Source organism: Phocoena phocoena, chromosome 3 (genome assembly GCF_963924675.1).
Source record: "Phocoena phocoena chromosome 3, mPhoPho1.1, whole genome shotgun sequence".
Lineage (NCBI taxonomy): Eukaryota > Metazoa > Chordata > Mammalia > Artiodactyla > Phocoenidae > Phocoena > Phocoena phocoena.
In genome coordinates, this window is record NC_089221.1 from 61940722 (window position 1) to 62421455 (window position 480734).

Genomic DNA, 480734 nt, shown 5'->3' on the forward strand with positions numbered 1-480734 from the left:
AATGCCACCAATTTCTTTGCAGGAGGGATGTGGGAGACAGGGTTTTGAAAGAGAAACAAAACAAAAACTCAATACACTCCATCTCCTTTGTAGTAAATAATGGTTATCCCCAAGCGTTTTGTTGCAAATATCCTGTATTTTCATCAAAACCGATAAGAAAACGTCATCCTCTATGTTTCTTGACTGTAACATTTTAGATACTCCCTTAATGTCTATAGATCTTAGATGCATAAAACCGACCAAAACAGACTCATAGTGAAGAACATGATATCTGGCTTTGCAGTTAAGTGCTCTGTAAAACTGCTCGACTTGTGAACATTACTTTTGCTGGGAAGGACTTTCTTATCTACATGGAATTGGGTAATGTGAGTGTCTAACAGGCTATAAATGCTTAAGTGCTTTGTTTCACAGTGCATTTTCAGTAAAGGTCAAAATAAATTCATCTTCCTTTAACGCAGTATTTATGTTTGTGCAGGGTTTGGAATAAAATTGCCATTAAAAATCTGTATGAAAAAAATGAATAGGAATATGGGAGCTGTGTCTTTGGTTTGGCTTTTCATGGATGGAAGCGTATCATTTGGGGATAGAAATAAACCAATTAGCTACTTAAGATCGAATTTAAACAATGCAAAGATATTATTTTACTAATATTTAAGAGAAATTAAATGGGTATTTTTCAATTTTCAGTATTCTTGGAAACAGATGACCTTAGGGCCCAGTGATCAGGAAATAGGGGCAATAATTTCTTTGCCCATCTCACAGGGTTTTTATAAAAGATCAACAAGAATATTAGTTATTAAGTCTCCTACTATTGTATTATTATTGATGGTATCATCATTATCATCAGTAGCAGTAATAGTATTTTTTTTTAAATAATTTAATTTATTTTTGACTGTGTTGGGTCTTCGTTGCTGCACGCAGGCTTTCTCTAATTGCAGCGAGCAGGGGCTACTCTTCGTTGCGGTATGCGGGCTTCTCATTGCGGTGGCTTCTCTTGTGGAGCATGGGCTCTAGGCACACAGGCTTCAGTAGTTGTGGCACATGGGCTCAGTAGTTGTGGCTCACAGGCTCTAGAGCGCAGGCTCAGTAGTTGTGGCACATGGGCTTATTTGCTCCATGGCATGTGGGATCTTCCCAGACCAGGGCTTGAACCCGTGTCCCTGCATTGGCAGGCGGATTCTTAACCACTGTAGCAGTAATAGTATTGCTGTGACATTACTATTAAGCTAAGATGTGAAGAAGGATCCTGGGGGCAGGGTTGAAAATGAGCCCAGGTGGCCTTTGAAAGGGGCAGGTCATTCACATCTCCTTGTAGCTTACACACATGATCAGCGATCACCATGAGTGGAGTCATCCTCAAACACAAAGGATAATGGTTCATTCTCTTCCTCATTTAACAACACATCGTGTTAAATTTGGGGATTATAGATACTATTTATTTAACCTGTTCAAGAGGTCATGAAGCACCATTTAAGAGCTGAAATTAAGGCCACCTCTGATCACTGGGGTGAATAAGGAACACAAAAGAATATCAAATTGAAGAAGCAGGATCTGCTTCAAGCTTAGGTCCAAGCCACAGTATTAATGTTTGCACTTTTTTGTGGGTTCATTTTAAAAAAGAAAATTGATCAAAGATTTTTGTGGAAGTATTTTCAATGTTATACATTACTGGTATCTTTTTCTTTATGTGGCTATGTCTACAGAAGTATTTGGTTGTGCTTATTAATATGACAGTATCCCCACTTCAAAAGCTTTTTCAGAATGGTTATGGTATAGAATCTTAGTCATTTTGTTGTCCACATAACCTAAACCTCCACGGTAAAGATGTTTATAAAAATTGGGATTGAAAAAAAAAATGACCACTCAAGTTCCTTCAGCTCTGTTCCCTTCCCCTCCCCCCTTCTCCACCCAGGAAATACTCATTGTCATAGCTCCACATAGGTCAGGACCGATTTGTAAGGTTTAGGGCTGGAAGTATAATCATTTTCCAAGTATTGGATCTGATTAAATCCATAAAGAAGGGGATTCTGGTGGGTTATGAGACTGTGGGAAATGATGGCCCTCCCATGCCCAGTCCCCACCCCATGATCAAGAGTTTCCTGGGGGCTTCCCTGGTGGCGCAGTGGTTGAGAGTCCGCCTGCCGATGCAGGGGACACGGGTTTGTGACCCGGTCAGGGAGGATCCCACATGCCACGGAGCAGCTGGGCCCGTAAGCCATGGCCGCTGGGCCTGCGCGTCCGGAGCCTGTGCTCCGCAACGGGAGAGACCAAGGCAGTGAGAGGCCCGCGTACCGCAAAAAAAAAAAAAAAAAAAAAAGGGTTTCCTGGAGGAAGTCAAGTTCTCTGCAGTTTGTAGGCTTGCTCTCAGGCAGAGGAGGAGAGGCTGAAGGGAACAAAGCTACAGCAATCTCACTCTGGGAACCTGGCTCTTGGTCCCTTACTCTGAGCATGTTGAGTCAAAGCATTCCTTTACCAGCTCCCTTTCACATCTCTCTAATTTGCATTCAAATGTATGCTCAGAATAAGTGTTCATACTATAAAAACTGCTGAGAAGTGGTGAGATAACAAAAACTCCTAACCTGATGTGTCCATAAAATGTATTTTAGAATTTTTATTTTAAAAGATTATTCTTATATGTTTTCTTTCATTGCATCTGTTTCTTCCTCTACTTTCTTACCACCAACCATTCTATCGAGGCCATCAGCATTTCCAACTTGGATGATTGCAGTAGCCTCCTAACTGTCCCCTTTGGCTCTAGTCTCTTCTCCAACCAGTTCATTGTGCTTGGGACTGACAAGTTAATCTTCCCAATGCCCTGCTCTTGTCAAATCCCTCTCCTACACTAAATATGCCGACAGCTCACCTTTTCCTAAAGGATAAAGTTCAAACTCTGTAAATCGGTTTTCAAGTCTTTCCACAATCTGGCTCTAGCCTTCATGTCCAAATATCTCCCCCTGCTCACCCACTGAGCCCTGTCCAGTGAGGTCTGTTTCAGAACACCTGTTGTATACTCCAGCCACACTTTCCTCCACCAGGAATACTCTCCTACTTGGTTTGCCTGTTTCTCAGATCCAGCCTAATCCCCACCCCTCTGTGAATTCACTTCTTCATTCATTAAACATTTATTGAAGGTGCCAGGCACTATGCAAATTGCTGGGGAGACAAAGATGAATAGACCAGCCACCATGCCCTGATGGAAAAGACAACCATGTAGTAGGTAAATAACTATAAATCCTATGACACAGATACAAAGTGCAAAACAAAGGACCAGTGCAGTTATTGCTACTCATTCTAAATTCTCCGTCTTTTAAAACCCATCATGTCCATTGGAAGCTCACTCTATACTGCTTTGTACTGTTGGTAAGTTCCTGGAGAATAAAAGGCTGTCTTTCCTTTTGTGTCCCTCTGAACTCCCAATACCATGCCTTGGAACAGAGACATTAATTAATTGATAGGTGGGCATGGTTGTAGTTGTATAATTGCGAAATTCAGTCACATGAGTCAAACCTGGTCCTTCTGAAGAGTGAATGGACCACCATGAAAAATAGCTGTGGCCTCTCTCCATCACACCATATAGATGATCTGCTCTTCCTACCCTCTGACTCTGTAAGAACCCTTAGAGGTATGGTTAGGGCCACAAGTGGGCACCCAGAGTTGTGGATATAACTTTATTCATGACAGCTTATCCCAGATGTTATAGATTATATCACAAGGAGCCAAAAAATAAATAAAGGGAATTTAAATAAGTTAAAAAAAAATCCTCTCAGTTGCTGCTGTCTTAGTACTGTCACCCTGATAACTGTCACTCCCCCCACATCTTTACCACCACACCACCATCCCCACTGCCACTGCCACAATTGTCAGTAACAGAACTTCTTTATCATGGGCCAATCTGGTGGCATATACCATACACCCATCATTATTGACAACAATAGACACTGACTTCATAAAGACTGTTATGGGACCCCCCCCTTATAACTCAATGCAAAGTAGCATTATGCTCATGTAAACACAATCGCACAGATAAGTAAGGTACAACTCACCTATCAATAGGCACAGAACTAAAAAGGTAGTAGACGAGATTTAAAATTCAAATTGTTGACACACAAGCCTTTTCGTAAAATTAGGAAATATGATAAGTATTAGAATATCACTTGTTCAAGGTTGGAGTAGTCCCACCACAGGCAGATGTGATAGATCTTCATACCAGTGATATTAAATATGAAGAGTCAAAGGACATTTTTGTGTTTGTAGACACATCAGGAAGACTGCTTGTTAAGAACAGGGAATGGGCCAGCTTGATCACTGTCCATGTTCCTGCCTAGCCAAGATGCGTCTTGGACTAACAGGCATGAAAAATCAAATCTAAATTTCCTAGGGAGACTTCCAACTTCACATGGTGGATCAAACATATGCATTGGTCTCCGCTCTTCTTTGAAGACCCTTTAAAGTGATGGTAAAGAAAGAAAGAAGGCACCAACCAAAACAGCCAAGAGCCAGACAGGAGGTGACAGCAGAGGAGAAAAGCAAGCAAAACCTTGGAAGCTAGAATGCAGAAGTACAAGGAGTAACTGACTTTGCAGACCTCCAAGTCTGAGACTTGAGCCTGCAGTGGGCGAAACCAACAAGGAGCAAGACAGCTCATGCCACAGAAACCTGGAGAGGAGCAGTCATCTGTCCACTAAAGGTGGTAGTATGGGGAGGCGTTGCAAACAGGAGGCGTGGGTGTATCTTTTAAAGATAAACAAATCTCCCCAAACCCCATCTCCCTAGAAGTAGATTAGAGATTCTTCCCTTTGGAGATGTTGAACCAGAAAGGATTTGGGGACACCACCTATTGGGGTAGGGATGAGGCAAAATGTTAGAAACAGAGGAATGATGTGAAAGTCTACATATTAGATGGCGAGATCTCCAAACCCTCTTCTATTCCTCTATTTGGCTCTCAGCTCACTGGGAGCCAACATTTTTGCTTCTCAGGAGGGAATCTAGAGGATTCGTCTCTCATAAAATTGTCTTCTGACACAGACTTTGGAGATCCCCTAAGAAAAATAGCTGGGTCTCTACCTGATTGTTGTACAGTCAAGCCCACCAATCAAAAAGCCCCACCCTGCACTTATCATCAGTATTTTGTGCTTTATTTATTTATTTATTTTAGCACCTCACTTTTAAATATGATTAGACAACCAAAGCCCATTAGACATTTGAATAAATCTGCTAATGGAACAAGCAAAGATTGAAACAAACACTGAATAAAAAAAGGAATTTGGGAAAACAGACCAGAGCATAAGCAACTTAAAGGAAACAAACAAACTATAATTACTGGGAGTATGAAGTCACAAAACAAGAACAAGGGGACACTAAAGAGAACATTCAGAGAGTGAGAAGAATGCTGGGAATTTAAAAGTATAAGAGCAGAAGTAAAAGATAAAATAGAAGGGCTGTAAGACAAAATTGAGGAAATCTCAAAGAAGATAGGTCTTTAAAAAAGAGATGGAAGACAAGAAAGAAAAGATAACTAGAAAAAACAACAGGAATTCTAGAAGTAGAAAACAGAGAAAATGAAAAGAAGAAAATGATTAAATAAATGATACAAGAAAGTGTCCTAGGGCAGAAGGGTATAGGTTTCCAGATTGAAACTGGAGAATAGTGAATTTCAAAAGATTTTAAGCAAAGCACATTATCACTTTAAAGCGTTGGAAGTAGTTACCTTTGGGGACCAGGACAGAGGAGGGGAAGTGTGGGGCTGGGGACGTTGAGTTGTCATTATAAGCCTTGTAGTACAATTTGACATTTTCATCAGTTACATGTTCCATATTGATAGAAATAAAATTTATATTTAAAAGATATGTAATTAAGTTTGCTAGTGAGAAGGAAACATAGACACAGCACTGGGAAAAGGAAGCAAATATTAGGACTTGCTTAGAAATATATATTACCTGACATTATGGAACCATCAGCAAAGTTTAGATCCCATTTCTAAGATTTTTACTAATGGTTTTCTCACCCCTAACACCTGCACTTTGGCTTGAATAGGAGTGTAAGGTCTGAATGCCCTACTCCCAGAATGATCAATAGATACTAATTTGGATTGTGATTCTTTTTTTTTTTTTTTTTTTTTTGTGATTCTTCTTAAGACCCCTTTTGAGTCAGTTCTGCCATTGATGACTGGGTGACCTCAGGCATGTTGCTAATCTCTCTGGACCACAGTCTCTTGTACATAAAATTAGGAGTTGGCTAAGATTAGAAGTCACAAATTGGCAGCCCAGAAAGTAAATCCGGTCCGCAGATGCATTAGGCCCACACAGTGTTTTAAAAACATTAAAAATTTGAGGTATATCTGTCTTTTCTTTAAAAATCAGAAGATCCTGGCAACAATGAACCCACTCTCCTTCCTAGCAACAACCCACTGGGACTGATGGGGCAGATACCGTCCAGGGTACCAGAGGCCCCTCCTGTCACCTGCTGAGCTCCACTAGGTATTTGAGTTTGAGGCCCCTGGGCTAGATCATTGTTTAAGTCCCTTCCAAGTCTAACATTTCATTCATTCGTTTGATCACTTATTCATTTAATGACTTTTCACTGAACACTTTCTATATGCTACTACATTAGACACTGAGGACACAAAGATGAATAAGAGTCCTTGCTCTCAATGAATTTATAATCTATGGGGAGTGCTAAAAAATATTTGTAAAAACATATTTACCGAATGTCTGCTAACAGAGGTCAGTACCATGTGCAGTAGAATCTCTAGGATGGATCGTTTCAAGGGAAAGATAGCAGGTCTTTACAGAAGCTGCTGCTATTTGAACTGGCTCTTGGAATGCATGAGGTGAACAAAGCAAACAGCTGAGGTCTTGTGCTTGAAGCAGTACGTGGACTAGCAGACCATTCCTAGTCATATATAATATTCTACCAGAAAACTTCAGGGACACTTTGAACCCCAGAGAAAAAAAGCTGGGGATAAAATATAATGTTAATGTGTGTCAATGCCCTCCAATCAAAGACCACTGGGAACAAATGGGTTTGCGGACGTATTGCACTGAAAGAGAACACGCACCATGGAGAACCATGAGGCATCTCAGGAAAAGGGGTTAGAAAGAACTTGTTGGAGGATTTGGACTTGTATTAAACGATTTGGGGACGGGTTCAAGGAAGTGGGGCTTGGATTTGCATTGGATGCTATCAGGAAGTAGAGTAAAGCTTTGGTCGGGTATCTTAAAAAAACATCTTCTCTAGAAGATGAGAAGAGTGAAGCACGGCTATAGCTATAATTGGCAAAGAAGCTGCTGTGACTCCTATTAGCCAGACAGGGGAATGTCTGGCCATTTTTGTGGTTTGGACAATGTTCTTGTTTTGTTTTCGTTCAGCTATCATTACAAGGAGGTCTTGTTTTGTCTAGATCCATCATGGTCACAGAATGGCCTTGTCCAGTGCTGGTACTCTGTGAAATTGTTTATGTTCGACAGGAGAATATCAAGGCCTGGCTGTGAGGGCCAGGCCAGCTCCCCAGGTCAGAGGCAGCTTTTCCTTGGCTCAAGTGTTTGTGTCTTTGAGAGCTTCAGTGGCCACAAAGCCTTCTCTCAATTTCTCTCTAATTCTCCATTTGAATTTACCTTCAGTTCAGGCAGACTTATTTGTCCAACGCTGATGGACTGTGTTTAAGAGCTCTGCATTGCTCCTCTTCTTGGACAATATCCATGGTCAGCCCTGACCCTGTCCTGGACCAGGTCTCCATGACCTGGGATCACGCGGCCGGATCTACTCAGACCTCTTTTGCTTATTTTCGTGGATGGAGACAAACAACTTCTTTCTGCAGAAATATTGGGCTGCCCTCTTGTTACTAGCTCCTTAACTGCATTTTCATCCAAAAAATGTTCACATTTAATAACAATGCATGAATTTAAGGCTCTCAGACATAGAAATGATGAACCAGGTCTCCTGTCACCCATTTCCCCTGAGCCCAGTCCATCTTCTCTATCAGCAGAATCATTGTCTGAAATGTCTATTTTAAGCAGTCTCTGCCAGTTCCCTCCCTTCCTCCTCCTGGAGAGAGAGTGAGCTCCTTATCCCAACACCCAAGGGTCAGCCTACCTCTGCCTGTTCACCATCCTCACACACCCAGCATCATCCCCAGCTGGAGGTCATGCCACCACTCTTCCCTCTGCTTTGCCTGCCTCAGAATTCATTTTCGCTGAGCAGCAGAGTTAGTAACTCCCTGTCTCTCTTTTATTGCACTTTTCACATATCTAGGACTGCGTGTGTCTCGTAGGGCTGTGATTTTGATCTGCCTCCCTTGTGGAAGGTACTATGTCTTGGGATCCCTAGTACCTGGCATATAGTACTTGCTCTAAGAATGCATAAAAGAAAGTTTGTATGTATGTTTGTACACACACACATACATATATACACACACACATATACAGAGAGGGTCCCTTCTACGTCATTCTACTGTGATAGGCCTCAGCCCATGTTAAAACACTTCCAGTGGATGGGAACATCACTCGCTCCTAAGGTGGTCTATTTTAACTCTCAGCAGTTTTGTTAGAAAGGTCTTCCTTACATCAGTTCCAGATTTGTCTCTCCCTCAAATCGAATTCCCTTTCAAGCCTGTGAAGTTAGCACTATGGCCTTCCTGTCTTCTCTTTTCCCGGAAGACACTAGGTTTTCACTGTCTGGTAAACACATTCCTCTGGATACTTTCCACTTTGTCTACACCCTTCTTAAAACACAAAGCCCTAAACTGGGCAGAATTTTCCAGATGTGGTCTGAACAGTTCAGAGTACAAGAGAACAATCAGCTCCCTCATTCTAGCCTAATATCCCATTTGATTATCTGGCCCCATTGCCCGTGAGTTTACAGTCAGTTCAAACCCTTTGTCTTTCGGAATTGGTAACTGTTTTGTAAGTGCTGTGGCTAATTCATGCCTCTCTCAAATTCACTTGCACAGTTGATTTTTGGGACCCATGGGTAGAAACTTGCATTCATCCCAGTTACATTTCATCTTGTTATATTTAGCCCATTATTGTATTCTTGGCAAGGACTTGTCGCATCCCAGATCTCATCCTGATGGGCGTCACCCGCAATTTTGTTGACCCTGCTCTTTCTACACCATCTTCCAAGTTGATATAAATGCTAAACAGGACTGGTTACAGTCAGAGCCCTCCTTGTCCTTCTTCCTTATTTTTCTTTCTCTTTCTCTCTTACACTCTGTTCTCCCTGTCTTGTTCCAAAAAGATGCAAAGCAGCTCCCTAGGAGTTAGTACTACAAACTCCTTCCAAGATGACATGAATCCAAATGAGCACCTTTCAGGGTAGTCATTTAACTGGTTATGGATCCATCTCACGGTCTTGGCATCACATCCAGTGTTTTCTCTCACGTCCACAGGATACAATAAGGGGCACTCCCTCCCTAACTCCAGACTTATTAGGCCTATCATAGTTCTGTTCAGAGAGAGACATGCTTTGTTGGCTGCAACTTGTCCTGAAGACCTAGAAGCCAGTTTTTTCTTCTAGGAGCTCATGGTCCATCCCTTTGGTGCTCTGTAGGAGATTCTCCTTTGGGACAGACAAGGTCTTCTCTTTTTTGACAACCTCAATTTACACATTTCCTGTCTTCCAAAACATGAAAAAGAAAATACTGGTATCTGTTGAATAACTATAGGTAGTAGCTATAGAGTGGCATTTTCTTGAAGTTTTTGTTTTGTTTCTAAAAAGGAAGTTGAATTTCAGCTGGAAACTCCATAAATTTAAGGCACCTCATGGGGAGCACACCAAATGCAGACTTAAGACGTTGAATATAGTTCAGTGAAGATCTTAGGCTCTCTAAACCTGCCTTAAGTTACTTTCGGGCTTCTCTACTTCCCTTCATTCTTACCTGCTATAGCTAAGAGCTTTGAGGAACACCTTGGTGACAGGGATAGTCTAGTTCAGGGAGTAGAGCCAAGGCCCGAGGCCTATAAATGATACTAGTCAATGATCTTAAGTCACCCCTTAATTTTAAAAGGCCATATGAAATTTAATACATTATTTCAGATTCACGAACACTTTGCTCATTACATTAGTCTTGTTAAAGGAGTCCATTATTTTAGAAATCTTCTTACAAGAGAGCTCTTTGTCACTGCAGAAAGTTTTTCACGGATTGCTGGAGCTTGAGGGGACAGGGCATTCTCTGTACCTTCTGCTTTCTTAGGATTGTAGAAGGTTAATGAGGAGTAAAAACTTTAAGCATCATCTCATCAAACCCCTCAGGACAGGAGACTCAAGCTCAGAGAAGTAGAAGGGACTTCCCAAAGACACACAGTAAGTAGCAAAGTCAAGACGAGAACCTCAGTCCCGTGAGGCTGGGCGCTCTTTCCCTGACCCCCACCTTCAACCCATGAGATCTGCTCACTGGACTCTCGGCCTCTCTGTCCCTTCAGGTTATAAACCATGGTCCCCAGAGATGAGGTAAGGCTGGGGCAGGCCTCCCACTGAGGAACAGCCTACATTGGGGCACTGTTCATATGGACAGCACTAGGATGCCCTGGAAACGAGGTGGCTCTGCCCTCCACACACTTGCCCTCTAGAACTTCTGCATACCACACATCTGACTGCTGCTCTGGAGGGAAGGCAAAGGCACCCTGGGGGTGGCTACGATGTGCAGATCACCCACCGTGGGCCGGGACAGTGCAGCCCTATCTTCATGAAGTGAACCACTGGGCTGGGAAGATGGCCAGGGAATCAGACCACTGCCATGCAGTGTGCACTGCAGGAGACAGGGCTATGGGAGCACACAGGAGGGGCAAAGACTCAGCTGTGGCGGAGAGGGCGCTAGGAGGTCCCCTAGGTGCAAGGAATGTTTAGGCAGAGTCGAGGCAGACATCGTATAAGAGCACCTTACAACAGACCCTTTACAATAACCTGTGTCCCTATCTGGGCACCTTGTGAGAAGGGTCAGATCTGGACAGGCAGTGTTTGAGGACAAAAAAGTCTGAGGTTTCTTTAGTCTCCAGCCACCACTAGCCAGGTAAACAAAGGGGGCCACAGCCCATCGTCAGTAAGGATATTCCAAATTGCAGGCTCTGAGGTGAAAATACATACGCTCCAGAGTTCAAGGAGAAAGGACAACTCTTTCAAAGTCACCCTATTTTCGTATCAGAGGGAGGTTTGAAAGTCTGCAATTTAAGAATCTGTCACAAAAGCAAGCACATGACTGAGATATTCAGATAATTCAGTCAGGCTCCTTCGTCTCTTCCTATTATCTCAACATGATTTATTATTTATTTTTTGGGGTAGCCAAATAAGAATAAATATCACCAGTAGGGGGAATAGATGTCTAAAAAACAAACTCAAAAATGTTTTTCTTATATGAAAATGGCTATGCACAGTACTGAACGGTTTCCATATCAATATTTCTTTGTTTATTTCTGGTTTGCTTTAAATGACACAAAGATCATACAAGGAAACAAAAATGTTAAACACGTAAAATGCACTTTTTAAGGGCATTTCGGCAAAAGAGCTTTCTCAATAATAAATTTTTAACATTCCAGACCCATGTTGCACTCTGTTCAATAATCCTGCAAACCCTTATTACAACCTCGGGATGCAACTCGTAGCTGGCACACAAGGTAATCATAGGAAATGACCCCCCCAGACGTCAAAAAAAACTAGGGGTCCAACTCTTGGGGGATGGCCCCCAGATTCTAGTTTGAAGCTAGAAAAATTGCCTTTGTCTATATCAGTATGAGTAATCTGTTTAAATATACGAACAGGTATTTATATATTATAGTTTGTACAGAGAGTTTAGATAATGTCTGTTTTAGGAGGAACTGCTTGGATCATGTTCTAATTTTCAAGTGTCTTTTAGTTCTCCCCTCCCCAGCCCCATTCTCTGACATGCCATAAACTGTAGCCACAGCCCAGCTCCTACTCATGTCTCCAGGAAACCTTCTCCTGATAACATTCTCCCAAGGCCAAGGGTTTGCTATAATAGAAGTCTGCCCACGGCACATACCGGTGAATAGACCAGGCAGATATACGTGGACAGGGGGACCCTGAGGAGAGATGGTTGCTAGAGTTCACTCACCGTGCGTGTGCATGCCTGGTTATGCCTACCTGGTGTATGTATGTGTGTGTGTGTGATTACTGCCCAGTGTGGCTGACACTTTCTGTGTCCACAGCCACCAGCAGATGCCACCAGATTGCTCCCTAAATAATCAGTTATACATGCCAAACTTAATGAGCAGAAGACAAATCAGAGGTGGGATTAGAACACCAGGCCCCCGGAGAACTCCCCTCCCATCTGGGTTAAAGGAACAATTCCACAGGGGGAGGCAGCCTGGCACCCAGCTGGCCCGCTTTTGCTAAGTCCCAAGTATCTCTGGTCCAGAGCCTGGCTCGCCTGCTATGGGCTGTCCTAGGGCCTGCAGGGCAGAGGAGGAGGAAACTCAACACTCCTTCATTTATTTCTCTATTTAGGATGAGATCTTCTGTGCACAGGAGGAATTCACAGAGATTGAGCAGGAAAATCAGTTTAATTACAAAAGAAACCAGAAGAACGAGAAAATAGGTCAGCGTAAAGGCTGCGAGAAGTTCAGGGGGCAGGTGGGGTGTTGGTGACTGGGGGGAGGCCGTGCAGTTCTGCTTACCTCAAAAAACCCCGGGGGAACTTTCTACAAACCTGACTGCACTCACCTTTCTCTGGGCAGGGGCTTCTCCCTTCCAGGCCTGGAGAAAATCCTTCCTTGAAATCCCAAGCTCTTTTTGTGGCAACCTCCTGATTCTCTCTGAAGGCCACAGAAGCACGTCGGCAGGCTGAAATAAACTTGCGCACCTCATAAAAAGAACCAGTAATGATGCTACCATTTCATGGGATATTACACCATAATGATGATAATCCTCCCATTTACATCTGATCTTCCAAAGACTTAGTGAAATTAGCTTCCATGCCACCTAGCAGGGGTAATTTATGAGATAAAAAGGGAACCATTGAGAGATAATGTAATGAGTATTTACTGTATCCTTGATGGTGTTCTCACCACTGGGGAGAAGGGGAAGCTGGGTGGTGAGTTTAGACCACGGCGTTTCATCCTGGCGCTCAAACACCAGGGGCCAGGCTAGCCGAGCGCGCCCACGGCATCCCCCAAAATCCTTCCCAGAAATGCTATGCAAACTCATGCCGACGTTTGTGCTCACGGGCTGTGAATTTCTTCTGCCAACCTGAGCTGAAAGAAGCTAGAAAACTCTGCGTATTTTACTTTCAGAGTTAATGGGAATAAAATACCTCAGTGGATGAGTGCAGATGTGTTTGATACAAATAGTCATTTTCCTATTTGCTGCCTCATTGAGCATGATGAATGATTGGAGTCAGAGAAGCGGCGTGATAAATGGCAGCACCTTGGCTCCACTGCATGCCCTATTGATTCTCCTTCTTTATTACTCCTACAACCCAGCTGGTTGCTTTGCCCTCCCCACAAGCCGTTTCTTGGGGGAGGGATTGCTTCCTAGAAACCCAATTTATGGAGAAGGGGAGTGTGGCAGTTTCTTACCGTAGCAAAACCCCGTGTTTAGCTTTTGTTAACGTTTACAAATATAGCCCCCATTTTGGTGACAGACACCTCGGCTGGGGAGGGGGCGGGGAACAGTCGGTCGGGGAGGGTTTCGGCCGTGTGCAGTTTCCTTTTTCTATTGCAAGGCAGAATATTTTAGCTGCCCGGTTTCTATCCAATTGGAACCCGCGTTTCTAAGTTCCAGTCGTAGACAAAACAGGGTAGACAAAATAACTGTCTGCCGGGTTTATCTGTGTGAGTATACCTATAGAGATATTTTCAGGTTATTGTCAGGGTAAAGCAAATGCCAGTTTAGATCTGTGATCAACCAGATTGTTTTGTGCTATCACAGTCTTAGTTATCCACAGACAACGCACACTCAGGCTCTGGTGCGTGTTAGGTCAGGCGAAAAGACAGTACATAAAAGTCTGGGCTCCATTAGCAGGGAGCTTTGTTTAGACCCTGTATGTCAGCCTAGTAGTTTATACGTTAAGTAAGAAACGGCAATCCTTCACAAACTGGGGAGAGGCCTCTTTTAAAGACATCAGTATTTCCAACTGTTTTGCTCAGATGTTATAACTTTTCTGTCTCCTTTTCATGGGTTGCCATATATCTCAAACCTTTTTGAGGGGCAAAATGAGACTCTGAAAGGCAGAGTCATTAAAAAGAACTTTAGGGCTTCCCTGGTGGTGCAGTGGTTGAGAGTCCACCTGCCGATGCAGGGGACACGGGTTCGTGCCCCGGTCCAGGAGGATCCCACATGCCGCGGAGCGGCTGGGCCCGTGAGCCATGGCCGCTGAGCCTGCACGTCCGGAGCCTGTGCTCTGCAACGGGAGAGGCCACAACAGTGAGAGGCCTGCGTACCGCAAAAAAAAAAAAAAAAAAAAAAAGAACTTTAAAAATGAAAGTAGCCCCTAAGGTACTAAGGCCTCTCTCAGGCCAACTTCCTTCATTCTCCAGCCTTCCTGAGCAGGGCTAGGGCTTAGCGAGAGGGAGATGCCGGGCCAGGAGTCAGAGGCCTGAGTTCCAGGCCCTATTCTGCTACTTCATGGCTGGGAGACTTATAAAGGGAAGGCGTGGTGAATTTCACTCTTCAAAATCTGTAAAATGGATAAGCTAATGTTTACTATTCGAGTATGCTTTGAGGATTAATTCTTTTAATTATGTGAAAGATGATACAAACCTCATAGCATCCTGTAAGGCATTATTATTATTAACAGAATTTGGTTGAAATTCTAGCATCCAGGATCACAAACACGCTGTCCTGTGTCATTCAATGTCAAATGTTATGTACTGCTCACCTTTAGCTTAATTGCAATGATTCTCAAACGATAGAGTGCACGGCAACCTCACGAAGAGTGTGTTAAAAATGCAGATACCTCTTAATGGGCGAGGAGTTTTACTTTGGAGTGATGGGACTGTCTTGGAACTAGATAGGGCGGGGGCTGCACCACATGATGAATGTACTGAATGCCTCTTTCACTTAAAAGTGGCTAATTTTATGTTATGTGAATCTGAATAAATTATTTTTCAAATGCAGAGTCCTTGGCTCCTCCCTCATAGATTCTGATTCAGGAAGTTTTGTGTGGAGCCCCCAAATCTTCATCTTAAAAAAATTCTGGGGCTTCCCTGGTGGCGCAGTGGTTAAGAATCCGCCTGCCGATGCAGGGGACACGGGATCGAGCCCTGGTCCAGGAAGATCCCACATGCCACGGAGCAACTAAGCCCGTGTACCGCAACTACTGAGCCTGCGCCCTAGAGCCCGCGAGCCACAACTACTGAGCCCACGAGCCACAACTACTGAAGCCCGCGCACCTAGAGCCCGTGCTCCGCAACAAGAGAAGCCACCACAATGAGAAGTCCGTGCACCACAATGAAGAGTAGCCCCCGCTCGCCACAACTAGAGAAAGCCCGCGTGCAGCAATGAAGACCCAAAGCAGCCAAAAATAACTAAATAAAATAAATACATTTAAAAAAAAAATTCTGCCCCACTCTAGAATTGCCCCAAGCAATTCTGATGCAGGTGGTCCAATGACCAGGCTTTAGAAACCTGAAGAGAACACCTCCGGGGAAGTAAGGAATTTAATACTTTTGTCAGATAGAGGAAGACTGCTAGAGTTGGGCATCAATTAACTCTATAAGTTGTGTGAAGAGAACACTTAGAATTGAGTTGGGGAAAACCGATGTTCAGTGCTCAAACATCAATAGCTTTCAACATATTTTACAATCTTTCTTAAACAGCTTCTTGTGAAAGTAGACAGAGGAGCAAGCCCAGGGCCTACTTTCGGTCATGCCAAGCACAGACGCTGCTTTGGAAAACAGCATTTCCCAACAGGCAGATTCAGGCCTGATTCATTTCTGAAAATAAAATTCATGCTAACACTAGAAAGGGCCCTCTTGCTTTTGTCTAGTTGCACAGTTCTACAGAGTTGTGAGCCCTTGGCCAAGATTTGCCAAACGCCACTTATTTAGAAAACAGCCATCTCTGGTCACCACCTCACGTGGGCTGGAGGCAGTGTGATCTAATTGTCTGCATCCTGGACCAATCTGAGCTCAGATATCCACTACCTAGGGGTGTGCTCCTGATGGAGCTATCTACCTTTTCACTGCTGATCTGCCTTGAGGAAATACAGGGAGCCCAAACAGTAAATCCACTAAGAAGTATCATTTTAACAGAAAGCAGCACCATCAGGGGCTGGCCTGGTAGGTAACTTAAAGCCTCTCACAGTCCTGGGGTACTGGGGCATTCTCCCAGTCCAGCAAGGATGGGGGTTGGCTCTCTCCACATTAGCTGTTCATGTGTGAAGCAGCAACTAGTTATGTCCTACATCCTGTGGGAGTCTAGGACAGTAGTAGAGCTGGTTTCCTTTTTCTTTCTTTCTTTCTTTTTTAAATAGAGTCCTTCCCTCAAAAAATTAAAGATAGAATTACCATATGATCCAGCAACTCCACCTCTGGGCATATATACAAAAGAACTGAAAGCTGAGTCTCAAAGAGATATTTGCATGCTCCTGTCCATAGCAGTGTTATTCAGAACAGCCAAGAAGTTCTACACAGATGTCCACCAGCAAATGAAGGGAAAACCAAAATGTGGTGTGTACATACAATGGAATATCAGCCTTAAAAGGAAGGAAGTACTGACACCTGCTACAACATGGTTAACCCTTGAGGACGTTACACTAACTGAAATAAGCCAGTCACAAAAAGGCAAATACTATATGATTCCACTTACATGAGGTACCCGGAGTAGTCAGATTCCTCCTGGGAGGAGGAAGCAATGGGGAATTGTTATTCAATGAATATGGAGTTCCAGTTTTGCAAGATAAAAAATTCTGGGGTTGGGGGGGCTTCCCTGGTGGCACAGTGGTTAAGAATCTGCCTGCCAATGCAGGGGACACGGGTTCGAGCTCTGGTCCAGAAAGATACCACATGCCGCAGAGCAACTAAGCCAGTGCACCACAACTACTGAGCCTGCGCTCTACAGCCGGTAAGCCACAACTACTGAGCCCACGTGCCACAACTACTGAAGCCCGCGCACCCTAGAGCCCGTGCTCCGCAACAAGAGAAGCCACCGCAACGAAGAGTAGCCCCCACTCGCTGCAACTAGAGAAAGCCTGCACTCAGCAACGAAAACCCAAGGCAGCCAAAAATAAATAAATAAATTTATTTAAAAAAAAAAAGTTCTGGGGATTGGTTGCACAACAGTGTGAATGTACCTAACACTACTGAAATGAACATTTAAAAATGGTTACGATGGTAAATTTGTGTTACGTGTATTTCACCACAAGAAAAATAAAAAAATTCTCCCTTCCTTCCCTCCTTCCTCCTTCCCCTTCCTTCCTTCTATCTTTTCTTTTTGCTTTCTTTCTTTTTTTTTTTTTTTGCGGTACGCGGGCCTCTCACTGTTGTGGCCTCTCCCGTTGCGGAGCACAGGCTCCGGACGCGCAGGCTCAGCGGCCATGGCTCACGGGCCCAGCCGCTCCGCGGCATGTGGGATCTTCCTGGACCGGGGCACGAACCCGTGTCCCCTGCATTGGCAGGTGGACTCTCAACCACTGTGCCACCAGGGAAGCCCTTTTTTTTTTTTTTTTTTTTTCTTTCTTACCTAGTAAAATATGAATACAATCTCATGGGCAAAGGGTTCTGGAAATACGGAAGTGATAATCCATCTTTATTCCCCTCCCTAGGCACAACTAGTCTGCCATTTGATGTACATTTTCCCAGCCCTTTATCGGCACATTTTTATACACACTCATTTATGTACGCATACACACACATATAGGCATACGTTTATATATATATATATATATATATATATATATATTCACACTTTAAATGGAACTCGATTTTTCCCATTGCTCTAGTCCTGGCTTTTTTTGCTTGAAGAACACTTTTACGGTTGGTTCTACTCTACAGGATTTCTTCAGGACACAAGAGGTCTCCTTAGCCTGCCTCTGCTGATGCCACCAAGCCTGCACACTCCAGAGCTGAGTGCACCAGTAGTTTCTGAAGGTGCCTACTGGCTCCACGTAGCAGAGGGAACACAGGGGCTGCCACCACCAGACCTCTCCTGGCTGAGCTGAAACTTCGGAGCCCATGCACCCACCAGCATGGCACCATCACTGCCAGAGCCAGATAGCTGGCAGCAGAAGGGTTTTCTGTTGCAAGCTACTCATTTCCATCAGTGCAGTGGGCTCTAGCACTAAACCTTGTCACTACTGCATGGGGTGGTGGAGACTTAGGGAAACAGTAGTCAGAGAAAGGAGCAACTAACTGGAGGCAAAGGGCTTTACCACCTTTATAAAATATGAACAACTGTATTGATCTGAGAAAGAACTCTCACGCTTTTAGCCTTTTCCAAATTGAGATGATAGCACTGTTATGCATTAAAAGATGTTATCAATCGCAAAGAGCAAGTATGGTCTTATACCAACTAATATCTGCTAAAATGTACCTGACTGCATTGGAAATGTTGCAGCAGACTGGTATAGCTGGGAATAATGAACCACTGCACCCCACTGAAATGTAATTACACAGCCCTCTTGTTCTTAAACCTATAAGGTGAAAGAAAGATGAATAGTGAAAGTAAAAACCGCTGACCCTTCAAACTTTAATTTACGTTATGCATTCACTCGCCCTTCTGATAGGTTTTAGAAAGGTCATAATTTAGGGTATTTTGCAGTTGATAAATGATCTGTATGTTTGTGTTCACACGCACCGATTGATTTGTTATAGCCAAAATATTGTTTCTGTAACAACCCAAGGGCCCTTAACTAGACAAACAGCGAACTGGAATCCGAGGGGAGGCAGAGAGAAACCTGGGCCTGCCCGGAAGGGGCCGGCCTTTGCCCAGAGACTCGGGGATGATGGAGTGGGTAGGCGCCAGTGAGGATACAAGGGCGAAGTTGTGGGAGGAGGAGGTGGTGGCCAGAGCAGACAGAGCCTTGGTTCTCGGCAGGCCCTGGTCATGGTCTCTTCAAACCCTCTCTGCCTGGTGTGGGTGGCTTCCACCGCAGCCCGAGCAAGTCTTGTCAAGACTTTCAAGTTGAGCTCCCTTTGGTGCAGAGTAAGCCAGCAGGGTTGTGAGAGCAATTTTCCCGCCTTTCCAGCCTTGGAAGAGGCTCTTGTTTCCGGGCCCAGTTGATGCATTATGCATCAGGGCTGCCTGCAACTGACAGCCCCTCAGCCAACGTCGACTTGAAAAGCAATGGTGCTAATCAAAGCCGACACATTTGAATGTCCAGACACACACACAGAGAAATTTACTAATCAAAAAGTGTATTTCCTAGGGCTGTCTCCAGAGAAATCCACGGGAAGAAATTGGAATAATTTATTAGCTTACAAGTTTTCGTTGACAGTTAGCCCAAAGCTATTTATCTCTGTAATAGAGAACGTCTCCAATGTGGCAAAACTGACCAAATCAAACAGCTTTGATCAGAAAATGAATCTGGCAAGCCTGCCTGTCGGAGGGTCCCAGGAGAAAGGGGGGAAACAAACAAAAAGATTTAACAAGTGGTCAATAGGAGAAAGAGAAAGGGATTTGGGAGAAGAAAAGAGCGAGGGAGAAAGAGGCAGAGAGAGAATTTTGCAAAGCCACAGCCCCGGCTCTGGAATGAATTGTTGAAGAAATAAATGATGTTTCACATCATAACATTTAACATGGTGTTTGTGCATTATCTGAGCCCTGCAGCCCAAACTGAGATGTGTTCTTTATGGTAACAAGATGATGACAAACTACAGAGGGAAGAGGTCTGCTGCTGGTCATGGCAGTGGGGAAATAAGCACAGGAAAACCCAGGGGCTCTCCTGGCCCCAGGATGAGCATTAGCCCATTTCTTCTAGAAGGGAACAGTGATGCTGACTTTACCCAGTGTGCCTCAGGAAGCGCAAAGTGCTTGCCCATCAAGTACCAAGCTGGCCGAAGGATACTGTAACCATGTGTGAGTCCAGAGGTAGGGCCCACCCGAGGCCCCTCTCTTCTTCCTCCTCTCACGGGCAGTGCCAGGGAGATCATAGTGGGAGAGACCCAGGTGGTGGGAGAGTGCATCGCTGCTTTCTATCTTAATCTCTTCTTCCAAAAGGCATACACATTGCAATAAAGGGAGAGCACCAAATACAGCTTTCAAGCCCCGTGGTAGATGGATAAACAAGATAGCAACTATGAACTAGGGGAAAACCCTCGACGCATCATAGCCTTACTTTACATATTAAAGTGGGTCTCTCTATCATAAAGGGTGACCAACTACCACCTTTCAATCCCAGATTTGCCCAGATATCTTCTGTTATGAGCAACACTCCACTGCTAACAGCCAAATGCATTCACTGGCAAGGGGGTTGCTGTATTTGTGATTTGGAGGATGCTCCAGCAGCCAATATATTTGTCCCCAAAATGAGTGCTGAAAAACCATAATCAACATCACCACTCCCTTAATTCTACAGAAAAGATTTGTGTAAGCTTTTTGTGTTGATATGCGTTAGAAAATCATGGTGAAAGGTTGGCAATAGTATTTGTCAGTAAAGAAAAATGCTAAACTATGGAGAAATGCTTTCATACCAGGACCTCTGGGTTAGAATTGTTTCATGAGGACATTGTATGATGAAGGCTTGAGAGCGTCTGGCAGACATAAAAGGGAGCACCAGCTCTGAAGTCTAAGAACCCAGCTGGGACATTGTCTGTGACCTCCATTCCAGCACACACTTTCCTTCTGTGTGTGAATCATACGCTTTGCCCTGGATTATTACTACCTGCATAGCAGGGTCTGTTGTGGGAATCAAAAGAGACAATTACCAGAAAGCACTTTGTAAAAGAATTCAAATCCTACACAAATTGCTACTGTTTTGTCGTGGGGGAAGGAGGGGACGATCAGTCATTTGCTTGATCAACCAAGTCCAACTTAATTGTGGAAGATCCATGTCGGAAAACCAAGACACATGCTCTGAGAACTGGCCCTCCAGACATGATCCTGGGTGTTTTCCTTGGTAACAGGGCATCATATCATTTTTCTCTTCTTCCAGAGAATTGAGTTAGAACCTCATAAGAAGGCACTGGCCAAATACCCAATGCTTCTAGGGACTGTCTCCTTTGGGCTACACACCCTTGCTCAGACATTTGGGGGAAAGATAGAGTTGGCTTTAAATCCTTTCAGGCTCCCAATTCAGGTTTAAGTCCCCATGTCTGATCCATATGTCTGTGTGTTCTTGGAGCTATAACCCCTGGCTAATTGAGTGCTAAAGGTGGATCAGCAATTTTGCTTGATCAACCAAGTCCAACTTAATCTGCTCCGTAAAAGGACTTAGTGGACAGTATCTGAAAGTGAAACCATTCAAGCCAGACAATCAACTTGGTTTTGTTGATATTTTAGAGGGGCGCAGGGGAAATAACATTTCGGCCGGTCCTAGGTTTGTTTCTATGATGGCAAATAAGGCAGTTTAGCTTTATTTGATTAAAATCTGCAGCCTGTGTTGTGCAGGATAATGGGTTAGCTTGGGTGTTTGGATCAGGTCCTCCTGTGAATGCATCAAGACTGTCCTTTGTTGGGGCTTCCCTGGTGGCGCAGTGGTTAAGAATCTGCCTGCCAACCCAGGGGACACGGGTTCAAGCCCTGGTCTGGGAAGATCCCACATGCCACGGAGCAACTAAGCCCGTGGGCCACAACTGCTGAGCCTGTGTTCTAGAGCCCACGAGTGACAACTACTGAGCCCACGTGCTGCAACTACTGAAGCCCGCGTGCCTAGAGCCCGTGCTCCACAACAAGAGAAGCCACCGCAATGAGAAGCCCGCGCACTGCAAGGAAGTGTAGCCCCCGCTCGCTGCAACAAGAGAAAGCCGGTACGCAGCAACAAAGACCCAATGCAGCCAAAATAAATAAAAATAAATTTATAAAAAAGGAAACATTGTCCCTTGTTTACAAGAATTGCATTTTAATACCAATCCTGATGTTATGACAGCCACACTGCACAGATTTGCCAACAGCTTCCCTTGGAGTTGCTCTCAGAAGCCATCATGCCTCCGATCCATGTTTTATGCTCTGCCTGGAAGCGGGACCAGCACACTACATTCTGCTGTATCCACAAGCCCCTTTGCCCTAGTCTTTCAGTACTCCCACATCTTGCCTGCTTGGGACCTCTGCATTGCTGGTGTGTGCCCTTCTCTCTGGCAACACAGAGCAGCAAAGAGGTTCTGTCCAATGGTCTTGCTGTGTAGTGTGATGGGAATGTGACAGGAAGCTGCTACCAAGGATCAGCTCCAAAGTGGGTTAAAAAGGCTCAAGCTTTTTTATAGTCAGATTTCTGCCTCCTCTACCTTGAAATGTTTTAACACGTATAAAAGCCGCTGGCTCTTCCAATTAGGAGATCACTGAAATGTTTCCTGATATGAATTAAAAATTTTCTCTCTTGGGTAACTGATAAAGTGTCTAATATTGGAGGCCCAGATGAAGGCTCCGAGAGTTTATCAGAAAAAGACTTCGGTCTTCTCAAGGTGTTCTTGAAATCCTGACCAAGTAATTCTGTCAGATCTTAACCTAAGAGGGAAACAAAGAGCCTTAGGAACCAAACGCTCAAATCGACAATGCAGGAACTTCCATCTTGAATCCAGAGGTTCTGGAAATGCTGTTTTTCTTGAAACCTTCCCTAATGCTATCTGATATTTAGCAAACAGACTTAGAGGAAAGACAGAGGTTGAGAAGGTGAGGAAGGTTTAAGTGGAAGTGAGCCAGACAACGATTTGGGGAGTTGTTGTCCTTAAAAAACACTGTGATTTTTTTCACAAACAATTTTCCCCATAAATCCATCTAACTATAGAATTAGGTTATAATTGGAATTTGTGAAAATTTCCTCTGCTTAAAATTGAAATGGAACCTATAAATGCCACTCCCAGGGTCCTGATCTCCCACAAACCTTGCCTTTTCTTTTTTTTTTTTTTGTACAGCATAATGAATTTTATATATATTCATTCCATCAAGACTTCAACTAGATTCCAGGCGTTCAAATTTCTTTCGACCTTAAAAATTCTACTTCAAAGCCATTAAATTAACTGAAATGTTTAAATGGCCCCAATTAGCTTTAATTATATAACTATATAGTCAGTAAGAAATGAACCTATATAGATAAGAACCTAGTGGAAAGAAAGAAAATACCCATTCTAAAGCTTGGCATGAATTAGTACTCAGACATCACAGGAAAACTTAATTCTCCCTTTTAAATGAGGTTAATAGGTTCCTAAACACATCCTAAACACGATGGGAATATTTCCCGTAAATACTGACTATATTTCAGGGGGTCACCATAAACAAAGAGCTGGCCACAGACCCCTCTCTGGATCAGGGAATTCTTTCTACAGAATTCAGTTTTATAGTTCAATTCATTAATAACCATGTTCTGAACAGAAGAAGTCTAACCCCAACCTTGCTCCTGAGACTTCAAATGAAGCACACTTTAAAAGCCCGGTTCACAAAGAGAATCTTCCAGACACTTCTGTTCTAACCAGAAAAAAAAAATTTTAATGTACTAGTTCTGCTCAATCATTGCCCCCCTCCATCCTCAATTTCATCATCTTATTTTTATTATAACAGTTGTGTGTGTGCAGAGGGAAAGGAGAACATGGAGAAAGGCTGCTCTAAAACCTCTGTGCATCTATTAAGAGGTCCCGGGTTTTAAAGAACCCTAAATGTACAGGCTCTCAGGCCCCATGAGATTCTGTACAACACAGTTCCTTTAAAGAAGTCGGAAGGGATGAGAAAAGGCTGGACAGGAGTTTTAGGGTTTTTCTTTGTGTTTGTTTCTTTTTGTCAGTGGAGAGGACTCTACATGTGGAATCAACCAACAAACATTTTTTTTCCAAGAAACATTTTCAAGCTGTCCTATGATCTACCTCAGACAACTGATGCTCACATTAATCCTACCAGGCTGAAAATGCCATCCCTACTTTCCAGATAAAGGAGCTGGAGCTCAGGAGGATTCAGTGTTGGACCTGGATTATACTGCCAGACCTGAGAGAGTTGTGATGGGAACCTGGATCTCTCTGACGCCAAGTCCACTCTGCCACTGCCCTTAGGGAACAGAAAAGAGGTCCTGGTTTATCCTTAAATGAGAGATGCACTCTTTGCTATGGTCACAAACACTATCCTGCACCTTGGTCCATCCTGCCTGGTGTGTACCTGTGATGGTAAGGATGGGTTAGATATGCTATGAAACAGTCTTGTTCATACTACACATCTGAAGCAGATTGGCTGGGAGGCTGTGCATCCCATAGTCACCCAGGGATGTAGGCTGACAGAGGCTCTACCATCTTATTAAGCCAAAGTCTCAATGCAAACTTTCAGGAGTCACTACAGCAAGGGAAGAGAGCATGGACAATTACAGCTCAGCTCTTAAATGCTATTACCCTATGTAAGGCGAGACTCCATTAAACTCTTAGAGGAAACCATAGGCAGAACACCCTATGACATATATCACAGCAAGATCCTTTTTGACCCACCTCCTAGAGAAATGGAAATAAAAACAAAAATAAACAAATGGGACCTAATGAAACTTAAAAGCTTTTGCACAGCAAAGGAAACCATGAACAAGACCAAAAGACAACCCTCAGAATGGGAGAAAATATTTGTAAATGAAGCAACTGACAAAGGGTTAATCTCCAAAATTTACAAGCAGCTCATGCAGCTCAATATTAAAAAAACAAACAGCCCAATCCAAAAATGGGCAGAAGACCTAAATAGACATTTCTCCAAAGAAGATATACAGATTGCCAAGAGACACATGAAAGAATGCTCAACATCACTAATCATTAGAGAAATGCAAATCAAAACTACAATGAGATATCATCTCACACCGTCAGAATGGCCATCATCAAAAAAAATCTACAAACAATAAATGCTGGAGAGGGTATGGAGAAAGGGAACCCTCTTGCACTGTTGATGGGAATGTAAGTTGATACAGCCACTATGGAGAACAGTATGGAGGTTCCTTAAAAAACTAAAAATAGAACTACGATATGACCCAGCAATCCCACTACTGGGCATATGCCCTGAGAAAACCATAATTCAAAAAGAGTCATGTACCAAAATGTTCATTGTAGCTCTATTTACAATAGCCAGGACATGGAAGCAACCTAAGTGTGCATCAATAGATGAATGGATAAAGAAGATGTGGCACATATATGCAATGGAATATTACTCAGCCATAAAAAGGAATGAATCTGAGCTGTTTGTAGTGAGGTGGATGGACCTAGAGACTGTCATACAGAGTGAAGTAAGTCAGAAAGAGGAAAACAAATACCATATGCTAACACATATATATGGAATCTAAAAATTAAATGAAAGGTCATGAAGAACCTAGGGGCAAGACGGGAATAAAGATGCAGAACTACTAGAGAACGGACTTGAGGATACGGGGAGGGGGAAGGGTAAGTTGGGACAAAGTGAGAGAGTGGCATGGACATATATACACTACCAAGCGTAAAATAGATAGCTAGTGGGAAGCAGCCGCATAGCACAGGGAGATCAGCTCGGTGCTTTGTGACCACCTAGAGGGGTGGGATAGGGAGGGTGGGAGGGAGGGAGATGCAAGAGGGAAGAGATATGGGAACATATGTATATGTATGACTGATTCATTTTGTTGTAAAGCAGAAACTAACACCACTGTAGAGCAATTATACTCCAATAAAGATGTTAAAAAAAAGGATGCATGTCCTATCAGGCACAGGGAGCTGGGTTTGAGTCAGTAACCAAGGGAAAGAATAAATGGACCTTAGGGGGTAAAGGACTTCTGTCTTATATTAGTGTAAAAATTACACTAATCTAGTATTTAGATAACAATATATTATAAACATATTACTATGTACTTATATTTTGTAACATAAGTATATTATAAAATAATTTAAAACAATAATTTATAACAGGAAAAGTCTATGTTAATATAAATGTAATACATGACTTTATAGAAAATATAAATAATACATACCTGTGTAAAAACCATAAATGTCACCAATTACCCTATCACCAAAAATTAATTGATGTTAACATTTTGGGAGACTGTCTTCAGATCTTCTTCTATGCATATAAACAAATAAATAAGCAAACAAATAACTAGATATATTGACCATCCATTCACACTTACTGTATAATCCCAATGGAAAGAGAACATGCTTCTTTTCCAATAGTTCTAGCAATAGTCCCAGGGCCAACTCTCATTGGCCCAGCTTGGATTATGTACCTACCCCTAAATCTAGAACACACAAAAGCCAATTTAACCTATAAGATATAGGTTAAAACTAAATATATACTTTTTTGAGTCATTATACTTAATGAAATAAATGAAACCATGCATGTGTAAGTTTTTTGCAAATGTAAGTAATTATTAAAATCATTAATTATATATGATATTAATATCATCACTGCCCTTTCTCCATTGTCCTTTTTCCTCTCCTCTTCTTGCTTTATCTGTTTTTCTGCTTTTTCCTCTTCCCACCAGATCTCCATCATGTCTGGGTTAACTCGGCTGTGGTGGACTAGTAAGGAGACCAAATGCTATTTATAGCGGTGTTTCCTCGGGGGGTGTGGTGTGTGGCGATCGATATGGGAACACACCATTAAGGGATACGTCTATCTCTCATTACAGCCAAAGTGGCTTCTGAGAACTTTGTCCATGGTGAGGAAGAATGTAGAGAACGTGCTCCTCTCTCCTGGCAGAGACAAGCCCTACCTTTTACACCACCTGGTCAACCATTTAGGCATAGATTTGGTAGGATAAGAGTTTGTTACTCAGGGAATATCTGGGATGATGCATTCCTGTCAGTAGACCTACAGAAGGACATTTCAGCTGGAGAGAGACCAGAAAAAAACAATCAACCCAAATCCTGGAGAGGACATCGAAGTGAGAATTGGCATTTTAGTTTGGCAAACTGAAGGTTGGCAACAGGTCAGGGACTGTAAGGACAGAGTGTCATAAAGTCCTTTGTGGAATCTTGGATAAGTGAAATAAGTAGTTTGGAAATAATTAAATTTCTACTTTAAAAAGTGGGTGGTTGACAACACATGTACATTGGAATTGAATAATTAAGTAAATGAATGGCAGATGGTGGGAGCCAGGTTTCTTATTGTTGGAGTAGATATTTACAGACAAATAGAGAAGGCTAGAATGATCCATGTGGTAATGAATTAGAATTGAAGACATGAGTGGGAAATCATGCTTAACTTACTATCGATACGGATGGTTACATATGGAAATATTTATAGATATACATACATACATGGGTTACTATACACATCTATTTCCTTGCTATGTCAGCTGAGAGGATGTAGAAGCAATGACATCCCAGTAGCAATGAGCACACCTAGCACCCAGATCTTGGTTTCTAATACCATTCTCCAATAAAAGGACTAGGTCACCTTGGAGAAATGGTTGATTCTAGAACTGGGGAAGGAAATATACAGGATGGTCCAGGAGCATCTTATAATGCCAGAAAGTAAGGAAGTACTCAAAACTCCACAATGATGGGGGGAAGTGGTGAGGTAGAGAACACAAAGGAACACGGGAGCCAACTGAAAGGACTCCTAATGGCTAAAGCTGTAACAATTTGAACAAGAAAATAAGATACTATCGTATTATAACCCAAAGTATAAAAGGAATATTCATGAGTACATACCAATATGAATAAATAATTGAATAATTAGATAAATGAGGGATAATAGATAAGTCTCCCATATGGAAGTATTCCAAATAACCTGTGTAGATACTCTCTGTCTTCAAGGAGGTGAAGCATAAGTCCTCCATCCTTAAGCTGTAGATTGCCCAGAGTGACTTCCTTCCAAAGAGAACAGTATGGAAAGGAGTGGGGGGAGTGACTTTACAGTGCAGAAGCCTGTCAGATACTACCTTAGCCAGGTCATCGGGTCACCAGCAACAGTAACAAGTCGTGTCGATATACGTACTCGTGATGAGAACAGTGCTTTGCCTCTGTGGTCTTCCTCCCCCCAGAATCCATACTCCAAGTCAGATCATGAGAAAAAACATCAGACAAATCCCAGCTGAAGGTCAGTCTACAAAATATCTGACCAGTGCTCCCCTGCACTATTAAAGTCATCAGAAACAGGAAAATTCTGAGAAACTGTCACAGTCAAGAGGAGCCTAAAGAAGCACGACAACTAGATAACATAGTATCCTGGATGTGATCCTGCAACGGCAAAAGGAAATGAAAAAAGACTGAGGGGCTTCCCTGGTGGCACAGTGGTTGAGAGTCCGCCTGCCGATGCAGGGGACACGGGTTCGTGTCCCGGTCCGGGAAGATCCCACATGCCGTGGAGCGGCTGGGCCCGTGAGCCATGGCCGCTAGGCCTGCGCGTCCGGAGCCTGTGCTCCGCAACGGGAGAGGTCACATCAGTGAGAGGCTCACGTACCGCAAAAAAAAAAAAAAAAAAAAAAGACTGAGGAAAACTGACTAAAGATTGGACTTAGCTAATAAAAAATTAAATAAATAAACAAACAAACAAATAAATCAATGCTCTTACCCTGAAGTGACAGAAATCCATTCACATTTCGTTGGCCAAAGCAAGTTACATGTTCACACCTGATTTCAGGCCAATCCTCCCATGTGCCCGGAAGAAGAGAACCAGAAATTTCAGTGAGCTCCAGGCATGTCTACAACAGTACTCTTATTCACCAGGAGCCCGGGCCTTCACCCTAGTACTGGCTCTGCCACTTGATAAGCCTCTTAGCCTCACCGGCTCTACCTTCCCCCCTGAAAGTGAGGTTCTGGGATAGACAGTCACCCCTCTGATTCCGTACCAGACCAAATCCATTACCCCCTGCTAGATCTCAGAGCCCACGCGCTTCAGAGCAGGTCAGTGGGGTCAGCTCCAACTCGAGCACGTGGCTCAGGGAAGATCGTGCAGGGTGCTGTGGAAATAGACTCATTTGTGCACACAACAGGGAAGCCGACTAGAGTCAGCCAGTTCTTAGAGTTTTGAGAGAATCCACACAAGCATGATGAATGTGTCAAGGGATTCTGTGTCACAAAATATACTTTGTTAACTCACTTCGACAAAGGCATTTTAGTTTTAACTGCTTGTGACAGCAGCTCACCGTTTACTCATAAATGTGTCCCACATACAGGTGTTACCCATTTTGTATCATAGATGTGTTCCTTAAAAGAAAGGCGGTATATAAACTACATGTTCAAAAAATATAATTACTGCATGCATTTATGAAAAAACATATGACGAAAGTCTTTGAGAAAGGGTGAAAAGATCATCCCTAGTTTTACTTTTTCTCTAAGATGTTCCTTGATGACACCCAGAGCCTCTGGCACAGTGCACAAAGGATAAAGACAGTCAGCAATATTTGTGAGTGAACGAATAAAACTCAGTTGTTCATCTGTGGTTGACTTGCATTTTCATAAAACAGTAATGATACCTGACACTTATATAGCACTTTCCAGTTATAAAGCCTCACATTTTCCTGGGACAGGTAAGAGCATAAACTTTGCTGTCAGGCTAGAATTCTGATCGTAGCTGTTCGTTAGTAGCTGCAAGCTTGGTCACGTTACTTCACCTCTTGGAGCCCCCGTCTCATTTGTGAAATAAGAGCAATGCCAGCTTCTCAGGATTGTTGAAATGGTATAATGAGATCAGTATGGTAACATGTCTAATACAGGACCTAACATGGATAAGATGCTTCATAAAAGGTGATTTCTCTCCCTATTCTGTGAGGCAGGAAGGGGAGGTATCATTACAGCATAGCACGATGGTAATGACCTGTGCTGGGCATGACTCACATTGAAGTAGGAAGGGGCAAACATAGAAGTGAGGAGACCAGCTGAGAGGTGTTGCCACGGTCCAGGTGAAGGGTGAGGGTGGTTGGATTTGGTGGTGGCAGTGAAAAGAAGAGACATGAATGAAATTGTGAAACAATTTAGGAATAGAATTGATGGGATGTGGTGATGAATTTGATATGCAGAGTGAGAGAGAGAGATGACTCTCGTGTTTCTGGGTGTCTGAATTGATTTCCTAAGATTTGGAGGAGGGGCAGAGAGGCAACGGGGATAGGAAGAGTCTGGTCTGGCCATGTTGCATTTGAGAGGCCTCTGAGACATCCAAGAAGAAGAAGTCATTGGATATAAGAATTTGGAGCTTAAATACATATTTGGGAATCCTTGCCACCCAGGCGGTATTAAAGCAGTGGGCTGGTGAGATCATCTAGGGAGAGAACATAGAAAATACTGAGAGGAGACTTAGGGCCAAGCCCAGACCTCTGGACTAGGGAACGAACTGGGGAGAAAACCAGAAGAATAAAGTGTCACAGAAACAAAGAAAGATTCAGTGCTTGGGAAGGAGGGAGTGGTCTGTTCCACCTTGAGAGGTGAGGTAGCTTGAAACCTGAAAGGCATCACCAACTGGGACCACACGGAAGTTATTTGTGATGCTGACAAGAATAGAGGGTGGAGGACCAAGCAGGAAGGGACCACAGAACTGAGAATGGGACCTGAGGGGAAGACACAGTGCTCTGTGAACATCTCTGAGAAGCCTGGCTCTGAAGGAGAACGTAGAGAGAAGGGTTTGAGGAGCATATGGGACAGGAGAGATAGCTTATTGGTTTCGTTTTGTGTTGAGAAATGTGAGAGCACATCTGTATGCTGAGGGGGAGGACCCAGCAGAGAAGGCAGGAGAGAAGGTGCTAGAGTGAAGAGAGCACCCATGTCCAAGGCCACCAGGCACCACGCTCTCTAACCGGCCCCAGGTTCTGTCTCCTGCTTGAGGCACTGAGAGAGGGGATTTCTCCAGAGCCTCTTGGCACTAGGGTCCTGCAGAGCTTCTAAGGGACATTCACCGGGCAGCAGAAAGAAACAGAGGCTCTTTCCCACTGCCTAGAAGTGGAGGAAAGAGAAAGATGAAAAAGAAAAGGGCAGAGGGGGAAGAGAGGAAGAAAATAGAAAATGGAGATGGCCAGTCCTCCCCTGCGCCCAGGTGGTCGGGAAGCTGGGAAGCTGAACTCCAGATGATCTGGGGGCTCTGATGCCTCAGAGGGCCGTCTTCTCCAGCTGAAGCCCAAGACTTGCCCAGCCTCAGGAGGCCAGTTGTCAAGTCTTGGCTTTCCTTGCAGATCTCAAAGTCTTGTCAGTCCAGAGAAACCTCCAGGGTGGCAGCCACTATCCCAGAGCTGAGAAACCGGACTTTCCTCTCTTTGTACCTCCCAGCTCCCCACCTAGGTCTTGAGCCACAGAAGGCTGTATGATTTCAATGAATTATCACAAGATGAAAGTGTTTTGCCTTCCCACCAAATCGGTCACGTTTCCTGTAGGCAAAGAGGAAGCAGAAGAAAAAAAGGCTGGCCCCTGGCACGATTCATTCACTCTCTGAGGCATGAGATTTGATTACCAGTCTTTTAACACGCATGACAGCAAACGTTACTATTTGCCACAGAATTATCTGCTCCCCTTTGAAATTCATCTACCATGTCAGGATCTTTGACCCCCAGAGGCATCTTTGATGCCACAGGCTGACTTCATGCCACTTACTGCTGCTGCCTCCTCTTAGCAACAACGCCTTTCTTGAAATACAAGACATTAGGACAAAGAAGTGCCTGATTTCTGGGAGTATATATTACAGTTCACTGAAGCACCTGCTTACTTTATAAAGCAGCCAGCTAGCCACGATTCTTCAGCCTCTAACCTAAACCTTCTGTCACTCTTCTGATTGGCACCCTCGGATCATCGTTTTTAAAAGTACATTAAAAAAGAAAAAAAAGAAACCACCACCAAGTATCACTGGTTAATACACTTATTCTCTTCCACATCGTTCTCCGCTTTTCCTGTGCTTACAACTAGACCAGAAAGAAGTCCAAAGTACGACCGTTTTCTAACTTCTGGGTGGTGACGGGCTTGGAGACGACATGTGATGCTGTTGGCTGGGGGAGGCTGAAACTAGAATTTAAAAAGCAGGAGCCGCCCCTTGACTTCCATCTCTGGAAATTCAACGGCCACCTCCACACTGTCTCTTCTGATACCCATCATAGTCTTGAAACCCATTATTCAGCATAATATCTTTTAAATTGTTGACAGGAGCCACTTTGGAAGAGTGTGCCCCCTGCTCTCCTTTTACCTCCCTCCGGCCTCCCTCCCTGATGGGCCTGTGCTGGCTCTTAGGGTGGCTTTCTTCCTTGTTGTCCAGCTACACCTGGCATAGTGCTTCTGCCCTCTCATAAGGCCATTTCAAAATGCTCTCTCTTTACAATGTAAGCTTTTCTTGTGCTGAAACCCTGTCTTTCATTTGCTCTACAAAGCTCTTGTCACACCGCATAATATATGCTAGACAATGGAGGCACAGAAGAAATAACAACTGAACATAATCATCCACTATGGAACCACTAATGAATTGTCTGCCTTTGGAGGGCTTCTTACAAACTAAACTACAAACGAGGATAAAGGGCAAGGCTGAGGAAGAGTCAATAGAACCTCACAATGTGAAGACTTAACCTCTGTCTCCATCAGCTCATTAGGCTTTTGAGTTTTATCACCAGCCAGAACCTTCTCTACTTGCCAAGGGCCAAATGTCTGAAATGTCTTGTCAGTTACACATTTTGCGAATATGAAATCAACATTGCTACATAAATGTGTGATGAAAAGAAGCAATTGTGTTGTAACCAATTTTTTAAAATTCCACAAAGACAGTATCTATGATTTAGGCTGTTCCTGCCATTTTGACAAGTGTTTTTATTTCTTGGTGTATTAGGTTAATGTTCAAGGTCCATGCTATTTTCAGCTTGCAAAATTATGTCTAAGTGCTAACATAAGGGAAATCAAATCTTATATTTTAGTCTGCTTTGCTTCCAATGACTGGAATCAACATATCCAACCATTCACACAACACTTCCTGAATGGCAAAATAATGATGTTTATTCTCCTACTATTAGTTGAGGGCTTACTATGACAGGCATTGTCCTAAATGCTATGATATATTAGTTTTATCTTCATGATAACACTATGAGGTAGCAATATTTGTACCCTCAATGGTGAGACGAGGAAACTGAAGCCCAGAGAGGGTAAGCAAGCTGACCACGAGTGAATTTACCTCCAGAACCTAGGCTCATCTTGACTAATACCCAACACTGCCTCCATCATGGAGAAATTACTGGTGACACATGAGAAGACTGAAATGACCAATGAGGTTGATATTTAGAACGGGTATGAGGCCAGACTTGTAGAGAGATTCTCCAACTTTTCCCGCCTGACGTCTGTTTCCAGTAGGGCCCTCTTCTAGAAACAATGCACACACCCTCTCCTCACACATCCTTAACATGGTTCTTGAGGACCTTCACATAATTTTACATGACCCAGTACCTCGGTTGCTGCTCTGCCCATAGGAGTTTATGCCAGAGATGGGCACCTTCATTATTTCATTTACCAAATGTTTAGATGTTGATGTGAGAGGACAGCCTGGGGAGCAAGAGGTCGGGTATACTGCTGAGGGGTGCTTTGCTGGCGTGTGAAGCCCTGAAGGGACCATAATTCAGCTTGGCCAACTTCACATTTTTAACCCAGGGCCAGGCCTGAACGTAAAGCCTGAATTTTTGATCCAGTACAATTTCATAAAACAAAACCAAACTGAAAATAAACAAAAACACCTCCCCTGAGAAAATCTATTTATTTCTTACTTCAAAATGTACTTATATGTGAAGTATCTTGGAATGAATATCCATTAATCAGAACACAACTTTTATTATCTTCTAAGAATATGCCTCTTTTTACTGACACTCTAAGGCAAATTCAAAGGACTACAGTGAGCTCAAAACCAAATTTTGTAGAAGGGGCTTCTGATAGCTATCAAATCTTCTTAAAAAGTACTTTACAAGGTCTTCTACTACATCCCCTTTCAATAACTGGAGGTGCAGGGACTTCTTGCACAGCAAAAGGTTATGTGTTGAGGTACCTAGAACCATCCATACCATATTTATTTATTAATATTGCTTCCTACTGGGTGAGAGAGTCGAAGAAAGACAAGAACCTGGTCACTGCCCATAGGCAACTGGTCAGTAGATGGGAAAACCAGGCAGGCTTTCAGGATACAATCAGAGAACCATTTCAAGCCATTTCAATAATCAAGGGTGTTTGGTTCTGACTGTCAAAGAATTCAGGGTTAGAGGAGTACTTTAATCAAGAGAAGATGCTTAAAGGCAGAAGTAGTAATATATAACATTAGAATGATTATTCTAAAATTATCTGTGTGGTAGCAAGAAAGCTGCATACTTTTACTTTCCATATTTGGAAAGGGTGTCTACAGGGTGAGTGGTTCCCAGTAAACCAAGTAAGTAAGGGCAATGGGAATAATTTGCTGTGAGACTCCAAGTAAGCTTATTTCCCTCTCTGGGCCTCAATTTCCTTGTTTGTAAAAGATGGGGTTAAACTGGAAAATTCTGTGGGTCTCTGCCAGCTCTAACATCCTATGGTAAGACTGTGCCTCCATACACAGCAGTAAGACAGATCTTCAAGCTGTCCAACTTTTGGAAAGGTCTACTCAGCAAGGGAGGGTGTACCCTGACTATCCCCTGAGGGAGGCAAGTGATGAGGACATTTCCCACCTGAAGGTCCTGGGGCATTTTCATACAATGCTCAGAGCAACCTTTTCTTACCTTGGTGCATCTTCTCTGAAGGGCTTCATCATACTTCAGGACAATGGCATCCCTCACTTCTGCAAATTCTGAATTCTAGCAACATCTTCACCCTCCCTCTAATTTTTAGGTAACTTGATGGAGTAGACTAATTTTCTTTCTAGATCCATGTGCTCTCTGAAGCACATGAGCTCTGATTCATGAGCTCTCCTAGGAGAGCTCATCTGCTCTCCTAGGATCTCTGTTTCTTTCTCATATTCAGACTGAGTTAATCAATTTTACTATCACCCACTCGCCAGTTGATTAAATCCTAAATTTTATCACCAGAGTATTTTGGGGAGATAATATGTTATAAAATTTAAAGTAATTTTTTTAAAGATATTGGGAGTAGGAGTTTATTAATTAATTAATTTATTTTTGCTGTGTTGGGTCTTCTTTTCTGTGTGAGGGCTTTCTCTAGTTGTGGCGAGCGGGGGCCCCTCTTCATCGCGGTGCGCGGGCCTCTCGCTATCGCGGCCTCTCTCGTTAAGAAGCACAGGCTCCAGACGCGCAGGCTCAGTAGTTGTGGCTCACGGGCCTAGTTGCTCCGCGGCATGTGGGATCCTCCCAGACCAGGGCTCGAATCCGTGTCCCCTGCATTGGCAGGCAGATTCTCAACCACTGAGCCACCAGGGAAGCCCTAAAGTAATTTTTAATTAACATCATAATATGCTCATAATTGCATTTTCCATAAAAGTCTTTAAACTTATGGAATCATCATATAAAGCAGAGCTTGAACCCAAACACTTATCACTGGACTTCCTGAAAATATGATAGATTTCTCACCTTACTTATGTTTTTTTAGCGGCTTTCTTTACATGAAGCTAGGAGAAATGATACTGATATATTTTGACATTTTTCCAAGTATAGTCCAAATAATACCATACAAATACAGAAAGAGGATGTTCCTAAGCTCTGTAGTAATTTGTATTCGATGCATGATATTGAGAAACAAGCTTCTAGAATTAAATTAATTAAATAATTAAATATCACATGGTTAATGTCTAGGTCTCTGTCCTGTTAGCTTAGTATACTAAAACCACAACCTTTATTTTCAACTAGGTACAAAAGTCATAGACTACAGTTTCTCGTAACATCCCTTTTGGACAGAAAACATACTTAAGTTATTCAGTCTAAGAGCGTATTTGCTTCTGAAGATGTTTATGTGGCCTCTGGAAAAGCCTCAAGTATGCCATAGGGCAGATTTGCCCAAACCAATTTGGCTTTTTTGACTGACTTCAGGGGCCAAGAAAGAAAACATGAAGTCAGTCTAAACATTGCTTTATATGTTTGTAAACCAACTTCACCAGTCAAATGGGCTAAAACCATCAAACCAGTTCAGGTTTGTGGACAGTCTTCATTTAAATCCTAGTAGAATGGAAGTGGCCCAACATTCCCATCCCTTCAAATAACAACAGAGCTTGGCTCAGGCCGGAACAAACCTCAGAGACTGAACTGCTCACGTAACACAGGAGCCCGTTCGCTAGCAGCAACAGCACAGGGAAGCCGGGGCACCAGGCACCATCAGGCCTGGGGCCTCCAAGGGGCACCTTTTGATTTGCAGGAGTGAGTTGCTAAGAGGAGGTGAGACGCTCTGAATCTTAACATCTCTGCTCAGTGGAGATTTTCCAAACAAATGCTTTTTTCTCTTGCCCAGTAATAATTCCACATCTATTCTATATATTCTTGAACACTCACACCTGTTGACATTTTGCTGTCACAAGAAAAGCCCTGAGAGAGGAGAACCCATTGAATTTATCTGTGCTTTTAGTGATTTCTGAGAGAAAGGTGGTATTGCAGCAATCCATTGAAGCCGCGTACTATAGCAAAGCTAAAAGTCTGTCACACAAAAGCACCACCTGTAACCACTCTTTTAAAAGGCAAGTCCTTGGCAAACAATGGCCCGAGTGAACCAGTTTAATCAGGCAGGAGTCAAGATCACTGAGACATAAATTAAGCATTCATCCTTGAGTAGCAGCCAAGCAGCCAAAGCCCCCATAATCCCAATTAATCCCATTTTGTGTGGTTGCCCTTGGGCCAAGGGCAGAGGGGAAGAGAATTTGCACATGCTGGTTCCGCATCAGCTCTTTACCTGTACAGGGGTGGGTCTGTAATAAAGGAGGGCACCTATGCAAGGGCTCCTGCCCTTATGTTGTAGCAGTCAGAGTCCTCCCCCAACCTCCATCCCCCTCAGCATCTGCAATGTGTCAGCAGAAATTTCTTCAAGGACATCCCTCACTTTTGGAGAGTTAGATGCTGGGTCTCCTTTGCAGACAGACGTGACTGTCTCATTCTCCTTTGTTTGTTCAACGGCATTGACTTCCCATCACCTACTCTCGTGGTCACACAGAGTGAACAAACGCTCCACAATCCCCCTGGAACTCATTTTTGCCAACTGATTTTCCATTCTGGAGGAGAAGTTGACTTGCTTCCTAGGGATAGGAAATTTCCCTCCAGAGACCAGCTGTTGTGTCCACAGACAGAGTCAGCCTAATGGGACCACTGCTTACCTCTCTTGCTCTTTGTGGCATGGAAACTCGGTCTACTCTCTGCAAACACGTCCTCGTCTTTGCTGCAGTCACTGTGCTCGGGCCCCCAGGCCCCTTCCCACTTTACCAGAAGCCAGTCCAGACACCGGCTGCGTAGAAAGGGCTCTGTGGTGGCTGGCTGGCCACCAAAAGCCTTCCCCCTTTCTGTGAACATCCTAGCAGACCCCGTGTCCCAGCTTTCCTTATAGTTGAGGGGAGGAAGATGACATATGACTCGGTTCTCTCCAGTAGACCATGAGCACAAATGGTGTGCACCGTCTCTTGCTTTGGCCCATACAATCCTCCTGAACAAGCTCCTCCATGCCTGTTCCCCTTTTCTGGCTGACTGAGATGGAAATGCACCCCCTCAACTCCCCTGCCCCGTATTCTCCTGGAAGCCAAGTTTTAAAGATGGCAGTGTCACCCTCAGCCTGGGTCCCAGAATGACGACAGCGTACAGCCACATCTCCCCTTGCCTTTTCCAACAATACTTTTCCAATCTTACCACACTGTTAGGTGAGCAAGAAATAAGCTTCCATTGTGCTGAGCAATTCTATGTGTGGGTCTGTTCATTACGACAGCCTAATCTACCCCAACCATACAGGCTCAAAACATGTCAGCTTCTGGACACTCTGTAGGGCTCTACCACTGGACCAGCAATCTCTGACCACAGATCAGGGGAAAGGGAAGAGAAGTTGTGAGGGCTCCTCAGCACAACCCTAATCCTTCAACCCTGAGCTTCAGCAATTCCCTGATGGTAATGGGTCTCTATTCTAGTAACTCTGTCCACACCCATCTCTTCCTGTAGGTGAGCCCTTAGGTCCTTGGCCCTGATGGTGGGCTGGGCTCTGAGGTTCTTCTCCAGCTGGAGGTACAGGTCTTTGTGGCTCTAGCTCAGCAGAGTCATTTGTGACTCAGGCTTACGAGTCAAGCCCACCAAAGGTGACGGAGAAGTAAGCCTTAACTTTTGGTGGAAATAAGAGCTAAGAAGAATCAGCATGAATCTCACTTCTGGGAAGAAAGAAAAGCACTGAAACTTTCCACTCTAAGTCACATTTAAGGAGAATGAAGGTCTGTGGGCCCTTGTTTTAACTGCAGTGAGTCCTTGTCACTTAAAGTTTTCATTTTCTGAGGAGTGTCAAGTTTAATTTCCATTATTTCAGTTAATTGTTTAAAAATAAATTCGATAGAAATAAAAATAATGTCTCATATTTATTTTTGAAGATGTTAAGTGTTAAATTTTTGGAAGAAGAAATAGAAAATAGTATCCTCATTTTCATCACCAATATACTGGTGTCAAGAGATTGGACTCAGGGATTTTTTTTTTTTTTTTTTTTTTGCGGTACGCGGGCCTCTCATTGGTGTGGCCTCTCCCGTTGTGGAGCACAGGCTCCGGACGCACAAGCTCAGCGGCCATGGCTCACGAGCCGAGCCACTCTGCAGCATGTGGGGTCTTCCTGGACCGGGGCACGAACCCGTGTCCCCTGCATCGGCAGGCGGACTCTCAACCACTGCGCCACCTGGGAAGCCCGTGGACTCAGGGATTTAATTAGCACTAAGAATAGGACAAATGGGACATGAAGCACTGTAAATAGTGTTCAGTACAAAGAAAAACCACCCGTACTTCAAGTAGATAGGACTGTTTCTTCAAGAAAAAAAAATGTATTAACTTGATTGGAAAGGATCCGACATGTTAACAGGCAATATAGAGAAGGTACAGCCAAGAAAAATCATTCACTCATAAAAATCATTATTTAAGAGAAAAATGTTGTTTTACTCAAACTCATTGATACTCATTTCAGTGTTGTTTTTTGTTCTTTTTTCTAAACTCTCCATTTGTTGATAAGAAGTTACAAAGCAAGGAGAGAGGCAATATGCCCCTGCAGATAAGTCAGCTCCCTCTAGATGGGTAGGTAACCCAGTTAAAACTAAGTTGCTCCTGGTTATCTCTTACATTGCTGGTGGGAATGTAAGTCTGATGATTTCTAAAAAAATTATACATTTACTATATGACTCAACAATTGCATACTGGGCATTTGTCCCAAAGAAATGAAAACTTTTATCCACATAAAAACCTATACACAATTGTTCATAATAGTTTATTTGCAGTAGCCAAAAGCGAGAAACAACCAAAATGCCCTACAATAGATGAATGAATAAACAAACTGTGGTATATTCATACAATGGAATATTACTCAGCAATGAAAAGGAACCAACTGTTTTTGTTTTTGAAATTTTTTTTTTCTTTATTGGAGTATAATTGCTTTACAATGGTACGTTAGTTTCAGCTTCACAACAAAATGAATCAGTTATATATATACATATGTTCCCATATCTCTTCCCGCTTGCATCTTCCTCCCTCCCACCCTCCCTATCCCACCCCTCCAGGTGGTCACAAAGCACGGAGCTGATCTCCCTGTGCTATGCGGCTGCTTCCCACTAGCTATCTACCTTATGTTTGGTAATGTATATATGTCCATGCCTCTCTCTCGCTTTGTCACAGTTTACTCTTCCCCCTCCCCATATCCTCAAGTCCATTCTCTAGTAAGTCTGTGTCTTTATTCCTGTTTCACCCCTAGGTTCTTCATGACATTTTTTTTTCTTAAATTCCATATATATGTGTTAGCATACAGTATTTGTCTCTCTCTTTCTGACTTACTTCACTCTGTATGACAGACTCTAGGTCTATCCACCTCATTACAAATAGCTCAATTTCATTTCTTTTTATGGCTGAGTAATATTCCATTGTATATATGTGCCACATCTTCTTTATCCATTCATCCGATGATGGACACTTAGGTTGTTTCCATCTCCGGGCTATTATTGTAAATAGAGCTGCAATGAACATTTTGGTACATGACTCTTTTAGAATTATGGTTTTCTCAGGGTATATGCCCAGTAGTGGGATTGCTGGGTCATATGGTAGTTCCATTTGTAGTTTTTTAAGGAACCTCCATACTGTTCTCCACAGTGGCTGTATCAATTCACATTCCCACCAGCAGTGCAAGAGTGTTCCCTTTTCTCCACACCCTCTCCAGCATTTATCGTTTGTAGATTTTTTGATGATGGCCATTCTGACTGGTGTGAGATGATATCTCATTGTAGTTTTGATTTGCATTTCTCTAATGATTAGTGATGTTGAGCATTCTTTCATGTGTTTGTTGGCAGTCTGTATATCTTCTTTGGAGAAATGTCTATTTAGGTCTTCTGCCCATTTTTGGATTGGGTTGTTTTTTTGTTATTAAGCTGCATGAGCTGCTTATAAATTTTGGAGATTAATCCTTTGTCAGTTGCTTCATTTGCAAATATTTTCTCCCATTCTGAGGGTTGTCTTTTCGTCTTGTTTATGGTTTCCTTTGCTGTGCAAAAGCTTTTAAGTTTCATTAGGTCCCATTTGTTTATTTTTGGTTTTATTTCCATTTCTCTAGGAAGTGGGTCAAAAAGGACCTTGCTGTGATTTATGTCATAGAGTGTCCTGCCTATGTTTTCCTCTAAGAGTTTGATAGTTTCTGGCCTTACATCTAGGTCTTTAATCCATTTTGAGCATATTTTTGTGTATGGTGTTAGGGAGTGATCTAATCTCATACTTTTACATGTAGCTGTCCAGTTTTCCCAGCACCACTTATTGAAGAGGCTGTCCTTTCTCCACTGTACATTCCTGCCTCCTTTATCAAAGATAAGGTGACCATATGTGTATGGGTTTATCTCTGGGCTTTCTATTCTGTTCCATTGATCTATATTTCTGTTTTTGTGCCAGTATCATACTATCTTGATTACTGTAGCTTTGTAGTATAGTCTGAAGTCAGGAAGCCTGATTCCTCCAGCTCCGTTTTTCGTTCTCAAGATTGCTTTGGCTATTCGGGGTCTTTTGTGTTTCCATACAAATTGTGAAATTTTTTGTTCTAGTTCTGTGAAAAATGCCAGTGGTAGTTTGATAGGGAAGGAACCAACTATTGATACATGCAACAACCTGGATGGACCTCAAAGGCATTATGCTGAGTGAATAAGTCAATCTCAAAAGTTCAAATACCATATGATATGATTTATATAGATAGCATTTGCAAAATAACAAAATTATAAAGATTAAGAACAAACTAGTGGTTAGCAGGGGTTAGGGATTGTAGGAGAATGTGGCGTAGGTAGAGAAATTGGTGAGAAAAAATGAGTTTCTAATTCCCACCTCACATGTTACATCTAATTTTTAATGTAAATTATCAAATATTTCTAACTCTATTTTTTAATGTGTGCTAAATATTTTTAAAAGGAGTAACCGAAGCCACTTTCAGAATAATGGTGATGTAAAGCATATTTTCCCATATCAAAGAGGAGATCAGATGATCTATTTTAGTCAGGGGCTTCAAAAAGTGAGGGGGACACTCCAGGGGGTACAGAAGACAATCAATTGGATAGCGGGAAAGAAGTATTAGAATACTTAGAATTTCTATTTAGTGCATATCTTATGCATTTAAAATTTCTATTTTGGAGTATATGTTATGATGTATATATTAGTTTCATAGGACCAGTGTATCATTTACACATAAGTAAATGTGACTATGGGGATGCAAGCTCAAAAATGTTTTCTTTTTTTTAAAAAAAAAATTTATTTATTGGGCTTCCCTGGTGGCACAGTGGTTGAGAGTCCGCCTGCCGATGCAGGGGACACAAGTTCGTGCCCCGGTCTGGGAGGATCCCACATGCCGCGGAGCAGCTGGGCCCGTGAGCCATGGCCGCTGAACCTGCGCGTCCAGAGCCTGTGCTCCACAACGGGAGAGGCCACAACAGTGAGAGGTCCGCGTACCGCAAAAAAAAAAAAAAATTATTTATGTATTTATTTTTGGCTGCACTGGGTCTTTGTTGCTGCGCCCGGGCTTTCTCTAGTTGCAGCAAGCGGGGGCCACTCTTCGCTGCGGTGCGCCAGCTTCTCATTGCGGTGGCTTCTCTTGTTGCAGAGCAGAGGCTCTAGGCACGCGGGCTCAGTAGTTGTGGCTCATGGGCTCTAGAGTGCAGGCTCAGTAGTTGTGGCACATGGGCTCAGTTGCTTCGCAGCATGTGGCATCTTCCCTGACCAGGGCTCAAACCTGTGTCCCCTGCATTGGCAGGCGGATTCTTAACCACTGCGCCACCAGGGAGGTCCCTCAAAAATGTTTTCCTGATAGGAGTGCATGAAAGAATCCTCCCTAGAAAGATGTCAGGAGAGCCATGTTTGTTGGTCCTCTGTTTACCCTCAACTGTTGGTCTTTTCTTCTTACTCAACTTGCACTTTCTGTGTGAGAAACCAACTCAAAGAGTTGTAACTGCTATCACTATGGTAAAAGGGTAAGACTCTTATCTCCAGACCAGATTACACTCCTGAGCAATCTTCAAATTCAACTGCCCACAGAGCATATTCTATCAGTATGGGCCCAATAAGCATATCCCCTCCCCCACACTCAAACTGAGCTCAATTTACCCAGCCTTCCTTATTTTAAACCCACTCCCTTTATTATATTCCTCATTCTTGTCTATAATTCACATGATCACCCTAGCTAGAAATATGGTGGTTATCTGAGATTCTTTTCCCCTCTCTCTTGAATTTTACGTCATTAATTTTTACTTTTTCATTATCTCTAAATTCCTCCTGTTTCAGCTCTCCATGTATCAACAAGGATAAATCTCACAAATATAAAAAAAAGTTGCAAAAAGATGCATAGTCCAGGGCTTCCCTGGTGGCACAGTGGTTGAGAGTCTGCCTGTCGATAGCAAGGGACACGGGTTCGTGCCCCGGTCCGGGACGGGTTCGTGCCCCCGGTCACATGCGGTGGAGCGGCTGGGCCCGTGAGCCATGGCCGCTGAGCCTGCGCATCCGGAGCCTGTGCTCCGCAACGGGAGAGGCCACAACAGTGAGAGGCCCGCGTACCGCAAAAAAACAACAAAGAAGCACATAAACAACGAAAAGACAGAGTCAGTTAGGGACAAAAGTGAGCACAGACGTTACTACTAGAAACAATGGACTCACTGTTGTTTGCTGGCTTTTTTCTTTAGTGGGGGGAATGTAAATCAAAGAACAAGAAAACAACTTTTTAGTCAATCAAGACGGGTAAATGACACCTCCAAGGCTTTACACATTCAAGAGAGCTAATTACAGCATTAACAAATGCTTTACTACCACCAAGAGAAAGGACTAGCTGCTTCCATTTCTAATTTCCTTAAATACAGGAAAATTCATGAAATAACTTTATGCCAATATTGCTTGTTACAAAGCAGAGTTCATTTGTGTGGTTCTGGCAAAGAGGTTGTTCATCAATGTTGTGAATGTACACTAGAAGACATCTGATGTGAAATTCATAATTGAAATATGAGCAGTTTAGCATATGGATCCTTCACATCCACTTAATTGCCAGTTTAGTAATAATTTTATGTAATGAGGCATTATTAATAATACGTGAAATACTAAATTGACGTAATACCCTAAAAACGTAATATGACATTTGCCACTGAAAGAATATTATGATTCCAGGTGTCTTTACTACGATTTCCAAAACATATGTGATATTACATAAAATATTAATCTTTACAAACAGCTTGGTTATGATGTATTTCAAATTCATTCTCCAGGTTATAATTTCTTTTTTACAAAATGTGCAAAACTTTGTCCTTGTGGACTCACGTTGCAACTGTTGCTTGAAGCTCCCACCCCGTTGGGTGGTTGCCATCTCGCTCCTCCTCCTTTGAAGTGTCATCTGGTTCACCAGGAGGGGGAAGTGAGACGGAAAAGTAGGAAAGGTTTGTCCCAGTTCAAGCACTGAGTAAAAAGAGGGAAGCAGAAGCCAAATGCTCTCTATTGACAGACTCCTCAAAGTTTCATCACACCTCAGGGATTATTAAAATATCTCAATACAGGGCTTCCCTGGTGGCGCAGTGGTTGAGAGTCCGCCTGCAGATGCAGGGGACACGGGTTCGTGCCCCGGTCCGGGAGGATCCCACATGCCGCGGAGCGGCTGCGCCCGTGAGCCATGGCCGCTGAGCCTGCGCGTCCGGAGCCTGTGCTCCGCAACGGGAGAGGCCACAACAGTGAGAGGCCCGCGTACTGCAAAAAAACCCAAAAAAACCCAAAAATATCTCAATACATTTCCTAAAACCTTCTGATTGGGGCCATGATTATCATTTGCATTTGCGAGGCCTGAGGGAGGAATGCAAATGGAGACTCACCTACTGCAGGTTTACATATTTTAAAAGTTATAAGTGAAGCGAACAAACTATTAACTAAAATACGATCCTTTCTACCTTGACAAAAGTCTGTCAAAATGACAAAACGGAAAAACATGTAAAAAGCCTTGGTTTTTATATGAATTAAAAACAGGTAAAATATAGAATATCAAAAACAACTAACCCTGATTATTACTATTCTTTATTATTGTTATTCCACTGTTGGGCTATGGATGAGTAATGAAATAAAAATATATATAATTCATAAAAAATTAAAATTCAGTACACAAAATTTGCTTTCCTTGCTATTCTTTCAGCAAAATTGCTAAAGAGCTGTTATAATCAACATTTTAACATTACTTGTGTTCTATTGACAGTATTGACCTAAATGACTAAAAAGCAGAATGTCATTGTAGGCAGATGGAAATTCTAATATATTTTCATAATCTATATTAAATGCAAACATTCATATTTTTCATATATTTTTTCAAAATTTTCTAAAATATTCACAATTATGCATTAAACTTAAAAGGCAGAATGAAAATTAATTGATGGCTATCATTTAAATCCATTTATTTAAATAATGCTGAAAATTTTAATTTAACCCTTTGAAATTTTAATTAAATCTTTATAATTAAAATGTTTGTATTTTATAAGGACAAAACTATTTGCAGTTACAGCATTTTCTGTTCATCTGGTTGCCAGGGTAAAGAACGAGCATCACACTTCCACATGCGTGTCTAGACAAATATATCTATATACATCTACATAGACATACAGATTTAAGAGTGATACGATCAGTTAATACTGCAAAATGATCCTAAGGCATCATGTGCAACCGTTGCAAATACCACACGAGCTTGTGGACCAGGAATTGGAACGCAACTGGAAGAGAAGTAAGAAAATGGATGCTAAGCACTACTGGGAAACAACACTTCATAGGATAATAGTCTATTGCCTTCATGCTGACAGGAAGGATTTGACAAGTTAATTAATTTGTCCTTTCTCTTACCTAAGCGCTTTAGCCTCTTAAGTCTCCCTGCACTCAAAAGCAGTGTCTGCCTCTGAAACTGGCAGTGGCACAGCCCACGCATCTCAGCATTTGGATGCAGTTGCCTTTTGTTTTGAGGACACGGGGGTGGGGGGGGCAGGCCATGTAGAAAAGTGTTTCCTGGGGCCTGGAAGGTATTAGCCATGTAAGCAGATATTTAGAGGTTAGGGTTTTTCTATGTCAGCACTGAGCACTGGATCCCAAGTGACAGAGGTACACATGTTCCTTGATAAATGTGTGTGTGTGTGTGTGTGTGTGTGTGTGTGTGTGTGTGATTGTAGGATCCTCTAAAGTGCAGGTTCCAGAACAAGACTACCCCTTGCCTGGCTCTAAGTGCAACACAGAACGTGGTACCTATACACAGAAAGAGTTTAATAAATGTTGCTCCCATACCAAATAATAACACTGCCACAAAGAGTCTGAAATTTTCCCCTACATACTTCCCTTTTTGAGCCAGACTTTAGCTCAGATCTTTCTCCATCTATTCGTCGTGTGTTTGGGGGGGGGGGGGGCGGGAGGAGTGGCCATCATCTTTAAAATTTTGTATCTATGTCCAAGGCTGGTTTAGCTTATCACATTGGTCTTGCCATACTGCATGTTATAGCACTGAAATTCCTCCACAGCATTTGTTAAGCAGTGGTTTTCCTGAACCATATGTGTGCCTCTAACCCTCATATCGCCCACCTCCCTTCCCTGGGACTGACTTCCCAAGATCTCTACAGAGAATCTCCAAGACTCTGCTACAGTGCCTGAGCCACATGTGTGGCTCAATATTTTTAATATCACCCGTGTCAATGTCGTATAGCAGGGAGAAGTACAGGTGAAAGGGACAATGGGTTAACACCGTTTGCACTTGCATCAACAATATTTTACAGAGCATCATTGGTGGAACACTGGTAGGATATTTCTAGATGGCACCGATTTATCTGAATAATAGGAGGAGAAGAGATGCCCTTTCATTGTGAGGTTGGCTACTGAAATCTGATTCAGGGTCAGTTAGAAGGAGAGCTATTTCCATGCTGACAGATGTCCAGTAGCTTTTGTCAAGTGAGTTGGTGGCCTTTATCCAGTTCCAAGTGGCCAGATGTCCAAATCACTAAAATCACTATTCTAAGCAGATGTGTGATCTGATTAAGGTCCTTCTTGGGCTTTTGGACTCAGAGTTCAAAACTGAATTGGAGCAGAGATTGAGACAGACCTATAGGGAAGAACTACAGCATATTCTGATTCTAAGACAAAACCAAATGCTTAAATGTACCCAGCACTAACCCATTTCGTAGAGTAACCTAGGATTTAATCTTCATGAAATATTATTTTAGCACCTGTCGAAAAGTCTGCAAGAAAACAATTGCTTATTAAAAGTAATTGTGTTATTTCAATGTTGAATATTTTTTGTACTGAATGTTCATCAAAGGCTGGTGAGAGTGAAAGGAAGGAAGAAGAGGCTAACATAATAGGACATTTTCCAAGTTGAAGTCAGTTATTTTGATTTCCAAACCCAAGTTAGCCCAGCCCCTTCCAAGCCCAGACTGAGTGTGGCCTAGGGTTTCTTCCAGAGCTTGGCCCAGCACCAAGAGTTTGCTATTATGAAATAGATTCAACCTTTATATGTATTTTTATACTGTCCATGTTCAGAGACAGATGCATCCTTACGGTTATACAGTTTGGAAATCTCTCTTTAAGAATATCAAATCATAAATTCAAAATTTGTAGGGCCCCAACCAGGGCTTTAAAAAGGGCCCCTGCAAGTAAGGGACCCTGAAACATAGGCTCCAGGAGCATCTTTGTGGACCCACCTCTGTCTAGACAGTTCTCCCTGTGTAGTAGGAACCAGCAGACTCTGTGGAGCTGTGACCTTCTTTTTTTTACTCCTTGTAAGTTCTTTGTTGTGCTATTGTGCCTGCCGTAAAGGAAAATTCAATTTGGGCAAAATCCACGAGGTTTCTGTAGCAGGAGAAAATGGATTTTCTGTCATTTAAAAGAGATCTGATTAAAGGGCCACTCCCATATAAAGTCTTGATGAAATGTGAGTCGTGTGGCCAGATTAAAAAAAAAAAAAAGGTAGAATCTGTGCTATTTTCTTTAAGCTTAAAAATGGGTATAGCTGGTATTCATATCTGGAAAACTCTTTCAAATCAACTATATAGTGTCAACCCCTGTACACTCTGAGGTGGTATGGGAGGGGGAGGAGGCCAGTTATTGTATAACTAATGTCTTATCCCCCTTATTGTGCCGTGTAAAGCAGAACATGGAGGGCAGGGATTGAAATGGCCGTGGTATCACTCAGGAATTTAAGTTGAGATGTTGTTTCTGAAGGTTTATTTCCATTTGCTCTAAAAAGATAAATTACAGAAACATTATTACATCCTTCCCTTTTTCTAAGTTTATGGGAGGCAGTGCCTTTGAGAGTCAGGTGGGAGTCCAAGTCCTGAGTGGGGCAATCCAAGGGAGACGGTATACAAGATTCTATGGGACAGACAGGATGAGACAAAAGGGCCAGGCACCTTAGCAACCTGCTCTGTTCCTGGGCTGGACGCATGTTCTAGAGTCAAGAGGAGGCATCTGGGTCCTGGTGATGAAGGTGAGATAACGTGATTTTTTCATGAGTCATTTAGAAATATTTTTGGATTTCTAAATGTATCAATATTTCTTTTAACTTACTTCTTTTCATTAACTTCTAACTGTGTTGTGATAACTTTCCTTAAAAATATGTTGAGGGCTTCCCTGGTGGCGCAGGGGTTAAGAATCTGCCTGCCAGTGCAGGGGACATGGGTTCGAGTCCTGGTCTGGGAAGATCCCACCTGCCGTGCAGCAACTAAGCCCATGTGCCACAACTACTGAGCCTGCACTCTAGAGCCTGCAAGCCACAACTACTGAGCCTGAGTGCCAAAACTACAGAAGCCCGCAGGCCCAGAGCCCATGCTCTGCAACAAGAGAAGCCACCCAATGAGAAGCCCACACACCGCAACAAAGAGTAGTCCCTGTTCACCGCAACTAGAGAAAAGCCTGTGTGCAGCAACAAAGACCCAACACAGCCAAAAAAAAAAAAAAAAAGTTGAAACATATGACCTAGCATATCATCTATTTTGGGAAATGTTCCATATGTGCTTAAGAAAAATGTCTACTCTCCAACTGTTGATAGGAGAATTCTATATATGCTCATTAAATGATGGTTATTAGTTGTGTTCAAATCTTCTAAGCCTTCACTGATTTTCTGTCTGCCTAACCTATTGAAATCTGAGGAAGAAAAGGAAAACAACTCAGTTTTAAAGTGAGTAAAAGAATCATGCCCCCTGATTTCACACTACATTACAAAGCTATACTAATCAAAACAGCATGGTACTGGCATGAAAACAGACACGTAGATCAATGGAACAGAATAGAAAGCCCAGAAATAAACCCACACTTACATGGTCAATTAATCCATGACAAAGGATGGGGAAAAGACAGCCTGCCTCTTCAAAAATTGGTTGGGGACTTCCCTGGCGGTCCAGTGATTAAGACTTCATGCTTCCACTGCAGGGGGCATGGGTTCGATCCCTAGTCAGGGAACTAAGATTCTGCATGCCACACGGTGCAGAAAAAAAAAAAAATGGTGTTGGGAAAACTAGATGGCCACATGCAAAATAATGAAACTGGATTATTATCTTACACTATACACAAAAATTACCTCAAAATGAATTAAAGTCTTTTGAATGTAAGACCAGAACCATAAAACTCCTAGGAGAAAACATAGATGGTAAGCTCCTTGACATCACTTTTGGTGATATTCTTTTTTAGATCTGACTCCAAAGGCAATGGCAACAAAAGCAAAAATAAACAAATGGATCATATCAAACTTAAAAGCTTTTGCAGAGCAAAGAAAACCATCAACAAAATAAAAAGGCAACCTACTGAACGGAAGAAAATATTCATAAATCAGTATTTTTCTTCCATTCAGTAGGTTAATATCCAAAATTTACAGAAGAGGTTAATAAAAGGAGTAAATATCCAAAATACACAAAAGCTCATATAGCTCAATAGTAACAGCAACAACAAAAAAAACAATCCAGTTAAAGATGGGCAGAGGTTCTGAATAGACATTCTTCCAAAGAAGACACACAGATGGCCAACAGGCACATGAAAAGATGCTCAACATCACTCATCATCAGGGAAATGCAAATCAAAACCACAATGAGGGCTTCCCTGGTGGCGCAGTGGTTGAGAGTCCGCCTGCCGATGCAGGGGACACAGGTTCGTGCCCTGGTCCGGGAGGATCCCACATGCCGCGGAGCGGCTGGGCCCATGAGCCATGGCCACTGAGCCTGTGCGTCCAGACCCTGTGCTCCGCAACGGCAGAGGCCACAACAGTGAGAGGCCTGCATACCGCAGAAAATAAAAACAAAAAAAACCCAAAATGAGATATCACCTCATACCTGTCAGAGCAGCTATTATCAAAACAACTAGAAATAACAAGTGTTGACGAGGATGTGGAGAAAGGGGAGCCCTTGAGCACTGTTGATTGGAATGTAAAATGGTGCAGCCACTATGGAAATAGTATTACTCAAAAAATTAAAAACAGAACTACCATACAATTCAGCAATTCCCCTTCTGGGTATTTATCCAACGAAAATGAAAACACTAATTTGAAAAGATATATGCACCCCTATGTTCATTGTAGCATTATTTACAATAGGCAAGATATGGAAGCAACCTAAGTGTTCATCGATGGATAAATGGATAAAGAAGATGTGGTATATATATGTATATAAATATATATACAATAGAATACTACTCAGTCATAAAAAATGAAATCTTGTCATTTGCGGCAACATGGATGGACATTGAGGGTATTGTTTTAAGTGAAATAAGTCAGATAGAGAAAGACAAATATTGTATGATTGCACTTATATGTGGAATCTAAAGAATAAAACAAACCCAAACAAAACTCATAGATACAGAGAACAGACTGATGGCTACAAGAGAAGAGGGGGTTGGGTGTGGGCAAAATGGGTGAAGTGGATCAAGAGGTACAAACTTCCAGTTATAAAATAAATCATGGGAATGTAACGTACAGAATGATGATTCCGGTCAATAATAATGTATTGCAAATTTGAAAGTTGCTAAGAAAGTAAGTCTTAATTGTTTTCGTCACAAGGAAAAAATTTTGTAACTTTGTATGGTAACATGCTAACTAGACTTATTGCAGTGCCATTTCACAATGCATACAAATGTTGAATCATTATGTTGCAAACTTGAAACTAGTGCTGAATGTCAGTTATACTTCAGCTATAAAAAATAAAACAAAATGAGCAAAAGACTTGAATAGGTATTACACAGACTAGAAAATATTTACAGCCAATACACATCCAAGAAGATGCTTAACGTTATTAGTAATTAGAGAAACATAGAGACTACAAAGAGATACCACTTTTCATTCATTTAATCTGCAAAATTCAACAAGTCTGACAGTACCATTGTTGAAAGGATATAGATCAGGAGGATTTCTTATACATTATTAGTGGGAGTATATAAAGGCACAACAACTTTGAAAAATAATGTGACGTTATTTTGTAAACATGAACATTTATATACTCCAAGGCGGATCAGTTCTGTAACCAAGAGAAATTCGTACACACATGCATCAAAAGATGTGTGTAAGGAAGTTCATTGCAGCACTACTTGTAATAGCAAAAAACTAGAAAAGATTCAAATACCCATCAACACGAGAACAAATAACTAATGGAATATGTTACAGCAGTAAATAATGAATTAACTATAACTAGCTGCAACAACAACAGATGGGTATCAGTAACACAATGTTACATAAAAAAACAAAAAATCAAGTCCCAGAAGTTACAAAGTTACCTACAGTTTGTACTACTTGTTTTATGAAGGCATATATATATATATATATACACACACACACACACACACATATAATAAAACATTTATCCTATTGCATATACATAAGATAAACACACACTGTAGGACAGTGATTATCTTCTGGGGATAAGGTGACAAGATAGGGGAGGAACACAAAGGTGGGTGTAAGTTATTGTCAGTGGTTTAGTTTTGGCATCGAGTGGTGATTTCATAGGTGCTTAATACATTACGAGAATAAAGAAATAAATAAAAGATAGCACCACACATGAACAATGAAGCCTATATATCATAAACAAGTAGAACAGAATAGTTCTGTCTGCTTGAGGTTCCATTTAAATGTAAATAAATGAAAGATAGGGGAAGGCCTGGGGAAAACCCAGATGTAATGAAGGGGTGGGAGAAACCCAAGCTTTAGCTGTCTGATTGTACTGTGAAGCATAATTTGGCTGGGTCTGCAGACATCTGATCCCCCCAGGCTGGGTTGATGGTAAACAAGTCTGATACTCTTACAAAACAGGTGCCTCAGTTCCACTCACGTTCAAGAGCAAGGTGGCTGTGATGATGCTATCTGTAGGAGGAGCCCTTTTCCAGCTCTCACCAGCCCCAGTTCACTCCTGTGTTGCCCAGCTCTCAGCTAACTGACAGGGGCTGAGGCTTTAGGAGAAGGATGGAGCCTATTTTTAATGAACTAGAGGGGAAGAGCTCAGGAAACAATTGTTCAACCTCACTCTTCTCCCACCTTCCCATCTCCTTCCAGTATCTTCCACCGGCCTCACAGAGCAAATGGGGCTGCAGCTTCCCCCCGGAAGCCAGAGGGCAAAGGATGCATTGAGGCAGTCCGTACAGGTCAGCCTGCCAGGGCACAGAGCAGGCTGGAGAAGGGTGGGAGTAGATCTGAAGAGACAAGCAGAAAATATCCACCAAGGAAAAAGAAACAGAAGTGCTGAGGGAGGCTCCTGAGAAAGCTTCTGAAAGGGAGACAGACTTTTTAGCCATCTTTTCTCTTCTTCCTTCCTGGAATGGAGATACAATGCCTAGAAGCACAGGTATCGTATTTTGACCATGGAAGATGCAAAACACATTTGAAGAATGGTGAATCAGGAAGATAGAGAGAGCCTGGTTCCAAAGCAGCCGTGAATATAAGCTAGCCCCAGAGTCACTGTTACATAATAAAAAATCAAACAAACCAAACTTTTAACGTCAGGCTTCTGTTACATGAAGCCAAATGCAATCCTGACCAATTCAGATACCTTGCCAAAGTCTCTGATCAGATATGCTGAATTATCAAGTAATTTTCTATTCCTTCCAATGTACTAGATGATAAACATCATTTTGGAATCATTTGAGTTAACGTTTGAGACTTCATAAAAAATAGATTCATTCATCTTCATTTTCTAAATTTAAAATTAATTTAACTGATAGTAGAAATAAGCTGAAAGTCACTAATTTTTCTTTTATCTTCATATTAACTGACAGACAACCCAAAGTTTTTATTCATTTTTCTGGCTCATTTAAGATAGCTTATTTTGGGAGTAAATAAGGTGAGGTGTCAAATTTGTAAAATATGGTTAACACTTCTACCTAAAACAGTTGATTACCAAGTCTAAAACTATACTGATTTCTAATGCACCAACCTGTATAAAGACTTTTTACCTAGAAAATAATTATGAAAATATGGCAAGAAATAGAATAATATCACGATCACTCTTATGATTAAGTCAATTCTCTCCCAAAGACAAAATGAAATGAAACAGCTCTCTCATAGCTGAATAAACAAGAAAAGATAGTATATAACAGATTAAATGTATATCTATTTATCCATCTATCTATTAGTATGCCTTATATGATACATTAAATATTACTGAAAAGTCATACAACTTCTCAAGAGCATCTAAAATGTTTGAATATCAGTGAATATTTTGACTACACTAGAGAAGTTTGCCAGCTAAAGGAATTCAGCTAGTGGATTTTATGGTAAAGAAAATAATTACATTTGTAGTTAACTGTTTTGTAAAATCTACCTCTTATGAATTGGGGCAAAGCTGTATATAGAAAAACCTGTGATGTGTGACTAATCTGAGTTCTTAGTCAGAAGCTTGTGAAAGATTTTGTAGCTCTTTGTAGACCAATTAGGTCTCACAGTCACCAGGGGCCTCTTTAACTGCATCTTCAAACCTGAAACTGTTGGCGGTTGATGCTCAGAGAAATGAGGTATCAGTGGTGTTGGTGACAAAACTTAGAGTGGTGGGTCATGGGCAGGATCTGTGTATGCCAGGGGCATTTAAAGGAAATGCAGACAGATGGAACGACGGCACACACCAACTTCCTTTGGGCTCAGATTGATAAAAATAGATTGACTCAACACACTGTGGTTTAATAACAGGAAACTTTTCTTTGGAATTCTTACTGCATTATTTTGTGCAGCCCTTGTTATTCAGATCAGATCTCCCTTTATAAAACGTCTGGTGGGGGGGTGGGGGAAGACTTCCCTGGCAGCCCAGTGGTTAGGACTCCAGGCTTCTACTGCAGGGGGCAGGGGTTCAATCCCTGGTCTGGGAACTAAGATCCCACATGCCATGTAGCCAATAAATAAATGAAACGTCTCAAAAAAAAAAAAGTCTCAGGGGGATATCTAGTAAAAAATGTGGTTTTGGTTGCTGTCTCCGTGTAGTCAAAGATGGAGAAGGCTTGTTACCTTTGGTCACCAACCATTCCCTTAGAGATATTGTTTGGATTAATCTTATATAGTAGAGACTGGACAACTGTTCTCTTTTCCTCCCAGGCACTCAGTTAAACTATATTTCCCAGTCTCCCTTGGAATAGGTGCAGCCATCTGATAAGTTCTGCCCAGTGGAATATCGGCAGAAATGATGTACACCACCTTTAGGCCTGGCACATAGCAGTCCTCCCTTCTTTTTCCCTTATGTCAGCTAAACACAGGATCCTCTGAAGGCTTTAGAGAATGAAGCCACTATTCTGCAAGGAGCCTGGGTTCCTAAAAGACTGTGGAGCAGTCTCCCTGCCAACCCTTATTGGATTGATGTGAATAGGGAAAAGAATAACAGCAAAGCTCATTAATGTGATACACCACTAAGATTTTAGGACCATTTGTTATAGCAATTAAAACACCCTGACTAATAAATCTTACAATCTGTATATGAAAAGAATATTGTTATAATTATCTTCTCAATTCATACATACAAATAAAAATGTGTGCATAGGCAACTTACTGATCATTCCAGTACAAGTCTAGAAAATACCCATTCCCTAATGACTTTAACATAGTTCTACAGTTTTGATAAGTATCAGACTTCATTTTGCGGGAACGAATGTCACAGAACTAAGGGCTTTCATTCCTATTTTCTTCACCTGGAATCTACTTTAAAAACCATTCACTTCTTAGAAAATTATTCATTTTCAGTATTACTCAAACGATGATATCAATACATCAGAATATAAGACCCTGTCACCTCTATTTAACAAGGAAGAAAAATAATTGCATATGTAGTTTTTAATTGTTTCCAAAATCTTTTAAAACCAATCTTATCTTTTGGAACAATAAGAATAAATGCTTGTATCATTGGCATATGATCACAAGAAATACTTTCGTGATTGTTAAAACACTAATTACTGCACTTATGCAATCCTGCCATGGGTATCCTACTTTTTTTTAAATTAATTTTTATTGGAGTATAGTTGCTTTACAATGTTGTGTTAGCTTCTACTGCACAGCAAAATGAATCAGCCATACAAATACATATATCCTCTCCCTTTTGGATTTCCCTCCCATTTAGGACACCAAAGTGCATTAAGTAGAGTTCCCTGTGCTATAAAGTAGGTTCCCATCAGTTGTCTATTTTATACATAGTATCAATAGTGTATATGTGTCAGTCCCAATCTTGCAATTCCTCCCACCCCACCCCTTTCCCCCTTGCTTTCCATACACTTGTTCTCTACCTCTGTGCCTCTATTTCTGCTTGGCAATTAAGATCATCTATACCATTTTTCTAGATATCCTACTTTTACTATGTGCTCAATATATTCAGATAAACTCTAGCTTGCACAAATAGTTCTTGGAAATGGCTTATTCTCTCAAAGTCTTTACTCACCCCAATCCTGTACTATGCTATTTGACCAAGTTAAGAATGTTTGACCATAAGCATAGTGAGCTTCCAGTTATTTTTTCTCTTAGATGCTTTCAATCGACTACTCAGAGATTAGTTTTCCCTACACAGAGTCATTGAACTCAGTCATCTCAAAATAGCTAAAACAAAGCAGTATAGATCAGCTCCAGGTTCAATGGTCACACTGGAGGAGCACAATTCATTTGTTAATTAAATGCATACTATCTACACCACTGCCTCCAGTTAGCTTCAAATTTCTGTTTACAGGCTTGGTTTGCCTGAGAAGTGAAAATAAAATAGACACCTCCCTCTGCTCCTGCTAAATGGTCTTTCATGGAAGCATTTCTCCCACTCCGAGTAGCAGATCAGCCCAGTAGCATTTTAATGAATGTCAACTCTGCTACTTGTTTCTCCCTACATCCCAAAATTAATAATATAATTTGATGGTAACATAATAATTTATATCAATAATTTGACAGTAGCACAATTTGGGGGAACAACCAACTGCCATATTATGATTCTACCTAGAAGCCCCAGGGATCAGCCTGATTTGGACCTAAACTTGTGGACAGATTTTGCCCTGGATATGACTTGAGTCTGCTCGATACTGAGCTCCCTGAAGGCAGGGACTGGATCTATTTGGCTTTCTGCTGTGTATGCAACACCTGGTGCAGGGCCTAGATTATAGCGGTTTCTCAAAAAATACGTTTTAGAAAGGAAGAAGTATCAAGAGATAAGGCTAGAGAACCTCATTTTATATTTTTCTCTATATATTCATATCTATATAGATATTCTTTTTCAGATTCTTTTCCATTATGGGTTATTACAAGAGGAACCGGTAATTTTAAGTAGGGGATGCACATGAATACATCTTCATTTTTAGAAAGCTCCCTCTGGCAGCGTGTGCCAGCTGCACTGGACTCCAAGCTACGTGAAGGGAGGGGACTCTGCCTGTCTTGTTCATCATTGGTATTCCCAGTACAGAACACAGGGCCTGGAACATATAATCTACTCAAGAGTTACCTGCTAAATGAATGAATTAAAAGTCCATGAAGGGCTTCCCTGGTGGTGCAGTGGTTGAGAGTCCGCCTGCTGATGCAGGGGACACGGGTTCGTGCCCCGGTCTGGGAAGATCCCACATGCCGCAGAGCGGCTGGGCCCGTGAGCCATGGCCGCTGAGCCTGCGCGTCCGGAGCCTGTGCTCCGCAATGGGAGAGGCCACAACAGTGAGAGGCCCGCGTACAGCAAAAAAAAAAAAAAAAAAAAAAAAAAGTCCATGAAGCTTGTCTCTGAATCTTCCAGAAGAACAGAAAAGTTTTAGGGCCTCATGAGGAATTTTGACCTCCTCTAGGTTAGCCCTGTGATTTGACTTCGCTGGTCCTTGACCCTTCTGAACTTCTAAGAAATTCACCAGAGCAGTGAGACATCACTCTGATCTAGAGACATCTTTTGGACCCAACTAGACATATCTCTTGGGCCTAAAGTAGAACTGATTCATTCTCCAAGACATAGAGTAGGATGAGCCATCCTCCTTGAGAACATTTTCTCAAGGGACATTTGCAGGATGCCTGGAGGTCCTTGTCAGCCCATTCCCAAAATAACAGCACTCCAAAGGATACAAACCATAGGACCAGCAGTTAATTATATGGCTGATAAACATGTTTCAACCTTGAGCTCCCCGATGTGTTTCTGTGGGTTGACTAGGCAGCCTCTGGAGTGCTGACCTTTGAAAAATGGGCATCACAACCTGACATTTGAGGCTGTTCAGTGCCTCTGGTGTCCGCACAGTTCAATAAGTCTTGCTTCTCACAAAGCCTCCTCCCCTGCTAACCCTGACTGTTCCCTAACATAAATGAGAAAATTAAACATTTACTTTGATGAGAAAATAGTACTCTCTCTTCGACACTTCTTCACACCCTCACCGATGTGATTTAGTTATAGTTTTTAGTAGCTGTTTTTACACTTTTAATTATTTTGTAGAGTTAAAATACGTAATAATGGATAACTGTGCAATACATTAAATACTTACGGGTACATTGTGCCTTCTGTTATAATATAAAATCCATCTATTCTGGTTGATGGGTTTTAACCTCACACAGAATACTTTAAACTCCATTTGGACTTGTGCCTACAATCACCTTAGCAAAGTCTCTTAAGTAACTGCGCACAGCCTAATTAGTATGCATTACCAATTAACAAACTTAATAGCCGGCAGATTGATTAGATCCTCTGTTGCAGGGGCAGAGCTGAAGCGAAACAGAATGAAAAATCATGGCATGTATACGCTGCAGCTTTGTTATTTTCTCAGATACCCTCCTCCTCCTTCACATTCCTTTAACTAATGCATGCATATGGTTCTGCATATCTGGTAAACCTGAGCTTTCCCTGACTCCTTCCTAAAGCTCATTCTTAAACAGAGGGAGTCCCTGCTTCCCTTTTCTTTGGGGGGCTCTGCATAGATCATTTTCACCCCTCTTCTTGCCCTTTGCGTCGCACTGAATTTTAAAGGACTGCTCCTCCCAGTCTGGTTATCCTCCCGGTGGTGGAAATGGGAGAGGAATACAAAGATGAGTGGGAAGCATGTGCTTTTTAACACAGAGGACCGCCCGGGAGTCACACTGGTGGGGCTTTGACAACCGTAAAGTGCTTCTAGCAATTATTTCCAAAAAGAATGGTACAAATGGACTGTCCTGTTATATCTTGTCTATTTTTGATAGACTGGAAATAATATGAATAAATGAAGGAAAATCTACATTCCCTGAAAGCGGGGATCAAGCTAAAAAGAGTCGCCAACTGCACTGTTCATAAAACACTTGTAAGAATTTTACACCTTCCATAAACTTTTGTCACAAATCTCTAAAAAGATTTCTGAAGACATTTCCAACACCATAAACGGTCACCCTGTAGTGCTGGTTTGGGTTTTATTTTTCTATTTTAAGCAAAGTAACGGTTCATGCCAGTTTTTCATTTACTAGCTGTTCTCGGGTATAGCATCTTTCTGCTTCTATGTGGGAAGAGTTATAATTAGGATGTGGAGGAGGCACAGAGAAGTGTTTTTTTTTAATTTTGAAGCAACCTATATGCCTGTGGTTTATTGACCGTTCCCTCCAAAATCATATCGGGCATAATCCCAGGAGTCCCAGGTCTAGAAAACTTTCTCTTGACTGTCCTTCAAAAGGAAGTTCCTGCCGGCCTCTCTGACTTCACCTCCTGCCATTTTCCTCTTAGTTCATGATGTTCCAGCTACATCAGTCTTCTCACTTCCTGAACACACAGAGTTCCTTCCTCTCACTTGCTTCTCTCAGCCTGGGATGCCCCTCCCTTCTGACGGTTTGCTTTTTCTTATCATGAAGGTCTCAGCTCAACTATCACCTGCTAAGAGAGGCCTTCCCCAATCCCCCAGTCTAAAGTAATGCCCACTCCCCTTGCCCAACCACCATACTCCTTTCATCACTCTATCACATTAATGTCATAGCTCTTCCACTGTCATACATGATCTTACTTATCTGCTTCTTTATTTAATATATTCATCCCTTCTAAGAATGCAAGCTTCTCACTGGGAAGGACTTCATCTGTTTATTCTTGGCTGTTTGGCTTCAACATTGAGCACAGTTCCAGCACATTTTAGGAGCTTAATAAATGTTTGTTGAATAAATTATGATTGAATAAATGAATAGTAAATGAATAAGGAGTGGGCATTAGTGTAAATGTGCATGAGAAGAGAAAAGGGGGTCAACACTGAGCCCAGAGTAACACCAACGTTTACTAAACGAGCCCATGGGCAAAGGGCATGTCTCCAAAGAAGACAGGCAAACAGCCAACAAGCACATGAGAAGATGTTCATCCTTAGCCATTAGGGATATGCAAATCAAAATCACGAGGTACCCACTAGGAGGGCTAGAATAAAAAAGATAATAACAAGTGTTGGCAAGGATATGGAGAAATTGGGACTTCCATACATGGCTGGTGGGAATGTAAAATGATGTAGCCTGTGTAGAAAACAGTCTGGTAGTTCCTCAAAATGTTAAACATAGAGCTGCCATATGACCTAGTAATTCCACTCTAAAATACACACCCTAGAGAAATGAAAACATATGTCCACACAAAAACTTGTACATGAGTGTTTATAGCAGCATTATTCATTATAGCCAAAAACATCCCAAAGTCCATCAGCTGACAAATGCATGAATAAAACGTGGTCTACCCATACCATGAATTACTATTTGACCATAAAAAGGAATGGCAGGCTGACACCCACTACAACATGAATAAACCTTATGTTTATGCTAAGTGAAAGAAGCCAGTCACAAAAGACCACATATTATATGATTTCATTTATATGAAATGACTAGAAGAGGACACTCTACAGAGACAGGCAGTGGGGAATGATACAGGGAAAAGGCGTCATCAAGTAGCATCAACCAGAGCTGAATCCCTCAGGGACCCCTGGGAAGTGGCGCAAACACTCGCCTCAGAATTGTCCTGCTCAGGCAAGGCAGGGTGCGTGTTCATACAGCACCTCCCGCTTCCAGGGAAGTGAGCGTTCCAGCAACCCCCACTCACCCCCAGCCCCGGCCCCGCACTGGCACAGAATGGCCTTGAGTGGTCGGGGCAGATCCTACCTGCCGGCAGACACCGGGAAGCACCACCACGAGGGCCGAGGGCCGGGGAGGCACTGGCGCGTCCTGGAGGGCAGGAGGCAGGGAGGCTGGGCCCCGCAAGGCTGGGGAGGCAGCCTTGTGCCCAGAGCAGGGCAGGTGGCGAGGTCAGAGGCTTGAGGAGGGTGAGGAGGGCTTCACACCTCTGGAGCCTGGCCTTCTGTGAGACAAACTCTCCGTTGTCCAAGCTGACTGACTCAGCACGTAGCGCCCTCCCCCTCATCCCACCAACATCCCACGATCCATCTCCGCTCATTTCTTAAGCCCTTGTGTCTGCCGTTCACGTGTCAAGCCCACCAGCAATCTGTGAGACCCGGAAGGGTATGGGCCACAGCTGTGTGATCCCAATGCTTGACTGCTCCCACCTGAGAACAGAGCCTCTAAGATAACATGCAGGATAGTAAAGCTGTTTTAAAAGTTTTGTCTTGGGGCTTCCCTGGTGGCCCAGCGGTTGCGAGTCTGCCTGCCGATGCAGGAGACACGGGTGGAGGATCCCACATGTCGCGGTAGAGGCTGGGCCCGTGAGCCATGGCCGCTGAGCCTGCGCATCCGGAGCCTGTGCTCCGCGACGGGAGAGGCCACAGCAGTGAGAAGCCCGCGTACCGCAAAATAAATAAATAAAAGCTTTGTTTTGTCTTTTTACTCACTTTATGCTCAAATTAATACAGCTCTGTTCTCTCTGGGGTGGGGCTGGTGGGACTGGGGCCGGTGGAAAGAAGGAGAGGACTGGAGAATGGGCCGCAGAAATGGAGGGGAGGGGAGGAAGGGTCCGTCCCGTCCTAAGGACCGTGGTTTCCTAGCCACTGGCCCAATCACGCGGACTCTCACAGCAGCTATGAGACTTCCTCAAGGGTGGGGCTGTGTCACATTCGCTTTCAACCTCTGTGCTTAGGTCTCCCCTACTCTTAGGTTCCCAGTAAATGCTTTTCAGCTGAATTAGACTGATGGGAGGCAGCCTGAGGTGGTTAGCTTGCCCCAAGGGGCCCCTCCTGGGCCTGCTTTTCTGATTAGGACGCTTTGCTGCCTCCTGTTCCATTCACCTAACCCCTTCCCAAGTCCACTGCTCTCTTTCACCTTCATCCTCCCTTCTCCACACACGTACATGTACTTTGTCTTCTCAAACCTGAGGAGAAATTCATCTTCGCCTTCTCCAACCATCATACCCCTTTCTTTCTCAGGCAGCAGAAGCATTTCAGATAGGGGCTCTGATGAGTCCCACAATTCTGGATTTCACAGACCATTCATATTTCAGAAGACAGATTTGTGAAACAGACAAAGATTTGGTAACCTAATAAAAACATCAAAAATTGCCATCTATCAACACCATAACTTCGTACGAGAAAGGACATTTAACAACAGCCAAAAAAAGCCTTTCCCTGATAGGAAACACATACTTTCAGAGTGAAGTTTGAAGGATACTTTGTAAAGATCACACAGTTGGCAAATATATGATTTTCATTATTTTTTTTGTTGTGCTGTAGATTGGTCAAAATTTTGCTGAAGATCAGTGTCGAGACCCACTGGTCTAAAGTGATTCTAAGAGTGGAATTGGAATGAGAAGGAGCCAGCAAAAGAGGCTGAGGAGCAGTTAGAGAAACAGGAGGAAGACCAAGAATGTGGTGTCTGGGAGCAAGTGGAAAACAGTGTACCAAGTAGAAGAGAATGATCACCTGTGTCAAATGCTGCGGACAGGTTAAGGTAGATGGTTATACATTAAATTAAACAAAATAAAAGACATTTGGAAAAGCGAAAAAAAACAAGAGTAGAATTTGAGGCTAGGGAAGTCATGGCTGGAAGGGAGAGGTATTTGGGGCCATATAAAGCCATAAAATAAACATGTACCACACCACCCGTGCTGTAGGGCTGGTCCTGATTAACAGCACCCACAGCTGGCCAAGCACTCTAAGTCCTTCTTTCTGCCCTCTACTTCCTAGGACCCTCACTTGCCTTCCACCTCAATTCTGACCCTAGAGCCCCCACTCTAGTTTGTTCTTCACGTCTCCTGGGTAACTTATCATCCCTTTCAACGTTTTATAATCTCACTGTCAGTTTAGAGAAATTAAGTAGTCCTCAGATATTCTGACAATATTCAAAATCTAATTTTACTGGAAGAACAAATCAGTTACTTGGGTAACTTGTACTACAGCTTTCCAGTTGTTGGCTTTTGCAGGTACTTAAAACCTAGTCTGCCAGAAACAATGTCCAACCCAGCAGCATTGAGCAACCTAGTGCCCAGATTACGGTCTTAAATACAATTTCTTACTAAAAGGAATCAGTGCTCCTTGGAGAAGTGACTGATGCCAGGATTATGCAAGGTGAGCCTGGAATACCTTGTCATACCAGACAGCAAGAAAGCTCTCAGAGACAACCAAGGTCATGTCAAAAGACACAAGAGCCAACTTGAAGGCACTCCCACTGCCCAAAGGTGAAAGAATCTGAGCATTAAAAAGGATAACAAGTATAATGTATTAAAATACATCAAATATATAAAAATCCATAAGTGCATAAAGTCAAAAAAATTGATAACGTCACCATTAGGTGAAAGGCCAACGGGAAACTTTATATGATGAATCAGGCTAACAGCCCCTCAACCTACTGGTCAGTTGTAAAATCACAAAAAGAGAGACAATGGGACACTATGTGCCTCCTGATGTAATGCAACAATGAAACCCACATGTTATGTTCAATAAAGTAGTCTTGACAGAAAAAGATAAATAAAAATAAAGCCTATATAGCTGATTCACTTTGTTATAAAGCAGAAACTAACACACCATTGTAAAGAAATTATACTCCAATAAAGATGTTTTAAAAAAAAAAATAAATAAAACAAAATAAAATAAAGCCTATATCTGATTAAGGCTCTAGATTTTACTATAGAATATACAGAGAACAGAAGAATGTGTTCAACTATGGGAATGCGTTTAGAAAGATCCAGAATATGGTATGTTTTATAGGAAATAAAATTTTACTTTATTAATAATAATTTTCTTTTATAGAAAAATTATCTGATTTCTTCAATAAATAAACAGCAAAAAATTAAAAGGAGAAGACCCAGAAATTTAAAAATTCTTTAGAGGCATATCAACAAAATGCAGAGTATGTAACCTGCTTGGATTCTGAGTAACAACAAGCCAACTGCAAAGAAGTTATGACACAACTGGAAAAACCTGAATACTGTTTAGATACATGATGATATTAAGGAATTGTTACTTTTTTAGGTGTGATGATGGTATTGTGGCCATTTATGTTAAAAAAAAGGTCCTTATTTTTTTTAGAGGTGCATATTGAAGTATTTACAAGAGAAAATATCTTATTCGTCATTTAAAAAAAACACGGTTGAAAAGGGGTTGTGGAAGAGATGCCTAGGTAAACAAGATTGGTCAGGTGCTAACTATTGAAGCTGCAAGATGGGTACATGGTGATTTATTATACTAGTTTCTCCACTTTTGTATATATTTGAAATTTTCCATAATAAAAAATAAAACCCTAGCTTCATGAAGGTTTTGAGTATCATGCTTTCCTGCCAGAACATCAGTGCTAGCATTTTACTCTGTAGGAATAAAACAAGTAAAACAAACAGCTTTTCTCCTACAAATTGTTACTGGGTATATGGTGACATGTAAGTCTGTGCTACTTGATTTTAATGTACTCCACAAATGAGACACGCTGAGACTTCCTTCAGGAAAACTTCATTGTTTATTTAGTAACATAAGGAGAATGGCAGTAAGGCTAGTGGGGGCGAAAAAGCTAGTTTCTTTTCTAGTCACTTTTAATAAAGGAGTTGGGGAGGGTAAAGCTAGTTTAACATAGGGCTTGATGTTTCTCATTGAAGCAGGTTAGGGCAGTAACAGTACTTACTGAGAACTTACTAACCACAAGTCACTGTGCTAAGCGCTTTATACTGCATACGATAACACTACAAGAGACGTACTATTATCATCCCCATTTTACAGATGAAGAAACAGAAGTTTAGAGAATTAAAGTAACATACTTCTTCCACTCATAAACCCACCAAAGATAGATCTGCTTCCTACTGTGTGACCTTTGTCCGTTCTCTTCCTTCAGCCTCATAATTGCAGCTGCCATTTTTGAGTGCCCACTAGGTATTAGCAATGTGAAATTTACATACATCAATTCACTTTAACCTTCACTCAAACACCGAAGGGGTTTCCTACCATCTTCATTTTATAGATGAAGAAACTGAGGCTCAGAGAAATGACTTGCCAAGATGACACAGCTAGCAATGGAGGAGGGTTTCAAACTGACCCCAAAGCCTGTCTCTTGATCACTCCTTGTTATCTATGGCTCAAAAGGTCCCTCCTCTGTTCTCCACTACACTGCTACTCCCTCCCTTTTGGTACCAATGTCATCATATCATGCTCGTTCATTGGGGACAGGGATGGTGTCCATTCAGCAAATACCTATCAGGCACCTTATGTGCAGTCACTGAATCTTCCCCAGTGCCTAGCACGTAGCTGGTGCTTCATAAATGCCATCTGAACAGCAGCACGTTTCTTAAGATCAGCATAAAACAAACCACCACTTACAGTCAATATTTTAATATACTATGTAGTTATTCCCCTCTTCCTTGCCCAAAGTTCTTGCCTAAGTAAAATAGTATTGATCACACTGGAAATCATTGTTTTGGGTATGTTAAAGGCTGAACATTTTGAGGCAGAGAAAAGCCAAGAGGCTATTAAACATATGTTCTTTCCCTAGAGTTAGCAACATCCCCTTTAGATGCTTTAAACTTACAAATAGCCACTCTAACCCTTTTCAATTTTAACACTGCTGATAAGATATAATTGTTCAAAGTGGAAAAGAAAAAAAATCGCTCTTCATTATTTAATGCAGATGAACCAAATTGGAAAAAATTACATTTCCTTCTCTGAAAAAGCTGTCTCCTATTTTTATCATCCTCAGTCCTTTGTTTTATATAGTTTATACTCGATTCAGAAAATGCCTGTCTAGATTCACTTTCTTAGCTTAAGTTACTAACTCCTTGTTCTTGTATTTGACACTAACTCAAATAGCCTTGAAACGATTATCCTCTTCATTCCCTTCAGAATTGTCTATACTTTAATGAGTTCCCACTTAATCTCTTCTTTGCCAAAGAATACCACTCTGATAGCTAAGATCCTTAAATCCCCAGGTGGCTCTCTTTGCCCTCTGTTGCTCCGTCTCCATTTCTGTAATATCCTTTTATAATAAGGTGACTGGAACTGTGCATAGTATTCCAAATGTGGCCTCATCAGTCCTCGCAAAGAACCCAGATAATTCCCTGGATTTATAGTCAATCCCTGTTCTTAATCACCCCCAAATGGGGGCTATCACAGAGTGTTTATTGCCATTAAACTCTGAAAATATGAAATATTGAGTTTCTTTCTACTCCCATTTTTATCCATCCAAATTTCCAGTTTCCAAACACAGTGGGAAGTCTGGACCACTCTGGCAACTAAATATACATTTTTTTCCCCCCACAATCCTGGGGCAAAAAGAAAGTATACATATCCTTCAGGCCTGTTCACTGTAGCAGGCAGGAACAAGAGACTCTTTCTTCAGGCAGCCAATGACTGAAAGAGGATCCCTCCTTTGGGAGATTAACATTGGGTTTGTTTTGCACTGACCCCATCACTTCCTCCTCCATTGCATCTTCTTCAGAGGAGAGGGGGGGTCTAAAGCCAAAGATGACCCTGGAATGGAGGAAAAATAGCAGATGCTCCTCAAAGACGTACATTCTTGAGTAGAAAATTTGGTGAATTCAGGTTTTTGAAAAGATCCTTAGAACCCAAAGAATACAAATGCTTCAAATGTTTTTGCGTCTAATCTCGAGCGTGCACACCTGCACACACACAGGTACACACACACACACACACACACACCTTCTATATTCCAGCTATTCAATGTGAAACATGATCTCAGTCCTGTTGAGGCTTTAGTCTTGTGTGGGAGACAGACAATCAAATGAACACCTAAAGGAATACATAATCACAAAATAAAATAAGCTTTCAGAGGAGCCTGATCCAGTCTGAAGGACCAGGGAAGGCTCCCCCAAGGAAGTGATGGAACTGATATGAGTGTACAGTAATGAGTAAGAGGTATTGCACTGGCTTGGAGATAGGTGTGCGCTGAGCATTCCAGGCAAAGTGAACCACATGTGCAAAGGCCTTATGGCTTTTGGGGGAAATGAAACAATACCAATTTGCTGGAGGGCAGAGAGTGAAGAGAATGGTACAGAAGAGCTAGAGATAGGTAGGACCAGACCATGCAAAGCCATGGTAAGGATTTGGGTATTTTTTCCATGAGCAATGGGGAACCACTGAAGAATATAAATTAGGGGAGGGTTTTTTAAATTTTTGTTGGAGTATAGTTGATTTACAATGTTGTGTTAGTTTCTGCTGTATAGCAAAGTGAATCAGTTATACATATACATACATCCACTATTTTTTAGATTCTTTTCCCATGTAGGTCATTACAGAGTATTGAGTAGAGTTCCCTGTGCTATACAGTAGATCCTTATTAGTTACCTATTTTATGTACAGTAGTGTGTATATGTCAATCCCAATCTCCCAATTTATCTATTCTCCCCTTTCCACCCTGGTAACCATAAGATTGTTTTCTACATCTGTGAGTCTATTTCTTTTTTGTAAATAAGTTCATTTGTACAATTTTTTTAGATTTCACATATAAGCTGTATCAGATGATATTTGTCTTTGTCTGACTTACTTCACTAAGTATGACAATCTCTAAGTCCATCCATGTTGCTGCAAATGGCATTATTTCATTCTTTTTTATGGCTAAGTAATATTCCATTGTGGCTAAGTAATATTTAGAATATTAGAATAAGAATTTTTATAAGAATAAGAATATTTAGAATAAGAATTTTATGGCTAATATTCCATTGTGGCTAAGTAATATTCCATTGAAGATATACCACATCTTCTTTATCCATTTATCTGTCAATGGACATTTAGGCTGCTTCCATGTCTTGGCTATTGTAAATAGTGTTGCAATGAACATTGGGGTGCATGTATCTTTTTGAATTATGGTTTTTCTCCAGGTATATGCCCAGGAGGGGGATTGCTAGATCATATGGTAGCTCTATTTTTAGTTTTTTAAGGGACCTCCATACTGTTCTCCATAGTGGTTGTACCAATTTACATCCCCACCAACAATGCAGAAGGGTTTCCTTTCCTCCACACCCTCTCTAGCATTTATTATTTGTAGACTTTTTGATGATGGCCATTCTAACCAGTGTGAGGTGATACCTCATTGTAGTTTTGACTTGCATTTTTCTAATTATTAGTGATGTTGAGCATCTTTTCATGTGCCCATTGGCTATCTGTATGTCTTCTTTGGAGAAATGTCTATTTAGAAGGAAGTGACTGACAAGGGATTAATCTCCAAAATATACAAATAGCCCATGCAGCTCAATAGCAAAAAAACAAACAACCCAATCAAAAAATAGGGGACTGTTTTGAAAGCAGATTTGTGTTTTGAAAACTTCTCCCAGGCTGGCATGATCAGAGGGTGTGGCAAATACCTGTGATGTGCTGTGCCACATCCCCTTGAGCCACCTGACTTCAGCACAGCTACAGTGGACAGTTCCACACAGCGTTACCAGTGTGCCATATCATTTAGAGTGGAGGACTAAGGGAAGCCCATATTTAAGGGGAGGGGAATGAGATTCTACCTGTTAATTGGAGGAGTGTCAAACAACTTGACATAGTAAGATGCTTTGGGAGTGGACCCTATAAATGAATTCCAAGCTTTGTTTCATTTCCAATGTCAAGATACTCAAACGAGAGAACAAAGTCTTGCCTGGAATGCTCCTGTGAGGGTCTGATATTTACTTAACACATCAATATACATGACTAAATCTGTCTCTCCAAGTTATTCCTGCTCATTTTGGGGAGATTCCTACTTGGTACTAAAGCAGTGAGGAGGTAGGGAAGAACTGAGACTGTTAGTCTATCTAAGAGTCATGGGTACCAGGGAAAGCAGCCAACTCCTTCCTTGTGATAGAGGCTGCCTTAAGAGAAAGTAGAAGGAAAATTATATTAATAACATATTCAAGTTTTTGAAATTGAACTTAGAAATAGCGAGGTTCATGATTTATTTTTCAATATTTGTATTGACTACTTCGATCTCACAAATGTCAAGCCATTTATTCTATGGTTAAGGTGCTCATATTTTCAATGGAAGTATTTCCTTTTAAATGTTAAGAGACATCAACCTCGAAATCAATTCATTTTCTCCTTTTGTAAAAATTAGAATATCATAGCAGGACACAGTCTAATTGATGTTAACAGGGATCAGTGCAAAAAAGGAAACCCAAAGTCTTCTATCTGATTTTCCTTTTAAGACTAACAATTGAATAATAGTAGCTATTTTGAACTCATCTACGGTCATTGATCTAACTTGTCACAAATAAATCAATAGTCAATCAATATGCTCTCTGAACTAAACAATGAATTTGGAAACAGTCAATTCAAATCCTAACACCACCATGGTGACCCCACTCTAGCCACTTATCCTTAGTTAAACTGCTTTTCAGTTTAATCTGTCAACAATGGCACTGCTGTTTTTGCCACCACAAAAATAAGTTGATTCGTAATGTATAACTTCCAATGCATAGTTATTTTTTCCTGAGACTCTGGGCCTGTAATTCCAGAAGCAGCTAAGAGGAAGAAAATTAGGGTAATGTAAATTCAACATGTAGATTTATTCTGAGTGTGAACACCGGATGTCTTAGATATAATATAGGCAGTTGGAACTTTTCCATAAAAAACCTTATTCATTATCCATTATTCATTTAAATTAACATGAATTTTTAAACATTCTGGTTAACTCTTGCTGTGTAACAAACTACTTAAAAACTTAGTAGCTCAAAGCCATAATTTATTATTAGTACTATATACATCATAATTCTGTGGGTCAGGAATTCAGACAGAACAGTGAAGATGGCTCATCTCTGCTCTATGATGCCTGGGACCTCAGCTGGGATAACTCAGAAGAACAGGAGCTGGAAAGCTGTCAGGGTCTCTATCTCTCTCTTCTTCCCCTCCATCTCCTGCCCTTCAACATACACAACGTTCTCCACCTTCTCTCTCCATGTAGTTAGTTTGGGCTTGCTCACAGTACGGAAGCTTCAGAGTAGTCACATATCTTACATGACAACTGGGGGCTTTAAGAAGGAGTGTGCCCATGAACAGAAACCAGAAGATTTAAGTTCTCTTAAAATGTTGGCCCAGGGGCTTCCCTGGTGGCACAGTGGTTAAGAATCCGCCTGCCAGTGCAGCGGACACAGGTTTGAGCCCTGGTCCGGGAAGATCCCACATGCCACGGAGCAACTAAGCCTGTGAGCCACAACTACTGAAGCCCACGTGCTCTAGGGCCTGCATGCTGCAAGTACTGAGTCCCCATGCTGCAACTACTGAAGCCCGCACGCCTAGAGCCCGTGCTCCGCAACGAGAAGCCACTGCAATGAGAAGCCCACACACTGCAACGAAGAGTAGCCTCCACTCACCACAACTAGAGAAAGCCCATGCGCAGCAACGAAGACACAACACAGCCACACACAAAAAAAATGTTGGCCCAAATTGGCACAGTGCCACTTCCACCATATTCTGTTGGTCAAAAAAAGTCCACTCAGATTCAAGGGAAAGGAGCATAGATCCCATGTCTCAGTAGGAAGCATTTTGAAGAATCTAAGCCATCTTTAGTCCACCACACTTAATTATCTCCTAGTATGCCTTATAATGTAACAGACATTCTAGCTTCCGATAATGGAAGAGAAGCCCCTATTGGGCCAACCCTCATAAAGATAACAACTATGAACACTGGACAAATATAAACAAACAGATATCCGAAGGCACTGGAGAGCAAACAAAATCAAACACTGAAAGGGAGCCAACAACTGGAAGAAGGAATGGCACCGGAAAAATTTTTTATTTTTTATGGCTTTTTACCTAAGGGCCCTAGCCAGTGCCAATCAGAGCAGCTAACACTAGGATAGAAGGTCTAAAGTCTTACTGGCTTGAAGAATAAGAGGAGAAACTTCAGAGATAACACAGCAGCCTAAAAGTGAAGGGAGGATACCCTAAAAAAAGAGAGAGCCCCAAATTCTTCATATGAACTCTGCCCAAATCTCTGACCACTGAACTATTCATATATAGAGCAAACTCCAAGCAGCCCAGATAAGACTACAAGTGCTGAATGAGATTTCAGCTGCTGTCCAGCCAAGTTAGCTGCCTGTTTTATGTTTTAATAACAAAACAATAACTTTCAGAAGGACAAAACAAAATCCAGGGTCTTAATACTATATCATTCAATGTCCAGGATATAATCCAAATGTATAAATACATTTAAAAATGTGACCTAGACTCAAGAGAAAATGAAATCAATGAAGATCAACCCAAAGATGACTCACAAATTGAAATTAGTAGACAGGGAGTTTAAAACAGCTGTTATAATTATGTTCAAAGACATAAAAGAAAATATGCTTTTAATGAATGAACAACTAGGAAATCTCAGCAGAGAAATGGAAACTATTTAAAAAAAGAATCAAATCAGAATCTTAGAAATGAAAAATAAAATATATAAAATAAAAATTCGCTGATTGGGCTTAGTAGAAGAATAGAGATGACAAAGAAAGAAGTCAGTGAACTTGAAGCTCAAGCAACAGAAATTATTCATTCCAAAGAACAGAAAGAAAAAACATTGAAAAACATGAACAGATCCCCAAGGATCTGTGGAACAATGTCAGAAAGTTAAATACATGTGAAATTAGAGTCCCAAAAGTTGAGGAGGGGGAAATGAAGCAGAAAAAATATCTGAAGAAAGAATGACCAAAATTGCCCAAATCTATTGTAAGACATAAATCTATAGATTGAAGAAGTTAAGCAAACCACAAGATGAATAAATACAAAGAAAAACTACTTCTATGTACATCATAGTCAGACTTCTGAAAACCAAAGATAAAAAGAAAATCTTGAAAGTAGCTAGAGAAAAATAGCACATTACACACAGAGAAACAATGATAAAAATTAGGCTGACTTCTTGTCAGAAACAATGAAGTCCAGGAGAAATATTTAAAATGCTGAAAGAAAAACACCACTATCAACCCAGAATTCTATATCCAGCAAAAATATTCTTCAAGAATGAAGACAAAATAAAGATGCTTTCAGATAAAAGCAACAGAACACCACGGAAAAATATACCTTATTAACTCTACTTGAACTTACTAACAGTCACTGTTAATTTAAAATATAATCATATTTATGTAAATTAATTATACTTCAATTAAAAAATATATAAACAGATTTTTCTCTTTGTACTCCCAACTGTTCTGTTATTCCATTTCATTTTGGCTAGCTTGCCTCTGTACACAAATTCCCTACTTCTGCCTCCTTTTTTCTATCAAAGAGTATTAAAAGCTTATTGACTGAACTGTAGTAAAGAGGTATAATTTTGAGCAAATACTCTGTGTCAGGATCCTTCTAAAGCTATTACATTTAATCCTTATCCTTATCAACAGTTGGCGCTGGTATTATCAGGACAAAATTACAGATGAGAAAATAGGCTGAAACTAATTATCAGTAATGTGTCCAAGGTCACAAAGCTAGTTAGTGCTAGAACCAGGTCCAGGTAGAGGTTCTTGATCTGCTTGAACAATATTTCATGGACATGTATATACAGCTTGAAAATTGACTATGTCCCTTAAGGATCCCTTCTAAGATCTGTTTATACTATTTGAGTAACTAACTCTTTTTTTTATTTTAAAGGCAAAATTTCAGGTTAGCACTCTGATTGAGTCTGTTAGTTGCCTGGTAACTGCCTGCCTTCTCCCCTTTCCCACATTCTCCTCCCTTTAGCAATAGAGAACACCCCAACGACCCCCAAACACAACACTCTATCTCCCAGCCTCCCTTCAAGCTACGTGTGGGCCATGTGACCAAGTTTGGGTAAATGGGATAGGAGTGGGTTTGAATATAACCAGAGTTCAACTTCTGATCAAGTACTTAAAGAAAAAACATTTGCCTTAGACTCCCTATTCCCTGTTTCCTGAGGGCTGGAAAATGCAAACATGGGCCCCTGCCTTGGACCTGGCAATGAAAGATACATCTGAAAGGCAACAGAGTCAACCTGTCCGCCAGTCTTCAAAGATGGCTCTGGGTGGCTGGACTGGGCATGGAATACCTTAAAACAATTTAAAGAAAACCAAAAGATTAAAAAATTTAAAGGCATTTGTTGAAAACCTGGGTATGTGGTCATCTCTGTGAATTTGGCATTTTACTTAACCTCTCTAAGCTGTTTTCCCATCTCAAAAATGGGATGATTATTTTACTTTCCTCACAGGGCTGGTCTGAGGGGGGAATAAGATCATGTGTATAAACATTAACACAGTGCCTGGCACAGAATTAGAGCCTACATGTGTTACACTTATCATGTGTCACTGGGCTAGATGCTATGAAAGATTCTTCAAGTACTGAGTGTCCTCAGACACTGCAAAGAACACCTGCTTAATGAATGCTACATGTGGAGATTAAGGACTTGCAGCTGCTAAGACAGGTGGTAATGATGTCAAAGGCTATGTTTTCATTCTCATTTGACCCCCCTTCTTTCTCACCATTCTCAACTCATCTCATCTCTCTTAAAAGAATGTAGGGTGGTTTAAAAACATGGTCTTCTATAGTTCTGAAGATTTTATACACACACACACACACACACACACACACGCCAGGTTAATTCTTAGAAAATTAATATCTCATTTTGAAGCCAGCTCATTATGGGATTACTAAGATGGTAAATTTCTCTCAATAAAAGAAATTATTATTTTCCTGCTGTATTCATAGAGACTTCCCTCCCAGTCCTCCCCCAACCCCAATCTGAGCTTCTCTCAATTCTCCTTCAAAAGGATATGTGATAACCTGGGAAGCGGATAGCATGGGATGACTGTTCAACATTCAATGCGTGTCTTCAGCACCAACAGAGGAAAGATTAGAAATATAAGCACAGCCCCTTGTTTATTGCAATTTCACAGCTGTGGCAAATGCCACAGAACTCAGGGTTGGTGGCAGGAATTAGTGAAGACCTGATAGTAATGTTTTCTTTCCCCTCACTGTCTCCTCTCTTTTCAGGGTGGCTGCCAGTTAATGCTTCTAATAAGTTAATTTGTAAATAAGGAGTAAAGGAAGGCCAAGGAGAGAAGGCTATGGGGAGAGCTAGGGCAGGGAGGGGAGGGCCAGACTGGCAAAGGGGGAGGAAAAACCAGAGAGAAGGGGATGAGAACATGGGAGAGAAGGGAAAAAGGGACAGAGGACAGAGCAAGAAACAGTTTGGGTAGAAGTGGAGTAGACTTTTATTTTTAATTTATTTTACTTTTTATTTATTTATTTTTGGCTGCGTTGGGTCTTAGTTGCTGCACGCGGGCTTTCTCCAGCTGCAGTGAGCAGGGGCTACTCTTCGTTGTAGTGCGCGGGCTTCTTATTGCAGTGGCTTCTCTTATTACAGAACACGGGCTCTAGGCTCACGGGCTTCGGTAGCTGTGGCACGTGGGCTCAGTAGCTGTGGCTCACGGGCTCTAGAGCGCAGGCTCAGTAGTTGTGGCACACGGGCTTAGTTGCTCTGCGGCATGTGGGATCTTCCCAGACCAGGACTTGAACCCGTGTCCCCTGCATTGGCAGGCGGATTCTTAACCACTGCGCCATCAGAGAAGTCCCCAGAGTAGACTTTTAAAAGAAAAAGGGAGAAGAAAAAGTTGCACACATGAGGAAGAGCAGCCGTTTCAATTTCCTCTCTCTAGCAACGATACAAGGATGATGGGGAGAAATATAGCGATAATCTCAAAACTAATGAAGGAGGCAAATCTGAGTCTAGACTCCCTTTTTTAGCACCTGTTAAATTTGAAAGAGTACGACGTGTATAAATTCTAAGGTAGTCATCTCCCTGCCTTGCCGCCAGTCCTGCTTCTGGTGATACATTATTGCCTCCATCTTTAAGTCTAGGAATAACTCAGAGGAAGACAGACTCCAACTCCCCAAGCCTCAATTCTAACCTCCACAAGGGGCTTGACCACACTGGATTGGCCAGGACCTAGGAACGACTTAAGTAAGGGAGGAGCTGGGAGCCTAGGTGGCATGTTGATGGAAACCTCACGTTATGGGGTTCTGACATCCTTTAGAATAGGGCCTCCTGCTTCTAGGATCCCTCATGACCCGAGGTTGATGTCCCATGCCTCTCCCCACCCAGGGGGCTTCTCGACTGCCACAGAAAAGCTGCACTGACTTGCCTCCCAATCTGCCATTCCATGGTGGGAGAAGGATAAAAGGGAAATGCAAAAATTGAGAGGAAAATGGACTAGAAAACTCAGGGATGAAAACAGGCTATGAAATTTGAACTCCAATTTCTAGGTATTTCCCCTACTCGTTCTGACTCAGCAATTATGAAGCAATTGACTTTAGAACAAACCATTTGTCTTTCAACAAATACACCAGATTCAAGACCCAGAACAGGATAGTTGAAGGAAGCACATCTGGCTCTGTATTATTTCCCAATTTAAAAGACTTGTGATTTTTTTTTTTTTCTTTTGTTTGCGGTACGCGGGCCTCTCACTGCTGTGGCCTCTCCCGTTGCGGAGCAACAGGCTCCGGACGCGCAGGCTCAGCGGCCATGGCTCACGGACCCAGCCGCTCCGCGGCATGTGGGATCTTCCCGGACCGGGGCACGAACCCATGTCCCCTGCATCGGCAGGCGGACTCTCAACCACTGCGCCACCAGGGAAGCCCAAGACTTGTGATTTTTGCAAAAGGTTCTGGATGAACAGCTTTGGGTAGAGCGTGGCTTTGCTTGTCACATGGAGTGCCAGGGTCCACGTTTGGGCTGCATGGCTTTATCCCTCCACCTTTCCAATGCCTTTCCTTTGAACTATTACCAGCCAGCCCCTTCTTCTGCTTTCCTCTCATGATCCAAATTCCCTCCACATTGGCAACCCCCTGAGAAAGCCAGGAGAACACTGCGTCTGCAGCCACAGCCCCAGCTCTGTCACCATAGGGAAGGCAAACCCAGAACCCTCCATCAGCCGTCTCCCTCCCACGGAAGACTGTCAGTCAGTGTCAGTGGGCCAAGAGCCTTTTACTGGCTCCAAACAAGCCAGACTCATTCCCAAGAACCAAGGAAAATGCTCAACTCTCCATCAGTAGCTTGAAACTTTCAGTTCCACTTGAGACAGATTTGAGTTGACTTGTCAAAATCTGAGATACAGTATGCAGTTGAATTTGAAAGGAAAAAGAGGGGGAAAAAACCCCAAGTTGTCCTATATTTCCTCCATGTGTGTTGAGTTTTAAAAGTATTCCCTACTGTCTTTTTCTACCTGCTCCCAGCGTAAGTAATCGATAACCTGGATAACTTTGGAACACCAGTCACCAGGCTGAAATTGAGCAGGTGCCCGTGGAAAGAGGCCATTGGCCATGAGGGAGAGGGGCAGTAAGGTACATTGGTTATAAGCACAAGGTCTGGAGCCAAACGTTTTGAGTTCAAATCTCACCTCCACTGTTTACTACTTCTGGGACCTTGGGAAGTATTTAATCTATGCCTCAGTTTCTTCAACCATAAAAAAGCAAGTGTTAAAAATGGTGTGAACTGAGTTGCTGTGAGGATTAAATAAGCCAACAACTGGCACACGGTAAGTACCCTACTTGTATTTATTACTCCTCCTCCACTACTACTACTACTACTACTATGTGTTCTGTGGGACATACAGGGGCCTCTCTAGTATGAAACTAGTCTTCCCAGTTGTCCAGGAGGAAGAGCCCTGGGTAGGTGACCCCATCTTCTAACTGTATTTCCTTTCTTTTAAAAAAAATTTTACTGAAGTATAGTTGACTTACAATGTCGTGTTAATTTCTGCTGTAGAGCAAAGTGATTCCGTTATACACATATATATTCTTTTTCATATTCTTTTCCATTATGGTTTATCACAAGATATTGAACATAGTTCCCTGTGCTATACAGTAGGACCTTGTTGTTCATCCATCCTACAGATAATGGTTTGCATCTAATTGTCTTTCAGCTGTGATTACTCACTATAATAAAGAGATTAGAGGAAAGATGGGCAAAAAAGTAAGGTGGTCCTTCCCAACCCTGTTGATTAAACCTCCCCTACCCCGACTACAGACTCTAGGTTGATGGCTACAGATTAAGGGATTCCTAAGGGGGAGCACAAAGAAGGAGCTCACAAAATAGTTTTACCGATTATGTGACTGAGTTTAAGGTTGTGTATGGCACCAGCTGTCCCCAAATGAAATATCTGAAGCTAGAATCACATTTATTAGCACAGAATTGATTTACAAAACTCAAGGAGGGCACGGAATTCCTATGAACTGTAAATTAGTAAACTGCTTTTTAATCTACCATAAAAGAGCACTGAAAAGTCTTCTTAAAATCAAAGGGCTGCTAATTCAATCATAAACGCATTTACCCAATGGTGCTCAAGGCAAGAGGAAACCTTCAAGGCTGCGCAATTACATTTAAAACATAAAATTTAAGAAATGATTTAAGTTTAATTACAATATCGAATGAAGATATGTGTTATTCTGAGGAGACATTGGCCTCCACATTAATATTTGCTTTTAAAAATATTTTTAAATGAAACGGCACTTTCCCCATATCGTGCTTCCTGATCATACCTACTTTTCTGAGAGCCAGGGAAGATAATGGTGAAGAAGATGGTTCCAGACACAGCTGTCCTCTTTGGGGCAGAGTGTGTGCCCTCTGAGCTACAGTGTGCAGAGGGGACTAGAGAGGGAGAGATTGAGTTGGCCTGGAATAGGAATTGCAGGCTACACACTACATCAGAGACAGAAACCTTTACAGTTCAGCAATCTGTCCCCGTGTGATAGATGCGGAAACCGAGACCCAGAAAGATGAGGTGACTGGCTTGCTGTTAGGGCCCAATGTCAGAACTGAAAGCCAGTTCTTCTCTTAGGTCAGTCTTCTTTCTACTTTACCAGTAGTTCTCAGGTTCGAAAGTGCTTAAGAATTACCTGGAGATCCTGTTTGATATGGTGGTTCCTGTCTCTCCTTTTCTGAGTCCACAGGACTAAGATGCGATACAAATCCAGGCAACATGGATGCAAGTGGATCCAGAGACCACACTTTTTTTAAATTTAAATTTTATTTATTTTTTATATAGCAGGTTCTTATTAGTTATCTATTTTATACATATTAGTGTATACGTGTCAATCCCAATCTCCCAATTCATCCCACCACCACCCCAACCCCCGCTTACCCCCTTGGTGTCCATACATTTGTTCTCTACATCTGTGTCTCTATTTCTTCCCTGCAAACAGGTTCGTCTGTACCATTTTTCTAGGTTCCACATATATGTGTTAATACACGATATTTGTTTTTCTCTTTCTGACTTACTTCACTCTGTATGAGTCTCTAGACAGAGACCACACTTTGAGAAACTCTGCTGTAAGTTGACTGTCTTACGGCAGATGCTTCTCAATCTATTAAGCCATTCAGCTAATCAATCCAGAAGTGAAAGCCCTTTGAAAAGTTGTACTGATGTACTTTCAATTTGCCCTGAAGATGCACTTCACTCCTCGGTACATTTTTCTATTCAAAATATGATCCATAGAGCAGCAGCAGCAGCATTATTACCTGGGATCTTGTTAGAAATACAGACTATCAGGCTCCACCCCAGACCTAACGAATCAAAACCTGCATCTTAACAAGACCCTTGGGTGATTTGAATGCCCAGCAAAGTTTGAGAAGCACTGATAAAAGGTCTACAAAGTCTTGTGGAATACAAAAACAATTTATCTTATTCTATCTTATGATTTTATGGGTCAGGAGTGGGGCCGGACTCACCTGAGTGGTTTGTTCTGTTCCATGGTGACTGGGACCTCAGCTGGGGTGGCCCAGGTGTCTGGGGACAGTGGAACAGCTCAACTAGATCCGTATGACTGTGGCCTTGGTTCATCTCCAGGTGGCATATGCTGTGGCTAGAGTGTCCCATATGGTGTCTTCATTCACATGACTGGCATTTGGGCTGAAATGGGTGGAAGCTGAGGGCTGGTCAGCATTACTCTGTTTCCACTGGAGGTGGTCTCAGGGGACTCAGGTGCCTGGCTTCACTCAGGGGGGCTGTTGGGGAGGGGAGAGGGTTCCAAGAGACAGGAAGTGGAGGCCGCCAGTCTCTTAAAGCCTGGGGTCAGGACTTCCCTGGTGGCACAGTGATTAAGAATCCACTTGCCGATGTAGGGGATGTGGGTTTGATCCCTGGTCCGGGAAGATCCCACATGCCGCGGAGGAGCTAAGCCCGTGCGCCACAACTACTGAGCCTGCGCTCTAGAGCCCGCGAGCCATAGCTACTGAGCCCGTGTGCCACAACTACTGAAGCCCACGTGCCTAGAGCCCATGCTCCGCAACAAGAGAAGCCACCGCAAGGAGAAGCCCACACAATGAAGAGCAGCCCCCACTCGCCGCAACTAGAGAAAGCCCACGCACAGCAAGGAAGACCCAACACAGCCAAAGATAAATAAATAATAAAAATAAAATTTAAAAAATAAATAAATAAAAATTTTTTAAAAACCCAAAGACATTCATTATATATATAAAAAAAAAAAGCCCGAGGTCAGAAACTGGCCCAGCCTCACACTGGTCGTGGAGTCACAGAGCCTGCCCAGATTCAAGGGGAGGGAATGTGGACCCCAGCTCTCCATGGGAGGAGAATTTGTGGCCATCTCCAACCTGCTTACTAACTGAACATAGGAAATGCTTAGAATTGTGAAGCACTTTTAGCCAATCTATGAGCAAAGAGCCAGGCTGTGAGGGCTAAACTGGAAGTAAAATCTGAGGTGAGAAAAAGAGAGACAGCTGGTAAAGACGTTACAGAAGATAAGACTCAATGGACTTGGAAGTGTGAGTAGGGGCTAGACAAGCTGAAAGAAAGGGAAAGGACTTTCCAGAGTAATTTCTAGATCATAGTAGCCTAAGGCTAGTTTTTTTGTCCCCGCTCCCACCCCCAGCCCCGCCCCTACCCCTGACTCTGGGCCTTAGGATAAGTGTGGTAGAATCCCACCACAGAACCGGTAGGTATCCTACCTTACAGGATACCACGTTGTCCTCTTCCCATAGTTACCTCCATGTAAATCTGCAAAGCAGAAACAGCTTCTCAGATTAAGGTTTCCAAAGAAATCTGAAATGTCCCACAGGCTCACCGCTCTCTTAAGCATTCAGAGAAAATCAGCAGCTTTGTACTATGTCACAGAGAGTGGTTTGCTCAAATCGGAGTCATTTCCTATCCAAAAAGGATCGATAATTCTAGGCCCTGATTTTCCTCTGCTCTAACTGGGAATATTATAGCCATCCTATAGGAAACAACCCTTAGAATGACCCTTGGATCCAGAGAAGGAGCCAGAAATATATGTACAAATAAGTAATTTTTTAAAGGCAGTAAACTGGGACTTCTCTGGTGGTCCAGTGGTTAAGACCCCAAGCTTCCAATGCAGGGGGCATGGGTTTGATCCCTGGTTGGGGAATTAAGATCTCCACATGCCGAGCAGTGAGGCCAAAAAAAATTTAAAAAGCAGGAAACCAATTGAACATAAAATAGGGCCCCAATTATATAAAAAATAAATATAGATAAAATAGTGGAAGAAGAAATGACAAAATGTTAACTGATTATTTCTGAGTTGTAAAAATTAGCATGACTTTCTCCTCTTCTCCATCTTTCAGTAAGTTTTCCAAAATGAATAGTATTCTTTTCATAATCACAAAAGCCTATGTGGTCTAAAGATAAATTTTGATTTTCAAAGATGCTATGAACCCTCCCACAGCAATGAATTCTTCAAAAACACAGATTTCACAAACCCTGTCACAAATCCTTCCAGAGACCTACATACAAGTATCTGCCCTGATAAATGCCAGTTCTGTTCCTCAAGATTTACTTGTCACGAAATCAAGACACACAGAATGAGTTATTTCAGAAGGAAATGTTCTGGGATTCTGGAAACAGATGATGCTTTCTTTCAGCCTGTTGTCATTCTTCTCCTTCATGAGATACTGTCGCCATCCCTCTGGATTTAACTCAGCTTGACAGTAGCCACATTTCTGTGTTGATCTTCATCTTCTCTTTTGGTAAAAGTCTGTAAATTGAGGCTCAGCTCACAGCTATTTCATACTAATCAGACGCTGGGACGCTCAGAACTAAGAATAGACCAGAGGTGCGGTAATGTGAAGCCGACCGCCTCCCTGGCAGACACGTTATGCTCCGGACCTCATCCTCATGAGTGCTGACCAGGCCATCTGCTCTCTCATTATAGGCCAGAGGGCCATGGCTCTCACTGCCTATCATAAACGAGCGGCAGCATAACCCTTCACTTGCTTTTCTTCTTTACTCCCAGTCTGCACTGCCGCTAAAATATTCTGCCTCTCAGCTGCCATTATCAGCGTCTAAATCACCCCTCGTCTAAGGCCCTAGTTTTCCGAGGGCAGAAACCACAGACTCAGCAGCTAGGATGTCATCAGCATACTCCAGACTACATCATCTCCTTCTGCCAACCTTAATACCACTATGGCAACCATCAACAGCAATACCCATGATTATTTCAGTAGAAATATTGAACAGATGTGACAGCCTTGTCAAATTCCTTTGCTGGTGTCCAACCACTCTGTTATACCTTTTGCAATTCTAAAATCTCTCTTCTGGCCATAACGGAGACAGCGTGCGCTGACCTCGTGAGCAGGAAACTATTCCTGTAGCATCAATTGGCATATTGAATACCGACTACCAACACCAACTTACACATCTGGTGCTTTACAGCCTACTAATCATTTTCACACACATCCTCCTTTCGATTCTCAAGACAGCTGAGCCCACGATAGTATAACTGAAAAGAGCATGGACTTCTTGTCGGAAGTTTTAAGTTTCTGGGCTCCCTACTGCTTGTGAACCTTGAGCAAGTTCCTTTGCACTTGTTTCTTGTCAGTAAAATACTAAACCCAATTTGAAAACCAAATGAGATGGTACACTTAAAAATAACCAATTATGAAAACAGGTATTCAAACAATACTTAAACACAAATATTCCAAATATTCGTGGTAGTATTATTCACAATAGCCAAGAGGTGGAAATAGTCCTAATGTCCATCTACAGATGAATGGTTAAACAAAAGGTGATATATGTATACGATGGAGTATTATTCAGCTGTAAAAAGGAATGAAGTACTGATAAGATACATCATGAAGGAACCTAGAAAACATTATGCGAAGTGAAAGAAGACAGACATCAAAGGTCACACATTGCAATGATTCCTTTTATATGAAATACTCAGAACGGGTCAATCCATAGAGACAGAAAACAGATTTGTGATTTTGAGGGGCTGAGGAGAGGTGGGACTAGGGAGTGACTGTTTAATGGGTATGGGTTTTCTTTTGGAGATATGAAAATGTTTTGGCACTGGATAGAGGTGGTGGCTGCAAGACACTGTAATAAACGTCACTGAGTTGCTCAGTTTAAAATTGTTAATTTTATGTTATATAAATTTTACCTAAGTAAGAGAAATAAATTATAAAGCACACAAAAGTCCTAGTTAGTAGATCCCAGAGACAGAACAGTCTCCGAAAGATTAAGTGACATATGAAAGGACAAAAACTTAACAAACAAAAACAAGAAAATCAAAACAAAATAAAACAAAAAATCCACTCAGACTAGAATTTTCTGGTCTTCTTATGGGCCAGGTAGGTTTTCTTTGTGCCATTACTGCAATCCAGTTCTGTGTGTGGACATAGACACTTAAGTTTTTAAGATAGACACTTAAGTTTTTAAGACGTCACCATCTCCTCCTTTGAACTTTTATATCAACTCCGATGGCCTGTTGCCTAATCCAGTCCACATAGTGCCATATTCAGCATCCTCTTCTCCTTATTCACTCACAAAGACAAAATGATAATCTAGTCTAAAGAATGGGGTCTTTGGAAAACCAGAAGAGCTTCCCTCTTTACCTTGTCTAAAGAAAGAGAAAGTTCCTGAATGCTCAGTTGTAAGTTGAGAAGATAGTGAGCTTTGTTAGAAATGCATTACCTTGGGCCCCATCCCAGTCCAACTGGATCAGAATCTGAATTTTACCAAGATTCCCATTTGATGTGTGTGTATATGAAAAGTTTAGACACATTGCTCTGGGGCTGTAGACTTGTAACAAAGCCCTACTTACATAAAGTCTGAGGATGCTGGAGATGTAAACAATAAGCTGTGTCGGGCCTACTGGGTCATTTGTTCTGAGTAGAAAATATGTTCATTTCAATCATCTTCATCAACATTTACTGAAAAGCTTGTGACCCGTGGAGAAAGCACATGGGCTATTCACTGAGTTATACCTAATTTCACAGATATGAGTAGCCTCCATGATTCTTCCGTACGCTGGAAACAATAATTCCAGCTCTCTAGTTTTCTAGTAATACCCCCAGTTCACAGGAAATGTCTACAAAGGCATTATTAAGTTATCGAACGTCACAGTCCATGGGAAATTTAGAGGTCACCTGGCCAGTGGTTCCTAAATGCTATTCCATGGACCAGTTCTGAATTGAATACATCAGAATCACCTGGGAACATTTCAAAACGGCAGAGTCCTAGGATACAGAATCAGCTCATTACATCTGGGAAGAAACCCTGGAATATGTGTTTTTATTTATTTTTTTATTTTTATTTTTTTTAATTTTTGGCTGTGTCGGGTCTTCGTTGCTGCACGAAGGCTTTCTCTAGTTGCAACGAGCAGGGCTACTCTTCGTTGCAGTGGGCAGGCTTCTCACTGCGGTTGCTTCTCTTGTTGCAGAGCACAGGATCTAGGTGCATGGGCTTCAGTAGTTGTGGCACGTGGGTTCAGCAGTTGTGGCACAAGGGCTCTACAGCGCAGGCTCAGTAGTTGTGGCACACAGGCTTAGTTGCTCCGTGGTATGTGGGATCTTCCCGGACCAGGACTCGAACCCATGTCCCCTGCGTTGGCAGGCGTATTCTTAAACACTGCGCCACCGGGGAAGTCCTGGAATGTGTGTTTTAAAAAAGCTCTCCAGGTGATTCCAATGCAGTCAGGTTTGAAAACCACCTTTCTAGCTCAGGCCGTGCATCCCCTCCACAGCTTCCCCACCAACTCGGCCTAAATACCTTCAGGGACAAATACATTTCATTTCTGATAGCTAATTGTTAGAAAATTCCTTCCAACACATTGAGTCAGTACCAGCCTCTCTATACTTTTCACCTATAGGTTCCATCCTTTTGAACCATACAAAATAATACGAGTGTGTTTCAGATGTAGAGTCTCTCTTCAATACCATGTGACAGCCCTTCAAATGTCTGGCTCCAGGCCCTGTGTCCATCTATGTCTTCTCCCTAATAACACTTATTACCTTGAAGTCTATTTCATCCAGTAATAATTAAGTTACACACTTTCTTTTTCTATTCTTTTACTTTTAATCTGTAATAATTTACATGTATAAGAATATATCATTGTCTCTCATAAGACACATATAGCTAGATTTTTTTAAGTCTAATAATTTCTTTAGTTTAGTCAAACATTACACATTTATTGTAACTACTAATCTAATGGGAATTATTTCTATCATATTTTTTGCTTTCCTTTACCCTGTTTTTTTTTTCTCTTCTCTCTTTCTTCTTTCCTTTCCTAAATTCTACTGAATTGATTGAGTTTTCTTTATTACTTTTCTACCATATTGCCCCCACTCCCACACTTCCCTGAATTTGGAAGTTGTACCAGCTTCAGTAGTAACTCTTTAGAGGTTTTTTTTTTTTTAATTAAATAACAGGAATATCTAACAAAATATAAACTTAATCAACTTTAGTTGTTATTCTTAAAATTTTGTTATGAATACTTAACATAATCTAAAGTGAGTCAACATCTATTCTGCCTCCTTAACAAATCAAGGAACTTAGAATACTCCAACTCTGAATAATCACCTCCCGCCTTCCATATACTCATTTCCAATATTTTAGATTTATCATGCTTTCATACCCCCAATAAATTACTGTGGTTTCATGTCACTTCTTTTGTAGACTCACTCATATATTTGCTCCCCATTCTGTTCTTTATCTCAAGTTCTTCCTTCTGGGTTCAATTTCACCTTTCACTGATGATCTATTAGGAGAAAATTTTTTGTGTTTGTTGGAAAATGTTTTCATTTTCCCCTCACTCTTGTGTGATAAGTTAGCTGTATACATAGCTCTTGATTGGCAGTTATTTCCTCTCAGCACTTTGAATATATTATTCATTGTCTTATGGCTTTTGTTGTTGTAAACAAGTCAGAGACAGTCTAAATGTAGTTCCTTTATGGATTATCTATCCTTTTTCCTCTGAATGCATTAAGAATTTTCTCTTTGACTTTGGTGTTTGGTAGTTTTATTACAATGTGTCTAGATGTGAATTTTTTTATGCCTCCCATTTGGGATGCATTATACTTCTTGAATATGAAGATTTCTTTCTTTTATTAGTTCTGGAAAATTATTGCTATTATCTCTTCAAATGTTGTCTCTTCCCCTGTTGCTTTGTAGTCTCTTTAGGAGAATCCTATTAGACATATTTTTGACTTTCTTATTCTAAACTCCATGTTTCTAAATCTTTTTTTTTTTTTGCGGTACGCAGGCCTCTCACTGTTGTGGCCTCTCCCGTTGCGGAGCAACAGGCTCTGGACGCGCAGGCTCAGCGGCCATGGCTCACGGGCCCAGCCGCTCCGCGGCATGTGGGATCTTCCCGGACCGGGGCACGAACCTGTGTCCCCTGCATCGGCAGGCAGACTCTCAACCACTGCGCCACCAGGGAAGCCCCTAAATCTCTTTTTTATATTATATTTTTTTATCTCTTCATGCTGCATTCTAGATAATTTTTCCATTCACTAATGTCTTTTCAGCTATGTCTAATTTGCTGTATAGCTTGCAGTATACAAGTATACAATTTCAAAAGATACATTTTTCATTATGAAAAGTTCTCTTTGTCTCTTTTTTCAGATTTTTCTCTTCTACTTTCTTGTCTTATTTTTATTCCTTCCTTTGTGTCTTCAATGTTTTTAACCAAACTTATTTTAGTTTTTAATAGGTCTTTTTATTACCTGAACTCTTGAATGTCTAATCCTGCCATAGTTCTGTTTGTTGATTTTCATACGTATTTTGTAATTTTGTGTTGCGAGGTCATCTTCTGTAGGCTTTATCTGGGAAGTTTTGCCTGGGTGAAGAGATGGTCCTTCCAAAGAGATTTTTGCTTTGGCTTTTGACAGTTGACTCAGAAATATCACCAATTCCAGACGACTTTTATGTTAATTTCTGACCTTAGGGGTACCTAGTAATGCAATCAATATAAATAAGCCCCAAACCTGCACAAGGAGCAGATCCATCCTTGGGGGAGACTTTTTTTCCATCTCAAGCCCAGGTTGAGAGAGAAGAGTTTTCTTGTATTGTTGGACAGATTTTTTTTTTTTCTAGTGCATTATTTTTCTGAGGGTCCTAGACTTATGTAGAGATCTTGGTTCTAACTCCTGCCTCATATAAGACGCTTTTCCTTGTGTCTTTGTGGTGTTAACTGTTTGGTAAAATGCAGGGCAGCTCCAGTGTCAGCTCATAAACTTACTACTCTATTGTTTGGTTTTTGGCCCTGGGGTATTTCCCATTTTTTCTTGTGATGTCATCTATTCATTCAAAATGATTTTTTAAATATATTCAACCCCAAATTTCTAGGTGTTTGTGGCAGGAAGGCTTTCAATTCATCTACCCTGCAATATTGATGAAAATAAAAATACCCTAAGTGTTATCTGTATGCAACATTTTATTTTTATAATAACCAAATAATAATTCATCTCAGTACATTTTCTCAATGATATTCAACCATACTCCAACATTAAAAGGTGTATTTCCAAAACTTTAGGCTATACTAATCTCAAAATATGTCCAATAAAAGCAATGCTTTGTTATACCTATAAAGTATCCAAACGCAAAGTGGGACTGTTAAATAATGAGACTGAGTCTATAAGCTAAATAATTACATATTTTTGTACAGACACTATCTGCATATGTTCTCCAGTAAGTGAAAACAGAATTCCAAAAGTGAATTTTCCTCTTATTTGGTTACTTACTTTTTGGATGTAAATAACTTTATTGCTATACTAGGCATCTTAATTATTGAAAACAATAACAGCAACATAATCCTTTAATGAAAATAATACAGAAGAAGAAATCAGAAACCTAAACACCAAACAAATACTCTAAGGTTTTTTTTTTGTTTTTTTTTTTGCGGTACGCGGGCCTCTCACTGTTGTGGCCTCTCCCGTTGCGGAGCACAGGCTCTGGACGCGCAGGCTCAGTGGCCATGGCTCACGGGCCCAGCCGCTCCGCGGTATGTGGGATCTTCCTGGACCGGAGCACGAACCCGTGTCCCCTGCATTGGCTGGCGGACTCTCAACCACTGCACCACCAGGGAAGCCCAAATACTCTGGTTTATTTTTCTAAGTTTTGATATAGGGCAGAGAGTTAGCCAATATGGTTATTTCCTTCAGCTCCATCATTAGATTACTGTGTAACCCAAAACAAGCTTTCACTTTCTTTCATGGCTCTGTCTCGCTAGCTCTAACTTGTAACTTTACCACTGAATAACAGCGTAATCTAGGGAGAGCCTCCAAGGGCACAGGGCTCCTTTTCCTCTTCAATAGCAGGACTAACTAGTTCCACCTGGTTTTTAAGGTATCTCCATGTCTAAATCCCATGGTTCTAAATCCTGGGTAACAGACACCTGTACAGTACACAAGTCTTTTTTTTTTTTTTGGAATGTCTGTGTAAGCTGAGTGGGGATATTTTGTGTGGAACCACTTTATTTATCTACAAGTATATTAATAACTACAAATATGACCACATGTAAAGATGTGATGGCAAAGAACAACACAAGAACACAAAACAATGAACCAGAAAAGCTGGGCCTTAACAAGCCTTCTAAAAAGTTCAGATGTAGCCTTCTATAAAAACACCAAAATGTGTTCTATCTCTACTCAGTAAATATCATCTTCAAACCTCCCATGCTGTGAGAATGTACCTCTTGTTCTGTGGCTGCTACATTCCATATTAAACCCAAGGTCTTCTTGCCTTCAAAGCACTTTAACCTGCACTCAGTCTACATTTATCACTTTTCTTAAAGGTATTGGTGACAAGACCTCAAAAGGATGTGAACTAAATGTCCACAAGTCCATACTGACATAAATAAATGATTAAGTAAATAAATAAGTAAATGGGAGAGACAAACTTCCTTACAGAAGAATTCCAACTAATTTATAGATACTCCTCCCTCTAGGAGCATGGGTTGGACTTAGTGACTTGTTTCCAAAGAGGAAAGTATGGGAAGGGTGGGGGAAAGACTTCACAGTGGAGGAACCTGACAAACACAGCCTCAGCCAGGTGATCATGATAAAATTCATGGTGATAGGGCTTCCCTGGAAGTGCCTTGGAACTACATAGAGGTGGTGATTATACAACATTGTGAATGTACTAAACACCACTGAATTGTTCACTTTAAAACAGTTAATTTTATGTTATATGAGTTTCACCTCAGTAAAAAAAAGAAAGGGAATATAAGCTAAATGTTGGGTTTGATGAGTTTCAGCCAAGAGACAGATAGGAGAAAACAGATCTAGAGTAGCAGATGGACCAACCATCTTCCAGATGAATCCTTAGCAGGAAACTATGGAAAATGAGCAGAAGCTAGGAGTCTGCAGACAGGAAACGAAGAAGCTGTAACCTAGAAAAAGAGACATCAAAGAACTTAAGACTATTTTTCTAGGGAATGTTACATGGGTTATAATGCCAAAAGAAAACTCTTATTTAAGTCAGGAACTATTTTTTATGCTCTTCAACTTTTCTCATGATATTTTCCCAATGATCAAGAACAGGATTCTCTATATCTAGAAGATAAATTCCACAAAGGAGACCATATCTATCTTTTTTGCACTGAATCCTTAGAGCCCGGCATGGTGCATGGTACGCCCTGGTAAACCCTCAAATAAAATTGATTAAATTTACAAATTTTTTAAAAATATGGGATATACTAATGGTAAAAATTAGTGGTAAAAGATTCTATTTTGTTTTAGTTATTTTTTTAACAAGTGTTGCCACTACAATAATTAATGCACTAGTTATTTTATATTATTGTTCATTAGTATGCATATTTTAACATCTCAGTGAACTATTCTGATGCAATCACGAGCTTTCGATGAGAGTTTAAAAGACTATTATAAACCAAACTGTATGCTTTATTTAACTTAAGAATGGGCAAAATAATTTGTTTTTAAACTTGTTCATTAATACAGTTGAAATTTCCCACTTCTTGTCAGTATTCCTAGGTCTCTGCCCATATTTGCTGATCCGGTAACTAGAATTTTTAAACATAAGCTCTTTGAGCTAAAAATGAAGATAGAGGGGCTTCCCTGGTGGCGCAGTGGTTGAGAGTCCGCCTGCCGATGCAGGGGACACGGGTTCGTGTCCCGGTCCGGGAAGATCCCACATGCCGTGGAGCGGCTGGGCCCGTGAGCCATGGCCGCTGAGCCTGCGCGTCCGGAGCCTGTGCTCCGCAACAGGAGAGGCCACAACAGTGAGAGGCCCACGTACCGCAAAAAAAAAAAACAAAAAAATGAGGATAGAGAACTATGCAATGTTAAGGATGCCATTTTTTGTATTATAATTCTACTTGTAATCATTTATGTGACAGTGACTATGAACAGCCCAGTCATTCCCTTCAGTGATTTATAGAGTAACACTGCATCTAGAGGAGACAGGTTAAGCTAACCTGCAGAGTTTAAAAGTTAAACATATAAAGGCTGAAACTTTCCTTTATGTAAGAGAATTTTGTAGAATAATGATGTACTTGAAAAGCAGGCTCTGCAGACAGACTGCCAGAGTTTGCCCCTCTGCTCCGTCCACCACTGTGTGACCTCTGATGAAAAACTGATTCCTCTAGGTTCATGTCCTCAGCTGTCAAGAAGGGTGACAACAGTACTGACCCCACAGTCTGCTTGTGAGGACTACTTAAGCTAACTTACCTAAAGATTGTAGAACAGGACTGCCAACTTACATCTGCCATTATTATTACTATCACCGACATGTAATATTGTGATAATAAAATGAAAAAGAGGTCTTTAAAACTATTTCCTCAAAGAACAAAGATTTTCCTCAGAAACCAATAAGTTATTTAACACCAAGTTTTATTTTTGTACAAAGGATTTCCTGACGGGCTTATGCATATTTTCTATAAACAATCACGTTGAGAATTTTAACAAGAAAGAGATATCAACACAGAAAGGAAAAACTATGATGGTAGATGGGAGATATGCTTCATTTTTAAGCTTGGTAGCAGCCAAGTATTTCAGCTTCAGTAATTATTGACCCCAAAGGACATCAATTTTAAAACATCACTCAAATATTATTCCATTTAGAGTTTTCAAAATACAAAGTTGGGGCCAGTGAACAAGCTGGTTTCTTTCTGAGATACATGAAAAATTAATTCCTAAATTACATGATCTCCTCTAAGATTTATTTTAAAACATTCTCAGGAACATATGAGTCTATAGAAATATTATAATTGTTCACAGATAAATACTATACAAATCACTAAGCCAGTAACATAAGAATCTATAAAAATAATTGTTGTATTACGCAAGTGCCTTAGGAATAATAACCTGAAGAAGCTTCTGTCACCTGGAGGAATGGAATTTGCTAAGTGAGATCTAGAACTGGAAGCCTGTCAGCAAGATTCCTTTCCCCAGTTCCACCACTTGCCATGCAGTCCAAGACAAAGCTCTCATTTTTGTTACGGCTCTGTATATCTGTCTCTAACATTTAAATGATATCTGCCACTTATCTCATTAACAGACGTGCTGTGAGGATTCAAGAGATAACGTTAGTTAAGAATTCTGACATGCCCATAAACACAAAACATTATCCCTGATAAATATAATGGTTGCCGTGGCAGGCTCTGTTGAAGATGTATGGTGCTTGGCAATGGTGAGGGCGAAGATAAGCCATGTGAGAAGCTCCAAGATGACCTTGGTCCAGAGCTGGGAGTGGCTAGAGTGAGGTGGGCAGAGCCAGGTGGTGGCACTATACATAGGGTGCCTAAGGTCCTCTCTTAATAACAAAGCTTTAAGGTCACCTCTGTCTTCAGGTGCTGGGGTAGTTGGAGGTCAGTACAAGGAAGATTTCTTCTGCACTGGACAGTTCCCAGCCCAACCCAGTCCACCTGGGAGGGAAGAATGTCCTTCTCCCTCTCAACCTTTTCCAGGAGAAACAGAAGACTGTCACCAATGGCCTTTGTTCACTGTTTCAGAAGAGCAAAACTGAAACCACACTAAGCACTTCAAATCCTTCTTAAATATTAAAAATAATAAAGAGAGCAGTGGAGACTGTGTTTTTAATCACCCACATGCAAGCATTTAAAAACAATGACTTTTTTTTTTTCTTAATCTAAATGTGCTTCTCCAGCATTGTGCATGGAAAAAAAGAAAACTTTTCATTTTCTGTCTTTGCGTTTTGGTTTTACAGGGACAAAATGTGAAATAAACTTCCTTAATTTTCACTTCAGTGTTTGCAGTTTAGGATTCCATTAATATATCCTTTCCCTGGGTTGTGCAGGGTCCTCGTTTGCAGTCAGTTCATTCTGCACTGATGTATATTTCATTGCCCAAGGCTTAATGTTGATTTATTGTCCGTCCATAAATTAGAAAAATATGCTCTGGAATTCCATCCTGCTGAAAAGCTGTGCCTGATGTCAGGGGACTGGGTGATATTTAAGATGTCAGAAATACATATTGGATTAGTGTGCTTTGTTTCCCCACAACAGCAGGTGTTTAATCATAGCTGATGGCTGAAGTTAAATGCATTAGGACAGCAGCAGCCAGGAAGACGGAGTTTTTCTAAACCACACAAACTCCAGGATAAATAACTCAAAACTAATTGTGTGTCCACATCGTAGATACATTTTTATTTACTTAATACATTAAACAATGAAAATAGCCTCTGGCACTTAACTTCATGTTTAAGAGCCTGTACCAATATTTTATGTTAGTGAAGTGTTGGCTGTTTAAACAGAATTACTGTTTCCCTTACTCGCCCTCTGCCGGCTTTATATAAAATATTTTGTAAAGCAGGAATGAATAAAGGCTGAAATGAGTAATTCAAGGATAAGGAATTTTTAGGGTCTGCTTTTTTACTGAATATAATTTGAATGCTTCTATCTGTCTAAACGCTCACTTTGCCATAATCCAAATGATGCTCCCACATATCTACTGACCAGGCATTCTCCCTTCCTCTCTTTGTAAAGTACAGGTTCTCGTTGCCATTATGTTTATATTAATTAGAGGTCTATGTGAATAGAAAAATGATCAGGCTTGCTCTGGAGCAATTTAGCTGGAGGCTGGAGAGAAGACACTTAGGAGAGCAAATATTTTCAAGGTGCAACCGGTGACCTGTAACAAGCTGGGGAGATTCATGGTGAGAATCGTGTATTTTGACACAACAGTGATTTGATTAAAAGAGAAAGTAATGGGTTTAAACAGTCACTATGAGGATGTAGCCAGACTTTTGTAGCTTTTTGCAATTTACTTTACAGACCAGCGATGGAGCAGGAGAGAAGACCTTTGCCACTGAAAAAAAAAGGCCACTTGGATTTGGAAACAAACATAAACAACAACTGAGTGGTTGAAACTAGTTTTTTTTCCCCCTGTCCTTTTTGTTTTGTTTTGTTTTTAACACACATCCATGGAGAGGGAAGGATAATACTAAGGCAAAGAAAATATTGAGGTCACTTTGAGAATGGAATTGAATTTTATTTTTCTTGGCTATTTTTAAAAGAATTATTTTTTGGAGTCAGACTCCACTGAATCAGCCTGAAAGGAAAAGGGAAAAAATGTAATTCTCTGCATTTTGAGAAAAAGAAAAATTTATACTAGAAAACTGAAATAATTTATTTCACTTAGATAAGCAGTATGATCCCCAAGAATAGCTAACATACATAGGATCAGTGTAGCATCAAATTTAATTCTAATACAGTGGTTGAGAATAGTGCAGTGTGGTTTGAATTAAATAGGTTGAAAAGGGTATTAATGAAACATCAAGTAAAAAAGTGCAACTGACGAAACAACCTATATCGTATGATCCTATTAACGTGAGAACACAAGAAAAATAAAACAAAACAAATTGAAAGACATCCCATGTATGTGCATAAGTCCAAGGCTAACCATATCTCCTTTAGAAAAGGGTCTGAAAGCAAACAGAACACTGGCTATCCCTGAGAAGGGGATTTTAACTTTTTACTTTATATACTTTTGCATTGTTTGATTTTTATTTATAATGATAACATTTTGAGGTGTAACTTGTATGAATTAATTTCTAAAGAGTTCCAGTAAAGGTTTGTTTTTAAGGGAAAAAAGAGGCTTATTCCCTATTTTGATGCATATATCCTGCCTTAATCGAGATCAGTTGTAATTATTCTCATCATAACTATGTGTTGAGCGAAACAGTCATTGAATGTTATTATAAGATAAATCCTTTGAAGAAAAAGTTTTAAAAATTGCAGTCCCAATTAGGTGTTCACATGGCACAAACCTCATGAGTTCCTTAGTTTTCTCATTGGAAGCTCACTTGTTTTTCCTTTATCCCTCCATCCCCCTCAGCCTCAATGACCATGATCAGGTGGCTGCCTCAATCACTAAACATTTATTTTACAAGGCAATTCACATCCAAAAAGAAGATACTAAAAACATCAAGGTCCTATCACTGCTCTTTGTCTCAGAATTTCTAATAATAACATTCTCCCTGGTAAAATTTCTTGTTTTCCACAAGTCTGATTTTTAAAGTGATATTTTGGTGCTTTTGTTTTAAAAAAAGAATTTTCTAAAATGCATTCCTCATTTACTATAATCATTTCCATACATTTTAATATCTTTTCCTGTTTTGCAACTGCTGTCCCAAAGTTCTTCAACTATTTTAACCAAGGAGTGCCAGATGCTTAGGAAAAAAATTGATATGGGGACTTAAGGCCCTTGCTCTAAACTGTGTGCCATCCTTTCTAATATTTTTAGCCCGAGTATTGTTAAGTCGGGCTCCCCAGGAGCTATTGCCTCTGAGATGAAGAGGAAGATTTCTTGCAGGAGGCTTACTGGAGGGTGCTCTTGGAGTCACATCTGAAGAGGAGAGAAGGCAACAGGAATGGGTAGAAGTTGAGCTGCTATGCTTCCACCACAAAGGCCTCAGCTGATCCCACAGGGGTTCTGGAGCTGGGTGGTCCTGCAGAGGTGCTCCCCCTTGTACCTCACACTGACCAGTCCTTGGATGCAGGCTGACCCTGGAAGGGAGTGTAACTTTGGGCAAAGCAGATGACATCCCTTTAGCAGATGACAATTCCTGGAAAGGAATGTGACTGAGAGCCTTCAGCAACCAACACTCCCAGCAGCTTCGGTCTTAAAGGGGGGCTCTGGGTAGTGCACCCCAAGTCCACCACATTCAGTTTGCAGGTTTTATTATCTTCATTTCCATCTACAAAGAACAATGTTCTTTAAACAGTGGCTAGAGCACCTCTCTAAAACAAAGGGGAAAAAGGAGAAACATTCCCTGTCGACAAACATGAGAGGACCATCAATCCAAGGCATTTTGGGTAAATGATGCTAAAAGTAAAAGTATGAAAAATATTCCATTGTTGTCATATAAGCAGTAAAGCAAGGAAAGAGAATGACTTAATGAGGGCCTTAGACTTAACATCTGAGATTTCGTTTCCAAATTTTCTTGATTCTCTCATACTGCAGGACTAGTTCTCTGGCTTATTTCTTGCATTTGTATCACAGAAGTAATTAACTACACATCCTATGAAGGGGTCTGGAGATGATTAACTAGAACATTCTATTATACATGGAATAGTATGGATCATACATGCATTACATCTAGTAGCTGATATTTTGGTCTGTAAGACAAAAGTGGAGGACATCAGGTATCCATGATTGTTTTCCCAGTTTTCTGTTCCAAAGAAACCTGCTTCCAAGAGGAGATGGTGCAAACGAAGTGGATTTGCAGAGCAAATGGGGAAAGTGGGCTTCATCAAATGCCCAGGGGCCAAGGAGGACACGGTCTGGACCAGGAAAAGTGCTATCCTTGTCCCTGTCAGCATATGGCAACATGAACCCTGACTCTGCCTTGGCAGCCTGGAAATGGATTGGGCATATTTGGAAGCAAATGACATTAATTAAGATTTGCTTAGGTATGTGGGAAAGAGAAAACATAAATGTTTTATAAAGATTGTTCACAGAGATGTTAATTCAACCTCTGGTAGCCTAAGTAGAAAACACTTATGTCTGAAAAAGAAAAAGCTTGACATATTATGTTTGCCTAATATATTACTAAAAAAAAAAGAGAAAAAAAAAAAAGATTCCACAAGCATTGCCCAAACAGTAGTCCTCCTCAGACAGAATCATTTAAGGAAAATTCAAATCCTCCTTGTTCTAACACAGAAAAATGAAGGTACCTGAAAGAAATATCTGTTCCTAAACATCTCCACAGCATAACACCCCAGTCCATGTGTTTGTATCTATGTATATGGTTTGGCAAGGGCAGTAGATTCACATACACTGAATGGCAAAAATAGAGGTGGTAAATGCCTTGGATCCTAGCAAGATCTAGGATTAGGTCCTGGGATCGCTCATTCTTGGACTTGAGGTTTGGTCCCTCTCACTGGTTCCTTTAAAGTTTAACTCTTGAAGATAGCTTGTGTGATAAGAGTAAATGTGGAAGTAAGCAAGGACAGATGGGGGACAAAGAGGGGAATAAGCCAAAAAGCTATTACAACGAGGTGTCCCTAATAATAGTTGTAAGAGCTAATATAGGTTGAGTGCTTTCTGAGATTTCCTTCTCAGAGGGTTACACACATTACCTTAAAAAACATAGCAATAACCCTAAGGAGTTGGTACTGTCATCATCTCCACTTGTGCAGATGAGGAAACTGAGCCTTGGAGAGGCTAAGCAGCCATGTGGCACCGATGGGAGGTGGTACAAATGAAGCCATAGCTCAAGAAGGTGACTTCTGTGTAAGAGCTGCACCTCCCGTATATCTACGGACACAGGGCTGCAAGAGACCTGTGAGATCCAGAGACCACCTTGCTCAAGCCTCTCCCACGGCAGGCAAGGAAACTGAGGCCAGACCAAGAGACAGGATAGTAATCTATTGCTCCTGTGGTCATGCATGTTATCTCCCAGAAAGATACGTAATTACATGATAAATGATATTGTGGTCTGCAATGTTTCTATTTGCCCTGGTAATAAATCATCCTGGGTTTTGTGACCAGACCCACAGTCTCTTCTTTCATGTGGTTTGCAGAACTAAGCACACTGACCTAGCCTGCTAGAAGAAAACATTGTGGATCTTCAGATTCCCTTGAAAAGAGTTTCTGAGGATCCGCTGAACCACAGCCCAATTTGTCCTGGAGTTCTGATGTCGTCATAGGACAATGAGAGCAGCCGCTACCATCTACAACTGAGGAGACCTGGTAATGCCATAAAGTCTGCAGTTGATTTTCAGGAAGATCCTTGGTATTTCCAGGGACCTCAGCAACAATGTGGCCTACGTTAGTATTGAATTCATGGGATTAGAGCTATCCAAGGGCAGGGACTCAGTTTACAGATGAGGCTACCCTCAAAAAGACCCTAGCTCATCATTTTTATTTCAGGAGCAGGGAACAGTTCAAAACTTACCGTTTATTCAACCGTGGAACTGGGTTGCCCCTCTATGCTACATAACGTTACCAAGATGTACCTTAAGCCAATGATTTCTGGTCTTGACAAGGATCATTCTTTGGTCAGAAAACATAAATGGCTTGACTATTTCTATTCAAAGGCTGAAAAGCACCTACCTATGCTGAACAAGATCAGGTTTTCTTTTTTTTCTCTCTTAGAAGGAATTCTTAGCTGCTTCAAAGAATCACCATGTGTTTATTCATCACACACTGACGCAGCCAAAAGCTGGAGGAATTTACTTCAGTAACTGCATTATAGTCGCCCAGTAGTTTGGCGACAGATTCCGTGCTACCACTTATGGATTTTGAGTCTGACATTTTACATCCTGAAAATATGCCAAACCTGTCTCTTAAGCTTCGTTATTTTAGGATCATTCCCTGCTGCTACCTTTTCAAGTCTCCACCCTTCACTTGTTCAGGAACACCTTGTGCTTTATTCAGGAAGAAGTCGTTGGCAGCAGCCACGCGAGCCTTCCTGCTTTGGAAAAGCCCCGGGTCTCTCTGCTCACCTTCTCTTGTCTTCCTAAACAAGAGACAGAGCTTGGGGTCTGGTGATGTCATTTTATATTGCTCAAATTTATTTAGCTTTAAATGGACACAGAGTACTATATAGTGAAACAACCTTGGGCGGTGAAAACCGGCCAACCTGTGTTTTGGATAAGACACTTAACTTCTCTGTGCATTTCTCATCCCCAAAACGAACATAATGATTCCTACCTCGTTGTTAAGAAGTTTAATGATATAAGTGTACACTGCCTGGCATATACAAAATGCCCAGCGACTGGTAGCCATCATTATTATTTCTAAAAGATAAGGATTATTCTCAGTGAAGATGTTCTATACAATACTTAGCATAAGAGGATAGAAGAGCAGGTATCAATCGTAAATCAAACTTAGTTGAGGCTTCCTCAGGCTGTGGACAAAGGACTGGAGCCACTCTACCTGGGTCCCCAGAAAAGATCTAATTAATCCAGAGGCAGCAACATCACGGGGACAGGAACAGAAGTAAAGAACTTCAGATGAGGAGGTGACTTCCCCAGCTGCCCCAGCACATTTTGCCCAGTGCCCTCCAAAGCCAGAGATGAAGCAAGATGGCCTCTCTATCACCTCCTCCACCCGCCTCGCCGGGCTCTCTAGCAGAACCCAAGCCACAAACGTCAGACTGAGGTCTCCCAAGCCAAAGTGCTCCAAATCACAATTTCAGGACTTTCTAAATCAGCAGTTCAAGGACCTGTCACCCACTTATGCTTCTGACTTATGCAAATGTATAAGGATTGTTTTTAAAGTGAGCCACTGAATTAATATGATAGTCCTACCTCACTGCTAGAATGATAATTTTTTTTTAGGCCTACAAAAGTTTTAGCTTGTCAGCCCACTTGGGCAAAGCTGTGTTGAAAACCTTTCGTTGCCTATTTTAATTCACTTTGCCTAAGAATAAATACAGGTTAAAACCCAGTCCTAACAGGGAATAAGAAAAGAGCTGTAGAAAACTGAGCATGCAATATGTAAAGATTGGGACAAAAACTAGAAGATACAGAAAGGGACATGGAAAAATGAAAACCATTATATTAGAGTGGCAGGGTTGTGGGGAATTTCTTTCTTTTAAAAATTACTTTAATTTGGTATAATTTTTTTTTTTTTTTTTTTTTTGCGGTACACGGGCGTCTCACTGTTGTGGCCTCTCTTGTTACGGAGCACAGGCTCCTGATGCGCAGGCTCAGCGGCCATGGCTCACGGGCCCAGCCGCTCCGCGGCATGTGGGATCTTCCCGGACCGGGGCACGAACCCGTGTCCCCTGCATCAGTAGGCGGACTCTCAACCACTGCACCACCAGGGAAGCCCTGGTATAATATTTTTAGAGTTTACAAAATCCCAGCATTGAGAGTGGGGAACACCAATCTTCTAGAAGATTCTTAACATTTATGTCAAACCCTTCTTACAAAAAAAGAAAACAAATGAAGACACAAAACATTTTAAAGTCCATTTTCTTCTTCTTTCAGGCTTCATACATAGTGATGTATGCTCTCATATAATGGGGCTATTAATTCCCACACTGGAAAAGGCTAAATATTTAAATGGTGTTATTACTGATAATGAAGCACTGGCAAAGGAGGCCTCTCTCCCAGTTTTCCTTTTCATAATAATTAATTCTAATATTTTGACATGCAGATAACACAAAACTAGAAGGGAAAGCTTACAGATTCAAAGAGAAAATTCGTAACCAAAAACATCTAGACAGGCTGGTAAAAAGGATCCATTCCAACAAGAAGGCATTTCACAGGAGGGATTCTCCCAGAGAGTCCAGGCAAAGCTCTCTCCAAGTCTATGATTCTAACTTCTCAATTCCCACTGTAGATCAAGGGTTCATAATCCAGAATTCATGGATTACAGGCAATACATGGAATACAGGGCTCATGAATGGGTTTCAAGAGACCTGCAAACCATCTAATGTCATACACAAAACACCTGATTTCCATGAAATAATTCAAGGAATTTTAAAACTAATGCTCTAGACCAGCATGTGTCACAGCAGGTAATGCCACCCCTCCAGAAGGCAATGCATTGCTCCCCAAAGAATTGTCCAAGTTCCCACAGACAACATTCAATTGTTCCATTAGACACTACTTTTTCACCTACAGGTAGAAAAACCTTTAATAAATATCTTAACCCCAGTTTACATGTAAACACAAAGTATTTTTATGGAGTTTTAACATATACTGAATTTTCCAGAAATACAACTACTATGTACAGTTTTATCACAACTATACCAAGAGTCACTCACCACTCTGGAAAATTATGTCACTGACCATGGCACAGCTGGTGGGTTTGAAGTCTCCCACACAACACCTTCAACAGTCCCCATGCACAGCCATCACCCTGGGATGATCCTACATATATGAGTAAATACACTTATTTGGGCCTATTTCAAGAAATCAGCTATACCCAGCAATCCCACTCCTGGGCATATACCCTGAGAAAACCATAATTCAAAAAGAGTCATGTACCACAATGTTCACTGCAGCTCTATTTACAATAGCCAGGACATGGAAGCAACCTAAGTGTCCATCAACAGATGAATGGGTAAAGATGATGTGGCACATATACACATAATGGAATATTACTCAGCCATAAAAAGAAATGTGATTGAGTTATTTGTAGCGAGGTGGATGGACCTAGAGTCTGTCATAGAGAGTGAAGTAAGTCAGAAAGAGAAAAACAAATACCGTATGCTAACACACATATATGGAATCTAAAAAACAAAAAACAAAAAAACTTCTGACAAACCTAGGGCCAGGGCAGGAATAATGACAAAGACGTAGAGAATGGACTTGAGGACATGGGGAGGGGGAAGGGTAGGCTGGGACAAAGTGAGAGAGTGGCATGGACATATACACACTACCAAACGTAAAATAGATAGCTAGTGGGAATCAGCCGCATAGCACAGGGAGATCAGCCAGGTGCTTTGTGACCACCTAGAGGGGTGGGATAGTGAGGGTGGGAGGGAGACACAAGAGGGCGGGGATATGGGGATATATGTGTATGTATAGTTGATTCACTTTGTTATACAGCAGAAACTAACACAACATTGTAAAGCAATTATACTCCAATAAAGATGTTAAAAAGAGTCATTTATAAAGAAAAAGGGTCAACAACAACCAATTGAACATTTTCTCTTAAATTAAAATGTAAATGTTATAAAATGGTGTAAGCATTTGATGACTTTATTCACAGCTCTCACGATGGAGAAATGCATATTTTATTATATTTTATCTGTTATGTTTTCCTTTACAGTCATGCCATCGTGTAGTTCCTCCTTCCCTCCCTCCCTCCCCTTCTTCCTATCTGTTCTTTTGCTTGTTTTTTTTCTTTCTTTTTTAACGATGTGTTTCCGTAGGTGATATTATCCAACACTTTCACTGCAGGATGGTTAAAGAGGTATTACAACATGCTTATTATAAAAGGAGGGTTGTTGGCACCGAACACAGTTGAGAATCTATGCTCCACACGTGTCCTCCACTATAACGTTTCCAAAATCTTCTAGAAAGTGTTTAACGTCACTTCGCTCTTAGAAAAAGGTCTGGCACTGGTTTAGTGTGCAGTGGTCTGAGTTCCTCCAGAACAAGATGTAAAAACACAAAAACCCGGCCTACCCCGGGGAACCAGGGTCCCTACACCTTAACTCTCCCCGCCTCCCACCCCCAGGTAGCTCCCAGGAGGCCCAGACAACTCCCCACACGCACCGAGTCCGCTGAGACGCCAAGATGCGCGGCTGGAAAGCTTTGCCACCGTCGGGTCATATGTCAATCCTTGGCCCCAAACCCAGCCCCGGGCGCCCTCCCCAGCCGTGCCCCATGATGAGCGCCGCTGTGGCCCCTGACTTTTTATTAATGTTTTTTAAAAGAAAAAAAATGTAAATCATTACTCAGCTCAGCTCAGTCACCAGGCAAACTGTGTTTAATAAATTAGCTTAATCTATTCCGCAAGTGGTTTGTGAGTGCAGTGTTTCCTCCAGTTAAGGAAAACATTTATATTCTCTCTTGGCCCTACGTTCCTAGGCTCCCAGAGTCACTCACTGGGGGCGGGCGCAGGGGGCGATCCCGAGTGAGTGGCTTTCCTCGGGAGACGCCGCCTCGAGCCCCAGGGCGGGCGGCCGGAAGGGCAGTTGGTGGCCGCGCGGCTTTGTCCCCATCAGGCACCCCCCACCCCGGCAGTAGCCCGAGGCTCTGGTACCCACCTCGCTACCTCGAGACCCGGCTCCCCACCTCCGCCCCCTCCCCCACCCCCGAGCACATCCCACTCCTCCAGAGGGGCCTCTTTAACTGCTCCCCATGAAATAATAATTCATTATGTCACCAGGAGGGAAGTAAGGGAGTGTAAGTGTCTTGATGGGATTAGAGGAAACCCCCGCAGAGATGATTTAGGGGCCGTGATAATTCATTTAATAGGGGCCTGGGGCAAATTGCTAGACAGGGAACTGGAACTGAACCAGCCTAGAAAGGGCGTCCGACAAGGCTGTGTGGGAGAGTAGCTTCATTAGCAATATTTAAGAGATTTCATTTAAGAATGCGTCATAAAATGCGGTACTATTTTATCCACCTGCTTTGGTGGCCTTTAGCTTTTCTCTGCATGAATATTAAATTTGAAATGGCAGCACAGCAACACATTTTGGAAAGTGTTCTTTGAGCTGTTATTTGTATGGTTGGTTTAGTTTCTCGTTTGTTAACCTTTTAAAATGAATATCATTGAAAATGGATAACGGTACAACCAGAACTCGAAAAGATTATTAGGGGGAATATAATGCTTTAGAATAGGTTGTTACTAAACTGGGTAAAGGATTTAAGTTTTTATCGATCAAAACACAAAAGGCATAGCGAGTGAGTCAGTAAATGGCAAATTACTTTGACAATTCCCAATTTTCATGCAGATTTGGTGAAGCTGCCCCATTCAAAGCCACCACCCACAGCTTGGATGAGACCACAAAGCAGTGAACACAGATGGGACTTGCCTACAGACACTCTGAAAAGTCAAACACACTTCAGGAAAATACTTCCAAAGACTGTTTTCTTGGACAGATAATATTCCCTTTTGTTTCCAAGAGACAAAAGACAAACTCTAGTTTGATCATAAAACTATTCCCTTCAAATGTGGATTTTTATCTTTGGTTGGGGGGTGCAGGTAGAAGTGGAGGTTGCTTGGAGTTTTACAAACCCAAGAATTTTAAATGGGGAAACTGCGGTAGTGGTTCCAATTACAGCTATAAGGAAAAAAAAAATTCTCTTTTGGTGTGCGTCTTCCTGTTTGGTGTCAATGGCCACTTTACTGCACTAAATTGAGAGTCCTAGCTAGGAAACGTTTTAGCCAACACTCAGCCTTCACTCCACGGTGTCCTACACATTTGTGTAGCCTAATGCTCTTCCCTCCAAAAATCTTACATTTGCAAAATAAAACATTAACTTTGATCCCTCCCTTTTAAAAAATAAAATTAACTCTCCCAGATATGCTGCATCCATTTATTTTTTTCAAATCACAGCTGCATTCTCTTATTTTAACAAAACAACTGGCAGGTCTCTATTCACAGAGCTGCTTTAGCCACAGGATACATACGATGCATAATTAATATGTACTCTAAAAGACTTTCTTAATCAAAAAAGACATTAACTACATGTAAAAGTATTCACTTATGTATATTGGGTTGGGCAATTTTCCACAATGACAGTAGAATTGGTATCTAAATATATTTTTATATATAACAAAACTTAGCAAATGTCGTTTGTAAGGCGTGCATGGGTAGGGTAGTACTAATATTTGTGTTCCTCTTGTTTATATTCCACCATCTCCAGGTAAAGATGCTATATTTTATACAGGGTTGTAAACCACTTTGCAATATAGTGAAAGGATCTATTTCAAATAAAATAAATGTGACTAATGTACTATACAGTCAGTCTCTGGACAAAGGCAAGCATCCTTTAAGGCTGGGTAGTTCCCTCAGAGCCTCTTCCCTGGTCCTTAGACTTCACTTTTCTCAGAGCTTCCCTTTAGGGAGGAGCAGCCAGCACCTGCCAGTAACAGCCCTGGTCAATGCGGGGCCAAGTTCTGAAAAGGTAGCTTCTCTTTGACTTAAGAACTTTCATTCTTTCCTTTCTCCGGTGAAAAGTCATTCCAAGCCTAACCAAGGGAGTCCCCCCAAAAGAAATCTGTCTGCAACATCTATTTTTGCTTTTCAGAAATAGGATTTCATTGCCAGTTAGAAAGCCAGAAAGCAAAGAAGCTCAGAGAGATGGGTATGCACACATACTCAAACTGTTGAATCTTGGAGTAACTGACAGTGTTTAAAGGACCTCACAGGTTTAAAAGTTTCAAGCACAGTAAACACATCAGACAGGCTGTGTTGGGAGCCCAGTGTGCACAGATGCAGAAGCTACTAATGCAGGGACTGTTCTCTGCTTTCCCAGAGCCCAGCCTCCAACCACACAAAGCCACATCCTTGTCAACAGAAAGGACAGGAACGTAGCATTATGCACATGATCAAATATCTTAGAGGACTGAGGTACTAGTATATTTTAAAAATATTTTTAAACATTTTAAACCAACAAAGCTGGGAGTTGGGTGGGCAAGGGAGTATAAATACTTTTATTTAAAGTCCCAATTTTTCTAATAATAAATTCCAGGGTTTTTTTTCCCACATTACAAAAAATAAAGGTGAAGAAAATGCATAGCCAAACTGTCTTCTCTTTTAAAAAAATATTTAAAATACTAAATACTATTTCTGAGGGCCACCTAATTTTTGAAAAGAAAAATACCTTCACACGAATGAACCAGAAGAACTAGTGCTCGCAGACAGCACACAGACCTCTGCAACACTTCCCTGCCCGCCATTCAAAGCAACTAGGGACACCAAGTCCATTACAAATCACAGGAGATAACTGCTTTGTAAATCTGAAACCACTGTGCTTCAATAACGTGGGCGAAATACATCAAATATCATTAAAGGAAGTTTATACTATAAATTGACCCAAGCTTTGTGAAAAGTACTTTCGGAATATGTATCAAAAGCCTTAAAAATGTTCACTTCATTTAATCCAGTAATTCTGTCTCAGACTAGCTCCTGGGGAGATCATCTGAAATGGAAACAAAGATGTAGGTAAAAAGGTGTTTACTTTTACATCTATAATAGGAAAAAAGCAGAAACATCCAATAATAGAAAATAGTGAAGTAAATGATGGCATCCTACAATGAAATTTAATAAATGCATATTCAGTTTTATACATGTAGGATGCTCTGAACTGTGTCAAACAATACAGAGGACAGAAAATGTTAACGGGATTATCTCTGGGTGGTAGGAATATGTGGGGTTTTTCTCAAAATTTTGTGTTTTCTATAATGAGGATGTATTACTTTCATAATATGCATCTTTTAATATATCATATCAATTTTATATACACACATACATATATAAAATTCATTAATTCCTTCAGTGTTTATGACATGATAAGCTGACAGGCCAAACAGAAATCTCAGAGTCAAAATAAAACTGAAATCAGTTAATTAGATATTTTCCCCTTAAATAACCACATAAAAACAACTTAACATACATTTCTTTATTCATGTCAAGCAACACATATCTACATGTTTTCTTCTCTATCCAATAAATACATTTCATATTGTGATTTACTTTTGTGGGCATATGAAGGTAGAAAACATTCCATGTTTTAGTAGGAAAATCAGGCGATAAGTCCATATTCCATCACGATCACCTGCAGCTCACCCTTGGCACCCAGGGTACACATATTTATTTATTATTTACCCAAATAACAGCACATGGCAAATTTGCAAGGACAGCCCTGCTCTCAGGCCATTGCATTAACTACAAAAATCTGTTTTCAGCAGCAGACTGTCTATAAATTTGACCCTTAGCTCGCTCGCTCTCTCTCTTTTATTTTTTTAACTAGGTCAAGTGGCTGTCCCTGTAGCACCATCAGTATATTCAATAAAAATCAAGTATATCCTGTGTTTGAAACATACATTATAAATAGATGTATAGATGGAGTAGATATTGAGAAAAGAAATGGTAAAGATTATGAATATTAAGATTTATATTAATCTATAAGCCTATTAAAGTACAGTAAAACCTGTCCTTCAGACCACCTTTTTAAAGATATCACCTCCCTGATGGGACCACTAAATTTCGGGCCAAATTATTTTCCCATAAAGAACAATGAAAAGAAAATGATTATATTAAGACTACTTCTACTATGGTTTCTTTTCATTGTTCCGCCAAAAATGATTCCAAACAGTAAAATAACATTGATTTTGACCTTGTTAATGAACTTGAAGAATTTCATGGAATACTCAAACACCGATTTCCATTTTTAACGGGAAAAAAAAAAAAATGGACCCTCTGCCTCACATTGTCGACAACACCAGCAGCATGTAGGGATCGTTTCATTGAAATTCGGTGGATGTAGCTTATCTTGATATTGCTAATGTTCCATAAGGTTTGTCGTGTGGATTTTTCTTTGTGCCAAAAGCTGGAGATGATTGTGTGATTTGTTAAAATATTGAAGAAGCCTTCAAACCGAGAGGTTCATTTCATTTCTTTTTGGTTACAAAGAATTTCACATACAGTATTACTAAAGCGATTTTCAGTTTTCCAAAATGCCACGCTCTCCAAGGGAACAGCTTTCTCTCCTTTGGCCTTGCAAGGACTCCCCGTGGCTTTGATTGGCTTTTCTTCCAAACAAAACTGCCATGGGATCCACACTCCCCGGAGCCCCCCACCAGCTGGGGCCTGGTTCTCTTAATCAGGTTCTTCTTCAGCTCACTCATGTCAGCCAGAAATGCCAGAGGCCCTACCCATCCTCGTGTTGGGCTCCAAAGCCTATTCCCTTCTGTTTAAGTCTCTGGAATTGCTTTTCTTTGCAGTCTCCCAGAATACAACACCATGGTTTTCTTTTCAGGTCTCCTCAAAGTCTGTCTACTTAAATAGGACTTCTTTTTTCAATGGATATCAAGGATTAGTCAGGTGTAGCTATTCTTTAAAGTACTCATACGTGTGCAAGGAACACATCTTAATATTCTCCAATGAACGGGCTTCCCTGGTGGCGCAGTGGCTAAGAATCCATCTGCCAATGCAGGGTTCGAGCCCTGGTCTGGGAAGATCCCACATGCCGTGGAGCAACTAAGCCCGTGCGCCACAACTACTGAGCCTGCGCTCTAGAGCCCGCGAGCCACCACTACTGAGCCCGCGTGTTACAACTACTGAAGCCCAAGTGCCTAGAGCCCGTGCTCTGCAACAAGAGAAGCCCCCGCTTGCAGCAACTAGAGAAAGCCCGTGCACAGCAACAAAGACCCAACACAGCCAAAAATGAAAAGAAATAAATTAATTAATTTAAAAAAAATCTCCAATGAAAGGTAAACACACGAGCAACGACTGCACAATATTCAGGCCCCTTTGGGAAGCTTCAATCAACCCCAGAGTCTTGGAGGGCAGGAACTATGTCCTGTGTGTGTACCTGAGCCCAGCTTGGAGCCCACTGCCTGCCATCATCAGCTCCCAGTAAGCCAGTGTGGATCTGAGCTGCCAGTCACGTCATTCTAGTCTTGTCACCGTTCTTTAGCTAGAGGTCACTGCACAGTCATCAGCTCAGAATCGCAGAATCTTGGTGCTGAAAGGAGACTGGAGCACACTGGTCCAGCCCGGGCTTTTCATCTTAGAGATAGAGTTACTGAGGTCTCCAGGGAAGGGATGCCTCAAGCGGTGTCAATACACAGCCACAAACCTTATGGATGAAAATCATGGGTGTTTGTTTCTGTTCCTAAAAAGAAGAGGCCCATGATTTTTTAAAAAGTATATTTTAGCTGATAGCTTAGAATAGTAAGCAGCCAGCTGTGTGGTTTGAGCTCAAAAATAAACTATAAACATTCACAACTTAATCCTTCAAATACTGGAATGTCAGAACAATAAAATTTCTTTTTTTCAAGTAGGATTTTTTCTTTTTTTTTCAGTTGGAGATGGAGACAGCAAGGCATAGTGGACAGTGAGTGAGACACGGCATCTAGTAACCTGGGTTTGAATTCCAGCCCCACTGTTGGCTAGCTGTGTGACCATGGCCCAGTCACTGATCCTCTCTCTGGGCCTCAGCTTCCTCACCTGTAAAATGGGCATAGTAATACCATCAGCCTTCCCATGGCCACTTGAAAAGCAAAGGAGATAATCCACGTCAATTCACTGTGTCTTGCAAAAGTAAGTGATTTGTTGGCTGGTGAATGAATTTCAAAGCTATGGCTACGCGTATAAAGAAAAGAAAGCACAGATAAAGAGGAATGCACACGCTCATTTTAACTTAGATATTTCCCTCTCTCTTTGAAGCAAGCTAACTGGATGATCAGACGTGTGATGAAACACAGACACCTGGGTGAAAACCCAGCTTGAGGCCCAGGGAACTCCTCACACAGAACAGGCCCGGCTTTCTCTTTTTCTCTCCTCCCCAGTACCTGCCCCCATCCCTAAAAGGGACACTAAGGAAGCTCAGGCCTTTGAAAATGTGGACCAGTACAGCCCAGACTCCTAAGGAGAATATTAAGGCTTTCTTTCTGTTCCTTCAATGAGAGTCTCCTTGCCACTCCCAGACCTACACCAGGTGGTATGGACGTTCTCTCCTTCCTCCGATTCATTTTACCTGAGGTTCACAGACCACAGTCCTCCCCCTGAGCCTAACATCTGTTCTTCTCACCTTGTCAGTTTCCTCCTTCTTTTCCCCCCCAAAACCTGCAAGTGAAACATGCAGCTTTAGCTTCTTGCATCAGGAAGCAGGGTAGAAAAAGCCAAGGGCATTATTTTTGTCCCACTTTTGCTGTTTCTATGGGGACAAGGCTGACTTATTTTGCATGATCACTGCGAAGATAGACAGTGCTCGGCTGTGAATACCCGTTATTCTGGACTGAAATTTGCCTTTCTCCGACACTGAAAAGACACTTTGGATTTTCACATATTCACTCAGCAAACATTAATTGAGGGGTGATTATGTGCTAAGCACTGTGTTAGAGCTCAAGTGTGCAAGGAGGCACTCTCCTTCTCAGGGGCAGCCCACTCTGTGCTTCTGGAGATGTCCTCTTGCTCTTTTTTGCACTCATCTAGTACTAACGGCAGCCAAAGAGTCTTCCTTCTCCAAAGCGGAGGCCTGACACAGCGCTGGGTACCTACTTGAGGCACAGTTATTGCTCATGAAATCAGACGTGATCTTAGAACTTCTGAATGGACGAGACCAGTGAATCCCACCCCTGTATTGAACCACAGAAGAAAGAGAGGCCTAGGGATTAAGTGGCTTGTGGAAGCCACCCGCAGTGGCCTGTCCCATCTGTCTTGAGTGGTTTAGGGCTGGTCAGAGGCCCAGGGATGTCTCAGAAGATGGCTAGATGTCCTTTCCAGTCTGGAGACTCCAGGCAGACCAGAAAGAACGGTGGTGACCTGGCCAAGCAGCCCTCTGGAGAGTTCAAGGATCTGAAGCAATGTGAGCTGCCGCGGGTTTGTGCCACCTCCAGTGTTTGCCAATGCCATCACTATCAGCATCAAACTCATTCACTGCTTTGTTAAGTGCTTTGGGATTTCTCAAGTATAAAAGGTGCTATATAAAATCAATCACAGGAAACTCTGCTGCTGGCAGCTCAGAACAGCTATAGTAAGCCGTGTCCACTCAATCAATAGTCCCTCACTGAGAAGGGGAAAGAATACCATTAAAAAGATGTGCTCCAGGGAGATTAGCTCTGTGCTTTGTGACCACCTAGAGGGGTGGGATAGGGAGGGTGGGAGGGAGTCGCAAGAGGGAGGGGATATGGGGACATACGTATGCATATAGCTGATTCACTTTGTTATAGAGCAGAAACTAACCCACCATTGTAAAGCAATTATACTCCAATAAAGATGTTTAAAAAAAAAGATGTGCTCTTAGAAAAACTTCCCTCAAGTAAGAAAAAAATATATATATCCTACCTTACGAGAGTAGCACACAATATACTGTTCCTCCAGGAGCAATATTAAACATGATGGAAAGAGTTGCTTACTGCTTGGTGCATACTTTGGCTTTCATTTTAACCAAGCAAGAACACAAATTGATACACATTGTGTCTGAGAAACCTTGTAGGCCCCATGCAGGAAATGCCTATCGGATTTTAAAATCCAGTTGTACCATGAAAATGGAATTAGCGCTCTGGCACCACAGTAGAAAAAAGTGATTTCTAAAAATTGCTTGCCAAAGGACAATATGCATGTTTGGAATCTAGTATACATCATCTAATTTAATTAATGTTTAAGTATAAAGAAAATATTTAGATGTGTAACATTTTTATGATGTTACAGAAGTGGGCTCCTTGCACCATCCTGAAAGAATATTGATATGGGATATTTTGAGTTTTCATTTTATTTCAGAAGGTGAAAACGGCAAATAAAATAAAATTATGTTACTATATATATGAACTCATGGTATTTCTCAAAGCTATGACGTAGTAATTTAAGTAGGTGCGAAAATTAGGGAGAGAATATCTTACGGTATTTTTAGAACTCAAATTATTTTTTGTTACTTACAGAAAAGTATTGTAATAGAGTGAGAACCTGAAAAGCAAACAGTAACTTTATATGGAGTATAATGTATAAAAATATTGAATCACTATGTTGTACACCTGAAACTAATATAATATTGTTACGTCAACTACACTTCAATAAAAAATTAAATAAAAACAAAAATAAATACATTGAAAAAAATAGAAGGCTGCTTTCATAGCCTGAGAATATAAAAAACCATAGGTTATTACTGTATTTCAAACGAAACACTGAAGGAAAACAAAAAGGCAAACAGTGATGGCCACTGAACTTCTCATGAACAAGTGCATTTAAGAAGATAGCTGTTCAAGAGTTTGCCTAATGAAGTACTCCTGTGTCAGTCATCAGTGTCTCTTCAAGTCTTTTCCTCAAACTGTAACATTAGAGTTCAAATTGCTAAAGCATAAGTGATTAAAAACCTCACATGTACAAGAAAATGTGTAGGTCCTTTAGTCCGAGCATTTTAAACTCCAGAGTGCATGAGAGCTCCCTGGGGGATTGGCAGAGGGGCTTGCTGGATGCTGACTTGGAGGGCTCAGGACCTCACCTTGAGAAACTGGTGGCAGATTAGGAAACTGCAGTACATGCCTGTTTGGTGGTGACTTGCCCAAGCCCCCCCGCTAGGTGGCTGCAGGGCCTGGACCATCCATGACCCATGCCTTCCATGGGTCGCCCAGTACCACTCTTTCCCCTCAGCACCTGGTCCTTCTCTACGGAATAGTTTTGGATACTGTCAAAAAGCTTCCTGAATTTTTCACCCAGAAAAAAATGATGTTCCCTTCATGGAGATAATTCCAGAGGAGTCCCTCCCTCTTCCTTCCTTCCACAGATTTCTGTGTATTCATTTCAGCCTACGAAGGCGGAATCAAGTTTAATCAGTTTATTGCATGAAAGTATCCAGTTATAGGCCTAGTACTAGTTATTTGATGATGATTGGTTTTGAAATTCTCAGGAACTCAGGTCGGGGTGGGGTGGGTGCAGGGAAGGTGGTGTGTGGACTGGGTCAGTGTCCATCAACGTTCAGACTCCAGGCTTACAGCTCCATCTGTGGTCCCCACCTTAGATTTCAGCAATTTCCTTAACGTGAATATACTTCCCAGTGTCTGAACACACTGTCAGAAATTTCAGATTAGATCTAGATTTGAATAGTCACTTTCAGAATTCTGGGAGACTTGGTTTACTCAACTCTCTTATAACCTAGCCACACCAGTGGGGCAGACATTTAATACTTCACACATATCCTGAAGTTTAAACCCCAAAGGCAATCATTGAAACTCCAAGAGAGCCATACACAAATAAGCCTAACTCTTCAGCAGAATTGCTTAAAAGCCTATCCAAATACTCCCTTTTCTTCTATAATCAAGGTTATTCTTGATTACCCATCATACTAGAAACAGGGGAGAGCCATGGCTAAGTATGATAAACTACATTCTATCTGGAATTCTGTCCTATTTCCTCCATGAATTACCTCATCAAGTAATGATAAAATCAACTTCTTGGAGTCTTAGCTTCCTCCCTGTAGAGACTGAAGGAGAAGGTAAGAAGCCAAAAAGCAGAAAAAGCAGGCAATCAAGAGGGCAGAGGGGCTTCCCTGGTGGCGCAGTGGTTGAGAGTCTGCCTGCCGAAACAGGGGACACGGGTTCGTGCCCCAGTCCGGGAAGATCCCACATGCCGCGGAGCGGCTGGGCCAGTGGGCCATGGCCGCTGAGCCTGCGCGTCCAGAGCCTGTGCTCCGCAACGGGAGAGGCCACAACAGTGAGAGGCCCGCGCACCACAAAAAAAAAAAAAAAGAGGGCAGAAAACTGGAAGAGGAATAATAAAATCTCAATGACAAGTAACTGATATAAATCAACTCTCAAATACTGAAAACTTCTTTAAAATTTTAATTGTTTCACAATTTCCAGATAAGTGAGCAAAGAATAACACCCATTTTCAATTCCTTTAAATCTATAGTTTAAAAAAATCCGTTTTTATGTGCCAGAAAGATTTTAATGTTTACATGTCCAAACAATATTGACAAGGTATGACAAAAACATTTGATATTTTTCTCATATATTTACAATGTTTATGGTTTGGTTAGAATAATGATTATATGAGGAATATTTGGGAGATTCCGTTGTGTGTGAAATATTGAGCAAGACATTTAACCTTTCTGCAAATAGGGATGTTTAAAGGGTTTGATGGTCTCTAAATTTCCTTCCAGTTTCAGGCGTCTACAAATAAGATTTACAATGTGTCATCATTAGGATGAACAAAGTGTTTCCTGTGTGATTTTTCCTCAGAAGACTCCATATCTACTTGTGACATTTTGGTTGTTTAAGTATTGTTGTTCTGAGGAGGATCGTTAACTTAAATTTTATGCTCTAGTCAGCAGCTTGGATGGACTTGGAGTTCTGCACCTGGATTAAAAATATATTGGATTCATCCAGCACGTTGTTAATAAAATGGAGTTGGGATTTCTCCATTGCAGACCCAAAGGAAATAGTGTTTGCAACTTCCAGAATAAGTTCTGTCATCCTTCTCTGCATACTTGAGGCAATGAATGGGCTTTCAGTGGCCAGTTATTGACATCTCCAACAGTGAAAATGTATTTCACTCTATTATCCCAGTGTGCAGATAGCCAGATCACATTTTCTGAAAATGCATTAAATTGAGTGGTACAGCAGCCTGGCCCTGGTAGCAGAAAAGGCAATTTTGGACAGTTGGGGGAGACCTACAGTCGGGTCACAACTCTTTCATAGCTTCACTATGAAAAGCTGGGCTTTTTATAGTGGGAAGGCTCTCATGATGCAAGAGAAATAAGTAGGAGCTGCACCAAAGTACATTATATCGTGACACAAAAAGCATAAATCATGTGTGTATGAAAATCATAAGCCCTAAGCTTTAGAGAGAGTTGTGCAATTGACAATCAAATGGAGCTTAAAAGGAATTATGAGGTGTTCAACCAAAGTCTTGAAATAAAGAAATATTTTACAGCAAAAAATTACAAATGTCAAGCTTAAATCATAAGACTTTGCACCGTTGAGCTACTAGCTAGTTCTATAGCTTCTTCAATGCTTAACACAGGGAGATACCAACTTTCACGCTCAATAAAACTTAAGAACTTTAGAAACACATTTAGGAAGATAATTCATGTATTTGTGACTTTTCCCTCCCAAAATGGCTAATTGTAGAAGAAAAGTGAGTAGGCATAAGAACTTCTTGGATGGTAACCTGTTCCACCATTTGCTTTGTACTGTTATGAGTTCTTGTGACTTTTAAATAGGGCTGTCACCAATTTGGTCATTTAAAGAAAAACGGGGTCTAGCGAATATGGAAGGCAGTCCTCCTTTCCGTTCAGTACATCTAGCTCTTGCTCTGGAAAACCACAGAGCAAGCTGAGCTCCCCGGCAGCCAACCAACCACCAGCTCCCATGAAAAGCTGGAACCCAGCTGCCCAATTCGGTTGCTCCCGTCCAAAGCCAGCCAGGTGGCAACCCAGACTGAATCTGTTGTTGTGGGAATGATTTTCTTCACAAACAGGTTTATTAAATTTTATATGGAGACAGGCAAAAGTCACAAGATCCTGGAGAGAAAGACCTGATTCACATAAATTTATCTTAATAGCTGGGAATCCGGGAGCATCAAGCAGAAAAAAATAAAATAATGGAAAAGCATTTTGCCTCCTCCATCTGCCTGCTCTCCACTCCCCGGCACACGATATGCCCTCCACACACATAGATCAACAACTGCCACGGCTCCATCCAGCCCTTCGCAGGAGGCGTCCGACACATTGATCCGAGCCTGTTTTGACATATAAACTCCAATTTGGCCCCAAGTCACTGCGAGTGGACACTGCCACCAACGTCTCTGACACTAGGTTATTTGTTGTTGCTGTTCGCTGTTCCTGTTTGCACATTAATCCAGTGACAATTAGGTGTCAGCGAGCGTTGTTTCTGCTTAGCTGATAGCCTTGGGCTCTGCGCTTGAAGCCCTAATCAGGAGTGTAAACTCTGCTATATTTCAATTTGGAGAAGCGCTCTTCCGCTAAGAGGCCCCTGGCACTGCGATAAATAAAACGCCTATTTACTCTATTGCCACACTTAGACATCTAATGCACTTACTACCAGCCCCCTAATCATAGCCTACAGTTAAAACCGCCTATAAATCACTCCGTTCTCATCCTGCGCATTAGTGAAGCCATCTTCCCCAAACCCCACAATGAGCACTGTTTCCTTTTCTTGTTAGTCAAAAGCTAGATGATTTTTATTAGGTTAAAGACGAGTTCACAGATGGTAAATCGCGCGGAGAGAAATGAGCTGGAGAGTTACACCTAGTCAGCGCGGGACACCGCGCCGGGGCCGGGGGTGGGATCCAGTTCTGGAACCCAGGTGGCGGGACTCCCCAGCACAGCTGGATCCAAGTCCCCACCCCACCTGCACGCCCACGGGGCGTCGGGGCTCCGCAGCCTCGCCCCCCGGACACCCCTAGCACCCTGCGCCCCTGCGCGCCCAGCGCAGGCTGCGGCCTGGCCTGGGGACCCTGGGCAGGTGGGCTCGGCCCGGCATCCTCCTCCAAGACTGCGAGCAACCCCTATAAATGTAAAAATCGCCCCATCCCTCTTGATCTCGCCGCGCACGTTTCCCACCGACGCCGCTCAGAGGCGAGAGCCCGGGAGAGGCCCGGCGCTGCGCGGCCCCGGGGGACAGCGCGCAACAAAGGCCCGGCCCGCAGCCCCTGCTCCTCGCCTTCCTTTTCAATTCTCCCCCGATCTCAGGTGGAATTAGGAGGATTAAAGCGGCGAGTAAATGAGGCGAGTGTGCAAAATGACTCCTTTCTGAACCAAACGGCATGCTCCGTGCTGGGGAAATGAGATGCACATTTAAATCTCATCCATCCACCGCCTGCGGCCACCGCCATGTACCTGCCTACTTAGCCCAAGGGTTAATTAATTGAGGCTTCAATGCACTATTGCAAGAGCATTATTGCATTTGATACTCTACATCTGTGATTTAAAACTCTTTCAGTCCCTTGTCAGCAAGGGAGGGTTTTTAACTAGGAAATTAGCATTCAGATAAGGGAACGCTCTATTTGCTTCTGAAAGGAAGGAAATATTAAGGATGCTGGTGCACAAACCGGGCTGTCATATCCTGTCCCATCCTGGAGGGAGCGCGAGGGCCCGGCCCCCCGCCACGGGAGCCGCGGCTACTGGGGCCTCGGCCTCGTGCAACGGACGCCGGCGCCAGGGGCCGGCAGGAGGGGGCCGCGCGGCCAGCAGGACCCCTCTCCTCGCAGTCTCCTACCTGCTGCGGCGTGTTTGCCTCTGAAAAGTCAAGTAATATTTTCTTCCCACTTCCTAGGAGCTGATTCTTCTTAAAATGCATCGCCACGTTACTCACACGTTGGCTTTCTGACTTCCCCTGGGGGGGAGGGGGCTCCGAACAGGAAGTAACCCAGTTTCTTAAGGAAGAATGAGCGGTAAACATCGCAACAGAATTTTAATGACGCTAAAACCAAATCTGGGACAAGACTGTAGTTAGTGGTCATTACCCTTACTATATTAAGTATTGGATTCAAGCGCTAAACACACTTAACAAACACACTTTTCCCACTTATAATTCTTCGGCAATTTTAGCAGAATTTCATTACCTGCCCACGTGTGTGTTTGTGTGTGTGTGTGTGTGTGTGTGTGTGTGTGTGTGTTTGTGGCCTGTGCAACGAACTAAAGAACAACAATAAAAATAGTGGTTCTGGGTCAGAAATCAGTTAGAATCCTGCCACCTAAGTATGCTATAACTTAGACGTAGTTTTCATGCAAAATGGATACATCTTTAAGTTCTGGACTCTCAGGCAAAAACTTCGAAAAAGAAAAAAAGGAAAACAAATCACAACAAAAAACCTTTGGCACTTGCTAACTAACTATAAGATGAACAAATTGCTGGTGGAAAGGAGAATGTTTCTTTTCTTGAGCTCCTCACAGCCAGGTGAATTTGGAAGACTAAGGGAATCCTTCATTAACACTTCGCCAAGTGCAAGGAATTGTAATTTCTTCTCTGCCGAAGAACGAAGAACGTTAATTAGGTGAAATAGCATCACCTGCAGTGATGAGAGACCCAGGTCAACAATCCGATCTAAACAAAGTTCTTTGGGATTTCTATGAATCAGGCAAGAAGATTAGAGAGTGGATTTGATGGTGTCTGTGTGACATCAACCGTGTATTTCTATCTAATAATGATCCAATTCTGTCTTTGGGTACTTCTTACTGAATGATTAGCTAACTCAGTAGTTTCCTTTGCAGATGCTAATCATCACCTACTTTGCTCAAATTCTACTTTCTACATCTTCTTAGCAGCATTTTTAAGAAACCAGAAAAAGCTGGCGATGACAAGGAGTAATAGCTTGACTATGTGTTTGCCTTACGGTTTCTTAGTTATTTCCATTCAAACCTTGAGTCGCGATGCCAATTTATAAGTTGCTTTGGTCCATTTTGTTCCTAAGGGCCAAGTACTGTAACTTTGTTATGTACATAACATTTCAAGTGTTTTACAATACACCCAGTCCACATGACATTGTCTCATTGGTGGCAGTCACCTTTGTGCTACCACATGCAGAGACCAGATACTTTCCATTATTTTAAACCTGTTTGATATAATCCTTTAGAAGTAGGAAAACTAGAGCTTGCTTTTCTGTCAGCTTTGCACCACGTTTTTCCTACATTGCTCACACTGGTTCATTATAGGAAGGCTTTTTCCCCTGACTCCTGGGTGGCCTACATTGGGGTCTTCCAAATAAAAGAGCACCACAGGAAGACACACAGTGTTTTGGAAGAGAAGAAACACACAAGTAACTCAATAAGCTCTGAAAATTGATAAAATGAAATGGTGAAATTTTGAACCTACGTACTTGACAGCAATACTTTGGGGACATTCAGTGGCATCAGTCTCCTGAGATTACTTGCTTTCATAACAGAAGGGGAGATCTGCACATTTGGAGTGGCTCAGAGGACCAACTGGATGCCACTTGGTATCCGGGAGGAAATATGGAGCTGTGTACGGAATGGCTTGATTATGATATACATAATTTGAGCATCTTTCGTAAGGATGGATCCAGCAGACTGACACCATGAAACAGACTCTGTCCAAGATAAGAACATAATGAAACAGAAAACGAAAATGACATTCTTGCTAGGACATTGATGCCCAGCAAAAGCTTTCTGCAATAAGGAATGTGAATATCTATGGCTGCAGAGCATAAAATTGGCCACAAGAATTTGTCTACTTCACAAGTCTTTTCCTTGTTTCCCTACCCAAGTCCCCTCTAGCCCCATCTCTCTCCAGGTCCAGCTGGAACTTCCCTCGCTGGTTCCCAAACATAGTGCCGAATGACACCCTCAGCTTTGTACTTTGTACGGTCAGAGGACAAAGGAAACATGCTCCTCTTCCCCCAACACCATGACGTTCCTGATGGAAGCTAGGCCTGTGTGTCCTCTTGTAGCTCCCCCACTGCCCCTTCACCGTGCAATGCCCCAAACAGGCTCTGCACAAATAACTTGTTGGATCAACTGGTGAAATCCCACTATGACCCAAGGGACCATTCCAAATCCCTGGAATGCAGTTTTGTTGTACTGAAAAAAAAAAAACAAAAAAAAAAAAACTAAAAAGAGAGCCAAAACCTAGGACTGAGAGATTTCAAGTGCACCCTAATGTCTGTACTGAGATTTGACCTGTAGCACTCCTGAGGGGCAGCCGGCGGAGGATTTGGAAGCCGCTTGGAGCTCCCGATTCTTAGAACCACAGGGAAGGTGGAGCCAGACTTCCTCACGTGGAATCTGTTGAGCAATGTGATGATAAAAATAACTAGTAAAAAGCAACTAGCCCCAGGGCTTCTTTACATAGAAACACAGGCTTTTTGTTTGTGGGTCTTTGGGGTTCCAGTTTTTGTTTTTTGATGGAATTTATTTCTCCTGAAGAAGGCAAAATGGCTAGCCCAAAGAGCTGAGGGTGTTGCTCTTGCCTCGTCAATTGTAGGGCTGCTCCAAAGCTGGTGCTTGATGAGGAAGGAACAACGGTACTGCCTGCCTGGGAACTTGCCTGGGAACTGGTTCTGTGAACCTATCCCTTTGAATCTGGGATGTACCAGGTGAGACCATGGCTCTTTTGCCAGCCAGGAGACACTAATGATGCCCTGCTTCTGCTAGCTGGATTGACAGCAGTGACCCATTTCCCCCGTTAAGAACAGAAAGTATGGGAGAGGGATCCCAACTCATCTCACCGTCTCTTGGGTAGAAGGGAAATAATTCTAGCATCTCGTCCTTGGCTACAGATACGTATGGGACAGGTAAACTCCAGGAGGCCAGCTCCTAGAAGGTCCATCAGTAAAAGCCAGGAGAAAATAAATGCAAGAGCCCACCTCACATTCCTCTGGAATTCAGTGGGAATGAAATAAAAATAATAAACAAAAGGTAATAGATAAGCAAGTATATAAACTTTTCCTGGAAGCAAAGGAACCCCATGGTGAAAGGTTTAAGGAATACTACTTTAAAAGAAGAGAGTTTGATTTTGGTAAACACTGACAGAAGGAGGTGTAAGTAGTTTAAGTGAAGGTCATTTTTTCAGACGTCAGAGGGCACTTTATTTGCTCTAAAAACAATAAAAATCAAGTCAAAAAGTGCCAGATTTGCAATGGAAAGGAAAAGAGCAGCCCTTCAACTCATGGTTTTCTTTTCCCTAGTAAAGGAAAGCCAGCTCACACAGAAGTGTTTGCAGGAGCGCCACGCTACGCAGCACGTAACAGAAGCAGCAGGCACCTTAGGGACTCAGGATCTCAAGGTTCTTACCGTTGAGATGATCTGGAAAGAGATGGTTTCATTAGCCGCACCCCCAAAGTTGGCCCTGTTAGCCAGAATAATAGGACTTTTTTCAGTTTCATAAAGTATCTTGATAACTGGAAAGTGCCAGTTAATGGTGACCTGTTCCAACTATGAATTTCACAAAGATTAATATACCCCTTTAGGTTTCTTAAGAGTCCATCAGGAGGCCTCCCCCAGTCTTGGGTGTTTTACAATCTCTGTGGGCACAAAGCTCAACTGAAACTACCATTCAACAGCCTAGCTGTCATCTTCATCTTCTCCTGGCATAAAAATACATATTTTTCCCATAATAAAGATTTTTTATAATAGCAATAAAGTAACTCCAGAGAACATGGTTGTCTTGAGATAGCTTAACTGTGTCTGGTATCTCATAACGCCCTGGGGATACAGCAGGCCCATAATACTCCCTTTTGCTGCCATGTCTTTGCTTAATTAAGGAATAAAGCCAAAAGGTCAATGCTGGAGAAAAATGTAAATCTTCAAAACTTTTCATTCTTGACCCAAACTCTGTGTCATAAAACCTCAGTTATCTCTGTAAGAAGCAGCACACCTACCCAGTGAGCTAGGAGATACCAGAATATACATTACACCTTTAAAATATGCTTTTGACACCATGAAAATAAATTCCTGACCTCTGGACTTGGAATTATGATTCTGCCTTCTTAGAGAGAGACCCTCACAAACTATCTGCTCATCCCCAGTGAATGGAAAGCACTAATGGCAGAAGCCATCTACTTTATCAAACATGATTTGCCACTGTGTTGCATTGCATCAAACATTGTGTTGACTCTCATACAGCTAGAAGGCTGTATGAGAGAGTCAAGTCTTTGTGTGTCGGAGAGAGGGGGAATGAGTATGTATATTCAGCTCTACGGTTTATTCGTTATTTCATTGTGCAAATATGATTTCTGCTCCAATCGTTTTATTAGTTCACTGACTACTGTCCATCACCATGAATGAGGCGGGTTAGGCATGGGTTTAGTTTACTAGAGCTGCAATCTTTTGTGATGGATGTTTACAGACTATATCATAGGCGCCACACTGAAAATGGATATTTCTGAACAATGATATTCATTTTAAACAGGAGACATTCGGTCCCTAAACTGATTTGTTAGAGCTGGTACAATGAAATAATAAATATCTACTCGCCTTCAAGAAATAGAACCTTCCTAGCACATTCAAGGCTATACTAATTGGAGGGAAAGTGTTATTCCATTATGGAACTAATTATATGTCATCTGCTTCTCTCTCAGATGACTAAATGGACAGACAGATGCTATGCTGGTCAATTAATGTTGTGATAGATCAATCAGTTGATCTGGACTTAGATAATATGTATTTATGGAAGACAGAGAATGATTTATTATTTTTTTTCTAGCAAATATGAGAATCCAAATGTGACTTTATTGTACAGATGGGAGCAGAGGAAGAGCAAAGAGGTGCCATTGTATTCTTGCCATGAAAAAGAATATTCATCCTCCTTCTTTTGCTTATATATTCAGCAGACATTATGGCTCAGTAAAAATGGGATGTTTAAATATTTGATAAACATGGGTATAGCAATGCATTGCTAAAACTGCTAGAGTAGTCTGGCAGATTCTCATGGAAACATAAATTAGCCTGTACACAAATGGAACTGTTTGGTAATTCTGGCCTTAAAATTACCTCTCTCTCTCCTCTCTCTCACTTTTTTCTTTTCCCTTTTTATCTGATAGGGCTTGGGTTTTTACTGGACGAGTTTCAAACTATGCAAGCTGTCAGCTTCACTAACCAAGTTCAATGAATATCACACTAGTGCCTAGACATTTGCAGGCTTCTCTTAGCTATCATCCAGTGCAAGCAACCAGAGAAGGGTCTAAGCTCTATTGATTTCATATCACAGACACACTTCTTATATCAGTCTGAGAGTCAAGTGCAGTAAACTCATCACTAATATGGAAGCCTCCTCGGGTCAGTCTATACCTGAGGTCCATCTTCTGCAGTGAGGGCTGACCCCGCCATGCCCCAAGGAGGACGCTGGCCTGGTGCTAGGTTACAGGAGCCCCCTGCCTTACCAACATGGACTTCACTTGGGCAGAGAGAAGTGGCATCTGGAGGACAGAGGGATGACAAAGAGGGAGGTGCACGGCTGTCCACAGGGGTTGCCAAATGCCAGCATTTTATCTAGATGGGCTCTGGGACTTCACGGATAGAATAGAGAAACAAAAAACCAAAAAGGCTCCATTTCCCTGTGTGTGTGTGTGTGTGTGTGTGTGTGTGTGTGTGTGTATTTATATTTTGACAATCGTTTTGCCTGGCCTCCCTTTCATGATTTGGAAAGCCTATCCACTGTCGGTGTTTCTGAAACCCAAAAACAGTAAATGAAGCCATGGGATTTATAAAGTAAAATGGCTGACATACTTGGCCAAGATAGGCTCCTGTACCAATGGCTTTTAGTAAAACTAGATTAAGAGTAGGATACTAGCAAGGATCACAGAATGTGGAATTCACTCAGCAAACATAGAGGCCATTGGAGAAGTCTGCGTTTATGGACTTGTCAAATAGATAAATCAATACACTTGCTGAGTACCTGCTACACGTCAGACACGGAACAAGATGTTCTACCTAAGAAAAAGAAGGAGTCATCGTACTGAATTTTGATTAAGGAAATAGAAAATGCTATCTATATTTGTTTTTTTGGGGGCGGGGGATGTGGGTTCATTTTATTTCTTTTTTCTTGCTTATAATTTTAAAATGGATACATAATAACACAGTACCTCCTTTCTTACAAAAGAAGGTTGCTTTTTTATAAAGAAAAGGAGAGTAAATCAATATAATTTAAAATAAAGATTTAAAAAATCCTGAGTAAAATATTAGCTAAGAAATATTTTTAATAAAAGTTAACATTTACTGGGAACTTACTATTTGACAGACACTATTCTTACTGCTTTAAATGTATTAATATATTTATTCTTTATAACAACCGAAAAGGTAGATACTATTATTTTCATTTTACACTGAGGGAATCTAACACACAAAACAGGTTAAGCAAGTTGCCTGAGGTCACACAACTTGTAAACAGTTGAGCTGGGCAAGGCTAACCGGTTATAGAACGCTGCTCTCAATTCTAGCACTAAATAGTGTTATCAACATTAAGATTGTTAGCTAACATTTACTGGGCATCAACATACAATTCGATTCAGCTATTTATGGTGTACAATTCAACAGCTTTTACTATATTCACAGATGTGTGCATCCTTCACCACAATTAACTCAGGAACATTTTCATTACCCCAAAAAGAAAATCCACACCCTTTAGCTGTCACCAGCCATCTCCACCAATCACCCTAGGCAAAATATCATTTTGATGCTTAATCTACTGTATCCTTGCAATAGCCCTATATGGTTGGGACTAATACCGCCCCCCCATAGAGATAAGGAAACTGAGGCACAGGGTGGTTAAGAAACTTGCCCAAGTTTACACAACCAGCCAGCTGTGGAACTGGGACTTAAGTTTAGGCGGTCTGCCTCAAGAACACTTCTCTTAAAAAAACAGTGGTTGAGAGTCCACCTGCCGATGCAGGGGACACGGGTCCGTGCCCCGGTCCGGGAAGATCCCACATGCCGCGGAGCAGCTGGGCCCGTGAGCCATGGCCGCTGAGCCTGCGCGTCCGGAGGCTGTGCTCCGCAACGGGAGAGGCCACAACAGTGAGAGGCCCGCGTACCGCAAAAAAAAAAAAGAAAGGAAGGAAGGAAGGGAGGGAGGGAGGGAGAGAGACAGAGAGAGAGACAGAGAGACAGAGAGACAGAGAGACGAAAAAAAAGAAAGAAAGAAAGAAAGAAAGAAAGAAAGAAAGAAAGAAAGAAAGAAAGAAAGAAAGAAAGAAAGAAAGAAAGAAAGAAAGAAAATGCTATCTAGACCAGGGTTTCTCGAAGCTTGGAGCACTGAGGACATCAGCTTTAGATGCAGATGCAGTTGTCCAGGCTCTGCCCTCCTGTCTGAATCAGGTTGGTGGAGGTGCGGAGGTTAGGGGGAGGTGACATGGTGGGGGGGAAACACACCATCATAAAAAAGCATCTCAGATGCTTCTTACCCACACTGAAGTCTAAGGATGATGATCTAAGCCAGCAGGTCTCCCACTAAAAGACAGCAAGATCATCTCTTGCAATCTGTGTTCTAGTTTTGATTTGTCCCCTCACGTATTAGTTTCCTATGGCTGCTGTAACAAATTACCACAAATTTAGTGGCTTAAAACAAGATAATTTATTCTCTTACGGTTCTGGAGGTCAGAAGTTCAAAATCAGTTTCATTGGACTAGAGTTGAAGTGTTGGCAGGGTTTCTATTCTGAAGGAAAATCTGTTCCTTGCCTTTTCCAGGGGCTAGAGCTGCATTCACTATTGGCTCGTGGCCCCATCCTCCATCCTCAAACCCTCTATGACTCTGCTGCCCTCTGCTTCTGTCACATGGCCTTCTGTCCTATGTCAAATCTCCCTCCACTTCCCTCTTATAAGGACACTTGCAATTGCATTCAGGTCCACTGGGATAATCCAGGATAATCTCTGCAACTCAAATCCCCAACTGAATCACATCTGCAAAGTCTCTTTTACCATACAATGCAACATTCACAGGTTCCAAGGATTAGAACATGGGTATCTTTGGAGGCCATTTTCAGCCTACCATTAGCAGCCTAGTCTTGCCAATTTCTTTTCTAAAGTCAGGTTTATTGAGGTATAATCTACACACAATAAAATTCACCAATTTAAGGTATACAGTTTGATGAGTTTTGACAAGAGTACTCAGCTACGTAACTACCACCACAATCACGATAGAGAACATTTCTATTACTTCTAAAAGTTCCCTTGTGCCTCTTTGTAGGGATTTCTTTTCTGTCCCTATAATTTTGCCCTTTCTAGACTGTCATATAAATGGAATCATACAGTACGTGGTCTTTTGTGTCTGGCTTCTTTTACTTTGTATGATGTTACTGAGATTCATCTATATTGCTGTGTGTCAATTCATTCCTTTTTTTTTTAACATCTTTATTGGAGTATAATCCCTTTTTTTAAAAAAAAATGTATTTATTTTTGGCTGCGTTGGGTCTTCGTTGCTGTGCATGGGCTTTCTCTAGTTACAGTGAGCGGGGGCTAATATTCGTTGCGATGCACGGGCTTCTCATTGCAGTGGCTTCTTCTGTTGTGGAGCAGGGGCTCTAGGCACGTGGGCTTCAGTAGTTATGGCACGTGGGCTCAGTAGTTGTGGCTCATGGGCTCTAGAGCGCAGGCTCAGTAGTTGTGGCACAGGGGTTTAGCTGCTCCACAGCATGTGGGATCTTCCCGGACCAGGGCTCGAACCCATGTCCCCTGCATTGGCAGGCAGATTCTTAACCACTGCGCCACCAGGGAAGTCCCTATTGGAGTATAATTGCTTTACAATGGTGTGTTAGTTTCTGCTTAGTAACAAAGTGAATCAGCTATACGTATACATATATCCCCCAATTCATTCTTTTTTATTGCTGAATCATATTCCGTTGAATGGATATACCACAATTCCTGTATCTGTTCACTAGTTAGTGACATTTGGGTTATTTTCTCACTGAAGCAATTTTAAATAAAGGTGCTATAAACATTTGCTTGTAGATCTTTGTGTGGGCCTGTTTTCATGTCTCTTAGGTAAATTCCTAGGAGTGGCATTGATGGATTGTGTGATACATAGGTAGTTAGCATTTTAGGAAACTGATGATCTGTTTTCCAAAGTGGTTGTATGATTTTGCATTCTTACTAGCAGGTATGAGAAAGTTCTAGTTCCTCTACATCCTCACCACTTGATATCGTTTTTCTTTTTTTTTTTTTTTTTTGCAGTACGCGGGCCTCTCACTGTTGCGGAGCACAGGCTCCGGACGTGCAGGCTCAGCCGCTCCGCGGCATGTGGGATCCTCCCAGACCGGGGCACAAACCCGTGTCCCCTGCATCGGCAGGCAGACTCTCAACCACTGCGCCACCAGGGAAGCCCCTGGTTTTTCTTTTTAATTTTAGCAATCCTACTGGGTGTGTAGTGAGATCTCACTTTAGTTTTAATTTGCATTTCTCTGATACTCAATAGTGTTGAACACAGTCTCCTAAACTGATTGGCTATTTGTTTATCTTCTCTGGTGAAGTGTCTTTTCAATATTTTTTGCCCATTTTTAATTGTTCTTGGTTTTTTTTGTCTGTTTTGTTTTTTTTGGGTTTTTTGGCTGTGCCGCACAGTATGTGGGATCTTAGTTCCCTGACGTGGGATCAAACCTGTGCCCCCTACAGTGGAAGCACGGAGCCATAACCACTGGAACATCAGGGAATTCCCCTTGTCTGATTATTGAATTGTCAGAGTTCTTTATATATTTTACATACAAGTCCTTTATCAGAGTGATAGGCAAATATTTCTCTTCATCTGTAGCTTATCTTTTCAACTATTAACAACAACTATTTTTCAAGTTGGGAATTGGGGTTAAAAAATCCACCTACACTGGACTCATAATACAAAACTTTAGATAAGAAAGTTTTTAAAAAGTAAAACTAGGGCTTCCCTGGTGGCGCAGTGGTTGAGAGTCCGCCTGCCGATGCAGGGGACACGGGTTCGTGCCCCGGTCCGGGAAGATCCCACATGCCGCGGAGCGGCTGGGCCCGTGAGCCATGGCCGCTGAGCCTGCGCGTCCAGAGCCTGTGCTCCGCAACGGGAGGGGCCACAGCAGTGAGAGTCCCGTGTACCGCAAAAAAAAGAAAAAAAAAAAAGTAAAACTAAACTAACATTTGCATACATATTTAGACCTCAATTTTGATCTTAAAATTAGTACTTGAGAAAGAAAGTCATCTGGATCCTAAGCTCCCGGATTCCCTTTTTTAATTTCCTGCTATATGACTGAAAAAATTCCATTTCTTCAGCTGTAATTTTCATGGGGCACAAAACAGCATTTGCTATTCTCTCAACATTTGGCTCTATACCAACTGTAAAATGCTACTCATGGTGCTGAGCTGACATTCCTTGGTGACATTGGTATACGGCAAAAGGGCGCTTGTCAGGGTGTGGGACTATCCATATTGAAATTGTTTATTTTTGTTTAAGAAACAGACAGACAAGTTAATTTTACCTCCATTTAGGACACAGAAAAGAATCAATGTTTGCCAAATAGAAAAACACAAAATTGGTGAAGGGAAAAAAAATTGTATTTTCAAGCTTCTACAATGGAATTAGAGGAGGGAGGGGGGAAAAGTTACACAAATGACTAGAGATTGTCTCCCTTAAAACTGCTTCAGCCTTCTACTCGAAGTTCTTGCTTCGTGAACGGTTCCTGGCGGAAGATGCTGCCCCATGTTAAGAGAAGAAACCAACTTCAGAATACCTGGCTGGCATTTTCAATGACCGGGCACTATTTGACAAACAGTCTGTGACTTCAGAGTTGGGGTGAATACTGAAAATTGGAATGTACAAATTGCTTCCTGCTAGAAATACACCTTTGTGTGAAGAAGGTTTTACGGGGCAGAGGCTTATTTTAACAGCCTGAACTTCAACACTCTCAAGTCTCCAGGGGGAGAAATGTGGAAGTAAAGTTCTGAGAACCGGAACCCAAATCCCTTAGGTCAAGGGCACCCGCATCAGGATGGGAGCGTCTCGGGGAGAGCGGGGAGCACAGCGCAAAGCCCTGCCCGGGGGCTGCTACCCAACCCCTGCGGAAACGGTACCCTGGAGAGAAGTGTTATCAAAGCATCTAATTCCGCCCTCCTGTCAGCCTGACAGGGACTTAGAATGCACAACTGGCCCAGCGCTGATTACCTTCAGGTGCAGTTAGGCCGAGTTAAAAATTCCATTAGCAGTGCACAGGCGCCGGAAAGCCGCTTTCACAGGGACGGCTGCTTCTAGTTAACGAGGAAGAAATGGCTTCTCATTTCACAGTGATCGCAGGGAAGAGGCCTGTGGTTTGTTTACGCTCTGCAAAGGGGGAAGCACCTCGGCTCCACTGGCCTGCACGCAGAGGCCCGGAGTCAAAGAGGGAACACACTTTCCAGAAGGAAAGCAGGTGGCCGCCAGCCTCAGGCCAGACAGCACGGGCTCCTCTCTGCAGCCTTGCCGTCGGGGGCCTCCTCCGCTGCCGCCCGCCACCCACGCTCCTTTCTCAACCTAATTGTTTTTCATTTTCTCATAATAACCTTCCTCCCTCACCCTAAACCCAACACTGAAACGCCCTCTATTTACGAAGCTCCGAGGAGTGCAATAAAGGTGAGTGCTATTTGCTACTACTCTGCCTTGCTTTTAATTTTATTCCAGAAGAAAATCAATTAGACTGTCAGAGTCCCATCTTCCTTCTTGGAGGCTTTTGGGCTTGAATAGCTCATAGAAGTACTTCCCCTGGCCTCAGTATTTTAATAAATGCTTGATTGTAATGGTTTTTAAAGAAATTAAAAAAAAAAAGAGACAAGCAGGGAGGCAACTTCAGAACAAAACTAGGCATTTGAAAGGCCCTTTAGGTTGAGCTGTTGTTTCTGCTCAGGCAACCTCCTGTATTGCTGATATTGTTTTAGCATCAGGACTTACGTTCCCTGCTTTTCTCCTGGTCCACACACTTAAGCTGTTCATTAGCTGAGAAAGGGACATCCTGGCAGAGCAAAGCACCAACAAAGCAGCCACTGGGCTGCTAGGAGAATAGCTCTTTCTCTCTTATGCTCATTGTCCTGGGCCTTCCTGGGAGCCCTGGCCTCTCTCCTTGCGTCTGGCACCTGTTTAAATGGAGGGTGTGGCCTCACAGGCCAGTCCAGAGGCCAGCTTGTGAGCATCTGAGGGAGAGGATGGAGGAGCCGGGGGCCCAAACAGGCACTGAGCAAACCCCTCTGGGGCCTCCCACAGACCTCAGTCAGCCTGGAACGCAGGCTTCCATCGATCTGCCAGATATTGGCATGATGGTTTGTGCACTTAGCTGCAACACTGATCAAAATGTGGTCGAGGGGCTTCCCTGGTGGCGCAGTGGTTGAGAGTCCGCCTGCCGATGCAGGGGACACGGGTTCGTGCCGGTCCGGGAAGATCCCACATGCCGCGGAGCGGCTGGGCCCGTGAGCCATGGCCGCTGAGCCTGCGCGTCCGGAGCCTGTGCTCCTCAACGGGAGAGGCCACAGCAGTGAGAGGCCGTGTACCGCAAAGAAAAAAAAAATGTGGCTGAGGAGCTGTGAGGCGTTCAAGTATATGGAGTGCCAAGATATGAGAGTCAACCGGGAGAGCTGAGCTTCACAGAGGCCCTGGAACACCTTTGGAAAAGGCCACGTGGGGCCCCATCGTGCAAGGCCTTGGTGCTGATGACTTAGAAGAAGTCAACCCACACAGCCAACCACCTTCTGAGATGTTCCCGGATAAGTGCCTATTTCTGTGTCATCTCCCTCCTGAGATGTGTGCACCTGAGGGCGGGGCCCTTGCGCCCTCCTGGCTGCACATCTGGGCTAGAACACTCCTGTCTGCAGAAGGTGTTCAGTGCCTGCTGCAAGGACGAGAGAAGTGGCGGAGGAATATGGGAGGAGGAGATGTTGGGAACCTCTGCTCTGCGAGTGGAAGCAGGGCTTTTGGAGGAGAACACTGAGCCATCTGCCGGGCTCTACATAGAGCGCTGTTCCCACTGACCCCTGCAAAGGACAGGGGAGCGGCCTCGGGGTCTGAGAGGGTGAAGGGCAGGTAGCCCAGCCTGCTAGCTTGCTTTCAGGTTTGTTCTGGCCTTCATATGGCTGGCCTCAGGAGGCCACGGTGGAAGACACTGAGGAAGGTTCCTGGGCCTCTCCCTCTGCACTGCCTGCACCCCCAGCATTGCAAGGCCGGGCTGGGCAGCGTTTGGGCATTTGGCATGTTTTAATCCCCGGCAAGCAGAAGGGTCTCTATGTTTTTAGGTGGCGATGTGTTAAAGGCCACATCCCTGGCCTTTAACTAACGGTGTGACTCTCTCTCTATCTGTGGCTTCCTTTCTGTGGTCCACACGCCCACCTGGAATAAGATGTGGGATTTATGAAGAATGTTTCTGGTTTTCATTTTCTTCTTGAATATGGGGCCTTATAAAGCAGGGTTCCTATAGCACAAAGAGTGCCACAATTTCTGTGGGATAACTTCCCTCAGTGAGAGCCCTCCGGCCACCTCCTTTCTTCCCACTAGACACCCTCTCTCCTCCCCACATCTATTTGCATCACAGCACCCACCCCCAACCCCCAAGTATAATTAACAGTCTACAGATGCTGCACCAGCCAGTGTGGTCCTCTTCGCTGCTACAAGAGCTGTGCAGTTGTGGTCACAGACAATCAGATTAAAAGTCCTATCACCCGGCATTGATCAGATTAGCAACCTTGTGACTATTCACTAATTGTATTTTCTCTTGGCATAAAAAGTAAATACAAATAGGATGTTTGTTACATTTTTAAATGAACAATCTACTACTACCTTTTGAAAAGACAGTATAAGAGGATAGGTAGGTTAATGCAATGTTAATTTTCCTGAGGCAAAATAGTTAAGCTAGGATTTCCCAAGAATCATTCTGTAAAAGGCCTTTTAGGGTTCCAGTTTCTTTGGTGTTTCAGGAAACTCCACTCTACCTTGATGGATTTGGCTGGGGTTCCCTGGGGTAGATGTCGCAGAGGGCAGGAACAAACCCTTGAAGCCAAGGGGAAAAGAAATCAGGTTCTTTCTGAACGTGACTGCAGAAATCTCAAGAATTGCATGGGATTTAAACATGATAGGAAGAGGAAGAACTTACCGAGGGCACTTCTCTGCCTGGGATGTCCGAGGTCCAGACGCTGGGTGATGCTCCCAGGGTGGAAGGCTATGTCGATCTGAACAAAGCAGAGTCCAGCCAGTGGAAGAGGGACACTAAGGGGACAGTCACTCTGTCTCTCTGAAGAAACGGAGGCTCTGGGCAGTCTGAGGCCTGACGGATGTCACTCACTGGGTGGTAAACCAAGTAAATGACACACCTTCCACTAACGTCACCCGCACCCATCTGAAATCTCCAGGGTCACAAGAAAACACGGGTGCTTCCCCATTTGTTCATTTTCAAGACTCACAGCGTTCCAGTGGAAAGAAATTTAGGAAAAAAAAGTTGCTAAATAATTATCCATAAAGATTCCCTGACAGTGAGATCCATTAGTGACTGGAATAGTCTCCCTAGAGAACTGGTTAAGAATGTCATTATTTGATACTGTTTAAATGATATTAAATAAAGAACTGAGGAAACTGGGGAAGGGGACACTCTTGGAAAACCCGATAAACTGAAGCCACATGCATGCCTGCCTTCCATCACGTACTTTTTATGAAAACATTTGTATATTTCTTATGCACGTGCTTGTATATATAACACCGCTCCTTTCCCAGTCCGTGATGGAGAACAGCCACTACTTGGGTCTTTCTACATAAAGTCAATAATTTAATGATGAATGAGATCCAGGCACCATGCTGAGCATGTTATCTCAGTTAGTGACTTTTAGACTCCCTTCTCCCCGCCCGCCCCCATGTTTTTCCTAGAGGATTTTCTTTTTTAAAATAATTAATTAATTAATTAATTTTGGCTGCATTGGGTCTTTGTTGCTGCGCACAGGCTTTCTCTAGTTGCAGCGAGCGGGGGCTACTCTTTGTTGTGGTGTGCGCGCTTCTCATTGCAGTGGCTTCTCTTGTTGCAGAGCATGGGCTCTAGGCGTGCGGGCTTCAGTAATTGTGGCGCTTGGGCTCAGTAGTTGTGGCTCGTGGGCTCTAGAGCGCAGGCTCAGTAGTTGTGGCGCACGGGCTTAGTTGCTCTGTGGCATGTGGGATCTTCCCAGACCAGGGCTCGAGCCTGTGTCCCCTGCATTGGCAGGTAGATTCTTTTTTTTTGTTTGTTTTGCGGTACGCGGGCCTCTCACTGTTGTGGCCTCTCTTGTTGTGGAGCATGGGCTCCGGACACACAGACTCAGCAGCCATGGCTCACGGGCCCAGCCGCCCCGCGCGGCATGTGGGATCTTCCCGGACCAGGTCACAAACCCGTGTCCCCTGCATCGGCAGGTGGACCCTCAACCACTGTGCCACCAGGGAAGCCCTGGCAGGTGGATTCTTAACCACTGTGCCACCAGGGAAGCCCTGTGGAGGATTTTCTTAACACCAGCTTGGCTCGGGGACCAGGCAGGTTCTGGCCCAGGCTTCCCATCTCCAGCTGTAGGGCTGAGCAAGGGGCTAGGTGCTCTGAGTACCAGTTCCCTCATCTGTGAAATGTGGTTGAAGACAGTCCCTCACAAACCCGGCTGTTGTGAGGATAAAAAGAAAAAATATCAGTTAAAGATTGATTAGCCTAAGACCAAGCATAGGAAGTCCCCTATTCATGAAAGATATCATTTAAAACAATGGTTATCATCAGTGTGAATCTACTGTTTTCCTTTCCCACTGAGCTATTTTCCATGTATCTTTGTTTATCATTTACTTCTGGTAGCCTGTGAATCTCACAGCAGCACAGATCCTCTCCAAAGCAGATTTAATTGGGGGTAAAAAGGCAGGAATCCTATGAAAAAGATATCCCTGTGGCCATGTAAATGTGAGGGGTAAATATTTCACTGACAGAAAGGCTCCAGTGTTTGTTATTCCATGGAAATCTGCCTATAAACTACGATAATACCTCAATAGGTTAGTTTAAATTCACCCTTAGAGAAATTTTAATTTCAATGTTACTGTTGTTATAATCTGGGGGTGTCTCCCAAGATGGAAATGTCAGTAGAAAAATAGGGGCCCATCTGAGAAACTCATCTAACAGGCAATTTGGGGGCAAATATATATAAATATATATATACACACATATATATATATTCTGCTTTATATAGTTTAGCACTAAAATGTATTTGAGTAATACCTAAGAACATGTCTATTTAATTTTAACCAATGGGTTATGGGAATCATCAAAAATCAAACACAATAAAAAGGAACAATATTTATGGCATTTTAAAGCCTATTCTATTATTGGTTAGTACTCCCCTCAATTGTTTAACTGCAATTGGTTCCACTTTCTCAGTGTGGATGATTTTTATACATCTGAGTTAAAAAATAATGCTGCTTGCAAGTGAAAAGTTAAAGACCAAGACAAGGCCTATTAGAATAACATTACACTTTTTTATTCCCTGCACTTATTTTGTCAATTACTAATTATTTCCCTTTTCCTATGCAACAAAATAGAAGCCGTAAAATCTTTGATTTAATGAGAACTTCCTTACCAAATAGATACTCCAACTCTGATGAAGGCTTATAGGTAATTTATCTACCTCAGTAGGCAGTGACCTTTTGTGAATCGCAAGTCATTCCTCACTCCTAATGAGATGGACCCAGATGCCATCCCACCTCTGCACGGCCCCTCCTTCCTCCCTCGTTCGAGCCCGCACCGCTCCTGCGCTCTGCCCCCCAGCTTCCCGCAAGTGGGCTGTGATTAGTCCCTGCGCGGCGCGCCTGCTCCCGGGGTGGGGTGGGAGGGAAGTCCCTCCTCCTCGCGAGCCTTCGTTAAGCTGGCTGAACACCGAGTGTGCTTCTCTCAACGCCCCGAGGAAGAAAGGGTGGGGTTGGGAGAGGCCGAGATGAGTCTCCTGACTGTCTGGGAAGTAGAAATAACTTCCTGGCGCCTTGAGAGGCCTCGCTGCCCACTCTTCCCAAGCCACAGCCGTGGAGAAAAGAAGCGGGTGCTCAGAAGGCTGGGTGAGGCCCAGAATCTTAGCAGCGCAGGGCGGTCCTGCGGGCTCCGGGCGGTTTGGATTGAGCTGGCTCCAGTGTGTACATTTATTTGTAAATTGCCTACATGTATTGCTGACTGTGTATTATATTATACACATGTATTACTACTTATATTACTCATTTATACATGGGACATTAATTATATCTATTACTGTACATGTATAGGTATTACTGTCCTGTTCCAGTATACTCAGGGCATTTATAAAACTAATACAGAAAATGGAAGAAGCATGAGGTCAGTAATAAAGATGAATATAGGTTTTAATATTTTCTCCCTGTTCACTTCTGGATCTTCTTGTAAATCATCCTTTCTCGGGGTCCAAAGAGAGCCTGACCTATGTGCTTGTTTTGGTCTGAAGTAGATCACTACGTGGCCATAAGGAATGGTGTTAGGGGCTGGGGCCACATGACCTCCCTGTATCACACCGTCCTCCATCTGGGGTGAAAGTCGGGGAGGTTAGTCACTGAAAGATCAAATTGTTCACCGCCCCCCCCCCCGGGCCCCCCACCTCTCCCCATTCCTGCAACATGTTTTTCATGCTATGCTTTCCATTGGCGAGAGTGGCTGCTGCTGGGAGAGTGAAAATATTTGCAGACAAAAAGCTCTGGAATTCCTTCCAGAGAGTTTGATGGATCTATCTTCAAAGTAGGTGGGCAATGGTGGAAGTTTTGGAAATGCAGCTGCAGGCTTTGTTGGCGCTGGCACAGGCCTTTCAGGAGGCAGATGCTGGCAACTCCAGTCTGGCCCATAGGGCACAGCCTGCAAATTCCAGATTGCCCAGGGCCTGGGGTCCACACCAGGGAGGACTTGTCCTTTCTCCCTAAAAGGTCAGAAAGGAATCAGAAGTGGTCTTTCACTGCTGCCTTCACCAGAGGAACACCCACCCGAAGGGAAAAGATGCGCACCTTGCAAATGCAGAAGTAGCTAGAGTGTGTGGCGGGACCTTGGAGTAACCTCAGCCTGAACATCTCCGTGCCTGATTTTGATTGCTTCTTGCTGCCACGTCTGTAGAGCATAAGAAAGAGTTGAAAATAACTGGCAAATCCAAGTGCGTAAAAAATCCAGTCTTTGAAATGTTTATTCAAGTGCTTTTTAATTAATATGTATATTCACAAAACTAAATGAGGCTACCTTTAAATTAGTTTGAATGCCCGAGATTGAATAAAAGAGACTCTACATACAAGTCTTACAGATAATACTACATTTTTATTTTTTCTGGAGAAAAACAAGAAACCTGATTCCTTCGTATAGGATATTTCTTCGTAAGACCTAGATATTCCTATTTAAATGCCAATAAAATATAGTCATGGGCAGAGAAATTGTGGGGTTTTGAAAATAATTTATTCATAAAAGAATAGAAGTCCTTGATGACCTGCTGCATTTGAAATAAGTAGCTCTCAAGACTGCTAAACGCTTGAACCTATGTCTTAGAGATAATTTTCTTAAAAAGTAACACAAAAAGGAAAAGCCCCTACAGATGCACAGTTTCTTTCTAGGTCAATGGTTTTGCTTTATTCACATGTCTGGGTGAGGCTGGCGGGTGCGACCTGCCAACGGAAGCCACTGGATTTGACACATTTCAGTGTCAGCTGTGGGATTCCTGCCTTAAATCTGTCAGGATGGCCCTGTGGCCACTTCTGCAAAAACCCTTGGGGACAAAATTTATTGTTATACCTCAATAGCTTTTTGTTCACCTCCAAAATAGGGGTCTGGGGTCATACTAACGATTGTGGAGAGACAAAATGCTCTCTCAATATTTTATTAAACAGATCTCTTAATAATTAATCAAACGTGAAAATTATTTTCCATCACTCTGACACTAAGGCTAAAGCACTGGGATTTTTGTTCTCAGCCTGTTTCTGTTCCTTTTAAATTGCCCTCGGTGGAGTCCCTCAGCTCCAAAGCAAGTGAGTAGAGAAAGCCCAATTTACCACCTGGCTTTTTAAACCATTATCACCTCTCTGGGCTTCTATTGGTGAAGGGTTGGGGGGCTTTGTAGGCTGTCAGATAAACACCTGAGAAAATCTGTTCTCGGATCGCCCAAGTCCACAGAGGGACCAAGACACCACGGATAGGAACAACTCCGTGGATGTCCACCATGTGCCAGACCATAGCATGGCGCCTCTCCTAGGGACAGAAAGACACGGCTCCTTCTCTCAAAGAGTTTCTGTGTTTCAGGGAAAAAATAGCTTAGTAAAGTGAGAGCTACCCTGTTCATCTCTGGCTGGGGTGAGAAGAGAACGCTGCACTGCTGAGGTATTAGCCCTGAGCTCCATCTCCAGGCATCCAGCAGTGGCGCAGCCTCCACCCAGGCCGGTTTAGAAGATGGGTGGTGTCTTAGGGCCCGAGTCACTGACAGATTAATACCAGATAAGGGACACTGCCAGGGAAATGCACAGCAAGCAGTTCTTCTAACCTTTCCTTACTAAAAGGTCAGAGAGAAATTAGAAGTGGTCTTTCATTGCTGCCTTCATCTAGGAACATTCCATCTGAACGTAGAAGACGTGAGTCTTGCAAACATAGGACTAGGTGTATTTGGGGGTGGAGGTGAGGGATAAGGATTTGGGCTCATACTGGGAGAGGGGGCTCTTGGGAGTGTGTGCGAGGTATGTGTGTGAATATGTGTGTAAGAGTGTGTGTGTGCACAACTAGGTAATGTGAAAGCCAAGTGGGCAACAGGAGCAGGTGAGAAACGTACAGAAGAGAAATGGCTGCTGGCAGCAGCGTCAATATCCTCCCTCTGAGCACTAATTACGTCATCAAGCAAACAGACCAACACAGGGTCTGAGGGACGGAAACACGTATTTAGGATCCAGTCACTCTCCACTTGGCCGTAAATACTCATGCGCGGTACACAGTTCTTTCCAGCAAGTGACTATTAGTCAGTTTCCTTAACTTCTCTTTAATTTACTAAGCTTGAGAAAGAGGAGTGTTGTTTTCCACGCCAGCCACTCTCGGAGAAGTCAGGTTCTCTACTTCAGTGCCACAAGCTTTATCAGGTGTTTCTGAGAGTGGTGGCCAGAGCAGCCACTGTCTCCCCAGAGGACGTGCAGGAATCAGGAGGCACAGGAAATAGGCTCTGAGAGCGACAGCATGCATCTTTCTGGGCTGCAAACAGCAGGCACTTGCTAATTTGACCTTTGCGACGCACAAGAACCCCAATCTCCTTTGATCTAGCTAAATCCAGCCTAAAGAGGTGGATGCAAACACAGGACTGGAAGAAACCAGGAACAACATGGAAAGGATTTGTATGCGTTGTGAATAAATCTGTTTTTTAGAAAAGTCTAAGAGGGGCTTGCAGAAGGAAATCTGCAGCAGGCTGAGCCAGCCGGGTGAATGGCAGAGAGAATAGAGGCTATTTGAATACTGATGTGGCCCTCACTTTCTTCCATTTCCATTAATGACATGCTCATCAAGGGCAAACAATGGGACCGGCTGCCGGCGCCTGTCACAGTGTGTGGGTGCTGGGATGCCAGGCTGTCATCCCCGGGCTGCATTTAGAGACCTACACAGTAATAAGAAGTGCTCTGTGCCGTCAATGCAGACAGGTGCTTCCGCGGCTGGGACATGCTCCATTCCCTTCCCCCTGAAACCCTCCTCTCCCAGCCCTCCTGACAGACACCATGAAATGCACAAATTAACAGCCCCATCATGTTGGGCTGCTGCTGCCTGCGGTGAAAGCAGAAAATCAAGTTGTCACCCAGGGTGCAGTGATAAAGCCACAGACTCATTTCTCTGTTGGTGCCCTATAATAGCAAATGCCAGACAGCTGGATGGATGGGAGGCTTTAGATTAAGGCCTTGATGCGCTCTGGCCAGAGAATTAGTCGTTGCTGTTTCCATGTGGATGTTCTGTTCAAAACAAACATCTGGAGAAAGCAAAGTTTCCTAGAGCAGAAATGCCCTTTGCTTTCTTCTGGAATCAAAGAACACGGCCAAAAGAGAGTGGAGTTTCCTTTCCAAAAAACCCCGTAAGATTTCAACTCTAAATTTGCTTGCGACTTTACCAAGGACTTAGAGCTATGTGAAGGTTAAGTTAGTCAAGTGTCGATGCCACGACCAATCTTAATGCAGGGAACAGTTCCTGGGTCCACAGAGCCTGGAGCTACTGACACGCCATCCAGCAAGTCCTCCTCCTGCCGATGAAAAGGACTCTTTCTTCAGAATTTTAAAGAACCCCTCGAGCAGTGCCACACATCTTCATAGACTGAAGCTGCTTCTCGTGAAATAACAAACAGCCCTGCCCTCTTGGCACCATGGCCAGCTGGCTCTAAGCGTCTAGTGGTCCGGCCAGCCTGGGCTGACAGGGCCAAGTGCACACAGGCAAGAAATGGAGGGGCCTGAGCCCTTCAGACTCCAAGGAGTTTAATGACATAACGGCCAGAGAACTTCAACATAAAACAGGAAGAGCAACTAACGAAACTTACAACATAAAACCCCCCTCCTGTCATTTTTATAGTAACAGTAAAACACTTTATTGAATTTATGAGCTACCTAATGACTATGAAGAATGTAACTTGAATTAGAACCAACTCGGAAGTATAATATCAACTATAAACCCTTTTCTATTACCCCATCCCTTCCGCTTTTTCTGTTCTCTTCCTTTTAACCAAGGGACATTGCCTTCCTCTGACTTTTGCCAGAGACAGAGTTCACAACTTGTTAATAAATCTTGACTTCCTCCAAAGCTCCTCAGCTGACAAGCCTTCAGGGGTAAGACATTCTCCGGGTGACCATTCCCTTTCAAAGCCTCAGAGCCATTAAAATGCATCTTAGCAAAGAAACCAGTTCGTCTTTTCTTTGCATAAAGCCTGTTAAATCGAGAGGGTCTCTGGAGACATATATCAGGTATTTCAATATCTGTAACTCCACGTTGTAATAGCCTTTCCTAAATAGAAACTATAATCCCTCAGAAGTTTATGAAAAGCGTCCTCAGCCAAGGACTTGGTGTGTGGGTCAAGTTCCTAGTGACGGGATGGGGGAACACAGATCACTGAGCTAAGCAGAGTGCTAGGCTGTGTTTTCTGTTTCCATTTCACTCCTTAAGTCTTTCTGTTCCCCAGGGCTTTTCTGGAGGGGTAATAAAATAAAATGGGTGAAACAAAGCCATAAGCCAGTTAAGTCTGAAAGACATGTCATCTCATCTAAAAGGAAGAAACGGACCATTTCCATGCCTAAGGCTGACAGCAACGCCTGAGCTGGCAATAGCGCTATTCCATTTGATTTATAGAATAATGGGGTGACAAATGATGACAAAAATAAACTTTTACTGCACCGAACTGCTCCTTTATTTATGAAATTTGGCCAAGTAGTGAAATCTTTTATCTGCAAGTTGTAACATGAGTAGGAGCGAGCGATTATGGTGTGGTAATGGTAATCCAGCTATGGAGGCTGAGTCAGTTGGAAATGGATTGAGGTAAAATAACTACCGCACCATGATAAATGTGAACGGCGCTTTGCTGACAGATGATCTAACAGGTGTTCATAACAGCTATATAAGAGGATTTATTTATGACCAGCCACAGCTGCAGCACAGTAAATCAGCTCCAGCAGCTGTACACCGCTGAAACCAAGTCCCTGATGGAGGACCCGTACAAGAGCCCAAAGAACACAATTCACTCCAGAATCTTAATCATCAAATAACATTTTTTTAGGCAATTACACCACAGCACAGAAATCATAATTACTTTCAATTAGAAAACAGAGCTGCCCATGACTTTTTTTAACAAAATATTTTTATTTAGGCTCTACGGTTTTGATGAGACCCGAGCAACATGGAGGCTCTGGGGTCCAGGAGAGAGCACCCTTGGTGACGGTGACTTTGGTGTGACGCCAGTAAGAGGCCCTCTTACGGCGGCTTCATTTTTGAAGGCTCAAAAAAGCAAACCTTCCGTTGGGAGGATGCTTGTTTTTTTTTTTCCCCCAAACTTCTGTATTAGTCTTCCCTTGGCAGCATGTTTGAGCTCACACCTTACCCTAAGTTTATTACAAAAGGGAATAAGCATATAATGGTGAACTCTTTAGAAAGAGGGGTTTACGTTTAGGTGAGGGGCCCACCTACTTACAACCTATCTTAACTACCTTGCAAAGGCAGAATTTAACCTTTTTCTTTTTGTAGGTCATGGTCTTAACAATTCCTCACTGTTACCCATAGAGATGGTTGACCCTACCGTGAAGCAAGAGTCCTCATTCACATCCTATTGATTAAAAAAAAAAAAGTTCGTTCTTACATGGTTTGAGAAGAAGATGCTCTTCTAGAGGGGAAAAAAGAATCAGAATCTTGGTTGGGGTACAGGTTGAGAGAGCTGATCTCCCTTCCCTCCCTCCCTCCCTCCCTCCCGTATTCTGATTCCTTCCCCTTGGTACCCACTACCCCACCCCCGCCAGTTAATGAGAAGGGTGGGCAAGGTGAGGCTTCCCGGTTCTAAGCACCTCCGTAGCATGCGCGGTCTGTATTCATGTCGGTCTCCTCTGACATGAATGAGCCCAGAATTATCTACTGGTTAGGTTTTCTAAACATCTCTAGGTCTCAGAATTAAGATTCTTCTACATTTAAGCCTGATCTCTGGCCCTCTAGGTTGTAAATGAGAAACCAGTGTCTCAGAATGTCACTGAAGACAGGTTTAGTCCATTGTAATAAGTCCCCATTTGAGTTGAGGGTTTGGGTTCTTTAGCGTGCATAATGAACCAGCTAGGAATTACATGTTCATGTGACTATGTACATAAAACGGGCTCCAGAGAAAGACAAACATGAGGGGAGATTAGGAATTTTAGCATCACTTCAACTCAAAATCACTTAACCAGGAAAGAGATACCAATGGAACTTAATATTCTTTAGCTACATTTAAGTCTGAAAGACTCATTTTGGAACCAGCAATGGCACAGGAAACAATCCCCAAGGAAATATCTAAAACTGACCTACAAGCAGGAGACTACAACCAACCAACAAAGCCTGTTTCTGCTGATCTCTAGCTCGATGGGTCCTACCTTTCTTCCTGCCTCTGTGCGGTTCACAAGCTCAGCATAGCTCCATCCCTAACATCTCGGTCCTTCATTTCTTCTTTATACTGCTGCAGACCACTGAGGTGGAGGCTTGAGGAGTGGCTCCAGGAGAGAGAGACTTTTGTGACAGGGGCAAGAGGAGAAATGAGGGCAAGGAAAGGAAGGGGACACATCCCTTCTTGGTGTGTTGTGGCCAATGCTGCTTTCTGTACAAAGGTATTTTAAAAGATTCTAAGATATAGCCTCAGCTGAGAACAACGTATTCTCCCTTCTCTCTCACTCCTGGAAACACTTTTCTAAATGCCGCCCCACTTTTAAGAGCTAGCTTCATTGCCTTAGTCAAGCCTTCTCAGATCCCTCTAGCCCAGGGATCCCTTCTTCCCCTAAACCCAATAGCTCTTACTGGTGGCAATTTGACAGTCCTGCCACTGCTTTACAATCTTTCCCGGAAACCATTTCAGCTTCCAAACAATGGTGTCCCAAGTTTCTTGGTCAAGTGATCATGTGGACTCCAACACGTTTTAGATTTTAAACATTCTGCACATTATTTACAAAAAACAATTACATACAGTGGTCACCTTTCCAGGTCAGATCTTAAAATTCTGCTTACTCATAACAGTTGAAAAGTGGTGGAAAAAACCAAAGAGTAATGTTACCAAAATAGGAGGAGAGTAAAGCACTCATTTAATTGTATCAGATGCTATTTGTTGGGAAGTCATATAAAGAAAGGAGGTAGAGTCTGTTAAGACTCAGAAAAGAATCTTCTGGTCCATCAAAGGGCATATTTTCCTATTAAACACAATTTCCATTCATCTAAGACAACAACACTATCACAAACTTGATTTTTTTGTTTCTCTGAAATCTTGAGAAGAGAGTGGAAGTGATCATGAAAACTTCCTGAGGTAACTGGCCAAGTTGGAAGGTAGGTGGGAAGGACAAAGATTTAAAAAAAATAAGCAAGGAGCACATGGTGGGAAAGTAATTGTCTTTCAGTTAACTGACCTCCTGTTGATGGAGGAACAAAGTGTGCACCCTGTCTGGTGGGGTCATCTGGGAGAGGAGAGATGAGGACATGGGCTCAGCAGGCCTCTGGGGCTGACTCGGCACCTGGAGCGAGTAGGGGTCGGGGAGGAGTTGAGCCTGTATTAGTACGTAAGCGAGATTTGTTTACAAACTAGGGCTCACTAACTTAGCCAAGTCCACACTGCCATTTCTTCATTTATGGCCAACTGGACTATAGGTTTCTTGGGGGACAGAGCACATCTTCTGTTTTCCCACATCCCTGACAAGGGTTACTGCAGTTTGTCATGCTCCGCGGTGGACGGGGTCTTAAAATAGAAAGGTAACAGTAAGGCTCTGTTAATTTTGTGTTATAACATAGGGCTTTTTTTTTCCTCCCCTCCCATTATGCGAAAGAGTTTTCCCCCTTTAAACAAAGTTTTCTATAAGGTCAGAGAGATACAGAGAGGGAACAAATAAGGTGAAAGATCTTAGGTTTTCCTTTAGCTGTTCCAACTTTTTTTCAAGCCTCCCTTTATGTTATTTGGCATTCTGGATTCTTGTCTTCTCTAATGTTAACATTAACAATTTTTTAAAAATATCTTTTAAAAAATTTTTATTTACTTTTGGCTGAGTTGGGTCTTGTTGCTGGGCGCAGGCTTTCTCTGGTTGCAGCGAGCGGGGGCTACTTTTCGTTGCGGGGCGCAGGGCTTCTCCTTGCGGTGGCTTCTCTTGTTGCGGAGTACGCGCTCTAGGCGTGCGGGCTTCAGCAGTTGCAGCATGGGGGCTCAGTAGTTGCAGCATGCGGGCCCTAGAGCACGTGGGCTTCAGTAGTTGTGGTGCACGGGCTTAGCTGCTCCGCAGCATGTGGGATCTTCCCAGACCAGGGCTCGAACCCGTGTCCCCTGCGTTGGCAGGTGGATTCTTAACAACTGGGCCACCAGGGAAGTCCCAACATTTAAAATTTTAACCACAGAAACACAAGTTACAAGGGCAAACTTTTCATAAGCTTACTATAAAGTTATTCAAGTGTTTGCAAATAGTTATTGGGAAGGGCAAGTATCCAGTCTTTTAATTTGATCAGTTCATTATTATAGTCTTTTCAGAATAAAAACATTCTCCTTTTCTTATAATAAAGCAGATGTATTGTGATACCAAAAATGAGGCTGTCTGAAATATACTATGAGAGCCGTTCTTCAAGATTGGTGTACATGTAATGTCCCATTAAGTGGGCATTAAAATGAAAACCTATAGCTGGAATTAAGAATGCAACATTGACTAACCTGACTCAATGGAACAATTTAAAAGATAATCATGGATTCTGATAATGTTAAAGGAAAACATGAGGCCAGGAACTCTGAATCACTGTACCAAAGAAAGGTAAAAAACAACAAAAAAACGCTAAACCTTAAACTTGGGACTGTGGTCATTTCCCTAATTTCACTTATGGGAAAAAATGTTTTAATGATAATAAGCTACTGATATTCAAGTGGTTTCAACTGTTAGCATACCACAACATATTAATCTAATACACATTTTAAATCTAAAACTTAGCAGTCAAAATTACTATCTTATTCAAAGGTAAAATCCTACTGAAATTTTCTTAGCTTTAAAAAACAGACAAATGCGTGATCTATTTTTAAAGATGAGTGCCCCAATTTAAGGAAAATAAAAATCTCTACATCACAATATGCATTTTCCCCTCTGCTTTGATGACAGTAAGTCCAAATATGTTCTTCAGAAAATAAGTATTTAGCCTGTCAAATTCTTTACAGTGTTTCAAAAAGCTATTGACTTAAAAATCCGAAGTTGTAAAGCCCTAAGAAATAGGGTTAATAATGGAAATGCCAAAGGGCTGCAATTACAGAGGTGCTTCTTGGCGTGAGTACTATCCCAGTATACGTTTCTCCAGAGTGAAGGAGAACGTGTGCCTGCCTCAGTAATACCTCCCGCAGAGTAACTGCTGCATTTCAGGAGCAGGACATTTTAACAAGCTTGTTTGCTCTCTCCAGCTCACAAACTTAAAAATCTAAATAATTTTTTACAGTCCGAATGTTCCAAGAATGTTTTTTTCTGTTTTTCTTTACTCTTTATATATGTTCTACAATGTTTCAATCAATGTACCTTTCTTTTTTACTTTCAAAAAATCATTATGTGGCTCTATACAAAGGGAACTGTCTTAGAGCCTATTACTAGCGTGTATCAGAAAGATAAATACAATTTCAACTTTTAAAAGTATTAGGAAGAAGTTTTCTGATTATAGAGCAATCAATAAAAACAGTACCTTGCCTAAGTTAGCAATAAAATACTCTAGGGCAAAGTGCTAAAATGTTGATCATGTAACTAGTTTTTAAGATTTCTATCAGTTAGTTTATATTAGTTAGTTTCCAAAGGCATCAGTCAGTCCATCAAAGTTGGGCATCGAGATTTGTAAAGAAACAATGAGTTTCAAAGAATTTCTTCAGTAGTTGTAATAGGCCTTGTAATCAGATCTCTACTAAGAGATCAAAATTGTACATAAAGAGACATGAAGATTTTTATTTTTGTTATTAAACATATCAACTTTTTTCTTGAAGTTAACTATGACATAAGTAGAAAATCTACCTGGTTTGAAAGTAGTTTTTCTTTCACTAACTAAACCCTATTGTTTCTCTGCATTATATAACACTCAAAATATTTATTTTAAGGAAACCTCAGCATATGAACTTACGGATTATAAACAATTTCTCATTAAAAATGCAAAGACAAATGTTATTCAGGTGCTAGTTTATTTATCTTATTATTCAGAGATAATTTCATGATGACCAGTTACAACACCAGGAAATTCATAGAACAAAATTTTACAGATAAATCGTTGCTTTTGAATTTAATTCTAAAAAAGTATGCTATCCCATTTTCACACACCAAGCTGAGAGGCCATTTATACTACTTCTAGGCTAATTTTTGCTTCCTGCGAGAGGGAAGATGATTTACAATGAACTTTAAGTATCTAGTTCATGTCCATCATTGTTGAAAAAGAGAAGGGAGCCGAGAAGGCCAGGAGTAGCAGGACAGAGAAAATGCCACATGGATTTAGGAGTTGAGATCACTGACAGTAAAATATATGTTCTTTGGTTAGCAAAGCGAAAAGGGGGAAAGTACTGCATACATGATAGATACACACTAGCATTCTAAAGCAGGAGACAAGAATGTCCAGAGTGTATTCTTCCCCCACTGGCAGATGGAAGGGCTATTATTATAAATGAAAGGCAGCAGTAGTGGATGCCAGGCACTTTTGCTGTGTGCCAGATTCTGAAGTCCAGATGTGAGCAGGTTACCCCTGGGACAGGACAGGCTTCAGCTCCCGCAGCAGAAGAGAACCAATCACAGTTTTCTCAGTGTTTATGATAAGCTGGGCTGTAGAGCCTTCCTTCAGTTCCACCGTGACTAGCATCAATGACCCACTGTGCACAGTTTTAGCTGCAAACCTGGAAGAAAAAAAAAAAAAATGAGAGAGAGACCTTTTATCGTGAGGGGAAAGGAGGAGACAGCATACATTCAAATAGGTTTAAAAGAACTCGTTTTTTTCTCAATAATTTATTACAGGTTCCCTACTGCCAAAAACCCAAAGCCAAGCATTCTTCTGAAAAAATCAATAAACTGCCCAGCACCATGCTTACCACAAGCAGGTAATTTCAGTGTATCTTTGGAACAGAACAGAAAAAGGAGTTCTATTTTACTTATTGGCTTGACCAATAGATGCATGTGAATAATTCTCTATTACTACATATTTGGGAATCATTTATTCATTTGATATTTAACATTTCACCATGCATAGCACCATTTAAAACAAACCACTCTATTTTTATCTTTAAAACATGTTAAGAAAAAGGTACCTTTCTCAAAGAGCTTGAACTTTTAATTCCTCATATCTGAAAATGATTATGCAAGACATTAATTTTGTGTGCATTATAAACTCTTCATAAGTTTCAATGAATTCAGACATGTTAAATATTCAACTTCAGTCTCGAATGTTGATGACATGTAACAAAATCACGTGAGAGCCAAGTGCAACACCCTGCTCCCTCCGCTTGTATTTTTTTTAACGTTCATAACGTTAGATCTTCTTTCTGCTTTAGAATGTAAAAGAGGAAACTTGAGGTCTAAGGCTCCATTACTAAATTCCGAGACACGAAGAACCTACTAATTACATGAAATTAAAAGCAAAACTAGCCTTTTAAGCACTGCAATTGACTGCAAAGCCGTTGGAGGCACAATGAACTTCTGTCAATCCTGCTAATTCATTCTGCCTGCACAGTTGAGCCCCAGGGAAGAGGGTGGTCCCCTCCTAGGCCTCCATTTTCCACGTAGAGCATGTTCCACACTTTTGAGGGGACGGGGGGCGGGGGGGACGGGGTTTGCTTGCAGGGATGACTGGAGAAAAACAAAGTTGCTGCGCATGGGCTTTTGAAAACACTAGCAAGTGTAGAGCAGGTCTGTGACCTGCTGTGACCCCACTCTGCAGGGCCGATCCCCTTTCCCCTTTCTGGAGGACACGTGTCTGAATCTGAGCCATCTGCCTCAATCTGCGCGACATCTTCAGCCACAATGGCACCCAGTTAGCCCTGACAGCAGCTCACAATACATAAAAATCAGACCGCTGCGCTGACAGCGCGCTGTGGCCTATTCAAGAGCCAACCAACTGGTCAGTGTCTCATGTCTGACAATTAGCATGGGCCTTGCACAGAGCCCACGGCGTCCTCGGGGATCTGTTTAATTACCATCAACATAAAAGAGGGAGTTTATCAGGAGACACTCAGAAAAACTTCACTCCTGACTTAATTAAAATATTAGCCACTTAAACAGGAAGCAGATTCTCTTTAAATGAAAAGTAATTTCTTTTTTGAGTTTTTTTTAAAAAATGACATCAAAATCTCATAACATATTAAATTCTTTCTTTCTTTTTCTTTTCTTTTCTTTTTTTTTGTGTGGGGACCTAACAAGCCATTTTTGGCCTAAATAGAATCATGAAAATCAATTTTCCAACAATAATTAGAATAATGCATCAAAAGCAAGACAAATATGCTAATTTTACTAAGATGAAAATATTATCAACACTTTTAAGTCGTGTTTTAAAATGTTAGCTAATGGGTGGTAGACAAAGTGTGTTAGAAACCTTCGTAGACATTTATTTGTGTACTCTCTCCAAACATGCTGAAGACTTGTAAGGAATCCGATAGAGCAGTTTTTCCACTGAGAGAAGCAACTATAAGTAGAGACAGTTTAGGAACAGAAATCATACCAATGTTTTTAAAGAGGTTTTATAAAGCTCTGGACATACATACCCATTTGCTCTTTAGACGCCCATACACGAGATTAGGAGCTGGGCAACTCAGCTGCCTCTTTGAGAGAACACAAGATCACCAGCCCTGAAATGACCTCTCTTTTCTATCACCCCTTGCAGGTTTCTGCATTTCTTTTGTCCAAATTTTCGAGGTTCTTCTGCTTCATAGGAGAACCCTGTTTCTGTATTTCTGTTAAACCATGTCACCAGATGATAGATACTAGGTGGCTCTATTGTCTCACCCATTTATGCAACTTTCCCCACAGATGTGGTCATCACCAAATCTTCATTCAACAAATATTTCAGCAGAGGTCCCTATTTCTGACAGGGTTATCATTATGTCAATGATAGTCTTTATTTACTTAACACTTGTGCCTTGGGAACACGGAGAAGAAGACTGTGTCTGAAAAGGAACGCAAAAGTTCCTACTGACTGTTGACTGTCAGGGTTGCACAGCCCCAAGGCACATTTTATCTCTTTTCTATTAAAACTTAGGGTTGATGTTACAATAATATAAACTCAGCAGAGACAAATGTCAATTTTGATGTCAGTATGTTTACAGAGATTAAAACTAGTGTCCTGTACCTGTTTTAAAAATCCTAATACCACAAAATGCTCAATACCGAAAAGAATAGGGGCACATAAGAGGCATTTGCTTACACTGCAGTGGAAACACGCTAAGCGAATCATCCTAGCAATAAAATCTGTTACCTGGTGTGAAAGCTACTGCCTTTTAACTAGGTCTGTATGTTCTAATGGGCACAAATGATAGAAGCAATGTTTTAAAGCAGAAGACCAGAAGATCAGATGTTCTGACATTCTCATTTCACAGTTCAAAAAGGATGTATTTAATTGGAACACAGCATGATTACAATTGGTTTGTTTTGGTCCATGAAAGCAGAAGCCACCCCCTCCCCCCCAAATTTATCAATCATTTAACTTCCAAACAGGCGATGCTTTAACATACATTTAAAAGATAGTTATGGAAAGAGTACTAGTTAGTAAATAACAAATAGCTAGCTTTGGGATGTAAGAAACACTGATTATAAAGACAGCTTGGGTCAAATACCTGCATACGAAATTTAATGGCGGACCTAAGAACCTTTGTACTTGGCCTCAAACTAAGATCACACTGTGACAATTTTTTTTCCAGAAAACCTGTGAAGTTTTTGATCACTGTAATGATAATAGCAGCTATCATTTATTAAATGCTGTGTGCACTGGGTACTAAGTACTTCACTTGCATTATTTCATTTGATTCTGAGTCAGATCAATTTGTAGGTGAGGAAACTGAGGCCCAAAGACGTTGAGAAACTCGCTCAGGGACACATACCTAGTGAATGGTTGAGCAGGAATTTGAACCCAAGCTTTCTGATTCTAGATCACACACATTCTCTTAATACATGCAAAATGCCCTCTTAAAATATTTGTTTTTTATCTGTCAACAGGTAAATTAAGGTTTTTCTTATTTACCTAATATGCATATAATCTATTATTGTTCCAGAAACTTTAAGAAGGAAGATTTTTCTCTTCAAAAGTTGTGTACCTGATTTGTAATATTCTGTAATTCAAAGCATCTTGACTTGATGCTTTGTCACAACACGTTTTAAAGTTCTGCCTTTAAAGATTAAACAAAATAAACAAAACAAACATTCCCCACCCCCACTCCTTCAAAAGAGACACCAGCAATGAAAAATACAAAACCTTGAATGGAGCTGTAATGTAGGGAGGGACGACTGGGAGACCAACCAACCTCAAACACGAGTAACACCACAGATGAGAGAACAAATAAGTGGATGACAGTTACAGATGTATTGCCTATGTAAGATGGGCTCCATGTTATTAAAAGGATACCAGCTAGGTATTTTTCATAATTTTTCATTTTCATTCTACCACCAAGCACTCACTGTTTCTAATCACCAACTGAGAAGGTAAAACTGGATATATTTGTATTTCATCTTGTTAAATGTCTTTTTGTCTATTGTCTCTAACAATTGACATTTAATCTTTGAAGTCCATAAGAATTCCTAAGATTTAAAGAAAAAGATGAAATAAAGTGGTTGCCAAACCTAAATCAAAGTATGTACTACTCTTCTAAAAAAGTTAATTTGTTTTAACTACTGACAAAATTATGAGGACAGGTCAATAACGACAATGAATTTGAACAAATATATTATTTACGATGCACGGACTTACTCCTTCATGCACTTAAACCATACATCTTTTAGATTTGTAGGAAAATGCCTATGGACCTTAAATGCTCTTTGTTGGAAGGAAAAGAATCCTACAACTCAACTGTTTTAATAACTGAAATGTTGATAGAACAACATGAATTAAAAAATATTTATCTGAGAGGCTGCATCAATCACCAGGGTATTCAGAAACATAAAACTTTTTTACGCAGAATCATATTTGCTACACTTAATGCAACAGCTCAAAGACATGCTTTTTCTTCTCTTGGATAGTCTTCCTGGTTTCTGATTTTTCTATTCTGAGTTCAATTTTCTTGTGTTTTCTGTTCTACTGGTTACCAGGAGCTGTGACAATGGCCCACTCAGGCTAAAACTTTTTTTTTTCCCCACTCTGTACATGAAGCCTTCAATTACTGTCTGCTGAAGCAGACAGAATCCTATTAGTAAGAAAGACGATCACAAGATGCAGTGCCCTGCCCTAGCTATATAAAAATAATTAGTCCAAAGTTGACAAATGTGTAATGAAGTCGCACAATGACTATACGTAAGAAATACTGGTTTGAATAAGCCTCCTAACATCGAATACCAAAGCATGTTGATTTGGAGTATTATTTTCCAAAGGATTTAAAATGATAAACCCTTATAATTTTGAGTTAATATAGCATAACATTTTCAAAAGGCCGAGAATTTGTAAGTTGTAAAAAAATCCCATTTCGTTGACTATAAAAGTGTATTTTGAAGTTAAGCTCATTACACTATTGAATTAATATTAAGAAAATATTTACATGTGGTTCAAGTTTAGAGAATTTATCCAAAGCAATGTACTTTTCCCTATTATTTTTAAAAAAGCCAGCAATATTGTAGTGTTTTCCTTTAACATTCTGATTAGAATAGTTAAAACAAAAAATAAGCTACCATCAGAATTTAGGACTCTCTATTTTCTATTCTAATCTTTAGAATTGGTATAAAAAGTGATTCTCTACACTATCTTGTCAACGATGCATTCTCTTTATACAGGAAAGCTAAGAAAATCTAAGTGCACTTTCTCAAAGGAGATACGAATCATTCCAGTTATTCCAGAGCATTTTTGGTTTGTCTGTTTGGTGCGGGTGGGGTGGGATGGGACTTAACAGAAAACCAGAGAGTAAAACAAATAAATTCTTACCCCATTCTCTTTGATTCCTTATAAAATTGTCAACCCAGAAGGAAAATCATCAAGAATACCTTTCTTTCATTTTTACATGAAAACATTCATATATTCCTATTTGTAAAACTGTTGCATTGTAGAATATTACTTCACAAACAGTGGAATTAAATAAAATTTAAATATACAATGTTTTAAAGCAAAAATCAACTGCAGTTTGGTTATTTCTGAAATATCCAAATACGCCGCCTTCTGTGTAAAAATTAGAGGTCCACATTTGCTTTTCAATGAATTGCTGCTCGGAGCCTGCAGAGATCAAAGCAGTCAGATAAAAAAGCAGTGCTGCCCTCTAGTGGACAACCACCAATGTGAGAAAAACTCTGATCACGAAATAGGTTCCACAAACCTTAGTCCTGGTTTGAGATGCCAATTTGTTTTTTGTCTGTTTGTTTGTTTGTTTTTTGGCTGTGACACGTGGCTTGTGGGGATCTTAGTTCCCTGACCAGGGATTGAACCCCGGGCCCTCTGCAGTGAAAGTGCCAAGTCCTAACCACTGGACATTCTCTCCAATTTGTCATATTATAGAAAAGACTGAAGCCTGGCATCTTTATATTAACAACTGTTTGTACAAACTTTTGTTTTAAGACAGATGAAGTATGGTGACTATAGTATCAGGCTTATAAAATTAGGGCACCAAGCCATCAAATGTCATTCTTATCCATTATGGTCCTTCAAAATTACCCAGTATTTAAATATTCCATAGTTATCAGGGGAAAAGAAATAAAACAGCTAGCAAACAAAAACAATAACCCAAAGGGAGATCAACCTAAGAACCAAAAAAAGGAAAATATCAAAGACTCCCACCAAGAAGTAATTATGTCATTCATGTTTCTAACCCCGGCAGCAACAAAATCTGTCACAAAGGTCTTCAAAAAATATTGAATGAAGGAGTTACACAATATAGATATTTTAGGATAGAAACAATGGTATATACCAGTATTTCCCCTATTAATAACCATAAACATGTATACAACAGTGATTCACTGGATGAGTTTAAGGACTAGAAATGAAATAAGTTGTTCTTTACAACTACTTTAAGTAAAAAAAATTTATTTTAATCCTAAAACAATAAACTGTCTTTAAATGTGTTGATAAAAAGTTGGTTACTAGGTTGCCATGGATTCACAGTTCCATTCACAACACCTGATTTTTCTAATAGTTAAGGACTTAAGTAACAACAGTAAAACAACATTTATTCTATAAGGATTGTAATTATTCACAGGTTGTATATGTTCAAAATTTGCAAATTAAAAAAGTGACAGGATAAACAAAATCCAAACCATAGATTACGATATACAGGGGGGAAAAAAGAACGTAAGTACTGAATACAAGTTAATGAAAGCTGTCCTAAGGTCTTACTGAATAAGGTAAGAACTAAAATAGATTCGTGGCAGAGACATGGCTTTCTGTTTTCACTCAAATAGCACCCCTTATAAGGTCAATTTGTTGTTCACGAAAGGGAAAAATGAGTAGGTTGTATGACAACTGTTTTTAACAATACTACTGTATATGAATGTCAGAATTCCTGAAACTGGGTTAAAATGTAAAATGTTGAGACTGCTGAAAGGCAAACTTTTACTTATGGTCTAAGACTGTTTCAGAGCTACCACTGTAATGTGCTACTCTAGGTAACAACAGACTTTCTTGGCTGGAACACACTGGATATAAAGAAGAAAAACCTAAATCAAACATCTTGTCTACTGATGTTCCTGAATGACTAACCTGTAAAAAAGAAACATAAACACAGAAAAATATATTTTAAAATATGCCACGAAAAAAAAAATATGCCACGTGGCTGGCATTAACTATGAACTTTTGGAACACTTACCTGCAACCACCTGGAATACTGGGTCCTGCCCCAGCAGTCCTGAATCTGAGTTTTACACAAACTCCCACATAGTTCTTTTATACAGAACAACGTTATAGAGATTTTGAAGGTATAGATTTTTTGGCTTCTGCATATTGGTCATTTTTATTCATTAGTTTATCAGAGGACAAGCAATGTAATTAAAGCAAACGTGCCTCAGTTTCTACACTATTGAATACAAATCTCCTTCATAAACACTTAATTTCTTTCTTGGAGGGACACAAGAAATTTATTCTGGCCCGGGATAAACCTAGGATTTCCAATGCTAGTCACTCTAACCTCCCCTAAAACACATAAAATCTTCACCTTTTAACTTTTCCATCTATTCATATACTGGTTTACTGTTGTTCATTCTGCCCTTTGTATATACTCTATTAATATTGTTTTATATAATGTGTTTTAAGACTTTCACAGTGTCTCACATTCTTATATGTGAGTATCTAACATAGGACATGAAGATGTTCAGCTATATATTTAATAAATGCCTTTTATGATTTTTTGATTCTGACTTCTCTATTACCCCTTATCATGTGGTAACTGTAATTTGGAAAACAGTAGATTGGCACAATGACCATAACTCTGTAGATCTCAATAAGATGGTTTTGTTCTCAAAGAGCAGCTTTTTCAACCAGTAAGTACATACCACAGAAATGAAGATAAAATTAAGTCTTTCAATAGTATACTGGTTGGCTTTCTGATTCTATGGTTCATTTAGAAAATCAAAACTAAATGTCACATAATCTGAAAGTAGTTCTACTTTCTCAACTGATCTTTGAAACCGGTTAACTACGCTGAAAATGCTCCTGGCTTTTGAATTGAATTCCATAAAACTTGTGCTCCTTTAATTGACTTTTTCTTAATGGAGGTATTTGCTGCTAATGTGTTAGGAACCATTTTCTCTTACGTATTCAATTAAAATTTCTACTTTATACTGTTAAACACTTCTACATATTAATGAAGATTCACTTTTTCTTAGCTAATTCTTATGTTAAATACTTTTTAACTTGGTATTTAATGTAAAAAATATTCATATTGTAAAGAGTAGTAGGAATAAATTATCCTAAAACTAGACAATGGGAACTTAATTCATTGAATGGTCAGAAAGAATATTCTAATGCTAATTAAAAAGTCCTCTCAGAAATGAAAGATCCTGAAAAATTAAATAGAACATAGGTAGGCCAGCCAAGAATAATTTATTGTACTGAAAATTTTAATTTCTTAAAATACTAATGGTCAAAATACTTTTCAAGCTTATTGTTTTTTTATTAAAAATGATTACCATTAATAAATAATGGTTTTGGTCCTATTTTTCATAAACTCAAAAAAGCAACTACCACAGAAGAATAGAGAAGTCATTCAAAAATCTCATAGAGATTTCAATTTTATTACTAACAATTAAATGATATAAAGGCTTAGATATATAAACTCATTCATCCCACAGGGTAATCCCCTACTGAACACTGTCAAAAACATTAATACAATTCAATAAAGTGGTAAACTGTTAATTTTTGTTATTATAAACAGTAATTGCTATTTCGTTTTAAATGAAATTAAGAAAGCTATTGGTACAGACTGTACTACCAACTGTTTATTTCAGTTTTAACTTACTGAGCATAAAAGAATGGCAAAAAATGTTACATTTGTGGGATAGTAATTTTTGTCAGTATCTGTATGAAAACTACAAATAACTCTAGGTATTTATTGGAAGCCTTCTAAAATTTAAAACATTATTATAGCCATACCTTACTATAAAAAAAGCAAATGTAAAACATTTTCAATAAGTACAATGAGATTTGTGAGGCAAGTTAAGATAGCACAGCCTATTTAGAATTATATATAGGCATTTTATTCACTTTCGGCTCCTCCACCAAGTTACAGAGCCAAATACCAGGCCACTGTGATAAGGCTGGACTGGAAAAGTGTCAACACATTGCAGAAGTGTATGAGGACCATGGCCATTAAGTATAAGTGCAAACTCTGCACTCCAAAGGCAGATAGAAATGGTTCCTAGTTGTGTGTCTCCCCTGCACTGGTATGGATAATTGAGAATTGACTGTAACTTAATCCTGTGAACAGGCATTAAGTTCTAAACCACCAAGACAAGTTATAGGCAAACTTTATGCTTTAATAAGAATTATACAACTGTGCTAAGTGTCTCACTTATTAGTCTTTTTCCCAATAGGAAAATGGCTTTCATATCAGTTGGTTTTGAGAAGGTAATCTGGCTATTTTCTTCTAAGAAACAAAAACCTGGAACACTGTCATTGCTTTCAGAAAAGTTAAAAACCCGCATACAAAGCAAAACAAAAACTTAATTAGAAGTTCCAACATAAACGAGGGTTACCCTATGTTGTTTTGTCTACTACAAAGGAACATATTAAAATAAGACTGAAGTATTGCTGGATACTAGATGTGTCAGGTAAAATTTCATACAGCATAAGCTAAAAGTTAAAGTTGATGTACAATATTTTGGTGTTTTAGTAATTTCAATAATTCAAAGGATCCATAAATAAAACAGAACAACTTCTGCCGAAGAAAATCACTCAGTAAGTGAAAAGAAGTATTTAAAGCAGAAAACAAAACAAGGAAGACTTAGAACCAAAAATTTTTACTAAAAGCCTTCTTTTTGTTCATTTTTTCCCCTATTGACCAACACTAACCGATAGATAAGGTGTATATTTGCATGGCAGTACCAATATGATGACCTTATATCCATTTTATTATTTTATCACCACCCTATGTGAGATAGATAGGGCTTATCAAAAATTAAGAAATGGAAGCATCAGATCTCTTGAGCAACTTACTTAAGGACCTCCTCTTCGCAAAAAAAAAAAAAGGCACAAGGCAAATTTGATTTTTGACTAGTACATGCAGTTTTCATTCTGTCATGATTATTAGATGAAGTTAGGCAACTCTGTAATGGCAGATAAAGACTTGAACTCAGCTCTTCTGATGTCAAGTCCAATGTTCTTCCATAGATAACAGAATTTCATTTCAATCACCTTCTTTCCCTGCCATCAATTTCCAAACAGATGAGGTACTTACAGCCCATAAGGAGAAGTTATAAAGCCCAATAATGGCAGAACTGAGTCTAAAAAAATCCAGATCACCCACAGAACTCTTTATATGGGGCCTCTCTTGCCCCTGTATTAATTTAAAAATACATTTTTAAAGGGTTGAAGGCGTTCTCTTTGATTTTCAATTTATTTCCTAAATGTAATGGTGGAAGTATGCCATTGGCAGTAGAATGGCAGAGGAATTAAAGATAGTTTGCAATGAATTCTTTTAAACTCACAGAGGACTAAGTAACAACTGCATGTTTATTTAAGGAGTAATTATTTTACTTTCATTTCAAGCCACTAGCATTCATAAGGATACAAAGAAGGCACATACTAATCACATTTTCTGTTACCTTTAAGGACAAATAACTTGGACCTCATGTTTTAGATGGTTGGTGGTGAAGATATTTCCTGGCCTAAGAAACAGAAGCTGCATTTGGCCCCATGTTGGTTGTCTAGCAGCTCCTTATTACTGGAAGCAGCCTTAGGGAATTGCTGTCAAAAGGAAATCTATACCCAAACTTCCCCCTTTTCAAGTAAAAAAGTCCAAATCCATTGCTTTATAAAACAGTTCTTCCTGGAATTCACTGAATCTGGTGAAATAAGAAATTCTCAGCCATATCTCACACAAGGTACCTTTACAAATCACCAAGCTACTATAAAATGCAGGTATACTATCTGTATCTTTCAGGAAAGCCCGTATCTGTGTACTAAGGATTGTATGAAATAGGGAAGAGGGCCTTAATCCAAACCAATCAATCAAATGTATCATCATAAAAAAGGAGGGGCACATGTATGTTTAGGGGTTTTTATTTTCAAGGAAAATTATGAATTGAAAAGTATAGATTTATACATGTAGACAAGTTATCTCCACATCACGTGTCAGTGAACCTACCTGTGTATATTATCTTGGCCAGAAGGGACTACACCTACGTTGGCTACGTTTACAACCTTCTGAAGGATCACAGAGGAAGTGAAATTCTGCGGTGCAGCAATAATTACAGTAGAAGTTTCATTCATTCCCGTTAGCATTCCTGTAAGAGCAAAAGGCGGCTCCCTTTTACTAATTTCTTTATGAAAATTACATTAAACAATTTAAAATTCATAGCCAAAATTTAAAAACTTTTTAAGAGAACAAATACCACTTCAGAATGTAATTTACAAGATAATTTTCATAAAATTAAAATGAACTGCAACTGATTAAAAAATTTTTTTAAATCCTCGTTGTGTTGAAAAATGTGTAAAAATGCAAACATCACTCTTAATAACCTGATTTTAAATACTAAGATTGATAAAAGCATAGAATCACAAAGATAAAATTCCAATTTCGCTCCCTTTAAAATATACACAATTAATTTGGGCTTTATAAACTATTAAGTTTTTACTTTTTAAGAGTTTGGTTTTTTTTCCTTCTCCTTTTCAGTCAAAGATCTCTCTTACCAAATGCTGCTTCAGAACAAATCAAAGTGTTTCTGGAATAACTAGCAGCGTTACACAATGAATGGTCTCAATATAATGGATCAAAGTTATCTCAACAGTGACTGAAAGTCACCGAACAGTTACGTGGTTCTAAAACATAGACAAGTATCTAAGCTACACTTAGTGATAACAGTATTTGCCTAGTAAGTGTAACTATGGTTCCTGACAGAAACAACTGAAATTTCTGAAGCAAAAACATTTGAACACAAAGGAAACAATGTAAATTGGAAAAACTTAAATCCCAGAGACATTTCAAATAATATTTAAGAAAGAAACTAAGTTAAGCAAAATCATGAACAAAAACCATATAGAATTAACACAAGGCATGCCATTAATATCAGAATCTTATATACAAATGTTCAAAGGACAAATTCAATAACATATCAAACTCTTGGAACAAATACTGAAATTAAGTACCCGGTTAAAAAAAACCAAAATAGTTATAATAAATGCCATCTATCTGGATCTGTGATGTAAGTCATTGACTCCTAACGGTATCTACTAAAAATGAGTATCTTTTGAGACATATGATATGTGTACAATAGTTTATAAAATTTATGAAAATGGTAAAAGCTGATTTTATGTTTTCAAAAGGCCCTCCACCTTTAGGATTATGTATTTAATTTTGTTATTTATTGCAAATACAACAGAAACATTTTAAAACCCCTATGATTTAGCAGCATGAAGACTAAAGCCTAACACTGTAAAAAGACTTACTTAGCTTTTAACAAAGAACAGTTTTTACTAACCACTTTCAAACTCGGGGACACTATGTTCTGTCTTAGACTGTATAACTTCAATATTAGGCAAAAGCTTTAAAAACCACACAAGCAAACACTGCTTTTAAGTAAAGCACAGTGGCTGCTGACATAACACTGCTGAGAGATGTGTGTACTCATTTCGGATTTAAACCTCCATTAAGCTCTATTGAAGAGCAACTTCTGAATAAATGAATGCAACTATGTTTATGTTAAAAGCCTGTTTCCCTCCGCCTGTAATTAAAGGAAATGTTGTACAAAGCCAGTACTTTTGTCAAGCTCCTGTAAATGGAACGATGGATAGCACTCAGAGAAGTGAATGCATTGCTTCATATTTAACCTTAACACTCTTGTCATTAATGGTTTGTCTAACTTGGTCTATAAGAGACAAGGTATTGCTCCGCTGAAGTAAAATTAAAAAAAATCAACTAAACCATGCTTTTCAGAACAGAAGATTCATTATCGCCAGCTAATGTATTGGCATAAAGCAAAGTAACATGCTATCAAGTAAGGCACACATTCAATCTGCCTTCCCACCCCCCTTTATTTTTAACTCATGCTGTTTTATTGTTATAGGCAATTTGTACCACTCAGCATGACAGTGTAAACTGAATCAAGATTAATTTACATGCAAAAGAACACTTAGGAGAGCAGCATGGTAAGCAAATGTATTGTCTCGATTGCTGAGGTGGAAAAAGAACCTGGAAAGAAAAAAAGGTGCTCTAATTAAGGGGCATCAAATATGATTGCCTGCGGTGGTTAAGGGCCAGAAAATAGTGAATGTCTGGCCATTTAAAGAATTAGCATCTTGCTAGCTAGCAACCCAGAAGATGGAGGTATAAATCATAATGAAATTAAGTAGCCATTCTAGGTTTCTTAAACCAGAGATTTTTTCTAAATGAAAATATATCAGGTATTCTTAAATTAACGAGAAAGAAAAATATGCCAAGATATCATTAAAAGTTTCTTCTACAAAAACAGACTTCAAATACTATACAGCCTTCTCATGCATAATAAAGGTAAAGTTACTGGAGAAATATTTTTAAATTCTCAGATACAGAAGTTGTTGCTTTATTAGAATTTACCTAATTTTGGTGAGGCACTGGACAGCACTTAATTTACGTTAATCAGCTGTAATTAACTGCTAAAATGTAAATAAAATAAGAAAAGAAAATTTTAAAAATTTCTTGTAAGCTTTGGATTTCCAATTTAATTCATAAGAAGAAAATGAATAAGAGGAGGAAATTTGGAATAAGCAGTTGGCTTGGGTCTCTTACAATTAAAACTGCTTCAAGAAACGCAATTACATTTTTAAAAGTAAAACAGAGATCCTACTGATAGTACTGAAATCATCCCAGAGCTAGATCATGAACTAACTTTGCAAGGCTCAAAACTCATAATAATGAAAAAAATATGGCTTCTGGTTAAGGCTCATAATATGAATACTCTGGATAACTTCAAAATATACAATAAACCAATCTTTTGTTTAGTACTTTGACTACCAACCTTATAAAAATGCATGTTTGGTCATGGAACTCTAAATGCAACAACTGAGAAAAAGTGATAGAGCAGGCTGTATATTAGGAATAAAACATTTCCGTTTAAAAAATATTAATCTAATATGTACAACCTGTTAGAAGTATTCTTATTTAATATTATATACACTTTTCAAATATGCACATCTGTATAAAAATAGAACCATATTTCTCATGTTTTTAATTATAACTTCTTCAGTTAAATCCTAGTTAATACATTTCTTGAGTCTTGAAATATATGCCCTGTGAAATGAGATATTAAGTGTGTAAATTCATTTTATTTAAAGTAGAAAAACAAGTGAAAGCTAGCATGTAATGATGCACACAGACATTTCTTAAATTTATTGGCATTTTAACTTCCCGAAGTTTGCACTGATAAAATCTGAGGAAAGTGATTTTTATTCTGATTTAGAATTTTCAGTTAATGAGTCATTTATAGGTATCTTCTGCAAAATAAGCTAAGCTCTTCCTAGAGTAGTATAACAAATAAATACATGTGTAAAGCTGAGAATTGAGACCTCTATTACCAAAGCAGCTGAAATCTAGAACTAAAAGGATGCTACTGAAGACTCTAAACCTGTGGTACATTTGTCAGCATCAAGTCCCACAACAAAGAATGAACTTAGGAGGACAGAAGGCATGATACAGACATGCCAAGAGACTTGCAAGGATTTACAAATACTCCATATAAACCAATTTTCAAATAGCTTTATTCAGAGTAGCCTTTCTGCTCTACTAAACATAGCAAACAGCTGCCAGATTTATTCAGACAAATAATCAACAACCATAGAAGTAAAATGGCAGAAGAAAAAGGAATTTTGGCAACATCTCCACAGAGGACCACAGCTGTTCTCCAAGCGCTCCTCTCTCATGTGATTACGGTTCTGTATGGCTAGTCAGGGACAAAAATCCCTCAGTCACAGCAGAGCACAAAAAACTTGATCAAAATATCAAGTACATAATTCTAAACCAAAGTTGAGGAAGAGAAAAGATATACAATAATCTGCTGCTTTAGAAATACTTTAGCTGCATTTTTCAAAAAAGGAATATCCCCTTAACAATAAATGTGCCAAGACTTTATTCGGTCCCTATGTGCCACTCACCTGGGTTTGCTGAGCAGGTGTAAAGCAGAGAGGCAGGCTTTAGCCAGCAAAGGGTAAGAATAGCAAATGTAAGAATCAATTCAATTGGTCAATAGAAAAATAAAATCACATATATGACTTTCTATAGCAATAATCAACATCCAAGAAAAGTAAACTCAAAGATGGATTTAGTCATTCTTTTTTATCACTTAAAAATAAGGCAGAATAAAAGGTTACTATTAATTTACAGTCGTGTATGAGATTTTCTTTGTGAGATTCTTCTACAACAGGTCCTTCTGACGTTGTGAATTGCAAAGGTTCATAGTTTAAAAAAAAAAAAAAAGCCTCTGGCACTACATGATAGAGTGCCAGGAAGCAAGCCCTTCTCTTTAGGTGTAGATATTTGTGTTTGCCTGTACTTTGTGAAAGCTTGGCAGGTATGATTTAATGACCTCAAGATGAAGGGAATCTTTGCTAACCCCCTCCAAAGAAAAAAATAGCCTAGATTCACATAAACTTTAAAATATTGCTGACTATACCATTTAAATATGTCCTAGTTTTTATAAATTCAATTCTTAATTAAACACATAAAATGAGACAGTTGTTTTCCCTTATTCATACATGACAAAAATTGTTTTTATTAGAAAGTATGCCTAACTCTAAGGCAAGCCTAAGATATTAATGCTTTCGTTATGCTGAAAATATTTTTTTTTGGTGCTTATTTAAAAATGTTTCAGCTCTGATATAGCCTGACAGCATAGCATTTCTTCCATACAGAATAAGGTCAAAAGAAAATGGAGGTATTTTAATGCTATAATTAGGATTTTATTTTGAAGGGTAGGGCACTCTAATGTGTACAGGGAAAAATATATTAGTAGAACACGAAAAACAGTTCTATAGTGAGAGGAAATACAGAAACATAACATGTATAGTGATGAGACTTTGCTAAGTCCCAAATTCCTGACATTTTCACTAATACAAAACACATGAATACATCATTAGATTGACAAACCAAAACTTCAAGAATTGAAAAGTTAATTAAGAATCAATTTATTATTTAAAAGACATATTAATCAATTTGCAAGTATGCCAGGAATGTAGACAAACATATACCTTTAAGATTATTTTATAAACGCAAAGCATTAGCAAAAATTGGAAGACTGTGCATTGACATCTGTTAATGGCTATGTACATAGGGTAATTTATTTTAGAGACCAGCCAGAGGAATGAACACATGTTATTTGGGATGCCAATTTCTAGTAAATTGTAATAATCTCTCACCTTGCTCTTTCTTAAAATCTTTCTCTGACATGGCCACAGGTAAAAGCAGTTCTCCAACAGGAGGCTGAATATTAACACTGAAGCAATCATCCTTGGTACTAAGGAAAAAACACATTAAAGCTGACTAAATGCTTAATAAACAAATATTCTTCTTAATACTATGCAGTTAAATAGGTGCAATGAAAGCATACAGAGACCTGCTTGGCTTAAATATCACAGCTAAAAAAGGTTTGAAATATTTCTCAACACTATCTGCAGAGAAATACATCTGTTACCTGAACTAGAAAACATATAGATATATATTTTTTTACAAAAATATGCAGTTATGGTAAATATGCCATTTGACATAGAACTTTTAAAAATAGGTAAGCAGCAAGGGTATATATCCATTACTATCAGAGGAACACTTAATGCAGCTTATCTAGTAGAGAATATCTTATCTTCAATTTTGTAGTAAAAGTGTAGAAAATGGAGTGGCTTAGTCTTAAATAGTTAAGATATGTCTTTTAAGATATTAATTTTTAAATAAAGAATAAAATGGAGTGACCATACTGTGTTATGTGTGAAAAAAATAATACCTCATCTGCAAACTTGCTTTCTTAAAACAAAACCCCTCATTTTCTAGTAGCATTATTCACTGACATTATTGAACATGTGGTGAAAGTTTTTCAAATTACAGGATATGAAGAATTTAGGAAAGGCAACTTTCTATTTTCATCATACAGGAAAACAATACTGAGTGCATTTATTTCATTTAAATCTCATGAAACTACTATCTTTATTAAAAAATTACTAAAACTGCTTTAAAATGTTTTTAAATTACAAGTTTGAAGTTAGGTTGATGAGTGTATCAGTTCACAATGTGTTTGGCTGCAAAGAAGCAGAAAATCCAACTGACAATTTCTTGAGAGATGGGTGCTTATTGTTCAGTGTATAAGTAATCCTGTAAGTTACCAGTCAAAGGCTGGTTCAATGGCTTAAAGATGCTGTTAGGAACCCAGGCTTCTCTAGCTTTCAACTCCACTAGCCCTAGTGTGTTGATTCTTATCCTCATGGTTGCCAGATGGCTGCTGTATCTTTAGGTACCACTTTAACATTCCACTGAAGAAGGAAGAGTGATGATGGAAGAGTAGTGAATAATGGAGCCAACTGACAACTAACTACATGATTTTTCCTACAATACATTCTTATGAAGACCGATCACATGGCTAAGATTCCTATTTCTGTACTACTTATTCTCATGTACTTCCTTGAAATAAATTTCCTACTAATTGAGGTAACAATACTGTAATATGCAGCATGACTATAAGCTGATCTCTTAAGGTGCAAAAGCCGATGATAAAAAGCCATGTGAGGTAACCAGAATTCAATCAGATAGCATTTTAAACGTAGATGGAATTATATGATGCTGAGATTTTGAAATTGTGCAGAATTCTGTCAAGTTCAAAAGTCTTTAAGCTTTTAGACAGGTATAAGGAGCAAAATAAATGCAGAATCCAATCAAGTATTAAAAAAAAAAAAATTGAGCCGACTGAATCTGTTCCTTTTTATCAGGAAAGCAAAAGCTTTACTGAAAGTCCCAGGGAAGGAATTCTAGTTTTGTGTTAGAACTGGGTCTCATGGCCAGTGGGAAGATGGCTAGGGAGATGGGAATTGTGGATAAGAAACACCAAACATTAGGTTAAGAAAAATACTTTCTTGAAGGGTGGGGTAGGGACAAATATTAAAATATAAAGAAAGAAAAGAAAATCCACTTTGATTTTATGCTATTATATACTATAAACTTTTAAGCTGCCTTATTTTTTTAAATGGAACAAGGTACGGACTAGACTAAAAAAAAACAAAGAATGTTTTGAATTATTCACACATGGATTGCCCGAGGCAAATCAATAAATCCAATTTATTTATTATTTCAATAAACATTTACTGAACACAAACTTGATCCCATGTACTGTGTGAGTGTCTGGGGATTTAAAGACAAGTAAGATTGGCCCTTGAAGTTCACAAGTTTAGTGAGAGAGAAAGAGTTCAATTATGTTTATAACAGAAAGGTAAGTGCTATGTTAGAGACATGTGGAAAGTATCATAGTCCAAGGAAGAGGGGCTGATTAATTCTGCAGGAGAGGTAGAGATAAGTTTACTTCCAAAAGGAGGGAGAGGAGCATTCTAGGGATTCTACACCTACGTTTTGGGAATGGTGAGCAGTGTGGTGTGTCAAAAGATGGGATTGGGGGCACACTGTAAAGAACAGCATACACAGCATGACCATTAGTCCCAGTTCTCCCATGGCAGTTGTCCTGGAATCTTGTTCAGTTAATGTCTCCTTTCACTCTCTGAAGTGTCCTGATTTGTATGACAAAGTGTATGATTACTTTACTCTTATAACTCAGACAAAGGTGCTTCAAAGTTTCCTGGAAAAAAAAAAAAGGAAACTACCAGAGACTTCTGACATAGGAAAATAAATGACCCCATATGTATTTTATAAACTCTGCTGGCAGTGTGTAAAGGTGGAGTACAGGAGAAATCCAAGGCAGGTAAATCAGGAAGGAATCTAATTAACAGTCTAGGCAGGGGTTTTTAGCACTGTGTGTTTTACTTTAGTACATCCTAACAATGATCCGAAGAGGTAGCTTCTGTTACCCCTAATTTATTAAGAGAAGTTAAACAACATGCGCAAGGCCACACAGCTAGTATGAAGAACTGAACACAGCAGCACTGGGATTTGAACCCAGGTCTATCCTACTCCAAAGTCAGCTATATAATGTTTGCTGCCATATATATATATATTTTATTCCACTATACAAGGTTGCTTCCCTAGGGTGGGTAGCACTGAGAATGGGGGAGGTGCGGGTATTTTATAGTTAAAAGGGACAGATCTGGTGACGGATGGGAGGAAGAGACTTTGAACCGTCTAACGTGAATGACTGGGAGGATGACTTCCTCCACTGAAGAGGAGTTTTGGGGATTAAACAAAATGATTTGGATTTAATCATGTTTTACTTTGAGTACCACTGAGTTACCCAGGAAGAGATATTTAGCAGATAATTGGAAATACAGATCATGAATCAGAAAAGAGGTCAGGGCAGTATATATGAGTTTGGAAGTAACCAGAATGGTACAGGGAAGGGCTGAAGCCTTGTAAGTAGATAAGATCATGTAGGAAAAAAGGATATACCAAGAAGAAGGATAAGGTGGAAACCTGGGGAAGCCCCGCATGTAAGTAAAAACAGAAGTGGTGCAACTTGCAGAAGAGCCTGGAAAAGAGTGGCTGGGGAGAAAAGGTGTGTGTCAAATACTGCAGGGAGGAATAAAAAGAAGCACGTGTAAAAGCTAGAGGAATAATGCAGAACGCAGTGAGCTGAAGGTGAATGGAAAAACTGGCAGGGAAAAAGATGCGACAGAAAGCAGCAGAAGCTTCATGAGGACGTAGAGGCAAAAGAAAAATGCTTAAAGAAACGAGCATAATTAAAGGCTGGTGCAACACAAAGAAATAGGGTAAGGTCTTAGAGGAGGTAAATGAGGTTGGGATTAAGAGCATAAGAACTAGGTGAATGGGTGAGTCCTGGAATGAAGGAGGATATTTCTTCCAAAAACAGCAGGGAAGGAGCTATTAAGATAGAAGTGTTGGGCTTCTCTGGTGGTGCAGTGGTTGAGAGTCCGCCTGCCGATGCAGGGGACATGGGTTCGTGCCCCGGTCCGGGAAGATCCCACATGCCACGGAGCGGCTAGGCCAGTGAGCCATGGCCGCTGAGCCTGCGCGTCCGGAGTCTGTGCTCCGCAACGGGAGAGGCCACAACAGTGAGAGGCCCGCTTACCGCAAAACAAAACAAAACAACAAGATAGAAGTGTTGAGGGTAGGGCACTTGAAGGATAAGACCAGGCTGATGTAATGGAAGGCTAAGTCACATTAAGAGAAATGTAAATGCTGATAAAGGAGTAAATGGATAGGTATATATATCATGAACTAATTTAGTGTTAAATATAAAATTTTGGCTTCAAATAACTGGATAAATCAGTGTTCTCCAAAGTGGGAAAGGACAAGGCACTCCCCTGAGGTAGAAAATCCACTGATGAAAAAAACCCTATCAATTATATTTATTTTTTTCTCATTCTATCTGAAGTTCTCTCTCTCTATATATATATTTTTAGATGTTGGGGGTAGGAGTTTATTAATTAATTTATTTATTTTTGCTGTGTTGGGTCTTCGTTTCTGTGCAAGGGCTTTCTCTAGTTGTGGCAAGCGGGGGCCACTCTTCATTGCGGTGCGCGGGCCTCTCACTATTGCGGCCTCTCTTGTTGCAGAGCACAGGCTCCAGACGCGCAGGCTCAGTAGTTGTGGCTCACGGGCCTAGCTGCTCCGCAGCATGTAGGATCCTCCCAGACCAGGGATCGAACCCGCGTCCCCTGCACTAGCAGGCAGACTCTCAACCACTGTGCCACCAGGGAAGCCCTGAAGTTCTATTTTTGTCTGTACATAATATCTTAGTACATACATGTTAGCACAGTGAGACACACACACACAATACATATAGGGAGTGTGTAGTATAAATATTTTACTCAGATGTATACAATTTTAAAAGTTAGGGACCACTGGGTTAAATTACACATACTACACTATCTCTACTTACGTTTTCTTTTAGATTACGGGTGAAATGACCAGCCTTCTCCTTTCCAACACTCCTGAAAAGGATCCCATTTACCTCTTGGTTAAAGGTAACTCTACAGCACTGATGCCCAGGGAGGAGGGTGTGAGAGCGGAGAAAAGAAGGGAAAGTAGACTTGCCTTCTAAGGCATATATGAAAATCAAGGTGGATAAGCAGAAGGCTTAAGTTTGGGGGAAAAAGGTGATCCTGAAATGTCCCCACAGGCAACAACCCATGTGTTAAGAGATAAATATATACTATTCAACTTGACTGGGTATGTTTCACTTTTGTTACTTTTGGGTAATGCATGTTTTATTTTCTGTGGTTGGTGAAGTGATTAACATGTAATTCTGTATGAAAAACGAAGGATATAAGTTCATCCAAAATGGGTCTTATGAGACAAATGTAATAAAACTGGAATATTGCTGTGGCAGACACTACTTGTTGCTTACTCAGTATTTTTTTTTTCCTTTTTCTTCTTTACTGATATAATCCTGATTTTGTTCAGGTAGACAATGTGCCCACCGGAACACTCTCTTCTCAGGCTCTTGTAGCTAAGACTGATCAAGTGACCCGGTTATGACCAATGAAGCCTGAACAGAAGTCTGCTAGGGACTCTTAGGAAAGCTTTGCTTTTCTTTTTTTTTTTAGTATTTCTTTTTATTTTTTGGCTGTGTCGGGTCTTATTGCAGCACGCGGGATCTTACGTTGCAGTGCGCAGGTTCTTTGTTGCAGCGCAGCCTTCTCTCTAGTTGTGGCACATGGGCTCCAGAGCATGTGGGCTCTGTAGCTGTGGCATGTGGGCTCTGTAGTTGCGGCACACGGCTCTCCAGTTGTGGCGCATGGGTTCAGTTGCCCCGCGGCACGTGGGATTTTAGTTCCCCGACCAGGGATTGAACCCGTTGTCCCCTGCATTGGAAGGCGGATTCTAAACCACTGGACCACCAAGGAAGTCCCAAGTTTTGCTTTTCTGACACAGATGTGGCTCCTCCCTTCATGTCACTTCTTACCTTTTTTTTTGGCCTAGAATGCAGATAGAATCCTGGAAGTAGAGAAGCCATCTTGTGACCCCCGAGGATGACTGGCACATGCTAATGAAATTAGCTCATGGAACAAAAAGTTGGAAAGACCTTATACCAAAAGACATTGTGCAGCTACTCCAGCTGCTCTTAACTGCTGTCCTGTGTTCTTCTCGTACCAGGAGAATAATAAATAAACCCCTATTTGGTGAAGTCACCACAGTTGGGTTTCTGTTACACACAACTGAATGCAAAATCTAATTAATATACATAACACACTTCATAAGGCAGTCTCAGCTTCTAAGCAAGGTTTGGCTTAGCAGGGAGTAAGATGGAATGTTTCCTCTTTATTTTGGGGAAAATTTACTTTCATTTATATTAGTGTTCTAGGATGCTCTCCATAGTTTTCATGCGCCTCCTTTTAAATATTTTGCCCTTTTATTGTTTGCTTCTCTCTCTTCTTCTTTTCTTTTGTCCCACTCTTTTTCCTCTCATCTTCTTTGGTTGAACATGGGGCTAAACACAGCTATCTTGACATGGATAGGGGAATGTTGAAAATGAGTAATGACAGATGTAAGTTTAACAGAATTAACAGTTTACCAGATCAACAAACTACTATTATTAGGCAGCTCTAAATAGCCTAATTACATGGGGTCAGATGGTGTAACAGCTTAATGTAAGACAAGATTCTACCTGTTCTATATTTAACTGTAATGCATATACTTGTACTACATATAATCTCATTCCACAGACTCCTACAATCCAAACTGGTAAATTTTCTAGGTAAGAAATGTGCAAGTAGTCTAACCATTGTGAGACTCAAATTTCCTTATCTATGAAGTGAGAAAAATGACACCCTTGTGGGCTCGTTTTAACGATTAAATGAAATAACATAAGCCAGTACAGTGCTTAATGCATAACTGATACTCAAAACCTACATCCATAATAGGGAAGTATCATAATTTATTTAAGCATTCCCCCATCAATTCTCATTTGCAAATTTTCTCTATTACAAACAATGTTTACTTAATAACCTTGGATAGATCCATTTCTTCAGCACAAGCACCAATATCTCCCCAAGCTTGACACCCTAAAAATGAAATCACTAAGTTGAAGAGTATGATTAATCAGCATTTGAAAAATACTGCCAAACTGACCTAAAAAAAGTGGTGCCAACTTGAAGTTCCACAAACAGTAAATAAGAATACATGTTTTTCTGTACCTTCCGTGTCATATATTAAAATTATTTTAAAATTTTGCAAATCTGATGGATGAAATTTTTTTTATTTCCCTATTACCAATGTTGTATATGTTATTGTTATGGATCATTTGCATTTCTTTTCTTGTTAATGAACTATTCTCAACCTTTCTCCACTTTTATATTAGATTCCTTTTTATTGATTGCAAGAGTTCTTTATATATTCTGGTTACTAAACTTCTGTCTGCTAAATACGCTGTAATACTTTCTATCTCTCATGTGTTATGGTATCTATTTTTTTCTTCTTTGTAGAGAAGTTTAAAATTTTTAATAATCAAACCTGTCAATTTTTCACTATATCTTTCTGGATATTGTGTCTTGCTTGACTTTTGCCCCCAAAGAGTATAAAAATATTTGTCTATATTATTTCTAGACACTTTTATAGTTTCTATAATTAAACCATAAATCCATCTGGAATTTATTTTGGAGTAATCTGTGGGAGGAAGTTATCTTTGGTTTTTTCCCGATAATGGTTCTCACATCATTTATTGACTGGTCCATTCTTTCCCCAGTGATATGAAATGTCAGCTTTATGATATACAAAATTTCTAAATTCTCTGTTTTGTTTTACTGATTCCTTTGACAATAGCCAATTACATTGAATAAAAATATTCTTGTGACTTTGAAGAATATCTTGAAGTTATTATTGAAAAAGGCTTTTCTCATTAAATTTTTGTTTTGACTTTTCTTGGACATTCTTTTTTCCAGTTGAATTTTAGAAATTTGTCAAGTTCCTTGAAAAGGCTTACTGGAATTTAGCATTGAATCAAACTGAATTTGAAGATTAACCTGAGGGAGAGTACTCTCTCCCATTTTAGGAACATAGTATATTATTACATTATTTATATCTTCTTTTTATGGCCCTTCAGGAAAGTTTCAGGTTTTTTTAAAAAAAAATTCCCACATCGGTATCATATATTTGTTAATTTATTCCTTTCGTTGTTCTTGTAAAAAGAATAATTTTATTCATAATGTCTTAAAATTGGTCAGTCCCACCATACAGAAATGTTAATGATTTTCACATAATGATCTGTACCTAAACAGTATCCTATTTATTAGCTTAAATAATAGATTTTCTATTGATTCTAAGACTTTGTGGGTTGGCAATTATATACTGAATAAAAATAATAATTTTGTGTCTTTCTTTCTAGGATTTATACCTCTAACTATTTTTACTTGTCTTTTTGTATTGGCTAGCACTTCCATAAGAATGTGAAATAGTGTTGAAAGAGGGTAACCTTCTCTTGCTTTTCTGACTTAAAAGAGAATGCTTCTGATATTTCATGTGGTGATAGGTAACTTGTATGTCTGATAATAAACACACACACACACAAATTTTATTTTGTAATTCTCAATTTTTCTGTGCCATCCTCTTTAAGGTGGGGTTCTTATAAATAGTATATATTGAATTGTGCTTTTTACATGTTCAGTATCACCGGAATTTAACTTATTGACATGAATTCTGATAACTAGTATGTGTGGCCCCTTCTAGTCATCTTATTTTGTTTTCTATTTACCATGCTTTTTTCCTTTTCCTGCTTTGTTAAACTGGTCAAGTTTTAAGCACTCCGTTTCTTCTTCCCTTTAGTCATTTGGAGGTTATAATACATCATATTTCCCTTAATTCAGAGGTTAGCTTTAACATTTTAAACCAAATTTAAACTCCTTTTAGCCATCAATCAATCCTCTTGTCATGCATGACAAGAACACCATCATTCCTCATACTTGTCCACATCGAGATTTTGGTTCCAGGTTATTAAAATTTATTTTTTACATTAGGGGTGAACAATTATTTTTACACATTGACGGATTTTACAGGTTGAATTATCTGTCTACTTTTTATTCTGTTTTTCTCTGTCACAAAATAAAAAAAATTTTTTTTACTATAGTATATCTTTGAGTAATCCTCTCAAGAAAGGGTCATTGGTGGGTAAACTGATGGAATCTTTGCTTGTCTGAAAAATGTCTATTTTGTTTCCATCAAATTTTAAAGATTATGTCCCTTGTCTTCTGGCCACCAGAACTGATGACAGTACTGATGAGGAATCTGATTCCATTCACATTCTTGTTCATTTTTAGGTAAGCTGCTTTTCTCCACCTCTCTGGAAGATACTAGAGTAGTTTTCTCCTTATTAAAAATCCTACCAGAAGCAACAAATAACCTACAAGGGAATCTCCACAAGGTTGTCAGCTGATTTTTCAGCAGAAACTTTGCAGGCCAGAAGGGAATGGCAGGACATATTTAAAGTGATGAAAGGGAAAAACTTACAACCAAGATTACTCCACCCAGCAAGGATCTCATTCAGAATCCGTGGAGAAATCAAAAGCTTTACAGACAAGCAAAAGCTAAGAGAATTCAGAACCATCATTACAACACATGCTAAAGGAGCTTCCTCAGGCGGGAAACACAAGAAAAGAAAAAGACCTACAAGAACAAACCCAATACAATTAAGAAAATGGTAACAGGAACATACATATCTATAATTATCTTAAATGTAAATGGATTAAATGCTCCAACCAAAAGACACAGACTGACTGAATGGATACAAAAACAAGACCTGTATACATGCTGTCTACAAGAGACAAACTTCAGACGTAGGGACACATACAGAATGAAAGTGAGGGGATGGAAAAAGATATTCCATGCAAATAGGAATCAAAAGAAAGCTGCAGTAGCAATACTCATATCAGACAAGACAGACTTTAAAATAAAGACTATTACAAGAGACAAGGAAGGACACTACATAATGATCAAGGGATCAATCCGAGAAGAATATAAAACAATTGTAAATATCTATGCACCTAACATAGGAGCACCTCAATACATAACGCAAATATTAACAGCCATAAAAGGAGAAATCGACAGCAGCACAATAACAGTGGGGGACTTTAGCACCCCACTTACACCAATGGACAGATCATCCAAAATGAGAATAAAAAAGGAAACACAAGCTTTAAATGACACAACAGACCAAACAGACTTAATTGGTATTTATAGGACATTCCACCTGGAAGTGGCAGAATACAGTTTCTTCTCAAGTGCTCACGGAACATTCTCCAGGGTAGATCACATCTTGGGTCACAAATCAAGCCTCCGTAAATGTAAGAAAATTGAAATCGTAGCAAGCAACTTTTCCGACCACAATGCTACGAGATTAGAAATCAATTACAGGAAAAAAACTGTAAAAATACAAACACACGGCGGCTAAACAATATGTTACTAAATAACCAAGAGATCACTGAAGAAATCAAAGAGGAAGTCAAAAAATACCTAGAAATAAATGACAATGAAAACACGATGACCCAAAGCCTATGGGATGCAGCAAAAGCCATTCTAAGATGGAAGTTTATAGCAATACAATTCTACCTCAAAGAAACAAGAAACATCTCAAATGAACAACCTAATGTTAAACCTAAAGCAACTAGAGAAAGAAGAAAAAACAAAACCCAAAGTCAGTAGGAGGAAAGAAATCATAAAAGATCAGAGCAGAAATAAATGAAACAGAAACAAAGAAAACAATGGTAATAATCAATAAAACTAGAAGCTGGTTCTTTGAGAAGATAAACAAAATTATAAACCTTTAGCCAGACCCATCAAAAATAAAAGGGAGAGGACTCAAATCAGTAACATTAGAAATGAAAAAGGAGAAGTCACAACTGACACCACAGAAATAAATACAAAGGATCATGACTACTACAAGCAACTATATCCCAATAAAATGGACAACCTGGATGAGATGGACAAATTCTTAGAAAAGTACAACCTTTCAAGGCTGATCAAGAAGAAATAGAAAATATGAACAGATCAATTGCAAGTAATGAAATTGAAACTGTGATTAAAATCTTCCAACAAACAGAAGTCCAGGACCAGATGGCTTCACAGGTGAACTCTATCAAACATTTAGCGAACAGCTAACACCCATACTTCTCAAACTCTTCCAAAGAATTGCCGAGGATGGAGCACTCTCAAACTCATTCTACGAGGCTACCATCACCCTGATACCAAAACCAGACAAAGATATCACAAAAAAAGAAAATTACACACCAATATCACTGATGAATATAGATGCAAAAATCCTCAACAAAATACTAGCAAACAGAATCCAACAACACATTAAAAGGATCATACACCATGATCAAGTGGGATTTATCCCAGGGATGCAAGGATTCTTCAATACACACAAATCAATCAATGTGATACACCATATTAACAAATGGAAGAATAAAAACCATACAACCATCTCAAGACATGTAGAAAAAGCTTTTGACAAAATTCAACAGTTTTATGACAAAAACTCTCCAGAAAGTGGGCATAGAGGGAACCTACCTCAACATAATAAAGGACATATACGACAAACCCACAGCAAACATCATTCTCAATGGTGAAAAACTGAAAGCATTTCCTCTAAGATCAGGAACAAGACAAGGATGTCCACTCTCACCACTATTATTCAACAGAGTTTTGGAAGTCCTAGCCACAACAATCAAAGAAGAAAAAGAAATAAAAGGAATACAAATTGGAAAAGAAGAAGTAAAACTGTCACTGTTTGGAGATGATATAATACTATATATAGATAGTCCTAAAGATGTCACCAGAAAATTATTAGAGCTAATCAATGAATTTGGTAAAGTTGCAGGATACAAAATTAATGCACAGAAATCTCTTGCATTCCTATACACTAAGAACGAAAGATCAGAAAGAGAAATTAAGGAAACAATCCCATTCACCATTGCAACAAAAAGAATACCTAGGAATAAACCTACCTAAGGAGGTAAAAGCCCTGTACTCAGAAAACTATAAGACACTGATGAAAGAAATCAAAGATGACAGAAACAGATGGAGAGAAATACCATGTTCTTGGATTGGAAGAATCAGTATTGTGAAAATGACTATACTACCCAAAGCAATCTATAGGTTCAATGCAATCCCTATCAAACTACCAATGGCATTTTTTACAGAGCTAGAAGAAAAAATCCAAAAATTTGTATGGAGACACAAAAGACCCCGAATAGCCAAAGCAATCTTGAGGGCAAAAAATGGAGCTGGAGGAATCAGACTCCCTGACTTCGGACTATACTGCAAAGCTATAATAATCAAGACAATATGGTACTGGCACAAAAACAAAAATATAGATCAGTGGAACAGGATAGAGAGCCCAGAGATAAACCCACACACCTATGGTCACCTAATCTATGACAAAGGAGGCAAAAATATAGAATGCAGAAAAGACAGCCTCTTCAATAAGTGGTGCTGGGGAAACTGGACAGCTACATGTAGAAGAATGAAATTAGAACACTCCCTAACACCATACACAAAAATAAACTCAAAATGGATTAGAGACCTAAATGTAAGACCACACACTATAAAACTCTTAGAGGAAAACACAGGCAGAACACTCTTTGACATAAATCACAGCAACATCTTTTTTGACCCACCTCCTAAAGTAACGAAAATTAAAACAAAAATAAAGAAATGGGACCTAATGAAACTTAAAAGCTTTTGCACAGCTAAGGAAACCATAAACAAGACGAAAAGACAACCCTTAGAATGGGAGAAAATATCTGCAAACGAAGCAACTGACAAAGGATTAATCTCCAAAATATGCAAGCAGCTCATGCATCTCAATATCAAAAAAACAAACAACCCAATCCAAAAATGTGCAGAAGACCTAAATAGACATTTCTCCAAAGAAGGTATACAGATTTCCAACAAACACATGAAAGGATGCTCAACATCATTAATTATTAGAGAAATGCAAATCAAAACTACAATGAGATATCACCTCATGCCAGTCAGAATGGCAATCATCAAAAAATCTACAAAGAATAAATGCTGGAGAGGATGTGGAGAAAAGGAAACCCTATTGCAGTGTTGGTGGGAATGTAAACTGATACAGCCACTACGGAAAACAGCATGAAGTTTCCTTAAAAAACTAAAAACAATACTACCATATGACCCAACAATCCCACTACTGGGCATATACCCAGAGAAAACCATAATTCAAAAAAACACATGCATGCCAATGTTCATAGCAGCACTATTTACAATAGCCAGGACATAGAAGCAACCTAAATGTCCATCAACAGAGGAATAGATAAAGAAGATGTGGTACATATATATAATGGAATATTACTCAGCCATAAAAAGGAATGAAATGGGGTCATTTGTAGAGACGTGGATGGACCTAGAGAGTGAGTCAGTAAGTCAGAAAGAGTAAAGCAATTATTGTATAATAACGCATATATGTGGAATCTAGAAAAATGGTATAGATGATCTTATATTCAAAGCAGAAATAGAGACACAGACGTAGAGAACAAATGTACGGATACCAAGGGGGAAAGGGGTGGGGTGGGAGGAATTGGGAGACTGGGATTGACACATATACGTTACTGATGGGAACATACTGTATAGCACAGAGAACTCTACCTAATGCACTGTGGTAAGCTAAATGGGAGGGAAGTCCAAAAGGGAGGGGATAATAACTGTATGTGTATGGCTGATTCATTTTGTTGTGCACTGAAGGCTAACACAACATTGTAAAGCAACCATACTCCAATAAAAATTACTTTAAAAATGCAAAAATTAAAAAAATATTAAAAAACAATAAAAATTCTACCAGGATGTGGCCTTTTTGCTAGTTGTTCATATTCACTCTGGCCTTTGATGGATCCTTTCAATCTGAAGGTGTGTACATTTCTTTTGCTTGGGAAAATTTTCTCCTATAATTTATTTAATTATTTCTTTTCTCTGTTGTCTCTTTTCTTTCCTTCTAGATCTTCTATTAGATGAATTGATTCTTTTATTTTTAAAGAGGAAGCATCATTTTAAAAAAAATTAATTAATTAATTTCTGGCTGCATTGAGTCTTTGTTGTTACATGCGGGCTTTCTCTAGTTGTGGTGAGCAGGGGCTACTCTTCATTAAGGTACGTGGGCTTCTCATTGCGGTGGCTTCTCTTGTTGTGGAGCATGGGCTCTAGGCACAGGAGCTTCAGTAGTTGTGGCACACAGGCTAAGTAGTTGTGGCTTGCGGGCTCTGGAGCGCAGGCTCAGTAGTTGTGGTGCACGGGCTTAGTTGCTCTGCGGCATGTGGGATCCTCCGGTCCAGGGATTGAACCCGTGTCCCCTGCATTGGCAGGCGGATTATTAACCATTGCGCCACCAGGAAAGTCCCAGATGAACTGATTCTTTTAACTTTTTTTTTCATATTTTCCATCTTTGTCTTTTTGTCTTCTATTCTAGTTGATTTCATTGACTCCTTCTTATGGAACACTAAATCAGGCTTCAGTTGTGTCCAGTCTATCATCCACCTACTGAGTCCTTTTGGCTTTTTATGTTTTTAGATCTCCAAGAATATATTTTAAATTGTCTAATTACTCCTTCTCAAATAAGCAGTATATTCTTTTTTTGTTTTTGTTTTATGGATTTAATAGCTTTAATAGGATAGTAAGCACAGCAGCAAAGATCACTTGTGAATATTTACTATAGACCGTGTATCTTTCTAACTTTTTTTTTTTTTGCGGTACGCGGGCCTCTCACTGTTGTGGCCTCTCCTGTTGTGAAATGCAGGCTCCGGACGCAGTCTCAGCTGCCATGGCTCACGGGCCTAGCCGCTCCGCGGCATGTGGGATCTTCCCGGACCGGGGCACGAACCCGTGTCCCCTGCATCGGCAGGCGGACTCCCAACCACTCTGCCACCAGGGAAGCCCAGCAGTAAATTCTTGCTTTACAGATACAGTTCTCTCGAATCAGATATTAGTTGTAATTTTTAAAGATATCTCTTTTCTTTCTCAAATTGCTCTCTTCACAATTGCTAAGTCTTTGTAAGTCATTTTGAGCTTTCCCTTTCAAATTGAGGCTTTCCCTCAAAAGTCTGGTCATCCTAAGCTGTCTGTTTATATTTATAATGAAGGACCAGGTTAATTAACAAACAAAGCAAGTTCTGATGCATATTAGCTATAAGATTTTGGGCAAGTTTTCTTCCTGTGCCTTAGTTTACTCACCTCTAAAATGGAATAATATAATACTCACCTCATAGGCATGTTTTGAGAATTAAGTAAACTAACACACACAATGCAGTGTTTAGAACAGTGCCTAGCACACAGCTACTGCTCGATACATGTTAGTAAGTGTTATTTCTATGGGTCTCCTCTCCCCTGGTGGGCTGGCTGGAGTTTTCTTAAGTGGGTGAGACATGACTGGTTATGGTCATGAAGTTGGGAGGCAGGTAGGCAATGGCCTTATCTCTTCACCAACAGATGTAAGATTGGCTTTACCCTAGTGGTAGGCGACTTGAGAATATCATTCTCTTGGGTAGAACTGCATTTCATCTCATCTCTGACCATCCGGCCTCCTTCCTATAAACTCAACGCCCGCTGTTCTCTTAGGGCACATCCTCACCAAAAGTCCTTCCCAGGCAAGTAGTTGTTCACTTTCTTTACAGGGTAATTTTTAGGTCTCTGATTAAATGTGTATGCTGCCTGCTGCTAGGGGCAAGGTTGGGGAAGTGCAGGTTGGAAGTCATTCTTTAATTCCCTAATACTGTCTTACCCTAACTTTTCTTTTTGCTAGTTCACTTTGTTTGATATTCTGCCAGACTTGTTCTTACCATTATAGTAGTTTTCTCCCATGAGTGTTTTGCTCTGTGGTTTTTATTTTCTCTGTTATTGTTTATCTGCTCCCATTTGCTTTCTAACTGGCAATAATTGTTCATAATTTCTGGTCAGCTAATAGCACTCTTTCTCTTTTTAGTGTTCATTTTCTATTAAAGAATGTATTTTCTTTTTTTTTTTTTAAGAATGTATTTTCTGTCTTTTTAATGGATTTCGGGCAAAAAGAGGGGCGGATGTTAGTGCTCAGTCCTCTAACTTGAGCCAAGCCATATAATTTTTCATACTAGTTAATACATTAATATCTGCTAATCACAAGGATGAGACCTGTTTATGTACTGCACCTACTTTTAGAGAGATACATTTATGTATATTATACATATTTTCAATCTCAATAAATTTAATCAAGGACTTAATCTGATGACCATTTAAAATGCAAAGCAAAAAAAGAGACATTAATACTTATCAAGTGTCCATATAACTACACTGTCACATATAATAGCTTTATCTATCTATATACGCATCATATAACAATAATAATACAGAGAATTAATCTAGAAGCTAAAGTAGGATCATTTTACTCTGGTTCCTTTTCTTTTAATAAATAGAAGTGTACCTGAAAGGCTCACAGTCCATGTTCTCAGCATTTCTGAAGGCTTCCTATCAAATATGCTTTTATTACCCATCATTTTATGTATTGATTTGTATAATGTATTTTGAGGAAAAAATTCAATATCGGCCATTCTTGCTTTTTTTTCCTTTTTATTGAACTACCAAAACTAATACAGCTCATCACTAAGGAAAAAGTGCTATTTACTATGCAAAAGGCACAGTCAGTGACTGGCATCTAAGACCAATTGATCAACCCATTACCACTACCTCCCTACCCCCACTAGCACTACTATGAATCTATTGATTTAAACACCGTCGATCGGTTTCCATTTTCTGATTTGGGGCAGGTCAATTAAGAAAGTGAGTAATTGTGATTACACTGCTTCAGGATCAATTACAGTTGATGCAAGACAAAGTGTTCTTTTTGGAACACACATAAAAATAATTTTTGATTTAGTGTGCATATGTGCTTAATAAAAATCTAAAATATATAACTAATTTATACCTTCACAACAGAAAAATATACTAGTGTAAATGCTTATAATAGCTAAGGCTATTTTCTATCTAAAATAAATTCATCATTTTCCTAAAATTAGTTTAAGAGAAACTGAGAAAAAACTGCTTATATACACTTCCCAACATAAGATAAAAATCAAACATTACCTAAATATTTATCCCTAAAGGGACTTAGTTAATTGTGAAAGACAAGATGCAAATCTTGTGTAATGGACTAAAGAGAAAATCTTTGTAATGAAAAAACCTTTTTTAAAACCCTTCACTGCATAGAAATATAAAAGGTTTTTTATACAAATTGAAAAGAAAGAAGATTTTTTTTAGTTCTTAATCTTGCCCTAACTTAGTGCATAAGCTTTGTCATTGGGCTCACATTGTCGAAATCATTAAAATGAATATACCTCTGGTGTTGGAGGTAAATCTATTTAGAATGATGTTACTCATAGTCTTGTGCTCAGTAATATCGATCTGTGTTGTTTGTCTAATAGAAAAATAATAAACAATTACTAGGCAATGTGGGGAAAAGTAATCAGTTTTTATATATCACTAATATAGTAGACCTCCCAAAACATAAAGGTGATGATCTGCATAAAATCAATGTGTTATGCTACATTGCTTATATTCATCATTGCAGGTTCTCAGCAATAAATGGTATAATATTAGGCCTGAATTACTGGTAAACTGAAAAGGTATGTGAAAAAGAAAGGTTCACTATATTCAACTTATACACTTATTTAAAAGTGACTATTTCCTAAACCTGGAGATTTTTATCATAAAAAATTCTGTTAGAAGCTAGCTAAAATTTAGATAAATAAAATGCCTCAATTCTTTTCAGAATAAGAACAACTTCAAATCAAAATAACACATCATATCTTAGATCAGAAAAATACAAAAGAAATGAGTTCAAAGATAATTCTTAAAGATGCATGAATATAGCTTTGCATTAGTTTGCTAATAGTTTCTGGATTTCATCAGAAATGTACAAAACATTATATAAAACAATAACAATGATAAAACACAATTCTAGAAAAGCTCTTTTGAATAGTATTCACCTATGAAACCTTTGCCAACTGATAAATGTTCTCTTTTGAATTTTATCAAAAGCAGTTTGTAAATTAAAGTAAAAATCTATGAAAAATCTATGAGTTTTTGGTACTGACAGAATCAATAATTCTCCACTTAAGAGGCTCGAGATAACATATAAAATGTTTCAAAAGATATCTTCTCTGGGCTAGCCAACAATATTATTAAAATTTTTAATTTCTCCTGAGTTTTCCTCATGAATTTTATCATAAATTTTCCACAAGCACAGAGATAAGCAAAAAAAAAAAAAAAAATTTAGCAGTAGTTTCTTACTTTAGCCAACAAACTGTGAAGTTCAACCACATATGGTAGACTGTAATGGCTATCTGTGTAACAAATACTAAAAACATATATTGCACATAATTTGTCCATGGCAGTCTAAACATTACCAAAGAAAAGCATGTTTGTGTAAATGTTTTGTCTCTCAAAGAAAAAGCTGCTGAAAGCTTTGATTTTAATCTGCTATTGTTTATAGTAATATGAAATATAGATGAACAATTGAACTTACCACAACTGGAAACTGGCAGTCTGAGTGGAATCACAAAAGTCAATACCCATTGAAACAGTAATGGATCCCTCAGGCTCAAGAGATTCTAGGAAATAAGATAATTTAGACATGGAAACACAGAGGATGTGTAAAAGACTAAACATTAAAATCTTATGTAATGTTTGTAGTTTGGTTAAAACAGTCAAATTTAATGATGGCTTGTAAGAATAATTTCAAACTAAGAGTATTAAAGCAAATTATAAAGTAATTTCACTTGAAGCCTCTTTTTCACAACTTAATTCTGTCCATACTTCAATGAACACATTATATCTATTTGTTTCAGAAATACACCTCATCCTGAGAAATTTCATGTTTTACAATATTGTCTTTACAGGCATTGAAGGTGAGAAGGAAATAAATGTTTTCCTGTTTGGAACAACTGTAACAGACTCTGGGTGCTTTTAAGAGATTGTGTACTTGAAACTATGGAATATTTACTCTAGATATAAAAAGTAAATTTTCAACAATGTTCTAAATTTCCACTGGGGGAAAAATCCAAAATTTAAAACATGCAAATTAAAGCAAAACTGGAAGAAGAAATTAATTTGTTGTCCTCAGATATTAACCAAGACAACTGGCATTATAGGAACCCCAAACAATAAGTCTAACTGCATTAGTCAAAAAATTACTGGAAGAAAATTTAGTAGCAGATTAGATTATCTTGAAAAAAAAAATAATAAAGTGACATTTCATAGATTTGTAATTTCTGAAGCTTCATCTATCAACTAATCAAGTGTGGGAAACAACTGTTTCAATATACAATACTGGTGTTTTTTCAGTTGATAATGATAAAACTCAAGATAAACAATAACACCATTTTATTCTGCTTATGATTCCAGAGTCAAAGTGTAATGCTGTACATTAGAATAATGAGGGATCTTAAACATATACCTATTAAGTATAAATATTTATGTATATTTATTATGTTTAAATAGAAACCATTCACTTTTGATTTCTACTTTGCTTAAAGTCTCTAGTATAACTGCAGTTGTATTGCATAGTAGCTTTATATTTAGTTTTATCTCTTCTGCATATATATTATTAGATGTAGTTATATTTTAGCAAGCACATACTAATCCAGTAGACTGTGATTATTCTAGGCTGTTGATAGGTATAACTTGCCATTTAATGCTAACCATTACAGAAATGACGGTACAGATAGGACAAAAGAACAATTCAATAAGCTTAAGATATTAAGTATTTTTATATCTCAAAGGCTCAGTGAAGATTAGGCATTATAAGAAGGTATTTGTTTGATGCTGATTTTTAAAGTGTTATTGGTTTGCTTGCTTATTAGTTGGTTTGCTGATTCCAGTTTGAATTTAATTTGTTTATAAACCTAACATTTACCAGGATGGCATGTTAAGTACCAGAAGACTTGCTACCTAATCTTTGGCAAACAAGCTTTATTGTAAATTACCATAATAATAGTTTTCTTGCATTTCTCCTAAAGCTACACCTTATCAGTTCATAGTTTTGTCAGTCACATTGCTCAAAACTATTCTTCAGTGAATCTTTGATGTTTTCTTCTGTGCCACAGATATACTGGGGTTTGGTCTTATTTGCAGCTGACAGCACATTGGTAGTAAATGCTGTCATCTCCAAAGCATGATGGCATTCGGAACTTAGATCTCTCTACATCACGTATCCCCATATTTTATTTGACAAAGTGACAGTTCTCAAGATGCCTTGATGATGGCACTGTCTGACACAGTTTCATAACTTCCTCAGTCTTAAGATAATGAACTGTGAGCTTAGTGCCATACTAATTCTGAAGGATAGTTCATGATCAATGGTATGTTTTATTATATGAATGCTTCAAGAGCAAAGTGATCAGCATAAAATTATTCATATAATAGATTTTTATATTTGAAGCTTACTACATTGGAAAAGTTTATTCAATCGGGTGTCTGTAGTTGAATACTGCTTCTGGATCATTGCAATATACATGAGAGGGTTATGCAGAAATGGCTGAAAAACACTGGCTCTATTACACTGCACCATTAATAATGAAAAATTAAATCACACAAGATGCCATCTACTTTGATGTGACAGTTGTACAGTAACTAGTGAAATCTTGGCTGAACTCAAACTTGTCAATTGTTAACATAAAATCACTGAATATAGTGCAGAGACCCTAAGGCTACTCTTTGACTGAGTGAGTGAGTGAGTGAATGAGTGAGTGAGTGAGTGTGTGTGTGTGTGTGTGTGTGTGTTTTAAACCTCTTGTGTACATGTGCCTGATCTCTTTGGGAAAAAATGGCACTTTATTCCTAATATTCTTGCAAGGAATCCAGTCTCATGCAAAATCCTGACAGAAGTCATCTCATATTATAGAGAAAAAAGAGAACAGATTGGTGACAAATAAGAAAGCCGCCAGACTCCTTAACATATGCATATGTACTTATTAAATAAAACAAATATCTTACTTCCCTTATTTCACAAAAAATGAAAATGCAGTATTTGTTCTTTGTTGCATTCCTATGATTTTTTTTGGACTAATTAAGATATTTCATACTCTGAACTCTACTGTTACCTATTGACGAAAGAGACTAAGTGGTATTACATACAAATTACTGCATGGGAAAGAATTCTTTATCTTGAGGGTATTCAATAAATGGCAACAGAACAAACTAAACACTACAAAAACTTTGCCAAAGGAAAGAAAGCCTATTACTAGTACTGAGGCAATGGCATATATTCATATTTTATTTTGGTGTTAAGGCCATATTATGAAATTTATTATACTTATTTCTTCTATTCTACATAGGCCAACAAAAGGTCAACTCATCAACTCATTATGCCAGCTCAAAGAAATGATAACACTGTTCTACTGTTTTAACCTTTGGATAACATTTTCAACCTGCAGACAATGCATATATCAGCTGCATGACACTTTTTAAACTCAATTAATTTTTTAACTAGGTAAAAAAAGCTGGATTTCAAGCAGTAAAAAAGAATACAAATTGGGATATTCTTTAATTCCTTAGCAATATATTAACTTCATAAAATAATTCAATAAAAATCAGGCACTGTAGTCTTTAAATAGTGTGTCTTAATTACCAAATTATTTTTCAAAGAGGGTATTACATGGGTTCTGAAATCAACTTACTTTAACTCTACTTCTCTCTACTTTGGTTGCTTATAAAAGTCTACCATATTTCATCTACTAGGAATTTTTTTTTTCTTTGTGGAAAAATGTAACACAAAGAATGACTTCTTTACTGAATGACTCATGAAAATGATAGGAGAGAATTCGACAATGTGAAAGAGCTCACTCAGGCAAAGAGGGAGAAAAAACAGAATAGCTGTGTGATAGACAATAATGAATACAGGCAGAGTTACCCGGTCAAAAGGCTTTTGCTCACCTGAAGTATTATAAAAAGGAACTACCTGGAGCCTTTTGATGGTAATATTTCAAGGATTCAGTGACAGAAACCTTATATTACTTTTAATTAAGATTTTGCCTGAAGCTTCTCCCAACTAAACTGTAGGACTGCCTCCACTTACACAAAACAAAAAGAGAGATAGACATTCTAATTATTATACTATTTTAAACTCAAAGTTAGCCATACAATTGTTACACTTAATTTTTAAAAGGTGCATTTTTTGTAAAACACTTAAAAAATGGAAGGGGATGACAGATGGAGAGACAGTAGGATCTAGTGGGCACTGAGGTCGCCTGGAAAGCACGTGCTACGTGGTAGGGGCAGCGGCTTGGCATCAGCTGGTTGTGCTGCATGCAGGTGGGAATAAAGCACCTGTACCGCCATAATCTTGTGCGTTATCCATGAACAGTGAGATTTCTTGGTTTTTCCTTTAATGTAAAAAAAAAATACTGATTTTTAAATGGTGGCAACAGATTAAAAAAACATGATGTGTAAAAATACCAGTAACATACTGTGGGCTATTCTACCCTCTATGTATGGAAAGGAAGACAAACAGAATAGTACATACCCTCTCAGTCTTTGCTCCCTTCACTTTCCAATCTATGGAATATGAAGGGAAACAGGGAAGGAGAGATATGGAAGGTACAATACCCAAAAGGCAGACTAAAATCATGCAGGAAGTGAAGCTGACCAGAAAGAGAGGTGGGGGAAGGTGATACAGATAGGAAAAATGGGAGGAAATTGTGATTCTCCAGACACAGTCTTTCATTAGTACTGGTATTACCACTGCTGGCACCTAATTCACTAAGGGCAAAGACATGTATTTATCTTACAAGATAAATTTGGTTTAAAAAGGAAAAACTTATATACACTGAGTTTGCTAATAGTCAATAAAATAATATGTATTCTATTTTAAAATGAACACATTTAATTATCAAATGCAGTTAAAGTTTTAAATGAGAATTACTATTTACCTATTGGATTAAAAACATGCATTTGCATGCCCACAGGAAGTTTCTTTTCCCCTATGTGGATATTTTCTACCTTCCAATCAGTGGTATTATTCAATGTTATTTGCACAGAGACCATATTATCACCAAAAACGCAAGGCTGTCTTGGAAAGAAATAATGGGCAGCTAGTCCTTTTCCACTCATCCGATGAAGCAGCACATGAGTTTTCACTGGTACAAAGACAGGAGTACTGACCTATTGCACAATGGAAAAAAGAAAAAAAAAAAAAAAGAATTAGTGAATATAGTTATTAATTCTTAAAAATATATAAAAATTCATAACACTTAACTCCTGTTTTCCCTAAAGTATTAATCACAATAATAGACATTAGTAGGATATCACACACATAGATATGAAGTCAGAAATTATATAAAAATGTAAAGTAAATGCCTTCGAAACAGTATTAAAATTCTTCTGTACTCTGCAGGCATATATTAAAATATTTTGACAATCTATATCTAAAAAGAAGAGAATAATCTTAGTTATATAAATATATTCAATTTTTTTAGATTTTATAAATGTTTTTGTTTTCTTCTTAAGTACACTATATTTGGACATTTTGCCAATTTTCTTATTAGTTTTTATAATTTGTCATTTGATTTTCTTGGGCTTTCAAACTATAAGATATTATAATCTGTCTATAACGAACATCTTATACTTTCATTTCCAATCCTGACTGCTTTAACTTTTTTCACCCTGAATTTCTTTCACTGTAAACTGAAGACTATGACCTCCTTTTTAAGGTGGTTCTTCCTTTGCTTTAATGATTAAAAAGATCTTCCCTACCTCAAGATCAGATAACTATTCACTTACATTTTCTTCTGGAGCTTTCATGGTTCTAATTTTTTAATTCATGAGGAACTGATTTAGGTATATTTACTCTATATTTAATTATTTTTCTCCAAATACTTAACAAATCATCTGTACATGATTTAATGATTAGCTCTTCCTCAATGATCTATAAATGCAGACATTCTAATTATTTAGTTGGAGACGTTTTTGAACCTTGATGGAGCTGTTAAACCAGTACCACACTGTTTTATTTCTTATAGCCCTACAATGTGATTCAACTGTTTGGCAAAACAAAGCGTTGCTTATTCCTCCACCCACCCCCGCCGATATTTTCTTGTCTAATCATCTGTTTATGCTTCCACTGAACCTTAGACTCTTAGTTAAATTCAACTGTGAGTGGAATCAGAGGCAGCATATTAAGTGAAGAAACACAGTCCTTTCTAACATCATATGGTGGCTATCTTTCCATTCAAAGTCAAAGTATTGCATGTGGCTTGACCTGACATGGGTAAGCTTTAAAAAAAAAAAAAAATCAATTTGTGATTAAACAGGCCTAATCAAGATTTTTTCCTAACAAGTGTACTCTCCCAAACTAGGTTTTCTATTATAATTGTGAGAGTACATATTAACCTGTTCAACATGCTCACTATGCCACTGACATCTGATGACTTAAAAAATATATATAATAATTTAAAACTCATCAACAAAAATCCAAGAGTTAAACATCATATACACAGAATGATAAAGTTGGAGAGAGGCAAGTGTAGAGCACCATGAGAAAAGCAGAACAAAAGCAGGAGTCTGGATTACAGGCAGCCAGGAATTAGCACTCTAGATATAAGGTTCTTTGAAGGTATGCCTTAAGTCATTTAAGAGCTATCAGCTTGTCTTAGTTGGTTAACTGATTCTCTCAATCTAACCCTGGGACACGTGGTCCAAATATTTGATTTTTTTCTACTTTGTCTCAAAATACTGCACCTTTATTATAATAGTTAAAACAATGCTAAGGAATGTGCAAAGGAAGAAGAACAGTGTAATTCTCTCCACACATTCTTTCCACACTCAACCAAGTTCAAGAAGCACTTTAACTTCTAAAAAAGGTCCTCCTTAACAATCTTCAAAGCTTATCTATGATAGTGCAAAGTTTTCTTTCACAATAAATACCTCATAAATGGCACTCTGGGGTAATAATATACACTTTTTTAACTACAGAAAGGGGCTGACTGAAAATGTTTGATTGCTTTTTTTAACCTATTTTCTAAGTTCATACAAGTCATATTTAGCGAACCTCCTCCACTATCTAAACTACATAGGTGATGTTTTGTTCAATAAAACCAGTAGGTTTCATAACTACTTCATTAATTTCCATATGTAATACAATTAATCCTGACAAGAGAGCAAGATTTTAGTTCAACATTTTGTACATCAGATTACTTACTTATATTCCAGAAACATATACATGATCTGTGGCTGCTTATATTCTAAGATGCTAAATGTCATGAATGGCTTTTCTTACTTCACAATTTATAAATAACAATTATTTTATTAAATGTTAAAAAAAAAACAGGTAAAAAGTAAATTAATTAGTGAATGACCTAGACTGGGGCTGTGAAAATGAGGGTTTAAGAAAGGAGGTAGATACTTAAGTTTGAACAAAACAAATCATCTTGGGTAGGAGACAGCAAACTACAGCCCACAAGCCAAATACCACCTGCTGCTTGTTTTATAAAGTTTTATTGGAACACAGCCATTCTGTTCTTTGACATATTGTGGGTGGTTGCTTTTTGGCTCTACAATGAAAGAGATGAGTAGTTGCAATGCCTAACATATTTACTATCTGGACCCTTTACAGAAAAAGGTGGCTGACCCCTGATCTAAGGGCATACATGTTACATTCTTCCTTCTCCCCTCCCCTTCTCTTGTTGTCCTGAGGAACAGTTCTCCATAGATCTCTCACAGTTCTGTACATCTTCTAAGCAAAGGTATTAACAACTTTGTTCCTGAAAATCTTTTCAAGGATGTACAGCAGACAGTCTTTGGAAATGGGTTAAGTGCCTCCCTCTGGGGCAAAGGTTGGACAGGTTTGCCAACAGACCCTTATGAAAGGTTGGGATCTTCTATGCTAAGGATCCTCTCCTCTAAAGCAACCCACTGCATATGCAGTCATTACCTAGCCTTCATTGCTTCACCCTGTGAAAATTGAGGCTCAGAGAAGTGGCAAGAATGATGTTACCCTGGCTTCTGCTATTGCTGTGAGTAATAAACTGTCCTTTGTCTTTGACACAGGAGTCTGGTGTCTTCTACCAGTACCCATGAAATTGTCTCAGGCTAACTTGTTAGCCTGAAAGTGAGGTAACATCTCATACCCTGCACAGTTTTTTGATACCTACTTTTCTGTTTTTTTGGTCATCTGACAATTCCCAGATCCGCTTACTCCAAAGAGCTAAATTAACATTGAGTAGGAGTATCATGTACAGCTGTGCAGTGGTAACTGACTGAGAGGTGGATAAGATCTAAAAACCTAGCTTACATTCAAGGATGCCTTTATGGAATGTGCACAATGGCACCACCTGGGTTAGCATGCTTTGCTAATGAGAAGTGTTATTGACAAAGAAGCTACTTTTTTTTTTTTTTCACTTTCCTTTATTAAAGTTGATGTTATGACCTGGCTAATTGTTTCTATGAGGTTCTGATGTATCATGATGTGTTCTGATGGCTGACAACAAAGTATCAAGTAAGTTTTATGAAAGACACTGAGGAATCAAGAGTTCAGTGTTTCAGGGTAGCTTTTATCTGGTTCAAGACTAAGTGCTGGTGTTTTGAAGGAGCTTTCTCCCCAGTGTTCTACCCTGTAGTGGTTATATATGGGATTGTCTGCTCAACACATCTACCATCTTCTAGGAATGTTGCCACATTCAGTTCTTGATGGAGCTGGCATGTTCTTATGCCACCTCATGATCTGACCACATTAACTGGTTCAGGAATGGGCACCTGGCCCAATGAGTTCCTTTCCTAGGATTTTTTGGATTTGGGACTTAGGAAGTTGAGCCAGTCTCTCTCAAGTGGCTAAAATTCTGAGATTTAAAACTGTAATGTCTGTGGCCACATTTCCTGCCATATTGCTCAGTAAGAAATAAACAAAGAACAGGTGAGAGACAGAGTCCTGCTGGTATCTTTGGTTTGGATGGTTCTTGAAGCTGACATACTCCTACCCTTCCTGAAGCTTGGTTTTCTGCAAAATACTCTAGCATTCCTTCCTGAAACTTCCCTTTTTTTTTTTCCTTAAGCTAGTTCAAATTCGGTTTCTATCATTTAACTCCCCCAACTCAACTACTAATCACAATTAGTCAGATTTCAGGACACTAACTGGGAGACTGGGGAATAAACTCATAACGGGATAAGGCACTTTCTTGCTCCTTTTCCTAAAGCCCTGGTAGATATGTTATGGTGAGACTCAGGCATGGCATCTCATTAGGTTGAACCATATGAATCTACCAACTCTGTACATCAAAGACTTGAATTCCAGCAAAGGAAATAAAAGCAAAAATAAACAAATGGGACCTAATTAAACTTAAAAGCTTTTGCACAACAAAGGAAACTGTCAACAAAACGAAAAGACAATCTACTGTACAGGAGAAAATATTTGCAAATGATATGATCGATAAGGGGTTAATATCCAAAATATATAAACAGCTCATACAACTCAACATCAAAAAAACAAACAACCCAATTAAAAACTGGGCAGAAGAACTGAATAGACATATCTCCAAAGAAGACATACAGATGGCTAACAGGCACATGGAAAGATGCTCAACATCATTAATTATCAGAGAAATGCTGATTAAAACCAAAATGAGATATCACCTCACAACTGTCAGAATGGCTATCTTCAAAAAGAACACAAATAACAAATACTGGCGAAGGATGTAGAGAAAAGGGAACCCTCCTACACTGTTGGTGGGAATGTAAATTGGTGAAAAACTGTATGGAGGTTTCTCAAACAACTAAAAATAGAACTACCATATGACCCAGCAATTCCACTCCTGGGTACATATCCAAAAAAAACGAAAACACTAATTTGAAAAAAATACATGCACTTCAATGTTCATAGCAACATTATTTACAATAGCCAAAATACAGAAGCAACCTAAGTGTCAATCAACAGATGAATGGATAAAGATGACGTGATATATATATGTACAATGGCATACTACTCAGCCATAAAAAGAACAAAAATTTTGCCGTTTGCAACAACATGGATGGACTTGGAAGGTATTATGCTAACTGAAATAAGTCAAACAAAGAAAGACAAATACTGTATGATATCACTTGTATATGGAATCTAAAAAATAAAATACACTAGTGAATACAACAAAAGGAGCAGACTCACAGATATAGAGAACAAACTAGTGGTGACCAGTGGTGAGAGGGAAGGGGGAGGGGAAAGATGGGAGTAGGGGATTAAAAGGTACAAACTACTATGTATAAAATAAATAAGCTACAACGATATATTACATAACACAGGGAATACAGCCAATATTTTATAATAACTATAAATGGAGTATAACCTTTAAAAATATGATTCATTATGTTGTTCATCCAAAACTTACATAATATTGTACATCAACTATACCTCAACAAATAAAGAGAAGGAAAAAAAAAGTGGAATTAGCAATTCTTATGGTTCAACTTGCTTTGGTTCAAGGCTACTTAGTCCTACCTTCATTAAGAAAGAGGAATCTTATTTATTATGTTTATTATCTGTCTCTCCCTTTATTCCCCACTTTTATGTTCAATTTACAAAACATAATTTTACCCATTTTCAGAACTCAAAGCATAATTTTTCTACTTTAAATGATTATAGAGATTTGCAGATAATATACCACTAGTGTTGGTCATAACTATACTTTAGTTGATGCTGAGTGCTCAATTATAACACTGTTCCTAAAAATACTACAGTCTTTCAAGGAGCTTACTGTGATAAGTGGAGATTATCGATATTAATACTTGTTGGTTTTGGGATGTGACTTGACTAGAAATTTTCTACTGTATATAATTGGACACAAATGAAAAATACCATATTTCTTAATAATTAGAAGGACTTCTATGATCCAAACACTATTTCTTATAGTATCTAGTTCAGGTAAAAGCATTATTTCCCATTAAATATTAAAACTTGTATAAATAGGATAGTATGAAAGACAATATTTGAAAACAATGGTTTTGATTTAATTATTTAACTACTAATGTTCAAAGAATTAAAATTTTAGCTGCATTATAAGCAAATGATATGGGCTATCCTCACAATTCCTGAGGAGGTAATTAGTTCACTAAATATAATAACTCTAAAATAAAAAGCCTTCTTCTAGAGTTAACAGAACAAAAAGCATCAAGTTAACAGTGAGAGAATCCTCTACAAATCTTTACACAGCATATGTTTAAATAATAAAAGTCATCTGTGTACCTTTAGATGGTTTATGAAAATAACCAATCAATTTTGCAGACACAACATTATTTCTAAAGGGAATCTATGTGACTCATGATGCCTGTAGATACACAGAGACAAACCACACATATTTTATCAGTTTATTACAGTAAGCAAATAAGCGTGGAATGAGAGTGCACATAACTGTCTACTTAGCGCTTACTGAAACATTTATAAGAGCTGTTATCTCCCTAATAACAGACAGACAGCGTGCAATTTTAGAGAGGAGAAAAGCTTCATATTTTTTAACACTTCACTAAAAAGTAACCGAAGAGTGTAAAATGAAAAATACTCTGTGCAGTTAGCTGGTAATGGACCATATTATCAACTCAAGTTAGATTTATAGGATACAAACTAGTCACTAATAGTTATTTTATGACATAGCATGTCTGCTTTTTTTGAGATTATTAAGATTAAAGTTGTAAAACTTCTTTTGAACATAGCTGTTCAAAATGACTGAATTATAAAATTTAAATGAGAACTGAAAATAAAACATGGATTATCAAATGCCTAAAAATAAACCTTGTTCAACATCTGCATTACTATTTCAGAGATGACACTTCCATGTAAAGCTTTATGAAAACAATATCTTCTAGTCTTTTTTGCTTTAATCCACATTCAGACACTTAATCATTTTTAAGTATTATCAATCTATTCTGTTTTTGGACTCCAAAAATACGAAGATCTGCAGTATATAAACTGCTCTCTTTGTACCTAGTTTTGTTTGGCTTATTTTACAGCAGTATCTATTTAGATATATGATTTATAAAAAATGACCAGACTGTAAACAGAGATACAGTTTCATCTTTAAAATTAGCACTTTTTAAACCAGTGTAAATCTCAACTGGTAAGAACTGTAATGCAGAAAGCTACAGTATTGTCTTATTCACCCAGGAAACTGTAGAAAGTGAGCCTATTTTATCTTTAATCTACAGTATTGGGTCTAGTACCTAGTACAGGATTTAAAAAAGCAAAGGGAAAATTTGCTTAACTGTTAGCTAGAACTATAAACATAACATTCAAAGAAGTATATTTCATTTTTCTATCGAATATTACTTTAAATAAATGGTTTATACTTCTAAAGATAACTTCCTCCTTATATATGTATATTTAGGTATTCTAGAAAGTAACTGTGTCCCTTGCTCCTATTTTATTTTAGTCATCAGTATATACAACGAAAAACGTGAGACTTTTCACCTCTTATTTTGGTAATAAATAAAAATGTACTTATAGAAAGATCTGAGTAATTATCAACAAACATTTAATGAGAACCTTACTTCACACATGGTATTAAGCAGGCTACAGCAAACTTGGCCTATGGATCAAACCCAGTCCACTGCCTGTTTTTGTATAGTCTGTGAGCTAAGAATGGTTGTTACATTGTTAAATGGTTGAAAAAAATAAAAAGAAAACTAACATTTTTGTGACACTAAAATTATAAGACATTCTAATTCCATGTCCACAAACACAGTTTCATTGGAACGCAGCCACATTCATCCATTTCTGCACGACCTCTGGCTGTGTTACCACAATGGCAGAGGTGAGTGGCTGTGCTCTGCAAAGCTAAAAATATTTACTATCTGGCCCTTTACAAAATGTTTGCTGACCCCCATAGAGGATGTATTCAATTTCCATTGGTGTTGAGATGAGGAGGAAATTACTTTATAATAATACCCTATCCTTTCCCCTCCCCAAAGGTAAACCTATAAGTCTCACTGTCGACATACTACTTTTTATAAATCTGAAATCCAGAGTGATGTGTATATACTTTATTTACCACTTTCATAGAAAAATAGTTCCAGAACTCTGGATGTAGATACGTTATACTATTCTTAGATATGTTCTACTATTTTTTTTCATATTTCCTTTCTGACTTTTGGTTTAAGGGTGCTAATAAAAACAAAACAATCTGGTTTCCAAAGTGTTTAGCAGAAAGGTTCCAATAATTGGTTACAATAAATTTCGTCAGAACCGGAACAGTTTATATAAGCACAAACAATTATGTGTTGTGTTATTTGATAGATGTGATAATCATTTGATCTTTAGTTCTACTGCTTTCTCACTGACAATATCAATATCATATACAAAAGAAAATGTTAGTGTTCCCTTCCTTTGGAACCAAGCTCAGAACCTTGGCATTATCTTTAACATTCTTATTTCCCTCCAACAATTACTTGAGAAGTTTGATGTCTCTTGTATTCATTTTCTTCTTTTCTGTTGTCTACCACCAGCTTAGTTCAAGTCATCAATGACACTTAAAACATTAAAACATTTTTTAAAATTTTAAATTGCAAAAGAAGTGCATGCTTATTGAAAACAATTTCAAACAGTATGGAAATACAAGTAAAATCCCCTCAGATTTAACCATAATTAACAATTTGGTGTCCCTCCCTATCTTTTGCTCCCCTTTTATTTCTGCTTGCCCATTCAAATTGGCCTCCCTGTCTCTAGATTCTTTCCACTCCAAACCGTACCACAGGCTCTTGTACAAATAGTTCTCTTAAAAGTGTACCTCCCTTATACGCTCAGTGAGGAGGGGTAGAAAGTGCTGAGCTTTGAAGCCAGACAGATGAGCTGAACCTCTGGCTCTGCAACTTACTAATCCTATGACACTGAAAAAGTTACTCATGCTTTAGAGACCTCAATTTTCACATCTGTGAAGTGGGGAAACTACGACCTATCTTTTAGGGTTGTTGTAAATCTAGGCTAAATATAAAAAAATCTAGAGGAGTGAAGGGCCTGAAGATGTTAACGTGACAGGCACAAGTACAGGAGTGAGACATGATTTCAGAGTATGTGGTTGAAATTCAGTACAGGTCAAAGTTATTGGTACTGAACAGATCAAGAGGCTGTGAGGTTACATATTGCACAGGTTGAAAATGTGTACAGTGAGATGTCCCAGGATGATGGTGGGCTGACGAGATTATGTGGAAGATGCCAAGATCTTCACTGAATGTGGGTAAATGATTAAGAGATCCCAAGATGAGAATGACAAGGAAAGGAAAAGGGTATAGGAAGATGGAATGGGCCTCATATGAGGAAGGAACATGAAGATGAAAAGGGAATGGCCTAGATGAAACATCTGGGAGCTTCATACAAACCATCTTGCTGGTAATAATGATTTCATCAAAGAATTCTAGAGAATTGTGAGTGAGGTCATGATGAGAATATTTGTTATGGGACAGCAAGATCCAAAGGGAGATTCTCAGAGGAAAGCCAGGCTACATAATAGTACTATATAAAAGTACGTGAGGGGATTGGTAGTTGTTCCACACATTTCACAATGGGGCCACAGCATCTAAAAACCAGCCATGCTGCTTGCACTTAAATGAATTGTAACTTAGGAGACAGAGGGATATGGATCTCATCTAGATGAAGTTCTAGAGGAAGAAAAAGAAGTATGTCTTAGTTGACGTACAAATTGGAAAGGCAGTTTTATTACTGCTACTTTAATTTTAAATAACAGGGCTCTCCAGGGATGCTTTCTTTGAATCTGACAAAGAAGGAAAGGATCCTTTCTACATCACAGATGTCAGTTAGACAAACCATACATTGCTGTGGAATTCCTGACATAGGGCAAGTTTGGGGAAATGGGTCCTCTGAGACTACAGAGCTAGCGTGCACACTCGCTTACACGCTCTCTCACACCCACACACACGTATATTTATACATACACATATATATATATTTTTTTCTTTTCCTGATCTGTGCATAAATATTTTAAATTCTTCAGTGAGGAGGTAGGGATGGGTAGAACACCTTGATTTACTACACAGGAACCTCTGAGTCTTTGGAGTCCACGTCTTTGGCAGCAAAACCTCTGATGACCGGGCTTTATTTTCAGTAGAGTCACCTGACTAGGAATTTTTCTGGATCAATACCTAGGATTGGGGCCTAGGTGCTTGTACTCTTGCACTGGTCCATGTGTTCTCAGGCTATCCCTATATTTGGCATATGAAACATCTTTCTTCAGAAGCAAGAAAGGCTATGGCTTCCCTCTTGTCAGGTAGAGTTAGTGCTGGCAGTGGTAAGTAAGAAAACATTAAATTTTAAGTTAGAAGACCTTCAAGTTATTGATGAGAAGAAAATTATTTAACTTCTTTGAGCATGAATTCGTAAAATAAAGAGTAAAACTACTTAATTTGTAGGATCGTTTTTATAAGGATTCAGTGAGATACTTCATATGAAAGTGTTTTGTAGATGAAAGTACTCTTCTTTAATTGTCATTAAAGACAATGTTTATTGGCATAAGGGAAAAACACTGGCAGAACTAAGATCAGAATTGAACATTTTTAAGTGTCATTTCTGTCAAGTAATAATCTACAATTTCTTTTCCAATAAACACAAAGTATTCCTCATGATAAAGGAAAATAAAGGTCAGTCACGCAAGCTAGTGGGGAGATTGTTTCCTCTTTTTCAGAGAACTACAGGAAGTGGGAAGAACCAGAATTTATTACTTCTTTCCAAAGATTAATGATAACCGAGGAAACCTTTTTGAATATGACCTTAATTATGAATCAGTAGCCTTAGTCACCAGAATAACCTTCAAAAGAAAATCAATAAAATGAGATCAGATTTTTAAATTATCAGTTATTTAATAAACTAGATATCTAAAAGTGGATTTCAAGTGAGAATTTCATAAGCACACATCATTTCTGATGTGATGAGGAATCTCAAGATAAGTCTGAATGTCCTAACATCATAGGAAGACTACTACGCTTTGAGGCATTTTATACTTCTTTACTTCATCAGGATTACAGTATTAAAAAACTCCTACCATCTACACATCTACCTGCAGTACTGAAATTATAGAATCCCACTTTTATACTAATTATAAGGAATTAACTCTTACTGTTTGGACGTGTTGAAAAGAGCAATGAAGAATATCACTAAAAAAAATGTAACAAAGGTAACCAGAGGCAGCTGGATGGGGCACTAGATCAAATGTCAGGAGCCCTGGGTTATGGTTTCAACTCAGTCATATATTAGTAGTGAGAACTTAGCTAAATCACAGCCTCACTTAGCTTCTGTTTTTCTCCTCTGTAAAATGGGGCTAATTATACACATCCTGTCTGCTTCACTGAGTTGTTTTGAGGACAAAATGAGACTGTATATGTGAAACTGATTTTTAAACTGTTCAATAAAAGGCATTATCGGGATTATTAGTAAATTGAGTTTCCTGTCAACATTAAAACATCAATCTGTCAGATAACATAAGGTCCTGAGGTTAAAAGTACATACCAAAAAGCTGAATCACCATTGGAGAAGGGCATTTAAAACAATACTGCTGTATTTATTGATAGTACCATCCAAAGGCCTTTAAAACAGTAATCCCTTCCCCCATGTCCTTTTTTTTTCTTTTCCTCTCTGTTAGTTGTGGGTGAAGAGGACTGTTCTCTAAAAGGTTTCTAAATGATGTTGATGTTAAAAAATATAGTATCACCATTTAACAGCCTTTTAAAGAGCAGTCCCTAGCATGCTCTTTGTTAACAACTGAGGGAGGAAGGGACTATTTTTTCAAAGGCTTTTAGAGGATGTTGTTAAAAGAATATATAGTGACATCATTTAAAAGCCTTTTAAATAATAGTTTTCCTTCCTTCCCAATTGTAATGTCCTTGGCTTTCATTTATTTTGTACTATAAGCTGAAAATGGACATGCCAACATATTATTGGTTATGGCAGGCATTTGTTAGATAGAGAAGGATGCATTGCTTTAAAAAATGTTGATGTCCAGAAATAAATCCAGCTCTTCAAGAACATAGTACCAGTTCTATACAGGATGCTGGCCACCCACCTTTTCATTGAGTTGTGGTACCTTTTGCTAGTTTTCTCTAAGAGTTTACTGAAGACGATGCCACGCAAACAGGAAAGGAGTCATTACAAGGTTTCCTGTGAGATAAATGTAATCCTACCACCCATTGCTACTTGAGTTAACTCTCCATCCAACTTATGGCAAAATATAACTCTAACTCCTATTCTGTTGTTTCGTTAAATTATTTCTGTCCACTATTCCTCTGATTTTAGACTCTACTCCACTAGGGGACAGCAGTGGATACTTAGGGTTCCTCTCCTTCTTTAGCTCTCAGGGAGAGGAAAAATTAAGTCAACCATTTGGTTCAAAGCACAAAGTCTGATAGCTAGTAAGCTTTGAGATAGGTTAGCTTAGATCATCTTTCACGTAACACACCAAAGAAAAAAGAATTAGCTCCAGGGGTATAATCATAAAATAGGAAACAATTTTTCATTTCTTCTTATGCTGGGTCTTTTCAGAAAAGTGTTATTTCATTTTAAGGACAGGAATTCCTAGATCTACAACAGTTTGATGAAAAAAATAAACATTTAAAAATTCTAAAAGCACAGCCCTCCAAACACACTGTACTTTTCTTTTTGAATTTAATTTACTTTTTTATACAGCAGGCTCTTATTAGTTATCCATTTTACACATATTAGTGTATATATGTCAATCCCAATCTCCCAATTCATCACACCACAACCGGCCCCCTGCCACTTTCCCCACTTGGTGTCCCTACGTTTGTTCTCTACATCTGTGTCTCTATTTCTGCCCTGCAAACCAGTTCATCTGTACCATTTTTCTAGGTTCCACAAATATCAGTTAATATGCGTTATTTGTTTTTCTCTTTCTGACTTACTTCACTCTGTATGACAGTCTCTAGATCCATCCACATCTCTAGAAATGACCCCATTTAGTTCCTTTTAATGGCTGGGTAATATTCCATTGTATATATATATATCACATCTTCTTTATCCATTTCTCTGTCAATGGGCATTTAGGTTGCTTCCGTGACCTGGCTATTGTAAACAGTGCTGCAATGAACACTGGGGTGCATGTGTCTTTTTGAATTATGGTTTTCTCTGGGTACATGCCCAGTAGTGGGACTGTTGAGTCATATAGTAGTTCTATTTCGAGTTTTTTAAGGAACCTCCATACTGTTCTCCATAGTGGCTGTATCAATGTACATTCCCACCAACAGTGCAAGAGAGTTTCCTTTTCTCCACACCCTCTCCAGCATTTGTTGTTTGTAGATTTTCTGATGATGCCCATTCTAACTGGTGTGAGGTGATACCTCATTGTAGTTTTGATTTGCATTTCTCTAATAATTAGTGATATTGAGCAGCTTTTCATGTGCTCCTTGGCCATCTGTGTGTCTTCTTTGGAGAAATGTCTATTTAGGTCTTCTGCCCATTTTTGGATTGGGTTGTTTGTTTTTTTAATATTGAGCTGTATGAGCTGTTTATATATTTTGGAGATTAATCCTTTGTCCATTGATTAGTTTGCAAATATTTTCTCCCTTTCTGAGGGTTGTCTGTTCATCTTGTTTGTAGTTTCCTTTGCTTTGCAAAACCTTTTAAGTTTCATTAGGTCCCATTTGTTTATTTTTGTTTTTATTTCCATTACTCTAGGAGGTGGATCAAAAAAGATCTTGCTGTGACTTATGTCAAAGAGTGTTCTTCCTATGTTTTCCTCTAAGAGTTTTATAGTGTGTGGTCTTACATTTAGGTCTCTAATCCATTTTGAGTTTATTTTTGTGTATGGTGTTAGGGAGTGATCTAATTTCATTCTTTTATATGTAGGTGTCCAGTTTTCCCAGCACCACTTATTGAAGAAACTGTCTCTTCTCTATTGTATATCCTTGCCTCCTTTGTCATAGATTAGTTGACCATAGGTGTGTGGGTTTATCTCTGGGCTTTCTATCCTGTTCCATTGATCTATCTTTCTGTTTTTGTGCCAGAACCATATTGTCTTGATTACTGTAGCTTTGTAGTATAGTCTGAAGTCAGGGAGTCTGATTCCTCCAGCTCCATTTTTTTCCCTCAAGAATGCTTTGGTTACTTGGGGTCTTTTGTGTCTCCATACAAAATTTAAGACTTTTTGTTCTAGTTCTGTAAAAAATATCATTGGTAATTTGATGGAGATTGCATTCAATCTGTAGATTGCTTTGGGTAGTATAGTCATTTTCACAATATTGATTCTTCCAATCCAAGAACATGGTATATCTCTCCATCTCTTGGTATCATCTTTAATTTCTTTCATCAGTGTCTTATAGTTTTCTGCATATAGGTCTTTTGTCTCCCTAGGTAAGTTTATTCCTAGGTATTTTATTCTTTTTGTTGCAATGGTAAATGGGAGTGTTTCCTTAATTTAGTGTATAGGAATGCAAGAGACTTCTATGCATTAATCTTGTATCCTGCAACTTTACCAAATTCATTGATTAGCTCTAGTAATTTTCTGGTGGCATCTTTAGAATTCTCTATGCATAGTATCATGTCATCTGCAAACAGTGACAGTTTTACTTCTTCTTTACCAATTTGTATTCCTTTTATTTCCTTTTCTTCTCTGATTGCCATGGCTAGGACTTCCAAAATTATGTTGAATAATAGTGGAGAGAGTGGACATCCCTGTCTTGTTCCTGATCTTAGAGGAAATGCTTTCAGTTTTTCACCATTGAGAATGATGTTTGTGTGGGTTTGTTGTATATGGCCTTTATTATGTTGAGGTAGGTTCCCTCTATGCCCACTTTCTGGAGAGTTTTTTTTATCATAAATGGGTGTTGAATTTTGTCAAAAGCTTTTTCTGCTTCTATTGAGATGATCATATGGTTTTTATTCTTCAATTTGTTAACACGGTGTATCACGTTGATTGATTTGCATATATTGAAGAATCCTTGCATCTCTGGGTTAAATCCCACTTGATCATGGTGTATGATCCTTTCAATGTGCTGTTGGATTCTGATTGCTAGTATTATGTTGAGAATTTCTGCATCTATATTCATCAGTGATACTGGTCTGTAATTTTCTTTTTTTTGTAGTATCTTTGTCTGGTTTTGGTATCAGGGTGATGGTGGCCTCATGGAATGAGTTTGGGAGTGTTCCTTCTTCTGCAGTTTTTTTGAAGAGTTTGAGAAGGATGGGTGTTAGCTCTTCTCTAAATGTTTGATAGAATTCACCTGTGAAGCCATCTGGTCCTGAACTTTTGTTTGCTGGAAGATTTTTAATCAGTTTCAATTTCATTACTTGTGATTGGTCTGTTCATATTTTCTGTTTCTTCCTGGTTCAGTCTTGGAAGGTTATACCTTTCTAAAAATTTGTCCATTTCTTCCAGGTTGTCCATTCTATTGGCATAGCGTTGCTTGTAGTAGTCTCTTAGGATGCTTTGTATTCCTGTGGTGTCTGTTGTAACTCCTCCTTTTTCATGTCTAATTCTATTGATATGAGCCCTCTCTTTTTCTTGATGAGTCTGGCTAATGGTTTATCAATTTTGTTTATCTTCTCAAAGAACCAGCTTTTAGTTTTATTGATCTTTGCTATTGTTTTCTTTGTTTCTATTTCATTTATTTCTGCTCTGATCTTTATGATTTCTTTCCTTCTACTAACCTTTGTTTTGTTTGTTCTTCTTTCTCTAGTTCCTTTAGGTGTAAGGTTAGACTGTTTGAGATTTTTCTTGTCTCTTCAGGTAGGCTTGTATTGCTATAAACTTCTCTCTTAGAACTGCTTTCGCTGCATCCCATAGGTTTTGGATTGTCATGTTTTCATTGTCATTTGTCTCTAGGTATTTTTTGATTTCCTCTTTGATTTCTTCAGTGATCTCTTGGTTATTTAGTAATGTATTGTTTAGCCTCCATGTATTTGCGTTTTTTACATTTTTTTCCCTGTAACTGGTTTCTAATCTCATAGCGTTGTGGTCAGAAAAGATGCCTGATATGATTTCAATTTTCTTAAATTTACTGAGGCTTGATTTGTGACCCAAGATGTGATTGATCTATCCTGGAGAATGTTCCGTGTGCACTTGAGAAGAAAGTGTAATCTGCTGTTTTTGGATGGAATGTCCTATAAATATCAATTAAATCTATCTGGCCTACTGTGTCATTTAAAGCTTCTGTTTCCTTATTTATTTTCATTTTGGATGATCTGTCCATTGGTGTGAGTGAGGTGTTAAAATCCCCCACTATTATTGTGTTACTGTTGATTTCCTCTTTTATAGCTGTTAGCAGTTGTCTTATGTATTGAAGTGCTCCTATGCTGGGTGCATATATATTTATAATTGTTATATCTTCTTCTTGGATTGAACCCTTGATCGTTATGTAGTGTCCTTCCTTGTCTCTTGTAACATTTTTTATTTTAAAGTTTATTTTATCTGAGTATTGCTACTCCAGCTTTCTTTTGACTTCCATTTGCATGGAATATCTTTTTCCATCCCCTCACTTTCAGTCTGTATGTGTCCCTAGGTCTGAAGTGGGTCTCTTGTAGACAGCATATAGGTGAGTCTTGTTTTTGTATACATTCACCAAGCCTGTGTCTCTTGGTTGGAGCATTTAAACCATTCACATTTAAGGTAATTATCAAACGCTATGTTCGTATTACCATTTTCTGAATTGATATGGGTTTGTTTTTGTAGGTCCTTTTCTTTTCTTTTGTTTACCACTTAGAGAAGTTCCTTTAGTATTTGTTGTAGAGCTGGTTTGGTGGTGCTGAATTCTCTTAGCTTTTGCTTGTCTGTAAAGCTTTTGATTTCTCCATCGAATCTGAATGAGATCCTTGCCGAGTAGAGTAATCTTGGTTGTAGGTTCTTCCCTTTCATCACTTTAAATATGTCATGCCACTCTCTTCTGGCTTGTAGAGTTTCTGCTGAGAAATCAGCTGTTAACTTTATGGGAGTTCCCTTGTATGTTACTTGTCATTTTTCCCTTGTTGCTTTCAATAATTTTTCTTTGTCTTTAATTTTTGTCAATTTGATTACTATGTGTCTCAGCGTGTTTCTCCTTGGGTTTATCCTGCCTGGGACTCTCTGCACTTCCTGGACTTAGGTGGCTATTTCCTTTCCCGTGTAAGGCAAGTTTTTGACTATAATCTCTTCAAATATTTTCTCAGGTCCTTTCTCTCTCTCCTCTCCTTCTGGGACCCCTATAATGCGAATACTGTTGGCATTTAATGTCCCAGAGGTCTCTTAGGCTGTCTTCATTTCTTTTCATTCTTTTTTCTTTATTCTGTTCCGCAGCAGTGAATTCCACCATTCTGTCTTCCAGGTCACTTATCCGTTCTTCTGCCTCAGTTATTCTGCTATTGATTCCTTCTAGTGTATTTTTCATTTCAGTTATTGTATTGTTCATCTCTGTTGTTTGTTCTTTAATTCTTCTAAGTCTTTGTTAAATATTTCTTGCATCTTCTCGACCTTTGCCTCCATTCTTTTTCTGAGGTCCTGGATCATCTTCACTCTCATTATTTTGAATTCTTTTTCTGGAAGGTTGCCTATCTCCACTTCATTTAGCTGTTTTTCTGGGGTTTTATTTTGTTCCTTCATCTGGTACATAGCCCTCTGCCTTTTCATCTTGTCTATCTTTCTGTGAATGTGGTTTTTGTTCCACAGGCTGCAGGATTGTAGTTCTTCTTGCTTCTGCTGCCTGCCCTCTGGTGGATCCAAACACACTGTGCTTTAATTCTAAATTTCAGCACAGCCCTTATTTTTTGCCAGTCTTGCACAGAGAACTCACTTGTTAGTTCTGTGATTTGCTTAAATTATTATTTACTTATGATTTACTCTAATAAATCATATGACTTAATTAAATATCAAATATTAACCATAATACAATGCTCAGCTCAAGCCCTAATTGTTCCATTCTACTGTACCTGACCAACTCTAGCCCATAATGATGTTAGTCACATTCCATTTTTACATTCCCTATAATTTAATTTTCATAATATTATTTAACTTTATGCATTCAACATGATTACTTAATTTTATTCTTATGCACCATGTAAACAGCATAGTGCTAAGTCTGGACAATAATTTTTTTGCATGTTTTTGCATGATTTTTTAAAAATATAAATAACTTTTGAATTCTCTGTTGCCTTAATAGCACAAGTGAGTTAGTTATTTGTGCCTATAATTATGTGATAATAAATACTTTTACGTTTTAAAATATTTAAAAATCTGCATAAGAAGTCATGTCATTTGACACATTTTCCATTATCTCCTGAGATAAATCAATGTTTCACTGAGAAATGCTAGTATAATTGATTCTAATAAATGAAAATTGGTAAGAGTTTGAAATAAAAATTGACTTGAAGCATCTAAAAGACAGCAATAGGAAGGTACAGATATAAAATTTAATATGACTGATCTGAAAATTTCCAATTTCTCTTAATTTGAGTGTTTTGACCAGAGTTAAGTAAAACTGCCACAAATAAGAACTTCTTGGTTAGACAGCTTTGAATTCTAGGAATAGTGAGTGATTACCATGGTGTCATCAATATCAAGACCCAAGAGTACATGCTTATATGTGGTGCTGCACTCTGGCTCTGCATCAGAATGACCTCCACAATGCCATGGTCCTACCCTTCCTCTCTTCTACAATTTGACAGGTGAGGTATGAATAGCTGAGTCATCTTCTCCCCGCAGGTTCTAGACATGAGGTGGTATACAGAATAATGGATCCCCAAAAGTGTCTAAGTCCTACCCACAGAATCTAAAATTGTTAAACAGCTGAGTTTGAGATGAGATTTTCCTGGAATGTCTGCGTGGGCCAATGTAATTGTACAGATCCCATAAGTGAAAGAGGGAGGCAGGAGAGTCAGTGTCATAGTGATGCAGTGTATGGACAACTTAGTCATTGCTGGCTTTGAGCCAAGGAATGTGGGCAGCCTCTAAAAGTTGGAAAAGGCAAGAAAAAGGATTTTCCCCTAGAGCCTCTAGAAAAAATCACAGCTGTGCTGACACACTGATTTTAGATCAGTAAGACTCATTTTGGACTTTGACCTCCAGAACTGTAAGAAAATAAATTTGCATTGTTATAAGCCACCAAATGTGTGGTAATGTAGCAGTAACAGGGAGCTAATAAAAGTAATTATAATGTCGAGTTGCAAACTACTGTTCTGAATTCTTGTGTTGTAAAACCCATCTGTGGAGTCTATGGTATAATGTTTATTTGCATACATCTTTCAATGGCTGATCTGTGATGAGAGGCATCAACAATTCTGCTTTCTGTATAGTATTTTCTCATTGGACTTAAGCTCCAAATAGCATAGACACTAATAATTTGAGTGGCTTTCATACTGGATAGTTACTTGTCAGAATCATTTGGAAGACTGGTTTATAAAAAATTCCCCTCCCCTAATACTTTTTTTTTTCTTTTTTTTTTTTTTTTTTGCAGTACGCGGGCCTCTCACTGTTGTGGCCTCTCCCGTTGCGGAGCACAGGCTCCAGACGCGCAGGCTCAGCGGCCATGGCTCACGGGCCCAGCCGCTCCGCGGCATGTGGGATCTTCCTGGACCGGGGCACAAGCCCGTGTCCCCTGCATCGGCAGGCGGACACTCAACCACTGCGCCACCAGGGAAGCCCACTTTCTTTATTTTTAATGAACACACTAAGTTGGCTTTGATCCATTTGGTTAACAGACAGGTACTGAGAACCAATGAAAACAATAAAAGATGAACTGTCTTCCAAAGGCTCCAATTTAATGTACTGCATATTACCTAAGACTACTTCTTAACCCTTAGTATGTATTAGTTTTTCTTATAAAATATGCATACAAAAAACATTTTGGGGCTTCCCTGGTGGTGCAGTGGTTTAGAATCTGCCTGCCGATGCAGGGGACACGGGTTCAGGCCCCGGTCCAGGAAGATCCCACGTGCCATGGAGCGGTTGGGCCCGTGAGCCATGGCCGCCGAGCCTGCAAGTCCGGAGCCTGTGCTCCGCAATGAGAGAGGCCACAGCAGTGAGAGGCCCACGTACTACAAACACACACACACACACACACACACACACACACACACACAAAAAAAAAACATTTTCTGTGAATTCTATACAAGCCGAAAGGGGATTATAGTAGCCAGACACTTGGGTGATGAGACCCAAGACAGAGAAGTTTCCATGGGGGAAAATGAAGGAACCAAGAAAAATACTGGATGGGGCAGAACAAGTTTAGGACAATGAAACATCTAGGCAAGAGAAGGAGAGGGTAGGTATTACATGAGTAATAATCCTGAAGCAACTCTTAACAATGTTACAGTTTTTTCCAGCACCATCTTTTTCTGAAACAAGCACAATAAAAAAGTCAGATTTTCAAAAAGGTTATAGTGAGTCTCTGAATCTGAATTCTTAACCATTTTACAAGCACTCACCTAAAAGTTAACATCATAACTCCTGGGATAAATAATGCAGATGTACCAGTGGGTGCTTATGCAACCAGGTCTACATGAGAAAAACGAAACCACCAGAGATATAAGCAAATACTGCTCAGAACAAACTCAATTCAGTCTGTGCTGGTTTGACAGAAATGTATGTAGAATGGCAAAATGCTTCTTGGTGGAAATTTCACATCTGTCAATTATTTTATAGAAGGCATTCAGTATTATCATCCAAGATAAAAGGATTCTTCTCTGAAGATTCGGCAGCATTAGTAATTTCCTCTGTCAAGGACTATAAACCTCCATGGAAGCTCTACTGTACTCTTGTTTATGGTCTCTGTTTCCAAAAGGCTGTAAGATGCACTCAAAACTGTAACCATGGCTTACTTTTTTTTTTTTTTCATGGCTTACTTTTTTAATTTGCTGCCGCTCATACCATAATGTTCTGAATATGGAAGACATTCCCTTCAAGTTTATTAATAGAATGTTCAGGTTAAAAAAAGCTTTCACTAAAAAAACCATAACCTCCAAAGCTTTTTACTAGAAGCAAAAGAGAACTAGCACTACCCATAGATATGGAGTCTGCAAAGAATGTGAAGAACTTTAACCTACATTAACTATTCTATCCAAACTATTCTTGGAGATCTGAGAGAACTGAGAAATTTCATATAACTATGATATGTAATTTTTATGTTTAATCTAACACCTGCTCAGATCATTTCACAGCCACTTGATATATAATAGCACTTTTTGGTTGAGAGCTTTGAAATAAGTACTGAGCCACATATCTATAAAACTATACTCTGAAAAGCATACTGGTGAATTTCAGAATACATACAATCTGGTCAAGTATTAAAAAAAGATATACACTATGATTCCCTCTACCCATTTATTGAAAGACTGGTGAATTGATAACCTTCTCCAGATGTGTAACGTTCTTTTAAAAATTAATTAAAAGGTACTGTTTTCTGAGGAAGAAACAGTTAAAAGAAGTCAGACACTAATTTCTGAGAGTTTCCTTTAAACTGTTCTATTTCTCCCCTGAGTGTTTAAAATTAGCAAGGCATTCAAACTTGTTGGGTGGTACCTCTATGCGTTTTAGCAAATAGAAGCTACGTAAAACTTCAAATTCCTTTTTTCTTTCCAAAACCCTTGGGAAAATTTCTGATTCAAATTAAATATTATAGAAGGTATAAGACTAAATTGACAGTGGCTGACATGTGTTTACAATCCACCTAAAATTTGCTTTTGTGACTAAGTTGTTTGATGTAATCCCCAGAAGTAAAACAGGCAGGTATTTGAACATTTTCTGGCACAAAACACATCTCTGTCACAAAGCAGTATCTTAATCTCAAATTCATATTTAGAATCACTACTTTGAGTAGCACTGCCACTGCACAAGGCCTGTATGAATCTTCACACTGTGTGTTATCACCCAATGACAAACTTGACGTTTTATGAAGGGCCAGCCCCCTTTCACACTGACATCCTCTGTACCCTGAGTAAATAACTAACAATTCATTTCCTAACCTTGACTGTAGAGTCCAGCCTTTCCACCACTCTTTTTTTTTCTTCTTTCCAAACAAGTGACAAAGAACAAGGAAGCTGATTGAAGGGGTCCATTATGTATCAACTTAAAGAAAGGCAAAGTGATTGATGAAACTAGCAGTCACCTTCACTGCTAGCTACTGCACCTGTATCCTTTTTGTCAAATGACCTGAAAATCCTGCTGACAGTTTAACATTCACTACAAGGATACACAGTATAGAACTACAGTTTTCGATATTTCTATTTGCAATGAAATCTTTAGAGACATGATTTGAAAACAGAAGTTAAACTTTATAATTTTCTAAGGTTTACATTTTCCTCTTATGTAGTCACTGTTTGCTATTAACTTGCTTTGCAAAACTACTGTCATGGGGGTGCGTGGAGTGAGGAGGAGGAGGATGGTAGGCAACATGAATGCTTATTTTAAACTTTATATTTTTGTTTTGTTGGCAGAGGCAAGATTGTTAGCAGGATTCCTTCTGCCAAATTATTGGATGAATTACAATTAATTGTACTGCTAGAAGAGGTAGGATGGTCAACATCTCAAAAAATAATTATTAATTAAAAGTAAAAATGCAGCATTCTAAAAAAAATAGTACTTTATCTAAACAACCTAAAGTTGTTTCTCAACCTTCAATAGGTGATGGGCTGAGTGAATTCATTGCATAACCAAGTAACTAAGAATTTCTTCTGTGGATGGGTAAGTTTACCTAAATTAAAGAACTCATGTTCAGTCACAAGCTTACTGTGTTGGAAATAAAAATTTCACTAGGCAACAGTAACACAATTGAGAGCCAGAAAATCTCAAAAGAAGCCACTGTTCTCTGTGTGGACATAGCACCATTTCCTCTGGGCATTTATTACCTGTTAAAAACCAATCTTTTGGTGAGTGGCAGTTCAGGGTTTTCGAGAGCAAGCTGCAATATTTCTTCAGGTCTGCAGAGTCATAATTAAAGCTGAACTGAGCGGAATTGGAGAGGGAAGGTCAGTGAGGTGCCGTATGAGAGATGAGGCTGGGCTGATGGGCACCAAATGAACAAATTATGATGGGCCCCACTCAATGTGATGAGGTCAAATGCTTGTTTCTACCCACTGACAGTTCAATTTCCCTGAAATGTCTCTCGGTTCTCTATGAGCTAATTATGAATGAAAAGTTATCAACTGCCCATGCCAAAGGGGGCTTAAATACTATTTTGTGGAGTTCTTAATGTCAAAATATTGTTCAAAACAGCATACTGTCCCACTCCAAATACAATGTGTGGGTTAATCTAAATACCAGTGAAACACATCAGTTTTCCTCAGGTTTTTCACAGTGTATACAATAAAGCAAATTCTCCAGCACTTGTCAGCAGCTTAAACAATAAATTTTTTTTTTTAATTTAAAACAATAAAAAAGGAGATAATTTTATCAGGTAAGTCTACATTATACTTACAACTCACTTTCATGGTAATAGCAGTACACTGCTTATAGTTTTGCATATCACAGGCTACAAAATCTTCAGATAGAACTATGTATTTTTTTCAGGAATGATGCTACTGAATTATTAGCTTCTAGGCATCAATACTCAGATTTACTCCAGCATACAGATTTATTATACAAAATCAGCTCAAGAGCCACTGACAAAACGTAAATTCCATTTATGGAACCACTTTTTGAGGAACAATTTTCCACAGCCTGCATTTATGATGGACAATTATTTTCCTTCTCTTTGAATCCTGTGATGGATGATAAATAGTTGACAGAACTAATAAGGATCCTACTAATTAAAAAAATGTCTATTGCTTCAATTAATAATACAAAAACAGATGAAAATGATAAAATTTGCGGAGACCCTACTATGTGCCAATCACTATGCAAGGGACTTTCATGTAAGGATGTTTAACACAGTAAGTAGTCTGATAGCTTTCTAACAATATACAACACATATAAAAGCTTTGGATCAATGTCCTGAGGTTAGAGGGTATATCACACTAAAAATAGTATCTGTATAAAATAAAATATAGCACTGAGCTTAAATTGTAAGAAGAATTATAAAATATGTAAACATAACGCACCTGAAAATAACACATGTCAACTTTCTCACTGCCATTAGATGAAAAGGAATTTTGGAATGGGCTCTTTAAGAATAGATTTCAAGTATAAACATAAGAAGTACTTGCTGGAAGTGGGGCAGAGAGAGGGAAAGATCAATTATGATGCAGGTAAAGATAACCGGATATCAAAAAATGAGCCTGAAGTAGGGAAAAACTTTTGCCATTTAAAAACATCATATGTAGATATGTATGCATGCATATTTTTGGTAATTTACCTATAATGAAAAAGTTTTTAATATTAAGCATTGTTTCTACATTTGATATAATATACTTAGATATACAATGTCAACTTATATGATTCCTTACGAAATATTATATATATATATATATTCATGTTTAGAGATCACAATTTAATTCGTTTATTAAAAGATCCCTTCTGGAAGTTGATTTTTTTCTAATTCTTATTGTAATTGCATTGTTCTAATCTTGTATTATAAAGGCAGCTGCTTGCCTATCATTTGTACTTTCCTCGTTAATCCTGACTCAGTGAATTAACCTTTAATTACAGCCGTTAAAATTGAAATGAGCCTCTTGTCTGGCTGGGGCTGCCCCCTTTCAGTGCATGACTCTGATGAAAATTTTTAGGGTCAATGAATATGTCCCATGTCATGTCTGATAGCTGCTAAAGATGTGAGGAGGTAAATGTTACCTTAGAAAGATGTGCTTTAAATTTTTAGGAGATCTGCTTTATCGATGGGAAAATAAAATAAAAATGACAATTTCAGTTTCTCAGTTTACCATGCTGTATTTTTAGCTTAATTGAGAGCATATAAGAAATATAAAGAATGGGTTAGGGCTTCCCTGGTGGCGCAGTGGTTGAGAGTCCGCCTGCCAATGCAGGGGATACGGGTTCGTGCCCCGGTCCGGCTGGGCCCGTGAGCCATGGCTGCTGAGCCTGCGCGTCCGGAGCCTGTGCTCCGCAACGGGAGAGGCCACAACAGTGAGAGGCCCGCGCACCGCAAAAAAAAAAGAATGGGTTATTAAGATATATTTAGTCAAACAATTTAAAACAATAACTTATTCTCCATTTTAGCCTTAAGTGTTACATGTTATAATAAAAGAAATATGTAAGGATCACAACTACTGTTTAGATAGGTGCTTGATAGGAATAATAAACTAACAGATTATCAATACAGTCCTTTAAACTGACATCAGCGGGAATGGATTCTACAATATAATAATGAAGCTGGAAAACAGTAAAGATTAATCTCATTCATTTAATACACTTTTGATGAGCACCTATTACGTATCAAGCACTGGAAACAGAAAGGCCAATAAGAAGGCCCTGTCCTATCTTCCAGGGACCCAGAGTCTAAGTTTTATCATATTAATATGTTTTAATAAAAAAGGTAAGGCACCTTTCCCCTGCGCTAACGCTGATGTTGACTAAAGTCACTTGCCGTCTCCCACTTTATTCCCCATAGACTTCTAAAGAGCTAGAACTGAGGGACCTTAGAAACAATCTATTACAGTCTTCTAATTTCACAGATGACAACCTGAACAGAACTCAAATTTTGATGTACTAGCTTAAATTTACAAGATAACTTTGGCAGGGCACATGTTCAGTGAAGCATGAATGCCAAAATCTTCAGAAATAAATGAGTTTCCAAAATTATGTATTTTTAAAAACTTACTCTGAATATTTTCAAGTGTACACAAAAGCACAGAGAATCATATAAAGAAAAACTAGGTGCTCATCACTAAGTTTCAAAAAGTTATCAACATTTGTCCAATCCTGTTCAATCTAATCTTTTGCTCTACTTTTGAATTACTTAAAGGAAACTCGAGATATGATCTAATTTCATCAGTAAATATTTTGGTTTGTATATCTAACAGATAAAGACGTGTCAAGAAAACTTAGAATACTATTACCATACCTAAAAGAAAAAAAAAATTCCTCCAATTTAATGTAAAATACAGTATTCACATTTCCGTGACAATCATATATACGTCTTTTCAGAGTTGGTTTGCTTCAATCAGGATTCAAACAAGATACACACATTACATTTGGTTGGTATCTCTCTTAACCTAAATTATGCATGTTAAAGAAGAACTTACTGAATTTTTTTTTTTTTTTTAGCAGAAGTGTATAGTAGATCTGCAGTAATAATTTAGCATTTGGGGGAGATATTTATATATTCAGTAATGTGGAACAGCTGCAAATGTAGAGAAATAACCCTTTATTGATAGGCCTATAAAAGCTGTCTGTAATTACATTCCTGAATGATTTGAATAACAGTGTGTCTGATATATTTTAAGATAAGTGGCTTTTACTTTTCTTTGATATTAGGGTCATATACTGTACTTATCTATACTTTTACTCCATGTTCTCCTCTCTCTGGTAATAAATTAATTTCTTAGTGTTAGTTTGGCATGTGCCCTAAAGCTAAATTCATTTTCTTTTCCTTTGCAGAGAAACAAAGTTTTTCTACGTATTACAATAATATTTTTCATGTTTAGGCCAGGTTCCTCATGTTAAAAGGTTAAATACTAATAAATAATACTTAATAGAATGGAAAATCAATTCTCCATACCATGCCTTGTCCTATGTTCAGAAAATTTCTGGCAAGCTTTTTAAAGAGGAACAGAGGTAACAGAAGTTAACTTGACTGATGTATGAATAAATAATAATTAATACATGATTGGCCAATGCACATTTTAATCTAAGATATCTTAAAGCTTAAAAACAGTATTTTTCACTGCAAATATCACAATTCAACACAAGCAACAAAATTTGCAACATGGCAGTTGATAGTAACACAACATTCAATCAACTTCGAATGTGGAAAATAAAATTGCCAGAAAAGATTAAATCCTCTTTAAACAAATGGAATTTTAAAACCTCTTATTTCCTATTGTAGTAATATAATTATAATAAATGAAAGCTAAAAACCATAATCTTAGGAAAGAATTCTCAAGTGAACTGCCTCAGCCCTGAAGAGGGAACCCACAGCAAGGGACAGGAACTATTCACCATAAAATAGAAGGAAGAGAAAAAGAAAGGCCCAGGCCTTCTTTACCAACACCTCTTTAATCCTTCCATTTCTTACAAATTTATACACATATTTTCTTTTTTTTGATGGTGACCTTTTTTTTTTGCCATAATAATTACTAGTTAATTAATAATTACAATTGTCATCTGATACAGCGGATTTTTCATTGTGGAACATTCATTTCTTAGACTGGCATATATTTGCTTAAGCCAAATAAAAAATATTTTTACAATAAAAAGGCTGCAATTAAAAATAACAATGTCTTTTTAAAAAGTAGCTCCTAAAAAAAAAAAAAGTAGCTCCTTTTAATAATCTAGGAAAGGGAGAGATGATAATGGTCTGTTACTAACTATGAGACCTCTGAAGTAGCACAGAAATAAAAAGATGAAGCAGTAGTATGGCATACCGTAAAGGTTAATTTAAAAATTAAAGCAACTCATACCTAGAAGAGAACTGAATAAAAGAATAAGATGGGACATGGCTGGGCGATGGAAGCACAAAATACTGTCAAGCTTTAATTAAAAAATGTTTTCAATTTAAGCAGACCCAGGCCAGTGACTTTTCATTATTTTTAACACAGTTCCATGACTACTGACATTTTCATCAGAACAAATAAAGGATTTTTCCCCAATTTAAAATGACAAAATTATTTTTAATTTTAACTTATAATTTCTTCCTCCTCTAAAGTCAAAGAAATTTGATCTTAGCTGGACTTGTCTCTTAGCCTGAGGCTTAAATACACCTTAAGTTTTTAAAGTGTAAAAAAATATATATTTAAAAAAATATGGTTCTTCCACCATATTAGAAAACAATCTTTATCACAGACATATTATCATTTGTTTCGAGAATGAGACTACATATTCATGAAATGTCTGGTACATGACTTAGTAAAACACTTGTATTCAACAAAAACTCTCGCAAAGCAATCTGTCCTTGTAGACAAACTAGAAGGAAGCTGGCACTCTGGCAGTAGAAGACAAGCAGACTGGAAAACAAGACTAAAATGCCCTAGCCTAGATCAATTTTAAAAAAGAGAAAGACCTACCTAAAAGTCCACTTCGGAGAAATGGAAATCAAATTTGATTACAACTGTCCATCACTATCATGTGCAATTATCCTAATAATTCCAAATGCTGGTAAGTTTCAAACTGAGAAAATCAGGTTCTGCATCATTAATTATGGTTTGTTTTTTCTTCATACTGTTTTAAAACTGACAAAGTAACCTCTGTGCCAAAAGCAGGTCTGATAGGTACTCTTGATTTTCCAATTAATTTCCTATAATACAAACTGGGTCAGGATCTCATTCCTAATCATGGATAGTTGTAACTTCAGTAGTTGTCAATCTTTATCAATAGCAAAAGTTATAAGCCTACTTTCCAGCTATTTTTCTATATGCCTTAGAGAAGCTTCATAGAACTAATCAGATGGTGAAATTGGCTTGTGTATAAAAAAATGCCTCTACCTTGCCTCACTCTGCCTGCCTAAGGGCATTACATATGGGTTTCCTTCTTCTTACCTTCAGCCTGTAAATCCTTGAAGGGGTTGGGGGGCCTTAGTTAAGTGGCTTTTTGGTCTTACTGACAGTGTCATCTTTTCGCTGGTCACAGGAAAATTCCATGCTGGCTACCCATAATAACATGCACAGACCTCAGTTTAATGCTGCTGTTGCTACTGTCTTTACTGTGACATTGTGAGGCTTTATTTCTTCATTAAGTGATGAAGTGATGCTCCACAGCACCAATTCAAGGAAAGCAGAAGGTGAACAGCATGTACTCAAAATTATCCTTTTACTTCTTGTTAGAGGAAAAGAAGTTCAGATATCTAAATTCTAAACTGTGTTCAATGTCAAAAGTTAACTCCTGCAAGATCTTAAGCTACTATTGTATAGAGGGACTGTGGAGTTTAGCCAATATAAAATAATAGTGTTTATGTACGGAGTCAGAGAAATAATGACAACTTGTATCTATAGAAATACCCAAAGGGCAAAACTATGTTACAAAATGAAAGTACTCAGTATACTGTAGTTACACACTTTTGAGTCAATTTTTCTTTTTTCTTTTGTTCTTACTCAACTGGAAACTCCCTGAGGGCAGGAACCTAGCCCATCTTGTACACAACTATATCTTTGGCACCTCCTCCTATTCTGGCCTGAATAAACACTTGTTGAGTGAATAAAACACTTAATTGGCATATGTGTAGTAAGGAATCTGGTCTCAAAGAGAGATCTGGACTTTGTTGAGAAGTAACCTCTAAAGCCTTGGAATCTCCTGAGTAATGGGAGTGCCTTTATTATTCATGGTGGGCCCCTAGGGGACCATACTTGATAGTTTACGCCAACAGTGATTCCTAGGGGGCCCCTAGATAGCTTTGCTAAGCAGGTAACTCAAGATGGAAGCTTGGCCACACCAGAAAAGACCCACCGTATGATTAGAGCATTGGGGCTCTGGGCCCCTGATATCAGCCTGACCTGGAGGGGAGGGTGGGAGAGTGAGTTCAACCATGAGGCAACAATTCAGTCAACAGCGCCTATTTAGTAAAGCCTCAATAAAAACCCTAAGCTTGGTGAGCTTCCCTGGTTGGCAGTACTCCTGTATATACAACCAACTTTGATTGATGCAAGGAGGGTAACCCCGAAGCTTTGAGTATGAAACCCAACCAGAATCTCCTCCATCCATCTCTTCCTTTGGTTGATTCTAATTCGTGCCCTACTGTGATAATAAAACTGCAATCCTACGTAGAGTGCTTTCCTGAGTTCTGTGATTGATCTAGTGAATTATCATACTTGAGGGTGGTTTTAGGAAACCCTTAAACTTGCAGTTGGCCTCAGTAGTCTTGGACAGATTTATCAGTCTGGAGGACTCTGCCCTAATATCAAGTTTGGCTACCTCCAAGTAGCATAGTGTATTAAATTGGGGTTTCCTTCTTGCAACTCTGGTGTCTCTTTCATGGACTGTTCTTGGAATTACTTACTACTCCTCAATATATTACCACTGTACTCTATAAAGACTGCTTTTCTTAACGAACCTTCCTACAGCCTCCTAAGTTAAATTCCACTTAGGGACTGTGATCCATGAGGATCAAATTGGATATATTATGGCAGCTAAGTCAGTGCTTCCTCACTAATGTACCACAGACGGGTTAGAGGTATGCTGTGCTATTGCCTCTGCCATTAACCTCAGAAAAGTCAGGTGGCACCTGTGGTGACTGGAGCTCCTGGGGTGGTTGCCTTCCATCTCCTGCAGCATCTCTGTTTACCCCAGAGCACACTACAAGTATTACCACTTTTCTATATGTACCAACACATGAAAAAGAAATCATTACTATAATTTTCTCATGACAGTATGTCACCAACATACTTCTCCAGCATCAGACTTGGTCTCCCTCCCCTTCTTTTCTCCCTCCCCTTCTTTTCTCATCCTCTCCAGAAGCCTAATATTCTGAGGATTGCTATTTCTGAGTTCCTGGGGTTTGATATGTAACAATTTAGAAACTCTTAGCCTAACAATAATCTAGTAAAAAAAATTCACTAGTAATTCACTAAAAATTCAGTTTGTTCACTGAAACACTATAGCAAGAACTAAAATGTTTATTTTTGGCCATCTCTAGGCCAATTGCCAATTAGTCCCATGGAAGACTGAAATAAATACTGTGTTTACACGTCACCTGTATCACACAGTTTGAAAAAATAAGGCCTTTTCTTACAATGATTATAATATTTACTAGAAATTATGCTTTAAAAATCTCTGTGTTCTGAATATACAATTCAAAGGGTAAAAACGAATAGTGAAATTTTTCATTTGAAAAATATTTAGTGTGAAAAAAGGAAATGTTTTTCGGATTTCACTGTAAATATTTTGGTAATTTCAAAAAATAAAACCTACCCATATTGTACCAAACTCATAAAGAAAATAAACTTAATAACTCACTGAAATAAAAATCATCTATGAAACAAAAGTCATAACATAAGCTAAAAAATGTTTCATCTATTTATTTTCATGAACGTTCAAATCATCCCGGCATAACTAATTTCACTGCTTCAAAATTCCATAGATTCACAGAATATTAGGGTTAAAAGGAAACATGGAGATCTACCTTGCCATCATTTTAGAGTTGAGAAAACCAAATGACTTGCTCAATATAATTAGTAGTATTGATTCAGAAAGACAGACATTAAACATTAGATGTCAATAAAAAGGAATCCTACTCATTCATATACATGCTTACCCTATTAAAAAATGGCTGCTTTTAGGATAATATATATATTACACCTTGACTAGAGAAACTCTGGAAAATATTGAAAAATATAAAGAAGAATATAAATCATCCATAATCTCATCACTCAGAAAACCTCTGTTAACAGTATAACACACTTCCTTCTATTCTTTCATTTTCCTTACATTTTAAAAGCACAGTGTGAGTATACAATTTTATAAAATTGAGATAAAATAAGTAATATTTTGGATTCTGTTTCACCACTTAATTTTATACCACATTTTCCCACCTCATTCAAAGATTTAATAAAAACATCTTAAAGATTATACACTATTCTAGGGCTTCCCTGGTGGCGCAGTGGTTGAGAATCTGCCTGCTAATGCAGGGGACACGGGTTCGAGCCCTGATCTGGGAGGATCCCACATGCCGCGGAGCAACTAGGCCCGTGAGCCACAACTACTGAGCCTGCGTGTCTGGAGTCTGTGCTGTGCAACAAGAGAGGCCGCGATAGTGAGAGGCCCGCACACCGCGATGAAGAGTGGCCCCCGCTTGCCACAACTAGAGAAAGCCCTTGCACAGAAACGAAGACCCAACACAGCAAAAATAAATTAATTAATTAATAAACTCCTACCTCCAATGTCTTCTAAAAAAAAAAAAAATCAGGAAATCCTTAGTGTTTAACATGTATCAGGTACTGCTATAAGCATTTCATATATGTTGATTCATTCAACGCTAACAACAATTCTGTGAGATAGGTAGCATTATTATTTTTATTTTACAGATGAAAAAATCGGAGGCACCAAGAAGTAAAATGACCCACCCAAGGTCTCTCATTTTGTAAAGTGGCAGAGCTCTGATTTGAACACAGGCTGTCTGGCTCAAGAGCCTGTGCTTTTAACTGCTATATTAAACTGCTTTGAATGTTTGCAGTTGGCACATGACTGGCGGAAGGGACAGTAAAGTATGTTACCAGCTTTAATGGGTGAAAGCCAGGGATGCTAGATGCTCTACAATGAACAGGGCAGACTCATCCAATAAAAATTGTACCACGTTCCTCACAACTTTCAAATGTCTGGTTGGACATTCATGAGGTGAAAACCTGTTCACCTGGTCCTAGAACACTTTCCATACCAGTACAAAGTAGTTTTTTTGGGGGGTGGGGTGGGTCATTGCATGGTTTTAATGTACTCAATTTTCCAGGAATAACTACCAGAAAAACTGTTTGATGTTTTGGAAAATTATGTTATACCACGACCCATGGTATTTGAGTTGCTAATACAATAATACACCTCTATCAATTTGCATTTATGGCCACCAGCATCATTTAACTACTTCACTACATTTATAATGTAGTCGTGGTCAAGTATTTATGTATCAATGTACTATGTATTATAAATTACTTTTATTTCTTCTTTCTATTGAATTAGGGCAACATGTTGATTTTTAAATCGTGGATGTACCCATCTTTGGATCCTAAATTTAATTTAGGATCCAAAAGACCCCTATATTTGTTGAGGTCCCATACCATTATTGGGGGTTTTAATTTTTGAGGACTTTTATTTCCTCTGATGTCTTTAGTCTACTTCTTTCTAAATTTGTACACATAATGAGAAAACTTACAATTTGGCTGACTTGTCTTTTGGTACACGGGCCTCTCACTATTGTGGCCTTTCCCGCCGTGGAGCACAGGCTCCGGACGCGCAGGCTCAGCAGCCATGGCCCACGGGCCCAGCCACTCCACGGCATGTGGGATCCTCCCGGACCGGGGCACGAACCCATGTCCCCTGCATCGGCAGGTGGACTCTCAACCACTGCGCCACCAGGGAAGCCCCTGATTCGTCTTTTTAAAGTACCATTTTGAGAGCTGGAGGTGAGATCAGGAGTCACAACATTCTGTACCAGAATATTCAATTTATCTCTACAGGTTCTACTTTTCAAAGTTCCACTTTTTTCTTTGTTTAAAGTTCTAACTGTTTCCTTATTTGACTGTTGCTGGTGAATTTCTGGTTGCCATTCTTATTACTACTACTTGCTTGATCATTTTGTTAGCTTTTGGGGATGAATGTTGTGATTCTCTTCACTTGGCAGTTCTTTTTAAATAAATAAATTTATTTATTTTTGGCTGCATTGGGTCTTCATTGCTGCGCACAGGCTTTCTCTAGTTGTGGCAAGCAGGGGCTACTCTTTGTTGCGGTGCGCGGGCTTCTCATTGCAGTGGCTTGTCTTGTTGCGGAGCATGGGCTCTAGGCGCACAGGCTTCAGTAGCTGTGGCACGTGGGCTCAGTAGTTGTGGCTCGTGGGCTCTAGAGCACAGGCTCAGTAGTTGTGGCGCACAGGCTTAGTTGCTCCGCAGCATGTGGGATCTTCCCGGACCAAGGCTCAAACCCATGTCCCCTGCACTGGCAGGCAGATTCTTAACCACTGTGCCACCAGGGAAGTCTCTGACTTCTTTTTTTGCATACTCTTTGGATAGAGTGCTTTTATTTTCCTTTGAAGAGACCATCCCAATAAATGTTTTCTTTAGGATAAAAAGGTGAATCCTTCAATTACTCTGTGATGAATGAAAACTTACTACAAGCTTTTCTAATCTCAACTGTATTCTTCTTACAGCTAATAAACTATAAGAGTCTACTCAGGGTCCATTATCACATATCATATCACTTCCAAAAATATTAGCTAATATTTACTGAGTGATGACAACGTGCCAGTCACTGTTGTAAGAGCTTCACATTTATTATCTCATTAATCTCGCAAGAATCCTGTGAGGTAGATATTATATTCATAGGAAACTGAGGTGCAGAAAAGTTACTTACCAATTTGCCCAAGGTCACAAAGCTAGTAAGTGGCAAAGCAGGGATCTGCATCCTGGTCATCTGATATCAAACCCAAGTTATTCAGACCTTATTGTCTCCCAACGTTTTAGGGGCCTCCTTTCCCCTCAAAGACTAACTATGCTTCACTATAGATTTTTTGATTACCACTTTCTCTTTACAGCCTACTACAAATGCTCAATAAATATTTATTACTTAAATAAATGAAAGACTTTACTGCTTTCCCCCCATCTCTTCCAATGTGTCTTTTCCTTTTAGCAACAAGAAGGACAAACTAAAATCCCAAATACTGTTCATACTCATTTCTGAGCAGTCAAGAGATAATCACGTTCTACAACTGAAAAACATTATAAGCTTAAGAGTTTTTGCCTATACTTTCTGACTGAGCTGATCAAAGCTGAAGAGAAATGCATGTAGGTCTTTTGAGTATTTCGTTGCACAGCCCTGATATCACATTTGCTTTGAAGGGGGAATTTTTTTGTAACGCTGTGCAAGAATTAGGTACTCTTCTTTCTTACCCCTGGCAGAAGCAGCTCTATGTTCCCTGGCAGCTCAGATCACCAATCATGTACCCTGCAATGCCCTACCAGCCCTGGGAACCACTGATACACCAGATCTATTCAAGCTACCTGTGTGCCCATCAGAACTTACTGTTCTATCTCTTAGTTTGTCAGATTTCCGACATCAAATTAATAGGAGGTCAAGCATATAGACAGATTATGCATCTTAGGCAACATGCTTGATTTAGAGTGAAAGGTCGGTGGATATATAATGCTAACACAAAAAAGATTATTACAGTTTCAGATACGATGACAGGCTGATGGTTTTGGCATTATTTTGAGATAGGCAAGCCTCTTGCCTCATTCCAAGTCATACCCCATAAGTAACATTAAAGAATTTTTTGAGAGACACCAAGGCATGTAAATAAATGTATGAAGATAATGTAAAGAGAAATACAATATTGAATTTTTAAATGAAAACAGTCAGGTATTTTTAGTAGCCTATGATAAAAGAATCGTGTCGTAGGAATAGAATAATTATGGGAATGAAAGTCTGTTAATGTAGACAACAATTTTTATGGCAGAATCTATGTATATAAACTAATTCAATGTGGAAAAGAACCCTTGTATGTTAGAGATATATAACAGTACCAGAGAAAAGTGTACACATGATAAGTAAATGTGGATAACAAAGAGAAGTAAATTGAGATGATAATGGTTTGGACAGAACAAATTAAAGGATATATGTATAACTGATTCACTTTGCTGTACACCTGAAACTAACACAACATTTAAATGAACTATACTCTAATAAAAATTTTTTTAAAAAGATAAAAAATGTTCACAAAATTAAAAGGCCAGATTTGAAACAGACTTGTTAGAGGAAGAACTGTTTGAGACTAAGAATCTACTTCAATTATTTGCATTTTAATAAAAAAGATGCAATGGCATCACTTGAAAACTGAGCTAATGTATTTTGAAAATTACTTACACTGATGACTGATGAAGAAGCTGACAAGTTTAAACCTTCAAGATCAGCTATCAAGCTTGGAGAAAGAGCTGGGGTGGGACGTGCAACTGGAGTGGACACTGGGTTAACTATAAGAAAAGGCTCAAATTAGCAAATGTGCATGAAAATTTAATTCATATTACTAAAAGCAACATTTTAATTTTGCTAGTAAATCTAATTAAATTACTTTGATGAATAAATCTATGACAATTCTATTTAACATCTTGATTTAGTCAAGTTATTATCAAGTCATGGCAGTTAGTCTTAGCTTTCAAAACATAATGGCAAATCCTATAACAAAATAAGAATATAAATATCTTGAGTAATAGTTTTTGAAAATTTTTATCACCTAACATTATCACTAACATTAATCACCCAGTGACTTCACTAAAAGAGGAAGGTAAAGAAACATTTTTTCAGACTAATGTAAAAATAACTATAGCTTTCAAGAGAGTTCTCCAGTTGAGTTATAAGTCTTAAAAGGGTGCTTATTAAATCCTTTCTCTATTTTATTCTCCACTGTAATAATTATAAGGGGCCCAGACTACCTAATTCCCTTCTAATTATACTTTGTCAGCAAAAGCTATGCGCTAGATAGAAATGTTTGATTCTAAAAAAAATTTGAAAATCTTTTGTAAATGCAAATCTGATCATGTTACTCCCTTGCTTAAGACTCTTCAAAGGCTCACAATTGCCTACATGATAAAAGTCCAACTCCTTAATTAAATGCGCAAGGTCCTCTATGATCTAGCTCTGCACTGTCCAATAGAACTTTCTGTGATGATGGAAATGTTCTGTGGCTGTACGTCCAACATGATGGCCACTAGCGCACATACTGAATGTGCTTTTGAAATGTGGTTAGTATGACCAAAGAACTGCATTTAAAATTTTAATTAATTTAAATAGCTACATGTGGCCAGTGGCCACCATACTGGGCAGGTCTAGCCAATTTCATCTCCAATTTCATCAGCCACTCCTATGTTCTAGTTCTACCAAATAAGAGTTCCCAAGATCTTGTTTCATGTCTGAACCTTGTATATCGTATTCCCTCTGCCTAGAAGGTACGTCTTTGCCTTGCTCACCTTGCAACTTCTACCCAGTAAGATACCACTTAGAGGGAAAGCACAGCCTGACTCACTTAAACACAGCTTATATGTGCCTCATTTGTTCCACAGATGTACTTGGACACACTTCTACAACCATACTTCTCTTGTAATACAAATTTGTGTCTTTACATATTTTCATTTCTACTGGTCTGTGTGAGCAGACTTTGACACATTAATTTTTAGTGCTTAGTAATTGCTCAACTGTTTGTCAAATGAAATAAAATTCAAATGTAGAAAAAGTTTTAGCTTCCAACACGTTCTCACGCTAAAACAATACTATAAAGGGAGTAACGTTTACTTCACATGACATCACTTTTCAAAGCATCTTTTTCTCACTTTAGTCTCACAATATCTTGTAAGCTAGGCAGAACAAATGTTAATTCATAAAGTTAGCAATAAATATTTCTTGAACAAGAGAGCAAGGGAGAGAAAAAGAAGTTCAAGATACAGTCCTTGTCTTCAAGTGACTTAAAAGCTAACTGAGGAAAAAAAAGATACTCATGCTTGAAGAAGAAAAAAAATACAATCCATAAGTGATACTGCCAAAAAAGAAAAATTTCAAAGGAAATCTTAAATAAAATCTCAACATACACAATACAAAAAGCAGAGTGGAGACTGGGTGGAGGAGGGAGTGGAGCCATTGGTTGCTCCCTTGCACTCCTAAAGGAGTATGCCCTTAGTGTGAAGCACTGCTACAAATGCCCAGGTCTCCTTAGACATATGTTGAAAACCACTAACAATTAGCAAGTGCCATAGGGAATCGGAAAGAAAAAAAGAATCAATGGGGATAGGGTGGTAAGAGAAGGCTTGGTGAGTAAGAGGGAATGAAGCCCAGTTTTTAAGTAAGGGTAGCATTCAAATAAGAGGAAAGGAAGAAGCTGGTTACTTACTGAAGCTGGTTAGTTACTGAATGAGATCATGTAAACAAAGGCTGAGTGAGAGGTGGGGAATTGTAAAGCTAAGGGGGTTGGATTTATCCTATACACCAAGGAGAACTGTTAAAAATCTACCAAGAAGAGGAATGATATGACATATGGTACTGCAGGATGATTAGCCAGAGGCCAGTGTAAGAGACAGGCTGAAGAACTGGAAAGAGCACTCGGGCTGGCAGTGAGGAGGAATTTACAATAGTTTAGGCATGATGTCACAAGGACTAAAGTAAGATAATGGTAGTGAGCAGGCAGAAAGGGCATTTATATAAAGACATTGCAAACTGAGGCACAGGGAGATTAAAACTTGCAAGAATCATGAAACAAGTGAATGGTAGAACCACTATAGGACTAGAGATTGGATCTTCTAATTGAATCAAAATGTGTTGCCTTTCCATGCAACATGTAACTTTTCTGGTGGGTTCTAAGTGCATGTTTGTTCATTTGTTTGTCTATCCATCCATCCAAAATATTAGATGATCATATAAGGAATAAAAATTGAGTAAGAAATAGCCTCTGATTTCAACTCTAGCTTGGCTAAAGACATAGAGAAGAAAAAGACAAGAGAAGAAAAATTCACACCAAAGGTAAGCTTGACTCTTAAAAAAAAAAAAAACAGACAAACTTTTAGTATCATTTCAGAAGGCAGAAGCTCTGGCATTAAACAAATGATTACACACCTGTTAACAGGTCTGGCAAGATAAAAGCTGGCACTGAAGGTTTATCCTAAATTGGATTCTGCAGCCAGTTGACTGTGGCAACTTAATGTGTAAGAAACAAAATGACTCTATGTAGTTTTTTTTTTAAATAACATGGCATACAAATTAAAATTAGATAACATTTCCACCTATCAAATTGGCAAAGGCAATTTTTAAATACAAAATCCAGACTGGTAAGGGTAAAAGGAATCTGGCACTCTCATATTACTACTGTGTAAGTTGGTACCAACTTTGTGAAAGGCAATTTTAGACAGTAGAATTCTTCAAAGCCTTTTTCCCAGCAATTCTACTCCTGGGAATTTATCTTAAGGATAGAGTCATGGAGATAATGCAATAATACATTTATGAAGATGTGTGTTGTTCACTGCTTATGACAGTAAAAATGGAAACAATAGTAGTTAATTAAACAACAGTTTAATTTCCAACAACAGTAAACTTGTTAAATAGAATTTATTACAACAACATAAAGGATAACCATGCAGTCATTAAAAATGAAGTTGTTAAAGAATATGTATGGCAAGGAAAGGAATGTGCACAATAAAAACAGAAAGAAGCAAATAATGAAACAGTACCTCAGTACAATCCAATCTGGAGGGAAAGGGATTTGCCCATGAAAAGAATCTGAGCTGATTTGTCAGAATGGTAACCCATTTTCTTTTCTTTTTAAAACTTTCTACAGGGGCTTCCCTGGTGGCGCAGTGGTTTAGAGTCCGCCTGCCGATGCAGGGGACATGGGTTCGTGCCCTGGTCTGGGAGGATCCCACATGCCGCGGAGTGGCTAGGCCCGTGAGCTATGGCCGCTGAGCCTGCGCGTCCGGAGCCTGGGCTCCGCAACGGGAGAGGCCACAACAGTGAGAGGCCCGCGTACCGCAAAACAAACAAACAAACAAAAACAAACAAAAAACTTTCTACAAAACACTTTCTTTACTAAAGTATATTTAATAAAGTAATTATACAATTGTTCTGCTTTAAAATTTCAGTAAAACTTTTAATATATAATGGTTATATATATTATATATATATATATAACCATTATAATGGTTATATATATATATAATATATATAACCATTATAATATATAATGGTTTAATATGAAGTTATTTAACTTTTTAAATGTAATTTGCTGCTGTGGTGTCATCATCATCTCCATTACAGCTAACTCATATCAATATAATGTTCATCATGTGCCAAGCACAGTTTTAATTACTTTTACATTTATCAACTCATTTAATCCTCTTAATATTCCTAATAAGTATTACTATTATCCCAATTTTATACATAAAGCAACTAAAGCACAGAGAGATAAAGTAACTTGCCCAAGGTCACACAGCTAGTAAATAATAGAAATGGGATTCAAACTCAATCTAGCTCCACTGTCCTCTTAGCCACTCCACTCTACTGCCTCTACTACAGTTTATTCAACAGTATGACATCACAGATCATAAGACTTATTTGTGGCATGATTACTGTTGGCTGATAAAATTTTAAAAAGACTTCAGTTAGTTGTACTAATAGTGTAATTACATAGGTTTATATTTCCTATAAAAGGATGCCAGGATATGATGCTGCTGCTTTATCCAACTGAGACCAACCACATGGTATGAGGTACTAAAAGATATTTTAATTTTCAGAAATATAAACTATGTCTGGAAAAAATAAGGTGTATTTCTGTCACTAAGCCTATCTACTGTTAGGCCGTATATTCTCCTACTATAAATATTTTCTAATGTATTATCAACTGACCCCATGAAACAGAGTCATATAATTTCAAAATCTAAAGATACTGTAGAAACTTTTCAGCCATTCTTTTTTCATTTTACAAATGAATAAATGAGACAAATTAACTCACTTAACTGATTAAAGGGCAGGCCAGGACTAATGCCTGTGCTTCTGATAACACCCCCTCAACAGATGCAGCAAGGAAATATCAAGTTACTTATTTAAAATCACAGAACTGTTTTACAGTAGAGCCAATTTATTGCCAGGGTTGCTAACTATACTGCCTCCTTAGAGAGAGATGATGATTATTTCAGGTAGTAGCAAGCTCTTTCCCTCCTCCATGTCTTTTTTCTCCTCACTTTCTTCTCTTGCCTCCCCAACTGCTTGACTAATTCTTACTTATACTCAGCTCCACTGTTACATCCTGCTACAGCTAGGTGGGTTAGGTACCCCAATACCTAACAGCATTCTGTGCATATCTCTTTCTCATTTAATTTATAATGTGGTAATCTAAGGGCTGACTTATCTGTTTCTCCCATGACGCCTGGAGAGTTCCGTGGGGAGGGACAATGTTACGCCCATTTAGAATCTCTAGTATATAGCAGATTACCTAGATCATAGCAAGTGTTCAATAAACATTTTCTGAATGAAGACATAGATAAATTGAGGACTTGCAGTCCTCCTGGCATGCAGTGTGTACTGAACAAAACAACTCTGTGGATTACGACTAGATAAAATGTAAGAAGTGTGTCTGCCTCTCCTTCAAAATTAATCTAATTCTCACAGCAGAGAACTCAAGCCGCTGGAGAGTGACTTTTCAGTTTTGATCAACAAACTGCTTGCCATGGACAGTGGAGAACTATTGTAGGCTAGTAAGTAGCACATAACGAAGTCAGTGTTTTAGGAACCATCATCAACAATTCTTTTCTCCCACAACACTCCACTTATTTTTATCTTTAAGCTTCTTCCAGAAGGCCTTTTAGCTTGTTAATTGGTTTTTGTCTCTTTCCTCATATTTTAACCATACTTTGCAGCTCTATTATCTCTCTTACATAATAGCTACTAGCTCAGGTATCTATGTCTCTTACTAGATTCTAGTCTCTGGAAGAGTATGACTAAATTCTATTCGTCTGTTCTAGCACCTAGCAAAGTACCTTGCACTTATCAGACAATCCACAAACATTTGTTAAATTGACCAAAACAAAAAAAAAGTTTCAAGTGTCATTTCTGACAAATGCAAGATTACAAAAGACTTTAAAATAAATAGTTCTCGGGTATTAAAATCAAACAGAAATATACCCTAAGTTGAGTTAAATATAAGTTAGGATGAAATTTCCCTTAAAATGAAAATCTTATATTTAAATTCTTAAACTTAATATTTAAGAAAACTTTGTTTCTATATATTATAAAAAAGCTTTAAAAAGAATCAAATAATAAAAATTGTATCATTTTACAATTTTCTCTTTTTTCTTTAGCTGTCAGGAAATCCAGCGTCAAATTCAAGGAGAAAAGGAACTGGTGCACTCTAATACCTTGTAACCTTTCCTCTTAATTCCATTTTAAATATGCCTGACTGTTGTTATTTTACAATTTAAAACTTAAACTTCACATATAAATGTAAAATATTCATTGTCACAGAAAGATACAAAGTAAAAGTATTTTTCTCTCCTCTGTCCCTGATTTAGTCTTATATCCCAAAGAGGCCAGAGCTATCACTGTTAAGTATTTCTTCTGTAGCCTTCCAGAAATATACGATGTACAATCATATTTGTGTTTGTGTGCAGGATACAGTTCCTCTTTTCCTCCTTTTTTACATAAGTGGAGTCATACTCTACATGTGTCTTACTTTTAACTTATAATGTTTCATACATATAATAACATAACTAGCATATAAAGATTTGTCTCACTTTTCTTAATGGTTGTATTAGACTACTGGTAGACATTTCGTTTATTTTCAGGATGCTGCTGTAAAAATAATGCTGCAATGAAATTTCTATACATACCTTTGCATACTTTATTAATTCAACAAATATTTACTGGGTACCCACTATCTGCCAGGTGTTGTTCTAGGTACTAGGAATAACAGTGAGCAAGACAGACAATAAACAAGTAATACAAATAGTTAAGATAATTTCATATAGTGAAAAATGCCACGAAGACAATCAAGAGTGACTTGTGAAGTGTGTAAGAGAAGGTGACTTTTGAGCTGAGATTTGAAAGATAAGAAGCAGCTTGCCATCAGAAGATCTGGAAGAAGTGTTCTTAGCAGGGAAAACAGCAGAACAAAGGCCCTTGGCAAGAATGAGCCTAGCATATTTCAGAAATGCAAAGGAACAGTATGGATAAGAGGTAGGCAGGAGTCAGATCACCTAAGGTCTTAGAAACCTAGGAATATGGACTTTAAGTGTAAAATTAAGCCATTAAGTTGAAGAGTCTAAAACAAGGATGGAAGATCTGATTTTGCTAGTTTATCTATAGTATAAATTCCTAGAAAAGAAATGCTAGGTCAAAAGGTGTGTGGAATTTAAGTTTTGATAGATATTGCTCAAACGACTTCAAAAAACTGCACCTATTTATATGCCTATGAAAAACAAATGTAGGGTGCCTGCTTCTCCAAACCTTAACAATACTGGACGTTACTTTAAAAATCTTAGCCAGGAGGTGAGAAATGATGTAAATTTTAACATCTTTGCCAACAGGTATAAAATTATTCAAATTTGGCTCCAATTTTATCTCTAATTTCTCTGTTAAGTATTTCTCAGTATTATATATTTTAATTTCTCTACAGTAGGAATTTGCCATGACTATTGGAAATAGGCCAGGTAAACAATATAAATAGAACAGCTCTACGAAAGAGTAAGACATAAATATGTAACTCACCTCTAGCATAGGAAAACTATATTGCAAAATGACAGTAGTTTAATATTCAGAAATCTCATGTGTTGTTACTCTTCCTCTAATGCAAAAGCTACCTACCAACAAAGTTAGTTCTATCTCTTTCTCACAATGCAGGAGAATTTAAAGGGAGCTGAATATACATCTTTGCATACTGGGTGGGCATATCTGTAGGATTCTAAGTTCTTAGAAGTAAATTTGCTGGGACAAGGATTTTTTGCAGTTAAAATATTGATACGTATAAATTACACTGTATTCCAAAAGGTTTGTACTCGTTTCTGTTCCCACCCTAAGTGTGGCAAGTAGAAGACGGTGGTGTCCTTTACATTTCCAATTACATTCCTAATTCTCTACTTCCTTAAATTAGATGTCTTGATCTCCACAATCAACATTTAAAAATGTAGAAGTTGTGAGATACAGATAATCACTCACTAAAGCAAGTATAAATTACTAAAGCAAAAAATCTTAAAATGAATTTGGTGCACTTTTATTTGACCAATTATATTTATTCAGGTGATACAAAACTGATATACTGAATGATGGAAAAAAATACTAATAGAAATAACTTTTTAAATTTTCTTACCTAATCACATCTATAAGTCTTTCATAATAGTTTTTGATTTATTTTGAGACATGTAAATGAAAGATACTATAAAAATGAAAAATACTAAGTACAGAAGAAAAAATTTAAGTTTCAATACTTACAATCATCTAGATCTAGAAGTGAAACATCTTTGGTAAGAGGATTTCTATCTTGCTTTGTTTTGTTTTCTTTCTCCTACAAAATAAGAAGTATTTCATTTATCACATGTTCTAGTTAAAAAATCTATAAAGTAGTTTTTAACATTTCAAAACAAACATTTTTTCCTTTGCTTAGTCTTCCAAGGGGGAAAAAAATCAAATTAAGCTTCTATATGGTTATGTGAAATGTTTTTTTGAATCAAAATTTTTATTTTAGTTGGCACGTGGTATTTCTTCTCCACCATGCAAGCTGTTATTTTAAAATATTTTTTATTTAGAGATTAAAAAAGACCTTCAGAAGAAAATTTAAAAGTAAATTTTATAATCTGACAACTTTTTGCTAACATAAAAATCTAATGTGGCTCTTTGGTAGAAAATGTACAAACATTCTCGAAAATAATTTTTAAACAAGTTGATTTAAGAAAAAGAAATGCTTGAACAATACACGCTTAGCTCTGAAATTGTCAATGGGCTTGTGATAGATTAGCCTTTCTGAGATGTAGTTTGTGACAGGCATTGTACTAGGTACTTTATATTTCAACACTGGGTTGCATCAGACTTCTTTTGCCAAAGGTATTCGTTAAAATCTATAAATGATATTTTCAGGCTCTTGCTCTTTAGGGTTGAAAAGAATTCATTTACTTTCTTTTCTGTTTTCCTTTGGGGAGACTAAGTACTCAACCATTTCTGCACATAGTTAGGGCTTCCTCCACCACAAATGTGCTTATTCAGTCTACTATATTTTTGAAATGTGGATACCCATGGACTAGATCCCTAAGCCTGAGGTATTCACAGTTCGGTTAGAGATTCAGAAAAGATGCGTAACCTTAAAAAAAGAAAGAAAAGAAAAAATAAGGCACAGTACTGAGTAGTATTATAAACAATTAAAGACCAACAGGATTAGGGTATTAAACAGATGTATCTGGGTCACCGACACCTTTATAATGTGTACTTCTTTTTTTTACATTAAACCTCTCAAATTGAAGGCCAAAACTTTTTTGCCAAAACATTTTTGTTCACTTATTCAATCATTCATTCATTCAATACATGTGTATAGAATTTTTAACAGATTCTGTGCTAAGCAGTGGAAGTAACACAGCCAAGACAGTCTAGTCCCTGCCTTCAGATAACTTGTAATCTACCAAAGGAGTTTATATCTTATTGTTAGTGTAAATTATTACAAATATTTTTGAAGTATTCCTCTAACAGCAGAAAGGTATCACTAAAGCAAAGTGTACTTTACCATCATTTAAAGTCTACATGGTTTAGAGCTCTTACAACAGTGCATATACATGAACAAAAGCAATACATCAAATAATACATCAGGTAACATTTTTAAATGATTTTAAGTCCTGCTTCTTTTTTCCCTTATGTCAATATAAAGAAAAATTATTTTCAAGGATCATACAATAATACACATTACTAAAAACATCAGCATTGATTTTCTTCTTCAAAATATTTATTTCTGCCACTGAAAACTCCAAAGCATCTAGGTGGGCTTTAATATTCATTCGTTATTTAAAAACAAAACAAATAATGTTTGCCCCTCTCTCCATACCTGAAATAAATAACAATTTCTAGGATTGGGGAAAAAAATGTTAGTTTTGAAGCTGAAATGTAAAAGTTGCAAGTGACAGAAACAGGTTCAGAATGAATATGCCATCTCAACAAGAATAACATTCCTGTGAAGAAAGAACATATAACAAAAAGTTTATCACCATGTGACTTATCAGAATGCTATGCTGAGCACAATGGGTGTAGCTTCCTATAAGCTGCAATGGTGCATGACAGTCTTTATGGAAATGTAACCTCCCCACCTGAAAGATAAGAAATCTATCAAATCAAGACAAAGTTAAAGCTGGAGCAAGTCTATATACCTTATTTTCTACTTCACAGCCAGGAGTGTGTAACAATATCTATTAAACACACATCAGGTCACATACAACACAGGACAGAGCTGCATGTGAAACTGGCATAATCTCTTATTAGAAGCCTAAAACAAAAAGAAAAAAGGCTCTCAAAAGGACAGAATTTCATTGACTTTCTGAGTAAAGCAAATAACCAGCGATTGAAATACAACATTAGCAATAGATAATGGTCATTTCTACCGAACTGAAAAAGCCTTGCATTCCAAATCAAGGCTATAAAAAGCCTCGTGATGTGTTTGGCATTCCTCTCTTATATTTCATTTTTCATTTAAAAAAATCCACAGTAAGTTCAAAACATGTTCATATTTAAAGGATCTACTATAAAAATAAAAATCTGAATTCTAAACAAAGAAGTTAAGAGCCCTATTCCATCAAATATTTCTCCATTTGCAATTCATCTTGGTAATAGAGACAGAACCTGGGTAAATGCATATAGGACTTGAGGCAGGAGATTTTTCTTGCTCAATGCATAATTCATGTGCTCCGCCTGCAAAGTGTGTAAAATGAGAATTTCACACCGCAGCACGAGCCATGGAGCTGCAGAGAAAAGGCAGATGAAATCATATTTTACTGTGTGAATTTTATTTCTTACCCTCCCAATATTTATACAAAACCATCACTGACAAACCAAACATACTGACAGATCACCCACTGTTTCCATTGTATTAGTACTTGAGAAGAGATCAGGCAGAAAGATAGACAATTTGTTTTTGTATATTTTTTTAAACAGATGATTAGGTTTTTAACAGCTGAGTGACCGTATTAGACTTTTATAAGGACAACAGTAACTGATCTTAAAATCTCACTACAAAAATACCTAGTTATCAATTCATCATCCTCAAATCTCCATTTGTTTCCATGGTATTCGATTATACACCTCAACACAGCAACATTTCCAAAAATGAAATACAAAGTCACAGGGTTAAGAAACTGATTTCTGTTTAACATATTTCATTTTAAATCCTAAATAAAAGATCCTGGAAATACTTATTAAGCTCCAAATAATACAAACAAAAAATGTAATAATATACCTTGTAAAGATTTTAAAAAATCTATTACACATGTTCATCTTCATGCTGATTGGAGTAAAAAAAAAAAAAAAAAGGAAGCAGAAAAGATCTGACACAAAAAGCACCAAAAATGCTTCCTAAGAGGAAACCATTATAAAGAGGTTTGAAATTTAAAACTATAAAACAGGATAAATGGTATGTATAGATTGTCAAACCCACACTATGCTTTGAAACCAACAAAAATTCAAGGCTTATTTCTAGCCTCACAGGGCAAGATATTTGCATGAAATATTTTCAGTTAGTTACCAACCAAAGACAATTTAATGACTCTCTTGCCTTCAAGTCATCTAACACATCTTATTTTACAAATCTGAGGCTCACACTGACACTGTGCTTTAAAATAAAAGTACACTGCCAGCAAATTGAGACTTCTATATAAGTTAAAAAGAAGTCTAAACTGTTAAACAAATCTTCCCTATTAGATTATACCTACTTCAATAAGAAAGCTTGCTTAATGGCATTCATTTTGATTTAAAGATCTCAATTGAAGTGAAATGATATTTCTGTTCTGAAGAAATTAAAATATGAACTAAATTGGAAAAGACATAAATTGAAAGAGGCAAGGCTTTGAATTGTCAGAGTAAAACCCAATATTCCACAACCTTCACAGAAGTTATGTAATTGCAACAATCATAAATACTTGGAAAAACACAAGTAAAACTTGTTTCCTACTTCACAAATAGGGCAGACAGCTAATCAGAAAATAGTTCCTTTCACTCTTATCCACAATCTATTCAAACCACATTTATACCCAAGAATTTTTCACACGGTAGATCTTTTATTGAGGCGTATCTTAATATTTACTGACATCTGTACACTAGTCACAAGACCTGTGACCACTCCATGGAGCACGTAAAAGATTTAATTAGCTTCTTTGCACCTCTTAAAAAGGGACTAGCAAAGTTTTGTGAGATCCCTATAATGTGTGATAAAAACCACTGACAAGAGCATCTCAAACACTGCTAGGTATATACAGACAGTACTATTTTTCCCAAAGCTAGTACACATATTAATCTTTGATTCAAATATGGAAATGCTCTTAATGCTATTAGGTGCAAGTATATTAAATATATTATTTTTCCATCGATAGATTATTATGCTTTATACACAGTTTATGTAATTAAAATGCTGTTAATATTTATAAGGAAAATACATTAAATTATTCACAATAAATTACAATTATGACTTAAAATTTTTATTTTTTTAATCACGGCTTATCTAAATCTTCAGCAGTTGGTGCATAGACACTGAAGATATAATCCGAACTACTCCATCAGTTAAGGTGTGAAGAGTGGGACTAACAAGGTGATGGTGGAAATAACTATAGTCAGTGGGAACACTCTAACTTATTGGCTGGTAATAAAAACACTGAAGCCCAGGTTCAATAAAGAAAAAAACAACCCTGGCAACTTAAAAAAAATATTTTAAATAAAAATTTTACCATCTGTTCGACACATAATTTTAACTACAAGCAGAATATAACTTAATTATATCAGTAAAACACAGGATAAAGTGATATAAATCTCTTCCTGATTTAATGTAGCCTGTATTACTAATTCTTTTCTCCACGCTTCTGTGTTAACAAACAAACAGAAAGTTTCCGAAACACCGTGTGAAGTATGTGAAGTACTGAAAACACGGAACTATTAAAACCAATTTTGTTACAGGTATCATTTAGGGCAAAATAATTAGTTCATAAAAAGGATTAGACTCACATTAAAATATTTATTAAATTTGGTTCAGAAAAGAACATCTACAAAGAAAAATATGCTTGCCCATCAAAATAATTTTAACTGAAGAGAAAGATAATTTTCTTTGGTCATTACTGACAATATCTGACTTCAAACAAGGACATCTCCCAATCAATAACAGAAACAAACAAACATGACACCAGAATGCATGACGGCAGTTTCCTGTCTTATGGATATGCTAGGGTATGGTGCTGAATGACAAACACTTTCGGAACATAAACAATTCAACAGTGGTTCTCACCCTCTTGACTGTCCCTACACCATTCACGTGAGTAATACCCTCTAGTCAGTAATATCCTTCATTCCATGCAGTCATTCTCAACTAGGAGAAGTGGAGGGACTACCCTTGATATAAGGCCACTTTCTCCTCAGCTTATATTTTCTGTAATAAGAGAAACGATGTAAAAGGAAGAACAAAGGCACAGAAACAGAAAAGCATACAGCATAAGAACCACAAATAGTCCACTGGGATTGGAACACAAAGAAGGTTAAGACTGGAAAGGTGGGTTTGGACATGCTAGCCTGAGGAGTTTACTGAACTCAAATGACAATGAGGCATCATTATAGTTAACTCTGACATTAATCTGGCAGCTGTAGAGAAGGACTGGGGTTGAGGAAGTGTCTGAGAATGACCAAAGGCAATGGTCTATGGGCAAGGTCATGAAGAGCTGATCTACAATGGTGGTGGTAGGAGAAGAAAAAACAGATATCAAAAATAATACACAGGATCTCTAAGACTTGGCAACGATATGGGAGGGGTCAAGGACAATTATGGGTCTACAAATCTGGGAGAACAGAAAGCACGCTGGTACCAAATGACAGATCATGTCTTTGGGCTATATTGGGTTTGGGAAACCAGCATTTCCTAAGAGGTCTAAGAATTTGGTTTGAATTTGGGAAGAAAAGGTACAGTTGTAGGGATTTAGTTAGAGATATTACCATGGAAGTAATTCAGATAAATGTTTTAGCTGAGGCTACAACAGTTAATGAGGGACTTCCCTGGTGGCACAGTGGTTAAGAATCCACCTGCCAATGCAGGGGACACGGGTTCGAGCCCTGGTCCGGGAAGATCCCACGTGCCACGGAGCAACTAAGCCCGTGCGCCACAACTACTGAGCCTGTGCTCTAGAGCCCATGAGCCACAACTGCTGAAGCCCGCAACACCTACAGCCCATGGTCTGCAACAAGAGAAACCACTGCAATGAGAAGCCTGCACACTGCAACAAAGACCCAATGCGGCCAAAAATAAATAAATTAATTAAAAAAAAAGAGAGTTAATGAGTCTCACAACAGTAAATTGTAGAGGAAAAAAAGGACTAAATTAATTCATATCAATTAATATTTTTGAAAAAAATGTGTACTAATAAGCACTAACTTCGGGGCAATGTTCACACTTGGGTGTCAGAAGGAGGTAAAAAGTGAGGCAACCAAAAGATTAAAGGGTCAGAAAAGTCAGAAGAAAAAGGATGCAGAGAATTTCAAGTAGTAGGGGAATAGTCATATAAAAAGACAGAGAAGGATAAACTAAGAGAAGGTCACTGGATTTGCAGAAAGATCACGGCTGACTTTTTCAGAGAACAATATCTGTAGGAAGTGATAGGAGTAGAAACCAATTTAAAAGGGACTAAGAAATAATTGGGTTAAGAAGTAGTGGCTGGAGAATATCTAGATTATTCTTCTGAACTCTCACTTTCACACATTCTCTCTGTCTTTCTCTTCCACTCCCTTCTCCTCTCTTTAAATGCTAGGAAAGCCTTGAGTGCTTTGGTTGGTGCAGGAGAAATTAATGAAAAAAGAGACTGAAGGCACAATGGACGCAGATGATTATCCACAAAACAAGGCCAAAAGGAAATAGGACTTATTCTCGGCTATGTGGATAGGGATAGCTTACTCAAAGCTCCATTCAAAGAAAAAGGAGGAGGGTAAATAGAGATTGTGTGTCAGAGAGCACAGAGGTGGGATATGCTTACAGTGAATGTCAGCTCAGTCTTCTGCAAAAAGTAGATGGGATCACAGGCTGCAGGTAAGGGGTCACACCTGAACGTTAATTCCTAACTTGAATGGTATAAAAAGAATTGGAAAATGCAGGAGACATAAGAGTTACAAAAAAATTTCGGTTCCTTTTAGCACTGGTTTCTGTAACTTTAATACTGTTGGTCTCTCAGGAATTAATGTTCAAGTTAAAAAATGTTAACACTGCTGTTTTATATTTATACAGGGCTTTACATTGATCTTTCACATTTGATTTTTTTGTAATAGCACTTGAAAAAAGCAGAGTAGGTAGTAGCATTCCTACTTTATAGATGAGGAAACTGAAGCATAAAGATATTATCTTCCAACAAGGAGAACATTATACCTATCTCATAGGACCACCATAAAATGAACTGTTTTTAAAGCCATATATTCAAGATATCCTCAAATTCCCATTTTCATGCTCGATATCCCCAAAATACATTGTCCAAGTGAAAGAAAAGGAAGAGAGAGAGTAAAAGTATAGATTTAGCTGGGCTGCAGATTTAAGGCAGATGAGTTTGCAGCTCTAACATACTGTCATGCTAAATTAAGGTAAAGCACCCACCATCTGCCTTCATTACTCATAATTTAGAGCAGAAGCCACAACACTTGGTGCAAGGAGGACTTTCCTACAATTATAGAGTTGCCCATTATTAGAAAACTGGTACACTTGTAATTGCATGGTACACTTCAAATCACTCAGAAAGAAATAGAAAAAAAAAAATAGTTATGGTGGCTCCAAGGTGGAGAATATAAATTAAAACAAACAAGCTTATCTGCCTGTTACTGACAGGAAAGGCATTATGATATAGAGAAAATAAACTATATAAGCAAAACACATAGACATAAAACTATCAACAACGTGAGTAAAACCTGAATTTCTCAAGAGTCTTGGCTCACTGCATTACTTTGAAATTTTATACTGATTTTCTACAGTAAAATATTTCCAACTATTAAGAGATTTAATCTGATCGTTGAACGCACCAAAGAAGAAATAAATTGAATCTCTGAGCTGGGGTACCTCTGTGGCATTCTAATGGGGTCCCCTAAAGCCCAACACTAAAGTCTACAATTTTTCAACTTCTACAAAACTTCGTAGAACAACTCACTTTAATTCCACCCATTTCCCATTACTTAATTTCTTGTTTGGTCATTTTAAAAAACACAGATTTCTTACTCTGGGTTTATTTTTAATTTCTAAAGCTACTTTATTTAATTAATCGATTTATTTAATTTTTTAATAAGTGGTTTTTTAAAATTAATTAATTAATTTTTGACTGCCTTGGGTCTTTGTTGCTGCACGCGGGCTTTCTCTAGTTGTGGCGAGCACGGGCTACTCTTTCTTGCGGTGCGCGGGCTTCTCATTGCGGTGGCTTCTCTTGTTGCAGACCATGGGCTCTAGGTGAGTGGGCTTCAGTAGTTGTGGCACGTGGCTCAGTAGTTGTGGCTTGCAGGCTCTAGAGCACAGGCTCAGTAGTTGTGGCGCACGGGCTTAGTTGCTCCGCAGCATGTGGGATCTTCCCGGACCTGGGCTCGAACTCGTGCGCCCTGCACTGGAAGGTGGATTCTTAACCACTGCGCCACCAGGGAAGCCCTAAAGCTCCTTTATTTTAAATAACATCTTAAGCTTTTTGTAATTTAAGTAGGAAATGAGAGGATATCAATCTCACTGTGTGGTAAGTTTTTATAAGAGGCCAGATTAATAAACCTAAAAATCTCTAAGATTTTATGTGAATATTTGAAAAATAAAAATCCTAGATTACATACTACACAGATATGTTTTAAATATAAATTCAAGTTTCAAATAGGTTTTACAATATTCAAGAATATTTGAAATAAGGTAAGACAAATACTAGCTAATTTTTAAGCATGCTTGTTCTTTTTTTTTTTTTTTTTTTAAATACGCTTATTCCTTAACAATAAATCTCTGGATGGAGGAGGGCAATTGTTACATTGATGAATTTATTTTCATACTTGGCTACTCAAATAACATTAAAGAAATTCACGTTACCAAAACAAGTAAGTGAAAAATATAGGTTAAAAAGAAACTGAATTCAATAATGGGCAAGGTGTGACCATATTTTCAACATATGGAATAATACATTTATTTATAAAAACCACTGCATTTGAAACCTAGCAACACCATGATCCATTTATAGGCAGGGAATAATAATTAAAGATCAGAAAGATATGTATTAGGTCTGAATTGTGTATTAAAAACTATACTTTTCCAATTCATGGTTTTATTTTTGGCTGCTAAGCAGACAGCTTCTGGTGTTACAAATATTATACCAAAAAGTGTAATCATTCTGTTATAAGTGGTTCTTGCATTTGTTTTAAATATATGGCTACTGCATTTTTATTAACTATTAAAGAATGCATACTCTTTAACTAAACCTTTAAAAATATTCTATTTCCAAATGCCTAATATTTCTTTAAAAAGCATATTAGTCTCAATTTCTTATGATGCATGTACATTTATATTTCTTTGCTCAGTACTATCTCTGTGACTTCCCTTTACTTCCCCTTTGGCAAAAGCCTCCCTTGTCACATCACAGCCAAGAACAAAAAAGTCATACTCATAACACTGAGGTCTCTAATTTTTGTTGGAAAGGGTTAGGTTAAAAAGTTTCTAACTTCTCTGCAGAGTTGAATTATAAGGGAAGCGATAATCTAGAAGAAAACAAAATAAAATCACAGGTGTGGATGAATAAAGATGGTGTTTATTTTAGTTGTCAGTGACATATTAAATTCCTTGCCTGGTTTCTTGATTCTCAACAAAACACAAATTTTCAGAAATATTTATTTCTAATTGGGAAAAGACTATATATAAGACTATTTATTTTCAGTTACAAAAATTTGTAATCTCTTACCTTAGTAACTTTTCTGGATTCAGATTCACTTTCAGATTCTGATTCTGATGCAGAATCTGAAGAACTGTCTTCTATTGAACTAGATTCGGCATTGGAAGAATCTGAAGTTTTAGAGTTTTCATTTTCCTTATCCACATCTTCAGAATCACTAATCAGAATAACAAATTTTGAAATATTAGATACTTATATAAACAAGCTTAAGTAGTTTGAAAAAACAAATGACAAGTGTTACCATTTGTCCATTTTGCCTGTGAACCAAAATCTTTATAGAGAAGTGTATTTCACTGAGAACCGTTTCTTTTTAGTGTACAGAAAGACAGTAAAAATGGTTTTAAAATTCCAGAACATGTTAATGAAATGAGGAAGGTAGTACTACCTATAACCAAATAAATCAGAACCCATTCAAAACTAATTATACCACATCACACACAGTTCAAATGCAAAAGGTTATAAAATAACACTGAATGATATAATAAATAGAAAATAATTAATAATTAAATGTTTGATTTACCAGAAATACACATTAGGTGCTAACATTAACAACTTCAAAGATAGGCTGATTTTAAAATGCTGTTTCAAAATACTAAGTGTTCATTAGTAAATTTAAATATTTATACATCAACTTTTGCTGAAACAGAGTTGCATTTTATAGATTTTTCTGTCCAAAAAAAGTATTAACATATGTCCCCTAATGTGACCCTTAAACATATTATATGAGAAAATGTTAACTGGTTTAAAACAGAATTCTTCTAATGTTCTAAGTCTTACTAAAAATGTAAGATAATCAGATATAAAGTTTTAAAATACCAAACGATCAAATCTAAGTGCTGATGCTATCCATTCATTTGTTCACTCGCTCCCTTACTTAACAAATATTTACTGACTGCCCACCATATTGTTGGCACTATGTTAGGTGCTAAGGATAACAGAGGTTAGTAAGATACAGATGATCTCTATGTACTCCCTTATAGAGTCTACCGTCCATTGGAGGATACAGAGAAGTAAGCTGGCAGTGACAATAAAGCATGGAAAATAATAAGTAATAAAGTATACTGTGTCATGAGAACACCTGGAGGAGCATCTAAACAAACTTGACCGAGAGTGGGAATGCTTCTAGAGGAAGAGACACATGAGTTGAAAAAGAGAAATAAGGCAGGCAGAAGGCAAGGGAAGTAGGTCTCCAAGAAGAGATAACATGTAAGATAGCCAAAAGGTCTTCTCTCAGGGGAAAAGAGATGCCTTGTTGTCTTTTTTATTTGCTCAAATTTGAAGGTCTAGTTCTCTTTACTGTGTGTGTGTGTGTGTGTGTGTGTGTGTGTGTGTGTGTGTATTGTTTTAAAAATCCACTTGGTTAAAAAAAAAAAATCTATCTTGTGCCAAAGAGTATTAGGCACTTCATAAGCAACTATCTAATTCAGATGTTCTAACATATTCTTACTGGGCGCATTATTATCCTATAATATTCAGGAAAGTTAAGTAACTTGCTCAAGGACACATAGCCAGGAGGGGCGGAATTGGAATTTAATCTCAAGTCTGTCTTACTATAAAGACCATATTTTCTCCACTACCCAATATGAAAATACTTTGGAGTATAAAACTCAAACTTAGTCATAAATAGTTATGATTACTAAAGGGTGGTTTTGAAGATACTTAAAGCCCCTCAGCTTTAAAAAATTATCATATAGTTATACTGGCAAAGTTTTAAAAAAAATTCTAAGAGACAAGCATAAAAACACACAGTGAAGGGAGAGTGGTGAGGCAAGGGAAGACTCGATATTTCCCTGAATTGAATTTTGTGGAGGAAATATGATTGCTATTTATTAAAAATGGAGTCATGGTAACATCTCGGAGCACATGTAATTATATTTGATGACTAAAACGTATGTTGTTGTTTTTTCTTCCCCTAGCAAAGAATGGCAATTTATTATCCCCCATTTAATGGTTAAAACATGTACTTAAAAATATAAGGTTTAGAATGTATCTGAGATTTCCTTTCGTATAATAAACAATTTTTAAAAATTCAAACATGGGTTTAAAAAAAAGTCTATTTCTGAAGAAAAAAGAATGAAACTAATACAATTTATGATTATAAATTTCTAGTATATTGACTTTTGCTATTGGAAAGGATATTTAGTGCACTGAACATAACTTCCCTTTCTAAGAAATAAGACACTTTTTATAAACTATGTAATTATAGATATTCTGATATTAAACTAGAAGCACAGAACTTCTCTCTAAGAAAAGGCTACTACAAACCAAGTAACTTGCTTGCTGCAACAAGTGAATGATTCTGAATATATTTAACTTCTAGCCTTTAAGGTAAGGTTTTGAAGGTAAAAGTGTTATTTTGCTTTGCATCACTCAATTTTGATGGGTAATTATTGTTTACCTTACTGCTTAGAGTTTCAGATGTTAATCTAATGAAAAGAATTTACTGGTAACTAGCTTTTTAACTTTGCAATGATGAAAAGCCTGTATTAATTTAACCTACAGATTTCATTTGTTCTGAACAGGAAAAACAATATAAATCACTTTTAAAATCATTAAATCCTGACTTAAATTAATAAAGTCATAATTAGAGCATTATGCTGTGTTTGTTATGGAAGTGGCAGGGCGAGCTGCTTTAATTACTGTCTGTAATAAAAGGAGCAGAGAGCGTACTGCGCCCCAATCAGCGCTGTCAGCCAAGACTGAGCTAGGCTGCAAGCTCGTCAAGTGCGCGGGCAGCAGGCTCCCAGGGAAAGGGCCATCGTGTCTGCAGAGGCCACTCACTGACAGCAGTGGGGCAAACAGACTCAGACAATCCAAGGTATCAGCCCCAATTACTCAAAATTTTAATGACACTTTAATACATGATAATGTTGTTGATAATGGGAGATCTTCAAAAGTGCTAACACTTAAATATCTTATGACCGTCTTCCTTCACAGCCCCTGACTCTAATATTTGGATCATAATCTTTTTAATATAACATTATTTAGAAAAATCAATTGTCTTAGTTACATAATGGCAAAGTGTTGAAGGATTTAATTTTCACCCTCAGCAAAATTGCTTCAAAAGGTAATTAAGTGTTTCATACCGTCTGCTTGATCACTTAACTCAGCCTTCCAAGGTTACACCAATTTTCAAAATGTAACCCCAAGATTTTTTCAAGTTCAAAATGAAAACTGAGCATTACAAGTAAGAGAATAATATGAATTAGTATTTTAAATTAATATTACAAGATTTAAAATCTGTTTGGGACAAAAAAAACACACACTTATTTTCTCACTCAATGTTAGACCAGGGGAAAAGACCAAAGAATGTTTTTGAAGGAAATTCTGACAAAATAATTCACCTTTTTCCTTTGGTTTTGGAGTTCTTCTTGGCTGCTCTTTTGTTTTCTGCCTCTGACCCACTTCCACTCTCACTCTCACTCTCGTGCTCACTGGAGTCCTCACTGCTGTCTCCTTCGTCATCTTGTTCCCCACTTTCACTTCCAGATTCACTCTCTGAAAAAAAGATATCCAGATGCTCCTTGATTTATAGCCATTTAATTATACATAAGGACACAAGTAAGTGTCAACATTCATCACAAATGAAACCAGATGCTGAATTTTAGTTTAGTGGACCCCAGGTGTTCCACATTTCCTATTTCTGCCCTCTGGTCACTTAGACTCCTGAACCCTGCAGCAGGGTAAGCATGGCGGGACTCCAATGCACAGAGAAGGCACTCTGCTAGTGAGTGGGGAAAGGCAAAGAAAAGATCTAAACTAAACCAAAGTGAGCCTATCTTGCTCTTCAAACCCATAAGTATTTTAGCTATGGCAAAAACTTTTTATTTAAAGAATGATTATGAGCATGATATAAGAATAAGAAATAATTTTAATTCCTCTACTTATAGTGAGAAATTTTATTTAGAGAAAAGGAAGGGATTGTTGAATTTTCTTAGGAAACAATTTTGAGAGGGAAATGAGTCATTCAAATCATCTTCAAAACTTCCTAAATTCAAAGGCAATAAAGCAACATCACTACTTAAAAAGCACTTATTTTAGCTAGTATAGGAGTCTTCCGTAGGTCAAAGAAATGATAAAGTTACACTGAGGCACTATATAGTTAAATGTTTTATGAATAAATTATGGTATACTAGGGCTCTTTGCAGAAGTGATACATATAGTATATTTATGTGTATTTTAAACATGAAGCATAATTTTTTACTAGTTGAAATGATTATAGGTGCAGAGTTGTATCCTAGATAAGAGGACAAACTGTTGTCCCGGCCTATGATCTATCTGATGAAATGTCCTCAGGCAGGAATGTAACCTCTAATTAAAACAGTATTCTAATAGGTAAATAATAGCTACTTTATGAGGATTAATTCATGTATCACAGCGAAAAGCTAGGAGTGCCTATATCCTTTTGGAACAGCTTGAAGTGGTTATAAGCATGAGTTCTCAAGCTGCAATGTCCGAGTTCAAACCCTGGCCCTGCCGTGTACCAAGCTGTAAGACTGAGCAAGTTATTCAGTCTCTTTGGGTCTCAGTTCTCCTTTCAGCAAAGGCTACTTCAAAGAGCTGTTGTGAAGATTAAATGATTTGAAACATGTAAAGGTGATTAGGACACAACAGTGCCTGCCACATGGTAAGGCACTCTTTATCATCAGCTTTTACAGAGAGCAAAATTTATTTTACCCAAACTTTACAAAGGCAAAACAAAACTGCTGAATAAAAATATTTTGAATTTGTTGTGATATCAAAGTTAAGCACACGTACATATTAACTTAGATAAATCGTTTATGCTATAAATAAAGAAACAAACAAATAAATAAATAAGAAAGTATAGCATCTAAGTTACTTTCTCATGTTATTACATGGGAGTTCAACATGAATCTGGGTCCAGTTCACTTCAGGCACTGTTTATTTAAATTTTCAAGTTAGGTAAATCCTTGAGGAAATTCATTTATCCTCAAGAAGGCATGCTCACTTGAAAAAAAACTGGTAACTTCTTTTTTTTTTTTTTTTTTTTGTGGTATGCAGGCCTCTCACCACTGTGGCCTCTCTCGCTGTGGAGCACAGGCTCCGGACGCACAGGCCCAGCGCCCACGGCCCACGGGACCAGCCGCTTCACGGCACGTGGGATCCTCCCGTACCGGGGCACGAACACGCGTCCCCTGCATCGGCAGGCAGACTCTCAACCACTGCGCCACCAGGGAAGCCCAAAAAACTGGTAACTTCTAATGAGAAAAGTTCTCTCTTTCCTCTGGTAGCCAGAATGGAACTCTGACATATGACTCCCTATTATAAGTACTCAGATAATCCCATGAAAAGCCATAATGTTAATGGAATACTTCAAATATGTATTGAAAAAGGTTAGACTCTAAACAGACAGGAGCTTGTGAATAAATGTGATGGAGACAAATATCTATATGAAACACTCAACTACACAACATGTCTTTCTCAATGGTCTATATCATTCCTGAAACTCCATATTTTTTAGCATTAACTCTTTGGATTGAAGTAATTTCCCCCATTTTTCAGCATATTACTTCAGAAGGTAAAACACCACAGATTAACTTATCGGATACTGAAAACAAAGATTTTGACAGGGGAAACAGAGGAAAAAAATGAATGAATTACCTTAATGTCAAGTAATGGATGACCAAGTAATAGTGAGCAGCCCTGGCTTCCCAAGAAATAAAGGTTTTATTTTATTTTATTTTTAAAAATTTTTTTTTCCTTCTTTATTTTTTTAACATCTTTATTGGGGTATAATTGCTTTACAATGGTGTGTTAGTTTCTGCTTTATAACAAAGTGAATCAGTTATACATATACATATGTTCCCATATGTCTTCCCTCTTGCGTCTCCCTCCCTCCCACTCTCCCTATCCCACCCCTCCAGGCTGTCACAAAGCACCGAGCTAATATCCCTGTGCCATGCGGCTGCTTCCCACTAGCTATCTACCTTACTACGTTTGTTAGTGTGTATATGTCCATGACTCTCTCTCGCCCTGTCAAAGCTCACCCTTCCCCCTCCCCATATCCTCAAGTCCGTTCTCCAGTAGGTCTGTGTCTTTGGAATAAAGGTTTTAAAAGAAAGAGATGTCATTTGGTCTTGGATCAGATAAGTTTACTAGGCTAACTGTTAATAAGAGTATGTAACTCCTATATATACTTTATTATGCAAATCACTCAGACTTTCAGTATTGGAGAGACTTAAAAAGCATCTAACTCTACCCCTTCATTTATCAGATATAGAGAAGGTAAGTGCCTTATTCAATTTGCCTGGCTAAAACTCAGGACTTCTAGATCCTTCCTGTTTAGTATTTTTTTCATTGCATGTGGTTGCCCTCAATCTTTTTAGCTCTTTGTTTCTTTATAATACACAAGAGATTTATTAATTTTAGCTTTCATGTAGAAGTAAAAGAGTAAAAAATGGATAAGAACAGACTGCTCAAGGTTAAAAATAAGCTTTACATTTTATTGGGGGTTGGCTATAAAGTTCGTTTGGGTTTTTTCTTACAGAAAAATCCGAATGAACTTTTTGGCCAACCCAATACAAAAGAAAAGTTACTTTTAAAGGCCCCACTAAAGGCTTATCAAATATAAAATTACATTTTTCAATATGCTAATGAATATCACAGGCAGTGTGGGTTAGAATTCAGAAAAGCATGCGTTCCCGTTTCAGTTCTATCATTTATTTATTAGTTGTGGGTCCAAGAGGCAATGTCAAATGAAAAGGCGTTAGAAATTACTTTGAAAACAGTGATATGTAAGTGAAAGGAATTATTGTAATGGTATAAACTTCATTTAAACCAGCTTGTTGAATATTACGTTCTAGGTCTTATTGGTCTATAGGAAGCACAGCATATAAGCTATAGTGAACAATGTTTTTCAATGAATTAAAACCCCACCACTGTCACTGCTGCTCTCAGAAGAGTCCTCCTCCTCCTCCGCAGATTCAGAATAAAATTTCTTATCAGGATTCTCTTTCTTTGCTTTTCCTGCTGGGGTCCATTCTTTTGCCTGATTAAAAAAAAAAAAGTAAAAATGTAAATATCAATGAATTCTCATTAAGGAATTCAGTCTTCAGGTAAACTAGTCATTCAGAATACTCTGTGAACCCAGAAGGAAGTTTAAAGCCTCAACAGAGAAGGCAACTCTGAGAATCCTGACACTGGTTTGTTCCCCTTTACCCCTAAGCAAAGGGACATGAACTCTCACTCAGAGCCTATTATGTTAGATCAACAACCTTGTTTTAACATATGATTTTAAACACTTGTGTATTCGTTGGTCTACAGAAGATTTAAACTAAAGTACGACAGTCTAGAAGAGATGAGGGCAATTAGAGGCAGACACAGTAACAGCAGTAAGAAATTCAAGTTCACAGCTTGATACTGAGGTAAAAGAAAAAAAGAAAGAAAATACTTAGTGTAGGCAATAAATAGCCCGTACCATCTCAACAGCCTGAACCCTGGGGTACCTTGGGGTTCTATCAAGACAGAATCTTGGCTTCTGTCTTTCTCTTCTATCCTAAACGTCTAATGCATCAAGAAAGCCTATAACCACCACCTTGGTCAGAGCTCTCTCCCGGATTACAACAGTCTCTAACCAGCTATGTTGTATCTATGCCCACCTCCCATCCCCCATTCCAAGCTGGCTCAACACAGCAGCTAGAATGATTTGATTAACTCTAGTCAAGTCCCTCTTTGTCTGAAATGCTGCAAAAGGCCTCCCATTCACTCAGAAAAAATGAAGTTCTTACAGCACTCTGCTCAGCCCTACGTGCCTGAGGTCCTCTTGGTCCTCTTGCGGCTGCTCTCCCTCCTGCCCACTTCCCTCCGGCCACTCCTTACAGTGTCTTCAAACACCCCAGGCATGCTCCCCTCTTCAGGCCTTTCCCCAAAGCTGTTCCTACTGCCAATATCCTCCCCCAACATGACTTGCGTGGCTCATTCCCTCACCTCCTTCAATTCTCTGTACAAATGCCACCTCAGGGAGGACCACTCTACTTAAAATTCCAACCTCCCATGCCTGGTACTTCTGATGTTCCTTTGCTCTAGTCTTTTTTTTTTTGGTCACAGCACTTATTACTTTCTAACATACTACTGTATACAATTTGTATATTTAACTGTCAGTCCATCCCTGCTAGAATGTCAGCTTCTGGAGAGCAGAGATGTTCGAATATTTTGTACACTGATACACCTTAAATGTGTCTGGCACAGTAATCATTAGTTGGGTGATAGCACCTTAAAAACTTTAATACAGTGTACTAAAGTAAAAGAAATTTTTTCGTAAGTGTGACTTTGATTCATTAAGAAAAAATTAAATCATGCTTCATACACTCTCTTTTAAAGGGCAAGAAAATGTATATTTTTTAAAAGGTCAAGAACGGTTAAGACTCATTTATTCATCACACTTTTGAGCTTCTACTATGTGCTAGCCTGCTAGAGTAACATTTTGTTGTAAAGAAATTTATAGTAGGATAGAGGTTCTTATTCAAGAGGGGTTCTCAGCACTGGATATATGTCAGAATCACCCGAGAATATTTTTAAAAATACTAATAACAAAAATAAAAATACTAATACTAAAAAAGCTAATGCTTGGGATTCACTTCCTAAGATTCTGATTTAATTGGTCTGGGGCAGGTCTGACATAGGTTTGTTTTGTTTAAAGAGCTCCGTATGATTACAGTGTACAGCTAGGTTTGAAAACCACTGATCTAGAGGGCCTATGGGCTTAAGATATGTTGCTTAAAAGGATAAGCTTCAGTAACTTGGAAAACTACTATCTGGACAATAATAGAAAAATAAGTAAAACTTACTCAAATATATTTGAATAAGATACTAACATAAGATCAGCAGTATTCCTTTCTTTTTTTATGTATATTTAAAATGCTCTTTCCTCCAGTTACAAATAAAGATAGTATTCTATAAACAAATTTCTCCTATATTTAGTGAACAGTGAAGTTCATATTTTTCTTAAATCCAAACAAGTAATATTTTTCTGAAGGCTAGTAAAAAGTGTGTAAAGTCAATTTATAGGAAAAAAAAATTACTTAATTAGACTATGGCTTTCAGGGTAAGACTGAGTCAACATACAAGGAAAATCAGGCTCCTATGCTCAAAGGGGTATATTATTTTGACATGGCCATGGACTCTCTATTCATGGAGTTTTAGGTTTTAAAGGGTAAAGATTAACAATAAAAATATTTTACTTTTTGTTATGGTCTTTTATGACTATGATAATTGTATCATTCTAAGCAAAAGAAATAACAGGGAAAAGAGAGGAGGAAAATAGCAAGGCACTAATTTGAAAGTTCCTATGTAGGATAAAATACTGATAGTAACTGATAGTAGATGTGTTTATAAAGCAAAATACCCCTGATATGCAAAAGACAGTTTTTCTGTTACTGGGGAGAAAAGAATTTTCTAGAACTAAGCAAAAAAAAATTATAAAGAATCTTGAAAGCTTACTGGTGTCATAAATATATATCATATCTGATATCCTGGAAATGGTAGTATGCAATGCAAAGTGACTTCTAGTGTCAATGGACTAGGTTTCATGTTTTTTTTGTTTGTTTTTTTTGCGGTACGCAGGCCTCTCACTGTTGTGGCCTCTCCCGTTGCGGAGCACAGGCTCCGGATGCACAGCCTCAGCGGCCACGGCTCACGGGCCCAGCCACTCTGCGGCATGTGAGATCTTCCCGGACCGGGGCACGAACCCGTGTCCCCTGCATCGGCAGGCGGACTCTCAACCACTGCGCCACCAGGGAAGCCCCATGTTGTTTTGATTAAAATATCAGATTATCTAAGCCTAGGCCATTATTCTTACTAAGTTATATTTCATAGTAAAAAGATGTGACCCTGTAAGATCACGTTATAGTAAAACTAGGATAACATATGTACTACGTGCATGAAATACATTGACGGGACTTTAGAGGGGTGAGGTAGAATGAAAGACTATGTGAACAGTACTTTCTGCATTGTTGCAGCTGCATCTTATAATAAAACTATGTGCATTATTTTTATATTTACTTGAGTCTCTATAGTATAATTTTAAGTCAGTATGTCCAGAGACCAACAGACTGAAACTGTTTTCTGCATGGCATCAACGGAGAGTGACAGTTTTTTCCAACCAAGTTCTATCAATTATAATTATCCTCCATAATAAGCTACCAATTATTAATTTTCACAATGTAGTCAGCAAAATGAAAAGGAAATCAATTTGTATCTGTTGAACTGGACAGGTAAAATGAATATAAGAAAATAGGTTATTTAAGTACTGTCCCTATAAGATAGGTAATGCTTAGAAGAGCGCATGAAAATAGAAGAAGCCGGCCAACCAACCAATCTATCAGCCAATATAAGATACTGCTGAGACCAAATTAAATTGCATGGCATTGTTATTAATTTCTGAGATGACAAACTATTTTTATTTTACTTTTTTTTGGTGGATTGGGGCAGCAAGGAGGAAGGATAGGGCGGAAGCGGGGGTAGGATAAAAGGATGATTCTACTTGGACCAAAACATCATGTACCCAACAATGAAAAAGGACAGAACCATAAAAACAACAAACAGACATAAGAAATTAGGAGAGACAGTATTTCTGTGAAAGAATCATAACAAAGAACATGCTCTTTTTATTCTGGCACCTGACCAAAAGTTTCACAAGTAAGCCAATTTTTTTGAAGAATACTTAAGAGTAGTATGTATTTTTTTTTTTTTTCGCGGTACGCGGGCCTCTCACTGTTGTGGCTCCGGATGCGCAGGCTCAGTGGCCATGGCCCACGGGCCCAGCCTCTCCGCGGCATGTGGGATCCTCCCAGACCAGGGCACGAACCCATCCCCTGCATCGGCAGGCGGACTCTCAACCACTGCGCCATCAGGGAAGCCCCTAGTATGTAGATTTGAGGGGAAATCACCAAACTTAGTTGCAAGGAGGAGCAAGCAACTTGTTTTTAATAAGTTTTATAATTTAAAAAATCATCTCTAAATAGAGAGAATTTGTCACAGCATGAAAACAGTGGTGTTAAATACTAAGGATAGTACAGATTTGCAGACAAGCTCAAGCTTCCTCTCCTCATGTTACATAATAAAATGCAGTAGGAGAATGAACAATGGACTCAGATAAGGGTTGGAATCCCAATTCCATCACTTACTAGCTATGGGAACTTGGGCAATTTACTTAAGTTCTCTGAATCTTGGTTTCATCATCTGCAAAATGGGAATAACAGTAACCATCACTTATAATCATTATGAGGTTTAAACAAGATTATGTTTATAAAACTATCAAAGTATACTCCAGGGTCTGCTAAATGGAGTCATTATCAGCTGTTATTGCTCTTGCCACACTCCAAAGCCAGACAAGTTTGTGTAGTTAAGAGAAACATATTTCTCAAAAGAATCAAATTAAACGGCCATGCCTGGGGAATTCCCTGGTGGTCCAGTGGTTAGGACTTGATGCTTTCACTGCTGTGGCCCAGGTTCGATCCCTGGTTGGGGAACTAAGATCTTGCAAGCTGTGCAGTGTGGCAAAAAAAAAAAAGCAAGCTATGCTTGTTACAGAAATTCTTCTATTTAAAGTAATATTTTTTTTCCCATTGTATATGGAAAAGTTAGGCAAGAAGATTAACTGACTTTCTCATAGGAATTAGTGAGAAAGACTGGTTATCTGAATCCTAGTTCAAAATATGTGTTCTACCAGAAAAGCATCCAGGATGTAATACCTAACTGTTCTTTTTTATTAATTCTACTTAAAAAAGGATCAGATATATTTCACATAATCAATCTCTAAAGACAATCAGAAGACCCCTCTCTTTATTTCTCTTGTTTATGTAAGAAAGAAAGAGATAATACTAGGAAAGAACACTAATTCTCTTACTTTAGTGGACAATATGTTTTAAAGATCTAGGAAAAGGTTATTTATATAGAGAGCTTTTTTTTTTTAATGTGAAAGCAACATATTATTCATTTTAATTGTGACCTTGTGTAAGGACATTTTTGGTACATGATGCTTCCTATTTATGTTTAGGCTTCACATAAAAAAGGTTCATCAGAAAATCGAGAAGAACACTTTGTATGGTTTTTCTGGAAGAGACAGCAAAAATGATTTAGAAAACATTAACAGGAAGCTTACGAATCTCTAAACTAAGTAGGAAAAGCTCAACCCAATGAAACTAAATACCTTAGAAATTGAATCTACACAACTACAAATGCAATACCACAAATGTGGGTGGCACTGATGCAGAGAATTCCATTCTCTATTTCCTTGAAGAAAAGGAACAGTACATGTACAATGACATAGGAATACTACAATATTTATTTCCCATAGCAGCAAAATATGTCTAACACATTACATTTAGAAATACCAGAGCAATTTTCAATCCACCAAAAAAGCTTTTATATAAAACAATAGTTATTCCAGAATCTCCCACTGCTTGACAAAATTAATTTCAGAAAGGTCAACTTACCAACTCTATTACTTCTACATTTCGAACTGATGGGTCAGGCGCCACCTCTGGCCAATTAGATAATTCCAGGTACCCAGTAGCTTTAGTGTTGAGAGTATGAGACAAAGTGCCAAGCTGGTAATGATCCCTACCTATTAAAATAGAGGAAAATATAAAATAAACAATATGAGCTGTATATAACAGAGAACAATCCTAATCAGAGCTCAAGGTAATTGGCATATTACCTCAAATGTCAAGGAATAAGTATAAACTAGGAAGCTCTTCATAGGTCAAAAAACTGATTTCAGTCCATAGATTACAATAATCTCCCCCATAATGGTCAATAAAAAAGCTAATCAGTCAGTGTGTTTAGAGGTGTTGCTCTGATATGTAGCTTCTCTAAAAATTACTTTACTGTGAATATTAAGAATGACAGCACAGTTAAACAATCCATATACATGTCTTGCCACAAACACATTCAGAATTTTAATAGTTTTTCTACAAAACTGAACTGCTTTTTATCGCTTTACAACATTAAATAAGAAATTATATGAAAACCAAAGTATATAATCATTTGATTCCCACTGTAATGGCTACTTGTTAAACTGAGAAAATAAACACTCCTTTTAAAACGCTGGGGAAAATAAGTCAACTTCCATCTTTGAAAAGCAAACAAATACAAAGGGATATTTTTATGAAATAATTCTTCCTGGAAAAGCTTATGTTAGTGTACACAGAATATTTATTTAATAACAGCTAAGTATTAAGTTGAATTATATACTCCTTATTAAACAAAGCTATCTATTTAAAACAGAGATGAAGTCAATGTCTGCAAGAACAACACAGCTTTTATCTACTGTTCAGCCAAGTCATCTGGTTAGAATAAAAATAAAATCAGCAGATTGAAATTATTTAGGTAAATAAGGTCTATAAAAACATGAACTACTGTAAAGCTTGCGTTGGAGAACAGATGAATGAGTAGAAAGCACACTGTTCTTATATATTTACATATGCTAATCACTTATATTTTCTAAGAGATAAATTTTAAACATGTTAGAAATGGGATATAATGTCATAATTTTTTAGACAACAAATATTTTGCAGGTATATTCTGATAATAGTACCTTTAAAAGGAGACTCAAGCAGTGGTGCCGGTTTTTGAGCCAGGAATATTTTTTTGGCATATTTACTTAAAGCTCCACTCTTCTCATTCGGAACAATAAGCTGCCTAATAAATCTTGTACGGTCTCTGATGTCGTAGTTTTGATCATACTTGCCGAGATTTAATATGTACTGGGTAAGCAATTTTGTCTGTTGGAAAAAAACAGAACAAGATGAGAATAGTTATTTATGATTATTGATAACTCTGGATAAACATATTTAAAGAGGTAATAAAAATGAATGGTTATGTCAAACAAATGTTGTTCCATAGGGAATATGCATTTCTAACGCTGCAAATGGAATTCTGAAGCCAAAGCACATGTCCTCTTCAGTATTGGGGAGGTGAATGCTGAGTACCGAGAAGCAGCCATGTGCTAGATTATTAAACTGCTGAAGTGGAAAGAAAGGCATCATTAAAAAAATAATCATATATGGCAAACCCGCTGAAGGGTCTACGTGAGAATAATGAATGTGGAAATACAACTAAAAACATGGCACTCAAAACTTAATCGGAAAAATATGCAGGACATCAAAACATCAGAGAGTATTAGGGGGCTGGCAAACTGCTTCTCCTGAGGTGTGTTTTATGAAGAGATACTGTCCCTGGCATAAGCAGTGTCTGCACTCTGACTGCACTCAGTTACTTTACCCTGAATTATGACCCATTAAAGCAGACACATGAATCACTGAACTGGATTACTGCAAATTATTTGCAGTGCATTTAGCTGTTACTTTTTCATAAAAGCAAGCTGCTGATGCCCTCTAAAAACTAGGATAAAAGACTCCTTCCATTTTTTTCCCCATGTTGCTTATAGCCTCTGGTAATATTGGTCATTTATTTATTTATGTTAGGGAACAACTTATTATAGCAGCTTTTACACTATAATAAGATTTCCTAAGTCAATTTCTGAATGTACTACATTAACATACATTGAGATAATTTTAATAATAATTAAACCAAAACTGAAATGTTAACAAAATAGGTTTGTATTTTAAACTCCAGTTATTTTATTGAAAAAGCATAATTTTAATTTAGAAGGTTACACACATACAATTCTAACTATAAATAGGATTCATAATACACGGAAAAACTAAACATCTGCATTAGAACATTTTACAGACATTAGAAGTGGATTAAAAAATATAAAATCAATGAAGTCAGGCAAAGCTAAAGATAGTTCTATAACAATAAGCCAAAGTACAGGAATGGTGCAGTAAACTTTTACAATATTAATTCGTTAAGATAATTGATTTGGATAAAAAGCAACCTTCTTTCAGTAATAATCTATTTAAAAACCATTAACCTAGTTTTACTAAAGCAGAGCTACAAAAAATACAAGTGAAAAATGTTAATAGAGCTATTCTAAATTTGGTTACCAACTACTGCTATCCACTAATTATTAGACCATGTTGGTTCAACCTCAGATAAGAAAAATTCTATGACTGATTTTTAAGGACGATTAGCAAAATAGTCACCAAATGAGTAATACAGGTCAAAAGGAAGTGTTGTACACTGGACTGTGTAATCAGTTTGCTGGGATAACCTGGGAAAAATACACCCAACTGTTAGTTTCCTCAAATGTAGAGTGAGAATCTATAACTAGGTTAACTCTAAAGTCTATTTTTGAGTGTTGAGATTTAGAATATGGAACTAAAATAAATCAGAAAAAGAAAATAAGTCTATTCATTGAAATAATTTTTTGAGTTAGTGGACTGATTCATCTTGCTTTTATTTCTGATCCCTGAAATTAATGTTTAGGAAATTAAATAATTTCAAAATATTAACAGACACTATTGAAACTGAGATAGAAAATTTTAAGTAATTAAAATTATGTAATTTCTATAATATGTATTTATTGACTGTAAAACTTGTTTTATTATATTGGTAGGTTATGAAACAGTTCTACCAAAAATGTATTTTCAAAAATAAAATTCTAAAAGATAAACTCATATCCATGTTCAATGATGCAGTAAAAACATAAGCAGAATAATTTTCACTCAGATATGTATTAATTCATATACTTTAATCAATTTCTTAGCTCTATCTCTAAAACCAAATCATTGGTATTTATTTGAAGAACATATTTTTATATGGTCTTATTATTTTTAAATTAAAGAAAATAAAATTGCCTACAATCTTCTTCAAAACGGAATTTTATGATCACCAAATATGAAAATGTTGACATTTGCAACTACTCTTCTCTACAGAACATAATATTTTTAATGGAAAAAAATGTCTTCTTTACAGATCAAACGAATGATCTGGTAAGTACAGAGAAAATTCTGTTGAATACAAGGATATTCCCAATGCTTTCTTTTATGTTAAAATCTGTAAATATTTCAAGCCTAGATATTTAACTTTCCCCCCTCTATTCAATAAAACTATCTTTATGAGATAAAACTTTTAAATAATTCTCTTCTATACTGTAAACAAAAATTTCATCAAATTTAGATAATGCAAAACCAACTGCCTCCTCGATTTCATTTCATTCTAATACAAAATATAAACTTATCCACAAAAATAGGAGTTCCATCAAAAAAGTCTTCACCATAGTTGAGATACTGCAAATGATAGAACTTCTAAAATAAATTTTTAGCTCTTACCACTTAATTTGTTCAGTCCTTCCTTCGTTTTTATAGGGATACATTTCAATGTCTTCCTGTTTGCAAGATTTATTTCTAAGAATTGTTATTTGCTAAAATTTTCAAAAGCTGAAGGTTTTTGGTGCTCTACCTGATAAACACTTTAAAGATTTCCAAATGATTTTGAATCAAAATCTAACCAATACACAAAAGTTTCACTTAATCTACTCCTCCACCCACCCGCCCCGGGCAAAAAAGTCAATATAGAACACAGGCTAATTTACAAAGCAGTTTTTCATAAAATCACATTTCTAAAATCCCACTGGTCACATGCAGCAAAAAGAATTGCGTATGAGAGTGTGCGGTGTCATGCCTAAGTATGCTTTTTCAATATTAGCTTCATCACAAGAATCCTGCAGTTCAGTTAAACTACACATATCAAATATCAGTAATTTTGACCATTATAGTTTTATTTCACTTGGTAGAATAAGCAGAGTGAGTATGCATGCACCACAACCAATTCCCAAAATATTTCTGTTCCACAGTTTTCTTAATTTAATAAGAACGTTGATTTTACCATGACAACATCCGTTCAGTGAAAGCCACGTTGGGGCTTTTAAATTTACAACAGCATTTACGGCGATTTTGACAGAATAAACTTCCAAAAGCTTTACTTTGATTCCATTTACACTGACAGAAGAAATGTACAAAAGTTTTGAGTAAAAATGGTCGAACTATTATTAGAATTAATTGCTTTTCTATTTGAAAACCAGCATCATTCAGGTCCTTTTTCTGCTAATGGAGAAATACATTAACCATTATTGCTTCATTTCTCATATGTGCAAAAGAAAACTTAGAATAAAAAATGAACAAAATTAAATTTTAAAAAACAGTTATTTGATCTATATGAGATCATATTTCACAGAGAGACATGTAAACATATTTGGCAACTGTATACATTAAATTGTCATCTTGAGGCTTAGTCTTCCTAAAATACCTCCCAACTTTTTAAGTAGATGCTGATCCTGTTTTAGCAGATTTATATCACTATGATTTTCATGGTGGATAGTAAAAGTTGATGAACATTTTGTGCATGTTAAATAATGATACACAAAAATTCAGTTCTTCATTCTTCATTAAATGTACACTTCAAGTTTTAAGAATTTATTGCTGCTGGATTTATAACAAAATAAAACAATAACTGGCAAATAATAAATAGGTTTTGAGATTTACAGTACACAATAAATGACAAAACTACTGTAGTGAGAGTGCTCTGACCACTCTCTTTAATGGCCTATAGCAAGATTGTTCTGTCTCTATCTCCTGCACATATTTCACCCACAACCAACCTCTAACTTCCCATGTTTTCCTCTTACTCCATCCACTGACAGCTGGGAGCTTCATGCTTTGCACAGGCCATGACACAACTTGCCTGTTGTGTCATCAAGTTACCATCAGATAAAACAAACACTTATGTCACCACCACTAGAAAAGCGAAGGACTTCGCTTTTCATACCTGCCTCATCAGGGCACACTTCATTTTATCAGCACACATCCTATATGCTGCTCTAAAGGGAGAGGTTAGTCATGTTGCATCTCAAAAAGACTGGGAAAAAAAAGTCAAAGTCTTTCCAATTTAAATGTTTCACATTTTAAAATGAAATCTCTGTTCACCGCACTTGTATCTTACAGGTCACTAGACAAAACCATGGCAGAGGTTAGAAGTACAACATGGAGGGACTTCCCTGGTGGCGCAGTGGTTAAGAATCTGCCTGCCAATGCAGGGAACACGGGTTCGATCCCTGGTCCAGGAAGATCCCACATGCTGCGGAGCAACTAAGCCCGTGTGCCACAACTACTGAAGCCTTCGCGCCCTAGAGCCCGCACGCTGCAACTACTGAAGCCCACGCGCCTAGAGCCCGTGCTTCGCAACAAGAGAAGCCACTGCAATGAGAAGCCCACGCACCACAACAAAGAGTAGCCCCTGCTCGCCACAACTAGAGAAAGCCTGAGCGCAGCAACAAAGACCCAATGCAGCCAGAAAAAAACCAAAGAACAACAAAAAAACCCAGATGGGATGTTTAATAGTAAATTTAAATGGATTTTATTCATAAAATTATACAAGACAAGCAAAGAGAGTAACAAAATGTACCATAAATAACAGAAATACTCAATAGCTTATATATAGCTATGTATTAAATTTTTGTCTTATTATTATTTTGCTTCTTAGATTTAAGGAATCATTTCTGGTACCACCTAATGGTCAATGCCATCCAGACACTATTTACACCAATTACTCTGGATTAACTCTAAGTCACTGTGACATAGGAAAAATGAATTTTGGGGAATGCCATATAATTATTGAGAAATCCATTATTTAAAAAAAGTCTCAAAATATGGGCATCATATTTTTACCTAAATACTCTGACAAGTAATAAACTGGTAAATATTTGCTCAAACAATAGCCTTCTTTAAATATTATATAGGTCAGCACAAAAAAAAGGTCTCTTAAATTATAGTCCTATCAAAAAAATATATATATAGTCCTAAAATCAGCTTAGATATATATCACTTTAAGGAATATAAAAAAGTATACAGAATTCAGCATTTAAAACTGGTTCCACATAGTCGTAATTTTTAAACAGAAGGATACTGGCAAATGCATTTGGTAAAGGAAGGAGAACTACATAAAATTCTTAACATAGACCAGAGGCAAATCTAAGCAGTACTAGTGTTCTATCTAATCAATTTCATCACTTCATGACTAGGCAGGATTCTTTAAATTTTTTTAATTAAGACAATTTTATTGAATGCAAGATTCTTTAAATTCTATAGTGCTTTACAATTTTCAAAAGTTTCACACAGATGATTTCAGATAATCTCATAAGAGCCCTTTCTCACCTCCCTCACCCCTATACTGCCCATCCACCCTTCCTTCTCCCCATTGGAAACCAGCAGTTTGTATCTGTGAGGCTGCTTCTTTTTTGTTTTATTCACTAGTTTGTTATATTTTTTAGATTCCACATGTAAGTGATATCTTATAGTATTTGTTTTTCTCTGTCTGACTTATTCCACTTAGCATAGTGCCCTCCAAGTCCATCCACATTATTGCAAATGGCAAAATTTTTATTCTTTTTTATGGCTTTTTGTAAGATCTTACGGAAAAACCCAAATGAACTTTTTGGCCAACCCTATATTTTACATATATATATGTATATATATATATATACATATATATATCTCACATCTTGTTTATCCATTCATCTGTTGATTGTTCATTAATTCTTCTAGGTCTTTTGTTAAATGATTCTTGCACCTTCTCGACCTTTGCCTCCATTCTTTTTCCGAGGTCCTGGATCATCTTCACTATCATTATTCTGAATTCTTTTTCTGGAAAGTTGCTTATCTCCACTTCATTTAGTTGTTTTTCTGGGGTCTTATCTTGTTCCTTCATCTGGTACATAGCCCTCTGCCTTTTCATCTTGTCTATCTTTCTGTGAATGTGGTTTTTGTTCCACAGGCTGCAGAATTGTAGTTCTTCTTGTTTCTGCTGTCTGCCCTCTGGTGGATGAGGCTATCTCTCATCTGTTGATTAACAATTAGGTTGCTTCCATAGCCTGGCAATTGTAAATAATGTTGCTATGAACACTGGGATGCATGTATCTTTCTGAATATGGTAGTTCTATTTCTAGTTTTTTGAGAAACCTCCGTACTGTTTTCCACAGTGGCTGCACCAATTTACACTCCCACCAACAGTGTACAACGATCCCCTTTTCTCCACATCCTCACCAACATTTGTTATTTGTGTGTTTTTTGATGACAGCCATTCTAACAGGTGTGAAGTAATATCTCATTGTGGTTTTGATTTGCATTTCCCTAACGATTAGCAATGTTGAGTATCTTTTCATGTGCTTTCTGGCCATCTGCATTTCCTATTTGGGAAAATGTCTATTCAGTTCTGCCCATTTTCCAAACAAATTATTTGCTTTTTTGATGTTGAGCCATATGAGCTGTATATATATGTTGGATATTAACCCCTTATTGATCATATCGTTTGCAAATATCTTCTCCCATTCAGCGGGTTGTCTTTTCATTTTGTTGGTGGTTTCCTTTGCTGTGCAAAAGCTTTTAAGTTTAATTAGGTCCAATTTGTTTATTTTTGCTTTTGCTTCTTTTGCTTTAGGAGATGGATCCAAACAAATATTGCTGTGATTTATGTCAAAGAGTGTTCTGTGTTTTCCTCTAGGAATTTTATAGTATCCAGTTTTACATTTAGGTCTTTAATCCATTTGAGTTTATTTTTGTATATGGTGTTAGAGAAGGTTCTAATTGCATTGTTTTACACATAGCTGTCTAGTTTTTCCAGAACCACTTATTGAAGAGACTGTCTTTTCTCCACTGTATATTCTTGCCTCTTCTCTCATAGATTAATTAACCATAAGTGTGTGGGTTTATTTCTGGGTTCTCTATTGTGTTCATTGATCTATGTGTCTGTTTTTGTGACAGAACCATAGTGTTTTGATTACTGTAGCCTTGTAGTATTGTCTGAAGTCAAGGAGCATGATTCCTCCAGCTCTGTTCTTTCCTGAGATTGTTTTGGCTATTTGGGGTCTTTTGTGTTTTCATACAAATTCTGCAATTACTTGTTCTAGTTCCGTAAAAAATGCCATTGGTATTTTGATAAGGATTGCATTGAATCTGTAGATTGCCTTGGGTAGTATGGTCATTTTAACAATAGTAATTCTTTCAATCTAAGAACATGGTATATCTTCCAATTTGTGTCATCTTCAATTTCTTTCATCAGTGTCTTATAGTTTTCCAAGTATAGGTCTTTTTATCTCCTTAGATAGGTTTATTCCCAGGTATTTTATCCTTTTTGATGTAATGGTAAATGGGGCTGTTTCCTTAATTTCTCTTTCTTGTAGTTTGTTGTTAGTGTATAGAAAAGCAACAGATTTTTAAAAATTTAACAGTATACACATTTTTGTCAACATGAGTAAGTTTTTCCTTTATATGTTATATTTACTTGACAAGAAAATATATCCAAGAAAGGGTATAAATGTCACCACATAGAGCCTGAGCCCTTTTTTTTTAAAGTTATATTAAAGGGGCTGGGAGTGGGGGTAGATTTCTCCAAAGACCGAATCACAGGGCAAGAGAAAACTTCAGGAAGGATCCCCAAAACATCACTGTGATTTATAAAATTTCTCACTAAGAATCAAAAACTGAACCTGAAAAGCGATACAAAGAAAATATAAGTACTAAGGATACTCCATGAAGCACTTTCTTCTTGAACAGCAGAAAAAATAAAAGTAACTGTCTCAAAGAAAATGAGACAGTAATTAAAATAAATGAACTATAGCTACATACCTCAATATTTTAAAAACACATTAAGTAAAAATAGTTTAATTGTGAAAGTATACATAAAGTAGAATACTACTTATGTAAAATTTGAAAACACACAAAACAAAAAATACATTGTTTATGGATACATACTTATGTAACAACAATACAAAACATGTATGATTAAAACAGACCAATAATATGACAGTGGTTACCAATGGGGAAGTAAGAAAGGTGTGAACAGGAACTTGAGATCTTAGCTCTACCTGTTACATCCCTTTAAAAAAAATTATGGCAAACACACTGACTTAATCTTAGTGGTACATATATAGGATACCTTGGAGATATTACGGGTCTGGTTAAAGGTCACCTCAATAAACTGAGTAACACAAACATGCTGGTTTCCCAGTACATATAAAAGCTATGTTTATTATACTGTAGTCTCTTAAGTGTGCAACAGCAGTATGTCTAAGAAAGCAATGTACAAATGCTGGAGAGGAAGAAAAAGGAACCCTCCTACACTGCTGGCGGGAATGTAAATTGATGTAGCCACTATGGAGAACAGTATGGAGGTTCCTTAAAAAACTAAAAATAGAGTTACCATATGATCCAGCAATCCCACTCCTGGGCATATATCCAGAGAAAACCATAATTCAAAACGATACATGCACCCAAGTGCTCACTGTAGCACTATTTACAATAGCCAAGACATGCAAGCAACCTGAGTGTCCATCAACAGATGAATGGATAAAGAAGATGTGGTGTATATATACAATGGAATATTACTCAGCCATTAAAAAAGAATGAAATAATGCCTTTTGCAGCAACATGGATGGACCTAGAGATTATCATACTAAGTGAAATAAACCGGACAGAGAAAGACAAATATCATATGATATCACTCATAGGTAGAATATAAAAAATAGTACAAATGAACTTATTTACAAAACAGAAACAGACTCATAGACTTAGAAAACAAACTTATGGTTACCAAAGGAGGAGGAAAGGGTGGGGAGTGGGGGGGATAAATTAGGAGATTGGGATTAGTAGATACAAACTACTATATATAAAATAGGTAAACAACAAGGTCCTACTGTATATAGTACACAGAACTATATTCAATATCTTGTAATAACAATGGAAACTAATCTGAAAATGAATATATATGTATATATAAATATCTGAATCACTTTGCTGTACATCAGAGACTAACACAACATTGTAAATCAACTATACTCCAATTTTTAAAAATTCACTAACATAAAAAAAAAAAAAACAAGAAAAAGAATCCTTTATTGCTAAAAAATGCTATCATCTGAGCCTTCAGTGAATCTTAGTAGTAGAATCAAAGACCACTGATCACAGATCAGAATATAGTAATAAAGAAGTTTGAAAATATTGCAAGAATTACCAAAACATGACAGAGAAACAGGAAGTGAGCAAATGCTGTTGGAAAAATGGTGCCAGCAGACTTGCTCGACACAAGGTAGCCACAAACCTTCAATCTGTAAAAAACACAGTATTTGTAAAGCACTATAAACTGAGGTATGCCTGTATATGTATTTATGCTATTTTGTACTATTCTATAGGTTTGCAATATTTTATATTTAAAAATAAAAACATAGGGCTTCCCTGGTGGCGCAGTGATTGAGAGTCCGCCTGCCGATGCAGGGGACACGGGTTTGTGCCCCAGTCCGGGCAGATCTCACATGCCGCGGAGTGGCTGGGCCCGTGAGCCATGGCCGCTGACCCTGCGTGTTCGGAGCCTGTGCTCCGCAATGGGAGAGGCCACAACAGTGAGAGGCCCGCGTACCGCCAAAAAAAATAAAATAAATAATAAATAAAATAAAATAAAAACATAAGCTAAGTAAAACATTAACTTATATTACTTATCACTACATTTAAAAGATGATACACTATTAGAGAAAGTTTAGAAACAGATGTACCCTTTACTCATTAATTTTTAATTGCTATTAATCAGTTTAATCAAATCATAGCTTTCTGTCTCAGACCTCAGTAGACTATTTCAAGGAAGTCATGCTAAATTTTTATACCATGTCTTAAGAGCTGAAGAGTTTTAGCAACTTCAACTGGTTTCAATGTTGTTCAACTTTTCCCCCCCATATAATAGTGAAACTACTCTACTTGTGAGAGTATTCTACCAGTGCTTTTACTCTTGATATTCATATCAAACAATTTTTCTCTTCATAAACAACAAAAGAAGAATTTCAGCACCCTTTTCTCAGGTTGATAAACCCCAATGGAGTGCTTTTTAAAAATGAGCATAGAGATTCTCAATAACTAGACTAGTTCTCTGACTGTAAATAATCATATTCTCTAAGAAAAATCTAGCAGTTGGTTAACAGTGTAAACTAGGTTTATGAAAAAGCAGGATTTGTTCTAATTCAGTTGACACAGCAGGGCCAATCTGGGCACAATGTAAATTTTGTGTTTGCTTTGGCATGATTACATCAGTATATAACTATATGAACTATATGAACAGGTAAAGGCAGAAAGCTGCACCCAGCTGAACTGGGCTGTGCAGGAATAAAGAAACACATCCACCTCAAACATCTATCTCAGATCACCACATGTATTATGCGCTACATTTAGCCACATTTGGCAGTACAACTTTCCATCCATATTCAAATTAACCCTCCTTCCAAGACATAACTCATAAGCACAACCTTTAAAACACCCATTTCCACAAGTCAGGTCTTTCTAAAAGTAAAAGGCTAGATTCACTGTAGTATTTATGTATTTCTTAACCATTTAACATGTGTAAAACTATTCTCTTGTTTTTACTGTTCTTGTTTTTTTTTCTTTTTATGTGTCACCAATGAATTTTTTGAGTGTTGTGCCTCTGGTTTCACTTTTGCAATAATCCCTGTGGCTGTTGTTGTGCGTTTCTGTAAAGCACAATGATTTTTAGGAACATATATGTTGCATTATAAATAACTGACTACATGATTATAACTTCCACTTTACAGATTAGAAATTAGATTAGGTAGGTTGTATTGTATAATCTGTCTAAAATCATGTAGCTAGTAAGTGGCAAAACATGATTTGAAGACAGACAGTCTAACATTAGAGCCTGTACTCTGAATCACCTGCCTCCCAGTAATTGACATTAAATAGTTCTATGGCAGGTATCACATACAGTTAAACTGCTTTCTGAACTTCCTTCTAAAAGAGCTCGAAGTCAGAAAATTAAAGAAGCTTACAGAAGAAGTTCATCTACAGAGTCTTAATCATAAGGTAACAGTTTTTAAAAAACTATATGAACAGCTTTATATATCTCCATACTGAAAAAAATTAAAATATCAAAGAATATGTAATGCTAAAGATAGACAAAATGTTGATTTTTTGGGTACTGTATTTTTCAGTTCTACAACTTCCATTTTATTATTTTTTATAGTTTTTATTTCTCTGCTTAGAGTTATCTTTTCATCTATTGTGAATACATTTTCCTCTATGTCATCAACCATTTACAAAAGCTGCTTCAAAATTCTGTCTGCAAATTTCCACATCTGGGTCATCTAGAAGTTGGTTTCTGGTTTTTGTTTGTTTGTTTGTTTGTTTGTTTTTAAACTGATCACATTTTCCTGGTCTTCTTCATTATTGTGGTAAAAATAAACATAAAATTTACCACTGCAACCATTTTTAAGTGTGTAGTTCAGCCATTACCACCATTAATCTCCAGAAATTTTTATATCTTCACAAATTGAAATTCTATACCTGTTAAATAATAATTCCCTGTTCTAGTTCTTAAATTGAGCAATTTTGGATTTATCTTGGACATTATGAATGTTATATTGTAGAGACCCTGGATGTTGCTATACTCTAGGTTGGGTTCAAAGCACAAACTTTGTTTCAGTGCTGTTCAAATTCCATTTCAGTTCCTTTATTAGTAACTGTGCTGTTCTGAATCCACCATGCATATGTGTGGTTCAGGTGTCAGCCAGAGACCTGAGCAAAAGTATTCACAGATTTTGAGGCTCCCCACACTGGCTCACTGCTTTCTAGAATTCTTCCTTAACTTTTCAATATCTTTGGTAGTAGTTTTCTTTTTTTTTGGCTTCACCAAGCGGCTTGTGGGATCTTAGTTCCCCGACCAGGGATTGAACCCGGGCCCTCAGCAGTGAAAGAGCAGAGTCCTAACCACTGGACTGCCGGGGAATTCCCAGGAGTTTTCTTAAACTCTGTCCTCTACTTCCTCAGGCCAGAAGGACTCTGGGTTTCCTTCTGGGATTTCAGCTTCTGTGTACAGTGCCAACTGTAGCCTGAACTCAGGATAAGAGCCATAAAAGTAGGGAAATTCACTCTGTGCCACTCTCTTCTTTTAAGTGTCCGTTTCCCTTAAGAATCTTCCCACTTTTATTTACTCTTTTGAGACTTTAGGCAGTTATTTACTTTTTGTATTTTTCCCAAGTTTATAGTTGTCCAGTAGGAGTCTGCTCAACCATACCAACAGCAAACTGTTAACTAAGTTTCAAATTCTTCTTTACACCAGGTAAAAACATTTGTGATATTAAAGAAGCTTACTATTAAATTATTCCTTAGGTATACAAATGAATACAATGTGCCAAATCTTATAAAAAGCAATGTAGCCATCCCCTAAAACTAAATATTTCAATAAAAAATCTGAAAATGCTCACTGAGAGATCTAGCCCACAGGGAAAACAGACCTACAAATAAATGTTGGGATTTCATGGCAAACCACTCCCTGAACTGTGGCCTGGCCTTCCTAGTTCAGTGTTAAAGATGGTTAAAATAAACACATATAGAAAATAATTTTTTTTACATTTAGGTGAAAGCAATCATTTTACTCTCATCTCACATCCAATGGATTATGAATCATACAACTTAAAAACCCAGTCAAGCTGATGGTACATAAAAAAATCATCCTTTGATGTTAATTTCCATTTATGAATTCTCTCAAACTCCTTTTCTTGAGAAATCAGAAACTGGAGAACAGAACACAACTCTACAGGATACCTTTGTTGATATATTTTTATATTTAATCATTTAAAAACAATGAGCTGTTTTTCTAAACATAACTATATTTTCACCAGCTGCTGGTCAAGTCTATGTGGTTATCCTGAAGTATCATTCTAAAATACACGATACAACACTTCAGAAGCTGAGTTCCAAAACTGAATTCAAGAAAAAAAAAATAGCTGAGTGCAATCTATGTTATCTTCAGATTCACTTAATAAAAAGATAAGGAATACACTCTACAATTTCTGAACACACAGTACTACAGTCCATTATTGGTTATTTACAGCTACAAAGAAGAAAGCCAAGGAAAGAACCTTCATTTAGTTTGGTAAGACAAATCTACTTCAGTCTTGATTAACATACTAATTTGTATTACTTTTCTTTTATGATAATCTATAAGCTCACTTAGAGTAGCCAAACCATTGTTATCATAGAGTCGTAACAATCATAATATTCTAGGTGTTATGTTGACGTTCATAGTACTACATGAATTTAGTAAGAACAGTGAGTGTCAGGCTAAAACAGTGTTTTTATCAATAAACAAGCAACTCAACAGCAAACATAGGTTTCCTCTCTTTTACTCAGTTTTTAAAAAATAACTCATTGCATGAATTAATCTACATGGCACTTGGAAATGATTAACTGATTCCTTTCAAAAACTGACTTAAAATGTAAAGATAAAATCTAAATCATAAGAATGCATAAGTGACTGGGAAGATAAAATAGTGGAAATAACTACTGCAGAGCAGAATAAAGAAAAAAGAATGAAAAGAACTGAAGACAGTCTCAGAAAATTCTGGGACAACATTAAACACAACAACATTCGAATTATAGGGGTTCCAGAAGAAGAAGAGAAAAAGAAAGGGACTTAGAAAATATTTGAACAGATTATAGTTGAAAACTTCCCTACTATGGGAAAGGAAATAGTTAATCAAGTCCAGGAAGCACACAGAGTCCCATACAGGATAAATACAAGGAGAAAAACGCCAAGACACATATTAATCAAACTGTCAAAATTACAAGGAAAACATATTAAAAGCAGCACGGGAAAAACAACAAATAACACACAAGGGAATCCCCATAAGGTTAACAGCTGATCTTTCAGCAGAAACTCTGCAAGCCAGAAGGGAGTGGCAGGACATATTTAAAGTGATGAAGGAGAAAAACCTTCATCCAAGGTTTGAATGAGATCCCACCAAGGATCTCACTCAGATTTGATGGAGAAATTAAAACCTTTACAGACAAGCAAAAGCTGAGAGACTTCAGCACTACCAAACCAGCTTTACAACAAATGCTAAAGGATCTTCTCTAGGCAAGAAACACAAGAGAAGGAAAAGACCTATAATAACAAACCCAAAACAATTAAGAAAATGGGAATAGGAACATACATATCGATAATTACCTTAAATGTAAATGGATTAAATGCTCCCACCGAAAGACACAGACTGGCTGAATGGATACAAAAACAAGACCCACTTCAGACCTAGAGACACATACAGACTGAAAGTGAGGGAATGGAAAAAGATATTCCATGCAAATGGAAACCAAAAGAAGGCTGGAGTAGCGATTCTCATATCAGACAAAATAGAGTTTAAAATAAAGACTATTAGAAGAGAGAAAGAAGGACACTACATAATGATCAAGGGATCGAACCAAGAAGAAGATATAACAATTGTAAATATTTATGCACCCAACATAGGAGCACCTCAAAACATAAGGCAAATACTAACAGCCATAAAAGGGGAAATCGACAGTAACACATTTATAGTAGGGGACTTTAACACCCCACTTTCACCAATGGACAGATCATCCAAAATGAAAATAAATAAAAAACACAAGCTTTAAATGATACATTAAACGAGATGTACTTAATTAATATTTATAGGATATTCCATCCAAAAACAACAGAATACACATTCTTCTCAAGTGCTCATGGAACATTCTCCAGGATACATCATATCTTGGGTCACAAATCAAGCCTTGGTAAATTTAAGAAAATTGAAATTGTATCAAGTATCTTTTCCGACCACAATGCTATGAGACTAGATATGAATTACAGGAAAAGATCTGTAAAAAAAATACAAACACATTACTTAATAATGAAGTGATCACTGAAGAAATCAAACAGGAAATTAAAAAATACCTAGAAACAAATGACAATGGAGACACGACAACCCAAAACCTATGGGATGCAGCAAAAGCAGTTCTAAGAGGAAAGTTTATAGCAATACAATCCTATTTTAAGAAACAGGAAACATCTCAAATAAACAAACTAAACTTGCACCTAATGCAATTAGAGAAAGAAGAATAAAAAACCCCCAAAGTTAGCAGAAGGAAAGGAATCATAAAGATCAGGACAGAAATAAATGAAAAAGAAATGAAGGAAATGACAGCAAAGATCAATAAACCTAAAAGCTGGTTCTTTGAGAAGATAAACAAAATTGATAAACCGTTAGCCAGATTCATCAAGAAAAAAAGGGAGAAGACTCAAATCAATAGAATTAGATCATGAGAGATTACTACAAGTAACTCTATGCCAATAAAATGGACAACCTGGAAGAAATGGACAAATTCTTAGAAATGCATAACCTGCCAAGACTGAATCAGGAAGAAATAGAAAATATGAACAGACCAATCACAAGCACTGAAATTGAAACTGTGATTAAAAATCTTCCAACAAACAAAAGCCCAGGACCAGATGGCTTCACAGGCGAATTCTAACAAACATTTAGAGAAGAGCTAACACCTATCCTTCTCAAACTCTTCCAAAATACAGCAGAGGGAGGAACACTCCCAAACTCATTCTACGAGGCCACCATCACCCTGATACCAAAACCAGACAAGGATGTCACAAAGAAAGAAAACTACAGGCCAATATCACTGATGAACATAGATGCAAAAATGCTCAACAAAATACTAGCCAACAGAATCCAACAGAACACTAAAAGGATCATACACCATGATCAAGTGCGGTTTATTCCAGGAATGCCAGGATTCTTCAATATATGCAAATCAATCAATGTGATACAACATATTAACAAACTGAAGGAGGAAAAACCATATGGTCATCTCAATAGATGCAGAGAAAGCTTTCAACAAAATTCAACACCCACTTATGATAAAAACCCTGCAGAAAGTAGGCATAGAGGGAACTTTCCTCAACATAATAAAGGCCATATATGACAAACCCACAGCCAAAATCATCCTCAATGGTGAAAAACTGAAACCATTTCCACTAAGATCAGGAACAAGACAAGGTTGCCCACTCTCACCACTCTTATTCAACATAGTTTTGGAAGTTTTAGCCACAGCAATCAGAGAAGAAAAGGAAATCAAAGGAATCCAAATCGGAAAAGAAGAAGTAAAGCTGTCACTGTTTGCAGATGACATAATACTATACATAGAGAATCCTAAAGATGCTACCAGAAAACTACTAGAGCTAATCAATGAATCTGGTAAGGTAGCAGAATACAAAATTAATGCACAGAAATCTCTGGCATTCCTATACACTAATGATGAAAAATCTGAAAGTGAAATCAAGAAAATACTCCCATTTACCACTGCAACAAAAAGAATAAAACATATAGGAATAAACCTACCTAAGGAGACAAAAGACCTGTATGCAGAAAATTATAAGACACTGATGAAAGAAATTAAAGATGATACAAACAGATGGAGAGAAATACTGTGTTCTTGGATTAGAAGAATCAACATTGTGAAAATGACTCTACTACCCAAAGCAATCTACAGATCCAATGCAATCCCTATGAAACTACCACTGGCATTTTCCACAGAACTAGAACAAAAAATTTCACAATATGTATGGAAACACAAAAGACTCCGAATAGCCAAAGCAATCTTCAGAACGAAAAACGGAGCTGGAGGAATCAGGCTCCCTGACTTCAGACTATACTACAAAGCTACAGTAATCAAGACGGAAAAACCCAAATGAACTTTTTGGCCAACCCCAATATTTAGCGGTGATTCTATGTATTTTATACATAGAGGCTATTCCTCTTACCAACAGTTCCTCAAAGTCAACTAATTTAAAAAATGAATATTCTAAACAGAAAATCTGGTCAATTACACCACTTTTTTTTTTTTTTTTTTAACTCTGGTTTCTTAATGTCTGCTTCTTCCCCCAAAGTGCACACACCCTGCAGGTGGGTGGGAGAGACAGGTCGCAGCTCCCACTTTGGCTCAGCTGGGCACGGCTGGGAACAGCACAGGCCATGTCTGTACAAGCTCAACATATTCTCCCAGCCGGAAGGCCCTTGCTAGTCAGCGCTTCCCCAAACTGCACTCCTTTGTCAGTGGGTCTCAAATGTTGGGGGGGTTGGGCATCAGAACCACCAGGTGGGGCTTAGCAAAGTGTAGACTTCGGTTTCCCTCTAGGTCAGAGGCAAGGCCCAGAGGCTACATTATTAACCAGCACCCCGAGAGCTCCTGCTCCACGTTGTCATTGGGCCACATGTGGAGGACGGCTGTGATGGTTAAAGCCATTCCTCAGTCACACACCACACCCCTCTGGAGAGGTACACAGCCCACCAGTGCCGAACTCACTTGACCTTATCTCAACATTTCCCGAATCTGACTATAACACTGTTTTAAAAAATGAGAATAACTAAAAAATATTGAATGGCTTTCCCTTCACATGGGGGACAAAGTCCATAGCACGTGCCACTCCAAGTCTTGCCCTTGCCTACCTTTCCAAACTCAGCTTTAAGTTTCCTGAAAGCACCAAGCTGTTTCATGACTCTGACCTCCTGCTCTCCTCTTTCCTTATTCTGTATGGTAAACTACTCCTTACAAGCCCTTAGTCAAGAGTCTTAACCTTTATGAAACTTTGACCTCTCTCCTTCTATTTCAGACTTTCAATAACTTTCTCCTCTGGAGTTCCACTGTATCACAATACTTCTATTATAACACTTACCACATACTATTTCATTTTTTAATGTTTTTCTCCTCTACTAGACCAGAATTTCATCTCTTTATACCACTACCATCTAAAGTAAAACCTTAAAGGAAATAATCACCTGGTAATTGCTGAACGGACAGACTAATGTATCAGAGCAAAGAGGAAAGTAGATTTCACATAGGTAGACTAAGGATTAGTCTCTTACCTGTTTGGAGTTGGTTAAATACAGTTTTGCTCCAAGATTTAAAATCTGCAGTTTTACCAGATCATCTTCACCAGTGAAGCTTTTAGCCGTCTTCCTCAAAACATCAGGGGCAATTTTAGGAACTCGTTCACAGTTTTCTCCAATTAGCCAAAGAATACTTGCTCTAGCCACAGGAACCTAATATTAGAAGCAGATTATATACAAATATTACAAATAATATAATCATACTCTCCTTAATATTAACATAGAAAAGGCTTTAAATATTATAAAGGTTTTATCATCTATTAATTTATTTAACATATATCCAGGAAGTCCTCCTATATTTATGAATTTTCTTCAGTTACCAGAAATTCTGATTAAAACTGATTTCAGAGATAATGCTTAAGAAAAGATTCATAAAGGAAAAACCACTGGTCTAGAATCTTGATTCTAACAGTGATCCACCAATTCTTGGGCTAAATCTGTCTGGCCATGCCCATTTATTTATCATTGTTGCTGCTTCTGTGCTATAATAGCAGAAGAGTAGTTGCAACAAAGACCATAAGGCTGAAAATATTTACTTATCTAGCAATTCACAGAAAAAGTTCGCTGACCTCTGCTCTAGCGCATTCACAAACCTCAATGCCTATAAAAATCATCTAGGGTTATGACTAAAACTGTAGGGTTTTGGTAACAGTTCTAAGACAGTAGTTCTGTGATGGGGTCCAGGAATCCATGCTTCATGAAGCATTACAGATGATTCCGGAGACAGGCGGTCTGCAAACCACGTTTTGAGAATCCATGGACAATACAGAAAAAGGAATAGACCCATTAAAGGCTATGATTCCAAATCAAAACCGTTATTGTCCTCTATGTATCTATATCTGCAGCACTGGAAATAAATAAAACTGACAAAATCATCAAGGCCTACTTATAAAATCATGAATGCTCGTCTATTATTTGGTCATCAACAATAGAAATGGGAATAAGATAAATCTGTCCAATACTGCATTTTGGCATTATATATATTTTCAATAAACTACATTTCCATATAATTTGTTTCTTAAAAATAAATGCTTTGTTACAAATTGGAAACCTTCCACCAGCACCATTAAGACTAACATTTTATTTAGAGCATGCAAATTAGTTTTATTACTATTTGTTTATTTGTATCCTCCCCCTTTCAATATCCTTCAAAAGGAATTTGAAGGGGTATGTAAATTAGTTTCTGTGAACATTTTCACCTAGTATAGAAAATTTGCTTTTAATAATAAATGAAAAAGCCAATGGCTATCATTAAGAGGTAGCATCACAAGAAGAGATAAGACTCTTTATGAAGTCCTTTTCTAATGCCTCAAATAAAGTCCTAATGTTTTCATTATTGTTTCAGAGCTGTACACAGTAAGACTGTTAAGGAAGAAAGTGAGAATGAGGACCTTTGCACAGCTAGAATTTTATCACAATATATACCACCTTGAATTCCTTCAAAACACCCATTTCAAGAAATAACATAAAATTATTAGGACACCGCTAGGTCTTTCACCAGAAGGAGAATGAGGTCATCAGAAAACTTTAAAGTATACATTTTCAAATAATGTGATAACAGTATCATCTTTAAATTAATATTAGAATAAGTTTAGTAAGAGAGAAGAAATCAGTATGTTTACATAACAAGTGTAAGTACAAACTATAAGTATTGAGTAAAATACTAAATGCTATTACAGATCTATTCACGTAGTATGATAAAACTGATATCCTTACTGTATACTGATTTCTGGAAAGAAAGAGGCTATTTCTAATGTTCCGAAGGTTACACTGCATTAAGACTTTACTCCCAATCTATTATTTTAAATTGGGCTAAAGAACAATAATTGAGTGGTACATTAAATTTTCCAGTACGAAGCAATTCAAGTTGCCTGCCATAATGAAAGGTATGTCTAAATAAGAATATATGGGCAACTTCAGATTTCAGTTATGCTAGATTTATTTTTCTTAAATATTTTATTATAAATTACCAGTATAAAAATTAGAATTCTATGACATATCACATCTATTACCCCACTTTAAGTAATTTTCCTCTGGTTATACACTTATTTATTTACTTCTTTGCAATTAAACATACAACCCCATAAAGGTCTAAGAGATTGTTTATATTCCTATTCATTAATATATCAAGATTAAAATAATATTTAAATACTCTAAACATTCATAATGTATACATTTAAAATATAACTTTAAAAAATTAAAAATCAGTAAGTTCTAAAGCTCACAATGAAAATCTCTAGGTGAGTGGGGGGGGGGTGGGCAGGGCCAGGATCATATTCAGAGTCTAGAACTAAGTAATAAAATTTCTATTTTAAAAACATAGAAAATGGCAACTAAGGAGCCTGCCTGCTGCAACTAAGAAGCCCACGAGCTGCAACTAAGGAGCCCACCTGCCACAACTAAGACCCGACACAACCAAATAAATAAAACACACACACACACACACACACAAAGAAAACTTCTTCACAACAGGAAATAATATCACTATAAATATACTAATACCAATCTTTCCATGATGACATTAAAAAGCTTAGAAAACTGACAAACCCAGTGTTTTTGTGCATTTGGCTGGAATCAGAATAAGATTTTCAAATTTCAGCCCTGCCTTTCTCTCCCAATTAAGTTATAAAACTCCTATTTGTACACCACTGATACTATGAATCCATGGCCACTATTTTCAAAGATTTGAAGCAACTGAAAAAAGAGCAAGTAAGAAAATTAGTCACTTTTTGTCCTTCACGGTCTTTTCAAACAGAACAAATAGGAACACGGAACTAAGGCCAAACTAATAACACACATGTATGCATATAATACTTTCATTATGAACCTTTTTTTTCAATATTTTTGAAGACAAACTGGATTGTAAATGACTTTGCCTGATTCTTTATTCTAAATGCCCTGAGCAAGTGGTTAAGTGCACTTTTTAAACCTTCTACCAGAAGGCAGTTTCCACTGCCATTTTAACCCATTAACTTGCCTGCAAAAACAAATAATGTTTGCTAGCTGACCACAACAGTTATAGAAAGGCATCTAGAAAGATTTTACAGATCACTCTGTAAGCAGTTCAATTTAAAAGCTATTGTGTTACAATACCAGCTCACTGCACAATGCAACAGTGTAAAGTAAATCCTGCAAAAACATTGATTTTATTTATTTAAATTTGTCAAAGGCAAAATCAGTAGACATCTAAACAAACTGCATGCAAACAGCACATCAGACCCAATATTCTGCATGTGGACTCAATATTCATGAAAACCTGAGTGCGGACTAAGTGGGGATGGCAGGGCAAGTGTAGTTAACTTGTGAACTGGCAGGTGCTCATGAGGTACCTGGGCACAGAGTACATAAGGCTAAGGCGCTACTTCAGTATCGCTCAGTAGTCTACCAAATAACATCTTTCAACTCTTCTTTTATAATGTGAAACCCTCACCTGTCCCATTAAAGATAATGTGAAATCCTCTTAAAGCAATCCTCAGGTAGTGTGCATTTTATTCTGGAAGAACTTTGCTCCCAAAGTAGTATTTACTACAAATGAAGGATACTCCAAAGGATAAAATATTCACAATCAGGACAGTTGACTGCCCTATCAACATAAATTATTCAATATAAATGAATTTTAAATACAGAATAAATTTCAGATTTTCAACTATGCCACTTACATAACAAATGGAATCAAAGTCTTGAATACAATAAAATCTGTGTTCTCTTTTTTAAAAAATTACATAGCTAACATCTAATGAGTTCCCACCATGTTTTACCGGCATTGTTTTTAAGTACCTTACCTGTTTTCTCAGTCAGTTATCACAAAAGCCCTATGAAGTAGACTCTACCATTATCCCCACTTGATATATGAGGAAACTGGGGCACAAACGAAATAAGAAACTTGCCCAACATCTCACAGCTTGTCAGTGATGCAACTAGGACTGGAACTCCAAGTCTAGATCCAGAGTTCGCCATGGGCACTGGGCAGACAATGAGTGCGCTATATTCTAGGAAGAATACTGGTCAGCAAGGCAAGAAGACTGGTTCTGGTTCCTGACTGATCACATATATCATGGAGACAAAGAATTTCACATCAATGAGCTTCATTTACTCATTAGTCAAATGAAAGTTTCTTCCTTTGCACCTATTCTTTTGCCACACTGTGCAATGGCTCCCTTAAGGCCTCCTGCAGCTTCCCCAGAGTGAGCCTTTTTTTTCAGGGCAGATCTAGGCCATCTTCTTGACTATTCCCACACGTATGAATATGGGGCATTTTCCCACTTCCTTTTACCTCTGGTTTTATGGATAAGTAAGGTGGTCACGGTGGGAAGAGGTCTAGCTGTCACCTCGGTTCCTCCTCCTCTCAGAGGGTATATGAGCCCAGGATTTCGTCCTGATAAAGTGGCTTAGGTACTGAGGGAAAACATGCTCAATAGTGTCCTCTTGTCCTCTGACACTGGTCAGATTGGCTCTTTCTAAAATCCAGGGGGTCTAGGATTTAGGTCAAATAGGCAGAGATTCAGTAAGAAAGAGGTCTCATTTAAGGCTCTCAGGCTTAATGTTAGAATCACGTGCCCACATTTAAAGGTCCTCAAGTGCTTGGTAAGATTAATAAAGCCCACTTTCTTTCCCACATGGCCATTGCTCTGTGAATAGGTCTCTTGACTGGAGCAGAGATTCTGGGGATTCACTTCTGATTTGAAGCTGTTGTTGGCTACACCCCTCACCACATTCTTCTGGAGTAACTTGTGCCACCAATCCCTGGCCATTTTTAGGGTTGTGCCTCACAAACCATCTTGCTTCTTTCTTCCTTGTCCCACTTCACGCACTTCAGCTTCCTGAGGTACGTTAACGGTAAAAACTCATCACCTTTTCATTCTCCAAAAGTTCGGGTTTTTTTGCTATAGAACTGCATATAGTTTTTCTTATAATTATTTTAATCTTTTCTATGTCACAGTCCCAATTTGTCTACTTTTGCCTTCTCTCCACCTTTTCAGAATCAGGAGGGATTTTCTACTTTATTGTCTTTCCAAAGGACCACATTTAAGATGTATTTATCAATTTCAACTATCTTTATTTGGTATTCCATTTTACACAATCATCTCTGATCCCTCTTAGGTTTCTATGCTTTCTTTCACTGCTATTTTTCAAATGTCTCAGGACAAATATCAAATTCTTTTATTTTTGGTCTCTTTACTTTAAAAATGGTGACAGTTACAGCTTTAGCCATGCCCCACACATTTTGAAATAAAGTATTTACTTTTTCTGTGCTTTTTGGAAAGCCTGTATTTTTTTCTTTAAACTTTAATTTAAAAGTGTATTTCTTGCTTCACAACTGCTCTGGTATCATTTTAAAATATTTAATTCTTATGTTATTACTTAAGGTTAAAAAATATAAAAGCTTTAAGCTTACTTTATGTCTAAGTAAATGATTTTTTGTAAATGTTCTATGGATACATCCATAAAAGTAGGTATTATCTGTTCAAGAGATATAAGATTTTAGCTATATTTACTATATCAAGTATTGATTCTGTTATTTAATGTCTCTATGTCCTTACATCTACATCTTACTTAAAAATCTATGAGGTATATCTAATTTGAGAAAAGCATATTAAAGTCACCCACCAAAACTGTATTTTATCTATTTCTCCTTGCATTTCCAATAGATTTTTCATTTACATATTTATTTGGTTGCGATATTTTTTATACACATAGGTTTATGTTTCTTAATTTCTTTGTAAATTGGGCTTCTTCATTTTATAATGTTCCATTTTATCCTGTTAAAAGACTTTAATTAATTTTAAATTCTTGTTGGTATTCACTTAATGTCTCTTTCCCTACTTTCTTATTTTCAACCTTTATCACTTTGATTATGGTGTTTTAATTATAAATGGCCTCAATCTGGCTTTTGTTTTTCATTCCAATTTGAAAGTTTGTCTTCTCTAATGAGAGAATGCAATCCATTCATATTCAGAGTAGGATATATTTGATTTTTACTCTTCCATCTTACTTCTTGATTTTAACTGTTCCATTTTAATTTTTAAAAATGTATTATTTACTTTACATTTTGCTTTTCTTTTTTTCCTTTTGTGAATTTGGAATTCCCACCATATTTTGTATTCCACTAATAGTTATCTTCTATCTGACAAAAACAGAAAAACAAGCTTTGCTATATAGATTTGTAAGAAAGTATGTACTTGGCTAATATTCCAACAACTGCCGTAGAGAAAGTCGATGCAATCAAACATTTTCCTGAGCCCCATACAGGGACATAATCAAATACAACAAATTCTTCTTCCAAGAAAGTCTGTGGTTTGCTTGATATGGGTCTTATATACTGCCACAGGTTTCACGTATAAGCAGCTGCATTCTCCTGAAAGCCCTAACACTCCCTTGCCTTTGCGTCTTCCTTTCTAACAAGAGCAGAACAAGCGTAAAAGCACAAGTTTTAACTAAATTCTGCACAAGATGATGGGGAATACAGAACTCCACATTCCTATTTATTTCTTTCTCATAACCAGACACACATTTCTCGATCATTCTTTATACACAAGGAATTAACTGTTTTCCCTATCAAAACCCACTGTTTTCACCCTAAGATAAGCTATTTTCACCTTACTATTTTTTAAACAAAATTCACATTTTATTTAGGTTGAAATAAACTATACAAGATTGATTTTCTTCACCAAAAATAACAGCAATATTTTCTGTATTATTCCCAGATAAACTACAAAACACTTATTTTTGTAGTTTTTCTAGGTTTTGCTTGTAAATCAAGATGAGGCAGTAGATACAGTCTTGGAAAAAAACCAAGAATACAAACAAATTGGTTGTCAGTATCCATGGCCTCTGATCCTGTCTTGCCCATGAAACAGAAGTGTTCAAAAAGCTTATGAGGATGTAGGCTCAATAAAGGAATAGAATGTAAACAGCAACAACCAGATGTGGAACAACAATGGCAGGCTCTTCCATTCAAACTTTAACTATAATTTGTTCCTTTAACTTCATTTGATAAAGACAGAATGTACACTGAAATTCTTGTTTGGCAAGCTCACACATTTCTCTTTCAGTCTGATAATTTTCTTAACTGTCCCTTACGGATTTTTAACAGCATACTTAAAACTCCTACCATTCAAAGGTCAGTCATGAGGTTCATTGTAACATTTTATAAAATGTATTCCTTCCTCCCATACCTCCTCAAAATTTATTTCTTCAAAGAACTGATAATTCAATCCCTGACAACTGGATCCACAGCGATAAATATTATGTCTAAAATGACTTAACTAATACAATTCCAAAGTGCCATTAGCAGAGATCACACAGAGTGTAACGTGGTACTTTCAATGCTATCTTCTGGAAGAACAGTTAGGTCTCCAAAGCATGGGAGTTCAAACGGGCCATTTAAACAGGCGGATTATCAATGACTAATGTACTCAATGGGAGGCCTACAGATCAAGATATTCAGTGATTAAGTGGCCTACGTACACCTTACAACTTTTCTGTAAGATATTTTCAAATTTCTGACAGATTTTTTCAAATATCAGATATAAAAGAAAGCCTATTTTAAAAGTCTCTTAGGTATTTTCAATGGTTTCTGAATTATCTGTAGGGAGCTCTGACTTACTTGTATAGAGTTTGATATATGTATCCACCATTAAATCCAAATCGTGTTTTATATCAAAATTTATGTTAAGCAAAGCCAAGTTACTTGACCTTTGGTCTGTCAAAGTGTTCCTCAGGTATGCTTTGAGATGATTTCGCCCATTTTCATAGCATTCATTCTCAACCTTTGTCACAGGAAGAATACATAGGACCTTCAGCAATGCATAAACATTAGGGAAAAACTCGATGTCTGGCAGATGAAGGGCTTCATAAATAGTGGATGGAAGTTCTGTATGTTTCCCTCTGTGTTTCCACTTGATTCTCCAACAATGCATCATGCTCCTCTGATGTATTGAATTTGAGCTGTCCCATGACAGAGGGTACCAGAGATAAGCATTTAAGAGCTTTGAGGTGCTGTTCTGAGAATATATCTTCCAGTTCCTGAATAATGTGTTTCACTGTTGGAACACTTAAGAGTTTATAGTAACTCACAGAGGTTAGCTGAGATTTCAGGTTACTGTGCTGAGCTCTGCGAAATTTCCCTGGGAGTTTCATCTGAATATCAAGTTTGGTTGCCAAATTTGTGGCTTCCTCAAACTAAAATTCATGATAAACTTCGATATTTTCCATCACTTCATTTAGTGAATGCAGCACTGCAGTCAAACTACTGGCTGCAAAGAACGCATCAGAGGTTTGCCCCTGAAGATTTTTCCCAAAGGCTCTTGTAAAAGATAGAACATTTTTAAGAACAACAATGGTAACAATGAAATCAAAATCTGTTACCGCACTAAAGAGTACAAACGCTTGGCCAGCTATACAGTTATTCCATCTAACATTTGTGTCACTAATTATACCATCTAAACACGAAACAAGTGCTGGTAGGAGGTCCACTAAGATTCCAAACGCATCATGCCTGCCTGTCCACTGAGAATGGCAAATTTCCTTCAGTTCTTTGCCCCTTTCTTCACTGTTCTGAAAGAGGACAGGAATTACATTGTAAAGCTCTAAAAGCAGTTGTGGTGATTGATGGAAAAAAGAACAAACTTCTTCAATTGTTCCTAATGCGACAGATACTCCCATAACAGGCACTGATTTTGCCAACCACGTATTTAAGGCACAGGAAGAGCAGAGTGTGTAGATAGCTTGGGGATATTTCTCTAAAAGTCTAGAAGCAACAACTTTCACTTTGGAAGAAAATCCACTGGACACAATGTAAGCCTGGCCACGACAGTACTCCATGTTTAATCCCCACTTCTCAGTTATCGTAGTGTGAAATTTCACAGCCAAAATTTCTGCATCGGCTTCATAAGGCAGGAAGCCCACAAATTCCTCTCTCAGGTTGTGAGCTTCGTCAACAAACCTCACCAACACAGGCAGGTGCTCTTCCTCTGCTACGTCCACCACATCATCAATGACAATGGAAAAGAAGTGAGAGTCTCACTTCCCTGAGGGTTTCTTCCCGAATGCAGCTCTCACAGATGTCTAGCATCTGTTTTTGCTGTGTTTTCAAACAGAACAATGTGTTAACTGCCATTGTCTCAAAGCGCCTTCTCAGAACCTCTTCACCAGAACTGATCCGGCACTCCAGGAGTGCCTGAAGGTTATCAGGAGTAAAGAGACCTTCTGGGATTTCATCAGCTTCATGTCCATCCAGAGGTATGTTCTGTTTCCCCATAAGAATTAAAATTTCAAATAAAGATTTTAAATATTCTTTGTTTTCCTTCTCTTCAAGGGTTAAAGGTAAAATGTCTTCATCCTGCTCTTCACCCCCTTCTTCTGCACTGGGGTCCTGAGCATTGCTGTTGTTTATTTCCTTATGTTTTGGTTCCTGTTCAGAAGTTTCATCAATTTTCTTCTGTTTCAGTGTCCTGATTTCATCTTCACTCAATTCTTTTATTCGTTTTTTCTGTGTCTGTGTGGATTATTCAAATGGTTGGTAAGATCAAATATTGTTGGTATTGCATTATTTCGAAGAACTGCCCTATAAGGACTAGTTCTACGGATCATATAAGTCTCAAAGTGTTTGGCACACAATCGGTAATGTTAAATTAGTTGATCACGCGTTTTAACTTCTAAGTCGGCTCTCCTACAATTCTCCACTAACTTCTGACATCTGGCTGGATCCCGCGGGAACCTGAAAAAGGCCAGGTCCGACTGCGTGCTCTTCCGCGTGCAGCTGGGGGCCATGCAGAAGCTCCGCATCGTCATCTGCCTGCCGGCCGGCGCAGCCCTCCCCTCCCCCTTCCTCAGGCAGCCCGCCTGCCCGTCGGGGATGGGAAGGGGAGACAGGCCGGTGTGCCGAGAGGTGGAGGGCACCTTACTACTTTTTAAACACAAGTTGAGAATATGAAAATAATTTCACTTCTCTCCCCTCTCTTCCTCCCATGAGACCTTCAAAACACATTTATTCCACCCCAATCCCATCCCACCCCTAGATTTTCTATGACTGTTCAATATTTTTAGTTCCAGATTATTAGAATTTCCTTTATATTATGGCCCTTCTTTTTCAAGAGTTCTCAGCACTTTTGTTAGACATTCCTAGTCTATCTTTATACATTCTAATTATGTGTATAAATATATACATATATTTGTGTATCTCTATTCTTTGATTTCCCCAAACTAGAGTTCACTGCTGTGGTTCATTAGTTCTTGCTTAGAAAAGTGGTTCTTACTAGATGATGTAACACTTGTCTAAAAGGTATCTAAATACCTGTAGGAGTATTTGTGATTGTTACAATGACTAAAAATACTACTGAAATTTGATGCTTGGTACACAGGGATGCTGGATGCCTATCTCAGTAGACTTGAGGAAAAGATTTTACCCTCTTATCTCCCATCAATAGATCACTGACAAATAATGTCAAACATTTGGACCAATCTAATGCCTAATTTCTCAATGATTTAGGGGAATCAAAAGGAAACAACAATAAAGTCCTGGCCAGGTCAGTGAGTAGGCAAGTGAATTGAATACAAAAAAGAGAGACTAGAAATGGAAAACAGCATGATGTATTGGTTAAGAAAGCAGACCTACTAGCTATGTGACCTTAGGCAAGTTACTTAACCTCTCTGTGCCTCAATTTTCTTTTATGTAAAATATACAGAATAGAACGTATCTTTCAGAGTTGTTATTAAAATCAGTGATTTATATTTTTAAGCTGCTTAGAATAGTGCCTGGCATATGATTAGCACTACAGGAGTTATGTTAAATAAATTAGTAAAATAGAATTGAAGCAACAAGGATGCTTACTAAATTCAAACCCTATCATTAAGTCTGTCTTCCTCAAAAACTTTAAATATAGCCACGATCATAATTATAGCTTACATGAAGCTCTGTTTTAAGTGTTTCAAATGTGTTGACTCATTTATTCCTCACAACAGATCTATAGATATTAGTACTACGGTTCCCATTTTACAGAGAAGAAAACTGGAGCAGGGAGAAGTCAAGTATTGCTTAAGATCACAAAGCTAGTAAAAGGCAGAGACTAAATTTGAACACAACTCATCTGGTTTTCAAATCCACTCTCTTAGCCTCTCATACACAGTCTTTGTAATAAGTCCTGACTTTGATGATTAATCAACAATAACAGTAGATATGAAGACAAAGAACAGTGGTGAGAATGTGGTAGATCAGATGCTAAGTGACCCTGTGAGTATTATTCTTAGCTTTAAGATAAATGTGTCACTGCCCTGCAAGCTTTAATAACACTCTGAAGGAAAGAAAACTTTGCCACTAGAAAGATTAAAAATTGGTCCTGACTAGTACGCTCCAAACCTAGCCATCTATTACCTTTAACTATACAAATATGATCCCTCTGAACAGACTCTGAGTATAGATTACCCCATCCTCAAACAAGGAAGAAGGGTGACCCTTGCACAACACGGGTTTGAGCTGCATGGGTCCACTTACACGCAGATTTTTTTTTCAAAAAATACACAGTCACAGGTTTTGCATATGCAGATTCAACCAACCTGGATCAAAATTTCCACCCCCTGTTGGTTGAGTCTGTGGATGCAAAACTTACGAATATGAGGGCTGGCTGTAATATACTGCCCCCTCCTTAAACTACAACCCCTCTAGTTAGGAACATTAGCTGTCAAACTAACCAACATTCAAGGGACAGGCAGAGCAAAAGACAAACACAATGGAGAAGAGTTTGAAGAAAAACCAGACAGAAGCAATGGAGAGAATGTCTCAAAAGGGAAGCAGTGGTCAGCGAAATCAAATGCTAATGAAAGATCAAGAAAGATGTGGACAGCAAATTATCCACTGGATTTAATAAAAGGAGACAGTCAATGACCTTGCAAAAGCAGAAGTAGTGGAGTGTCAAAATCAGACTGTGATGGGTTGACGAGTTGAAGGTAAGGAAATAAAATTCTTTTCAGGTAATTCTTCCAAAAACTTTAGTTCTAAAGGAAGAAGAGAATGAAATAGGACACAAATAACAATAACAGCTAACACACGGTGCTGTGTGCCAGGCAATGTTCTAAGAGCTTTACATTTCTTAACTAACACAATACTTTCAATAACATAGGTTCTTTTACCCTCACCATTTTATATTGGTGGGCAAAGTGATGGGCAAAGTGAAGTATAGCGATATTAATGTAAGGACATGTAATGTGACAGAACAAAAATTAGTATTTATTTTTAAATTTAATTTAATTTTTAAACAACTTCAGATGTATAGAAAACTTACAAGAAGAATAAAAGGAATTTCTGAATACCCTTCACCCACATTTCCCAATGTCAACATTTTACTACATTTGCTCTAGCTTTCTACATATACAAACACATTTTGGTTTCCAAATCACTCAAAGTTGTAGATATGCCCTAATACTCTGAAATACTTCAGTGTAAACCTCCTAAAAAAAGGAATGCCCGTATATAATGAACACAGTAGAACTATTTAAAAATCAGGAAACTGAACACTGAACCAATACTATTAACTATTCTAAAGATTTTATTGAGATTTTTCCAATTATCCCTATAAAATCCTTTATAGCAAAAGAAAATCCAAAATTATGTTACATAGAGTTGTCATATCCTTCTAATCTCTTTTAACCTGCAAAAGTTCCTGAGTTTTTCTTTCCATTTTATGATATTAGCATTTTTAAAGACTGTAAGACAATTATTTTGTAGAATACCCTCATTTGGTTTTGTCTCATGATTAGATTCAAGTTATTCACTTTTGGCAGGAATTCAACAGACTTGATGCCGAGTTCTATTCGGTGTATCTTATCAGAAGGTACATAATCCCATTTCTGGCAATGATAACAATGTTCATTTGGTTCAGGTAGTGTCTGCTAGGCTTCTCCGTTGTAAAGTCAAAAGTCAATAATTTGCCCTTTTAAATTAAGAATAACTTATGAGGTTATTTGTACCTTGAAACTGTGCAAATATCCTGTTACTACTCAAAATTTCACCCCCTAGTTTTCAGCATTTGTTAATGATTCTCGCGTGAATCAATTACTGTTGTGATGGCTATTCTAATTCCATCCTTTTTTTTTTTTTGCGGTACGCGGGCCTCTCACTGCTGTGGCCTCTCTCGTTGTGGAGCACAGGCTCTGGACGTGCAGGCCCAGTGGCCATGGCTCACGGGCCCAGCCGCTCTGCAGTATGTGGGATCCTCCCAGACCGGGGCACGAACCCGTGTCCCCTGCATTGGCAGGCGGACTCTCAACCACTGCGCCACCAGGGAAGCCCTCTAATTCCATCCATTGTTCTTCTATAATTATTAGTTGTTTTTGCATTGTAAGGAAGAACTTCCCTTCCTCCTTACTCATTCATTAATTCATCCATTCAAGTGTGGATTCAGAGATTCTTACCCTATTCAATAGGTTATAATCCTTTTACCATCATTTATTTTGTTGCTCAAATTAGCCAGTAGGGGCTCCTTTAAGCTGGCTCTTGTATCTTTCCAACACGTCTCTACCATTCTGTGAGCACTGTCTTGTTTTTATGGCCCAACAAGATGTTCCAAGATTATCTTCTTTCCTTGCCGTAGCTCAGAAATCAGCCATTTCTCTAAGGAGCCCTGGTTCCTTTAAAAAATGCTGAATGGAATTTAAAAACCAAAGTCTACCATAAAAGGGGATGCAGTACTACATTCTACAACATGCGTGAACCTTGAAAACACTCTAAGTGAAAAAAGCCAGACCGAAAAGGCCACTTATTATATGATTCCATTTGTATGAAATGTCCAGAATAAGCAAATCCATAGTGACAGAAAGCAGATTAGTGGTTGTCAGGGGCTGCAGTAACGGGAGGATCAGGAGTTTCACGTTAGGAACTTGATTTTAGGGATGATGAAAACGTTCTGGAATTACAGAGTGGTCATGGTTGCACAACCCTGTGAATATACCAAAAACCACTGAGTTATATACTTAAAAGGGTGAATTTTATGGTATGAAATTATACCTCAATTTAAAAAAAAAACCCAAGATCTGGGCACTAGGTGTGCTCAGTGGTACTGGGGTTTTTATTGCATGTAGGCCCTCTTAAAGGACAGCATTAGGAAACAGATGCTTGTATACTCATGTACAAATTCATATGTGTACATACAAATGTGTGTAGACACACACATACATGCATATACACTCCAACACATCTAGCTATCTATATAAAAACCCATGAAGTTCACATTGATATCTCCAATTCCAAGCCAATACTGCAGTATTTATTGTATCCTTCCCTTTTTTCAGATTTGTGATTCCCTTCCACAACAGTGTGGAATCTTAGAACAAGGAGAGTTCAGCTCTCTTCACCATTATACTTCAGTATGTCTGTTTATTTTTACAAAACTATAATTTACTGAATAAAATTCAGCTGAATTGGTACTAAAAGCAAAGATCTCTTAATTGGTACTCACAGTGATACTGTCCAAGAGTTTGGCCATATGTTTAATAATTTCACCATGTTGTACGGGTTGCATTTGCAGTAATTTCTTAATAACAACCACACTTTCAGCAACAACTATTTCTGAAAAAAAAATTCACATTATGCATATTAAATATGTATAATTCAATTCAAACTCATTATTCTTGGTAAAATGTAAATTTAAATTAGCAAAACATTCTACATGTCTTAAATGACTAGGTGAAAACTATAACCATGAGTGTACATCTAAATTTTGGGGGTGAACCTTCAACTAAAGTAGGAGAGTAAAAAAATAAATAAATAAAAATAAAGTAGGAGAGTATACTTTAATTTCTAACTTCTGTTGCTGTCTCCTAGCTTCTGATATCCCTTTCTAATCTCTGCTTCTTTAATTCAGAAAAGCAAAGTGAGGTTAGATTACACAATCACCATAATGTTCAACTGTCTTTGATGTTTAATCACAGCTCTCAAATACTGTTCTTTGATTCCTAGCAGTTATATAGTGGTAATCAAATACTTAGAATCTACATAACATTTTTTCAATTCTAAAGAAAATAGCAAACTTTAAAAAAATTCCTTAAGTGATATGTCTAGAAAAGTGAGTATCACGTATTATTAGTAGTAGGAAAGGTGTTACTATAGAAATAGCATGGACTTCAAGCCAGAAAGGGTGGGCTTGTGAGCTAAACCGTTTCCATTTGATGCATGAATCCACTCTCTGCATTTCTTGGCCCAACTCTGTGCCCTTAGAGGCTGACTTCTGCGGACTGTATCATCCAGATTCCTTTGTCCCTCACTTACAGGTATGTTTAGCCAACAGGAAGCACCAGCAAGAAATCAGGGGGCAGGAGAGAATATTTATTATCCTGGATCCCTCTCCTGCCAGACCTCCCTGGCAGTGCTAGCATTCCTCTATTGAAGGTTTCAGTTCCTATGAGTGGCTCTCTCCTTCAGGGTCTGTTAAGTGTCCCGACTCCTCAAACCGCTTCACTTCAATTCTACATATGGTAAAGGCTTCCCACCTTGCTACCCTGCGAGCCCCAGGGTGTTACAGTATACCTTGTTGGTTTCCCTTAATCCCACCCACAATTTATAAATAAACAGTTCCTTCATTAAATTCTCTTCAATTGTCCCTTTTAAGTCATCTGTTTCTTGCCAGGGCCTTAACTAATATAGTAATCGCTACTAGGAGTGGCTCTAGGAAGCAGATCCTCAAATTGGGATTCTGAGATTGAGTTATCACAGGCTAACCACTGGTCCAGAGTTACGATTTTAGTGGCACCGGTAGAGAAATGTCATAAACTAGTAAGAGCACCTGACCTAATGGAATGAATCTTATATAAATGATTACTAACGTTACTGATGCCAAAGAAATACACCAACATTGCCTTTACTTATTATTCTGGCATTTTTATTAACTGAGATTCATGGATATTAGAGATTCCCCAGGCAAACACATAGGTTTATTTTAATATTATTCTGGAAATATACCATGACTTGTGTTTTGTTACTCTTTTTCTCTGAAATACATTTTCTTATCTAGCCCCGTTTAAGTATATAAGCAAAAGTTTTTATCATTCTAATTATTATTAAACATATGTACTTCATATTATATATATTTGTGTATACACACACACACACACACACACCCCTCTTTCTCCCTGGGAATGATACATTAATATTTCATAATGTTTCCGTTTACAAAATGATATATTTCTTTTTAATTCTCACAATAACATGTGGTAGGTACCTTATTATCATCATCTTAAAGATGAAGAAAGAGAAATGCGCTGAAGAATTCAAACTCAGAACCAGAATGTACCATTTTATCTCTAATGTTCTATGTTACTATGAGCGGGTATTACTTTTATAAAGACCACCTCTTGGAGCTATGAGGAAAACAGAAACAAATCAGAATGAGACTCTGCCCTCATCAAACTTACACTCTGCTAGGAAACATTAAGTGGTTAAGTAAGCAATTACCATGCAAAGTAAAGTATGGTTAAGTGTGGTTTTAAAGAATCCATAGTAAAAAATTTATCTTTTTAAAATGTATTATTGCAAAACTAGCCTAAAAAAAAAAGTTGTATAATTTTAATTATCCACATGTAGAGGCAGGGTTGGCTATAGTTGAAATAAATTTGGCATTATTTACCCTTTGGTGGCACCTTAGTTTCCTATTGTTGTTGTTATAGATTACCACAAACTTAGTGGCTTCAAGCAACACAAATTTATCATTTTACAGTTCTGGAGCCAGAATTTAACACAAGTCTTATGGAGCTAAAATCAAGGTGTTAACAGGACTAAGTTCTCCACAGAGGTTCTAAGGGGAAATCCGTTCTTTGCCTTTTCAAAATTTTAGAGGCTACCCACATTCCTTGGCTCAAGGCCCCCTGCCAGCAAGGACATCATTCTACCCTCTGCTTTTGACATCTGACTTTCTTGGTTACACTGGGCCCAAGATTATTGGATGAATTATCTCTCCATCTCAAGAATTTTTTTTTCTAACGTGTTAGTTTCTGCTGTATAACAAATTGAATCAGCTATATATATACATATATCCCCATACCCCCTCCCTCTTGCGTCTCCCTATCCCACCCCTCTAGGTGGTCACAAAGCATGGAGCTGATGATCCCCCTGTGCCATGCAGCTGCTTCCCACTAGCTATCTATTTTACATTTGGTAGTGTATATATGTCCACGCCACTCTCTCACTTTGTCCCAGCTTACCCTTCCCCCTCTCTGTGCCCTCAAGTCCATTCTCTGCGTCTGCGTCTTTATTCCTGTCCTGCCCCTAAGTTTGTCAGAACCTTTTCTTTAAAAAATTTTAAAGACTCCATATATATGTGTTAGCATACGGTATTTGTTTTTCTCTTTCTGACTTACTTCACTCTGTATAATAGACGCTAGGTCCATCCACCTCACTACAAATAATTCAATTTCGTTTCTTTTTATGGCTGAGTAATATTCCATTGTATATATACACATCTTCTTTATCCATTCATCTGTCGATGGACACTTAGGTTGCTTCCATGTCGCAGCTATTGTAAATAGTGCTACAATGAACAATGTGGTACATGACTGTTTTTGAATTATGGTTTTCTCAGGGTATATGCCCAGTAGTGGGATTGCTGGGTCATATGGTAGTTCTATTTTTAGTTTTGTAAGGAACCTCCATACTGTTCTCCATAGTAGCTGTATCAATTTACATTCCCACCAATAGAGCAGGATGGTTCCCTTTTCTCCACACCCTCTCCAGCATTTATTGTTTGTATCTCAAGAACCTTAATCATATCTGTAAAGTTCCCTTTGCCACATTAGGTAACATATTCACTGATTCCAGGCATCAGGACCTGGACATCTTAGGCGTTGGGTTGGAGGGGGAGGGTGTTATTCTACCCTACCCAGGTGCCTTCTCATTCCCTTTGGGTAATTCCACCCTACTCTTCCTTCATGCTACCTCCTGGTTTTCAAAGACCTCACTCAGCACTGCAGTGGTACTCTACCACAAGTACAAAGTGATCTTATGTTCTGGGCCTTTCCAAGCTTTCTCCTTGTCCTCAACAGAACTTAATGGTCCTCACTCTAAGAAGTATAGCCTACTATTTTTAAACACTGTAATTTTATTTTGGTAAGAACACTTAACATGAGATCTACCCTCTTAACAAATTTTTAACCATATGATACTTTACCGCTGACTACACGTACAATGTTGTACAGTAGATCTCCAGAGCTTATTCACCTCGCTTAACTAAAAGTGATGCCTGCTGATTAGTAGCTGCCCATTTCCCTTTTCTTCTAGCCCCTGGCAAGTACCTTTCTGTTCTTGGATTCTATGAATTTGACTATTTTAATACGTCATACAAGTAGAAACATTCAGTATTTGTCTTTCTGTGACTGGATTATTTCACTTAAGTTTCTCAAGATTAGTACAGCCTACTATTATCTTCATTTTACAAGTGAGGAATCTGAAGCACAGGGAGATTGTGTAATTTATTCAAGACAACATTAACATTCAAACACAGGTAGTCTAGTTCTGCATGAGAGCAGACAGCTGGCAACTGAGTAAGTGGTCAATATACAAGAAGACTGTAGTATACTTGATTTTTGGTTTTTGCTTTTTTTGTTTGTTTTTGTTTTGCGGTACGCAGGCCTCTCACTGTTGTGGCCTCTCCCATTGTGGAGCACAGGCTCCGGACACGCAGGCTCAGCGGCCATGGCTCACGGGCCCAGCCGCTTCGCGGCATGTGGGATCTTCCCGGACTGGGGCACGAAACCATGTCCCCCACATCGGCAGGCGGACTCTCAACCACTGTGCCACCAGGGGAGCCCTGTAGTATACTTGTTTATTATTGCCTCCCTCCATTAGGCTGTGAGCTCCTTATGGGCAGAAACTTTCTATAGGCTGACGAATAACTTATTCATCTATTCTACACATACTAAATACCTCAACTGATTCAACTTTTCAACAAATGCCTATTATATAAAACAAAACAAAACAAAAAATAGTCTTTGCCCCAATTCTTTTAGTTTACAGTAGATGGTAAGAAGGTTATTCAGACAAGCAAATTTTGCTAATATATTATCTAAAGAAAATTAACTGAGGAATTAAATTATCCTAAGTCAACTGAAATGCAGATTTCTCCTTAAGGTCTTTAAGAAATCTGTTTATCAGTGAAAATTACATAGTGATAACGGACTATTTTAGGGCAACCTTCAAGTCTGCCTACAAGTCCTGTCCATGGCAAGAAGGAAGAAGTCAACAACAATAAAAACCCTACAGGTCAAGAAGAATATACTAAATATATGTAAAAACAATGGAGTCTCAGTGCTGTTCCTGGGGTTGTAAGATACATTATCTAAAAAGATGATGAGGTATTCATACTAATATAAAATCAAAGAATCATAGACCCTTAGAGGGCCAAAAGATCTTACAGATTTTAAAGAAACTGAGGCCTCATTCACAGCATTTATTCCTAAAAGCAGATCTTTCAATAGGAAGAGAAAGGGGCTCTGTTGTAACAACTGACCATTTTAAGTTAAAAATATTATTAATTTCTTTAATGTCACTGAGCCAGTTTCCAAACCGTGAAAGTGAAGCACATATGATAAACAGTTAAAGAATCAGGCAAATGATGATTGTGAAACCAGAACCTGAAAAATACAATTTAACTTTCTTAATATTCAAAGCAGAAAAAAAATCCACTGTTATAAACAGAGTTTGGTTTACCGAAAACAAAAGCCTGAACATTAAAATGTCAGAGTTTAAGTTAGTAAATCTACCTTGAGGAGTGATTATAAATTATATTAGTTTCCCATTGACTAATTAATAAAATGATCTATTCTTCCCTTAAAAGTACTACAGGGTATAGAATATTCATCTTCTAAATCAAAGTCAATAAAAAATTAAGAGTTTGGGATTAACATATATACATAACTATAAATAAAACAGATAATCAACAAGGACCTACTGTATAGCACAGAGAACTCTACTTAATGTTCTTAATATTCTGTAACAGCCTAAATGGGAAAACAGTCTGAAAAAGAATAAATATATGTATATGTATAACTGGATCACTTTGTTGTACACTTGAAACAAACATAACATTGTAAATCAACTATACGGCAATATAAAATAAAAATTTTTTAAAAATAGATAAAAGCAAAACTTGCTAAAAAGAAAAAAGTACTACAGGGGTACAGAATATTCATCTTTTAAATCAAAGTCAATAAAAAATAGTTTTTGAGAAATTAATGTGTTAGAAAGCCTAAGTAGAAACAACTGCTTTAAAACCCAGCTTGAAAATTTCACATGAGAAAAAGTGGTCAAAATATAAAATTGACAAACCTTAGATCCATTTTGTATTTGAAAGAACTAGCCAGTATTCTAACTGATTTGTGGTGCTTTTTGTAAGCAATCAAACTGAAGTGTGTCTTAGAAAGTCATTATTAAAGACATAGGAAAATGAAAACATATTTTTTAACTCACATTTTAAAGTGTGACAAAGAAATAGAGACAAAGAGGATGTTATTGTTAAAAGTAGAAATAGATAAAATGGATGACATTTAGCACCCTATCCTCTGTAGTTACCTTCCACAGGCAATTTTTTAAAAAAATCTATTTCCTTGATAATTTTTCTTGCCACTTATTTGAAGTTATAATACTGCATATAGAAAAATGTTCTATCCGTCATAATATCTTGAATTTACAGGTTAAAATTAATAATTTTATGCTTACAAGAAACATCATTCTTATTTGGGGATAAATTTTGTTTCAAATTATTTTCGTTAGAAGTATTTACGATAATATTACAGCTTTCTAGAGATCTACATCTGGAAAAAGACAATTAGGCGTAACGTAGTAAAAAGTTACTTTTCAAATAAAATATATAAAGTAATCAATTTTGTTATGTTTCACCTTATGGTTGCTATGTAATATATGTCTGGGTCTAGATATGACATAATTATATTTAGAATTCCACAAATAATTTCAATAACTTTACACAGAAAATTATGCTTTTCCTAAAAAAAAAAATCCCTTGTTTTAATCTCATTTTAATTAAATAAATTATTTTAAAGGTGAAAGCTGAATCATTTTTCTTTCTTTCTTCAAAAGGTCTCATTTATCCTAAAGCCATATCATAGAAATAACGGACATTTACCACAGAAAGTATGAAATCTAGATTATGTATTTTACTGGATATTACCTATCCAGTTTTACAAAATGTTTAGATACTGTTTGGCTTAAAAACATGAAGCTGTTCCAAACTGATGACTTTTAAATCTAATTAATCTTGAATATAAAATTATTAAGTGACTTTCTGGAAAAAAACTTTGAAGTTACACATTTACATACTTTTTTGATCTAGCTTTTATAACTTCTCATGTTGTAAAGTCATTTGCCTGCTTTTAGCACCCTCTGCAGGTGAACCAATATTATACATAACATATGTCATTAAAAAGCAGTAAAATAGAACCTTTGTGGAAAGGGTGCAATGAAGGTGATTAAATTGTGAAGAAATAAAATAAACAAATTATACTTTCTTAGTTCTGGTCAGGCAAGAAAATTCTGTTTGTAAGTTAATTATCTAATTTACTAAAACAACAACAAAAAACTGTGTGTGCGTGTGCGTAGTTCAAAGATAAAATGTTACTATTCATTGTAACCATGCTACTGACATACAGGAAAAGCTAAAATGCAATACTAAAAAAGAAGTTACAATCTGTAGATCATACCAAGAATATTCAAATGAGAAATTATTTGAAAATAAAATGAAGCTGTCAACTTACCATCCCTGTTGGACAGCAGACACACCAGGCCAGTAAGGCACGTGTCAGTGACTTCTGAGATGTTGGTGGCACATCTGCCTATAGTTTGAATAGTGGCTGCTGCAAACTGTTTATCCTGGCTTTTCACATAGGTCTAAAAAATTATCTCAGTTAGTTAATACATTGGCACTATCAAGTGAACAAAAAAATCCCTAATATATTAAGCTCTGTCAGAATATAAGAATTCTAGAATACATAATCTTCTCATCTAAAGGCATAACAAGAGGTCCAACTCCTGAATTAATTTAGTTCTGTTTTTTCACTTAAAGAGTGTGGCTACAGAAGAGGCACATTTTCAAGCCAGGTTCATTCACCTGTGGCTACAGTGGCTTGTGACTCCAGAAGAGATAGTGGGGAGCAGTCACCCAAGGACAGCAATTAGTTTAAGTGCAAGGTTGAAAGAGATGATGAGAACCCTCTCTTTGGAGGTTTCAGTTCATTTACCAGCAGCATCTGTGAATCTATGAAAAAAGGGTTGCTTTTTCAGAGCTACTAAAGCTAAAAATTGGGAGAAGAGGAGGAAAAGGATCAATATGCTACTGATAAACATTTTATACTTTCAAAATGGTATCTGAATGTTAGTAAACTGCAATAGCTACAGTGAGTAGCATTTCAATAAAGACTTTATAAATACTTGATTTGCAACAAAATAAAACACCACACTTTTGAAAGAGATTTTCTTGAAAAGAATGCTTTAAAAATACACTGTAAACCATATATTTATATAAACTTAAAAAGAAATTAATCAATCACATATTTATTATAGACCTAAAGAATTTCACTTTGGTTATAACTTTCCTAATTTAAAAACTAAGCTTTTATTGTATACAGAAACAAATTTATTTTTAATAAATATGCATATTTATATACATTATATATAAATGGAATTTAAGATCCCATTTTCAATTGAAATTTTAAAAAATGACTCCCAACCTCAAACGACAAGTACCTAATGTAGAATTAACACCACATTCATCTAACATGCAAAACAGGATATGCATTTAAATGGTGCCTAAAAGGCAAATGGAGGAGAAAATCCAAAAATATCTAAAAGACACACGAATTTAGTGAAAATGGTACCAAAACACGATTAAATGTTGAGGAAATAAATTAAACAAATTAAACTCTCTTAGTTCCATGTAGGAAAGATCAACTGTATTTAAAACCATTTCCCAGATGATTACCTAATTTCCTCAGTTACAAAAAACTGAGTCTTTAGAAAATTTCTCTATTTTCTCAAAAAGTTATGAATAAACTGTACACATCTATGAACATAACCCATAAACACAGAAATAAGGTAGAATATAGACTGATAAAAAAGGATACATGAAGAAAGAATATATTAAAAAGTCTGACTAAACAGTGGACCTTACTAAACATCCTGATATTAAATGAAATGACTAGATCACCAATATCCTGAAACAGGTAAATAATGCCATAAAATTACCTGAGATTCCTTCCCTAAAACCCCAGTAACCCTGACATAAGCAGAAAACAGACAGCAAAAGGACACCCAAACAGATTACACATGATAAGAGGAAAAGCAAAAACTGCAAACATAAAGACAAAAACTTTAAAACAAAGTCAAATTTAAGCAATGTTCTATACCACAGATTACTAGATAAGAACTTGAGATACTATATTTTCTGGTATGTGAATATAAGATGAGCAGATATCCTAATTTTACAAGGAGTTTTTCTAGAAAAATATATAGCATGAAAGTATAGTAATTCAGTTACAAAATTATAAAGCATGAATATGTTATAATATTCTACTACTTCTGTTAGAAGTGTAAGATCATACAGTTAAAAAGAAATACAATGTCTATATGGCTAAAAAGAAATTTAATGCAGGCATACAGAATGACTATGGCAACAAAATAAGTTAAATCTATAAAAGCTGGGAGTTGACAAAAATTCTGTGATTAGTGTGTAGCATGTGGTATACCTTTGCTAAGAAAACTGCTGATGAGATGTAAAACCCGCAATACTGATATGAGGTTTTCTGTTACTGTGCTCCCCCACTAAGTCTTCAGAGCTAACCCTTTCATCATAAAGGGCATAAGATCCATGAAGTAACTTTTTAGTATCTGGGGGTGATGTGTAGCTGGGAAGCATCTCATCCATCAGCACACATGATTTAAAAAACACAGCAAAACAAAACATTAAGAACAATTTAAAAACTCATGATGAGGCCAATTTTAAACCAATTTTTTGGAGCTATACGTGAAGCTAAGAGGACAATGTCTAAAACAGTAGTAGGCCAATCAAATAGGGACAACCATGTAAGAAGTGAAGCCATTTTCATGAGAGTATAGCATGGACTACTGATGATGACAGCACAAAAAGATAGAATCCTTACAGTGACTTATTTTCAAACAAGGAGTTATAAACCAGTCTCTCAAATTCTATGATATGAAAACATGAAAGGGACTACCATTTCATTTCCCTTAAATTTTAGATTTGTAGTTAATGTTTATTCTTGAAAATTTATAAGCTGTCAATCTTGCCCCAAATCACTGTTTTATTTATACAATTACACATATCTAAATTGAGAAAGATATATATCTTACTTTAAACTGAACAGATGCTTTAGAAGTTATTGTATAATTAGCACTGTACACAAACCTGAAATTCTCGAAGAAGAGTTGATATGTTGGCTTCATTTGCCAAGTTTGTCAAAATTTCAAGCTATGATAGAAAAAAGAGAAAGTAAACACGTTAAAACACAAATAAAAAGGATGAATTTAACAAAGGTTATGCATTTAATAGAAAGGTAATTTCTGTTTTTAAAAAAAGTTACACTATTACAAATGGGAGGCATTATACCCTTCAGGTGAACTTTGTCTCCCTACACCTACAAACAGAATAATTATACAGTGCCTAAAAGTAATTATAAAAAAGAGAATCATATGTCTTCCTCAGTTGTTTGTCCCAACTTTATAATTTATATCTAATTAACCTAAACAACTTAAGGTAGTTTTATTTCTTTTTCTTTTAATTAAATAAAGTTAGAAAACGACTTGCCCTCCATGTAATACCTCTATATTCCAGATACCAATTAATTCCCTTATTTAGTTTTTCTTCATCCTACCATCTCAAATATTTAGACAGTTTAATTCTCTCTTCCAGATTTATAGTTACAAGAAATATGCAATTAAAAGCTCATCTCCAATAGGCTTGCTAAAAATTTTCAGTTTCTACTCATAAAAAAAATTCAATTAATCTGAAGGAAAGCTTCAAAAAGGAAAAATGGAACAGAAACAGATGGGACAAACAAAACACAAGATGTAGACATAAACACACTCATATCAATAATTACATTAAAAGTAAATGGTCTAATGCTCCAACTAAAAGGCACAGATTGTAGCAGTTCTTTATATATTCCAGATAGTAGTCAATTTTCAGATATATATACTGGAAATATTTTCTCCTAGATTATGAATTGACTTTTCATTTTATTTTGATGAGAACATTTTAATTTTTTGTACAATTTTAAAAAACAATCTCTAATGTACAGAAAAGGTAAAAAGCAGTTTTTATCTGAACCATTTGAGTCCAGAGTCATCAAAATGATACCACATCATCTCCAAACACATCTGTACATATTTTCTACAAACAAGGACACTGTCTTACAGACCACAACACAACCAAGAAAACCAGGAAATTAACACTGATACATCACATCTATGCACTAATAACTTACATTTAAATTTCACTAATTATCTCAACAATGTATAAAAGAAGAATCCAGACCCATATCATACATTGTATTTAGTTGTCTCTTTAGTCTCCTTCAGTCTGAAAGTTTCTCAACCTTTCTTTTGACCTTCACGAAGTGGACACTTTTGATGATTATGAACCAATTATTTTGTAAATTGATCCTTCAATTTGGGTGTGTCTTAGTTTTTCATTTTTCGTTTTTTTGTGATTAAACTCAGTTTCCATGTGAAGAACCAATCATTCCAATATTTACTGAATAGTCTACTAATGAATAGTCCTCACTGGTTTACAATGTCTCCTCTGTTATATGGTACATTTTCATATGCAGAGATCTGTCTCCAGGCTTCATTTTCTATTCCACTTATTTTTCTATCTAAATATCACACTGTTTTAATCATCATAACTTTATACCCATAACTATATTCTATACTGTGGTTATCATTCCCTGAACACAACACTCTTTCATAATCCCTTGTGTTAGCATAAAATGTGCCTTTCTCCTATACCCAATGCTACAACCTCCCAATCAACTTACCTACCAACAACAAAAAAATTGACGAAATCATGTTATTCTTTTTAGATCCAATCAAACATCATCTTTTCCACCAGTCTTTTCTAAATATCCCAGAGAACTGGCCCCATCTTTCTCTTTTTCCACAACACTCAATTCAAACCTCTTTATCACTTAAAACACATAGTGCTGAAATGATCTGTTTCCATGTCTGTCTCCTTCACATACTGTGAGTTATTCAAGGTACAGGTAGCATGTCTTAACTTTGTATTATTAGAATGTAGCACAGTAATTAGTATAAAATAATGTAGTTTAAAAAGCATAAAGAAAATCCCTCAATGTATCTATTAAAAAAAAAACAAAGGTCTCCATTTTACAGATGCTAAACCAAAAGTTACAGCAATAGCGTCAAAGTAAACATGCATTAGAGTATCTGAAAAATAAGAGCATACATACCTTCAGTATCTTGATCATAGTTGGATCGGTTGACCTAACATAAAAACTCTTCAGATAAGGTTCAAACATACCCTAGATTACAAAAATAAAAATATAAATACATTTATGGTACTAGTGTATTCATTTCTCTCTTGAATTTTGTGTTCACAATGTACATACCTTTCTTTGAATTGACATAGTTGCTATATTCTGTAGGACAATATACTGCACCTCCCTAGAAATTAAAGGAGAATTTTCACTGGGTATATTCTCCAATGAAATATCTTTAAGTAAATAGTACATTAAAGAAAAAAAATCAGCAATAAGACTCATACTGAGTGGAACTCTTAAATATAATACTGAAAAGTTTTTAGTAACTCTTAGATATTTATGCCTTCTTTTAAAAATACATTTTCCCTATAAACTATTAAATTAGATTTGATTCATCATGAGGAAGAGTTAAAACAAATTTTATAATACTGCATTCCTAAGATGTAGAGTCAATACAGTAGCTGCTCTGAACACGTGCAAAGAAAGTATTCTTAGGGCTACTGGAACAAACATGACCACAGTGTTAATACACACTCTTGACTGGAAGGCTCACCATGTGACTCAATTCTGCCCAGAGTGAAAGATATTTTTTTAAAAGCCATGTTATTTTACATCCAGTTATCTAAGAAATGAACATGGAACTGAATCTGGTATAATGCTTCATGTGAAAGATGCATTCCAGATCCTTCTTTGAACCAGCAATGGAAAACAAAAATTATTGAGCTGTTAAAAGGGAAAGAACGACTACGTATAAAGACAAAGGAAATAGTATCTTACTAAAGAATGGCAAAAGCCAAACTAGGGCTAAAGTTGTGGCACTAAGTTTGAGTATGGATGAAAATAAATATTTATCTTTCTCCTCCCAACTCCAATAGCAAAAGTACTCAATGGAAAAAATTTTTTTAATTTAAAATAATTACTGCAAAATATCCAGGGTAAGCTAAATAGCTTGAAACAATAGTATTCTTAAATATAGAAAACAAAACAAATGGCAAAATCTTTTTAAACACTGAAAGCATATGCCACAGGAACTCAAAGTTTTCTGAATTGTTGACCTGAACTGCAGAATTATAGAGAGGTAAAATTAAAGAGAAAAGTATTCTGCTATCTATCTATCTATCTACCTACCTACCTACTACCTACCTACCTATCTCCAGGAAATGAAAAGAGCATGCATTTCTTTAAAATAAGTAGCTATTAAGAATATAGCTCTTTTCTTAAATAGAACAAACTATAGTAATTAAATATTGTAACTTTACAGGGAGCAGTAATTCTGTCATAAACTACATAATTCAGCATATGTATTGCTTTATATAAAGTCATGTATAATTACACTAAGTCAATCTGATAATACATTTAATATAGTTTTTCAGTGATTCCAGACTTAATAGAACTCCCAAACATTATTATTGTCACACCTAGAAATATCAAACACTAATACTAGGCTACTGCTAACAGCATATACTATATGCCAAAAAAATATTTTCAACTTCTTTGGGCTTGAGGTTAAAAAATCTTCAATATTTAGCATTAACTTTTTTTTTGTTTTTTGTTTTTGTTTTTGTTTTTGTGGTACGCGGGCCTCTCACTGTCGTGGCCTCTCCCGTTGCGGAGCACAGGCTCCGGACGCGCAGGCTCAGCGGCCATGGCTCACGGGCCCAGCCGCTCCGCGGCATGTGGGATCCTCCCAGACCAGGGCACGAACCCATGTCCCCTGCATCGGCAGGCGGACTCTCAACCACTGCGCCACCAGGGAAGCCCCAGCATTAACTTTGAGATCAGTAATCTAAAGGCTTTTATAATAATCCCCTTAAGTATGAAATCTCATTGATAAAATACAGTCAAAGCTGCATGTTAAATGCCTAAGAAACACATTTTATTTGTTCAAACATTACTTTTAAAGTAATACAAAAGAAAACACATAAAAAATCATGCCCTACCTATTGCTACGAAGTAAACGCACTAGTGATTTAGAAATAATGCCAGCTTCCGATTTTGGTGCTATGTGCCAATACAGCTGAGCAACTGCCATAACCACCTAAAAAGTAAAGCAGAGAACAGTAAGAACTATAACAGTTTCATACTACAGTTTCAAAGTATGTTCTTACATATGATTTCCTTTAACTCCTACAAAATTGCTGTGAAATAAGATGAATATGTTGTTACCCTATGTAGCAGGTTGAATAGTGTTCCCCTAAGAGTGTCTACCCTCAGAATGTGACTTTATTTGGAAATAAAGTCTTTGCAGATGTTATTAAGGCAATGACCAAGGTGAGATCATACTTGATTGGGGGGCCCTAAATCCAATGTGAGTGTCCTTATCAGAGACAGAAAAGGACACACAGAGAAGAGGCAGTATGAAGATGGAGGCAGAGACTGCACTGAGGCATGTAAGTCAAGTAATGCCAAAGACTGCTGGCAACCACCAGAAGCTAATTTCTCCCTAGAGCCTCCAGGAGGAACCAATCCTGTCGACAACTTGATTTTTAGACTTCTGGCCTCCTGAAATGTGAGAGAATACATTTCTATTGTTTTAATCCACTCAGTTTTTGGTAGTTTGTTATGGCAACCCTAGGAAGGCAATAAATCCTCAGAAAAGAAAATGAATGTTAAACGAACTACCCAAAGTCTGAGAGCCAATACGGCAAGGCTCAACACACACTCCAAATGCCATACTCTTCCTAGTGCTGCTGCTGCTCCGAGACGGAATGAAACCAGACACTTAAAGATAACAGCAGTAAGTAGGTTAAAATTTTAAAAACCAAAGAAGGTCAGTATATTTAAGTTTTAATTAAGGGGACTCTATTAAAACAATTCCTCTAAAACAGCAGCATTTGAAATGATTTTGCTTTTCAAAATGCAGAACCTTAAAAATAGTCTTTGGTTCAAAGCTATTATAGGGGTAATCAGAATTTCTCTGTCATAAAATATAAGAGTACTATGTTTCCCCTACATGCCTCTACACTTAGATCCAGAGATCAAAAGTCCAGACTTCCCACTTGCTGAAAGTATCCAGTTCAGCGTGTGGCAACTGCAGATAGAGAGCTACAGAAATTAATCATCTTACCACCTTTGGTGAGGAAGATATATTAATACTACTTTACTTCTGCTTGAACTATAAAGTTCTAATAAATATATGGCAGGAGTTTTACATATGCCTAAGGAGTATACAGCACCTGAGTGTGCTCGAAACAAAAAGAGTTTCTTCTAAAACTAAGAAACATTTTTAAAAAATAGAGTTACAGGATCCTCAAGTTACTGCTGTATGGTATTTTTGTGTACATTTTTTTAGATGACTGATTTATAGCTTTCAGACATTACTTGGGGATTTGAGGAGTTTAAGGATATCTTATTTCTTCACTTGTGATCTACAAATACACTTTAATTATACAACAAACTTCTGAATTTAAAATCTTATTAAGAAAAACTCAATTAATGATTGACTTAATCTACAAATAGGTGACAGTCATTTTTTTAAAATATTAAAGCATACAGGTGGCTAATAAGTATTAGCATATGATAGAAGAGAAAGCTGAAGCTTAATAAACTGTACTTTCTATATGTGTCAATGTTTTTAAGATTCTAGATTCCACTTAGTATGTCATCTGTTCTGATACATTAATTAGGGCACTCCCAAACACAAAAGGGATAAAGGATCTTCTTTTCCCCAATATCTACAAATCTAACAGTTTTTAAATCTCTTCAATACCCAAAATTTGACATTTATAGTCTAATTTGTAAAAGCCATGAGGGAAGCTCCCATAACTCCAAACTCCAAAACAACTAAAAATATACCTCATAGGCCTTCAGCAGTTACATTATGTACGTTCATAAGAAAGTACATCCTACAAGAACTTTTCTATTTCTAACCATTCCTCCTCTATCACCTTACCTAGACTGTCCAAATAGCCTCCCAACAGTGCTTCCAGTATCTCTTATCACCAATTCAATCTACACAGCACTGACAGACTAAGTTTCCTGAACAAATTCTCAAAGTCTCTCTTGCAAGTTGAGAATAAGGCTAAACAAAAGAACCTCTATTCACAATTCTTCAAAAGTCAACCTTTGTATATATTTAGCATCATCAAATAAGCAGGATACTAAAAGGTACTGGAACAAAAAATAAACTACCTCTATTTGGTACACAATCAAACAAGAGGGGAACCAAAACATACTGGTACAAAAAGTACAAACTACCTCTATTTGTTTCACTATTCAAGAACATTTTTCATCAGTGAGTATTTGAACTATAAAACCAATTTCCAAGCAAAGTTAAATTAACAGTGAGTCAATTATAAAGTAGTTTTAGGTGGCAAGTTACAGCACGTAAGTACCACCAGGTCAAGCGAGAGTATACTAAAATATAAGCATATTTTACAACATTAACAAAATAACATATGTGTTATTATTGTACATAGTACTTAATCATGATTTAGAAACTAAATACTAGGTATTAGATAAAAACTTCCTAAGATAGATATACAAAGCTCTAGGGACCAAATTCTCAAGCATCAGAAAACAAAGGAAACTCTCATTTTCAAAGTTTTTACTACTTGAACAGAACGATTCATTAAGCATTTTTTTTAATTGAAAGAAGTTTAAGAAAATGTTGAACTTGAATTCATCAAGCCTTACACAAAACTTCCAGTTAACAGGAAACACAGGATATAGAAAAGGGAAGCAACCAGACAAATCCAGAGGTACATTCTGCAAGACTTGAGAGGTTTAAAAGATGTAAGAACCAGACCCAATGCAGCTGGTTTAGATGAACGAGTTATAAAAGAATTTAAGACAAACTGGTATTAAATGAGATGAAATTTTACTGAAATAGAAATAGAGAACTGACTAGAAAAAAAAACAGGTTAAAAAATACTACATGTACTATGATTTTTATCTTGGTTTTAAAAATACATATATGTATAGACATACACACATGTGAAATAGGTACATTTATGCAGAAAAAAATCTGGAAAAAACTGCATTAAGATATTATAACAGTGATTCCTGAGTGATGGGAATGTAATGGTTTAATTTTATTAAATTTTGCTAGTCTGTATTTTCTAATTTTCTACTGTGCACATGTATTCTTCTAAAATAAAAGGGTTATTTAAAATAAAAAGATGTAAACAACAACAACAAACTTAGGACCCAAGTAAGGATGATTTTTAGTTATTCCTACCAGCTAAAATTTTTATATGAGGCATTATGATAGGTGCTTTTCTATATGTTAGTCTCTTCAAAACTCTTATCAGGTAAATACAAATATTATGGACTGATACCAGATTAAGTACTCACAACAACAATCCAGTAGTAGAGAAATATACACAGTCCTCCAATCAACTGGTAAACATCTTGAACTTATATCTTAGGAAACCAATTAACAAAACCACAAAAAGGAAATGAAGTCCAGTAGGCATACAGCTACCAAACCAAGTAATCCTATTAAAACCTGCTTTTTAGTATATAAACAAAATAACTAACAAATGCTCCATTAGCACACTCAGAAATAAAGACTTCTTTACTGAACTTACATATTTTTAACCACTGTTTTAAAAAAATCTGTGAATTATTTCTTATAGTGGTTTTTACATACCGCTGCATTCCTGCTCTGAAGCAAAGGCTTTGTATTCCGAATTAAAAGTCTATGGTCTGGATCCATAGTATATGGCTTCTTCCCTTTGTCAGTCTTTTCCTTCTGTTCCTCATCAGAATCATAGAAATCCTTTTCATTGTCCTCTAGACCATCACCCTACAGGAAAGAAATCCAATCCCAAGATTAGTTCAGACCTGGGACAGCCCAAATATTACACAAAGAAAACTTTTTAAAAAACATTTACAATAATGATAATATTTTACTATAGAATACTACTGTTGAGGCAATTTGAAATTATGATGTTACCTATATGGAAGAAAGGCCTTGCTTTTTCTCATATTTTATGACACAGTAACTGTCTTTTAGTGCAATAGATAATACTTTTATATTATATAGTAAACCTCTGAAAATATTAAATTACCATAGAAATACCCACAGCTGCCCAAAGGGAAAACCTAACCATTAAATTCTAACAAAGCCGAGGATAAGAGACTACCCCAAACCTGAAAACTGTTTCCATAAATTATCAGTCACTCTGTAACTGAATCAAAGGGTCAGAAGAAAGAAGAAAATTGTTTGGACTGCAACACACATAAAAGAAATCATTAATAAAGTTTGACAGGTTAAAAATTGGTAATTAAGCAAATCCCTGTGTTGTCAAGACTCAGCTAGAGATTTATGTGTATCCCTGAGAGTTGATTCTATGTTTTTGTTTTGTACTTTTCATTTGAATTCTTTATTATCTCTGTCAATAAAATCAGCCTATAGGTATTTAGTCCTAAAAATAAATAAACAAACAAATGAAAAAAATACACAAAGACAATAATATTTAAGTGGATCCAATGCAACTAACATTTAGAAGTAATTTCTGTTACCAAGTACTTGAAACATACTTTCCACTTCTGGGAAGATGGAATAGATATACTTTTTCCTATTCCTCTTGCTAAGTATAACTAGAAACCCAAGATATTATATATAAAACAAATATAAAAAAGAAAAGACAGAGAAGAAGAAAGACTGGATAGGGATCTCAGGATCCAAAGAATGACACAACAGTGAGTTCCCTGGATTTTCATTTTTACCTCATATATCAAAGACTGGGTGGAAGAGAAGTGGGTAACACAGAAAACCAACAAGTATAGATGAAACAAACCCTCCAAAAGCCTGTTCTCTGTAGCCAAAGGACCAAGAAAGGGAAATGGAAAGTCTAGCAAGACAGAAAACTTTTTAAGAAAATAACTGCTCTAGTGCAGCCAACACTAGAGAAAAAAACCATGACCTTACCCCTAACCCCACCAGCAAAAGCTGACATGCAGAGCCTAGATTTCCACCCCTCCCCACAGGATGTAATAAGAGCCCCGACTTTCCCACTGGGGTGGTATCAGAAAAGGCCAAGATGGAACTGAGACTTTAACCCCCACCAGTTAATGAGGCACCTCCATGGTGGGGAGACCAAGCAGGGAGCTTGGACATCCAAGCCTACCTATCAGTCGAGGTAACTTTATCCCTCCCCACTGGGCTAGTACAAGAGGATGCTTAGTGGACACTTCTCTCAGGACTTGAAACATCACCAGCCAGTGGTAACAAGGACACACCACTCTGTGGTGTCAGTGGAAGACACATGTGGAACAGTAATGAGGCACTTCTATACCTCCCAACCAGAAAGCTATCAGGGGAATAATACTGGGGAGCCAGATCCCACATTCACCCACAGTAATAATGAGCACAATCTACCTGAGATATCAATGGAGGCTGAGTGGGGAACCAGGATTTCTACCATGACCTGGCAGTAATGAGGTGGCATGCACCCCACCCTTCTCTGTTGGAATGGTGTCAAACAAACCAAGCTAAAACTGAAGGCTTGAATAAGATCCATAATCTCATAATATCCAAAACATCCAGGTTTGGGGAAAAAAAAAAAATCACTCACCATTCCAAGAGCCAGGTAGATCCCAAACTGGATGAAAAAAGATAAACAGTAGATGCCAACACTAAGATGATGGGGATATTAGAGTTATCTAATAAAGATTTTAAAGCAACCATCATAAAAATGTTTCAGTGAGCAACTAGGAACACCCTTGAAACAAATGAAAATCAGAAGGTTTTAGAAAAGAATTATAAAATCTAAACAAAGAAATAGAAGCTATAAAGAAAGACCAACAAGAAAGGTTACAACTGAAAAATACAGGAACCAAAATTAAACAATAAATGGGATCAAAAGCAGTACTGAGAGGACCAGGAAACCATTAGTGAATTAGAACAAAGAACAACAGAAATTACCCAATCTGAACAAAAGAGAAAAATGGAGAATGGAATGGAAGACCCATCTGTCTCCTCTCCAAACCCCCAAAAAAGGAATCTTTTTCCATGGAGGAGCTGGTTAGTAGTGATCCTGAAGAGACAGCTGGCAGCGGAAGTCTTACCAAGAGGAATAAATCTTTCCCCAGAGAGGGAACCAGTTAGTGACCCTGAAGAGTCAGGAAACAAGACAGTCCCCAAGAAATAGAGGAAATTCTCTTCCAAGGAGGAGCCACTCAGCAGTGGACCTGAAGAGGCTGCTGCCAGCAGGAGCAGCAGCTCCAAGAAAAAGAAAAAGCTCCGAAAGCTGTCCCAGGAAAATTAGAATGGACATTTCCCTAGTAGGGCATAACTTGCAGAGATATTTCCCAACCCAACCCCTATTGTCCAATAAAAATTAAAAACAAATACACGAAGGACAAAGATAAGGGGGAAAAAAAAAAGAACTTCAGGGACCTGTGGAACTATAACAAAACAGCTAAAATATCCTATCATCTGACCCCTGGAAAGATTCAGATGGTGGGTGGGGCTTACAGAGTACTCCAAGAAATAATGTCTGAAAAATTCCTAAATTTGGCAAAAGACCTAAAAGTACAGATGGAATAAAGTGAGTAAATCCTAAACAGGATAAACCCAAAGAAATACAAAACAAGACATATAAGTAAAACTTCTGAAAACTAAAGATGAAGAAAAAGATCTGGAAAGCAGCATTACAGAAAGGACACTTGAGAGGATGAGGTAATGGATCAGGGAGTGTCAGTGATAACGATGAAAATGCAGGATAGATTTAAGAACTACTTAGAAGCTGAAGTCAACAGGATGCAGTGACTGAATGTGAAGAACAACATCGAGGCACTTAACAAGGATGCCCCCATTCCCAGCCTGGATGACAAAGCAGATGATGATACTACCAGTCAAGATAATCTTGTCTGGGAGTATCTCTCTTTTGCAAGGCTGCCTGCTAAACAAACATCCTTAAAAGATAGTCCAGAACAAAACCTATCTATGCCATTACACAGAAGAGCAGAAAAAATGAGAAAAACGCATGAAGGATTATCTCCCAAGTGTTTATTTTATTCATGACTGATCTGCCCCTATTCTTCAAAGTGAACCTTCTTTTTATAATTAACAATTTCCCCCAGCAAAAAAAATTTATAAATTGTGATCTCTAATCATTTTTCCTTCAACATGGCATAGCATTTTTTAAAAAAAACATTTATATAGCTAGGTACAGAGTTCTTAGGGTTGACAACAAAAGCACAGCCCATAAAAGAGAACACTGATAAACTGGATTTCATCAAAATTAAAAACTCCTGTTCCATTAAAAAAAAAAAAACCTCTTAAGAGGAAGAAAAAAACAAATTACACATTGGCAGAAAATATATGCAACTACATATGAAACAAGGGGCTAGTATCTAGAATATAAAGACCACTCCCAAAACTCAACATTTAAAAAAACAATTCAGTTTAATAAAGGGCAAAAGATATTCTTACGGACTGAACTGTGTATCCCCTAAAATTCACATGTTGAAGCCTCAATGCGACCATATGCTAAAGTTGGGACCTTCAAGGTTAAATCAGATTATATCAGTGGTTCCCTAATCCAATACAACTGGCATCCTTATAAGAAGAGAGAAAGGCATATGAGAACACAGCAAGAAGGCAGCCATCTGCAAGCCAAGGAGAGGAGCCTTGGGAGAAACCAAACCTGCTAACACCTTGACCTTGGACTTCTAGCCTCCTGGAGGAATTGTGAGAAACTATGAGAAATAAATTTCTGTTTATTTAACCAGCCTGTGGTATTTTGTTATGGCAGCTCTAGCAAACTAATACAGACATGAATAAATGATTATTAAAGGAGATATACAAATGGTAAACAAAGCACATGAAAAGATAATCAACTTCATTAGCTAATAGGGAAATGCAAATTAAAACCACAGCAAGGTGGTTTTGTTATGGCATACATATCAGGATGGCTCTCATCTAAAATTAAACTTAAAAATAGTGACACCACCAAATGATAGTAAGGAAGTCCAGGAAAAGGATCACTCATATGCTGGTGGTGAATGTAAAAGGTTAGTCATTCCAGCAGGTTGTCAGTCTCTTACAGAACTAAACCTGTATTCACCATACAACCCCAAAATTGCACTCTTGGGCATTTATCATGGGGAAATGGAAATTCTCAAAAAGATCTCTACACAAAATATTCATAGCAGTGTTATTCCTATTAGCCAAAATGGAAACAACACAGATGTCCTTCAATGGATGAATGGTTAAACAACTGGTTAAGCAAATGGTTAAACACCTATGCCATGGAATACCATTCAGAAATAAAAAGAAACAAACGACTGATACACACAATGCTGATTAATCTCCAGAGAAGTACACTGAACTTGAGAGAGCAAAATTAATCCTAAAAGGTTACATACTGTATGATTCCATTTATATAGCATTCTTGAAATGACAAAATTATAGAGATGGAGAAGAAATTAGTGGTTGCCAGGGGTTAAGGGGGAGCAGGGTTAAGCACATGGAAGAAAATGGGTTTAACTATAAAATGGTAACATGAAGGATACTTGTGATAGAAATGTTCTGAATCATGACTGTATCAACGTCAATATCAAGGTTGGAATACCTTACTATAGTTTTGCAAGATGTCACCACTGGAGGAAAATGAATAAAGGTTACACCAGACCTCTCTATATTATTTCTTACAAATGCATGTGAATCTACAGTTATCTTAAAAGAGAACATTTAATTAAATAAAATTAAGGAGAAAAAAATCAGTAAATCACTTGAAAGCAATTTGCATATATTTATTGTTAGATAATAAAATAAATTATTTAAATTGTTATAGGTTAATATCACTTAATGAATTATGTTTTCCTTGTTAAGTGCTTACAGTTAGGACACAATCTTTGCTTAAATATCACTGAAAACACTTTTCATCAAAAAATATGACCTTTAGTTTTCTTAGAAGTAAGCATAATATTATCTGAGTGTTTTTTAAATCCACAATAAAAACAAAATCTTAAGAAATTCTCCAAACAAAAGAAACTCACCAAATTTATGCTTTGAAAACAAAAGGCACTTTAAAAGTAATACCCATATTTAAAAGTAAACTATAAATTATAACATTTATCATCTTCTCTGAATACACAATTCAAAACAAATTACTTGTCTCTTAGTGCTTAAAAAAAAAAGGACTATAACTGAGACATACTCTTCTATCAAGGCCAGACTTGAGGGTCTTTCTCCTTTATGGAGTTTCAGACTAAACTGATTCTATTAAGTGCATTAATAAACCAATAAAATGATACACAAATAATCTCACTCTTTAAGCATAAGCACTCACCTACAATCTTTACTGAATGTTAATCAAACAAATGTTCAAAATATACCTAAAACTAACTGGCATATGATGAAACGGCTGTATTAACACAGCACTTTCCAGTTCTCCTTCTCTACTAACACTTTATTAAAGTTCAATTACATTATTTTAATAAATATTTGTATTGTTTATTTTACTGTACAAGTATTTAGGATTATGGTAGTAATTACAGTAAAAAGATTATAAAGGAGCATTTTTTTTTCATTAGTATCTTTCCCACATCCAAAGATTTTACAAAGCTATTAAGTAAAGCTTCTACAGATTAATGCTTCATGATATGTTTTATTAAAGATCTGTAAATTAATTCTTAACATTTAACATTAAATAAATTAGTATAATTTACTAAAATGAAAGGGATTCTTTGAAACAGTACAAAGTTTTAACAACAGGATTATTGGATAACAAACACGAAGAACATGTTGCATAATACCTAAAATAATTATTGATATCAATTATTATTTCAAAGTATATTCCCCTCAAAAGAAACTTTCTCTTATACTTTTTATGAATTTTCAATTTGGTTCTATTGCTATGAGAACATCATGGCATGGCTTTTTAGATCTGGCTGCTAATTACTAACTGTATATATACACCAACAGCATAATTCCTTTATTTTGAATTAAAAGGAAAAAAATGTAAGGACTGATGTTTTCATGAGGTTAATGAAACAAAAGAGATGAGGCTTCCACACAGGATGGGAGCCAATCTCCAATAGCTTTATATCTGAATCTGTGTCACTGCTAGCTGTTTTCTCAGGTTTTCAACTGACAGGAACAGACATTGGCCAAAACAGAATGGAAGCTGGATGCAAACAGCCAGAATCGGTAGTACTAGGTCATGCCAGTTCAGTATCGGGGTTGCCTCTATGACCATGTTAAATTACTTGACCTCCCCTTGTCTTAATTTACTCATTTGTAAAATGGAATAAAAGCAGTAACTATATCATGAAAGTGTTCATAAAGATTGATTAGTTTAGTGAAGGTTATATAAGTTCTTAGTGCCTAGTGCATATTAAACACTCAAATAGTGGCTATTACCATTGCTTTTATTATTAAATTTTTTCTAGAAACTATTACCTCACCGTAAATCAAATATCCCTAGATGCCAAATAGAAGAAAAATTTCCCCCTAAAATTATCCCTCAGAAAAGAAACTGCCTCATATTTGAGAATTTACAAAAATATCATGAGGCTTTTGTATAACTGCTTCATTCTGAACCAAAATGTACTGTCTGGGGAACTCATTACACTGAAACAACTTTAATCAATGCCAGTTATAGATGCTTAAAAGAAGTCACAAACTCCAATGACACAATGTCATTAAAAGTAAGACTTGAAAGATTACTTTTTAAAAACAGGTAATACAGGATTACAGAGTTCTGCTTCTAGAAATAAGCAAATTGGAATAACCCTTATAGCGAGCTAGGGAAGAAAAATGAAACACACCTGTTTGAAGGCACTGAAAAGTTAAAAGAACAGTGATGAATTATGCAGGCAAGATCCAGAAGAAGTAGTAAACCAAGAAATCTGACCGACCTTAGGAATTGTTTTTCCCCCCAAATCATTGTTATTACATAGCAAAAAGCCGAGAGGCCTAAAGAGCTTTTAGCAGATTCACAAAAATTACAGAAGCAAAAGTTGGAGGTCAGGATCCACCAAAACCAAGACTCCTAACTCTCCCTAGTCTTTGGTTTAAAATCCTGAGAGTCTACATCCTAGAGAGTAAAGATGATAAAATTAAAGCCTACCTTTCAATCATGTCAAATCTATAACTGAGGTGATTAAAGGAACTCAGATTGCTGATACCCTTACCTAGTAATATTCCACAAGCAAACCAAACCCATCATCCAAAGCTTCAAACTAGTTCAACAATTTTTCAGAAAGTAAGTGAGGAAAGAGGAAGGAAAATAGGGAAGAAAAGGCAGAGTCATTAAGGGTCAGGATATTGTTTCCATCTGGGAGGGAAAGAAGGATATTAAGTGGAAGGTGTCAAAGGAGGGTCTTCTGAAGTATAATTACTGTTTCTTAATCTGAGTACTCGTTACATTGGGGTCTTCAGTTTACAAAAATTCATGAGACCATTTGCTTCTCACACATATATATTATTTCTAGTTCAATAAAAATCTTAAAATTATGCATGTAAGAAAAAAAGACAGGAAATTCCCTGGTGGCGCAGTGGTTAAGGATCTGCCTGCCAATGCAGGGGACACAGGTTCAAGCCCTGGCCCGGGAAGATCCCACATGCCGCGGAGTAACTAAGCCTGTGCGCCACAACTACTAAGCCTGCGCTCTACAGCCAGTGAGCCACAACTACTGAGCCCATGCGCTGCAACTACTGAAGCCCGCGTGCCTAGAGCCCACGTTCCACAACAAGGGAAGCCACCTCAATAAGCAGCCTGCGCACTGCAACAAAGAGTAGCCCCCCGCTGGCCACAACTAGAGAAAGCCTGCACAGAGAAACAAAGACCCAGCAGAGCCCCCCCAACCCCCCGAATAAATAAATAAATAAATAAATAAATAAATAAAATAAACAAGTAAGGTAAACAAGATATAATCAGAAGGATATTTAGTCTGCTTAAGGATAAATACAGATAAAATAGGTTTCAAAGATGCTGAAATCTATAGAAAAAAATTTCCATTTGCTGAACTTAGTATACTAATTGTACATCATATACCTAAAAAAGGAAGATGAACCAATGTTAATACAGCACCATGTGTATTTGAAAACAATATTTTAGAAATACTTTGTTTTTAATGGAACTGCTTAATTTTTTAATGTATTCTGTACCTTCTAATATATTTCTTATCTAGAAATTGATACAATGCAGTTTCAATTTACACAATACATCTATGAATTTGGAACTAAGTCGAAAGGTCTCCCCTACGTAGCTGAAACAGCAGTTATGAAGAGTTGAGGTATTATTCTAAGTATAAAGTTCTTATGCAGAGTATATTATGCCTTTAATTTTAACCATTTATCTCCTGATACTCAGATAATATAATGTGTAATGTAGAAAGAAAACAATATTAAGTTATGTCTTTCATTCTCTATCAAGGGGCTGGAAGACAGAAAATTGTTTTAGAAGTGTTTGCATCAAAAAGGTTTAAAAATATCAATTATTATATGTATTGTTTGTATTGAGCCTAGAGAAATGAGGCATTATCATAACGGGGTTTTTTTTTTTTTTTTTTTTTTTTTTTTATAACGGGGGTTTTTAATGGGTATTAATTAAAATATTTTATATTGTGGCTTATGCTGGCAATTTTTCTAAGCCTCATGGTCATTTAAGTAATGTCACCTTTACTCCAATAAATTACTGATATGATTATTACAAAGAGAACCATTTAACAGCAATCTGACTGATGTAAAAAACATTAATAAACCTGTAAAACCTGCTCTTTTGCACCTTGGAAAATGGCTGGTTCTAAAACTAAGGCAGTTAAAGTAAATCTAGATCATCAGGTACTTAAAAAACAAATGAAAACAACTCCCTAAGACCAAAGCTGAAAAATTTTAGCCGTAGAATAATGACAGTATTAGTTCATAACCCAAAGGATAAAATAAATATCTAGGAGTCCATACTTACATAAATAAATGACTAAAAAATAAATAAATGGGAGAGAAAAGTCAAGTCTTCCTTACAGAAGAATTCTGAATAATAATTATGCTAATATCATGTGAATGAGTATTGGAGGCTTAAAATGTAATTTCCATGTCAGCATTCTATCCATATTCCAAGGTGATGAGCATCTCAAACAACCTATACAGAAGTAAAGATGGTTCCCTATGGAAAAGTATTAAATGACTCAAAAAGGAACCCTGGTAATAATAAGGACACAAATACATAAAATCTTTGTGATGAAACTCACGAGTATAAAAAAGTTATATTTATAAATGAAGAATTTTCTGTTATTTAAAACATCAGTATGTGTAGAAAATGAAATTATATACTAGAATAAACAACTTTCTCCATCTTTCTAAAAGAGTGTACATTCAAGCTGAACCAAAAAAAAAAAAAAAAAAAGCTTTAAATCCTCTTATTTGGAAAATGGAGACAGCTTTGCAGTTTCTTTAAAGTGAAGACAGTGTTTTAGAAATACATCCTGAATAGATATGGATGGAATTATATAATATCTTGAATTTCATATGAAATTTGGGATTGAAGTGGGAAGGGGGTTGAGTTAAAGTTGAGAGCAGCCATGAGCTGATAAATGTTGTATCTAGGTGATGGGTACATGAGGATTCATTGGACTCTTAGCCCTATCTTTGTGTATGCTTAAATTTTTCAATAGTTTAACATTTATACAGTGAGTTTCACTTCAAGATCTACTATAAAGCTACAGTAATCAAAATCAAGACAGTGTGGTACTGGTGAAAGAACAGACAAAGAAATTAATGGTACAGAACAGGGAACCCCAAAATAGACCCACATAAATATACCGTTATTGTATAACTGTATATTGTATAACTGATTTATGACAAAGGAGCAAAGTTAATACAATGGAGAAGAGATCTTCTTTTTTACAAATGGTGCTGAACATCAACATGCAAAAAAATAGAATCTAGACAGACCTACATCATTCACAAAAATTCACTCAAAAAAGATTAGAGACAAATAAGGAACACAAAACTATAAAATTCTAGAATATAACATAGGAGAAAATCTAGATGACCTTGGATATGGGATGACTTTTAGATACAACACCAAAGGCATGACCCATGAAAGAAATAATTGATAAGCTGAACTTCATTAAAATTAAAAAGGTCTGCTCTGCAAAAGATGTCAAGACAAAGACAAGACAAGCCACAGACTTGGAGAAATATTTGGAAAAGATACATCTGATAAAGGGCTGTTATCCAAAATATACAAAGAGCTCTTAAAACTCAACAATGAGAAAGCAAACAACTCGATTAAAAAATGGGCCAAGGACTTGAACAGACAACTCATCAAAGAAGATATACAGATGGCAAATAAGCTTATGAAAAGATGTTCAACATCATATGTAATTAGGGAAGTGCAAATTAAAACAAGATACAGGGACTTCTCTGGTGGTCCGGTGGTAAAGAATCCACCTTCTAATGCAGGGGACATGGAGTCAATCCCTGGTCAGGGAACTAAGATCCCACATGCTGCAGGGAAACTGCAAAGCCCACGTGCCACAACTACTGAACTTGCACACCACAATGGAAGAGACCGCATGCCGCAACTAAGACCTGATGCAGCCAAAAATAATAAATAAATAAATAAATAAATATTTTTTTAAAAAAAGATACAACTACACACCTATTAGAATGGCCAAACTCCAGGACGCTGACAACACTAAATGTTGGCAAGAATGTGAGCAAAAGGAACACTCATTCATTGCCAGTGGGGACACAAAACAGTACAGCCACTATGAAAGACAATTGGGCAGCTTCTTACAAAATTAAAATATACTCTTATCAAATAGTCTAGCAATCAGAGTCCTTGGTTTATACCAAAATGAGTCCACACAAAAACCTGCACAAGGTTTATAGCAGCTTTATTCATATTTGCCAATTTATAGAGGCAAACAAGATATCCTTCAGCAGGTGAATGGATGAATAAACTGTGGTACATCTAGACAATGGAATGTTATTTGGCCCTAAAAAGAAATGAGCTACAGAGACATGAAAAGACACAGAGCATCCTTAAATGCATATTACTAAGGCAAAGAACTGAAAAAAAAAAAAAACTATGGAGATAGTAAAAAGACTAGTGATTGCCAGGATTTGTAGGGGAAAGAGGAATGAATAGGCAGGACATAGAGGATTTTTAGGGCAGTGAAACGATTTTGTAAGATATCACAATGGTGGAGGCATGTCATTATACGTTTGTCAAAACCGACAGAATGAACCCCACCAAGAGCAAACCTCAGTGTAAACTATGGACTTCAGGTGATAATGATGTATTAACATATGTTCATTGACTGTAATAAATGTACTACTGTGGTGAAGGATGTTGATAGTCAGGAGGTGGGTGGGGGCAGGGAGTATATGGGAACTCCCTGCATTCTCCACCCTATTTTGTCATAACCTAAAACTTCTCTAAAAAAAAATTAAAACAAATTTTTAAAAGAAACAGTGAGTTTAATATACCTGAGCTATTTCATAGGTCTCCCTCCACTCATGTGTACTGACCACCCCAAACGCTAAAATAAAAACATTAGAATAAAATTAGCTTTTCACCTTGCTCTAAAACATTCACTTTCAGTAAGAGAAATGTTGTTACATTAAATATAAGCTCTATGAAGTCCAAGAAAATTACCTTTTATTTCATAAAGCGTATTTTGGAAAGGCACAGTTTATAAACTTTATTCTTCATCCTGCCATCTCTTTTATTTTATTTCCGTGGTGTTTGTCATAGTCGAGAAAAAGACACTGAATGTACCCACTTGTCTTATGAATTCCAAGACAGCCTGGAGGGCACTAGTACCAACTTAAGATTTGTACCAGGACAATACCACGTCTGTTATCTTCTGTGGACACAGACTACTTAAAAGCTACACAGGGGAACACATCATGGCATTGTCATGCCATAAGACACTCATATTAGCAAGCTTGGGCTACTATAACAAAATACCATAGACTGGGTGGCTTAAGCTACAATTTTTCACAGTTTTGAAGGCTGGCAAGTCCAAGATCAAGGTGTTGGCAGACTCGGTTCCTGGTGAGAACCCACTTCCTAGCTTGCAGCTGGCTGCCTTCTCGCTATGTCTTCACGTGGGCAGAGAAAGGAAGCAAGCTCTCTGGTGTGTCATCTTATAAGGGCACTATTCCCATGACGACAACCCCACACTCACCAATCCACTGAAACCGAATTACTTCCCAAAGTCCCTACCTCCAAATACCATCACATTGGGAGTTAGAACTTCAACATGTGGATTTCAGAGGACATAAACATTCAGTCCATAGATACCATAGCAGTGTATTGGTGGTCCATCTCTCTGACATTGGGTTAGATTTCCCTGACAAGATCACAGTGGGTAGGTGATTGGCAATATCATAAACAATTAAATCATTCAGTATGGATAGCACATGTTTACTTTTTTTTAAAAAGTCATGTTTAATAAATTTTTTAATTTAATATTTTTCTCAAAAAAAGTCTCTTTCTCCCCTGATTAGGCCTATGTAAAACAACACATTATATGAATACTGGTTTGAGACATTTTTTCCTTCCATGAGGTAACTGCTACGCTCTTCACTTTACATGTTTTATACTACAGCCCAGTGACCACTATACCACACAGGTGGAAGTATGGGTTTGAGGATCATTGAACACTGAATCTCCCCCAATACATCACAATTATGGAAACACCTGTGCCCAGTAACTTTGAGTTGAGCCACTCTGAAAATTCAGAGTGCTCAATTGCCCACAACACTTCTCATTTCTTATGACTGTATGTTCAGCACCAGTATACAGGAAATAAGCTTTCCGAATGCAGTGGTTTCCAAATTTTGTTACTGAGAAATCTGAAGAACCTACATAAGGCATTTTTTCATGTTTCTCTAAAGTAAAATATACTCATGACACAAGTTGATCTTAGGTCTAAGAGTTCTAAGACATGAGAAAGAAGGGTTCCAGTCATTTGAAAACTAATCTCAGTCTAATTACAGAGATAAATAAGAACTGTTTTTTGTTAAGCAGAATGCATTTTAGAGTGGTTCTCACTCAGTCATAAACTGCAAAATAAAATTAAGCCCAACCTAGGTAGAACTAATCATAATTCCTCAAGTATTCACTCCCTCCTTACCTAAACCCCTGAAATAAAGAGAATGTATTAAAGAAGGTAAGTGTCCATTGATTTGAAATTGATAAATTTAATTATCCTTTAGGACATTAAAAAAAAGAGGTTAGAGGGTTAGAGCAGAGGTTTTAAAATACTGGTGGACATTCATGGGGGAGGGGATAAAGCAGTAGTTTGTTTTAATCTTAAGGTGAACTCTAATAGTTAAATAGAAAAAACAAAAGCAAAAATCTGTACTCTAGATAAAGTGGGGGTAAGAAACTAGGGCTCTAACAAACAACAGTTAAAAATTTTTAAAAAGCAAATAATCTAGGTTATGAAAAACTTTTCATATAAAATTTTGTACAGGGACTGTTTCTTCTTCATTAATCCCCAAATATTTATATATCTAAATTAAATAATGCCCTTTGAGTCACTAGAAAAACATATATAAACAAGTTGTTTTAAAAATAATATGAGGGAAAAAAAATAATAATAATATGAGGATAACTACTAGAAGTTAAAGCTCAAAGAGTTAGAACTAGTTGCATCTGAAGGGTAGGAACTGGAGGTGTAAAAAGGAAGGACATATATTTACTATACATCGCAGTAATTCCACTCCTAGAGAAATGAAAACATTTTAGGTCCAAACAAAGACTTGTGGCACTGGAGGCCAAGGTCACAGCTCCATGGATGTACAGAAAATTCAGAGTTTAAGCATAAGCAAGTACAATCTTTGCCGAGAAGACATAGCGACAGATAGATGTATATATATGTAACATCTTTTGTGTGTGTGTTACAGAATTATGTTAATTAAGAGAAAAAAGTTTAATTCTTAATATTTACCTACATATATATCATTTATATCATTCTTTATTCCTTTCTATAGTTATAAATTACCATCTATCATCATTTCTCTTCAACCTAAACAACTTCTTGCAGTATCTCTTGTAATACAGTTCTACATATCAATTTTTCAATTTAGTTCATCTGAAAACTTCTTCATTCCATCTTTATTTTTAAAGAATGTTTTTGTTCAATATAGAATTCTTTGTTGACAGATTTCTCTCAACAATTTAAAGATGATATTCCATTGTTTCCTAGACTCCATTGTTTCTTATCAGCAGTTAGTCATAATCATTGTTTCTCTGTATATAATGCATTGTTTCTCTCTGTCTGCTTTCAAGGTTTTCTCTTTCCCCTTTGATTTCAGAAGTTTGACTATGATGTACCTAGGTGTGACATTTTAATATTTTGCCTGGGAATTTGATGTGTTTCCTGGATCTGTACACTTGGTTTTTTCCCCCCTTAAACTAAACTTGAAATTTTTTAAGCTTTTGTTTCTTCAGGTATTATTTCTACTCCATTCACTCTTTTCTCTCATTTTGGGACTTCAATTACAAGTATTTTATTTTGTTTCATATTGTTCCACATGGCTCTGAGACTGTTCACTTTTCTTCACTTGCTTTTCTCTTTGTTCTTCAGAATGAATAATTTCTATTAATCTATCTTCAGGTTTCTTAACACTTTTACAGCCTCCTCCTGGCTATTAAGCCTATCTAGCTTATTTTTCATTTAATCATTGTGTTTTTCAGCCCTAGAATTTCCATTTCGTTCTCTCTTATAGTGTCTTTCCTGTTAAGATTCATTTATTCAATCAATACAACTATGTTGCTTTTTACTATTTTTGCCATATATATATAATATATATATAATAGCTGCATTATTTGTCTGATAATTGCCTCTTCTTGATTATCTTTCTATTGCCTACTTTTTCTCTTTAGCATTAGTTATTTTTTTGTTTCTCACGTCTGCTGATTTTTTCAAATTGTATTCTGAATATTATCAACCATACACTATAAATTCTTCGTTGTGTTGCATTCCTCTGAAGTGTATTAATATTTGTTTTATCAGGCATCTTACTGGTTTCAAACTCCAAACTCTGTGTATCCTAATACGACCAGCAAGTGAAATCTCCATTTAGTTTCCAGTTGCTTTTTTTTTTGCTAGACACACTGGAGTCTTCTCCACACATGGAGAGTTGGTCAGCCAATGACTTGAATGGTGTTTACATGCATTTCCAGGGGTGCACCCTCCTGTGGTTCCCACACCTTTCTGGAATTTCTCCCCAGCCTTTCTGCCAGCCTTGAAGTCTGTTCTCTAATACCTAGGTAAGTGAGCTGTAACTTTTTCCATTTTTATATGGGATAGGGGAATTCCCCCAGGCAAAAACCTGCAAACTCACACCTTGAAATTTCAGTCCTTCATGTGTAGAGTCCTCTCTAGTTTTGCCTACTTTTGATCATCCTATAGTACACCTTTAGCTGCTATTTTTCAAAATAATTTCCCAGAGAGTTAATCTGATCAAGGTATTCCATCAATGGAAGCGGAAACTGTAAGTCCATGAAGTACATCTCAGCCGCAGGTCAGATGTCTTCATGCTTTTTACGTTAAAGTAAACTTTTCTCATACAGTCCTCTATACCCCACTTTCGTCATATTTCCCATTACTTCACATTAGCCAGAACTGTGTTATATGCCCATTCCTAAACCTATCACCTACAAGGGGAATGTAATTAACATTAGTCTAGTTTAGGCTGGGAAGCAACATGGCTTCTGCAAAGACACCTGGGTGCTCAATCCCTGTAGAACATCTGTCTGCAAGGAAGAACTTTTTGCATAGGGGTTGTCTGCTGGAGACAATCAACGGTGTCTGCCACATTCTCTATACCACCTAGACAACAATGCACTAGCAGAATCTGTCTGACGTAACCATTTTGGAACTCTGGAGTCAATCAAAGGCTTGCAGCTTCCAGTAGGACTGCAGTAATTTTAAGATATGTATCAGAAACTTAAAGTCTTGTATATATACAGCTAAATGAATAATAGAATAGAATAAAATTGACTGTTTTAAATTACCACATGATTAGATTACATAAAATCATAATCTTTTCTGAGATGAATATAGAAAACTACTAAGCAGCAAAATCACAAATTTAAAAATTAAATAACTGACTTGTCAGAGATAAATTCAATATTAATCATATTTACTCCTTTATGCTACAGTAATAAGACTAACACAGAGAAAACTATAAGCAAATAAATGGACTATAAGGTCAAGAAAACAAAATGATATAAATATCCATAACAAAATGTTAAGGAGAAAAGCACAGTGGAAAAAGGACAGACATCAGAGGAGGGCAGCAGAATTCATCACATTTCTTAACATCTTAAGCTCTAACTTTCTGCTCCTAAAATTCATTTAGTACCCGTTAAAATTCATAAAATACTTTTAATACTGTGAACATTTTGGGGCTACTAGGTAAATATGGTGAGAGAAAGACAGAAAACAGAATTTCTTTCCCCAATATAAATAATATGCAGAAAATAAAAAATTAAAACTAGCAAAAATAAGTCAGTGGAGAAAGAAACAAGAGGGTCACGATCTAATGGCATAAACTTTTTTAGAAGTATTTTTTAAAAAGAAAAGACTCTAGAAAAACATATTCCTCACTTCTTGAAAACGTTCATGATTAACTCTTGCCTGCTAGACAGAAGAAAACTGAGGGGTTACTCTTACCTTTCATCCTACTTGGGGGGGTGGGGTGGTGAGGGAGGTTGGCAGTGGAAACAGGTGGTGAGGAGAAGCAGGTGGGAGAGTAAACAACAAGCCTGTCTCTCTCTGAAAGAACTGATGACTCTGGGGCAACACTGCCCAATAGAAAATTCTGTGATATCAGAAACATTTTATATCACACTATCCAATACAGTAGGCACTAGCCTCACATGACTACTGAAGCCTTAATGTGGGGCCAGTGCAACTGAGGAAGTGATTTTCAATTTCACTTAATTTAAGTTTAAATAGCCATATGTGGCTAACAATTACCATATTGGACAGGAGAATTCCTGGGTTAAACAATGAATAAATAAGAACAGTTTAAAGGTCAAGAAAATTTCTCCATGGGAACAAAGTAGGTGGCATCAATGTCACTATAGGACATTTTAAGAAAGTTCCCGAGACTTAAAGGGAAGATGGCGGAAGAGTAAGACGCGGAGATCACCTTCCTCCCCACAGATACACCAGAAATACATCTACACGTGGAACGACTCCTACAGAAAACCTACTGAACGCTGTCAAAAGACCTCAGACCTCCCAAAAGGCAAGAAACTCCCCATGTACCTGGGTAGGGCAAAAGAAAAAGGAAACAACAGAGACAAAAGAATAAGGACGGGTCCTGCACCAGTGGGAGGGAGCTGTGAAGGAGGAAGGGTTTACACACACTAGGAGCCCCTTCACGGGCGGAGACTGCGGGTGGCGGAGGGGGGAAGCTTCGTAGCCACGGAGGAGAGCGCAGCCACAGGGGTGCGGAGGGCAAAGCGGAGAGATTCCCGCACAGAGGATCGGTGCCGACTAGCACTCACCAGCCCGAGAGGCTTGTCTGCTCACACGCCGGGTCGGGGGGAGCTGAGCGCAGGGAGAGGACTGGGGTTGGCAGCGTGAACACAGCCTGCAGGGGGTTAGTGCACCACGGCTAGCCAGGAGGGAGTCCGGGGAAAAGTCTGGACCTGCTGAAGAGGCAAAAGACTTTTTCTTCCCTCTTTGTTTCCTGGTGCGCGAGGAGAAGGAATTAAAAGCTCTGCTTAAAGAAGCTGCAGAGACGGGTGAGAGCTGCGGCTAACAGCGCGGACCCCAGAGACGGGCATGAGACGCTAAGGCTGCTGCTGCCACCACCTGTGTGCGAGCACAGGTCACTATCTACACCTCCCTTCCGGGGAGCCTGTTTAGGCCGCCACTGCCAGGGTCCCGGGATCCAGGGACAACCTCCTCGGGAGAACACACGGCGCGCCTCAGGCTGGTGAAACGTCCCGCTGGCCTCTGTCGCTGCAGGCTCACCCCGCATCCGCACCCCTCCCTCCCCTCGGCCTGAGTGAGCCAGAGTCCCTGAAGCAGCTGCTCCTTTAACCCCGTCCTGTCTGAGCGAAGAACAGACACCCTCCGGCAACCTACACCCAGAGGTAAGGCCAAATCCAAAGCTGAGCCCCGGGAACTCTGTGAACCATAGAACACAAAGGGAAATCTCTCCCAGCAGCCTCAGAAGCAACAGATTAAAGCTCCACAAACAACTTGTACCCTGCATCTGCTGAATACATGAATAGACAACGAATCATCTCAAATTGAGGAGGTGGACTTTGAGAGCAACATTTATTATTTTTTCCCCTTTTCCCCTTTTTGTGAGTGTGTATGTGTGTTTCTGTGGGAGATTCTGTCTGTATAACTTTGCTTTCACCATTTGTCCTAGGGTTCTATCCATCTGTTTCTTTGCTTTTTGTTTTTAATTTTTTTCTTAATAATTGTTTTTATTTTAATAACTTTATTTTATTTTATCTTTCTTTATTTTACTTTATCCTCTTTCCTCTTCCTTCCTCCCTCGCTCCCTCCTTCCCTCGCTCTCTCTTTCTTACTTTCTTTCTTTCTACTTTTTCTCCCTTTTATTCTCAGCCGTGGGGATGAAAGGCTGTTGGTGCTGCAGCCAGGAGTCAGTGCTGTGCCTCTGAGGTGCAAGGGCCAACTTCAGTACACTGGTCCACAAGAGACCTCCCAGCTCCACGTAATATCAAACGGCGAAAATCTCCCAGAGATCTCCATCTCAACACCAGCACCCAGCTTCACTCAATGAGCAGCAAGCTACAGTGCTGGACACCCTATGCAAAACAACTAGAAAGACAGGAACACAACCCCACCCATTAGCAGAGAGGCTGCCTAAAATCATAATAAGTACACAGACACCACAAGACACACCACCAGACATGGACCTGCTGACCAGAAAGACAACATTCAGCCTCATCCACCAGAACACAGGCACTAGTCCCCTCCACCAGGAAGCCTACACAACCCACTGAACCAACTTTAGCCACTGGGGGCAGACACCAAAACCAACGGGAACTACGAACCTGCAGCCTGCAAAAAGGAGACCCCAAACACAGTAAGATAAGCAAAATGAGAAGACAGAAAAACACAGAGCAGATGAAGGAGCAAGATAAAAACCCACCAGACCTAACAAATGAAGAGGAAATAGGCAGTCTACCAGAAAAAGAATTCAGAATAATGATACTAAAGATGATCCAAAATCTTGGAAATAGAATAGAGAAAATGCAAGAAATATTTAACAAGACCTAGAAGAATTAAGGATGAAACAAGCAATGATGAACAACACAATAAATGAAATTAAAAATACTCTAGATGGGATCAATAGCAGAATAACTGAGGCAGAAGAACGGATAAGTGAACTGGAAGATAAAATAGTGGAAATAACCACTGCATAGCAGAATAAAGAAAAAAGAATGAAAAGAACTGAAGACAGTCTCAGAAAATTCTGGGACAACATTAAACACAACAACATTCGAATTATAGGGGTTCCAGAAGAAGAAGAGAAAAAGAAAGGGACTGAGAAAATATTTGAAGAGATTACAGTTGAAAACTTCCCTAATATGGGAAAGGAAATAGTTCATCAAGCCCAGGAAGCACAGAGAGTCCCATACAGGATAAATCCAAGGAGAAATACACCACAACACATATTAATTAAACTGTCAAAAATTAAATACAAAGAAAACATATTAAAAGCAGCAAGGGAAAAACAACAAATAACACACAAGGGAATCCCCATAAGGTTAACAGCTAATCTTTCAGCAGAAACTCTGCAAGCCAGAAGGGAGTGGCAGGACATATTTAAAGTCACGAAGGAGAAAAACCTGCAACAAAGATTACTCTACCCAGCAAGGATCTCATTCAGATTTGGTGGAGAAATTAAAACCTTTACAGACAAGCAAAAGCTGAGAGAGTTCAGCACCACCAAACCAGCTTTACAACAAATGCTAAAGGATCTTCTCTAGGCAAGAAACACAAGAGAAGGAAAAGACCTACAATAACAAACCCAAAACAATTAAGAAAATGGGAAATAGAACATACATATCGATAATTACCTTAAATGCAAATGGATTAAATGCTCCAACCAAAAGACACATATTGGCTGAATGGATACAAAAACAAGACCCATATATATGCTGTCTACAAGAGACCCACTTCAGACCTAGAGACACATACAGACTGAAAGTGAGGGGATGGAAAAAGATATTCCATGCAAATGGAAACCAAAAGAAGGCTGAAGTAGCAATTATCATTTCAGACAAAATAGACTTTAAAATAAAGACTATTAGAAGAGAAAGAAGGACACTACATAATGATCAAGGGATCGATCCAAGAAGAAGATATAAGAATTGTAAATATTTATGCACGCAACATAGGAGCACCTCAATACATACAGCAAATACTAACAGCCATAAAAGGGGAAATCGACAGTAACACATTCATAGTAGGGGACTTTAACACCCCACTTTCACCAATGGACAGATCATTCAAAATGAAAATAAATAAGAAAACACAAGTTTTAAATGACACATTAAACAAGACGGACTTAATTGATATTTATAGGACATTCCATCCAAAAACAACAGAATACACATTTTTCTCAAGTGCTCATGGAACATTCTGCAGGATAGATCATATCATGGGTCACAAATCAAGCCTTGGTAAATTTAAGAAAACTGAAATTGTATCAAGTATCTTTTCTAACCACAACACTATGAGACTAGATATCAATTACAGGAAAAGATCTGTAAAAAACACAAACACATGGAGGCTAAACAATACATTACATAATAACGAAGTGATCACTGAAGAAATCAAACAGGAAATCAAAAAATACCTAGAAACAAATGACAACGGAGACATGACGACCCAAAACCTATGGGATGCAGCAAAAGCAGTTCTAAGAGGGAAGTTTATAGCAGTACAATCCTACCTTAAGAAACAGGAAATATCTCGAATAAACAACCTAACCTTGCACCTAAAGCAATTAGAGAAAGAAGAACAAAAAAACCCCAAAGCTAGCAGAAGGAAAGAAATCATAAAGATCAGATTAGAAATAAATGAAAAAGAAATGAAGGAAACGATAGCAAAGATCAATAAAACTAAAAGCTGGCTCTTTCAGAAGATAGACAAAATTGATAAACCATTAGCCAGACTCATCAAGAAAAAAAGGGAAAAGACTCAAATCAATAGAATTAGAAATGAAAAAGGAGAAGTAACAACTGACACTGGAGAAATACAGAAGATCATGAGAGATTACTACAGGCAACTCTATGCCAATAAAATGGACAACCTGGAAGAAATGGACAAATACTTAGAAATGCACAACCTGCCAAGACTGAATCCGAAAGAAATAGAAATTATGAACAGACCAATCACAAGCACTGAAATTGAAACTGTGATTAAAAATCTTCCAACAAACAAAAGCCCAGGACCAGATGGCTTCACAGGTGAATTCTATCAAACGTTTATTTAGAGAAGAGCTAACACCTATCCTTCTCGAACTCTTCCAAAATACAGCAGAGGGAGGAACACTCCCAAACTCATTCAACGAGGCCGCCATCACCCTGATACCAAAACCACAGAAAGATGTCACAAAGAAAGAACTCTACAGGCCAATATCACTGATGAACACAGATGCAAAAATCCTCAACAAAATACTAGCAAACAGAATCCAACAGAACACTAAAAGGATCATACACCATGATCAAGTGGGGTTTATTCCAGGAATGCAAGGAATAATATATCTTCAATATACGCAAATCTATCAATGTGATAAACCATATTAACAAATTGAAGGAGAAAAACCATATGATCATCTCAATAGATGCAGAGAAAGCTTTCGACAAAATTCAACACCCATTTATGATAAAAACCCTCCAGAAAGTAGGCATAGAGGGAACTTTCCTCAACATAATAAAGGCCATATATGACAAGCCCACAGCAAACATCATCCTCAATGGTGAAAAACTGAAAGCATTTCCACTAAGATCAGGAACAAGACAAGGTTGCCCACTCTCACCACTCTTATTCAACATAGTTTTGGAAGTTTTAGCCACAGCAATCAGAGAAGAAAAGGAAATAAAAGGAATCCAAATCGGAAAAGAAGAAGTAAACCTGTCACTGTTTGCAGATGACATGATACTATACATAGAGAATCCTAAAGATGCTACCAGAAAACTACTAGAGCTAATCAATGAATTTGGTAAAGTAGCAGGATACATAATTAATGCACAGAAATCTCTGGCATTCCTATATACTAATGATGAAAAATCTGAAAGTGAAATCAAGAAAACACTCCCATTTACCATTGCAACAAAAAGAATAAAATATCTAGGAATAAACCTACCTAAGGATACGAAAGACCTGTATGCAGAAAATTATAAGACACTGATGAAAGAAATTAAAGATGATACAAATAGATGGAGAGATATACCATGTTCTTGGATGGGAAGAATCAACATTGTGAAAATGACTCTACTACCCAAAGCAATCTACAGATTCAATGCAATCCCTATCAAACTACCACTGGCATTTTTCACAGAACTAGAACAAAAAATTTTGCAATTTGTATGGAAACACAAAAGACCCCAAATAGCCAAAGCAATCTTGAGAACGAAAAAAGGAGCTGGAGGAATAAGGCTCCCTGACTTCGGACTATATTAGAAAGCAACAGTAATCAAGACAGTATGGTACTGGCACAAAAACAGAAAGATAGATCAGTGGAACAGGATAGAAAGCCCAGAGATAAACCCACGCACATATGGACACCTTATCTTTGATAAAGGAGGCAGGAATGTACAATGGAGAAAGGACAGCCTCTTCAATAAATGGTGCTGGGACAACTGGACAGGTACATGTAAAAGTATGAGATTAGATCACTCCCTAACACCATACACAAAAATAAGCTCAAAATGGATTAAAGACCTAAATGTAAGGCCAGAAACTATCAAACTGTTAGAAGAAAACATAGGAAGAACACTCTATGACATAAATCACAGCAAGATCCTTTCTGACCCACCTCCTAGAGTAATGGAAATAAAAACAAAAATAAACAAATGGGACCTAATGAAACTTAAAAGCTTTTGCACAGCAAAGGAAACCATAAACAAGACCAAAAGACAACCCTCAGAATGGGAGAAAACATTTGCAAATGAAGCAACTGACAAAGGATTAATCTCCAAAATTTACAAGCAGCTCATGCAGCTCAATAACAAAAAAACAAACAACCCCATCCAAAAATGGGCAGAAGACCTAAATAGACATTTCTCCAAAGAAGATATACAGAATGCCAACAAACACATGAAAGAATGCTCAACATCATTAATCATTAGAGAAATGCAAATCAAAACTACAATGAGATATCATCTCACACCAGTCAGAATGGCCATCATCAAAAAATCTAGAAACAATAAATGCTGGAGAGGGTGTGGAGAAAAGGGGACACTCTTGCACTGCTGGTGGGAATGTGAATTGGTTCAGCCACTGTGGAGAACAGTATGGAGGTTCCTTAAAAAACTACAAATAGAATTACCATATGACCCAGCAATCCCACTACTGGGCATATACCCTGAGAAAACCAAAATTCAAAAAGAGTCATGTACCAAAATGTTCATTTCAGCTCTATTTACAATAGCCCGGAGATGGAAACAACCTAAGCGCCCATCATCGGATGAATGGATAAAGAAGATGTGGCACATATACACAATGGAATATTACTCAGCCTTAAAAAGAAATGATATTGAGCTATTTGTAATGAGATGGATAGACCTAGAGTCTGTCATACAGAGTGAAGTAAGTCAGAAAGAAAAAGACAAATACCGTATGCTAACACATATATATGGAATTTAAGGGAAAAAAATGTCATGAAGAACCTAGGGGTAAGACAGGAATAAAGACGCAGACCTACTGGAGAACGGACTTGAGGATATGGGGAGGGGGAAGGGTGAGTTTTGACAGGGCGAGAGAGAGTCATGGACATATACACACTAACAAACGTAGTAAGGTAGATAGCTGGGGGGAAGCAGCCGCAAGGCACAGGGATATTAGCTCGGTGCTTTGTGACAGCCTGGAAGGGTGGGATGGGGAGAGTGGGAGGGAGGGAGACGCAAGAGGGAAGACATATGGGAACATATGTATATGTATAGCTGATTCACTTTGTTATAAAGCAGAAACTAACACACCATTGTAAAGCAATTATACCCCAATAAAGATGTTTAAAAAAAAAAAAAAAAAAGGCCATATATCATAAACCCACAGCCAACATCATGCTCAATGGTGAAAAACTGAAAGCATTTCCACTAAGATCAGGAACAAGACAAGGTTGCCCACTCTCACCACTCTTATTCAACATAGTTTTGGAAGTTTTAGCCACAGCAATCAGAGAAGAAAAGGAAATAAAAGAAATCCAAATTGGAAAAGAAGAAGTAAAGCTGTCACTGTTTGCAGATGACATGATACTATACATAGAGAATCCTAAAGATGCCACCAGAAACTACTAGAGCTAAGCAATGAATTTGGGAAAGTAGCAGGATACAAAATTAATGCACAGAAATCTCTGGCATTCCTATACATTAATGATGAAAAATCAGAAAGTGAAATCAAGAAAACACTCCCATTTACCACTGCAACAAAAAGAATAAAATATATAGGAATAAACCTACCTAAGGAGACAAAAGACCTGTATGCAGAAAATTATAAGACACTGATGAAAGAAATTAAAGATGATACAAACTGACGGAGAGATATACCATGTTCTTAGATTGGAAGAATCAACATTGTGAAAATGACTACCCAAAGAAATCTACAGATCCAATGCAATCCCTATCAAACTACCACTGGCATTTTTCACAGGACTAGAACAAAAAATTTCGCAATTTGTATGGAAACACAAAAGACCCCGAATAGCCAAAGCAATGTTGAGAACGAAAAATGGAGCTGGAGAAATCTGGCTCCTTGACTTCAGACTATACTACAAAGCTACAGTAATCAAGACAGTATGGTACTGGCACAAAAACAGAAAGATAGATCAGTGGAACAGGATACAAAGCCAAGAGATAAACCCACACACATATGGTCACCTTATCTTTGATAAAGAAGCCAGGAATGTACAGTGGAGAAAGGACAGCCTCTTCAATAAGTGGTGCTGGGACAACTGGACAGGTACATGTAAAAGTATGAGATTAGATCACTCCCTAACACCATACACAAAAATAAGCTCAAAATGGATTAAAGACCTAAATGTAAGGCCAGAAACTATCAAACTCTTAGAGGAAAACATAGGCAGAACACTCTATGACATAAATCACAGCAAGATCCTTTTTGACCCACCTCCTAGAGAAATGGAAATAAAAACAAAAATAAACAAATGGGACCTAATGAAACGTCAAAGCTTTTGCACAGCAAAGAAAACCATAAACAAGACCAAAAGACAACCCTCAGAATGGGAGAAAATATTTGTAAACGAAACAACTGACAAAGGATTAATCTCCAAAATTTACAAGCAGCTCATGCAGCTCAATAACAAAAAAACAAACCCGATTCAAAAATGGGCAGAAGACCTAAATAGACATTTCTCCAAAGAAGATATACAAGACTGCCAACAAACACATGAAAGAATGCTCAACATCATTAATCATTAGAGAAATGCAAATCAAAACTACAATGAGATATCATCTCACACCAGTCAGAATGGCCATCATCAAAAAATCTAGAAACAATAAATGCTGGAGAGGGTGTGGAGAAAAGGGAACACTCTTGCACTGCTGGTGTGAATTGTTACAGCCACTATGGAGAACAGTATGGATGTTCCTTAAAAAACTAAAAGTAGAACTACCATATGACCCAGCAATCCCATTACTGGGCATATACCCTGAGAAAACCATAATTCAAAAAGAGTCATGTACCAAAATGTTCATTGCAGCTCTACTTACAATAGCCAGGAGATGAAAACAACCTAAGTGTCCATCATCGGATGAATGGAAAAAGAAGATGTGGTGTATATATACAATGGAATATTACTCAGCCATAAAAAGGAAACATAATTGAGCTATTTGTAATGAGGTGGATGGACCTAGAGTTTGTCATACAGAGTGAAGTAAGTCAGAAAGAGAAAGACAAATACCGTATGCTAACACATATATATGGAATTTAAGGGGAAAAAAATGTCATGAAGAACCTAGGGGTAAGACAGGAATAAAGACACAGACCTACTAGAGAATGGACTTGAGGATATGTGGAGGGGGAAGGACAAGCTGTGACAAAGCGAGAGAGTGGCATGTACATATATACACTACCAAACGTAAAACAGACAGCTAGTGGGAAGCAGCCAGCATAGCACAGGGAGATCAGCACGGTGCTTTGTGACCACCTAGATAGGAATAGGGAGGGTGGGAGGGAGGGAGACGCAAGAGGGAAGAGATATGGGAACATATGTATATGTATAACTGATTCACTTTTTTATAAAGCAGAAACTAGCACACCATTGTAAAGCAATTATACTTCAATAAAGATGTTAAAAAAAAAATAAAAAACAGTTACTGCCAGCTGTTACTGCTGCATTCAGATCTTCCTGGCTTTTTAAAAAGTTTATCTCAGGGACTTCCCTGGTGGTCCCGAGGGTAAGACTCCGCACTCCCAGTGCAGGGGGCCCAGTTCGATCTCTGGTCGGGGAACTAGATTCAATATGCAAGCCACAACTAATAGTCCGCATGCCTCTACTTAGAAGCCCACATGCCGCAATGAAGATCCTGGATGCCGCAACTAAGACCCAGCATAGCCAAAAATAAATAATAAATTAAAAAATTTTTAATGTTAAAAAAAAAAAAAAAAAAAAGAAAGTTCCCGAAGAAGAGCTCAAGTATTCTAAAAACGAGATCCATCTCTGCTAAGATTTTATTTACTATCCCACAAATTACTCCTTTCCCCAAATGCCCTAAGGCTACTAAAGCAAAAAGGAATAAGGCACAAAATACCCACAATCAGATTGAAACTGAGAGGAAGAAACAAACTGCCTTTAGGTGTGCTGGGACAGAATTAAGAAGTCACACTATATCAGAACAAATAAAATGTCTATACGAGCACTTCCCAAGTAGTTGCAATATGAAAATTGCATAATAACTGCAATACATTCACAGCACAAAAGAGGGAAGGAAAAAAAAAGCAAAAAATAAAGAAATCATTCTGGAAGAAAATCCTCCATATATGAAAAGAAATTCTCCAGCAAGTTACTAAGAACATGAACTCAAAAAAAACCACATGTTCGAACCACAGAATAAAGGAAATATAAGATTTAAACCTGAGTAAAGAAACTTAAAGATGAAAGCCGTATCATTACCAAATTAAATAAAAACTATAAATAACAGATTAGATCACTGAAAATCAAATTACTGACAAAAAAAAAAAGACTGGAGATAAAGGAATGCAAATAAAAAGACAAACATTAAAGCAATTTTTTAAAGAGGTGAAAGATACAGTAGGCAAAGATTATAAAATAGAATAATTGGTATCCCTGAAGCATATAATTGACAAATGGAGTAAGAAAATAAGTTTCAATATCAAATTTAAAAATTCAAACATAAAAGGCAATTCCCTAAACTAAAGGAAGAAGTGAATATACAGAGCATATAGAATGATCCACACTGAGAGGCAACCTTGCTAATCTTCAAACTATTTTAAGAAAAAAAAACAGATTTTTGAGGATACAAACAAAAAAATCAAGTTACCTGCAAAAAAGAAAAATCTGTGGCTACAGAGCTCTCAAAAGGTATCCCAACATTGATATCCAACCAAGAAGTCAAGTGTAAAAGTAGCAAGACATTTCAAACATATAAGACCTAAGAGAATACTGATCCAAGAGTCCAGGCAAAATATCAAGTGTGAGAGGGACACTGCAAAGTCTCGAAATTTTACCTCCAATCTACCCATTCTTAAGAAGGTACTGCAAGATATTCTCCATCCAGGAAGACCAAAAAAGAAGACACTAGGGAGACGAAGGCCTAAGAAATAGAGGATTTAACACAGAAAAGAGAAGAAATTATGTTCCAGAGCAACAGCTGTGTAGCAAGCCTAGCAAGCAATCAGGTTAGAAAAGGAGGGTAAAGCCTCCAGGAGAATGTCTCCTGTAAGAGTATGAAGTTATTGGAATACTGGATATATGACAACAGTACTAACTAGGACTGTGTTCAGCTATATATAACAGAAATATCAAGTTATCCATAAGGAGAACAATTTTTTTTTTCTCAGTACCATCTACTTTCAGAGTGTGGCTTCATCCTCATGCCTGCAAAATGGCTGCTGTACCTCTAATCATCACACATACATTCCAAGAAGAAACGATGAAAAAAGGCAAAGGGTAAAATATATATGTCAAGTAAGCCTGTCAGAGAAATAATAGCTGTCCTAGAATCTCTGCCAGAATATTTCTACAACTATCTCAATTTCTACAACTGGGTCTTATAGCCATTTCCGACTCCAAGGGTGTTTGAGGAAGTTGGTTATTTTTAACTAGACTTATCAGTACTCTGAACAAAAACCAGGATTCTGTTATTTAATAAGTGGAGTTGGAGAACTGATATTAGGTAGGCAACTAGTACTATCTCAACAACTGCCTATAAAATAATATTTGGAGAGGATTTAATTTTCTGATGGAGAATTTGGAGTGCTTTTGTAATAGTGACATGATAAACTAGGCAAATTAAAAATGAGGCAATTTTTGATTCCAGGAAGAACTTAAAGTTCCACAAAAAAGGAGATGAAAATGTTACTATACAGTATAAATAACATTCATAGTCATAATTAAATGAACAATAAACACTGGTTGAAAAATTGTAATACAATTAAATTGCAAAGATGGAACAGGGAAAATGGAAGCATACGGTAATACAATAGAAGAATGCTAAATCCTCCATTTCTATAATTGGAAGTCATGTCTAAAATTGATAAATCAAGAAACAGCAATATATGTATATTACTCAGAAATGGAGAAAGTTAAATGCACACACATACACAAAAGCCTAAAAGAATCTGAAGGAGCTAATTCAGGCATGGGAAAGGTGGGATAGGAAAATATTGTTTCTTATAAGCCTTGTATTATTTAACTTCTTTTTTTTAACCACATACATGTTACTTGAATAAAATTTTAAATGTTTCTTTAGAAAAGAAACTATGTAAGTTTAAAAAGCCCAATCAAAAATAAACTATAAACAACAAAAAGAATAAGCAATCTTTAAGATAAATGCTCCATAACCAATGCAGGGAGCAGAGACCTCATTTCAATATCAGCTCATGGTCCATAGTTTCCCATTAAACTGCACACTGAACCCTTCCTTCGTCAATAGTTGCCTGAAAGAGTGAGCTAAAAACTTTTTTATTTGCATTGTAAAGCACGAATTCTACCACAACTCTTCACTATTTTGTTTTTTAAAAATTCCGCAGAATAGCAAGTAAGATTCAAAAACAGCCCATTAGTAAGACAAAATACAAAATTTATTTTACAAAGAAAGTTAACCTGCAAAGAAAAAAGAAAAAATAATCTCTAACACTTGGGTCCTCTAAAACAGGGCCTGGATGTGGAGTTTCGAGTCTATTCCCAAAATATTTTTGTACTTGCAGAAAATTGCTAATCAAGAAGTATGCCCATGAATTTTGTGTTCTGATGGGTTCTTATCTTATAGCTACCCTTGAAAAACTTAAGAAACGTATCTTAAAAATACTTGAAACGAAATTGTAAACTTGGAACTTTCTTACACCTATATAAGGTTTTATAATTGAAATACAGATATAATGAGAGGAAGAAAAGTAAAATCATCATTTTCAATTTCAAAATGGCATACATATTCCCACCAGAATGTTATTACCTAGATTCATATGCTAAAAAGTAACTGTGAACATGCATAATTTTAAGTTCTAAATCAGTGAAGTAAAATATTTTGATAATTCTTCCAAAACCATCACATCCTAGAAAAAGTTCAACTTTAATTCATAAAATGAAAGACATTCCTGTCAGGCCCAGTTTCACTTCAGTTTATAATTAATGCCACTAATTTTTTTTTTAATCACTCTTAAAATTTACTTGGTTTTTTTATAACTTTTTTTTTTTTATAACATTTATTTTTAAAAATCTATTACTTCTACAAAAGCACTTTAGACTTAGAGACTTGCATTTAGGCTTCAAGAATTCTCCTACAATAGGCTTGAATGATACAAAGAAAACATTTAAGTAATTTTATATCCTTGAAAATTATACAAAGTTGACCTAGAATTTTAAAAAAGCCACTTGGACTGCAAAGAGTAAGGTAAATTTAAGAAAATAAAAATGCATTTTAGCAGTCTCTTGAATTTATTAACCTAAAAGGTTTAATTTCCATTTTCCTGCATCAGCTGTATTTATAAAATGTCGTGCCCTATAAACAACGCTGTTATTTTCTATAGTCAAGCACCCTCTTAACAAATCTTCTCATTAATATGTAAATTCAAAGTCAATCGGTCTTCTCCCTGACAGCCCCATGAATTCCTAGTGCACTGTATAATCGGCTTTGACTTGGCATCCACTATTTATCATCAAAGATGTCAGTTAGAAAAATTATGGAAAATGCACTGCAATTGATATGACTGCAATCTACTTTGTCAACACTTAATTGTTCCTCAAATCATACATTTACATATAAACAGGCTAAGTACTGATCTATAATGATGCAAATAAACTAAATTAAAAATCGCTTCTGCCCCTGAAGAAGCTTGTTTGTATATGATGTGTTCATTTGAGGACTTACTGACAAAAGCATGTATATCAGCTCATCTCAAAAAGTACTTCTACTAATTTTCAATTCCTCAAAAAAACAATTTTGCTATGCTTCAAGCGTATGAACACAAACAAATGTTTTAAAGAATTCAATGAGAAACATAATTTTTCTCTTTGAAAAGCAAATGTAATTATGGTTGTTAGCTAATTGCAATGTCTGAGCAGTAAGGATTGGGGAGGGGGCTTCAAACTTAGCTTTGACTAGAACACGATAAGCAAACACTCAGAAACTTATTAAAGTGAGCAAAAATATATTTTAATTTAAAAGTCACGAGTGAACAGATATAAAGGAAAGAATGTTGACCTAGGGATTAGATTATTCTGTTTATATTTCTGGCTCCACCTTTTGTAAGCAATATTATCTTAGGTGAGTAATTAAACATCTCAGTTTTGTCACCTATAAAATGGGTATAATAATTCCCACTGCCCTATCTCAAATAAAATAGAACATAAGAAAATACACCAAAATAATAATTTGCTAAATATTAAGTATCACAGTATTTATTACTCTTCACATTTTCTTAGCACTTAAAAAGAGAAACCTTGATCTTAATGAATTTGGTATTTATTATTTTAGGTAACTTTTAAGTCAATTATTTTAGTGAGTTTTCTCACTGTAAATCCTTTCACTTCAAGGTAAATGGCTCTTTATACATCATAAAATGGTGTTTACATAGCATTTATGCAAGTGACTTCTGCCTTATGTAAAGAGATGGGATGCTAGAATGAACACCCTTCTACTAATTCTGTGAAAAAAACACATTCAAGTGTTGATGGTTAAGAGACATAAAAGGATATTAACAACTCAGCACTAACTCTGCTGAAGTACTGTTCCAATTTCTTTCTATTCTCTAATACTTTAACAGTTCTTTACTCCATCGTATGCTTTTTACAACATGAGAAGTGAAGAATGAAAGCAGATATAAATGCTGAATACTTCTCAGTTTCTTCCAGGTATGGTCAAACTTTGCTTTAGAAATTGGCAAACTGAATCATAAAGTTAAAATCACCCTGCCTAGACCTAAAAAGTTGGATGCAACTTGAAGTCTAGGCCAAAAAGTCCCCAAGACTATAAGTGGCTGGACTGCTCATTCAAAAGTTTCTCCGTTAAACAGAATTAACAGCTAGTCACTGAGATGGGCTGACTGAAAGAGTAAGCATGGACACAGTCTAAATTATGATAATCCACTTGAACTTTCATTTTATAAAATATATTTGTACCAAAAGTCTTACATCTTTGACAATCCCTTACTTCTAACACTACAATAAAGGATGACACTTTCAAATCTTTCCCGATGGTACTTAACAGAACACGTATGTACACAAGGAGACACAAGCCTGTTATCCTGATTATTTAGGAGTCAACTGATATCATTTTTTTAAATAGCTTTATTGGAGTCTGATATCATTTTAAATCAATAAAGTACAATGTATTATTCAAAGTAAAATTTATAACCACCAAAACAAGTGAAATTCAGTGGTTGCCAGTAATTGTCTCTAAGGGGTCAACCAACAGTTATGAGAAGGAAGACTTATTTTTTATTTCACCATGTGCTTGAATTGCTTCTATAACTAAAAAAAAAAAAAAAAAAAAATACATATGATTATAGTTAGCTACACCCTTATAAATGTTCTATTGAAGTGGTTTTCTTTCTTTTCCTTCCTTAAGCCAAGGAGTCTTTCTCAAAGGGAAATCATATGCAAAGCTGCCTATGAAAGGCAAGCAAAGGTAAAGCTGCTCTGTTGGAATGGTGGCAAGAGCCAGAGAGTTGCACACTCGAGAGCGCCACTGCCCCCCGTGGTTGCTCCTGCAGCACTGCTAGCTTCCTGAGGACAGAGCTGCGCACTTGGAAGCCACAAAATTAGTCTACTAACCACATAATTTAGAATAATGCCAAAGTCAGACTGCAAATAAATGGCAAAGATAAGAAATGATTTAGCACAATTCCAGTGTACCCAGGACAATGATCAGACTTCATCTCGTGTTTGTAAAAATTAACGTTCACAGAGTTACATGTGAAAACACAAAGAATGCATTATAGTACCAATTTTAAAAACTATCTGTCGAAAGAATAAATATATATGGTAGTGTAGAATTTAACTCTCCTGCTTTGTGCATAGCTTTAAAAACTAAGTTTATCTAAAATAAGATGAAACAAAATTCAAGGAACAGAAACACAAAGTACAAAAACAGAGATTTTAAAGTCTACTTTTAGAAGATAAGGTAAGGAAAACACATTTTTTAAACTCCAGTTTCTATATAATGATAAAGCAGGGATCACTTGCATACAGCTACTGAAAATGATTTGATGATGACAGGAAAGTAAAATTAAAAATTTTAAATAGAGACAGTGGCTAGATAACATAAAATTACCTATAATCTTACACAATAAGAAAAAATATATCTGAATAGCATTCTGGAAAGGAACTGGCTGAAATCAAACAGATAGCTATTAGCAACAAAAAATCTCTCTCCAAAGTTACCACTGACACAAAAGGGGCAAGACACTTGCAGCATGGACATGTTGCTTAATCCAGCAAAAGTGCCATCAAGATTACTTCGTTCAATGATAAAATTTCATCAATCTAAGAGCCCTATGTGGCATTAGACTTTTACATACAAATACTTTAAAACATACTTTGAATTTTAAGTAGAATAACCCAATCACTTTTTAAATACTAAAATTAAGATAGAGTCAATATTACAGCTAGCCTTCTGGATAAAGATATATTTTTTAAAATTTAAATACTTTTTAATACTAACAATACTTAGTAAATGCAGAAAACATTGATGAATATTTTAAACATTTAAACTCCTTAAATATCAGAAAACTTGACATGTCACCTAAAGCAAGAATTATGAACATTTTTCCATTTTATATACATTTTTCTCTCACTTTAATATTATTTCTAATTAACAAAAGCAATTAGTACTGAACACTCAATCAAAGCCTATTCATAACTTTGTATAAAAAACACTATGACATAATTGGGAGATATCTGGTCTTTTACTTTCTATACTGCTTTTAAAATCTATAATACTGATTTTTAAAAAGACAAAAAAGAAATATCTCAAGACTAGAATGAATGAGAGTGCTATACTTGTAATATTTAATGATTTCTTTAAACAACTTAAAGCTTACACTTAAATCTTATACATACATTGAGAGATCTCTATTGCAAACTGTGTAATAAAGCCTTCTAAATTGTTAATATAATGAAAAGAGTAAGGTATGCTTCTAATTTAATCTGCACAAAAAAAACAAATAACTTCACTGTAAGATATACTTAATAATTTTACTAAAATTCTACCAGCTTAAGTGAAAAAAAAAGTAAAACAAACATATTTTAGAAATTTAAAACTACAAAAAAGTAGTTTTATAGTTCAACAATAGGGCTTCCCTGGTGGTGCAGTGGTTGAGAGTCCGCCTGCCGATGCAAGGGACACGGGTCGTGCCCCAGTCCGGGAAGATCTCACATGCCGCGGAGCGGCTGGGCCCGTGAGCCATGGCCGCTGAGCCTGTGCGTCCGGAGCCTGTGCTCCGCAACGGGAGAGGCCACAACAGTGAGAGGCCCGCGCACCGCAAAAAAAAAAAAAAGTTCAACAATAATTTATCTGTAAAGGTGAGAAATTATCTTAGGTATAAATTAACTTATGTTAGAGTCACATTACCTACTTCACAAGTGAGTACCTGGAACAGGTGGGTCTCAAAGGTATGAAACTGACTAATAACAAAAATATCCATGATCTGGCAATGTCACTGCAAACACTGTATCATGCTGCCACTCCTAACAAGGGGCTCTTGCCAGGCCTCATACTAAAAGTTTATAAACTATGCCATTAAATATGCATCAATCAGTGCCAAAACAGCGAACAATTATCCTTGCATTTATATTGGTTTCCTGCTTTCCAAAAGAACATGAGAAAAATTAGTCCTCCATAAACATGCAGACTTCTATATTTTTCTACTCTTAATTTTTTGTACACATTTTAAAAAACTCAACCATTTTCTTAGTATAATTTTTAAGTGTAAGATTATTCAACACTTACCTCTTTCCAAGGACTGACAAACTGTGTACGAGCATATCGAGTTAGCATGTGGATTATGACAACCTGCCCCCACTCTTCTACATCAACTAGTAAATTACATAGCTTGCGGTAATTCTTGTGAATGAGATCTATTCTATCCGGGCATACTTCTTCAAAAGCCATGACAACACTGCCAGCCACCAACTAGAAAAGAAAGAAATAGTAACTCATTAAAAAATGTTTTCCTTCCATCAAGGATTCCATTCAGGCATTACAGAGATGCAATCAGTGTTATGGCAATCAATATTAAAAGTGTTCAGTCATTTGATTAATAAAATGTTCCTGTTTGAATAACAAATTTTGAAGAGTCACTCCCTCAAAGAATAACTTTGATAGCTGTAACATGTCTGGAAAATGAATACTTTTCTAAAGTATTTGAATTAGAAGTATTAGCATTAAAAAATCATATTTTTTTATCTCATCACATAAAATTTCAATAAATTGTTCACATATGGATTAGACATATTAATCATGCAGTTTTCATTTTTAAAGATTACCTGAACTCTAATCTAAAGATTCAGTATTTAGTACAATAACAAGGATCGTATCATATCAGTTTAAAATGAGAATGACCACAATTCCACAATGAACTTATCTTAAAGCGTGTGAGGACCTCCTAAATGTCTTTAGTATAAAAATACTTTCAAATCTTACACACTTTAATCAACCTGTTAATTTTTACCGATATAATTTATTTACAAGGAAAAAATACTGGCTAAAATTTTAGAACATTATTATTACTTATATAATAATGTGTATAAATTGAAATAATATATTACCAACAAAAGGTAGCTTTCTCCAAGACCAGTTAATGAAACATAAATGTTGTTTTTGGAATTGCCATGTTTTTGCAAAGTGGTGAAATTAAGATTTCTTTGGTATGAAGATACAAGCTAAGCAGAATATATAATATACAAATATTTTTATATAGGTACACTGGTATGTCTGCAGTTAGCCCACAATATAATAGGGTTTTGAAAAAATAAATTAATATCATATTCTTTCTGAACACTAGGGATCTTCATTTTAGTATCTAAAATTTCCCTAATGTCTTAAAATAAGCAATTAAATAGAAATATAACTTACTGAAATGGTACTTTTTGAAAAATATTAGATACAATGATATTCATATTTTTAGTGTTTAGTGTCCCTCTACTTGGCTGACATTTAGCTTATTAATGTGCAACCAACAATACAATTGAAAGAAAACAGCTCAGAATATAGACTTGCTATTATGCTAAACAAGTTTCCAGTCCTGTGGGGATTTTATGAATTACCAATCAGTATAAACGTGAAGCTGCATTTATTGACTCCAGCCCTGCCCATGTACTGGTGCCTGCTGGTCCCAGCATGTAGGCACCTCAATCGAAAAAGCAAAGAATTGATTATCTGTGTGAACTAAATAAAAATGTATTATATGTATAATTTTCTATGTGCTATTGATATGGGAAGGAAGTTATGTTTGTGTTTTCAACACCACATTTTGATGTCTTCTGCACAAATCACTCTTCAGAAATTATATTCTGTGATAATCATATTTCTAAAAGATTAGAATTATCATTTAAAAATCTCTTAAAACAACTAAACTTACGACATCAAACTATAGAGTAACACAGTATTTGTGAAATACATTTATATTTATATATGTCAATCTTATATTAAGATACATATTTTTTAATTGGCAAGGGTGTTAAAGTACAAAAATAAATAATACCACTTAGAATAAAATAATCTATGAAATTGAAATGGGAATTCAACAAAATTTCAATTTAAGGAATACTATGTAAAATCAAGTTATTCTGCCCAAACCTAGAGATTATCTTTTTCAAATATGTTTAGACACCAAAGAATTAAAAGGAAAATCAGCTCCTACATGGTACTAAATTTATCAAAACAAGAGCTACAGGTACAAAATAGTTCTAAAGTATTAACAAATAACCTGAAAATGAAAGAAAATAATTCATTACTTACGTAAAGATAAAGTTCATGGAAACACAAAAATAATTAGGAAGAACATAAAGAAAAAACCTTTACAAAATAAAACTGATGATTTTAGATATTTCATTATATGGTTTTAACAATCGACTCTAGCCTAAACACTGCCAGAAGAATTGATTATTCTGGTATATTAAATATTCAATATTCTATACAACTTACAAAATTAAAATAAAATGATCTACTCAGATTTGAAAAACAAAAATATTGGTTTCCCAAAAACAGACAGTTAATTTCCATCTCACTGTGTCAATAGTAGCTTTTTATATAAGGGGAAAAATAAATCACTCCAAGAAAACTAGCAATGAACTCATCAAATTCAAATGCAGTTTTCCATTTACGTATTTTTTATATTAAAGCAATAAACATGGTTCATTTATCTTCCCTTGGTTGTCACGTTTTTCTGTGCTGTTGCTATGAACTTCAGCCATTAGCTGTGCTCCAAGGTAAACTACATGAACCATCAACAAAAGTGACACTCCATCTATGGAGTTCATATTTTCGCCAGATTATCTATGCTAGTTGACAAGCTGGTAATGAAAAAAATCACACTAAGCAAATGGTTCCTCTAATAACAATAAATTTTCTATAAAATTATGAAGGGTACAAAACGTTTCCTTGCATCTATTTTGTCATGAATTCTAATTAACGTTGCAAAAACCTGAGAGTGCTGGGTCATCACAAGAAGTGCATCAAGGTTTGATTGATAATATGGTGTAAGCTGGCCAATGCAGCCAAGATTTTCTTCTCTTAAATTAATGGCCATCCAACCTGCCCTAATCATACAGCCCAAATGATATTCCCCTTCTTATTTCAATTTTCTTGAGGCATGGAAAATGGGAAAGATCAGTCATTTATCTTCTAATAGCTGGATAATAGATCTAACACAATAAAACATCTGCACAAACGAAGAGGTGTGTTTTTTTGCCCACAATAGTGAAGCTTTTACCAACATTAAACCAATAACTTATAAAATGGTGTCTTACCCTCACAGCTTAGCTATGAACTACTAATATATTCACTAATTAAGAAGAAACTCTGTCATCAAAAAAATATAAACAACTCAGATTTTCAGTAGGCACTGACCTAATTTGTTTTCCTAAGAAACTCTGTTTTCTATTAGAAAGTTAAATGCTACAAAAGGATTTCTTTAAAATTAACCTGAAAGGAAAAGGAAATAAACACCTTTTGAGGTGTTCTAAATAAAAGAAAGAAGGTTCACTACAAAGCTTAAATTGCTCAACAAGTATGAATTTCTACATTTTAAAGAAAAACAAGAGAAAGAATTATAAATTTTAAAAAGGAATTTACACCTGAACATTAGGAAAGGTTTTCAATAAAGAAGAAAAGTGTTTAGGATATGTTAAATAGAGAAAATATGATGAAAATGATAAATCTAGGAATATACAATGAAGAAATTATATTAAAAAAAACTTATAACAGTTGACTGGGTATGATCAAGGATAAATAAAATGTTCCCTTTCAATTATACTGACAATTGTAAGTTTCTATTATACCTTTTAAAATTTACAGATACCTTCAGATAACAGTTATCTTAGTAACTCTAAAATGTTCTTCTAGTTACATTACCATAACTGTATTCCTAACCCCAAAGTGACTTATTTTGGGGAAAGGACTATTCATATGACAAATACTGGTCTTTCTCCAGTAAAAGGGAAAAACATTTCTATTATATTGTAATAAGCTTTTTATTTCCACCTTTCCTTAACATGAGAATTACACAACTAATTTTCTTTGAGATCTCAACTTCAAGAAAATCTTCCTTTAGGCTAAAAGAAGCAACAGAAGGTATATCTCATAATCAACAGAGGTTAAAGAAAAGTTTTTAAACATGTTAACACCTTTCAAATTTATATTTATCAGTAGCAAGAGCAATGTTATCATCATCATCACAATGATCCCAAGAAGCTTCTGCTGACAGCAAATAAATTCCTTTTCAAAATGTGGAAGTAAATTAGACCTGGTTCATTTAATTAGGAAATTTTTAAACAAAAATGATTTAGGATTACTGATTTCAAATGTCAATACTAACATTATTAATTGGGGGGGGAAGAAATATAGCTGTATCCCTTCAATATATTATACATGACAAGAAAAAGTAATAGTAAAGATAAGATCCATAAATATCTATATAGATATCAGAATATTTTTAACCTTTCTACATCAAATTATAACCATACAAAGGAAAAATTTATCAGAAAACATTCACAAAACATAATTAAATACTGGGTAGACAAGTTAATGGTACCTAGGGAAATCTGAATCTCTCAACCCAAACTCAGAAAAAGCAAAAAGATTAAAACTTAAGCTCTAAGCATAATTAAAATACAGAGAATCTCCAAAGTTCGATTATATATAAGTAGAAAAATAAGTCCTAAATCCCAGAGTGTTATCTTTCATGTATACATCATAAAACCTCACAAAGATCTATGACAGTCTGAAACAACTGAAATGGCATTAAAAAAAAGAACCAAAAGAATGAAAATGAGATAAAGAAGTAAAAAGGTTTAGAGAGATAATGGTTGAAATGTACGACAGGCAAAGAAGATCCAACTTAGAGAAAATTGAAATCCCTGAAGAAGAAAAAGTAACAGTTGAACAGAATTAATATTTAAAACTTAATCTTAAACAACAACAACAACAGTTTGCCAGAAATAACATAAATTCTAAATCTATATTTTAAAAAGCCTCACCGGGTACTAGGAAAAAAATTGACCCATATCAACTAACCCTGAGACACCAGGTAAAACTATATTTCAAAGATAAAGAGAAAATCCTCACGGTCAGCATCTTACTTAACACAGACACATTACAGGCATTTCCTTTAAACTAAAACAAGGCAAGGATGTCCACCATCTCCACTACTATTGAACACTGTACTAAAGTTAAAAACCAATATAATTAGACAAGAAAAATTAGAGTCATAGGTATTGGAAAAGAGGAAGTAAAATTATCTGTTTGCAAATGATATGATTTATTTTCCAGAATAAAACAAATGGAGATTGAAAGATAAAACTAAATCAAACAATAAAAGAATTCAGTAAAGAAGCAGGATATAAAATTACCACACAGAAAATCAATAGCTTTCTTAGAGAACAATATAACAAGTTCAACCATACAATGATAAAGCGACTTCAATTTACAACAGCATTCAAAGAAGTAAGGCTAACAATAAATATAACTCTAAACGAATATTTAACTCAATTAGTAGTCCCCATCTCACTACTCTTCGCAGAGTACATGCTAGCAATTCTGAAACAATACTTTATCTGCATTCTGGGACTGAGTAAATAAGTAAATATATTGTGGATAATGCAAGTCACATTTCTTAATGTTGGAAAAAATGAAGTTACAAATATGAAAAGGTAGGACACTGGAAGGAACATTGTGCTCTTGCTCTGGAATTAGAGAATTCAGTATAAACTACTGCTGTTTCATATGGATAGATAAATAGATATAGGTGGTTTTTTAATTTTTAAAAAATAAACGTATCCTATATAACACTTTAGGAATGAAGAGTGCCTTATAAATGAAAGACAGTCAAAGCTCCCAAAGGATCTACCTATGAACTCTGAGCATGACACACACCATTTGGGAAGCAAAACACTGAAAATAATAAAAAATACCTAATTACTATAACCAAGAATATTAACAAATTAATTCTCACAATTATTCAACAACTATTAAAGACCTACTATGAACAAGTACAATATTTTTTTCTACTGTATTTTGGAAATAAATGGTCAGAACCCAAGAACAGACATTCTAAATTTACAAAGAAATTGTATTCTTTACATTTCTTTTCGAGTCATTTGTTTCTTATGTATCCTTTTATGGTGTCAGGCACGTGCTGAGGATTTTATATACAACAGCTCTTTCAACACAAACAAAAACTTTATACATGGGAAATTATAAGCCCTAAAAATCTGCCCTAAAACAAAAACTGTTACTAGAGATTGAGACATTTTACAATGACAAAAGGAAGGTAAAACAATTATAAATACAAATGCACCAAATACCAGAGCTCCTAAATATATGAAGTAAACACTGACAGAATTGAAGGGAGAAATAGACAGCTCTATAGCAATAGTAGACTTCAACACTCTGCTTTCAACGAGCCACAAGAAAGAAGATCAACAAAGAAATAGAAGACTTGCACAACACTATAAACCAATTATACCCAAGAGACATCTACTGAACACTCCACTCAAAAAGAGCAGAATATACTGGGTTGGTCAAAAGGTTTGGCTGGGTTTTTCCATACCATCTTATGGAAAAACCCTAACGAACTTTTTGGCCAACCCAATACACTCCTCTCAAATACACACTGAGCATTCTCCAAGACAGACCATACGCTAAGCCATATAATAATAGCTATATGAGTCTAGTGGTTACTGTATCAGATAGCTGCTATATACAGATATACGTGCACCTGGGTGATACCATCCTAAGATGAGCTGGAATCCTTTTCCTGAATAGTTTTGAGCCATATATATGGGTGCAGAAGCCTCCATCAAAGATATCATTACACCAGCTCCTCCAGAGGTCTGCTCAGAGACCGCATGCATCATCCCTATTTCTAGACCCCATTATCATGTCACTACACACAAAGAATAGGAGTGGAATAGGAAGGAGGAAGAGACATGTACGTTCCCAAAAGATGGGAAGTTTACCCAGTAAGATCATTCTACCCAGCCAATAAAACAGCGTTATACATATGAAAACATTTTAGTATTTAAGAAAAAAACAACACACTTGTAATACTAAAACACACTCCTCTAATTTTTCATTATCTCTTTAATACTGAATACTTCATTTTAAAATAATTATTTGTTCCCAAGTGATTCAGCCTTTAAAAATCCTAATAAATCACTGCTTAAAATAAAAAAGCTGACCTTAAAAGCAGTCAACAATTTAGCCACAGGTTAAAAAAAGAATTTTCTTTCCCCAACTTTCCCTTCTTCAGATTCTGATGAAGAAACATGTAACGAACTAAAATTCCAAATGCAATCTTTCTCTTTACCTGGACATTTTTATTCTTCAAGGATTTTAATGAGCTCCATTAATATTTATACATTTCAAAATCAATAAGAACAATTATATCAAATATACAACAGTAAAATGATACTATGTAAATAAAGCACAATTTTACTTGGACATAAAAAGATATTAGGAAGACACATGGGAGCATATGTATATGTATAGCTGATTCACTTTGTTATAAAGCAGAAACTAACACACCATTGTAAAGCAATTATACCCCAATAAAGATGTTAAAAAAAAAAAAAAAAGATATTACTTACTGTGCTTTTATCCTTCAGAAGTTTTTCAATTATTTCAATTAACATTTCCTTCTGCTCTGGATCAAGGCTAAACCATAAAAAGAAAAAAATTTTACATTAAGTTTTTTTTCCTTTAATTCTAACTTTAAATGAAGCTAATCGTTTCAAGGATATTGAAAAAATTTTAAAGTGGGGGAGACTTATGTCTAGACAAAAATAAACAGAAAACAAATTTAAAGTGGAACGGGTTGATTTTTCCCACAGATGTGTCCTAATCTTTCTATCTAAACTTGCTCATATTAATTAAACCCAGATACCAATACTGTTAAGAAAATATTTAAAGAACAAATCTACTTCTTAAAAAGAAGATGGGAAGCCTTAAGAAAGTAATTGCAAGTAGATAAACCACAAAATCTTTTTTTAACTGGGGGGAAAATAACAGGATAGCAATCATTTTTGAGCATGGACACATAATTGTCAAAAAAATATATACAGAATTTCCAAATAAGAATTTTGTACCGTTCTAGTTTACTGATAGAGACACGTATAATAAAACCTGCCATCTAAAACCAAGAAATATAAACAAAGGCCCACATACACACAGAATTGACAGATGCATCTAAATAGCAGCTGTAAGCACTGAAATATTGTTAATAATATAATTTCTTCCTAGCATAGAATTCAACTGTTCATTTATTGAGAAGCTAAACGATGGGCATACAGAGATAAGTAAGACAGTCTAATAAAGACAGTCCCAAACATAATCATACCATATAATGGAGGTATATATAAGGGATTATGGGGATAAAGAAGGACACCAATGGAGGCAGGAAGGTTGTGGAGGGTTTCTTTTGGGAAGTGACATCTCAGATGAATCTTAAACAACTTGACTTTAGAGCTGGAAAAAGTAGGAAATATTCTAGGTAGAGACTAAAGGAGGAACAAAAGATGGTAATGAGATAAAAACATTTTATGTAGAGGACTAATAGGCAGTACTGAGCTACGAGACTGTAAATTCAAGACAAAGAGAGGTTAAATGGAGCCCAGTGATGGGCTTTTAAACTATCGTAGTGAGCTTGGATCTTATTTTGTAAGTTGATAACAAGAAAGGATAAAGACTAAGAAGTGTGAGATAACTTTGTCTGACAGTTAACCTAAGAAAATGATTTTTTACTTTTCACAAACATTATATAAGTTTTCTGCTGACCATTATAATTATCTGAACATTCAAACCTTTTAATTCAAACCTTTTAATATGCCAACAACAGTCTCCCTTCTCCAGTCTTTCCTAACTAATCCCATTTCATTACATCTTTACTTTATGAAACCCTATATGATAATCCTGAGCCCTATCCTATCAAAGGCATTGTTGGTGTGCCTTTGTATGTACATATATATCATATAGCAATATCTTATTCAATTATAGATTGCCTTTAATTATTTGGCATACGTTTGATTTTTTTCGTAAACCTCAATAGGAATGTGATACCACATTCTCTATCGTTTTCATACATCTTATGCATGTAACACAACACTAGAAACACAAAATGATCTTGATAAAAGTTTGTGGAATAAATGGTAACAGAAAATAATACCAAATGATTACAGATAATAATTATTTTATTTAGGCAATATGTTTTCCAGAGAGATCAAGGTATCGTACGATAATTTAATAAATATATAAATATGGTATGGTGCTATAGTTAAAAATCAGTATTAAAATAATATCTAATAAAATAGCTCTGGAAAAGAATCAGGCAAGGAAGGGAGCAGCAGGATCAAAGATGGAAGAAGGGGTAAGGGTAACAAAGTGAATTGAGACAATAACACACTTAAGATTCTACCCTGCAATAAACAGAAAAAAAAAAAAATCTTAATTTTCTAATAACATATGTGTATGTGTAATGAGAGATGGACTATATAAATGATAATTCAACTTCTGATTATTTTTAAGTTATAAAATCCATAAATTATCACAGGCCCTAACAGGCTCACAAATAAAAACCTGCCTAGGGTCTCTATAACCAAAACAAAATTAAAGATGTCTAAAGAATATTTGTGGGCAGGGGAAACACAGCCACTGAGTTTACTTAGTTTAAGGACAGACTAGTTATAAGCGCTAATAAAATAAGCCTCCAGGGGCTTTAACATTCCACACAACATTAGGGATCTTTGGTATTATTTACAAAGTACCAACCTGTACAATTTTTGTATCGCATGGGCTGCATTCTTCCTAACATATGGTGATAAGTCAGCAGAAGCTTCCTTAATAGCAAGCATCATAATAGGTACAATAATTGGCACTCTAATACTTGATAGAACTCTCAAAGCACTTGCACGAATTAGTTGATTTGGGTCCTAAAGACAGTACAAAAATATTCATCAAAATTTCAAGTTTTCAATATTTTAAATACATCTTTATGATACAGTTAACAGGTGCTTATAGGATGTAATACAACAATAGCAAAAAAAACAAAGAAAACCAGGCTACTTAATTTAAATACCCAGTATATGGAAATGGCTAAGGAAAAAGAGAATTAAATAAATGTTTATTTCTCTGAATAATGTTTTAACAAGAAAAGTAATGGTTATAATTCTACTTGATCATATATTACTAAACATGCTGGGGTTTTAGAGTTTCATAATAACAAAATGCTGCAGGTCATAAATTTTATCTTTAAAAAAAGTCATGTCCCCTCTTTGTACACTTTCAACAACCAGTTGGTGTAATGATGAAGAGCTCTTTGAGGCACAATGATGATTATATTGAACATAAAGGAACATACAAGGCAAAGTCCAGTTGATTATAAGAATAAATTATATTCTAAGGGCATTGAATAGGGACCATGAGAGGCCTTTTAACTCTTTCAAAACATGACTGTACCATTTAGTGGATTATTGCTCCACTTCTTTAAATGACACACCTTCAACTGTGCAGAAACGTTGCAGCTATTTGCCTACTCACTCTATTATTTACCTTCAGAGCTCGCTGAAAAGTGCTTATGGACAAGAGTGCCAGATCCTGCTGTTCTTCAGCATATCGGACCAGGTAAACATATACTAACTTCTTGATCTGTGAATAAGAAAAAATAAGTTAATCCTAGCCAGAGTGAAAATTAGACATTTAATATTTTCTATACTAAAATCCACACTCAACTTTCCTGAACTAAATAACTGAACCTGCTCATAGCCCAGATGGTAAAATAAAGATAATGTATTGTAGGATAATGAACAGAAACAGAAAAAGCTTGTGAAGTAATAAGCATTTTAATAATCCAATCCACAATAGCAATATCCTATCCAGTTGTGCTTCCTCTTGATGGGAAAAAAAGTTCTTGAGCAAAACTCATACAAGAATATTAAAACATTAACTGATTTGGAACAGTATTTTCAAAATGAGGGATACAAATAATATAAAGACCTTGGGCTCTGTCCACTAACTCTATGGTATGGGAGCTTATGTTTCCTCATCTGTCAAAAGGTGCTGAGGCCCAACTCTGATTCTATGGTAATAGTCACATTCCAATATACATTACATGGTATTTTCAGCTCAGTAAGAATAATGTGTGACAATATCAATTTAATGTAATAAAAATTCCAAAAGGATGGAAGTGTGTTCTGAAAACCGTCTGCAAAGTCAATTTAATCACTAAATTTATAACAAAATTATGATGAGCAGAAAAATTAAATGAAAATTGGAATTTGAGTTGAAATTCTTCGACTGCTTCCTTCTGACACTGCTTGTAGCTTGTATCTCCCTTCTCAAATATCTTCAGATACCATTGCTTGATTAATTTTCTGATATATCCCCATAGTACATATCTAAAAGTTAATGGAATGCTCAAAGAGCATGGGAAATGAGGGGAAGTAGCTGGAAATAGGTAGAATCAATGCTGAAAAGGAAAACAGTGCTATACTGTGCCATACTTTATATCACAGTAACCAATCTGGACTTCTTTAAAGACAACTGTCATGGCCTTCTCTCCCTTACAGTCCAATTTCCCTTGACACAGCAGTGTTTTGAGTTCCTTCACCATTCTGTCTGTTCCCTTCTGAACTCACTCAATTTGTCTATATTTTTTTCAGTACAGCACTCCAAACTACAAATGAAGTCTAAGCAAGACAAACTAGTTAAGATTTTGGAAAAAAAAAAAGCGAGGGCTTCCCTGGTGGCGCAGTGGTTGAGAGTCTGCCTGCCGATGCAGGGGACACGGCTTCGTGCCCCGGTCCGGGAAGATCCCACATGCTGCGGAGTGGCTGGGCCCGTGAGCTATGGCCGCTGGGCCTGCGCGTCCGGAGCCTGTGCTCCGCAGCGGGAGAGGCCACAACAGTGAGAGGCCCGCGTACCGCAAAAAACAAAACAAAACCCATATACTTTTTCTAAATGCGCTACTGACTAAATCAATCCATACTCGAGTAATTGTCCTAGTGAGGTTTCTTCTTTTAAAAGGAGGGCAATATCTTACTTACCTACAGACATTTTCAACAACTTAAATTCAACACATCACGGCACCCTCCTCAGATAATTTTAGATCTTAATCTTTAATCCAACCTATTTTGCTGTTCTTCACAATTTCATGGACACAAGTGAAAACTTAATGAACATACTTTTTGCGTCTTTATCCTTGATAAAATGCTAAACACACCATTTTAAGATGATACCAATTGATTCGTCTGTACTATATTGACAGGGTTATAGGTGAAACTAACAAAAAACATATTTCCAATTACTCTTCATGCTGAATAGATCCACAAAATCTTAAAAACGAAACCTAAAATCCTTAACTCAGGATTCAATACAGCCCATAATCTTCCTTTAAAGTCAAACAAGGAAGAGTCCCCAAATATAACTTGATTTTTTGTCTCAATCTCCACTCAGTTTATCAATCCTACTTTCTCCTAAGTTCTACTAATCAAAATCTTCCACAAAAGCAAAAATGAAACAATAAAATTTCCACTAAGAGAGGAACAGTACAACAAATTACAGTACATCCATATAATGCTGTACTATGTGGTCACTATATATAATTAAGTAAATCTGTACTTGACATTGAAAATATGTCCTTGTAAAAAATTTTAAGGGTGCAAAACAGTATGCACTGTATGATCGCACTTCTGTGTTAATAAAAAAGATACACATATATTGTATTTTATCACTCTAAGATAAACCACCAATTGTAAGATGTACCATAACTTTACAGACCTCAAAGAGAGGAAGAAAAAACCCTGCCAATTGTAAGCCACCCTCAATTGTTAAGATAAGTCCCAACTGCATAAACTTTAAAATAGAAAACAGATGTCTTAGAATGGACATTATATGGTAATAATAGCAAATATTTATACACGTAACTATGTGTCAGGCACTGTTCTACATGTTATATTTAGATTAATTCATTTTATATTCACAACTCAATGAACAGGTATTACCTTTCCTGTTTTACAGGTGAAGAAACTGAAGCACAGAGAAGTTAAGTAACTTGACCAATATAGAAATCTATTAAATGAAGAACCAGGATTCAAACCAGGTAAGCATAAAAGTTGAAAAAATTTATATAGTAAAATGTTAACAGTGACTAGCTCTGGGTGACGGCATTAACCAGTGACCCTCACTCTTTACATCTTTCTATATTATTTAATTTTTTTACAATGAATATTAATTTTATGCTCAGATAAAACAATAAAGACATTTTCATTTTAGGGGTGAATCTCATCTTTCTAGACATCCTCCAACACAGAATAATAGTACTTTCTCTGATTATAAAAGTATTTTAAAATGTTCATTATAAACAATCTGAAACTGAAAACATTTTTAAGTTCCCACATTCCTATGATGGCTTTTTCTATAGCACTGGCAACATGTAGCCACCAGAACTATTTTAAACCTGTTCAATAGACAAAAACTCAGCTAAATCAACAAGTTTTTGCAAGTCAAGCAACCTGTGACAGCCCCTTGCTTCTGAACGTTAGCCAATCAGGAACAAATTCACTCTAAAAAAACACACCTCTTAGTGCCAATCAATGAAAAGCAGTCTCACCCAAGTGACCACTCATCTACAGATGATATCAACCCACTTAGGCTCCTTAAAGTCCATGAAACTTTCAAATGATCACGGAATCAAGTGATCTCACACAAGAATACAAAAAATGGGTTCCAATATTATGTGGTACTAGTATACAAGATGGCAACCAAATGATCCAAAATATACCCAATGTTTTAGATTATATTTAAATGGAAATATAAATTTTTAAAATTCTTAAATCTCAGTTTAGAAGCACTTATCTAATTGTTTGAGTTATAAATGATTTTCTCCCCAACCAGATTTTAAAGTTCCTAAGTTAAGGATATATGTATATGCATAGATGGGATTCACTTTGTTATAAAGCAGAAACTGACACACCATTGTAAAGCAATTATACTCCAACAAAGATGTTAAAAAAAAAAAGTTCCTAAGTTACAACAGTGCCAAAAAGCAACCAACACTTGCTGGTTGACTGATTTATACCAATTTAAATATATCAAATCAACACACAAGATGTATTTTAAATAAGATATTTCTCAAATTCACCTTGGAATGAACATGAGGTTATTTAGTACAGGAACCATTCCTTACTAATCTATATACTCCCACAACCTATCACATAGCCTGGCAATATAGTAAAAGCCCAATAATTATCAGCTGAATGCAACATCACAGCCCAATGAGAGACTGGAAAAAAAAAAAAAAGACATTTCCCATTAGATTGCTATACCTAGGATCTAACTTACCACCAATAGATATAATTCATGAAGTAGATGTCTAAAAGGACATCAACATACTGTGAGAAAACAATAGGTATTAAGAAGACTGCCTCAAAAGTCTTTAACTTGTGGGGTTTTTTTAGAAAATTATCATTTAAAATATTATTTCTCTTTACCAATTATATTCGGATCTCAGTCTACAGTTCTCAGGAAACTTTTGAAACAAGAATGGGTTAGGATCCACCCACCCCCTCATCTTCTTGGGATGTATTTTCTCAGCAACACCTTTATTTACTTAACTGTACAGCCAACTTGTAAAGCTGAATTATGAACTCCAGAATATATCCAGGAGTTTATACTGGGAACACTGAAACGTTCAAACCACAGCTGAGCTACCAGGCACTGCTATAATTACCCACTATTGGAGAAGGATTATTGTGACTGTTATAGCAAAAAGCATAACATTATTAAATCACAGAAGGTTGCAAAACACTAAATTTGTTCTAGTTCTAAGAATCAATCAAAATTGACCACAAGAGGCCTATGCACTGACTGGCTGCAGGTTTGCAGAGAAAGCCTACTTTCCCTGAAACCATTCTGTGATCAGAAATGGGAGTACTTAAAGCTCCGTGACTACACCATTCTCTTATCAGTTACTTTCATTCAGTGTTACAATATTCCTTGCTGTAAAGCTAATCACAGCAGAGCCCCAGTAGGCTGGAAGAACACAGGCAGATCTGTTTAATTAGTTTATCAATACTAGTACATCAAACTTCATGAGTTATTGACTAAACCTTTGATTATTTTAGTACTATGGCTTACTAGGTCACTTTTGGTATCATTTGACATCGAATGGCAGATGACGTACAGCTCAACTGTGTGTCTAAGGCAGTATGTACTGGTAAAAATGAAATTTTGTACTTGATAACAATGAAACATCAATCAATTCTGAACACAAATTTTAAGAAGCTTATGTCAGTTTTCCCACAACATTAGAGGATTAAGCATGTTTCCAAGAACTAACAAGGTATTTCAAGAACAAAAAAAATCCAAAACAGATCAACAGAGTAGTCCCCCTCTATCTGTGGGGGATACGTTCTAAAACAACCAGTAGATGCCTGAAACTATGGACGCTACCAAGTTCTATATACACTATAATAAAGTTTAATTTATAAATTAGGCACAGTACGAGGTTAACAACAATAGCTAGTAATAAAATAGAACAGTTGTAAGAATATACTTTAATAACAGTTATGTGAATGTGTTCTCTCTCTTTCTCTCTCTCTCATATTGGACTGCACTTACCCTTCTTTTTGTGGTGATGTGAGATGATGAAATGTCTATGTGATAAGATGAAGTAAGGTGAATGAAGTAGGCATTGTGATGCAGGGTTAGGCTACTACTGACCCTCTGATGGTACATCAGAAGGAGGATCATCTGCTCTAGGTGATCCTGGATCACTGAGCCTGACAGTGTCAATGGTTAGATGTCAGGAGCAGATGATGTCAATGGTTGGGGATCCCAGACAGAACAGCACAAAATTTCATCACACAACTCGTAATAGTGTGCAATTTAAACTTATGAATTGTTTATCTCCAGAATTTTCCATTTAATATTTTTGGACTGCTAACCACAGGTAACTGAAACCATGGAAAGCGAAACCACAAGGAAGGAGAGACTACTGTAATTATGTTCATAGTGACATTTTTGTTACAAAACATTAGATAGCATACCAGAATCTGACTGTAAAGGATAAAGATGAATAGAAAAGTTCTACTGTTGATAACTATCTGAACATTACAAACAGCCCTGAATAAATAATAAACAATACAGAATTTTCTGTTTACAACAAGAAGACTGGAATTCCAGAGTGAACTACTTACAGCATAACTTATTACCAATATCTCAGGACTTGGTCATATCTACCCACATCTAAAACATAAAAAACTTATACCCAAATGGGCAGAAGACCTAAATAGACATTTCTCTAAAGAAGACATACAGATGGTCAACAGGCATATGAAGAGGTGCTCAACATCACTAAATATTAGAGAAATGCAAATCAAAACTAGAATGAGGTACCACCGCACTCCAGTCAGAATAACCATCGTTAAAAAAATCTACAGGGACTTCCTGGTGGAGCAGTGGTTAAGAATCTGCCTGCCAATGCAGGGAACACAGGTTCGATCCCTGGTCTGGGAAGATCCCACATGCCGCAGAGTAATTAAGCCTGTGTGCCACAACCACTGAGCCTGTGCTCTAGCCCGCGAGCCACAACTACTGAAGCCCACGTGCCTAGAGCCCGTGCTCCACAACAAGAGAAGCCACCGCAATGAGAAGTCTGCACATGGCAAGGAAGAGAAGGCCCCGATCGATGCAACTAGAGAAAGCCCATGTGCAGCAACGAAGACCCAACACAGCCATAAATAAATAGATGGAGAGATAAAATTGATTCTTAAAAAAAAAAAAATCTACAAATAACAAATGCAGAAGAGGGTGTGAAGAAAGGGGAACCCTCCTACACTGTTGGTGGGAATGTAAAGTGGTATAGCCACTCTAGAAAAAAGTATGGAGGTTCTTCAAAAAACTAAGAGTTGCCATAGGATCCAGCAATCCCACTCCTGGGCATATACCCAGACAAAACTATAATTTGAAAAGATACATGCATCCCTATGTTCATAGCAGCACTGTTCACAATAGCCAAGACATGGAAACAACCTAAATGTCCATCGACAGACGAATGAATAAACAAGATGTTGTAGGTATATACAATGGGATACTACTCAGCCATAAAAAAGAATTAAATAATACCATTTGCAGCAACATGAATGGATCTAGAGATTATGATACTAAGTAAAGTAAATAATAAAGAGAAAGACAAATACCATATGATGTCACTTACATGTGGAATCCAAAATGTGACACAAATGAACTTATCAATGAAACAGAAAGAGACTCACAGACATAAAGAACAGACCTGTGGTTGCCAAATGGGAGGGGAGAGGGGAAGGGATGGATTGGGAGTTTGGGATTAGCAGATACAAACTGTTATACAGTATGGATAAACAACAAGGTCCTGCTGTACAGCACAGGGAACTATATTCAATATCCTGTGATAAACCATAATGGGAAAGAATATGAAAAATATATATATACATATGTATAACTGAATCATGTTGCTGTACAGCAGAAATTAACACATTGTAAATCAATTATACTTCAATAAAATAAAGTTAAAAAAAATTATAACAATGCCAGATACCTCCAAAGGATAGCTAATACCAGATGATGATAAGAAGTCAAAGACACTAAAGAAGAAAGAGGAGGAAGGAATCAAACAGGAAGGATGGCTCTAAAAGGGGAATGACCTAAAATGATTTCTGAAGCCAAGATACCTGGCTTTGGATTCTGACTGCCACATAGTAGCTGTGTGACCTTGGTCAGATAATCTAACCTCACTGCTACCTTATCCTCATATGGAAAATATGGAAAATGAAAGAACCAACTTCACAGGGTTATTTGTGAGGATAAAAGGAGTTGATATAAGGCGTTAACAACCTAGCACAGACGGCATTTTTTAAGTGTTAGCAATCGTTGCTACTGACAGACTGTATTCCCAGTAACGCTAAGACAAGCTTTACCTACAGCTCACAAATTTTCTAAGTGAAATCTTGATTTTTCTTTTTCAGCTACTTGAACTTTCTTATACCAGAGGCCATAAAACTAATGTACATATCCAATTAGAAGCTCAGATATCATGGCCATAACAAGTCAAAGACAGTTTAACTGAACTATCAATTCAGAATTATATTTTTTAATAAACTTTTTATTTTATTTACATTTTAACATCTTTATTGGAGTATAATTGCTTTACAATGGTGTGCTAGTTTCTGCTTTATAACAAAGTGAATCAGATATACATATACATATATCCCCATATCTCCTCCCTCTTGCGTCTCCCTCCCACCCTCCCTATCCCACCCCTCTAGGTGGACACAAAGCACCGAACTGATCTCTCTGAGCTATGCAGCTGCTTCCCACTAGCTACCTATTTTACATTTGGTAGTGTATATATGTCCATGCCACTCTCTCACTTCGCCCCAGCTTACCCTTCCCCCTCCCGGTGTCCTCAAGTCCACTCTCTATGTCTGCATCTTTATTGCTGTCCTGCCCCTAGGTTCTTCAGAACCTTTTTTTTTTTTAAGATTCCATACATATGTGTTAGCATACGGTATTTGTTTTTCTCTTTCTGACTTACTTCACTATGTATGACAAGTCTCTAGGTCCATCCACCTCACTACAAATAACTCAATTATATTTACATGGTAACAAGCACATAAATAGTGCTTAATAAGTATCTACTAAATTAATCATAAGTAAACTTCGCAAATACTATAAGATTACATGTGCAGTCTAGACTTCTCCCATTAATTAGAATCTTAGAAAGGATGGTTTATCAAGTTATTTAAATCCAATATTAATTTATCTTAGTTCCTAAGTTGACAATAAGTGTACAAGTGTTTTGATTTTAATTTACCCAAGTTAGTCAAATTCACTTTATAATGCCTATTCATTTTGGCAACAAAATTCACCTATTTGAAATATGTAATGTACTTACTATCTAACAAAAAAAATGAAGTGTACTTTAAAATGTATCTAAAAAGTAGTTTTAAAGTACATATCTTTAAAATTCTATAATATAAATTATTCTAATAAAAAAGTTATGATAGGAAAATAATTCATTTTGTATATAGAAATGTGTACTCTAGAAACTGTATAACATATACTTCAGTGTACTTTTCCAGATTTTGAACATGCAAATGCAAGATTATTTAAACTACTCATTTTCCTTATATGAGACACAATAACACCCAATCTACTTCACAGTGTAAAAATAATAGCTTAGAGTCTACATCATATCAACCTTGTGTTTGTATAATACAAATGAAGTGTGACCTGGCTGATCTTATTGCTCCACTTAAAAAATTCTACCATCATTCTCAGGTCATGATTATTTTATACACTCTGTTTTTTTGTTTGTTTGTTTTGTTTTGTTTTGTTTTTGCGGTACACGGTCCTCTCACTGTTGTTGCCTCTCCCGTTGCGGAGCACAGGCTCTAGACGCGTAGGCTCAGCGGCCATGGCTCACGGGTCCAGCCGCTCCGCGGCATGTGGGATCTTCCCGGACTGGGGCACAAACCCGTGTCCCCTGCATCAGCAGGCGGCCTCTCAACCACTGCGCCACCAGGGAAGCCCTATACACTGTTTTTCTTGTACCGATGCAATCTTTTCATTAGAAAATGCCTTGTTTTTCAAACTATAAATACCTAAGTACTGACTATAAAACTGCTAATGACATGTGGCTCACTCGGTATATTCTGGCTATAAAGCATTACAAGACACCATTACAGAACTCTGATGTAAGGACGGAAAAGAAGAAGAGAATTTTCAAGTTATGTCACCAGTTACAAACTGAAAATTCTGCATGGAAAGTAGGGAAAACTGAGACTAATGTTTTCATTTGACTGATAACATTCCGTATATTTTAAGGTTTTAAAAATATTTACAGATTATGATATAAAGCTATAATATAGAAATAATAACTGAGAGATCTGATTTACCCTTCCTACCTTAATGAAACAGAAAATCAGGGGCAAAAAATGAAACAGAAGTTTTCGTATGTTGGACAACAGGCAGCACATTACTGTGAACCCTGAGAGAGGGAAAAAAATCAATGTGAGCCCTTCAACTGAGGGTGAGTCTACCAGGAAAGGGAGGCAACTCAAACAGAATCCAGAAGACTCACTGTGCTGAGGAGACAGTGATCAAAGTTCACAGAGGCCAAGGTTGCTAGAATTTGCAGAGCAGAATAACAAAGAGGAGGGCACTTCATAGAGAGAGAGAGAGAGAGAATGCATTCTGGGGAGAAGAACCGTCTACCATGGGCTAAGCACTGTCGTGCACATGAGTAAGATGAAACTACCTGAGGCCAGACCAAAAAACACTGGAAAGAAGTAGGCAGAACAGGTCTCAAAGATCACAAAAAGCTGGGAAAAGTTCATATTCCCACCAGCCAGAGAGAAAGTATCTCATAAATACATGTATCATTGAGCAGAATCCTAAGGGCATTGCTTTAATAATGGGATTACATTAGTCTAGACTAAAGGTGTTTCCGTATCCCTTACTAAAGATTAAAAGTATGCTTTGAAAGAATCAAATGATTCCATATAACTTAATTGTGCATCACAAGAAAACCCAACACAATTTAAACAAAAACCAGGACAATATGAATCATAATTACTCTTCAAGTAATCTCTACCCACATCTATCAAACTCCTGAACCATGCAAGATCAGAATAGACTCAAAGCAGCTCAGCAAAAGACAAAAAATATAAGACTGAAGTTGCTGCCTAAGCAAGAGAATTTGCAATTTGAACCCTGTCAAGATAACTGCTTTCTAAAACAAAAACACCACCTATGGAGTAAATATAAAAGAATACAGAATCAACATAATTTAATATTCATAATGTCAAAAGATACAACTCAAATTACCCAATATATGAAAAACTAAAGAAATGGAACATATGCACACAAGAAAAGGAAATTAACTAGACGAAAGCCTGAGAAAAACATACTGGAACTAGCAGGCGAGGATTTTAGAGCTACTATTACACTTAAGTAAAAGAAAATGTGCTTTCCATTAATAAAGAATAGAGGAAATCTCAGCAAAGAAACAGAAAGGATTAAAAAAAGGACAAACTGAAATTCTAAAATGAAAAAATACAATTTCTAAAATTAAAATGAATGTACTTAATCAAATGGAGAGGACAGAAGAACGAGTAAGCAAACTTGAAAACAGGTGAGTAAAAATTACCTAATGTAAACAACACACACACAAAAAGATCTAAAAAAACCAACAAAGTTTCATACATTGTCAGGCAAAAATAAAATATAATATATATGTAATTTCAATACCAGAAAGAGAAAAGAGAAGGGGGCAAATATTATCTGAAGAAATAATGGCCCAGGGCTTCCCTCGTGGCACAGTGGTTAAGAATCCACCTGTCAATGCAGGGGACATGGGTTCGAGCCCTGGTCTGGGACGATACCACATGCTGTGGAGCAACTAAGCCTGTGTGCCACAACTACTGTGCTTGTTCTCTAGGGTCTGCGAGCCACAACTACTGAGCCCGAGTGCCACAACTACTGAAGCCTGTGTGCCTGGAGCCCATGCTCAACAAGAGAAGCCACCCAATGAGAAGCCCACACACCACATCGAAGAGTAGCCCCCGCTCGCCCCAACTAGAGAAAAGCCTGTGTGCAGCAACAAAGACCCAACGCAGCCAAAAATAAAAATAAAAAAATTTATAGAAAGAAAAAAAAGAAAAGAAATAATGGCCCCAAATTTCCTACTTTTGATCAAAGACAGTAATTTATAGAACTAAGATGCTCAACACACATAAAACCAAATGAACATGAATAAGATCACACCAAGGTACACCAAAGTCAAACTACCAAAAGCCAAAGATGGAATAAAACATGAAAGTGTCAAGAGAAAAATTACAAATTACATAGGAAGATGAATGATCCAGTTAACAGGGACTTTATATAAGAAATTATGGAGGGCAGAAGAGTCTTCAAAGCATCTTTAAAATGCTGAAACAAAAAGAAACTATTAATCCAGAAGTCTATGACCAATGAAATAATTCTTTAGGAATGAAGGTAAAATGCAAACATTTTCAGATAAAAGTAAGAGAATTCATCACTAGCAGACCTCCATTACAGAAAAAGCCAACAGAAGGTCTTAAGGCAGGAGGATCATGATACTGATAGAAATTTGGATCCTTAGAAGTCAAAGAGAACACTGGACAGGATAAATATCTTAATAAATGATAAATTCTGTTTTTTCTTTTAATTTCTTTATGTCATAAGTATTGATATTTAAAGGAAAAATTGTACTGTTTTATGATGCTTGCTTACTTCTTTTTTATTTATTTGTTTGTTTATTTATGGCTGTGTTGGGTCTTCTCTGCTGCAGGTGAGCTTTCTCTAGTTGTGGTGCACAGGCTTCTCATTGTGGTGGCTTTTCTCGTTGCGGAGCATGGGCTCTAGGCGCACGGGCTTCAGTAGTTGTGGCATGCGGGCTCAGTAGCTGTGGCTCGTGGGCTCTAGAGTGCAGGCTCAGTAGCTGTGAGCTTGGCTCACATGGGCTTAGTTGCTCCATGGCATGTGGGATCTTCATGGACCAGGGCTTGAACTCGTGTCCCCTGCATTGGCAGGTGGATTCTTAACCACTGTGCCACCAGGGAAGTCCCTTGTAATGCTTTTAACTTATATAAATGTGATAATAACTAAAACATAAAAGGAGAGATATGGATGTATACAGTTGCAAGATTTCTATATTTTATGTGAAGAAGTGCAGCATTAACTATAATCCAACTGTGAAAAGTTAAGAATGGATACAGCCAACACTTAAAAAGAATGCAAAGAAGTACAGGTTAAAAATAAAAACAGGAAACATTTAAGTGTGATTTCCTCTATAAAAAGGAGGAAAAGAAGAAGAGAGGAACAAAAATAAAGGAGACAAATTTAAAAAAAGAAATCATGTAATACTACACTCAAATCCAGCCACATCAATAAATACATCAAGTGTTAACAGAATAAACACTCCAATTAAAAGGCAGAGGCTGACAGAATGGGTGGGAAAAACATGGAACTAGATGCTGTCAGTAAGAGACACAAATAGATATGAAGACACAGGCTAGGAACAAATGAATGAAAACAGGATATACCATACAAACAGATGAGAAGGCTGGAATGACAATATTAATAACAAGAAATCAAATAGACTTTAAGACAAAAAAGTATTACCAGAGAAAAAGAAGGGTTTATTTTAGGATAAAGGGGCAATTCATCAGGAACACCTGAAAAGAGCTATGCCTAATAGGAGTGCTTCAAAATATAAGCAAAAAATGACTAAATTAAAGGGAAAAATGAACAATTCCAGGATCATGATTGGGAGATTTAAGATCCCTCTCTCAGCAATTGGTAGAACATCTAGACAAGAGGTCAATAAAAACATTTTAAAAATCTAAACAACACATTTGCTTAAATAATATTTATAGAACATTACAACCCAAAGTGGAATACACATTCTTTTCCACTGCACGTGATATGCATACCAAAACAAACTAGATGATTAGCTATAAACAAGTCTTCTTAAAATTTTAAGAGAATGACGTTTCCTGACTAAAAAGGAATTATATTACAAAGCAATAACAATATAAGATAATGAGATAACCCTCCCCCAATATCTGGAAATTAAACAACATACTTCTAAATACACCATAAGTCAAAAAAGAAATCATAAAGTAAGAAAATATTTTTAGGGGGATGGATGGACTGGGAGTTTGGGGTTAGCAGATGTAAACTTTTATATATAATGAATAAACAACAAGGTCCTACTGTATAGCACAGAGAACTATATTCATTGCCCTATGATAAACCATATGGAAAATAATATTTTAAAAAAAGAATGTATATTTATGTGTGTGTGTGTATATAATTGAACCACTTTGCTGTACAGCAGTAATAAACACAACATTGTAAATCAACTATACTTCAATTAAAAAAAGGATTTAAAAAAGTACATAAAGGACTTCCCTGGTGGTGTGGTGCAGTGGTTATGCACCACAGGTTATTGGCGCCTGCCAATGCAATCGACAGGGGTTTGAGCCCTGGTTCTGGAAGATCCCACATGCCGCAGAGCAACTAAGCCCATGCACCACAACTACTGAGTCTGAGCTCTAGAGCCCACGTGCCACAACTACTGAAGCCCGCGTGCCGAAAGCCCGTGCTTCACAACAAGAGAAGCCACCACAGTGAGAAGCCCACACACTGCAATGAAAAGTAGTCCCTGCTCTCCACAGCTAAAGAAAGCCCGTGCACAGCAACAAAGACCCAATGAAGCCAAAAATAAATAAATAAATAAATTTTTAAAGTACGTAGAGAATTGTAAAGTGCTATTAAAAGTGATAGAAATGAAAAAAAAGAAAATATTTTTCACTGAATGATAATGAAAACAAATCAAGTAAAAATTCAGGAAAGTAACTAAAGCAGTGCTTAGAGAAAAAGACACAGTATTAAAGCCTTATATTCACAGAAAGATTTGATCTGAGTTCCCAACTCAAGATGATAGAAAACAACAACAAAAACCCAAATTAAGTAGAAGGATGAAATAAAAAGATAAATACAAAAGTCAATAATCATACCAAAAAGAAATCAATGACACAGGAAACAGAGAAAATTGATAAAACCAAAAGCTGGGTTTTTTTAAGTCAATAAAGTTGAAAATCCTCTAGATAAACTGATGAAGAAAAAAAGAGAAAAGACAAAATTACCAATATCAGGAATGAAAGAGGAAAGAAACATCACTACAGAAGCTACAGACATTAAAAGGATACTAAGGAACTATAATTAACAACTTTATGCCAATAAAAAACCTAGATGAAACAGATTCATTTCTTAAAAGAAAAATTACTAACACAATCCAATAAGAAATAGAGAATCTAAATAGCGTTCTGTTAGGGATCCACCAAGACTACCTTCAGGCTTAATGACTGCCTAGAAGGACTCACAGGACCCAGAAAGTTGTTACACTCATGGTTATGGTTCACTACAGTGAAAGGATATATAGTAAAATCAGCAAAAGGAAAAGGCACATGGGGTGGAGTCCAGAGGACACAAGGCACAAGCTTCTAAGAGCCCACCCACAAGCATAGTCACATAAAAATACTTCCTTCAGCAACAACGTGTAACAACACGTACAAAGTGGTGCCAACCAGGGAATCTTGCTTAAGACAGACGGTCCAGGGTTTTTATTAGGGATCAACCATGTAGGCACTGTATGCCTACATATATTGTCATCAGTAAGTAAGAGATCAGTAACTGAAGCTCCAGACCATGATAAGGAAAGCAGGTGTTTACTACAAACACTTTTAGTATATATTATTTGGATAAACTGACACAGCATGGCTCACTCTTATCTGACAGAACACTCAAAGAGATCAGTTCACCAGAGCCAACCAATAAACAATCATGAAAACAGACCTGGAGGGCTTCCCTGGTGGCACAGTGGTTAAGAATCCACCTGTCAATGCAGGGGACACGGGTTCAATCCCTGGTCCGGGAAGATCCCACATGCTGCGGAGCAACTAAGCCCGTGCACCACAACTACTGAGCCTGCGCTCAGAGCCCACAAGCCACAGCTACTGAGCCCACGTGCCACAACTACTGAAGCCCATGTGCCTAAAGCCTGTGCTCCGTAACAAGAGAAGCCACCGCAATGAGAAGCCTGCACACCGCAACGAAGAGTAGCCCCCGCTTGCCACAACTAGAGAAAGCCCATGCATAGCAACAAAGATCCAACGCAGACAAAAATAAATAAATAAATAAAAAGAAAAATAAAAAAAGAAAACAGACCTGGAAATGTTCAGGGTTTGCACAACCCAAGCCTGCTGAGTTTAGTTTCCACACGGGCCTATACCAATAAACAACCTGAATTCATAATTTAAAACTTTCGCATAAAAGAAATTCCAAGTCCAGATGACATCATAGTAACAATGAAATAATACCAATTATTTGGTGTTATTAGATAGAATGAAACAATACCAATTCTACACATTTTCTATCAGAGAAAAAAGGAGAAACACTCTCCCACTCATTTTTTTTAAAATAAATTTATTTATTTTATTTATTTATTGTTTTGGCTATGTTGGGTCTTCATTGCTGCATGTGGGCTTTCTCTAGTTGCAGTGAGGAGGGTTACCCTTTGTTGCAGTGTGCAAGCTTCTCTCATTGTGGTGGCTTCTCTCATTGCAGAGCACAGGGTCGAAGTGTGTGGGCTCAGTAGTTGTGACCCACGGGCTTAGTTGCTCTGCAGCATGTGGGATGTTCCCGGACCAGGGCTCGAACCCGTGTCCCCTGCATTGGCAGGTGGATTCTCAAACACTGCGCCACCAGGGAAGCCCATCTCCCACTCATTTTTAAAATCCAGTATTAACTGGTTACCCTGATATCAAAATCAAAGTCATGATGAGACAAAAAAAAAAAAATCCCTCAATAAGATATAGATGCAAAACTCCTAACAAAAGTTAGCAAATCGATTCTAACAATACACTAAAAGATTAATACACCATAGCCATTAGGGATTTATCCCAGGAACAGAAAGGTTTAATATTTAAAAATTAGTCCCAGTCATTTATCATATGAAGAGAATAGAGAAAAATCCTATGATAATTTCAGTACTTACAGAAAAAAGATTTGACAAAATTCAACATTCATTCATATTAAAAACTCTCAGCAAACAAGGGATAAAAAGAACTTCCTCAATATGCTTAAAGGCATCTGCAAAAAACCTATAGCTTGTATCATATTCTATGGTAAATGGCTCAATGCTTTCTACATCAGGAACAAGGCAATGAAAACCACTATCATTGCTTTTATTCAACATTGTAATATAGACTGTACTCAGTGTAATATGACAAGAAAAAGGCATATAGGATACAAAAGAAGTAAAATTATGTTCACATATGGTATGATCATTTATGTGTCAAAGTCTAAGAAATCGATAAAATAGCTATCAGGGAAAAAAATAGCTATCAGGATAAGTGAATTTAGCAAGGACACAAGATCAATACACAAAATCAGAATTGATTTTGCTAGCAATGACCAATTGGAAAATGAAATTAAAAAGACAACTCTATTTAAAATAGCATTCAAGAGACTTCCCTAGTGGTCCCAGTGGTTAAGAATCTGCCTTCCAATGCAGGGGACGAGGGTTCGATCCCTGGTTGGGGAGCTGGGATTCCACATGCCACAGGGCAACTAAGCCCATGTGTCGCAACTGCTGAGCCTGCGCACCACAACTAGAGAGAAGCCGGCGTGCTGCAATGAGGAGCCCTTGTGCTGCAACCAAGACCAGACGCAGCCAAAAATAAATAAATATTTTTAAAAACACAGCATTCAAAAACTACTCAAAACTAAATTGATGTGCAAAATGTTCAAAACTTGTACACCAAAACCTATAAAACACTACAAAGGGAAATTACAGAAGACCATATTCAAGGACTGGAAGACTTATATGGTGGAGGTGGCAATTCCCTCCAACTGATCTACAAACTCACTGTAAACAAAATCAAAGTTAACAGGCTTTTGGAGAAATTGGCATGCTGATTTTAACACTTTAACAGAAAGACAAAAGACCCAGATTAGTCAAAACAAGGCTGAAAACAGAACAAGACTGGAGTGCTTATACTACCTCACTTCAAGACTTACTGTAAAGCTACAAGACAGTGTAGTATAGGCACAAGGACGCACATATAGATCAATGGAACAGAACAGAGTCCAGAAATATGCTTGCACTTATATGGCCAAAATTTTTTCACAAAAGTGGCAAGGTAATTCAACTGGAAAAAGATATAGCCTTCTTTATAAATGGTGACAGAATAACTGAATATCTGAGAAAAAAATGAATTGTAAATCTTACCTCATACCACACACAAAATCTAATTTGACCCAGCCAAAACAATCTTGAGGAAGTATAAAGCTGGAGGTATCACGCTCCCTGATTTCAAACTATACTACAAGGCTACAGTCACCAAAACAGTATAGTACTGGCACAAAAACAGACACCTAAATCAATGGAACACAATAAAGAGCCCAGAAGTAAACTCACCATTATATGGTCAATTAATCTATGACAAAGGAGGCAAGAATACACAATGGGGAAAAGACAGCCTCTTCAATAAATGGTGTTCAGAAAATGGACAGTTACAATCTAAAGAATTAAATTGAACTACTTTCTCATACCATATACAAAAAGAAACTCACAATGGAGTAAAGGCTTACATTTAAGACCTGAAACCATAAAACTCCTAGAAGAAAGTATAAGTATTGCTCTTTGACATAGATCTTAGCAATATTTTTTGGACATGTCTCCTCAGGCAAGGGAAACAAAAGCAAAAATAAACAAATGGGACTACATCAAACTAAAAAGCTTTTGTACAGCAAAGGAAACTATCAACAAAACAAAAAAGCCACCTACTGAATGGGAGAAGATATTTGCAAATGATATAACTGATAAGGGGGTAATATCAAAAACATATAAAGAACTCACAGAACTCAACATCAAAAAAATACAAACAATCCAAATAAAAAATGGGCAGAGGACCTGAATAGACATTTTTCAAAGACCTACAGATGGCCAACAGGCACATGAAAAGATGCTCAACATCACTAATCATCAGGGAAATGCAAATTAAAATCACAATGAGTTATTACCTCACACGTGTCAGAATGACTATTATCAAAAAGACAGAGAGGGCTTCCCTGGTGGCGCAGTGATTGAGAGTCCGCCTGCCGGTGCAGGGGACACGGGTTCGTGCCCCGGTCCGGGAAGATCCCACATGCTGCGGAGCGGCTGGGCCCGTGAGCCACGGCCACTGAGCCTGCGCGTCCGGAGCCTGTGCTCCGCAACGGGAGAGGCCACGGCATTGGGAGGCCCGTGTACCGCAAAAAAAAAAAAAGACAGGGAGTTCCCTGGTGGCACAGTGGTTAAGAATCTGCCTGCCAACACAGGGGACACGGGTTCGAGCCCTGGTCTGGGGAGATACCACATGCCGCGGAGCAACTAAGCCCATGGGCCACAATTACTGAGCCTGCACTCTAGAGCCCACGAGCCATAACTACTGAGCCCGTGTGCCTAGAGCCTGTGCTCCACAACAAGAGAAGCGACCGCAATGAGAAGCCCGTGCACTGCAATGAAGATTAGCCCCCACTCACCAGAACTAGAGAAAGCCAGTGGCCAGCAACAAAGACCCAACACAACCATAAATAAATAAATAAATAAACTTAAAAAAAAAAGAAGACAGCAAGTAACAAGTATTGGTGAGGATGTGGAGAAAAGGGAACCTTTGTGCTCTGTTGGTGGGATTGTAAGTTGGTGCAGCCACAGTGGAAAACAGAATGTAGGTTCCTCAGAAAATTAAAAATAGAACTACCATACAATCCAGCAATCCCACTCTTAGGTATACATTCGAAGAAAACAAAAACACTAATTCAAAAAGATATTAATACATGATCCCTATATTCATTGCAGCATATGTACAATAGCTAAGATATGGAAGCAACCTAAGTATCCATCGATAGATGAATGAATAAAGAAGATGTGGTGTGTACACACACACACACACACACACACACACAATGGAATATTAGCCATAAAAAAGAATGAAATCTCGACATCTGCAATAGCATGTATGGATCCAGAAGGTATTGTGCTAAATGAAATAAGTCAGACAAAGAAAGATAAATACCATATGATTTCACTTATATATAAGGAATCTAAATACAAAACAAATGGACAAACAGAACAGAAAGAGACTCACAGATACAGAGAACAAACTGGTGGTCGCCAGAGGGGAAAGGGGCAGGGGCATGAGTGAAATAGGTGAGGGAGATTAAGAGGTACAAACTTCAGTTATAAAATAAATAAGTCATGTAATGTACAGCATAGGGAATATAGTCAATAATACTGTAATAACTTTGTATGGCAACAGATGGTATTTAGACTTTATTGTCGAGATCATTTTGTAATGTATAAAAATATCGAATCGTGATGCTGTACAACTGAAAATAATTTTATATTGTAAGTCAATTATACTTTAATTTTTTAAAATCTGATTTGAAATGTATTCTGTAGTAAAGATTTAACACAGTAGGCCAGAGATTGCTATCCTTAGAAAGCCTACTTATAAAGTTGGCCTTGACTGTTGTCTGGGAACTTGAACTTCAGAGGTATTGCCACCGTTCCCTAACTGATAAGGATGGTTTACATAAAAACAATATGGTTTATGCTGGATATGGTTTTATGTTTACATAAAACCATATGGTTCTATGTTTACATAAAACAATATGGTTTAACATTCCAATTCTGGAATGTGCTAGGCAGTTAATGGGTACACGAGCAGCCCCCAATAAAGACTTGGGCACTGAGTCCCTTAAGAACTTTCCTAGTAGACAACACTTCACACATTTTGTCAGAGGTGATGCTGGAGGAATCGAATGTCACAGGGAAAATCACTGGGGAGGCTTCTTAGAAGCTTGCATCTGGTTTTCTCTGGACTTCACTTCATGCACCTCTTTCAGTACCTAATTTTTGTTGTGCATCTTTCAGTTAATAAGTCATAGCTATGAATCTATCTATAACCTGAGATCCTGTGGATTAGCCCAAAGAATGAGGGAACCTGTGGGTAGTCTTGGGATTCTCCCCGACATGGATCATAGTGCAAAATTTAATAGCTAAAACTTTTTAAACTTTTAGAACAAACTGGGAGAAATCTTCATAACATTAGGTTAGGCAAGATTTATCAAGCAGGTCACAAAAAAGCCTCAAGTATAACTAAGAAAACTGATAAAATGTACTTTATCAAATCAAACGTTTATTCTTTGAAAGACATTAATAAAACAAAAAGGCAAGCTACAGACTAGGAAAAAATAAATAATAGTAAATAACCATCAATCTGACAAAAGCCTTGTATCAGAATATATAAAGAATTTTTATACTCTAGACAAAAAAATTAAAAATAGGTTAAAGATCTGAACAGATATTTTAGAGAAGATTTATGACTGATCAAAAAGATCATGAAAAGATGCTCAACACCACTAAGTATCAGGAAAATGCAATTAAAGGCACAATGAAACACCATTACGCATCCACCAAAATGGCTGAAGTCAGACTCTAACAAGATCAAGTGTTGAAAGGGATATGAACTGACTGCAACTCCACACATTCCTGGTGGGAATGCAAAGGGCACAGCCACTTTGGAAAACTACATGGTACTATTTTCTAAAAATTAAACATATTCTTCCCAGACAATGCAACACAACTAAGCCTAGGTACTTACCCAAGAAAAATTAAAATACATGCCCATAAATAGCATTTTATTTGATCCAAGTGTATTTCAACTGGTAAATTAAAAAACTGTGAAATATCCATATTATAGCAAAAAAAGGAACAAAACATGAATACATGAAACAGCAGAGATGAAACTCAGTAGCCTAAGTAAAAGAAGTCAAACACAACAGCTTCTATACTGTATGATTTGATTTATAAAAAATTCTAGAAACAACAAAACTATACTGACAGAAGGCAGATCAGTAGTTGCATGAAGACACCATACACAAAAATTAACCCCAAACAGATCATAGTCCTAAATATAAAAGCTAAAACTATAAAACTCTTAGAAAAAAAAGACAAGTGTAAATCTTTGTGACCTTGAATTAAGCATCAGTTTCTTAGATATGACATCTAAAGCATCAGCAAATATATATATATATATATATATCTCAATAGTTGTCATCAAAATTAAAAACTTCTGTGCTTCAAAGGGCATTATCAAGAAAATAAAGGGATAACCCACAAAACAGGAGAAAAATATTTGCAAATCATACATCAGATAAGGGTCTAGTATTCAGAATACATAAAAAACTGTTAAAAATACACAATAAAAAGACCAACAACCCAATTATAAAATGGGAAAAGGATCTGAATAGATATTTTTCTAAAGAAGATATACAACTGGCCAATAGATTCTCAACAATTTTCTATTAAGGAAATGTAAATCAAAATTTCAATGAGATACCACTTCACACCCACTACAGTATACAATCTAAAAGACAGACAATATTTTTTTTTTTACTAAAAGGAAAATAAGTGTTGGTGAGGATGTGGAGAAACCAAAACTCACATACATTGCTGATGGAAACATAAAATGGTTACAGCTGCTGTGGAAAACAGTTTTGAAGGTCCTCAAAATGTTAAACACAAAGTTATTTTATGACTTAGCAATATCACTCCAAGGTATATATGCAAAAGAAATGAACACATACGTGCACACAAAAACTTGTACAGAATGTTTACAGCAACATTACTGACAAGAGCCAAAAAGTGGAAACAACCCAAATGTCCATCAACTGATGAATAAAAATGCAGTATACCCATACAATAGAATATTATTCAGCAAAAAAAGGAGCAATAGAGTAATGATGCATACTATGACATGGATGAACCTTGAAAACATTATGCTATGTGAAAGAAGTCAGACACAAAAGCACATACTGTATAACTCAATTTATATGCAATGCCCAGAGTAGGCAAATCCATGGAGACAAAAGGTAAATTAATGGTTGCCTAGGGCGAGGGGGTGTTATGGAGTAACTGCTAATGAATATAACGTTCCTTGTTGAGGTGATAAAAATGTTGTGGAAGGGCTTCCCTGGTGGCGCAGTGGTTGGGAATCCGCCTGCCGATGCAGGGGACACGGGTTCGTGCCCCGGTCCGGGAAGATCCCACATGCCGCAGAGCGGCTGGGCCCGTGAGCCATGGCCGCTGAGCCTACGCGTCCTGAGCCTGTGCTCCGCAACGGGAAAAGGCACAGCAGTGAGAGGCCCGCGTACCAAAAAAAAAAAAAAAAAAATGTTGTGGAATTAGATGGTGGTGATGATTGCACAATTCTGTGAATACATTACACACCACTGAAGTGTACACTTTAAAAGCGAGAAGTTTATAACATGTTATTTATGCTTTGATAATCTTTTAAAAAGATGACTGATTCTTTAAAGTAAAAATTATAACCATGTATTTAGGGTGCTTTAGCATATTTAGAAGTAAAATGCATAAAATGGGAACAGACTGGAGGGAGCAAATAGAAATTTACTGATGTAAGAATATATGAAGGGGTATAATTATTTGAAACTAGACTGTGATAACTTAAAAATGTATATGTAAATCCTAGTGGTAGACTGTAGTAACTTAGATATATACATTGTAGCCCCTAGAGCAAGCACCTACAGAATAAACAGAGGTACAGCTTCAAGAGTAATATTAATAATACTAGATTATAAGTGAAAAAACTTCCCTTTATCTTTAATTTCTACTACTTATACTCCATTTCCCTCCACCTAAAACATCCTGCCCTGATGTCACCAGGTCCTTGAAAATATTCGTCAATGGAGACTGCTGCTTCTCCCAAATTTACCAGACTGAAAAAGAGGACTAGGCTTATTTCTTGATGCTCACAGTTGCTAGTATCGGCAAATAGGAAACATGTGTGCTGGCATTTTCATTCTCGTGCAGATATCACTAGCTCCTACTACTTCCTAGTAAACACACCCTCCTCAAAAACAAACACTCCCAACATACCCCCAGACAATCACTACCAACATCAGTTGAAGTTTACACTCATGACAGATGTGGCCATTCAATCTTCATTACAACCTTCTGTTCTTTTGAAATACAAGGCATTTGCTCACATTAATCTCTAATTCTCTTCATTGAACTTTTCATACTACTCATCTTTCTCAATGGTTTCTACACTGGCTCCTATTTTTCTTCTGCACTCTATAAAGTCATTAGTCCATTTGACCTAACATTAATTACGGTGGCCTCAAAGTTCTGTGAATTCCTCTGTTTCAAATTCCATGTACAAGCCTATACAGGGACCAGTAATTGAAGGTTCCCACTACATCCTGCCTTCTGCTCACATCCTACTATACTGAGGCAAGGTCTATCAGAACTAAGATGCTCCAGGAAGCGCACTAGATTTGGAGTTACAACACCTGGGTTCAATCCCTGCCCTGATACTGCAGGAATTTAGGTCTGTTTCACTGGACATAATGATATCTTAAAATTAAGTCCCTAGAGCAGAATTTCAACTAAATTGGCTTCTAAGAATATTCAACAAGTTACCACCCTTCACCCAGGTGAATTAATCTCAATTTTACTTTTCATATTCTCCACCAAAATTCCAAAGCTAAGATTGTCTACTTTGTATTCTATATCACCTATTTAAGATTATGGACATTGTAACTGTATCGAAAATCTAGCGTCACAAGTATCTTATCATATGTTGTGTTTCAAAGTAACTAAAAAGTATATGATTCTTTCACAACAAAAGGAATCATGAAAATTATGAATCAAAACAGTACCTCAATATTTTTACTGGCCACATTCTTCACAACAGCAGGAAACAGATCAGATGCATTTTTCCCTTTTGCAATCATCTGAAGAATAAAAGTGGAATATTAGGGCTGAAACTTTTTAAAAATTAGTCATTTGAAAAAAAACATAAATTCTATATACATTAAATATTTAGAAGATAAGCTACAGAAACAAATAAGCTATAGAGTTAACAAACAACTCTTTTTGAGTCACCTTATTTATTCCAACTACCTGCAGCAATGAACAAACAATCTCTTGGGAATCAATATAAATACACATAGACATATTAAGGAAGAAACAGTAATTTAAAGACATAATATTTACAATAGTTTTCTCTGGCTAATGGTGTTGTAAACACTTTTTAAATATTTGTACTCTTCTTTATTTTCCAAGTTCTTACATTAAAGATGCAATGATTTTGCAATGAGGGTGGGGGTGGAGAATGAATGTTATTTTAAACAAACTACAATAATGCTTTCTCCTTCGGCTTTCTTTTTATAGATTCCCCTACTTCTCCAACCATTTTTTTCAAAGTTCCCTTCACCAGGTCCTCTTCCTTTCCCCACTAAAGTTCTGTGCACCAACATCTTTTCAGGCTACACTGTTCTACAATCTCTGAAATGCCTGAGATTTCATTCACCCTCAACATGTTAACTCCTACCTCTACAGGGATCAACTCCCCAAACTCTAGCCCTAACTCTAGGCCCTAGTTCCACTTCTCTAACTAAACATTATTAGATGTCTTTCTCATCCAAAACTTGCTATGTCTAAAACCAAACCTATTTGTCCTGATAAAATGGCATTCGTGCTAGAATTTCCTATTTCCACCAATTTTCCCAGATACCAGAAACCATGAAATTATCTTGGTCTCTCCTCACATCTACACAGTAACCAGGTCCTGTTGTGAATTCTTAGCACACTCACATTAATCCCTTTCTCCTGTTACTATCCTAGTATAGATCAGTATCACCCACAGAGGACTTTTCCAACAATCTCCTCCTTCTGTCCATAACGTACATCACTGACACTTTAATATGCTCAAACTACCACTTTGCACGTCAGCTCCCCCTCAAAGATCTCAAAACTCAAAAGCCCCTGACTGCCTAAGAGTCCAAACTATTTCATTTACTATTCAAATGACTTAATTGCATTAACATCCCTTTTAAGCTCATCAACCATTATTGTTCTACACCAATGTTATTATAAAAGTAAACTGATCTACTCACTTCTTGCACATGCTCTGGCTCCTCTATGCTGGTGCTCATATCATGCCCCCAACCCACTTCTTTTTACTTTTCTAAGTTCTACCCTTCTATCTAGAGTATCATCAAATTCTAATCATTCTCCCTTGCTAGAGCCATCTCCTAACACCTAGCCCACTATGGCGTCCAATCCTAATTTCCTCTAGAATTTTTTAATCTACGTTTTTCATTTAGAATTTCCTATGTGTTACCTTTTATTTCTATTTATTTCAGTTTTATGTCTACCTGTATTTCCATTTCCTTCACTCTCATTCCCAGAATATATCTTTATGTCTTTTAATAGTACGGACTTTGGTAGCCACAAAATAAAGTTTTAACTACAGGATAATTTTTTGGAAAAGGGATCTTGGGACTTCCCTGGCAGTCCAATGGTTAAGACTTCACCTTCCAATGCAGGGGGTGCAGGTTCAATCCCTGGTCAGGGAGCTAAGATCCCACATGCCTCGGGGCCAAAAAAACAAAACATAAAGCAGCAGCAATATTTTAACAAATTCAATAAAGACTTTATAAATAGTCCACATCAAAACCTAAGTAAATATATATATAAAGTCTAAAATACCATTTAAAAAAAAGGGATCTTTAAGAATTATCTAAGAAACCTAAGAAACTACCTTAAAAAGGTAGAAGGCATTAGTTTTATAAATTTACGGAAATGTTTTATAAATACTATGTGACATTTTAAACAACAATAATCCCAGTTAACAATATCTCAGAAGACCTTTCTACATGACAGCTTTAGAACACTCTAATACAAACTAGTCTTTTCATTTTCTATTTCTTTACCTGTGAAATTATTTGAGTATTCTGTGAAACCTTCTGAGTATTAAAGAAGGTTCACGAAATAGTGCAACTAAAGTATCTTTATATGACTTTTACAATTTTCTTATCTGTAAAATGAGGAGAGAGGGATTAAATGTTCTCTAGGTCCCCTTCCTTCAGTCATTCAGTAATTACCTAAAGTCAGAGATCCTATCCTATGATATCCTACTCCAAGGCTTCCCCAATTTTATTCTACAGAATGCTATCCAAAAACATGTTAATACACAAGGGAGAAAAAAAAACCTGTAGTCAAATTCATTCAACAGATATTTGCCGAGAGGATACTACATGCCAGGGACTATTCTAGGCCTTGGGGATACAACCGTGAACAATATAGTCTTTACCCATTGGAGCTCACCTTTTAATGAGGGTGAGGGGCAAAAAACAAATATAGTATGTGAGGTGGTAACAAGGGTACTATGGAGAAAGATAAAGAACTGCAGGAGAAATGGGAAGTGCTAGGGTAGGGGTGGGAGTTGCTGCTTTATGTTTTGGTTAGTGTTTGCACAGCATATATTTTTTATCCTTATATTTTTAATCTATCTATGCCTTTATATTAAAAGTGGGGCTTTCCTAGATAACGTACAGTTGCATCTTGATATTTTCATCAAATATGACAGTCTCTCTTAGTTGGTGACTTTAGATCACTTACATTTAATGTAATTATTGATGTAGTTATATTCAGGTCTACCATTTTATTATCAGTTTTCTGTTTATTCCCTGTGTTTTGTTGTTCTGATTGCTGTTACCCTCATTATTTGGAAATTTTTTAGTATTTAATAATTTAACTTTTTTTTATTTTAATTTTTATATTGACTATTCGGCTATATCTTTTTGTATAATTTTTATTGGTTCTTCTTCTAGAGATTACCAGATAATTACATAGATGCACAAACACAGTTGACAGATACATATACACAGGTAAATCAAGATATGTCAAACCTTCCAGTTTACTTAGAGTCAATATTTCACAAGGTCAAATAAAATGTAGAAACCTTTCAACCATATAGGCCCTTTCAATCTGACCTCCCCACTACTCTTTATGTTATAGCCATCATACATTTTATATCTACATCCATCGAAAACCTCTCAGACAATGGGACACTTGGGAGGATAAAATTAGTCCTTTATGCTTACCAGATATTTACCATTTCTATTGGTCTCCCTCAAAATCCATCACATATTTCCCTTCAGCCTGGAGAACTTCCATTAGCCTTTCATTAAAGCAGATCGGCTAGAAGTACTCTACTATTTTTTTCTGCCTGAGAATGTCTCTATTCATCTTCATTCTTTCACTGGATTCACTGGATTCTAGGTTAACAATTATTTTCTTTCAGTACTTAGTCATTCAGTTTATCCTGATTGGGGATCATTGAGTTTCTTTCATCTATAAATTTAAGTCATTCATCAGTTGGGAAGTTGTCAGCAATAATGTCTTCAAGTATTTTTTCTGCCCTAAAATATATATGTTACGTGGACATAATGTTTTGGTATCATCCAACAAGACCTGAGGCTTTGTTCATCACTTTTCTTTTTAATCTCTATTCTAAGAATTGACTAATTTCTAGTGATCTGTCTTCAAACTTTTGACTCTTTCTTCTGTTATATCAATTCTGCTATTTAGTCAACCCAAGATATTTTTATTTCAGATATGATACTAGGACTTCCCTGGCAGCCCAGTGGTTAAGACTCCATGCTGCCACTGCAGCGGGGCAAAGGCTTGTTCCCTGGTCAGGGAACTAAGATCCCGCATGCCATGTTTTGTGGCCAAAAAAAAAAAAAAAAAAGAGATATCCAGATATGACACCATACACAAGACAGAAATTTCAACAAATTTCTAATGATGTGGTTCACTTGATATATTTTGGAAAACAACTATTTACCCATTAGTTACTACCTGGGGAATAAGTAGATATAGGATATCCCTTTCCCTAGCGTAACTTACCATCCAATCATAAGTGGCCCTAATATTACTCACTACTGAAGTATAAAACGAGAAATGTCTATGTATAAAACAAGAGAAATGTCTATTTAAGTGTTTACCCATTTTTAATTGGGCTGTTTTTAGTTTTTGGGTTATATGAGTTCTTTATATATTCCGGAGAGTCGGTATCAGATATATGATTAAAAATATTTTCTCCCATTCTGTGGGTTGCCTTCTCACTGGTTGACAGTGTCATTTGATGCATGAAGTTTTAAATTTTGACATAGTCTAAATTATTTCTTTTGTTGCTCACCTTTTGATGTTATATCCAAGAATCCTTTGACAAATCCAGTGTCATGAAGTTTTTATCCTAAGTTTTCTTCTATGAGCTTTATGGTTTTAGCTCTTACATTTAGGTCTCTGATTCATTTTTTCACTTATTATATATATCGTATGAGGTAGGGGTCTAAAAATTCATTCTCTTGCATGTGAGTATACAGTTTCCAAACACCATTTGGGGAAATTCTACCCCCACTGAATTGTCTTGCACCCTTGTTGAAAATAATTTGGCCATATAAGTGAGGGTTTTCTTTTAAGGCTCTCTATTGTGTGTATATGTCTCTCTATATATCTGTCTTTATGTTGGTACCACACATTTTGATTACTGTAGCTTTGTAGTAAGTTTTGAAATCAGAAAGTATAAGACTTCTTTGTTCTTCTTTTTCAAGATTGTTTTGGCCATTCAGAGTCCAATAAGATTCCATATGATTTTAAGATAGATTTTTCTATTTTTGCAAAAAACATCCCTGGGATTTTGATAGGAACTGCACTGAATATGTAGATAATTTTGGGAATATTGATATCCTAATAATATTAAGTCTTCCAATCAATGAACATGGGACATCTTTCCATTTATTTGTGTCTTAATTTCTTTCAGCAACATTCTAGTTTTCAAGGTACAAATCTTTTGCTTCCTTGGGTAAGTATTCCTAGGTATTTTATTCTTTTTGATATTACCATAAATTAGATTATTTTCATAACTTCCTTTTAGGGTTGATGACTATTACCATATAGGAACACAACTAATTTTTATGTGTTAATTTTGTATCCTGCAACTTTGTTGAACTTGTTTATTAGTTCTAAAAGTTTTTTGTGGACTCTTTAGGGTTTTCTAAATATAAAAGCATGTTGTCTGTGAATGAAGATAATTTTACTTCTTTTCCAACTTGGCTGCCTTTGCTTTCTTTTTCTTACCCAATTGCTGTGGCTAAAATTTCCAATACTATGTTGAATAGAAGTGGTGAAAGTGGGCATCCTTGTTTTGTTCCTGAACTTAGAGGAAAAGCTTTCAGTCTTTCACCACTGAGTACAATGTAAGCTGTGAATTTTTCATATTTGGCCTTTAAAATGCTGAGGTAGTTTCCTTTTATTCCTAGTTTGTTGAGTGTTTTATCCTGAAAGGGTGTTGAATTCTGTCAAATGCTTTTTCTGTATCATTAAAATAAACTTGTTTTTTCTCCTTCATTCTGTTAATGTTGTGTATTACAATGATTATTTTCATGTTATTCATGTTATTTTTAAAATACTGAATAATAATCTAGATCTAAAAATTCAGATCTAGGGAATTCCCTGGCGGTCCAGTGGTTAAGACTCTGTGCTTCCAATACAGGGTGCATGGGGTTTGGTCCCTGGTCAGGGAACTAAGATCCCACATGCCATGCAGCATGGCTCCCCCCAAAAATTCAGATCTAAAAACATAATTAATGTTAAAAAGCATTAATCTCTTTTTAACTCAGCAAGATAAAGAGGAGAAATTGCACTTACTTTCTCAACAATTTCAACTAGCTTCATTTTTTACAGATATACAGATGGGGAGAAAATTCAGCATTTTTACTTTATAAATAATTACTAGTTAATTTACAAACCAGCAGTTAATTTTCAGACCCAACTGCAACTCTTAAGAATCAGCCCCCAAGAATAAATAAATAGAAAATGAACTGACCCTTGACTTCTATCCCAGAAAGTACTCTTGAAGCAAAATTGACAGAAAATCCATTAAGGTTCTATAGGCATTACATCACTAGTAAAAATTCAGGCCTGCTAACCAGGAACTGGTCCTGATGTATATTAGCATGGCAGAAAAAATTTGACCCATTAAACAACTTCCAACCTAAGAACAAAAAAGGATGCCAACATCAGCCACAAGTTGAATCTTTTAAAGTATACACAGAACTGAAGAATTTTTGTTGAAGGGAAAAAGAGAACAAGGGATACGCAGTCTAGAAGGACTTAGCCCAAAATGTTTATTATAATCATTAACTCAAGACAGTAAGAATTACACATGTTTTTATGTTCTTCTTCTTATATGGACTTTCTCAAAATTTTTCTACAACAATAATATACTATTTGAATTTGGCTTTATTTTTTTTTTTTTACAAATAATAAACAAAAATATCTGGAACTTTGAAATTACCTTTAATTTTCTTAGGGTCAATAATATCCAACCAAATACCATGTAACATACATGGCTATGAAATAATATAGATCAGTAACTCTAATTAGGAATTTTAAGAATTTTATCTATCAAAGAAAGGTTCAGATTTGCTCATTATCCCAAAACTACAAAGACAAGCAAACTAACCTGAGAAAGACCTTTAATATCCAACACTTACTAAAAGAAAATACATCAAAGATTTCAATACGCCAAAATATTCCATTCTTTCAAGGACTCTAAATAATCAACTCATCAGTATTATAGCTAAAAAACTTATTACAAGTTCACTATATGAAGCAATACATTTCAAATTCTTAGTTCACATTTCATCAAGCCAAGATAAAATAAAAACATGTGCTTTAAACATTAGACACATATTTTTCAGAAATATCAAGAAAAATAACATATGCATGTTTCAACTTGAGTCCTGCTATGTAATAAGTGACCACAAGATTTTGAAGTAGGTAGCTTTTCTTCCCTAAGCATGCTTTGGCATACATGAGACTTTATTCAACATATAAACCATTGGAAACATTTCCCCACGATTCTAAATAAGCCTCAGATATTACCAAAGAAAGATAATAAAATGAACTGAAACTATCATTATGGTTTCTCTCTAGTAGATATTGCTGACAAGATGCTCTGTTGACTCGTAGGACTACCGACTATGAAAGATAGCCAGATGTGCACTGCCAGCATTTTGATATATATTAGAAAGTAATGTGTTAAAACAAATACATAACACTTAAAATTTTGGCAGATTAAAATTTAGAAATGTTTAAAGGTTTTTAACTATGAAGCTAAGGTCTTAAAACTACTCTGTAACCATGAGGTGGTAAAACCCCATATTCAGGGCTCATGAAACCTAAATTATGCAGAGAAATGTAAATATTGACAATTACATTTTAAAAATCCACGAAATTCTGAAGCCAATATAATATTCTGCTAATTGACCTCTAGCAAACTACTTCTACCCAACAGATGCTTTGAAATGATGCATACATGTGCACACATGAACATAACATTTTAAAAATAATTTTTAAAGCTCCCACATAGAAATATGGTGCTAACTAGAAATCGAACTAAAAACTGGACAGAAGTAAAGGTGAACAAATGATTGTTATAATATTTCACTGGAAAAAATTTCAAGAAAAATAACTATTAGTTATTTCATAAAAGAAGAAATTAGCAAACAATAACTGCTAGTTTAAAAGTGAAATACAGGGGAGGATATATCTTATATAACCGTTGTGCTATGAGTATGATCTTCCATTTTCTTCTCCAAAAGTTAAGTTAGAAAAGATCTGTGATGATGTACAGTTTCTCCTGAAAGGAAACTAGGTGACTGAATTTTGGAAGCACATCTTGAATCAGACCAACCATGCTCTTACTGAATTTTTAAGTTGCTGTTAGTTTGATATTAAAGCAAAATTTAAAATGTCTTAGTTTTCCCCATGGAACTTTAATATGTCAGAAGCCATATTGTCTAAATGTGTTTCTTAGACAAATACTGAGTAGTGTTTTAAATTCAGACATAGAGTTTCTACTGTGAACATATAAGAATGATTAATATTCTTTTTAAAGACATTTTTTCTTTTTATCATACATTCAGGAAATATTTTAATTTCATGGTCAAAGAATGGTGATAGGTAATACCTGTTGTTTTCTTTTCTTTTCTAGTAACTAAGAGGAGATCCTTATTTTATTTGTTGTAGCAAATTCCTAAATGAAAACTGGGCAAATGGTATATCTGGCCAGCTGCAACCTCCTGCCTTGACCTTCCTTCCTACGGTTTCTTTGTTGTTGGTACTCTTGATTAAGTAGCCTTGGTTTCATTTTGTAATTTTGCTAGTCATCAGGAAATTCACTTGCATGACATTATTGCCAAATGAGAACACAGTTGAATTACTGTGACTGTGGTGTAGGGTAGTGCCATGGAGAAAACTTTGTTTTCTCTACAGGAAAAAAACTTTGTTTTCTCTACAGACTACAGAAATCATGAGTGAGGTATAGGTAAACGGAGAGCCACAAAGATCCATGAACCAGTAGAGAGAGTTCAGATGTAAATCAACAAACACATAGTAAACTGATTTTCACTTGAAGCTGAAATTCAGTGGGGAAAGGACAGCTTTTTAATAACAAATGGTGGAATATTTAATAACAAATAGAGGAAAATCAGACATGCATTCAGCTCTTAACCTCACACCATACATAAAAAATAATGCAAAATAGATTATAGACCTAAACATAAAAGCTAAAAACAAGAGGAAATCTTTGCAAATTTGGAGCAGGCCAAGATGGCTTAAATAACAACTCATGCTATGAATCTAGCTCGACCCTAATCAAAAACCTCAACAGAGGACAAAAAGAAAACTATAATCCAACATCACTTAAACACACAGAAATATATCTACTTGAACTCTGCAGGATATATTAAAACCAAGACTAGAACATTACAAATATTTCCAATAAAATCAGAAACAAGATAGTGTTGTCTTCCACCACCACTACTATTCAACATCATAGTGAAGCTTTATCCAAGCAAAGAGAGGAGAAAAACAAATGAGAGATAAAAATATTTGAAAATAAAATATAAATCTGTCATAACTTCTGGACAATGTAATTAAGTATCCAGAACAAGCAAAGAAACCAAAAAACTACCAGATCTAAGAAGAGAGTTCACTGAGAAGGCCAAATGCGAGAACAGAAAAGTCATTTGTTTTCCTATACACCAGTAATAATTAATTTTGAAAGTATGATGAAGGGAACCATTCATAATGGCAACCAAAATTTAAACGTACACAGGAATGAATCTAACATGGAATGCTTAAGATTCCTTATGATTAGAAACTATAAAATATAAATATAACGCTACTGAAAGACAGGAAAAGAGGGAGGGAAGGGAGATGGAAATACACAAATTCCACATTACCCTAATCAAAATCCAAAAACAACTTTTAACAGAACTTGACAATTTGATCCTAAAGTTTATCTGAAAGATGAAACTTCTACTTTTTATACCTCAATATTATTTAAAAATTTACAAATACATATTTGTGTCACTTGCATAATAAAGTAATTTTTTCCAGATCTATGGCGATATAATTGACATAGAATATTATGTAAGTTTAACGTGTCAGCAGGTACATGAAAAGATGCTCAGCATCACTAATTATCAGGGAAATGCACATCAAATCCACAGTGAGGTTATCACCTTAAACCTGTTAGAATGGCTATCACCGAAACGCCAAGAAATAACAAGTGTTGGTGAGGATGTGGATAAAAAGGAAACACTGTGCACTGCTGGTGGCAAATTGGTAATGTGAGACATATCTCACATATTTCATATACACACATATACATATATCTGTATGTGTGTTGTGTGTAAAATGGGATATCATTCAGCCATGAGAAAGGAAGAAATCCTGCCATTTTTGACAACATGGCTAGATCCTTGAAGACATTATGTAAAGTGACAGAATAACTTTTAATTAATAACCATTTTCCTACACTTAAAAAATCAAATTCCAAATTTACCTTTATACAAACTTCCTAATGAGAGACAGTCTATAACTACTAGACTAACTACTAGTATGCCTATATTTACATTTTTTTAATGTTTATTAATTTTTTTCTTATTCGTCATCCATTTTATACACATCAGTGTATACATGTCAATCCCAATCTCCCAATTCATCCCACCACCACCCCCACCTCCCGATATATTTACATTTCTTTATGATGTTTATTTACATTTAAGTTACATTTATAATAGTCAAGTAGTCTAGATTATGAGAATATCAATTTTTATTTATCAGTTTGAAAGAGGAATATAGAAAAAACTACCAAATACCTCATTTTCATATTTAGTAATTTCAATAGTATCCTCAGATTTAATGAAATAATCTACCTTAATGGAAATGTAAAGCCAAAGTTTAATGAAATAATGAAGAGCACTGCCTGCTTTAAATGGATGGCAGTGCAGGACTGTAACCTGCAGGACCGCAAGCTGAAACAATGCAAAGCAATCTTGATAACCAACTGTAAAACTTATAATGGATCTGTGACTTCTTTTTTTTTTAATTTTTTTTTTAAGTTTTAGTTATTTTATTTATTTATTTTTTGGTTGAGCCAGGTCTTAGTTGTGGCTCACCAGCTCCTTGGTTGTGGCATGCAAACTCTTAGTTGTGGCATGCATGTGGGATCTGGTTCCCCGACCAGGGATCGAACCTGGGCCCCCTGCATTGGGAACACAGTGTCTTATCCACTGCGCCACCAGGGAAGTCCCGGATCTGTGACTTCTAAAAATTTTGTAGAAACATTTAAAACTCTCTTATTACTGTCAGTCAGAAATGTATAGGAAAATGAAAAACAATAAAATATTTATTTAATATACTGTAACTTAACATTAGAAACATTGAGAATTAACTTATCAAGAGTAGTTTGAATGGGCTCACCTTATTCTCAATCCTTTAAAGCAGGGGCCCCCAACCAGTACTGGTCTGCAGCCTGTTAGGAACCGGGCTGCACAGCAGGAGGTGAGTGACGGGCGAGCAAGTGAAGCTTCATCTGCCGCTCCCCACCACTCACATTAATCACCACCTGAACCAGTGGTCCCCAGCCTTTTTGGCACTAGGGACCAGTTTCATGGAAGACAATTTTTCCACAGATGGGGTTGGAGGGGAAGAGATGGTTCAGGCGATAACGTGAGCAATGGGGAGGGGCAGATGAAGCTTAGCTCGCTCACCTGCCTCTCACCTCCTGCTGTGCGGCCCAGTTCCTAACAGGCCACAGGACCCCTGGCCTGAACCATCCCCCCCCATTGCTGTACCACCTGAACCATCACCACCACCCCCCACAACCCCACCCCATCCGTGGATAAACTGTCCTCCAAGAAACCGATCCCTGGTACCAAAGAGGTTGGGGACCACTGATTTAAAGTACCAAGCAAGCAGGCTTCCCTGGTGGCACAGTGGTTAAGATCCACCTGCCGATGCAGGGGACACGGGTCTGAGCCCTGGTCCAGGAAGATCCCACATGCCACAGAGCAGCTAAGCCCGTGCGCCACAACTACTCAGCCTGCGCGCTAGAGCCCGCGAGCCACAACTACTGAGTCCATGTGCCACAACTACTGAAGCCCACATGCCTACAGCCCGTGCTCCACAACAAGAGAAGCCACTGCAATGAGAAGCCCATGCACCACCACGAAGAGTAGCCCCCACTCACCACAGCTAGAGAGAAAGCCTGTGCGCAGCAACGAAGACCCAACGCAGCCAAAAATGAATAAATTAATTTTAAAAAAGAGAAAGAAAAGTACCAAGCAAGCATCTTTTCTATTCCTTGATAAATTACTCCTTTATAAGTTTGGATCAGCTTCCAACATTGTATCCTTTGTACTTTCAATGTTGTGAATTATCTCCTGGAGTTCCTCTAATGTGAAGATTTTTGGCAGCATCACTTCCTCTGGCATATCTTCGGCCTTTTCATCACAATTATTTTCCTCATTTATGTTGCAAAGCTTGCCTTACTGAAGTTCCTCAAGCTACATATTTAGAGTCTCTCAAAAAGGGGCAGTGTCACCATTTCCACAGACAGCTATTTCTCTATAACTCCAGTTACATTCTATCTGAATTTCATTTCTAGTGTTATTTTCATTTCCTTGATGCATTTTAATCTTTGTTGACCAAATCCCTCTTTTAATTAACTATTTTTATAAAATGTTAAGTGGGTTTCTCACTGGGAAACAAGTAGGGACCACTATTGCATGCTTTGCAGTCTGTACACAAACTGAATAACATACACAGCGACCAATCACTAAAAATAACTTTGAAAGAAGTAACATGACTGGTCACTGATCATGATGCACATTTGTTATATACATAGTGAGTTGTGGACTGAAGAGCGAGTGATGAAGTTTGTACATTATGCAGTTACCAAGTTAATATACCACGATATCTGAAATTTGAACCGTCTTGTTAGTGGACTGGTGTTATTTAACTAAACTGTGGTAACTGAGGTTCAAATATCAAAGTCACGCAAAGCAAGGACTACCTGTCCATAAATGCTGTTATTTATATGGTATAACATTAATAAACGAAAAATTTACAGAAGAATCTTCAACATTTGCCTTCATTACCAAATGACATAAATCTGATGCAAGAATCAAGTAATTTATAGGTGTTCTACAGATATAATTAGTCCTTGACTTTTATATATTTGATTTTCACAACTAACTTTTGAACAGGACATATTCATACCCATAATCATCTTTCATAAATGGGATTTGGATTTTAGAAAGGAGAGTTCAAACTCTCACATGGTGGCATTGTCTGCTAGAAAACAATACTGTTTCAGTTGTGTTTACACCCTACTACAGTAGAGTTTATTTGTGCAATTATGGAAATTTACTACATTTTGACCTTATACAAAAATTTCTGGAAAACAAAATCAGCAGTGGTGGTGAAAAATTCATAGTAAGAATAAGAAAGGTTTTACGAATTTAATTCCACTGAGACAAGCAGAACTCTTTGGCATCAGACAGTCAATGAATTAAGCTAGTTTTTTTTCACTGTGAATGTAAACTATCAAATACAAAAAAAAAAAAAAGACCAACACAAGTTACAAAACTACGTAAGATTTTATATATAATCAGAAATTGCATTATATTTAGTTCTCTGACAATGGAACCCTCTACATAATAACATATCAGTCCACCGTTTGAATTTTACATTACAACTGAAACTAGAGAAATGCTCTTACATTTACTAATATTCATTAGAAGTTCTACACTGATAAACTGAATAAAGCATTTCTATTGGTAGTAATGGAATTTGAAAATCAGAAGAAAGCATGCTCACAAGTTTTAGGTCATAGAATGACAAAAAAAATACTTTAGCTCATTAGTATCCCTCTTTGTAGGAAGTCAAAATATTGTTGTATGTAATCTTATTTTGTCTTCAAACTGATTAGCACCCTATCTGACAAAAGAAATACCTTAATATTAGAGAGACGGAAATTAAAAAACAGAATAGGAACTCAAGTTTCTGAATTTTGTCACTTCATTACTTCCTCCAAAACATTTCAGACAGGAAATTTTAAGTTAATAATAAAGGGTGGATTGGTATTTAACATATTTTTTAATATATATTTTTAATATATCACTACTTGTCATTCATCCAAAAGTCAAAATGATCTACTCTTTTACCTACCCCAACAATCCGTTTCATAGCATCCAATTTAGCAGAATCTTTGTTGCTCTCTAACATTTGCTTTAGATCTTCATTCCTATACAAAAGAAAAGAAAAAATTACATATTTAGATTTTTACATTACACAGGTATTAAAACATATAATTTTAATAATATAAGAATTAGAAATAACCTGATGCACAATGTTACATAACTACTTTGCTATTTATAATTAAATATGTTTCTCATCTAACCCTACCAAATAATATCAAAGTGCTGTGTTGTCACAAAGCCCATCAATAAAACAAAAATATAAAACTGTACCTCAATTCTGAGCAAAATATCAACAATCAGAGGCATACAGATTCGCTCATCCCAAAATTTCTCTTGTATAATCATCAGAAAAAAAGAGATAATAAAAATTCTTGAGTCAGCACTAAAATATTTTCATAAGCCAAAATGTAAGATCTTTCAGGACTTCCCTGGTGGTCTAATGGTTAAGACTTCGCCTTCCCATGCAGGGGGTGCAGGTTCCATCTCTGGTGGGGGAGCTGAGATCCCACATGTCTTGGGACCAAAAAAACCAAAACATAAAACAGAAGCAGTATTGTAACAAATTCAATAAAGACTTTTTAAAAAATGGTCCACATCTTTAAAGATTTAAAAAAGAGGGCTTCCCTGGTGGCGCAGTGGTTGAGAGTCCGCCTGCCGATGCAGGGGACACGGGTTCGTGCCCCAGTCCAGGAAGATCCCACATGCCGTGGAGCGGCTAGGCCCGTGAGCCATAGCTGCTGAGCCTGTGCGTCCAGAGCCTGTGCTCCACAACGGGAGAGGCCACAACAGTGAGAGGCCCACGTATCGCAAAAAAAAAAAAAAAAAAAAAGAAAAAACCAACAGCAGTTATTTCTGCTTAATATGACTTCCCCCAAATAAACTGTTACTCAAAAGAGAAATGCAAAGAATTCCCCATAACAGAAAAAAAAAAATGTAAGAACTTTCTTCAGAATATGTCAAGAAAGAGCACCAAATGAAGAAAAGCTATGTGTCATTCACACATCCTTTTTTCTCCCTAGCTCGCAAAAAGAAAAAAACATAAATCTGTAGGGAAACCCACATCAATACTCCCTAATTCAAAGAATTAAGTTAAGGCAATTTTAACATGTAAATGAGAGGATGAGGTAATGAACCAGAGCAGTTAGTGATAAGGATGAAAATGTAGGACAGATTCAGGAACTTCTTGGAAGTTGAAATCAGTGGGATGCAGTGACTGAATGTAAAGGATAAGACAAGCACTCAGTAAGGATGCCCCCATTCCCAGCTTGGATGACCAAGCAGATGATGATGTTACCAAGTAAGATAACTTTGCTGAAGTGGTAGGCATTTTCTCCTTTCCAAAGCTGCTTGCTATATAAACATCCTTAAAAGATAATTTAGAACAAAAACAATCAATGCCTTCATATAGACAGGCTGCAAAAAGGAGAAAAACCCACACAGAATTGCCTCCCAGTATTTTTTTTTTTGGCTTACAACTGACCTGCTCCTATTCTTCAAAGTGTGCGTTCCCCCCAGCAATTAAAAAATCCCTCCCAGCAAAAAAAAAAATTCATAATTTGTAATATCTAATCATTTTTCCCTCAACACAGAAAAACAGAATTTTTTAAAGTTATTATATAGCTAGAAAAGAGTTCGTAGACTTGACACCAAAAGCACAGTCCATAAAAGGGAACACTGATTAATTAATTTCATCAAAATCTAAAACTTGTTCCAGGGAATTCTCTCTTAAGAAGAAAAAAAAATTACAGACTGGCAGAAAATGTTTGTAACCACATATATGCAAAAGACTAGTATCCAAAATATAAAAAGAACTCCCAAAACTCAACAGTAAAAAACAACCAATTCAATTAGAAAAGGGGCAGAACACATTGTTACAGACTGAATTGGTGCCCTCCCCCAAAGTTCACACACTGAAGCCCTGACCCTCAATGTGACGTTATGTGGAAATAGGGCCTTTAAAAAGAGGTAGCTAACATTAAATGAGGTCAAAAGGATGGGATTCTAATCCCATCTGGTGTCCTAAGACAGAGAGTGGTGCACATGCACAGAAAAAAGGCCATGTGAGAAGACAGTCACCTGCAAGGCAAGGAGAGAGGCCTCATGAGAAAACAAACTTGCCAACACCTTGATCTTGGACTTCTAGCCTCCTGGAAGAACTGTGAGAAACTATGAGAAATAAATTTAAGCCATCCAGTCCATGGTATTTTGTTATGGCAGCCTTAACAAACTATTACAGATTCTGGTAATAAGAAGTGAAGTGTTCATGTAATAAATACCTAAAAATGTGGAAGTGGCTTTGGAACTGGGCAACAGGTAGAGGCTGGAACAGTTTTGAAGTGCATCGTTTTTTTTTTTTAAACATGCATTGAAGAGACTGTTGGTAAATATATGGAGTTAAAGGTGATTCTGATGAGATCTCAGATGGAAATGAGGAACATACTACTGGAAACTGGAGGAAAGGCAATCCTTACTATAAAGTGAAAAGAACTTGGCCCAACTATATGTTCCAGTGTTTTGTGGAAAACAGAAGTTAAAAGTGATGACCTGAATATTTAGCCGAGGAGATTTCTAAGCAAAGTGTGAAAGCCACAGCCTGGTTTCTCCTTACTGCTTACAGTAAAATGAGAAAGAAAGATAAATTGAAGGAATTGTTAAGCAAAAAAGGAACTAGAACTTGAAGATTTAGAAAAATCTCAGCTTATCCATGTTGCAAAAATCAAGCAAGTGTCTTCAGAAGAGAACACCAGAGAACACTGAAAAATCATTTGATAACGAAATCACGGATGCCCCTCGTGGATTTAATCAGACACCTCAGCTGAAACCAGGAATAGAGATGGGATTATACCAGCAGAGACACCACCAGTTTGGACTAAAAGGAAGAGTTGGGACAAAACAAAGGAAAGCTGGATTCTACAGGACAGGACAATGTGAGGACACAGAGAGAAGACAACCATCTGCAAGCCGAGGAGAGAGGCTTCAGAAGAAATCAAACCTGCCAACACCTTGATCTTCAGTCCCAGATTCAAATGTGAGAAATAAATGTCTGTTGACCAAGCTACTCAATCTGTGGTATTTTGTTATGGCAGGCCTAGTAAACTAATACAGACATCAAGAAACAATTCACTGAAGGAGATAAACAAATGGCAAAAAGCACATGAAAAGACATTCAACTTAATTAGCCATTAGCAAATTAAAACCACAGCAAGATATCACTGCACACATATCAGAATGGCTCACTTAAATAAAATAGTGGCAACACCAAAGGATAGTGAGGATGTGGAAGAACTGGACTGCTCACATACTGCTAGTGGGCATTGTAAAAGGTTATAGCCACACTGGCAGCTTAGCAGTGTCTTATAGAACTAAACCTGCAATTACCATCCAAGCCAGTAATTGCACTCTTGCGCATTTATACTCACGCAAATATCTGTATTCAAGTATTCATAGCAGCTTTATTCCTACTAGCCAAAATGGAAAAAACCCTTCTGGAAACAACCCAGATGCCCTTCAATCAGTGGATGGTTCAACAAACTGTGGTACACCCACAGCATGGAATACCACTCAGCAATAAAATGAAACAAGCTATTGACATCTCAATAACTCTGATTAATCTGCACAGAAGCATACTGCGTGAAAAAAATTAATCCTAAAAGGTTACATACTGTATTACTCCATTTATACAACATTCTTGAAATAACAAAATTATAGAAATGGACAAAGATTAGTGGTTGCTGAGGGTAAGGACAAGAAGCGGGAAGTGTGGATATAAAAATACAACACAAGAGATCCCTATGGTGATGAAACTGTTGTATCTTTACCTTTGGGGTGGCTACATGAAACTAGATATGTGATTAAATGGGAACAGAATACCACCCCAACACACACACACAAATAAGTACAAGTAAAACTGGAGAAATCTGAACAAGACTGGTGAAGTATGTCAATGTAAACATCTTGGTTGTGATATTGTACTATAGTTTATCACTGAAGGAAACTGAGTTAAGGGGTACACGGGATCTCTCTGTATTATTTTTTATACCTGTATACGAATCTACAATAATCTCAAAATCAAAAGTTAATTAGAAAAAAGTTATATGATAATTACAACTCATTTATAAGAAGAGAAGCCTATTTTTAAAAACGGTCAAAAGATTTGAACAGATATTTCACAAAGTAAGATTAAGAATACCACTAAGTACATGAAAAGATACTTAAGGTCATTAACTATCAGAAAATGCAAATTAAATGAGATACCATTGCACACCCATGAGAACAGATGAAAGACAATGACAATAACAAATGTTGCCAAGACTGTGGAGCACCTAGAACTCTCACAGGCTGCCAGTAGCAATGTAAAATAGTACAACCACTTTGGAAAACTGAGAGTTTCTTACAGATTTAAACATAAATCTACTATGTGATCCAGTCATTCCACTTCCCAGAGAAATAAAAACATATTTCCACATAATAACTTAAATGAATATTCATAGCAGCTTTATACATATTAAAAAACTAGAAACAATCTAAATGTTGATCGCATAATGTGATTTAGCCATACACTGGAATACAACCCAGCAATGAAAAAGAAATAATCATTGATACATGCAACAAGATGGATGAATTCTCAAAATCATTATGTGAGTGAAAGACACCAGACACAAAAGAGCATAATCTAATTCATTTAAAGTTCTAGAAAATGCAAACTAATCTGTAGTGATAAAACCAAGATCAGTGGTATCATAGGCAAAAAGAAAAATGGACATGAAAGGAACATTAAAAAATTTCTTATCCATAAGAAGATGGAAATGTTCTGTATCTTCTTAACTGTGGTGGTGATTTTACAGGTGTATACATCTGTCAAAACTCATCTAATTATAATCTTTAGGTGGGTGATTTGTCGTATGCAAATTATACCTCCATAAAAATGATATTAAAAAGTTTTAGTGTTTTATTCACATGTGTGAATAAGACACTAATCCTCCAAAACAAGACTAAAAGTCATATATTTATTTCTGAGAAATACATTATTAAGGATGAGATAAACCACATTTTCATACTCTGAAATTAGAGTATCACATTTAAGCTTCAAGCTTAACTCAAGAATTTATTTATTTATTTATTTATACAGGGGTTTTTTTTTTTAATGTTTTGGTTTGTTTTATTTATTTACTTTTGACTGCATTGCGTCTTCGTTGCTGTGCGTGGGCTTTCTCTCTAGCTGTGGTGAGCGAGAGCTACTCTTCGTTGTGGTGCATGGGCTTCTCATTGCGGTGGCTTCCCTTGTTGCAGAGCACGGGCTCTAGTTATGCAGGCTTCAGTAGTTGTGGCACACAGGCTCAATAGTTGTGGCTCGTGGGCTCTAGAGTGCAGGCTCAGTAGTTGTGGTGCACGGGCTTAGTTGTTCCGCAGCATGTGGGATCTTCCCGGACCAGGGATTGAACCCGTGTCCCCTGCATTGGCAGGTGGATTCTTAACCACTGCACCACCAGGGAAGCCCCTTATTCAAGAATTTAAATCACTGAATTTTATTTTAGGACGTCAAAGGAAAATTCTCTTAAATGACTGTAAGAAAATTGATAAGAAACTAAGACTGTAGTATTACCAACAGTAATTAACTACTTGTACTAGTTATTAGTTTATGATTAGCAATTTTTAATAGTTTCTTCAACAAACTCTCCAGAAAAGAGATTTAAAAATTTACTCCACATAGCTCCTTCATGCAATATGGTTCAAGCACACACGCGCGCACACAACACACACACACACACACACACACACACAATCAGAAGCCCTTTTCATCTCAGCTTAAGCTTTAAAGTAGGTGACAAGAACTTCCTTAACTACTACAAATAGACAGCCTTGACAGAAAAGCTTTACTTTGTACATTTTACAAATTTAGGCCTAATGTAGGCAAGTAAGCACTTACCAATAATGAATGACTGATCATGTGTTATTATGGGCTGAGTTGTGTCCCTTCCCAAATTCCTATGTTAAAATCCTAACCCTCAATACCACAGAATATGAATGTATTTGTAGATGGAGTCTTTAAAAAGGTCATTAAATTAAAATAAGGTCAACATGGGTTGGCCCTAATCCAATAGGACTGATTTTTTACAAGAAGAGCACATTAGGACAGATACACAAAGACGAAAAGATGATCATGTGAGGGCACAGCAAGAAGGTGGCCATCTGCAAGACAGGGAGAGAAGCCTCAGAGGAAACCAAATCTGCCAAAACCTTGATCTTAGATTTCTAGTCTCCAGAATCCAGGGAAAATATATTTCTGTTAATTATGCCACCAAGTCTGTGGCATTTTGTTATGGCAGTACTAGCAAACTAACATATAAGTTAAATGTTTCAAACTGTCATGGCAGTAAAAAATAAATAAATAAACGGAAGCTAAGTATATTTTTCCCAAAAAGAGTAGAGGCAATGGGATTTACTATGAAAAAAATTTCCCTTTCTTTCCAAGCAGAACATAAAATTAAATGCAATGGTGACCACTAGCAGGACACAAAAATAATTAAATAATTACAATAACTACTTTTCTCTAATTAAAAATACAGCTAGACAATATATAAATAGTAAGACAGGAACATATAAGAACTACATCCGAGGATATACATCTACAAAATATAAAATACTATAACTGTTCTCTGTAATGAATTCAGAATCCCTTCTTAAAACTTCTTGTTCTTTCACATTGCACTATTAACTGAAAAGGAACAAAAATCAATGAAACCACAAATGAGGTTTTTTCCTTTCTAACTTTTGCTGTTTTCCTATTTTACTTACTAACCATGTAGACTTTTACGAATGAAAAAAGTAAATGAAACTTTTTTAAAACTTTGGAGGAATAAGAAAGTGAAAAAAGCTTACGTAATTAGATAAGAAGTAAATAGAAAGAAAATGTAACCACACATATACATGTCAAAAAAAGAAAGAAAATTCATTTTCTCATGTCTGATCCCTTTTTTCCCCAAGAGTGTTCTACCCATCTTCTCCACCAGTGTTATCTGGAGAGAGAAGTGAGCAATAAAGAATAATGAAGTGTCAATTTTTAGAACATTCCAACCTCTAACCCCAGGTGCAATCATGTTCATGGCCTAATGGAAACTTGGTTTGTTCCTCTAAAGCTCGAGATGCCACAGTCCCCTTCCCAAGCACCTTTAGGTCCTGACCCACTCTCTCAAACTAAACACAAGAAAACACGAATTCGATATTAAAGCCAAAGGTTTTGCTCTTCACGTTTAACAGAAAAGATGGTCTTCAAAACCGATACAAGTATCTTTTGTGTTAACTCACGTAGAGAGCTAATAACTTTGAGATTCAGAGAAAAGAGACAAGAAAATCCTAGGCACTGTTTCAAACTGATGTAATATTCAACTTCTCAGATATGTCATAAACACCTACTGAAAATTCTGATATAAATTACATTATCTCTACACAAATTCCTGTCTGCTTGTCACCAAAACAGTAAAGAGTGGGGGGAAGTTAATACCATAACACCTAATTTACCCTCAAAATATGTTCACTTGTATTGAGCATTTTAGGTCTATCTCCTTTGCTATATGGATTCAAATATGGCCTATTAACATGTATTACTACATTAATCTTAGAAATTGAGAAATTCTTTTTGCTAAACATCAGAAGAATTGATTCAAAATAATGCTGAATTAGTAATATTTTCATTAACTCCTTACCAAAAACCAATGTGTTTCAAATATTGTTTTTTAATTTACCTAGTTCTTCATTTACCTATTTATCTGTATGTAGCTACCCAGCTTTGAGCATTAAAATACCAACTTTATTTTTACATAAGTGACATCTTGTGGTGTTAAGCGGTATAACTTTTCCTTTCATGATCAAAATATGCCTTTTTTTATAGTTTCAACGACCAGAGAAAAATATGTAACTGGAAGGTTAAAGGAAATCTTTCTATTACCAAGAAGTCACTTTTACTTCAGTACCACATAAAACAGTAACTATAATCGAAAAGCAAATTTTTACCAGTTACCTTTCAGAATTTAAGAAGTCGCAGGGCTTTTACATTGTATAAATTACCTCTTTTTAAAAATATCTGTAATTCATAACTCATTAAAACCTTCTACTCCTTTGAAAGGCAGTGTAAATTAAGGGGAATACTAAACTATGTAGCACTGTACACACTCTCAGTGCTTCTCCAAGTATGATCTGAGAAAGACTGGTCCAAGAACCATTGCCAATCCACAAATTTTTGTTACTAATCCATAAGGAAATATAAAAAGAAACTGAGAGAAAGCATTTAGAGCAATTCAACAGTGTAATTTTATAGTTTTGAATCTAATAGAAAATTGGGGCTTGCATTTTGCACGTATTTTTCCATTTCGTTTTTCTAGCAATTTATTTTTTATTGTATTTTACATACATATCCATCCACAATGGATTGGAAATTTAAAAAAAAAAAAAAAAAGGCCCTTCACCAGTTTGAGAGCACTGCACTACACAATTACTTCCTTCTCCCTCAAAAGAATCACCAAAATTTGTGTACTACAGAAAGCAACACCTGAAATTTAAATCCAGGAATGATGGATTAAGAAAAGTGATAAGGAATAGTGATTTACAGTTGGAGGTACCTCCCCAAAAGAATGCATCAAAATCTTTGAAAAGGGAAGGGCTGGATCCTTCTTAAGCCCTACCAAAAAATTCTAAAACATGGGCACCTCTTCATGCTTTGAGAACTACTTAAATGAAAGATGCTTCTACTCCAAGAGGTCCACTGTATATATGAATAGGTATGCAGAAAAAAAAAAAGTTGGTAATAAGAGAATTTACTTTTTTCTAGCGTTATGCATCTAAACGAACTGGCCTTCATAATTAGTTTATGTGCACAAGGTGAAGGCTTAGTAACTTTCAGTTCATTTAGGGCCTATATGTACGTCCCTTGGATGACACTCAGAACCTTATGCAGTTTTTGGCACAAAGTATTCACTTAATAAATACAAGAGTGAATAAAACCAGAAAACTCCATCTACCTAATCATCCGTCTATTAAGCCTCTAAAAGGAGAAACCATAAATTATCCAAGTAAATATGAACTTTTCCTCCTACAGTGTTCACAGAACTAAAGAAAGAATAGTCTACAATTGCTATCGCAACATCCTCAACCCTAGATAATCTTTTTCTCTTACTCCTCTATTAAAACTTCTCTCATTAAAGTAACAAATAATTTCCTTATTTAAAAATCCAATGCAAAAATCTCATGAGTACTTTTTGGCTTTTTCTCACTTTTTAAAAAAATTTTTTATCGGAGTATAGTTGCTTTACAACATTGTTAGTTTCTACTGTACAGCAAAGCGAATCAGCTATACATATACATATATCCCCTCTTTTTTGGATTTCCTTCCCATTTAGCTCACCACAGAGCACTGAGTAGAGTACCCTGTGCTATACAGTCGGTTCTCATTAGTTATCTACTTTATACATAGTATCAATAGTGTATATATGTCAATCCCAAGCTCCCAATTCATCCCACCCACCCCCATTTCCCCCTTGGTATCCATAGGTTTGTTTTCTATGTCTGTGTCTCTATTTCTGTTTTGTAAATAAGACTGTCTATACCAATTTTTTCAGATTCCACATATATGTGTTAATACATGCTATTTGGGGACTTCCCTGGTGGCGCAGTGGTTAAGAATCCACCTACCAATGCAGGGGACACGGGTTCAAGCCCTGGTCTGGGAAGATCCCACATGCCACGGAGCAACTAAGCCCATGTGCCACAACTACTGAGCCTGCACTCTAGAGGTGGCAAGCCACAACTACTGAGCCCGTGTGCCATAACTACAGAAGCCCGTGCACCTAGAGCCCGTGCTCCACAAGAGAAGCCACCACAATGAGAAGCCCATGCACCACAATGAAAAGTAGCCCCTGCTCGCCACAAATAGAGAAAGCCCACACGCAGCAACAAAGACCCCACAGAGGCAAAAATAATAAATAAATAAATTCATTTAAAAATATATATATATGATATTTGTTTTTCTCTTTCTGACTTACTTCACTCTGTATGACAGTCTCTAGGTCCACCCATGTCTCTACAAATGGCCTAATTTCGTTCCTTTTTATGGCTGAGTAACATTCCATTGTATATATGTGCCACATCTTCTTTATCCATTCCTCTATTTCATGAATACGTTTAGATTATTTGATATATTTGACCACTACATCTTTAAATTCCTACCTTAGATTCTGTAATTCTCTATTCTCATTTGGTTCTCATTTGCACTTGTGACACACAAATGAGAAAAAAATGGCAAAAATCCTTGCCCTTGTAGAGTTTTCATTTAGTAAGTAAAAAAACAAACATAATAAAAAAGTAAATTTTACAGTCATGAGATGAGGGAAAAATAAAGCAAAGGGAGATAGAATGCAGGAGGGAAAGGAGGAGGTAATTTTATACAGGGTGGTCAGCATAGGCTAAAGAAAGAGACATCTGAACAAAGATTTGCAAGTGAGGTAGTCAGCCATTCAGATACTGGAGGGGAGGAACAGGGAGGAAGAGCACTCTAGGCAGAGACGATGAAGGAGGGTAAATAATACTAAAGGCTTTGGTGTTTACTCTGAATGAAGTCAGGAACCACTGGAGGGTTCTGAATAGAGGAGTCATAATCTAATATACATACAGAATCATTCTGGCTGTTATGTTTAGAATACACTGTAGGGACTTCCAGATCTGCCCATGGTGCTGTAGCTTGTAAGATACTAAGCCTGCCACAGAAAACGACTATAAAAGCTGGAAAAAACAAATAAAGTAATTTCCTCAAGGCACCGGAGATCAACCCATGCAGGCAGGACTTAAGGGGCCAAGATCCTGGAACGAAAAGAAGCACACAAAGTGCACTTTTTATTCACATCAGCTTTTTTCCCTGACTGCATTTCCCCAACTGCTATTCTGGGAGAATAGAACTCAAGGAGAAATGACAGTTTTAAAAGACTGAGGACACAAATGTTAAAGTTTGGGGCTACCAAAGGCAATGGAACTTGAAGGGCAAAATTACAGAGGAGGGAATCAATGAAAAGGTACACAAAAATCTGTGTACAAACTCCCTTCAAGTAGTTGACTACATTTTCACAGGGCAAGATTCTGGGAAATCCAGCAGAAAACAACAGCAGCTGGGAGATTAAATACCTGAGCAGAGATTTCAGGAACCACACATTGCTAGGAAGAGAAGTTGGAAATCAAGTCTCCCAAGTAGAGAGGCGCTGGTAAATACCCTGGCCTTTCAGTTAAGACCACAGAAGGGCCACAACTGAAAAGTAAGGATATTCCCTAGGAGTATAAGAAAAACTGAAATAGACAAGACCTTTAAAAGCCTAAAACTGAGCTTAAACAGGATCAAAGTGATCTGCTAGAACTCTATCTACCTATCAGAAAAAAAACCACAACTCTCTTTGGAAGAAGACAGCATCCAGAGACTCGTCAGTGTTCTTATCTTAATTGTCTAGCATCTGATCAAAACTTAAGAGACATGCTAAAAACAGGAACAAATGACAAGAGAGATAAGGAGGGAGGGAGGGAGGGAGGGAGGAAAGAAGGAAGGGAGGAAGGGAGGAAGGAAGGAAGGAAGGAAGAAAGGAAGGAAGGAAAGAAGGAGAGAAGGAGAGAAGGGAGAGAAAGAGAACAAAAGGAATAGAAACAGATCCATGGGTAATTCAGATACTACAGTTATCAGATAGGGACTTTAAAATAACTACAATTAATATGGTCAGGAAAATACAGGAAAAGATGGACAAAAGAGACAAAATGATAAAGAATGTCATTAAAGTAGGAGAATCTATACAAAATAATCAAATGAATATTCAGAAATGAAAAGTACAGTTTATGAAATTAGAACTCATTAGATAGGTTTAACAGCAGACTAGAAATGGCAGAAGATAGGACTATTGAATGTGAAGGCAGGTCAAGAGAAATTATACAATTTGAAGCACCAAGAAATAAAAGAATGGAAAACACCAAACAGCACATCAGAGACACGTTGAATATGGTCAAAATATCTAACATACTTTAAATTAGAATCCTAAAAAGAGAGGGGAGAGAGAAAGAAGGGGACAAAAGCAACATTTCAAAAGTTAATGGCTAAGGGCTTCCCTGGTTGCACAGTAGTTAAGAATCCGCCTGCCAATGCAGGGGACACGGGTTCGAGCCCTGGTCCAGGATAATCCCACATACCACGGAGCAACTAAGCCCATGTGCCACAACTACTGAGCGTATGCTCTAGAGCCCACAAGTCACAATTATTGAGCCCACGTGCCACAACTACTGAAGCCCACGCACCTAGAGCCTGTGCTCCTCAACAAGAGAAGCCACCGCAATGAGAAGCCCGTGCACCGCAATGCAGAGTAGCCCCCACTCGCCGCAACTAGAGAAAGCCTGTGAACAGCAACGAAGCCCCAATGCAGCCAAAAATAAATAAGTAAATAAATTTATATTAAAAAAAATTAACAGCTAAGAGTTTTTCCAAACTGATGAAAGATGTAAACCCACATATTTTAAAATCTTAAGAAAACAGGAAAAACATAAAGAAAACTACACAAGGCCTAGCATAGCCAAACTGCTGAAAATCAAAAGACAATGAGAAAAATCTTAAAAGCATGTAAGAAGAAAACACATTTCCTTAAGGAAAGGGTCAAGAAACCTTTTTAGTAAAGGGCCAGATAGTAAATATTTTAGGCATTACAAGAGGCCATACCGTCTCTTATGATTGCAGAGTAAAATCAGCTATGTACAATACATAAATAAATGGGTATGGCTGTGTTCCAATAAAACTTTATTTATACAAATGGGCAGACCATAGTTTGCTAATCCCTATTTTAAAAGGACCAACAATAATACTGAAAGTCAACTTTTCAACAGACTTTATAGAGGCCAGAAGACAATGAAATGACATCTTTTAAAAGCTGAAAGAAAAAAGGCCAATATATAACTCTATACCCACTGAAAATACCCTTCAAAACTGAAGGTGAAAAAAAGTGGTTTTCAGACCAATAATTGCTGAGGATCTGCTGCCTGGACATAAAAGGATATGATTTCAAAAGGAAGATAAAATAATTTGAAATTTATATGCAAATTGTATGTATTCTAAATTTATAGCTTCCATCTATAAAGCAAAACCTGATAGAACTAATAGAAGAAAAGCATGTAACCACAATCATGATTTGCAATTTTAACACACCTCACTTAGACAGAACAAGCAGGTAAAAAATTCAATAACGATGCAGAAAATCTGAACACAAATAACCAACTTAACCTGACATACACAGAACTATATCCAACAACTGCAAAATAAACATTCTTTTCGAGTACACACAGAACATTTACCACAATAGACTATATGCTGGATAAGATCTTAAATTTCAAAGGTCTAAAATCATATAAGGTATGTGGAATCTAACTAAAAATCACTAACAGAAAACTAACTAGAAAATGCTCAGATGTCTGGAAAGATAAACAACACACTTCAAGTGACCTATGGGCCAAAGAAGAAATCATCAGGGAAATTAGAAAATATTTTGAACTGACTAATAAAACTGCAACATTTTACAACTCATGAGATATGGCAAAAGCAGTACTTAAAGTAAATTTATATTTCTAAATGCAATATAAAAGAAGAAAGATTGAAAATCAATATTCTAAGCTTCCATTTCAGGAAACTAGAAAAAGAATAGCAAATTAAACTCAAAGAACAAGTAAATGAATAAAGGATAAGAGGAGAATTCAATACAATAGAAAGCAAATTATAATAGAGAAAAATCAGCAAAAGTAAATGTTGGTATCTTTCAAATAGGTTGTTATGAAGACTTAATGAGATGACTGTAAAGCACTTATCACTGGGCCTAGCACATTCATTTATTCAGTATCTACTAGGTTCCATGAACTGTTCTAAGTACTGGGACTTACATTCTAAGTGAGAATGCAGTGGGGTGGGGCAGAGGCGACAGGAAATGACAGAAATGAGTGAAGAAGGAAGGAAGAGGGAGGGAAGAGAGAGGGAAAGGGAAGGAAAACATAAAGATAGAAAGACAAAATAAGTACTATCCAAATAATTAAAATAGGGTAACACAATAAAGTAATTCTGGGCAATCACAAAACACCTCTATGGGTAACGGTGATCAATTAAGCTGAGATCTCAAATGACAAGGAGACAATCACAGGAATTTTGCAAAGATACTATGGCAGGAATAAACATGGATATATAAAGACCCAAAAGAAGGTGTAGAAAGTGTCTATAAATGTAGACTATGGATGTTTTCTCAAGTACACTAAACACACAATAAATATTAGTTGACAGAATAAATGAACATAGGCTATATGCTAATCGTGTTCCTTAGAGGGATACAGAAAAACTCTTAAAGTTTCACTGGATTCTCATTGGTCATGGGCCCCAATAAAGATTAAAAACTAGGCATACATCTTCCATGTATGCATACCATCTGTGCATGTTTTAAAAACCATAATGCTACACATATATCACAGGAAATCTCCATATTTGTGAAACCCTTTACCAAAACCCTCAGCTACTTATCCTGTTGGCAGCCAACAGGAAGTACATACTACTTTTGCTCAGGATATAAGGAATACCTTCTAGAATGTGACTACTCATCCTTAAAGTTTTAAAGGAACTGTCACAGAGCCACTTGATTTATAGATGCTGAGACAAAATACTGCTTTGAACAAGCAAATGTTCTTTTTCACTGTTTAAGAGCACCATAAACCAAAGATGCCACTTTCGGTAAAAGATTAAAAGATTGGGGGAGTCTCAAAAGCCATTAAAAACTGATAAATATAGGGCTTCCCTGGTGGTGCAGTGGTTGAGAGTCCGCCTGCCGATGCAGGGTACACAGGTTCATGCCCCGGTCCGGGAAGATCCCACGTGCCGCGGAGTGGCAAGGCCCGTGCGCCATGGCCGCTAAGCCTGCGCGTCTGGAGCCTGTGCTCCACAACGGGAGAGGCCACAGCAGTGAGAGGCCCGCGTACCGCAAAAAAAAAAAAAATGATAAATATAAACACAGAAAATTTTTTTAATTTGCACTAAAATTAACTGCTATAAACTAAGTCAAAAAACAGGTAAAATGAATTTGGGATTCATCTTATAGGAGGGCTAATTTCCTTAAAATAAAATACACAGGGCCCTTAACTAATCAATAAGAGCTGATCCAATAGGGAAATGGCCAAAGGACATTTGAAAGTATTTCACTGAAAGAATAAACCAATAAATATGAGGGGGAAGATTTAATGCACTGACAATTATAAAGACTCAGTGTAATAACATCTTGCACCTATAAGACTGGCAAATATTATGAAATTTGATGGTACCCAATATTGGCAAAGGTGTAAGGAAAACAGACTTTACTGTTAGTGGAGGGAGAAAACCTCCACTAAATTACCTTACCTATCTCTAAGGTAATTTAATAAGATCTATCCTAATTAAAAATGCAATAAACTTTGACCAACAACTCTATCTGTAGGAATCTTTCCTACAAATAAATTCATAAAAATTTATGTTGCAGTATTTCTTATACTCAATAAAAAGTGAAATCAATCAAATACTCTTCAAAAAGAGAACTAACTAAATAAAAGTAATACTGGGAAATATTACACAGTAGTTAAAAAGACTGAAATAGTTTCATATGCTGATATGGACAGGCCTCCAAGATATGTTAAAGGAAAAGCAAAATACATAGAGAATAGGATATGTATTATCATTTAGTCTAAAAAATTTTTTCTAGAAGGATACACAAGAACTTTTTCATTGTGGTTATCATGGGGGTATAGGAATGGGGGATTTAAACACTTTATTACTAACTAACCACTAACATGCCTTACATTTATGACATATAATTAACTTATTTAGCCACCTGATAGTGGTATTGCTCTCTAAGCACAACTTTTAAGTATACCACCACAGAATTAGGGAACAGCAGAACAAGGAATTAAACTTGAGTCTTGTTTTCAAACCAACATTCTTCCCATTTATAACATTGCTAGGAACTTCTAAAGTTGAGTATATTAAGAAAATATTTCAACTTCCAAAAAACAAAAGTCCAGGACCAGATGGCTTCACAGGTGAATTCTATCAAATACTTAGAGAAGAGCTAACACCCATCCCTCTCAAACTCTTACAAAAATTGCAGAGGAAGGAATACTCCCAAACTCATTCTATGAGGCCACCATCACCCTGATACCAAAACCAGACAAAGACACTACGAAAAAAGAAAATTACAGACCAATATCACTGATGAATATAGATGCAAAAATCCTCAACAAAATACTAGCAATCAGAATCCAACAACACATTAAAAGGATAATACACCATGATCAAATGGGATTTATCCCAGGGATGCAAGGATTCTTCAATATACGCAAATCAATCAATGTGAAACACCATATTAACAAACTGAAGAATAAAAACCATATGATCATCTCAATAGAGGCAGAAAAAGCTTTTGACAAAATTCAACACCCATTTTTGATAAAAACTCTCCAGAAAGTGGGCATAGAGGGAACCTACCTCAACATAAAAAAGGCCATATACAACAAACCCACAGCAAACATCATTCTCAATGGTGAAAAACTGAAAGCATTTCCTCTAAGATCAGGAACAAGACAAGGATGTCCATTCTCGCCACTATTATTCAACAGAGTTTTGGAAGTCCTAGCCACAGCAATCAGAGAAGAAAAAGAAATAAAAGGAATACAAATTGGAAAAGAAGAAGTAAAACTGTCACTGTTTGCAGATGACATGATACTTTACATAGAGAATCCTAAAGATGCCACCAGAAAACTACTAGAGCTAATCAATGAATTTGGTAAAGTTGCAGGATACAAAATTAATGCACAGAAATCTCTTGCATTCCTATACGCTAATGATGAAAAATCTGAAAGAGAAATTAAGGAAACAGTCCCATTTACCACTGCAACAAAAAGAAATAAAATACCTAGGAATAAACCTACCTAAGGAGACAAAAGACCTGTATGCAGAAAACTATAAGACGCTGATGAAAGAAATTAAAGATGATACCAACAGATGGAGAGACATACCATGTTCTTGGATTGGAAGAATCAATATTGTGAAAATGACTCTACTACCCAAAGCAATCTACAGATTCAATGCAATCCCTATCAAGTTACCAGTGGCATTTTTTACAGAACTAGAACAAAAAAAATCTTAAAGTTTGTATGGAGACACAAAAGACCCCAAATAGCCAAAGCATTCTTGAGGGAAAAAAGTGGAGCTGGAGGAATCAGACTCCCTGACTTCAGACTATACTACAAAGCTACAGTAATCAAGACAATATGGTACTGGCACAAAAACAGAAAGACACATCAATCTAACAGGTTAGAAAGCCCAGAGATAAACCCATGCACCTATGGTCCACTAATCTATGACAAAGGAGGCAAGGATATACAATGGAGAAGGGACAGTTTCTTCAATAAGTGGTGCTGGGAAAACTGGGCAGCTACATGTAAAAGAATGAAATTAGATCACTCCCTAACACCATACACAAAAATAAACTCAAAATGGATTAAAGACCTAAATGTAAGACTAGACACTATAAAACTCTTAGAGGAAAACATAGGAAGAAAACCCTTTGATATAAATTACAGCAAGATCTTTTTTTATCCACCTCCTAGAGTAATGGAAATAAAAACAAAAATAAACAAATGGGACCTAATGAAACTTCAAAGCTTTTGCAAAGCAAAGGAAACTACAAACAAGACGAAAAGACAACCCTCAGAATGAGAGAAAATATTTACAAATGAAGCAACTGACAAAAGGATTAATCTCCGAAATATATAAACAGCTCATGAAGCTCAATATTGAAAAACAAAAAACCCAATAAAAAAATGGGCAGAAGACCTAAATAGACATTTCTCCAAAGAAGACATACAGATGACCATAAAGCACATGAAAAGCTGCTCAACATCCCTAATTATTAGAGAAATGCAAATCAAAACTACAATGAGGTTATCACCTCACACCAGTTAGAATGGACATCATCAGAAAATCTACAAACAACAAATGCTGGAGAGGGTGTGGAGAAAAGGAAACTCTCTTGCACTGTTGGTGGGAATGTAAATTGATACAGCCACTAAGGAGAACAGTATGGCCGTTCCTTAAAAAACTAAAAATAGAATTACCATATGACCCAGCAATCCCACTACTGGGCACATACCCAGAGAAAACCATAATTCAAAAAGATACATTCACCCCAATGTTCACTGCAGCACTATTTACAATAACCAGGTCATAGAAGCAACCTAAATGCCCATCGACAGACGAATGGATAAAGAAGATGTGGTACATATATACAATGGATTATTACCCAGCCATAAAAAGGAACGCAATTGGGTCATTTCTAGAGACATGGATGGACCTAGAGACTGTCATACAGAGTGAAGTAAGTCAGAAAGAGAAAAACAAATATCGTATGTTAACACATATATGTGGAACCTAGAAAAATGGTACAGATGAACCAGTTTGCAGGGCATATGCAGAAATAGAGACACAGATGTAGAGAACAAATGTATAGACACCAAGAGGGGAAAGTGGTGGGGGTGGTGGTGGTGGTGGGATGAATAGGGAGATTGTGATTGATATGTATAATGTGTATAAAATAGATAACTAATAATAACCTGCTGTATGAAAAATAAAATAAAATTGAAAATTTCAAAAAGAAACATTTCAAGAACTGTAAAATAATATTAGTATAAAATCCGTAGCCTAAGGCGCTACAACACTTCCTCCCTAATCTATAATCAACCACAAGAAAACTGCTGCATTCTTTTTTCTCTTAAATTCAAAATTGTTATGAAAAGACAACTGATCACTGGAACCATAATAAACACTAATTCTAACTATTCTCAGTAGTAGTCTAAAACATCTGGGATACACTTCTGTTTAAGTCAAAATAAATTTTTTATTTTCACTGACATTACTTTGCCTATATTTGGTTAACATTATCTCATGTAGATTCATCAGTTCAAAATTAATTAGTATTACAGAATAGTGTATTCCATCCGAACAATTCATCTTTGTTGGCTCACATGCCTCACTGTTACTGGCATGCCACTGTAATAATGGGCATGGTGCCACAGTAACAGATGGGCATAAATACAGACATGCCAAAGAATCAGGGTGTGCATCAAGTTTGAGTATTAGTATTAGATTTTCCTCCAAGAAATCCATAAATTATAGTAGAATAATATAAGTTTTCTACTTCTATGTTAATACGATATGCCAACTCAAAGCCAGATTAATTTCTAAATCCTTAAAAAAAAAAAAAAAACTTTCCAAGGCCACAGAAGGCAAGTTTTCCATCTGATGAGTTTGGATCAGCCTTTTGTATAGGGAATTGAGGAAACCAATATGCAATCTCTACCTTAGATCAGCTTTGTCCCTGAGGCACTTCAAAATCTCAGTAAAAAATTCCATTTTTAAGAAGTCACTTGGCACTGTTACAAGATGAAAAAGTTCTGGGGATCTGTTGGACAACAATGTGAATATAGTTAACACTAATGAACAGTACACTTTAAAATGGTTAAGATGGTAAATTTTTATGTTACATATTTTGTTTATCACAATTAAAAAGTCACATGACCCTGTCAAGTTTCCTGATGAAGGTAATGTAGGCCTAGAAACAGAGAAAAGGTCCTACAATGTCCTACTTGACAGGAAAAAAAAAATCTAATAATGCAAATCACTGAAGTTTACATGATTATTTAAATTTTGCCATTCGTTGAACTACTGTCATTTTCGAAAGATTAATTTATTTCCACATATGGTTTTAAATTTTTGAAATATAAAACATATGATATTGACCAGATTATACTGAATATTTTTATAATTTTTACCACATTAATGAAAAGTTTTAAAATACTAAGAATGCTAAAGAAGGGGGAAAAAAGTCAGTGTGGTCACTATTATCCAAAATCGTTTGTTAAGTATTGTACAAGGTTCCAGGAAAGATGGCTGTGTGTGTGTGTGTGTGTGTGTGTGTGTGAACGCAAAGAAAAACTATCTCCTTCCAGGAATTTAACCACATTTTCTCTTTAAAGAAATGTTCAAGCATCCAATCACCTTGGGAAAACCAATCTGTTGTTTTATACTTGTTGATATTGACAGATAGGCAGAAACTACAAGAACTATGAATTTTTAACTTTATTTAATTTACTTTTAATTAACCCTAGCATTTCTACAACATGTAATGTTAAATATAAGGCATCTGTTTTTATTTTATTAAAGTACATAAGAAGTGTTTGTAAATTTCTCACTGCCCCTGAAGGCTATGAGCTCAAATATTCAGAACAGTGTTCCAGACTTCTGGATATAAAGACCTAGGTAAAATTTCAACAAAAATTCTGGGTAATGACCTAGGGTGGCCCAGTTTTTTGTCTGTCAAATAAAAATATAACAAAAACTACCCTCCTCATAAAATAAAGTAGAAAGGATGTTTGCAGTAGCCATTTGTATTCCTTTTGTTATCTGACTGCTCACATTATTCTGGGCCAATATTACAGCGACCTTTCCAGTAATCACAAACATATCTCAAGAAGAAATTTTTGACAGAATTTGATTAAATCTAATGAAAAGTGCAATTCCTTAGTCACAGACAACTATGTATATTGCTCCCTCACATTCTCAAATATACATTCTCAAATACATAACAGCCCTTATCTTCTCCCCCTGAAAGCCAAAGTTCTTTGGAAAAGTGCTCCTCCTTTACTCACTTCTCTCCCACCTGTCAATCCTCTGCAATCTGATTTTCCCTAACACTGTTGTTACCACCATGATCACCAACCTTATCAGTAAATCCAAGAAACACTACCTCTGACTTTAGTTTACTGGGCTACTCACCAGCAGCTGGCACTGCTGACCACTTAACTCCTTCCTGAAACCCTCTCTTCCTTCAATTTCTGTTAAAGCAAAACATATGTAAGTCCCTCTTCTTTTAGGAAAACTGTACTCCTTCTCTAAGAATAGACAACTTTAAAGCAACAGGATACCTATCAGCAAGACTGATGGTTAAGCAAAAAGTTTAAAACAAATATATATTTTTTCATTTATACTATCTATAATCATTATTCCCAAATCCTTGATAACCACACAGAAGAAGTGGCCTAGTGCTTATTAACTTCATTTATTTTTATGTAGTACACATTAAAGATACTATATGATTTTGTATTTTCAGGTACTTGTGAAATATAATTCAGAAAAACAATAATGTCAAATTTAACAATAATTTGAAAATTAAAAACATAAAGCAATGGTTAATGTGAAAATTAACAATGATTCTAAACTTTTAAGTTGAGAAAGGACATTAAAAACAAAACTTTTAAAAAGCTCAAATGATCTTAATGGTGCCAAAATAGTATTAACAATAATTGTACTTATTATGTATCAGGCACTGTTAACTGTTTACATATGTTAAATCTTTTAATCCTCACAATATTTCAGTGAGTGCAAGTGCTATTATCATCCTCATCTCCATTTTTCTGATAAGGAAACCAAGCGCAGAGTGATAAAGTAACCTGCCCAAGTGCCACTTATTAACTCTGTAACAAGTTTTCATACCCAGGCAGAGTAGCTCCAGAGTGGGTGTGCTTAAGCATTATGCCATACTGCCTCAGCAAACCACAATAAACAACTTTATCTGCCATCTTCCTCCTACAAAAGTAGGAAGTGGGTCTGATCCTTTCCCTAAATCTTAAGCACAATGCAAAAGCTCTGTTTGTATAATGAACTTCAAGCATTTCCCCAAACTTCATTCTCTCTTCTTGGTCTTTTAAGTGAGGTTCAATTCTCCCACTCCCTTCAATGTTAACTTAGTACAAAGATTCCTCCTTGGCCTTCTCCTCACATATCACACAACTTCCCCTCAATGGCTTCCAAAATCATCTATCAATTGATGACTCCCAAATCTATATCTCCAACCTAGGTATCTCCTGAGTACCACACCCATGTATCTAATGGCTTAATGGACATCCAACTATCAAACTCAACAGGTCCAAAACAGAACTCAACATTTTCTTTCCTCACTCCAAACTTGCTCTATCTTCTGGGTTTCCAATATCACAGAATACTACCACCATTCACATAGCTGACCATTCCAAACACTTAGGTGCAGCCAGAGTGATCTTTCTAAAATATAAATTTCACCACATTGTACCTCTACTTAAAACCCTTTGGTAGCTTCTTACTGTGCAAACCTTTATGATAAGTTCAAATTTATGAGCATAGTATACAAGACCCTTCATAATATGGACCCTGACTATCAACCATCTTTCACGTGTCCCAATTTCCCTCCAACTCTGTGCTCCAGCCATACTGAACTTTTCCTATTCTTTAAATAAGCCCTAAATCCTTGCCGCTAAACCAGCAGTGTCCAATAGAATGCTCTATGATGACAGAAAGAAATATTCTTTATCCACATTATCCAATATGTTAACTGCTAGCTACACTGAGCAGCACATAAAAATGTGGCTAGTGTGACTCAGAAACTAAAATTATTTCAATCAGTTTAAATTTAAATAGTTACCTTTGGCTGGTATCTACGGTATTGAACAACACAGCGCTAAACCAAGGTATACGCTATTCCCTCTGCCTCATGTGTACACAGGTATGTGTGGAAAGCCCTGGTCAGTGCTAACATGTAACATCGTTAGTATTGACTCTTTTGTTAGGTTATTCCCTTTGTTCTTGTAGTTAGTAATTAATAAAGTCCCACTCTATACAAGACACTATTTAAAACAAGACACTATTTTCTAATAGTTTGGTGGTTCTTCCAAGATAGTGGCTTAATTACAATTTGCCCCTAAAAGGACTATCACTCTAAGAAATGAACAGACTCCACATATTAGTAAGTGAAAAAAGCAAATTACAATATTACACTAAAAAAGTATATAGCTTTGCTTTAAAAATACACAGTATATAGGCAAAAAAGACTGGAAGACCTGTATCTTTTTAACTGATTCTCTATGGGTATTAAAATTAGGGTTATTTAACTAATCTGTATTTGCTAAATTTTCTATAAGGAAAGAGGGAAATCAGTCCAGTGATTATCTTTTCCCTGTTGCATCATCAACTTATTCCTTCCTCTTCATAACCTAACATTCCCTTTCAGATACCATTCCACTTCTTTGCTCCCCTATATAGTAATACATACTATCAACTCTCCTTTCTCTTTTTTTTAAGATTTAATTTTATTTATTTTTGGCTGCACTGGGTCTTCATTCCTGTGCCTGGGCTTTCTCTAGTTGCGGTGCGTGGGCTTCTCCTTGCGGTGGCTTCTCTTGTTGCGGAGCACGGGCTCTAGGCGCACAGGTTTCAGTAGTTGTGGCACCCGGGCTCTAGAGCGCAGGCTCAGTAATTGTGGCGCACGGCCTTAGTTGCTCTGCGGCATGTAGGATCTTCCTGGTTTAGGGATCGAACCCTCGTCCCCTGCATTGGCAGGCAGATTCCTATCTACTGCACCACCAGGGAAGTCCCTCTCCTTTCTCTCTTGAACCCACTCCAGTCAGGCTTTCAGCCCCACCACTGCACCTAACCTGCTTGTCAGTGTCACCAAAGACCTCCAAAGTGACAAATTCCAAAGCCACTTGTCAGTACTGTAATCACCTTACTTGACCCTATCTGACAGAAACGCTCCAGGAATGCCCCAGAGATTAGTACTCTGACCTCTTCGCTTTCTACATTCACTCCCTTGATGTCTCACCCAATCAGGGTACTTAATACCCTCTATAACCCTATGGCTCCCAAACTTATATCTCTAGCCTAACTCCTCCCTAAGCTCCAAACTCATATATCCAACTGCCTATTTAATATCTCCTCTTGGATGCCTAATAGGTATCTCAAACTTAACATGCTCAAGCTCTTGAACCTCTTCCCCCTTTAAAAAATTCCTCTTTACACAATCTTCTTCATTTTGATAACAATTCCAAACTTCCAGCTGTTTAGGCAAAAAAACCTTGTGTCATCTTTGGTATCTTTTTCCCTCACACACCACATTTAAACCATCAGCAAATCTCATTGGCTCTACTTTCAAAATATATCCAGAATCCAACCACTGCTCTCCACTACCACCAGTCTGATTTAGTCATCCCCTTCTCTTGCCTGGGTTACTGTGGTGGTCTCCTTGCTGGTCTCCCTGCCTCAAATCTGCAGTCTATTCCTAGTTCAGGAGACAAAGTGATACATTAAAAACGTAAGGTGGATCATCTCACTCCTCTGTTCAAAACCCTCCAATGGCTTCCCTTCTCACACAGAGTAAAATCCAAGTCCTTAAAATGATTTACAAAGCCCTACACAATCTGGCCCTTACCTCTCTGACCTCCTCATCTGCTAAGTCCCCCCTCTTTCCTTCATTCACTCTATCCAGACACACTGACCTCTTTGTTGATGCTCACAGGTCAGAAACTCTCCTGCCTCAGGGCCTGAGCACATGTAATTCCTCTTGACTAAATACTTCTCCCCAGACATCTGCATGTCACTCCCTCGGGCACTCCAGGTAGTACTGTCAAGGATCTTTTCCTGACCCTGCTATTTCAAACTCAACCCAACCTCCACCTTAACTCTCTATCCTCTTTCCCTGCCTTACTTTTCTCTACAGCACTCCTTGTCATCAAATGACCAACCATCTATTTACTTGTTTATTACCTATCTTCTTCCAGTTGGAATATATGCTCCATGAAAGCAGGCATTTTGTCTACTGATTGATTAATCCCCAGCATCAAGAATAGTACCTAGTATAAGAAGGCACTTGTACTTGTTAAATTAGTAAGTTACTTCTATATTTTTTTAGTTATAGAAATAAAATTATAAATGAATAAACAGGTCCCAAGTATCCTACAGACCATAAACTTTTTGAAAACATAAATATATCTGGCACACCATAAGCACTTAATAGTTACTGACTGACTTCTAAATGCCCATTCTGCTCAAAACCTTCCAATGGCTTCTCTTTACACTCATAGTAAAATCCAAAGCCCTTACAAGGCCCTACACAATCTGGCACTGGACCTTCCACTCTACACCTTACCTCTCTGCCCCCATAGTACTAAATTCCCCCCCTCATTCTTCATGACCACATCCTTAACCGAGGCTTTAAGAAACTTTAACCCATTTCTAGAGTAAAGCTGGGTGATGTGTAGCTCTGTCAACCCATGATATTGGGACCAGCCTTATTCATAAGTCTCTCGCTTATCCAGCTGCCATGTTAACTCACTCAGCTGCAGGATTAAAGACACTGGCCTTCAGGCTTCCCTGGTGGCGCAGTGGTTGAGAGTCCACCTGCCGATGCAGGGGACATGGGTTCGTGCCCCGGTCCAGGAAGATCCCACATGCCGCGAAGCGGCTGGGCCCACGAGCCATGGCCGCTAAGCCTGCATATCCGGAGCCTGTGCCCCGCTACGGGAGTGGCCACAACAGTGAGAGGCCCGCGTACTGCAAAAAATAAATAAGACACTGGCCTTCTAATTAGGTCAATTCCTATCAGCAGTACAAATAATCAGCCCATCAATAAGCAGACACTGACTATAAATTGTTCACTTTTGTAGATCTATGAACTCTTTCCAGCTGACATGCTAAATAAGTCTTCCTTAAGTACACAAACCAAAGAATGTTATTCATAATAATGTGAAATATAGGAAAATCATTTCCTTCTTGAATATTCTACTCTGGGCTCTTCACTTTAAATTTTGAATTTGGACTGCAGGCAATTAGTTTTTGGCAGTAGTTCATTTATATACACAATTGCAATACTGTCAAATTATTTCTCTAGAATACATTTGTCATTCCATGAGCATTTGTAACTTTTCTGCAGTAAAAAAGAACATTTCAACTGACCATCTCGCTGATTTTTTTGGTTTTACTCATTCAGTTCTAGTAATGTTACCCTAAATTCTAAATATTTTTAGAAGTAATATCTCACATCTTGGGATTTAATGGTAAGGCCTGAATTTAAGTATTCCATATTTTCTCCTTGGATTTCACAAAACCAGTGATCTTAAAATAACATATCCTAAAAAAATAAAAAAATAAAAAAAAAAATAACATATCCTATATCAAGGGATGAATATTTTCTTGGTTGAGTGTTTAAGATAAATTGTAAAAGTCAGGAGTGACTCTCTTGGACTTCTCTGGTGGCGCAGTCTTTAAGAATCCGCCTGCCAATGCAGGGGACATAGGTTCGAACCCTGGTCCAGGAAGATCCCACATGCCACGGAGCCTGCGAGCCACTACTACTGAGCCTGCGCTCTAGAGCGTGCGAGCCACAACTGATGAGCCCGCATGCTGCAACTACTGAAGCCCAAGCACCTAGAGCCCCTGCTCCGCAACAAGAGAAGCCGCTGCAATAAGAAGCCTGTGCACCGCAACAAAGAGTAACCTCCGCTCACCTCAACTAGAGAAAGCCCGCATGCAGCAACGAAGACCCAACGCAGCCAAAAATAAATAAATAAAATAAATAACTTTTTTTTAAAAAAGAAGTGACTCTCCTCCAAGAAGAAATGCAAGCTAAGCAAATAAAATGGAACACTTATAATCTGTTGGAAAGTAGGACTCTGCAGTATTTCATCAATTTTTTGTTCAATGTGGTAAAATCTTACTTGATTTTAAGTATGTTTCAAGAATTAAATTACAGGAACCCTACTGCACCACTAAAGTGACAATCCTTAACCTGTGTAGTCAGCCCTTTGTAGAACTAACAGTCTTTCTTATGTGAAGACAAAAACAACTAGTTCCTTCTTTTGTTAACAGCCATCTTGGAACAAATGACATTTACTTAGTGAAAGATCAATAAAACATTGAAATTGGGAGTTTCCTGGCAGTCCAGTGGTTAGGACTTAGCACTTTCACTGCTGTGGTCCAGGTTCAACCCATGATTGGGGAACTAAGGTCCCGCAAACCACGCGGTGCAGCCAAAATAAAATAAAATAAAACACTGAAATTGCTTATATTTTGTATGTCTTTTGTAAATTAAAAAAAAAAGGGTCCAATTTCCATATACAGCATGGCAAATACATTGTTTACATCTCCATTACTAGATCTAGTGACCATAAATTCCCAAAGCTAAGCAGAATTAACAAGATAGAGCACTTACCAAAACTGGAGTTATTAGAATCAAGGGAATTTAATCTTCAGAAATTGAAGATGATGACAAGGACAAAGGTATGCTATAGAAATCATTAATGGAGTGTATTTTCACACTGGACTCCTGAGCACGAGAAAGGAATTCACAATGAGCCTGTGCCTCTTCATAATATGCTAACAACTCAGGACTCCAACATTTTCAGCATCTCAAACTAAAATGTGTTTGACATTTTGAAATTACAGCACTTCCATTTTCTTCAGTAAATCACTGTTTACAAAAATAAAGGCTTATAATAAATACCTTTTGGTAGGTATGAAAAGTTGAGAATTATTACACAATTTAACACTAATTTTATACTTGTATTACTTGTATTAGTTCACATTAGCCTTATCTCACCAACTAAATTCTTAAAGGCAAGATAAAGATCTTATAATTATTTATATTTCTACTGAAAACACAGAGGAATTAACTATACTTATGGTATAGTTAAAGATGCCTTTAAGATGATATAAATAAAGTTAAAGACGGTATAAATAAAGATGCCTTTCCAGAATGGTATAGATTTCAAAAATCCTGATTGTAAAATTCATTCAACACTTATGTGACAATTCTAAGTCAATAACCCTAACCACAACAAAAATTCAAGCAATGACATAAAGAAAATGGCTGTTTTGGAACTATATACAATTAACCTCAGGGTAATGCAATAATACATTAATAGGAATACCAGGCTAAATTTTCCTTCTGTATAAGGTCCACGGAATCCAGTCATGCTTTATTTTTTAACTACGCTGGCTAAAGAAACAGTAAATATTAGTAGAATCTGAATCATTCAATTGAGTGAAAGACCTAAAACATTTATTATGCAAAATTATAAGCCAAACACTTTGCTAAGCACCTTCACATAAATTATACCATGTAATATTAGGTGAGTATGTGAAAGAAAGAGTCCTCTATACAATATTCAACAAATATTCAATGAGTCACTACAAAATGAAAATACAGAATGACTTAATGAGATAAAGGTATCAATGAAATTACTAGGAAAAGTAAAAAGAAAGTAGAGCAAGCTTTGAACAACTGGAACTATAAAACTGTTATATGAAAAAATTTTTAAATATGGTATAGACCCTAATTTAAATTAAATATTATAAATAAAAAATTAAATATTATAAATAAAAATTGCGGGAAAAAAGTTTAAACCCTCATATGGAGACACAATGACTTTTTTTTTTTTTTTAAACATCTTTATTGGGGTATAATTGCTTTACAATGGTGTGTTAGTTTCTGCTTTATAACAAAGTGAATCAGCTATACATATACATATGTTCCCATATGTCTTCCCTCTTCACAATGACTCTTTAAAGTATGTCTAAAATAATGTGTTATAGAGTGGCCAATATGGTGGAGGAGGAAGATCCTGAGCTCACATCCTCCTACAGACACACCAGTATCACAACTATTTATAGAGCAACTACAGATGAGAATGACCTGAACACTAGCAGAGAAGAGCTCCTACAACTTAAGATATACAGAAGGAACCACAGAAAGATAGGGAGGAAGGGCAGAGCCACAATATAGTCAAGACCCAAAGCCTCAGATAGAGGACCCAAACACAGGAGAATAATTACAACTGCAGAGGTTCTCCCCAAGGATCAAGGGCTCTGAGCCCCACATCAGGCTCCCCAGCCCAGGGGTCCTGCACCGGAAAGACAAGCCCCTAGAATGTTTGGCTTTGAAGACGAGTGGGGCTTACTTTGGGGAGAGCCAGAGGACTGTGGGAAATAGAGACTCCACTCATCAAAGGGCACATACTAAATCTCACATGCTCCAGGACCCAGGGCAGAAGCAGTAATTTGAAAGGACCCTGGGTCAGACCAACTTGCTAATCTTGGAAAGCTTCCCAGAGAGGCAAGAGGCAACTGGGATGTATCCTGGAGACATAGATGCTGGTGGCAGCCATTTTGGGGAGCTCATTTCCCAAGGATACTGGTGCTGGCAAGCGTCATTTTGGAATTCTCCCTCTAGCTTGTTAGTGCCAGGACCCAGCCCACACACCAGCCAGTCAGCACCAGTCCTGGGACACTCTAGACCAAGCTAGCTGCGGGGGGGACACTGTCCTACCCATCAGCAGGCCAGCTGCCATAGAAATTCCTGAACCCCCAGCTTCCCTGGGACCCAGCCCTGTCTACCAGAAGGCCCAATACCCAGCCCTACACATCAATGGGCCAGCAAGAGCCCCGGGTACAGCAGCCAGCCAATCCCATCCACCCCACCCACCAGCGGGCCAGCACTAGCTCTGGACCCGGCTTCATCAACCAGCGGGTGGGCACCAGACCTGGGACCACCGAGGCCCTACAGCCAGCTGTGTCAGGACCCAGCCCACTCACCAGCAGTCTAGCACCAGCCCCAGGACGCCCTGGGCCTAGGCCCCACCTACTCACAGGCTGATATCAACCAAGACTTTAAGGTACAATGTAGAAAAGACAGCCTCTTCAACAATGGAGCTGGGAAAACTGGACAGCTACAAGTAAAAGCTGAGATTAGAACATTACCTCACAGCATATACAAAAATAAACTCAAAATGGATTAAAGACCTAGATGTAAGACCTGAAACCCTAAAACTTCTAGAAGAAAACATAGGCAGAACACTCTTTGACATAAATCATAACGATATTTTTTTGGGTCTGTCTCCTAAGGCAAAAGAAATAAAAGCAAAAATAAATAATGGGACCTAATTAAATTTAAAAGCTTTTGCACAGCAAAGGAAACCATCAACAAAACAAAGAGACAACCTACAGGATGGGAGAAAATATTTGCAAATGATGTGACAAGGGATTAATATCCAAAATATATAAACAGCTGATACAATTCAGTATCAAAAAACCAAACAACTCAATCAAAAAACGGCAAAGATGTGGAAAAAAGGGAACCACTGTACATTGTTGATGGGATTGTAAATTGCAGCAGCCATAAGTGTATGGAGGTTCCTCAAAATATTAAAAATGGAATTATCATATGATCTAGCAATTCCACTCCTGGGTATTTATCCAAAGAAAACAAAACACTAATTTGAAAAGATATATGCAACATAAGTTCATTGCAGCATTATTTACAATAGCCAAGATATGGAAGCAACCTAAGTGTCCACTGACAGATGAATGGATAAAGAAAACATAGTATGTGTACACAGACAGACAGACAGACACACACACACACACACACACAACAGATTACTCATTTATAAAAAAGAATGAAATCTCGCCATTTTCTACAACATGTAATAACCAGAGAATATTATGCCAAGGGATATAAGTCAGACAGAGAAAGACATATGCAGAATCTAAAAAACAAATGAACAAACATAACAGAAACAGATCACAGATACAGAGAACAGGTGGTTGCAGGGGAAGGAGGGGATAGGTGTATAAACTTCAGTTACAAAAAGATGAGTCACATGTATGAAATGTACAGTGTGGAGAATACAGTCAATAATTATGTAGTATCTTTGTATGGCAAGAGATAACAGCTAGACTTATTATAGCGATCATTTGGAAATGTATAGAAGTATTGAATCACTATGTTATGTACCAGGAACTAACATAGTGTTATAGGTCAATTATTCATCAAAAACAAACAAACTTACAGAAAAAGAGATCAGAATTGTGGTTACCAGAGGCAGGGAGGCTGGGGGGCGGGGGAATTGGATGAAGGTAGTCAAAGGTACAAACTTCCAGTTATAAGTAAGTACTTTATCTTACAACTGGGGATGTACTATAAAACATGATGAACATAACTAACACTGCTATACTTTATATGTGAAAATTTTTAAGCAAATCCTAAGAGTTCTTATCAGAAGGAAAAAAAATTTTTCTGCTATTTCTTTAATGCTGTATCTATATGAGATGACAGATGTTCACTAAACTTACAGCGGTAATCATTTCATGATGTATGTAAGTCAAACCATTATGCTGTACACCTTAAACTTATATGCTGTATATTATACAGTGCTGTATATAATTATATCTCAATAAAACTGGAAGAAATGCAAAAACAAACAAAATAATGTGTTACTATTAATAAGGTACTGACAACTGGGGCTGTAAAAGGAAAATCAAAATGAAGTCGGTACTGCTGAGAGCTCTCTAAAATGAAGCCAGGAGGCCACTGAGGAAGTATGACTTATGGACGACTCAGCCCGGATGGAATCTGAACTGTGACCACTTACTATCTTAATGTAGGTATCCAGAATATCTGCCCAATGTTCCAGAAACTCAAAATATTTAACCGACCCTTACCCTAAAATAACTCGTGACAGCCTGTTCCTTAAGGACAAATACTTCCTTGCGTCATGGTCAACCATAATTCTTGACAGACAACTTAATAACCTTGTAGCTTTCATCTTTATAAGCTTCTGACTCTCTTCCCCTGTACAGTCTCGAACTGCAATTCTTAAGACCCCAAATAAATTATTTTATTTGCAGCCTTCTGCATTTTCTTGGTCGACAGGACTGGTTGATCTTTACTTTTAATAAAGTTAAGTCGGGGCTTCCCTGGTGGCACAGTGCTTAAGAATCCGCCTGCCAATGCAGGGGACACAAGGTTCAAGTCCTGGTCCAGGAAGATCCCACATGCCGCGATGCAACTAAGCCCGTGCACCACATCTACTAAGCCTGCGCTCTAGAGCCCGTGAGCCACAACTACTGAAGCCCGTGTGCCTAGAGCCTGTGCTCCGCAACAAGAGAAGCCAGCACAGTGAGAAGCCTGTACACCGCAACGAAGAGTAGCCCCCGCTCGTTGCAACTAGAGAAAGCCAGTGTGCAGCAACGAAGACCCAACACAGCCAAAAATAAAAAATAAATTTTAAAGATAAAGTTAACTCAAAAACATCCCTATAAGAAGGTTGCTCTCATTCAGATACATTTCTATATGCCCTCTTCAAAGGGAGAAAAAGCAGTGGATGTAAGTTAGATTTGCTGTAATTATATGCAAACTAGAGCCCCATTGTAAAATTCCTAGTGGATTCCACTGAGAAATACTGATATTAAAGGTTAAAGGGTTATATGTAATGTAATTTTCATGGCTGATATCAAGCTGACAATAAATAAAATTTAAGTTAAAAAAGTAAGCTAGGCCTTATCATTTGCAATGCAAATACACTGATGTAGTATTGATTATATCATACTACTACATGATGTAGTACAACACAAAAGTATGCAGCTCTTATTTGGGTCTAAATTAGCTCTGTGAATCTAAACAAATGAAAAGTCCACCCCAATATCAGCAAGGACTAAAACTGCTACCTTGGTTACCTATTCATTGTTAAATCCAATGGCCTCTTTTCAGCCTTCATTCTATTTGCCCTCTCTCTGCAATTCCTAACATAGTTGACCATTTCCTCTAACCAATTTTCCTCTCAGCTTCCTCTGGTTTCCTACCCCTCTGAGCACTCTTTAGCTAGTTCTTCTTCCATTCACACCTTAAATGTTGGTGTTCCCTAGCGATTTGTCTAAACTGCCTTGTCTCCTAACCAGAAAAATTCTCCCTGGGTGATTTCATCCATTCCCATGCTTTAATTACTACCCACAATTCTAAATGCTGATCTATAATCTATATTTCATCTAAATGTGCTTTTTTTTTTTTTTTGCAACTGTCCTGGTTTCAGTATACTTTGCCTGAAGAACTCCCCCTGTTCTCTACCTGGCAAAAATCTTCCCAGGCTTTATGACCTAAAACATCACCACCTCAGCAAAGCTTTCAACAACTTTTCTAAATAGTGTTAGTTAATATTCTAGTTTAGAAATCATTTTCAACTATACCATCTTATGAAAAACTCACAAAATAGGCAAGTCCTCTCTAGAAATGAGGACACTGAAGTTTGAAGAGATCAAGCAACTTGAACAAGGAAACATTACTACAGGTGGAAAACATCAACTTAAATCCAGGCCTTCTCACTCTAGGTCCAATGCTCTTTCTAATACACTGTGATGTTCTCAAAAGAAAAGAGATTTGGAAATTTACTAGTTTTACCATTGTTAAAAAAAATTAATTAGTATTGTCTGTTTCCTTCTAGAAATTAATTCCTAATTAAATGTTTAATCCAGAAATAAAAATATTAAAATTAATTTTTAAATTATACACACACAGCCAAATTGGTTAAGATAAGAGTTTAAGATAAAAGAAAAATAATTGAGGAAAAAACTCAAAAGCAATAAAAGTTTACAATAGTCTCAAAGTTAACGATTACAAAAAATTAATTCTTTAAATTTTTAAATAACGAAATTGCAAATCTTGACACCAATCATCTAATACACAGGCTTGATTAACCAATAAATGATGTATAAAATCTGCTTTCGTAAAACCATTTAAAGCTCCCTAACTTTAGTTCTATTTAAAAGGGAAGGGAATAAATAAGATTGATAAATAGGATTAAATTCAGAAAACAAAAATCATCAATAATCCTGTGACTAGGAAGTGATTAGGCATCCTTGAGATGGTTAGTGAAGGATCAAAAGGACATAGAGCTTTAGGATAAGCGGCCAAAGAACAGAATAGTGGAAGGAGTTAGAACATCACCACTTTGCAGACACTGTGGTAAAGACTGGTTGAACAGATTCATTGATGGTTGCTAAATATAGGGGATGGTGAATCTGATGAAGAGCAAAACATCTGCATGGTCTCCAACTGACCCCCCGTAGATAGATTATTGGAAAATAAATAAATAATGGACAACCCTTTACCTGGGAAAATTAACATCATGAAGACGGGCATCCTATGCCTCCCGACACAACAGTCTAAGAAGGTAGTACTGTAGCCTGGGATATATAACATGAATGTATGCATGAACCAGCAAAGACAAGCTGATTAACATGCTATAAAGTAATTGGCTTGTATTCTTCAAAAATGTCAAGGTAGTGAAAGACAAAGGCTAAGGAACTATTCCAGATTAAAGGAGATTAAAGAGATATGAGAACTAAGTGAAATACATGATCCTGGACTGGATTCTGTACTAGAGAAAAAAAAATGTTAAAAAAAATTAAAATTATTTATTGGAACAAATGACAACACGGGGATTATAGACTGTAGATTGTACTAATGTTAAATTTCCTGAATATAACAGTACTACAGTTATAAAAGTACTGCAGTTCTTAAAAAAATACACACTGAAGTATGAAGATAAAGAGACATGATGTATACAACCTATTCTCAGATGTATCAGAAGAGATAATAATATGGAATGTGTGTGTCTGCGTGTGTATGGAGAAATAAATAAAGCAATGCAGCAATTTTTTTAAATTGGTGAATGTGCCTCAGGAGTAGTTCTCTGTAGTATTCCTGCAACTTTTTTGCAAACCTGAAACAATTTCAAAGTGTTGATAAATCATCGAAAATGAGAGCAGACGTGCACCACAACTACTGAGCCTGCGCTCTAGAACTCGCGTGCCACAACTACTGAAGCCCGCGCACCTAGAACCCGTGCTCTGCAACAAGAGAAGCCACTGCAATGAGAAGCCTGCGCACCGCAATGAAGAGTAGCCTCCACTCACCGCAACTAGAGAAAGCCCGTGCACAGCAACGAAGACCCAAGGCAGCCAAAAATTAAAAAATAAATTAATTAATTTAAAATAAAAAAAGAAAATGAGAGCAGAGGGGGTGGGTGAAATGGGTGAAGAGAGTCAAAGGCACAAAGTTCCAGTTATAAAATAAATAAGTCAGGGGGATGTAACGTACAGCATGGTGACTACAGTTAATAATACTGTATTGTTTATTTGAAAGCTGCTAAAAAAGTGAATCTTGAAAGTCCTCGTCACAGGAAAAAATTGTAACTAAGTGTGGTGACGGATGTTAACTAGCCTTCTTGTGGTGATCCTTTCTCAATATATAAAAATACCTACTGAATGCCTACCTACGTTGTACACCTGAAACTAATACATTACATGTCAATTATACTTCGATAAAAAAATAAATTAGAGCAGAGGAACTGGGTAAGCTTTAAGTTTTTTATACAAATTTTGTCATTTGGGTTTTAAAAAAGGCAAGAAATATCACCCTTTAATAAATGAGAGAATGCAAGCTCAAGAGAGATTAAGTGACCACTTCCAGAACAGGGGTCTCCTTGTTTCCGTACAACCCCATTAGGTTGCAATTCAATGGCCAAAATGTTTCTAATTCCTGAAAGCCTCAAGGTCATACACTGTCTACAACTACTAGTCAAAGTTTTAAACTTTTAATGAGTTGTATGCATTCTCTAACAAAAGCACAATAAACTTCATCAAGTAGTAAGTAGCATATCCAAGTGCTCAAGAGAATGGGCTCCAAGATTAGATTGAGCTCAAATTCAGGCAGCGCAGTGGTTCTAGCTTTGTGATCTTGGGCAAATTAACCACTTGTGCTCCAATTTTCTCATCCGCAAAGTGGGATCAAAGAAGTAGCTTTGGGTTGCTCCTTGAACCTCTGTGACACCTGAGCATCACAGAATAGTCTCCCATAAGCCATACTCACACTCAGCCAAAGGGCTGTTAGGAGGACCAAATGAAATAATAAATGTAAAGTAGTGTGCACAAGCACTCTATAAATGTTAGCTATTTTTATTTTAAATCCAACTTGCTCAGGCACCTCAACAGCACTGGTCATAGTCAAAGCCACGCATTTTTTTTTTTCCAAATCAGGCCCAAATCTGACAAAATAGGAAATGAAAGGCTCTAAAAGAAAAACATCTTAGAAGTTCACAAAACGTAAATCAATTGTAAGCATATCACGTGCGAAACAGACCTCTACAGACTTATACGTTAATTCAACAGTTGAAACATCTGCTGATAGAACAGCAGAGCTGCAACAAGCTCCTTGTTGGAACAATCATCTAAATACACAGAATGAAAAATTAGTTCTATGACTTTTAAACTTTTCTAACCTGCGAATAAGGAAACAAACAAATAAACAAACCAAAAACTCTTATTTCACACACTCCATACGGGATTTCAGTTAGCTTAATACAGTGAAAATGTAATCCCAATTTCAACGACTAGCACTTTCCAGAATGTCTTTTAAAACAAATTTGAAATTTAATTTAAATTAAATTTTAATTTATCTTTCTGACACCGCAAAGCCACCAGCACAGCTACTTTACCTTAATTTAGCATAAATCTAGTGTCAGCCTATTATGTGACCATAGTGTTTAGTTAGCACTGAGATTAAAAAAAAAGAAAAACGTAAAAATGATTACAATAAAATACAAAGTTACCAGAATTCTGTAAGTTTAAAACCATTCCTTCGCCCCCCCCAAAAAAAATCAGTGCGGTGGGGGGGTTCTTTCCCTTTTCGGTGGTACTTAAAATACTCTGAATAATTCTTTTTTTTACTCTCAATAACTTTTCAAGAAACCAAGTATACAATGTTTGGTGTTCATTTTTTAAATTCACACTATGAATCTGTAAAATTTTACCACTTGCTCAGAGTAACACTAAATATTCTCTACTCATATGCTTATTACTGTGTTTGGGATTGGGGTGGTTTTTTGGTTTTGTTTTTTGTTTTAGGGGTTTTGGGTGGTTTTTTTTTTTTGTCTGTAGTGCAAAGGACGTTGCCCGAGAACATTAACGTCTGTATAAACCAGCTTGTCCCTTCATAAAGCGTCTAAAACACCTCCTAGCTCCTGCATTCGAGGGTCACAGAACAGTTTCCCATTAGCCACACTCTCACGTTCCTTCTCAACTCCCCAAACACCCCTTCCACGCTAGTGAGCGAATTTCTCCAGGTGTGATCAAGCAAACATTAAATTAGCTTGAAGCGTTTGTTCAAAATTCAGATGCCTGTGCCCCAACCCAGACCAATTCAGAGTTTTGGGGGATAGCACCTAAAGAGCTCCAAACGGTTCTTTTTCCACTGAAGTTTGAAAACTACTAGAGACTCCCCTCCACACACTCATCCCAAACTCCCAACCACTCCCACCAGTCCCAACTGATCCAGTTGCGGGAAACGTTACCGCTCGGCTCCGGGGCGGTCTCAGCGCGACCCCACCCCTCTCTTGGGAGCCCCATCTCGGTGCCCGCTCCTCCCGGGCACCAGCTCCCTAGTCCCGTCCCCACACCCCAAACCTTTCTCCTCACTTCTTCATATCGCTGCTAAAGAGGCCGAAGGCGCCAGAGGGGGAAATGGTTGAGGTCGCCTCCTGACCCAGCTCCGTCGCCTCCCCTCCTCCGGACTGCTCACTGTAAGCGAAGCTGTTGCTGGACATTGCTGCGGTGCTGCCGAGTGTCAGGTTGGCCCTGCCGGGGGTTTTCTCCGACGGGCTCCCGTCCGAGGGAAGCGAAACAAAACTAGTTCACGTTTGGAGGGGCGCCCGCAGGCGCTTCCGGACTCGTCACGGCTCCCAAAGCCGACCTGGCGGTCCACCCCCTGCGCATGCCCAGTGTGCAGGCGGCCGGAGCCCAACCCCCCGCCCCGGGCACTCCAGGGCCTGACTGGATTTTCCTTCTCCGGGTTTTTGAGGTAGCTGAGAGGCTCGGACCCCGGCTCTGCGGAAGGCCGGCCTCGCGCATGCTGGAGACTAGACTCTCGACTTTTAAAGTTGTTTTGGAGACAAATACCCGTGTATCCATTTCGATCCCCTAGGAGGTTCCCGAGCCCGGACACCTCTTTGTCGGACTCCTGTTGTAAACCAGTAGCTTTCAGATTTTTCCTGAAACTCCAGTTAACACACCAGATCAACTTTCCTAAACATATCAGGATTGCTTTTCCTGTTTAAGCTGGTTTCTTCTCCTCTCCCTCCAGCCATCTGTGTCTTACACCTGCCCCAGGCAACCTTTGTCGCAGATCTCTGCGTTTAAAGGAAACCTCCAGGGCCCTGTCTTTGAGGATCCACCACCTGCCAGATGTGTTCATAGTAGTGAAAGCTTCAAACGAAAATCCTGGGGCCGTTAGTTTCAAGGAGCTAGTGATTCCTACTGGCGTCTGGCCACCAAAAGTAGACTAAAATAAAATAGAGTGAGCCTCACGCACCAGGAGTAGGCTATCATCTGGGCACCTCCTTCCTTTGTTCTGCCGCTTGTGGTATCACTTACTAAAGTCTTCTGGAGAGTCAAGGCAGAAAGTTGCCTGGCCCCAGAGTAGCACCTGAGAAACCTTTCCAGGAGTAACTTCCCTCAGCCTGACGTTTCCGGTGGATTTCAGATCCTACCCTACACTTCCCGTACTTCTCCCCCTTTAGGCAGAATTTGAAGTTTAGAGCCCTGAGAAACGGTCAGGGAACTACGGAAAAACAGTCTGGGGAGGCAGCGCCTGGGTGGGGGAGGGGAGAGCGTCGTACAAGGATTAGAGTGCTGTCCTCACCTCCTCTAATGGCCACACTGGAAACAACACTGAGGTATCACTACGCACCTTACCCAAATGGCCAAAATCCAGAACACGGACACCGCCAAATGCTGGTGGGGAAGGGGAGCAACAGAAGCTCTCATTCATTGCTACTGGGAATGCAAAATTGTACAGCAACAATGGAAGATAGTTGGACAGTTTCTTACAAAATTAAACATACTCCTACCATATAATCCAGCAATTGAACTCCTTGGTACTTATCCAAAGGAGCCGAAAACTTATGTCCATGCAAAAATCTACACAGATATTTATAGTAGCCTTATTCCGAATTACCAAAACTGGGAAGCTACAAGATGTCCTTCAGTAGGTGAATGTATAAACAAACGGTGGTACATCCAGACAATTAAATATTATTCAGTGCTAAAAAGAAATGAGCCATCAAACCATGAAAAGACATGGAGGAAACTTAAATGCACATTATTAAGTGAAAGAAGCCAATCTGAAAAGACTACATACTCTGTGATTCCAATTATGTGACCTTCTGGAAAAGGCCAAACTATGAAGACAGTAAAAAGATCAGTGGTTGCCACTAAATGAGTTGGGGAGAAGTGGGATGAAAGGCAGAGAACAGAGGATTCTTAGGGCATTGAAAATGCCCTATATGATACCATAATGGTGGATACATGTCTCCAAACCCATAGAATGAATAACACCAAGAGTGAACCGTAATGGAAACTATGAACTTTGGGTGATAGTGGTGTGTCAATATAGGTTCATCAATTGTAGCAAATGATCACTCTGGTGAAGATGTAGTAACCAGGGAGGCTGTGCATGTGTAGGGGCAGGGCGTATATGGGAAATTTCTGTAACCTTGTCTCAATTTTGCTGTAACCTAAAAATATTCTAGAAAATAGAATTTTAATTTTTTTTAAAAAATTATTTTTAAAAATAAAAGCCACACTGTTACTTTGGAAAAAAGCACGGCTCTAGGTGGGGGAGGACAGAATGCCCTCCAAACTTCATATTCTGGTCAAAACTTGGCAGGTTTTTTCTTCAGCTGTTGGAATACCCTTCCAGGGATGAAATGATGGAGCACCTAAAATATTTTGTTGTCAATATCGATGATATCGATCAATTTAGGGAATTTCACCTAAAGCTGATTTTTCCTGATGATGATGATATATACTTAGTAGACGGCTTAGTATGTACGAGGCACATAAACAATTTTCATATATTAATTTATTTAATAGTAGAAGAAGCTAAGGTTTGCTTTCCTTTATCTGTGAAATAAGGACATTGATATACACATACCCTAGAGACTGGCATATATTCCTGGGCAAGAATTTCGTGGTTGTAGATTATAAGCACATTTACTGAATATCCTAAATTTTTCTCCAATGCAATTTTAACAGTTCACACTCCCACAGCAATGTATGAGAAATCTTCTTTCCTCACATTCTCACTAACACTCTGTTTTTTTAAAGTTTTTATCCTCATCAATGTGATAGGTATGAATATTATTTTATTATAATTGATTTTAATTTTTGTGTTCATAATGAATTTAAGCATCTTTTTATGATATTGTTCCATTTGCATTTTCTTTTCTGGGAACTGCACATAAAGAAATTTACTCAATTTTACACTGAGTAGTTTGTTTTCCTTATAGATTTGAAGTTCTTTATTCTTGAGTCTGTCTCTCACTGCTTGATTTTCTTTTTTTAATCTTTTTTTTTTTTTTTTTGTGGTACGTGGGCCTCTCACTGTTGTGGCCTCTCCCGCTGCAGAGCACAGGCTCCGGACGTGCAGGCTCAGCGGCCATGGCTCACGGGCCCAGCCGCTCCACGGCATGTGGGATCCTCCCGGAAGGGGGCACAAACCCGCGTCCCCTGCATCGGCAGGCGGACTCTCAACCACTGCACCACCAGGGAAGCCCTGCTTGATTTTATTTGGTAATATTTTCGTATTTTAATTTTTTCATGCAGACTAGTGTAGGAGATTGAACTACAATTTTTTTTACATTGTCCTTGAATGGTGCAGGTATTATGATTATATATTCCTCAAAATATTTGTTCGGTAACTTTCTTTTTCTCTTCTCTGGATTATTATGTATAAGATGCAAAGCATATATTCTTTGGAAAAACAGATGAAACTTTCTTTTATCACTGAAAAACTATTAGGGACTTGACAAGATGAATTCCCTTACTGCCTTAAGATTCTAAGACTGTTACAGAAGTATTCTTACAGAAATATACAAAAATATATAAAAATAATAACTACATACGTTGAGGTCTAGTGTTTCCATCTCTTCAGAATTCAAAAAGCTTTTATATACTTATGACGTTTTCTGACAGGAAAAATGGTCATGCTTCCAACCAGAAGAAACATCAGTTCTAGTTGAACCAAAGACTTATTCTTTGATGTTTGTTACCAAGCCAGAAGCAGATTTTTCTGTTTCCTACGCACATATATAGAATCTCAGGATCATTGATAAATATGCTGCTTTTTCAAAATGATTTTTTCCCTAACCTTTTAACAAAACCTATATTGAATTTTCTGATTTCAGCTTCTGTTCATCTGAACCCTCATGATAATAGGTGTTAAATTTGGCGTATATATTTTCAAACTTTTATCTAAGCATAGAAAAACAAATTATACATGTGTATATTTTACCAAATGTCAGTTAAAACTGTACCATCAGCCCCCGATCACCGCAACTAGAGAAAGCCTGCACGCAGCAACAAAGACCCAACGCAGCCAAAGATAAACTTATTTAAAAAAAAAAAAAAAAAAGCCAAGGTTACATTTCTTCAGGGTTTCAAAACAACAAAAACAACAGGACATACACAGTGAGTCAGCATGGCCTTGACATGTGGGAAGGGAGTCTTATCATCAAAGGAGGACCAGCACTGGTATCCCAGGAAAAGGGGCATTTTTAATCTTTATTTTTAACATGGACGTTCTTTACTTTTGGTCAATGTGCCCTTTTTCTTTAATAATTAAAGCAGATGTATAATGTATGTTTGATAGACCCCAACAGGCTATTTTAGTTAGCATAAAATTAAACTCATGTATAAGGTAGAATGACTTCCCTATATCTCAATATGTGAACATTTCTTTTATCAGCCTCCTTGCGTCAAACCTTTCTGTCCTTGTTATGGGGACGTCAACTCCATGATGGCACCCCGTCCTTGGCCAGGTCCCGAAAGAGACAGCAAAGCCAGGGTGGGCAATGAAAGCCTTCAGCCAGTGGTACCTTGGTCCTTGAACTTTTAGTTTTAACCTCTATGGCAAACTCTAAACCAACTAAACTCCCAGCCTCCAATTCAATTTTCTGCCCTTTTGTCTTTGTTCACACCAATTCGTGGGCCAGGACAGCCGTCGTCCCTTTTTTCCTGCCAATTCACTCTGAAACTTCCCCTGATCCCCTTCTTTATGAAATAGCCCTTCTTTTTCTCCAGATCTCTTTATTTTCCTCTGAATCCATGCAATATTAAACCCTTGCCTAAAAAACAAACAAACAAAAAAACTGTATTATCATTCTGCATCTTATTTTTTCTTTTAATGTATTATGGCAATCTTTCCATTCCATTATATATGGCTGCCTCATTGTTTTAAACATATACATAATAGCTCATTCTCTGGGTGCACCTTTATGTATTTAGTCAACAGCCCATACAACATTGGCCATACGTGTGTTTGTACACTAGCATCAGTTTTTCCATAAAGTAAGATCCCAGAAGTCCAATAGCTAGGTCCAATGATGTGCACAGTTAAAATTTTAATAGATAGTGCCAAATTTATAACCCAAAAGGAGGGTACCAGTTATCTCTTCTACACGTATTCCTCTGTTTCAACATACCCCTTCCAGCAATGAATATTATAAATCCTTTTAATGTTTGCTAATCTTATTGGCAAAAAATAAATAATAAAATACTCACTATTGTTTAAACTTTTATCTCATTTGTTATAATTAGGGTCCACATAATAATGTATTGTCCAAAGTGGAAACTTTTAAGACTCTTTATGACACTAGTCATAATTATACTGGAAGAACACATATAACCAGGCCTTTCCTGGGGAAACAGGACTATATGATTACCCCAAATGGGATGAAGTTAAAGCGTACATTAATTGGCCTTTTGAATTTTTTTCTATTAATTATGCAGAGTTGGCATTTGCTTATTTTTAAATGAGTTATCTGTCTCTTTTATTTGTAGGCACATTATAAATAATGAAAGTTAAACTTTTCTCTTTATTTTCTAGGAGAGTGTAAGTTATAAAAATTGATTCAAAAAGTTGTAGGAAACATGAATAGACTAAATAATTATAGAAAAAATTGAAAAAGTTGTCAAAAATCTACCACCAGAGAGATACTAAACCAATACAGTTCTATTAGGCCTATAAGGACTTCCAATTTCTGTTATGTTAAACTATTACTGAATTTTTAAAAAGAAAAAGACAAAGCACTTCCAAATTTATTTTGTTAAGACCAGCATTAATGAAATCCAAGCCTGACATTTTTTTTAATACAAAAAAAGGAGAGCTATAGACTTTCTAAATAATATACTGAACTAATATTAAATGAAAACATAAAATTACCCAGTAGGTTTTACATATAATAAAATAATTTTTAACATTAAAAAACTTATTATACTTATTATATATAGTATATATATCAATAGATATTGGAAATGGATTTAATAACATAATCAGTTCTTCTGACTTAAAGTCATAATTAATAACCTAAGAAATGGAAGGAAATAGTGTTACCATTATCGTGCATATACAGTAGTCCCCACTTGTCCACAGTTTTGCTTTCCATAGTTTCAGTTACCTGCAGTCAACTGCAGTCCAAAAGTATTAAATGAAAAATTCCAGAAATAAACAATTTATAAATTTTAAATTGCATGCTGTTCTGAGTAGCATGATGAAATCTTGTGCTGTCCCACTCTATTCTGCCCAGGACATGAATCATCCCTTTGTCCAGCATATCCACGCTATATACACTACCTCTTTGTTAGTCACTTAGTAGCCATCTCGCTTATCTGTATCACAGGGATTGTATTCAAGTAAACCTTATTTTATTTAATAATAGACACAAAGTTCAGGAGTAGTGATGCTGGCAATTTGAATACTCTCTTACTGTGCCTAATTTATAAATTAAATATTATCATTTCTATGTATGGGTAGAAAAAACATAGTATATGTACGGTTCAGTACTATTCATGGTTTCAGGCATCCACTGGGGTTTTTGAACATATCCACCGTGGATAAGGGAGGACTACTGTATAAATGTTGTATGTATAGATTATGTTAAAATACCTCCACAAAACATATAAAGTAAAACACATATTCATATTTAATAGTGAAACATGAAAGTATTCCAACTAGAGTCAGAAAAAGAATAGATATGCCTAATAACACTATTACCATTTAATACTCTTCTATAGATTCTAGATAATGCAATAAGATAAGAAAGATAAATAAAATAATAAATAGTGGGAAAGAAAAGATTATAATATTTATTGATAATATGATTATCTTTTTTTTTTTAGATGTTGGGAGTAGGAGTTTATTAATTAATTTATTTATTTTTGCTGTGTTGTGTGTTCGTTTCTGTGCGAGGGCTTTCTCTAGTTGTGGCAAGGGGGGACCACTCTTCACCACGGTGCGCAGGCCTCTCACTATCGCGGCCTCTCTTGTTGTGGAGCACAGGCTCCAGACGCACAGGCTCAGTAGTTGTGGCTCGCAGGCCTAGTTGCTCTGCGGCATGTGGGATCCTCCCAGAGTAGGGCTCGAACCCGTGTCCCCTGCATTAGCAGACAGATTCTTAACCACTGCGCCACCAGGGAAGCCCAATATGATTATCTTGCTGGAAAGTCGAAGAGAAAATTATTAGACCTCTACAGAGTGATTCAGCAGAGTGGCCAGATTCAAAATCCAATAGCACTCCTATGCACCAATAGTATCTACTTACAAAATGTAATTTTAAAAAGACCCTATTCCACAGTAGCAACAAATAAGCCTTAAGAAATTTACAAGACATAAGTGAAGAAAAACTATAAAATTTCGCCAAAGGGTGGGCAGCTGGGGAAAGACCTGAAAAGAGAGTCTGTGTTTCCGGATAGGAATATTCAAGTGTTTCTATGTACTTAACGCAGCTTCCATCAAAATTTAAAAATTTTACCAGACAAATTGAATCTAAAGTTTATCTGCAAAAATAAATGGCGCTTAAAGCAAGAAATCTGGGGGGGAGTGGAGTATAGCATGGTGAAGGAATTACCCTACCACTCACGTAAATGCACTATAAAATTATTGCAATTTAAATGTTTGGTAGTGTCTCAAGAATCAGTAGACTGATTGATAGAATAGAAACAGACTAGCTCTAAGTGAATATTGACATTTTGATAAAGTTAATATTTCAGAACACTTATGAAATAATGTATTCTTCAATAAATGGTACTGGGATAATTAATTAGTTAACTATAGGGGAAAAAATAAAGTTAGATTTCTGTTTCTGATGGCTGCTGTAACAAATTACCAGAAGACTAGCAGCTTAAAACAACACAAATTTATTCTCTTGCAGTTCTGGAGCTCAGAAGATTGAAATCAAGATATACATTCTGAAGTATGGGCAGGGCAACTCCTTCCAGAGCTCTAGGGGATAAGACCTTCCTTGCTTGTTCTAGCGGCTAGAGCTGCATTCCTTGCATTCCTTGGCTTTTGGCCCCTTTTTCCGTCTTTAAGGCCAGCAGCATTACATCTTCAAAACTCTCTGCTCTGTCTTCACTTTGCCTTCTCCCAATCTGTGACAAGTCTCCCTCTGCCTCCTTCCTACATGGACATTTGTGATTATATTTAGGACCTACCCAGGAAATCCAGGCTAATCTCCTCATCTCAAAATCCTTACTTTAATCATGTCTGCAAAGTCACTATTGCCATATAAGGTTCACAATTTCTAGGAATTAGGATTTGAATATATTTATTGGTTATCATTCAGCCTACTACAATCTCTAACTCACACAATCTAAACTTAAATTCGAGATTGATCAAAAATAAACCACAAAACTTGAATAAATTTTAGGAAAATATTTTCAGGATTGAGGATGGTTAAGGATTGGGGTAAAAAAGACTCTCAGCATAAATCTAGGCTAGAAACAATAAACAAATATTTATAAAACAATAAATTTTATACAAATAGTTTTAGCAGCCTTTACAATTAGAAAATGACTCTCTTATGGTTTTTAATAGAATTTAAATTTTACAGTGTTAGTGAAGACATGAGGTACAAATTTCACAAGTATTTCTCTAAGTGCTCCCATTTCAAAAAACATTTAAATTTGAATTACGAAGAAAACAATAATTTGATCTCTAATAACAAGAGTTTCCATTTATTGAGCTCTTAAATACTTCAGGATCCAAATTAATTACATGTGCTTACCATCGTCCTGCTTGATCCTCATTTACATCTAAGGACTTAATTGTGAGCCACTCCCCCGAGTTTACTACACTCCAGACAGTCTGGTGTTTTGTTTCTTGATCCACCAAGCTTGTTCTGACCTGGGAGACCTTACTTGCTGAGTTCTCTGCCCAGAACATTCTTCCAATGGGTCATCAAAAGGCTGACTCCATCAGCTTTATTCAGGCTTTATTCTATTCAGCTGTTTGCTCAAATGTCACCTAATCAGAGGTCTTCCCTGACCACCCATTCTAATTTGGTACTTGCCCTGATTCTCACCCCCATTGGTAAACAGAATTGACTGGGACAGCTGAGCCTTTTACTTAGCTATGCCTTGCTCTGTGATACAAATCCCTCTGGAAGTTTTGTGTTGAGTTAAAGAGGACAACTTTCCCAGATAGAGTACAAAGTTTCTTTTGCCAAACGAATATGAGCTGTCATGCCCTCCTGTTTAAAGAAACCCCATGATCAATTATTTTGGAATGTGAAGAACTCTTCTGTAACTGAATTTATGCAATCCTCCAATTTACCAAGCATTTGGGGATTTTCATATTTCAGGTTTTCTGAAGTGGTACACACCTGCAAACTTATGCTTTGAAAATGCCATGACCTCATTATTATATTTTATAATGAAATTGATCTGGAAAAATGCAATGTGATAAACCCTACATTAGACAATGACTAATATTTATTTGAGATGGTGATATAAGAATAGAAATTATTATCTCTAAATATCACAAAGGGAACATCTAAGTCACTTATATCCTCTTATTTTATTTAAGAGTTTTAGATGGACTTAATCTCAGAGGCAAAGGCTTAAGTTGTATAAAATGATTTTGTTATATTTTTCCTCACATTCCTAACATATTGACTATTTTTATTCAGTCCTAGGTTTTGGAAGGAGTTTAAATAGCTAGGTGATGTGCTCAGCAAAGATAAGCTTTGCTGAAGTAAAAGTCTAGGGAACATCTTCCTCATGTCCTCTCTCCGAGGCTCACTTACAAATCAGTGAATGTAGCTTTCCTTTCTACCTCCCTTTTACAGCCGAAAGAACAATCAACCATATCCAGGTTCGAACCCTGACTCCATCACCAGCTAGATGTACAAAGGCAGGCAAGTTCTTAATCTTTCTGAGACTGAAAGTTCCTAAAAACTATTAGTTCTCTTCCTCATTTAAAAAGAAAAAATTTTTTAAAATTATTTATTTATTTTTGGCTGCGTTGGGTCTTCATTCCGGCGCGCGGGCTTTCTCTGGTTGCGCGAGTGGAGGCTACTCTTCCTTGCAGTGCCCAGGCTTCTCATTGCGGTGGCTTCTCTTGTTTCGGAGCATGGGCTCTAGGCATGCGGGCTTCAGTAGTTGCAGTGCATTGGCTCAGTAGTTGTGGCGCACGGGCTTAGTTGCTCCGCGGCATGTGAGATCTTTCCAGACCAGGGTTCGAACCCCTGTCTCCTGCATTGGCAGGGCGACTGTTAACCACTGAGCCACCAGGGAAGCCCCAAACTCTTTTTTTTTTTTTGTGGTACGCGGATCTCTCACTGTTGTGGCCTCTCCCATTGTGGAGCACAGGCTCCAGACGCGCAGGCTCAGCGGCCATGGCTCACGGGTCTAGCCACTCTGCGGCATGTGGGATCTTCCCGGACTGGGGCACGAACCCGCGTCCCCTGCATCGGCAGGCGGACTCTCAACCACTGCGCCACCAGGGGAGCCCCCCAAACTCTTTTTTTAACGAAAGGAAATATGTTCACAATACTGCTCATCCAGGTACAAATAAACTTCCTAAATTCTATGTTAACAAATTCTCTGGACTTGCCCCTAAATGTTGAAATTATAGGATCAACTCCCTTAGATATGTTCTAAAACTCCTTAAAAATGTGAAAGCTCTGAAATTTTTATATGCAGAGAGGAATCTGAATGTTTTATTAATACAGTCAACAAATACATATGGAACTTACCTTGCACATGGCACGTGCTGGAGATCATACTTGGTACAAAATTGAGGGAAAGCCAAGCCTTTTCCTCGAAGACATCATAGTAAGAAGAGATAACCCTCTACATGAATATGTGTAATACTATAGTACAAGGTAGTAATGGTGAAAATACGTAATATATTGAATAAAGATTAATATCTTCAATATGTTGCAATATATTCAAGAAAGGTTAAATTTTTTACTTTTATTAGTTATATTAAATAATTCAAAAATCATTCACTCACATCCCATTGTTATAGTTCTATTGTTTTACTATAAACCAGACAGTCTTCTAAGTGCTTGGCATGTATTAACTCACTTGATCCTCATACAATCCTGTAAGGTAGTTACCATTACATCTTCATTTCATAGGTGAAAAAACTGAAGAATTGGGCTTAAGAAATTTGTCCAAGTTTACACCACTAATAAATAGCAGACCTGGTCTTTGAACCTAGACCAGACTTCAAGGTCCACAATTTTAATTACCCTGCTACACCACCCCTTGAGATACTTAATAATATATCTTAGAGGGCTTCCCTGGTGGCGCAGTGGTTGAGAGTCCACCTGCCGATGCAAGGGACACAGGTTCGTACCCCGGTCCGGGAAGATCCCACATGCCACGGAGCGGCTGGGCCCGTGAGCCATGGCCGCTGGGCCTGCGCGTCTGGAGCCTGTGCTCTGCAATGGGAGAGGCCACAACAGTAAGAGGCCCGCATACCGCAAAAAAAAAAAAAAAAAAAATATATATATATATATATATATTAGAGATGTATCAATATATTTAAAACGTATTTGTTCTTTTTTCCAGCTGCATACTTTTCCATTTTATGGCTGTATCATAACTCATTAAATTAGCCCCCCAATGATGAACATTGATTTATTTCTAATTTTTTTGTTATTATAAACTATGATTCCATAAATTTGATGGTGATATGTTTTGTAGTGTGTTGCTGCCTATGATTCTCTGAAAGGCAAGTCCATGACTATTATAGGACCCTAAATTGGCACTTCCCTCATTATTGCATCATCTCTCATAGTTATAAGGTTGATTTACTAAGTGCAATGAGAGATGGAAACAAACTGAATAAGTGATAAAAGAAATCATAGAATGCAATAACATTTGAACTAGACCTTAGATATGGAAAAGTTAATTTACACAGGTAAATGAGATACATAAAGACTTCATAGTAATGAAACATTCAGAGGCATTTTTCACAGACATTAGGATAATAGAGTAATTCTATATCCTCAGTGAATGCAAAGATTTGAAAACTTAATATTGAACAACATTGGTTTTGCAGTTAATAGTTAAAAGAAACACTACATACATACTACAAGGGTCAGAAGTTAATCTTCGTGGTACCATAAAAAATTTCCTACACCACTGACATAGCACACTAATGCATTCAAATATGCCCATGCAGCTGGAGCAGATACTACCACAACAGCTGGTATAATCACAGGTGGAATGACTGTAATAGAAGCATAAAAGCAAAAGAGAATAAAGCAAAGCCAAATGGCCTTAAATCAGGCGGTAAATCATTCAATTTTAAATCTTGTAGTTCGGAATTCAAACCAAGGGCCCATGTTTGAGGAAACTAATGGAAAATTTACTAGAAGTCATTCAAAAGGCACTGAAAAAGAACTCTGCATTTATAAGGGAAAAATATCTCAAATCACTTTAAAGTTTAATGTTAGCAGAACAGTTAAGGAAATCATGGCACTACAACTTGAGGAAATATGAACCATTAAATATTATAAACATGAACATTATTTTCTTAAGCAGGACTCTTTTTTGTTGCAGGTGAAAGAATCCATGTCAAGTCTTCTTAGCAAAAAATAAATGAAAAAAGAAAGGATGTGGGGGAAGAGATTTATTGACAAGGGTTTCACTGCCCTTAGAGGTGAATGGATGTAGGGATTCAAATGATACCACCAGGATTTTCTCTCCCATCTTAAGCCCTGCTTTCTGTCTGTGTTGGCTTCATTCTCTTGAACTGCCAACAAGCCGATGACATAGCTGCAGGGAGCTTCAGCTTTACATCACAGTTTGGCAACCCAAATGAAATAGAGTCTTCCAGCAAATTCCCAGGAAAGGGCTCTGATTGGCCCAACTTGGGTGATAACGCCTATCACTGAGACTAATCATTGTGGCTTTGGAGATGGATTATTATGACTGGTCAGGCCTGAGTCCCTTGTGTACACTTTGGACAAGGGGAAGGACCCTAGAATCAAATGATTGGACTAAGGGAGATGAAGTTCCACAATGGACAAAGGGGTGGTCTTACTGGAAGGAGGAGCAGGGAATCCTAGGTAGACAAAAACAACAAATATCATACCGTAACAGTGAAAATACTTATTATGAAATAAGTAAAAATAATAGAAGAAAAATTGTATCTATACTGTGATTACAACTACATACAATTTTGAATTCATACTGACGTGGAATAAAAGGAGAGTTAATAAATAAAACAAGAACCACTGCCAAAATAAGAAGCATTTGGCAGTAGTTCTCAATCAGGGACAATTTTGCCCCCAGCCCCCAGCCCCCGGGTATATTTGACATTTTTGATCGTCACAGACAGAGGAGTGTTACTGGCCTCAGGTGGTTAGAATCCAATGATGCTGCTAAATATCTTACGATGCACCGGACAGCACCCCACAACAAAGAGTACCTAGCCCAAAATGTCAATAGTGTAGCTATTGAGAAAGCCTGGCAGGAGTGTAACAGAAGTGATTAAAAAAAAAAAAAATCTGTTGTTGCCTGCTCAATAAAAAGGAGGAAAAGGAAGGACAGGAAGAATTAGAAAAGAAATAAAAGGGATGGATGGTGATGGCAGAGAAGATGATGAGAGAATCAGGGACACGCGGATATTGGAAATCAAGATGTCTTTTTTCTAGTGCCACCTTTACAATTAACCGGCAGTGTAACCTTGGCAAATTACAGACTCTTTAAGACTCACTTTCCTTACTTCTAATATAAGAAATTAAGCTAGCTAATTTGCCTCTGAGGTTCTTCTAACTCAAAAATTCGGACATTATCTTGGATAGTTAAGCAGACTCAGGAAAATTTTAATGATCTATGTGTTCATGGCTAGTTTTTTTTTTTTTTTTTTTTTTTTGCGGTACGCGGGCCTCTCACTGTTGTGGCCTCTCTCGTTGCGGAGCACAGGCCCCGGACGCGCAGGCCCAGCGGCCATGGCCCACGGGTCCAGCCGCTCTGCGGCATGTGGGATCTTCCCGGACCGGGGCACGAACCCGCGTCCCCTGCATCGGCAGGCGGACTCTCAACCACTGCGCCACCAGGGAAGCCCCATGGCTAGTTTTAAATCCTGGCATTCCTTGTTGTTACAGACACATTATAGGATTTCTCCTTTTTATCAACATTTTTTATATAAAATGAGTCATGTGGCCGGACTGAAGAAGTTAGGCCCAATAGTTAGGTTTTTCTCAGGCACTGGCAACAGAAAAAGTAACACACTGTCCATTTATCAGTGCTCTTTTTTTTCAAAATTTTAATTTTTTTATTAAGACAGAACACACAGGCCTGGACTCTTCAAAAAATTCTGTTATGAGTGTAAAAAGACAGGGAAACTACTTTAGGAAAAAAATGTTAGAGACATAAAAAAAATGCAATGTGTAAAACTTGATTGCACCCTGGATTTGAAAAGCAACAACATAAGAAATATCTTGCAGACAATTAGGGGAATGTGGATATGGACTGTATATTAGATGATGTTATTAAACTAATGTCACATTTTTAGGTGATATAATTGTATTTTGGATGGGTGGGATAAAGTCCTGTTTTTAGGAGATGTATATGGAAACACCTATGGTAAAGATATATGCAACTTATTTTCAGGTGGATCAGGGGAAAAAAGTCTTCTTAAAGGTATATATAATATCAAGAGAAAAATGTGGCAAAATGTTAATATTTGGTGAACTAGGTGAATAGTATACATGTATTCATTGTTTTCTTCTTTCAACTTTATACAGGTTTGAAAATTTATTGTGAAAACAAAAATAAAGAGAAAGCACATATATCCAGAATCTCAAGGTTGTAAAGGCTCTTAAAGTTCTAAGCAACTTCTTCAAAGTACCTAATTGGGAATAGACTGGAGTGTGAATTGGAAAGCCTCAATGACCTGCTTTACCCACAGAACCTGCTGATCTGCGTGACTGCATGTTTTGTTGTAAAAGTCATCCACTAATACCACTGATAAAGGAAATGGATCATTAACTTAAAATTAAACGTGATTATAAAGGAAATTTGATAATCACATAAGGCCTGATTGCCAAGCAAACAAAATGAACCGGAAAGATACACTTAGAGCATTTTTTCACACTTAGAGCATTTTTTCAGGAAATATACTTGCCCAATTATCCTTATTACTTATTTCCATATGCCCAATTTGTAAGGGAAAACATTCTCTTTTTTCCTGAATCCAAGCATTGAAAATCAATGTAAAACATCTCCGGATATTAAATACTTTATATTAAATACTTTATACTAACATGTGATGAGTACTATTGTATTCTGTATTAGAAAACTTGACCTTTTTTGGTACATGATGTCTACGTCATGGAAATGTTAGGTAAGTTTTCACACAGAAAACTGATTTAGAAATACATCAGAGGCATAGAGTGCACTGCAACTTCAGTATTATTTGTTGGCCAGGTTAATTACAAAGGGAGGGAGGTGAGACTATGGCTTACTGATGCAAATATGCCATTGTATTCAATGATACAGAATTTCTTTCAAATCAAAGACATGGAGAGCCCATCCTTTAGCCTAGCAGCTGGAGTAATAATGCGCTACAATTGATAGTTACACTGCCAGTTAGTTGCAGAGATGGGACTTGAACTGCTTCCCCAAGTCACCCAAATAAAATGCCCAGAGGATTAGTGTTTTATCTTCTAGGGATCAACAGATTTCATTCTCTCTGCAAAAAGGTAACTAATGACATCTGCATTCATTTTGAAAACAAATTTTTATCTCTTAGCAAAGGTAGGAGGTAGAATCTATTTTAAGATAACTTTAAGATGGGAGTCCATGGGGACTTCCCTGGTGGCACAGTGGTTGAGAGTCCGCCTGCCGATGCAGGGGACACGGGTTCGAGACCTGGTCCGGGAAGATCCCACATGCTGCGGAGCAACTAAGCCCGTGCGCCACAACTACTGAGCCTGTGCTCTAGAGCCCGTGAGCCACAGCTACTGAGCTCACGTGCCACAACTACTGAAGCCCGTGCGCCTGTGCTCTAGAGCCTGTGCTCCACAACAAGAGAAGCCACCCCAAGAAAAAGCCCGTGCACCACAACAAAGAGTAGCCCCTGCTCGCCACAACTAGAGAAAGCTCACGTGCAGCAACGAAGACCCAACGCAGCCAAAATTAAATAAATAAATAAATTTATTAAAAAAAAAAAAAGATGGGAGTCCAATATTACCCATATGTGTCCCCGCTGAATGACTATTATAAATCACAGGATTAAATAAATTATTTTGGTCCAACTTTAACCAATCTAAATAGGTCCATTTAGATTATAAATTTCTCAAGGGCAGGAACCATATCTTACACTTCTTGGTGTCTCTCTCCCTAGCAGTGTGCCCTACGGATTCAATAAATGTTATCAGTGGTCATGCTTGCAACAGTGATGATGTTGATGATAACTTCTTGCAGTGAAAATAAAGGAACATACTAAATCTATCAACCCAGTGGAATTTTTGGACAATAATCAAGTTCTTTACAATTATTTGATATTGCCTGAGTAAGATTCTATTGTTTGAAGAGTTTAGCAAAGGTTATAAAATTTAATTAACTCAGAGAGAGTGAAGAATACTTGAGAAGATTTTATTTTCCCTTCATAATTGCAATCGATATGATAAAATTGTCCTCAAGCAGTCATTCCTGTCACATTAGCATATATAGTTACTTTGAAGTCCCAGATGATGTATTCTCCCGTTGTTTCATCTTTCTTGACTGTTAAGGTTAATAGAAAAGGCCCACATTCATTAGAATAAAATCGTACTAAAAATATAATCTGACCCAATTAGTAAAAGAAGCTCTTGTCTGGGATAAGTGGTAATTCCAGTTGTAGGCAGCAGAGGTAGTTGTTTTCACAGAAAACATGAGATACTCATATTTGAGTTTCTCTTCTAATCATAATTTCAAATGTTAAAATCTTATAAATTATTGATCTTAGGTATTATAATTCCTTCTCTCTCTCCTTTGCCCTTTCTTTAGAAAGTATGTTTTGCTCTAGGTCAACACTATCACTTGTTTTTTGTTTCTTGTTTTTTGTTTACTCCGTGTTTAACTCTAATTGGGTCCTCAATTACTCTGACAAGCATAAATATCCCAGGGTGGACACTATTATAATTATATCACTATTATAAAATGACTGTTTCCTGTCGCTCCTGTAAGAAGATTTTAAATTAAATTTAACATATATTTATTAAATAATTATGATGTACAATGTACCGTGGCATGTGGCATGGGAAAAATAAAGATGAACCCGTGTCTACTCTAGGACAAGAGGTTTAAAGCAAGAGTCTAGGGATAATGAACACAAGACATTCACCTCTGGAAAACATTTAATTCCAGATACTCTCATGTGACCACCTTAGGGCCTTTGTGTCCTGAGATGAGACTCTAGTGTCAACATTCAAAAGGACAAGACCAAATCCACATTGACCTATTTGGTCCCTTCTTTCTCCCTAACTAATGTTGCTGCTAGAGCAGGTAGCGCCATTTACTGCATGATTAGTGGGGCGCTGGGTGAGTTATTTAACTACTCTCACCTTCAATATGTCCCAACAGTCAAATGAGGATAATCACACCAACTATAGTGGATTATAGTGGTGACCAAATGAGATATGGAATGTGAAAGTATCTGTACAGTGCCTGGCACCTAGAGGTGCTCAATAAATATTAGTTCTTTTTCTTGTTCTGAGTGTCTCCCAGCAACACACCTGGAATATCTAGACATTCTGGACCACAAGGAAGTGTGGTGAAGATAAATGATAATACTCAGCTGATGCCAGTGATAATTCTAGCTGCTACCATTAAGAAGCTGACTTCAAAACTTCTGTGCCGAAAATTTTTTTCTATTTAATTTGTGTCTGTTCCACCTGCTCCCCTTACTCCTCGACCCCAGCTGCCACTCTCAGGATCCCAACAGCCCAAGGCTCATTTCCCACTGAGTATCTTACTTTTATAAAGTTCACTTGTTAAAAAAAAGTTGAAGCTATAAACATAGCAAAGCACACCAATGTTGATGAAGGAATAATTTAGATGGTACCTTGAGAGCAAAGACGGGTGTAATACTAATAGCAATTTAACATATTTTTTTTTTTTCTGATATGGGGAAAATTGGGCAAAATTCCTAAGAGAGAACAAGTAAATTTGATCATTTTAAGTACAGTAAAAATCATTTTAAGACATTGTCAAAGAGTCAAGAGATGGTGATAATGCCCTATTATACTAGGTTGTATTTGTTTTTATCATAATCAGGATGAACTGTAGCATTTTTACTATACTCAGTAGATACGAGTGTGTGCTATCTACATATGTCTGAAACCCTAGTCAAATCAGTAAGAAAAGCCCATTGTTTTTACCCTCTTTAGACAGAGGGAACAAATAAATAATTCAACCCCAAACTGGTGTCTGTTACACTGATCATGCATTCACTTAAAAATAAAAATAGAAAAATCCCTGATATATACAACATGAAAGCTATATTGGGGCTGTATTAGGGAAAACCTTTGCTTTGTCTTGATTAAAGTAAAGGAATTGTACAAAAATTGAAGCCACAAGTGCTAACATAACATTTTGGAATATGTTTACCAAAAACATACTTTCCTGCAGTATTTTTATTCAGTGAATTTTTTGCCTAACAAGATAATATTTCACAGTGAAAATGTGTGACCTCATTTTATTTTTTCTACCAAATTCAAGGGAATACAACTAAACCTAATAATTACCAGAGTTCAGCAATACTAAAATAGCGAAACAGCTGCAGTGGTATTGATTCATTATTCATGAAAATGTAATTTTGATGATAATTTTTTTTTTTTTTTCTGTATGCAGGCCTCTCACCGTTGTGGCCTCTCCCATTGTGGAGCACAGGCTCCGGATGTTCAGGCTCAGAGGCCATGGCTCACGGGCCCAGCCGCTCCACCGCATGTGGGATCCTCCTGGACCGGGGCACGAACCCATGTCCCCTGCATCGGCAGGCGGACTCTCAACCACTGCGCCACCAGGGAAGCCCTGATGATAATTTAACATTATTTAGTAAAGGGCTCAATTTCTTATCCAAAAATTATTATTTCCAATTAAAAAGTCTTACTCCAAATAATTTTATGTTTTTTATGTAGTAGCAAAAAATTACTTACTGGATGCAAAAATGGAATAACTCTCTGAGCCCAGAAAGTCATAACATTTCAATATAATCTAATGAGTAGAGTGAATCAGTAATGCGGAATCATTGTCAACTGTTTCTGCTCCTCTCCCTGGCACCACAGTGAAGCACAGGGATTGGAATAGTGAGCATTTCAGGCAAGAGGCAAAGTAATTTAAATTTTTATTGCTACATTTACTCCTTGGCTTTAAACAAACCAAAAGAGAAGAACCCTCAAAAAAGTAATTTACTAAATCGTGGTATCAATCAAATCATGAAAAATCAAATAGCAATATTTGGCTTTCCTTGGTTCTTTTTGTGTTGCTAAGGCATTACACAGGTCTGACTGACAAGCAATATTTTGCCCTCTTGACGAGGCTGAGGATAGGGGCATAGAGGCTGAGGCTATCTTCTTATTTTGTATGTAAGATACCTTTGCTGCACTTCCTCTTGCTTTAATTGCCCTCGGGATGATTCACTTTGGTGCCAGACTCCCAGTCCACAGGCTAATCAATTTGGTGAGGCTCCAGTAAACTTGCTAGGCAGCTTGGGCAAATGACCACCAAAAATTCTATGATTCTTTGGAGAAGTCATCAAAGAATCAAAAAGTTGGTCATCAGGGTAAAACACACACACACACACACACACACACTGCAACAGTGGTTTTAAAATAATAGCATAACCTTTTTTTTCAATTGAAATCTTTTTTAAAAATTTATTTTATTGAAGTGTAGTTGATTTACAATGTTGTGTTAATTTCTACTATGCAGAAAAATGATTCAGTTACACATACATATACATTCTTTTTCATATTCTTTTCCATTATGGTTTATCACAGGTTATTGAATATAGTTCCCTGTGCTATACAGTAGGACCTTGTTGTTTATCCATTCTCTATATACCAGTTTGCATCTGCTAATCCCCAACTCCCAGCCCATCTTCCCCCAGCTCTCCACGCCCTCCAGCTGAAATCTTGAAATTGAATTCTCTTCATTGAGCATCTAAAGAATCAGAGAAAATAATAAATCTAGATTCATTTTAAAAATCATTTAAAATGTATTAATTTTCTGCTATATAATAGTTACTGTGCTGGACCCTATGAATATAAACAATAATACCAACAGATAAATATTTACTGAGTGTTCCAAACACTATTCTAAGTTCTTCGCATGCATCAATCATTTAATCTTTACAACAACCCATGTAAGTATGAATAAGACATGGTTCTTCTCTTAGATTTGGGCAAGAAAGCCCCAAATTTCCCTCTGGTTGTACCACTCTCTTCAGGACAAGGGGATGTGCCCATCTAGACCTGTCACCTCCCTTCTTAACCACTTTAATTACCCAAGGTCTTGACAATGGCCAACTAAATGGCCCAAAGACTACTTCAAGGACTGTGTGACACTTTCCCTATTGTCCATCCTCCAGAGTGGACCATGCCACCCTACTGCACTGATAAGCCCTTTGATTGGCTTTGAGAATTCATCACTCTCTTCTCTTTGACATACTTTCGTCACACAGCTTTTGGCTCACCATTCACCCCGGTTTTCCACCTAACTCACCTGTTTTGTCTCCTTTAGCTATTTCTTCCTCATACCCCCAACATCTGAAAGTACCCCAGGACCCAGTCTTCAGTCCTCTTTTGTCTTTACAGTCTATTACTAAATGATATCATTCTGTCTCATGGTTTTAAATAACATCTATGTATTGACAACTCTCCAATTTATATTTTTAGCTCTGACCTTTCCCCTGAAATCCACCCTTGTACATATAACTGCTTACTTGATATTTCCACTTAATTTTCCTTTCTTTTTTAAAATTTTTGGCCGCACAGCGTGGCATGTGGGCTCCTAGTTCCCCGACCCGGGATCGAACCCACGCACCCTGCATTGGAAGGCAGAGTCTTAGCCACTGGACCTCTGGTGAGGTCCCTCCACTTAGTTTTCTAATAGGCATCATAAACTTATGTCTGAACATGCGCAAAACTAAACTTTTCTTTACCTACCACCTCCATCTACTTTCCCACAGCCTTCCCCATTTCAGCAAGTGGCAACTTTATTCTTTCAGTTGCTCAGGCCAAAAAACTTGGTCATTCTTATCTCCTCTCTTTCATTTCATATCCAATTCATTGGCAAATCCTGTAAGTTCTACGTATAAAATGTGTCAAGAATGTGATCACACCTCCTCCGTTTATAACTCTCACTCAAGTACATTTCACTAACCACTTTCATCTGGGTTATTCATCTGGATCAGGGATCAGCAAACTCTGTCTGTAAAAGGCCACAGATGAATATTTTAGGCTTTGCAGGCCATATTATGGTGCCTGTTGCAACTGTTCAACTCTGCTGTCGTAGGCTGAAAGCAGCTGCAAACAATACTTAAATGAATAGGTGTGCCTGTGTTCCAATAAATTTTTTTGATAAAAACAGGCAGCGGGTGGGCCCGTTTGGCCCATTGACTGTAGTTTGCTGACTTCTGATTTGAATTACTGCATAGTTCACTAACTGGCCTCCCTGTTTCCACCCTTCCTAAAATCAAGATATAGATGAAGGTGATAGCCTTGGATAGAAAGAAGGAAGAAGGGAAAGATGAGTAAAAATATAGATGACTGTGAATGTGAACAGAAAAATATATTCTCAGCTACATAGAACAAGGTTCAGCTACTGACCTTGAAGGGACTAGAGTTGGCTGAAATTATGATTACAGTAACCTCATCTCCTATAATATTCCCCCCTACCCCATCCTACAAAGACATTCAATCTGTGCTCCAGGCTCTCACACTGAATTCTTCTTTTATGTAAGCTTTTGGGAATGCTCTTTCCTCCCTCTGGAATGTCCTTCTCTCTACGCTCTGCCTGAGTTCTGTCTATTGCCTACTCATCTACCCAAAATCAGCTTAGATAGCACTGATTTCAAGAAGTTTCTCTGACTATCTTCTTGCCTTGTTTGGATTCAGAAACTCTCCATAGCACCTGGTACGGGGGGTTCTCGATCTCTGTTCATCCTGAAAGCCCTCATGTGTTTTGTAAGTCTACAGAATGAACAAAGCAGCAAAACCTTCTCCTCTGGAGATGGATAGAGCTTTCCTGAGGGACAGGCAAGTGGTGTTAGAATGAGAGGCTTAGTGAGGAGGCTGTCTAAAGCAGAGATCAGCGTAGCCAGTCAGGAGGAGAAACAGTGAAACCTATTGGGAGAGTTCCGTGTAAAGATCTAAGAAGTCCAAAAAGATTGTATTAGTCAGGGTCCCAACAGGATCTTTCCTGTTGTACTCTCAAATTAAGATAAAATAATTCAAAGAGGATTTATTCACAGAAGGAGGCTAGGGGTGAGGGGAACCATAAATAGTGTGGGAAACCCGGGTCTAGCAGCAAAAGAGTCTGTATTACCTCTTGGGACAAGAGAAGGGAGAGATAACTGTAAGGTCGGATCTTAACAAACGGCACGGCGAAACAGAGGAAAGCTTCAAGTGAGCTTTATCAGGGAGCGCTCCCGGGCGAGGTTCACTGGTCCGAGAGAAAGGGGGCCAGAAGTCGCACCCCGGCGAGGGTTGGGCAAGATTTTATAGGGGAAGAAGGGAAAGGGGTGTGGTGAATCTGGGAGGGCACAGGGTATTCCTTATTTGGTGGTCTTTTAGGGTATCCTGGGGGACCGTTAGTCCCGCCCCTCGAAAGGCGGGAAGGCTGGGCTGAGTTCAAAGTCCCCAGGTCAGTTCCTGGAACTGGGTGGTCCGGAATGTTTCCAGGGCAGTTTCTGGAACTGGGTGGTCCGGAGAATTTCGGTCTGAGGCAACCTGTGAATCTGATTGTGTTCCCCTGCCTCGGGCCAGTTGGCCTTACAATAACTGGAGCCTAGAAAAAGAGAAATGCATGTGAACTCGAGACAAACAGTGACAACCAGTCAAGCCGATAGTCAGCCCAAGGCAAATTCCTAGAGAGGGAGGCAGGGGTATAAATACTGTGACGGATCTCACTTTCCTCTATTCCTCCCTTCTCCTGCTGGGGCTCCTCATTGGCCAAACCCACCAGGAAGCCAGAGGGCACATGACTCCAATGATACAACCCATACAGATGATCTTCCTCAGGCAGAGAGGAGAGTGAGGGTGGAAAATGGCTCTAGAGGGACAAATGGAAGAGATCCCATACAAAGACCTATGCTAGAAAGATCAAACTTATGCTGGGAAGACCTCACATTGTGACTGTCCCATATGTTAGCAGATTCGCAGAGGCAGCCCTTTCAGAGAAGAAGAAAAAGAGGACATAATTAAAAGTGGGCTTACAAATAAATAAATATCCCAAAGAAGGATAAATAATAGAATTGCTGTATGGTATCGAGACCTGAGTTGAGATTTGATGCTTTATTCTAAGTGAGGGAGAAGCGCTTAGGGGTCCTGTTGTAGGTTGAGTTTCTTGGCAAGCGCACTCCAAAATGGAGTTTCACGTGCAGAGGTTTATTAGGAAGTGCCTTTGTGACCCATCCCCTATGGAAGGGAGGGGAAGGAAACATGATTAGGCAGAGGGAGAAGTCAGGCTACATTGCAGAACTAATGACAGACTCAGCCAACACCACCAAGGGTTTTGGAGCAAAAACAACCTGTAAAGTTGTCCTGCCAGATGAATGGATAAAGAAGATGTGATGTATATATATATATATACAGCCATAAAAAAGAATAAAATAATGCCATTTGCAGAAACATGGGTGGACCTAGAGATTATCATACTAAGTCAGAGAATGACAGCATATGACATCACCTATGTGTGGAATCTAAAATATGATACAAATGAACTTATTTACAAAACAGAAACAGACGCACAGACATAGCAAACAAACTTATGGTTTCCAAAGGGGAAAGTGGGGGAGGGATAAATTAGGAGTTTGGGATTAGCAGATACAAACTACTATATATAAATAGAAAAAAAACAAGGTCCTACTGTATAGCACAGGGAACTATATTCAATATCTTGTGATAATCTATAATGGAAAATCTGAAAAAGACTACACATATATATATGTGTGTGTGTATATTTACATAACTGAATCACTTTGCTGTACACCTAACACAACATTGTAAATCAACTATACTTCAATAAAAAATTAAAAAAAAATTTTTTTAACTGAGAAAAACAAAAGATGTCCTGCATTGGGCTAAAATGGTAGTATGTCTACTCCCTCCTTCATCGGTCATTGGATGTAGGCTTCCCTGGGAAGGGTATGACCTTGGGCATGGTAGCTCACTGCAGCTGAGGCAATCCCTCAAAGGGCTGATTGCTCAAGGCTATTTGCTGATTGCACTGCCATCAGCTTGGGGCAACAAGTCGTTCCTTGAAGGGGAATCCACCTGACCCATCTCAAGGTCTCCCTCAAATCTCTTAGCCTGGGACACAATTTACGTGTGGTAAGAGGCCCTATAAATATGAGCAGAAGTCTGTAACAAGTCTGTGTATGTAGACAAACAAGAGTTCCCTTAGAAGAACCCCTTCAAAGTGAAGGGCTCAAAAGCAGAGCTCAGGGAACAGTTAAAGGAACTAGATATGTTTAGTCTGCAGGAGATAAGTCATTGGGTGATGTAATAACTGTATATCTTCGAATATTTTAAAAGGCTTCCAGGTAGAGAAAGGATTAACCTTTCTCTGCATGGCTACAGTAGAGAATCAGGACTAGTGAGTGGAAGAGATCTGATAGATACAGTTTTCTAGTCATCATAGCAGGACTGGCTTGTCTTGACAAAGAGTGAATACCCTGACACTTGAAGTATGTGGTCATGGGCTAGGGTTAGGGGGGCTTGGGAGACAGGGGACAGTAATCATATGAGGATGATTTTAAGCATTGGAAGGACAGTTAGACCATATAATGTTTGAGTCTACTCTAGTTTGGGGAATCTAAGAGTAATTCTTACTTTAATAAAAATAACAACAATAGTCATCACAATCTCAGGAGAGGAAATTAACTCTGGCTTATGATAAGTTAAATCCAATGAAAATACAAAAAATTTTGTCATTGCTTTAACATTCACTTTTTATTCTGCCCTCTTTCATTTTCAGAAATGAATTCATATGAAGCAAATCTATAAAGGAGAGTGTCAGAGGTGAAAATATCACGGAAAAGCCAAGTCGTTTGACTAGTAAACTCATCGAATTGAGACGAGTGTGAAAACTCATTACAATCTGAATTTCTCACACATCTCAGTTTCCCCTCTCTTTCAAACTTTCTAATAGAAAAAGTTGAATTCACATTAATGGCAACTCTGCTATTTGCCTTCAATTACATCAAAAAAATAAATAAATTGGAAATCCCACCTTTTCCACATTTATTTTAATCTAGGATGTTGTGATCCCTCAAGATCTCTTTTATGGTTTCTCAAAAGACCAAGTCTTAGAAATCTCACTCTTAAACCCATGGGGAATATGTCTATTTCTACTTTATTTGGGCAGATGAATTGAGAGGGAATGGGGTTTGATTTAACACCTGTTAGATTCCATAGACACGTATCAAAGGTGTTGCAGAAAAATTAAATACTGCAATAAAATTCTATTTTATTTCATGTTTGAAGATAATGTTACCATTATATTACTTGCATATTAATGAAACTGAAAAAAAGTGACTTTATAATCTCATCAGCTTTTATCAGTGATATATTTTTCTTTCTCCAATACAACATCTTTCAAACTCTTTAGGGGCTGAAAAAAATCTTTTTTTTTTTTTTTGGCTGCGTTGGGTCTTCGTTGCTATGCGCGGGCTTTCTCTAGTTGCGGCGAGTGAGGGCTACTCTTCCTTGCGGTGCACAAGCTTCTCATTGCGGTGGCTTCTCTTGTTGCGGAGCACGGTCTCTAGGCGTGCGGGCTTCAGTAGTTGTGGCTTGCGGGCTCAGTAGTTGCAGCGCACGGGCTTAGCTGCTCTGCTGCATGTGGGATCTTCCTGGACCAGGGCTCGAACCCATGTCCCCTGCATTGGCAGGAAGATTTTTAACCACTGCGCTACCAGGGAAGCCCAAAAATCTTTTTTTTAAATCACTAAATCTCTAACAAATCACAGGTAAAATGACAATGATTCAGTGAGCCCCTCTTTTGTGCCAGATGTTTTATAAACATTATTTTCAGTCATTAACTGCTTTTTATTTACAGATGAGAAATCTGATGCTTAGGGAGTTTTAGTTTTACTTTCCAAGGTCACATAACTAATAAGCTGTAGGGCCTGGATTCAAAGTCTGGCTTCTGTTACCCCATCCAGCACACTTACCAACTATGTTACACTCCCTGCAAAGCTTGTGACAGGAGCTGTTTTTGCTTACCAAATATCCATTCTCTCCCTCTTTCTTGTTGTAACAGAACTAGGATTTTTAGCTAAGCACACTGCCCAGCTGAGGCTGTTTTCCAGCCTCCCCTGCAGGTAAGGATGAGCATATGACTAGAAAGTATACAAAACATATATTATGTAAATGGAGTGTTTTATGGAACTTCTCCCTTCCACCCTGCCCCCGTTTCATGACATGTAAATGTGACATCTGGAGCTTTAGCAGCAATCTTGGCCCATTGGATCACCTTGAGGATGGATGCCAGGGCTGGAGGTTGAGGAGAATATCCTAATGTTCCCTCAGGACATCATGGAGATGCCATGCTAATTCTAGTCTGCCCATGCCTGGACTTCTTTTACATGAGCAAGAAGTAAATTCCCATCGCCTCAAAGCCAGATGAATTTACTCCTAACTTCTAGACATAGTACATCATGCTCAGTATCTTTTTATGGAATTGAATTTGATTCTTCCTACCGACACGCTCTTGAGGCTCTTCTCTAATCTTCTTCCTTTAAAATTTAGCTTCAATTTCAATGTATCTCTAAAGCCTTCCCTAACCACCATTTTCTCTCTGGTGAATTTCAAATAATTAGCTCCTTTTTTTTTTTTTTGCGGTACGCGGGCCTCTCACTGTTGTGGCCTCTCCCGTTGCGGAGCACAGTCTCCAGACGCGCAGGCTTAGCGGCCATGGCTCACGGGCCCAGCCGCTCCGCGGCATGTGGGATCTTCCCGGACCGGGGCACGAACCCATGTCCCCTGCATCGGCAGGCGGACTCTAAACCACTGCGCCACCAGGGAAGCCCGCTCCTTTTTAAAAGCTTTTAATTATGGAAAGTTTCAAGCATATAGAAATGTAGGATAATATAATGAACTTTTTTACAAAGGATGTTTCCCTGATAGTTCTAATAGTTGACTTAGCTTCACAAGCTGGGTTCCCACTCTCACTCTTCCTTGTGCCTCTTTACACAGCTTGGGGGGCAGATTAAGAGGAGGCCTCTTCTAGACATTTAAAAAGAGCCAATTGTAAAATACTTTGGAAATATGCTATTGTTTTATTCATATATATATATATATATATATATACACACCAGTTTAATGGTACTAAAAAGTGTTAGATTAGGTAAGACATTATGAAAATTGGCTCTAGTAATCCAAACTGGGTGTGAACCAACCAAGTCTAAAGTATAAGAGTGATATGTTGGAAAATGCACACTTTGGTGAATAAATTGGCTTGATATTGTCAAGAGACCACAGGAATTAAAGTCAGAGGACTGTTTCAAGTCCTAATGTGGCCACCTCACTTTCCTGGGCCTTCATCTCCTCACCAATAAGATGAGAGAGTTGGATTTAGCCATGCTTTATTTCATGATTCTCATTTGAATTTCTGCAATGGGCCATTGCCAAGCAGAGAAAATCTTCAGTGATTCCAACTCCACTAATTCAATATTTGTAAACTAGGGCAAGTCACTTGATCTCATTTGTAAAATGGAAACTTCAACCTAGTTGGTTTTACATTCTGTGGTTCTACCTAGTTTTATGTATTTACGTTATTTATGTTATTTTATGATTAAAGTCAAGAGAATGTAATTGGCATTGCCAAACGACAGTGTTGGGATCTTCTACATGAGACACTTAATACTGCTGTAGATAATGCTTTGTGAGGTGTTTCCTTCCCTTCTTGTTCTCAGAGCCTTTTCAAACTTCACCCACCACCCTTGCATTAGTCTAAAACTAAATTAGCCATCAGGACTGAGTGACACGGGGAAAATTAATAAAATGTTTCTTAGATGCCACTTACAGCACAGACACTGAGTTTGATGCCGGGAAAACAATGATCAATATGGTTGACCCAGCCTTGTTTCCATGGGGCTAGGAGTTCTGAAGTTGACCCCAGGTTTACCCTCAATGTCAGGCTAAAATCACATGTTTTTAACAGGATGACAAGCCTGTGGAATTCATGGAGAAAACTCAGACTATAATGTAACTAATATGAAGTATAGTAGGTACTACTTTAAAAAAATCTTTCTGTGTACTTTATTAGGTCAAAGGTTCTTAAATTTTTGCATGCAGTGCAATAAGCTAGGATTGCAGAATCCTAGGCCCAAGATCTAGAGAGTCTGACTCAGTTGGTCTAAATGGTCTTTGTTCTTAGCAAGTACTCCCAGACATTCTAATGTTGATGCCTCATATTCCAAAACTTTATTAGAAACTGCTATTAACTCTTTCGTGCCACGTTTTTTTTCTTATGGGCTTAGCCTTTGGTTAAATATTGTTGAACTGGATAATGCATAAACTATATTTATAACTGTAAAATATTACTTAGTCACTTCCTTAAAATAGTGCCCCATTAACGTAGGGTACTTCCAGATCAGTCACTTGGAGACACTCCAAATGATGACTCTCATCACTGCATGTTCTACAAAAAAGTTTTTTAAAGTTTGAGTGGATAATACATTCTCCTGGTTTAAAACTGAAAACAATGTTAAAAGATATAGATTAGAAGTAATGCAGTCACTCCTTGCCCTTTGTCCCTTAATTCTCTCAGGTTTTTGTGCATCCTTTCAAGGTTCCTTTATGTTTGTCTTATACCAAAGCTAAGCTAGAGCACAAACTCTCTGCACCTTGCTTTTTTCAAGTTAACACCTCTTAAAAATCTTCCCTTCATAGCGCATAGAGATTGTTCTCGTTTCTAAATCTGCACAGCATTCCACTGCGTGGGTGTGACCGGTTTATTTAACCAGTCCTCTATTGATGAATACATTGGTTGCTCTAACTGTTTTTGCTGTTACAAATAATGCTGCAAGAAGTAACATTTAGTTAAACGTAGAGTTGACATATGATCTAGCAATGTCACTCCTAGGCATATACCCAATAGAATACATTCACACGAAAACTTTTTACACAAATGTTCACATCAACATTATTCATAATAGTCAAAAAGTGGAAACAACCCAAATGTCATAACTGAAGAATGGATAAAGAAAATGTGGTATATCCATACAATGGGTTATTATTTAGCCACAAAAATAATACTACAACGTGGATGAATCTTGGAAACATTATGCTAAGAAGCCAGACATAAAAGGCCACATATTGTATGATTCCATTTCTATGAAATATACGGAGCTGGCAAATCCATAAAGACAGAAAATAAGTTAGTGGGGACTTCCCTGGTGGTGCAGTGGTTAAGAATCCGCCTGCCAATGCAGGGGACACGGGTTTGATCCCTGGTCCAGGAAAATCTCAACTGCCACAGAGCAGCTAAGCCCGTGCGCCACAACTACTGAGTCTGCGCTCTAGAGCCCGCATACCATGACTACTGAAGCCCGCTCGCCTAGAGCCTGTGCTTCACAACAAGAGAAGCCACCGCAATAAGAAGCCCGCACAATGCAAGGGAGAGTAGCCCCGGCTCACCGCAACTAGAGAAAGCCCGTGCGCAGCAACTGGTTACAGGTTGGGGGAATGGGAAGTGACTGCTAATGGGTACAGGGATATTTTAAGAGTGATGACAGTGTTCTGGAATTAGACAGTGGTGTTGATTGTATAAACTTGTGAATATACTAGAAATCACTGAATTATACATTTTAAAATAGTGAATTTTAGGACATGTGAATTGTATTCCTTTTCTTTTGGCTGCGTTGGGTCTTCGTTGCTGTGCACGGGCTTTCTCTAGTTGCGGCGAGCGGGGGCTACTCTTTGCAGCCTCATTGCGGTGGCTTCTCTTGTTGGAGAGCATGAGCTCTAGGCGCACAGGCTTCAGTAGTTGCGGTGCACGGGCTCAGTAGTTGTGGCACACTGGCTTAGTTGCTCTGTGGCATGTGGGATCTTCACGGACCAGGACTCAAAACCATGTGCCCCGCATTGGCAGGCAGATTCTTAACCACTGTGCCACAGGAAAGTACCTGCATTTCAATTTAAAAAATAACTTTTGTACGTATCATTTCATATAAGTGTAGTTATTTTTGTAGGATAAAATCCAAGAAGTGGAATTGGTGGGTCAAAGGTCATATGCACTTTTAATTTGTGATTTTCATAGATTTTGCTGAATTTTTCTCCAGGTGTGTATATGCCAGTTTTTTCTCCCATCAACATGTACAGGAGGGCTTGTTTCCCCATAGCCTTGCCAATGGAATGTGTTGTCAACGTTTTAGAGTTTTATCACTCTGATAGATTTTTGAAATGGTATCTTGGTGCAGTTTTAGTTTGCTGCTCTCCAATTATAAGTGAAGTTGAGCTGCTGTTGGAGGTTTTTTTTTTTTGCTATTTCCTACAAAACAAATTAAATTCATTGAAAATGCTTGCTTGTACTGCTGTGTTTTGCTACGTAGGAATCTGTAATTCTTATGGCAGGAAGGAGTTTGCTCTGTTTCCAACCCTCTCAATCAACTCCTATTTCAGTTCTACCCTATAGTTCAGTATATAATTATTCAAATTAATGATGACTCTCTGGCAACAAATTGAACCTCTACAGAAAATGGACCAACTGCCATAAAAGGAAAATAAAAGCTGAAATTTTAACGTTGGAATCTGTATTATTGAAAACCAAACAAAAGGTTGCAGCCTTGCCAAACTACTGATTACACAAAAATTTGAGTCCTGACATCTGATTTTTTCCAATGTTAAATAAATGAACTGTAGTTCTTCTAGCTAGAAAAATAGATATATAAACACTGTTCATTCCTTAAATACATTTATTTGCATAGTTCCTTCCATCACTGAAGATTGTCTTCTCCTCTATAATAACTTGCATTACAAAATGTGTCCATTTTCTGGGTGGAAAAACAGGTTTTGATGAGAATTCGCATGTTGAGACCAATGGCAAGTCTGCTTGCCAATAAAGTATACCTATTTCAATTTTCAGTAGCAATACTTTAGAATCTATTACAATTTCAAAATGTATTTCAATGTAATCTCAAATACTATTCATTAAATTCATTTCTAAGCAGATATGTAATTTAAAAGTTGTGTTTCATACCCAATGTTCCTCTTGGTAGCATTTTTCCCTACTGAGATCTGATGTCCTAAGTCTCTGAGTCTTGGGAAGCTTGTTCAAGATTGAAGAGACAATGAAAGCCAGAGCTGGAGTAACAGTGAGAGCTGACATTTATGGAACACTTCTTGTGTGCCAAACTTAAAGTTCTAGGAACTTTAAGTATGTTAACTCATTTAAATTTCACAGCAGCCTAAGAGGTGTGGATTTTAATTATTCCCCTTCTTACAGGTGGAGAAACCAAAGCACCTGGGGGTTAAGCACCTTGCTAAAGCTCACCCAGCTGGTGACTGTTACTATTCCAACCTATTGGCTTGGCCAAAAAGTTCGTTCGGATACTTCGTGGTTGTAACAGAAAAACTTGAATGAACTTTTTGACCAACCTAATAGAATGTCTGATTCTATTGCCCCTGCTCTAACCTCTATACTATTTTTTTTTTTTTTTTTTTTTTTTTTGCGGTACGAGGGCCTCTCACTGTTGTGGCATCTCCCGCTGTGGAGCACAGGCTCCGGACGCACAGGCCCAGCGGCCATGGCTCACGGGCCCAGCCGCTCCGCGGCACGTGGGATCTTCCTGGACCGGGGCACGAACCCGCGCCCCCTCCATCGGCAGGCGGACTCTCAACCACTGCGCCACCAGGGAAGCCCTAACCTCTATACTATTTTAAACCTCCGGGGCAACCTGGTCCAACATCCATTTTAGAACCAAAACTGCCTGAGGCCCAGAGAGGTGAAATGCCTTGCCCTTGAACACTACCCCCCTGTTATTGGTACAATACACATAAGAGAGAGTGGGACAATAATTTCTCTGTCAAATCTTACATGGATTATAAATTAACTCAGTCTGGCTGAGTTCAGAAAAATGACAATATAATTAGTTTAGGAAGCCATATATCTAAGTTTGGCAAATTTAGTAAATAAAAATACAGACATGGGATTAAAATTGAATTTCAGATCATTAATGGACAACTTTTTATATCCCATGCAATATTTGTGACATATTTATACTAAAAGATTATTCACTGTTTAGCTGAAATTCAAATTTAATGGGGCATCCTGTATTTTATCTGGCACCTTACACATATTAAAAGGTAAAGTGTCAATTGTGTGTTTTGAGGGGTGAGGCGGTATTACTTTCCAGGAGCTTTTACTTCTTACCTTATCAAATTCTATATCATTTGATTTACTTACAGTTACTGAGATTCTCAGAACCTTTCCCCAAACCCCCAGCAGACCTCAGCTTATGCCCAGGGCTAAACCAGTCTTAGCGAAGGGTAATAGGATGACTATGACTTGCTGGATTTACTCCAGATCAGGAAATACTTAAAAAAATATATTGGGGTTATGTTAATAATAATAAATATTACTAAAGCTAACAATTTTTATATACCACACACTTTTGTAAGAGCTCTAGATAAGTTAATTTACTTAATTCTCAAAATGAACCTGGGAGGTAGGTATTATTATTACATCCAGTTTACAGGTGACAAAACTTGAATAACAGTGAGATTAAGTAATTTTCCCCAAATAATTTATAATCTATTAGGTGCTGCACTGTCAAATATGGTAGCCATGAGCCACATGTGTTTATTTAAACTACCATTAATTAAAATTAAAAAAATTCGGCTCCACAATTGCAATAGCCATATTACATTAGTGTATAAATGCCACATGTGTCTCGTGGCTACCACATTCAATGGTTCGATCGTGATAAAAGGGACCAGCTTCATGGGCATGCACAGGGCCCCAAGCTTCCAAGAGCCCATGTTTGGTTTAATGCTTTGCTGTTGCTGTCTTGAAATTCTTAATAATCTTAAAACAAAGGGCCCAACATTTTCATTTTGCACTGGGACTGGCAAATTATGGAGCAAGTCCTCATGGCAGAAAATTGTACTGGATAACACTGCTGTGTATCAAAGTAAAGAAGACAGACTATAATTAGAAAGACCTTATTGAAGAAGGAAGATTTGAACCATTCTGTGTTGCCAAGAGCTAATTTCTGCAGCTTGGAGTAAAAACACTTTTTCCATCCTCCCCTCTCCCCAAAGGGCCAACCAGATGAAAATCTTCACACAGGATTTGTACACACATGCAATACAGCTGCGTCCTGAGCCCCCCTTGGAATTTCCTCTTGAGCTGACCAGCTGTACCCACCCCACTCCACCCCACATCTGTCCTGGATCTGACCCTAGAGAAAATTTCCCAAAAGTCACTCCTAAAAAGAAAATCTAAATTCAGGATCAATGAACAAGTCTTCAAGTGAAATAATTCTCATGTGAACACAAATATCATTTGAATCCAATTTTCCCATTGCCTGAATACTCCCAAATAAAGAGCCAAGGTGAGAAGCAGGGCCATACCTAGACTCATAGCTGCCCTGTAAACTGCAACAACCTAAACATGCCGACTTATCTTGCCTACAACACCCAACCTTAAAAGTTCATCTTCCCGCACCAGAAAGTTTTCACATGATAAGAGAGGTGAAAATGTTCTATATTTCCCGCTATGCTAACATGCAAATGCTATAACTGTTTTTCCACTGAACAGCATACTGAAACTTTCCCCATTACGGTGACAAGAGCTTTTAGAGAAGCATGGAGTAACAGAGAGAGCATAGCAGCAAATAAAGATCCTTCTGAGGCTGTCTCTTTGAGGTTTTGCAGTTAGGGAACTATCATTTGTCAAAAAGAACATAGGGATTTCCAGATGTAAATTATTGGTTAATTTATCTCAAAGGGTATTGAGAAATGAATAATGAAACCAGCAAAAGCCATGCCCCTGGGAGGAAAACTTCAGGAAAATAATTAACATGATTATAATGCAAACCAAGTAGTAATTAGCTCCTTTGGTTAAACTAATTAAGTGAGCAAAAAATACTTTTAGAAAATAAAACTTCAGGTGTTTAATAGTAAACCATTTTTACTTATATTAGCTCTGAGAACATATAAGTGCAACTTAGAGGATTGTTCTCTATATAAGGAAGAGGTAAAAGCAGCAATAAATGTAAAAAGCACATTGAAAGCTGTGCACAATTCACAAATCCATGCTTTGCGTTAAGTATGCCAGAGGTTGCTCATGTTTAATGTCATATTTGAGTCTTCATTAGATTGTTATTCCTTTTGAGCTTCTGTGACTGAATATTGCAGAGCCTTTGGCTGGAGTTAGCCCAGAATATTTTCCCACCCAATTGCTGAAACTTGTGCTGTTAATCATTACTCAACACAAAGATTAAAAGAAGTGCCTTATATTGGAATTATTTTGTACTTTCACAACTAAATTTTCCTGGATGGAGGCCTTATATCCATCCATCTATCCATTCATTCATTTGCTCTTTCATCAAATACCTAGATGCCCATCTGTTCTTTGCCAGGCACTGACCTAGGACCTAGGGTTACAAAAGCAAATAGGATAAGGTCCCTGTCTTCAAGTGGTTTACAGTCTGGTTGGAGACACATTTGTAAACAAATGGGTGTCATTAGTTATTATGGCTTCTGGGTTAGAAGTACCTCCGGATTTGGTGGGATATGAGGGAAGAGTAGAGAATGAGGGAATGGGTGAGCATGGGGTGGAAAGGCTTTGGCCTTTTGTCCCCCTTTTTTCATTCTGTTCCCTCTTCCTATGGTACCCTTCCTTCATTTCTTCATCCGGCTAACCTTTGCTCAAAACTTTAAAAAATAGTGTATACATTTTCTTAACCAGTTATACATGAATGTATTTCAGTTTATTAAAATATTGAAATACAAAAGTATGTAAATAGTAGAAGTCTTTCTTCATCCTGCTCCCCATTATTCTTTTACTTAGAGGTAGCACTTTTTTTTTTTCACATCTTTATTGGAGTATAATTGCTTTACAATGGTGTGTTAGTTTCTGCTTTATAACAAAGTGAATCAGTTATACATATACATATGTTCCCATATCTCTTCTCTCTTGCATCTCCCTCCCTCCCACCCTCCCCATCCCACCCCTCCAGGCGGTCACAAAGCACCGAGCTGATCTCCCTGAGAGGTAGCACTTTTAACACATGTATGTCTCCAGAGCTTTTTCTGTACATTTACGTATATTCATATATTTGCATTTACTTATATACATGTATGAACATATATAATTATATACAAATGATAAAAATAAATATTGCTTTTCAATTTGTTTTTCATTTAATAATTGTCATGGGTATTGTTTCATTACAGTGTTTCTATATCAAAGTCCAGAACTTGGAATTATTATATTTATTTAGCCAATCCCCTATGGGTAGAAATTTAGAATTTCCTCCAAAATTTTCACTATTATATATAATGAAATGAGCACCCACAAACATTCTTCTGCACATGTGTGGTTCTGTAGACCATATACCTAACAGTGGAATAAAGAGTTTAAAATCATGATAAATGTGGTCACATTGTCTTTCAAAACACATGTAGCAATATGTATACCCATCAACTTGGTAGAAGACTGCCTCTTTCCTCACACCTTTACCAGTTGAGAGCATTGTAAACCTTGTCTGAAGACTTTTTTTAGAGTAGTTTTAGCAAAACTGTGAGGAAAGTACGAAGATTTTCCCTACATATACACCCTACCCCCACACATGCGTAGCCTCCGCCATTACCAATATCCCCACTAGAGTGGTATCAATACATTTGCTACAATTAACAAACCTACATTGACACATCATCATCACCCAAAGTCCGTAGTTTACATTTGAGTTCACTCTTGGTGTTTTACATTCTATCGGTTTAGACAAATGCATAACATATATCCATCGTTTTAGTATTACACAGAGTACTTTCACTGCCCTAAACCTTCTCTTTTCTCTGTCAAACCATCTTCCACCTGCCCCCAATCCCTGGCAACCACAGATCTTTCTACTGTCTCCAAAGTTTTTCCTTTTCCAGAATGCCAAACAGTTGACTTAGTTGGAATCATACAGTATGCAGCCTTTTCAAATTGGCTTCTTTCACTTGGTAATATGCACTTAAAGTTCCTTCATGTCTTTTGATGGCTTGATAGCTCATTTCTTTTTAGTACTGAATAACTTTCTATTGTCTAGATGCACACTATTTATTCATTCACCTACTGAAAAACATCTTGACGACTTCCAAGTTTTGACAAGTATGAACAAAGCTGCTGTCAACATCTGTGTGCAGGGTTTTGTGTTGACATAAGTCTTCAGCTCCTTTGGGTAAATACCAAGAAGAGCGATTGCAGGATCATATAGTAAGTATATGTTTAATTTTGTAAGAAACTGCCCAACTGTCTTCCAAAGTGGCTGTACCATTTTGCATTCCCACCAACAGTAAATGAGAGTTCCTGTTGCTCCACAGTCTTGCCAGCATTTGGTGTTGTCAGTGCTCCAGATGTTGGTCATTCTAATAGATCTGTAGTGGTACTTTATTGTTGTTTTAATTTGCAATTCCCTAGTTACATATGATGTACATCATCTTTTTGTATGTTTATTTGCCATCCGTATATCTTCTTTGAGAGAGTGTCTGTTAAGATCTTTGGCTCAATTTTTAATGGGACTCTTTGTTTTCTTATTGTTGAGTTTTAAGTGCTCTTTGTGGTCTGAGTATGACTTGCATATATATAGATTTTTAGGCATTTATTCTACTTGGTGTTGTCTGAGGTTCTCAGATCTGTGATTTGGTGTCTGATATTAATTTGGGGGAAATTCTCAAGTCTATTTTTTCTAACATTTCTTCTGTTTCTTTTCTTCTCCTTCTGGTATTCCCATTATGTGTATGTTACATCTTTTGTCCCACAGTCCTTAGATATTCTGTTTTTTCAGTCTCTTTTCTATTTTCTTTTCAATTTTGGAGGTTTCTGTCAAGATATTCTCAAACTCAGAGATTCTTTCCTCAGCCATGTACAGTCTACTAATAAACTCACCAAAGGCAGCCTTCATTTCTGTTGCAGTGTTTTTCACCTCTAGCATTTCTGTTTGGTTCTTTCTTAGGATTTTCATCTCTCTGCTTACTTTGCTAATCTGTTCTTGCCTGTTAAGGGCATGGGCCCTTAACATATTAATCATAGTTTTTCTAAATCCCTGGTCTAATAATCCCAACATCCCTGCCCCATGTCTGGCTTTGATGCTTGCGCTATGTCTTCAAATTGTGTTTTTGGCCTTTTGATATGCCTTGAATTTTTTTCTTGATAACAGGACATGATGTATCTGGTGTAAGGAACTTCTGTAAACAGGCTTTAGTAAATGTGGTAGTGAAGTGTGGGGAAGGGGAAGGGGAAGCGTCTGTAGTCCTAGGATTAGGTCTCAGTCTTTTATTGAGCGTATTATCTCTGGACTGTGAACTTCGCAAGTGTTTCTCAGTTTTTTTCTCCCCTTTTAAATGGAACAAGTGGGCTGGAGTTGGCTATATCCCTTCTTCCAGGTCAATTAGGCTCTGATAATACCCCATCAGGTTAGGCTCTAGTTAATTTGTTTCTCCTGAGGGCAGCCCTTGTTAAGAACACAGTGCCCTGGCATTACAAATTGGTTCAGTTTCCCGTCCTTCTGCCAAAAGCATGAGGGATTTTCCTCTGATAGTCATTGTAAGAACCTGGTCGAGCTCTTGGAGGCAAAAGTATGGAGGCTCCCTAATGACTGGGTCACCCTGGAGTCATCAATTACTGTTCAGGTTTTCCTACCCAGGCACTGGTTCCCTTGGCGATTTCTGCTTGTGAGTCTCTGCTCCAGCAAGCCACCACTCACTGTATTCTCCTGTCTCTCCAGTCTTGGGGGCAGTGGTTTCCTCTGTGTCCTCCTCTTTTACAGATCCAAGGAGAACTGTTCATTTTTCAGTCTGTTCAGTTTTTTACTTATTGTTAGGATGGAGTGGCAACTTCCAAGTTCCTTACATACAGAACTGGAAACCAGAAATAGAATGTTTAAAATCTGTTAATAGTTTGAATGTCAGTTAAGGGAAAACTTATTTTTTAAAGTTTTCACTTCCCTGACTTCTGGTGAGATTAAGCATATTTCATATATGTCTTTGAATCTAATCTTAAAAGATAAATCAATGTTCAGCAGAGGGCAAACCGTGAGCAAAGGCATAGATCTATTAGTTGCACAGTATCAGGGTGTTTTAGGGGGGCTGAAATTGCTTCACATGGGGATGAGAGTACGACTTCGAGAAAAATGAGGCTTAGAGAAGTAGACAGTTGTCAGATGACAGAGGGCCTACAGTGCCAGTTGTTTGGACTTCAGCCTGTTCCACAATGGAGGGCTATTGAAAGGCTGTAAACAGGGCTGCAAAAGGCCATAGCTTTCAGCTGTGAGAAGAGAGGAATGAAGTGAAAGCACAGAGATTGAAAAGAGGAGGGCAAACTTGAGAGAATTGCAGTGATTCATGGAGAGAGAGCAGTGGTGCAGAGTCTGGAGGTGGAAGAGAGGAGGGGCAGACCAGTGGTACTGGGTCTGGAGAGGGGTGAGGAGGACAAGCCATGGTACCATCTGCACATCATCTGTGAGGACGAGGAAGCAGGAGACCAGCATGAAAGTCAGTTTTGCATCAAGAGTATTGATGTGAGTGGTTTTCCAGGAACCTACTCTAGCGAAAAAAAAAAAAAAAAAAGGAAAAGTTGCAGGGTGGTTCCATTTAAACCAGTGCAGTGAAATTTCAGTAAGGTTTTCTACAGAGATGAATATTTAAAAGAAAATCAGAAAAAAATGCACACTTAAGAGAGAAAGAAGATATTGGTTGAAAAGAGCCAGGAATAAATGAGTCTGCAAGGAAAAATAATGAAAAACTAAGAAGAGAAAAATATTTTTTAAACAGATGGAGGAAAGAAAAAGTAAAAGGAGGGTTGATGAAGACATGAAAGAAAAACTGACGGGTTTTAATTTTTATTTATTTATTTTTTATATTTCCTTTTATATACATTAACATTATGCTTTGAAAATAATATATTGAAAATAGAAAGCATTAATTCATGGAAGAGAGTAGATTCGGGACCACACTTTTTTTTTTTTTTAATGATTTTATTTTATTTTATTTTTTTTCTGTGCACGGGCCTCTCACTGCTGTGGCCTCTCCCGTTGTGGAGCACAGGCTCCGGACGCGCAGGCTCAGCGGCCATGGCTCACGGGCCCAGCCGCTCCGCGGCATGTGGGATCTTCCTGGACCGGGGCACGAACCCGTGTCCCCTGCATCGGCAGGCGGACTCTCAACCACTGCGCCACCAGGGAAGCCCGGGACCACACGTTTGATACAAATCTCAAAGTGAGACTGCAACTAACCTCCACTTCCCCCACGTCGTTGAGTTGTCTTGAGGACCAGAATTTCACCAGGCAACGCCCTCTTAACCTCCTGATGTTATTTAACCTAGAAAAGAAATCATTATCTCTACTTTATAGAATAGATTCCTGAGGCATGAAAAAGGTTACATGTTACTAGTTAGATATTTGATTCTGTTAGTTATTTACTATTAGTCATTTATTTGATTGCTGGGGTAATTTTCACAAGAGTTCAGAAATCCCCTGACATTCCAATTCTCTTTCTCCTAGACTTAGTTTGCCCTCCTCAGAGTCTCTTTCCTAGACACAGCAATTATTGCTGCTATTTCTTTACATCTGTACATGCCAATCTTTAGTTGAATAATGATTTGTTTTGGAATCAGTGACACGTTTTAAATGTATGTCTGTAAAAATCATCTTTGGTTGAAGGGTTCTGTGTTAAAATATAATGCTTTGCTATTATCATCTTCATAAAACTGCCATGGAATAAGTAAACAAGTATTAACAGAGAAGGAATGTATAATGGCAATGTTGGGTATTCCTGTCATTTTAATTGTATAATTTAATTTTTGGAAATTTAGAAAATATAGAGAAACACTGCTATGGCCTGAATGTTTGTTTCCTCCTCCAAAATTCATATATAGAAATCCTGATCCTTGAGGTAAGGTGTTAGGAGGTGGGGCCTTTGAGTGATGCTTAGACCATGATAGTGGAGACTTCAAGAATAGGACTAGTGTCCTGTGCAACTAGAGATTATCATACTAAATGAAGTAAGTCAGAAAGAGAAAGACAAATACCATATGATAGCACTTATATGTGGAATCTAAAATACAACACAAATGAAGCTATCTACGAAAAAGACTTACAGACATAAAGAACAGATTTGTCGTTGTCAAGGAGGAGGGGATTGGGGTAGGGATGGAGTGGGAGGTTGGGATTAGCAGATGTAAGCTATTATATATGGAATGGATAAACAACAAAGTCCTACTGTATAGCACAGGAAACTATATTCAGTATCCTATGCTAAACCATAATGGAAAAGAATATTAAAAAAAAAGTATATATATATATATATGTATAACTGAACCACTTTGCTGTACAGCAGAATTTAACACAACATTGTAAATCAACTACACTTCAATTGAAAAAAAAAGAATAGGATTAGTGTTCTTATAAAAGAGGCACCAGAGAGATCCCTAGCCTCTTTCACCAAGTGAGGACACAGCCAGAAGCTGCTGGGTATGAATCAGAAGAAGCGTTCTTATCAGAAGGTGGCCATGCTGGTACCTTGATCTTGGACTTCTAGCCTCCAGAACTATAAGAAGTAAATGTCTGTTGTTTATAAGCTACCAAGTCTATGGTATTTTGTTATAGCAGCCCAAATGGACTAAGACAAGCACAGAGAAAAAATAATGATCATCCATATTCCCACCTTCCAGAGCTAAACACTATTATCATATTGACATTTTTTTCTCACATTTTAAAAGACAAATTAGTCTATTTTCATACTTATTATAGGAATTCACATAACAGAATTGCACAAAGTTAAAAGTTCAAAAATCACTCCAAAGTTACCACGCAGAAATAACCATTATTACTTTTAGAAGAATATTACTATATACATCTTTCTAAACACATACACAAATAGAAACAATATTTTTGTAAAGTTGGGATCACACTATTCATATTAAACATATTAAAGTTAATCTTACTTGAATTTAATGAAAGAAAAGAGAAATTGAAGGAATTGTTGAACTTCAAATAGATATTTCTCTACCACAAGATATATTATTTTCTAAAGGGTTCTAAATATTCTAAAATATTAAAAGGCTAGAGTCACTGTGCTTAAAAAAAAAAACAACACATTTCAATTGGATGGATCATCAAGGACCCTCTGCTTTAAAAGATGAGAACATTAGATGAGAACATCCTCAGATTCCTGTCCTCCTCCAGTTCAAGACATTTACCTTCTATCGTATAATCATAATTCTCACAATTTTGAGCAGGCACAGCAAATGTACTGAAAAATCCTCTGTGTACGCCTCTGCCATTCTCGAGCAGCTGCCCCTGAAAACCTTATTCCCCCACTGTCAGCTCCCAATCAAGACCTTTCACCGAGACCGCGTGTCAGCTGCTATAGATGTTCTTCCCCTCCCCAATCTCTCTAACAGGCCCAGAAGAAAGGTAAGTGGAAAAATGCCTAGAAAATGAACAGCTCCAGAATTTTAATTAGCTTGTGGGGAGAGGGAAAGAAGCTGTGGACACTCGTGCATTAATAAGTTTAATCCTCTCTGACTTAAAAAAAAATTTTTTTTATTGATGTACAGTTGATTTACAATGCTGTGTTAGTTTCTGCTGTACAGCAAAGTGATTCAGTTATACATATGTACACATTCTTTTTCATATTCTTTTCCATTATGGTTTATCACAGGATATTGAATATAGTTCCCTGTGCTATACAGTAGGACCTTGTTATTTATCCATACAATATATAACAGTTTGCATCTGCTAATCCCAAACTCCCAATCCTTCCCTCCGCCAGCCCCTCTCTCGCTTGGCAACCACAAGTCTGTCTTCTACGTCTGTGCGCTTGGCAACCACAAGTCTGTCTTCTACGTCTGTGAGTCTGTTTCTGTTTTGTAGATAGGTTCATTTGTGTCTCTATGACTTTTTATAACACTCGAATTCTCTGGAATGACAGATGTGAACAGTTGAACTCAGGTGATACAACTGGCTTATGAGAACTTCCTGAGGAAGTGAGAGTGGGAGGTCCAGGGAGAATAGGGTCAAAAGGCAAGGAGTGAGGGGGAGGGTACTCTGTCTCCGGTGTTAGAAAGCCTGGCAGAGGGGCGGCACCCTTATCTCAGAGGAGAGCCACCAGTCTCAGCTCCAGAAAGCTCAATTCTTAGAGCTAAACATCTGGCTTGACAGCAGGGAACATTCAATTAATGGTAGTTCAGAGGAATTGCTGTGTTTGCAGCTGCTTCTTCTTGATAAAATAACTGTTGTTTCAAATAAGGAATTATTATGTAGAATCAGAATCGAATGAAAAGTGGTGTCTTATCACAGCTTGATTTAGTGGTATATAAATAGGTTTTGGAAAAGGAAGGTATAACATTAAAAAGTGAGATCATTATAAATGGTAGATAACCACTTTTCATAAAAAGCAAAAGGGAACAATGCCAGAGAAATGTGACATGTGACTGAAGAGGCACAGATCACGTGTCAAATCGATGACTACACACATTTTCTGACGTTTTTCATGGAAAACACATGCCCTTAAGACTGGTATTTGGCAATCTGTTTTGCCCAAAATGAAAGCTCTGCTGTTACTGGAAGGCACAGGAAAGCTGGTAGGAACAGCTATGTGTGTGATTTAAAAATATTTCGAAGGCCTTGTGTCAAGTGTCAAGCTGTAACTTGCCTGCAATAAGTATTACTTGAAGAAAATTAATAAATGAATGATGCTTTTTTTTTTTTTTTGCCGGTTTCTACAAACAGCAATTGAGAGAATGCAGAATGACTTAGGTCCTAGGGTAAGAAGGGAGCCTGGGAGAAAGGAAGAGTAGTTAAGTGAAAGAAACAGAGGTTGGGAAAGAGATTTCAGAACATGCTGCATGCCCTGAGTTTCTTTTCCGATTATTGGCGGCCATGATAAAGACCGTAAATGGGCTATACATTGAAAATTCATAGGTCCTATGTTAAAAGAGCAGAACAGGGAAGAACTTGATAAGTATGGGATAGCAAGAATCTCAGAACCTGGGGAGCCCAGACGTGGAGTCTGGGTGAACTGTAAACTGTTTCCAGGTACTGATGTGGCTCTGCTGGCTGGGAGCACAGAACTCTCCTTAGGGTTCCTTTATCTGGACATCATTGGACCCAGAGAATTCCTCACCATGTGTCTTCACCTTGATGCATCCCAAAGAGGATCTGAAAGAAGTCACCAGAAGGTCTTGCTCACTTAATTGTATCTTTTGTTTATGCTTTTCACATTTCATTTTGATTTTTTTGCTTGTTTGTTTTGTTTTTATTGAAGTATAGTTGCTGTACAATATTATATGTTACAGGTGTACAATGTTGTGATTCACAATTTTTAAAGATTATACTTCATTTGTAGTTATTATACAATAAAATATTGGCTATATTCCCCATGTTGTACAATATATCCTTATAGCTTATTTTATACCTAAAAATTTGCACCTCTTAACCTCGTACCCCTACATTGCCCCTCCCTGCTCATTTTGTTTGTTTATTTATTTATTTGGTTGCATTGGGTCTTGATTGCGGCAGGCAGCCTCCTTAGTTGCGGCTTGCCGGCTCCTTATTTGCAGCTTGCCAGCTCCTTAGATGTGGCATGTGAACTCTTAGTTGTGGCATGAATGTGGGATCTAGTTCCCTGACCAGGGATTGAACCTGGGCCCCCTGCATTGGGAGTGCGCAGTCTTTTTTTTTAATATATAAATTTTATTTATTTATTTATTTTTGGCTGCATTGGGTCTTCATTGCTGCACGCAGGCTTTCTCTAGTTGTGACGAGCAGGGTCTACTCTTCGTTGTGGTGCGCGTGCTTCTCATTGCGGTGGCTTCTCTTGTTGCGGAGCACGGGCTCTAGGCGCACAGGCTTCAATAGTTGTAGCACGAGGGCTCTAGAGTGCAGGCTCAGTAGTTGTGGCGCACAGGCTTACTTGCTCTGCAGCATATGGGTTCTTCCTGGACCAGGGCTCGAACCCATGTCCCCTGCGTTGGCAGGCGGATTCCTAACCACTGCACCACCGGGGGGGGGTTCCTCATTTTGATTTTTGACAAAATTTATGACAGAACAAGTCACAGTCCATCCATTTCCTTTTTGTCATTCTATTCCCAAACCCAATCTTCTCAGACTTGGCCCTGAGACACCTAAAACCCCTTTCATAGTTTTAGCTTCTGATCAGTGTAGATTCAAAATAATATACACTCCTTATTTCATTCGTTAATAATCCTATTTTGCCTCATTCTTTCCATATTGGTTTGGGTTTCTTGAGATTGCTTTTTTCTCCTCAATGCCAGTTAATGGAATCCCAGGTATGGCCTTTAAAAACTGGAGGCACTTGTAACTGCTCCCTCTTTCTGCAGCTGAAGAGAAAAGCAGATAGTATTTTGCATCATAAAACCACCCTTGCAGAAGTTATTTCCATCAAAAGAATCTTCTCTTTCTTAAAGGTCCAGACAGTAAATATTTGAGGTTTCCAGGCCATGTGGTCATTATTGCTACTCCTCAATTCTGCTAATGAAAAGCAGCCAAATGAATGGGTGTGGCTACGTTCCAATAAAACTTTATCTACAAAAACAGGAAGCTGGACCGGGCAGTAGTTTTCTGACTCCTTTAGCTGCCAACTCCTGTTAAACATCTGGGCTCGAGCTTGTTGCTATGGCCTGTGAAAGCAATCCTTAATCCTTAAACGTTTATAAACTGGTTTTCTTATTAATAATGTGTTGCCTAGTAATAAGTACTTAAATTGACATCCTTGGTTTCCAGAAGACATAAATACTTGTGAATTTTCTTTGTTGAACAGAGGATTTTGGGGTTTCTCTTTTTTCTCTCATGCACGAAGGTAAAACAAAATGACTGTATCACAACCCAGGTTAGGTTCTCTAGAAGCAAAGAGTGAGGCAGAGCTTTGGAAGCAAGTTGTTTTATTAGGAGCAATACTTGTGAAGAGCAGGGAAGTTACACAGGACTGGGCAGAGAGAGAAGCAGAACTACTACACTGGTCCATAAACTTCATCCGCCCTGGTTTGGAACTCTGGGAGACTAGGACCCCAAATGGTGAAGGCTTTATATCCCTACCTCACTCAGTCACCAGATGCAGGCTGCCGGAAGAAGAGGGAGGCTTCTGGCAAAGCAGCTCTCTGGAAAAAGCTCAGAGCTAGAGGCTGCCTGCTGGCTATACTCCCCACTGCTAGACATAAAGTCCTTTCTTGAAGGGGGGGTCTGGACAGAGACTCTTCATATCTGCCATAGTCAGACATTTTTATTTAAACAAAAAGTCTGAGAGTGTGCCTCATATAAGTTAACACCAGTAATAGAGTAAGAACAGCTGTAGAACTATTTAGCATGTTAATTTCATCCTTATTGTTCTGTTTCCACTTTTATATGTAGCAATACCTCTTAGGGGAGGGAAAAAAAGACTGTGGGACACCAATATCATGAAGAAGAAATAACTGGGCATCTTTTTTTTTTCTCCTCTGTTTCTGTACTTGCCTTCCCTATCTAGTGATCATTCATCTTCTGTTCTGCCTTCTTCCATTCTACCTCTTACCTTCTGCTTTCTCCATCCTTCATTTATTGATACTAACTTAAATTCTATACAAAGCTGTAGAATAGCTTCATATATATGTAATACCTAGGGCTTGTGATGGAGGAAAATTTTACAAACTGCATTCAATTTTATTTCCTTGATTTTGACCACTATGTATAATGCTGCTATGAACATTCATGTACAAGTTTTTGCATGCATCTATGTTTTCAATAATCATGCTTATATACCTATGAGTGAGATTGCTGGCTTTTATAGTAACTCCATGTTTGGTCCTTTGAGAAACTGCAAAATTTTTTCTAAAGAGCCTGCGCCATTTTACATTCCCACCAGCAATGTATGAAGTTTCCAATTTCTCCACATCCTCATCAATACTGATTATTGCTCATCTTTTTAATTATACATAGCCATCCTAGTGGGTCTGAAATGGTATAACATTGTGGTTTTGATTTGCATTTCCCTAATGACTAATGATGAGCATCATTTCATGCCTTTTTATTTTTCTTTTTTAAATTAATTAATTAATTAATTTTTGGCTGTGTTGGGTCTTCATTGCTGTGCACAAGCTTTCTTTAGTTGTGGAGAGCAGGGGATATTCTTCATTGCGGTGCATGGGCTTCTCATTGCAGTGGCTTCTCTTGTTGTGGAGCATGGGCGCTAGGCTCACAGGCTTCAGTAGTTGTGGCACACGGGCTCAGTAGTTGTGGCTCGTGGGCTCTAGAGTGCAGGCTCGGTAGTTGTGGTGCGCGAGCTTAGTTGCTCTGCGGCACGTGGGATCTTCCCGGACCAGGGCTCGAACCCATGTCTCCTGCATTGGCAGGCAGATTCTTAACCACTGTGCCACCAGGAAGTCCCCATGCCTTTTTCTTACAGTCTCTCTTACTATATTGTTTTTTGAGTTACTTTCTTAGTGGTTGCCTAGGAAATTACAATTAGTATATTAACTTGCAACAATAAGTTTAGCTCAATAGCAACTTAATTTTAGTAGTATACAAAACTTTGCCTCAATAGGGCTCCTTTGTGCTATTATTGTTATATACATATACATTACATGTTTATGTATTATAAGCCTATGAACGTGATTTTATAATTATTGCTTTGTGCAACTGTCTTTTAAATCAGGAGACAGAAAAGCTATAAACAAAAATAATTCATACAATCTTTTATATTCACCTAGGTAGTAAACTTCATTGGTGCTCTTTATTTTTTGGGTCAATTTGAATTACCATCCAATGTCCTTGCAGTTCAGCATGGACTCCCTGTAGTTTCTCTTGTAGGGCAAGTTTGCTAATGAGAAATCTGCTGTTTTGCATTTTTTTAATTGGCAATGTCTGAATTTCTCTTTATTTTTTAATTGCTCCTTGGATATGTAATTCTTGGTTGACAGTCTTTTTTCTTCAGCAGTTTGAATATATTATTCTACTACATTCTGGCCTCCATAGTTTCTGATGAGAAGTTAGCTGTAAATTTTACTGAGTACCCTTTGTACTTGTGAGTCACTTTTCTCTTGCTGCTTTTAGGAGTCTCTCTTTGTCTTTGTCTTTTGACAGTTTGCCTATGATATATCTAGGTTTGGATCTCTTTGAATTTATCCTACTTGGAATCCATTGCACATTTTGGAGGTGTGGATTAATGTCTTTTATCAAATCTGGTTCATTTTTGGCTATTATTTTGTTCTCTCTGCCGCTTTCTTTCCTCTCCTTCTGAGATTTTCCTTATACATATGTTGGTATGCTTTATGAAGTCCTGAAGGTCTCTTAGGATTTGTTCATTTTTCTTTTTCTTTTCTTACAAAAGTGTAATCTACTTACAATATTATATTAGTTTCAGGTGTACAACATAGTGATTCAATATTTTTACATATTATGAAATGATCACTGCGATAAGTCTAGTTACCATCTGTTACCATACAAAGTTATTACAATTTTATTGACTATATTTGCTGTGCTGTATATTACATCCCTGTGATTTATTTTATCTGTTCATTTTTCTTCATTCTTTTTTCTTTCTATTCCTCAGACTAGATAATCTCAGTTGGGGGCTTCCCTGGTGGTGCAGTGGTTGAGAGTCCGCCTGCCGATGCAGGGGACACGGGTTCGCGCCCCGGTCCGGGAAGATCCCACATGCCGAGCGGCTGGGCCCATGAGCCATGGCTGCTGAGCCTGTGTGTCCGGAGCCTGTGCTCCGCAACGGGAGAGGCCACAACAGTGAGAGGCCCACGTACCGCAAAAAAAAAAAAAAAAAAAAAAAGAGATAATCTCAGTTGACTGATACATTCTTATGCCAGCTCAAATCTGTGGCTGAACCCACTGAGCATAATTAATAAATAATTTTATTAAAACATACGAATATATATGTACCATACAAGCAGTGAATACTCACTTTTTGTTACATTGCCATGCAATACTTACCAAAAAATATCATATTTTAGGCCAAAAGAAAATATTGCAGGGGGTATAATTTGTATTGGCTACATCCTCAGATCACAAAATGCAGTAAATTCTAACCATTTTGAAATTTAGAAACACCCTCTTAAATAACTATTGGGTTCAAAAGATAAAATTAAAATGGAAATTACAGATCATTTGTATTTGTCTTTATCTAACTTATTTCACTAAATATAATACCCTCTTCATCCTTCCATATTGTTGCAAAGGAGAGAATTTCATTTTTTTTATGGCTGAGTAATATTACATCATATATATTCATATATATATATCACATCTTCTTTATTTATCCATTCATCTGTTGATGGACACATAGATTGCTTCCATATCTTAACTATTGTAAATAATGCAGCTATAAACATTGGGGTGGGGCTTCCCTGGTGGCGCAGTGGTTGAGAGTCCGCCTGCCGATGCAGGGGACACGGGTTCGTGCCCCAGTCCGGGAAGATCCCACATGCCGCGGAGCAGCTGGGCCCATGAGCCATGGCCGCTGAGCCTGCGCGTCCGGAGCCTGTGCTCCGCAACGGGAAAAGCCACAACAGTGAGAGGCCCGCGTACCACAAAAAAAAAAAAAAAAAAAAAAAAAAAAAAAAACATTGGGGCGAACGTATGTTTTTGAAGTTCTGTTTTCATTTTCTTCAGATATATACCCAGTAATGGAATTGCTGAATCATATGGTAGTTCTATTTTTAGCTTTTTGAGGCACGTCCACATGTTTTAAACAGTGACTGTGCCAATCAAAATTCCCACCAACAGTGTACTAGGGTTCCGCTTTCTCTACATACTGGCTAACATTTGTTATTTGTAGACTTTTTGATGATAGGTGTCACCTGTTCTGACAGATGTGAGGTGATAGTTCATTATGGTTTTGATGTGCATTTCTCTGATGATTAGTGATGTTGAGTATCTTTTCATGTGCCTGTTGGCCATCTGTGTAGTATATTTTCTTTGGAAAAATGTCTATTCAGGTCTCCTGCCCATTTTTTACTTGGGCTGTTTGTTTTTCTGATATTGAGTTATATGAGCCATTTATATATTTTGTATATTAACCTTTTGTCAGTCATATCATTTGCAAATATCTTCTCCCGTTCAGTAGGTTGTCTTTTTGTTTTGTCAATGGCTTCCTTTGCTGTGCAAAAACTTTTAATTAAGTCCCATTTGTTTATTTTTGCTTTGGTCTCTTTTGCCTTAGGAGAGAGATAAAAAAAAAATATTGCTACAATTTATCTCAAAGAGTGTTCTGCCTATGTTCTTATCTAAGAGTTTTACGGTTTCAGATCTTACCTTTAGGTCTTTAATGCATTTTGAGTTTATTTTTGTATATGGTGTGAGAAAATGTTTAATTTCATTTTTTTACATGTAGTTTTCAGTCTTCCCAGCACCCCTTATTGAAGAGATTGTCCTTCCTCCATTGTATATTCTTGTCTCCTTTCTTGCATAGATTAATTGACCATAATTATGTGAGTTTATTTCTGGGCTGTCTATTCTTTTCCATTGATCTATGTGTCTGTTTTTGGGCCAGTACCATGCCATTTTGATTACTGTAGCTTTGTAGTATAGTCTGAAGTCAGGGAGTGTGATACCTCCACCTTTGTTCTTTTTTCTCAAGATTGTTTTGGCAATTCAGGGTCTTTTGTGGTTCCATACAAATTTTAGGATTATTTGTTCTAGTGCTGTGGAAAATATCATGGACATTTTGATAGGGATTGCATTAAATCTGTAGATTGCTGTGGGTAGTATGGACATTTAAATAATATTAATTCTTCCAGTGCATGTACATGGGATATATAGGAAACTACAGATAACTTGGACATTAATGATAATGATGATAACATACTTAAAACACATCAGAGTGGTTCCTATATTTAAAGGCCAATTTGTAGATATAAATGCTTTTATCATTTAAAAGTTTTTTAAGATAAATAACTAGACATTCATCTCAAGAATCCAGGAAAATAATTGCAAAATAAATGTAAAAAATAGAATTAATAAAAGATACAGACATTAATGAATTAGAAAGAAGAAAAACAATCTATAAACACTCTTTTAAAAAGTCATATGTTTTCGTTCTTCAAGGTAGTTCTTTATGAAGACTAGTAAAATAGACATATTTTGGTCAAAGTCACTGTTTTGTAGATAAACTAGGCCATATCTAGGGCTTTACATAGGCTACACTACTATAATTGCTCTTCTAACATAATAATGCTTAATATTCAATAGTTTCTATTTCATAACATTTCTGTTTCATTCACACAAATATTATTGGAATAAGCCATATAATATCAATATGCCTGTATTTTCAGTTATCTCTAGGGTGGAGGTATGTTTATAAGCATTTCTATAGCAGAATCAATTAAATATTAATAGTATACTGTTGGAAAAGAAGTACTAATTGAAATAGAAAAACATATACATGTTCTTCACTCTAACTGGGGTTTCTGGACTTTGGACTCTGTACCACTAACTGAGCTTCTGGACAACTAAACCACAAGAGAATTCAACCAGCCAAGACTCAGCCAGATTATAATCACACCCCAGTGTAAATGGTGCCTTGGGAAAATTGTTGAAACTGGAAAACCATTTGGGATAGTGGTGAGCAGTTTCTACATTCTTTAACTCTGGAATTTGTCCTTGAATCTGGAACCTCTCTCTTCCTTGTTCTGGTTGTGGCTGCTTTGGTGAACTTTTAAAATAGTTTTGCTGTAGACAAGTACCTGGCCATTGTTCTTATGGATACACTGAACCAAATGCAGATATTTCTGATTTAAATATTAATTTTTGTTTAGCAGTAAAAATTGCATTTATGTCTTTCTAGGATGAGGCCACTTCAGATTTAGGGGGAAAAATCTTTCTACTAATTCAAAGATAATTGTTTTTGATAGATGAGTGCCTTTTTATTCAGTTATTTCCTCACAGGAAATCATGAGACTAGGACCACACCGGAGGGGATGCATGGGTCTAATTTTCTCCTTTCTGCATACTGAAAGAAAGACTGTGAAATGAAACTGCACTGGATTTTTTTTTTAGTTTTTTTTTAATAATTATTTTTTTTATACAGCAGGTTCTTATTAGTTATCCATTTTATACATATTAGGGTATATATGTCAATCCCAATCTCCCAATTCATCATACCACCCCCCCTGCCACTTTCCCCGCGTGGTGTCCATACATTTGTTCTCTACATCTGTGTCTCTATTTCTGTCCCAGACTGCACTGGATTGCTGCAGCCTACCATGTACTGAATAATTAACGTCTCACATGAGGTACCATTTATAACTGAATGAGCCAGAGTTTGGGACATGTACTTTGAACTACTGTACTTGTTTACTTTGTATAGGTTAAGGGGTCCAAAGGATCTGAGGTGAGGGTGGGGATATCTCTCCTGAAGAAAATGGTGGACCCATTGTTAGTTTACTGGAGAAAGAATAAAAATAGTCGTGGATTAAGGAAGGGAAGACTTCATCCTCTCTCCTGGTTGGAGGCAGTGGGATGTAACTCTGGTTAAGGAGGACATGATAGAGATAAATGACTGTGGAAGATAAGATGGTGTTGGCTACTTGTTTCATGCTACAGGCTAAAGAGGGAAATGGCTCAAGTGGATCCTCAGTGCAGAGCAATGGCTGATTGACTCTAGTACTAATATCTAAATTTCTATTTTACATTTTTTTTTTTTTTTTTTTACATTTTTTATTTTGTATGTTCTAAGTCTCCTTTAATATTTTTCAGCCTTCACTAAAATTTCAAGTGCTATGGTCCAGTGTTATTCATGTTGTGGGGCATTAGGAATAAGTCTGTGTTCACTGCTGAAACGGAGTGGTGGAGGAATGTGGGTTTTCCCCCATTCTGCCCTCTCCTCTGAAGTCAGCTTGGTGGTAGTTGTCAGAAAATTGAACGGACCTCTTGACTGAGTAGAGAGTATTTGTCATACACCAGGCAATAGCTGAGTGCAAGTGGCCACTCTATTACCAATGTGAGACATCTTCCCTGCTAATATTCCAAAAGGAGGAAGTTGGTCAGCGTTGGGAGATATTCTGATATCGTATACATGAGACTATCTCGCCAGTAGATATTTTAGTTACAGTACGTCCATCACATAGAAAAAGTCATTCATGCCAGTTAGGATATCTTGGCAATTAAGCTGTACCAGTTTGTGGTATTCAATAACTAACACAGAAAATTCAATGAAGAACTAAATTACTCATGGTTAATAATTAATAATAAAATAATGAGTTTATTACCTTCTCAAAAATGTCTAATGTTGAGAAAGAATATGACAAGAACAGAAAATTGATTTTATACCAAAAGAAAACCAGATTTAAAGTGAATGCAGCCCATAGGATTTTTTCCCTATAATCTCTTTGACTAGAATAAAGGAACATGTTGACCAAGACATGTGGACAAATGTCTATATGTTAAAGAAAGATGTTGTCTGGCATCTCTTTGTTTGTGGGCCAAAGGTATAAATTCTTCCTGTTTCCTAGGAAAATTCTAGAACACTCAAGATTGTTAATAACCCAGTGTTTTCTGTGCTTTTTTTTTTTTCTTGTCAGGATTCCTATTATGCTGTTCTAAACACATGCTGAGGGGATTATTTGCTTACTACAATAGCACTGTGGGAAAGTTAGGTTGATTTACAAAGTATTATAGTTCTTCAAAAGCACAAACACTAAGAAAATCTAATTGGATACGGGCAGGAAAGAAATGGGCACATACTAAAATCTATATATTATTTTGTTTTCAGCATCAGTTTTGTCACAAAAATGTTGCAGTTCAGTTACTCTGTGTATATATAAAATATCTGCAAATTTTGACAATTACAGATTTTATTTTGATTGGTAGAATATTGTACTTGTTTGGACACAATTATGCATCACAGCAAAACATATGTGCGGAACTTATGTTGTACAGCTATTTTAATGAGCTGAAACAGGGGTTGGCAAACCTAAGGGCCAGTTCAGTCACATCCATTTGTTTACACATTATCTTCATGCCTGGAGTTATTCAAACTGCAAAGTTTGAAGGCACAGCTCCTAAGGACTGCTCTCACTTCTGATGCCAACTGAAAGTTTGAGAGGTTCCTAAAACCACCCTCAGGTTTGATAATTCATTAGAAGGCTTCATAGAACTCACTTAATGGCATGGTAAGTCCCTAAGCATTTTTGTACCTATTGATCAAAAATTAATTAATTAAAAATTTTAAATATAGTTAATGCCAGTATCAGTGTTTCGTTCGAAGACATTCACAGGCAAATGATACTGGTAACAAAAAGGATGATACATAGGGAGTCTCCTTGCTAAGGCTGGATTTAAACCTCTGAGCATTGTTTGTTTTGTTTTGCACCAAGTAGGGTGATTAAATTTTGGGAAAGAGCAGGTAGTAGGGACTTACCATGCTGTTAATAAATGTTTATCGAGGGCCTCCTTTCGGCAAAAGTTACTATACTCATGATTCTGGTTTATTACAGGAAATGACACATTAAAATCAGCCAAAGGAAGAGGCACATAGGCCACAGTTTGGGAGAGCTCCAAACACAAAGCTTTTGTTGTCCTCTCCCATGGAGTAATGACCCACTAACCTCCCAGCACTGATGTTTGTCAATATGCCGGGAGTATAACCAGGGAAGATCAGCTGAGCTTTTGTGTCCAGAGTGTTAATGGAGTTTTATTCCACAGGCATAATTGACTGATTTCTTGCTTATGTGGTTGAACTCAGACCACTGATACCGTGTGACTCAAATCATGTGGTTTGTCTCTCTGGTATGGCCAGCTTGCATCCTAAACAAAGACAATCCTATTAGTTATGACATAGATCACCTTCCAGAAGCATTTTTGTACCTGTTGATCAAAAATTAATTAATTAAGGGCTTCCCTGGTGGCGCAGTGGTTGAGAGTCTGCCTGCCGATGCAGGGGACACGGGTTCGTGCCCCGGTCTGGGAAGATCCCACATGCCGTGGAGTGGCTGGGCCCGTGAGCCATGGCCGCTGAGCCTGCGCATCCGGAGCCTGTGCTCTGCCACAGAAGAGGCCACAACAGTGAGAGGCCCGCGTACAGCAAAAAAAAAAAAAAATTAATTAATTAAAAAATTTAAATATAGTTAATGCCAGTATCAGTGTTTCGTTCGAAGACATTCACAGGCAAATGATACTGGTAACAAAAAGGATGATACATAGGGAGTCTCCTTGCTAAGGCTGGGTTTAAACCTCTGAACATTGTTTTGTTTTGCACCGAGTAGGGTGATTAAATTTTGGAAAAGAGCAGGTAGTAGGGACTTACCATGCCGTTAATAAATGTTTATCGAGGGCCTCCTTTCGGCAAGGTAACTGCCAGGCATACAATTCTCCAATTTTTACATATTTGTTCCAGACAATGCTGGAGAAAAAGGTGATTTTCTAACTAAGGCACAGAATTATTTGATTCAAAACTGTTTATTCTAGATCTGTAAAGTCATTTGTTTTCAAATCTAAGTCCTGTGAAGATTTGGTGTTGTTTTTTTTTACACAATCATTTAAGTTAAAACTAAGCCATATTCTTTCTCCTGTGCAAGTTGTTAACATAATGGATGGTCATTGAATAAATAGAAGGCAAAGTAGAGAAAGAAAACAAATAGTCCATTGTCTCATCTATCTTCTAATTTTAGCTTTAAAAATGAAGTTGTGGGCTTCCCTGGTGGCGCAGTGGTTGGGAGTCCACCTGCCGATGCAGGGGACGTGGGTTCGAGCCCCGGTCTGGGAGGATCCCACACGCCGCGGAGCGGCTGGGCCCGTGAGCCATGGCTGCTGGGCATGCGCGTCCGGAGCCTGTGCTCCACAGCGGGAGAGGCCACGGCAGTGAGAGTCCCGTGTACGGCAAAAAAAAAGAAAAAAAATTGAAGTCATATCTCTACTCTTTATATTCAATATATCTTATCTTTCCTCCATTCATCATTATACTTGTTTTTTCAAGTTATTACACATTTTTAAAAAACATCATTTTGATGGTTATATAATAATTCTTGCATGGATTTAGCATTGTTGATTTTACCATTTGACTTTAGTTTTCTATATTTTTCTCAAATAATGTTTTTATTTCTTTGTTTGGTGGGATAATGCACCAGAATGCCACTTCAAACATTTTTTTTCAAATCTATGCAAACCATAGGGTAATCCAGAACCTTTCTTCTAATAGATATCAATTGCTTATATAATAAAACACATGTATTTACATATGAATTAAATTTAATAATCAAGTCAAATAAGTGTTCTTATTTATAATTTTCTTCACCTTGACAAATACTAAGAAATATTTAATGCTATGTCTCATTTGTATGTTTAATCAAATCGAGTTTTCAGAAGATTTCCACATAAGGAAGGAACAAAAATCAATGTTGTCTAGTAAGGAGTGATTGTCTTGGGCAGTGTGGATTGGCCTGAGATGGGCAGTCACCAGGTTAGAGGGTAAGAGGATGTTCTTCATGATTCTGCCACCCAGAAGGCAGGAAGCGGGGTTTTAATCTCAGCTCTGCCTCCTAGCTGGTGGCCTGGATGCCTCCACCCTTCCTCTTGATGTACTACTTTTCTCTGTAGGTCATTCCATCAAGACCTCCCTCTTCTGCTGCTTGGAAGTACATGACGTTGCACCCCTGTCGCTCAGCCTAACCCCTTCTCTCTGTTCTCCCAATATTGGCAAGGTTCTTGGTTCTGAAGTGAGGTTATTTCTTTCCTCACGTGACACAGAGCTATCTGTTCTCAGTGTCTTGCTGTGCTTCTAGTGATAACAGTTCTTTATTTAGCTTCCTCTCTATTACAGCTTTTCTCTCCCTAGGAGTTTGGCATGAGTTTCTGAGGGCTGGGTGGGAAGGCAGTCAAGTGCTGCCTCTCATGCTGCATCCAGATTTGTCCTCCTTCTCAGACCTCAGCCCTGTCTACTCACCAAGCCTGGTTCTTTCATTCCCTCCTCTGGGGTAGAACTCTTTCCCCACCAAGTACATTGCCTGTCAGAGGATAAAGGAAGAGTTTCTGCTCCCCAGTGGTTTCAGAGCCTCAGGCCTAGAGGTTGGCTGTCAGCATCTCCCACTGTTCTTGCCATGATGCTCCTTGGTCCTCTTAAAGTTGTGCTCTGGTGAGCCTGTCTACAGGCTACCCTGACATGTTTAGACCTGTCTGAGTTCTCAACTTCTCAACTTGAGCTAATGTTCTGGGACCCTCACTCCACTGATTTAGAAATTATTGGACTTGATTATTCTTTTGTTAACACTAATTTTTAAATCTCACATCACAAAATCTCCACTGAGTTTATTTTTCAAATTCATTTGTGTACCAAACTACAATTTAATCGGGAAACTGGTCTAATACCCTTGTGAAAATGTGATTAATTTTTTTGGAACCTTGACTGACGAAGTAGATGTTTTCTGTTTTTATTTTATGTTCACTCTTCTTCCCATGCCCTTTATGGTGAAAAGTGGGTGACAAAGCAGGCAAAAGGAAGGGAAATAATTGTTTTTAATTTTTATATAGAAATTTCATTGTTCTTAAAAAATCTTTTTAGAAACTTTTCCTACAGCTTTTATGTACTATGATAAAATCTAGCCTTTATGGCAAAGCTTCAGAAGGTATGGTAAAAACTACTATTAACAAAGCAAGTAATGAAAAGAGGTTAGAAAAGCTGTTAGGTGAGTGCAAATCTCATGTGAAAGAAACTTCTTTCTTAGCTCCATCCATCCATCCATGCAGTCATTTAGTTTTCACATTATGCCAGATGCTGTGCTGTGCATCAAGGATATGAAAATGATCAAGATATGGTGTGTGCCCCAGAGAGATATATAATCTAAAGGGGGACAGAGATGTGTCAAGAGGTATTATAGACATTGTTGATGCCCCAGGTCACATTCCTTTGGCCACCTCTAACTTGAGCTGTGGTAGACAGTGCCATGTATGTTGAAGCCTTCTTTTTTGTTTTAAATTAATTAATTAATTAATTTTTGGCTTAGTCGGGTCTTAGTTGTGGCATGTGGGATCTTTCGTTGCAGTAGACAGGTTTCTCTCTAGTTGTGGCGCATGGGTTCCAGAGCACGTGGGCCCTGTATTTGCGGCACGTAGGCTCTCTAGTTATGGTACGTGGGCTCAGTTGCCCTGTGGCATGTGGGATCTTAGTTCCCAAACCAGGGATTGAACCTGAATCACCTACATTGGAAGGCAGATACTTAACCACTGGGCCACCAGCGATGTCCCATGAAGGCTTCTCACTACTAGTGTCCACTGAGTTTCTCAGCTTTACTGCCTCAGGGATCTCCCTGAAACTACTCTCTGCCTGTGTGTGTGTGTGTGTGTGTGTGTGTGTGTGTGTGTGTGTGTGTTGGGATTGAGTCCTAATTACCCACGGTTGTAAACTGCTTAATAATTCCTCCTTTATTGGTTTCCCTTTTTATCTGTCTCATCCTTCCATCTTCCTCACTCTGGCTTCCTGGGAACACCACCCAAATAGTCTATGTGTACTCAAGCTCCTCGTCATTTTCACCCCAGATCCTGCTTTTGGTCAAACCCAATTCTTGTATTATTAATACAAAGTAATAATATCTGTAGATGATGAAGGTATAAACAGAGTTCTCTTGTTCTACAGAGGATGGAGCAACTAATTCTCTCGGTAGGAGTTGCCAGGAAAGACTATTTGCAGGAGTCAAAGAAAGGGAGAAATTCGAAATTGATAGTTGAAAGATAAAGCTCTCCAATTTCTTTAACTATAGCTCAATATGAGGTATATAGTTCTGGGATGATATAATAGAGGCTGCTTTGCATATCTCCTGTTATTTGCGTGACTTATACATGCCTGAGACTTTCTAGGCTTTCTGGAGGAGTGAATGATAAGGTGGAGCTAATGCCCAGTTCTCAGACTAAGTAGCTTTTAGAACTAAGAAAAGGAGCAGTTCTATGCTTTGACCTTAGAAAGCAACCCTGGACCAGGGAGGATGCTTCAAGATAGGAGAATGTCAAGATATCCAGGCTTGGTCCAGGGATAATGGTTGTGGTCAGGGATGAAAAGACAGTTTGCTTGCAACACTGTGTGGTGGCCTTCTGTTGTTACCAAGCTCCCAGGAGAATGTGTGTCAGGTTCCATGAGAGAAGGGCTGTAAAAATTTAAAGAGAAGGTCAAATGGAAAAGTTGTGATTCATCAAATCATTGTAAAAAACCCCTAAAATTATGAGAACCTCCCTGGGGAAGGCCCATCCCCCAGGAAAACCCAGTGCTTTGCCTGAGACCTCTGGAGAGTATGAGGTCTGAGCAGGTCCATACTGGTGTTGATGGGAGGAACATTGTATTCGCTCGGCTCTAGAGCCTCTAACCATGCCAAGAGGCAGGCAGAACCATCGAAGTTCCTGAGGCCACAAATGGCGGGAAGCCAACTGTGGCAGCTGCCCCATGAACTGGGCAGATGAAGGCAGTTATGCAGTGGGGGTTGGGTGAGAGCTCTGGTTCTCAGACTCAGAGACTATGAATATGGTTATCCACAACCCAGTCACCATTTCTCCCTGGTCATCTGGTAGCTGGACACTGGCCAAGCATGAGTTACCATGTCATGCTTAATGAACCAACAAGACTACGCCACTTCTTTAAAAAAAAAACAACATGGACTTCTCCATTTGGGCAATATAATAAAGCCTAACGTAGAATGCAAGGACAAACAACACAAACCCCCAGCTTTAGGCCTCTATTTCTCAACATAATTCTTAAAATAAAAAAAAAAGGGAAGTTGCAGAACAGTTGTATAATAAGGTCCAACATACATAAAAGACGTGTGTAAGAGTGTAAAGGCGTTGAAAGGGGACTGGAAGGGAGCTGCCTGTTTGTTGACAGTGGTTACTTGCAGGGAGGCACTGGGAGCTGGGCGTGGGAGGGAATGGTAAAGGGGACTTTATGTTCTGTTCTGGATTATCTGAATCCTTTACATATTATTTATGTAACCAAATAAGCACACAGTTAAAAAAAATTACTTTCAGATTCACTCACTTCTCTGAATTTCCATTTTCTCATTTGTAAAATGGAAATAATAATACTTACCTCCCAAAGGTATGTTGCATATGAGAAAATGTCTGTTGAGCCTCCAGCATCTCAGTGCCTGACATATACCAGGGATTCAAGAAATTTTAGCTGTCTCTACCCTCTCTTCTCATGAGGTAAGGAAGAGAATAGCCATTTTAAATAAATCTGATTTCTTTCTTAAAATTCTCAACATTAAAGTAAAGGGAGAACCTGAAAGCAATCTTTCTTTCTTTAAAGGCCTAATAATCAGATTTGGGGTATTTCTTTCAGGAGATCAGAAAATGGGCCACACCACCATGAACATACCCGATCGCTTCTGATCTTGGAAGCTAAGCACGGTCGGGCCTGGTTAGTACTTGGATGGGAGAAAATGGGTTAGATTGCTCTGATTATTTCCTCACTTATAAGAGTCCCCCTGAAAATTTATGCCTAATTTTGCAATCTAAGCATTATAAACTGTCCTTACTTTGAAGACTTTTATGAAATTGCATAGACATTAGATCATATCAAGTATGATTATATAATTGATGGTTCATGAAAAAAACAAAATCAGTTTTCTGAAAATGTACCTAGATAAAAATGAGTAGTCTTCTTTCTGTCTGTTCACACAAGAACAAATAGTATATCCCAAAAAGTCACAGGACTGTAATGCTTCTTTTACTATTTTACTACATTTATATGTTACTGTATATATTACTACATATTACTAATATTGCTATATTTATATATTTTACTATTACTATATAATTTACTACATATTATAGTATACATTATATACCATACAATTTACTATATAATTTATATATTTCACTATAATACTGTTTTGCTTTTTTTTTTTTTTTGCGGTACGTGGGCCTCTCACCGCTGTGGCCTCTCCCGTTGCGGAGCACAGGCTCTGGACGCACAGGCTCAGCGGCCATGGCTCATGGGCCCAGCCGCTCCGCAGCATGTGGGATCTTTCCAGACCGGGCATGACCCGTGTCCCCTGCATCGGCAGGCGGACTCTCAACCACTGCGCCACCAGGGAAGCCCAGTGAAACTTTTGAGGTAAGAAATATAACTCACTTGACATTTTCTCAATACTCACCGGCTGTCAGTATAGAAAACATGGAATTCAGATTACAGCCCTTGCCCAAAGGATTCACAAATTAAATTTGTCAGACTGAGGGAGAAGCAGCATGATGGTGGGGTGAAGCATTCCCTAAGGAGAAAAAGAAACAGAGTTAGGGAGGGGTGGGTCACTGGCACAGATTAACAGAATGTTCTAGCTGTTTAAAGGACCCGAGATACCATTTAGCCATGTTCTGGGCCTTTTAGGAAGTTTCTTGGGAACAGAGCCTCCCTTACAGCTTGTTCACTGCTCTACCCCCAACACCTAAAACAATGTTCACCACTTTGTAGGTGCTCAGTAAATACTTGTTGACTGACTAGTATGGAAACTCAGGTCAGACAGGTGAACTGATATATGATCAAGGTCACTCAGCTGGTTTATAGTAGAGCTGGATCTAGCAACTAGTTTTGACTCTTCATTCTTTGCTCTAGCAAATTTAGGAGGCAGCTCCTAAAAAATGAACTACTCCAACGAATGAAACCTCCTGTATGCTTTCTCTCTACCTTGCACATAGCATTTCTTCTTCCTATATGAAATATTACCAACCAAATATATCAATTTCATGTCCGAAATGTGAGTTGAGAGACTCGAGTTCTGTTCCTAGTTCCTCCATTCACTTCCTTTGTAACTGAGGCAAATGACTTAACCTGTTCAAACTCAGTTTCTGTTTTGGTTGTGAGAGGGGCTAAAGGTTCTTTCAGTTCTCCTGTCCTGTGATTCTAAATTTCATGAAAGGTTCTAATAAGCTCACCTGTGGACTGTATGTCTTAATATCCTTATTTTATATCAATGTCCTTGAAGTGTGGTCATTGCATCACCTCTATCAGAATCACCTGGGGTCCTTTAACTATGCTGATTTTGTAATTGTTAAAAAGAATAAATTAGACACGTAGATGTTGAT

The 480734-nt window shown here is 37.8% G+C and overlaps 1 protein-coding gene and 1 pseudogene across 1 annotated transcript; both read right to left on the minus strand.

The window, feature by feature from the left end:
- Positions 1-142788: 142788 nt before the first annotated feature.
- On the minus strand, positions 142789-419600 carry AP3B1 (adaptor related protein complex 3 subunit beta 1). Its single transcript, XM_065875497.1, has 27 exons — positions 419438-419600; positions 382175-382250; positions 368455-368529; positions 344647-344742; positions 343867-344027; positions 341691-341757; positions 334333-334515; positions 299124-299279; positions 295471-295568; positions 293660-293714; positions 293501-293572; positions 291439-291501; positions 288773-288905; positions 281476-281585; positions 267002-267178; positions 248915-249101; positions 247812-247942; positions 242254-242365; positions 238701-238854; positions 235366-235513; positions 225695-225767; positions 217604-217710; positions 181979-182210; positions 177577-177661; positions 159332-159429; positions 154092-154230; positions 142789-143018 (listed from the first exon to the last, which is right to left on the minus strand). Exons 1-27 carry the CDS (start codon positions 419563-419565, stop codon positions 142865-142867), a joined length of 3270 nt encoding a protein of 1089 aa, XP_065731569.1. The 5' UTR covers positions 419566-419600; the 3' UTR covers positions 142789-142864.
- LOC136121252 (52 kDa repressor of the inhibitor of the protein kinase pseudogene) lies at positions 274582-276811 on the minus strand (annotated as a pseudogene).
- Positions 419601-480734: the final 61134 nt, after the last annotated feature.

Coding starts and splice junctions, on each gene's coding strand:
- AP3B1 (XM_065875497.1), bottom strand. CDS start 419,565: ATGTCCAGCAACAGCTTCGCTTACAGTGAGCAGTCCGGAGGAGGGGAG. Junction 225,768..235,365: donor AATCCAGAAAAGTTACTAAG/GTAAGAGATTAC, acceptor CTTATTTTGTAG/GAGAAAGAAAACAAAACAAA. Junction 217,711..225,694: donor ACTTCTAGATCTAGATGATT/GTAAGTATTGAA, acceptor CTTTTCTTATAG/TTAACCCAGTGTCCACTCCA.